Genomic DNA, 576,716 nt, shown 5'->3' on the forward strand with positions numbered 1-576,716 from the left:
TTTGTACTAGTTTATATATGCATGAAGAAAAACTCACAAAGGATAAATAAACCAGTATGAGTAGTTAAGCAAAGGGAAGGTAGGAAATGGGCAGACAGAAGACCCTTTAGTGAATCTTTTTCATTCTGAATCTATGTATGTATGTATGTGCGTGTGTGTGTGTGTGTGTGTGTATGTCACCTATTCAAAAACAACTAAAATATTTAAAAAAAAAAGAGCCAGAGACAGCATGACAAGATGAGAATGAAGTCCAGCTGAAAAGTATAACAGCTTACAAAGTCTGTGTGAATGTCACCCCTCCCCCATACCCAGAAATAACTGTCCCCAGGTAAAATACTAGAGAATTATTCTCTGAAGAAATGAAACCAAGAGACTCAGAGCTTTCAGATGAAGATTCCTCACCTTAAACTATGACAGGCAACCACACATCACAACTTAATGGAGGTCTGCAACAGAGGAGATAGACATAAAAGCCCAGAGGAGAGTAATTCAGAAACAAAAGAAAATTTTAAATAATTTTTTAAAACAAAACAACAAAAACACAAAGTCGTACCCAAAGATATCTGAAAAGTTACTGAACCCACACTGCCAAGTTGAGGAAGGTAACTGTGCTCTCAAGAAAAGAATGTTAACTTCTGAGCCTCAGTATCACTCAGTGTAACCAGGATAAATACCTCCTTTACAGAGTTAAGACAGGAATTTAACGAGTTATTGTTTTCTGATGACAATACATTCCCTAGCACTTAGGGAAAGCTCAAGAAATGGCATTCCTATTGCCTGTGATGCAGCAGAAAAAGCTGTGTTACTACAAAATAATTTTTTAAAAAAACAGATCAGTGTTTGCCAGAGGAGATAGTGGGGAATGGGAGAAATGCATGAACTGTTTTTATCTTTATAGTTTAAATAAACTGAATTTAAAAAAACAATAGAAGTCAGTGAAATATGCTTTAAGGTTAACAATCATTTAATGTATTAACATTTTCACTTATAAACATACAATTTGCATATACAGGGAAAAACTGGTTCAGAGAACACAACAGAATACTGGAGACAGGCAAGCAATCAGAAGAGAAAAGAAAATACCAACCCGAGGGGAAAAAAAATAGAACTGCATTCCATGCCGGTGTCTATAAACTTGGGAAGGAGAAAAAGATCGCACAGAATCACAATTAATGTAGAAAACAAACATGGGTCATTCTGCATCAATGGCAGGAACTTCTCCCATGATCCAGATCTTGCATCCCGGTCCGGCCCACTTCATGAATGTTGATCTGAAACACAGTTGCTCATCTCTCCCTTCTCTTTAAATCTAACCTTGAAGTTAACTCAAGAAATTAAATGCACAGAGCTAAGAAACAAGCAGACTGGCATGTGTGCAACATCAACGGCCAACTATTTAAAAGTGCACATGGAAATAAAATGCTGACTAAACATTTTACTTCAGTTAAAGTGAACAAGTTCCTTCCAACTCACCTAACTTCTTGATTTAGGACTACCTAAGCGAGGTGACCAAAAGATTGGCGTCTATGAGAACTGGAGCCAGGGAAATGAAGCATCTCAGCCCGTCTTTATGCTGAGCACGCATTTCCTCTCAGGATGAAGTCACTAGGGACAGTGAACTTCCAGACTCAACTACAGTTGCCCAGCATGGCTTGCCCAGCTAGGGACAGGGACTGGAGATGGGGGAGCACATGTATGTCAGGACTTCAGTCCACAGGTCCCCCCACTCTGTCAGGGGGCAGAACACAGGGAGACCATCTCCTTCAAGGGCATTTCAGTGACATAACTCAGTATCTGTGGTTCCAGTAATTCCTATTTCAAAATTAACATTCCAGTGCAACATTAAAAACTGAGTTTAGTATTTTGCTTGTAAAGGATACAGCTTGAATAATGATTACCATCTGAACAAAGCTATTCTGATTACATATGATGTAAAATAAGTAACATTTTTAACCATCAAAAGCAGTATTGTCATACATCACATGTGGCAACTTTCCACCACATGACACATCCAAAGACATGACAGCCAAGTATATTTCTTTTCAGCTGGAAACAGACTCTCCAGTGTCACCAAGTACAGTAGAATTGGCGAGGGAAACAGACCTGTGGTCACCACAACGTTCATTTGGCATCTGGTTTTCATACGGAGATAGATCTATTTAAGTCTGCCTTAGAGGTGGAGTGGACTGATAAGTGAAACAAAAGACTGTGTCTGTAACTGGCCACATAAAATAAAAACAGAATTTGTGCTAGGAGTGTATTTTATGGAAACATGGCCACATGGAGTATAGGTGCAGAGACCTTCAATGTGCCTTTGTAAATGTACATTTTTTTAAAACATGCGGGACAGAAAACTGGAACTGAAGTTTTAAAATTTACATAGCTAAAGAAATAAGAAAATTACAGAAATGCAGGACCCTTGGTTTTTCAGAGCTTCACATATAAATTGGGGCTCAAAATTAAATGGTTCAAGCTTCTCTGTGACACTAAAGTCAGAAATAAAAGCTAGGCCGGTGTCCTGGTCAGGTGGAAAGGTATCTTCAGCAGGTCATTCATGTCTCTGGGCCGAAATTCCCACCTATAACCTGAGTTTCCCCCACCATGCAGCACAGAGCTCAGGGGCAGCAACAGTGCCCAGTCCTACACAAGACAGGAGATGGGCTCATCAACAGCCTTCAGAAGGACATGAAACACATCCTCCGTGCAGCCCAATCCCCTGGAACAGGAACACTGCAACTATGGCTCTCATTTCACTTTCCTCACCATTCTCTTAATAATACTTTCTCAACAAGTAGAAAAATAAGCTATAAGTAGGCTGAAGTGGCAATAAAAAATGCCCAAAGCAAACACTAAAACCATGATGCCTCTGAAAAAGATAAATCTACCTCCACACACCTTTTTGTAGTTGTTGTGCCTTCTTCAAGTTTTAAATGATAAAGCCCTAAAATGTTGACACTCAAGTCTACTCCTAATTTGGGATGCTTTCCAAGTATCACTACCAAAAACAAACAAATAAGAATAAAATGAAAAAGCATCATTTTCAAGGGGGGAAACTGTCATCCCATCCATTGTCCTGAGCAGTCAGCTTTGCTGGAGCCCCAGAGGCTGTGGGATATCACACCGCTGCCTAAGGAAGGTTCCAGCCTATAACTCCTGAAGTAACATGCAGCCAGTTCTGGTCTGAGGTTTCAAAGTCCGACATTAAACCAAAAAAACTGCAGTTTTTCTTGCCACGGCCATTCACTCACTCATATATCACCATGTTACCAGCAAAACACTAAAATTATCCCTTAAGAAGTAAGGCCTAACTCTAAAAACAAAATGGCCTTTCAAAACAAGTGTGTTTAAATAAAGTATTGCGAGAGTTTTATAAGGAAACCCCTCGAATGAGCCAGTGCCGCCACAGAGTCCACATTTTAGCTAAACAGCAGTCCAAAGCTTTCTCTGCAGTACTTCTATGTACTTATAAGCATTTTGTCACTACTTTCAAAAGAACTATTAAACCTATTACTAAAAACATTTATAACAAACAGAAATGCCCTGCAAATCATATTATTGCACACGGGGTATCAGAAGCTATGCACGCCGAGGTTCCACGGACTCTAGAAGACCCAGAACAGAGACCCCAGGGCCATGCCTGTGGCTGCTCGGCCAGCATGCCCAGCGCCAGGTCACTGTCGTTGTCTCGGTACCGCTCACGAATGATGACTTGGTTTGCAGGCTGCTGTCCATAAAGCCCTGGAAAAGAAGGAAAGAACAGATTCCTGAGGAGCAGTTTGTGAAGCTCAACATTCACTCAGAAAGACAGCTCACTTGCCTGGGACCCTTCCTGAGGTTTCTCCATGCACAGCACTCCTCCTACAGACTCGTCTCCCTCAGAGAGCTAGGCATGGGGGGTGACTTTGGTGAGTGCTCCCCAGCTCTCCTTCACCACAGGTGAAGGGGACTCAGCTTGGCCGAGTGAGGGGGATACCCCATATTTTAAGATGGAACTAAGAGAAAATCAAGATGCTCAGTTTCCCAAGGTCCACAGTCCCGGACACTACAGACAGCAGAATCCTAATGAAGTTGCAAACCCCAGCCCACAGTGTCCGCTTCAGGCCCCATAGTGTTCATCAGGATGGCAGGCAGACCAGGAACACAGGAGACACATAAAGCCTAGAGACTGGGAGGGCCAAGGATCCCCATCCAGAAGTTAATGAATTTAAATTAAGCCTTAAATCTGCTAACGTAATCTGCTCTCCATTTTTAATGTTATGCCTTTATGGAGAAAAATATTTGTCAGAGGGAAAACATCTCAAAAACAAACTTTAAACAAATTTAAAGTTATTTGCACAATTAAAGTTCTCAATTGGAAATGTTTGTTTTCTTTTGTATTTCACAATATGTTGTCCAAAAGCTACTTAGCTTTAAAATTGTTCCCACAGGACTTCCCTGGTGGTGCAGTGGATAAGAATCCACCTGCCAATGCAGTGGACACAGGTTCGATCCCCAGACCAGGAGGACTCCACATACTGCAAAGCAACTAAGCCCGTGCACCACCACTACTGAGCCCACACTCCAGAGCCCACGAGCTACAACCGCTGAGCCCGCAGGCCCTACAGCCTGTGCTCTAAACAAGAGAAGAGCCCCCAGTCTCTGCAACCAGAAACAGCCCACATGCAACCACAAAGACCCAGCACAACTGTAAATAAATTTCCTCACATACAGTGTTAACTTTCCTCCTTGACCCATTATTCTCTTAACAGTTCAACCCTAGGAAAAGTGAGAAATTGATCCAATAGTGATATGTCCATGAAGAATGAAGATACTAAATGATAAGTGCTTACCAGTCTAAGCACTTACAGTGTTACAAGCATTTATATGTATAGACTCACTTAATCCTCACAACAATCCTAGGAGTTGAGCTCACTGTTATCCCTATTCTATAAACAGGCAAAGAGGGAGGTACGTGGGGCCTGAGCACAGTGAGTGCATGCCAACTCAGGCACTCTGGCTACAGTGTGCACTCAGACCCCAATGCCCCTGATATGATGAAGGAAAGAGAAGCATCAAAGCCACAGAGTAGGAAAATGAGACCATTATAAACCTAAAGGCTTATCAAGGTCAGACAATAACACTAGAAGCAAGGATTTTCTTTTTTTAATGTAATATTTAAACTACATAACTGGTGAACTGTAGCATTCATAATCACAGCCTTGAAATTTTAAAAATTTCAATTAGGCAACTCCAACTAGTAACATGTAATACAGCAGGACCCTATAGCTGACCTAATTTAAAGACCCCTGGAAAATCTAAATCTGCATTCCAGCTTTAGCTCCACAGAAGGACCCCCTCACTCCATGACCAGGAGCCAACTTCTCCTGCAGCTCATCTCTGCTCCTACCAAAAGCTAAGTCTTTACCAAAGTCAGCTGGGGAACATTTCCAAACTGTACTTAATTTAATTACCTAATTTAATCTTTACATAAATGATCCAAATAGGAATGTAGAAAAGGAAGATACTGAGATATTTTAAGAACAACTAAGTCAGATACTTTAGGCCTCCCTGGTGGCTCATATGGTGAAGAATCCATCTGCAATGTAGGAGACCTTGGTTCGATTCCTGGGTTGGGAAGATCCTGGAAAGACTAAATAAAGGCAGATAACTTTTACAAATTACTATCAAACCAAGAAATTGAGAATTACAAAATCTAGAGGTGTTCTCTCAGACTTGGCCCTGGAAACCACAGAGCAATTACGTGTCATGAGTACCATCTCGACAAGACAGAAACAGAGGACTCTAACCAAAGGAGCCAATTCAAACCAAAGACCTCAAGCCCACATCAAACGACAACTGAACAAATGTCCACTAGTGTGGGAAAATTAAAACAGAATACTTACAGTGTGTACACAGCACTTTTTAAATTTGTTGACTGACCACCGGTTTCAGTAATATTAAAGAGAGGCCTTTAACCTTCTCTGCACAACGGCCTCTATGGACACTGCAAGGCAGTGCGTCATGAAGCTGGCAAAGCACCAGAGTCCTAGAAAGGCCAAATGAAGAGCTCCTGTCTGGTTCCCAGCATGATGCTGCTGTGGGATGACCACAACTGAGCAGCCCTTTCACAGCAAGCACACTTACAGTGTGTACACAGCACTTTTAAAATTGGTTGGCAGGCATTTGGCTGTCATGAGGCAAATGCCAAATGCCTACCAATTGCACTCAGCCCTCAGCAGCAAGTTATCTGAGGTTGCACCGAGAATGCTGTCTCATTCTTCATGATGAAAGTCAAAGGCAGGGATGGAATTCTGTGTGTAAAAATTCCCTTCACAAGCACAAAACTTCTGCTCTTCTACAGAGTAAGAAACAGCTAGGATTATCCCAATCTATGGCCTAGGGGCTGAATAAAAGTCTGGCTCTCATCAGACAAATAGGCTAGGACTTAAAAACTGAACACAAACTGCAAAATAAATGGGAAAAAATAATTTATACAAGAGAAGATTTAATTTGTAAACAATTACACAATCTTTACCTTTGCCAGTAATCAGAAATGTAAACTAAGGCAACCTGGTTCCATGTTAAGATCTAGTGAGGTTATCAAAACTTTCAGAGCACGACAAAAACAGCAGGCAATTGTGATGCAACTGCAGAGAAACCAGCACATCAGTAACTCCTGGGGCATTATAAACTGGTGACCTACTCTGGGAAACAACTTAGTAAATGCACAGCATCAAGAGTTACTGTAATACCGTCAGATGAAATGAAATAAGTATAAACTTCCCTCAAAACAATCCAGAGCTGGGAAAAAGGTACAGATGAAACAAGATGCTGTAACTGTTAAAGTTGGTAACAGGTAAATTTAACAGCTCATTTACTGTCCTTACTGTAAACTTTTATAATTTTAAAATGTATCAAAACGTTTATGCCCTTTGACATATTAATATACAGAAATCAAAAATGTATTCTAAGACATACTTAACAGGGATAAAAAACAAACTGATTAGAAACAGTCAAAGCAATATCTATGACAGAAAAATTGAACAGAAAAAGTAAACAGCCAATACGTACTAGAAGACTTCATATTACCCCATATGATAGGATGCAATCATTAAAAAATACTAATGAAGATTATGTAGCCCTCTGGACAAAATATATAAAATTTTTAAATGAGAATGGAATGTAAAACGTAATGTAATGCCATTAACAAAACCAAACAAAATAAAGCAAACACACTCCAAAAAAGTAATGTAAGATAACAAATATGAAACTATTATTTTACAAGAAGAAAATAATTAAACAAAAATAGCTGTGCTAGGATCAGAGGATAGACAAATATCTCATTTTTTAGTATCATTATTTCACTGGTTTTCAACTTGACATAAAAAAAAAAAAATCAAGCAAGGCAAAACTCTTCAGAGTCTACACTACCTTAATGATCAGCATCAGATTCCCAAAACAGGTAACTGGAGAAACGCTCCTCTATTAGGTGCTAACGCACCACTAACCACCACTAACTGTGAGTCTGGGGAAATCCAGACTCTGTGGCAACCCCACTGGCTTCTTTGCGGCATTAATATCAGTGACCACTCACTATTCTGGTAACACTGTCCCTCCACTGCTTCTGCGATAAGGCACTGTGCTAGATTCCTGATCTCTCAGCAACCTCTAGGCTCCCATTCCAATCCATTCATCAGTTCACTCTCATGTGTGTCACTCTGACATGCCGTACTCACTGAGAACTGCACCTGCCTGACTTCACCTGCTCCCTGGGGTCTGGGTATGGCCTCACTCTTCAGGCCATCAGCCACATAGCTCAAGTCACCCTTGCCCTGGCTATAGGCTCCAGCACCACTGCCAGCATATTCTTGACCTCCACCCTATAGACGTCCCCCTGCCCAGGCTGCACCCAGGACTTGACGCTATCTCAGTTCAGTTCAGATGCTCAGTCATGTCTGACTCTTTGAGACCCCATGGACTGCAGCAGCCAGGCTTCCCTGTCCATCACCAACTCCCAGAGCTTGCTCAAACTCATGTCCATCAAATCGGTGATGCCATCCAACCACCTTATCCTCTGTCGTCCCCTTCTCCTCCTTCCTTGAATCTTTCCCAGCATCAGGGTCTTTTCCAATGAGTCAGCTCTTCGCATCAGGTGGCTAAAGTATTGGAGTTTCAGCTTCAGTATCAGTCCTTCCAATGAATATTCAGGACTGATTTTCCTTGTTGCTATCTACACAGGTCAATCGCTCATACCTAACACTTAGTTTCAGGTGAGATGAAAATGAAAGGAGTAAATATAAGCCTTCCCCAGGGTAAAATATAAGCCCTTCCATGCCCCTACTTCATCTGCAAAATGAAACATCACCTCCATAGTGAAAATTTTTGAAGCTACAACCAGAAGGAAAAAAACAGGAGAAAGATTACCTCTTATTCCTTAAAATGCGACTCTTAGGTTATTTGTTAATATAAGTGTATTGCAGTAAGTACAAATTCTCATCTTGGGAATGAATCTGAATACAACAGTGAAGTTTTAAAAACCAAGCCTACTCTAACTTTGTAAAGTAGTGTGAAAATATATAATGCTTTCTTTTTTTTTTTTCAATAGCACAGTGACTTGTCATCTATAACCAGAAAAATTACAGTTCACTTACCCCTAAACTGACAAATAAAAATTCCTCAGGCTTCACTGATCTACACACTAAATGATGAGAAACTAGGAATGAAAGGCTGGCATGAGTTACCTGCATACGGGTACTGATAGGGTACAGCATAAGCCTGTCCATTTGCAGCATAGACAACTTGAGTTCCTGGTGGGTATGCACCACTGTATGGACCATAGCCATACGCCTGCTGAAAAAGATATAAGCCCATTAGAAATACAATTTTAAAATTCAACATCCATTTACAATAAAAACTCTCAACCAAATGGTTATAAAGAGAACATATCTCAACATAAGAAAAACTACATATGACAAGCCCATAGCTAGCATCAACACTCAATGGATGATGAAAAGCTAAACAATTTCTCTATGATCAGGAACAAGACAATGATGCCTACTGTACCCACTTTTATTCAACATACTATGAGAAGGCCAAGTCAGAGCCATTTAGACAAGAAAAGGAAATAAAAGGCATCCAAACTAGAAAGGAAAAAGTACTGAGTTAGCCAAAAAGTTTGCTGGGGCTTTTCTGTAAGATGGTATGGAAAAAAACCAAATGAACTTTTTGGCCAACCCAATAAAACTGTCACTATTTGCAGATGACAGAATAGTATATAAAGAAAACCCTAAAGACTCTACAGAAAAAACTAAGAATAAATGAATTCAGTAAAGTTCCAGGATATAAAATTCATACACATAAATCTGTTGAATTTCAATACACTAGGAACAAACTTTCAGAAAGAGCAATTAGGAAAATCATACTATGTACAATTGCATCAAAACAATAAATTATGATCTTCCCGACCCAGGGAGCAAATCAGGGTCTCCTGCACTGCAGGCAGATTCTTTACTATCTAACACACCACGGAAGCCCAGGATAAACATACTACTACATATAAAATAGATAATCAACAAGGACCTGATGTATAGCACTGGGAACTCTACCCAAAACTCTGTAATAACCTATAAGGGAAAAGAACCTGAAAAATAATAGACATACATATATGTACAGATGAATCAGTTTGTTGTACACTTCAAACTAATACAGTATTGTAAACCAAGTATGTTGTTGTTCAGTCACTCAATCATGTCCAACTCTTTGCCATCGCATGGACTGCAGCACGCCAGGCTTCCCTGTCCTATCTCCGGGAGTTTGCTCAGATTCGTGCCCACTGAGTCGGTGATGCAGCCCAATCAGCTCATCCTCTGTTGCCTCCTTCTCCTACCCTCAATCTTTCCCAGCATCAGTGTTTTCCAATGAATCAGCTCTTCTCATCAGGTGGCCAAAGTATTGGAACTTCAGCTTCTGTCCTTCCAAAGAATATTCAGGGTTAATTTCCTTTAGGATTGACTGGTTTGATCTCCTTGCTGTGCAAGACACTCTCAAGAGTCTTCTCCAATATCACGGTGCAAAAGCATCAATTCTTCAGCACTCAGCCTTCTTTGTGGTCCAACTCTCACACCCTACATAACTACTTGAAAAACCATAGCTTTGACTATACAGACCTTTGTCTACAAAGTGATGTCTCTGCTTTTTAATACACTGTCTAGGTTTGTCATAGCTTTTCTTCCAAGGAGCAAGCGTCTTTTGTGGCTGCTGCCACCATCCACAGTGATTCTGGAGCCCAAGAATATAAAATCTATAATGTTTCCACTTTTTCCCCTTCTGTTTCCCATAAAGTGATGGGACCGAATGCCATGACCATATTCTTAATTTTTTGAATGTTGAGTTTTAAGCCAGGTTTTCACTCTCCTCTTTCACAAAGAGGCTCTTTAGTTCCTCTTTGCTTTCTGCCATTAGAGTGGTATTATCTGCATATCTGAGGCTGTTGATACTTCTCACAGCAATCTTAACTCCAGCTTGGGATTCATCCAGCCTACATTTTGCATGATACACTGTGCACATAAGTTAAATAAGCAGGGTGACAATATACAGCCTTGACATACTCCTTTTACCAATTCTGAACCAATCCACTGTTCCATGTCTGGTTCTAACTTCCTTCTTAAGCTGCTTACACGTTTCTCAGGAGACAGGTAAAGTGGTCTAGTATTCCCATCTCTTTAAGAATTTTCCACAGTTTGTTGTGATCCACACAGTCAAAGGATTTAGCATTGTCAATGAAGCAAAAGTACATGTTTTTCTCAAATTCCCTTGCTTTTTCTATGATCCAACAGATGTTGGCAATTTGATCTCTGGTACCTGCCTCTTCAAAACCCAACTTGTTTATCTGGAAGTTTTTGGTTCATGTACTCCTAAAGCCTAGATTGAAGGATTTTGAGCATAACCTTGCTAGCATGTGAAATGAGCGCAACTGTATAGTCTGAACATTCTTTAGTGTTGCCTTTCTTTGGGATTGGAATGAAAAACACCTTCTCCAGTCCTGTGGCCAAGGCTGAGTTTTCTCAATTTGCTGACATAATGTGTGCAGCACTTTTAACAGCATCATCTTTTAGGATTTGAAATAGCTCAGCTGGAATTCCATCACCTCCACTAGCTTTATTTGTAGTAATTAATTCTTCCTAAGACCCACTTGACTTCACACTCCAGGATGTCTGGCTCTAGGTGAATGACCACACCATCGTGGTTATCCGGGTCATTAAAATCTTATTTGTATAGTTCTGTATATTCTTACCACTTTCTTCATTTCTTCTGCTTCTGTGAGGTCCCTGCTGTTTCCTTTATTGTGCCCATCTCTGCATGAAATTGGTATCTTCCAATTTTCTTGAAGAAATCTCTAGTCTTTCCCATTCTGTTGTTTTCCTCTATTTCTTTGCACTGTTTACCTAAAAAGGCCTTTTTATCTCTCCTTGCTGTTCTTTGGAACTCTACATTCGGTTGGGAATATCTTTCCCTTTGTCATTTGCCTTTGGCTTGTCTTCGTTCTCAGCTGTTTGTAAGGTGTCCTCAGACCACCATTTTGCCTTCTTGCATTTCTTCTTCTTTGGGATGGTTTTGGTCACCACCTCCTATTCAGTGTTACAAACCTCCATCCACAGTTCTTCAGGCACCTTATTTACCAGATCTAATCCCTTGAATCTATTCGTCACCTCCACTGTATAATCATAAGGGCTTTGATTTAGATCATACTTGAATGGTCTAGTGGTTTTCCCTATTTTCCAATTTAAGTCTGAATTCTTCAGTAAGGAACTCAATCTGAGCCACAGTCGGCTCCAGGTCTTGTTTTTGCTGACTATAAAAACTTCTCCATCTTTGGCTGCAAAGAACGTTATCAATCTAATTTCAGTATTGACCATCTGGTGATGTCCACATGTAGAGTTGTCTCTTGTGTTGTTGGAAGAGGGTGTTTGCTATGACTAGTGCATTCTCTTGGCAAAACTCAACCTTTGTCCTGCTTCTTTTTGTACTCCAAGCTAAACTTGCCTGTAACAGCTTATCTCTTGACTTCCTACTTTTGCATCCCAATCTTCTATGATAAAGAACACTTTTCTAGTGTTAGTTCTAGAAGGTCTTGTAGGTCTTCATAAAACCGGTCAACTTCAGCTTCTTTGGCTTTAGTGGCTGGAGCACAGACTGGATTACTGTGGTGCTGAATGGTTTGCCTTGGAAACAGATGGAGATCATTCTATCATTTTTGAGATTGCAACCAAGTATTTCACTCTGAACTCTTTTGTTGACTATAAGGGCTAGTCCATTTCTTCTAAGGGATTCTTGACCACAGTAGTAGATACAATGGTCATCTGAATTAAATTCGCCCATTCCCATCCATTTTAGTTCACTGATTCCTAAAGTACTGATGTTCACTCTTGGCATCTCCTTCTTGACCATGTCCAATTTACCTTGATTCATGGACCTAACATTCCAGGTTCCTATTCAATATTGCTCTTTACAGCACTGGACTTTATTTTCGCCACCAGACACATCCACAGCTGAGCCTCATTTCCTCTTTGGCCAAGCTACTTCATTCTTTCGGACCTATTTCTCCACTCTTCCCCAGTATCATATTGGATACCTACTGACCTGGGAGGCTTATCTTCCAGTGTCATATCTTTTTGCCTTTTCATTCTGTTCATGGGGTTCTCAAGGCAAGAATACTTCAGGGGTCTGCCATTCTCTTCTCCAGTACATCACGTTTTATCAAAAGTCACCACCATGACCCATCTATCCATCACAGCATGGCTCACAATTTCACCAAGTTGCACAAGGCTGTGATCCCTGTGATCATTTTGGTTAGCTTTCCGTGACTGTGGTTTTCATTCTAGAGGTGGTGGGATTATAGTCAAGTATATGCTAATATAAGTACACTTGATATCTAAGTATATCAAGTATACTCTAATATAAAATGAAAATTATAAAACAAAACAAAAAAGCAATAAAATGGCTAGGATAAATTTAACCAAAGACGTGAAGGGCCTATACACTGAAAACTATACAACAGTGATGAAACATATTGAAAATACAAATAAATGAAAATATATTCCAAGCTAATGGATTGGAAGAATAATTAAAATGTCCATACTATCCAAAATAATCTATAGATTCAATGCAATTCCTATCAAATTTCCAATGGCATTTTTTGTAGAAATATGGAACTACAAAAGACCCAACATAGCCAAAGAAAGAAGAATAAAGCTGAAGGTATCATGCTCCCAGATTTCAAACTAAACTACAAAGTAATGACAACAGTATGGTATTGGCATAAAAATAGACACAGAATCAATGGAACAGGAGAACCCAGAAACAAACCTACATATACATGGTAAATTCACTTACCACAAAGGAGCCAAAAATATACAAAACAATGGGGAAAGGAGAGTCTCTTCAATAAATGGTGCTGAGAAAGTTAAGATAATCATATGCAAAAGAATGAAATTTGACCATACATGGTATCTTATACCATACACAAAAATTGACTCAAAGTGGACTAAAGATGTAAAATCTTGAAACCCTAAAACTCCTAGAAAAAAATCATAGGTGATAAGCTCAACAGTGGTTACAGTGATGATTTTTTTGGATCTGATTCCAAAATCAAAGGCAACAAAAGCAAAAATGTGAGACTACATCAAACTAAAAAGCTCCTGAACAACAAAGGAAATTGTCAACGAAATGAAAAGGCAAGCTATCAAATGGGAGAAAATATTCACAAATCATGTTATCTGATAAGAAGTTAATATCTAAAGTATCAACATATAAGGAACTCATACAACTCAAAGGCAAAAAACAATCTGATTATAACAGACCAAAGAACTAAATAGACATCTTCCCAAAGAAGAAATACAGATGGTCAACAGGCACATGAAACGATATTCAACATCACTAATCATCAGGGAAATGCAAATCAAAACCACAATGAGTATCACCTCGCACTTGTTAGAATGACTATTATTAAAAACACAAAAAATAACAACTGCTGACAAGGATGTGAAGAAAAGGGAACCCTCAAACACAATTATTAAAATGATATTAAAATGATTAAAATGATATTAAAATGATAAGATTTTATCTTATCTGGTGCCTCCTGTATCTAAAACAATAATAGAAGGAAGTTTCTCTAAAAATTAAGAATAGAATTACCAGTTGATTCAGCAATTCCACTTCTGAGTATTTATTCAAAGGAAACAAAAACACTAACACAAAAAGGTATCTGTATCCCCAAGTTCAATGCAGCATTATTTACAATAGCTAAGATACAGAAACAATGTAAAGTGTCCATCAATTAACAAACATATAAAGAAAACGTGGTCCAAATATGCAATGGAATATTATTCTACCATTAAAAAAGGACATCTTGCCTTTTTTTGTCCGCATGGATAGACCCTGAGTTTTTGAAAGAAGTCAAAGACAAATACCATACGATCTCATCTGTATGTGGAATCTATCTTTAAAACAAAAACAAAAAAAAAGTTCACAGATACAGAGAACAGACTGGTAGTTGCCAAAGAGGAGGGGGAACCAGAGAGGTGGGGTGGCGGGGTGGGCAGGGAATGAACAAATTGGGTAAGGGAATCAAAACGTACAAACTTCCAGTCATAAAATAAATAAGCCATGGGGATATAATGCACACCACGGTGGCTATAGTTTATACTACTATACTGCATATTTGAAAGTTGCTAAGACAGTAGATCTTAAAAGTTCTCAGCATTTAAGAAAACAATTCTTTACATACGGTGACATGTTAAACAGACCTACTGCAGTGATGATTTTGCAATATATACCAATACAGATTATGCTGTACAATGGAAACTAACATAGTGTTGCATGTCAAATACACCTCAGTTTTTTTAAACACAATTTGAAACAACTGGCAATGTATTAAAATTGGTTCTCCAAATTCCAGTCTATAAAGTATGACTGTTGCTGCTGCTGCTGCTAAGTCGCTTCAGTCGTATCCGACTCTGTGCAACCCCACAGACGGCAGCCCACCAGGCTCCACCGTCCCTGGGATTCTCTAGGCAAGATCACTGGAGTGGGTTGCCATTTCCTTCTCCATTGCATGAAACTGAAAAGTGAAAGTGAAGTCGCTCAGTCGTGTCCGACCCTCAGCGACCCCATGGACTGCAGCCCACCAGGCTCCTCCGTCCATGGGGTTTTCTAGGCAAGAGTACTGGAGTGGGGTGCCATCGCCTTCTCCGTAAAGTATGGCAGTCTATTAAAAAAGTAAAGAATATGAGACAGTGTGCTCATATACTTTAAGGTTCTAAAAATACAAACCCATAACTGAAATCTACTTTCAGGCTATAAAATAAAGAAGGCAGAAAAACACAACAAAAAAGAGAACTGGACTTGCCAGTGATTCTAATTTCAATTCAGCTCTGCCATTAACCTGACCTTCAGTAAGTCATCTATCTATAGGCCTTATATTGTTCATCTTGAAAATGATCAGTTTGGACTAAGTGATAAATGAGATTCATCCAACGTCAGTTTTCTCTTGGTAAAACCAACCTAGTAGCAAAACCCTTCCCACAAAACCCTCCCCAGTCCAATTTCCAGAAGTTCCTGAGTGGAGAATATAAAAGACTGAGGCTACTGAGGAGTCTGAAGACAGAGGCCTGGACAGGTGACTGGCAGTTTTCCAACAGAACATGCCTATGAAAGAACACAGCCAGAAATGAGCAGTGGACTGCTTCCATTGACCAAGTAAAGGACTGGAAAGCATGGAGATAAAAGGCCTGGCCTCCCTTCCGGAGCTCACAGCTGGTGGGAAGGTAGATGTGTTTACAGACAATTACAATTATTGTTACTATGTGACAAAGGCTACCACACAGGGAGCAGCTGCAGCCTGGCAAATACACAGGTAGATCTGAATCTGTTATCTTACAAAAGCAGGAGATAGGACTTATGCTTTTGGAGGATAAAATAGATGCAGATGTTTTCCCTATTCTTCCTGCTACATACAACTGAAAACCCTGGACATTACACATACAACAAACGTAAGGAGACTATGAAAGGTTGAGAGAAGGCGGTCAACTGTCTGCGGACTTCATGACCCTAAGAAGGACATGCAGTGAGTCCCCTGGGTTTTCTTTTTGCCTCCTACATCCTAGACTGGATAAAGTAGAAGTGGCAACACAGAAATGCCAGTATGTGCAGACCTTTCCTTGTCTTCCTCAAAGAAAGCCTGTTGTCTCTACCCAAAGAACCTGGGAAGGTAATCTAGCAAGAGAGACCATTTTTAGGCAATACCTGCTCCACTCCAACCAAACAACACGAAAACAGCTGTGGCTATTACTTCCACCAGCAAAGTTAAGTCTGGAGAAAGGCTCTCTCCCACCCCATCCTGAACAGCGTCAGAGAAGGTCAAGTAGGAAGCTGGAAATATCATCCCTGTCGGACAGAAACATGGCAGCCCCAGTCCCATGCCGGTGTCAGTGGAGACCATGCAGGGAGCCAGAACTTTCATCTCTGCCCAGCGGAAACAAGGTGCCCCTTCCCATCCTGCTGGGGTAGGATCAACAGGGACCGAGTGGAGAAGAAGTACGTTCACAACCTCTTACCGGTAACCATTGTTATATAGTTACAGAGTGGCTTATGGGAAACAGCTGAAAATGTCCCTCCACCTCCCAGGCAGGCTGGTGTCAGCAGAGACCTAGAGAAGGGCCTGAATTCCCAGCCCTCGAGAAGTGACAATGAACCACAGTCAATTGGGATCCAGTGGAAGACCTGGACTTCCACCCTTCACATGGAAGAAACAAAGCAAGCCTCACCCACCTGAGAAGCATTAGAAGGAACTCTGCCAAAATGCAGGACTTGAATAGATTCAGTCTTATAATACTTAAAATTTCCAGGTTTTGATAAAAAATAATTTGTCATACCAAGAACCAGGAAGATCTCAAATTGAAATGAGAAAAGACAAAAGAGACGAACACCAAGGTAACAAAGATGTTGGAATTACCTAGGAAGGACTTTAAAGCAGCTACCATTAAGAGAAATTACAGACAGGTGGTAATGACCTTACCACAGGTGACACAGTGGTAAAGAATCTGCCCACCATTGCAGGAGATGCGTGAGGGTTCAATCTCTGAGTCAGGAAGACCCCTGGAATAGAAAATAGCAACCCACTCCAATATTCTTGCCTGGAAAACTCCATGGACAGAGAAGCCTGGCAGGCTATCATCCATGGGGTCACAAAGAGTCAGACATGACTGAGAGACTGAGCAAGCATGCGTCATTAAAATATTTCAATAAGTAAGAACACATTTGAGATACATTTAAAACAAAAACAGGGTCTTCATAAAACCAGAAAAATCTCTGTAAAAACTATATAAAGATATAGATCAAGAATAACCAAACAAAAATTTTGGAAATAAAAAAATAAATTGTTCAATGAAGAGACTCAACAACAGAGATGATGAGTAAGCAATGAACATGAATATAAAGAGTAGAAATTACCCAGTTAGAACAAAGAAAAAACAGGTTAAAGAAAAAAAAAGATCAAAAACTTTTAAACATGTGGAACATCTAATATCTGTGTCATTAGTTTTAGAAGAGAAAGAGGGTGGGGCTAAAAAAAAATTCCAGAAATAATAGCTTAAAATTTCCCAAATTTAGCAAGAAACATAAACCTGTGTGAAAATGAATGAACACCAATAAGACTAACCCCAAATGTACACTTCACAGGCAAACCTCTGAAAACCAAAGACAAAGAGAGCAGCCAGAAACTACGCACTGCCTTTAAGGGGGAAGAAAATTCGAATGATAGCAAATGTCTCATCAGAAATCAGGAGGACCAAAGGAAAAAGCACTCATTTCCCCAGGGCTGAAAGAAATGTCAACTCAGAATTCTGTACTAGTGAAAACATTCTTCAGAGAAAAAGATGAAATTGAGACATTCTCAAAAGAAGGAAAATGGAAAATGTGTTGCTAGCAGATCTGTCCTAAGAAAATGACAAGAGGAAGTTCACTAAACAGTAAATAATAAAAAAAGAAATCTGGAAACATCAGGAGGTAAGAAAGTATGGTCACACCAGAATACATGTAAATATAATAAAACCACATACTGATCTTTCTAAGTTTGACAGCCATATTTTTTTATACACCATCAAATTCTCAATACATGTAAAAGAAATACGTAAAACAATGATACCAAACGAGAGAGAAAAACGGAATTTAGAGGTAATGGTTTGGGCTTCCTTGGTGGCTCAGCGGTAAAGAATCCATCTGCCAGTGCAGAAGAGACAGGTTCAATACCTGATGTGGGAAGGTCCCACGCGCCACAGAGCAACTAAGCCTATGCACCACAACTCCTGAGCCTGTGCTCTAGAGCCCAGGAGCCTCAATTACTGAGCCCGTGTGCTGCAGCTCAAGATGCCCCCACACCCTAGACCTACTGCTCCACAACAACAGAAGCCACTGCAATGAGAAGCCTGCACATCACAACTACAGAGCAGCCCCCACTTGCCACAACTAGAGAAAAGCCTGTGCAGCAACGAAGACCCAGCACAGCCAACAATAAATAAATACATACAATCATAGAGGCAATGGTTTGACACTTCACTGCACTTGATAAAATGCGATCATTTGACTGAAAAACATGTATATATGCATAATAACTAGAACAACCACTAAAATATTAATAGCAATACAAAGAGATACTCAAAACATTACAGATAAATCAAAATGTAATTCTAAAACATGTTCTATGGGAATTCCCTGGTGATCCAGTGGTTAGGACTCCATGCTTTGACTGCTAAGGGCCCAGGTTACATCCCTGGTCCAGGATAAGGTCCCACAAGCCATGTGGTACAGCCCAAAAAAATAAAAATAAGTAAAATAAAATAAGACATGTTCCAATAATCCACAAAAGGCTTAAGACAAAGAACAGAGACATGAAAAATAGAGCCAAAAACACAAACACTAAAACAGCACGCTTAATGTATCAAAATCACATTATATGTAAATGATCTACAGGAAAGGATGACTGATGTGTTTTAATACAAACTTGAAACAAGTATTATATAAGCTTTGAGATCCATAATATTATATTGTAATTATGTAAAGTAATAAATATTGCCACAATGGCACTCATTTACACTATAGAAAGGTCTCAAAGTAACACGGTACACCTTAAACTTACACAATAAAAACGTAAATGTCTTAAATATACCAACCTCAAGTTAGAAATTTGTCAGGTGAGGGGGTGAGGGCATGACCCAACTACATGTTGCCTATAAGAAACTACATGTTGCCTATAAGAAACACGCTTCCATGTAATACGTACATTGAAAGAAAAAAGACTAAGCCCATGCACCACAACTACTGCGCTGTAAAGAATCCACCTGCAACGCAGGAGACACAGGAAACACAGGTTCGATCCCTGGGTCAGGAAGATCCCCTGGAGAAGGAAATGGCCATCCACTCCAGTATTCTTGCCTGGGAATTCCCATGGACAGAGGAGCCTGGAGGGCTACAGTCCATGGGTTGCAGAAGAGTCGGACATGACTGAGCACGTAAGCACAAGCTTTACTTGCGTGCCTGCTATGTGTGTGTGCATGCCAGAGCCTGGGAGCTGCCACTACTGAGCCCGCGTGCTCCAACTACTGAAGCCAGCGTGCCCTAGAGCCCAGGCTCCACAACAAGAGAAGCCACCACAATGAGAAGCCCACGCACTGCACCTGGAGAGCAGCCTTCGCTGCCACAGAAAAAGCACACGCACAGCAATGAAGGCCCAGCACAGCCAAAAATAAATATAAAGAAGTAAACAAACACATAAATTTAAAAATGAACTGCTAATGGAAATGACTTGTATGTAAACACCAGGACTACGAACTACCGGAAGGTAACACAGGAGAAAACCTTGGGAAACGTGGTCTAGGTGAAGTGTTAAACGTGACAACGAACACGATCCATACAAGGAAAGACCATAAATTAGACTGTATAAAAACTGTGAAAGGCACTGTCAAGAGAATAAAAAGATACGTTACAGATCACAGATCTGACAAAGGATTATTCCTATCTCAAACATATACATAAGAACTCTCAAAACTCAACAATAAAAAAATTAAAACAATTAGAAAATGAGCAAAAGACAAGAAAACACAGCTTACTTGAACAGCATACACAGATGGCAAATAAGCACAAAAGATGTTCGGCATCACAAGCTACTAGGGAAATGCAATTAAGATCACAATGAAATATCACTACACACCTACTGAACAGTTAAAATAAAAAAGTGACAATACCAAAAGCTGGTGGGATACAGAGAAAATGAATCATTCACACCCTAATGATGGAAAAGTGAAATGGTAGAAAAATTCTGGAAAGTAGTTTGCCAGTTTTTTAAAAAACTAATCATATACTTTAATATATTCAACTTAGCAACTGCATTTTTGGGCATTTATTCCAGAGAAATAAAACTTTATGTCTGCACAACAACCTGTACGTGAGGGTTCACAGTAGGTTTACTGGTAACAGCCAGAATCTAGAACCACCAAAATGTCCCCCAACAGGTAAATGTCCCTCAACACAAAATGTGGTACACTCCTATCATGGCATACCATTCAGCAATAAAAAGGAACAGACCACCGACACACGCAACAATTTGAATGTTGCGATTTAACAATGCAACAAGGGCACTGTGCTGAGTAAAACCATCAAACTCAAAAGATCACAAGCTGTATGATTCTGTTTACACACACTGTGGAAATGACACAAGTATATAGATGGCCAACAAAGCAGTAATTGACAGCAGTTAGGGAAGGGGAAGGAGGGTGTGACTGTAAGAGGGTGTAGTAGGAAGAGGATATTATAAACAGTTTTACGTCTTGATTGAGGTAGTAGATACACATATCTACATGCATGATAAAATGACAGAACCAGATATAAACACTACACCAATTTCAAACTTCTGGTTTTGATTTCATTTACCATGTAACAGCTAGGGAACAGGGTAAAAAGTACATGAGATTTTTCTTTGCAATTTCTTGTAAGTCTACAATTATTTAAAAGTGAAAAGAAAAAAAAAAAAAGGCAGAAGTGCCTCCCGCAACAGAGGCTTCCATATGCAGCACTGAACCCCTGGCCCTCTAATTAGGGCACACCCAGAGGGGTTTGGCGTGTGACTTTCAGGTTCTGGTTTTGTTTCTTCAAATTAAAAAAGCATTTTTTTCTGATTATAAAGAGTATTCAAGTAAAAAAATTAAGTATAAACTTAGATCATCAGAATCATATTATTAATACCATGATTCATTTTTGGGTCTATCTTGAAAATATGAACATGAAAATTATATAAAGCAGGTGCTTTATGAAAGCAAAAGACAATAGATAATCTGTTTAAGAGAGAAAAAATTTTAAAGAAGGAAAGGGTTTCAAGTACATTTCTAATTTCTCTAATACTGTTTGGCTCAAAGTTTTCTTTTAGTCAAAAGGATGGTAGCACAGAGACCCCAAGTTTCCCTCAGTTGGATTCTGTAAAGTGAAGATCTGCTCCCTACCTCAGGGGTTGGTGCAGCATACGCTGTGTAAGGAGGTGGGGAGGAAGCCACAGCTGTCTCATCATACATGACTTCTGAGCCAACATAAGCCTTGAGAGGAGAGAAATTGTGGGAAAAAAAAAAAATTAAAGGCCAAAAAGTTTAATCTTTGAAAGGCAAATATAACAACTTTCTGAGAAGCAATGACTAGCAAGATGACCTTCTCCTTGCCCCCCACCCTGCATTTAGTGTCCTTTGAATTAAAGAGGAGTTGGTCCTCCTCAGTCACCAGTAGAGGGTAAAAGAGTTCTCACTGCCCAAGAAAGCCACAGAGCCTCCAGTGTTACCCAGGCCCTTTAAAAGATGTTATACCACTCTCAACAAGACTTTTGTTCACAAATAAAAATCCTACAGTCTGAAATGTAGCAGGCAGGGATATGTCCTGCACTCACAATCTGGTTTCTACACTAAAAACTTTTTAAATCTTTCATTAAATTACCCCTCAGTGGAAAACAAAAATACATGTGCTCCTTTAAAAAAAATACACATAGAGAATCACCTTGGCTCTTGTCCTTAACTATATGAATCATCAATACTAAATAACTTCATTCAAGTAGAGAATTTTCATCAAAGAAAAGGTAATGGGAGTTTTAGAGTATGCTTAGGAGGAAGAATAGTCCTGAGCTAAAAAAACTAGTAAAAAATAGCATTTGAATATTAAGTCTTTTTACTTTCTTTTCCCACCTGTACAATTCATTTTAAAAGCTCCATCTATCTGTTTCTTTTCCTCCTAGAGAAATAAAGGAAAAAATAAAATCCTATCTGAAGAATGAAAGAAAATGTTGACAATAGGGAACTGCCTTTTACTCCCTGACAGACACAAAGATGGTACCACTAGCCTCTACAAATGGGGTTTACTGTCTCAGTTACCTCCTAAAGTCAAAAGAAACTAGAGACAAGTACAAGATTCAAAAATGTCTATTTCACAGGCTGAGATGCTATACATGGAAAGGGCCCTCAATCCCTTTTGTGCCTTCTCTGCAAACCACAGCAGAATTCAAAGTGCTGTAAATCTTTGTGAGATACAGACATTTCTAAAAAATCACACTGGGATTAATGTGCCTGTGTTAGACTGGCTCCTGCTAAAATGTTTTCCAAAATCCAGCTGTCAGTGAAACTCAGCCTGTCTATCTCTGCTTGCTCATCCAGGGCCGAGTGGCAAAAAACATTGCCATTTTCCTTCTTACCCTCCTACTCTCCCATTTTTTTACAGCAAGACTATGAGAAAACATTGTAAGTGACTGCCATTAGCAACTTACTGTGTTTGTCCTGGAATCCTGGAGTGTAAACTTCCAGGCCCTAAAGAAAAGAAAAAGAAAGAGGTACTTTATTTGAGGCAATCCAACATCCATCTCAATGGTTCTCAAAACCTGGAGTGGCATCAGAACTTTTTAAAAACCTTGTTTTAATAACAGACTTTTAGCTCTTTTCATACTGTTCGTGGGGTTCTCAGCCACCTTACCTGCCTCCTGAGAAATCTGTATGCAGGTCAAGAAGCAATAGTTAGAACTGGACATGGAACAACAGACTGGTTCCAAATCGGGAAAGGAATATGTCAAGGCTGTATACTGTCACCCTGCTTATTTAACTTATATGCAGAGTACATCATGTGAAAGGCTGGGCTAGATGAGGCACAAGCTGGAATCAAGACTGCCAGGAGAAAGATCAATAACCTCAGATACACAGATGATACCACTCTTTTGGAAGAAAGTGAAGAAGAACTAGAGCCTCTTGATGAAAGTGAAAGAGGAGAGTGAAAAAGTTGGCTTAAAGCTTAACATTCAGAAAACTAAAATCATGACATCTGGTCCCATCTCTTCATGGCAAATAGATAGGGAAACAATGGAAACCGTGACAGACTTTATTTTGGGGGGTCCAAAATCACCACAGATGCTGACTGTAGCCATGAAATTAAAAGACACTTGCTCCTTAGAAGAAAAGCTATAACAAACCTAGACAGCATATTAAAAAGCAGTGACATTACTTTGCCAACAAAGGTCCATCCGGTCAAAGCTATGGTTTTTCCAGTAGTCATGTATGGACGTGAGAGTTGGACTATAAAGAAAGCTGAGCACCAAAGAGTTGATGCTTTTCAACTGTGGTGTTTGAGAAGACTCTTGAGAGTCCCGTTGCCTGCAAGGAGATCCAACCAGTCCATCCTAAAGGAAATCAGTCCTGCATATTCATTGGAGGGACCAATGCTGAAACTGAAACTCCTGGCCACCTGATGCAAAGAACTGACTAATATGAAAAGACCCTGATGCTGGGAAAGATTGAGGGCAGGAGGAGAAGGGGACAACAGAGGATGAGATGGTTGGATGGCATCACTGACTCAATGGACATAAGTTTGAATAGGCTCTGAGAGTTGGTGACAGACAGGGAAGCCTAGTGTGCTGCAGTCCATGGGGTCGCAAGAGTCAGACACGACTGAGCAAATGAACTTAGCCCTTACCTCATGACTCACTCAGTCAACTCACTTGAGACATGCACTAGGAATATATAATATGTAAAGAAAAAAATCTACAGTATTGATACATATGTAATATTTAAACTATAATCTATATTATAGTTTTTCCTTTTTTTTTTTTTGGCTGAGCTGCAGGTATATGGGATCTTAGTTCCCTGACCAGGGATTAACCCATGCTCCATGTAGTGGAGGCATTGAGTCTTAACTACTGGACCACCAGGGAAGTCCTTCACTTTTAAATAAATATAAAATGCACCATGCTTAATTAACTGCACTAAACCTATACTTTATCAGGCCATGTTACAGACACAGATCTATTAATATTTGATTTTTTAAATGGCTACATAAAGTTCCACATATGAGATACAGAAGGTCAGCAATATTTTGCACTTAAAAATAATGCTGGTATTTGAGAAGCTGATATATAATAAATTAAGTTTAAGGTGTACAATATGATGATCAGAATCACATATAATATAAATTGATTGCTGCAATAAGGGACCTCTACCCCTACACACCTGATTAATTTTTTACTTCTTTGGTGATAACATTTAAGATCTACTCCCTTAACTTTCAAGTATATGAAACAGAACTATTAATTATAATCACTGCTGTACAAGAGATGCCAAGAACTTACTCATCTTACAGCTGGAAGTTTATACCCTTTGTCCAACATCTCACCATTTCCCTCAACCACTGGTAAACAGAATTCTACTCTCCACTTCTATGAAAATGAAAGTGTTAATTGTTCAGTCATGTCCAGCTTTTTTAGATTCTTCACATAAGTGAGAAATACAGTCATTTTTCTTTCTCTGTCTGACTTACTTCACTTAGCATAAGGCCCTCAGGATCCATTTATATTGTTGTGAAAGCAGGGTTTCTTTTTCTATAGTTGATTAACAGTCCATTGCCCACACATGTGCAAGTCTGTGTGTGTGTGTATCATTTTATTTATCAATTCATTCATTCTTCAGACACTTAAGTTGCTTTCATGTGTTGGCTACTATAAATAATGCAAGAAACACAAGGTTGCAGCTATCTCATCAACACAACCATTTAATCCCCTTCAAATATATGTTGAAAAGTGGCATTTCAGAATCATATCTTAATTCTATTTTTGTTTTTTTGAGGAACCTCCATACTGTTTTCCATAGTGGCTTCATAAATTTACATTCCCACCAAAAGTGCACAGGATTCCCTTTTCTCTACATCCTCACCCAACAACTTATGTTTTATCTTTTTGGTAACAGCCATTCTAAGGTAGCCATACAATTGCACTCATTTCACATGCTAGCAAGATAATGCTCTAAATCTTTCAGGCTAGGCTTCAACAGTATATGAACTGAGAACTTCCAGATGTACAAGCTGGATTTAGAAAAGGCAGAGGAATCAGTGATCAAACTGCCAATATCCACTGGATCATAAAAAGCAAAGGAATTGCAGAAAAACATCTACTTTTGCTTCATTGACTACACTAAAACCTTTGTGTCAATCACAGCAAACTGTGGAAAATTCTTAAAGAGAGGGGACTACTAGGCCACCTTATCTGTCTCCTGAGAAACCTACAGCCAGACCAAGAAGCAACAGTTAGAACTGGACATGGAACAATGGACTGGTTTAAAATTGGGAATGGAGTACGTCAAGGCTGTATGTTGTCACCCGTGCTTGCTTAACTCATACGCAGAGTACATCGTGCAAAATGCTGGTGTGGATGAATCCAAAGATTGCTGGGAGAGGGCGGCCCTGGTGGTCCGGTGGTTGACAATCTGTCTGCCAACACAGGGAATATGGGTTCAATCCCTGCTCCAGGAAGATCCCACATGCCACGGATGGAGCGACTAAGTCCACGTGCCACACGACTGAGCCAACACTCTAGAACACATGCTTCACAACAGGAGAAGCCACTGTGGTGAGAAGCCTGTGCACCACAGCTAGACAGTAACCTGCATGCTCCACAACTAGAGAAAGCCCCAGAGCGGCAACAAAGACCCGAACAGCCACTAATAAATAAATCTTAAAAAAAAAAAAAGATTGCTGGGAGAAATACCAACAACTTCAGATATGCAGCTGATACCAACCTAATGCCAGAAAGTGAAGAGGAACTACAGAGCTTCTTGGTGAAGGTTAAAAACAGGGTTCTGTAACAACCTAGAGGGGTGCAATGGGAAGGGAGGTGGAAGGGGGGTTCAACAGGCAGGGGACATAAGTATACCTATGCTTGATTCATGTTGATAATTGGCAGAAAACAACACAATATTGTAAAACAAGTATCCTTCAATTAAAATAAATTTAATTTTTTTAAAATTCAGCATTCAAAAAACTAATAAGCTCATGGTTTCCAGTCCCATCACTTCATGGCAAATAGATGGGGGAAAAATGGAAACAGTGACAGACTTTATTTTCTTGGGCTTCAAAATCACTATGGATGGTGACTGCACCCATGAAATTAAAAAACACTTGCTCCTTGGAAGAAAAGCTATGACAAACCTAGACAGCATACTAAAAAGCAGATAGGACATCATTTAGCTGACAAAGGGTCCATCTAGTCAAAGCTATGGTTTTTCCAGTAGTCATGTATGGATGTGAATTACCATAAAGAAGGTTGAGTGCTGAAGAACTGATGCTTAAAATCAACACATAAATAAACCTCTGTTTTCCCATACAGGTTAAGAAACAGCCTCCTCTGACTCACCTAGCTCTTCAAAGCTAAACAAGGCAAGTCTTTCAGTGTATTTTGAACTCTTCTCCCTCCTCTATGACAACTCTTCTCCCTCCTCTATGTTTCGTTATTAAACTATTCTAAAATTTTAGTTCTAGATGTTTTTTTCCACTATTACTTAAAGGAACAGTCCACACATGACATCTCAGCATACAGTAGAGTAGAGCAGTTAAGAACAAAGGGCTATAAAGACAAACACCTTCTTCCAAAAACACAAGAGATGATTCTACACATGGACATCACCAGATGGTCAACACCGAAATGAGACTGATTGAAATCTTTAGAGTCAAAGAATGAGAAGCTCTATATAGTCAGCAAAAACAAGACCGGGAGCTGACTGTGGCTCAGATCATGAGCTCCTTATTGCAAACTTCAGGCTTAAATTGAAGAAAGTGGGGAAAACTATTTTCTTCCACTCAGGTATGACCTAAATCAAACCACTTATGATTATACAGTAGAGGTGATGAATAGATTCAAGGGATTAGATCTGGTAGACAGGGTGCGTGAAAAACTATGGATGGAGGTTCACAGTACCGCACAGGAGACAGTGGCCAAAACTATTCCACAGGAAAAGAAATGCAAGAAGAAAAAGTGGTTGTTCCAAGAAGCCTTGCAAATAGCTGAGAAAAGAAGACAAGGAAAAGGAAAAAGTGAAAGATATATACCCAACTTAATGCAGAGTTCCAGAGAAAAACAAGGAGAGATAAGAAAGCCTTCTTAAGTGACCAATGCAAAGAAATAGAGGAAAATCAATAGAATGGGAAAGACTAGAGATCTCTTCAAGAAAATTAGAGATACCAAGGGAACATTTCATGCAAAGATGGGCACAATAAAGTACAGAAACAGTATGGACCTAACAGAAGCAGACGATAATAAGAAAAGGTGGCAAGAATACACAGAAGAACTGTACAAGAAAGGCCTTACTGACCCAGATAATCACGATAGTGTGGTTACTCACCTAGAACCAGACATCCTGGAGTGTGAAGTCAAGTGGGCCTTAGGAAGCATTACTATGAACAAAAGCTAGAAGAGGTATGGAATTCCAGTTGAGCTATTTAAAATCCTAAAAGATGATGCTGTTAAAGGGCTGCACTCAATATGTCAGCAAATCGGGATAACTCAGCAGTGGCCACAGGACTCGAAAAATGTCAGTTTTCATTTCAATCCCAAAGAAAGGTAATGCCAAAGAATGTTCAAACTACCAAACAATTGTGCTCATTTCACATGCTAGCAAGGTAATGCTCAAAAATCCTTCAAAGTATGCTTCAACAGTATGTAAACCCAGAATTTCCAGATGTACAACCTAGATTAAGAAAAGGCAGAGGAACCAGAGATCAAATTGCCAATATCTGTTGGTTCACAGAAAAAGCAAGGGAATTCCAGAAAAACATCTACTTCTGCTTCATTGACTACACTAAAGTTTTTGACTGTGTGGATCACAACAAACCCTGGGAAATTCTTAAAGTGATGGGACTACCGGGCCACCTTTTCTGTCTACTGAGAAACCTGTATGCAAGTCAAGAAGCAACAATTAGAATCAGACATGGAACAACGGACTGGTTCAAAATTGGCAAAGAAGTATGGGAAGGCCGTATTTTGTTACCCTGCTTATTTAACTTGTATACAGAGTACATCATGCAAAATGCCGGTCTGGATGAACCCCAAGCTGGAATTAAGGTTGCCGGGAGAAATATCAACAACCTCAGATATGCAAATGATATCGCTATAATGGCAAAAAGTGAAGAAGAACTAAAGAGCCTCTTGAATTTTTTTAAATTAATTTTTTATTGAAGGATAATTGCTTTACAGAATTTTGTTGTTTTCAGTCAAACCTCAAAATGAATCAGCCATTGGTATACCTATGTCCCCTCCGTTTTGAAACTCCCTCCCATCTCTCTCCCCATCCCACCCCTCTAAGTTGACACAGAGCCCCTGTCTGAGTCTCTTGTTAAGTGTGAAAGAGGACAGTGAAAAAGCTGGCTTAAAACTCAATATTCAAAAAACTAAGATCATGGCATCCAGTCCCATTCTGTTCAGTTCAGTTCAGTCGCTCAGTCGAGTCTGACTCTTTGCAACCCTATGAATCGCAGCACGTCAGGCCTCCCTCTCCATCACCAACTCCCGGAGTTCACTCAAACTCATGTCCATCAAGTCGGTGATGCCATCCACCCATCTCATCCTCTGTCGTCCCCTTCTCCTCCTGCCCCCAATCCCTCCCAGCATCAGGGTCTTTTCCAATGAGTCAACTCTTCACATGAGGTGGCCAAAGTATTGGAGTTTCGGCTTTAGCATCAGTCCTTCCAATGAACACCCAGGACTGATCTTTAGGATGGACTGGTTGGATCTCCTTGCAGTCCAGGGGACTCTCAAGAGTCTTCTCCAACACCACAGTTCAAAAGCATCAATTCTTCGGGCACTCAGCCTTCTTTCCAGTCCAACTCTCACATCCATACATGACCACTGGAAAAACCATAGCCTTGACTAGAAGGTAGAGAAGGAAATGGCAACCCACTCCAGTACTCTTGCCTGGAGAATACCATGGACTGAGGAGCATGGTAGGCTACAGTTCATGGAGTCACAAAGAGTCAGACATGACAGAGCGACTTCACTTTCACTTTGACTAGAAGGACCTTTGTTGGCAAAGTAATGTCTCTGCTTTTGAATATGCTATCTAGGTTGGTCATAACTTTGCTTCCAAGGAGTAAGTCCCATTACTTCATGGCAAATAAATGGGAAAAAGTAAAACAGTATCAGATTTCATTTTCTTGGGCTCCAAAATCACTGCAGATAGTGACTGCAGCCATGAAATTAAAAGATGCTTGGTCTTTGGAAGGAAAGCTATGACAAATCTAGACAGCGTACTAAAAAATACAGACCTCACTTTGTCAACAAAGGTCCATCTAGTCAAAGGTATGGTTTTTTCAGTACTCATGTACAGACATGAGAGTTGGACCATAAAGAAGGCTGAGCACCAAAGAATTGTTGCTTCAAACTGTGGTGCTGGAGAAGAATCTTGAGTGTCTTAGACACCAGGGAGATCAAACCAGTTAATCCTAAAGGAAATCAATATCATGGAATATTCATCGGAAGGACCGATGCTAAAGCTCCAATACTTTGTCCACCTGATGCAAAGAGGTGACTCCTTGGAACAGACTCTGATGCTGGGAAAGACACGGCAGGAGTAAAAGGGGATGACAGATGAGATGGCTGGATGGCATCATCGACTCAATGGACATGAGTCTGAGCAAACTCTGGGTGACAATGAAGGCCTGGTGTGCTGCCGTCCATGGGGTCACAGAGTCAGACACAACTGAGCGACTGAACAACAACAACCCATGTTATAAAGTGAGGATTAAACAATATATATGAAGCAGTCAGCACAGAGCCCAGTTCAAAGGAAGTGTTCAATGTACACAAGCTTAAATTACTGACTAGTAAAAATACACAGAGATCCAATTTATAAAACAGTAGCTAACTGGCTTGATGAGTTTATGTCTCCATTTGTCTGTATGAAAGCTACACTTCTTCCAGAAAGTGACATTTATGATTCACTAATATAAATAAGAATGCAAAAAAGAAACTACATCTGGCATTTAAAATAAACCCTAAACTTTAGCATGCCTATATTGAGGATAAGCATATATATAAAATGCAGGGTCAGGTACTCTAACAAACTGGCCACCTGGATTTTATAAAAATGTCATATACATATGAATATTTTAATATACAGGAATATTATTATAATCTCTGTTAATGAATTCTCAAAATGTCCAGAGTTAACCTATGGTAGTGGTAGAGTGTGGACAGGAAAAAAAAAAATTCAGAGTTTTCAAGATTCTCGTCCTACATTAATCCTATGTATGGGATGTTATGGGATGAGAATTAATAAAGTTGGGCTTTCCTTCTTATATTTCTATACTCTTTCTTCAGAGATAGCAAATGGGAGTGAGAACCATCAAAAGAGGGAAAAGGCTATATAATACAGATGTCACTGCTATTTAAAAAGATATTTACATTAAAATAACAAGATTTAATGGTAATTCCTTGCTAGTCTACAGGTTAGGATTCTGCATTCTCACTGCTGTGGGCCCAGGTCTGATTACTGGTTAGGGAACTGATATCCCACAAGCCAGGCAGCACAGCCAAAAAAATCAAAAGGTTTCAGAACCCACTTAGCCATGCCCATCGTCCAGTACACATGTAGTAATGAGGAAAGAATGCAAAGCGACTGTATCTCATACTTCCTGCCACAGTCACTGTATCAGGACACTGCATGAGCAGCTCTGCAGAGGCAGAAACCAGCATCAGGGCATCAGATATGGACTAAGACACTGTTAACATTCCTTTCACACACCTCTAAGTCACTTTTCTGCTGTCTAAAGGAAAACTTAACTCCCATGCTTTTTCCTTCCTGCAACTGGGAATTAAAACAGAAAGTACTTGTTAAGTTAAACACATCAGAAAAAACTTACAAACAATCATCTGTGCTTTCTGCACAAAGACTGATGGTTTTTCCATCTCGGCAAACAATCTGCAGCATACAGTCTTTTGGCTTCCCATCTGGTGGTTGAATATCTATAAAAAATATACAGAAATATTAATACCACTTTTTTTTCCCCAAGGATTTCTTCTTAATAGCTCAGATAAGCAAAGGACCAGTACTTCAGAACACTGTAATTATAAAACACCTTTATTCTGCCCTACAGAACCAAACACATGAATCATTACCCCGTACTAATTAGACTTCCTGCAGGACAAACAAGTAAGTCCCTTTAAGAGGGCATCCACATATGGTGACACACAGAACAGCCCAGACATCAGAACACTAAGCACAATGAAAAGTGTGGCAAAGCATCAGTTACTAGAATACTTACTTCTTTTATTCACAGGAAGCATCGAACTACATCGCTGCTTTAGAAGTGAAAATCAGATGTTCAAAGTATCTCTGGGACTTCTCTGGTGGTCCATGGTTAAGAATCTGTCTTCCAAGGCAGGGAATGGGGGTTTGATTCCTGGTTAGGGAACTAAGATCCCACATGCCACGGGGCAACTAAGCCCGAGCAAAAGCCCGTGTGGCACAACCAGAGATTGTACGCCACAACTGCTAAGCCCACACACTCTATAGCTCATACACCACAACTAGAGAGAAGTTTGCATGCTGCAACAAAATACCCGGCAACAAAGATCCCACGTGCGGCAGCTAAGACTCGACACAACCAAAATAAATATTTTTTTAAAACAAACAAAAAAACTCATAAAAAGAAATAAAGTATATCTGTGTACCAAGAAGTATAAGACCTATAATATCTGAGCCTGGTTCAAGTAAGAATTTCAACAACTAGTCCATAGAAACTTGTGTTTCAAGAACTTATATGTGCAGGATGTTATAACACCAATGGTTACTACAGCCGACTCTGTACTCCAGAGTTAATAAAACAAACAGAGAAATCCACATATGCCATTAATTAGAAACAGAAAAGTCTGTGCTTATTAAAAAACTACTCCTTCAAAATTTATATAAGAGGTAACTCCAGGAAAGACATCAGATTTTAAGAAACTGACTGGAGCTGCTCTCAATAAGCCAGTTTCTGAGTCACAAAATCTAAACTACCCAGAGTAGCTCCATCCTTCTTGGGGTTCCCAGCACTCTGATTCCTTAGTTCTCAACCACTTTCTTCATGAAAGAGAACAGAAATGTGGACTGATGGGAGAAAATTAACCTGCCGACCCATATGGGTTTTAATCAGGTGTCTGGTTTCATCTGGCTACCTCTTCCTACATGAAACCCTTCTTGATCTGTAAATGAAAGCAAAGTGGCTAAGAAAGAGGAATCACTCCCACCAAGAATGGGGAACGGTAGGTGACAGAAGCTGGACACGGCAAACCCACTTACCCCGACACTCATGCCCCATGCGAATGTTGATGCAGTCCACTGGCATGTGGACCTTATCTTCTACGCTCTGCCGAGTCTGGTCATCATAATAGATCAGGTGACCATCTGACCACAGGTCAAACCAATTCTTCTTCCAGCGCTTCAAAATAGTACCTGAAAAAAAGTGGAAATGTTGGCTTTGAGTGGAAAAGCAAGGACTTTGTCCTCTGACTCACAGGCAACAGAAACAAAGGAAACTTTCCTCTTGCCCCAAAAGGATCCCTGCATACGCCTGCCCAGGGCAGTCTGTCAAAACAGAAGTGAAAGCAGACCCGGACTGCACCAACACTCCTGCTGCACCGGGGATGCAGGCAGCATACACCAAGATGAGAATGTCATTCCTACTGAGAACCCTGCCGACTGAAGTTTCAAAACGTAAAAGGAAAAAAAAGCTGAATAAATTTTGAGCTAATGAAACATGTCTAGCATTTAACTCTCCATGTGGTATATCTAAACCTTCCGAGTAGTATCTAACTGCTAGATTGATTAGAAAATGTTGGACTATAAACTCTCTATTTAGAAATAACAGTAATACCTTCCTCTTCTGGAAAATATCTTTCTCTTTTTCTTGAAAGGCCTTCATGTGTACTTTTCTCTAACATTCACCTTCCCTTACAGCCCACAGTGTGGGAGAGTCTCCCCGCCTGAGGCTATGCAGAGGCAGGCTCAGATACTGGACACATTCACTCCCAAGGCCTGGCTCCCATCCAGCATACATCCATCACAGTCTATCAGTTTGAGAGAATGCATCCTTTCATTTGTAATCTTGAACTAGGCATTTAACTTCACAAAACTCTAATTTCCTTGCCAACGAAAAAGGAAAACTAAAAGTCATCCCTGCACCATATCTATACCTAACAGCTACATCTTTTGTTCCTATAGATCCCAATTCTAGGCCAATGTGCACAAATTCCATTGCATGTGCCTCTCCGTATCTCCCATGTCCACTGCAGGTACCAAAAGAATACTCATCACAGCAGCCTTCCGAATTTCTCTTACCACTATCAAGCACCCACCTTGCTGAGAGGGGCAACCACAGCATTTGCCCACACTGATAAACAATTGGCATCCAGTATCTATTTGATTGGCAGCGCCTGAGCTGTGCAAAAACTACTGAAGAGAGCCACCCAAATACAGACAGGTGTGATCACGAGGCTGAGGAGTGCCAGCCAAGCACCACACCTGCCATCAAAAGCCCCAAATTCAGAATCCTAAACCAGACTGTCAGGCCCACAGAGACAAGCCCAAGAAAATGAACTCAATCTCTCAGGGAAAGAACTGAGTCTCTTCTCCAGAGTCCTTTAGGAGACGAAAAAGATTTGGTTTTAGATAAACGCACTCCCTCAGAGCAAATCTTAATCTATAATTGAAGACCAGTATTTCAGAATCTCATCACCGTTCAATTCCTAGGATGAGATAGCTATTTCCTACAAAGTAAGCAGTACCTTCATAGTAATATACCAGCTCAGTTTGGGTAGACTTAAGAACCTCAGGTCAGCCATTAATAATAGAGAATGCTAGTAAGAAAAACCAGCAGGGACTACTATCCCCTGGTTTCTGTCAAGGCAGCAAGCAAGAAGCTTCATGTGTGCAGAAAAACAGTTCACAGAAATCTAAAAATCTGCAAGAGGAAATCCAGAGCAACAGCATTAATAAGACTTTGTTCTTTGTTTATATATGTCAGCAGTATGAGCCACAGAAATAAAAGATAAGTCCTAAGGCAACTCTAAACCCAGACCAAGGGGCTTACTCATGAACTATACTTACTCTGTCGCAGCAACCATCCACTCTTCACAAATGCCATTTTCTCACCTACAGAAAAAAAAATAGGCAGGTTCAAAATCATATTCAGAAAACAGAATGATCCATATGAGCTGTTTTTACTCACTTCTGACACCAAATATGTGTGGTTTTTCCATACCAGTAACCAATTCTCCAATTCTCAGGACACCAACTGGATGTCTACTGATTCAGGTGGATTCCAACACTAACTATGTGGAGTTAGCATCAGACCTCACAGCTTAAAGAGTGCTCCCACTTTAGAGAAAAGTCCTAGGCCTATTGTATTTCTGATGTATAAATTGGGAGACTGATACATATAAACTGATTTACTTATACATACAAATTCATATAAATATATACTGACTCCCTCCTGAGATTCAATAATCTGCTATGGTTCACAGAACTCAGGAAAACACTTTACAATTTTCTCTTTATTATAAAAGGATTCAACTCAGGAACAGCCAAATGGATGAGACGAAGAGCGCAAAGTGTGCGAGCAGAGCTCCCATTGCCTCTCCTGGCACCACTTCCCAGCATCTCCATGTGACCATTCAAACTCCATCATTTATGGGTTCCTAAGGAGATTCCTGGCACCCGACTCCAGTACTCTTGCCTGGAAAATCCCATGGACAGAGGAGCCTGGTAGGCTGCAGTCCATGGGGTCGCTAAGAGTCAGACACGACTGAGCAACTTCCCTTTCACTTTTCACTTTCATGCATCGGAGAAGGGGGTGGCAACCCACTCCAGTGTTTTTGCCTGAAGAATCCCAGGGACGGGGGAGCCTGCTGGGCTGCCATCTGTGGGGTAGCAGAGAGTCAGACACGACTAAAGCGACTAGCAGCAGCAGCAGCAGCAGCAGTAAGGAGATTCCATTAGGTAGCCATGATTACATCACTGGACACTGGTGATTAAGCGGCAGTCTCTCTGCCATCTCTGGAGGTCCAGGACTGGGGCTGAAAGTTCTAACCTTCTCATCACAAGCTTGGTTCCTCTGGCAACCAGCCCCATCCTGAAGTCACTTAGGTGCACCCCACACCAAGAGTCATCTCATTAGTATAAACTCAGGTATGGTTGGAAGGGATTTATTATGAATTAAAAAAAAAAAAAAAACAAACTCCTAATATCTCTAGTCTCTCAGAAAATGCCAGCGTTTTAGAAGTTCATGTTTCTTATCATATCACAAAATCACAGTCCTTTGGTCTCTCTGTCTTTACTCCTTTCAGCTGGGTAAAGGACCAAAGTCATTTTATCTCACTGGCCATCTGGAATTTACCTAATACCTTGTTAACGGGGCCAATACAAACCCCTACACATACATTCTAGTTTTTAGCCTCAGCACCCTGCCCATCTTTTTAAAAGTAAGACTGATGCTGAAACTCCAATACTTTGGCCACCTGATGCAAACAGCCAACTCACTGGAAAAGACCCTGAAGCTGGGAAAGATTGAAGGCAGAAGAAGAGGGCAACAGAGCCTGAGGTAGTGGGATGGCATCACCGATTCAATGGACAGGAACTTGGGCAAATTCCAGAAGATGGTGAGAGACAGAGAGGCCTGGAATGCTGCAGTCCATGGGGTCGCAAAGAGTCAGACAGAACTTGGCGACTGAAAAACACAATCCTGCCCACCTTACTAAGTCTAACTCCACTTAGGTTTAATAGACATAAAACAGCCCCAGAACTCAAAGATTCAGCTCTGTCAAGGACTTGTGACTTCTCCTAACATGCCTGGAATCATGGGGCTCTGGGGTCCAGCTGCCTAAGCCCTACCCTGGGTGTGCCCTGCTGCCGCTGCTGCTAAGTCACTTCAGTCGTGTCCAACTCTGTGCGACCCCATAGACGGCGGCCCACTAGGCTCTTCTGTCCCTGGGATTCTCCAGGCAAGAACACTGGAGTGGGTTAATTCTTCAGGCAAGAACACTGGAATGGGTTGCCAGCCCCTTCTCCAATGCGTGAAAGTGAAGTCGCTCAGTCGTCCCCTACTCTTAGCGACCCCATGGACTGCAGCCCACCAGGCTCCTCTGTCCAGGGATTTTCCAGGCAAGAGTACTGGAGTGGGTTGCCATTGCCTTCTCTGGGTGTGCCCTAATGACTTTACATAGCCCAGTTACAGTTGGGCGTGCATGGGTGTCAGCAGGTGGAGTGGCCAGGTCAAAGCAGAACAAAAAAAGAGCAGAACTCACACACACAAAAAAAGTCTAATAACTTTAACTCCATAAAAATAAAAATGTGAGTGCCAACAGTAAAGAAGACCAATAAAAAACTAAGAAAAATACATTTTACAACCATATACATGGCAGCAGTGAGTTACTTTCCTTCACTTACAAAGTCGACTTACAACAGAAACAGCAATTATTTGGCAGTTCAGAGAAAAAGAAACATGAATGGGCAAAAAACTCATAAGCTACTCCATTTCTCTCTCAATTCAAATAACAAAATTCAAATCACAAGTTAACAACATTACCTATTATAGGGCCCCAGAAAGGAGAAAGCATAAGGGCAGGAATGAAAACTGCTGTAATCTTCTGGGAGGAGAATTTGACAATATCCATCCAAATTTTAAAGATTCATACACTCTGACCTAGCAACCTCACCATTCCTAGGAATATGCCTCCTTGATACACACATGCAGTTTCACCCACATATGCCTAACACTATCCCCAACCAGAGGCCCCTCCACACACGGCAGATAATCATACAGATGTGAAAAGGACTGAAGCAGAACAGTGTGTGCTAATGAACACACAGAGCTGATATCAACCAGCACAACTGTCTTCTGGAAGGTATCATAAAACTGTTAATAATGTGCACCTCTGAGGAGAGGAATGAGGCAATGCTGAGTGTCAGAAAAGAGGGTGAATACTCAGGCCTATTACAACTTTCTGTAATATTTAAGTTTTTAAAAACAACTTGCAAATGTATCATTTATTTATCTGTTTAATTCTTGGCTGCACTGGGTTCACTGCTGCCTGAGTGTTTTCTCTGCGTGTGGTGAGCAGGGGCTACCGTCCTCTCGAGGAGCATGGGTTCTGGGGCGTGCCTGCTGCAGCGCTCCTGGCACACAGGCCCCGTAGTTGCAGCCTGTGGGCTCAGAGCATGGCCTCAGTAGTCGTGGCACACAGGCTTGAGCTCCCCGTGGCACGTGGGATCTTTCCAGGCCAGGGACTGAACACATCAACAGATACTATTTGGAGGCTGAAATTATGAGCTACTTTTGTTTTCTACTTTAGCATTTTTAGGTATTCTCTTAAGACACAGAAGTTTTGGAAGTTTGGCAAAACGGAGCACAAGCCCAAGTAGCCACCTCAAAAGGACAACTGAGTTCTCCCTCGTTTAATGTTTCCCACGCCCAAGTACGGCTCACGAGTCATCCTACATTTCAGCATCTTCAAAATGAATGTTCTTAGTCTCCCTGAAGTTTTTGCCAATTCATGCTGTTTGTCCTCACCAAGAAAGAAAAGATGTTTTTTCATCTTTCCCACATTTAGGTACTCAAAACATACAGTCCCAGATGAACTAGATGCACAGTCTCTTCTTTCTCCCAGAGGATGTGCGTGCTGCTTACTGCTGCTGATGGTGAGGGTACACGCCTGAGGCAGCTGACTGTTGAGAAGGCAGTGCTAACTGCTGAGCCACTGACTCACCCGACCAGGAAAATTCCCGCTAATGCAAGGTTTTCCATTAAGCAAAATGATGGGTTTCGTCATTACTTAAACCGAGTTGAACTAGTTTTCTGCAACTTGCAGCCTATAATAAGGGTACCCAACCCCCAGGAAGCAGACTGGTGTGGTCCGTGACACAGCAGGAGGTGGGTGGCAGACAAGCAGAGCCTGCTACCCACAGCCCACTGGCCCCTACTCCACGAAAACAGTCCCTGGTGCCAAAAGAATGTTACGGGTGGCCTGTAATGTCCCTAAAACTATCATTTACTTCCAAAAGGATTTGAGGCAGAGAAATAATACTATTATATTTTCATTCAACAAATATTCTTTGAACATCTGATGTGTGCCCAGCCTTGCAGCAGACACTAAGGATAAAGCAGTGACCAAGCCAAAAGCCCAGCTTTTATGTTAGTTGACACTCTAATGGAAGAAAAAGATTAAACTTGTTAAAAGTTAAAAAGACAGGGGATGGATGTTATAGATGCCATCACATCTCTGCAGTGGTATTATTACCCCAAAACATAAAACTGAAGGGTATTCACTCATGGCAAATTCTGGATATTTATACTAAAACTTCCTACAATCATTAACAGAAACTCATTTATTTTCCTTTTCATGTGAAAAGGAAAACAGTTGGGATTAAGCCAAAAATTGCCTGTAGGTACTGGGAGCCACCTAGTTTACAACACATACATAAAACCTGACTGAAATGCCGCCACACAACTTTGCTGGTGGATGTGGAACCAAGCGAACAGTGTAAAACTGTGGAGCAATAGGAAGGAGTTTCCCAAACTTCTGTGGCAAATTTTTTTAAAATCTCTAGTGATTGATATTCCTTTGGCAACAAAATGTCAATTTGTTGACATTCATACTGGCCAAAATGGCAGCTCAGTCTAACACTGAAATTAACAGCAGCTTCATTTATTCACGGGTCTTCAAGAATCCGAGACCAACAACTTTATGTGCCTGTAAGATTAACACCCCAAGTTTGAGCAAGCTCCAGGGGTTGGTGATGGACAGGGAAGCCTGGCATGCTGCAGTCCACAGGGTCGCAAAGAGTCGGACACAACTGAGTGACTGAACTGAACTGAAAATTAATATCCAGATTAATCCAGAACTGACCATTCACATCCTGGATCCACTAGCATCCAGGAAGATAAAGACTTAAAAAGAGAGTTCCTTAAGGATCGAGAACTTTCCAGTTATTTACTAACTGTATGCATCAATATTTGAGTTGCCAGATATCGTGCCTATGTTTTCTTTGGCATTTGCTTGGGCGTGAGGCTGGGGTTCTTTCACTTTTCAGGTAGATGTGACTCAAGGGGATGTCAACAAGAGAAAACTGAAAACCCAACTTGGAAATCAATTTCAGGCCACTTGAGGCAAGATTTAAAACAGGAATAAAACGGAAAAAAAAAAAAAAAAACTTCTACATAGGTAGGACAGCATTATAAATGTACCTCTGGCATGGCTAAATAGTTCAAAACTAATGAAGAAAGGGAAAGGTAGATTATTACAAGGTAGAGAGAAACTTAAACTGAAATTAGCAACAGAAACTCATGACTTTTTGAAAAAGGGTAATTGTTCTGCAGACTCAGGTAGCTTCTTATCTGGTATCATCCTGTCTACCCTTAGTCCTTATATGGAACAATCTTACATGCCCAGATATTTATCTCTAATACTGGTCTCCTCTAAAAGAAGCCTGTATTCCTTGAAAATGAGCTGGTTACAATTCAGGGACAAGATATCTCAAGATGTGCCTAAGATGTCTTATTGTCAAAAAAACAAAGGTGCTCTCAAGAAAAGAAGTCAACCAGCTAAAGAAAGGGTATTTAATGGCCAAACTGTGACAACACAAGTGCCAATGTGAAAACAGTAATTACAGTTCATTAGAACCAACTGAGGCTAAAAGGCATCCTAAGTATAAAAATGATTAAAAGCATACAGCCACATCCCTGTAGAATGTGCTTGAGAAAACATACACTGTGACTTCAATTTCACAATGAAGGGGGTGGTGGTTAAAAAAAAACAGGTCAAACAAGTTGATTTGTGTAACTCCTTCCCCTTACTAAATAACTCAAAGTTACAGCATTAACAGTAAGAGATATTTGTTATTTACAGTCTAAGATGTTAGAATTTCTTTTTTAAGACAAAAAGTCTAGAGTTCTGAGTTAAGGACTCACATGTACTGAAACACAGGCAGCAGAGAAGATTGTAGGAACAGGCTACAAACCATCCAAAAACTTAAAAAGCAAGCTCTTTATCTCCATTAAAGAGGCGTGCTTCCTCTGTGTCTGCTAGCCTCTTCTGTCAGGTACCACGTTGGATATCACACGACTACCTGGAGCTATTGCCTCATTAGCAGGGGAATCCTCAGCCTCTGGCTCCCAACCCGTAAGTGAGATGTAACACAACACAGACCCCAACAATGGGCCACAAAAAAGAGACCACAAGGGGAACAAGTACATAAACAAGAGCAGCTGCCTCTTCTGCTCCTAAATGACCCACCTTACCAATGCTGGACCACAGCTACATCTTTTTATCTACAGTCTGTCCCCTGCCAAGCTCCTCCAGTATATCCTGAGCCCTGATCACAGAGCGGAGGAGGAGGGATACTGCCCATCACTCAGCCTACTTGCCCTCAGCCTTGTAGAGCATTCACATGCCACTGCCCAAAACAGGTTTATCATCAGCCTAGACCAATTCCTGGTCCTGGATTCTGCTAGCCTGCCCTGCCTTGAGGTTACCTAGGATAGGATAACTCAGTGCTCAGAAGGGAAAAAGAAAAAAAGGCAGACTTTAAATATCCATCTTCCCATTTTTTCATCTACAGTATTTAGAAATATTACATATTTCTAGAAATCCACATTTCTTGGCACTAAACAATTCACATGAGAATTACCCTCAAAGAGAGAAAACCCAACAGTGACATTAAAATGAGAATCCAAGACAAACGATCTATTAATAATGTAAAGATCACCCCTCCTGGTGACTGCTTTGCTATTTTCAACATTAATGACAAATTAAACACCTAATCTGCTTTCTCAGGAAGTCAATTTTAGTTGCATAAATCCACAAAGGCAACAGAATGGCAACAGAAACAAAAGCAGATGAGTTGCTAAGAACATTGTGAAGGGTCTAAAGTAAATGAACAAGTAGTAACTAATAAATATAAAATTTAGCTTTCTCTGCTTTTCATGTGCTAACAATCAAAACATAGCAAGCCAACCCTAGTCACAGAACACTGTGAAGATTCAGGGTTTAGAAGTATGAGATAATTCTAAAGGTGGGGGAGATTATCAGAATTTACTGAAAGTCTTTAAGAAGAGTCACTAAGCCCTCTGACACATCCAGGCTACTATTCCTCCCCAATCCTGAGGATTTCCCTTCTGGAAAGGCTGAAACACAGAGGATTTATCTACTCTTGGTGACATCAGGGATAGCTCAGAGTGGAAGTGAGATGCCACACTTAGAGGAGTAACAGAGTAAGTGAACATCCTGAACTTCTTCTTCTCTTCCTTTACTTAACTCCCAGACTCTTCAGGTGTGGGCAAAGGCCACAGCCCAAGGCTCATTAATACTGATAAATTTTTTTTTTTTCTATAAAACAACTGATCTCTGCCTAAAACCCTAGAAGAAAGCTCACCAAGTAGTAAACTTTAAACAAACATACAAACTTCCAGTCAGTATTTTTAACATCTTAAGTAGAAACAGCATGTATGTTCAGGCTTCTTAGGTAGTGCCAGTGGTAAAGAATCCGCCTGCCAACGCAGGAGATATCAGAGACACAGGTTTGATCCCTGGGTTGGAAAGACACTCTGGAGTAGGAATATCCCCTGGAGTGGCACCCTACTCCAGTATTCTTGCCAGGAGAATCTTTTGAACAGAGGTGCCTGGTGGGCTACCATCAATACGGCTACAGAGAGTAGGATCTGACTGAGAGTCTGAGCACAGCACATATGTTCAGGCATCTGAGAAAGCCTCGAGATAAGAGACTAAAAAATGTAAGATAAAAAAAAAAAAAAAAAACCTGAAACTTCACAAGAATTAGAAACAACTGCAGGGAGCAAAGGAAAACTTTTAAGAAAGTTATTAGGTTTTTGAAAAAGTAACTGCAGTTTTTCACTGTTGAACTTTGCCATTTGATATTGAAATACATTCTTAAATAAAATGGTTATGTTATACATCATCTTAATGTGCATTTCTCAATTTATGTTTTTTGGCTAATGACTTATTCAGTTCAGTCGCTCAGTTGTGTCCGACTCTTTGCGACCCCATCAATCGCAGCACGCCAGGCCTCCCTGTCCATTACCAACTCCCAGAGTTTACTCAGACTCACGTCCATCGAGTTGGTGATACCATCCAGCCATCTCATCCTCTGTCGTCCCCTTCTCCTCCTGCCCCCAATCCCTCCCAGCATCAGAGTCTTTTCCAATGAGTCAACTCTTCACATGAGGTGGCCAAAGTACTGGAGTTTCAGCTTTAGCAACATTCCTTCCAAAGAACACCCAGGACTGATCTCCTTTAGGATGGACTGGTTGGATCTCCTTTCAGTCCAAGGGACTCTCAAGAGTCTTCTCCAGCACCACAGTTCAAAAGCATCAATTCTTCAGTGCTCAGCCTTCTTCACAGTCCAACTCTCACATCCATACATGACTACTGGAAAAACCATAGCCTTGACTAGACGGACCTTTGTTGGCAAAGTAATGTCTCTGCTTCTGAATATGCTATCTAGGTTGGTCATAACTTTCCTTCCAAGGAGTAAGTATCTTTTAATTTCATGGCTGCAATCACCATTACTTGCTGTTTATTTTATATTTATTTTAGACCATGGAAATGATGTTAGACAAAAAGCAAATTTGAGCTATTTTTCTTTCTCGAGTTCAAAATAGGTCATAAAAACTGTGGAGACAACTCAAAACATCAACAACCCATCTGGCCCAGGAACTGCTAATGAATATACAGTGCAATACTGGTTCAAGAAACTTTGCAAAAGAGATGAGAGTCTTGAAGATGAGGAATGCAGTGGCTAGCCATGAGAAGTTGATAATGACCAACTGCGAGCCATTACTGAAGCTGATCCTCTTAAAACTACAAAATAAGTAGCCAAAGAACTCAACATCAACCACTCTATGGTCATTAGGCATTTGAAGCAAAATGGAAAGGTAAAAAAGCTCGATAAGTGCGTGCCTCATAAGCTGACCGCAAATCAAAAAAAAAGTTGATTTGAAGTGTTTGTCTTCTCTTACTGTACACAGCAACAACAGTTTCACAACCTGATTGTGACATGTGACAAAAAGTGGATTTTATACAACTGGTGAAGACCAGCTCAGTTGGTGGACCGAGAAGCAGTTTCAAAGCACACCCAAAGCCAAACTTACACCAAAAAAACGTCATGGTCACTGTTTGGCAATCTGCTGCCAGTATGATCCACTACAGCTATCTGAATTCTGGCGAAACCATTACATCTGAGAAGTATACTAAGCAAATCGGTGAGGTGCACTGAACTGTCCCACAGTGGTCAACAGAAAGGGCCCAACTCTTCATGACAACACCCAACTGCATGTCACACAACCAATGCTTCAAAAATTGAAGGAATTGGGCTACAAAGTTTTGCCCCTTATGCCATATTCACCCGACCTCTTGCCAACCATCATTCTTCATGCATCTCAACAGTTTTTTGCAGGGAAAATGCTTCCACAACCAGGAGAAGGCAGAAAATGCTTTCCAAGAGTTCATCGAATCCTGAAGCATGGATTTTTATGCCACAGGAATGAACAAACTTATTTTTCATTGACAAAAATGTGCTGATTGCAATGGTTTCTATTTTGATTAATAAAGATGTATTTGAGCCTAGTTATAATGATTTAAAATTCATCGTCTGAAACCACAACTACATTTGCACCAACCTAATACTGTTATCAGAGAAATGACACACAATATTGTAGCAAAAAAACAAAATGTTCTAAAATAGAAACACTCAGAGCTCTCAGTTTAAAATGATTAATCAAATCTAAAATACAAGAGCATAAAAGATCATGATGGAAGAACTCTCTCTGAAGGGGGGGTGGGGGGGGGAAGGCCAAGAAATGAAAAATAAATAAAGGATAACCCTGGATATAAAGCATTCTGCTTACAGGACAGTTTCATAAATGAACCCCAGAAAAAAGTAGAAAAAACACTATACAACATTTTCCAGAAGATGACAATGCATTTCTAGACACAAAAGCTTCACTGAGTGTCCAGCAAGATGAATTTTAAAAGATCCTCAGTAAGGTTTAATTGAAATTGCAGACTCTACAGACAAAAAATAGAACTTAAAACCTCCGGCGGGGGGGGGGTGGTAGGCGCGGCAGAGTCACATAAAGGATAAACAAAGCATAAGGGCATTTTTATCAACAATATTGGAAGCTGGAAGGCAATGAATTAGTATCTTCAAAATGCTGAGAGAAAATTATTTTCAAGCCAGAATTCCATACCAAATTATTAATCAAATAGATAAAATAAGGACATTTACACACATGCTCAAAGACTTAAGATTTACCTTCCACGCACCGGACTCTGTTTCCAGAAGCTAGTGAAGAATGTATTCCACCATAATGAGAAAGGAACTAGGGAGCCAATAATGAACAAAGGGAAAGAAAATGCCCAGGATGAAGGTGAAGGAAGGTCACAGGAAGATAACTGTGCCACAGGCCTAGAAAAGAAACCAGTCCAGATTGGAGGACAGTGGAAAGGGACAGAAACTGACATTATCTAAGAGACTCTGGTAAACTCAATAAGTGTGTTTACAGGAGGCAAAAGTCTTCCATGGCAGGAAGTCAAAGATTACATCCAAATCAATAGCAATGTTATTGTATCTCAAATATAAAAAAAGGCAGCTAAAAAAACTAGTTGTCTCTAGTTGATGGAAAGGGAGTGGGTTTTTGACTCCCTTTTTAGGTTTAAAGTGCTATTTGGATTTTCAATTTATGTATATACATTATTTTGATAAATGTGAACATGTAGGCAATAATTTTAATTATTCTTAAATATATTTTTTAAAAATTCCTAAAAGAACACCATTTACCTGAACCTTCCTTCTAATAGTTCTTTGTTTTCAAAATGGAGAGAGAAACTTGTTATGTTTTTAGGAATCAAAAATCATAAAGTATGATTCTGATAATATGCTTTTAAAAATTCATAGAACCTAATGCTTCAGAGTACAGGCTTTGAAGTCATAAGAACTGCTTTTAAATCCTGGCTCAATCACTTATAAATCACCTTGGGCAAGTTACTTAGCTTTTCCAAGCCTTAGTTTCTGTGAGAATACTAATATCTACTTGGATAAGATATTTGGAAAACTGGGTAAAATAGCTTGTGCTTGCGTAGTGCGTGACAGTTACTAAAACCAACAAATGGTAGCTGCTCCCACAGCAATTATTTCTACTATTTTTGCTATTATTTCCCCACCATCCACCTAAAATTTGCCGAAAACATTCTAGAAGACAGAAGCACATAAGGCTGCTTCTCAAATGGCTTAGAAGACTTATTAAGATGCCCCTGGCTGTCAAAATTTGAACACATAGTAAAAGGAAGGGGAAAAAAAAACATAAACCAAAAAACCCTTCCCAGAATACCTAACTAAATTAGTCTCTGAAGAAACAGTAATAGCTTTCTGACATACTTTGCTGAATTTCACTTTCCGTGTGTGTTTGTGTATGTGTGCACACGCACACAAGCGTTTAATCACTCAATCGTGTCCGACTCTTTGTGACTTCACAGACTGTAGCCTGCCAGGCTCCTCTGTCCATGGGATTCTCCAGGAAAGAATACTGGAGGGGGTTACCATTCTCTTCTCCAGGCGATCTTCCCCACCCAGGGCTCAAATCCAGGTCTCCTGCACAGCAGGCAGATTCTTTACCTTCTGAGCCACCAGGGAAGCTATTATTTATACCCTGGAGTAGGATCTAATGCATAAACTAAAACTCGTTGGTTCTGCTGCTGCTGCTGCTGCTAAGTCACTTCAGTCGTGTCCGACTCTGTGCGACCCCATAGACGGCAGCCCACCAGACTCCGCCGTCCCTGGGATTCTCCAGGCAAGAACACTGGAGTGGGTTGCCATTTTCTTCTCCAATGCAGGAAAATGAAAAGTGACTGTGAAGTCGCTCAGTCATGTCCGACTCTTCATGACCCCATGGACTGCAGCCTACCAGGCTCCTCCGTCCATGGGACTTTCCAGGCAAGAGTACTGGAGTCGGGTGTCGTTGGTTCTACAGGACAGAATACCAGCAAACTAGCTGCATAATAGCCACATTACTCACATACCAATAAAACCTACAGAAAGTTTTAAAAATACAAATCATATTCAACATTTCATTTTTCGGGGCTGCACCTCTTGGCTTATGGGATCTTAGTTCCCCACCTAGAGATCAAACCCAGAACACACACCCTGCCCTCCCCACAACCTTGGGGCAGTGAGAGCACCCAGCCCTAACTGGTCCCTGGACTGCCAGGGAATTCCTCAAGTCAAGTTACTTTGAATATGAACTCAAATCACTTTAAAAATAATTGAATCCTAAAGAGGACCAATTTAAAAGACGGAAAGAATATTGCCTTTGGAATCTGACAGTTCTGAACTAAAAGCCCACTTTACCTGGCTCATTTAGTTAGCACGGTCTACCTGTCTACCTTTTCAAGGAATATGACTACCTCAAGAGTGGTATCTGGAGACTTCCCTCACAGTCCAGTGGTTAAGACTCCAAGCTCTCACTGCCAAGAGCAGTTCAATCCCTGGCTGGGGAACTAATATCCCACAGTCGCACAGCTGGGCAAAATTTTTTAAAAAGTGTTATCTGTTGTTTCTGTACCTACACATTTCATAAATTCACTCCCTGAGATTATCAGGTAATTTACTTACTAGGGGCTTCCCTCAGAGAAGGCAATGGCAACCCACTCCAGTACTCTTGCCTGGAAAATCCAATGGACGGAGGAGCCTGGTAGGCTGCAGTCCATGGGGTCGCTAAGATTTGGATACGACTGAGCGACTTCACTTTCACTTTTCACTTTCATGCATTGGAGAAGGAAATGGCAACCCACTCCAGTGATCTTGCCTGGAGAATCCCAGGGACGGCGGAGCCTGGTGGGCTGCCATCTATGGGGTCGCACAGAGTCAGACACGACTGAAGTGACTTAGCAGCAGCAGCAGCAGGGGCTTCCCTGGCAGCTCAGACGGTAAAGAGTCTGCCTGCAATGTAGGAAACCCTGGGTGGGGAAGATCCCCTTGAGAAGGGAATGGCAACCCACTCCAGTATTCTTGCCTGGAAAATCCCACAGACAGAGGAGACAATCCATGGGATCCCATAAGAGTTGGACACGACTGAGTGATTAACACTTTCACTTTCAGAGGAACTAGTATTTTAGCTGTAAAATTACTGCCTTATCAAAGGAAGGAAAACTGTTCTTCAAGGACTCCAAAACAACACAAGGGACAAGGATTGGGTAATCTATTATCATTCAGAGGTCAGTTCATATTTGGTGTTGGCCATTTCACATACCAATCAATTTTTAATAACAAACCCAATACAAGCACTCACCAAAGGACAGACAGACTAAAACAAAGAGGCAAGAAAGTTCAATAGTCTGTCCTCAGGATCAAATTAAGAAGCAAATATACAGCCAATAAAATACGACTGATTCAACTAGCCCACTTTTTGTAACTTTTTAAAGAATATTTATTTGGCTGCGCCAGTCTTAGCTGTGGCATGCAGGATCTTCCATCTTCATTTTTATTCCAGCACGCAGGATCTTTAGTTGCAGCATGTGGATCTAGTTCTTTGACCAGGGATTGAACCCCAACCCTGGGAGGGCAGAGTCTTAGCCACTGGACCACTAGGGAAGTCCTTTTGTAACATTTTTAATAGTTTATTTGACTCAGCAGTTTTTGGTAGTTACTGACATTAATAAAGTAATTCTTTAATTTCTTTAGACATCCAGTAAGAAACAAAAAAGAGGACAGGAGAAAGAACCCAAATATTAATGTAGGGTAGCATCCTGGTAAGTACAGCAAACCTTCTAGAGTGAATCAAGAAAAACCTCTATTTTCCCAAGAAGTAATATGACTACCTCAAGAAGGTATCTGTTCTTTCTACACCACTTACGTATACATTTCACAAATTCCGTGCCTGAGATTATCAGGTTATTTACTTACAGAATATGCTAACACCATTAAAAACATGCTAGTAAAGAAACGGCGTTAGGTTCTGAGTTCTTTTCTGCAATCTCCTTCAGTAAGCATTTACTGACCACCTATATTGCGCCAGACACTCTCACCTGCCAGGATAATCCTGCAACATATGTTTGATTCCTGCTCTCAAGAGATTTGAGGGGCAGTGGGGGGAAGGGCCGGGGCATTAGTTGAGTCATCACTACCACACAAGAGTAAACACTAATCACAGGGAAGACCAGACAAGCACCTGCCCAGCTCTCTCCCCAACAACCACCTTCTATCAATAACCATCAGACCAGTCCAACCCAGCTCAGGGTTAAGAACTTCCTGGGCCCAGGGGACGTGCTGAGCACAAGAGAACCAGCTGCAGGAGCAGTCTTGCTGCATATGCACATAAACACATCTATTGTACTTCGGTCATTATTTGTCAGACAAACATTAAGGGTCGTAAACAAACAAGTAGTTAACACGTAATTAGCTCGGGCCCTAATTCCCTCTCCCCTCGTGACTGAGACAAGTCACTTCCTGCACTTTTGAGGAACTGGTCTCCTCAAAGTCCATCAAGACCCAGGAACTTCCTTTCCTTTAGACAAAAGCGCTGCTCCCTCTGGCAGTGGCTCTACCCGGTTCAATTCAGAAAAGACATTTAAAAAAACGAAAGCTTCTCAAGAGTCAATTCCAACATGGTTTAAAATTAACCATGTCCCCCTAGATTTTTTTGATACTGTGACCGTCTCACCTCATTCCTTTCCCCCGCTCACCCTGGAAACCTGGAATTTTACTATTCGGTCATTTATAAACACGTTCCTGTGTAAGTTACTCTACTTTTGAGTTAAAAGAACAAAAAACACTACTCTGACGCGAAATGAAAACCCCTGAGCTTTGAGGTTCCTAATGTAATTAGCAGGTGAGACAATCAACTGTCAAAAAAAAGACATAATACAATTAGGAGCACGTAAAACTTAAGACACTGCAAAACCGAGAGTAGATGAAAACAAGCGGAGAAGGGCCCCACACGGGAGCGCAAAGCTTCAATGCCATTCCAGATTCCTTCTTAAGGAGGATGACCTCCGGGTGGGAGGAGAACCAAAGAGTCCAAATCCCCTAGGCCGGCGGGACAGCAGGGCCGGAGTTCTGCGCCCACACTGCAGATGGGCAGCGGGCCGGCGGGGGGCACCTGCAGGAAGCGGGGCAGCAGCAGGAGCTCTCCAGCTGGCCGGGCGGCTCCAGGGGAAGCTCTAGAGAGGGAGGGAAGGGGCCGCTGGGGGTTCAGCTCGGATGGGGCGCGGCCGCGCAGCTCCAAGGGAGGCTCCAGGAGAGAAAAAAGGGACGAAGGGAGGGGGGTTTCCTCTGGAGAAGACCCAGGCGGACGGCTACAGCAGAGGATCGGAGGGGTGGAGCGCGGCGGTCTGGAAGGGGGGTCCGATTGGAAGAGGCGAAGGCGGCGGCTCTCGGACAAGCTTGGGAGGACCCGGGGGAAGGAGGGAAGCAGAGAAGCAGGGTGACACGGAGGAGAAAGGAAGGGGACACGGAGGAGAAAGGAATGGGAGGGGAAGGGCGCGGGCGGGGCTGGGGCGGATGGGCCTCTCCAAAGGAGGCTCCGGGGGACCGCCGCCGGGGTGGGGAACGGAGGGCGCAGGCCTGGGGTCTCCTCGGATGGGTGCAGGGTGGATGGGCCCGGCCTGAGGAGGTCTGGGTCACAGAAGTCGGACACGAATATTCACCTGGAAAGCCTCCGGCCACCACCGTGCACAGAAACAGGTCCGAAGCGAAAGGACACTGCCGGGATACTCTGCACCGGCGGCCTCACGCTGGCGTCCCGGCCGCCGTCAGACGTCACGCCTCCCCGGCGCGCATGCGCAGGGGTCAAGGCAGGGCGGGGGTGCGGCGGGGCCCAAAGAAGCCTGATTAATGGGGGCGGCGTGGGCAGGGTCAGGCTTAAGTTTTAACTGAAAAGGAACAGTAGACTCCCCTGACATTGCTTGTAAATACCACTTTCTCGCAAAAGGAGCTGGGCAGGGCTCTTGAGAGATACCGGTGACTCTAGAACTGGGGCAGGGAAAGTACGACTGAGCCTGCAGCATCCCACAGCGCCGTAAGTCAGGAATGCTCAAAAATACGTGTAGGTGTGTCAAGGGACAAAGGACTCAACCTGCAAGAGCTCCCAGTGCCCAAACCTGGCACAGTTATAATTTAGAATATAAAGTAAGTGTACCAGAGTCTATTCTGCTGTAAATAAATAAATATATTTTTTGGGAAGGGAGCTAATTCTTCCTTATAGAAGAATTCTATTGAATCACACTCCATCCAGAGGATTTAGTAATTGCCACCCACCCACCCATGAGCATGAGCTGTGCATAGTCATTTCCTCCCAGGGTTGGCAAAAGGAAAAATTACTTCACGCTGAAGAAACCTGTCAAACACTACTCAACCACATGATCAAGGTTAACAAACACAGCAATGTCTTTTTGGTAGTATTTACCCTTGATATGACATAATGACAAGGTCACTTTTCCTACAGTCTTACTCCCCCGGAAAAGCATAGCCCTAGTCTAACTATGAGAAGAACATCAGACAAATCTCACTTGAGGGATATTCCACAAAATGCTTCACCAGTATTCCTCAAAACTCAAGTAGTGAAAAACAAAGAAAGACTGAGAAACTCACATGCAATGTAGTGTGCTGGATGGGATCCTGTAACAGAATAAGAAAAAAAAGATGTTAGTGAAAGAATTCATAAATTCCAAATTCTTATTTTAGTTAACAGTAATTATTAGCCATTTTTAGTCCTGACAATTGTACCATGGTTATGTAAGATAATACCTTACCTTAGGGGAAACTGAGTGATAGAAATACTCTTTCAGTATCCTGGGTCATGCTGACTGTCTCAGTAGAGCTGCACGTCTAACTCTGACTACCTTCAGTGTTAGATGTCTTTCAGAGCTTGGATTTGGAGGGCCCAAAAATACACTAGCATATTGTCTTTGAGTGACAGGACTCCGGATGACTTATTTCTTCTTCCTGCTTTTCTGTACTTTCGAAATTTTCTTTAATGAATCAGTGAAACAATTTAAAAACCACTTTTAACAAATTAACAAGAAAAAGTAGTAGTTGAGTCCAGATATAGGTAGATAGATGTTCTGGGAAGTGGAGCAGGTACACCTGTTAGTAAGTTTCCTGCTTTAGTAAAATTGGCTTTCTGTCCAAGCTTGCTGACAAGAAAAGTACAGGAGGGAGAAAGCTAACCTTGGGTGAAAGTGAAGTCACTCAGTCATGTCCAACTCTTTGTGAACCCATGGACTGTAGCCTACCAGGCTCCTCTGTCCATGAGATTTTCCAGGCAAGGGTACTGGAGTGGGTTGCCATTTCAAGTCACACATTTTCCAATACTGAATATGTAGCCAATACTGAAAGCTGTGCTTCAGGGAACCACACTGGAACTGTTTCCATCAGTTGCCTGACTCCTTGGCTCCAATAATTGTGTGGTACTCAACTCAAGCAAACCAAACTATGACCTGATTAGCCCCACTTCCCAATTACTAGTACTGCTTTATATTGAAACTGAAAGTGATAAGTTCTTGTGGTTAAAAAAGAATGTCTAGATAACACATGGAACTTGCCTGGTGGTCCAGTGGTTAAGAATACACCTGCCAGTGCAAGGGACACGGGTTTGATCGCTCATCTGAGAAGATTCTACATGCTGCAGGGCAACGAAGCCCATGCTCCACAACCACAGAGCCCACGCTCTAGAGCCAGAGAGCTGCAAGTACTGAGACCCGAGCCCGGAGAGCCAGTCCTCCTCAGCGTGAGAAGCCACTACAATGAGAGACCCGCACACCACAAAGAAGAGTAGCCCCTAATCGCTGAAACTAGAGACCAGCAAGGAAAACCCAGCACAGCCAAAAATAAATTTTAAAAAATTTAAAAATAGGACATGAAGTAAAATGTCATCTCCCTGCCACACCCCACATAATCTGGAATGAGAATCTTCCAAGCAACAGGAGGTAATAGACATATAGACATTCTTTTATTTCCCACTTCCTTTACCTGTTCTAAATGAATCACAACTGCTCCTGTTTTATTTATGGATTACTGTCCCCCTGCCCGCCCCCCGCAGTATCTGTCTATCTAAAGCAGAGGTACCACTTGGGGTAGAGCAGTGGAACTTCACCAGCTTCACAGTTTTCATCAGTACCCCAAATCCCTCCCAATTGACATACAATTCTAGTGAGAACTGACTGTGGGGCAAGTCAAAGCGAAGTCCAACCCAGAACAGAAAGCTCTTCCACCAAACTTGATACACTTTTGCTCCTACTATGAGGAAGTGCTGGAACTGCCTCTATTGGTAGGAAACAAGTTTTTGTACACTTAGATTTGACTTTATTTCGCCCTCAACATCTACTGAGAAGCCTCGGCTTTCTTCAGTTGAGTTCATTTCTTCTGAGGAGATCAGTTGGGTTTTCGCTCACTATCAACATGAAACTAACATCATACAAGAATGGGGAAGACAGATGAGGTCCAGCTGTGGCACAGGCAGCCTTGCAGTTACTATTCCTGTTTCCAGGTTCATTTCTCACCACCTTTCCCCTCTGCCCCCATCACACCTGCTCTGGGTTGCAGCTTTTTCTACGTATTTGAATTATCCACTTGAAAGTGAGTCCCTTCCCTCCCCAACTGCATGCACCAGGGCCTCTACTGATGCTTCAGTTTTCTCTGATGTCTATTATTTTTTAAACATTTATCATCTATTTCATAAAAGTCTAAGGAGAAATGGAGAAGTATGTTCTTTATCTGCCATCTTGAATCAGAAGCCTCCAACCCCAATTGCTTTCTTTCGTGATCAGTTATCTCAAATTTTCAGTTAACTGACAGTGTCCTTTAACTTGTTTTCTGAAACTATTAGGGACTTTTAAAAATACCTTCTTGGGGGACTTCCCTGGTGGTCCAGTGGTTAAGAAGCCACCTGCTAATGCAGGGACACCGGTTTGGTCTCTGGTCAGGGAAGCTTCCACATGCCGCGAGGCAACTAAGCCCGTCAGTGCGCCTGTGTCAGCACACTAAAGCCCTCGGGCCTCAGCAGTGGGACGCAGTGCACGGACAAGCTTGTGCACCACGCACTGCCACTAGAGAGCAGCCCCCTGCTTGCCCCCACTAGAAAAAATCCACATGCAGGACCAAAGACCCAGTGCAGCCAAAAAAAACTTTGGGGGACTTCCCTGGTGGTCCAGTGGCTAAGACTCTGAACTCCCAAAGCAGGGGGCCTGAGTTTGATTCTAGTCAGAGAACTAGACCCCACGTGCCACAGCTAAGACCCAGTGCAGTCAAATAAATAAATAAATATTGAAAAATAATTTTTAAAATACCTTTTCTTTTACCTTAACAGGGCCTTGGAAGGGAAGAGATATAGATCTCTGTGTTCATCCCAACGTGCAAAACCAGAACAGAGGTATATGTTGCCTCCAAAAACGTTGCCTCCAGCTAGTGAACATAAAACAATATTTTCCTACTAAACCCTCAATTATTTTCTTGTCAATATCAGATCAGATCAGTCACTCAGTCGTGTCCGACTCTTTGTGACCCCATCAATCGCAGCACGCCAGGCCTCCCTGTCCATCACCAACTCCCGGAGTTCACCGAGACTCATGTCCATCGAGTCAGCGATGCCATCCAGCCATCTCATCCTCTGTCGTCCCCTTCTCCTCCTACCCCCAATCCCTCCCAGCATCAGAGTCTTTTCCAATGAGTCAACTCTTCGCATGAGGTGGCCAAAGTACCGGAGTTTCAGCTTTAGCATCATTCCTTCCAAAGAAAGCCCAGGGCTGATCTCCTTCAGAATGGACTGGTTGGATCTCCTTGCAGTCCAAGGGACTCTCGAGAGTCTTCTCCAACGCCACAGTTCAAAAGCATCAATTCTTCGGCGCTCAGCCTTCTTCACAGTCCAACTCTCACATCCATACATGACCACAGGAGAAACCATAGCCTTGACTAGACGAACCTTTGTTGGCAAAGTAATGTCTCTGCTTTTGAATATGCTATCTAGATTGGTCATAACTTTCCTTCCAAGGAGTAAGCGTCTTTTAATTTCATGGCTACAGTCACCATATAGTTGACAAGAAAAAACACTGACTCCAATAAAAAAACAGGCAAAGGGTATATGAATAAATCATTCCTATAAGAAAACATGCAAATATAACAAATATTTTTAAATGACTCTTGGCTGGAATCTAACAAATGCAAACTAAAACAAATGAAATATCGATTTTCAGTGATAATTTTAAAAAGATTTTTAGTGAAATACTCAATAGAAGTGATAGGGACAGAGTTAAAGGGACAAAGCAGGTGATTAAGTAGTTAATCCCACTTGGAGATTAAAGTACAAAAAAGTATGAGACACCCCTGTAAGTTAATGATTACTCAAGAAAACAAGTATACTTAAGTACAAAACCAAGCAGGCTTGCTTAGCAATAAAACCATGCATCAGAAGCATGAGACATGACCCAAAACAGTAAAACAATGGTGGTAAGATCCATAGCCTGCTCACAGAGCTCAGTGTTAATGACCCCTAGCACATGCTCTCTGTGTACATAAAAAATAATTTATGGTAAGCTGACATTTTAAAGTGAAAGACCCTCATTGTACTAAGACCTGAAATTATTTTTTCATAGTGCCATGACAGTCCTGGCTTGACAATGCAGGGAAAATAAAACTCTCCTGCCCAACCTGGAAGAGGAAATGATGATGGAAACCTGATGTCCTTCTACTCATGGTTGAGGAAGAAGGTGGTTTTTCTCCCTCCCTACTTTTCCTTTGATTATAAAATCGTAGCCCACTAAGTTCTCCCTCTCACACCACTGCTTGTAAGCCTCACAAGCATCCCACTCTAATAAATCACTTCTTTCCTAGTTGGAGCTTCAAGTAACTTATTTGTTGAATCAGATAGTAATAGTTTTTGAATATTAGAAGAATAGTTTTGTGCTATACAAGATATGACACCTACATATACTATCCCTTTAAATTCTTCATCTTTATTTACAATAAATAGTATTAACAATACTATTTCAATCATGTACATAAATCCATAAAATTAGCAAAGCAAGGAATCAAGCCCTGATCACTACTATCCCATGAGTTGCATTCCTGCCATGGTGCGTTTCAGGCTCTAGAGGCAGTACTGTGAAAGGGACAGAGGAAGGGAGCCCACAGCCAAATATTAATATAATAGCTCAGAGTTTCCACCTGGCAAAGCCCAGAGCTCCCCAAACCCTTAGGGAACAGGAAACAAGAAAGTAATTAGAAAAGTTTGAATTGTATTATTCCTTTTGTTTTTACATCAAGTTCCTATAATTCAATGTTTAACAAAGTCTGGCTTGCCAAATTCCTGAAAACATACTCTTGGATTCCCAGAGATGGTGCAAGCACTGAAAGCAACCTGCACACCACTGAGCCTGAATAGCCATCGTTCTCCTAAGGAGTGCCATGTTGTCTTATCCCAAGTTTTGGTTGTTATCGATAAAGCTGCTATGAACATTTCTGTACAACTCTTTTCATTGAAGAATGCTTTCATTTTTCTTTGGTGGATACCTTCAATTTCCTGGCTGATAGGATAGGTGTACAGGTGTGTGTTTTTCTAAAGAAATGACCAGAGCTTTTTCCAAAATGATTATACCATTTTATATTCTTCAAAATATGAAAATTTTATTTCTTTTTAATTGTATAACATGTGATACATTCTGTTGTTGTTGTTCAGTCGCTAAGTTGCATATGACTATGACCCCACAGACGCCAGGTTCTACTGTCCTCCACTATCTCCCAGAGTTTACTCAAATTCATGTCCATCAAGTCAGTGATGCTACTTTACTATCTCATCCTCTGCCACCCCGTTCTCCTTTTGCCTTCAATCTTTCCCAGCATCAGGGTCTTTTCTGATGAGTTGGCTCTTCACATCAGATGGCCAAAATACTGGAGCTTCAGCTTTAGCATCAGTCCTTCCAAAGACTATTCAGGGTTGATTTTCTTTAGGATTGACTGGTTTGATCTCCTTGCAGTCCAGGGGAGTCTCAAGAGTCTTCTCCAGCACCACAATTCAAAAGCATTTATTCTTCAGCACTCAGTCTTGTTTATGGTCCAACACTCACATTTGTACATGACTACAAGGAAAACCATAGTTTTGACTAGACAGAACTTTGTTGGCAAAGTGATGTCGCTGCTTTTTAATATGCTGTCTAGGTTTGTCATAGCTTTCCTTCCAAGGAACAAGCGTCTTTTAATTTCATGGCTGCAGTCACCATCTACAGTAATTACAGAGCCCAGGAAAATAAAATCTGTCATTGCTTCCATTCTTCCCCCTTCTATTTGCTGAGAAGTGATGGGGCTGGATGCCATAATATTAGTTATTTTTGATGTCGAGTTTCAAGCCAGTTTTGGGACTCTTTTTCACCCTCATCATGAGGCTCGTTAGTTCCTCTTCACTTTTTGCCATTAGAATGGTATCATCCGCATATCTGAGGTCCTTGATATTTCTCCTGGTAATCTTAATTCCTTCGCTGAATCACAAGCTGGGTTGCTGGCATTTCACATGATGTACTCTGCATATAAGTTAAATAACCAGGGTGACAATATGTAGTTTTGTCATACTCCTTCCTCAATTTTGAACCAGTCAACTATTCCATATCTGGTTCTAACTCTTGCTTCTTAATGCACATACCAATTTCTCAGAAGACAGGTAAGGTGGTCTTGTACTCCCATCTGTTTAAGAATTTTCCACAGGTTGTTATGATTCACATAGTCAAAGGCTTTAGCCTAGATAATGAAGCAGCAGCAGATGTTTTTCTGGAACTCCTTTGCTTTCTGCATGATCCAATGAATGTTGGCAATTTGATCTGTGGTTCCTCTGCCTCTTCGAAACCCAGCTTGTACATCTGAGAGTTCTTGGTTCACATACTGCTGAATCCTAGCCTGAAGGATTTTAAGCATAACCTTGCTAGCATGTGAAGTAAGTGCAATTGTATGGTAGGTTGAACATTCTTTGGCATTGCCCTTCGGGATTGGAATGAAAACTGACCTTTTCCAGTCCTGTGGCCACTGCTGAGTTTTCCAAATTTGCTGGCATATTGAGTGCAGCACTTTAATAGCACCATCTCTTAGGATTTGAAATAGCTCAGCTGGAATTCCATCACCTCCACTAGATTTGCTCACAGAAATGCTTCTTAAGGCCTACTTGACTTCAGACTCCACAATATATGGCTCTAGGTGAGTGACCACACTATTGTGGTTATGTGGGTCATTAAGACCTTTTTTGGTATAGTTCTGTATATTCTTGCCACCTCTTCTTAATCTCTACTGCTTCTAGTAGGTCTTACCTTTTCTGTCCTTTATTATTCCCATCCTTGCATAAAATGTTCCCTGATATCTCCAATTTTCTTGAAAGGATCTCTAGTCTTTCCCATTCTATTATTTTCCTCTATCTCTTTGCATTGTTCATTTGAGAAGGCCTTTTTATCTCCCTTGCTCTTCTCTGGAAGTCTGAATTCATTTGAGTATATCTTTCCCTTTCTCCCTGCCTTTTTTTCCTCTTCTTTCCTTAGCTATTTGTAAAACCTCCTCAAACCAGTTTGCCCTTTTGCATTTCTTTTTTTGTGGGATGGTTTTGGTCACTACCAATGTGGGAGACCTGGATTTGATCCCTGAGTTGGGAAGATCCCCTGCAGAAAGGAATGGCTACCCAATCCGGTATTCTGGCCTGGAGAATTCCAAGGACTGTGTAGTCCATGGGGTCGCAAAAAGTCAGACTCGACTGAGTGACTTTCACTTTCAGCTTTCTTGTACAATGTTACAAACTTCCATCCATATTTCTTCAGGCACTCTGTCTACCAGATCTAATCCCTTGAATCTATTAGTCACCTTCAGTGTATAATCATAGGGAATTGACCTAATAATAGGTCATACTTGAATGGCCTAGTGGTTTTCCATGTGCTCACTCAGTCATGTATGACTATTTGTGACCTTGTGGACTGTAGACTACCTGGCTCCTCTGTCCATGGGATTATCCAGGCAAGAATATTGGAGTGAGTTGCCATTTCCTCCCAGGCAAGAATATTGGAGTGAGTTGCCATTTCCTCATCCAAGGGATTTTCCCAACCCAGGGATCAAACCCATGTCTGCTGTGTCTCCTACATTGGCAGGCAGATTCTTTACCACTGAGCCACCTGAGAAGCCCAGTGATTCTCCCTGCTTTCTTCAATTTCAGCCTGAATTTTGCAATAAGGAATTCATGATATGAGCCTCAGTCATCTCCTGGTCTTGTTTTTACTGATTGTAGAGAGCTTCTCAGGCTTCCAGTGCAAAGAACATAATCAACCTGATTTCAGTATTGACCACGTGGTGATGTACATATGCAGAGTCATCTCTTAGGTTGTGGGAAGTGAGTGTTTGCTATGACCAGTGTGTTATTTGACAAAACTTTGTTAGCCTTTGCCCTGTTTCAATTTGTACTCCAAGGCCAAACTTGCCTGTTATTCCAGGTGTCTCTTGACTACCTACTTTTGCATTCCAATTCCCTATGACAAAAATTACATCTTTTTGAGGAGGGGGGCGGTTGTTAACTCTAGAAGGTGTTGTATGTCTTCATAGAACTGGTCAACTTTAGCCTCTTTGGCATCAGTGGTTGCGGCATAGACTTGGATTACTGTGATGTTGAGTGGTTTGCCTTGGAAAAAAATAGATCATTCTGTCATTTTTGGGGTTGTACCCAAGTACTGCATTTCGGACTCTCTCATTGACTGTGAGAACTTCTCCATCTCTTCTAAGGGATTCTTGCACACAGTAATAGATATAATGGGCATCTGAATTAAATTCACCCATTCCTGTCCCTTTTAGTTCACTTGTTCTTAAAATGTCAAACCAAAGCTTTTCTTACCCAAGGTGTCTAGATTTTGATAGACAGCTTTGTCCATTTAACAGTTTACCTTGAAGATATTTCCATTTTAGTATATAGATAATCTGCTCATTTCTATCTTGAGTTATGGAGTCAATTATTCAGTCAGTCCCATTGTGACAAACACTGGGGTTGTTTCAGATACTTTGTTACTCCTAGAAAAGCTGCAATGAATAAGCTTGAACCTATTTCATTTTACACTTCAGAGAGTATCTCTGTAGACAAACTCCCTGAAGTGGAATTGTAGAATGAACATTTTTCTTCTGTATACTTTTCTTGATTTGTTGTTGTTGTATAGCTGCTAAATTGTGCCTGACTCTTTCAACCCATGGACTGTAGCCTACCAGGCCCATCTTCCTGGGTTCTTCTCTCATTGCAACAAAAATTTGGAGCAATGGGCTAAACGGTGTAAAACAACTGACAAGTTACAGCTTAGTTCAGCTCAAGCAGACAGATCTTTTATTAGACACTCTAATGACATGAGAGCTGGCCCACCCCAAAGGAATCCTCCTCATTCTTCCTGTTGATCCCTCTTGGCTTCCTCCTTTCATACTTCCAGTCTTCTCCTTTTGGTTATAGTCTGTGTAAAGTAGCGCTTGTACTCACCTCCAATCAATGAAAGGGATGCAAATGGACATATGCTATATAACAGTAGACTATGCTGTTTATCAGAGAAGGCAATGGCAACCCACTCCAGTGCTCTTGCCTGGAGAATCCCATGGACAGAGGAGCCTGGTAGGCTGCGGTCCATGGGGTTGCTAAGAGTTGGATACGACTGAGCGTCTTCACTTTCACTTTTCATTTTCACGCATTGGAGAAGGAAATGGCAACCCACTCCAGTGTTCTTGCCTGGAGAATCCCAGGGACGGGGGAGCCTGGTGGGCTGCCGCCTACGGGGTCGCACAGAGTCGGACACGACTGAAGCGACTTAGCAGCAGCAGCCGCATGCCGTTTATGTCGTCCCATAATTCAGTCTGTTTTAATTAGATGTAGAATATTCATGCTCCCTTACTGGGCTCCTAACTGCCTAAGGTTACTTGGAGAAGCCCTTGTGGTCATTTTGTGGTGCCTAGGACTCTTGAGAGTCCCTTGGACTGCAAGGACATCCAACCAGTCCTTTCTAAAGGAGATCAGCCCTGGGTGTTCTTTGGAAGGAATGATGCTAAAGCTGAAACTCCAGTACTTTGGCCACCTCATGTGAAGAGTTGACTCATTGGAAAAGACTCTGATGCTGGGAGGGATTGGGGGCGGGGGGAGAAAGGGAGGACAGAGGATGAGATGGCTGGATGGCATCACTGACTCGATGGACATGAGTTTGAGTGAACTCCGGGAGTTGGTGATGGACAGGGAGGCCTGGCGTGCTGCAATTCATGGGGTCTCGAAGAGTCGGACACGACTGAGCAACTGAACTGAACTGAACTGAGGACACATATGCAGAAGTTGAAAAGTCTCTGTGTTTATTTTGCAGCCTATGCGTGAGCTCTCCTGGGTGTGTCTAAGATGGAGTTCAGAGATCAGCTTGCATCCCTTTCAGCCAGGCCTCCCCTTGTTGCTTTTGTCTAACTTCCTGTCTAATAGATACATGTATACTTGAGGCTAAGTCCCTTGGCTGTTCACCTGAAACTACCACAACATTTTTAATCGGCTGTACCCAAATAGAAAATAAAAAGTTTAAAGTTTGATTTTTTAAAAAAGGCTTTTTTACTCCAAGATAAAAAAAATTATTTTTTGTTTATTTCTTGTTCTTTTATAATTCCATTGCTGTACATTTGTATCTTTTTTGATTTGGATTTTATTCTGGTATGGTAAGCTATAAATTCAATTTTATATTTTTTCAGATGGCTGTTTCTGTCCCAGTACCATTTATTAAATAGTCCATCTTTCTTCGCAGTGACTTGAGATGCTACCTTTATCAGATATCACTTCTGAAAATAATCTGAGTGTATTTCTGAATGTTCTATTTCATTGATCTGTCTATTCATGCATCCGTGACACACTGCTTTGTTGATTGAGGCTTTTAAATATGTTTTCTTATTTCGATAGGTCTAGTAGCACCCTTACTATTACTCTTTGCCCTCAATGTTTTCTTGGCAAATATTCTTTTATTTTTTGGCTTGAAGGATCTTAGTTCCCCAGTCAGGAACTGAGCCTGGGTCTTGGGCAATGAAAGCTGACTCCTAACTGCCAGGGAATTCTCCAGATACTCTTGCTTTTGATTTTTCTTGTTGATCTTTTCATGTGTAAATCAGAATCACTTTACCTAATTAAAAGTAATTATTGGTGTTTGATAGGAATTGTATTAAATTCATAAATTTAGAAAAATTATCCAAGAATAATATGTTTTTCTCCATGTATTTAAGAGGTTTTTTGGTGTGATTTGATGGGTATTTTAAATTTTATTCATATAGACCTTTCACAACTATTATGCAAGTTTTATTTCTGGGTATTACTGTTATTTTTATATATTGTTTCATTTTGTCTATAAGTAATCAACATTGTATAAAATGGATCTTCTCTTCCATCATATTTTCTAATTCATTGTTAATTTAGATACCTTATATTTTTTTCTCATTTTGATAATCACTGGTTGCTCTTATTGTTAGCATAGTTTTTTAGATGATTCCACTTGCTTCAGATCTGATGTTTAAGTGAGAAATAAACTTCTCTATTGTGTAAAAACACTTGAGATCTGGGGCTTGTTACTGCAGCATTTCCTAGCTATCCTGACAGATACAAGTGGTTTAAAAAAATAGACTCAATACACAAATATATTAATGCTACTGCTGCTAAGTCACTTCAGTAGTGTCCGACTCTGTGTGATCCCACAGATGGAGCCACCAGGGTCCCCCATCCCTGGGATTCTCCAGGCAAGAACACTGGAGTGGGTTGCCATTTCCTTCTCCGATGCATGAAAGTGAAAAGTGAAAAGTGAAAGGGAAGTCGCTCAGTCATGTCCGACTTTTAGCGACCCCATGGACTGCAGCCTACCAGGCGCCTCCATCCATGGGATTTTCCAGGCAAAGTACTGGAGTAGGGTGCCATTGCCTTCTCCGCAAATATATTAATATTAGGGTTAAATTCTGTGCAGACAGTGGTATGCAAGCAGGAGTTTAAGAAGAAAAAGCACAATGGAATTCTGTACGGTTACAGAACTTATTTATGTATTTCTAAATTTTTATCGTTGGCTTATTGGGTCTTCCTTAAACTGCAAGGGCTTTCTCTAGTTTCCCTGAGCAACGGCTACTCTTCCTTAGGGTACATGGGCTTCTCATTGCAGTGGCTTCTCTTAAGGTGGAGCATAGGATCTAGGGCCGGCAGGCTCAGTAGTTGTGCTACTCTGGCTTAGTTGCTCTTCTGCATGTGGGATTTTCCCAGATCAGGGATCTAACTGCATCCCTTTCATCAGCAGGTCAATTCTTAACCATTAAACCACCAGGAAAGCCCTTTATTCATGTACTTTTAAAATGGAAACTAAAGAAATGGCAACCCATTCCAGTGTTCTTGCCTGGAAAATTCCGTGGATGGAGGAGCCTGGTGGGCTACCGTCCATGGGGTCGCAAAGAGTAGGACACGACTGAGCGACTTCAGTTTAGCTTTTCAGTGGGACTCAAATCACCAGTGTCTATATTAAAACGGTTAAGAGTAACATCTAGTTGTATTTAAAACCACCCACCATCTTCTATAGTGTGACAAAAATCAAGTCCTTTGCAACTATTTTAGTGACTGTGGCTCAGTCATGTCCAGTTGTTTGCGACCCTATGGACTATACAGTTCATGGCATTCTCTGGGCCGGAATACTGGAGTAGCCTTTCCCTTCTCCAAGGCAGTTTTCCAACCCAGGAATTGAACCCAGGTCTCCCACATTGCAGGCTGATTCTTTACCAACTGTGGCACAAGGGAAGCACAAGAATACTGGAGTGGGTAGCATTTTAACGTGCACTTATATCTTTGAAATGCGAACCAGTAGTAGTTGTTCTCGGCTTGGTCAGGGAAAGATAAGACTGCCTGGACCCTCCCAGCTGAGCAGAGACCACAGGATTCCTCCACCTTCTCCAAGGCAGAACCATTGGCTCTCACATCACCCAGGGAACCTGTGGGCCCTAGTAATGTTACAGAAATAGTTGAGAGCAGCTCTGGGAAAGTGCAAACCCCAAAGTCCCCCTTTTAAGAGTAAGTGCCCTTAAGTCAGACGTTCGGGTTTCAACCTGGTCGGCTTCCAAGAAATCGTCTGCTCTCGAAGGGACTTATCAGCCTCTTCGTGCCTTAACTGCTTCATTTGTAAAACGACTTTATTGTATTAAGTGACTTAATGAATGCAGAGCACTCAGAACGGCGAACGCGAAGAGCGCCGAGCGCGCGAGCTTGGAAGGTCCCAGCGCCCGGGCCCTGGCCGTTAAGCCAACAGCCGACCACACAGGCCTGGGGACCGGAGCCTGGCATTGGGGAAGAGCGCGCCCCCGCCGCCGCGCCTGCATTTACACAAGGGTTCCTGTAGTGCGGGGCTATTTAAAAACACGAAATCGAATACATTTTTTTTCCCGTAAGAAGTTAATAATTATGTTCCACTATAATTATGTTCCATTGTGCCCTTTCCATACCATGAGAGTAGGAGCCCAAAGATGGCGTAAGGAAAAATATTCCACATGAGCGTTTATTCGAATGAGTCAACAGACATCCTCCGGGCGCCGTTTGACTTCTGTTTGAACCCCCCAACCCCGCCCTCCCCGCCCTGTACGCTCCAGACGCAGAGACCACAGAAATTCGGCCCGACGATCTCTGTACGCAACAGCTCCGGGAAGCCTCCCGGTCCCGTCGCCTCTCGGACGTCGGCGGGAGCGCGCACGCCCACCGGGAGCCCGGAAGGCGCCGGCGGGTCACGTGTCTGCGCGCCCCGCCAAGGCGGGCTCCAGGCGGAAGTGAGGTTTGGGTTAGGCGGCAGCGCAGCGTCGGCGAGGAGCGCGGGCTGCGGAGAGGCGGGCCGGGCAGAGCGGGGCGAGCGGGAGCGCAGGCCGGGTAAGCGGCGGTGGCGGCGACCCGGGCCTCGCGGCTCAGCCCCGCAACGGAGCAGACCTGCGCAGCGCGCGCCTCTCACCGAGCCCGACCGCTGAGCCCGCCCTGGACCGGCGAGCTCTGATCACTGAGGCCCAGTCTGCCCTCGCGGCGCGGTGAGTGCGGGCGGGGCGGGCGGCGGACTTGGCGGCGGCGTGCGCGGCCGGAAGTGCGGCGCTTTGTGCGGCCGATTTGGGCGGCGCCAAGGTCGGGCCCGCGGCGGCGCTTTGTCCCGCGGGGCCAGGCGGGCGGGTGCTGCCCGAGGGAGGCGGGGCTGGACTGCGGGGCGCGCGGGCAGGTGCGGCGTGGGCGGCGGGGAAGCTGCCCCCGGGCCGGCGAGAGCGGCGTTTGTTGCACAACAGTGTTCTCTGGGTCTTTTTTTTTAAGGTTCAGGTGATCAGATCAGGGAAATGCAAAAAATGGGGAAGCAATGGGGTGGTGTTTCTGTTCGTAGGATTTTCATCGTTTCCAGTGTGTAAACTATCCACTTTTCTCACAAAGTAAACATTATTCCATTTGCCTGGCAGAAGCCTTAGCTTGAAAGGCTTTCAATGTTTTAACCAGAAAGGACGTATCATGGCCCAGCCTTGGTCAACTTTGAAAGAGAGGTGCGCCTTTACAGCGTCCACGAATAGGGTCTTCCTCATTTATAGTGTATATAAGCGTGCATCTGATGGGTTGTATGAGTTAATGCTTCATTAAAGTCATACATAAAAGTATTTTGGAGTGTTTTGCCAAGCAGGACTTTCTTGAAATGAAAAGGTTTGTCTCCTTCCCCCTCCTTAAATTTTCAAGTCACCCTTGTGTAATTTTTAAGATTATTTTCTCAAATGGTATATGAAAAACTTGGCAATAATAGTAGGGACGCATTTTAGAACTTGGGTTAAGTAACCAAGGATTGGGTTATTTTTGCTTTGACAGGAAAGAATTAGGCTAATTGTTCTGTTGTTGAAGGTACTATGGTGCACATTGTGAAGTTTTTTTTGTTTCTTTTGGGGTTTATAGAGTGGGCTTGCTTTAGTATGTGTTTGCATAATTACTTCCGTTTAGTCGTATTTGTGACTAAATGGACAAGCTGAGGTGTGCCAACAAAGGTGCCTCTAGTCAAAGCTGTTTTTCCAATAATCGTGTATGGATGTGAGAGTTGGACTGTGATGAAAGTTGAGCGCCGAAGAATTGATGCTTTTGAACTGTGATGTTGGAGAAGAGTCTTGAGAGTTCCTTGGACTGCAAGGAGATCCAACCAGTCCATCCTAAAGGAGATCAGTCCTGGGTGTTCATTGGAAGGACTGATGTTGAAGCTGAAACTCCAATACATTGGCCACCTGATGTGAAGAACATTGGAAAAGACCCTGATCCTAGGCAAGACTGAAGGCGGGAGGAGAAGGGGACTACAGAGGATGAGATGGTTGGATGGCATCACGGACAGGATGGGCATGAGTTTGAGCAAGCTCTGGGAGTTGGCCATGGACAGGGAAGCCTGGCTTACTGCAGCCCATGGGGTCGCAAAGAATTGGACACGACTGAGCAACTGAACTGAAGGTATGGTAGAGGTCCCTGCAGGCTTTAAGAGTTGGAAACTGCAGCCTTCCTCTAGGTTCTGTGTAGCAGTCACTGAGACACATGGAGCAGGTAGCATCCCCTCTTCCTGCCTTCTGCTCTTCAGAATAGTGGAAGGCTCCTACAAGCCAGATGGGCGGAGGAAGCTGCTGTTGGTATTACTGCCCTTGCCCTCTTATCCAGGCCTGATAGATTTGTTAGATTGTTACTTAGTATTCTACTCTACAGCTGCCATTCAATTCATTTCTGTTTTAAGGCTAGACAGAATTGTGATGTCAAAATTATTTGAATTTTCAAACGAGAAAATGAGTGTAATGCCACAGAGGTAGAGGATTAGAATTGGGAAAAACAAGCTTAAGTGCGTATAAAGAATATTATTTTAAGTTTTTTTTTATAGGTTCTGTAGCTTAAAGGCAAATTTTTGCCTCCCAAACTTGTCTTATTTAAACAGCTTCTTTTCACTGATCAATTGAGAGCAATTTTAAAACAACAGCACACCAGCCTAATAGAGGTATGGTTACTTTTCTTATGCCTGGGTTCCACTTTATGTCTCTATCTTTGAAGTTCTGTGCAGAAATATGTGAATGTCTCCCAATAGATTGGAAACCTTGATAGTGAAGCTCGAGTTTGGAGGCGTTCAGAGTCTATCTTATGTGCTCTTCTTGATGTTATCAGGTGTTACCCAGACTTTCCAGTGCTGATTGTGTTGTTCGGGTTTTATCTTGTGTATTGCTGTCTGAGAGAGAGACTTTAAGCCCCTTAACCTTAGTTTTCTTGGTATGAAGAAAAATAATATACAAGGCCTCTACAGTCCACAGGGTAGCAAAGAGTCAGACACAACTGAGTGACTTCACTTTCTTTTTTTCTTTTGTAAAGTTTTAGAATTACTGTTTTGTGTGGGAACTTTGTTTAGGTCATGGTATATTTTGAGACTAGAGAAACTAGTACAGTGATGGATGTTAAATATACTTTCCCTCTGAGGATTATTAGATTTCAAGTTGAGAAATTTTTGCTGTAATCTTTTTTAAACCCTAATCTGCTGCTACCAAGTCACTTCAGTCGTGTCCGACTCTGTGCGACCCCATAGATGGCAGCCCACCAGGCCCCCGTTCCTGGGATTCTCCAGGCAAGAACACTGGAGTGGGTTGCCATTTCCTTCTCCAATGCAGGAAAATGAAAAGTGAAAGTGAAGTCGCTCAGTCGTGTCCGGCTCCTAGCGACCCCATGGACTGCAGCCTACCAGGCTCCTCTGTCCATGGGATTTTCCAGGCAAGAGTACTGGAGTGGGTTGCCATTGCCTTCTCTGAAACCCTAATCTGAGACTTAACTATTTTGCTGCAGGTGTCAAACCACCCATAGGAATTCTGACATTTTCATCATTACAAATGAGAAACTTAAAAAAAAAAAGTGATAACTAGCTTCTCTGGTGGCTCAGAGGGTAAAGCGTCTGCCTGCAATGTGGGAGACCGGCATTTGATCCCTGGGTCAGGAATATCCCCTGGAGAAGGAAATGGCAATCCACTTCAGTATTCTTGTCTGGAGAATCCCATGGACGGAGGAGCCTGGTAGGCTATAGTTCATGGGGTCGCAAAGAGTTGAACAGGACCAAGCGACTTCTCTTTCTTTCTTTCTCTCTCTCTCTCTCTCTCTCTCTCTCTCTCTCTCTCTCTCTCCTTGAAATTGGGATTCTTGGCCCATACCAAATCAGACTGGCAAATCCGTGGTTTCTGGGTGACAGTAGGCACTAGAATCCCAGGCAGAGTGGTGATGGTGGTTTTTTACTTTTAACTTTTCATTACTTAAAAAGTATGCAAATACAACATACAGCCATATACCCAACATATCAATCCCATTATATAGCGTGCTCAGGGCTGGTGTACTGGGATGACCTTGAGAGATGGGATGGCAGGGGAAGGTGGGAGGGAGGGTCGGGATGGGGAACACATGTACACCCATGGCTGATTCATGTGAATGTATGGCAGAACCACAATATTGTAATTCAGTTCAGTTCAGTCGCTCAGTCGTGTCCGACTCTTTGCAACCCCATGAATCGCAGCACGCCAGGCCTCCCTGTCCATCACCAACTCCCAGAGTTCACTCAGACTATGTCCATTGAGTCAGTGATGCCATCCAGCCATCTCATCCTCTGTCGTCCCCTTCTCCTCCTGCCCCCCATCCCTCCCAGCATCAGAGTCTTTTCCAATGAGTATATTGTAATTAGCCTCCAATTAAAATAAAAAAATGTTTTAGATTACAGACATCGTGTCATTTTTACCCTTGAATAGTTTAATATGTACTTCTAAAAATCAATGCATCTTTACATAACAAAATGCTATTCTCACATATAAGAAAATTAATGATTGTTTAATGCCATTTGATATCTAACCCATTTGTTTGTACCCCTCAATCCTTAAAATACCTTTTTATAATTTTTTCCATCTTAAAACCAGGATTCAAACAAAAACCTCCTGTGGCCTTTATTAAATCTATGTTAATCTAGAACCATCCTTCTCCCTACTCTCCGCCTTTTCCCAGACCCCTTGCCCTCTAGATTCCCTCCTTTTGGCTTTGTCTGATTGCTTTATGGTGTTCAGTATTTTTCTCTAATTCCTGCCTTTTTCTGTCACCTGGGAGGTAGATGTGTAGGGTACACTGGATTCAGATTTTAGTATTTTTGTAGCAGTACACCTCAGATGATGCAGAGTGATTCCATCGTATGAGGATGCATGTAATAAGTAGCTTGGGGGGCTTCCCTGGTGGCTTAGTGGTAAAGAATTCACCAGCCAATGCAGGAGACATGGATTCAATCTGTAATCTAAGAAGATCCCACTTGCCTGTGTGCCACAATTATTGAGCCTGTGCTCTAGAGCCCAGGAGTGGCAGCTATGAAGCCCACACACTCTAGATCCTGTGCTCTGTAATAAGAGGCTGCCAAATGAGAAGCCAGAGCAGCAACTGTAGAGTAGCCACCTCCCAGCACAACTAAAGGAAAGCTCGAGCAGCAGTGAAGACCCAGCACAGCCAAAATAAATAAAAATTTAAAAAAATAAGTAGTTTGCTCTTAGTGATGTTAAGATTGGTCAGTGGGTTCAGCATTCATGTCCACTAATCAATAAACTGAGCACAATTGTATGGTAGTTTGAACATTCTTTGACGTTGGAGTGAAAACTGTCCATTTCCACTCCTGTGGCCACTGCTGAGTTTTCCAAATTTGCTGGCATATTGCGTGCAGCATTTTAACAGCATCATCTTTTAGGATTTGAAATAACTCTGCTGGAATTCCATCACCTCCACTAATTATTTGTAGTAATGCTTCCTAAGGCCCACTTGACTTCACACTCCATGATGTTTGGCTCTTGGAGAGTGCCATCGTGGTTATGTGTGTCATTAAGACCTTTTTTTGGTACAGTTCTTCTATGTACTCTTGCCACCTTTTTTTAATCTCTTTGTCCTTTGTTAGGTCCTTAACATTTCTGTCCTTTATAGTGTCCATCCTTGCATGAAATGTTCCCTTAATATCTATCATTTTCTTGATGTGATCTCTAGTCTTTCCCATTCTATCTTTTTTCTCTATTTCTTTGCACTGTTCACTAAGAAGGCCCAAGTTTAGAAAAGGCAGAGGAACCAGAGATCAAATTGCCAACATTCATTGGATCATAGAGAAAGCAAGGGAATTCCAGGAAAACATCTACTTTTGCTTCATTGACAGTGCTAAAGACCCACTTCGACGGTGTGAGTCACAACAGATTGTGGAAAATTCTTAAAGAGATGGGAATATCAGACCACCTTACCAGTCTCCTAAGAAATCTGTGTGGATCAAGAAGCAACATTTAGAACCAGACATGGAACAACAGACTGGTTCAAAATTGGGAAAGGAGTATGTCAAGGCTGTAATATTGTCATCCTACTTATTTGATTTCTGTGCAGAGTACATTATTTGAAGTGCTGGCTTGGATGAAGCACAAGCTGGAATCAAGATTGCTGGGAGAAATGTCAACAACTGCAGATATGCAGATGATATTGCCCTAATGGCAGGAAGTGAAGAGAAACTAAAGAGCTTCTTGATGAGGGTGAAAGAAGAGAATGAAAAGGCTGGCTTAAAACTCAACATTAAAAAAAACTAAGATTGTGGCATCTGGTCCCATCATGTCATGTCAAATAGAAGGGGAAAGGATAAGCAGTGACAGATTTTACTTTCTTGGGCTCCAGAATCACTGCAGACAGTGACTGCAGCCATGAATGTAAAAGACGCTTCCTCTTTGGAAGGAAGCTAAGACAAACCTAGACAGAGTATTAAAAAGCAGAGATATCAGTTTGCCACAAAGGTCTGTATAGTCAAAGCTATGGTTTTTCCAGTAGTCATGTGTGGATGTGAGAGTTGGACCATAAAGAAGGCTGAGTGCCAGAGAATTGATGCTTTCAAATTGTGGTGCTGGAGAAGACTCGTGAGAGTCCCTTGGACTGCAAGGCTATGAGACCAGTCAATCCTAAAGAAACTCCACCCTGAATATTCATTGGAAGAATTTTAGCTGAAGCTCCAGTACGTCGTTGGCCATCTGATGCTAAGAGCTGACTCATTGAAAAAGACCCTGATGCTGGGACAGATTGAAGGCAAAAGTAACTTGAGAAGCTGTTACGTTGTTCATAGACCTTGTGCAAACCTTTTTGTTGAAGTGGGAACTGCAGCTTTTTCTTTTATTAATCCTGTTATTTTTTTTTACCTGTAAGTTTTAATTATAACTTCTTAATCACTTTAGGAAGTAGTTATTAGTCTCTTGGGAAGCATAAATGCTTTTAGGAACTTCTGGGTAGTTTGGACGTATGGTATTTAGAATTCAAGTATAATTCTGTACATTTTTTAAGTGGCAAATGTAGAGTAAGATTTTATTAGTGGTTTAGACTGTAAGATTGTGTAAGGAAAGCCTTTGTGGTATTCAGTGCTTTGAGTTGTCTACAGTTCTTGGCTGTAACGAATAATTTTGTTACAAACATTCAGGTACAAATTTTTGTGTGGATATGTGTTTTCACTTCTCTTGGGTATATACCTAGGAGTGGAGTTGCCAGGTCAAATGGTAACTCCTGTCTTTAACTGCTCTGCTGTTCATCAGCTTCATTGCCTACCAGATGACATCTCCTGCACAGCCGCACAGTTAAGGGTCTCCATGTGATAGCTCCAACCTAACCTGTGTCTCTGTAATCATCTTCGTTGATTCCCATGTAGCCCAAGCTCCAAACAGGCCCAGTAGCAAAGTGTCCCTAAAGTGCATCTTGCATTTTCTAATTTTTTTGTCTTTTCAAGATCCTACCTGTTGAGAGCTTATACCACCTGTGTAATCCAAGTTATTCCTGACCATTCCTCTCCTCCTGCATTAAATTTTTGCTCTTCCCACTCAACCCTCACAACACTTTATTCCTTTATGGCCCTTAACACTCTGACCCCGAGTCATCCATTGTTTATGTCTTCTGACTTGCAGACCTGCCTATCGAGTACAGTACCCACCACCTACATGTCCCTATTCAGAGTTCAGCTAACGTGTAGGTCCTTGGTCTAGCCACATTTCAAGTGTTCAGGTAGTGACTACTGTATGTGGACAGAGCAGATGTACATTTCCATCTTCACAGAAAGTTCTCTGGGGCAGCACTTTTCTAGATGGTAAACTCAGAACAGGGACTGTGACTTGTCTTCCCCCCCCCACCCCCCTGTGGCCTTTGTGTAGTGCTTTACTTATTCAATTAAGAAAATGAAATTAGATCCTGGCACAGAATAGAGAAATAGAGTATTGAAAAGTATTCACCTCTCTAGAAATGATAGTTGAACCAGAGAAGTAGATGAAATATATGAAAAAATCTCTACATTTTATGTTGTAGATCCGCCAAGAATGGGTTAAAAGTGCAAGCTAATGCGGATTGACAAGTTACCAATTTGTTTCTTCTTAAACAGTGATGTAAAATACAGTTGGTTTTCCTCTCTACTTCTTATGCTTTGCTCTCCTTGTTTCTTTCTAATCTGTTCTGTAGATTTGCATCGTCAGTATGGTAGCCTACAGCCAAACACGTCTATTTAAATTTAGACTGAAGTTAAATAAAAAATCGGATCCGATCCTAGCCACATTTTTCAGGTGCTCGTTGTTTACTTGTATTAATAGCTAATGGATGCTCTCTCCCAAAGATAGGGAGCATCTTCATCCTTGTTCTTTTGGACAGCTCCGATCTAGATTTCTGTCTTAGCTGTGGTTGTGGATGTCATGTCAGATTTTGTTCTGCCTTTTGGTTTGGAAGTTAAAGAAATAAGACAGTTATTTAGGTAATAAATGTCCCAATCACTGATATCTCCAATTAATTTCTACTTTAGAATTTACTGCACAGGCTAAGGATTTGACCAGGTATACTTTTGTGTGTACTGAACTGCTTGGTTGGAAATATTCTAAGTCAGTAAGCTGAGGTAGAAATTTGAAGTGGTGTGTTTTTGTATTTTGTCTCTGTAATGGAATTTGATGCCAAGAGTGTTTTGAAGTACATGTGTCTTTTAGAAAGTCAGCAGGTAGTGGCACCTTTTTGTGTGTGTCATTGTCTTTGGTGCTAACAGTGGAAACAGTGTCAGACTTTATTTTTTTGGGCTCCAAAATCACTGCAGATGGTGACTGCAGCCATGAAATTAAAAGACGCTTACTCCTTGGAAGAAAAGTTATGACCAACCTAGATAGCATATTGAAAAGCAGAACATTCATTTGCCAACAAAGGTCCATCTAGTCAAGGCTATGGTTTTTCTGTGGTCATGTGTGGATGTGAGAGTTGGACTGTAAAGAAAGCTGAGCAACGAAGAATTGATGCTTTTGAATTGTGGTGCTGGAGAAGACTCTTGCAAGTCCCTTGGACTCCAAGGAGATCCAACCAGTCCATTCTGAAGGAGATCAGCTCTGGGTGTTCTTTGGAGGGAATGATGCTAAAGCTGAAGCTCCAGTACTTTGGCCACCTCATGCGAAGAGTTGACTCATTGGAAAAGACTTTGATGCTGGGAGGGATTGGGGGCAGGAGGAGAAGGGGACGACAGAGGATGAGATGGCTGGATGGCATCACTGACTCAATGGACATGAGTTTGAGTGAACTCCGGGAGTTGGTGATGGACAGGGAGGCCTGGCGTGCTGCGATTGATGGGGTCGCAAAGAGTCGGACACGACTGAGCAACTGAACTGAACATAGCTAGTGGAATATCAGTTCCTCAGCCGGGGATTGAACCTGGGTCGTGGCAGTGAAAGCCCAGAATTCTAATGGCGAGGTCACCAGAGAACTGCCTGTTTTTCTTTTAAAATAGACTTAATTTTTTTAGAGCAGTTTTCGGGTCAGAGCAAAACTGAGCAGAAAGTGCAGAGTTTCCATATGCCTGTTGCCCCCTCCCCCATTGCTGTTTTTATTTTTAAATTTAAGATCCCTTTAATCCTTACTACCAAGTCAGTCAGTGATTGACGTACTGGATAAGGAATACTGAATAGTCTTAAATAAGCTCACACTTTCAGAATGCATTGGGTGATAAAATTCAGAGGAAGGGATAAAACCATGGTTGTAGCTGTGCAAATTCTTGAACTTGTCAGGCAAAGAAGATTGTGAATTATAGAACATTGATTTGGTTAGTACAGTTGCTGTAGCTAATTTGTCTCTTTTAGGAAATACACATATATTTTATTTATTTTTAGGAAGTATATAATTTAATGTGTTGTTTCAGAAATAGAGAAAGGTGCAAAAAGAACATTAAACCGCTCCATCTAGAGGCAGTCACGATTCATGCTTTATTCTCCTCCCTGATAGTTTTCTGTCTGAGCTGGAGGTGCGCATGCCCAGTGTGTAGGTGCACATTTGGGATCACACTGCATTACAGTATTGTACTGCCTCCCCTTTTACCCCAATTATCATTGTAGCATCCTGTGTTTTTAATCACTTATAAGAAAAAAGCAGCTGCATGGTATTTCATGCTCTGGATAGATCTGGTTAAGACTGTTCTCTGTAATAAGGACATTTAGATTATTTATAGTTTTTTTTTTTTAACTGTTTTGAAAAACAGGGGCACGGAGAACACTTTTTTCCCTTAGCGTCTGATGGACTCAGGAGAGTTATAAAGCAAAGCATACAGTGTCCTGGTGGGCACCCGTTAGGGCTTTGGCATTCCTTTTCTGTGCTCTGTTGGTTAGCAGCAGCATGGAGTGCCTTGTTTCTACATTTCAGAATAGATTAGAGAAAGGCCTCTTGCTACCTGCTTTTTTGAGACTGATGATGGAGAAAAACCTGAGAACAAAAATGCTTGGCTAAATCATTTTTTTTCCCTTTTTAGTTCTTGAAATCATGAATCCTGTTTATAGCCCGGGTTCTTCTGGGGTACCCTATGCAAATGCCAAAGGAATTGGTTATCCAGGTAAGCATGTAAAATTTTGTTTCCATTATTAAACTTTGAATACATGGTCCATTTCTATGTCATTAAGAATGCTTTTGATGGACAGACCCAGCTCAAGTGGCTTAGATAAGGAAGAAAATGTGTCAGCTCATGGAGTTGAAAAATCAGGAGCTTGGGCTGGCTTTGGTTGGAGCCTGATCTGGTGGTTCCAAGGGTAGGGACTAGGTCTGGTTTCTTTACTTCCTGTGCTCAGCTTCACTTCCTCAGTGTTGTCGCAGTGTGGGACACAGGTCACACTTCCCGTTGTGGTTGTGTGGTGCTCAGCCCCTCCCTTGGCTGTGAGTCTCTTCATCTGGCTTTATAGGAAGGCCCCGTGGGACTTCTTGTTCTCTTCATGCCAGCACCCTGGATCAGGAAGGGGAGTCCACTGATGAATTTATGCTTGAGCCACATTCTCCACCTTAATGAAGCCTGCTAGTCAAACATGGGCTGAAATAGGGTGAAGTGAAATTTGTGAGAATAGGAGTTGATGGTCAAAAATAGCAAATGGTTGCCCTAATTGAAAGGAATAGTTGTCTGTAACATTACAATTTTGGGTTTAGATAATATGGTGGGACAGATACTCTTAAAACCCTGTTGCTCAAAACCCCTGAAAAATTGAAGAAACATTTCAAAAATGTTTAACTGAACTTTTGCAAGAAAGCCATTTCTACAGCTAAATATGAAGGTGACATAAAAACCAGAGTATTTGGCCATTGAGTTGATGTGTCTGCCCTAGGGGCATTTGTTCTTTGTGGGTTTTAGCAACCCTTTTGGGGACGAAATGAAGTCTCTGCTCTTGTAAGGCTGGGATTTGGAGTGGAACCCCTCGTCAGTCTGATTCCTCCGGAGGGTGGTACTTCTATAAGACAGGTAAGTAAATCAGTCCATACTGGTTCCATAGAGAAGTTCATTTCAGCTTGGGCTCTGGGAAGGAAGAAGTCTTTTCTAAGAATTTGTAACCATTCAAGGATGTTTTGGGTTCTGCTTTGAATTACTTGTCCTTCCAAGGGGTCCATAAATTGAGAAACTAACAAAAAACGTAGTCTCTGGGCTGCATTACCCCTGAAGCACCTGACAGCAAGGAACGCAGAACTGTGTGAAGGCAAGCGTTCCCAGTCTAGGTCGTGTGGGTGGCCCAGAGTTCTGCCTGGTAAGTCAGAGTCATTGTAAAACACCGTGCTTTGTTCATCGTGTCTGAGTCACCAGTCGTGATAGATAGCAGGAATAAAACATCAGGTAGACACCACATCAAACAAGCGTGCTGATAATAATTGAAGATGCAAAAGAAAGAATCATAGCAAAAAGAACCAACTGGAACTTAAATGGAAAAAAAAAAGCATTTGAACAGAATTCCAGTTAAACCACAGGCAAAACACTGCTAAAGGAGGGACCAGTGTGCAGCAGAAGGAAGGGGGAAGTAGACTGGTTACGAAATAGAGGTGTTAGGATGAGAAGTTCTGAGGAGAATTAAAAGCTCCAGAAGGACTAAGTAGAGAGACTAGAAGGAAAATAGTGACAGGATTTTCTAGAATTGGTAAAAAATAATTTAGTGGTGAGACCTCCTGTCTTTAATGTATTTGCACTAGTTTAAGCAGAGTTCCAGGTAGTCTACTGAAGAGAATCCTGTGTAGCTCTGAAATCAGGATATAGGTTAAACTTGATGGTGTTAGCATTACCTGATAGACTATGTAATGAAATATTGGTTGCCTGTCATATACCAGGTGTGTGTACTTTTTAGGGTTTTTTGTTTTTGGTCTTTAAAAGGAAATTTCTAAAACTTTAAGTCTTTAAAATTTTTAATTGATCTTTATTTTATTCATTTCTTTATACCTTGGAGAAGGCAATGGCAACCCACTCCAGTACTCTTGCCTGGAGAATCCCATGGATGGAGGAGCCTGGTGGGCTGCAGTCCATGGGGTCTCGAAGAGTCAGACACGACTGAGCGACTTCCTTTCACTTTTCACTTTAATGCATTGGAGAAGGAAATGGCAACCCACTCCAGTGTTCTTGCCTGGAGAATTCCAGGGACGGGGGAGCCTGGTGGGCTGCCGTCTATGGGGTCACACAGAGTCGGACACGACTGAAGTGACTTAGTAGTTATACCTATCTCTTGCCTTGCTTTTAGTATTTTGGTCTCCTTGACTTTGATAAAACTCTCTGATCAGCAAAAGTTCAGTATAGAAACTTGTAACCATTCTAGGTATTTTGAATGGAAATTGGAGTTAAACAGCGAAATAATGTGCTTACAGGATTTTAAGGCTAGGATAACTTTAGTACCTTTATACCATTTTATGCTTCCCATTCTATACTTTAATACAAGCAGATGGAGAAGCTTGTCCATAATTTTCTAAAATTTACACTTAATGGGTAAAAAGGAACGTCTTCTAATTGTAGTTACATGAGAGCTGACATACAGTCATTCATACCTGTGGATTTGGGGTATCATGTCCTGGAACCTGGGATACTGTGGGATGACAATAATTGGGTTCATATACACCATCTTACTATTGTTTTCTAATTCATAGCTCCTGTATCTGTTTTGTTCACTTTCTTTTTCTTCTTTTGGATTAACCAAATATTTTACATTAAATTTTTCTTTCTGTTAATTTTTGAAAAAATTACTATTTAGTGATGACTCTAACAATTACAACACATTTTGCCCCCTCTCTTCTTTTGTATATCAGAGTTGGACACGACTGAGCGACTGAACTGACCATGCCTTAAGCCATTACTGTTTTTATTTTGTGCAGTCAACATTAACTCACACATTATTTTCATTGCTTTCTGTATCTATGTGTTTTTTGTTTGGGATCATTTTCCTTTTACTGGGATAAATCCCTTTAGTTACCCCGCCTCCCCCACTCTTACTGCATGTCTGCTAGCAGTGAATTTTCTCTGTGAAAATGTTTTTATTTTGCTTTCATTTTTGAGCCTATTTTTGATGAGTGTACTGGTTTTCTGTGACTGCTGTGACAAATTGCTACAAGGATGGTGGCTTAAAAACCATAGAAATTGATTCTCTCACAGTTGTGGGAGCCAGAAGCCAAAATCCAGGCATGGCAGGGCCTCACACCCTGTGGAAGCTGGAGGGGAGAATCCTTTCTTGCTTCTTGAAATTTCTGGAGCTTTCAGCGTTCCTAGACGTAGATTGCTTTGTGGACACATCATCCCGGCTTCTGTTTTCATGGTTACATCATTTCCTTCTCAACTGTGTTTCACAGTGTGGACACTTGGGTTTAGGCCCCCACCACCTGTAATCTATGATGAGTATCTTGAGATCCTTAACTTATGTCGACAAAGAACCTTTTCCCAAATAAGGTAACATTTATAGGTTCCAGGGATTTGATGATATTTCTTCTTAGGAGTTCCTTTTTTTTTTTGCCTGCCACACTGAGTGTACAGTTTTAGGTTGGCAGTTATTTTCTCTCAGCACTTTAAAGGTAGTTGTGTTGTCCTCTGGTTTTTGTCGTTTTTGTTTCTTTGAAATCAGTATTTCCCTGCTCCCTCCTTGCTGCTTTTAACATATCTATGTTTCTCCTGTGGAATAACAAGACGTGACTCTGTTTTGTGTTTATTCTGCTTAGTGCTCACAGAGCTGTTTGACTGGCTTGATTTTTTAAAAAATTTATTTAGGTTATGTCAGGTCTTAGTTGCAGCATGTGGGATCTAGTTCCCTCACCAGGGATAGAACCTGGGCCCCCTGAATGGGGAGTGCAGTCTTAGCCGCCGGGCCATCAGGGAAGGGAGGAATGGGAATAAAAGAATATCTCCTCTGAAGTGAAGGTAGTTTTTCCAAAAGAGTAGGGTTTAGTCTCAATTTAAGGAGAACACTTTTAAATAGCTTGGACAGCTCAAAACTGCTATTTAGGGAACTGAAAACCAAGTAAGCCAAGAACAACATTAAAAAAAAAATTCTGGCAAAGCAGCAAGAGGATGAAAAGTTGGGTTTGTATAGTTTTCAACACAGAGGTAAGGAAAGAGGCATCTCTTCTCAAAAGGCTCTGAAAACCTATGGCATCAATGGATAGTTGGAGGGGACTGGGGTTTCTTTCTCAAAGGCTCCTAGGGCACTCACCCCTGTCTTCCCTACCCCGTTACTACATTCACCCTTTTCCCCTCCACTTCCGCACTGAAGGGGGCAGCACTTTTTAGACTTGAACCTCCAGGTACCATCTCTGCAGCCTAGATTCTCCCTGGAGCCTTGGGAGTTCTGCAAGTGGAAGCCAGGCTTGCAAGACTGCCAGAGGTGTGTCGGACCTGGAAAGAGCTGGGTGTGGGTGACTGGAGCCTTAAAGCTCACGCACCAAGGGGAAGAAGGAGCACATCTTTTTAGGGAGCACGATCAGCCTGCTCCCTACCCCTTTGGTGATCAATATTCACTTGATGAGACAGAGACCGCCTCCTGACTGTCCCCCTGGACTCTGCCCTAAGAGGCCTCTGGCATCTGTGGCAGTGTGGGTCCCAACCTCCTTAGTCAGCTGAGGCCAGCGCTTCAGGGGTCCCTCCAGTCCCATCTCTAGACTCCTCCTCCCTGGTACTTTATCTAAGAGAGGAAGGACCACAGAGGGACTTGGCTGAATCAAGGGTTCCATGAGCCTATGGACCAGTTTTAATCCCTAGAGCCTGAGATTCAGTTAAATATTACTGAAACCTACTGTAAGGTAGATAGTCTTCCCTGTAGCCCAGATGGTAAAGAATCTGCTTGCAGTGCAGGAGACCAGCTGGGTTGGATTCCTGGGTTGGAAAGATCCTCTGGAGAAGGGAATGGCAATCCACTCCAGTATTCTTGCCTGGAGAATCCCATGGGCAGAGAAGCCTGGCGGGCTACAGTCTGTGCCACAAAGAGTTGGACATGACTGAGCGAGTAACGCTACTGCTACTACTGTAAGGTTAGGAGACAGTCTCAGCACTGTGGGTGCAGCCCTGGGACCTTGCACAGGGCACCCCCCTCAACTTCAGGAGGAGGGTTGCTGCAGCTCCAGGTCCTCTGCAGCTCCTGCTCCCAGATTCCCCCTGGACTTGTAGGTTACTGGTGGAGCAAGCCTGGCTGGTGGAGGGCAGGGGCAAGATGAGGGACCAAAGACTTAGACACTGTGCACAAGTCTCCTAAACAGCTGCAGCAGCTTAAAGCGAACCTGAGGTCTACTTTTCAGAGTAAGAAATACAGTTATTTTAAAGACCACGTTGCAGTCTCTGGATCTGTGGTCTGTTATCAGTTTATCTTTTTTTTTCTTTTTCACTCATATATGGTCCTATGCCTTACTATTTCTAGTATTTTTTTCATGGAATGTAATACATGGTGTATTAAAAAGTATAGGTGGTCCAGTTGATGTCTTCCCTCCCCATTTGAGGTATGATTGATAAGAAAAAAAATTGTATGTATTTAGTTTGTACAGCACTTTTTTTAAAGTGTATGTGATGATTTAATGTATGTATATGTTGTAAAATGACTACAATTGAGTTTCCCCAAATACCACCACACTGGGGATTAGAGTTTCTTTTTTTTTTTTTTAGAGTTTCAAAAAATAAATTTTGGAGGGCACTTTGACATTCAGTCATATTATGCCCCCAGGCCAACTGTGTCCATATATTCTAATTTCTCCTTTGTTACATAAAGGGTGTTGTACACTGAGATGGAATTAGGAGTGCAGACATCACTGTGGTGGATGACACTTGTGAAGGATCTGGTGGGTGGAAGCAGCACTGAGGAGGGGGGCCTCAGGACCGTGGTGCCTGTGTGCAGTGTCAGCCGGCTCGGTGAGGAGCCCTGCGGTAGCTTCGGCAGGGGAGGTCTCAGCACGCAGAAGTGGCCGAGAGTGTGCTGCTGCTGAACGCTGTCAGCCTCCTTCCTCCTTGAGGCTGAGTAGGCTTCTGGAATAGAGGTGCAGGTGCTGGTGTTCACTTTGCTTTGTCAACTTAATCATTGTTCCCTGTCAGCTCACAAAGGTTTGCCTTGTTCTTTGTGTTTTATGTAATACTGCTGCATAAGCCTGCAACTTGTGGGGTTTTCATAGTTTAATTCAGCCAGTTCTTTGGATGGATATGAAGGATTTTGTTTGAAGGATTTTGCTATTCCAGTAATACTGTAGTGGATTGTGTTTGAGGAAATTATCTTCAGGGTGGATTCCTTGAGGTGAAATGGCCAGGGGAGCGAGTGCATGCAGATGTAATTTTTTTCCTGTTATTCTTAAAAAAAATTTTTTAACTTTTATATTGGAGTATAGTTGATTAGCATTGTTGTGTTAGTTTCAGGTCTACAGCAGAGTGATTCAGTTATACATGTACGTGTATCCTTTTTCAAATTCTTTTCCCATTTAGGTTATGACAGAATATTGAGCTGAGTTCCCTGTGCTATATAGTAGGTTCTTGTTGGTTATCAGTTTTAAATATAGCACCAACTTTACTCTTGTTTACCATACGTTCTTCTCGAAGTCTGTGAGTCTGTTTCTGTTCTGTAAATAAGTTCATTTATATCATTTTTTTTTAAGATTCCACATAAAACAAATACCCCATGTTACTTGTCTTTGTCTTGCTTCACTTAGTATGATGACTTCTGGATCCGTCTATGTTGCTGCAAATGGCATTATTTCATTCTTTTAGTGGCTGAGTAATATTTCATAGTATATATACTACATCTTCTAATGCAAATGTAATTTTAAAGGTACTAGGAAAAAATCCTACTGCTTTGTATTCCTACCAGAAGTGTGTGAGTCTGTTGTTACCCCACAGCCTTGCCAGCAGAGTGTGTTGTCTCCTTTTGGATTTTCTCCAGTCTGAAGTTAGCAATGTGGTTGGCAGTTCTCTCTGTTCATGTCTTCTGTTGGTTGTTTTTTTCTATTTTTCTTTTAACTTTAAAAATTATTTACATATTAAGTGTATTTGCCCATTGTCTAAATAATTTGCAAGTATGTTTCTTGTGAAAAGCTGTCTTTTTTACTCAGCTAATGGTATTTTTTGCTATTCTGAAGGTTTTGTTTTCATGAAGTGATTAGGATTTGAGATCACTTCCAATTTCTTGCAAGAGAGGAGCGCAGTATTTAGCTTTCCAGCCCCTGTGTGCCAGAAGGGAGGTAGAGTAGATGTTGGAGATAGTTTACGGTGCTTGCCAAGGGGCATTTTCAGGAGGACAGTTCTGTGGCCAGCACCGTGGGCAGGAACAGGAAGGGACAGTGGTTCTCTGCCTTGTTGACTGGAGCCCTGCAAATTAGAATTTCCTGGAGGGATTATAGCTCCTCACAGCTAGTTGTGTCGCTAGTGAAGTCTAGCAGACCTTGGCTCTGTGCCCTGTAGTGCCCCAGTGACTCGTAACTGGGTCCAGCTGAACTATGAGGGCCCTAGAGCAGATAACTGAGGCCCCTCTGGTTTTGACTAAAATTTCTTTTGTGTTCACATGATTGATAAGTGGTTATAATTTAGTCATATTAAGGATCCCTCATTTGTGTTAATAAAAGTCAGGTTGCTTGCAAATGGATTGTGAGGTTGGATTTTTCCCAGTTCCATGTGTATGTATATGGTTAGAGCCTCTTTAGTGCATGAAGCTCTTAGCGCTCTTATTAATCTTGCTAAGTAATGAATTATGTGAATAAACTCTAGAGTAAAGCTGCCAGAAATATTGTGAGTTTTCTGACTTCATTTTGGGTTTTTGTTTTTCCTTCTTCATTTAATTCCATTTCTGTCAAATGTTTTCAGTTATAGAAAGTTGTAAGCATTTACTCATAGGTTTAAATGACATGTTTATGATCGTGACCCATCACAACTCTGAGGAGAGGAGACGACTAGAGGCAGCCTGCTGAGTACCCATGTGCTTTTGGGCTCCCGAGCTCAGTCTGGGAGTTGTGGTGAAGAAGGTGAGGACAGTCAGGTCTTTGGGAGCCCTGGTTTTAAAATCACACTGTTCTTTATTTTTCTCCAGCTGGTTTCCCAATGGGCTATGCAGCAGCAGCTCCTGCCTACTCCCCCAACATGTACCCTGGAGCGAATCCTACCTTCCAAGCAGGTATGCAAGCCCACATGTGCTGGGTGGCAAAAGTGTTTTGTTAATGTGACTGTGGGAGAATGTAATGGGGATGAATTTCAAGAAGAGTGGTTATAGAATTGGAATTTGGGGTTTGTATTGATTTCTTGGTTCATAGGATTAGGCTTCTTGATAAGTAGAATAAAAAGTTAATTCTTTTTGCATTTAAAGCTTTGTATATTGCATTTCAGATATCCTTCCACAACACAGAACTTCATTCCAGTCATAGCTTGGTACGAGTAACTGTTTGTGCCAGACTTTGTATGTATTTATGAAATAGTGTTGATTACTAGAAACTAAAGATCATCCTGCCATTTTAATGGGTAGAATTTCCATGTTGCTAACATTTCTAGAGATAACTGATCTCTCTCTAGTACTTCAGCACTTTGATTATGGTTTTAAAAGAAAGTCTTATTTTCTGTGTAAGGTCCATAAGAATATTTTCAGATTTTAGAAATCAGTGGTACAGGTGAAAGTGGAATTTGTTTGAGTCTGGACCTTGTAAAGACAGTTTTTCTTAAACGGGACTTTCCTCTGTGAGCCTTCATTTTGGTGTTGGCTCATTCCAGGCTTTATTCACCCAGAATGGACTTCGTGATGCTGCTGCAACTGTGGTGGCCTACACTCAGACCCAAAGGCTCAGCCTCCTGAGTCTGCTGGGGTGCGCCTTTGTCCCTTGGAACCCGTAGCCTCACGTAGTTAACTTGACAGAAGAGGAGACAGCAGCAGTGTCCTTGTCCTGAGTTCTTGGTTGGATAATCATAAAATTCTTCCTTCCTTCTGCCCATGTGTCCCATTCCAATCCCATCCTTACTGCCTTTGTTCGCCTTGTAGCTCACACCCAAAGAAAGACCTTCTTGGCTTGGTCTTCTTGCTTCCAAGGTTTCTCTCCTTGACTTTGTGTTCCTTGGCTTTATACCAGAGTAATGTTTGCAGGTCGATTTCCCATGACTCTTAAGACACAGTGAAGCCTAGTCTCCAATTTAAAATTCCTAGGTCTTTGCCACATTGACCTGTTCTTTCCAAAACAATATTTTTCTTTTGTTTTTGCATGGCTTTTATTCGCACTCTTTCTCTTATACCTGGACTAGAATACCTGCTACTTCATGCCATCTTTTGGGATCTGTAAGGGAACATCCCTTCCCTGGGATGAAGCAGTGTTTTTCCCTGTTACTACTCACTGGATTCTTTAACCGCTGAGTGGTACTACCGTCTCCTTTTGTAAGCCATCTTATCTGGCTTAACTGTGTAAGCACAGCTGTCTGCAGGTGTGACTGCCTCTCAGTAACTACATGCATTTGCAGGGCGCTCGATGCAGTGCGTGGCATCCTTTCAGTTTCGTGTGTTCACTCACTGCTCATCCCCAGAAGTTTCCTCCTGCTCCTTTGTGACCTTGCCTAGGCTCCGGGAAATAGCTCCTCTGTTTTCCCTCACTGCAGATCACTTGTAGTTAATCTAAAATTTTGTATAAGTGAATCATATAAAATGTATTTTGGAGGGTGCTGGCTTTCATTCAGCACAATTTTTGACATCCATGTTGTAGTTTATATCAGTAGTTCATTTCTTATTGTTGTTCCATTGTACAGAAATACCACTAATTGATTATTCATTCACCAGTTGATGAACATTTGGCTTGTTTGCAGTTTGGGGCTGTCACAAATGAAACTGCTATGAATATTTGTGTACATTCTTTATATGAACATAAACTTTCATTTCTCTTAATAAATACTTCGGGCAGGTAGGTATACATTTAACTTTATAAGAAACTGCCAAACTATCTTCCAAAGGGGTTGTGACATTGTATGCTGCCACCAGCAGTGGAGGAGAGTTCAAATGCCTTTATGTCTTTGCCAATACTTGGTAGTCATTCTTTTTAATTTTAGACATGCTAGTGAATATGTAGTGATACGTTAATGTAGTTTTAACTTGAACTTATCTAATGACTAATAATATCAAACCTTGTTTCATGTGCCTGTTTGCCATTTGACTTTGGTTAACTGTGTACATCTTTTTCTGCCTGTCTGTTTTTAAGTTTGTTTTCTTATTGGGTTTGAGAGTTCTTTATCAGATACATGATTTGCGAATATTTTTTCATAGTCAGTGGCTCTTTTCAGTCTCAACATCATCTTTAAAAGAGCAGGAGGTTTAAAATTTAACGAAGTTCAGTTTATCATTTTGTTCTTTTATGGATCATGATTTTGGTATCATTTCTAAGACATCTTTGCCTAACCCAACATCACAACAGTTTTCTTCTAGAAGTTTTACAGTTTTAGATTTTACTTTTAGATATATGATCCATTTTAGGCTAATTTTTCTATATGGTGGTAGGAATGAATTGAAGTTATGTTTTGCATAAGTACTAGTTTTTCTACTATATGTGATCATGCTGGAGACCTCCAGAAAATGTCATTGTTCTAGAATTCTCCAGTGTAGCTCACTTGTACTCATTTTCTCTGTGGTACAAGTTAATGTAAAAATGTACTAAAAGCTTCCAGTTTTTTCTTACTCTTTTACAAAAAGAGCCTCAGGTTTATTTGCAGCTGGTCAGACTGCTTTGCTTGGCCTGCAGGTATGAAGTGCTCCCCTGAGGAGAAGGTTTGGTGTGTACAGGGCGGGTACTGCTGTCTGATAGCTTTCTCCTCTTGCCAACCTGTAGAACAGCTGCCATTCCTCTTCCTTCTTGTAGAGAACTGGGTCCTTTCTTTCCAAGACTGCTCTCAAGCTGTTCCTCTAACCCAGAAGTGGGGCCTGCAGGGGGGAGTAGTGGGCGTGATGGGCATGGTGGCTGCCAAGAGGACCTGCCTGGTTTGAATGGGTGTCCCCTGCTGAGTGCTGGATGGTTGTCAACTGCCACACTGCTGGCCCAGCATTGCCAGATCTTCAGATTGTTAGGAGATGCTGGGAATAAAGATGTGTGTAAAATTTGCAAAAAAAATAAATGGTACTTTGAAAGCCCCACCAGTGTCCTGTTGAGTGCTTTTAGCCACCTGACTGGAGTCTGGGCTACACCTGTATCCCTTCTTTTTCTGAGATCCTCTCAGTATTTTTATAACTTGAATTTTTAAATTTCCTTTTTTAGTGGGCCTTTTTTCTTATCTGTTGATTAAGTAAAAATTTGTCACTGTAAAAAAACTAAATTTTTTCTCCATTTCTGCTGCTTTCTCAGTCTTCTGGTTCTCTCACCACCAGATTTTCAGACAAAGCTGATGTGTAGTATATGGAGTGTGTATATGTATGTGGCCTTTAAAGCACTTTTGCAGCCCCAACACTGTTTATGTCTTAGTTCTTAGAAGTGTGACACAGGGAGGGTTTAGAGAATGAGATGTCGTGTCTTTTGCTGAAAGATTCCATTACTCAGAATCTGGAGATGAGGGTGATATTAATTGCATTCTCATGAACAAGCACAGTAAGCTGAATACATGTGCATCCGGAGAGGAATGTCCGTTTTTGGAATCAGAACAATATTGGAAAGCGTTCAGGCTGTTGTGTTAACAAGATGTGGCGCAAATCCTGACTGTGTCACTCCTGGGAAAGATGTTTCATTTTTGGCATTTATTTAATGAATCATTATATCTCCTCAGCTATGTTATTTGAGGATTCTAGCAGTAAGCATGCAATCATACTCCCAAGGCACATTCAGGCACACATTCAGGATTCTTTTCTACTCCCATTTACAGCCAGCAGTATCTGTAACTAACATCATATTTGCATTGATCATCAAGAAAACATTCAGTTTTTTGTAGTAAGCTCTTTGTAAGAGGTAAGATTTAGATATTACATTGGCAATGTCTTTTTACAAGATGAAAACATCGCTAAGAGTGATGCAAAGGCTTCTGTGATTGCTTCCATGCATGGCTTAGTGGTGGATAAATTAGGGAAACATGTTTGGAGGACAGTTTGGCAGTATAATAGAAAGAAGCTTAAAATTGAGATCAGTATGCAAATAGTTATGTGTAAGTGCAGATCTACCTAGTAAAGTAATGGTTTGATTAAACTGTTGGTTTATTTCAGTGTTTAACTGGTCTGTCTTTTGTTTGAGAGGGATATTAAATAAGTGAAAATGCTTTATGATATTCTGCTTTTTTTCTTTTTAAACTCAGAATTATGTCCATGAAGTAAGATCCCAGATTTGTTTAAAAATTAAGCTCCACTTTGAACTTATGGTTGATGTGGGGAAGGGATAATTAGGGAGTTTGGAACGGACGTACACATTGTTGTATTTAAAATGGATAGGGCTTCCCTGGTGACTCAGTGATGAAGAATCCACCTACCACTGCAGGAGAATATGGGTTTGATCTCTGATCTGGGAACACCCCACATGCTGTGAAGCAACTAAGCCTGTGCGCCACAACTGTTGAGCCTGTGCTCTGAGCCTGAGAGCAGAAACTCTTGAGCCCACATGTTGTAACTACTGAAGCCCAAGCGCCCTAGAGCCTGTGCCCTGCAACAGGAGAAGCCCCTACAGTGAGAAGCCTGTGCACTGCAACTGGAGAGTAGCTCCCACCCTCTCTCTCTTGCTGTGACCATGTCAGCATTGCACACTGCTGTGAATGTGTGGCTGTTTTCTTCTGCAGTTACTTTTTTACTTCCCTAGATTTCTGTAACTACATAGTTAATTAAATCCTCTACTTCCGCCCAGGTGTGGAATCTCTTCTCAGCTTTTTAGGCCATGAGGGTTTTCCCCTCTTGGTGATATCTTTTTGAAACCTTCTCTCATCTTCTGGCCTTGGCTGCTTGTCCTCTGGGGCTTACCCTGGGTCTTTCTCCTCCATCATCCCACGGAGTTTGCGCCTCTTCCCTTCCACTTGATTCTTTGTCTACTTTTTTAGTTTATTCCTTGGTGTTAGTGGAGGATCTTTGTTCAGTAATCTCTCAAGAGAATATTAGAAAATCATAGTTTTGAGATCTTTCATGTCTGAAAATGATTTATTCTGCACTCACAGTTCATGGTTTGTTTGTCTGGATATAGAATTCTAGGCTAACAGTTATTTCCCCTTAGAATTTTGGGAACATTGCTGAATTATTTGCCAGTTTTGTTGTTGCCATTGAGAATGTCATTATCTTTTTAGAACATGCTCTGTCTTTATTGGCTGCGCTAGGTCTTGGTTGGTGCGCACGGGCTGCTCTGGTCGCAGCGAGCGGGGCTGCTCTTCATGGTGGTGCCCGGGGCCCTCATCTTGGTGGCTGCTCCTGTGGAGCACAGGCTGTAGGGCGCGGCTTCAGCAGTTGCAGCATAGGCGCTATAGGTGCTCTGCATGTGGGACCTTCCTGGACCAGGGATTGAACCTCTGACCCCTGCATCGGCAGGTGGATTCTTAACCACTGGACCCCCAGGAAGACCCAGTGGCTTTCTGATGCTTGGTGGACTGGGCTGGGCTTATCTTTGGTGCTCTGTCTCTGGGTTCTGAAATTTCATGATGCTGTGTTTGGTGCAGGTTTTTCCTCTTTACACGTTCTATGTTTCTGAATTTCCATATTTCCTAAGTAAATGTCTTATACTTAGAAAGTTCTTATATGAAATATGTGTGGTATGCAGTACTTTGGGGGGAAAATGATCTGTTTCCAAGTAGAAAGCTTCTGCCCCTCAGAGTTCACAGTTGGAGAGCTGTGGCCCTGTCTGTGCATGAGTTCTGCCCAGAGAGGTCAGCCCGTGGCAGTGTGTGTCTCCTGAGAGTGAGGAGGGGCAAGGCTGTGATTAGTGTGTGGTCTGTGTGGCATCCTTATGAATGATCTCTAGGAAAGGAGCATGTGGAAAGCTGTTCACTGTTTTTGAAAGACCAAGCGATGAATGTATTTGGTTTTGCATTATGAATCATTGGCACATCTAAAAATTGTTTCACAAAGGCTTTGTCTGTTTTTGATATTATGAGATGTATATGTGTTTATTTGTATTTTTTAATTTTAAGTTTGTAAGACTCCTGTTGAGGTTGTTGTGACACAGTGAATCTAGTGCTATATAAAAGAAAAAGGAATGTGTCTACACACATTTGGTTTTTAATTGACTGAGAGACATGTTTGCATCCCTTGAAATTGATTTGTCTTCAGTGTTGGATAGAAAGTGATGTAATATTTGTGCCCATATGAAAAGCCAAAATCAATTTCTAAGTTTAGGACATAGTTCACAGTTTTAAGAATAAGCAGTAGGATAATATATATATTATCAGCAGTTAGAAATTGTTGTTATAATTAGCAGAAATAGTGGGTGACTGTTTTTCCAATATACAGAGAAGCTGGAAAAAACTCAGTGAACATCAATAAATGGACTGTCAGGGTTCTACAGTTAAACTTTAAAATCAACTTTTAAAATTAAACATTTTACTCTGTCCATCCTGAAGTGTGCCTTGTTTTTTCATGTGTTTTGAATTAAGCTGTGGATGTTGATACACTTTACCCCTTGTATTTCAGTGTGCATATTGTTTGTATTTGTTTACAGTTCTTTTAGGTTTTGATTTTAGGTGAAATATACACATATGAGATGTGCACATTTTAAATACATCATTAGTCATCTTTTTATCTTCAGAAAAATGTACATATGAGGCAGGTGTTAAAAAGGACACTTCAGGTGAGTAAGAGACCTCAGGCCAGCTGATGGACCTCTGCCACAGTAGGCCTCTAGCGTCTCTTAAAAAAAACTTGACATCTTATGTTGGCCTATTGTTGATTCAGTGGGTGTGGTGGGGCAAAAGAGTGCTTCCAAGTCAGAGGGCTCAGGCTCTGGAGGGGTGTGTACTTAGATCTTCCTAGCTTTGCTTTATACTTGTGTGTCCTTGAGGCTTATTTAGGTGGACAGCTTCCTTTTTCTCTTCAGTCCAAGCTTCAGGCTTTTGCTGAAGTGAATAGTAACAAAATGGTCATGGACTTTCTTATTAGGAATATTGAACTTTGAATATTCAGTATTGAATATTGAATAGTTTCTTAGAGGCTCTTTCCTCCTAATCTTTCTTTCAGGTCATGGACGTGTTGCTTGTGTTTTCACTTCCTCAGACGGTTTCTCAGTTTTCTACTCTGTTTATGAAATAGTTTGTCCTGTAGAGCTGTGCCTTTCTATAGAATGTTGGCTGTATGTATTGACCATTGGCATATTTTACCTTTATTTGCTTTTGTAGCTAATCAGATCAGGTTATTTTTCAGATCAGATTGCTAAAGACCATGCCGTCCTAAATCATGGTCTTCGTAAAGGCTCAGCAACCTTTTGTGTTCACTTCTTAGTAGTGGTGGACCTCTGCTTGCTCCTTCCTTGTCCCTGTAGCTCCTGCATGACTGTTGTTTCCTGGGGCGTTTTCTTAGATCCTCTCTCAGCTGTGTGCCACTATCTGAAGGCATTATTTTTTTCACTTTATCTTCCTACAGAACATTTTCAAATATACAGAATAATGGAGTGAACGATACAGTGAATCCGTAATATCCAGCACTGAGACTCAGCAGTCACCATTGCGCCACGCGAGCTTTATATACCGTATAAGAGAGTGTGTGTGTTCCGAACCAGCTCAGAGTTACAGTCTTTTAGGCTTTTGTCCTTCAGTATGGCCCTTAACATAATGAAGACATTCCACTGCATGCCCAGGATAGTTATCATACTTAGAAGCTATAATTCTCTCAGTTATTTGATAGCTCATATTTAAATTTGCCCAGTTGTCCCAAAAATTTAACAAAAAATTGGAAACAAGATCTATTCAAAATTTACATGTTGAATTTGTTAAAAAAGTTGAATTCATTATGTCTCGTCTGTTTTAATCCATAAGTTTACTTCACCTTTGTAAAACACTTTGAAAAACCTTTTATTGTGAAAATTTTCTAATACAAAAACACATAAGTACACAGCAGTATGATTTCTGCTTACCCACACCCTAACCCTCAGCAGTTACAACATACCTAAGTACACAATAGTATGGGATCCATCTGCCCATGCCCTGGCCTTAGCAGCTAATAGCTTCTAGGTGTTTTTTTTCCATCTGTATTCCCATCAGTTTCCCCTGTGTTATTTGAAGCCAATCTCAAGACATCATATTCATCAGTTTTACAGTATTATCTTTAAATGATGAATTTAAAATATGTATCACCACACCTAAAAAATAACATTAATTCTTGAATAGTATCAAATACTGCTGCTGCTGCTGCTGCTAAGTTGTTTCAGTCGTGTCCGACTATGTGCGACCCATAGACGGCAGCCCACCAGGCTCCCCTGTCCCTGGGGTTCTCCAGGCAAGAACACTGGAGTGGGTTGCCATTTCCTTCTCCAATGCATGAAAGTGAAAAGTGAAAGGGAAGTCGCTCAGTTGTGTCCAACTCTTAGCGACCCCATGGACTGCAGCCTACCAGGCTCCTCCATCCATGGGATTTTCTAGGCAAGAGTACTGGAGTGGGGTGCCATTGCCTTCTCTGGTATCAAATACTACAGTCAGTATTTATATTTCCAGTTGTTACATCTGTCATAGATATGTTTTAATCGTACAGTGAAGAAGGGGGGCCTTGCTGGTTCTTTTCAACCTGTGAAAACTGACTAGCCCCAGAGGTTCTGAATGTGATGTTCAAGTTTGAAGTCTTAGCACTTGTTCTCAAAATATGCAATTCTGTGACTGTTCTGATTGTCTGACATTTTTATAAAAAGCTGGTATCCTTTTGGTCAGATGTAAGTTCAGTGACTCCTGTGAGGGTCTCTTAATTCAGGCCGTTGGGACCTTGTTTAGCAGTGTTCTGTGAGTTACTAACTCAAGGATGTCGCTGCTGCATGGTTTTGAGAAATGGGAAGGAGTGGTTAGTTCTGGGAAGAGGAAGCTATCCAGACATACTTTGCCTTCACTCGCAGCCTTCCATTCTTGAGACCGCCTGCTCCTGCTTTTGTCTGCCAGGACTGTGTCACTGCTGCCCTGGTGGTGTTCTCTTTCCCTGTGCTTTTCCCCTGAAGGCGGCACCTTTTCAAGAGGGCTGGACCTTCTCTGATGGGCTCTGTTGGCCCTGAGCATGGCAGCTGATGTTGGTGATGAATAAACACTCTGCCCTGATACAGTGCTTCTATCACTGTGACTGGTCATGAATGTGTCCACCAGGCACCAGTGTCTCATTTCCTTCTCTGATTAGGAGCTGTTATTGAGCCATCTTCTGGGAGTGTCAGTGCATGGTTAGAAGTTGGTGGCTTTTGTAGTTACCTTTTTGTCTTTATAATTAAATGTTTTGCTACCTTATTGTGGTATAATTTGTGTACAGTTAAGGACACATATTTAAAGCTTCAATGTGATGGATTTTTACATGTCTATACCTGTGAAACCATCACTTTCCTTTTCTGTCTCTCTTAAATACTAGTTAGATGAGCAGCTAGAGAGAGGGACTTAACTGCTCTTGTCTTTAAAGTTGCATTTCCAAATCCTGAAAGTCTGTTTATTCTACTCTCTTTTAGCCTAGAATTGGTATTAAATTTTGGTGTCTTCAAATTTTGGCAGTGTTTTTACTTACATCATATTTAGTAAATTTCAAAATACTGGGTTAGCCAAAAAGCTCCCCCCTGCCCATAAGGTAAGTTCTAGGAGCACTTAGTTGTTTTTAACTTCATTCACAACAGTTTTGTTAGATTGTATTGTGACAGCTATCATATCAGCATACATTTTATAAGAATCTTATCAAAATTGGTGAATTTTTCTGTAGCCGTTTTATTATTGAAGATGATAGAAAAAAAGCAACATTTTTGGCATATCATGCTTCATTATTTCGAGAAAGGTAAAAACGCAACTGAAGTGCAAGAAAGACTTGTGCAGTATATGGAAAAGGTGCCGTGACTGATTGAATGTGTCAGAAGTGGTTTGTGAGATTTCAGGGTGATTTCTTGCTGGACAGTGCTCCACGACCGGGTTTAACAGTTGAAATTGATAGCAGTCAAATTGAGACATTGAGAACAACGAACATTGTACTACTCAGGAGATAGCCAACATGTCTGAAGCAAGCATTGACAGTCATTTGCACCAGCTTGGTTATGTTCATCTCTTTGGCATTTGGGTCCCACATCAGTTTGGATAAAAAACCTCTTGACTGTATTTCCACATGTGATTCTCTACTTAAACATAATGCAAACATTCTGTCTTTTGTTTTAAAAACAATTGTGATGGCGATAAAAAGTAGATACTGTACAATAATGTGGAACGGAAGAGACTGTGGGGCAAGTGAAATGAACCATCACCAACCCTATACCAAAGGCCTGTCTTCATCCAAAGAAGGTGATGTTGTGTGTATGGTGGGATTGGAAGGGAGTCCTCTGTTATGGACTCCTTTTGGAAAACCAAACAATTCCAACAAGTACTGCTCCCAGTTAGACCAACTGAAAGCAGCACTTGACAAAAAGTGTCCAGAATTAGGCAACAGAAAATGCATAATCTTCCATCAGGATAATGCAAGACCATGTTTCTCTGATGACCAGGCACAAATTGTTACAGCTTGACTGGGAAGTGCTGGTTCATCTGCTGTATTCACTAGACATTACACCTTTGGATTTCCATTTATTTTGGCCTTTACAAAATTCTCTTATTTGAAAAAATTTCAGTTTCCTGAAAGACTGTAAAAGGTACCTGGGACAGTTCTTTTTTTCTTTGCTATTTTTTATTTATTTTTTTAATTTAAATTTATTTAATTAGAGGCTAATTACTTTACAATATTGTATTGGTTTTGCCATACATCAACATGAATCTACCACGGGTGTACACTTGTTCCCCATTCTGAACCCCCCTCCCACCTCCCTCCCCATACCATCCCTCTGGGTCATCCCAGGGCACCAGCCCCAAGCTTCCTGTATCCTGCATTGAACCTGGACTGGCGATTTGTTTCTTATATATTATACATGTTTCAATGCCATTCTCCCAAATCATCCCCTCCTCCCTCTCCCACAGAGTCCAAAAGACTGTTCTATACGTCTGTGTTTCTTTTGCTGTCTCACATACAGGGTTATCGTTACCATCTTTCTAATTCCATATATATGCGCTAGTATACTGTATTGGTGTTTTTCTTTCTGGCTTACTTCACTCTGTATAATAGGCTCCAGTTTCATCCACCTCATTAGAACTGATTCAAATGTATTCTTTTTAATGGCTGAGTAGTACTCCATTGTGTATATGTACCACAGCTTTGGGACAGTTCTTTGCTGAGAAAGATAAAAGGCTTTGGGAAAATGGAATTATGAAGTTGCCTGAAAAACAGCAGAAGGTAGTGGAACAAAACAGTGGCTATATTTTAGTGAATGAGAAATGGTTTCTCAGACTTTTTTGAAAGCACTTTTATTGAGATATAATTTGCAGATGAGCCATCCTTAAAAGTGCAGTTTGGTGTGTTTAGACACGTATACAGATTGTATACAGATGTGTAACACCACTGCAGTTGAGTGACTTTGTTCCCATGAAAGATGCCCTCTGATCCCTGGGTACCTCTAATTGGTTTTCTGTGTAGATTATGTTGGTCTTTCTTGGAGTATCATGTCATGTGTTACTGTGTCTGACTTCTTTTGTGTATTTTCTTTTTTTGAGATCTATCCCATGTAATTAATATGTGTACCAGCACTTCTACCTTTTTTATTGTTGAGTAGTATTTTGTTGTTTGGTTGTACCACAGTTTGCTGATGGGCTTCAGTTCAGTTCAGTCGCTCAGTCGTGTCCGACTCTTTGTGACCTATGGATTGCAGCACGCTAGGCTTCCCTGTCCATCACCAACCTTCGGAGCTTGCTCAGATTCATGACGGTGATGCCATCCAACCATCTAATCCTCTGGTATCCCCTTCTCCTCCGCCTTCAATCTTTCCTAGCATCAGGGTCTTTTCCAGTGAGTCAGTTCTTCACATCAGGTGGCCAAAGTATTGGAGCTTCAGCTTCAGCATCAGTCCTTCCAGTGAATATTCAGGGCTGATCTCCTTTAGAATGGACTGGTTGGATTTCCTTGCAGTCTAAGGGACTCTCAAGAGGCTTCTCCAGCACCACACTTCAAAAGCATCAGTTCTTTGGCACTCAGCTTTATAGTCCATCTCTCACATCCATACATGACCACTGGAAAAACCATAGCTTTGCCTAGACGGACCTTTGATGGCAAAGTAACGTCTCTGCTTTTTAATATGCTGTCTAGGTTGGTCATAACTTTCCTTCCAAGGAGCAAGGAGCAAGCGTCTTTTAATTTCATGGCTGCAGTCACCATCTGCAGTGATTTTGGAGCCCCAAAAATGAAGTCTCTCACTTTTCTGTTTCCATTGTTTCCCTATCTATTTGCCATGAAGTGATGGGACCAGATGCCTTGATCTTAGTTTTCTGAATGTTGAGTTTTAAGCCAACTTTTTCACTCTCCTCTTTCACTTTCATCAGGAGGCTCTTTAGTTCTTCTTTGCTTTTGGCCATAAGGGTGGTGTCATCTGCATGTCTGAGCTATTTCTCCTGGTAATCTTGATTCCAGCTTGTGTTTCATCCAGTCCAGCATTTCTCATGATGGACTCTACATATAAGTTAAATAAGCAGGGTACAGTATATAGCCTTGACATACTCCTTTCCTGATTTAGAACCATTCTGTTGTTCCATGTCCAGTTATAACTGTTGCTTCTTGACCTGCATACAGATTTCTTAGGAGGCAGTTTAGGTAATCTGGTATTCCCTTCTCTAAGAATTTTCCACAGTTTGTTGTGATCCACACAGTCAAAGGCTTTGGCATAGTCAATAAAGCAGAAGTAGATGTTTTCCTGGAACTCTCTTGCTTTTCTGATGATCCAGCGGATGTTGGCAATTTGATCTCTGGTTCCTCTGCCTTTTCTAAATCCACCTTGAACATCTGGAAGTTCACGGTTCACGTGCTGTTGAAGCCTGGCTTGGAGAATTTTGAGCATTACTTTGCTAGCATATGAGATGAGTGCAGTTGTGCGGTAGTTTGGGCAATCTTTGGGATTGGAATGAAAACTCACCTTTTCCAGTCCTGTGGCCACTGCTGAGTTTCCCAGATTTGCTGGCATATTGAGTACATCACTTTCACAGCATCTTTTAGGATTGGAATTAGCTCAACTGGAATTCCATCACCTCTACTAGCTTTGTTGGGCTTAGTCTGTAGGAATAAATTTGCTGTGAATGTAAAAGCTCAGAGACCCTTCCTGGAGAAAAACTGTTCTCTCTTGGGATGGGGAGTTAGGAAGGGGAGCCAGGCGGCTTTCAGCTTACTAGATAGATTCTCAACCACTCTTCCAGATTGTGGTCCTTCATCACTTCCTGAAAACAGGTGCTGACAGTTTTTAGGTCTTGTGTGTGTGTGCGTGTGCACTTATTGCTCAGTTGTGTCTGATTCTTTGCAACCCCATGGACTGTAGCCCACCTGGCTCCTCAACCCATGGGGATTCTCCAGGCAAGAATACTGGAGTGGGTTGCCATGCCCTCCTAGGTCCTCTAGGTCTTGGGGAAGGGGCTTTTCTGTTGTCAGGCTGCTGCTTGACCCTCTGCAGTGCTGGCTAAAAGTGTAGCCTTTTGAGTTTGCTAAGTCATTTTCCATTTCTGCTTCTTAAAGGTTCTAAGATTTTTAGGTTCCAAAATGTCTTTTCTTCCCTTCTTATCTTCGAGGCTTTATGTCTTTTTATTTATTAATCTGCTTTATTGTAATTTTGGGTGGGGACAAAAGCAAGTGTATGTGTTCAACTGCTGCCTTAGACCCAGGAGTCTTTACCATAACCCTACTGTTTGACAAGTTTTTCCTTTTATTTTTGCTGCCATTAACAACACTGGGGATGAGCATGCTTACCATTGAGACTTTGTTTAAATCTATGCTTATTTCTTTTTTCACTGAAAATTAATTCACCATTTTTAAAGGTTATATTCCATTTCTAGTTGCTGTGAAATATTGGCTATATATTCCCTGTGTGTTTCCTTGTAGATTATTTTATACATAATAGTTTTTACCTCTGAAATCCCCTTCTGCTATGTTGTCCCCTCCTCCCTTTCCTCTCCAGTGAACCACTGGTTCTGTATCTGTGAGTCTGGTTTTATCAGTTATATTCACTAGTTTGTGTTTTTTAAGATTCCACATATAAATGATATCATGCAGTTTTTCTTTCTGTCTTATTTCATTAAACATAATACCCTCCAAGTCCATCCGTGCTGTTGCAAACGACAAAATTTTATCCTTTTTTTAATGGTTGAGTAATACTTCCTTGTGTGCCTGCATGTGTGTGTGTGTGTGTGTGTGTGTGTGTGATACATCTTCATCTGTTGATGGACACTTAGGTTGCTTTCATATCTTGACAGTTGTAAATAATTCTGCTATGAAAATTGGGATCCATGTATCTTTTCAAATTAGTGTTTTCATTTTCTTTGTCACAATACCCAGCAGTGAAATTGTTGGTTTATTTGGTAGTTCTATTTTAGTTTTTTAAGACACTTCCATACTGTTTTCCTAGTGGCTGCACCAGTTTTCATTCTTACCAACTGTGTACCAGGATTCCCTTTCCTCCACATCTTCACCAACATTTGTTATTTATGTTCTTAATTTATTAATAGCCATTCTCACAGGTGTGAGGCAGTACCTCATTGCGGTTTTGATTTGCATTTCCCTGGACAGAGGAGCCTCGCGGGCTACAGGCCGTGGGGTCTCAGAGTCTGACACAACTTAGCGATTGAACAGCAATGACAGTTGTGGTTATAGGGCTTCTCAGGTGGCTCAGTGGTAAACATTCTGCCTGCCAAGCGGGAGACATGGGTTCCATCCCTGAGTTGGGAAGATCCCCTGGAGAAGGGAATGGCACCCCACTCCAGTATACTTGCCTAGGAAATTCCATGGGCAGAGGAGCCTGGCAGGCTACAGTCTATGGGATCACAAAGAGTCGGACATGACTTAGCGACTAAACATCAGCAGTAACAACAAAGACTAGCTATGTTGAGCATCTTTTCATGTGCTTATTTCTTTAAACAAATTTCTAGAAATAGATGGTGAGCCTAAAAGAAATACATACTTTTAATGCCAAATTGTGCTCCAGGAATGGCATGCTAATACATATTCTGACAAGATGGGTGTTTCTTTCCTGTTCTATATGAAGATATACTCAGAATGTTCTCCCTTGCCTCCACCCCACCCCCCACACACATACTTGCACATCAAGTTTAAGAAATGAAGCCGGATTGTGGTGGCGGTGTCCAGCATGACTGTGGTCGGGACTGGAATACTGCCTTGTTCCTTGCGGCACACTTGCTCCGTCCCTGGGTCTGGTCATGTGTGGGTTTGAACTTAGGCTTTGGACTTTTTTGTTTCAGGTTACACTTCTGGCACTCCTTACAAAGTGTCCTGTTCCCCCACCAGCGGGGCAGTGCCACCGTATTCCTCCTCCCCCAACCCTTACCAGACTGCTGTGTACCCCGTGCGAAGTGCCTACCCCCAGCAGAGCCCGTATGCACAGGTAGGCCTGGGGTGCGCTGTGGGTGTCATGAGGGTCTCCTGGGCACTGTGTGTGGGGATGGGTCGGCCCCTTGGGGCTCTGACCCAGGTGTGTGCCCCTGTGGCATCTGTCTCTCTTCTTTCCCCAGCAAGGCACGTACTACACCCAGCCCCTGTATGCAGCACCCCCTCACGTCATCCACCACACCACGGTGGTGCAGCCCAACGGCATGCCGGCGACGGTGTACCCTGCTCCCCTCCCTCCGCCGAGAGGCAACGGGGTCACCATGGGCATGGTGGCGGGCACCACTATGGCCATGTCAGCGGGTAAGTCCTTGGCCCCGGGGTGCCACCTCTGCGATGGCCTGAGGGCTGGGGGAAGGGAGAGTTCACTAGAACTCTGACCCTTGGCTTTGACTTTTCATTGCTAGAGTTGTGTGAAAGGACATCTGATCCTTTGGGAGGAATGGCATGTTATCTTTTTCTTTACTTCCTCTCCTTTCTTTTCCCTTCTCCTTCAGTTGATTTTGAGTGTGGGGTTTAGAACCATGAGCCAAGTACCTTTTCCATAGACATGACTGGCTAGCCCTCTCCAAATTTGATGAACTGAGTTACCTGGCTGTAGGGACAAGGAGTGGCCAGATCACTGTGGTGAGCATGTTAAAGCTTGAGCAGAAGCGGGGATATTCCATGATCTGGGGGGCTGACCCTCTTGTCCTTCCCTTTAGTGTGGGCTACCAGCGCAGGCCAGCTTGTCTTAATGGGGATGTTCTCATGAATTGCAGAAAGCCAGTCTTGGGTTCACAGAGCTAAGAGCTGCTTATAGAAATCCTTTGGCATGCACATAGACTATTTCCCAAGGCTGCTTCTAGGTCAGGAAAATAAACCAGAGAGAGAAGAGATCCGTGGCTTGGACCGGCCTGTCTCCATGGAACCTTGGAGCATTTGAGGGCTTGGTTAAATGTCTAGGAGTGAGGTCACCTCCTGTGGAAATGTAAGTTATCTGTGCAGGGGGGCCAGGTTTACACAGTGACTGGATTGCCCATGGCTGTGACTTTTAAAGAAATACATTATTTCCTCTTTGTTTTGTAGACTTTACTTCAGCATAAGGGAAATGTCAGAGAGGAAGGTGGTTCAGGATACCATGTGTTTTTCTGCTCAGTCTCTGATTTTATTTGGTTTTCCCACACTTACCCCAGAGGCAAAGGAGAGTCTGGCACAGATAGAAACTCAATGTTTGAGGCACATGGAGGGAGGGGTTGGCAGGCCCTGGTGTGGGTGCACTCAGGGCACAGGGGTCCAGGTGAGGCTGTGAGGTTTGAGGTGGTTCTTGGCTATAAGTGGACACAGATGGCTGCTGAGTTTCCTGTATTTATAGGGAAAATAAGCTTAGCTTAAGGTACTCAGAAGCTTGCACAGTTGGGAACCTCCCTGCTTCCCTCCCTTCTTCCCAGTTAGTTATTACCATCTTAGCCATTTCCAAGTGTAGAGGTCGCTGGTGGTATCACACTGTTGTGTCACATCTCTGGAGCATTTCGTCTTGCAGAACTGAAGCTCTGTATAACAAACACCTCCCCCTCCCTCTGTTCCAGACCCTGGCAACCACCACGCTCCTTTCCGTACCATCCATTTGCCTCCACTAGGGACCTCATGTACGTGGACTCAGGCAGTGTTTGTCTTTTGTGACTGGTTTATTTCACTGAGCATAATGTCCTCAAGGTTCATCCATATTGTAGGATTTGACAAATTTCCTTCCTTTTTAAAGCTAAATAACATTTTTGTTTTGTTTTTGTCATCTCACCTGCAGAAGTAATTCAGTACGTTTGTGTGAAGGGGAAGCACACAGGCTTCTACACACGTGCCGTCACTGTGAGCCTGCTGTGTTTATACAGCCTTGGCTTGCATATAATCGGGTTCTGAGAGCACTGTGGGTCACGGCCACCCCTCTTCCTCTCTGCCTCTCTCCTTGCCACGAGGGTCAGGCAGGAGCTCTCTTTGTTGGAGGTACTGGGGCAAGGGGAGTGCTGCCCTCCACTGAGATGCTTGCTCTTCCCTCTAGGTACCCTGCTGACTGCCCACTCCCCAACTCCAGTTGCTCCCCACCCTGTCACTGTGCCCACGTATCGGGCCCCAGGAACGCCCACCTACAGCTATGTGCCCCCTCAGTGGTGATCACCCTGCAAACGTAAGTGACCAATGAAGCCCAGGCCTAGCTTTGTGACTAAAGTGTATTTTTTTAAAGTGGAGAATGGGAGATCTATGACAGTTTAAACAGTGACAAGGAAAATGATACCTGATGATTCGAAGGCGATGCCACATTTAACTTCTTGTCTTTCCTGGGACCCTACAAAGGAAGGAAGGAAGAGGAAGCCGTTTGAGTTCTCGCTGTGCACCCCTGCACTGTGCTCCTTACCTGGGCTCTGCTCTGGTCTCCTGCCTGCCTCCTGGAGGAAGGAGGATTCCAGTTGTAATTGGAAGTTCTCAGAAACCAGGCACAGTCGCCTCTTTTGCTGTTGCCCTTTCTTGTCTTAGTGGATTTCCTCCTCCTCCAGTTGAAATGGCTCCTTTTCAGAGCAGTGGTGCCAGAGGAGCTGTGTGTGTGACTGTGTGCCCCTCTTTCTCCCCACCCTCAGGTTTGTGGATGGAGCTGTGCAGTCACATCATGGAGGTTCCACAGCTGGTGCTGCAGGCCTTCTGCCTCCAACCAGGACTTTCTTCGTAATGCTCTCGACACTTAGCTAAACACTACTGCAGCCAGCCTAGCAGGTCCCAGCGCCCTCAGTCTCCAGTGGACTCTTTGGGTTCGTCTTACAGCAGATCCTGTTTGGTGGGCTGCCAGGCAACTTTTTAGCTAACTGTAATGATAAAAGGGAGTATTAATCTATTCTGAATCATATCTAGTTGAATGCATGTTAAAAAACACACACACACACACACACAAAAAGCTTGCTCAATCTACCTGCAGTGACTGATGCAGAACCATCATATGCAAAATCCAAAGGAATGGAAAAGTATTTTACAACTTGTATCACTAATGCACTGTTGTAATGTATGCAAAGTCTTAAAGTTATAAGTGTTAAAGTGAATTTCTTCATAGAACATCTGAGATCTCTTCGATGATTCTTCAGCCTTTTGGGGTTGAGGTGGGTTGCCAGTTGGATATGTGGACTTTGACTTTCCAGCCATCTGTTCCTTTCACGCTGACCACAGTGAGAGAGAGTTGCAGGCAAGGGGAGAGTGTGGGGAGGCCCATCACTGCTTGGGGTGCAGCCAGGTTAATGGCTTTCTTTCCATTTAGGCTTGTGGGGTCTGTGTGCTGTGGATGTTCTTAGGGATTGCCATGAAAGATTAGAGTAGGGTGCCAGTACAGTGAGGTGATATAACAGCAAAACAGTTTTCTCTAAACGCTGTCTAAATTTTTGTTACAAATCACTTACAGATGGATACGATGTTTTCTATATCTTTATTGGAAAAGTCCTATGTAAAGCTTAAATTATTTTCCTGGGATGGAAGAGAAACAGCCACACTTGGAGGAGGTATTGGCCTCTCCTTTATTTAGCTTAGGAAAAGTCATCCCTATTTTTTTCCCCTGAGAAATGTTTTAGTCTCCTGAAAACGTGTAGGAATTGCTGTTCTCCCTCCCACAAGGAAGGGCAACGATACCAGCTGTGTTACGAAGAAAGCTGTACATTTAAGAACTGTTAAACGGGAACAAAGCTTTGACACTGATGGTTTCTTGCAGAGAGGCAGGGGTGTGGCTGTCCTTAGGCCCCCCGCTTGATGGGGACTTGTCCTGAGGACGCTTGGAGGGGCTTGTGGAGATGGGAGTGGGAGGGTGAGGCAGTGGCTGGCCTGTCGTCTGTGGCCCCTTCGACCATCTCTCCTGTGGCTGAAAAGACTTGGCACAAAGCAGTGGACAGCACAGGGCCAGGCAGCATCGAAACGTGTCTGCCAGTCAGAGCATGTTTGCCTGTCATTACAGGAAGGAGTTTGTGTCTAAAATCTGAGTATTGTACATAAGAAGCCAAGAGGATTTTTTTTTTTTTTTTTTTTTTTTGCTTAAATGTCCCCAGCCTGTATCAATGGTTGTATGTGTCTGCCTGTCCTCAGATGGAGTCAGAGGGGCTGAGAGTGGTGAGGGTTTGTGGCCCTTCAGCCTGTTGGGGGTGGGGGTGCCCCTATTCTACCCTGTCATCGTTTCGAGTGCTGTGGGCCTTGGCTGGGGAGGGGACCCTAACTCTTCTTACAGCTCTGGCAGCTGATCAGGGCTCTGGCACTGGGATGGCATTCAGCCCTGGTTAGTGAGTGGGACAACTGACCGCTGAGCCTTTGGTAACCGTATTTTCTATAGTAAGTATTTGTCATAGTTTTCTTTTTCACATTTTATTTTATAAAAAGTTTAGGGATATTTTTGCATGGATCATTGTAAACAGAAGATTTATTTCTACTGTCTGTAACATAGTATGTTTACTGATAAGTACTTTAAATTGGAGAGCACTTAACCCACCTTTGTATGTATGTGTTTGTGTGTTTCTGTGTGTGTAGCAGTTATTTACCCCAGGCACACCATGTCCGCTTCAACTCATTGTTGGTTATTCTATCTGTTTAGTGGGTGGTTGGTAATGTTCTGATGGTTCCGGGGCAGAACTGATCGGTAGCAGAGAAGTAGGTTTCCCCAGTTTAGTGTAGTAAGTGAGTTTTGTATAACTCTTTAAAAGTCCCAGTGTCTCTCTCTCTCTCTGTCACTCACACACACACACACACACACACACACACACACACAGACTGCCTCTAAGGGTTACAGTCATTTGAATTCAGGAGGAAGTTATGAGAAGTTATGAGACTGTTTCTTCAGTATTGTCTGAGACACAACACACAGGGTGAGTGTTTTCATGAGCACTGAATTAAATGGTGTTTTTAAGAGAAAAAAAAGAGTGGGTTGTGTTTTCTCCCCATTTACATCAACTTATAAATACTTAGCCCCCTTTAATTTCTAAAAAATCTTCCCTTTTGTGAGGTTGAGCTGGGAAGCTTCATCAAATACTGCTGCATTATGGAATACCTGTGTGTGGAAGTCTTTTCAATTTTGAAACTATCAGGGCATCAGTTATCAAATATGAAAGGTAGAGCTTGTCTAGCAGGTGAGAATCTGGACATAATGAATAGTAACCAAACTATCATTTGTTGTAATTTTAGCAGCATTTAGTTCAATTAAAATTAAGGAATAGAGCTTCTGTAATAAAATGCATAATTTGATATCCTAAGCACAATAGTAGAATATTCAGAGAAATTTTGCATTTTTCGTATGTGACATTCTTAATTTGAGAGTCTTTTAGCTAAATTACAGTTATTTTAGAAATTGAGACAGGCAAGTAAAGGAATTAATTCTGTAAACAGATACCATCATGGGTATTTTTGAAAAATTCTGTTCTACAGCCCTCCTCTAAGGTTTAGGAGATATGTTTCTTTTGTTTGGATCTGGGCCAGGTGACTGAACATTTTCCGATGAGTGATGATCCTCCCATCAGCTTGCTATCTGTGAGGGGCGCAGCCAGCGTCAGGGTCAGGGCCACTCATGGTAACAAGCACAGAGGCGCTTCAGGATCTTTTATGTCTCTTGTGTTCAGTCTTCTCTGAACATTTTTGTTGGTTTGGTTACTAGGCCTCCCAGTTACATTACGTGACTCTGTTTCTTGAGTGCTATGCAAATGTGGTGTTTATAGGAGCCAAGGGCGGTCCTGAGCCTCGGGCTGGGAACCTGGTCAGTGTGTGCCCCCTCCCAGACCGGGCTCTCAGTGCCTCTCCCTCTGCTGGCGTTGGCACTGCACACACAGGAAAAGGATCTGGGGGCTCGGGGTGTGCCCGTCTGCAGTGCTGTCCTGTCACAGAGGGGCGAGAGCATAGCTGACACTGGATGCATCCATGTTGGGCCTGCTGTTTAAGAAGGAGACCCAGACTTCTTCACCTGAACTTGGTAGACATATGGAAACAGTATTACTCTGACCAGTTGGGCCGCCTTCTCCCTATCTGGCAGCTAACGGCTGGACGCCCCAGTTCTTGCCAGCCTGGGCATCTCCCAGACAGGATAGGACACCTGTCTGACATCCTCTGGCCATGCAAGGGCAGGCTTGAGGATGTGGGGCTTGAGGTGGGGGACAGCTTCTGGCTCTTCTCTTGGTGCTTTCTAAGGAGGGGGTGTGTCTTTAGAGCGGAGTGGTTGGCATAGGGGAAGGGCAGCCTGCGTGACTCCCTCTCTACCACATTTCAAATGTTGGCATGTTTTTTTCTCCTGAGCTGTTTAACATTCAGCCTGAGCTTTCTGAAAGGAGCCTGCAGATGACATGCTGCAGAGGAGGGTCTGATCTTTTCAGGTAGAAAGTTGCAGAGTTGATGTTTCAGAGGATTTGTCTTTCCCTACCCTATTGACTTGAAGAATAGAAAACCTCTGGTGTAATCTTATTTGAATCCCCAGGACCAACCTCCAGTCACTTGGGACAGAGACAGGAGAGCCTGGCACCTCTGCACAGGGAACCTGCAGTGAGCACTGGGAGGCTGTGCTTCCAGGATGCGTGTGTTGAGAGATGATGAGTGTCTTACTTGGCCTCCTGAGCCCTGCTGGTCTCCTGTAGGTCCTCGTGCAGACCAGTGGTTAGCAGAAGGCCAGCTCTCCTGTGTTCCTGGGGGGTTGCTGTGATGATGGCCACTCAAGAGAGACCTAAGGGAGCCACTGTTACTGACTAGGAAACGGTTGTTTTTTTTTGTTTGTTTGTTTTTAATGGTTTTCGAATACTGTTTTTTTAGACCATTCTCTTAGTACTTTTTAAAAACGTAAGTCAACATTGTCTTCCAGTGTTAAAGGCACTCCCCCGCCTTTGCATTGAACTAAGGTGTCAGTCGATACAAAGGAATGGAACATCCATCCTGAGCCAATTCCATAATGTGTAAATTCTTACTATTTTAATTTTTTATGCAATCTGATGAGTAGATGAGCTCAGATTTAAAATTCTTAAAAGCACGTTTATTGTAAATTGTTATGTATTAATACTGCAGTTTTCAATAAAGATTGACTTGTGTTGCATAGTGTGATTTTCATGCTTTTTCCCTATAGGTTTTGCCTCCAGGTGGCTTGGCCTGGATGGAAGGTGGTGTAGCATCTCTCACCTTAGAAAATCCAGGGGGTTCCGGCTCAGCCCCCGTGACCTTGGCAGTGTGTAGAAGTGTGAAGGCGGCGGGTTGTGGGGAAGGGGAGGGAAGCCACCCTCTCCTGGGCCCGTGGCCTCAATCCTCCTGGCAAGAAGACACACCCTTCCCCATTTCACCAAAGGGGAAGCTCAGACCCAAAAAGATTACGGACTGCCTGTCCCCCAAACTCACATTGCTGATAAGTTCAGCTCAACAGAGACTCTAGAAGCAGCTGGGGACAGAGGTGCTGAGACAGCTCCTAGTTTTCCTGAGCCTCTGAACACTGAGCTGCTCTCCACCAAAGCTTTGGTGGCCTGGCTTATTCCTTTAGTCTAAAGAAAGGCTTGAGGTGGAAAGGTAACGGGAGGGGAGGAGAAAATGGATAGACACCAACAGAAAACAAGGGCTGGCAGCCAGGTTATTTTTCACAGGTTTCTTTATGAAATTAAATGTGGTTTCTGCTTGGAGAAGGTATAGTGCAAGAGTGACTGTACATGCTGCTGAATTCCCATGGGCCACAGGGGCGTCTCTGTGCTCTGCCCCATGCCAGGCCCTGGCCACCCTCTTCGGTGCCCCTCCTCCATGGGATGTGGGCTTCCTTCCAACCTACATGCCCACCAGCTTCTGGGTGGGTCAGTCCTGGGTGCTGGGCCACAGAATTCAGTCCTTATGGCTTCTCACACTCACTTAGGGTAAGGCAATCTTTCTGTGTCACTAACAATTCTCTATTGTTGGAATTTAACAACAAAATCCAAACTGGAACCAGGTAATGGAATCATCCCACAGCTGCAGGTGGACTGGTTACAAATCCTGACAGAAGTTTTCAGTTGACTATGGTTCTGTTTTCTTTCCACTATAAACAAAACACATCACAAGTAAAGAGAGGGTGTCCAGCAGCCAGGAGTGTCTACAGAGGGACTGGGAGGAAGTAACAGGTGGGCTCCGGATGTTTTTGTGCCCAGAATTCCTGGTTCCTGCCCACCAGGGATGCAGGTTGCCTGGCCCACCAGCTGGGGGCCTGTGAAGGGGGCAGGAGGGCAGAGAGGTACACAGCCTGGCTCTGCAGGTGACTGAAGGCAGAGGCGGTCTCCTGCCCAGAGAAAACAGGAGCAGGAGGGATGATTAGATGTGCAAAGAAGAGGGTCCAAAGCGGCCATCCTCACACGCGCTGGCCTGTTGGGTGGTTCTGAGCTGTGGCTCCCAGGGAGCCCTGCACAGGCCTGGAGGGTGTGGGAGGTTCACGTGCCGGGGGCCTGCCTCTCCAGCCAACTTCTTCAGCACCCCAGTACTGGGGAGGAAACTGAGAATGCGGGCACTGAGTGGACCCCATACTCAGCCCTGCTAACTTGCAGTTTGCAGAACAGAGGGCCGGATGCGGTGAGCCTCAGGTAGGAAGAGCTGGAGGCCCACCAGCAAGGCAGGTCCAGATGGTGCCACTGGTGGGGCACGGGCTCACTTGCGGAAGGGTGCCAGCCGGCTGATGCTGTGCCAGAAGGTGGATGGCTTTCGCTTGGGCTCGGCCAGCACCAGGACCTGTTGCTGAGGCAGGCTGGTGGGGAGGGCTGGATGCTTCTGGCGTGCCAGGTAGTAAGGTCGGCCAAGGGCTGGCAGGGGAAGAGTCGGGGTCAGAGATGCCTCAGGAGTTAGGCAGTACGGGGCAGAGCCTGTAGGGGTAGACTGGGCCATCCCCAGGCTGCTTCAGACATCCCCCTTTGCTTCCCCTGGGGTTGTCCATATCCAAGGGCCCGGGCTGCCCTCCGTGGCCTGCAAGGGGTGTAACCAGGGGGGACTGGAAGGTGTGGGGCGTGGAGTTGCTCTCATGGTGATGTCTGTAGGAATGGGCTGTCAGCATCTTGGCTAGGCTGGCTGCCAAGCAGCAGTCCTGCCTGGGAAAGAGCACTGGCACTGACGCTGCTCAGGGGGTCTGAGGGGGTGGAGGGCAGGAGCATCCACCAGGTGCCCGCAGTGCAGGCTTCCTCCTCAGTGGGCCCTCACAACCCACCTGTAAAGGGCAGTGGGCACCTCTGAAGACCCGGGTGCTGGCCATCACCCGCTTACCTTTGGGCTTCCCCATGGCCTGCTGCTTGCTGGCGTTCAGCATGGCCTGCTTCCTCTGCAGCTGGGTAATGGAGAAGCCTGGGAGGGGGCCACAAATGAGACACCCACTTCCCGGTGAGAACGCAACTGCCTTCCCATCTCCCCTGCCCACGGTCCTCTCGTTCTGGCACCAGCACAATTTGTGTGTGCCTGAGGGCCCAGCAGGCCGCAGGGTCTCACCCACCTGCCCCACCAGCCAGCTCTGTCCACCCAGGCAGAGGAGATGCTCTGAAGAGCTTCTCTGGGGGCCTCCCTTGCCCTCCCCCATGACTCAGCCTGACCCATTGGTGGCTACTGTCCTTTTCTTGGCACTCTAGGAGAGGCTCTGGGCCAGATCAAGGACTGACCTGGTCACTGCCTACTGTGATGGCCGGGGGACCAAGGACAGGAGGGGAATGCAGTGGGGGGATGCCTTGCTCATGTGGGATAGGGGGAGGCTTCTGGAGGCCAGTGTCCACCTCCCTCTCCAACTGAGCAGAGGCCCCGCCCTCTAGAGTATGTGCATGTGAGCAGGTCGGGGGAGCGACCCTCAGGCATGCAGACCCACAGCGAGGGTCGAAACCAAGACATGCCCCAGAGCCTCACCAAACCCCGAGATTTTCCTGATGAGAGACCTGCCTCTCACAGTTGCAAGGTCATGTCGACTCCCTTGTACCCAGGATGCAAAAAGTGCCAGGCGGGCCCTCACATGGAGCAAGGCCGAGTGGGGTCTCGCACCTGTCTCCTGGTCCAGCCGCACCTGCTCCCGCTCCCTGGCAAAGGCCTTGAGCCAGCGCTGCTTCTGCTCGGGCTTCTTGGCACACAGCAGGTGGCTCTCGCCTGAGGGGCCACAGCGCAGCCGGAAGGCGTTCCTGACGCTCACATGGAGCTCTCTGTCCTTCCCGTCCTCCAAGTCCACCACCTGCAGGCTGTCCATGTCCACTCGGCCCTTATAGTAGAGCACATCCCGGCGGAGAAGGTCCTGCCAGAGACAGGGTGAGCCCCTGGCCCGCCTACTTGCCCAGCGCCTCGGCCTAAACCACTCTCCTGACCACATTTAAGGCCCTGCCTCATTTTCTGCCCTGAGATTGGAAGGGCCGGTGGGCTATTAGCCAGCTCCTTGTCGTCTCGAGAGATGACAAGGCTGGCTCGGCCCACAACTGCGTGCTGAAACCATGGCTAGGAGCCGCTGTTTCAGTTAACAGTTACTCAGCGGCGTGGTGGGGGTCTCTGAACACTCATAGTCTCGCGGGGGAGGCAGCCATGGAAACAGATCACAAGCAGGACCCGCACTGCACAGCAGAGAAAAGCAGCAGTCTGCCAGGGCCGGGCAGAGCCCGCGCTCAGGAGGGCTGCCCGGCCACGTGGGCCCGTTTTCAAGAGGGAGTAGAGGCCAGCAGCAAAGGGAGGCCTGAAGGCCGCTGGAACAGAAGATCCCAGGGTTGGGGAGGGTAAGCTGAGCTTCGCAGGGAGAGAAGAGTTGGCTTGAGGCCCAAACAGGGATTTATCAGCACGGAGAATGTTCTTACCAACACTGGGCCCTGGTCAGACTGTGAGGGTCACCCTCTGGTCCCTGGGGCAGTAGGCTCCCTCTTAGACGCCTCCTTCCCCCGACTTTGGCCCAAAGCGCCTGACCAGGGAAGGGCGGCCCCGGGGAGAGGAATCGCGTGTGTGCAGCTCGTTTTCTCGGGGCAGCTGCTTCCAGCCCTCAGCCTCACTCCCGCCACAGCTGCTCTTAATAGGCCCATCCAGCAGGGAAGAGTGACTCTGGTACCTTCTTACAGTAGATGAGCTGGTGGTCAAAGAGAAAAAACATTCTCTGCTGGCTCTTGGCTTGTGGCTGTGTGACACGGGTCAGCTCCCCCGAGTGGATGAGTTCCGAGCTCCTGACCAGGAGGTCTTCCCCCTGTAGAACCCAAGGGAAGCCGTGAGCTGAGTGCCCCAACCCTGGGGCTTAGAGCAACGCTCTGCTGGGGTCTGTGTCCTGCCTCCTGCTGAGCTGGTGTGGTCATTGTTGGCCTTGTCTGCCGTGGCCCCCACTGGGCCAGGGCCTGGAGCAGACCACAGAAATTGGAGGGAAAAAAATGGTGGTTTGGCCTGTAAGTTGTCTCTGCTAAGTGAGGCCCTACAGCAGCCAGTGGCATATTTGCATTGTAGCTGATCCCTATCGAGATATCATCAAACTAAAAGATACTCTGATTTCGAAGACTTAGTATGAAATAAAGACTGTGGCTATTTCACCAATGACATTTTATATGTTGATTACACGTTGAATTGATATTTTAGATATGTTGAGTTAAAACATTGTTAAAGTTTCTTTCACCTGTTTTTTTTTTCACTTTTAAGATGGCTGTATGTGCACATATGCTCTCAGTCATGTCTGACTCTTTGCAACCCCATAGACTGTAGCCCACCAGGCTCCTCTTTGCCCATGGAATTTTCCAGGCGAGAATACTGGAGTGGGTTGCCACTTCCTCCTCCAGGGTATCTTCCCAACCCAGGGATCGAACCCACATCTCTTGTGTCTCCTGCACTGGCAAGCAGATTCTTTACCAACTACGCCACTTGCACATATAAAATTCCCTGTTGTGATTCACATGGTACTTTGATTGGACAGCACTCCTCTTAGAGAATAATTAAACTTGGCTGAAAGTTACTTCCAAGGCCAGTCTTTTAAAAGAGGTTAAGGAAGTCTTCTTCCAGCTCAGTGTACCTGAAGTCCCATCATCAGACATTGTAATTTCAGATGAAGCTGTACCATGTCTGGTTCCTCCAGGAAAATGCAAATCATAGCCAGGTGTTTGTTTGGGATAAGTGAGTTTGTGGGGACCCTTGGCCAGGGCTGGGCCTCAGAACCCATCATCAAGAAGCAAAACCCAAACACTGAAAACAAAACATAAACCACAGCACTCAGCCCCACTCCCAGGGATTCTAATTGCCTATTTTTAGGGTGGGGCCCATGAATCTGTTTTTTCATTGTTTTGGTTGGTGAGTGAGAGTGGAGAGAACAGGCCAGGAACCTCATCATTAGTTCAGGCCTCCATGCTGCCCTAAAAGGTGAGACTGGCCTACATGAGGGGATTGTGTGTGCCTGGAAAACAGAACCAAGAGGCTCTGACCGGTGGCAATCTGTTTCTGGTCATGCTGTGGCAAACCTGACCACTTCTGTTGAGAACCCCAGTAGTTAACTCAAACTTGGGGGCCCAGTGTGTCCCTGGAGGCTGGTTGGTTGCACCCTGGGAGGAGCATGTGGCGTATTATACGTGTCCTGAGCCCTTCACCAGGAAGGAGGCCAGCAAGCCTCCTCTGGGAGCAGCGCCTGAGGCTTGGTGCTTGGAGAAGGGCCGGGCTGGCCCAGCAGAAGCCCAGCTCTCCCTCCTGACACTGTTTGCTGGTTCCCGGGAGTGTGGCACCCTGCTTCAGCTCCCTCTTACGATTTCTCAGGGGCAAGCATGGTTTTAATGCCAGGGCCAAGCCCTTTGGTATTTTCTGAGGTATTGGATCCTCACCTCCCAGTCCTCTATAGAGCTTTGCCACTGAGCAATCTTGTCGATGTTTTCAAGTCTCCGTTTCCGTTCATTGATGAGCTGGGCCACATTCTTCATGGCATGTAAGGCAGCTTCCACGTCCTTGAAATCCCTGGGGCCAAAGAGAGACAGCAGAGGGCTTACTGGATCAAGAGCAGAGAAGGGCTGGGAACATCCTGGAGCCTCCGGTGCAGCTGCTTCCCTCAAGGGCTCTGCCCCGGGCCATTTCTCCACTTGTCAAGTGCACACTCCCATCTTCTCCATAAAGGAGGCACAGAGCAGAACTTTATATCCTACTCATGCCCTCTTCCTTCACATCAAGGATAGCTTATGAAGGCAGGGACTGTTAGATATTTTAAGCCTGTGCTGTTGCCCCAATCCCTGCAGCATTGCCCAGCACACTATGAGCCTCAACAAATGGGCTGACCCAAGGCCTGGAGAGCCACCCCTCTCCCCCAGCACCCTCCTACCTGTGCTGGGGGTGTGTGTACTTGAGCAGCTCTGCCAGTTGCAGAGGGTACTTGCAGATCTTCTGCACGGGTGTCAGCAAGAAGCCATCCAGGGAGATGTCAATCATCTTCTGTAGCAGCCGGCATGCCTCGAAGAAGTACACATACTTGCTGAGCTTGGTGAGGCGTGAGAGCTCCATGCAGGCATTGGGGTGGTTGTTGCAGTACTCTGAGTAAATCTGGAAGTCTGCTTGCTGCAGGCAGAGCTCAGGGTGAGAAGACAGTCTCCTGCTCCCCCGGGCCATGGGCAGTGTTGGGAAAGGGGTGGGAGAGACTGCAGGGGATTCAGGCTCTGTCTACCTGCCTCTTTGGGCACAAGCTATGCAGAATCATGCCCAAGGACATGAAAGACCCCAGAAAACTCAGGTACAGAGTGCCTATTGCTAGTTGGCTTTCTCTCCTGGGCTCTCAGCAGATATTCTGACAGTATGCCAGGTACTGGGGTGAAATCAATGATACTAATATGAAAGGCCAAAAAGGAGGGAGAGGGAGATTGAGATGAAATGGGTGCCGGGCCAATGGCTGTGCCTCCCAGGCTGTCTTTCTTCTCAGCCCAGTGTTTTGTTTCTTCCTTACAAAGCTCTGGCTTCACATCTGAAGACAGCCACTGTCAACTTCTTTTTTCAACACCACGTGACACAGACATATCCATGTTGCACGTGTGTCGTACGGGAGACTCACTGTGTCTGTTTTTGTGTGTATCTTTCATCTACCTGGAGTCAGGAGACCAGGGCTGGCATTTAGCAGCCTAGGACTCTGTGAACTCAGGTGGGAAAGGAGGGTGGCAGCAGCTGGCTGCCTGACAGGCCGCTGTGACCGTCACACTGGGTAATGCTGATAGCATGCCTTGTTAGACCTGCCCTAGTTCCCACTTCCCCGTCACAACTCTGCTAAGTCATTTCAGTCGTTTCCGACTCTGTGCCACCCCAGAGACAACAGCCCACCAGGCTCCCCCGTCCCTGGGATTCTCCAGGCAAGAACACTGGAGTGGGTTGCCATTTCCTTCTCCAATGCATGAAAGTGAAAAGTGAAAGGGAAGTTGCTCAGTTGTGTCTGACCCTCAGCGACCCCATGGACTGCAGCCTTCCAGGCTCCTCCATCCATGGGATTTTCCAGGCAAGAGTACTGGAGTGGGGTGCCATTGCCTTCTCCTGCCTGTTGATAAATGGACCCAGATCCACAGCCGCTCAGGTACCCAGACACACCACCCGCTCCTGAGGTCTCCCTCCTCAGCTCTCCATCTGCCACTGGCAAGAGGTGGCAGGGCCTCCCCACCCCCCACTGCTAGTAGCCAGAAAGGAACACAGGTTGTCCTTGATGGGCTGGCCAAGGCATCTTCTGCTCAACCTCGTGTGACTGCCACAGGAGAGGGATAAAAATTAGTCCATCTACCCCAGACCAGTCCAATGAACCTTGGCTAAATGTCAACCGGCATTTAGAGTGGAAATAAGAATTACTTCAACCCAAATTTCAGTGTGCTTACTGTGTGAAGAACCCCAGAATTTGCTAGGAATGTCCTTAGGGGTGCCCAGCCTGCCTCTGCCCCAGGCAGTTCCTTTCAGGGCTGAAGCCTAGGCCCTCCTGCTCCAAGGAGCATTCTCTTCCTTGGGCCTCACCCCACGCTGACCCCCAGAAATGGTGACACTTCTAAAACACAGTAGAAGGGAGAGGGCAGTTGGGGCCAGGGCTGGTGGGGTAGGGCGAGCCCCCAGCAGAGATGGGCAGAGCAAGGGCTGCTGCCCAGGGAGGGCTTGGGGCCCAGGGCCCGGGGCCAGTGTGCTCACGTGCTCCAGGAAGCAGGCACCCAGCTCGCTCAGGTGCGGCCGCTCCCGGTTGAACTTCTGCTCCAGCGCCTTCACAAAGGCCTTCTGGCACCTGTATATGTCCTCGATGTTCCCGAAGATGATGCGCAGCTGCTCCTCGCTGAACATGTCTGCCCGCTTGCGGCACTGCCTGAGGTACCCCTGGGGGTGCGGGTGGTCAGGCTCCCCTCTGGGCCCCCGCCCCACCAGCCCGCCCACCTGCCAGCAGCCTCACCTCGCAGATGTCCCGCAGGTGCTTGATGTAGTCGCGCTCCGTGCTGAGGATCTCATTGATGACATTGGTCCGCATCTGGTCCCTGCTGCCCTGCGCCTCGGTGCCCCCGCCATCCCCAGTCCCTTGGTGCCCAGGCCCCAGTGCCTCATCGTCTGCAGGCTCGTCCTGGTTCACCCGCAGCTGCAGGCAACACGGCCAGTCAGAGTCCCCCCAGGGTCAGGGCCCAGCATCCCACACACTGACGGCAGGGAACTGACACTCAGATGACTCACAGCATCACAGGGGCAGGAAGCTCCCGCATCACCTGAGTAGTGCCCAGAGGGACAGGGGAGAGCAGGTCCGAAGGCGGGTACCCAGTCCCCATTTTCTCCCTTACGTTCGGCTCTGCCAGCACAGAGGCTAGAACGGTGCAGATGCTCACTATAGGGGTTCTGCCAGCACCTGCTCACACTGGGCCTACTGGGGGCTGTGAAGCAAGTGGACAGGTGATGTGGCCTTGCTGCCTCTGAGACGATAACTAGGAAAGGCTCAGGGGGCAGAGAGGGCTGTTAACCCAGGAGATCTGGGGCAAGAGAAGCAATGAACCCCAGGGCCTGAGCCCTCCCCTCCCCACTGCCCTCTGCCTGACCTTTCGGAGGCTGCACCAGGATTCCTTTCCTGGAGACCAAAGGCTGCCTTAGGTCTGGGTTTGCTCCCTGTGATCTCCTGGGTTAAAGACTGAGCTTGGTCTTGCCTCAATTCCCTAGGTGTAGTGACAGTTCCTAGAGTCCAGGACTGTTGTGAAAGTTAGAACTGAGGATCTGCGCAGATGGTCTGCATAGCTTCTGGAAATCTGGGAGGCCCAGCTGCCTGTGGCAGTGGTATTCTAACATGCAGACCCTCTGTCCCCAGAGGGACCCATCATTTCTGACCCATTCTTCTCTGGCCACTGAGGACTCCTGGAGAGAGGGTAGGGGTAAGGTGCAGTTGGTGGTGGCGCAGGAGGAAGGCTGTGTCTCAATTCCCAGGCTGGGCTTCCTGGGAAGCTCACCCAGCCCTGAGCCTGCAGTCCCACCCATGGGTGAGACATCCACATCCAGCACCTCAGACCCCAGAGCAGATTCAGGCTTGTGTTTCAGAGCCCGCTGCTGGCTCTTCTCAGGTCTAGGAAAAGCCAGGGCCAGTGCCATACCCGCACAAAGTTCGCTGGAAACCAGCCCTCGCCATCAGCGACGCGGCCCCACCACCACTCTCTGTTGGTGGCGTCCATCACTTCGATGACATCTCCAGCTTTGAAGCCCAGTTCCTGGTCATCCATGGTGACATGGTCCCAGAGCGCTTCGGCACAGACCACACTGCCATCGCTGATGAGCTGTGGAGGGGAGGGAGGGCATGTCAGGGGGTAGAGGTGCTCCTCTACCCTCTGCCCTCTGTCCACCAACTCTGGAAAGAGGGAATCCTGGCTTGTTCACAGAGGAGTGGACTGATGGAGGCTGCCCTGAGTTCCTCAGGGGGAGGGGGCTGTGCCCAGGGCATATGCCCAGACATGCACTATGTCTAGACTGGCACTGAGCTTATCACTGGAATCTGGTAAGCCATCAAATCGGAGTGTAAGCATGCTGCTCCCCCTGCACAGGGCACACATTCCTCTCATCCCCACCAGGCCGGGATGCAACTACTGGCTCTCAGCTCCCGCTGTGTCTCTGCTGTGCTCTGTGGTGCTGGGCCAGGGCACTGCCAGCTGCATCTCTGCTGTATCCCCTGGCCCCCATCAGGGGCTCCTACTGTGGCCCTGGAGGGGACCTCAGAGCTGGAGAGAGAGGGGCCTTGCTCCTTCCTAGTGGCTTCTTGTGGACACGCAGTACCCGTGAAGCCACCTGACAAGCAGCAACGCCTCTTTCCTCGGGTCTGGCAGTGCCCAGCCATTGCAGTAGCTGGATCTGGTCTGCAGTGTTTTTTGAACACTTGCAGAACCAGTCTCATGGCACCCCAGGCACCAGGTGAGCAGTACCTCTCCTCAGAGTTCTAGATCTCCAGCCCACAGGATTCTCACTCTTACTGATTTCAGCAGTTTCCCTTTATTCCCCAGCTCTAAAGAAGAAGGTCCATCTTAAAACTGCCATCTCTGTAACAGAAACCTCAGGGCTGTTCTTGAGCACGTGGTGACTGAGTCAGCTACTTTATACCTGCTGAACAATTCTCAACATTAATTTCTCTCTGTGGAAATGACTGGTGTGGTTCCTCTTTCCCATACGATCAGAAATCACATCAGGAGGGATGCTCCCCTCCCAGGCAGTCCTTGTGCTCAGAGCTCTGTTTCACACTGGGCTTGAGGCAGGAGGTAGACCCCCCACTGCCCCCACCCAGGGTGAGCAATTAAGAGTTTATTCCCTGTGGACAGGAACTCCAAAATTTCAATAAGCAGGACAAAGAGAGAAGGCTGAGCCCTGCCCATATAAAGATAAGATACCACACATTTCTCATTCTTGAAGTTAAGGAGACCTTCCTAACTAGAAAGCTCCTTGGAGGTCAAAAGGGGAGTGATGCTAAGTCTACCCATAGGCCTCTGCAGTGGAATCCATCTTGACTGAGATGCACAGGCACATGGGAGGGTCCCGAGATATACCAAATACATACTCAGAACCAGGCAAATCAAAATGACTGGCCAAAGGCAACTTGGAGCAAATGCCCCATAAAAGTGATTCCAACTACCATAAGGGTGTGCCTCTGAGTGTGCCCATGAGTCTATCCACACGTACCGTACACTTCTTCCTACTAGTACGCCTTTGACTTATTTCATTACTCTCTCATTACTCTCTTTGTGGGAAATCTTTTCTGCAAAGCTGAAGGGCCAGGGCCTTGTCACCGACCACTGATCTAGTGGTCAGGATTTGGGTCTCTAACTGTTGTGACCCAACTCAGTCTCTGGCAGGGAACTGAAGCCCTGCTTCAAGCCGCTGCAGGATGAGGCCACCTGAGATCAGGCTGAGTCCTGCTTTCATGTCATGGGGGCTCAGTATCTGCTCCGTGAATGACAAGCGGCTCTGTGGGCTTTGGGCAGGAGGAGGAGCGGACTGGGGCTGCCCAGGAGGTGAGGGCCGTGCCTCTCTACTAGGGCCAAGTGTTGGCTGTCATTGTCACAGACCTGGGCCAGCTCTTTGGCCAAGTGGTCAAGGCCTTGGGGCATCACCAGACAGGCCCTCTGTGCTGTTTCCTCTTCTGAGCTGCTGCCCAGCGGGGGCCTTCTCTGGGCGCTCCTAGGGTGGTATGCATGGTAATCCTCCCACCAAAACAGGAACTAGCAAGACTGGCTGGTCTCCACCTCAGTTCCACTTGCTGTCTCCACAGTGTCCCAAAGGGACAGGGCGGGAGGTGGGAGGGGTGCTCAGGTACTGGTGCCCATTCCAGCTGGGCCTTGCCTCCAGGGTAGGGCCTGAGAAAGCATGTTCAGGGACTACCATGAGGTGCTTTATGTTTTGGTGGGTGGGGTTTAAGCCTGTTCCAAACCCCAGTGAAACCACTTTTCAGAATAATCTACAGCTTATATGTACACCCACTCTCATGGCAGCAGCTCTTCATGGGCTTCACATTTCTGTGGTCCACCCAGGGACCCTGGGCTCAAAGCACTGGGCGAATCCTGGGGATCGCAGACCTCATCAAGACACCACTGTACTCATCCAGCTAAGAAGACCTGCTATGGGTTTGTCCTTTCCTCCAGGGAGAAACCTCCTGGCTGCAGTGAGGCCAGGATGAGACAAGTGGACTTGGCGAGGCCAAACAAGAGGAACTGGCCAGCTGCAGCCTGGGAGCAGGCATCAGCCTGGGCAGTTAGCATAAGCAGGCTGCCATCCAGGTCTTGGTGGGTCTGGCCCCAGACCAGGAGGAAGCACAGTGGCTCAAAGGTGGTATGGGTGAGCCAGTGTGGACTAGCTGCAGGTGAACATCCCTGTACAGGGACAGTGACCAAGGGTGAGTGTGCCCATCAGGATGGAGGCTATTTGGGAAGATTTGTATGTTTTGAGTTATGAGTTACAGAGACCGGAGGATTCACTCCTGGAGCTGCTTAGGTAACCTGAAGTTAGGATCTGGCAGGGAACAAAGCTTCTTGTTTATTAAGCTTTGTAGATTTGATCCTGGAGAAGTGAGTGTTCTGAGACTCCCTGTTCCTGCAAGTCCCCCAGCGCAAATCTGCCAGTGCACTTTCACAGGCTGGCTAATGGGATGCTACACTCTGATCTGAGAACAATCTGCTAGATGGCAGGCGGATACTGTCCATCTGCAGGTCGCACGCTGCACACACTGGTCCCCACACAGGGAAGGAGTACTGCAGACACACCAGGTTATTCCCCCAGAGGAACCAGGTCAGGCGTCTCCCCTCGTCTCATATTCCCTCAAATGAGCCCCAAGCAACAGCCCCTCCTGAATGGCCAGTGCTTCCTGCTCTTGCCAGTCTTTGCAGAGAGGTGTGGATCCTCCACAGGTGGTTTTCTGCTCAGCTGGAAGGGCTCCAGCTTGGAGCAAAGAGGCACAGCTTCTTGGAGAGACCAGGATTCCTGACACCTTTATGGACAACCCCATACTCATCCTGATCAGTCACCTAGAGGCCCATGGTGGTCACTTTCGAGTCCCAGCACCTTGCTGGGAACAGGGGAGCCATGAGCAACTTCCACAATTTCCCTGTGCCTTGGTCCCCATCAGCTCAGAGTTACAGGGAGCTGGATCACCAAGCTCCCCCGTATATCCACAAATGGGAGGTTCTTAGTTGAGTTAGAGCTATGACATTAACCATTTGTGTGATATCACCAACACAGAATGTAGCTCCAAGGGGTCAGAGATGCAGTCTACCTCCAGGACAGCCCAGCGGCCACCAGAGCCAACACTGGTGTGCTTCTGGACAGGGGCCCTTCCTGGCACTCTGAAGTACAGCTGCACTGAAGCCAAAATTCAACCTAGGCAGGCCCAGCGGTGAGGGTTCTGGGCTCACTCTTGGCCTGGTAATGGAGAGCACAAGCTGCCTCTGAGGTGTGCGGTTTTTATGTGGGGGCAGGTGGGGGACTGCACCAGTGAAGGGGGAGTCAACTTCAAGACTAGGACAAGCCAAGGACAGGGGGCAGGATACCTTTTCGTGTTTCTGAGATTTTGAGAGGCCTGGGAAAGCCAGGCTCTGCCTCAAAGTGCCCCCTGATAATCACCCATCACCCTCCCCACCCTGCCCCACCTCCTCTCTGTCTCACACATGCGGGTTGTTGGAGGATTCCACTCCGACAGTCTTGGGAACAGGGCTTGGCTCCCACGGCCCCCTGCGCAAGCATCCTGGGCGTGGGGATGTTCAGAATGCCCATGGGCAAGAGGCAGGGTGGTGGGTGGCCATGCCTTTGGTGGGGGGCATGCTGACTGAGACCACTTAAGACCTAAAATGGTAAAAGCAACTGCAGATAACATGAACAGAGGAAACCACTCATCCTCAGACACCTCAACACATACAGAAAAGCATGTCCAGATCTGCTCACACAGCGGTCACATGTGTAAGGTTCCCTGACAGCCAGATAGCTGCGGCCACAGCTGCATCTGCATCCTCAGTTACACACACAGACGCGCCATTTTACACACACACGCGCGCGACAGGAGTGGCACATGTGTTACCTAGTCCCTGAGTCACCCACCTGGCCGCACCCCAGGGGATACACACACAGACGGGCCCTAGCACCCGGGGCTTGCGGCGGAGGCCTCTCCTCGGCGGCCGGCAGTGCGGGGCTACCCCGGCCGCACCTTGGGCTGTTGGCGACTGCGGGCTGGGGGTGGCAGGAAAGATGCGCACCGGCGCCACTCACCCCGGCGGTCAGCGGAAGGCCAGCAGAAATATCAGCACGACGTTGATGAGCACAAGCAGTGCCAGCACGGCGAAGACCACCACGCGCTGGGCGCCGGGGGGCAGATTGCAGCGCAGGAGGGCGCGCAGGACGCTCCCTGGCGGCGCGGGGCGGCGCCGGGACTGCGGGGCCCTAGCCATGGCGCCCGGCCTCTCGGCCCCGCGCGCCCCGAGATCCCGCCGCGATAGGGCGGCTGTGGGGCTGCCGGGGCGCCCGGAGTGGGGCGGAGCCGCCGCACTCTCCAGGGCCCGGCTTCTCGCTAGCCGCGCGCGCCGAGTTCCCCCCAGGTCCCAGCCCAGCCACCGGGCCACAGACGTGGGCGGGGCAGGGGGTGGGGCCGGGCGAGCCGGCGTGCTCCCAGCTCCGCCCGGAGCGCCTCCTCGCTGGTGGTCTCAGTGATCCGGGTTCCTAAACGGTCGGGCGCACATTAGACCAGGGTGGCGCTCGGGGCGCCGGAGGCCAAGGGTTCTGAGTCCTAACACCAAGGACTCTCTTTGACCCTGACTTCACAGACTAGTGAGTGCGGCTCTGAAAAGTCAGACAATTTGCTTTCAGAAGCTCGCCCAGGAATTTGAATTCTGGATAGACAGCATTCCATGCAGAGGTGCTCCGGGAAGGCCCTGACTCAGCTTACCGACCTTGCCTATCAGCGCAGCATTTTGTTCCTATGAGAAAGCATCTGGCTTCTTCAGCTGCCGACCCTCCTCCCCAGTTTCATTGAGGTGTAACTGACAAAGATTGTGCATATTTAAGGCGCACGACTGGATATTAGACATACACTATAATATTACCCCCACAACCAAATTAACTACCATTTCCATCACCTCAAAGAGGTACCATTTTGTCTGTGTGGTGAGAACACTTAAGAGCTAATTACTTAGCAAATTTTAAGTACAATATTGTTAATTATACTCATCATGCTGTACATTAGATCCCCAGAACTTATTCATCTTGTATAATTAAAACTTTGTACTCATTGACCAACGTTTTCCCATTTCTTCCCCCGACCCTCAGCCCTTAGCAACCATTCTACTCTGATTGTATGAGTTTGACTTTTAGATTACAGATATAAGTGAAATTATGCAGTATTTGTCTTTCCGTGTCACTTAGCATAGGGGTCATTCACATTGTTGCAAAGGGCAGGATTTCCTTCTTTTTTAAGGTTGAATAATATATATACCACATTTTTCTTCATCCATTCATCTGGATATTAAGTATAATACCTAATACTTAGGTATTAGATTTCCATGTCTTGACTATTGTGAATAATGCTGCAATGAACATGGGAGTGCAAATATCTCTTGAGAGATCCTGATTTCATTTCCTTTGGATATACATCCAGAAATGGGATTGTTGTATCATGTAATAGTTCTATTTTAAATTTTTTGAGGAATCTCCATACTGTTTTCCAAAGTAGCTGTACCAATTTACATTCCCATCATCAGTGTGTAAGGGTTTTCTAGTCTCCACCCTCACTAACACGATCTTTTGTCTTTAATAACAGCGATTCTAATTGTGAGGTGATACTTCATTATGGTTTTGATTTGCCTTTCCAATGTTGAATGACATTGAGTATTTTCTTTCAAGAAATGTCTATTCAGGTCCCTTTGCCCATTTTTAAATTGGGTTATTTGTTTTTGTTTGTTTTGCTATTAAGTTGTGAGTCCCTTAAGAGATTTTGCCTATTAACCCTTTATCAGATACATGGTTTACAAATATATTCCCCTACTCCACAGACTGCCTTTTCAGTCTGTTGATGATTTCCTTTTACTGTGCAAAAGCTTTCTAGTTTGATGCAATCCAATCCCACCTATTTTTGCTTTTGCTGCCTGTGTTTTTCAAATGTGTCATATCTAAAAATCATCACCCAGACCAATGCCAAGATTTCCCTTTGTTTTCTTCTAGGTTAATGGTCTCAGGTCTTACATTTAAGTCATTAATCCATTTTGAGTTGACTTTTGAGGGAACAATTTTATTCAGCAGCTTAAAAAAAAAAAAAACCCTATGTCCACTACCTAGGGATTTCTATTGCCTCCCAGTCAGAGCCTGCAGTCTTAACCTTGAAGGGCTCAGAGCTCACACGCAAGCCTCTTGTTCCATCCACGTGAGGAGCTCTGTCACAGTCACTGTGCTCCTCCAATGGGTCAGAAGGCTGCAGCTGAGGGGGCCAAGAAAACTGAAGAGCATCTCAGATGTGGGCAGAAGTTTCCAGGCTCCATGCTCAGCTCTGTGGCTCCTGGAGTAGGAGGAACCCATGGTGGGATTATGTGCAGAGGCGGGGTGTTCCCTTGTGGGTGACTGTATGTTCAGGTTCCGTGTGTGTGCCAGCTCTATATGCATGTGAGAGATGAGGTTACCTGAAGACGTTACCATCCTGCTGAACAGTGCAGGTGAAATACCTGTAGGTGCGGCAGAGGAGGGTCAGGATATGTCCAGATGGGCTGTCTGCTCCCTGCAGATCTGAAGGTTTAGCCTGGCTCTACCTATCTGTCTAGTAGGGGAAAACAGTCTTCTGCTCCTGCCCAGTTCTTCAAAAAACTGGTTCAAGATTTTCTCTCTCAACCTCTTACAAGGATTGTAGGGGCTCCCTGCACCCCAAATCCCATGCCTCTGGTGGGGTATGGCTCAGACCTCTGACCTGGGTCATTTTACCCCTAGTGCCATCAGACACCCAGGAAAGAGGGCACAGATGGCTGTGTGTCTTCAGGCCACTGGTCAGGGCAGTGCTGACTGCTGTGGGTCTACAAGACCTACCTGGCATCAGGGGGCGTGCTTTAGGACTTCAGTCATGGCCCAGTTCTGGGATGAGGTTTCTCTTCCCTCTACAGCTGAGCAGCCCAGCAGAGTTTCAGTGGGAGAAGAACCTCTGGACTTGGGCCAGGACAGAGAACTGAGAGGTGGCCTCTGTCCAACCTTGGGCACCCAGGCTTCAGATTCTGGTGTCTGGGTACATGGCAGGAAAGACAATAGCAATAGGCTTTCAGTATTTCATGACCAAAAGCAAAGCCAAAAAAAGCTTGCAAGCAAAGGCCTAGGCCCCCGAGGGGTTCAGGCTCGAAGGATCCAAGCCAGGGAGAGGAAGGTAGGTGGAGGAGGCAGCAGGGCCTGGCCCACCAGGGTGGTGGCGTGGATTGGTGTGCAGGTCTGTGAGCGGGCAGGACTGCTGTGGAGATAGCGGCAAGGCTTTGGGAGTTGAAGGAAGAGGCTGCCCTGGGCTGCTGGCCATGGACACTGACCAGCACTGGGCTCCTCCCTGGGGCTGGGGAGTGGGTGCAAGAACCATGTCAGGTCTGGGGACAGATATCCAGAGTCCCAGGCACTGGGGAAGACAGAAACTCCTGGAGAGAGGGGGGAAGACCCCCTCCATGGAGGGGTGGTCACAAGTCGGCCTTGCATCCTGTTGTGTTCTCTAAATGCTCCGCCAATAAGTGCTAGGAGCAACAGGAAGCCACACTACCTTCTACCCTTGGTGACTCTATGGCCCCGTGGGCCAGGCCAGTCCTGCTTCCTACCTGCTGTGCTGCTGTGTGTGTGAGGCAGTCACTCAGTTATGCCTGACTCTTTTCAACCTCAGGGATGGAGCCCATCAGGCTCCTCTGTCAATGGATTTTCCAGGCAAGAATACTGGAGTGGGTTGCGAGTTCCTTCTCCAGGGGATCTTCCCAATCCAGGGATCAAACCTGGGTCTCCCACATTGCAGGCAGATTCCTTACTGTCTGAGTCATCTCAGGGAAGCTGTGCTGGCTTACTTATTGGCAAAACTCCTTGAAAACGTTTTAAGCCCCAGGTTGGAGTACAAGCTTTATGTCTGTCTGCCCTCTAGTCTCGGTGTCATCTTCTCTTGGCAGGATGATCCACGAGCTGACCCCAGTTTACCTTGCCCTCCTGGACCAGGGCCATCAGAGCAGCTCCATACACAAATGCTTAGAGGGGAGCCAGACACACAAAGGCACTTAGCTCCATGAAGGCAGTGGGCAGAGCTGGGGGCAAGCCCCCCTCCCCACGCGTGCCATCCTGCAGTGCAGCTTGGCCTGGCCCAGAAGGGAGACACTGTTGTCTGCAGGGTAGTGAGTGGCCACCAGGAGATCCCAGGCCTCCTGGCTGGGAGCTGTGCCTACCATCCTCTGGTTCTATCTCACAACTTGGTGTGGGGGTTAAAATGAAAAGGGAATCATGTCTTCCAAGGACATTGCCTACTTTCAGCCTTCAACTCTTCAGAAAAAAAAAAAATCCCTGGGGTAAGAACGTCCTCAAGCCTGACCTCAGGGATGTCGCGGGCTCAGCAGGGCATGGCTGAAACCATAGAGGCAGGGAGAGAATGGAAGGAGGGTAAAAATTGGGCAGACGAGCAGGCCCAGGCCTGGGCCCAGTCACAGGCATCTGGAGGGGACAATGATGAGAGGGGACACTTCTGGGCCCTGACACTAACTCATCCTGCAGGAACTGGACCATTACGAGCTGTGAGGTGCAAGTTAGGTGCAGGAAATATAGGGAAAAGACACCGCTGTGCCCCCTTCTCCTTCCATTAGGGCACATGCAGTAAAAGCCAGGGACCTATACAGACGGGCGCTGTCTGCCCCAACCCCCGCCGTCAGCTCCCTGAAAGCAGGACTATATCCTGTGCACAGCTCTGTCCCAAGGCTGGGACACTGCCTGACACACACACACAGTAAATGAGTGTCTCATGCATACCACACACAGGCGTACACTCCACATCCAGACCCTCACGTGGTCACACACACGCGCTCCTCACACACTCAGAACACAAAAGGGCTTCACTGTGCCCCTGTGATGTGCCTGCTTTTCAGCCCAGGTGGTTTCCATTTCCTCCTGCTTAGGAGACTGAGGAGTGATCGCTCCTTCTTAGGTCACCAGGAATAAGAAAGGGTCCCAATTTAGAGCATGACACTCATATGTTCTTAGAAAATACAAGTGATGTTATTTAGTATGGACTTTTCTCTGACACCTGTGGCTTCTGTTATTTCCAAGCCTGAAACCCACGCTGAGCCCCAGCAAGCCTTCTTGCCACACATGTGAGAGCCATGAGCATGAGAGGGGCCAGGGACGCAGAGGAGGACGCGCTGCCCTCACAAGTCTGGGTGAACCAGCCTGTCACTGGAGACTCAACTCTTACGTCTCTTTGGAGTTCCCATTAAGGTGAATCTCGTGAATGCTGCCAACAAATCATAACAAATACTGCCTTTCCTGAGTATCCAGTACACCTGGGCACAGTGATTCTGACATGCCACTGGGCACAGGTGCAACATCTACCCCACATCGAGGAAACAGAGGCTGAGACGGAATAACCTGCAGCAGCTCCTCCACTAGCCAGTGTCAGGAAGGGGGTCAGACCCATGCCCTGCTCTGCGCTGTGCTGCCTGCTTCAGGACGTTGTACATTGGGGTCTGGAAGTGCCAGTGGGTCTCATGGGGAGAGCATCCCAGTCTCTGCCCCGAGTCAGCTCACTGCGTCACCGGAGGGGCTCTGCAGCTGGCCCTGGCCCTCCTCTGCGGTGCACTTTGCCATCCCCCTCCATCCCGGGGGCTCTCACAGGGTCCGGGGAAGACCAGAACCTTGGAAGCACTGAGGGTTCTAAACATAAACACAACATCACCACCCTGTCCTCTCAGTAACCTCAAACACCAGGCAGGACCTTTGACCCAAACAGGAAACAAATTCTCTAAGCAGTCAAAATAGGTCGTATACAATTCATAGTCCTAATTGCCTTCATTTCTATCAAAACGTGGCCCCTCCTGCCCCACATCAGAGATTATTTGTTCTTCTGGAGCACTCTGGCTCTTAGCTTTCCTCATCCAAAGCATCTGAGAGTGGACAATTTGTCAAGGGTCGAAAAGGCACATCCCCAACTAGCAGCACAACATGACCGGCCAGATTCCACCATCAGGTAGGAGAAGGCTATAAAAAGCAGACAGGAAAGCTGTAACAAGGCTGCACTGATGGCCAATCAGATAACCCCACACCTTTTCAGAGTCCTGGAAAGCTTTACGTTACTGTTTCTTCCTCATTATCATCCTCATCATTGGAGACCAAGAACCTACCACATGCCACGTTACTCACGTTTGTTATTTCAGTCTGTCCTCCTGCAACCACATGGTCATCCTATTTTTCAGTTCAGTAAATCAGTGCTCACAGGGCTACCTGCTCAGATCTGTGTGTCTAGCCACTGCAGGGAGGAGTTCTGATCCAAGGGGTGGGAGGTTCTCCCCCGCCGTACACGGCCTCCCACCAGGGTTGGGCCCCAACACTGGGAAGGGCCACTGAGTCATCAAGGAAAAGCAAGATATTTTCTGTGAATTGTGCTTAAGATGACATCATTTTGGAGCCCCTTCTACTCAAAACAGCTTATTAGAAGCACTTAAAGAAAGGCTTCAAATATTGGAAAAATCAATTTATTTGGATGCTTAATCCTTATGAATAATGGATTTTGAAGAAATCATTACTTCATGGCTATTTTAAATCATCTAAGGGGCTAACCCCTGTCCTCCTTCCTCCCAAGCAGATCTTCCATTGAGGATGATATTACAGGGGTTATATCATAGGTGCTGGGGACAACACCTATATTCTGGATTCCCTGAAGGCCCCATAAAGGCAGAGAGGAGGGACCTCGGATTTGACAAGCTCTGCTCGTGGACACCACATTCCAAAGTGAGAGCCACAGGCTGAAACCGTGCCAAGTGCACACTGTGCCACTGTCATCTGCTTGGAACGCAGTCTGTGGCTGTCCGGGCCTGCATGAAATGTGCTGAAGTTGCTCCCCTAGAAAGGCCATGCGTCCCAGCCCTGTCCACCCACGCAGCCCCGACTGTACCTCGTTGATGGCCAACTGTTCGCCGCCCCCTCCAGTGTGGCTGTAGTGGTGGCTGGAGCTATGCACATCCTCATACAGGTCCTCCTCACTGCCCGCCTCATCTCCACGGAGGGCCGTGTCCAGAGCTCCATCAGGGAGGGCTGGAAGGAGAGAGAGAAGCTGCCAAAGAGGACTGAGGGAGGGGACACATGGAAAAGGAGACAGGTCTTTCAGGGATAAACAGTCCTTCTTTGAAAGGAGAGAGGGGCTCAGGGAACCAGATTCTCAAACCATTCTTGCTGTACAAATATAATCTGGTTGAAAGAGTGCACTGGTTGACCTCACACCATCACTATACATCACCTACCATTCAGTCCCCACCAGTTCCATAAACAAGGACACACAATTATATCCAGTGGCAAGACACCCAAGACCCCTCCAGTTGAATTAGATTCAAAATCACTTACCAATGTATCAGATATAGATGGTATACCTTACCATACTTTATACATGGTATAAAGCCCTTAAAAATGCTGCTGCTGCTGCTAAGTTGCTTCAGTCGTGTCCGACTCTGTATGACCCCAGAGACGGCAGCCCACCAGGCTCCCCCGTCCCAGGAATTCTCCAGACAAGAACACTGGAGTGGGTTGCCATTTCCTTCTCCAATGCATGAAAGTGAAAAGTGAAAGGGAAGTCGCTCAGTCGTGTCCGACTCTTCGTGACCCCATGGACTGCAGCCTACCAGGCTCCTCCGTCCATGGGATTTTCCAGGCAAGAGTACTGCAGTTAAAAATGCTAATGCCTGATTATTAAATATATGTATCTCCAAAGAAATATACAGTATATAGATGCAAATATTGTTTGCAAATTAATAAATACATTTTTATCATCCTGATATTTATCATCCTGTTTAAGAAAATACAGACTCATAGAATTCAAACTCCTGCATATCCCACTTCAAGCCCACTCCCCACTCTCTCCTTTAGAGTTATCCAGTATTTCAAGCTTTTTATAAATTATACCCAGGCTGTCTTTGCTTTAGCATGTATTTCTGTTGAGTTTTGCATGGTTTGACGTCATATAAAAGGAACCATCCAGTAGCTTTTCTTCTCTGATTGGCTTTTTTACCCAACAGCTCATGTAACTGTGATTGATTCAGTCTCCCTGATACACAGTCTTGATTTTGTGAATATCTTCAGTTTTGCAGGCAGGCTGCACTGCTGCAGAACAGCCAGTGTTTCCCAGTCTGTCGCTGGTACAAAGGATGGTGATGCAGACCCACAGGCCTCCAGGGCACATGTCCCAGACTTTCTCCCAGTGTTTCCCAACTCTTTTTCAAGGGACTGTCCCCATCCAAAAAGCCTCTTATACATTGTTTTCCTATTCACCCCAATGAAAACTTAATACCACAAATATACTGTATATTTTAAACTTCTGTGGCTCTTTGGAGGATCACAAACTATTGTAATAGCTAAGATTTTCACCCCCCTTGGATGAAATCATTACCTGTGGTGCGAATTTATGCTCCTGGGTATAGACAGCTAGGGGTGACATCCCTAGGTCCTGAGTATACCACACTCTTCCCTAAACTATCCTACCAATTTAGACTTCAGACAGTGCGTATGAATGTTCTCGCCACTCTACATCCTCCCAACTCTTGGGATGGGCATTGTCGGACATTTTCATTTTTGACAGGCTGATGGGTATGAGAAGGGATCTTAATTTTTATTTAAAATTTTAATTAAAAAATTTTAAATTTTAAATTGTTGAATTTTAAGAATTTTAAGATCTTAAATTTTAATTTAAAATTCTCTGCTTACTCATGAGTTGAATATCTATGTTTATGCATTATTTGTATTTCCTTTAATGTGAAGTGTCTGTTATTTTATCTTTAATATAATCATTAATGTAAAAAATATATTTCTATGTGAGTCTAGTTTTATATACATATACTTTCCTCCCTCTATTCTGGATTCTAAATCTTTGTCACTTAACTGTGCTACAACTATCATTTTCCTGTTTGTAATGTCTTGTCTCTTTAAGGTATTTTTGATGAACAGAAGTTCTTAACTTGATTTATTTATTTACTTATTTTTTAGCCATGCCATATGGCTTGTGGGATCTTAGTTCCCCAATCAGGGATCCAACGTAGGCCCTCTGCAGTGAAAGCTCAGAGTCCTCACCACTGGACTTCCAGGGAATTCCCAAGGAGTTCTCAATTTTAATATAGACAAATTTGCCAACGTTATCATGTATAGTTTATATTTTTTCAGAATGTTTTTATCCCTAGTACATGGAAACACTATTGCTTATCTGCCTCCGGGGGCTCTGGGTCTTCGTTGCCGCGTGAGGGCTTCCCTCTCCAGTTGCGGTGCACATGCTCCTCACTGCGGTGGCTTCTCTTGTTGCAGAGCACAGGCTCTAGGGCGCACAAGCTTCAGTAGCTACATGACATGGGCTCAGCAGTTATGGCGCTCAGGCTCCAGAGCACAGGGCCCATGGGCTTAGTTGCCCCACGGCATGTGGAATCTTCTTGGACCAGGGATCGAACTTGTGTCACCTGCATTGGTAGGCGGGTTCTTAGCTACTGGACCATCAGGGAAATCGTACTTTATTTTTTGTGTGTTTAGGAAATTCTTTTCTACCTCAAGGTTATAAAGATATTCTCCTTTCATGTTTTATATTTTTCTTTAGACATTTAGGCTTCCCAGGTGGCTCAGATGGTAAAGTGTCTGCCTGCAATGCGGGAGACTTGGGTTCGATCCCTGGGTCCAGAAAATCCCCTGGAGAAGGAAATGGCAACCTACTCCAATACTCTTGCCTGGAAAATTCCATGGACAGAGGAGCCTGGTAGGCTCCAGTCCATGGGGTCGCAAAGAGCCAGACACGACTGAGTGACTTCACTTTCACTTAAGACATTTAAGTTTTTAACACACTTGGAAATGATTTTTGTGTTATTGTATGTGGCTGGAATCTGCAATACTGTGATTTATAAAAATAGATAGATGCTTGATGTTCAACCTGTTCCTGGCACAGAGCTCCTACAACCCTTGAAATGTCCTATATGTGACAAAGGTGTCTTATGTTATGTTAATGATGGGGTCCTGAACTGACCTGAGCAAACCCGGGTCTGTGCCTGGAGACCAAATGGTCTGAGCCCATCTTGGGAGCAGGAGCCTTTTACTGATATACACAGTCAGGAATCCCAAGGAACTCTCATAACTTGTATTTCATTTACATTTGAAAACTGTTTTATTATGGAAACTTTCAAATGTGTACAAAGGGAGACACGATAGTATAAGGAACCTTGTACACCCATCACCCAGCTTCGATAATTCTCAACATGTGGGCAGTTTTGTTTCATCATCTGCATAGTTTCCTCACTAGATCCAAGATAAGACATAGTTTCATCTGTAAACACTATAATATATATTTCTAAACAAGATGAGGACTATTTTTTTTAACTACAATACATATCTAAAACAGACTATAGTCCATCCAAGGTTGTCTGTCATACCTTCTCTACAGCATGAAAAAATCTTTTTATTTTGAAATAAATGTAAAGTGTAGGGTGTTGAGACTCTAGCGCAGAGTGATCCTGTGTCCTCTTTACCCAGATTCCCCCAATGATTATATTTCATATGACTCCAGGAAACTGCCCTTGGTATAAGGCCTGTAAATTGTTCTATGTCATTTTATAGCTGTGTAGATTTGTGTAACAACCATAACAAGCATTATATAAGCTTGGGAGGTTGACTTTTTTCACTCAGGCAAATGTCCTTGGGATTCATCCAAGTGGTTGCTTCTATTTTTACTTCATTCCTTTTTATTGCTTACTAGTACTCCATGCAATAGATGTAAAATTTGTTTAAACATTCACCCATTGAAAGACATCCAGGTAGTTTTCAATTTTCAGATTCAGTTCAGTTCAGTTACTCAGTCGTGTCCGACTCTTTGTGACCCCATGGACTGCAGCACTCCAGGCCTCCCTGTCCATCACCAATTCCCAAAGTTTACTCAAACTCATGTCCATTGAGTTGGTGATGCCATCCAGCCATCTCATCCTCTGTTGTCCCCTTCATCTCCCGCCTTCAATCTTTCCCAGCATCTGAGTCTTTTCAAATGAGTCAGTTCTTCACATCAGGTGGCCAAAGTATTGGAGCTTCACCTTCAGCATCATTCCCTCCAATGAACACCCAGGACTGATCTCCTTTAGGATGGACTGGTTGGATCTCCTTGCAGTCCAAGGGACTCTCAAGAGTCTTCTCCAACACCACAGTTCAAAAGCATCAATTCTTCGGCACTCAGCTTTCTGAGTATAGTATAGTCCAACTTTCACATCCATACATTTCAATTTTAGGCTCTTACAAATAAAGCTACTGGGAACTCTCATGTACAGGTTTTGGGGTGGACATAAGTTTTCCTTTTTCTGAGATAAATGTGATTGCCCAGGAGTACAACTGCTGAGTCGTACTAATGTAGGATATAGATGAGCTCCAGGTTAGATGTTACAACTGGTCTCCTGTTCACATTTCATGAGGGATAAAAGTGGGCTTCAAGCTGGATACTAACTAATTGTTAGCATTTCTTGAGATAAGAGATAGGTGAGCTCCAATTAAGGCATTTACAATCAGCTTCCTATTTGCCCTCCGAAATGGAAGTAACAGAAACAGGGTAAATAGCCAGCATTGGTCTCTTGCAAACACTTTAGTGTAATAGTCATAGCAAGGACAAAGAGGGGAAAAACCCTATTTGAGTAAAAGATTAAGGGATCTCCACACCCTCTTCTCTTGAGACAAGGGAGAGACTACATGTACACAGAAAGGCTCCTAGTAGGTCAAAAGTGAAAATCGCTGGGTTGTGTCCAACTCTTTGCGACCCCATGGATTATACAGTCCGTGGAATTCTCCAGGCCAGAATACTGGAGTGGGTAGCCTTTCTCTTCTCCAGGGGATCTCCCCAACCCAGGGATTGAACCCAGGTCTCCCGCATTGCAGGTGGATTCTTTACCAACTGAGCTATCAGATTATGTGGGTCAAAAGTTAAGAGATAATGCCAGGCCATAATGAATCTTGCTCCTCCCAGAAGACTTCAAGACCTATCTTGGCTGAGGGGTGTGTGCATACCCCGGGGGAGGGTGCCAGGGTAGGTCAGGTGTGGAAAAAGAATCCAGATAATTGGCCTGAAGGAAGACAACAACCAGGAAGAACTGGCCTATATAAATAACTTAACCACCTCTTTACTGCTCTCCTCATAAGCAGAGATGTCCACACTCTTTCTCTCTGGATGTGCATCTCTACATTGCTTCTGTCTTAACTAAAAATACAGAAGCTTCTGTGCTCTCCCACTTGTTGTGCTATGACTCTAATAATAAACTTTGTACCTGCATTTACAGTTTCTGCTTCCATGATAAATGCATTTTTCACTGGGGGCAAAGATCCAGGGAAAAATAGCTTCTACCTTCTAGCCTCTAGCCCTTGTTGATCTGATGGCTAGGATTCCTGGTTCTCATCCAGGTTACCGAGCTTCAACTCCTGGGCAGGGAATAAAGATCTTGCTGCACACCACCACTTGCTGCTGCATTGCTGATGTCAATAGAACAGTTGATTTTTTTTTTTTTTTAAAGAAACTGTTGAACTATTTTCTAGAGTGATTGTACCATTTTACATTCCCACTACAATGGATGAAAGATCCAGTTTCTCAGCATCCTTACCAGCATTTGGTATTGTCTGTATTTTATACTTTAGACATTCAGATAGGTGTATAATAATATTGCTTGTTGTTGTTCTGTCACTAAGTTGCGTCATACTCTGCGACCACATGGACTGTAGCAAGCCAGGCTCCTCTGTCCTCCACTATCTCCCAGAGTTTGCTCACATTCATATTCATTGAGTTGGTGGTGCTATCTATCCATCTAAGTATATTGCATCTTGGTCTTTATTTGCATTTCCCAAAAGGCAGGTGGTGCTGAACATCTTTTCATGTACCTATTTGCCATTCACACATCTTTTCCAATGAAGTATTTGTTCATGTTTCTGCACATTTTCTATTTGTACTGTTTATTGTTTTATGTTGAGATTTGAAAGTTCTGTATATATTCTAGGGATGAGTCCTTTGTCAGACATATGGTTTGCAGGTATTTTCTCTCACTCAGTCTGTTGCTTTTCATCCTCTTAACAAGGATTTTTACAGAGCAAAAGTTTTAAATTTTGACAAAGTTCAATTTATCAATTTTTCCTTTTATGGGTGATACTCTTGGAGTTATATCTAAGAACTTCACCAAATCTTAGTTCCAAAAGATTTTCACTTATGTTTTATTCTAAAACCTTTATAGTTTTACCTTTTACAGTTGAACCTATGATTCATTTTAGCTTTTTTTTTTTGTATAAAATGTGAGATTTAGGTGAAATTTCATTTTTATTGCCTATGGATGTCCAACTGTTCCAGCACTATTTCTGAAAAAAAAAAAAAATCTTTCCTCTACTGAATTGCTTCTGCACTTTTGTCAAAATTCTGTTAGCCAAGTGGGGATATTACTATCAATTTAAAAAAATAAAAAGAATTATAAGATAATACTATCAACCGACAAATTAGATAAACTAGGCTATATGAGTAAATTCTTAGAAAAACACATTACTAAAATTGACTCAAGAAGAAATAGAAAATCTGAATAGACCTATAATTAGTAGGGAAATTGGATCACAAACTTCCCAACAGAAAAAAGCTCAAGATTTGACCGTTTCACTAGTGAATTCTACCAAACATTTAAACAACAATTAGTATTAATCTTTCTCAAACGCTTCTGAAAAAGGATTATATATTAAAAGAATTACGTATCTTGACCAATTGGGATTTATTTCTGGAAATTCAAGAATGGCTTAACATATTAAAATAATTCAATATAATATAAGACAATAACAGAATGAAGGGAAAAAAAAAACCCACATGGTCATCTCAATTGATGAGAGAGCACTGACAAAGTTCAACACTATTTCATGATCCTATTCAAAGCAGGATGGGAAGAGAAGGTCCCCAACATGATAAAGGCCATATGTGAAAAATCCATAGCTAACATCATGCTTAACAGTGAGAAAATGAAGGCTTTTCCTTAAGATCAGGAGCAAGACAAGGATGCCTGCTTTCACTGCTTATATTCAACACAGTGTTGGAAGCTGTGCCCAACTAGGCAAGAAAAAGAAATAAAAATCATCCAAATTGGAAATGACAAAGTAAAATTATTTATGTTCATAGATGATACAATCTTAAATATAGAAAATTCTAAAGATCCACATCAGATTTTAGAGCTAATATATAAATTCAACAATGTTGCAGGATATAAGTCAACACACAAAAATCAGTTTTATTTTTATATACTTGCAGTGAACAATTTGAAAAGAAAAAAAATTTCAAATTTCACTATAGTAGCATTGAAAATAATGAAATACTTAGGAATAATTTTAACCAAGAAGGTAAAAGATTTATACAATGAAAATTGTAACATTGCTGAAAACCATGAAAAGAAAACCTAAATAAATGGAAAGATATTCCATATTTATGGATTAAGAGATTTAATACTGTTAAGATGACAGTACTACTCAAAGCAATCTACAGATTCAAAGCAAACTCTAAAAAATCCTAATGGCATTTTTACAGAAGTAGAAAAACTCATTCCAAAATTCATATGGAATCTCAAGGGACCCTGAATAACCAAAAATATCTTGAAAAAATTAAGCTGGAGGGCTCACAATACTTGATTTCAAAACTTACTACAAAGATACAGTGATCCAACAGCGTGGTACTGGCATAAGGACAGACGTATATTCTATTGGTCTAACAGAATAGAATAGAGATCTCAGAAATAAACCATCACCTAAATGGTCAACTGATTTTCAACAAAGGTGCCAAGATAAGTCAGTGAGGAAAAAGACAGTCTTTTCAATAAACTGTTTTGGGAAACTGGATACACACATGCAAAATAATGAAGTTAGATATTTATCTAACACCATATACAAAAATTAACTCAAAATGAATCAAAGACCTAAACATAAGAGCTAAAACTGTAAGACTGAAGAAAACAAAGGAAAAGTTTTATGACATTGGATGTGGAAATTATTTCTTGTATATGACACCAAAAGCACAGGGAACAACAACAAAAAATAGATAAACTGGACAACGTCAAAAATTTGAAGTTCTGTACAAGATAGGATACTTTTAAGAAAGTGAAAAGGTGGCCTATTGAATGGGAGAAAATATTTGCAAATTATCCATCTGATAAGGAAATAATATCCAGAAATACACAGAAGAACTCCTACAATTCAAGAACCACAACAGAAACAACAACAAACTGATTTAAAAATGGGCATTAAAAACAGCCATACCACTGTGAATGTACGTGCCTGATCTTATCTGATCTTGGAAAAATGGGCAAATATCTTGAGTAGACATTTCTTCAAAAAAGATACAGGGTGGTTGCTGTAGAAATGAGTTCAGCAGGTCCTCAAAAAAACAAAACATAGAATTACCATATGATCTAGAAATCTCACCTCTAGGTACGTACCCAAAAGAATGAAAATCAGGGACTCAGATTCTAGTATACCAATGTTCATGGCAGCATTATTCATAATAGTCAAAAGGTGGGAACAACCCAAATGTCCATCAACAAATAAACGGATAAGCAAAATGTTGTATTTACATATAATGAAATATTATTCAGCCATAAAAAGGAATGATGTTCTGATAATACTACAACATGGGTGAACCTGGAAAATACTCTGTTAAGTGAAATCAGCCAGACACAAAAGGACACATATATGATCCCGTTTATATAAGGTACCTAGAACAGGCAAATTCTTAGCCACAGAAAATAGGTTAGTGGTTACCAGGGGCCAAAGGGAGGCGGGAACAGGGAGTTGCTTACAGTTGCTTTTGGTTACAGAGTGTCTATCTGGAGTGATGAAAAAATTTTGCAATATATAGTGATCATGGTTACACATATTGTGAAAATAATGCCACATATTAAATGGCAAATTTTAAAATATATATGTATCACAATTTAAAAAAATAACTTATAGCAAAAAACCATTGAATTTTATACTTTACATGGATGAGTGGTATGGTATATGGCTTATATCTCAATAAAGCTGTTTTAAAAATTGGTCGGTTATTCTTGTTTGGCACTATTTCTGGATTCTCGATTCTGATCCATTAATTTACTTGTTTGTTCTCCAATATCACAGTCTTATTTTCTGTAGTTGTATGTATAATAATTCTTGAAATCTAGTAGAGTGGTTCCTCTTACTTTATTCCTCTTTTTAGAACTATTTTAGCTATTTCTGTTCCTTTGCCTTTCTATACAAATATTAGAATAATCCTGTCTATATTTATTAAAAAATCTTGCCGGGATTTTGATAGAAACAGTTTACAAACCTCTGTATCAGTTTGGAGATGACTGGTTAGGAAGATCTCCTGGAGAAGGAAATAGCTGCCCCCTCTAGTATTTTTGCCTAGACAGTTCCATGGACAGAGGAACAGGGTTGGCTATACAGTCCATGGGGACATGACAGAGCGACTAGCAGTTTCATTTTCACTTTATTCTCTTGAATCCTCCAATCTGTGGAATCTCTCTCCATACTTAGATCTTCGATTTCTTTCAGTGCTGCATTATTTTAAAGCAAATCCTAGACACCATATAATTTAATCTGTAAATACTATAGTATACGTCTTAAAAGATACAAAGTTTGTTCCTCTCACTGCCACACCTTCTTCTAGGAGAATTTAAAAACCAATCATCCCTTTGAGGGAACAGAACAGATTCCTTGTAAGAGTTACAACTTTTCTTGGCTCTTTCTTAGCCAGTCCTAGCTGGAGTCTCAGCAGCTCACAAAATCATTGCTTATTTAGCAAGTTTGCAACCTGAGAGAAAAAGAAAGCAGTTTCAACATGAGTCTCCCCATGTTTTTATCATCATCTAATATCCAGCTTTCAGGATAGGGTCTGGGGCAAAGTGGGTGTTTGCATGAAGAAAGAAAGGAGGCAGCTCACAGGGATACGAGTGGAGGCGGCGGTGGGAGGACCACCCCAGGACGGCAGTCAGGACACCCAGGCCCTGTGCTGGTCTGCAAGCAGCCAGGGGACACAGACAATCATCTGTCCTCTGAGATGCATTCAAACTCCTTTTTTACAAGCAAGGCTTCATGGAAGGTTCATGTGCAGTTAATGTACATGAAGGCATTAAAAGGTGTCGCTTGTGCTCTGCAAGCATCTTTGGGTGAACAAATTAATGGCCAAAACACAAGTTGACTGTGGCATGGTCAACACAAAATCAGTCTTGATTTTGGATTTTTAATTTTTATGTAGGAAGACAGGCCAGCTGTCTGATCCATTATGGGATTCTAATACTTTAGAACATTTATACAGCAACACAGCTAAGAACACTGGTGTGCGTGTGTGTGCTCAGTTGCTCAGTTGTGCCTGACTCTTTGTGACCCTGTAGACTGTAGCACCCAAATAATCCTCTGTCTCCACTTATAAGGAAAAGCTGTGGTTCTTCCAAAGAGGGAAGTCTACTGTGTGCTGCCCTAGAGAAGAGTAGTTCTCAAAATGGGTCCCAGAGCATCAGCATCCACTGGGAACTTGTCAGAGATACATTTTCTTGCCCTCCCCAGAAAGTTTGGATTGGGCCCCTGCAGGATCAACGCGTGCAGACTCAAACAGCGGTGAGAACTGTTCTCAGATAGTTCTTAACAAAGTGATTTACTAACTCTCAGGAAATTCTGCTCCAGCAAAGTCAGGGCAGACAGTCTTTGGGGTGGCTGTAAGGCCCCTTTAGGAAACCCTAAAGGCCCTGGCACACACTCTTATTAGAGTAGAAACAGGAATGCAGAATGCTGGGGGTGTCTGAAGGGGTGTGGCAGCCTTCATGGCTCCCCCAGAACCCACTGGTTAGGGGCTTCCACTTATCACATCTTTGCCCTTGCTTGTTTCTGAATTCACTGAAAAGTGTTCGGTGCCAATGGTGTTTGTGTCGCCAGACACACAAGGGGTTCTGAGGACTTCATGTGCATAAGACAGACACACACCCTGCTCTCCTAGAGATCAGAGTCCAGCAGAAACAGGGGAGAAAGAGTGATGAAGTGATGAAGCAGCAAGCTCAGGAGCCCCTGCCCAAGTGTGGGAGGTCCTGGCCACCCTGTGTTGGGGGTGACCTGGGGGTGTGAGGGGCTGGGGAAGTGTGAAGAGTGTTCTAGGTGACGGGGACAACGTCAGGCCCCAGAATCAAGTGGGGGGTTGTTCTAGGACATGGAAGAGTTCCAGAATCCCAGGAACAGGGAAGGGAAGGGACAGCAGCAGGAGGATTGTTGGTGCAAGCAGTGTTGCTCTAGGCAGTCCCATGCTGATCAACAAGAGTAAATACTCATACTTCAGCATCTTGGGCTTCTCACCACATCCCAGTGACACGAACAAAGAAGGTTACATCGTCACCCAGTTCTGTACATGAGGAAGCTGGGGCCCAGGGAGGTAATGTTCCTTTCCCCAAATCACCCAGATCTCTGGGCTGTTTTCACCAGACTGAGTCTGTTTAAATCCTATATGAAGGGTTCCTGCAGATGGCGATTCAGACGAGGGTGGAAAAGTCTGTGTTTGCTGCTTAGGGAGCAAGCAGACCGGGATTTGTCCATTCACTCATTCCTAAAAGGAGTATGTCAAGGCAGTATATTGTCACCCTGCTTATTTAACTTACATGCAGAATACATCATGAGAAATGCTGGGCTGGAAGAAGTGCAAGCTGGAATCAAGATTGCCGGGAGAAATATCAATAACCTCAGACATGCAGATGACACCAACCTTATGGCAGAAAGTGAAGAGGAACTAAAAAGCCTCTTGATGAAGGTGAAAGAGGAGAGTGAAAAAGTTGGCTTAAAGCTCAACATTCAGAAAACTAAGATCATGGCATCTGGTCCCATCACTTCATGGGAAATAGATGGGGAAACAGTGGAAACAGTGTCAGACTTTATTTTGGGGGGCTCCAAAATCACTGCAGATGGTGACTGCAGCCATGAAATTAAAAGACGCTTACTCCTTGGTGTTGGGGTCCTTTAATGGACCGGAACCTGGTGGTCCGGAGTCGACGATAAGAAAGTGACAGAGAGAGCTGGAGGGAGGAAGAGAGAGAGAGAGAAAGAAAGAAAGAAAGACATGGGGACCCAAGCTCTGATGGAGCAAAGGTATTTTATTAGCAGAAATGCAGGCTTATATATCTTTAGTAAGATGATTACTCAGCTATTACACAGGATGAAATTTTATCAATAGCCACAATATGGATAGTCTAATACATACAAGGTCGCTGACACTGAAAAGAGTCACTGAAGGGAGTTACTGAAAGGAATCCAAGGAGATACCATTTCTCATGATTTCAGTCCTGAGAGCTGTGTGCAGCTCTACTCATTCTCAGAATAGGAACTGATAAGGAACAGAGAATTTATAAGAAACAGCACGTAGGAATCCTCCTATTAAACATTCCCTGACAAGGAAAGTTATGACCACCTAGATAGCATATTTAAAAGCAGAGACATTACTTTGCCAACAAAGGTCTATCTAGTCAAGGCTATGGTCTTTCCAGTGGTCATGTATGGATGTGAGAGTTGGACTGTGAAGAAAGCTGAGTGCCGAAGAATTCATGCTCTTGAATTGTGGTGCTGGAGAAGACTCTTGAGAGTCCCTTGGACTGCAAGGAGATCCAATGAGTCCATTCTGAAGGAGATAGGTCCTGGGTGTTTATTGGAAGGACTGATGCTGAAGCTGAAACTCCAGTACTTTGGCCACCTCATGTGAAGAGTTGACTCATCGGAAAAGACCCTGATGCTGGGAGGGATTGGGGGCAGGAGGAGAAGGGGACGACAGAGGATGAGATGGCTGGATGGCATCATCAACTCGATGGATGTGAGTTTGGGTAAACTCCGGGAGTTGGTGATGGAGAGGGAGGCCTGACGTGCTGCGATTCATGGGGTCGCAAAGAGTCGGACACGACTGAGCGACTTTCAGTTCACTTCATACTTTCCTCGGTTTTTCCCTTAATACACTTTCTGTTCCAGGATCCCATATCATATTCAGAGATCCCCTTAACTCAAGATTTTGGATTTAGGTTGCACAAAGTCTGCTTTTTTAAGCTCCTGAGTACTTTTTCATTCAGCAAAGAAAACTTTCCAACATCTAGGGCATCAAATCTGAACCCTCTCTGCACTTCAAAGCTTATTTCTCAGGGTTTTCTCACAGGAAAGACTGTGACCTTCTTTTGTTCTCCCCAGCCTCCCCGTTCTCTACAGGTGAGAGTAAAATAACTTTTACTGAGAATTTATAATGTATTGCCTACTAACCTATCAGATTCAAGTCTACCTGTGAAACAGGTATTATTAGACACGGTACACAGATCATTCTTGAGGCTCACAGAGGTTAAGACACTTGCTAAGGTCTCAGAGGCAGTCAGCAGCAGAAGCAGGATTAAAACCTGGCCAAATGCCCACACTCTTGCCTGCACCTCTCCAGGATCTCTGAGCTTCTGGCTTCCATGAGCACACAGCCTCTTGCTTCCCTGTGGCCTTTTCTCCCGCGAACCATCCTACTACATGTGGCTGTTTGCTGCCCTGATTCCCTATTATTCAAAGAATTAAGTTCCAGGGAAATCAGTCAACTACAGGTCTTCATGTATAAAAGATGCCGCTTGGTTATAATTACTTCAAAAAGCAATTACAATTAAAATGTGTTATGTCATGCTTTAGCTGTAAGTGAAACATGATTTTTGATACCTGGCTATTTTATGTTCAACAAATGTGAAGTGGAAAATTTAGGTAATGACTTTGATTTTTTAATTTAACATAATGAGCCCACAATATAATATTTTAGATCACAGACTTTTGGAATACAAATCCAAAGAAGGCAAATTACAAATTTTGGCAAATCAATATAATACTCTATAATATAATGAAATTATGTCACATAATACTTTTATGAAAAATTTCATTTTTAGTTTAATATTCTGCAATGCAATAAAATCACATTATGCATTACTTTAATAATAATTTTCAGTGCAAAAAATTAAACATCATGATTGTTCATGGTAGATTTAGCTGAGCAGTTATTTTATTTTTTTTCAAGTGTGCCAGTACATTTTATAAGTGGGATACTGTTGATTTCTAATATTAATTTAGTTTCAGGTATATTATATGCAGATTCAAACTTTTACAGGTTATAGTCCATTTAAAGTTATTATAAAATATTGGCTATATTCCCTGTGCTGTACAATATATCCCTGCAGCTTATTTATTTTATACATAGTCGTTTGTACCTCGTAAGTCTCTGCCCCTGTCTTGCTTCCCCTTCTTCTCTCACCCTGGTAACCACTAGTTTGTTCTCTATATTTGTGTGAGACACTTCTATTTTATTATATTCATTTGTTTGTTTTATTTTTTAGGCTCCACATACAAGTGGTAATATATAGTTTTGTCTTTGACTTTATTTCACTAAGCATAATACCTACCACGTCTATCTATCTTACTGCAAATGGCATTCTAACATTCTTTTTAATGAGTAATATTCCATATATATATATACACACACACACACACACACACACACACTATACACACACACACACACGCACACACATATATATACACCACATCTTTATCTATTCATGGACACTTAGGTTGGTTCTACATCTTGCCTATTACAAATAATGCCGCTATGAACATTGAAGTGCATGTATCTTTTTGAATTAGTGTTTTCATTTTCGTCAGATATATACCTAGCAGTGGAATTGATCATATGGTAAGTCTAATTTTAGTTTTTTGAGGAACCTCCATAATGCTTTCCACAGTGGCTATACCAATTTGCATTCCACCAATAGTATAAGAGGTTTCTTTTTCCACATTTTCACCAATATTTGTTATCTGTGGTCTTTTTCATGATAGCCATTCTGACAGGTAGGAAGTGATATCTCATTGTGGTTTTGATTTGCATTTCTCTGATGATTAACGACGTTGAGCATTCTTCCATGTGCCTGCTGGCCATCTGTATGTTTTCTTTAGGAAAAAAATGTCTATTCAGGTCTTCTGCCCATGTTTAAAAAATAGTTTCCTTTCGGGCTCTCCAGTTTCTTTTATCTCTTCCTTCCTTCCTTCCTTTCCTTCCTTTTGGCAGCACTGGGTCTTTGCTGCTGTGCGCAGGCTTTCTCTAGTTGCAGCAAGTGGGGCTACTCTCTAGTTTCGGTGCGCAGGCTTCTCACTGTGGTGGCTGTTCTTGTTGCAGAGCACAGGCTCTAGGGCATGTGGGCTTAGTTGTGGTGGCTTAGTTGCCCCACAGCATGCGAAATCTTCCCAGACCAGGGATAAAATCCACGTCCCCTGCATTAGCAGGTGGATTCTTTTTTTTAATTTTTTCCTCTTCCTTTTTTTAATTTTTAAATGATTAAAGTATGATAACACATTTACAGGAGACTTGGAAAATACAGAACAGAGGTACATGTAGTTCCACAATATCTTACAATTATTTTTTAAGCAGATAAATTAAGATTTTTAGTTGGAGTTTCAGTGTCAAGTTCTCATAAAAATTAATAAAAGTAATATACAGGAAAGTATATAGTAGACCTGAAAAGCATTATGAACCAATTCAACATAATTACAAGTTTCACACAACAGTAGGCTACAAATCCTATTCAAGTTCCATAGACTATAAACTAGGAGACACTGGACAGGGACATAAAACAAGATGCAAAAATTTCACGGCCTAAAGGTAGGGAAGTCATACAGAGTCTGTTCTCTGATCACTGTGGAATTATGTTAGACATCAATATCAAAAGATATTTGAAAATAACCCACATATTTTCAAGTGCAATGTGACATAAATTAGAAAAATGAAAAAACACAAAGGGTGATTGCAGAGAAGAAAGCATTTAAGTGAGAAATTAATATCAAAATAGGAAATTAATATCAAAGATACTTAAAATAACCCAGGTATTTGGAAATTAAATGTCGACTTTTAAATGATGAGTGTATCTAAGAAGCAATGACAAGGAAAATTAGAAAATACTTGAAACAGAATAAAACTGAAAAGAGAATTTACCAGAATTTGTTGCATGCAGCTCAATGCAACTAAATACAGTGTGGAATCTTGAATAAGGTATGAAAACAAATAATGGACACTAGCATGAAATTCTGTGAAATTTGAACAAAATCTGTAGTTAATAATACTGTATCACATGTTAATTTCCTATTTTTTTTTACAACAGTACCTCTTTATATTTGCAGAATTGGATTAGAAGTTTCAAGCCTAAAATTTATTTTTAAAAACAAATCACTAAGATGATAAGCTTTCTAGACTTTTAGTAGTAATATCAGATGCCAAAATACATGGAAAGAAACCAAACATTTGAGAGGGTATAAATTAGAAATCTAGCATTCTATTCATATTAATTCAAATAAGTGGACTCAAAATGTCATAAATTTTTTAGATAGGCAAAAATTCATACATTTTCTAAAATACGATATATTATACATACTGTTTATATGCATATAAAATATATACAAAAGTTCTTCTACTACACTTGATAAAAGGCTTGAGAAAGAACAACAAAAAGATGAGATGGAGGTACTGGAAAACATAGACTAAATGAAATGGGAGAATATGAAATAGAAAACTTGAAATAAACTGGATAAAAGTAAAAGATCATCATATAGTCCAGTCATGTTTAAGAATGGCTGCTCACTAGAAACACATCTGGAGATTCAGAGACTGAAAAAGCAATACTGGGCATTTGATTTTTCAGAAAATTCCAAGATAATTCTGGTATACATCTCGATTTTGGAAAATGATTACACTTTTTTTCTATTACTGGTAGTTTCAGTGATATATAATTCTATTATTTTTCAATTGACCAATCATGATACAATGGTATTAAGAGAATAATAGTTACATGATCACAACACTAAGAGATGTTTATCAGTTTTCACAATCAACAGCCAGACAAAAAAATAAAAGATAATTACAACTGCAAGTCATAATGGAAACATGATTAACTTAACAAATATAAAATAATTACATACAATTTTGGGGGTTAAGCAGAGTGATGTGGTAAGTTGAAGTGCATACATGCACATGTTTTCATCCACCAGCCAATCTATGTCTTTTGGTTGGTGCATTTAATCTATTTACATTTAAGGTAATTATCCATATGTATGATCCTATTACCATTTTCTTGATTGTTTGGGGTTTATTTTGTGTAGGTCTTTTCCTTCTCTTATGTTTTCCTGCCTAGAGAAGTTCCTTCAGCATTTGTTGTAAAGCTGGTTTGGTGGTGCTGAATTCTCTTAACTTTTGCTTATCTGGGAAAGCTTTTGATTTCTCCATCAAATTTAAAGAGAGTCTTGTTGGGTAGAGCATTCTTGGTTGTAGGTTCTTTCCTTTCATCACTTTAAATATATCATGCCATTCCTTCTGGTTTGTAGTTTCTCAAAGAATCAGCTGATAACCTTATGGGAGTTTCCTTGTATGTTATTTGTCATTTTCCCCTTGTTGCTTTTAGTATTTTATCTTTGTCTTTAATTTTTGTCAGTTTGATTACTATGTGTCTCGGTTGTATTCCTCCTTGGGTTTATCTTGCCTGGGACACTCTGTGCTTCTTGGTTGACTTAGTTGACTATTTCTTTTTCCATGTTAGGAAGTTTTCAGCTATTATCCTGTCAAATCTTTTTTTGGGTCCTTTCTCTCTCTCTTCCCCTTCTAGGGCCCTGGTAATGAAAATATTAGTGCATATAAAGTTGTCCCAGAGGCCTCTTAGGCTGTCTTCATTTTTATTTCATTCCTTTTTCTATATTCTGTTTTGTGGCAATGATTTTCACCATTCTGTCTTCCAAGTCACTTATCCATTCTTCTACCTCAGTTATTCTGCTACTGATTCCTGATATGTTATTCATCTCTGTTTATTTGTTCTTTAGTTCTTCTAGGTCTTTGGTAAACATTTTTGCATCTTCTCCATTGTTTTTCTGAGATCCTGGATCATCTTCACTATCATTATTTCGAGTTCTTTTTCTGGAAAGTTGCCTATCTCCACTTCATTTAGTTGTTTCTCTGGGATTTTATCCTATCGCTTCATCTGGGACATAACCTTCTGCTTTTTCATTCTGATTAACTTTCTGTGATGCAGTTTTCATTTTAGCTGCTGTGGGACTGTGGTTTTTCTTGCTTCTTCTGTCTGCTCTCTGATGGATGAGGCTAAGAGGCTTGTGTAAGCTTCCTGATGGGAGGGACTGGCAGTAGGAAAACTGGGTCTTGCTCTGTTTTTCTGTGGGCAGGGCTGTGCTCAGTAAAATTTTAATTCAATTATCCTCTGATGGGTGGGGTTGCGCTCCCTCCCCTGTTGTTTGGTCTGAGGTGCCTAGCCTGGGGCTCTATGGTAGGGTTAACGGTGACCTCCAAGGGGAACCTTCCAGGATTGTTTCTGCCTTTGTCCCTGTCCCTGCTGCAAGCCACAGCCAACTCACACCTCTACAAGAGACCCTCCAACACTAACAGGTAGGTCTAGTTCAGACTCCTGTGGGGTCATTCTGAGCAGTTATTTTAAACAAATTAAACTTTTAAAAGCTTTCTTAAAATGATACAATTTCCTTTTAGCATGTAAACTGCTAAAGTTAAATGCAATAGGACACTCTTATGTATATAAAAGGTGCCTTTGCCCCTAAAAGAACTGATGCTAATCCTTCTCAAAATATCCCAAAAAATGAAAGAAAGAACACTTCCAAACTCACTTTACGAGATCATAACTACCGTGATTCCAAAACCAGGCAAAGACATATTTTTCTGACAAGAAAATTACAGATTAATATCCCTGATGAATATCAATGCAAAAATCTTCAACAAAATACAACACATTAAAAGAATCATGGATCATAATAAACTGTGGAAGACTCTTACAGAGATGGGAATATCAGACCATCTTACCTGTCTCCTGAGAAACTTGTATGCAGGTCAAGAAACAACAGTTAGAACCTTATATGGAACAACTGAGTGGTTCAAATTTGAGAAAGGAGTATGACAGGCTGTTTATTGTTACCCTGTTTATTTAACTTGGACATCAAGTGAAATTCCAGGGTGGATGGGTTACAAGCTGGAGTCAAGACTGTCAGGAGAAATATCAACAACCTCTGATATTCAGATGATACCACTTTAATGACAGAAAGAGAAGAGGAACTGAAGAGCCTCTTGATGAGGGTGAAAGAAGAGAGTGAAAACGCCAGCTTAAAACTCAATATTAAAAAAACATGTGGTCCTCTCACGTCATAGCAAATAGAAGGGGAAAAGGTGGAAGCAGTGACAGATTTCCTCTTCTTGGGCTCTAAAATCATTGTGGATGGTGATTGCAGCCATGAAATTAGAAGATAATTACTTCTTGGCAGGAAAGCTATGACGAACCTAGACAGTGTATTAAAAGGCAGAGACATTACTTTGTCAACAAAGGTCCATATAGTCAAGGTTATGGTCTTTCCAGTAGTCATGTATGGATGGAAGAGCTGGACCATAAGGAAGGCAGAGCACTGAAGAATTGATGCTTTTGAACTGTGGTGCTGGAGAAGACTCTTCAGAGTCCCTTGGCCAGCAAGGAGATCAAACCAGTTAATTCTAAAGGGACTCAAACCTGAATATTCATTGGAAGGACTGATGCTGAAGCTGAAGCTCTAGTACTTTGGCCACATCATGTGAACTGCCGAATCATTGGAAAAAACCCCAGTGATGGAAAAGACTGAGGGCAGAAGGAGAAGAGGGTATAGAGGATGAGACGGTTGCATGGCATCACCGATTCAATGGACATGAACTTGGGCAAACTCCAGGAGATGGTGAGGGTTAGGGAAGCCTGGCATGCTGCAGTCCGTGGGGTTGCAAAGAGCTGGACACGACTTGGCAACTGAACAATAACAATACCATGACCAAGTAGGATTTATCCCTGGGATGCAAAGATGATTCAACATTTGATAATCAATTAATGTGAAAACACATAAACATAATAAAGGATAAAAATCACATGATCGAGGGAGATGGAAGAAGATGGCGGAGGAGTTCCGATGGGGAGATTGCCAGCCTCCCCCTAAATACATCAAAAACTCATCAAGATATGGAACAAGTCCTACAAAGCAACCTCTAGGAGACAGCAGAAGACCCCAGGCCTCCAGGTGGCGCGCAAATAAACCCAGCTAAGTTTGACACAGCAGACAAACCCAACCAGTGCACACAACCTTTGCAGCACAGAGGGCAAACCCAGGTAGCCGTGTGTGACAGGGCAGACAAACAGCTGGCACAAAGGGAGGGACTGGGGTGCCGAAAGAGGGGAGGCATACAAACTTGGGCAGTACACACAACCCTCCTGGGACAGCTGAAAGAACAAATAACCCCCGCGGCAAAGAGTGCAGGCAGTGAGACCAAACAAGTGCACATAAAGCCCATGACGCGGAGGGTAGGCACAGGGAGCCGAAACAATTCCACACTAGCCCCGTGACACTGTGGCCAGCTCGGAGAGCTGAAACAAGTGCACGCAAGCCCGGCGACGCAGAATGTGTGCCCTGGAAGCCAAGACAAGTGCACACAAGGCTGCAACGCAGAGGGTGGACCTCGAGAACTGGGTCAAGTGTACACAAGCCCCGCAACACAGAGGGTGAGCTTAGGGGGCTGAGGGAAGCCCACATAAGTCATTGCAATGCAAAAGGACCCACACAAGCACCTTCCTAGCAAGTTTCCGCCAGCAGCGCAGTGCGGGACAGGGGAACAGAAGCACCGGCAATGGTCCCAGGGACAAGTAGGGAGCTGGCGACACTGCATTTATGCTGAGAGGGCCACTTTGAAGGAGCTGCAGAAATAGACGCGCCTAACACCACAAAAGCTAGAATGACTGCCCAAAGGCATACTGAACCCATAGATACTCCAAAACCTACTATTGGACACTGCACTGCCCTTCAGTGAGAGGAGATCCAGCTCCATCAACCAGAACACAGGCACAAGCTCCACCAACCAGGACACTAACCCAACCCCATCCACAGGGGCAAACTCCACAACCAAGAACTATGACCTTGAGAAATTTTAAATTTTTTTTTCTTTTTTCTTTCTCTTATAAATCAGTTTATTCCCCCAACATATCTCCACCTTCACACCAGCCTTTAGCGGTGCTGTGGAGTTTTCCTTGTTTAAAAAAAAAAAATTCATTTTAAGATTTTTCTTTTTTTTCTTATAAATCACATGGTTTATTCCCCTTACATATTTCCACCTCCATATTAGCCTTTTGTGGTGATGTGGCGTTTTCCTCTTTGTGTTTCTTGTCAAAAAAAAGAGAGAAAAAAATTCATTTTAAGTTTTTTCTTTTTTTCTTTCTTATTTTTTTTCTTTTTTCTTGATGAATTTTTTGGATTTTGTTTTTGATATATTCAACAGCTTTTCCTACTGTTTTTTACTGGCTGTAGCTAATCCTGAATATATACAAACCTTTTCCACGCACGTCTATTCACCTTTGCTTTTCTATTTCTACTTTTCTCTCTCTTTTTAAAATTTTTAAAAATCTCTTCTCGACCCCTTCCTTTTCTCTCTTCCCTCCCTTCTCCTCTTTATTTTTTCTCTCTCTTTTTTAAATTCTCCCTTTTTCCTTTACTCTTTCTTCTTTCACCAAGTAAGTTAAATTGCTGAGCTCTCTATGCTAGCTGATAAAGAATCTGCCTTCAATGCAGGAGACCTGGGCTCAATCCCTGGGTTGGGAAGATTCCCTGAAGAAAGGAAAGGCTACCCACTCCAGTATTCTGGCCTGGAGAATTCCATAGACTGTGTAGCCCATGAGGTTGCAAAGAGTCAGACATGACTGAGCAACTTTCACTTCACTTCACATGCTATATTCCCCACTTGGCCCTCTGCTCATGCTCAGATTTCCAGATTGAACATTAGCTAACTCTGCTTTCAACTGGTTGATATTACCTCTGGTTTCCCTTGCTCACCAAGTCAATCTCTTGTACTGTTTTCTTTAGAACATTTTGGTTATAACTGTATGTGTGGAAGTGTGTGTGTGTGTGTGAAAGTGAAAGTGAAGTCACTCAGTTGTGTCCGACTCTTTGCGACCTCGTGGACTGTAGCCCACCAGGCTCCTCCATCCATGGGATTCTTCAGGCAAGAATACTGGAGTGGGTTGCCATTTCCTTCTCCAGAGGATCTTCCCGACCCAGGGATCAAACCCAGGTCTCCCGCATTGCAGGCAGACGCTTTAACCTCTGAGCCACCAGGGAAGCCCGTGTGTGTGTGTGTGCATGTCCCAGTATTTCTGTAATTACCTACTTGATCTCCTCCCACTAGAACACAGGCACACGTCACCCCTAACAAGAAATCAACACAAACCACCAACCAAAATTTCCCTTCAAGGGCAAAAATCAAAAAGAAGTAATATAACTCTAAAGCTTGGGAAAAGGAGACCTCAAGTGGAGCAAGCTAGAAAAACAAAAAAAAAAAAGATGAAAAGACAGAGAAATACAGCACAAATGTAAGAGCAAGGTAGAAACTCACAAGACCAAATAAACAAAGAGGAATAAGTAATCTCCCTGAAAGAGAATTCAGAATAATGATAGTAAAGATGCTCTGAAGACTTAAAAATAGAATGGAGAAAATGCAAGAAGCATTTAACATAGTTAATACAATCACAAAGGACATAGAAGAAATAAAGAATAAGCAAACAGAGATGAATAACACAATTACTGAAATTAAAAATACTCTAGAAGGAACCAAAAGCAGAATAACTGAGGCAGAGGAATGGATAAGTAAGCTGGAAGATAGAATGGTGGAAATAACTGCTGAAGAGCAGAACAAAGGGAAAGGAATGAAAAGAATTGAGGAAAGCCTCAGAGACCTTTGGGACAATATCAAATGCACCAATATTTGAGTTATAAGGGTCCCAGAGGAAGAAGAATTAAAAAAAAAAAGCATTGAGAAAATTTTTGAAGAAATTATAGCTGAAAACTTCCCCAACATGGGAAAGGAAATAGTCCATTAAGTCCAAGAAGTGCAGAGAGTCCCTTACAGGTTAAACACAAGGAGAAACACACTGAGACACATATTAATCAAGCTAACAGAGATTAAGCACAAAGAAAGAATATTAAAAGCAGCAAAGGAAAAGCAACAAGTAACATACAAGGGAAAATCCATACGATTAACAGCAGATCTTTCAGCAGAAACTCGGCAGGCCAGAAGGGAATGGCAGGATATATTTAAAGTACTGAAAGAGAAAAACCTACAACCACGATTACTGTACCTGGCAAAGATCTCATTCATAATTGATGGAGAAATCAAAAGCTTTATGGACAAGCAGAAGTTAAGAGAATTCAGCACCACCAAACCAACCTTGCAAAAAATACTAAAGGGACTTACATAGCCAGTAAACACAAGAGAAAGGAAAGACTTACAAAAACAAACCCAAAACAATCAAGAAAATGCCAGTAGGAGCATATGTATCAATAATTACCTTAAATGTAAATGGATTAAATGCACCAACCAAAAGATACAGACTGACTGAATGGATACAAAAACAAGACCCATACATATGCTGCTTACAGGAGACCCAGTTCAGACCTAAAGACACATAAAGACTAAAAGTAAAAGGATGGAAAAAGATATTCTATGAGAATAGAAACCAAAAGAAAGCTGGTAAAAATGCTTCAAAAAACGGGCATAGAAGGAACCTACCTCAACATTGTAAAGGCCATATATGAAAAGCCCACAGCAAACATTATTCTCAATGGTATAAAACTAAGCTTTCCCTCTAAGATCAGGAATAAGACAAGGGTGTCCACTCTCACCACTGTTATTCAACATAGTTTTGGAAGTCCTAGCTATGGCAATTAGAGAAAAAAAATAAAAGGAATCCAGATTGGAAAAGAAATACAACTCTCACTGTTTGCAGATGGCATGATACTATACATAGAAAACCCAAAAGAAACTATCAGAAAGTTACTAGAGCTAATCAGGGAATTCAGCAAAGTCATGGGGTACAAGGTCAATACAGATATCACTTGCACTCCTATACACTAATAATGAAAAATCAGAAAATTAAGGAATCAATACCATTCACCACTGCAACAAAAAGAACTAAATATCTAGGAATAAACCTACCTAAGGAAACAAAAGACCTGTATACAGAAAACTATAAGACACTGATGAAAGAAATCAAAGATAGCATAAATAGATGGAGAGATATTCCACGTTCCTGGGTGGGAAGACTCAATATTGTGAAAATAACTATACTACCAAAAGCAATCTACAGATTCAATGTGATCCCTATCAAATTACCAATGGATTTTTTCACAGAACTAGGACAAAAAATTTCACAGTTCATACGGAAACACAAAAGATCCTGAATAGCCAAAGCAGTCTTGAGAAAGAATGGAGCTGGAGGAATCAACCTTCCTGGCTTCAGACTATACTACAAAGCTACAGTCATCAAGACAGTATGGTACTGGCACAAAAACAGAAATATAGACCAATGGAACAAGACAGAGAACCCAGAGATAAACCCACACCACCTATAAGTACCTTATTTTTAACAAAGGAGGCAAGAATATACAATGGGGCAAAGATAGCCTCTTCAGTAAGTGGTGCTTGGAAAACTGGACAGCTATGTGCAAAAGAATGAAATTAGATCACTACCTAATGCCATACACAAAGATAAAGTCAAAATGGATTAAAAACCTAAATGTAAGACCGGAAACTATTAAACTCTTAGATGAGAACATAGGCAGAACACTCGATGACATAAATCAAAACAAGATCTTCTATGATCCACCTCCCACAGTAACAGAAATAAAAACAAAAATAAACAAGTGGGACCTAATTAAACTTAAAAGCTTTTTGCACAGCATTACAAACAAGGTGAAAAGACAACCCTCAGAATGGGAGAAAACAATACTAAGGGAAACAACTGATAAAGAATTAATTTCCAAAATATACAAGCAGCTTATACAATTCAATACTAGAAAAGCAAACAACCCAATCAAAAAGTGGGAAAGGGACCTGAAGAGACATTTCTCCAAAGAAGACATAAGATGGCTAATAAGCACATGAAAAGATGCTCAACATCACTCATTGTCAGAGAAATGCAAATCAAAAGTACAATGAGATACCACATCACACCAGTCAGAATGGCCATCATCAAAATGTCTACAAACAATAAATGCTGGAGAGGGTGGGGAGAAAAGGGAACACTCTTGCATTCCTGGTGGGAATGTAAACTAATACAGCCACTATGGAAGATGGTATGGAGACTCCTTAAAAAGCTAGGAATAAAACCACCATATGACCCAGAAATCCCACTCCTAGGCATATACCCTGGAGAAGGAAATGGCAACCCACTCCAGTGTTCTTGCCTGGAGAATCCCGGGGATGGAGGAGCCTGGTGGGCTGCCGTCTATGGGGTCGCACAGAGTCGGACATGACTGAAGTGACTTAGCAGGCATATACCCTGGGGAAATCAAAACTTAAAAAGACACATGTATCCCAATGTTCACTGCAGAACTATTTACAGTAGCTAGAACATGGAAGCAACCTAGATGTCCATCGACAGATGAATGGATAAAGAAGCTGTGGTACATATATACAATGGAACACTACTCAGCCATAAAAAGAACGCATTTGATTCTGTTCTCTTGAGGTGGATGAAACTATAGCCCATTATACAGAGTGAAGTAAGTCAGAAAGAGAAATATAAATATAAGTCAGAAACAGAAATATAAAGTGACTGCTAAGTCACTTCAGTAGTGCCCGACTCTGTGCGACCCCATAGACAGTAGCCCACCAGGCTCCCCCGTCCCTGGGATTCTCCAGGCAAGAACACTGGAGTGGGTTGCCATTTCCTTCTCCAATGCATGAAAGTGAAAAGTGAGAGTGAAGTCACTCAGTCATGTCTGACTCTCAGCGACCCCATGGACTGCAGCCCACCAGCCTCCTCCGTCCATGGGATTTTCCAGGCAAGAGTACTGGAGTGGGGTGCCAGTGCCTTCTCCGATAAATATTGTATACTGACACATATATATGGAATCTGAAGAGATGGCACTGATGAATTTATTTTCAGGGCAGCAGTGGAGACATAGACATAGAGAACAGACCTATGGACAAGGTGGAAGGAGAGGAAGGGGAAGGGAAAAGGTATGGAGAGAGTGACACAGAGATTTACAATACCATTTGTAAAGCAGATAGTCAATGGGAATCTGCTGTATGACTCAGGGAACTCAAACAGAGGCTCTGAGACAGGCTGAAGGATGGGGTGGGGAGGGAGATGAGAGGGAGTTCTGGGAGGGAGGGGACATGGGTGTACCTAGGGCTGATTCTTGTTGATGTATGACAGAAAACCACAAAATTCTGTAAAGCAATTATCCTTCAATTAAAACATTTTTAAAAATCACATACTCTCATTAGATGCAGGAAATGTTTGACAAAATTCAACACCCTATTCATGGTTTAAAAAATTCAACAGACTAGGAATAAAAGGAAAGTAAATTAACAAAATGAAGGTCATGTATGAAAATTCCACAGCCAACATCATACTCATGGCAAAAAATTTAAAGCTTTTTCTCTAAGATCAGGAACAAGACAAGAATGCCCACTCTCACTACTTCTATTCAATACAGTAATGGAAATCTCAACCAAAGCAATTAGGGGAGAAAAAAGACATTTAAATTGGGAAAGAAGTAAAACTGTCCCTGTTTGCAATGGAACATGATCTTATATACAGAAAACTCCTAATATTCCATAAAAATACTGTTAAAAGTAATAAACAAATTTGATAAAACTGCAGGATATGATGTCAATATACAAAAATCAGCTGTGTTTGTATATATTTACAAAGGCTTTCTGAAAAGGAAATTAGGAAAACAATCCCATTTATGATAGCACCAAAAAAGAATAAAATACTTATTCAGGAATAAACTTAACTAAGAAGGTGAAAGACTTGTCTACTGAAAACTACAAAACACTGAAGAAAGAAATAGGGATTTCCCTGGTGGTCTGGTGGTTAAGAATCCATCTTGCAATGCAGGGTTTGTGGGTTTTATCTCTGGTCAGGGAACTAAGATCCCATATGTTGAGTGGCAATTAAGACTGAGTTAGGCAACTACTTAGCTCAAACACTCCAGAGCCCATGTGTCACAACTGGAGTCCAGATGCCGCAACGAAAGATCCTGAGTGATGCAAGGAAAGATGCCACAACTAAGACCCGATGCAGCCAAATAAATAAATATAAATAAGAAAACATTGAAGAGAGAAATAAAAGAAGACACAGACAGAAAGACATCCTGTGTTCAGGAATTAGAATATTTAATATTATTGTACTATCCTACCCAAAGCGATATACAGATTCAATGCAATCTCTATGAAAATTTATTAGGCATTTTATTTTACAGAAATAAAAAAGAAAAACCAACCCTGCAACTCACATGGAAGCACAAAAGATTGCAAATAGTCAAATCAGTCCCGAGAAAGAAGAACAGACATCCTGATTTAAATATATTATGAAGTTCTTCAAACAATACAGTACTGGAATAAAGACAGACATATAGACCAATGGAACAGAATAGTGAACCCAGAAATAAACCTATGCATGTATGGTTAACTGATCTTTGACAAGAGTGCTAAGAATATACAATATGCATTCCTCAACAAATGATGTTAGGAAAACTGGATATCCACATAAAAAAAGAATGAAACTGAACATTTATCTTATACCTGACAACAAAAATGAACTCAAAATACCTTATACGTAATATCTGAAACAGTAAAACTCCTAGAAGAAAACATAGGGGAAAAGCTTCATGATATTTGTCTTGGCAATGATTTCATGAATATGACGCCAAAAGAACAGGCAACAAAACCAAAAATAAACAAGTGGGATTATATCAAACTAAAAAGCTTCTGCACAGAAAAGAAACAATCAACAGGGTGAAAAGGTAAGCTATGAAATGGGAGAAAATATTTGCAAACCACATATCTGATAAGGGGTTAATCTCCAAAATATATAAGGAACTCCTACAACTCAATGTCAAAAAGCCTAATAACTCAAAAAAAATGGGCTAAGGACTTAAATAGGTATTTTTCAAAAAAAAAAAAAAGTCATACAAATGGCTAATGAGTATGAAAAAAAATGCTCAAAGTCTCTAATCATCAGAGAAATGCAAATCAAAACCACAACAATATATCACCTCACATCTGTCACCATGGTTATTATCAAACAAATATACAAACCAAAAGATGATGAGAGGAGAGGATGTGGAGATATTGGAACTCTAGCACACTCTTGGTGGGAATGCAAAATGCTGTAGCTGCTATGGAAAACAGGATGGAGGGACCTCAAAACATTAAAAAGAGAACTTCCATATCATCTAGCAACTCCACTTCTGAATATTTATCCAAAAGAGTTGAATTCAGGAGCTCAAGAAGGTATTAGATTCCCATGTTCATTGCAACAATAACCAAGACGTGGAAACAACTTAAATGTCCAGCAGCAGAGGAATGAATGAAGAAAATGTGGTGTGTGTGTGTGTGTGTGTGTATATATATATATATACATACAATAAAAGATCAATTCAATCTTAAAAAATGAATGAAATTTTGTAATATGAAACAATACAAATGAAACTTGAGGACACTATGCTAAGTGAACTAGGCCAGTCACAGAAAGACAAAAACTGCATAATTCTACTTATAAGAATTTGATTCTTATGATTGATTATCTACAATCAATCAAAGAATGGAATGTAGTTGCCAGTGACCAGGAGGAGGGGCAAACAAGAGTTACTAATAAATGGGCATAAAGTGCCAGTTAAGCAAGATGAACAAGCTCTTGAGATCTGTGAAGAGCACTGGACCTACAGTCAGCAGCAATACACTTAAAATTCTGTTAGGAGGGCATTGCTGTTGTTGTTCAGACACTAAGTGGTGTCCAATTCTTTGTGACCCCATGGACTGTAGTAAGCCAGGCTCCTCTGTCCTCCACTATCTCCCAGAGTTTACTTAATTCATGTCCATTGAATTGGTGACACCACCTAATGACTTCATCCTCTGCTGCCTCCTTCTCCTCTTGCCTTCAATCTTTTCAAACATCAGGGTCTTTTCCAGCAAGTCGCCTTTTCACGTAAAGTGGCCAAAGTTTTGATACTTCAGCTTCAGCATTAGTCCTTCCAATGAATATTTAGGGTTGATTTCCTTTAGGATTGACTGGTTTGATCTCCTTGCTGTCCAAGGGACTCTAAAGAGTCTCATCCAGCATCACAATTTGAAAGCATCAAGTTTTCAGTGCTCAGCCTTCTTTATGATCCAACTCTCACATCTGTACATGACTCTGGAAAAACCATAGCTTTGTCTAGATGGACCTCTGTCGGCAAAGTGATATCTCTGCTTTTTAATACTCTGCCCAGGTTTGTCCTGGTTTTCCTTCTAAGGAGCAAGTGCCTTTTAAATTGTTGGCTGCAGTCACTATCTGTAGTGATTTTGGAGCCCAAGAAAATAAAATTTGCTACTGCTTTCACTTTTCCCTCTTCTATTTGCCATGAAGTGATGAGACTGGATGCCATAATTTTAGCTTTTTTAATGTTGAGTTTCAAACCAGCTTTTGCACTCTCCTATTTGACCTTCATCAAGAAGCTCTTTATTTCCTCTTCACTTTCTGCCATTAGAGTGGTATCTTCTGGATATCTGAGGTTGCTGATATTTCTCCTAGCAATCTTGATTCCAGCTTGTGATTCATTGCTGGATGAATTACAAGCTGGGGTGCTGGCATTTCACATGATATACTCTGCATATAAGTTAAATAAGCTGCTAAGTCGCTTCAGTCGTGTCCGACTCTGTGCGACCCCAGAGACGGCAGTCCACCAGGCCCCGCCGTCCCTGGGATTCTCCAGGCAAGAACACTGGAGTGGGTTGCCATTTCCTTCTTCAATGCATGAAAGTGAAAAGTGAAAGTGAAGTTGCTCAGTCGTGTCCGACTCTTCATGACCCCATGGACTGCAGCCTACCAGGCTCCTCCGTCCATGGGATTTTCCAGGCAAGAGTACTGGAGTGGGGTGCCATTGCCTTCTCCCATTAAATAAGCAGGATGACATTATACAGCTTTGTTGTACTCTTTTCCCAATTTTGAGCCAGTCAGTCATTCCATGTACAGTTCTAACTGCTGCTTCTTTTTAAAAAATTAATTAACTCATTTTAATTGGAGGATAATTGCTTTACAATATTGATGGTTTTAACCATACATTAACATGAATCAGCCACAGGTGTACATGTGTCCCAGCCATCGTGAACCCCCGTCGCACCTCCCTCCCCACCCTCTAACTGTTGCTTCTTGACTTGCACAAAGGTTTCTCAGGAAGCAGGTAAGGTAGTCTGGTATTCCCATCTCTTTAAGAATTTTCCACAGTTTATTGTGATCCACATAGTCAAAGGCTTTAGCATAGTCAATGAAGCAGATGTTTTTCTGGAACTCCTTTGCTTTCTCTATGATCCAATGAATGTTGGCAATTTTATCTCTGGTTCCACTGCCTTTTCTAAACCCAGCTTGTATATCTAGAAATTCTCAGTTCATGTACTGCTGAAGTCTAGCTTGAAGGATTTTGAGCATAACCTTGCTAGCATGTGAAATGAGTGCAACTGTATGGTAGTTTGAACATTCTTTGGCATTGCCCTTCTTCAGGATTGGAATGAAAGCTGACCTTTTCCAGTCCTGTGGCCACTCTCACTGCTGAGTTTTCCAAATATGCTGGCATTTTGAGTGCAGCTCTTTAACAGCATTGTATTTTATGATTTAAAATAAGCTCATCTGGAATTCCATCACCTATACTAGCTTTGTCGTAGCAATACTTCCTAAGCCCCATTTGATTTCACACTCCAGGATGTCTGGCTCTAGGTGAGTGATCACACTATCATTTTTATCCAGGTCATTAAGACCTTTTTTTGTATAGTTCATCTGTGTATTCTTGCCACTTCTTCATCTCTTCTGCTTCTGTTAGGTCCTTACCATTTCTGTTCTTTATTGTGCCCATCCATGTATGAAATGTTCCCTTGATATTTCCAATTTTCTTGGAGATTTCTAGTCTTTCCCATTTTATTGTTTTCCTCTATATCTTTGCATTGTTCACTCAAGAAGGTCTTTTTATTTCTCCTTGCTATTCTCTGGAATTCTGCATTCAGTTGGGTATATTTTCCCCTTTATTCCTTGCCTTTTGCTTCTCTTCTTTTCTCAGCTATTTGTAATGCCTGCTCAGCCAAAAATTTGCCTTCTTCCATTTCTTTTTCTTAGGGATGGTTTTGGTCACTGCCTTCTGTACAATGTTGTGAACTTCCATCCATAGTTCTTAGACGCTCTGTTTACCAGACCTAATCCTTTGAATTTATTCATCACCTCCACCATATACTCATAAGGAATTTGATTTAGGTCAAACCTGAATGGCTTAGTGGTTTTCCCTACTTTCTTCAATTTAAACCTGAATTATGCATTAAGGAGCCCATGATCTGATTTCATGTTAAATGCTCTTAACCACGATAAAATAAAATTAAAAATAAAATTGGCTTTGTTTCATTGTGAGTTGTCCTTAAACAATGTAAGCACGTGAAGCTTTAATGCTTAACTCACGGAGGTTGAGCTTGCCAGCATCATTTCAAGTAGAGGTAACTTTTCAAAAGTTGCTACATCTTCCCATGCACAGTGGACCCCTAAATGTTTGCTGGTCTTCACATCTAACCTCATTCTATTGGACCTTTTTGTTTGGAAGACCTAAACTTCCCTTTAGCTTCGACTGAACATTCATCTGGCTTTTCTTTAGCCTGTTATTAAAAAATCCTGCCTAATGTATATTCACACCATTTAAATAGCAAATATAAATACATATATTGCTAGATTGGAGAGACCTGAGGAAATTTGTGGTTTACACTAATTGGATGATCATTTCTCTATAATTGCTGTTGTGGGTGTCTTTAGGCTCCTTCCTTCAGAGGTTAATTCTTCAGTTTCAGCTCAGTTCAGTTGCTCAGTTGTGTCCAACTCTTTGCAACCCCATGAACCGCAGCACGCCAGGCCTCCCTGTCCATCACCAACTCCCACAGTTTACCCAAACTCATGTCCATTGAGTCGGTGATGCCATCCAACCATCTCATCCTCTGTCGTCCCCTTCTCCTCCTGCCCTCCATCTTTCCCAGCATCAGGGTCTTTTCAAATGAGTCAGCTCTTCGTATCAGGTGCCCAAAGTATTGGAGCTTCAGTTCAATATCAGTCCTTCCAATGAACACCCAGGACGGATCTCCTTTAGGATGGACTGGCTGGATCTCCTTGCAGACAAAGGGACTCTCAAGAGTCTTCTCCAACACCACAGTTCAAAAGCATAAATTCATCTGTGCTCAGCTTTCTTCACAGTCCAACTTTCACATGACCACTGGAAAAACCATAGCCTTGACTAGATGGACCTTTGTTGGCAAAGTAATGTCTCTGCTTTTTAATATGCTATCTAGGTTGGTCATAACTTTCCTTCCAAGGAGTAAGCATCTTTTAGTTTCATAGCTGCAATCACCATGTGCAGTGATTTTGGAGCCCCCCCAAAATAAAGTCAGTTTGGCATGTAACATTTGAAGCATTATATTTAGTCATAAGTCCCAAGTAAGTGCTGAGGTAATTCTTTTCAGAGATTACGGTTTCTTGAATCAGAATAGTTTTTCCTAGATTTTGAGAATGTTGTAGGTTTATAAATAAGCCTCTCATATTCTACATGTAAACGAAACATTGGTAGATTTCATTTCCATTGTTCTGTCCATAGAATCAACTAAATTGTGTTCTTGCAATAAGTCTTGATTTATGCTGTATGAATATGTGACTTCGCAGTGTAAGATGTTTCCACCTCTGTGCTCTGAAGCCTATGAGTGTGTAAGTGTCAGTGTGAGCCAGCTGCTGTTGGCCACAGTCACTCTGGGTTCACATTTGCATATTTGCATATTTGGACATTCCAGTGCTGCAGTCATTGTAACAGCTTCCCTTAGGTGGTTGAAAATGTGCTCTGGAGCCAGTGGCCCACTCTGTCAGGCAGTGCCAGGTGACATGAAGCAGCGCCTGCCCTGCCCCAGTCTTTAGTCCTAGTCCTGGTGCTGAAGACTCACTCGAGTTCGCCAGCTTTCTCTGCAACTCCTGCTTCACAGTTCCAACCACCTGCTTGCTCTTCTGCCCCAAGGCCTAAAAGCTATCTCAAAGTTAATATGCCCAGAGCTGCCCATTCATCAACACCTGCTCGGCTCACAGGCATCCATATCTCAACAGCCCACAACCACATTCTTTCAGTTGCTCAGAAAAAAATACCTTGGAAGAGAACTCAAACAATACAAAAGGAAACCACCAAATCACAAAAGGAAAAAGTAAGGAACAAAGAAGAAACACAAAATCAACTGGAAAACAAGTTTTAAAATGGCAATAAAAACATCAGATCAGATCAGATCAGTCGCTCAGTCGTGTCTGACTCTTTGCGACCCCATGAATCACAGCACGCCAGGCCTCCCTGTCCATCACCAACTCCTGGAGTTCACTCAGACTCACGTCCATCAAGTCAGTGATGCCATCCAGCCATCTCATCCTCTGTCGTCCCCTTCTCCTCCTGCCCCCAATCCCTCCCAGCATCAGAGTCTTTTCCAATGAGTCAACTCTTCGCATGACGTGGCCAAAGTACTGGAGTTTCAGCTTTAGCATCACTCCTTTCAAAGAAATCCCAGGGCTGATCTTCTTCAGAATGGACTGGTTGGATCTCCTTGCAGTCCAAGGGACTCTCAAGAGTCTTCTCCAACACCAAAGTTCAAAAGCATCAATTCTTCGGCGCTCAGCTTTCTTCACAGTCCAACTCTCACAACCATACATGACCACTGGAAAAACCATAGCCTTGACTAGACGGACCTTTGTTGGCAAAGTAATGTCTCTGCTTTTGAATATGCTATCTAGGTTGGTCATAACTTTCCTTCCAAGGAGTAAGCATCTTTTAATTTCATGGCTGCAGTCACCATCTGCAGTGATTTTGGAGCCCCCCAAAATAAAGTCTGACACTGTTTCCACTGTTTCCCCATCTATTTTCCATGAAGTGGTGGGACCGGATGCCATGATCTTTGTTTTCTGAATGTTGAGCTTTAAGCCAACTTTTTCACTCTCCACTTTCACTTTCATCAAGAGGCTTTTTAGTTCCTCTTCACTTTCTGCCATAAGGGTGGTGTCATCTGCATATCTGAGGTTATTGATATTTCTCCCGGCAATCTTGATTCCAGCTTGTGTTTCTTCCAGTCCAGCGTTTCTCATGATGTATTCTGCCTATAAGTTAAATAAACAGGGTGACATGATACAGCCTTGACGAACTCCTTTTCCTATTTGGAACCAGTCTGTTGTTCCACGTCCAGTTCTAACTGTTGCTTCCTGACCTGCATACAGATTTCTCAAGAGGCAGATCAGGTGGTCTGGTATTCCCATCACTTGAAGTTATTTCCACAGCTTATTGTGATCCACACAGTCAAAGGCTTTGGCATAGTCAATAAAGCAGAAATAGATGTTTTTCTGGAACTCTCTTGCTTTTTCCATGATCCAGCAGATGTTGGCAACTTGATCTCTGGTTCCTCTGCCTTTTCTAAAACCAGCTTGAACATCTGGAAGTTTATGGTTCACATATTGCTGAAGTCTGGCTTGGAGAATTTTGAGCATTACTTTACTAGCATGTGAGATGAGTGCAATTGTGCGGTAGTTTGAGCATTCTTTGGCAGTGCTTTTCTTTGGGATTGGAATGAAAACTGCCCTTTTCCAGTCTTGTGGCCACTGCTGAGTTTTCCAAATTTGCTGGCATATTGAGTGCAGCACTTTCACAGCATCGTCTTTCAGGATTTGGAATAGCTCAACTGGAATTCCATCACCTCCACTAGCTTTGTTCGTAGTGATGCTTTCTAAGGCCCACTTGACTTCACATTCCAGGATTTCTGGCTCTAGGTGAGTGATCACACCATCGTGATTATCTAGGTCATGAAGATCTTTTTTGTACAGTTCTTCTGTGTATTCTTGCCATCTCTTCTTAATATCTTCTGCTTCTGTTAGGTCCATACCATTTCTGTCCTTTATTGAGCTCATCTTTGCATGAAATGTTCCTTTGGTATCTCTGATTTTCTTGAAGAGATCCCTAGTCTTTCCCATTCTGTTGTTTTCCTCTATTTCTTTGCGTTGATCTCTGAGGAAGGCTTTCTTATCTCTTCTTGCTATTCTTTGGAACTCTGCATTCAGCCGCTGGCAGGAGCAACCCACACCCGAGGTCAGAGGCCGCAGCCGGGAGGAGCTACCCCATGCCCCCATGCTGGAGGCCAGGGGCAGCGGCTGGGAGGAGCAACCCACGCCCGAGGCAAGGGGCGGTGACGAGAGGAGTTACCCGGAGCCGTGGCTGCACAGGCGCAGGAGGGCCTAGAGGAGCTATCCCACATTGAAGGTCAGGAAGGGCGGCGGTGAGGAGATACCCCTCATCCAAGGTAAGGAGCAATGGCTGTGCTTTGCTGGAGCAGCTGTGAAGAGATACCCCATGCCCAAGGTAAGAGAAACCCAAGTAAGACAGTAGGTGTTGCAAGAGGGCATCAGAGGGCAAACACACTGAAACCATACTCACAGAAAACTAGTCAATCTAATCACACCAGGACCACAGCCTTGTCTAACTCAATGAAACTAAGCCATGCCCATGGAGAAACCCAAGACGGGCGGGTCATGGTGGAGAGATTTGACAGAATGTTGTCCACTGGAGAAGGGAATGGCAAACCACTTCAGTATTCTTGCCTTGAGAATCCCATGAACAGTATGAAAAGGCAAAATGATAGGACACTGAAAGAGAAACTCCCCAGGTCAGTAGGTGCCCAATATGCTACTGGAGATCAGTGGAGAAATAACTCCAGAAAAAATGAAGGGATGGAGCCAAAGCAAAAACAATACCCAGCTGTGGATGTGACTGGTGATAGAAGCAAGGTCCGATGCTGTAAAGAGCAATATTGCATAGGAACCTGGAATGTCAGGTTCATGAATCAAGGCAAATTGGAAGTGGTCAAACAAGAGATGGCAAGAGTGAATGTCGACATTCTAAGGAATCAGCAAACTGAAATGGACTGGAATGGGTGAATTTAACTCAGATGACCATTATATCTACTACTGCGGGCAGGAATCCCTCAGAAGAAATGGAGTGGCCATCATGGTCAATAAAAGAGTGCAAAATGCAGTACTTGGATGCAATCTCAAAAACGACAGAATGATCTCTGTTCGTTTCCAAGGCAAACCATTCAATATCACAGTAATCCAAGTCTATGCCCCAACCAGTAACGCTGAAGAAGCTGAAGTAGAACGGTTCTATGAAGACCTACAAGACCTTTTAGAACTAACATCCAAAAAAGATGTCCGTTTCATTATCAAGGACTAGAATGCAAAAGTAGGAAGTCAAGAGACACCTGGAGTAACAGGCAAATTTGGCCTTGGCAAAGACTAATAGAGTTTTGCCAAGAAAATGCACCGGTCATAACAAACACCCTCTTTCAACAACACAAGAGAAGACTCTATACATGGACATCACCAGATAGTCAACACCGAAATCAGACTGATTATATTCTTTGCAGCCAAAGATGGAGAAGCTCTATACAGTCAGCAAAAACAAGACCAGGAGCCGACTGTGGCTCAGACCATGAATTCCTTATTGCCAAATTCAGACTTAAATTGAAGAAAGTAGGGAAAACCACTAGACCATTCAGGTATGACCTAGATCAAATCCCTTATGATTATACAGTGTAAGTATGAAATAGATTTAAGGGCCTAGATCTGATAGATAGAGTGCCTGATGAACTGTGGAATGAGGTTTGTGGCATTGTACAGGAGACAGGGATCAAGACCATTCCCATAGAAAAGAAATGCAAAAAAGCAAAATGGCTGTCTGGGGAGGCCTTACAAATAAAAACATACCTGTCAATAACTACCTTAAATATCAATGGCCCAAATGCTCTTTCTGATAAAAATACATAGAGTGGCAAATGGTATAGTAAATAAGAACCTACAATATGCTGCCTACAGGACACCCACTTTATGGTGAAGGACACACATAGAGTGAAGGTGAGGGAATGGAAAAAGATACGTTATGCAAATGGAAATGATAAAAAAGGAGGGGTAGCAAAACTCACATCAGACAAGATAGACTTTTAAAACAAAGGCCATAAAGAAAGATAAAAAAGGACACTCTATAGTGACAAAAAGATCAACATATGAAGAGGATATTATACTTATTAGCAAATATACACCCAATATAAATGATACAAATGGACTTATTTACAAAACAGAAACAGACTCACAGACATAGAAAACAAACTTATAGTTACCAAAGGGGAAATGAGGGAGGGACAAATTAGGAGTTTGAGATTAGCAGACACAAACTACTCTACATAAAACAGATTTTTTAAAAAGGTCCTCTTGAATAGCACAGGGAATTATATTCACTGTCTTGTAATAAAGTGCAATGGAAAAGAAAATTAAATATATATTATGTATATATAAAACTGAATCACTTTGCTGTATCCTAGAAACTAATATGATACTGTAAATAAACTACACTTCAATAAAAATAAATATTTGCACCCAATATAAGATGACTTAAATACATAAGACAAATACTAACAAACATAAAAGGAGAATTTGGTGAAAATATAATAATAACAGAAGACTGTAATACCCAACTGACATCAATGGACAGTTCTTCCAGATAGAAAATCAATAAGGAAACAGACACCCTGAACAACACAATAGAACAATTTCGATTTAATTAATATCTTCAGGAGTCACATCCCTCCCTCCCCCCAAAAAAACAGAATACACATTTTTCTAGCACACATGGAACATTCTCTAGGATAGGTGACATACAAGAACATAAACAAAGCTAAACATATACAATGGCATGAAACTAGTAATTGACCTCAGAAAGAAAAATGCGAAAAAAATGATTACATGGAGACTAAACAACATGCTATTAAAAACCAATAGATCAATGATGAAATCAAAGAGGAAATTGAAAAATAACTTGAGACAAATGACAATGAAAACACAACCATATAAAGTCTATCGGATGCAACAAAAGCAGTTCTAAGAGGGAAGTTCACAGTGATACAGGCCCTTCGTAAAAAACAAGAAAAACATCAAGTAAACAACTAAGGTACCACATAAAAGAGTTAGAAAAAGAAGAACAAACAAAACGTAAAGTCAGCAGAAGGAAGGACTAAAAAAGATCAGAGAGAAAATAAACAAAATAGATGTTTAAAGATAATAGAAGAAAAGCAATAAAACCAAGAACTGTGCTTTTGAAAGTATAAACAAAATCAACAAACTTTTGGCTAGGCTCACCGAGAAGAAAAGAGAGGGGACCCAAATAAAATAATAGATAAAAGAGGAGAAATAACAACAGAGACCGCCAAGATACAAAAAACCATAAGAGAATACTCTAAATAATCATAAGCCAACAGACTGGACAATCTAGAGGAATGAGACAAGTTTCTAGAAACATCAGTCAGTTCAGTTCAGTCGCTCAGCTGTGTCTGACTCTTTGTGACTCCATGAATTGCAGCACGCCAGGCCTCCCTGTCCATCACCAATTCCCGGAGTTCACCCAAACTCCTGTCCATCGAGTCGGTGATGCCATCCAGCCATCTCATCCTCTGTTGTCCTCTTCTCCTTCTGCCTCCAATACCTCCCAGCATCAGGGTCTTTCCCAATGAGTCAACTCTTCACATCAGGTAGCCAAAGTATTGGAGTTTCAGCTTCAGCATCAGTCCTTCCAATAAACACCCAGGACTGATCTCCTTTAGGATGGACTGGTTGCATCTCCTTGCAGTTCAAGGGACTCTCAAGAGTCTTCTCCAACACCACAGTTCAAAAGCATCAATTCTTCGGTGCTCAGCTTTCTTCACAGTCCAACTCTCACATCCATACATGACCACTGGAAAAGCCACAGCCTTGACTAGATGGACCTTTGTTGGAAAAGTAATGTCTCTGCTTTTGAATATGCTATCTAGGTTGGTCATAACTTTTCTTCCAAGGAGTAAGCGTCTTTTAATTTCATGGCTGTAGTCACCATCTGGAGTGATTTTGGAGCCCAGAAAAGTAAACTCTGGCACTGTTTCCACTGTTTCCCCATCTATTTCCCATGAAGTGATAGGACCAGATGCCATGATCTTCGTTTTCTGAATGTTGAGCTTTAAGCCAACTTCTTCACTCTCCACTTTCACTTTCATCAAGAGGCTTTTGAGTTCCTCTTCACTTTTTGCCAAAAGGGTGGTGTTGTCTGCATATCTGAGGTTATTGATATTTCTCCTGGCAATCTTGATTCCAGCTTGTGCTTCTTCCAGCCTAGCGTTTCTCATGATGTACTCTGCATATAAGTTAAATAAGCAGGGTGACAATATACAGCCTTGACGTACTCCTTTTCCTATTTGGAACCAGTCTGTTATTCCATGTCCAGTTCTAACTGTTGCTTCCTGACCTGCATATAAGTTTCTCAAGAGGCAGGTCAGGTGGTCTGGTATTCCCATCCCTTTCAGAATTTTCCATAGTTGATACTATATATGTGTGTTTTAATCAGTCAGTCATGTCTGACTCTTTGTGACCCCATGGACTATAGCCCACCAGGCTCCTCTGTCCATGGAATTCTCCAGGCAAGAATCCTGGAGTGAGTTGCCATTTCCATTTCCAGGGGATCTTCCTGACCCAGGGATTGAGCCCAGATCTCCCACAGTTCAGGCAGATTCTTTACTGACTAAGCCACCTAAAGACCACACAGAAACTACTAGAACTGATAAATTAATTCAGAAAAGTAGCAGGATATAAGATTAACATATGGAAATCTGTTGTAATTTCTTGAGACTAACATGAGAAACACTGGACTGGAAGAAGCACAAGCTGGAATCAAGATTGCCGGGAGAAATATCAATAACCTCAGATATGCAGATGACACCACTCTTATGGCAAAAAGTGAAGAGGAACTAAAAAGCCTCTTGATGAAAGTGAAAGTGGAGAGTGAAGAAGTTGGCTTAAAGCTCAACATTCAGAAAATGAAGATCATGGCATCCGGTCCCATCACTTTATGGGAAATAGATGGGGAAACAGTGGAAACAGTGTCAGACTTTATTTTGGGGGGCTCCAAAATCACTGCAGATGATGACTGCAGCCATGAAATTAAAAGATGTTTACTCCTTGGAAGGAAAGTTATGACCAACCTAGATAGCATATTGAAAAGCAGAGACATTACTTTGCCAACAAAGGTCCGTCTAGTCAAGGCTATGGCTTTTCCAGTGGTCATGTATGGATGTGAGAGTTGGACTGTGAAGAAAGCTGAGCGCCGAAGAATTGATGCTTTTGAACTGTGGTGTTGGAGAAGACTCTTGAGAGTCCCTTGGACTGCAAGGAGATCCAACCAGTCCATTCTGAAGGAGATCAGCCCTGGGATTTCTTTGGAAGGAATGATGCTAAAGCTGAAACTCTAGTACTTTGGCCACCTCATGTGAAGAGTTGACTCATTGGAAAAGACTGTGATGCTGGGAGGGATTGGGGTCAGGAGGAAAAGGGGACGACAGAGGATGAGATGGCTGGATGGCATCACTGACTCGATGGACATGAGTCTGAGTGAAGTCCAGGAGTTGGTGATGGACAGGGAGGCCTGGCGTGCTGCGATTCATGGGGTCACAAAGAGTCGGACACAACTGAGCGACTGAACTGAACAATGAAATACAAGAAAGGGAAATTTTTTTAATTGTATAAAATTCCTTTTATAACTGTATAAAAATACTTAAGAATATATTTGACTAAGGAGGTGAAAAGTATAAAAATGCTGAGAAGTATAAAACATTGATAAAGCAAACTGAAGATGATTCAAAGAAATGGAAAGATAGCCCATGCTCCTGGATCAGTAGTATTAATACTGTTAAAATGTCCATACTACCCAAAGTAATCTACATATTTAATGTGATCCCTATCAGATTACCCAGGACATTTTTAAAAGAACTAGAGCAAATAATCCTAAAGTTTACCTGAAATTTACAGAAGACCTAGAATTATCAAAGCAATCCTAAGGAAAAATAACAAGCTAGAGGCATAACCCTCTCAGACTTCAGACAATATTACAAAGTCATAGCAATCAAAACAGCATTGTATTAACAGAAAAACAGAAACATGGACCAATGGAACTGAATAGAAAACCCAGAAATAAACCCACACGCCTACGATCAATTCATCTTTGACAAAGGAGGAAGGAATATACAATGGAGAGAATTCTCTTTGGCAAATGGTGTTAGAAAAGCTGGAAAGCCACATATAAATCAATGAAATCAGGACACTCCCTTATACCATAGGCAAAAATAAACTCAGAATGTTTTAAAGACTTAAATAAAAGACATGACACCATAAGCTTCCTAAAAGAGAACATAGGCAAAACATTCTCTGACATAAAGCATAGTGATGTTTTTTTAGGTCAGTCTCCCAAGGCAAAAAAAAAAAAAAAGCAAAAATAAACAAATAGGACCTAATAAATAATAAATAGGACCTGCACAGCAAAGGAAACCATAAGCAAAACAAAAAGACAACCCACGGAATGGGAAAATATTTGCAAATGATGCGACTGACAAGTGTTTAATTTCCAAAGTATACAAATAGCTCATACAACCCAATAACAAAAAACCCAAACAACCCAATCAAAAAATGGGTAGAAGACCTAAATGGACATTTCTCTAAAGAAGACATCTAGATGGCTAGGCACATGAAAAGATGCTCAACATCTCCAATTATTGTGTGTGCTCAGTTGCTCAGTCATGTCCAACTGTTTGCAACCCCTTGGACCTTTGCCCGCTAGGCTCCTCTGTCCATGGGATTCTCCAGACAAGAATACTGGGATGGGTTGCCATGCCATCTTCCAGGGGATCTTGACCCAGGGATTAAATCCATGTCTCTTCCCTCTCCTGCATTGGCAGGTGGATTCTTTACCACTAGCGCCACTTGGGAAGCCCAGTATATATGTATCAGTTCAGCTCAGTCGTGTCCGACTCTTTGCGACCCCATGAATCACAGCCCGCCAGGCCTCCCTGTCCATCACCAACTCCCAGAGTTCACTCAGACTCACGTCCATCGAGTCAGTGATGCCATCCAGCCATCTCATCCTCTGTCGTCCCCTTCTCCTCCTGCCCCCAACCCCTCCCAGCATCAGAGTCTTTTCCAATGAGTATTGAATAATTTTGCTGTACTCCCAAAACTAACACAATATTGTAAATCAACTATACTTTAATAAAAAAACATCTTGGAGTTCTCCTGGACTCTTCCCTTTCTCTCACAACTCACATCCTAATCTATCAGCTTTGCGTTCACGTTGTTATTCAGAACTCAACCACTTTTCTTACTTCTGTCCCTGGTGCAGGTCACATCAACTGCCCCCTCCTCCATGGATGACCCAACAGCCTCCCGGCCGGCCTCACTATTTGAGTCCATCATTCTCTACACAATAACCAAAGTGACCCTTGGTAAAATACAATCAGATCACATCACTCCTCTGCCTAAAACCTTCAAAGGCTGCCATTCAATTCAGAGGAAGAGTCAGAATCCCCACCATAGCACCCAAAGCATATGGCTTATCTGGTCTCACTTTATCTCTCCACTCCCACCCACTCCAGCTTCCATGGGCTCCTGACCCATCTGAGACATCAGTTTGGGCACTGAAGTCACTAAGAACCGTGTGGACATTAACAGCATACAATGCTAGTCAGAGTTGTTAACATAGAGGCACGTGTCTAAAGTCTTGACCTTCAGGGCTCAAGTCCTGAAATATTGCTGAAAACATCTAGACTTTCCAGAAATTGCATTTTGTTTCTCATCTGCTATCATCCCTCCTATCAACAGTGACACTGTCTATTCAAATGAACATATCCTTTCAGAGAGATGAAATAAATTTGCCAAAGGCTTCTTTCCTACCCTTGTCAAAATATTTACCATACAAGTCCTGACTGTATGGGTTTTCACCCTGCTGAAACGTAGAATAAATTGGGAGAGGGGAAGTGGAGTTCAAGTTGGGATAAAAAGGGCTGAAAAGACCAGGTGGGCTAAAATGCCTAGCCTATTTTGTTTTTACTATCAAGGGAAAATAATCTAAAACCTTCAGGTTCACCTTCAAAAAATATTTTTATTTACTCCTCTGTCATGTGAACTATATGTTATTTGTCTTCATTTTACATGAGAGAAATGCCATCTTCTGGAGAGCTTCACCAGGTTACAGAGAAAATGGCAACAGAATTCAGACACAGGCTGAGTCCTATGGCTTCAAGTTTCTAACACACACACATGCACACATCTGATCTACTGATTTGTCCATGTCCCTTTTCTTTTCCTTCTGGAAGATGTCTTAAATTAACTTTTTAAAAAAGAACTGTTCATTTTGGATCTGCTTTTAAAACACAAACATGAATTTTATTTTTAAGGTGAAAAGATGTAGGGCTCTGTAAAGATGATAACTTCCTTTCACTATATTCTAAACATGCAAATCAATTAATCTTTTACAACAGTAACACTCACTCTGACTTAATCATCCTCGATTATTCTTAGATAGAGGTGTTTAAGGCCAATTAAAACTTAATTTCCCATGACAGGGCCTGTCAAAATATCTCCCTCAACCACTCCGTAAATTAAATACTTATTTTATGTCAAGAACTTTGTAATGGTGAACAACTGCTACCAGACAAATTCTTCCATAGTTAACTGTAGCCACTAAAAAAATATAAACACTGCTATCAGATGACACTGGGGAACGACCTAAAACAGCCTCTCCCACTACTCTTGCCGGAGGTTTATCAATTACAGACTTAAAAAATAACTAGACTTTGCACCAGAACAATTTTTATTTTTTATCCTGTCATATATTAGCTTTTCATTTAATTAATTTCTTCTCTCACATTTAATATTCCCTCCTTTCTACCTAATTTTGAATTTAACTTGCTGCCCTTTCCCTAACTTCTTTAGATGGATACTCAGATCTTTGATGTAATACTTGGTGATCCACTGAGGTGTTGGTTCCACTGTGCTCGGCAGAACACATTTGGAATACTGTTGGCTACAAACTTCCAAGAGGAACCCTGACAAATATGACCACGCCTAGTTGAAGGAAGCTAGGATAATGACACGTCTCTGAACATCAGGAAATACTGATGGTTACCCTGGCAAAGGGAAGAGTTGGAAGCAGTGGAGATGAGAATGATTTTCAGACATTTGCAAGACTGGCCCATTTAAGAAGAATAAAATTTTATTTGAATTACTTCAAAGAATGAATAACAGAAAAAAGCTAGAGGAAAGTTGATTTTTGCATCAGGAAAAAGCCTTTCTCAAAGCTGTAAAGTTTTCCAAAATTTATACTAAGCGGAGTTCCCTGGTGGTCCAGAGGGTAAGACTTGCCTTCCAATGCAGGGGGTGCAGGTTTGATCCCTGATCAGGGAGCTAAGATCCCACGTGCCTTGTGGCCAAAATACCAAACATAAAACAGAAGCAATATTGTAAGAAATAAAGACTTTAAAAATGGTCCACATAAAAATATCTCAAAAGAAAAACTTAAGTGTTCAGTTAGGGATGAGGGGAGTGGCATCTGACAGGAGTAATAATGAAGGGGCTCTTGACTGCCGTTAATGTTAAATGAGAATGGCTTTCACTGTCTTGGCGATACTCTTCTCCTAAGTCAGAGACCAGCCTTAGTTCTATGAACAGAACTACCATAGCCTACTTATCTCAGGAGTATAAACATAAACAGTGTCATGGAGGAGGGGACCCCTGGACTGGATCACACAGCCAGGGCCTTCCTAGCAGAGCCCAATACATGCTATGTTCTTAGAAGAAAGTGGGGACGTCAAGGTGGGGTCAGCCAAGGGGAGCCCTGAGGACAGATTTTTAAAATCAGTTTCTGTTCTCCCATCCTGCCTAGTCCCATTACCAATCAGAATCTAGGGCACTTTATTAAAAAATTCTACATATAAAGTCTTGATTACAGATGATTAGAAGAAGGAAAGGATTTAGAAAAGGATTCATTGCAAGATTTCTTTCCATAGCAGGCAACCTCTGCCCATCTCTAGTACATTTAAAAGACAGTTCGGCTTTTCTTTCTTTTCTCTTGTATTAAACAACTCAGTTTTTCATTGTGAAAATTTTTAAATAGTGAGTATATAAAATGAATAGTGGAAGACTGCCCACCACAGTCCCTGTATAAAACGCTATCAATAATTGGGCATGTATCTTTCTAATCCATATTCTGAACATATACATAGACATACATGTCGAGATTCAACTTTTCAAAATTTACCTTATATACATATCTGTATGTATATGATTCATGACATTAATCTAAGAAGAAATGAAACCACTGAGTACTATTTATTAAATGGCAGGCATTAAGCTATGTATTTTACTTCATTTATCTTGCTTAATTCTCCTAACAACTCAGTAAACAAGTTTCATTCAATCTCATTTGAAAGTTGAGAAGTGGAGGCAACGAAAAGTGCTTTTCCTAGTAAGTGCTTGAGGTCAGATTTTGAACACAGGACTGTCTGGATTAAATTCTCTTGCACTCTCTTCTGTTCCAATTCTCTCTCTTGAGGCTTGCAGGTGGCATTGCTTGCCATCATTGTGCCTTCACAGTCAATCTGCTGATGAAGAAATTTGACCCCCATAATAAAAAGAGGTTGGAGTTGTATAAACCAGACAAAACAGTCTCAATAAAATGATATTTGTTTAACGTTTTTTTAAAGAAATGTATTTATTTATTTTTGGCTGTGCTAGTCTTCGTTGCTGCACATGGGCTTTCTCTAGTTGTGGTGAGTAGGGGCTGCTCTTTGTGGTGGTGCCCAGACTTCTCACTGTGGCAGCTGTTTTGTTACGGAGCATGGGCTCTCAGTGTGTGGGCTTCAGCAGCTGCAGCCCTCAGGTTCAGTAGTTGGGGTTCTTGGGCTCTAGAGCGTGGACTCAGCTTAGTTACTCTGCGGCATGTGGAATCTTCCCAGACCAGGGATCAGACCCAGACCACTGGCAGGCAGATTGTTACCCACTGCACCACCAGGGAAGTCCAATATTTGCTTAATGTTTTATTAGACAGATCCTGGAACTCCTTCCTAATGCATGTGACCATGACTCATGAAATACAACTTTTCAATCCTTCAAATGCTAAACTGCTAACCTATGGATATGTAGTTTTCCTTCCTCCTCAGTATCACAAGCTCCCCAGCCCAGCACAACCCACAGCCTCTGGGACATAAACCTTCCTAATTGCTAACAAGGCAGTTAGTTCTAAGAGGGGATCTGGCGTCTTAGGTTATAGCTGTATAAAAAGAGATCTTGCCACATTTGCTTTGTCTCCCTAGCTGTTTTTGTTTTTTTTTTAAACTGAGATATAATTGACACATAATATTGTGAAAGTTTAAGGTTATAACATGTTGATTTGCTATTAATACATTTATATATTGCAATATGATGACCACACTGTAGAGTTACCTAACACCTACATGAAATTACATAACTATAATTTTTTGTGGTAAGAATAATTAAGATACGTTCTCTTGGCAATAAAGCAACTGTTAAGTTTATAACAGTATTGTTATCATAATTACTAATTCTATGCATTAGATCTCCAGGACTTATTTAGCTCCTAGTGGTAAGTCTGTACCTTAAATAATACCCTTCTAGTTCTCTCTCTAACACAGTCTCTCCCCACACATATGTGACATTTGTCACACACTTTGTTTTTTGCTGAACCATTTAAAGGTAAGATGTGGTCATGATAACAGTCACCCCAGTACTCAGCATGCATCTACAGGTATGACATTCTGCTAGGTGAGCACAGTACCATGATCAAATGTAAGAAAATGAACATTAGTTCAATAATACCTAGATTAGAGCTCACATTAAAGTTCCCAGTTATTTCTCAAAGAAGTGTTTATAACTGGTTTGTTGCAAAAACTCCTATATATCCTACCCCTGACCTCTTGCCTCTTAGGAACAGTCTTTCAGAGCCATCTGAAATGCTGTGTTCTGGGCTTAAGTCCTCAGTTTTGCCCACCAAATACAACATAACTCTTAACTTTAAGCTTGTGCATGTTTTGTTCAATTGACAATATCTACACCAGGTTTGGGGGCAGGTTGTGAGGGGGTTGATCTTGCCCTTTCAGAAGGTCTTAACTGAAATGTCCCTGGATACAGACTATTCTTCATTCCCGAGTTAGCACAGAGATCTAGACCTGGGCTCTGAAAGGACATGGGTGAGACAGAGACCACTGTGTGCACTGGGGTGGGAGGGAGGGCTGGCAAGTGCATATAGCCCCAAACACACAGCAGGGAGCAGGACCTGGGATGTGGCCCTGGAAGGACTATGGATACCAGCTCTCAGGGTGTGATGAGGAGGAATCAGCTTTGCCACTGGGTGAGCTTCCTCACCCCCTTCCCTTCCTGGGCCTTCATTTTTACTCTGAGGGGAAGGCAATCATAAATTGGAAACAGTTTAGAATGTGGTTTTAAAATGAACAGATATACAATAATTCCAAAGATGTACCAGAAGCTGGCCGCACGCTTGCCCAGCCTCCTCGATTTTTTATTCTCTGCCCCTTGTCCATGCCAGGCAGGTCTGGCCCCCTGGGGGCTTTGGGAGCCCCTATGTGAAGCTCCCTTCCATTGATGGCCCTGTTTGTCCACTGAACAAAAAAATCACAACCTAAAAGTTGAGAATTATATTTTATTCATTGGATATACTGAGAACTTAAGCCTGGGAGACAGCCTTTCTGATCACTCTGAGGACTGATCCTAAGAGGTATGGGAAAAGCCAGGATACATAGGAATTATGGCAATAAAAAAGCAGACAGTAGGAACATCAAAAGATTACTGTTAGTGAAAGAAAACTAGATATCTCAAGTTAAGGAATTTAGCACTTTTCTATGTATGGGAATATGCAAGAGTCTGGGATTACAGAGATGCACTCCTTTGATATGCACCTCAGCTATCAGGGACCAGCACCCTGCTTCCCTCCAGCATGAACCTCCTCAAGGTGCACAGTTGGGGTGGCTGTGGGGGCTGCTGGCTTCAAGGCTGCAATGTCCTCTCTTCACTGATACGGCAGGCAATTTCCACGCCCCTGCCAAAAGTGTTCCTTTGTTGAAAGCTTTCAGATGTAAAAAAGTCCTATTTCGACAAAAAACTCCTTATAATGGATCCTTACACGAACATTTCTAAATCATTATTGTCCAGTTACTTTAGTTCTTTCTAATGAAGCCCATCGATTTCACAGCAGTCAATTTCCCAGAAGATGGATCTGAAAACTCTCAGCTAATGCATATGTAACTGTGCTTAGGTTTGAATTTCAGGCTAGGTTGTCAGATATTATTTTCTCTTCAGTGTTTCTGCATTTCAGTAGCATTCTAGCAACTGCTGTCACATACTATCCAAAGCAAGGCAATGCTGGCTAAATCAGAGTTCAGAAGCGATTATTCCAATTTTAACATCAGTGTCACCAGAGTCTCTGGGACATGGCAGACCCTGGCAGGCTGCTGTCTCTTTCACTGACACAGCACTCTGGACAGAGTGCTTTTTAGACATTTTTTCACCCACCTGCCCACAGGCAACTCATCCTAGTGCTTCTGGGGACTCAATGAACCATGCAATCCCATCAATCAGTGTTTATGAGTGTCTCACCAATGACCAGAACTCTGCTTAGAGCAGTTGCAGAGCATACTAGAGAAATTTCAAGAGATGGTTCTCATGCTCAAGAAAGAAGACACTAAACTAACATTCACTGAGAAGTTACGATGCTGCAGGAATTTTAACCTATATTATTTTACCTCACACACAGTATAAGACAGGAATCACCATTGTTCTATAAATAAAGAACTGAGTGAGGGTTGGAGAGGTTGTGTCTTAGAATAAGTGGGAGGAGGGTGTGAAGTCTCACCACAACCAGAGCAAGCTATTTCCACTGAGAAACCAAGATGAATATATAAAACAGTAAAACCAAATGACAAGGGATTACAGACATGCCCTCGTACTAGAAACCAAGGCAGAGATGTTGTGGGCGGGAGGGTGTTTCCAAGAATGAGAGACACTGGAGCTGTACCTTAAATTCAGCTGGGATTCTGGATAGACAAAGGGAGAGGAAAGGCTTTGGGGCAGGATCAGGAGTGGGAGGAGCTCTGAACTCTAAGGAAGATCCAGAGGGCCCCACCCCACTGGAGAAGAAAGATTTATTTGGAGAATTTTGGAAAGACAAAGACAGAGAAGGTGGCTACAAATACAAAAGACTCCAAAGCCTTGTGTAATTAACCTGTTTGATGAGTAATATTTTTGGCTCCTGATTTCAACACAGGTTTTGGATTCACACAACCTCATTTCCAGATAGAAGAGTCAGTGGAACGAGGCATTCTTGAACTAATTGTGTACTTCATATTCCTATTCTGATCTATGGAGGTGGAGCAGTCTGCCTAGTCAAACAACCAATGCATGAGAAACAGTGAGGCAACAACTCAAACACTAATCAAGCTGGAAATGAGGAACAACAGGTCCTGGCCCTTTCATCACTACCCAAGACCCACGGCACTGACTGACTCACCTCTGTCCCAGAAACTGTCTAGGCCTCATGGGAGTGCTATGATTGATCTGTGAGAAACCCAGAGAAAGAGATGAGGGCTGGTACTGCCAGGGGACAGTTCTTGGAGGAAGGGGAGGGCCTCACTGAACAGGGAAGTGTAGGTACAATTTGGAGACACAGAAAAGAATGGGGAAGGAACTCAAAATGAGGTTACCAAGTACATGAGTGGAGACACGCAAGTAGGGACAAGCATGCTGATTCTTTAGAGTCTATTTTGGACAGAGCATAGCAATGTGTCAGGGCTTAGAGAAATTGACCTGATATGGAAAGGTCAACTCAGACGTCCCTCAGGAACACATGGTAGGCCCTTGGCCACAGATGGTAGCCAAAGTGCCTCTTAATCTTGCTCACCTCATGGTATGCAGAGAACTGGTAATGTCTGTATCTGTCTACTTCCTAGGGAAAGAGACAGCACTCCTATACACGCACAGGGAACAGATCTCAAAGGTGGCATGGATCTGGCTGAGTGAGCACGATCACTCTTCTGAACACACTTCATCCAGGCTGTTCTGCCTTTCAGACACTGTATCAATAGTGTACACATCAGCAATGTTCTAGCTATGGCCTGACCAATCGCTCTATTATCAGACTTCAAATAGCTCAGTCCAACATGGGGAAGAGTATCCTCATTTGCTCAGTCCCTCCATCCTATTGCTGACCCCTTCAGATGTCAACTAAAGTCTTTTAGCAGCTTTTCTCTTGTGCTACTGTTGTGAGCTATATCTCCTATATCTCATCCTGTGCAGTGAGGGTTTTGAAGTTTTAGTTCTTATATTAGGTCTATGATGCATTTTGAGCTAATTTTTGAATATGGTGTGAGGTAGGGCCTAATTACATTCTTTTGCATGTTCATATCCAATTGTCTCAATGCCATTTGTGGAAAGACTATTTCTTCATCCAGCGAATGACCTCAACACCCTTGCTGAAAATTAATTGAGAATAGATATATGGAGCTACATCTGGACTCTCTATTTGATTCCTTTAACCTGTATGTCTATCTATGCCAGTGCTATATTGTCTTCATTCTTGTAGCTTTGTAGTATGTTTCAAAATTGGGAAGTATGAGTCCTCCAACTTTGTTCTTATTCGAGGTTATTTGCCTATTCTGGTTCCCTTGAAATTCTATATGAATTAATTTCAGGATCAGCTTGTCAATTTCTGCAGCTGAGATTTTTGACAGGGGTGATATTAAATCTGTTGATCACGGGGTGTCTTTCCATTTAGTTAGGTTTTATTTCAGTTATGTTTTATAGTTTTCAGTGCACAAGTATTGCATGATTTTTGTTAAATTTATTCTTAAAATTTTAATTTTTGATGTAGTTTTCAGTGTACAAGTCTTACACTATTTTTATTAAATTCATTTCTAAAATTTTAATTTTTCATGCTATTATAAATGGAATTCTCAGTATGCCAGCAAATTTGGAAAACTCAGCAGTGGCTATAGGACTGGAAAAGGTCAGTTTTCATTCCAATCCCAAAGAAAGGCAATGCCAAAGAATGCTCAAACTACTGCACAATTGCACTCATCTCACACGCTAGTAAAGTAATGCTCAAAATTCTCCAAGCTAGGCTTCAGCAATACATGAACCGTGAACTTCCAGATGTTCAAGCTGGTTTTAGAAAAGGCAGAGGAACCAGAGATCAAATTGCCAATATCCAATGGGTCATCGAAAAAGCAAGAGAGTTCCAGAAAAACATCTATTTCTGCTTTATTGACTATGCCAAAGCCTTTGACTGTGTGGATCACAATCAACTGTGGAAAATTCTGAAAGAGATGGGAATACCAGACCACCTGACCTGCCTCTTGAGAAACGTATATGCAGGTCAGGAAGCAACAGTTAGAACTGGACATGGAACAACAGACTGGTTCCAAATAGGAAAAGGAGTATGTCAAGGCTGTATATTGTCACCCTACTTATTTAACTTATATGCAGAATACATCATGAGAAACGCTGGGCTGGAAGAAGTGCAAGCTGGAATCAAGATTGCCAGGAGAAATACCAATAACCTCAGATATGCAGATGACACCACCCTTATGGCAGAAAGTGAAGAGGAACTAAAAAGCCTCTTGATGAAAGGGAAAGAGGAGAGTGAAAAAGCTGGCTTAAAGCTCAACATTCAGAAAACGAAGATCATGGCATCTGGTCCCATCACTTCATGGGAAATAGATGGGGAAACAGTGAAAACAGTGTCAGACTTTATTTTTGGGGGGCTCCAAAATCACTGCAGATGATGACTGCAGCCATGAAATTAAAAGATGTTTACTCCTTGGAAGGAAAGATATGACCAACCTAGATAGCATATTCAAAAGCAGAGACATTACTTTGCCAACAAAGGTCCGTCTAGTCAAGGCTATGGTTTTTCCAGTGGTCATGTATGGATGTGAGAGTTGGACTGTGAAGAAAGCTGAGCACCAAAAAATTGATGCTTTTGAACTGTGGTGTTGGAGAAGACTCTTGAGAGTCCCTTGGACTGCAAGGAGATCCAACCAGTCCATTCTAAAAGAGATCAGCCCTGGGTGTTCTTTGGAAGGAATGATGCTACAGCTGAAACTCCAGTACTTTGGCCACCTCATGCGAAGAGTTGACTCACTGGAAAAGACCCTGATGCTGGGAGGGATTAGGGGCAGGAGCAAGAGGGGACGACAGAGGATGAGATGGCTGGATGGCATCACTGACTTGATGGACATGAGTTTGAGTGAACTCCGGGAGATGGTGATGGACAGGGAGGCCTGGCGTGCTGCAATTCATGGAGTCGCAAAGAGTCAGACACAACTGAGTGACTGAACTGGACTGATAAGTGGAATTGTCTTAATTTCATTTTCAGACTATACAGTGCTAGTGTGCAGAAATACTCATTTCTGTGTGTTGATCTTATATTCTGGAATTCATTTATTAGCTTTAATGTGTGTGTATTGTATGTATATTCTTTAAAATTTCACAGATGTCAACTGTTAATATCGTTTTACTTCTTCCTTTCCAACCTATATGCCTTTTATTTCTTTTTCTTGCCTAACTGCTCTGGCTAGAACCTCTAGGAGTGTTGAACAGAAGTGGTGAGTGTAAATGTCCTTGCCTTGTTCCTGATTTTAAGGGGAAAGTTTCAGGCTCTCACCATTAAGTATGATGTTTGCTGTGGCTTTTCATATATTCTCTGGGACATTTTCTGGGACACCCAGACTGGTTAGATTTCTCCTTCCCTGATGTACACAGCATCCCATACTTCTCTCTACAAAAATACTAACAATATCACCCTCTGCAATTACTCTTGGTAATGTGTTTTTACACTCCCTCTTGCTGGTCTTTCCCCAACTAGGGCAAACTTTCTGTGAAGGAACAACTTCTTGTTTCCAACTGTATTCCAACAGCTCACACAAAGCCTGACACATGCTGGGCATGCATGTGCATTTGGCAAGTGTTTGACGCTAGATTCCAGCTCTCAGCTGTGGATCCCGCCCCCCTTGGGCAGGGGTCCTTCAGGCCTGTGGCTTCTCATGAATGAAGGCCCATCTCCAGCCCTTTCTTCTTGTCACACACAGTTGCCATTAGTGGTCTCTCTGTTTGCTCTGGGCCATCCTCAGACACTATGTATAAGAGTAGAAGACAGACTAACCAGGTCTTGAGGAATAAGCCTTCCACCCAAGAAAGGTCCAGGATGCAGGATGCAATCAAGGATGACGATACCTGAGAGCTTGGGAAAGGGTGCAGTGAGGACATCTGGATGGAACCTGGCCGGGGTCAAATCCCACGGAACTTCCATTAGCACCATGACCTGATGCATCCATGTGTTTGATGTGTCAGTATCTGTGCTGAGATGTCTGCACACGTGGTGTCTGCCAAGTCGAAGGGTGAGAGGGGGTCCTCCTGTTGACTCTCTTGTCATCAGTGAGGCTGGGCATGTGTACTGACTACTTAGGTGCTCTGTTAAGCACTGTGTATTCATACCATATGCCCACTATCATGGTGACTCCCGGCTTCCTCTTATCCACTCTCAGAAGTTCTTCATACATTCTTTACACCAATCTTTTGCCATCTACAAGATACTGTAAGTAGCTTTACTAGTCTGTGACTTGCTGTACTTCCAATCTGTGAAAAGTCCACTGTCTAGAAAGTCTTTTGAAGTAGTGTTATATTTTAATGTTATCAAAGTTATCTGTCTTTTGCTATATACTAGGGTTTCTTTTTTTGGCTTTGACTTTCCTGACCATTTAAAGGTATATATCTTTTCCCTCTAGTTACGGTTGTATTTAGTTTTGGTTTCTCATTCAATTCTAAATCTGAACACCTAAGTAAAATGAATAAATTCCTAAAAATGTAAATAAAATGGTAAAATGTACATAAAACGGCATGGGAAAATGTGAACAAGCCATTTGAGAAGCAAGATTTAAGAAATTAAAATGGTTAAAAACAAACAACTTTTCTGTCCCAAATCTCTTGGCCTGGATGGTTTTATACAGGAGGCTATCAATCTTTTAAAGAACAGTTAATTCAGGGAATTCCTTGGTGGTCCAGAGGTTAAGACTCTGTGCTTCAACTGCCCAGGGTCCAGGTTCGAGCCCTATTGGGGGAACTAAGATCCCACAAACCACAAGGCAAAGCCAAAAATAAGTTAATTTATATCTTTTATGAGTTGTCCTAGGAAGTAGAAGAAGAACAAAAACTTCTCAGTTGAGGCTAGTATACTATGATTCAAAACCAAATAAAGGAATACATGATAATAAAAAATCAGGTTCAGATCTCCTTTATAAAAGTAGATGTAAAAATCCTAAACAAAATATTAACTTACCAATATAATGGTGCATTAAAAATAATGCATAATGCTTAAATAATGGTTTATCCAGAAGGGTAAGGACGTTTCCACATTAGATAATTGATCAGTGAAGTTCAGCACAATAGTAGACAAAAAGAGGAACAAACCAAAAGATATTTCAATCAATTCTGAAAAAGTATATTAAAGGCATTAAGTTTAATGCCTACTTATAAAAAAATCTTTTTGCAAAACTGGAATAATAGAGAATTTCTTTCTTTTTACATATTAATTTAAAAAGTAAAAAGAACCCATTTTATTATGAAAATGTCCAAATACAGGTAGTTCTACTATAATGCAACATACATAAAATCACCATGCTATGTAAAAATCGTGTAATAAAAGCTATAGGATTTGGGGAAAAGTGAGGCTAGGGGAATAATACTCAAAAGACTGGTTGGTAACACACTAATAAAAGACAGAAGTCCATTAAAAATGAAAATCACAGGAAAAGAAATGAAAAAGAAAGAAAGAGCAGAATGTCAATAGCTAGTGTTGGGAAAACTGGATACTACATGGAGAAAAATCAAACTGGATTCCTAGCAGCATATTATACAAAAGTGGACTCCAAGTGATTTAAAGACAAATGAATGTATGGCAAAACCAATACAATATTGTAAAGTAATTAGCCTCTAATTAAAATAAATAGATAAAAAATAAAAATTAAAAAAAAATAAAGACAAACAGATGGTAAAAATATGAAATTAAATGCTTATAATATAAGAAAAATAAGGCACTTCTTAATAGGACAAAGCACAAGCCATAGTTCAGTTCAGTTGCTCAGTCGTGTCAACTCTTTGCGACCCCATGAACCGCAGCACGCCAGGCTTCCCTGTCCATCACCAACTCCCAGAGTTTACCCAAACTCATGTCCATTGAGTTGGTGATGCCATCCAACCATTTCATCCTCTGTCATCCCCTTCTCCTCCTGCCCTCAATCTTTCCCAGCATCAGGGTCTTTCAAATGAGTCAGCTCTTCGCATCAGGTGGCCAAAGTATTGGAGTTTCAGCTTCAACATCAGTCCTTCCAAAGAACACCCAGGACTGATCTCCTTTAGGATAGAATGGTTGGATCTCCTTGCAGTCCAAGGGACTCTCAAGTCTTCTACAACACCACAGTTCAAAACTATCAATTCTTTGGCGAGCCAACAATATTGATCAATTAAGACATTATGAATAAGATTGCAGTAAGATGACAGATTGAGACTATATTTGCAATATTTGTATCCAACAAAGGGTGGTATTTAAATACAAAAGTAACTCTTGTAATCAATAAGAAAAATGTAGAAACTCAAATTGAAAAATTAGAATCAGATAAATACAAATTAAAGTGATGAGATCACTTTATTTCCATTAGACCTGAGGTGAATTAGAAAGCTGGTATTTTCCAGGTTTTGGTGATGGTGTGGGGATATGGTACTTTCATACTCCTGGTGGAGGGATGCAATAATCCTGGCAGCACTTAATTAATACAGATTAAGATAAATACAGATACTCCATGGTCCAACAATTTCTTCCTGGATATATGTTCTTCCAAATGCCACAGTTTATAAAGAAACATTTCAATGTTATATTTTTTGTCCAACCAATTGTGGCAGTAGCCAGTTGAAGGCAATCTGGGTATTCATCAATGCAATACTTGGTAAAATGTGACAAAAAATCATAGACAAAATCATAGACAATGGTGAGAACAAAACAGCAGCACAGGTAGACCTCAAAAACATAATGATACGGTGTTTCTGCTCTGGAGGCGGTGACTGTAATCCACACAAGCCACTTATGGAGAACAGTTAGAAAAATTAGACAAAATATAAAATACAGGCTTTAAGACACGTGAGAGCTATCCAACGAGGTCAGGATCCAGAGAATAGGCTCAAGCAAATAAACCAAGTATTTATGGGTGTCCTTCCCTTGGAAAGGGGGTGCTGAATCACACATGACAAAGCAGAGGGATGGCTAGAGGGTGGGACAATACTTTTGATGACCCCAGGAGGTTAGAGGGAGAGAAAATGGGTGCAATAGGTCTCCAAAGAGGGTGAGGGTGGGGACTTTCTCTGCTGGGACTTCAAAAGATTACATGCCTAGAGTGGGGATAAATTAGGTAGGCAGGCCCTTGTAGGACTTGGCTCAGCTTTGAATAATTTGAAACTGGACTAAGGTAAGGCAAAGTACTAATGCCCAGAGTTACTTGGCAGAAGAAAATATGAATCCCCTTTGGGGTAAGATATATCATCCTAAACCCAAAATTATTTCTATAAACAATTCTGCAAATAGTCTGTTCATCATAAACATAGCCAGGCACATGTAAAGGAAAGGCAATAAAAATAAAAGGATAACTTCAATAGAAACAAATCCACAGGCAATCCAGAAACTGGTTATTTTCTGGTTATAACCAGAAACTGGTTATAAGACACAGATCTCAAAATTAATATATAGGTTCAAGGAGATAAAAGGCAAGATTGACTATGTCAGCAGGGAGTGAAGATCATAAAAAAAAAAAAAAAAAAAAAAAAACAAATGGTACCTTTAATTCAATAACCGAAATCAAGGGCTCAATAAATGGGTTTAACAGAAAGTTAGATACAACTGAATAGTGAAACTAGGTCAGACAAAAATATTGTGAATAAAATAGGGATAAAATGATGGAAAGCAGAGAGAGAGTAACGGACACAGTAAATTCACTTCTCACTAAGGTCCACATGTAATTGAAGTTCCAGAATATGAGAGAGAGAACATGTTAGAAGCAATCAATGTTTGAAAAGAATGGCTGAGAATGTTCCAAAATAAGTGACAAACTACAAATCACAAGTTCAAGACGTCCTATGAACTCTAAGCTGAATAAATGAAAAAAATAAAACAACAACAAACTATATGCAGGCATATCAGTAACATTGTTGAAAACCAAAGGCAAAGAGAAAATCTTATAAGGAGCCGGGGAGGAGATAGATTGACTTTTAAATGTGCAGAAATTAGGGAATTCCCTAGAAGTTCAATGGTTTAGGACTTGGTACTGCTCCTGTGGGCCCAGGTTCGATACCTGGTTGGGGAACTAAAATCCCACAAGCCTCATGGTGCAGCAAAAAATTAAGAAACAAAATAAAACAAAACTGTAAATGTGCAGAAATTAGACCAACAGTTGATGTTCAACAAAACAATGAGAACTAGAACACAATGCAATGATATCTTCGAAGTATCAATTTCTACATGCAGAAAAAAGGAATTAAAGTAAAAGGAAGGCATTTTCCAATAAAGAAAAACTGAAAGAGTCTCAAGCAGATATACTTTAAAGAAAATACTCGGCATGTTTATTCTGGCAGAAGGAAAAGGATCCTAAGTAGGAAACTGGAGGTTCAGGAAGAAATGAAGAGCAACGAAAAATGTAAATATATGGGAAAATAAAAACAAACACTAATTCTACAAAACAGTGATGTTCTGTTGAGTTAAAAATACATAGATTAAAAATATACAATTAAAGTAAAATTAAAATATGTGACAATGATGGCCTACAAGTCAGGAGAGGATTATTCCAGTGTCCTTGTATTGTCTATAAGGATGTTAAGAGTATTAATTTTACTTATTAGACTTTTATAAGAGAGTGGTAATTATAATCTCTAGGGTAACCACTAAAAAATAATAACGTTTATAACTATCAAGCTAACAGAAGATTAAAAAAGGGAAAAATAAAAAATAGTTATTCCAAAAAAGAAATGAAAAGCAAACCAAAATAGACAGAATAAATGAAGCATACTAATTAAGATGGAAGATGCAAATCCAGATATATCACTAATCACATTGAATTAAATATTCCAATTAAAAAAGAGAAATTTTCATATTGCATTAAAAAAAAATCCAATTACTTGCTATTTATAAGAGACACATCTAAAGTCAGATAAAGGTTAACAGAATGATGTGTCATGCAAACACTAGCCAAAAGAAAGCTAATGCACCTGTATGTATATCAAAGTAGACATTAAGGCAGTATACATTATTAGAGATAAAGAAGAACATTTAATAATGCCAAAAAGCTATTATTCGAGGAAGAGAAAATCAAACCTAAATTTGTATGCTTTAAAAAACACAGCCTCTAAGTATACAAAGCAAATAGAAAAATTAAAAATTCTAGTGGAAGATTTTGGCATACTTTTCTCTGCAACTAAAAAAAGCAAGCAAATAAATACAGCAAGAAGACTTAAATGACACATCTTGAATTCAATAAAGACAGAATATACATTCTTTTCAAGTACATATGAAACACTGAAAATGCTGTGAAAATCAACAAAATTTCAGTAAATTTCAAATGGTTGAAATTATGCAGATCTTTTCTCTGCCAATGCAAGTCAGAAGTTAAGAATAAAAACCTAATTAGAAAAGCCATATATATATATTTAGAAATTAATAATATACTTCTCAATAACACACAGGCCAATGAAGAAATTTCAACAGAAATTAGAATATATTTTGAACTGAAAATTAAAATATGAAAATCTCTAGAATGTAACTTAATCTGCTTAGAGGAAAGTATACTCCCTTAATCTTGTATTGGAAAAGAGGATGGGCCTTAAAGTCTTTATTTTAATCTCACTCTTGAATGATGCTTCATTGAGGTAAGAATTTTTGGCACTTTGAAGTGCTCTGAAGTTATTATTGAAGTTATTATTTTCCTGGCTTCCACTGTTACTAAGTGAAAGTGAAAGTCGCTCAGGTGTGTTCAACTCTTTGCGACCCCATGGACTATACAGTCCATGGAATTCTCCAGGCCAGAATACTGGAGTGGGTAGCCTTTCCCTTCTCCAGGGGATCTTCCCAACCCAGGGATCAAACCCAGGTATCCCGCATTGCAGGTGGGTTGTTTACTGGTTGAGCCACAAAGGAAGCTCAAGAATACTGGCGTGGGTAGCCTATCCCCTCTCCAGCAGATTTTCCCAACCCAGGAATCAACCAGAGGGTCTCCTGCATTGCAGGCAGATTCTTTACCAATTGAACTATCAGGGAAGCCATTACTAACTAGGCTTTCAGTCTAATATGGTTCCTTGGTGGATAATCTGGCTTCTCTCTCTTTCTGGTTGCTTTTAGTATCTCCTACCGTCTTTAGAGTTGAGTGAAAAAGCTGGCTTAAAACTCAACATTCAAAAAACTAAGACCATGGAATCTAGTCCCATCACTTCATAGCATATAGATTGGGAAACAACGGAAACAGTGAAAGACCTTATTTTCTTGGGCTCCAAAATTACTGCAGATGGTGACGGCAGCCATACAGACTGAAAGTGAAGGGCTGGAAAAAGATATTCCACACAAATAGAGACCAAAAGAAAGCAGGAGTAGCAATACTCATATCAGATAAAATAGACTTTAAAATAAAGGCTGTGAAAAGACACAAAGAAGGACACTACATAATGATCAAAGGATCAATCCAAGAAGAAGATATAAAAATTATAAGTATATATGCACCCAACGTAGGAGCACTGCAATATGTAAGATAAATGCTAACAAGTATGAAAGGGGAAATTAGCATTAACACAATAATAGTGGGAGACTCTAATACCCCACTCACACCTATGGACAGATCAATTAAACAGAAAATAAACATGAAAACACAAACTTTAAATGATACAACAGACCAGTTAGACCTAATTGATACCTATAGGACATTTCACCCCAAAACAATGAATTTCACCTTTTTCTCAAGTGCACATGGAACCTTCTCCAGGATAGATCACATCCTGGGCCATAAATCTACCCTTAGTAAATTCAAAAAAACTGAAATCATTCCAAGTATCTTTTCTGACCATAATTCAGTAAGATTAGATGTCAACTACAGGAGAAAAACTATTAAAAATTCCAACATATGAAGGCTGAACAACATGCTTCTGAATAACCAACAAATCACAGAAGAAATCAAAATATGCATAGAAAAGAATGAAAATGAAAACACAACAACCCAAAACCTATGGGACACTGTAAAAGCAGTGCTAAGAGGAAAGTTCAAAGCAATACAGGCATACCTCAAGAAACAAGAAAAAAGTCAAATAAATAACCTAACTCTATACCTAAAGCAACTAGAAAAGAAAGAAATGAAGAACCCCAGGGTTAGTAGAAGGAAAGAAATCTTAAAAATTAGGGCAGAAATAAATGCAAAAGAAACAAAAGAGACCATAGCAAAAATCAACAATGCTAAAAGCTGGTTCTTTAAGAAAATAAATAAAATTGACAAACCATTAGCCAGATTCATCAAGAAACAAAGGGAGAAGAATCAAATCAACAAAATTAGAAATGAAAATGGAGAAATCACAACAGACAATACAGAAATACAAAGGATATAAGAGACTACTATCAGCAACTATATGCCAATAAATTGGACAATTTAGAAGAAATGGACAAATTCTTAGAAAAGTATAACTTTCCAAAACTGAACCAGGAAGAAATAGAAAATCTTAACAGACCCATCACAAGCATGGAAATCAAAACTGTAATACGAAATCTTCCAGCAAACAAAAGCCCAGGACCAGATGGCTTCACAGCTGAATTCTACCAAAAATTTAGAAAAGAGCTAACACCTATCCTACTCAAACTCTTCCAGAAAATTGCAGAGGAAAGTAAAGTTCCAAACTCATTTTATGAGGCCACTGTCACCCTAATACCAAAACCAGACAAAGATGCCAAAAAAAAAAAAAAACTATATGCCAATATAACTGAACATAGATGCAAAAATACTTAACAAAATTCTAGCAAACAGAATCCAACAACATATTTAAAATGTCATACATCATGACCAAGTGGGCTTTATCCCAGGGATGCAAGGATTCTTCAACATCTGCAAATCAATGTAATACTCTACATTAACAAATTGAAAGATAAAAACCATATGATTATCTCAATAGATGCAGAGAAAGCCTTTGACAAAATTCAACACCCATTTATGATAAAAATCCTCCAGAAAGCAGAAATAGAAGGAACATACCTCAACATAATAAAAGCTATATATGACAAACCCACAGCAAACATTATCCTCAATGGTGAAAAATTGAAAGCATTTCCCCTAAAGTCAGGAACAAGACAAGGGTGCCCACTCTCACCACTACTATTCAACATAGTTTTGGAAGTTTTGGCCACAGCAATTAGAGCAGAAAAAGAAGTAAAAGGAATCCAAACTGGAAAAGAAGAAGTAAAACACTCACTGCTTGCAGATGACATGATCCTCTACATAGAAAACCCTAAAGATTGCCAGGAGAAATATCAATAACCTCAGACATGCAGATGACACCACTCTTATGGCAGGAAGTGAAGAGGAACTAAAAAGTCTCTTGATGAAAGTGAAAGAAGAGAGTGAAAAAATTGGCTTACAGCTCAACATTCAGAAAACTAAGATCATGGCATCTGGTCCCATCACTTCATGGGAAATAGATGGGGAAACAGTGGAAACAGTGTCAGACTTTATTTTGGGGGGCTCCAAAATCACTGTAGATGGTGATTGCAGCCATGAAATTAAAAGACGCTTACTCCTTGGAAGGAAAGTTATGACCAACCTAGATAGCATATTGAAAAGCAGAGACATTACTTTGCCAACGAAGGTCTGTCTAGTCAAGGCTTTGGTTTTTCCAGTGGTCATATATGCATGTGAGAATTGGACTGTGAAGAAAGCCGAGCACCAAAGAATTGATGCTTTTGAACTGTGGTGTTGGAGAAGACTCTTGAGAGTCCCTTGGACTGCAAGGAGATCCAACTAGTCCATTCTAAAGGAGATCAGCCCTGGGTGTTCTTTGGAAGGAGTGATGCTAAAGCTGAAACTCCAGTACTTTGGCCACCTCATGTGAAGAGTTGACTCATTGGAAAAGACTCTGATGCTTGGAGGGATTGGGGGCAGGAGGAGAAGGGGACGACAGAGGATGAGATGGCTGGATGGCATCACCAACTTGATGGACATGAGTTTGGGTGAACTCTGGGAGTTGGTGATGGACAGGGAGGCCTGGCGTGCTGAAATTCATGGGGTTGCAAAGAGTCGGACACGACTGAGCGACTGAACTGAACTGAATCAGTGACTATAGTAAAGTTGCAGGATGTAAAATCAACACTTAGAAATCCCTTGCATTCCTGTACACTAACAATGAGAAAACACAAAGAGAAATTAAGGAAACAATTCCATTCACCATTACAATGAAATGAATAAAATACTTAGGAATATATCTACCTAAAGAAACAAAAGACCTATATATAGAAAACTATAAAACAGTGATGAAAGAAATCAAAGAGGACACAAATAGATGGAGAAATATACCATGTTCATAGATTGGAAGAATCAATATAGTGAAAATGAGCATACTACCCAAAGCAATCTATAGATTCAATGAATTCCCTATCAAGCTACCAATGGTATTTTTCAGAGAACTAGAACAAATAATTTCACAATTTGTATGGAAATACCAAAAACCTCAAATAGCCAAAGCAGTCTTGAGAAATAAGAATGGAACTGGAGGAATCAACCTGCCTGACTTCAGGCTACACTGCAAAGCCACAGTCATCAAGACAGTATGGTACTGCCACAAAGACAGAAATATAGATCAACAGAACAAAATAGAATGCCCAGAGATAAATCAACCCACCTATGAACACCTTATCTTTCACAAAGGAGACAAGAGTATACAATGGAGAAAAGACAATTTCTTTAACAACTGGTCAACCACTTGTAAAAGAATGAAACTAGAACACGTTCTAACACCATACACAAAAATAAACTCAAAATGGATTAAACATCTAAATGTAAAACCAGAAACTATAAAACTCCTAGAGGCAAACATAGGCAAAACACTCTCCAACATAAACCACAGCAGGATCCTTTATGACCCACCTCCCAGAGTAATGGAAATAAAAGTAAAAATAAACAAATGGGACCTAATTAAAATTAAGGGCTTCTGCACACAAAGGAAACTATAAGCAAGGTGAAAAGACAACCTTCAGAATGGGAGAAAATTACAGCAAATGAAGCAACTGACAAAGAATTATCTCAAAAATATACAAGCAACTCCTGCAGTTCAATTGCAGAAAAATAAACAATGCAATCAAAAAATGGGCCAAAGAACTAAACATATTTCTTCAAAGATATACAGATGGCTAACAAACACAGGAAAAGATGCTCAACATCACTCATTATAAGAGAAATGCAAATCAAAACCACAATGAGGTACCATCTCATGCCAGTCAGAACGGCTGCTATCCAAAAGTCTACAAACAATAAATGCTGGAGAGGGTACGGAAAAAAGGGAACCCTCTTACACTGTTGGTGGGAATGCAAACTAGTACAGCCACTATGGAGAACAGTGTGGAGATTCCTTAAAAAACTGGAAATAGAACTGCCCTATGACCCAGCAATCCCACTGCTGGGCATACACACCGAGGAAACCAGAATTGAAACAGACACATGTACCCCAGTGTTCATTGCAGCACTGTTATAATAGCCAGGACATGGAAGCAACCTAGATGTCCATCAGCAGACAAATGGATAAGAAAGCTGTGGTACATATACACAATGGAATATTACTCAGCTATTAAAAAGAATACATTTGAACCAGTTTTAATGAGGTGGATGAAACTGGAGCCTATTATACAGAGTGAAGCCATAAAGAAAAACACCAATACAGTATACGAATGCATATATATGGAATTTAGAAAGATGGTAACGATGACCTATATATGAGACAGCAAAAGAGACACAGATGTATAGGACAGTCTTTTGGACTCTGTGGAGACGGCAAGGGTGGGATGATTTGTGAGAATAGCATTGAAACATGTATATTACCATATGTGAAACAGATTGCCAGTCCAGGTTCGATGCATGAGACAGGGTGTTCAGGGCTGGCGCACTGGGATGATCCAGAGGGATGGGATGGGGAGGGAGGTGGGAGCGGGGTTCAGGATAGGGAACACATGTACACCCATGGCTGATTCACGTCAGTGTATGACAAAACTACTACAATACTGTAAATAAATTAGCCTCCAATTAAAATAAATACATTAAAAAAAATAAAAGACACTTGGTCCTTGGAAGAAAACCTATGAGAAACCTAGACAGCATGTTAAAAAGCAGAGACATTATGCTGTCACAAAGGTCTGCATGGTCAAAGGTATGATTTTTCCAGTAGTCATGTATGGATGTGAGAGTTGGACCATAAAGAAGGCTGAGCGCCAAGAATGATGCTTTTGGACTGTCGTGTTGGAGAAGACTCTTGAAAGTCCCTTGGACTTTAAGGAGATCAAATCAGTCAATCCTAAAGGAAATCAACCTTGAATATTCACTGGAAGGACTGATGCTGAAGCAGAAGCTCCAATAATTTGGCCACCTGATGCAAAGTGCCGACTCTTTGGAAAAGACCCTGATGATGGGAAAGATTGAAGGCAGGAGGAGAATGGGAAGACAGAGGATGAGATGGTTGGATGGCATCACTGACTTAATGGACATGAGTTTGAGCAAGCTCTGGGAGATAGTGAAGGACAGGGAAGCCTGGTGTGCTGCAGTCCATCAGGTCGTAAAGAGTTGGACACGACTGAGTGAGTGAACAACAGTTGTCTTTAGGGGTTTCCCTGGTGGCTCAGCAGTGAAGAATCTGCCTGCCAATGCAGGAAACTTGGGTTCAGTCTCTGGGTTGGGAAGATCCTCTGGAGAAGGAAATGGCAAACCACTCTAGTATTCTTGCCTGGGAAATCCCATGGACAGAGAACTCCGGCAGGCTACAGTCCATGGGGTCTCAAAAGAGTCAGAGGGATGGTACGGGGAGGGAGGAGGGAGGAGGGTTCAGGATGGGGAACACATGTATACCTGTGGCGGATTCATATTGATATATGGCAAAACCAATACAATATTGTAAAGTTTAGAAAAAAAAAGAGTCAGAACTAAACTCAGTCACTAAACTAGACTAAGAGGCTAAATAGCAACAACAACGTCTTTAGAGTTCTGCAGTTTCACTATGAGTAGTGTGTTGTCATTATTGAATTAAGGATTCATAACTTTAATGAATTTTGGAAAATTTATAGCTATGCATCTTTGAAATATTTCTCTTATTCTATTTTCTCCTATTTGGACATTCATTAAATATATGAATGTTTCTGAAATGCCCTGAGTTATCAGTAAACAGAGATTAACTTTTAGGTGATTTCCCAATTTGTAGGGTCTCAGCAATGAACTGAGGTAAATTTAGAGTCATGTATGGTACAGGCCCAAGATTTCACATTCTCAAGAAGAGGTTTTTTACCCCTTACTCAGAACCTAAACAGGGATAGCAAGAGCTGAGTATAATAAAAAATCCACTCTTCCACCCTGATGTACACCTCTTAGTGGGTCTCAGTTTTGGATAAGGTTTTAGTTCCATCTCCCAGCCTCACATCAGTCTAAGACTGATCTGTACCCAAGTAAATGACACCAACTCTAGCTGCTACATTTTCCCATTAAATGCACTGCTCTTCCCCATTAGCTGCAGTGTCGGGGAAAAAAATAGAAGAAGGCTATGCTCAGTTGTGTCTAACTCTTTGTGGCCCCATGACTGGGGCCTGCCATTTCCGACTCCAGGGTTATCTTCCCCACCCTGGGATCAGAACCCACATCTCTTGCATCTCCTGCACTGGCAGATGGATTCTTTACCACCAGCACCACCTGGGAAGCTCCAGTGTCAGAAAATATGACTATTAACTCTTGTCTTTAGAGCCTCCTAGTGCTGGCACCTAAGACTTCTCTTTCATTCCTATGTGTTGAGCTGTGCCGTTAATTTTTGTTGCATTTTATCCAGTATATCGAAAGGTTTATAGCAGGAGTTTTTCAAGTTATCTCAGCTCATCATCTTGCAGAACTGGAAGCTGTAATTTTAATTTTACCAGTATAAAAAATGCTAGCTGAACTGTGACCTCAAAGCTGTAAACTCATCAAGAAGCTAGTAAGAAATTAAATATTTATTTTAACAAAGAATCATGGAATCGTGCTCTGTAAAATGTCAGACTGGTGATTTTTTTTTTTTTAATTAAAACAATACCCAAAATACTACCCATAAATCTTTTACATACCTCTTTAAATTGTTTACAAATCATACTCTCCCTCCCAGCCACAGAGATTGAAGAAAAAAGAAGCAGAATTGAGCTAAGCAGAAAGAAGTCTAAATTTCAAATATAGTCAATTTTTATTAGGAAAAAAATAAAACAAAACTAACTGCTATTAAGAATTTATTCAAGAACTTAACCAGTTAATACCTGGAGATCATTATTTATGTGGATTAGCTGCCTATGTTTTTCCCACCCACAGCTCTTGGTCATAGTTGGTGTTTCCAGGATGATGGCCTCAGTCTTAGATCATAACCATTGACAATGGTCCTTAGGGAAAGCAGAAGAAAAGTTAAATGCTGATTAAGCATTTAATATGTTCCAAATACTGCTGGGAACTTTACATTCAATATTTCAGTTAATTGTCATTAATCTTGTTCTAGAGATAAGAAAATTCAGGCTCCAGATTAGACAATGCACCTGAGCCAAAGAGTTCACAAAGGCTGGAGACAGGACTTGACCTCAAACAGGTATGACTTTGAAGCCTGTGGTAGGTCACTCCATTAGAAAACCTTCTTTATTATCTGCTGATAAGCAAAGAAGTTTAATCAGCATCTCTAGATTCAACTAAATAAGAAGAAATGGATTCAATGAGTTTAGGCTGAAAATACAAAAATGTTAAAGCAAAACAGGCTTGCTGTTTAATCCTTGGCTAGTCAGTATATTTTTCTCAATAGAGGAAAATCTAGACACGCTGATTTAATTTTTATTTGCTTATTAAGTATCAGCAGATACTGAAGATGGCTGAACTAGGTCTGTATGATATCAATTCATTTTATATATAATTTTTTTCTTCTGAATCTGTCAAACTCTAAAACCTCACTTCAAAATTTAATATCTCTAGACTTCAAAGCTGCAAATCTGACTGGATCCTAACACATCGCAGAGGTTAGGAACTCCCAGGTAAAGGTGAACATGTGCAGGGGAAACGATTCACTGTGCATGCTATTTATTTGCATGAGGATCTGCCTGGTGCTCATGACAATGCTGCATGGTATCAGGAACAAGGAGTTTAGAACGTGTGTCCTGGGAGCAGAAAGCTGATGGAAACAAGTCCAGCATATTTCACTGCACACAAGCCACACCAACACAAGTACCAAATGGGGCTATAGGATGATCTCAGCCTGTGTAAGTGCACAGAAAAAAAATCTAGAAGAAAAAATACTAAAATGTTAAGAATGGATCTAATTGGGAAGAGAGGTTATGGGAAATTTTGTTCTATTCCTTTACACTTATTATCCTCAGATTTTTAAAAATCACACTGATGCTCACTGCTATTTTACAAAAAATATTATTTATAATACATAGTATTTCCCTAACACAAACATACCAGGTCTAATATATTACTGCGGAGAAGGCAATGGCACCCCACTCCAGTACTTTTGCCTAGAAAATCCCATGGACGGAGGAGCCTGGTAGGCTGCAGTCCATGGGGTCGCTGAGGGTCGGACACGACTGAGCGACTTCACTTTCACTTTTCACTTTCATGCATTGGAGAAGGAAATGGCAACCCACTACAGTGTTCTTGCCTGGAGAATCCCAGGGACGGGGAAGCCTGGTGGGCTGCCGTCTATGGGGTTGCACAGAGTCGGACACAACTGAAGTGACTTAGCAATATATTACTGAAATTATAGAAGATAATCCTGTTTTAGGGATTCACACAAAATGGTAAATAAAATCACAATCAAGGGACTTCCCTGTGGTCCAGCAGTTGAGAATCTGCTTGCCAGTGCAGGGGACACAGGTTTGATCCCTGGTCTGGAAATATTCCACATATCTTGGAGCAAATAAGCCCATGCGCCACAAAGTACTGAAGCCCACACGCCTAAAGCCTGTGCTCTGCAACAGGAGAGGCCACTGCAATGAGAAGCCCACACACCATAACCAGAGATTAGCCCCCACTCACTGCAACCAGAGAAAGCCCATGCACAGCAACAAAGACCAAGCACAGCCATAAAAATTTTGTTTTCAAAGATCCACAAAATTTGATTCAAGCATATCAGAAACCTTCAAATTTTACATGTTTTGCTCAGAAAATACAAGTTTATCTAGAAGTTTATCTTAAGAAAATAATGATGAAAGGCTACAAAGATATCCAGTAAAGAGTTTAAAATACTAAATAGTTGTAAACAACCTAAATGCTCACCAATGTATTAACTAAAAATACCATGACATGTCTATAAAATGGACTAACATGTAGCCATGAAAATAATATTGTTGAGAAATATTTAATAACATCTAGAGAAGCCCACAGCATGTTATTGTGTGTGTGTGTGTGTGTGGGGGGGGGGGGGGGGGCAGGGGACAGATCATGAAACAATACTGAGTTTCATCTTGTTAATGAAAGGTTTATACACAAAATAAAGATTATTAGCCAATATATACCATAATGTTAATAGAAATGTTATCTGGGTTGGGAGATTTCAAGTGATTTTTTTCTAAAATTTCTATAATGATTATATATTAATTTTTTAATACTAAAAATCAATAAAAATTAATGCTTTAAATCTGAACTCCAGATCCAATTTCATTTCTTTGAGTCCACATATCACAACTTCATGTGTGATACTAATTTCCAACCCAAGATGCTTCCAGATATGAAACACAGCCTACTCAGATTTAGCCTGAACTGGGAGTTCTGACTTCCAAGGCCAACAGGAGGAATCTTCCCAACCCAGGAATCAAACCTAGGTTTCCCACATTGCAGGCAGATTCTTCACCATCTGAGCCACCAGGAAAGCCCCAATGGAATATTACTCAGCCACAAAAAAGAACGCTTATTAGAACATCAGTTCTAATAAGGTGGATGAATCTAGAGCTTGTTATACAGAGTGAAATAAGTCAGAGAAAGAAAAACAAATATCATATATTAACACATATACATGGAATCTAGAAAGATGGTTCTGGTGAACCTATTTTCAGGGCAGCAATGCAGATGCAGACATAGAGAACAGACTTATGGACAAATGAGCCAGGGAGGAAGGAGAGGGTGAGACGAATGGAGAGAGTAGCATGGAAACATATACACTACTATACGTAAAAGAGATAGCCAATGGGAGTTTGCTGTATGACTCAGGGAACTTAAAATGGGGCTCTGTAACAACCTAGAGGGGTGGGAAGGGGTGGAAGGTGGGAGGAAAGTTCAAGAGGGAGGGGAAATATCTGTACCTATGACTGATTCATGTTGATGTATGGCAGAAGCCAAAGCAATATTGTAAAGCAATTATCCTTCAATTAAAAATAAATTAAAAATACGTGGAGGTCGTTCCACAGTGGAAGGAGATTCACCATCAACTGGGTTCTTTGAGGAGCCTCTTCCGGAAGCCAGAAATGCTGGGCTACCTTTTAACTTCCCAGAGCTGCCTCCCTGGGCTCCCGCCCGGGTGAATCTGGGTCCAGGACAGTGAAGCGCAGCTCACAGACTCCCTGCTGGCCTGGGATGGCCTGGGCATGGGCCTGTACCAGCACAAGGCAGATTCAGTGCTCAGGCTGGCCCAGGCCTTTACTGCCTGGCCACATGCGGGCGGCTGCACCCTTGTCACAGGTCATGGGACTGCTGGAACTGTGGCAGATACATCAGAAGGAAGACATGCAGAAAGTACAGAAAAGTCTGCTTGCTGTGTGAGATGGGTGACACGAGGCTAAAAGAAGCTCCTTCTCCCTGGTGCTTGTGCAGGGAAGTGCTCTTCCCACTGAACTGCCCAAAGCAGGAGAGGCTCTGGGAGAGAGAGCAGGTGCAGACACTTACTAAGCACCTCTTGCCAATTATTTTCCCCCAATTTCACCTGGGTCTCCCTTTACAATCCTGTTTTCTTAGGGACATGGCTGCAGCCTGAACCTGAAGCAGAGGCACTGCTGAAAGGGACTGTGTGGCTAAGGAGATCTCACAGTTGGTTGTGCTGGGCCCCAAATTAGTCTGGCTCTATTGCAGGGGGTGGTCCCGAGATTTGTCCTATAGTCCAGGCCAGCCCTTCTGATGTCTGAGCACAGAACAGCTGCATCTCCACACCGCTGCAGCCAGACCCCACTGAGCCCATCTCACCAGCTTTCAAGGAGCCTCTCCACTTCAACTGGCTTAGCAGTCCTGAGCTGTGCTTTCTAGCAATCAGTGTCTTCATGGCTTCCTGTGTATAAATAGCATCTTTTTAATGAGACTAGAAAGTCCCTTGCAGTAGATCCCTCTTCGAATATCTGTCTGCCCAGCTCATAGAGGCAATTATGATTGTGCTGGCTTCCTGGGAAGACACTGCTTTCCACAGCAGACAGAGAAGGAAGCTGGCATGGAGGAGAGCAGCAGCGAGTGCCCTCACAGACACCCACTACTGCCTGATCCCCAGGTTCTTGCTGGGCCAGGTTACATCTTGGCTTTCTTATACCACATCTCTTCTTTTGCTTAAGCTTATATCTCTCATTTTATATCACTTGCCTCTGGTCTATGGGTCCCAACTTTTTTTTTTTTTTTTTCACTGTATCTTACACAATTCAGGTTCTTAGTTAAGACAAATGAATTCAGAGAATTGTCCAGATTATTTTCTGAAACTTTCTGAAATGTTTCCACATCCACCTTCATCTGCCTTCTCCCCTCAAAACGAGTTATTTGCTGGCACTACTATCAGCTGATATCAGTGAGTGTAATTCAGAAGGCTCTTTTATAACCTCTCACCCGACTATCTAACCATCCTGGCAATAAACTTGGAGCCCAGGGGAGGCTTGCAGCATCCTAAGGTACAGGTGGAGCAGAAAAATGTGAGCACAAGGTCAGCATCTCCCAAAAGTGTCCCTCAGATGTACATGTGTGGTGTGTGCACGCACACACACAAATTCTGGAGTCAAATGAACTTTGAAAGTGCTACAATGCAGATAAGAAAATCACAGGCTCTGAGACGGTTGACTTGCCTTCCCCAAAGTTATCTAATTGTGGATCCCCTCTTTCACTTAATATTGCTCACAACTAGTGCTGTAGTCTCGGCCACACTCTGGGATGTGTGTTTCTAGTTTCGCTTTCACAGTAATTGCCTTAGACAACCTCGTCACACAGCAATTTCCTCACTGCTCAAGAGATCAAATAAGCATTTCAGATGAGACGCAGATGGAATGGAAGAAACATGGTAAACTGATAGACCAGAGGTCAATTTCACGCTACCTAATCAATCATCTGTGTGACGTGATCACCACTGAGTACAGTCTGTGGACTCTCATTTTTCTTCTTTATAAAATAGAACTGTTATGAGGATTAAATAGAACAATTCTTATTTAAAATGGCATTTCTTCTTTCTCTTCCTCATTTGCATTCTTTCAGCAGTTTTCTTTGAGCTACTGACAAACCGAGGGTGGGTAGAGAGATGCTTAGATGACAGATCTGGAAGCCTAGATCACTCAAATTCAGGTTTTAAAATGCACCCAGAATTTGTTTTAATCAAGTACAGTAACACATGTAGACACAGAAATGACCATTATGAAGGAAGAAGTTTATACTCAGTCCCTGGAAATATGAAGCATGGCACACCCTGGCAGGGACAATGGGGAACCATCAGGGTCAGTCAGGAGGTGCAGGGAGGGGGAAGTGTGGGCAAGTCTTTGCTGTGGCTTCAGTGGGAAGGCAAGGTAAGGCAGGTACACTGGCAGGACTGCCCCATCTGAATCACTTCAGTGGGTTCTGGGGTGTAGAGGCTGGCCTACTGGTCTGGCCCCTGACCCTAGAGAGGTTAAGACAGGGCAGAGAGGCACTGAGTGTGACAGTGTGATAAAGGAGGTGGGGCACTAGACTGGGGATATGGGCACTAGATTGCTAGATTGCATTTGAAGAACATGGGCTCCAGAAATTGGCTAGACCTTCGAGGGGTATCCTCTCTAGTATTAGCAAGGCCACAAGACATCAAAGCATTCAGTTCAGTTCAGTCACTCAGTCGTGTTCTACTCTTTGTGACCCCACGAATTGCAGCACGCCAGGCCTCCCTGTCCATCACCAACTCCCGGAGTTCACTCAAACTCATGTCCATCGAGTCTGTGATGCCATCCAGCCATCTCATCCTCTGTCATCCCCTTCTCCTCCTGCCCCCAATCCCTCCCAGCATCAGAGTCTTTTCCAATGAGTCAACTCTTTGCATGAGGTGCCCAAAATACTGGAGTTTCAGCTTTAGCATCATTCCTTCCAAAGAACACCCAGGGCTGATCTCTTTTAGAATGGACTGGTTGGATCTCCTTGCAGTCCAAGGGACTCTCAAGAGTCTTCTCCAACACCACAGTTCAAAAGCATCAATTCTTTGGTGCTCAGCTTTCTTCACAGTCCAACTCTCACACATGACCACTGGAAAAACCATAGCCTTAACTAGACGGATCTTTGTTGGCAAAGTAATGTCTCTGCTTTTCAATATGCTATCTAGGTTGGTCATAACTTTTCTTCCAAGGAGTAAGCGTCTTTTAATTTCATGGCTGCAGTCACCATCTGCAGTGATTTTGGAGCCCCCCAAAATAAAGTGCGACACTGTTTCCACTGTTTCCCCATCTATTTCCCATGAAGTGATGGGACCAGATGCCATGATCTTCATTTTCTGAATGTTGAGCTTTAAGCCAACTTTTTCACTCTCCTCTTTCCCTTTCATCAAGAGGCTTTTTAGTTCCTCTTCACTTTCTGCCATAAGGGTGGTGTCATCTGCATATCTGAGGTTATTGATATTTCTCCCGGTAATCTTGATTCCAGCTTGTGCTTCTTCCAGCCCAGCGTTTCTCATCAAAGCATTAGGTAATACATAAAGTGAAAACATGATAACCTAACTGATTCTTTGTACAACTTGGGAAAAGGGTACCTGATCCTGTTTATTGATTCCCAAGTTTTCAACATGTCCAGAACGTAACCCAGCGTCTTCCTACAACCTATTGGTCCTGGACTACTTACCTCAGCGAGAGCATCTCCACCCCTCTGGGCACCCAAGTCAAATGCATGGGAGGTGCAGGTGCCTCTCTCTTGCTCTCTGTGGGCAGTTGCCCCAATGCTGGAAATGGATGACAAGTAGCCTTCAGTGACAGTGCCCTCAGAGACTGCTGCACCTTCAGAGAGCCATCATAGCCAAGGCTCTGCCCCTTCCTGGAGTGGTCCACAATCAATTTATATGGAAGGATAAAGTCCTCACCATCTCAGCCCAAGCTAAGACAACTGTGAAGGACCATTCTAGCTCCTGTGTAACTGGGAAGTTGGCCATGGCAGTTGATGGATCTGCATCATAGCTGATTCCTTCCTTTGCCGACTACCCCCTCTTTTCTCTCCTTTCATGCATGTTGATCCCAAAGACACTCAATAAACATCCTGTGTTCTAAATTCTGTCTGAGGTTGCTTCCCAGGAAATCCAACCTATGACACCAATCTACTACCAAGTCTGGGCAATACCTCCTACTAAACCTTTTGAAGTTTACTTTCAAGTCTTTCCCTACTGTTAGTGTTTCAGTTCATGGCCACCATTACATCTTGCTTAGATAACCACAGGAAGTTTCAGTGGCTCAGTGGGTGAAGAACTGCCTGCAATGCAGGAGACACAGAAGATGTGGGTTCTATCCCTGGGTCAGGAGAAGGAAACTCCAGTATTCTTGCCTGGAAATCCCAGGACAGAGGAGCCTGGTGGGCTACAGTCCATGGGGTCACAAAGAGTCAGACATGACTGAACACGCATGCAACATCAATGTTGACAACCACAAAAGACTTTAAGGGGTCTAACTCCTGGTCAAAAACCTACAGTGATCTTTCAGGTCTGACCAAAGGGAGTTACACAGACTTCTACCTGGGAAAGGTACCCTATTCACAGCGGAATTGGTGCACAGCAGTCTCTGAGGGGGGTTACAATCAGGACTCAGGCCTCTTGGCTGGCCATGCTCCACACATAGCTGCATCCCTAGCCCGGGTGCTTCTATATTCAGATTTGGGGAAACCTTGAAGACACTTTTCTCCAGTATCATCCAGTAGTCCTATCCTTTCCCTGCTGCCTATCCCTGGTGCCCTGTCTATAAAATGAGTCCTCTGTTCTGGGGTCTCTCCTCAGTGAGACATGCTTTCCATCTGTGCAGATATGCAGGAAAAGGGAACATTATGGGAACCAGTGCTTTCTCCTCTTGCTTACACTATTGTAGTGAGTGGTTAAAGGCCAGACTGTTACTCTCATTTTGGTGTCTCAATCAATTTTGTCAAAGCCTGGCCACCCAGCACTCTCTAGCTCAGTACAATTTTTGATGGACTCTACTTGTTTTCTGTACAAAAATGACCTTTCAAAGTGAAATGTGCACCCAACATTAACCAAGATAGACCATATTTTGAGCCATAAACTAAAGCTTAAAATTTTTTAAAGAAACTAAATCAAACAAAATATGTTTTCTAACCAAATCAAACTTGAAATCAATAAAAAATATTTGGGAAAATCCAAAGTTTGGAAGTTAAAAACACATTCTAAGTAACTTATAGATAAAAGAGGCACTCACAAGGGAATCTAGAAAATATTTTTAATTGAATAAAAATTAAAATCTGACATCAAAATTTGTGAGATACAGCTAAAGCAGTGCTTAGGGGAGGATTCATAGGTTTAAAGGAGAAGGCAATGGCAACCCACTCCAGTACTCTTGCCTGGAAAATCCCATGGACAGAGGAGCCTGGTAGGCTGCAGTCCATGGGGTTGCGAAGAGTGGGACACGACTGAGCGACTTCACTTTCACTTTTCACTTTCATGCATTGGAGAAGGAAATGGCAGCCCACTCCAGTGTTTTTGCCTGGAGAATCCCAGGGATGGGGGAGCCTGGTGGGCTGCCGTCTATGGGGTCGCACAGAGTTGGACACGACTGAAGTGACTTAGCAGTAGCATAGGTTTAAATAATTCTATTAGAAAAGAAGAAAGGTCTTGAATCAACTGTCTTACACCTTAGGAAACTAGAAAGAGAACAACAGAATAAACCCAAAGAAAGAAAAGACAGGAAATAAAGACAAAAGAGGAAGTCAATGAAATTAAAAACTGAAAAACAGAGAAAAATAAATGAAACAAAATCGGTTCTTTGTAAAGTCAACACAATTGATAAACCTCTTGTCAGACTGACTTAAAGATAAAAGAAAGTACAAATTACCAATTACAGAAATAAAAGAAAACAGACTGTAAATGCATTAAAAACACAATAGGGAATATTAGGAATACTCTATGCCCAACATTCAACAACTTAGTTAAAATGAACCAATTCCTTGAAATATCTTAAACCATCAAAGGTTTATTCCCTGAATAAGCCTGTATCTATGAAGAGAACTGAGTTCATAGTAAAACAAACAAAACAAACAAAAACCTTCTAACAACAACAGCAAAGTCCTCCAGGCTCAGATAGCCTCACTTTGGATTCTACCAAACATTAACAAAACAAAAAATAATCCCAAGTCTACACAATCTCCTTCTGAAAACAGACAAGGAGGCAACAGTTCTGACAATGTTCAAGCTGATCCCTCTGCCCACAGAAAACAGAGAAACTGCCTCCTTTGGTGATCTTTCCATGTTCTTTGAAAGGGCGAGTCACAAAGGACCATTCTACTCTCCCACATCCTGAGATAAGACCATGTATGCCCTTCTTTAGTGACTCCCTTGTTCTATAAAACCCCTAATTTTCTCCTTTTTTCTTTGAGACTTTCCTCACTAAAGTGCATCATCCCTATTACAACAGATTGAGTAAAACCACCTCCTCAGTTGCCCCGTGCATCCTGTTGCTGGCGCTTTTGGGGCTGTGACTTGCATAGGGCCAGACCTTGCCTTGATCCCTGCTTACTCCACACAGGTGATGAGCCTCTCCTTCCTGGTCAGTGACGGGGAAAAATGGTATGTTTCACACCTGATCTCCAGACTTGCGTCCATCAGTAGCATGATAAGGATTTGATTCTGATACCTTTTCAGTAATCACTTGATTTCTGGTGCTGAACTCTTTGGGTTTCATAGTCTGACCATTTGGTGATCTCTGTCAATAGATGAAGATGAAGTTCTCTATAGTTTTATAGAGAACCTGTTTCTGTTGAGTGGAAGATAGCAGGCAATCTGGTTAGTTTTCCACCTTAAGTTCAAATCAAGAATTCCATGCCCAGCCAGAAGTGGGTATCTGGACAGGTGAGTTTTATGTTTCTGGATCACAAGTGACTCATAGTTGACATTGTATAATTGAAGTTTTTGTCTCTGTATATCTATGTATTTACATGTTTATAATTCAGAAAAGCCTTTCCCTCTCACTGCGTGAATATTTTCCTAACTCCAGATAGTATAACCAAATTAGATGATAAGATCTCTTAAAAATTGTTTTATTTTTGGCTGTGCTGTCTTTGTCGCTGCTTGCAAGCTTACTCTAGTTGCAGAGCATAGGGACTACTCTCTAGTTGCGGTGCCCAGGCTGCTCATTAAGGTGACTTCTCTCGTTGTGGAATACAGGCTGTGTGTGTGTAGGCTCAGTAGCTGCAGTGGGCTTAGTTGCCCCATGGCATGTGGAATCTTCCTGGACCAGGGACTGAGTTCATGTTCCCTGCATTGGCAGATGGATTTTTAACCACTGGCTGCTGCTAAGTTGCTTCAGTCATGTCCGACTCTGTGTGACCCCAGAGACAGCAGCCCACCAGGCTCTCCCATCCCCGGGATTCTCTAGGCAAGAATACTGGAGTGGGTTGCCATTTCCTTCTCCAATATACAAAAGTGAAAAGTCAAAGTGAAGTCGCTCAATCGTGTCTGACTCTTTGCAACCCCATGGACTGCAGCCTACTGGACCACCAGGGAAATTGAGATTATAAGATCTCTTAAAGAAGCTTTATTCTGATTGGCCTAGAAATAAATATTTATATAAGTTGAATATTCCAAATATTACCAGAAGTTAAGGAAATTGAATCTCAAATATTTTCAATGTGAAAAACAGAGGTATTCTCATAGAAACTAAGAAACACTTCAAGTAAATTTAGGTAAATCTTTTGACAAAGAAGACTAGCTTAATATTTGGTTTAAGAAACAGAGCTATGTCTTCTTTGTGTTAAATAACTATCCATGTTAAATAATATATTTGTAAATTTTAATTTTGCTTGGGTATGTTCTTCCTAAACTTATATGAGCTTACTGATTGTATAAGCTAGCATCATATATACTAAATGTTTAAGATTATAAAAAATGTACATTGGTACCTAACCAAGTTGAGTCATTATTCTGACAAACTTTCAACAGGAAGTATGTCAGCTTGAAGATAATTTCTAAGAGCTTTAAGTAACTCAACCTTGGAGTTAACTGTTGAATGGCAAAGGTATCTAGATAATTTCAGTAAAATAGAATACTGCATCATTGATACTAAATAGAAGTTAAGTTTATGTATTCTTGCTTTTTATTTTTATATGCTACAGAGAGACTGCATATATTCAGGCCTATTAATCAATGTGTTCACTTTTTCCACTTTGAGAAGCTCTGCTATAAGAGATGGAGAAGGCACTGGTGACCCACTCCAGTACTCTTGCCTGGAAAATCCCATGGACGGAGGAGCCTGGTGGGCTGCAGTCCATGGGGTCGCGAAGAGTCAGACACGACTGAGCGACTTCACTTTCACTTTTCACTTTCATGCATTGGAGAAGGAAATGGCAACCTACTCCAGTACTCTTGCCTGTAGAATCCCAGGGACGGGGAGCCTGGTGGGCTGCTGTCTCTGGGGTCACACAGAGTTGGACACGACTGAAGCAACTTAGCAGCAGCAGCAGCAGCTATAAGAAATATAGTAGAGCTACATCTGTATCTGTAGATACACAAAGTCCATGTCATGGTCAAAGCTGACTAGGAGTTGATGGGTTTTTAAGTAAGATTTTCAAAAGGAACTTTAGTATATAATATTATACTGATAAAAAAAGATTTTGATGTTCTATTAAAAGGAAAACATTTTCTTAGATTATTGGTCAGCTATTTTTTTTCGGGCCACACCACATGGCCTGCAGAATCTTGGTTCTCTGATCAGAGATCTAACCCAGGTCCCTTGCAATGGAAGCATGGAGTCCTAACCATTGGACTACCAGGGAATTCCCTACTGGTCTGCTCTTAGTAAGAGGTTGTGGAAGGTTATTAATTGCTTTCTGTGTAATCTGCCTACATAGTAGAGATTCTATGTATTATCAAAATCATTCCTTTGTGCTTGATGCTGACTTTGTTATGACTTTGATTATTTAAGAAAACAAAAGTTTCTTAGTTAGGAAATAGATAAGGCTCTTTAAATAATGTTTATTTTAGAAATATTTTATAAGTTAGCCAAGTACTGTTCTCAGTAACCCAGATCCAACTTAATCAGTGTTCAAATCTTGTGACAATTTTTGATATTTTACGTTTCCAAAATTAAATCCTAAATGATGACTTTTCCACCTAAAACTGTCTTTGTGATTTCCCAGAGGGCTCCTGGAAAATCATAATGCATTTGTTCTCTCACCTTATAAAAAAGTCAAGTGCTAGATATATTTAGGCATATTTGATACTGATGAGTCAAATGGGAAGAGCTGTCAAGCCAGAAGAGTTGCATGGCTTTCCCTTTGTTGTTGTTCAGTCGCTAAGTCATATCCAACTCTTAGCAACTCCATGGATTGCAGCACACCAGGCTTCCCTGTCCTTCACTATCTCCTGGAGTTTGCTCAGATTCATGTCCATTGAGTCAGTGATGCTATCTAACCATCTCATTCTATGCCGATCCCTTCTCATTTTGCTTTCAATCTTTCCCAGCATCAGGATCTTTTCCAATCATTGAAGCTTCAGCATCAGTCCTTCCAACGACTATTCAGGTTGTTTTCCTTTAGGACTGACTGATTTGATTTCCTTGATGTCCAAGGGACTCTCAAGAGTCTTCTCCAGCATCACAATTCAATAGCATCAATTCTTCAGTGTTCAGTCTTCTTTATGGTAATTCTCACATCCACACATAACTACTGGAAAAACCATAGCTTTGCCTATATGGACTTTTGTCGGTAAAGTGATGTCTGTGCTTTTTAATATGCTATCCAGATTTGTCATCCATTTCCTTTCAAGGAGCAAGCGTCTTAAGTTGTGGCTTCAGTCACTGTCCACAGTGATTTTGGAGCACGAGAAAATAGTCTGTCACTGCTTTCACTTTTTCTCCTTCTGTTTGCCATGAAGTGATGAGACCAGATGCCGTGATCTCAGTTTTTTGAATGTTGAGTTTTAAGCCAGTTTTTTTCACTTTCCTCTTTCACCCTCATCAAGAGGCTCTTTAGTTCTTTGCTTTATTGATGTTTATTAATATACAGATGCTAATATACAGAGCTGATTCAGACTTATTGAATCTATATGTAGATATTTTTGTCATATTCTAACTGTATACTTGCCATATTCATAACATAATTTGGTTAGGATTTTTACATCCTGAAGATTTGTCCTCTGCAAAGATCATCCTCTGTACAGATTCCCTGCAAATGTTCATCCATTTTAATAAACTAGATGTGATGTTAATGGCCTTCTTTAAGAATAGAGTTAGTCATTATGTTTATAGTTATGATGTCTCAGGTTTTTTTAACTGAATTCATTATCTTGCTTTGTACACTGCAGAAACAACTAAATTTCCTTGTCCATTACATTATTATTATGAATTCTCAACAGATCTTTCATTTTAATGTTCTATCTCCTAGATGTACAAGAACCCTCTTTTGTTTTTCTCACATTATCTTTAACTCATAAATTGCCACTTAGTAGACTATACTTTAGGAGAAGGCAATGGCACCCCACTCCAGTACCCTTGCCTGGAAAATCCCATGGACGGAGGAGCCTGGTAGGCTGCAGTCCATGGGGTCGCTAAGAGTCGGACACAACTGAGCGACTTCACTTTCTCTTTTCACTTTCATGCATTGGAGAAGGAAATGGCAACCCACTCCAGTGTTCTTGCCTGGAGAATCCCAGGGACGGGGGAGTCTGGTGGGCTGCCATCTATGGGGTCACACAGAGTCAGACACGACTGAAGTGATTTAGCATAGCGTAGCATAGACTATACTTTGTAAAGTTAAGTGAAACACTTGTAAATGATATCTTTTTCTCCCTGTCTGGCCCCTCCAGAATTTAAAAATTCTTACTGAGTATTCTTATTTTCAAAGCAATGTAATTATTTGTGTAGGTTCAATAAGAATCTATCCTCCTTGTCAATGGAAGGAGTACCTGGAACACTGGCTATGCAATCAAACCCTTGCCTAGAATGACATATTTGGGAATGATTTGATCTAGTCAAATGTAACCAGTCACTGTGAGTAGTTAAGGCTGACTTCATGGAGTCAATGTTTACAAAGCTCTCTTGGAAAAGTGGCCTGATGTCAGGTTAATAGGGTTCCAAGAACAGAATTAGGTGATTTACATACCTGATTTTAACAGTTACTAGAAAGCTACAACAATCAAGACTCATGTGGTATGGGCAAAAGAACAAACCCTTAGTTCAGTGGAAAAGAACAGGGAGTTCAGACACAAACAGATTTTGCTGAAAACACAGGTTTTCCGCAAAGGTACAAAGGCAATTCAGTGGAGAAAGAAGTTTTTGAATTAAATGGTGCTACAACATTTGCACATGCACATGCAAAAAAAAGAACTTTCACCTTCATCTCAAACCTTAAAAAGTTAACTCAAAATGGATCAAAGATCTAAGTACAAAATATAAGACTATAAAACGTTCCTGAAGAAAACACAGGAAAAACTCTTTGTGTCCTCAGGTTCAGTCAAGATTTCTTGACTATAACACTAAATGTATGATACATAAAAGAAAAACTATAAATTAAATCCAATTAAAATTACAAATTTTTTCTTTGCAAAAGAAACTATCAGAGAATTAAAATACAAGCCACAACTGGAAACAATATTTGCAAATCTAATATCTGACAAAGTACTTGTACTCAGGACATAGTATACAGAACTCTCAAAACCCAATAATAAGAAAAACTGGCAAAAGATTCAGGTACTTTCACCAAAGAAGATATAAATATAGAAAATAAGCATATGAAAAATGTTCAACATCAATAGTCTTTAGGAAATGACAAATTAAAACCAAATGAAACATTACATACCTAACAGAATGAGTTAAAAAATGCAATACTAAGCATGGTCAAGATTCTGAGCAATGGTAACTGTCATACTTCAATGGTAGCTACTTTGAAAAGAAGTTTGGGGTTTCTTATAAATGACAAAATGATCTCCGTTCAAAAATGAAAAATGATCTCTGTTTGTTTCCATTTAATATCACAGTAATCCAAGTCTATGCCCTGACCAGTAATGCTGAAGAAGCTGAATGATTCTATGATGACCTACAAGATCTTCTAGAACTAACACCAAAAAAAAAAAAAGATGTCCTTTTCATAATAGGGGACTGGAATGCAAAAGTAGGAAGTCAAGGGATACCTGGAGTAACAGGCAAGTTTGACCTTGTAGTACAAAGTGAAGCAGGGCAAAAGCTAACAAGAGTTTTGCCAAGAGAACACACTAATCATAACAAACACCCTCTTCCAACAACACAAGAGATGACTCTACACATGGACATCACCAGATGGTCAATATCAAAATCAAACTGACTATATTCTTTGCAGCCGAAGATGGAGAAGCTCTATATAGTTAGCCAAAACAAGACCGGGAGCTGACTGTGGCTCAGATCATCAACTCCTTATTGCAAAATCCAGACTTAAATTGAAGAAAGTAGGGAAAAACACTAGACCATTCAGGTATGACCTAAATCAAATCCCTTACGATTATACAGTGGAAGTGACAAACAGATTCAAGGGATTAGACCTGACAGAGTGCCTGAAGAACTATGGACGGAGGTTCATGACATTGTACAGGAGGTAGTGATGAAAACCATCCCCAAGAAAAGAAATGCAAAAAGGCAAAATGGCTGTCTGAGGAGACCTTACAAACAGCTGAGAAAAAAAGAGAAGCCAAAGGCAAAAGAGAAAAAGAAAGATATATCCATCTGAATGCAAGGAGAGATAAGAAAGCCTTCTTAAGTGAACAATGCAAACACAGAGGAAAACAATAGAATGGGAAAGACTAGAGATTCTTCAAGAAAAATAGAGATAGCAAAGGAACATTTCATGCAAAGATGGGCACAATAAAGAACAGAAATGATATGGACCTAATAGAAATGGAGATATTTAGAAGTGATGGCAAGAATACACAGAAGAACTATACAAAAAAGATCTTAATGACTCAGATAACCACAATGGTGTGATGACTCACCTAGAGCCAGACATCCTGGAATTTGAAGTCAAGTGGGCCTTAGGAAGCATCACTATGAACAAAGCTAGTAGAGGTAATGGAATTTCAGCTGAGCTATTTCAAATCCTGGAAGATGATTCTGTGAAAGTGCTGCACTCAATATGCCCGCAAATTTGGAAAACTCAGCAATGGCCACAGGACTGGAATAGGTCAGTTTTCATTCCAATCCCAAAGAAAGACAATGTCCAAAAATGTTCAAACTACCACACAATTGCACTCATCTCACACGCTAGCAAAGTAATGCTCAAAATTCTCCAAGAGACTTCAACAGTACATGAACCGAGAACTTCCAGATGTTCAAGCTGGATTCAGAAAAGGCAGAGGAATCAGAGACCAAATTGCCATCATCATCAAATTGTTGGATCATAGAAAAAGCAAGAGAGTTTCAGAAAAGCATCTACTTCTTCTTTATTGACCATGCCAAAGCCTTTGACTCTGTGGATCACAAGCTGGAAAATTCTTAAAGACATGGGAATATCAGACCACCTTAACTGCCTCCTGTGAAATCTGTATGCAGGTCAAGAAGCAACAGTTAGAACTGGACATGGAACAACAGACTGGTTCCAAATCAGGAAAGGAGTACATCAAGGCTTTATATTGTCATCCTGCTTATTTATCTTATATGCAGAGTTCATCATGTGAAATGCTGGGCTGGATGAAGCACAAGCTGGAATCAAGATTGCTGGGAGAAATATCAATAACCTCAGATATGCAGATGACACCACCGTTATGGCAGAAAGTGAAGAAGAACTAAAGAGTCTCTTGATGACAGTGAAAGAGGAGAGTAAAAAAGCTGGGTTAAAACTCAACATTCAAAAACTAAGATCATGGCATCCAGTCCCATCACTTCATGGCAAACAATGGAAACAGTGACAGACTTTATTTTGGGGGGCTCCAAAATCACTGTGGATGGTGACTGCAGCCATGAAATTAAAATATGCCCGCTTCTTGGAAGAAAAGCTCTGACCAATCTAGACAGCATATTAAAAAGCAGAGACATTACCTGGCTGACTAAAGTCTGTCTAGTCAAAGCTATGGTTTTTCCAGTAGTTATGTATGGATGTGAGAGTTGGACTGTAAAGAAAGCTGAGTGCTGAAGAATTGATGCTTTTGAACTGTGGTGTTGGAGAAGACTCTTGAGAGTCCCTTGGACTGCAAGGAGATCCAACCAGTCCATTCTGAAGGAGATCAGCCCTGGGATTTCTTTGGGAGGACTGATGCTAAAGCTGAAGCTCCAATACTTTAGCCACCTGATGCAAAGAACTAACTCCTTAGAAAAGACCCTGATTCTCAGAAAGACTGAAGGCGGGGGAGAAGGGGATGACAGAGGATGAGATGGTTGAATGGCATCACTGACTCAATGGACACGAGTTGAGCAAGCTCTGGGAGTTGGTGATGGACAGGGAAGCCTGGCATGCTGCAGTCCATGCAGTTGCAAAGAGTTGGACACAACTGAGCAACTGAACTGAACTGAGTTTCTTATAAAGTTAAATATTCATTTACCAAATGATCTAACAATTCACTCAAATGTATGTACCCAAGAGAAACATAACTTACATCCACAGAGAGACTCATACACTAATGTTCACAGAAGTTTTATTTGTTATAGACAAAAACTGGAAATAACCCAAATGTCAATCAATTAGTGAACTAATAAGCAAATTGTGGTACATCCTTTCAGTGGAATATTATTTGGCAATTAAAAGGAGAAAATCAATTATTGATGCAGGCAAAAACATATGCATTATGTCAGGGAGAATAGCCAAACTAAAAAGAAAATATGATATAACTCCATTTATATGACATTCTGGAATAGGCAAAGCCATCTGTATAGAGAGTAGCCTAGCCAGCAACTGGAGATGGGTGAACGGGTTGACTGCAAAGAGGCAGCTTTAGTTTTTTAGAGAGATGAAAGTTCTATATTTTGATTATGGTGGTGGTTATACAGGTGCTTAAATGTATCAAAACTCACAGCATTATACACCAAAGAGAGTAACTTTTACTGTGTATAACTTTAAGAAAAATACAGAAAGATGGAAAAAAGTATGCAAGCAACTTGGTCACATCAACCTTCTGCCTGAAACCTTTCCATGGCTCCAACTGTCAGTCCACATTTTCTAGCACACAGCCACAGTTTGGTCTTCTTGTCTCCAGCCTCATCTCTTGCTATGCTCCTCATTCAATACCATTTGCAGTTCCTGCATATTGAGGCACAGTACCTAGTACAGGTGCTCAGTTAGCATAGGTTCCATTCCTTCATACATCGTTCTGCATTTGTTTATGTTAGCCCTTTCCCCTCAAAGCTCTTTCTACTCCTCACCACACTTAACTTGCAGGCAGTAAGTCTCAGGCAATACCTCCTCCTGACATGTCTCTCTAAACCACTTCCTCCTTGTCTCTGCCCCCCATAATAAGTTGGGTCTGACACACTGCTTCTGCGCTTCCTTATCTGTAAAGACAAAGATGTTCAAGCCTTGCATATTCTGACAAAAGGACTGATTTTTCAGTTGGCTCCTGGAAGACTGACTCTTAAGTCCTTAAAATATTCCTGTCCACTAACAGAGTCTTTCATACCTGGGACCTTGGAACATGCCAGATAGTTTATACTAATTATATGATTTGTGCTAGGGCCCTTGAGCTACACTGTATTAGTGGCCTCTGGACAGACTGAAGATTAAATAAGTAAGGTTGGTCTTTTGTATGCTGCATGCCTAAGTAACTGACTGCGAATGAAAACCCTAGACTTCAAGGCTTGGGTGAACTTCCCTGGTCATCAATACTTCCTACATGTTGTCACCACGTTGCTAGGAGAATGGAGCACTGTCCATGGGATTCTACGAAAGGGCATATTTGGAAGCCTGTGCCTGATTTCTCCTGAACTCTGTCCTATGTACCTTTTGCCTAGGTTTTAATTTGAATCCTCTCACTGTAAGATATTGGAACTATGAGTATGACCACTTTTAGAGAATTATCTACTAAGAGTGGTTCTGGCACATCAAACTATTGTGTTGACTTCAATCAGAGCACTTATCATAATGAGCTGACACTGCCTGTCTCTCTCTGTGCTGTGATTCCTTCAAGGGCAATGACCTTGGATGATTTGTCTGCCATCTCTGGTGCCTAGTGCTGTGCCCAGAAAATGATGTGTTAAATAAATGTCTGATTGCAAGAGAAGCACAGTCTCTTCATGAGTCTGATTCCCTCCTGAGCCAGGAAACCACCTCCAGGGCTTGAAGAGGAATGCAGATGTAGCATGGGTTCTCTCCCAAGAAATCATGCATAAGGACAGGTAGTAAGAACTGTCAACCCCAGAAGCCTGAATTAAGAATTAAGCCTGTGAGACAAGACATCCAGAATAGGAATTTTAAAAACCTCAGCCAAGTAACAGCAGTGTGATAGCATAGCAGAGGGCTACAGAGGCTATTGTCACTTAAGGGGAGATGAGAACAGGGAGCAGAAAGAAGAGCCATGGAAATTTTACTCTGTTAACTATGTTTTATTTTCAGAATTTGCTTTCTCCAAATTAGGATAAGTAACATTACAGTGGAAAATGTCAAGATTGGATATTTAAAATTCAAGAAGTCTTTGGAAACAAGGAACGTCTATACTGTTCTCTGCTGGATTCCCTGCTAATGTTCTGCCCTGCAGGTTAGCTGCAATTCCAGTCTCAAGTATTAGCCTTTCTGGCTCTTGCTGACAGCTTTTAAAATGTTTAGCAATATTTTCTATCACAAAAATCACAACACCAATACTTAGGTTTTGCTAAGGCTCTTTTACTGGTAATTCTTAACCTTAAGCAATAAACACAGCTCAATTCAACACACCTGTACTTTGTCTTAGAGTCACCATTCAAAAAGAAATACAATATGCGATAAATGCAAACTCACTAGCAGGAAAGTGAAAGTCGCTCAGTTGTGTCTGACTCTTTGTGACCCCGTGGACTATATAGTCCATGGAATTCTCCAGGCCAGAAGACTGGAGTGGGTAGCCTTTCCCTTCTCCAGGGGATCTTCCCAACCCAGGGATGGAACCCAAGTCTCCTGTATTGCAGGCGGATTCTTTACCAGCTGAGCCACAAGAGAAGCCACTAGCAGGAACCCACCTTAAATCAACATCTCTGACTAGAGTCATGGAGTTGATTAGAAAAAAGGTCAGACCTTAGATTCCCATCTCCTCATTTTGAAAATGGGAGTACCTGGGACCCAGAAAAATAGCCCTGGCTGTTGAATAAAGACAACAGTGACCAGGCAAGTAGCCAAGACATTATTCCAATATGTGAACTGCCCCAGGATTCTGCTTTTCTCTGATGGGGCTGGCATAGGCTTCACTCCAAACCTAGCAGAGTCCCCTGATAAGACACACTAATCCAGGCCTGAAAGTGAAAGTCGCTCAGTTATGTCCAATTCTTTGCGACCCCATGGACTATACAGTCCGTGAGATTCTCTAGGCCAGAATGCTGGAGTGGGTAGCCTTTCCCTTCTCCAGGGGATCTTCCCAACCCAGGGACTGAATCCAGGTCTCCCACATTGCAGGCGGATTCTTTACCAGCTGAGCCACAAGGGAAGCCCAACAGTACTGGAGTGGGTAGCCTTTTCCTTCAACAGGGGATCTTCCTGACCCAGGAACTGAACCAGGGTCTCCTGCATTGCAGGTGGATTCTTTACCAACTGAGCTATTCTAGTCAAACATGACCTAGCTGGGAAACTTTGAGTATGTTATTGCATCTCTCTGACCCTATTTTCGTATCTGGATTGTAGGATAGCAATGGATTTTTATGTGGTTAATGAAATAACATAGAGCCTTATGCCTGGCATATGTAGAAGTTACTCAAGAAATGTACCTTCCCTTTCTTTTTTCCATCAAGTTCTCTATGGCAGCCTTTCCAATGAGATTTCCTCAACTGAACTACAGACACCCCCAAAATTATTTGAATGCTACCAAGGATGTTATATCCATTTCAAAAGAATATAATTCATTCATTGCATACAATCGGTGCCTCTGGACATCAGGACTTAATTTTCTTTAGGAATTCAGTTAAAAGATGGTTCCACGGACTCCCACAGCTATACGGGGTTCATGTACCCTTTCATACTTCTAGTACAGAACATGTACTAGAAGTATGTCAACTCTCAGGTCAACTCTTCCAGTATCATGTTGCTTTAAACCCTCCCCTGCCACTGCAGGGGCAACTCTGAGCCCCTTGAGAAGCTTTCTGGGCCTTAGCTTTTACCTTGTCTCCCTTCACCCCACCTTTCTCCAACATCCACCCACCCTACATCTTCATGCACATACAGCTGTTCTCTCTCAACTCATCTATGCTGCCTCAGTTCTCCCAGCCTAGTCCAGACAGTCCATGGATCTCAGGAGTGTCCAATAAACCTAGGCTTCTGCCATATTCATCTGCCTTCTGCCTGCCCTGGGGGCTACCAGGGCTACACTCCACACAAACCTCCCCCCGCCCCAGGGGTTCTTTGTGCCGGTCTGCCATTGCTGAGGAGGAGCAGTAACTCACTTGACTGTAGAAGCGGAAGGAAAGTTATCTGGGCAAAGAGAAGAAAGGGTTCATTTGCCAATTTGCTTAAAGTTCCCCTTTGGTATTTATCTAGTTTGGTTTTCTTAAACTGAGGGCTATTTAAGCACTCCGGAGAGGAGGGAAAGGAAAGTTTCAAGGGAACTGGGATGGGAGGGAGGAGCTGCAGAATTCTGAAATTGGAGGGTACACCAACAGCTGAGTCATTTAACTTCTCTGAGTTTCCCCTGTTTGTTCTGAGACAAGACAGATTAGAGTCATGGAGTGCTCAGTGCAGGTGAATGGGCATCCTTCTTCAAGTCTACTGAGTTCAGACCCTTTATCTGCCATTCTTGGTCGTCTTACACTCAAGCCAACCTGAACTCCTCCTCAACCTGGCCTGTGCTCCATCCAGGAATGGTGGGGACACGAACGGCACAACGAAGGGGGAGGGGATGCCACAAGACAACCCTGTGTATCTGGAGCCCTGCAGCTTTCACAGGCTGCACCCCAACCCCCATCCAGAAGCATAATGGGTGCACTACCTCTGTTTCCCCGGCAGCACCTGTCTTCCTTTATAGCTCTCACTGCAAGGGCTCAAAACTAACTTGAATGTTTCTAAGAAGTAAAATATAAAGATTATAGTTTAACAGCTAATCAAGGGTCACCACTCTGGGTTTCCTTGCTTAATTAATATTTAGGGTCAATGTCTTCCTATCAATTTGCACCCAGAACTCGGTCCCTAGGATATGAAAGGGAGCCCTAAGAGGAGCCCACTAGTCCCAGGGGACACCACAGCAATCCCATCTCCGGCAAACGCAGTTGCAGCGGGTCCAGGAGGAGAGCCCTTCCTCTGGCAGAGTGACTCAGTCCTGGAGCCAGGACCACACACACTGAATCCAGTCCATCCTTAGCCAGAGAGCCTTCTTCTCTCTCCTATTTTACAGAACCCAGGAGCTGCAGTTCGGAAAGCCAGACCTGTGCCATCGGTCAAGAACGTTTAGAGAAGGGAAACAGCCCATCAAGGGATCACATTCTATTCTCACCGTAAACACTCAATTTCCGAGTTGAGGACGCGACTGGCTAAGAAGGGGAAGAGGGCCGACTAGGCTCAGCTGTAACAGAAGTGGTTAAAAGAAGGGACGAGGGTGGTGGGCGGTGGTGGTGGTAAATCAGAAGAAAACCCGATAAAACAAAGATTCGGAACAGCGAAGCAATAGGAACCAAGGAAGAGGAAGATGGAAACGAGCAACAGAAAAAGTGCAGGAGGAAAGGGCGGGCGGAGACATCATCTCGAGGGGGATGGACAGAAGGCGCTCTAGACGGACTGACGAGGGGAACCGAAGGGGTGCGGCGGCGCGAGGGGCGGCGGCGGCGGCACCCTTACCGGCGGTGGCCGAGCGCAGGCTCTCCAGGCTCCAGGAGCGGGACAGGGCGCCGCGCATGCCCCCGCTGCCGCCGCGGCCCCCGCACACCACGCCGCTGCTGTCCGAGTCGGAGCCCGGGGACAGCCCGGCGCTACTGCCGCCGCCGCTGCTGCTGCTGGTGCCGAGGTCCCCGCTCGTCTGCCCGCTCGACTCGCTCGGGCATTGCTGCGCTCTCGTGCAGGCGGGGCCGAGCTCCAGCCACAGGTTCGCGGGCGGCTGGGCCGCGGCGGCGCCGGGGCTGCCGGGCGACGGGGCCAGCGAGCCGGGGCCCGGGCCGGGCGAGGGGCGTGCAGACGGCCGCGCGGCGTCCTCGGCCCCATCCCCGCCGCCGCACGGCCGCCGCTCCGGGCCAGCTGACATCATGGGGCTCCGCTAAGGAGGCTCCCGGCCGCCGCCAACCGCGGGGGCTCTGCGGCCGCGGCGGCGGGGACCCTCAGCGGGCGCGGGGCGCGCGCGGCTCGGGCGAGGCCGGGTGTCCACTGGGCAGGATGCGCGCATGTGCTTGTCGCCCGTTCCCGGCCGCCCGGCGGGCGCTGAGCCGCGGCGCCGACCCCGGTGCGGGTCGCGGGCTCGGTCAGCACGCGCTCACGCAGGCGCGCACGCAGAGTTGGGGCGGCGGCGGCGGGCGCGGCGCGCTGGGCCCCGGGCAGTTCTCGGTCCTCGCAGGGACGTGCCCTGCCGCCGGCATTCGCGCGCGTGGGTTAGGACTGGGGCATCCTTGGAAGGAGGCGTCCCAGACACCCCGCATCCATGGCAGTGAGGAGAGCTGGCGGGCGCTGGCTTTCCCCCTACAGGATCCAACGCGTCCTTGCCCGTCTTGGGCAGGAGTGTAGGCAGGAGGCCACGCTCAGCCCCGCAAGCCGGGTCGGGGAGCGCGCTTGGTGGCGTCGCGTCCCTCCTCTCCGGGTCTGCCACGCAGCGGTGCGCGGGGAACTTTCGGCACTGACGCCCCTCGGGCCAGCAGGCCAGCAGGAGTATGGCGGTGGTGCTCTGCCATCAAAAGTAGAGGCATGGTCCACGCCAAATAATTTTAGAAAGTGTCTGGCAAAGTCCAGTGACAGGTACAATCGAAAATAGGAGTCACAAAGCACATGACATAGAACCAAGAGCCAAGGATTCTAGGGTTTTTCAAATTTTGTTGTTGCGGAGGCAGGGATTAGAGAACGGAGCATTTCCTCCAACTCTCCCACATACCCGTGAGCATTCTGTAGGTTCTTGGAGTGTGCCTAGTGGGAGGGTGAGGTACCTCTACTGCTCCAAACACGCGCGACGATCAGTGAGAAGTGTGAGAGGACGTCCCAGTATCTACTGACAAGGGCTAAGCAGGGCTGCCGACAGCCCCATTCCCAGGCTCAGCACTCCTGCAAGCTCTAGGGAGCTGGTTGTAAAGCAGAATAAGTATTAACGATGGTCAGGATGAAATGAGAGGTCCTTGCCATGCCCTAGCATACTAGCTGGTGTAGGGTGAAGGCTGGAAAAGTGGTCATTCTCTCCGCTTCCCTCCACTTGGGGTCGATTTCCTGTAGCCCATCTCCTTCCCTAAGCAATGTGTGTGCCCAGCTCTGTATCATAAGGGATCCTGCCTCTTCATAGATGTCATCGCCTCTTCTTACAGGCCCTGGGTTATCTCTTCATATGATACCCACCCTAACAACTCAGGGGGCTGGGACAATGGCATGGCAGCGTTTATGTACAAAGTACAGAACTCTGCGCAAACAGAAGGCAATACTAGTGTTTTGGAAGTTCGATCGATGGGCATTGCAGGGCGACTCAGCTAAATCTGCACCTTGAAGGCCCCCTCCCCCGTTAACTTCTCTGGGAATCCTTCTTGATCATTCCATACCTTGTATGCACACTTCCCACCCATCCCTCCATTCTTTGCTGTCCTTGGGAAGGGCAGCCCTCCTCTGACTCCCCCTTGCTCTTTAGTGCAGGCTTTCTGCAAGGAGGGTCACCATCTGTGTTCTTGTCTGGTTGTCCTGTTGAGGCCTGTGAACCTAGCTAGCCCTTGTAGGTAGGAAGAACTGCTGTGGGAGGGATGAGTCACAGATCAGGAGACACCCTCCCAGTCTGTCTGTGGGTTCTCCCTCCAAAATAAGTGTCCAAGTCCAGCAAGACCCCACTTTCTGTCATCACTTTCTTTCCCTTGCTCTTTGCACTCCAGCTACGGCCTGAGGGCCTTTGCATTTACTGTTCAGGAAAGAGCACTTACTGTCTTCATTGAGTTCTGGTATGCAAAAGGGATCCACATTTCTTAAGACCACAGTGGTGATGGCAGCTGAAATTAAGGCTTACTACCTGAGGTTCAGGGCATATCAGGGGACAAAAGTTGTGCAGTGAGATGTAGCTGCCCTGCCCCCACCATGGGAAATATTCCACTATGTATATACCACATACATACTACTGAATCAAGACAAAGAATGAAATAATGCCACTTGCAGCAACATGGATGAATCTAGAGAATATCATACTAAATGAAGTAGGTCAGAAAGAGAAAGACAAATATTTATATGTGGACTCTAAAATACAACACAAATGAACTTATTTACAAAACAGAAACAGACATAGAAAACAAACTTAGGGTTACCAAAGGGGAAAGGGATAAATTAGGAGTTTGGGATTAATGGATACAAACTGCTGCTGCTGCTGCTGCTAAGTCGCTTCAGTCGTGTCCGACTCTGTGCGACCCCATAGACGGAAGCCCACCAGGCTCCCCCGTCCCTGGGATTCTCCAGGCAAGAACACTGGAGTGGGTTGCCCTTTCCTTCTCCAATGCATGAAAGTGAAAAGTCACAGCGGAGTTGCTCAGTCGTGTCTGACTCTTAGCGACCCCACGGACTGAAGCCTACCAGGCTCCTCCATCCATGGGATTTTCCAGGCAAGAGTACTGGGGTGGGGTGCCATTGCCTTCTCCAAATGGATACAAACTACTATATATAAAATAGATAAACAACAAGCTTTTACCTTATGGCACAGAATAGTCAATATCCTGTAATAAAATAATGGAAAACTTAAAAAATTTAAAATATATAACTTTATTTTCATGGAATAATAAATATAGTTGCAAAAGAAGGAGTGAGAAAGTCGCAAGGAATATTAGTTCCATCCCATAGAAATTCTGTGAGAGTCAACTAAAAACTGGTAGAACAAGTGCATCTTTAAAAGCCATACAAAAATAATCAAGTATAGGATAGATATAACAGATTTTTTTATATCAATTATGTAATTTAACTCGGGTCTTTTGTCTTTTACTTCATTTTTTTCAACTTAAGCAATTATACTACATGATTTCCATATGACTGTTATTCTAACACTTTATATACTTCCTTTTTAGCCATGGATTCTAGCTGTTAATATCTCTCACATCTGTTTAAAAAATCATAAAATATAATCCTAACAGCCTGTAAAAAAAATTAAAGAGTTCCTATATCAAGCAGAATGGGATAACCTATTTTAATTGGTTTGCAGAAACCTCAAAAAGCTTCAGAATTAAAAAGTAGCTTCATTAAATATCTATTGCAAAATGCTAATGAAAAATTAAAGACACAAGAGGTACAAGATGGAATCTGGGCTCTTGGCAGTGAGAGCATGGAGTCCTAGCCACTGGACCACCAGGGGTTCCCAAGACTGATGTGATTTCTACCGCTCCCCTCTATCCTCTTTTATTTGAGTGGTCATCCTGGTAATCCTTGTCTGTAGTGCCCAGTTGAGAAAGGAAAGTAAAATTTCACGTGCCCTCCTGTCCAAGTCCAGACATACTGGTTATTGATTCTCTCCCAGGGACAACTGTCATCTTCTTGTTCGTCATTATCTAAGTCTTCCTTTTGGCTATCTTTGGAAGTGGCTCTAAGATCTTGTTAGGATAATATCTTCTGCATTGTCTTTGAGAACACCTTTAAATCTAGTTCAAACTACCAGAAATATTTAGTTTGTCTCAGCTGAAATCTGACAAAACGTTTGAAAGGGTTTAAGAACTCTATGATCAGAAATTTGGCCAAAATGGAAGCCAAGGTTCACAGCCTTTCAGGACTTTTCTAAGGCCTTTTCCCAGGCCTTTTCCCCTAAGTTAATTGTACAGAGAGAGAAAAAGAAATTCCAAAATAGGTGGATGGGTTATTAAATCCTTTCAAATGTCTTCTCAGGTTTCATTTGGACAAACAATAAATATAAATCACAAACTTCAGAGAGGTAATTCTAATCTGGAGAATAAAAGAGGGGAAAGGTCATTTGAATTTAGAGAAATGAAAAATAATGTGTCTTCTCCACAAATATTAGCCAAGAAAGTTTTAGCTATCTGAAACAGATGAACTTATTCCAATTGTTCTTTTATAAATAGTGATTTTTACATCATTCTATATGTCTGGTAACTAAAATTTTAAAACGAAGCTATGAGGTCTCTGTTTGCATTTGTATGTTTCTCTGTCTGTATTAGGTTGGTGAAAAGTAATTTTAGTTTTGCATTGTTGAGCTTTGCCATTTGATATTGGAATACATTCCTAAATAAATTGTGGTTATGGTATATATCATTTTAATGTACATTTCTTGATTTATTTATTTTTTGCTAATAATTTATTATTTGCTGTTTATTTTATATTTATTTTAGACAATGGAACTGATGTTAGACAAAAAGCAAATATGAATCATTTTCTTATTTGATTTCAAAATGGTTCATAAAGCAGCAGAGACAGCTTGCAACCTCAACAACACATTAGTTCACTACTAATGAACACACAGTGCAATGGTGGTTTAAGAAGTTTTGCAAAGGAGTAGAGAGCCTTGATAGTTGGAAATTGATAATGACCAACTGCAAGTCATCATTGATGCTGATCCTCTTATAACTACACACGAAGTTGTGAAGAACTCAACATCGACCATTCTATGGTCATTTGGCATTTGAAGCAAATTAGAAAGGTGAAAAAGCTTGATAAGTGGATGCCTCATGTGTGCTAAGTTGCTACCGTCATGTCCAACTTTTTGCAACCCTATGGACTGTAGCCTGCCAGGCTCCTCCTTTGTGCATGGGATTTTCCAGGCAAGAATACTGGAGTGGGTTGCCATTTCCTCCTTCAGGGATCTTCCCTGATCCAAGAATTGAACTCTCATCTATTATGTCTCCTGCATTGGCAGGTGGGTTCTTTACCACTACCACCACCTGGGAAGCCTCACAAGCTGACTGCAATTAAAAAATCTATCATTTGAAATGTCATCTTCTCTTATTATATGCAACAACAATGAACCATTTCTTAATCAGATTGTGACATGTTATGAAGAGTGGATTTTATACAACAACTGGGAATGACCAGCTCAGTGGTTGGACCGAGAAGAAGCTCCAAAGCACTTCCAAAAGCCAAACTTGTACCAAAAAGAGGTCATGGTCACTGTTTTGTTGTCTGCTGCTGGTCTTATCTGCTATACCTTCTTGAATCTCAGCGAAACCATTACATCTGAGAAGAATGCTCAGCAAATCAATGAGATACACCTAAAACTGCAACATCTGCAGCTGGTGTTGGTCAACAGAAAGGGGTCAACTCTTCTCCACGACAATGCCTGACCACATATCACACAACCAACACTTCAAAAATTGAACAAATGGGGCATTGAAGCTTTGCCTTAGATGCCAGATTCATCTAATCTTATGCCACTGACTACCACTTCTTCAAGCCTCTCAAAAACTTTTTGCAGGGAAAACACTTCCACAACCAGAAAGAGGCAAAAAATGCTTTCCAAGTGTTCGTCAAAAACCAAGTGTTTGTCAAAATTTGTAAAAATCCAAAGCATAGATTTTTCTGCCTCAGGAATAAACAAATTTATTTCTCACTGGCAAAAATACGTTGATTGTAATGGTTCCTATTTTGATTAATAAAGATATGATTAAACCTAGTTATAATGATTTGAAATTTACAGTCCAAAACTGCAATTATGTTTTCACCAACCTAATATATATGTGGTTGATGTGTGGTATTTCCTACCTCTGGATGATATTACTAAAATTAATTTGTAAAAAGAGCTCTATTTAATTGCCTTAAAAACAAACAAGCACTTACAAACAAGCACAAATTAAGGGTTTGAGAATTATAAGCTCTGAGAATTATAAACTAACACAAACGCTTTTCAGGTTCATGAGATCTGAGAAAATATTCAGTATTAAAACTAGTTTAAGTTCATTGGCTTTGAGTCTGAGCAAACTCCAGTTCAGTTCAGTTGAGCAGTCGTGTCCGACTCTTTGCGACCCCATAGACTCAGCATGCCAGGCTTCCCTGTCCATCACCAACTCCCAGAGCTTACTCAAACTCATGTCCATTGAGTCAGTGGTGCCATCCAACCATCTCATCCTCTGTCATCCCCTTCTTCTCCTGCCTTCAAATCATCAGGGTCTTTTCCAGTGAGTTAGTTCTTCGCATCAGGTGACCAAAGTATTGGAGCTTCAGCTTCAGCATCAGTCCTTCCAATGAATATTCAGGACTGATTTCCTGGTTGGATCTCCTTGCAGTCCAAGGGACTTTCAAGAGTCTTCTCCAACACCACAGTTCAAAGGCATCAATTCTTCAGGGTTCAGCTTTCTTTATAGTCCAACTCTCACATCCATCCATGACTACTGGAAAAACCATAGCTTTGATTAGACAGACCTTTGTTGGCAAAGTAATGTCTCTGCTTTTTACTATGCTGTCTATGTTGGTCATAGCTTTCCTTCCAAGGAACAAGAGTCTTTTAATTTCATGGCTGCAGTCACCATCTGCAATGATTTTGGAGCCCCCCAAAATAAAGTCTGTCACTGTTTCCATTGTTTCCTGATCAATTTGCCATGAAGTGATGGGACCAGATGCCATGATCTTAGTTTTCTGAATGTCGAGTTTTAACCCAACTTTTTTACTCTCCTCTTTCATCAAGAGACTCTTTAGTTCTTCACTTTCTGCCATAAGGGTGGTGTCATCTGAATACCTGATTTTATTGATATTTTTCCTGGCAGTCTTGATTATAGCTTGTGCTTCATCCAGCCCAGCATTTTGCATGATGTATTCTACATATAAGTTAAATAAGCAGAGTGACAATGTAAAGCCTTGATGTACTCCTTTCCTGATTTGGAACCAGTCCATTGTTCCATGTCTGGCTCTAACTGTTGCTTCTTGACTTGCATACAGATTTCTCAGGAGGCAGTTAAGGTGGTCTGGTATTCCCATGTCTTTAAGAATTTTCCAGTTTGTTGTGATCCACGTAGTCAAAGGCTTTGGCGCAGTCAATATAGAAGTAGATGTTTTTATGAAACTCTCTTGTTTTTTTGATGATCCAGGAGATGTTGGCAATTTGATTTCTGATGCCTCTGCCTTTTCTAAATCCAGCTTGAACATCTGGAAGTTCACAGTTCACGTACAGTTGATGCCGTGCTCTTGGAGAATTTTGAGCATTACTTTGCTACTGTGTGAGATGAGTGCAACTGTGTGGTAATTTGAGCATTCTTTGGCATTGCTTTTCTTTGGAATTGAAATTAAAACTGACCTTTTCCAGTCCTGTGGCCACTGCTGAGTTTTCCAAATTTGCTGGCATACTGAGTGCAGCACTTTCACAGCATCATCTTTTAGGATTTGAAATAGCTTAACTGGAATTCCACCACCTCCACTAGCTTGGTTTGTAGTGATGCTTCCTAAGGCCCACTTGACTTCAAATTCCAGGATGTGTGGCTCTAGGTGAGTGATCACACCATCATGGTTATCCGGGTCATTAAGATCTTTTTTGTATAGTTCTTCTGTGTATTCTTGCTTCGTCTTCTTAGTATCTTCTGCTTCTGTTAGGTCTTGATCGTTTCTGTTCTTTATTGTGCCCATCTTTGCATGAAATATTCCCTTGGTATCTCTAATTTCCATGAAGAGATCTCTAGTCTTTCCTATTCTATTGTTCTCCTCTATTTCTTTGCATTGATCACTGAGGAAGTCTTTCTTATCTCTCCTTGCTATTCTTTGTAACTCTGCATTTAAATGGGTATATCTTCCCTTTTCTCCTTTGCCTTTTGCTTCCAGGTTTGCAAGATGGTGGAGTGGAAGGACGTGTGTTAATCTTCTCCTGGGAGAACTCCAGAATTACAACTTGCTACTGAACAACTGTTGACAGGAAAGATACTCCCACCAAAAAGATATCCACATCCAAGGGCAAAGGAGAAGCCCCAGCAAGATGGTAGAGGTGGTGAAATTGAGTTTAAAATCAAATCCCATACCTGGCAGAGACACTCGGATGGCTCAAACAAAACTTTGTGCACACCAGAGGACCCCATAGAGACTGAACCAGTCCTGCATTTGAATGTTTGAGTTTCTCCTGTGGTGGTATGGGTCAGCTGTGGCCTGCCACAGGGGCAAGGGCTCTGGGTGCAGCAGACCTGGGTATGGCATAAGCCCTCTTGGAGAGGGTTACCATTAACCACACCAGAGAGCCACCAGAACTTACATAGGACTGGGGAAACAGACTCTTGGAGGGCACAGAAAACACCTTGTGTGCACCAGGACCCAGGAGAAAGGAGCAGTGACCCCACAAGAGACTGACTCAGACTTGCCTCTGAGTGTCCAGGAATCTCTGGCAGAGGTTAGGGTCATCAGTGGCCTGCGGCAGGGTCTGGGACACTGAGTGCAGCAGTGTGCATGGGACCTTTTGAAGGAGGTCACCATTATTTCCTTACCTCCACCATTAGTTTGGCCTCAGGTCAAACAACAGGGATGGAACACAGCCCCACCCATCAACGGAAAATTGATTTAAGATTTACTGAGCATGGCCCTGCCCATCAGAACAAGACCCAGTTTCCCCCTGAGTCAGTCTCTGCCATCAGGAAGCTTCCATAAGCCTCTTATCCTTATCAATCAGAGGGCAGATAAAATGAAAACCACAATCACAGAAAACTAATCAAAGTGATCACATGGACCACAGCCTTGTCTAACTTGATGAAACTATGAGCCAGGTCATGTAGGGCCACCCAACATGGATGGGTCATGGTGGAGAGTTCTTATAAAACATGGTCTACTGGGGAAGTGAATGGCAAACCACTTCAGTATTCTTGCCTTGAGAACCCCGTGAGCAGTATGAGAAGGCAAAAAGATGGGACACTGAAAGATGAACTCCCCAGGTTGATGGGTGCCCAATATGCTACTGGAGAAGAGTGGAGAAATAACTCCAGAAGGAATGAAGAGACAGAGCCAAAGCAAAAACAACACTCAGTTGTGAATGTGACTGGTGATGGAAGTAGTAGGATGCTGTAAAGAACAGTATTGCATAGGAACCTGGAACGTTAGGCCCATGAATCAAGGTAAATTGGAAGTGGCCAAACAGGAGATGGCAAGAGTGAACATCGAATTTTAGGAATCAGTGAACTAAAATGGACTGAAATGGGTGAATTTAACTCAGATGACCATTATATCTACTACTGTGGGCAAGAATCCCTTAGAAGAAATGGACTAGCCATCATCGTCAACAAAAGAATCTGAAATGCAGTACTGGGATGCAATCTCACAAATGGCAGAATGATCTCTGTTCATTTCCAAGGCAAACCATTCAATATAAGAGTGATCCAAGTCTATGCCCCAACCAGTAATGCTGAAAAAGCTGAAGTTGAATGGTTCTATGAAGACCTACAAAATCTTCTAGAACTAACACCCAAAAAAGATGTCCTTTTCATTATAGGGGACTGGAAGGCAAAAGTAGGAAGTCAAGAAACACCCGGAGTAACAGGCAAATTTGGCCTTGAAGTACAAAATGAAGTAGGGAAAAGGCTAATAGTTTTGCTAAGGGAACACATTGGTAATAGCAAACACCCTCTTCCAGCAATACAAGAGAAGACTCTACACATGGACATCACCAGATGGTCAACACCAAAATCAGACTGATTATATTCTTTGCAGCTGAAGATGGAGAAGCTCTATACAGTCAGCAAAAACAAGCCCGGGAGCTGACTGTGGCTCAGATCATGAACTCCTTATTGCCAAATTCAGACTTATATTGAAGAAAGTAGGAAAAACCACTAGACCATTAAGGTATGACCTAAATCCAATCCCTTATGATTACCCAGTGGAAGTGACAAATAGATTCAAGGGATTAGATCTGATAGACAGAGTGCCTGAAACAATCTATTCTTTTAACTTCTTTGTCTTACCCTCTTTCTACCTATAAAAACTTTCCAACTTGTGCAGTTCCTCAGAAACTCCTTTCTACTTGTTTGGTGGGATGCTATTCTGATTCATGAATTATTGTTGCTGTTCGCTTGCTAAGTTGTGTCCAGCTCTTTCCAACCCCATGGACTGCAGTATGCCAGGCTTCCACATCCTTCACTATCTCCTACAGTTTGCTTAAACTCATGTCCATTGAGTTGGTGATGCCATCCAACCACCTCAAACCTCCATCACCTGCTTCTCCTTCTGCCCTCAATCTTTCCCAGAATCTGGGTCTTTTCCAGTGAGTCAGCTCTTTGCATCAGGTGGCCAAAGTATTGGAACTTCAGCTTCACTATTGATTTCCTTTAGGGTTGACTGGTTTGAGCACCTTGCTGTCTGACAGACTCTCAAGAGTCTTCTTCAGCACCACAATTTGAAAGCATCAGTTCTTTGGCACTCAGCCTTCTTTATGGTTCAGTTCTCACATCTATACATTACTAGTGGAAAAACCATAGTTTTGGCTATAGAGGCCTTTGTTATCAAAGTGATGTCTCTGCTTTTTAATATACTGTCTAGGTTTGTCATAGCTTTCCTTCCAAGGAGCGAGTATCTTTTAATTTCATGACTGCAGTACCATCCACGGTGATTTTGGAGCCTGAGAAAATAAAATCAGCACTGTTTCTACTTTTTTCCCTTCTATGAATAATTGAACAAAGGCAAATAGATCTTCAAATTTACTCAGTTGAAATTTGTTTTTTAAACACAAGTTGCAGCAAATAGAGAATATCAATAGATAAATAGCAATTATTTTTTGAAAATGGATAGTCTAGAGTTGAAGAGTACAGTAACTAAAATTAAAAATTCACCAGAAGGTCTCAATAGTAGGTTTGAATCACAGAAAAAAGAAGTAGCATACCTGCAGAGATAAATAGGGATTATGCAAACTGAAGAACAGAGAGAAAAAAGAGTGAAAAAAAGAATACAGTCTCAGAGAAATAATGAACAATCCCCTAGCACTGTCACTGTTAGGTGGAAGGATTTCTTAAAGGTGGGTACCAGGCAGGGCCCTCCTTTCCCAGCCACGAGTAGATGGAGGAACCCCATTAACCACACCAAAATAATAGGAGTCCCAGAAAGAGAAGAGAGAGAAAGGAGAAAAAAACTCAAAGAAATAATAGTTGAAAACTTCCAAAATTTACTGAGAAACAAAAAACAAACATGTCTAGGAAGCACAACAAATTCTAAGTAGGATAAATGGAAAGACACCCCAAAAGAGACACATCATCCTAAATAGGCTGAAAGCAAAAGACAAGGAGAAAAATCTTGAAAACAGCAAGATAAAAATGATATATAACTTACAAGGGAACCCCAGAAAGATTAACAGCTGACTTTCCAGCAGAAACTGTAGAGGCCAGAGGAAGTGGTATAATAATAAAATTACTAAGAGGAAAAAAAAAAAAAAAAAGCCTCTCAACCAAAGGTTCTATATCCAGCAAAGATTTCTTTCAAAAACAAAGGCGAATAGACTTTCTCAGATAAACTCTTAGAAAATTTGTTTTAGGAGACCCAACTTACAAGAAATACCCAAGTTCTTCAGACTGAAAACAAGTTACCCTAGATGGCAATTCAAATGCATATGAACAAAAACAGAGCACTAGTAAAGGTAATTATGTATTTATAAAAGATACTATAAGTTCTTTTCCCCCCTTTTTTTCCTTTAACTGATTTAAAAAGTAATTGTATAAAATTATATGTATCTAAAGTATTGTGAAGTTAAGTGGGCCTTAGAAAGCATCACTATGAACAAAGCTAGTGGAGGTGATGGAATTCCAGTTGAGCTATTTCAAATCCTGAAAGATGATGCTGTGAAAGTGCTGCAGTCAATATGCCAGCAAATTTGGAAGACTCAGCAGTGGCCACAGGCCTGGAAAAGGTCCATTTTCATTCCAATCCCAAAGAAAGGCAATGCCAAAGAATGCTCAAACTACCGCACAATTGCAGTCATCTCACATGCTAGTAAAGTAATGCTCAAAATTCTCCAAGCCAGGCTTCAGCAATACGTGAACCATGAACTTCCTGATGTTCAAGCTGGTTTTAGAAAAGGCAGAGGAACCAGAGATCAAATTGCCAACATCCACTGGATCATGGAAAAAGCAAGAGAGTTCCAGAAAAACATCTATTTCTGCTTTATTGACTATACCAAAGCCTTTGACTGTGTGGATCACAATCAACTGTGGAAAATTCTGAAAGAGATGGGAATACCAGACCACGTGACCTACCTCTTGAGAAACCTGTATGCAGGTCAGGAAGCAACAGTTAGAACTGGACATGGAACAACAGACTGGTTCCAAATAGGAAAAGGAATACATCACAGCTGTATATTGTCACCCTGCTTATTTAACTTCTATGCAGAGTACATCATGAGAAACGCTGGACTGGAAGAAACACAAGCTGGAATCAAGATTGCCGGGAGAAATATCAATAACCTCAGATATGCAGATGACACCACCCTTATGGCAGAAAGTGAAGAGGAACTCAAAAGCCTCTTGATGAAAGTGAAAGTGGAGAGTGAAAAAGTTGGCATAAAGCTCAACATTCAGAAAATGAAGATCATGGCATCTGGTCCCATCACTTCATGGGAAATAGATGGGGAAACAGTGGAAACAGTGTCAGACTTTATTTTTGGGGGGCTCCAAAATCACTGCAGATGGTGACTGCAGCCATGAAATTAAAAGACGCTTACTCCTTGGAAGGAAAGATATGGCCAACCTAAAGAGCATATTAAAAAGCAGAGACATTACTCTGCCAACAAAGGTCTGTCTAGTCGAGGCTATGGTTTTTCCTGTGGTCATGTATGGATGTGAGAGTTGGACTGTGAAGAAGGTTGAGTGCCAAAGGATTGATGCTTTTGAACTGTGGTGTTGGAGAAGACTCTTGAGAGTCCCTTGGACTGCAAGGAGATCCAACCAGTCCATTCTGAAAGAGATCAGTGCTGGGATTTCTTTGGAAGGAATGATGCTAAAGCTGAAACTCCAGTACTTTGGCCACTTTTGCGAAGAGTTGACTCATTGGAAAAGACTGATGCTAGGAGGGATTGAGGGCAGGAGGAGAAGGGGACGACAGAGGATGAGATGGCTGGATGGCATCACTGACTCGATGGACGTGAGTCTGAGTGAACTCCGGGAGTTGGTGATGGACAGGGAGGCCTGGTGTGCTGTGATTCATGGGGTCGAAAAGAGTCAGACACGACTGAGCAGCTGAACTGAACCGACTGATACAAAAGTCAATTGTATTTTTATGCATTTTTAGTGACCATTCTGAAAATGAAATTAAGAAGACAGTTTCATTTCAAAGCATCAAATATTATATAAAATACTTAGGAATTAATTTTCAAAGGAAGTACAAACTTGTATTCTGAAAATGACACACTGTCACTGAAAGAAACAAAAGATCTAAATAAATGGGAAAAAATCCTATGTTCATGGATCAGAAAACTCAACACTGTTAAGATGACAATGCTCCCCAAACTCATTTACGGATTCAGTGCAATCCTCATCAGAATCCCATCAGATGCAGAGCACATCATGTGAAATGCTGGGCTGAATGTAGCATAAGCTGGAATTAAGATTGCCAGGAGAACTATCAATAACCTCAGATACACAGATGACACCACTCTTATGGCAGAAAGTGAAGAGAAACTGAAGAGCGTCTTGATGAAAGTGAAAGAGGAGAGTGAAAAAGCTGGCTTAAAATTCAACATTCAAAAAACTAAGATCATGGCATCTGGTCCCACCACTTCATGGCAGATAGATGGGAAAACAATGGAAACAGTGGGCTCCAAAATCACTGCAGATGGTGACTGCAGCAATGAAATGAAAAGATGCTTGCTCCTTGGAGGAAAAGCTATGACCAACCTAGACAGCATATTAAAAGGCAGAGACATTTCTTTGCTGACAAAGGTCCATCTAGTCAAAGCTATGGTTTTTGCAGTAGTCATGTAAAGACGTGGGTGTTGAACCATAAAGACAGCTGAGCCCCAAAGAATTGATGCTTTTGAACTGTGGTGTTGGAGAAGACTTTTGAGAGTCCCTTGGACTGCAAGGAGATCAAACCAGTCAGTCCTAAAGGAAATCAGCCCTGAATATTCATTGGAAGGACTGATGTTGAAGCTGAAACTCCAATACTTTGGCTACCTGATGTGAAGAACTGACTCACTGGAAAAGACCCTGATGCTCGGAATAATTGAAGGTGGGAGGAGAAGGGGCGACAGAGGATGAGATGGTTGGATGGCATCACCAACTCGATGGACATGAGTTTGAGCAAGCTCTGGGAGTTGGTGATGAATAGGGAAGCCTGGAGTGCTGTAATCCATAGGATCACAAAGAGTTGGACACGACTGAATGACTGAACTGATTCTAAAAGTCATATGGAACTAGAAGGGATTCAAAAGAGCCATGACATTCCTGAAAAAGAAGGGTAAAGTAGGGAGATTCCACTTCCTGATTTCAAACCTTACTACAGAGTAATGTAAAGAAGACAGTGTGGTTACTAGTACAAGAATGGACATAGATCATGGAATACAATTGATAGTCCTGGAATAAATCCATACATCTATGATCAACTACAGGGGCCATGACCATTCAAAGTGGAAAAATAGTCTTTTCAACAAATGTTCTGCAGGTGCAGAGGGCTTTATGTGATGCTGTGTGCGGTCATCATGTTGGGGCTCACAGAGTCATATCTGGACCTGCTGATTCCACTCAGAGAGGAGTGAGTGTAGTAGACTTTATCTTGGGCACCAGTCTGTGGGGCAGAAGGTGGCATGCTCACACATCATGCTAATTCTTGACTACTCTATGAAACATAGCTAAGTTCTGAAAAGAGGCAAAGATCTCACTGGGACTGCTTAAAGCTCCCTCACTCCAGGTGATGGAACCTGTGATACACATTATAGGGAAGCTTAACTTCCTGCTTCAGCTGTGCTTGAATTTTAAGAGGAACCTATAACAATCTCTGAAAGGATGTCTCCAGTGCTACTTGTCAACCAGCCATTGTTGGGGAAGAGCTGATGTCTATAAAGATAAGCAAATAGAGAAATTTCACCTATAAAAAAGTTACCAGTTAAAAGAAAAGCATAGAACTTGGAAATGGATTTGTAAAACATCAACAGAAAATTTTACAAAATTCCCAACTTTCTGTTTTTTAAGAAGCTTCAAGAGGACATTGGAAAGATTGCATGGAGATTAAAAACATCACTGAATCACAATGAACAGTAGATGAGGTAAACCAGAAAAACAAGGTTGAAGATAAAACTGAGATATCTCCTAGAACCGTGAGGAAAAGGATAAAACAATAAAAATAATGAGAGATTCTAGGGATAGAATCTGGGGTAGAAAGAAATCCCAGAAGTTTGGAATATAAAAGTTGGAGTAGAAGAAATAATTAAAGAAATGAAAGCTTTCCTAAGCTAAATATTCACAGAGACCCAAGCTAACCCTCATATTAATCTGGTGAATACAAGATTTATACTTTTTTATGTAAAAAGAAGTATGAGATAGAGAAATGGAGGGGTGTGCCCAATTTCTCACCCCTATATGACAGACAGCTAAAGCCAGAGCCCTGACTTCTGACTTTCAGAGCAGTGTCCTTGGCATGGGTATGCTGTGCAACTTGTCACAGAGGCTTTTAAAAATCTCTATTCTGCAATAAATTCATCTGCTAATTAATTCAAATGAGGCCCCGAAATAATAGGAATATGATTATTAAGCATGAATTTGTAAGAATGTTTCATTTCAAGAGCCAAAATAAGGATTATCCCAGGAAAAATGCTACGCTTACCTGTTACTGTCCCTTCCATAAGCCTCTAAACTGTTCCGAGACTTAATGAAGAGTTTATGTTAGAACTATTTTTTCTTTGAAAGGATTCTTTCAGCAGCTGTCAAATCCATTTTCATGACTTTGCTTACGATAAATTTGAGATTATAATCTTATCTGGGGAGGAATAAAAGCCCACTGCACAATGTAGCATAAGCACAGACATTTGGTAATGGAAAACAATCATGGTAGCTAAACATCTGAGTAGCCAGCTCCTGCAGGACCAGCACCCAGTATGCACTTAGTCAGATTCAGAGGTCAGGTCTCATGTCTGCATCAGAGCTGACTCATCAGCACAGCATAGTCCATGCTCTAATGATCAGGACTCACTCACTACTCTGCCATATCATCTTTTGCTAACCTCATTGGCTTTCTACAGGTCTTTAGCTCCAATAGGATCAAACTACAGACATCCTTGAATACCCACCCTGTCCCCATCCCCAAGTCTAGAAAAGTACATGTTTGATATGTATAGCCGTTTTGTTTTTCCAAACCTGTCTAACGCATTTATTCTTATTTATCCTTTTTTAAGCACCATATTTGGGCTTCCCAGGTGGTGCTAGTAGTAAAGAACTTGCCTGCCAATGCAGCAGACATAAGAGAAGCAAGTTTGATCCCTGCATCAGAAAAATACCCTGGAGAAGAGCACGACAACCCACTCCAGTATTCTTACCTGGAGAACCCCATGAACACAGGAGCCTGGCAGGCTATATCCATAGGGTCACATAGAGTCAGACATGACTGAAGCGACTTAGCATGCATGCACCATATTTGGCCTCTTCCTTCAATCAGCTGGATGCCTCTAAACCATAAGGTTTCCATCTAACGTAATCTGTACCTGAGATCTAACATCTGTCCTTGTACTCAGAGCTTTGAGCATTTTCATCATGTCCAGCTGTTCCTGGGTTAAGTTCAGGAAGGGTGGTAGCTGTACATGAAGAGGTTGCATCCTGGCTCTCAGTTCAGTTCAGTTCAGTTGCTCAGTTGTATCTGACTCTTTGCAACCCTGTGGACTGCAGCACACAAAGCCTCCCTGTCCATCACCAACTCCTGGCTCTCACTGGGGCCCAGTTTCCTTCTGGCACAAAAATCAGCCCTTTTATGGACAAATATGTGATATGATGATATGATGCTTTTGCCATAGTTTTTGGGAAAGGGCAGTTGGTAAAGAATCTGCCAACAATGCGGGAGACCTGGGTTCCATTCCTGGGTTGGAAAGATCCCCTGGAGAAGGGCATGGCAACCCACTCCAGTATTCTTGCCTGGAGAATTCCAAGGACAAAGGAGCCTGGCAGGCTACAGTCCATGGGGTTGCAAAGAGTTGGACACGACCGAGCGACTTTCACTTCACTTGGAAAAGGGACTCAGAAAGACTGCCACAAAATTCAAGAGCCTTGTCCCCGAGAAGGGGAAACACCCAAGCCTCGTCACTGGATTAGACAACTCTCTCTGTAATTATTTCTTCTGTAAGTTATACCCTTTTATAAGTCTCAAGGAATGGTCAGTAGTTCTGCTCAAAATAAATGAATGGAGCCAGGTCTAGGAATTCAATAACGAAATCTTCCTCAAGCCAAGAATTCCTTTATATGGGTACTAGGGACCTCTTCCTAATTGAAAGTGTTAAAGACAGTGATCTATTTCTCACACTCAAGTTACTTATGCCAGACAAGCAAACACAGCTGTCAACAACATGCTCTCACATCTTGTTCTTTTTGTCAGGACACTGGAGTGTGAAAAAGAAAAGAGAGAGTCATATAACTCACCAATGTCAGGTGTGGGCTCTGGCCAGCCCATGTGGTTCAACCCTGTCGGGGCACTCTGCGAGAATGGATGGCTTCTTCCAGGGAGGTTCAAAGACTTTGGAGAGGTAATGATCATCTTCCTCCAACACTGGGAGAAAAGGAAAAGAGGCAGAGAATAAATGAAAAAAAGAGAGAGCATGCTGTCATTGCCACATTCTGATTTTCCTAATTGCCCAGGACTTTGCTGTGAGCAGAGCAAGCAGCCAAAATGCACACAGCTCAGGGAAGTGCCATTCACTTCAAAATCCATGATAAAAGAAAAGTTTCTCTTGGAATCAGTAGTCTGCAATCTGTACAGCCATATGTGGCAACCATGGCAGAACAGGTTGTCATTCAACAATGTGAAATGAGGACTGTCAGCAGGTCTCCAAACCCCAAATTATACCAGCTGGTCAGCCCACACAGCCTGACATTTCTCCAAAGCAAGACTTTGTTTTAGCTATATTCTTGCAGGGGTGCTTAATTAAAATGCAACCCATGAAGACTCTTACACCTCATAGCTCTACCCTTCAGACAGTAAGGACCAGTATTGCATGGGGGCTTGGTAGAGCAAGAATATTGTCCCTTTCTTTATCACCCCATTATCCAGAAATACACTTGGTCCCTCCAGATTTTGTCTACTTTATAAAGTTATCAAATTTACTTAAAATTTGGGTATTAATCATATAAATGTTCCATTTTCTTTTGTATTCCACACAAAGTAAGCAAACAGTGCTTAGAAAATTCTCTTAGTGATTTATGGAAACATAAATATAGAGACAAGGATTAGGGAGTACAATACTTCATTCCATCTCCTCATTTTGAATGCAACTAATAACATTGGGAGGATGTATAAGTCAGTTTCCCAAGGGCTATAAATAAATAATAGCATGTGGGTTGGAGTAGAAAGCCAGTATTTGAAACTAAGCTAATCCTGTGGTGAGTTACCTTTTTTTGTTTGTGGTTCTTGACCTCAATAGCAGCTTAAGACTGAGTATGGACCAAACATACTCCAAAAAGTCTTCTCTAGTCTGCAGAAAGGGGAAAGGGACCCTGAGGATATGAATAAATGGGGAAATCTTCTATGTTATCATTTACTTCCACCCTAGACTCCCAGGAAATCTTATTATATCAGTACGTATGGCAGTGATGGCCAGGAAGGCCCCTAAAATTCTGAGGAAGGGGATTCTTTATGACCAGGAGAAACGTAGCCCCAAGAGCATGTGGGAAGAAGCCCTATTCCTTTTTTCCCACTCTGCTCTCCTGCCACTTGGCTCCAGAGGCAGACACAGTTACAGGAAGCATAAGGCAGACTGGGAAAATGAAAGCCACTAAATGCAGGCAAAAATGCAGGCAAAGGGGGGCTCCTGGAAGCCAAGAAGTGTCTGGAAGAATACAGAAAGGAAAAAGATCAAGAAATGATACCATAAAGTTGTTTATGATCTCCTGGACTTATACCCAAACCGTGCTTGTGTGGATCTAACCCTAAATAGAATACTAAAGTCACTGAGAACCAAAATTTGAGAACGAAATTATGGAGTGGACCATTTTATAAGTCTCAGACTAGCCACAGAGTGATCCACATTATCGAAATAACACTGAAAACACCTTGAAAATTTTAACTGACATAACAAATAGAGCTCCTGCAGGGCAGTAAGAACTTTTACCCTAAACTGGATCAGTTACTTGAAAAACTTAATTATTCTTCTTCATAGAAACTAAGGCTCATAATGTAATATTCAAAATGTCCAAGATACAACCCAGAATTATTTGATATACAGAGAACTATGAAAATGTCAATAGCTTATAAGGGGAAGACAATCAACAGAGCCCAGCACCAAGATGACACAGTGTTGGAATTATAAAAGATTTTAAAGAAGCTCATATAACTGTGCGCTAAGAAGTGCATGTGAACACTCTTGAAATGAATTGAAAATAATGGCAGGAAAATAGATACAAAATAGAATACAATGGAAACATTAGACCTGAAAGAGAAAATAGCTAAAATTAAAATTTTACATGGGTGGACCTTGAGTGCATTATGCTAAGTGAAATAAATCAGACAAGAAAAAAAAAGACTGTATGATCTTACTTGTATTGAATATGTGAAATCTTAGAAAAGAAAAGTCAAGCTAATAGAGACAAAATAGCCAAAGGCAGGGAGTGGGTGGTAGGCAAACTGGATGAGGGAGCCAAAAGATACAAGCGTCCAGTTATAAAATAAGTCCTGTAAGGTGCAGCATGGTAACTACAGCTAACAACAGTGCACTATATAACAGACACAAAGGAAACAAATTGACAGCAATACAATAACAGTGGGAGACTTTAACACCTCACATCAATGGACACACCATCAAGCAGAAAATCAACAAGGAAACAGTGACATTAAATAACACATTAGACCAACTGGACTTCATTCAAAAACAGAAGAACACATGCTTTTCACATGCACATGTAATGTTCTCATGCTGGTCCACAAAACAAGTCTCAGCACATTAGAGGACAGAAATGACACCAAGTATCCTTTCAGATCACAATGCTATGAAACTAGAAACCTATTACAGGAAGAAAAGTGGGAAAAATGCAAATATGTAGAGACTAAGAAACATGGTACTAAAACTCCAATAAGTCAACCAAAAAAAATGAAAGAGGAAATCAGAAAACACCCTGAGACAAATGAAAATTAAAAAACACAACTTTCCAAAGGCTATGGGAAGCAGCAAAAGCTGTTCCCAAGAGGGAAGTTTATATCAATACAGCCTTACCTCAAGAAACAAGAGAAATAGATAACCAAACCTACCATGTAAAGGAATTAGAAATATAAGAACAAAATCCAAAGTCAGCAGAAGGATAGAAATAATAAAGATCAGAGTAGAGATTAAAAAAAACCAATACAACATTGTAAAATAATTAGCCTCTAATTAAAATAAATAAATTTAAATTAAAAAAAACCCCCACAATAGAAAAGACTAATGAAAAGAGCTGGTTTTTAAAAAAGATAAACGAAATTGATAAGCCTTTAGCCAGGCTCATTAAGAGAAAGAGAGGGGCCTTCCCTAGTGGCCAGTGGCTACGACTCTGTGTTCCCCATGAAGGGAGTTTGGGTTTAATCCCTGGTCAGGGAGCTAGGTCCCACATGCCACAACTAAAGATCCATATGCCAGAACTAAGACCTGGCACAATAAAAATAAATAGATAGATAGATATTTAAAAAAAGAAAAAAAGAGGATCCAAATACACTAACTTGGAAATTAAAGATGACAAGTTGCAACTTGTCATAAGAGAATACTGTGAACAGTTACATACCAACAAACTGGACAACCTAGAAGGAATGGATAAATTCCTAGAAACATATAATCTTCATAGATTGAATCAGGAAGAAACAGATAATCTCAACAGACTGATTATTTGTATTGAAACTGAATTGGTAGTCAAAAACTCCCAACAAACAAAAGTCCAAAGCTAGAAGGCTTCATAGGAGAATTCTGTGTGTGTGCTTAGTCATTCAGTCATGTCCAACTCTTTGCAACCCTTTGGACTGTAGCCCCCCAGGCTTCTCTGTACATGGGAATTTTCAGGCAAGAATACTGGAGTGGGTTGCCATTCCTTCCTCCAAGGGATCTTCCCGACCCAGGGATTGAACTTGCACCCCTTGTGTCTCCTGTATTGCAGGCAGAATCTTTATTTGCCAAGCCATTGGGGAATTCTACCAAACATTTCAGTTCAGTTCAGTCACTCATTCATGTCCAACTCTGCGACCCCATGGACTGCAGCACGCTAGGCCTCCCTGTCCATCACCAACTCCTGGAGTTCACTCAAACTCATGTCCATTGAGTTGGTGATACCATCTCATTCTCTGTCATCACCTTCTCTACCCACCTTCAACCTTCCCTAGCATCAGGGTCTTTTCAAATGAGTCAGCTCTTTGCATCAGGTGGCCAAAGTATTGGAGTTTCAGCTTCAACATCTAAAGAAGACTTAATATCTATCCTCAAACTATTCTTTTTTTTTTAAATATAAATTTATTTATTTTAATTGGAGGCTAATTACTTTACAATATTGTATTGGTTTTGCCATACATCAATATGAATCCGCCATGAGTGTACATGTGTTCCCCATCCTGAACCCCCCTCTCATCTCCCTCCCCATACCATCCCTCTGGGTCATCCCAGTGCACCAGCCCCGAGCATCCTGTATCATGCATCTAACCTAAACTGGCGATTTGTTTCATATATGATATTATACATGTTTCAGTGCCATTCTCCCAAATCATCCCCCCCTTGCCCTCTCCCACAGAGTCCAAAAGACTGTGCTATACACCTGTTTCTCTTTTGCTGTCTCACATACAGGGTTATTGTTACCATCTTTCTAAATTCCATATATATGCATTAGTATACTGTATTGGTGCTTTTCTTTCTGGCTTACTTCACTCTGTATAATAGGCTCCAGTTTCATCCACCTCATTAGAACTGATTCAAATGTATTCTTTTTAATAGCTGAGTTAATACTCCATTGTGTATATGTACCACAGCTTTCTTATCCATTCATCTGCTGATGGACATCTAGGTTGCTTCCATGTCCTGGCTATTATAAACAGTGCTGCGATGAACATTGGGGTACACGTGTCTCTTTCAATTCTGGTTTCCTCAGTGTGTATGCCTAGCAGTGGGATTGCTGGGTCATATGGCAGTTCTATTTCCAGTTTTTTAACTGTACTAGTGGCTGTACTAGTTTGCATTCCCACCAACAGTGTAAGAGGGTTCCCTTTTCTCCACACCCTCTCCAGCATTTATTGCTTGTAGACTTTTGGATCGCAGCCATTCTGACTGGCGTGAAATGGTACCTCACTGTGGTTTCGATTTGCATTTCTCTGATAATGAGTGATGTTGAGCATCTTTTCATATGTTTGTTAGCCATCTGTATGTCTTCTTTGGAGAAATGTCTGTTTAGTTCTTTGGTCCATTTTTTGATTGGGTCGTTTATTTTTCTGCATTTGAGCTGCAGGAGTTGCTTGTATATTTTTGAGATTAGTTCTTTGTCAGTTGTTTCATTTGCTATTATTTTCTCCCATTCTGAAGGCTGTCTTTTCACCTTGCTTAGAGTTTCCTTTGTTTTGCAGAAGCTTTTAAGTTTAATTAGGTCCCAGTTGTTTATTTTTGCTTTTATTTCCAATATTCTGGGAGGTGAGTCATAGAGGATCCTGCTGTGATTTATGTCGGAGAGTGTTTTGCCTATGTTCTCCTCTAGGAGTTTTATAGTTTCTGGTCTTACATTTAGATCTTTAATCCATTTTGAGTTTAGTTTTGTGTATGGTGTTAGAAAGTGTTCTAGTTTCATTCTTTTACAAGTGGTTGACCAGTTTTCCCACACTACTTGTTAAAGAGATTGTCTTTAATCCATTGTATATTCTTGCCTCCTTTGTCAAAGATAAGGTGTCCATAGGTGCATGGATTTATCTCTGGGCTTTCTATTTTGTTCCATTGATCTATATTTCTGTCTTTGTGCCAGTACCATACTGTCTTGATGACTGTGGCTTTGTAGTAGGGCCTGAAGTCAGGTTGATTCCTCCAGTTCCATTCTTCTTTCTCAAGATTGCTTTCTCCTCAAACTATTCTAAAATATTGAAGAGGATAAAACATTCCCAAACTCATTCTATGAGGCCAGAATTACACTGATACCAAAACCAGACAAAGACACTATAAAAATTGGAAATTACAGAGCAGCATCTCTGATGAACACAGATGGAAGAATCCTCAACAGAGTATTAGCAAACTCAATTCAAAGTACGTAACAAAGGGTCATATTGATACACCATGATCAAGTGGGATTTATCCCAGGGATGCTGGGTGATTCAATATCTACAAATCAACCAATGTTACACACCATGTTAATAAAATGAAGGATAAGGGAATTGATCAAGATGGCAGAGTAGGAGGAAGTAGAGCTCATCTACCCCCACAAACACATCAAAAATACCTCTACATGTGCAACAACTGCCACTGAAAACTAACTGGAAATTGGCAGAAAGCCTCCTGTACAAACAAGGCTATAAGAAAAAACAAACTATAAAAGTCACATGATCTCCCAATAGATGGAGGAAAAGCATTAACAAAAATTCAGTATCCATTCATGATAAAAAATTATCAAAGTTGGTATAGAGGTACATTTCTTGAGATAATAAAGGCCATTTATGACAAACACACCTGACGTCATACTGAATGGGGAAAACCTGAAATCTTTTCCTTCAGGATCAAGAATAAGACAAGAATGCCCACTCTCACCATTTTCACTTACCACAGTATAGGAAGTCCTAGCTATAGCAAACAGATAAGAAAAAAAAGCACCAAAATTAGAAGGAAAGAAGTAAAACTGTCATATTTGCAGATGACATGATATTATACATAGAAAACTTTAAAATCTCCACCAAAAAACTTTTAGGATAGATGAATTCAATAAAGATGCAGGATATAAGATTAATATACAGAAATTCACTCCTTTTCTATTATATGCTAATAATTAACTATGAAAAAGAGAAGCAAGAAAACACTACCATTTACAATTGCATCAAAGGAATAAAATGTCTAAGAATAAATTTACTAAGGAGAATAAAGACATATATTCTGAAAACTATAAGACATTGATGAAAGAAATTGGAGATGATACAAATATATGGAAAGGCATCATATATATATATATATATATATATATATATATATATATAAAATTACTGGAAGAAGTAATATTGTTAAAATATCTATACTACCCAAAGGAGTCTGAAGACTTAATGCAATGCCTATCAAAATACCCATAACATTTTTCACAGAATAAAAATGAATAAATAATCCTAAATTTGTATGGAACCACAAAAGTCCCCAAATAGACAAATCGATATTGATAGAAAAGAACACAGTTCGAAGTATTATGCTGTCTGACTTCATACTAATCTTCAAAGCTACAGTAAAAAAAAAAAAAAAAGCAGCATGGTATTGACAAAAACAGACAGTGGATCAATGAAATATCACAGAGAGCCCACAAATAAACCCATGTACATATGGTCAATTAGTCTATGACAAAAGAGGTAAGAATATGCAATGGAGAAAAAGTCTCTTCAACAAGCACTGCTAGGAAAACTGGACAGCTACATGTAAAAGAATGAGATCAGAACATTTTCTCACATCATATAAAGTATAAACTCAAAATGGATAAAGACCTATATATAAGATCAGAAAGTATAAAACTCCTAGAAGAAAATGCAGACAGTATACTCTTTGACATAGGCCTTAACAAGAATGGTAAAGACTAGAGATCTCACAAGAAAATTAGAGATATCAAGGGAACATTTCATGCAAAGATGGGCACAACAAAGGACAGAAACGGTATGAACCTAACAGAAGCTGAAGATATTAAGAAGCTATGGCAAGAATACACAGAACTATCCAAAAAAGATCTTAATGACCCAGATAACCACAATGGTATGATCACTCACCTAGAGCCAGACATCCTGGAATATGAAGTCAAGTGGGCCTTAGGAAGCATCACTACCAACAAAGCTAGTGGAGGTGATGGAATTCCAGCTGAGCTATTTCAAAATCCTAAAAGATGATGCTGTGAAAGTGCTGCACTCAGTATGCCAGCAAATTTGGAAAACTCAGCAGTGGCCATAGGACTGGAAAAGGTCAGTTTTCATTCCAATCCCAAAGAAAGGCAATGCCAAAAAATGTTCAAACTACTGCACAATTGCACTCATCTCACCAATAGCAAAGTAATGCTGAAAATTCTCCAAGTGAGGCTTCAACAGTACGTGAACCAAGAACTTCCAGATGGATTCCAAGCTGGATTTAGAAAAGGCAGAGGAACCAGAGAGCAAATTGCCAACATGTTAGATCATAGAAAAAGCAAGGGAGTTCCAGAAAAAAATCTATTCCTGCTTTATTGACTATGCCAAAGCCTTTGACTGTGTGGATCACAACAAACTGGAAAATTCTTTAAGAGATGGGAATACCAGACCACCTTATCTGTCTCCTGAGAAATATGTATGCAGGTCAAGAAACAACAGTTAGAACTGGACATGGAACAATAGACTGGTTCCAAATCAGGACAGGAGTACGTTAAAGCTGTATATTGTCACCCTGCTTATTTAACTTCTATGCAGAGCACATCATGTGAGATGATGGGCTGGATGAAGCACAAGATGGAATCAAGATTTCTGGGAGAAATATCAATAACCTCAGATATGCAGATGACACTGCCCTAATGGTAGAAAGTGAAGAAGGACTGAAGAGCCTCTTGATGAAAGTGAAACAGGAGAGTGAAAAAGCTGGCTTAAAACTCAGCATTCAAAAAATTAAGATCATCACATCTGGTCCCATCACTTCATGGCAAATAGATCAGGAAATAATGGAAATAGTGACAGACTTTATTTTATTGGGCTCCGAAATCACTGCAGATGGTGACTGTAGCCATGAAATTAAAATACAACTGCTTCTTGGAAGAAGAGCTCTGACAAATCTAGACAGCAAAAAGTAGAGGTATTACTTTACTGACAAAGGTTCATCTAGTCAAAGCTTTTTCAGTTTTTCCAGTAGTCATGTATGGATGTGAGAGTTGGACTGTAAAGAAAGCTGAGTACCGAAAAATTGATACTTTTGAACTGTGATGTTGGATAACACTCTTGAGAGTCCCTTGGAGTGCTAGGAGATCAAACCAGTCAATCCTAAAGTAAATCAGTCCTGAGTATTCATTGGAAGGACTGTTGCTGAAGCTCCAATGCTTTGGCCACCTGATACAAAGAACTGGCTCATTGGAAAAGACCCTGACACTGGAAAAGATTGAAGGCTGCAGGAGAAGGGGACGACAGAGGTTGAGATGGTTGGATGGCATCACCATCTTGATAGACATGAGTTTGAGTGAGCTCCAGGAAGTGGTGATGGGCAAGAAGCCTGGCATGCTGCAGTCCATGGGGTCACAAAGAGTCAGATATGACTGAATGACTGAGTGACTGAACTGTATATATAATTTGTCTCCTCAGGCAAGAATCTGTGGGTGTATGAATCCTCAGTCATGTCTGATTCTTTGCAACCTCATGGATGTAGCCCACCGGGCTCCTCTGTCCATGAAGCTTTCCAGGCAAAAATACTGGAGTATGTTGCCATTTGCTACTTGAGGGGATCTTCCTGACCTAGGGATTGAATCTGCGTCTCCTCTGTCTCCTGCATTGCAGGTGGATACTTTACCCACAAACCATCAGGGAAGCCAAAATAAGCAAATGGAACCTCATCAAACTTAGAAGCTTTTGCACAGTGAAGGAAACCAATAAAACAATGAATGGGAGAAAATGTTTCCAGATGGTATGTCTGATAAGCAGTTTATATAAGAAATATAAACATCTCATATAACTCTGTATCAAAAAACTCCAAAACACCCAATTAAAAAAAGGGCAGAGGACCTGAATAACCATTTTGCCAAAGATGACATATAGATGACCAAAAGGAACCTGAAAATATGCTCAACATGGCTAATCGCTAGTGAAATGTAACTCAAAACCACAGTGACCTCCTACACTGTTGGTGGGACATAAATGGGTACAGCCACTATGGACAACAGTATGGTGATACCATAAAAAAAAACCTAAAAATCAGTTCAGTTGAGTCATTCAGTCATGTCCAACTCTTTGCGTCCCCATGGACTGCAGCACACCAGGCTTTCCTGTCCATCACCAACACCCAGAGTTTACTCAAACTCATGCCCATTGAGTCGGTGATGCCATCAAACCATCTCATCCTCTGTCGTCCCCTTCTCCTCCTACCTTCAAACTTTCCGCAAATCAGGGTCTTTTCTAATAAGTCAGTTTTCACATCAGGTGGCCAAAGTATTGGAGTTTCAGCTTCAACATCGGTCCTTCCAATGAATATTCAGGACTAATCTCCTTTAGGATGGATTGGTTGGATTTCCTTGCAGTTCAAGGAACTCTCGAGAGTCTTCCCCAACACCACAGTTCAAAAGCATCAATTATTTGGTGCTCAGCTTTCTTTATAGTCCAACTCTCACATCCATACATACTACTGGAAAAACCATAGCCTTAACTAGATGGGCCTTAGTTGACAAAGTAATGTCTCTGCTTTTTAATATGCTATCTAGGTTGGTCATAACTTTCTTTCCAAGGAGTAAGCGTCTTTTAATTTCATGGGTACAGTCACCAGCTGCAGTGATTTTGGAACCCCAGAAAACAAAGTCTGCTACTGTTTCCCCTGTTTCTCCATCTATTTTCCATGAAGAGATGGGACCAGATGCGGTGATCTTAGTTTTCTGAATGTTGAGCTTTAAGCCAACTTTTTCACTCTCCTCTTTCACTTTCACCAAGAGACTCTTTAGTTCTTCTTCACTTTCTGCCACAAGGGGAGATCTGCATATCTGAGGTTATTGATATTTCTCCTGGCAGTCTTGATTCCAGCTTATGCTTCATCCAGCCCAGCATTTCTCATGACGTACTCTGCATATAGGTTAAATAAGCAGGGTGACAATATACAGCCTTGACGTACTCCTTTTCCTATTTGGAACCAGTTCTAATTGTTGCTTCCTGATCTGCATACAGATTTCTCAAGAGGCAGGTCAGGTGGTCTGGTATTCCCATCTCTTGAAGAATTTTCCACAGTTGATTGTGATCCACACAGTCAAAGGCTTTGGCATAGTCAATAAAGCAGAAACAGATATTTTCCTGGAACTCTCTTGCTGTTTCTATGATCTAACTTGTTGGCAATTTGCTCTCTGGTTCTTCTTCCTTTTCTAAATCCAACTTGAACATCTGGAAGTTCACAGTTCACTTATTGTTGAAGCTTGGCTTGGAGAATTTTGAGCATTACTTCACTAGCGTGCGAGATGAGTGCAATTGTGCGGTAGTTTGAGCAATCTTTGGCATTGCCTTTCTTGGGATTGGAATGAAAACTGATCTTTTCCAGTCCTATGGCCACTGCTGAGTTTTCCAAATTTGCTGGCATACTGAGTGCAGCACTTTCACAGCATCATCTTTTAGGATTTGAAATAGCTCAGCTGGAATTCCATCACCTCCACTAGCTTTGTTGGTAGTGATGCTTCCTAAGGCCCACTTGACTTCGCATTCCAGGATGTCTGGCTCTTGGTGAGTGATCACACCATTATGATTATCTGAGTCGTGAAGATCTTTTTTGTATAGTTCAACTGAATATTCTTGCCACCTTTTCTTAATATCCTCTGCTTCTGTTAGGTACATACCATTTCTTTCCTTTATTGAGCCCATCTTTGCATGAAATGTTCCCTTGGTATCTCTAAATTTCTTAAAGAGATCTCTAGTCTTTCCCATTCTATTGTTTTCCTTTAATTCTCTGCACTGATCACTGAAGAATGCTTTCTTATCTCTCCTTGCTATTCTTTGGAACTCTGCATTCAGATGCTTATATCTTTCCTTTTATCCTTTGCTTTTTGCTTCTCTTCTTTTCACAGCTATTTGTAAGGCCTCTGCAGACATACATTTTGCTTTTTTGCATTTCTTTTTCTTGGGATGGTCTTGCTCCCTGTCTCCTATACAATGTCAGAAACCTCCATCCATAGTTCATCAGGTACTCTTTCTATCAGATCTTGTCCCTTAAATCTATTTCTCACTTCCACTGTATGGTCATACCTGAATGGTCTAGTGGTTTTCCCTACTTTTTCAATATAAGTCTTAATTTAGCAATAAGGAGTTCATGATCTGAGCCACAGTCAGCTCCCGGGCTTGTTTTTGCTGACTGTATAGAGTTTCTCCATCTTTGGCTGCAAAGAATATAATCAATCTGATTTCAGTGTTGACTATCTGGTGATGTCCATGTGTAAAGTCTTCTCTTGTCTTGTTGGAAGAGAATGTTTGCTATGACCAGTGTGTTCTCTTGGCAAAACTCTATTAGCCTTTGCCCTGCTACATTCTGTACTCCAAGGCCAAATTTGCCTGTTACTCCAGGTGTTTCTTGACTTCCTACTTTTGCATTCCAGTGCCCTATAATGAAAAAGACATCATTTTTGGGTGTTAGTTCTAGAAGATCTTGTAGGTCTTCATAGAACCATTCAACTTCAGCTTCTTCAGCATTATTTGTCAGGACATAGACCTGGATTACCGTGATAGTGAATGGTTTGCCTTGGAAATAAACAGAGATCATTCTGTCCTTTTTGAGACTGAATCCAAGTAATGCATCTCAGACTCTCTTATTGACTATGATGGCTACTCCATTTCTTCTAAGGGATTCTTGCCAACAGTAGTGGATACAATTGTCATCTGAGTTAAATTCATCCATTCCAGTCCATTTTGGTTCACTGATTCCTAAAATGTTGATATTCACTCTTGCCATCTCCTGGTTGACCACTTCCAATTTGCCTTGATTCATGGACCTAACTTTCCAGGTTCCTATGCAATATTGCTCTTTACAGCATCAGACCTTGCTTCCATCACCAGTCACATGCACACTGAGTGTTGTTTTTGCTTTGGCTCCATCTCCTCATTTTTTTGGATTATTTCTCCACTGATCTTCAGTAGCATACTGGGCGCCTACCTACCTGGGGAGTTCATCTTTATGTGTCCTATATTTTTGCCTTTTCATGCTGTTCATGGGGTTCTCAACGAAAGAATACTGAAGCGGTTTGCCATTCCCTTCTTCAGTGGACCACATTTTACCACATTTTGTCAGTATCTGATCCAGCAATCCCACTCCTGGGCATATATCTGGAGAAAATCATAATTCAAAATGATACATGCACCCCAATGTTTACTGAGGCACCATTTATAATAGCCAGGACATGGAAGCAACCTAAATGTCCCTTGGCTGAGGAATGCATAAAGAAGATGTGGTACATATATACAATGGAATATTACTCAGCCATAAAAGAACTAAAAAATGCCATTTGCTTCAACATGGATGGACCTAGAGCTTGTCATACTATGTGAAGTAAGTCAGACAAAGACAAGTATCATATGATATTGCTTATACATAGAATCTAAATAAATGGTATGAACGAGCCTATTTACAAAACAGAAGTTGAGTCAGAGGTGTAGAAAACAATCTTGTGGTTATCAGGGGGAAGAAGAGAGAGGGATAAATGGGGAGACTGGGACTGACATATACACACTACTAATATAGAATGGGCAAGAGAAATGGATTTGATCCCTAGGTCAGGAAAATCCCCTGCAATATGAAATGGAAATCCGTTCCAGTATTCTTGCCTGCAAAACTCCACGGGCACAGGAGCCTGGTTGGCTACAGTCCATGGGGTCACAAAGAGTCAGACATGACTGAGCATAAGCAAACACATATATAGAACAGAGAGCTAATAAGAACCTACTGAATAGCACAGGGAACGTTACTGAATACACTGCAATGACCTACTTGGGAACAGAATCTAAAAAAGAGTGGATACATGTGTATGTATAACTGACTCACTTGTCTGCACAGCATAAACACAACACTGTAAATCAACTATACGCCAATAAAAATTAATTAAAAAACCACAGTGAGATATCCCCTCACATCTGTCAGAATGGCTGTTGTCAAAAAGACAGCAAATAACAAATGTCAGTGAGGATGTGGAGCAAAGGCCACTGTAATACGGGTTTGGTGGCAATGTAAACTGGTACAGTCATTGTGGAAAACCACACGGAAGTGACAGAGTCAATTCCGAGGTAGGTGGATAAGACGTCCAGGGGTCCCCAAGGAGAGAGGGGTCTGGAATTCTCAAGGAGGAGGGAAGGACAAACATTTGTTTTTCCTCTATATTCCTTAGGATTATATAACAATAATGTATCCTGCTTGAGCACAGTCTCTGGAAAAAACCTTCTGGCTAATCCTGTTATCTTAAAATGTAAATTATGGGAGTGTGTCTAAGTAAGGTCTTTACAACCTCCAGACATACTTTTTATTCACTGCAATAACTAATTAAAATTATATAATTTAATTATTTAAACTAATTAAAAGTATATAACTGCTAACACTAGTGAGGGGGTACTCTTTCTGCCCCCTTATGATGTCTGTGTCAGATGCTTTCTCTATCCCTTTTATACTTTAATAAAACTGTATTGCACAAAAGCTCTGAGTGATCAAGCCTTGTCTCTGGCCCCAGATTGAGTTCTTCTCTTCCAGAGGCCAAGAATCCTGGCGTCTTTTCATGGGTCAGCAACAACCTTTCAGAAGTTCCTTAAAAAATTAAAAATAAAACTACCCTATGATCCAGCAACTCCACTACTGGGTGTATATCTAAAGAAAACAAACAAACAAAAAAAAATCAAGAAAATATATGCACCCCAATGTTCATATCAGTACTGTTTAAAATTGGCAAGGTATGAAAGCAAACTGAGTGTTCATCAACAGATGAATAAAGAAGATGTGGTAAATATATATATCAGAATAATAGCCATAAAAATAATGAAATTTTGCCATTTGCAACAATGGGGATGGGACTGGAGGGTATTATGCTTAGTGAAATAAGTCAGAAAGAGAAAGATAGATTCTGTATATTTTCACTTAGATATGGAATCGAAAACAAAAAACTCAAAGATACAGAAAACACATCAGTGGTTAACAGTGGGGAGAGGATGAATGGAGGGGAAAGAGGGAAAAAAAGGTTAAGAGGTACCAAAATACTATGTATAAAATAATAAGCAACAAAGATATATTATACAGTACAGAAAATATAGTCATTACTTTATAATAACTAAATATGGAGTGTAATCTATAAAACCATTGAATCACTGTGTTGTGTACTTGACGCTAACATAATATTGGACTTAAATCAATCGTACTTCAAAAAAAAAATGTATGTAGAGAAAACACAAGAGAATTATATTTTAATAGTGAGTAACTCAGCTGGTAAATCCACTTGCAATGCAGGAGACCCTGGTTTGATTTCTGGGTTGAAAAGATTCTCTGGAGAAAGGATAGGCTACCCACTCTAGTATTCATGGGCTACCCTCGTGGTTAGGTGGTAAAGAATCCACCTGCAATGCAGGAGACCTGGGTTCGATCCCGGGGTTGGGAAGATCTCCTGGAGAAGATCTTGGAGGAGGGCATGGCAACCCACTCCAGTACTCTTGCCTGGAGAATCCCTATGGACAGAGGAACCTGGTGGGCTACAGTCCATGGGGTCGCAAAGATTTGGACATGACTGAATGACTAAGCACAGCACAGTGGGGATAGTAAATGAACCTCAGTGGAACTAAGATTACTAAAGGTCATTGGAAGTGGTAAAATGTTGAGAACAGTAGACTGTGATAGGTTATGTACGTTTATAATGCTTTTAATGTAGTAGTGTTAGTCGCTCAGTTTTGTCCGATTCTTTGCGACCCCATGGACTGGAGCCCGGCAGGCTCCTCTGTTCATGGAATTCTCCAGGCAAGGATACTGGAGGGGTGGTCGTTTTCTTCTAGCAACCAGTATGAAAACCATACAGAACAATATATCCAAAAATACTACAAATAAATTATGATGGAATCCTAAAAACTGTTCATGTAACTCACAGAAAAGAATATTGGGAAACAGAAGAAACAGAAAACAGGTAATACATTGGCAGACTTAGGCCCTAATAAAATTATTTCACATGTTAACTGTCAAAATATACCAATTAAAAAACAAACATAAGCAGAATGGATAAAATAAAAAGATCCAACAATGCTGCCTATAAGAAATTCAAATCAATGACAGGTTGGAAATAAAAAGATGAAAAAAGACATGTGTAAACATTAACCAAAAAAGAAGTGGTCATATTAATATCAGTGTAGAATTCAGAGCAAAGAAAACCAATTTTAAACAATCTATTTAAGAATACAGGTAAAGAGAATTACTTTCCAACTCATTTTGTGAGGTTCATATTATCCTGATACCCAAACTATAGGAAAATAGTACAAAAGTGAAAACTCCAGCTCAATATTTCTTATGAGCTTAGATACAGAAGATCTGGATGAAATGTCAACAAATTAATACAAGACTTTATAAAAATTATATATTCTATATATACTACATGACCAAGTGGGATTTATTCCAAGTAGAGATGGCTGATTCAACATACAAAAAAATTAATATAATCTACCACATCAAGAGGTTAAAGGTAAAAGTATAAAATGATCACATCAGTAGACACAGAAAAAGCTTTTTAAAAAGTTAACACATTCATGATTTTAAAAAAAGTCTCAGCAAACTAGGAATAGAGAGGAAATTTCTCAACAAAATTCTATAGAAGTTCTACAGCTAACATCATACTTAAGAGTGAAAAAATGGAAATTTATTCTATTACAACAGGGAATAAGGCAAGGATATCCTCTTTTCCCACTCTTATTCAACACAATATTGGAATTCCTAGCCACTGCAATAAGTCAATGGGAAAAAATAATGCAAATTAGGAAATGAAAAATAAAATTGTCCCCACCCATAGAAGATAGTACTCTTTACATAGAAAATCCCAAGGAGTCTTTCAAAAAAATTTTCTGGAACCAATCAATGAATTCTTCAAGGTCACAGGCTACAGTACAAATACACGAAAGTCAGTAATGTTTTAATATACCAAGAATCAACTTGTGAAAAATAAAATTAAGAACACAATGCTGCTTACAACTCCCTAAGAAAATTAAATACAAAGATATAAATTCTAAAAAATGTATAGGATCTGTATCTTAATCTTATATATAGAAAGTTCTAAATAATACACAAAGATACTCAGAGTTAATAAACAAAGTCAGCAAATCTGCATGTACAAGATCAATACACAAATATCCATTGTATTTCTATACACTAGCAATGAACAAATACCAAAGTGAAATTAAGAAAGCAATTCTATTTACAATATCATAAAAAGAATAAAATACATAGGAAATATTTTAACCAAGGATGTGCAAGACTTGTACAGTGAAAATTATAAAACATTGTGAAAAGCAACTAAATAATACCTAAAAAATAAAACAACACCCTGTGTTCATAGATTTGAAAATTTGATATATATATATATAAGAAGGTAATACTCTCCAGAGAAATCTACAGATTCAATTTAAACTTACCAAAATCTCAATGACCTTCATTTTTTTTTCCCCAAGAAATGAAACAATTGACCTTAAGATTCATTTGGAATTGCAAGGGACAGCAAACAGGCAACAAAATAACAAAGAGGATTCACACATCCCAACTTCAAAACTTAATAGAAAGTTATGGTAAATAGTGTGATACTGGCAAAAGGACAGATACAAGGACCAATAGAATAGAATTGAGAGTCTGGGAATAAACCTATATGTCTAAGGTCATTTGATTTTATACAAGAGTGTCAAGATCATTTTGGAGAAGACAATGGCAACCCACTCCAGTACACTTGGCTGGAAAATCCCATGGACAGAGGAGCCTGGTAGGCTGCAGTCCATGGGGTTGCTAGGAGTCAGACACGACTGAGATACTTCACTTTCACTTTTCACTTTCATGCATTGGAGAAGGAAATGGCAACCCACTCCAGTGTTCTTGCCTAGAGAATCCCAGGGTGGAAGGAGCCTGGTGGGCTGCCATCTACAGGGTCGCATAGAGTCGGACACGACTGAAGCAACTTAGCAGCAGTAGCAGCAGGATCATTTAATGAGGAAAAGAATAGTCTGTTCAACAAATGGTGCTAAGACAACAAGATATCCACATGGAAAAGTTTGAAGTTGTAACCTTACCTCACATAAACCACAAAAATTAATTCAAAATGAATAGAAATCTTAAATGTAAGAGCAAAAGGTACAAAAGCTCTTGAAAGCATAAAAATAAGCTTTCATGATCTTGGATTTGGCAATGGATTCTTAGGCATTACACTAAATTCACAAGCAACAAAAGACAAGCTAGATAAACTGGATTACATCAGAATTAAATACTTGCATGCAACAGTAGACACTATCAAGAAAATGAAAGGCAATCTACAAATGGGAGAAAATATTTGTAAATCATTTATTTCATGGGGCCTAGTATCTGTATACATAAAGAGCTCTGACAGTTGAACAACAAAGAAAAATAACCCAATTAAAAAATGGTCAAAGGACTTGAATAGACAGTTCTCCAAAAAAAGACATACAAATGGCCAATAAATATATGAAAATATACTCAACATTAGTCACTAGGAAAATGCAAATCAAACCACAATTACGTACCATTCAGACCCATTAGGATGGTATAATTTAAACAAAATAACACAACACGAAGCAACAAGTGTTGGGAAGAATGTAGAGAACTTGCAACCCTCTACACTGTTGATAGAAATATAAAATTGTGTGGAAAAGTCTAGCAGTTCCTCAGAAAGTTAATCATGGAATTACCACATGTCCCAACAATTCCACTCCTATGTATATATCCAAAAGAATAGAAAACATGTATACAAGCAAAAGCTTATACACAGATGTTCCTGACAGCACTATTTAAAACAGTCAAAAAGTGCAGACAACCTAATGCCAATCAATGGATGAATGAATAACAAAAACAAACATATCCACATGATGGAACAAAGTGCTGCTGTAAGCTACAACAGAGAAGAACTTCAGAAATATTATGCTAAGTGAAAGAAGTCAGGTACAAAAGATGACATATTATAATTCCATTTACATGAAATATCTATAGGTAATACATAAATCCATAGGAATGAAAATCAGATTAGTGCTTGCCAGGGTCTAGGGAGGGGAAATTGGTTGTGACTGTTTAATAGTTAGGAAGTTTCTTTCTGAGATGATGAGAATGTCTTGGAACCAGATAAAGGTAAGTTCTGCAAAATCTTGTGAATCTACTAAATGCCACTGAATTGTACATTTTAATATGGTCCATTTTATGTTATGTAAATTTCACCTCAATTTTTAAAAAAGTGGATATCAGGGATGATGTGAGACTCAGGGATGTGTACTTCACAAATACTTGATAATAAAAGACTGCTATTTTATAAAGGGAAAGAATAAGAAACAGAGTTAGGGATTGTGTAAAAGGTATGCTTTATAAACTATTAAGTTATTTTTAAATAGCTGACAATTTCATATAAAAATAATGGTGTCACTCTAGAGAAAAAATCTAATTCTCTTTATATGATTTTGTTTAACTGAGATGGTTGTATCAGAATGTCATGCACCTTTGCGGGTATTAGAATTAATGCTGTCCAGCGTCTAACACAATGTTTGACACAGAGTGGGCCCTCACTGAATGGTCATTACTATGGGAGGGGCTTCAGGGCAGGCCTCCCCTTCTCCAGTCCTGCTCCATCACCTGCACAGGGGTGGATACTGCAGAGCGGGAAGGGGGAGCCACAGCCTCTGTGGCTCTCAGACACATCACTGCACAGTGTTTCTCCAGCAGACTGTATAGGGCAGAGGTGCAAAGCGGGCAGGAAAGGCAAGCTGCTGCATTGGAAGATGAGGTACCAGGTCATGTCCGATGACTATGGCATGTGAGCAGCTTACCTGGACTCCATCTTTGTGTGCATGAGTCTTCCTTTCAAACTGGGCCTGCTTCTTCAACTTCCTCCTCTGCGTCTTCTCCAGCCACAGGTCATCTAAACTGATGTATGAGTGCTGAGGGATTCTCCTGGGTTGTGAAGGAGTCTCCCGGGGGACGTCTTCTGCAGAAATGAAGGGAAGAATCCATGTCCCCACCTCGGCGGTAGAGAATGGCCCCGGAGCTGGCTCAGTGTGAAAAGCTTTCAGATCCTGGAAGCAACTGGGCTTCTTGCCTGGTTGTTCTTCCCACAGCATGTGGCTCTAGAGAACAGAGAGCAGAACATGTCCAGTGAGCACAGTGTTCTTTCTCTGTTCACTTTCTTTCTATGTTTTGGTTAATCCCCAAAATACAGATTCCAGTGAAGTACTTTGTTCACAGTAATTTTGGAAAATGTGAAGACTGGAAACAAAAGAAACCTTGTTTCTGTTGAAATGTTCTATTTTTAAGACTATTTCAAAGAATCAAGTCTTCCACCTTGATCAAAGAATTAGGTCTTGAAAGTTGTCTTGAAAGTAATTCATTAGAAATATTTTTTAAGGGTCAGTGGTTGCGGCAGAAAGCTCTTGCCCAAACAATGCCCCCTGAGAACAGAATTTGAGTGGAGACACACAGGCATTTGCTACTCCTTACTTAGCACAGACATTAACTAGACGTGTGCACACTGTACCTTCCTTAGACACCTATGCTGCCATCACTTTGTCTGGGTTGCTGTCATCCACTCAGGAACCCTAACTGAATTGCAGAGTAACATCTGTCCACACTAACAGCATACTTTGGCTTCACGTTGCACAACCATCTCTCTGTGCTTTCAAATCAAAGGAGCAGAAACTTTTCTTCGGCCATCCCCAGTCCCACTCTAGTGGACACCTCCTTCACGTCCCCTCTTTGGAATGTCATCACCAAGTACTTTGTGTATACTCTTTGGTGGAAACAAAGGTGAAATTTCTCTTAACTATTTCAAGAGGCTTTGTATATTCATGCATACACACAGACACAGACACACACATGGAGAAAGAAGGCGAAGGGGAGGCATAATTACTACAGAATGGCTTTGGTGTACACCCTGGGAATTGGGACTTTTCAAAGCTTGGCAAGTGATTCTAATATGCATCCAAGGTAAAGAATCACTGTGTATTTTTTGTACCAATTTAAAAAGTGCTTTACTTAGTTCCCTCTCCTCAACTTCACTCTAGCTAGAAGCCACAGGCATATTATCCATATCCTGTAAATAAGGTAATAGAAACTCAGCAAACTTAAGTGATAACCCAAGTGCACACAACTCTGTGTGTCATTAGACAGTTGATCCTTGGACAACATGAGTTTGAACTGCATGGATCTACTCATGGTTTATTTTCAATAGTAATTCTCTATACAGCGGTATTTTCTATACAGCAGTATTTTCTATACAGCAGTATAGGATCCATGGATGGCTGAATCCCTGGATGTGGAACTGTGAGTATGGAGGGCTGACTGTTAAGTTATACTTGGATGTTCCACTATGCAGAGGGTAGGCGCTATTAACACTGGCATTGTTAAGTGTCAGCTGTATTCTTCTGATTCTAAATCCCATATCCTTTTCACGATTCTGTGTGGTAAAAATTCCTGTTGTTTTACAGGTGGAAATAACATCTCCTTAACTAAGCAAGGACCACACCTTACGCTCTTTTATAATTCTCAAAGTTCTGCAAAGGGAATGGAAGTTAATGATCACATCTTTATGCAAGACTCTGTTGTGCATTTTATGTACAGTACATAAAGAAGCTGTTCTCCTAAGGCTTTCAGTGAGCAAATGACACAAAGCTGCCTGTAAGGAAGCCAAGCTACCCTCATGCTGAGGCTTCCACAGGAACGCGGTTATTGCCACTAGACATGAGCTCACTTATTTTCGAACAAAAGAAACTCGGACTTTTCTGATGCACCATCCCCTAGGCTTCTACCAGCTTGTACGGAGCTATTGGCTGGGACCTCCTGATGCTGTCAATGATGGATTGATCCTCAACTTTTGCTTTATGAGAATTTTAGAACATTACCATTTTCATAGCTTGGCTATAGGGCTTTAGGGGGAGTCCTGACTGGAGAATGGTTCTCTAAGTACAAAATTTCACCTTTATTTTTTTCCATTAGCTTAATGGAAAACAGCCCCCCTACCTCCCCATTTCCCCACCTTAGGGGTGCTACTAGGGCCATATATCCATTCACTCACCAAGGAATTTTGATTTTCTCAGTAAAAAAAGGTCTTTGTTTTGAGGCTATTAATTAGAGCAGTATTTGTAAAACCACCAGCATCATCCAGTATGGTGGGCAGCTTCTAAGATGGCCCCAAAGACCTCATCACCTTGATGAAGGCCCTTGTATGAGCCCTTCCTCTTGAATATAGGCTGGACTTAGGGACTTACTTCTAATGAATGACTTTGGCAGAATGGAATGTCATTTCCAAGATTAGGTAAAGGTTGTCGCTTCCATTTGAGGGTGCCTCTCATGGACCCCTTGCTCTGGAAGAAGTCAGATGATGTACTGTGAATAGGGCCATGGAGAATCTCATGTGGCAAGAAACTGATGTCTCCAAGTCAACAGGCAGCATGGATCTGAGGCCTGTCAACAGCTACCTTAGTGAGTGTGGAAGCAAGACATCTTGCAGTCTGGCCTTGAGCTGAATACAGCCCCTTGCAAGAGACCATGAACCCAAGCTTAATCAGCTGGTTTTACAGCAATAGGTAGAAACTTGCTAGACCTGCAGACTTTTAAGCCCCATATTATCCAGCAATTCCACTACTGGGCATATATCCTGAGAAAACAATTCAAAAAGACACATGTATCTCACTGTTCATTGCAGAACTATTTACAATAGCCAGGACATGGAAGCAATGTAGATGTTCACTAACTGATGAATGGATAAAAAAGTTGTGAGAGAGAGATATACACACACACACACACACACACACACACACACACACACACTGCTGCTGCTGCTGCTGCTAAGTCGCTTCAGTCGTGTCTGACTCTGTGCGACCCCATAGACGGCAGCCCATCAGGCTCCGCCATCCCTGGGATTCTCCAGGCAAGAACACTGGAGTGGGTTGCCATTTCCTTCTCCAATGCATGAAAATGAAAAGTGAAAGTGAAGTCACTCAGTCGTGTCCGACTCTTAGTGACCCCATGGACTGCAGCCTACCAGGCTCCTCCATCCATGAGATTTTCCAGGCAAGAGTACTGGAGTGGGTTGCCATTGCCTTCTCCAATACACACACACAGACATATATATATACAATGGAATATTATGCAGCCATTAAAAGGAACAAATCTGAGTCAGTTCTAGTGAGGTGGATGAACCCAAAGTGTGTTATACAGAGTGAAGTAAGTCAGAAAAAGAAAAGGAAATATTGTATATTAATGTGTATATATGGAATCTAGAAAAATTGTACTGATGAACTTACTTTCAGGGAAGGAATAGAGACCCAGATGTAGAGAATGGATTTGTGGACACAGTCGGGGAAGGAAAGGGTGGAACAAATTGAGAGAATAGCATTGACATATATACACTACCATATACAAAATGGATAGGTAGTGGGAAGCTGCTGTGTAACTCAGGGGGATCAGCCTAGTGCTCTATGATGACCTAGAGGGGTAAGATGGATGGGGAGTGAGAAAAGCAGATAAATGTATACTTATTTCTGATTCACATTGCTGTACAGCAGAAACCAATACAAGCAATTATCCTCCAATTAAAAATACATTATAATATAACTAAGGAGATAAAATACTTGTTCACTGAAAATTATAGACTTTGATGAACAAAATCAAAGAAGATAAATGTCACAAGTAAATGTTAAGATGCTTTATGATCATGGATTAGAAGAACTAGTATTGTTAAAATGGCCATACCACTTACAGCAATCTACAGTTTCAATGCAATACCTATCAAAATTCCAATAACATTTTCCACAGAAAAAGCACAAACAATCCTAAACTTTGTATGGAATCCCAAAAGAGCCCAAATAGGCAAAGCAATTCTTTGTGAATGAAGAACAAAGCTGGAGGTATTGTGCTTCTTAATTTCAAACTATATAATGAAGTACTCTAATCAAAACAGTAGTGACATAAACGCAGACATATAGATCAGTGTAACAGAAAAAACCCAGAAATAAACTCACTCATATATAATCAACTAATTTATGACAGAGAGGCCAAGAATATATGATGGTGCCAAGAATATATGATGAAGAGGACAGTTTTCAATAAAGGGTGCTGGGAACTAGACATCCACATGCAAAAGATTATCTTTTACCATACACAAAAATCAACCCTAAATGGATTAAAGGCTTGAATGTGCAACCTGAAACCATAAAATTCCTGGAAGAAAACACAGGCAGTAAACTCCTTACATTGGGTATAGTGAAGAATTTTTTGGATTTGACACCAAAAACAAAGGAACAAAAGCAAAAATTTACAAATGGGATTACATCAAACAGTAAAGTTTCTGCACAACAAAGGAAACCTTCAACAATACGAAAAGGCAACAGTACTCAATGTGAGAAAGTATTTGCAAATAATATAGCCAATAAGGGGTTAATATCTAAAGTATATTAATATATAGAGCTTACACAGCTCAAAAACAAAAAACAAACAAAACCCATCAGAATTCAATTAAAAAGCAGATGGGGGCGGGAGTGTGGGAATACACATTTTTCCAAAGAAACCATAGAAATGGCCAATAGGAACATGAAAAGACACTCAACAGGCCTAATTATCAGGGAAATGAACATCCACACCACAAGGAGATATCATCTCACGCCTGCTAGAATCATCAAAAAGACAAGAAATACCAAGTGTTGGCGAGTATGAGGAGAAAAGAGAACCCATGTGCAATGTTGGTAGAAATGTAAACTTGTACAGCCACTATAGAAAACAGTATAGAAGTTCCTCAAAATATTAAAAGTAGAACTACCATCTGATCCAGAAATTCCACCTTTGGATATTCAAAGAAAATGAAATCAGTAATTGAAAAGATACATATGCACCACAGTGTTCAACTGCAGAGTTATTTGCAATAGCTAAGATACCAAGGTGTTATTGATAGATGAATGGATAAAGAAAATGTATATATACAATGGAATATTATTCAGTTTTAAGATAGAATGAAATCTTGCCATTTGTGACAACATAGATGGTCCTTGAGTACATTAGGCTGCTTTCAAAGTAAGTCAGAAGTAGAAAGATTTATGATTTATTTTATGATCTCACTTATATGTGGAATCTAAAAACAAAAGCTCATAGATACAGAGAAAAGACTGGTGGTAGCCAGAAGTAGGGGATGAGAAGGTGCATGAAAGGATTGAAGGGAGTTAGAAGGTACAAACTTCAAGTTATAAAATAGTTAAGTCTTGTGGATGTAATATGGTGTCCTTGTTGTTCAGTCAGTAAGTTGTGTCTGACTCTATACCACTTGATGGACTGTAGCACACAAGGCTCCTCTTTACTTCACTATCTTCCAGAGTTTGCTCAAGTTTATGTCCATTGAGTTGGTGATGCTATCTAAGCATTTCATCCTCTGCCACACCCTTCTCCTTTTGTCGTCAATCTTTCCCAGCAACAGGGTCTTTTCCAATGAGTTGACTCTTTGCATCAGGTGGTCTAAGTACTGGAGCTTCAGGTTCAGCAACAGACCTTCCAATGAATAGTCAGGATTGATTTCCTTTAGGATTGACTGGTTTGATATCCTTGCAGTCTGAGGGACTCTCAATAGTCTTCTCCAGTATCACAATTTGAGAACATCCCTTCTTTGACACTCAGCATTCTTTATTGTCCAACTCTCACTTCTGCACATGATTACTGAAAAAAAAACCATACCTTTGACTATGTGTACATTTGTTAGCAAAGTGATGTCTCTGCTTTTTAATCTGCTGTCTTAGGTTTGTCATAGCTTTCCTTCCAAGGAGCAAGCATCTTTTAATTTCATGGCTGCAGTCACTATCTGCAGTGATTTCAGAACCCAAGAAAAGAAAATCTGTCACTGTTTCCACTATCCCCCCCTCTATTTGTCATGAAATGATGGGACCAGATGACATGATCTTAGTATTTTTAGTAATGAATTTCAAGCTTTTTCACTTTCCTCTGTTATCCTCATCAAGATGCTCCTTAGTTTCTCTTCACTTTTTGCCCTTTGAGTGGTATCATATGCATATTTGATGCTGTTTATATTTCTCCTGGCAATATTAATTCCACCTTGTGATTCATCCAACCCAGCATTTTGCATGATGCACTCTGCATAGAAGTTAAATTAGCAGGGTGACAATGTACTCATTGTAGTCCTTTCCCAATTTTGAACCAGTTAATTGTACCATGTCTGGTTCTAACTGTTGCTACTTGACCCACATACAGGTTTCTCAGAAGGTAGGTAAGGTGGACTGGTATTCCCATTTCTTTAAGAACTTTCCAGTTTTTTGTGATCCACACAGCCAAAGGCCTTAGTGTAGTCAATGAAGCAGAAGTAGATGTTTTCCTAGAACTGTCTTCCTTTCTCCAGATCCAACGAATGTCAGCAATTTGATCTCTGGTTCCTCTGCCTCTTTCAAACAGCTTATAAATCTTGAAGTTCTCAAATATGTACTGCTGAAGCCTAGCTTGAAGGATTTTGAGCATGGCCTTCCTATAATAGCATGTGAAAGGCGTACAAATGTATGATAGTTTGAACACTCTTTGACATTGACCTTCTTTGGTATTGCAATGAAAACTGACATTGCCCAATCCTGTGGCCATCGCTGAATTTCCAAATTTGCTGACATATTGAGTGCAGCACTTTAACAGCATTGTCTTTTAGGATTTTAAATAAGTCAGCTGGAATTCTGTCACCTCCACTAGCTTTGTTTGAAGTAATGCTTCCAATGGCCCACTTGACTTCCTAAGGCCACTTGACTTCACACTCTAGGATGTCCACCTCTAGGAGTGACTACACCATTGTGGTTATCTGAGTCATTAAGACCTTTCTTGTATAGTTCTGTGTATTATTACCACTGCTTCTTAATCTCTTTTGCTTTTGTTAGGTCCTTACCATTTCTGCCCTTTGTCATGTCAATCTTTGCATGAAATGTTCCCTTGATAGCTCCAATTTTCTTGAAGAGATCTCTAGTCTTTCCCATTCTATAGTTTTCCTCTATTTCTTTGCATCATTCATTTAAGAAGGCCTTATTATCTCTCCTTGTTATTCTCTGGAACTCTGCATTCAGTTGGGTATATCTTTCCCTTTCTTCCTTGCCTTTCACTTCTCTTCTTTCCTCAGATATTTGTAAAGCCTCCTGAGACAATTGCTTTATCTTGTTGCATTTCATTTTCTTTGGAAAGGTTTTGGTCACTGCCTCCGGTACAAGTTACAAACCTTTGTCCATAGTTCTTCAGGCACTCTGTCTATAAGATCTAATCCCTTGAATCTATTCATCATCTTCACTGTATCAAATAAGAGATTTGATTTAGATCTTACCTGAATGGCACAGTGGTTTTCCCTACTTGCTGCCGCTGCTGCTAAGTCGCTTCAGTTGTGTCCGACTCTGTGTGACCCCATAGATGGCAGCCCAGCAGGCTCCATCGCCCCTGGGATTCTCCAGGCAAGAACACTGGAGTGGGTTGCCATTTCCTTTCCCTACTTACTTCAATTTAAGTCTGAATTTTACAATAAGGAGCTCATGAACTGAGCTACAGTCAGTTCCAGGTCTTGTTTTTACTGACTATATAGAGCTGGTCCATCTTTGGCTGCAAAGAACATAATCAATCTGATTTTGGTATTGTCCATCTGGTGATGACGATGTGTAGAGTCGTGTCTTAGGTTGGAAAAAGGTGTTTGCTATGACCAGCGTGTTCTTTTGACAAAGCTCTGTTAGCCTTTGCCCTGCTTCATTTTGTACTCTAATGCCAAACTTGCCTCTTATTCTGGATATCTCTTGACTTCCTACTTTTGCATTCCAATCCCCTTTGATGGAAAGGACATCTTTTTTTGGTTTTAGTTCTAGAAGATGTTGTACTTCATAGAACCTGTCAGTTTCAGGTTTTTCAGCATCAGTGATTGAGGTATAGACTTGGATTACTGTGATGTTTAATGGTTTGCCTTAGAAATGAAATGAGATCATTCTGTCATTTTTGAGATTGCACCTAAGTGCTACGCTTTGAATTCTTTTGTTGATTATGAGGTCTATTCAACTTATTCTAAATGATTCTTGCTTACAGTAATAGATATAATGATCATCTGATTTAAATTCACCCATTCCTGTCCATTTTAGTTTACTGATTCCTAAGATGTTGATGTTCAATCTTGTTGTCTCCTGATTGACCAGGTTCAATTTACCTTGTTTCATGGAATATTTCAGGTTCTTATGCAGTATTGTTTTTAACAGCACTGGACTTTCCCCACCAGCCATATCCACAGCTGAGCATCATTTTTCCTTTGGCCCAGCCACTTCATTCTTACTGGAGCTTTTGGTAATTTCCCTCTACTCTTCCCCAGTACCATACTGGACACCTTCCAACTTGGGGGACTCATCTTCATGTGTCATTTTTTTATTTTGCATTTTCATACTGTTCAAAAGGTTTTCCAGGAAAGAATATTTGAGTGGGTAGCCATTTCCTTCTCCAGTGGACCCCGTTTTGTCAGAACGATTCACTATGACCCATTCATCTCGGGTGGCTCTGCATGGCATGGCTTATCGCTTCATTGAGCTATGCAAGCCCCTTCACCATGAGAAGGCTGTGATCCATGGGAGGGAGGCATGTACTATACACCATGGCAATTACAGTTAACACTGTATTGCATATTTGAAAGTTGCTAAGAGAGTAAATTTTAAAAGTTCTAATGACAAGAAAAAGAATTCTGGCTGGGACTTCCCTGGTGGTCCAGTAGTTAAGAATCTGCCTTGCCATGCAGGAGACATGGATTGATTTCTTGTTGGGGAACTAAGATCCCACATGCTGCAGAGCAACTAAATTTGTGTACTGCAACTACTGACCCGCGCACCACAAATAGAGTCTGTGTGCCTCAATGAAAAAGATCCTGCATGACGCAACAAAGATACTATATGCTGCGACTAAGTCCAGATGCAGCCAAATAAATAAATAATATTAAAAAATAAAATATATAATGGCTTAGAATTTCCCAAATGTGAGGAGAGATTTTGATAACCTAATTCATGAAACTTACAGGTTACCAAACAAAATCTAGTTAAATAGAACCTCTCCAAGACACATTATAATACAACTGTCAAAAATCAAACACAAAGAGAGAATCTTAAAATAATCAAGAGAAAATAAACTTGTAACTTACAAGGGAATCTCATAGGGCTACTAGTGGATTTCTCAGTAGAATCTTTGAAGGCCAGAAAAGAGTGGGATGATATATTCAAAGTGTTGAGAGTAAAAATCTGCCAACCAAGAATACTCTATCCAGTAAAGTTATCCTTCAGAAATAAAGGAGAGATAAAGACTTCCAGAAAAACAAAAGCTGAGGGAATTGATCACTACTAGACCTACCTTATAAGAAATGTAGAAAGGAATTTCACAAGCTTAAATGAAAGTATATTAATTACTAACATGAAAACATGAAAATGTACAACACACTAGTACATTTTAACTGGTAAAGTTATAGTCAAATTAAGAATACTTTAATACTGGAATATGGTGGTGTATTAATTATTTAAATCAAATATAAAAGTTAAAGGACAAGAGTATTAAAAAAACTAGAAGTAAATTATGGCATCAAAAACATAAAGAGGCAGGGAATGAAAGGGTAGAGGTTTTGTATATGATTTAAGCTGTTATTAGCACAGAGGAAAATCTAAGCCTCTTGTTAACCTCAGAGCAAAAACCTACAGTAGATGTAAAAAAGGTAAAGAGAAGGGAATCAAAGCATACTATTATGGAAAATCATCCATTCACAAAGAAAGGCAGAAAGTAATAAAGGAACTACCAAACACCCAGGAAGCAATTAACAAAATAGGATTAATAAGTATCAGTAGATACACTAAATAGAAATAGATTAAATTCTCTAATCAAGAGTCAGAAAGTGGTTGAACAGATCAAAAAAGAAAGAAATTTTTGCTGCTTATAAGAGACCCAATCAGATTTAGGGTCACATAGGCTCAGAGAAAAGGGATGAAAAAATATGTTCCATGTATGTAGAAATCAGAAGACAGCAGAGTAGCTATACTTATATCAGACAAAATAAAGTTAAAAATTGTAATGAGGTAAAGATAATTTTATAATGATAAAGAGCTCAATTCATGAAGAAGATATAATAGTCATAAATATAAATACACCAACACTGGAGTATCTAAGTATATTAAAGCAATATCAGAAAAACGTATCAGAGGGCAAAGCAGACAATAATACAATAATTGTAGAAGATTCCAATATCCCACTTAAAACAATGGATAGGACATCCAGAAAATCAATAAGAAAATGTTGGATCTGAACTATACTTTTAGACCAAATGGACCAAACAAACATATTCATAACATTTCATATAACAGCGGCAGAATACACATTGCTCTCAAGTACACATAGAACATTCTCCAGGATAGATCATATGATAAATCAAAGAAAAAAAATCTTAGCAAATTTAAGAAAATTGAAATAGTACCAGATATATTTCTAGACAGTAGTATGACTAGAAATCAATAACAGAAGAAAAACTGGAAAGTTCACAAATACATGGAAATTGAATGACACAGTCCTGAACAATCAGTGAGTCAAAGAAGAAATAAAAAATGAAATAAAGATATATTGAATGAAATGAAAATGGAAACATAATACTCCAAAACCTAGGGGGTGCAGCAAGAGCAGTTCTTAGAGGGAAATTTACAATTATAAATGCCTACAATAAGAAAAAAAATCTCAAATAAGCAACTTAATTTCATATTTTAAGGAACCAGAAAAAGAAGAACAACAAATTGAGCCTGAGTTATCAGAAGGAAAGAAACAACAAAAATCAGAGCAGAAACAAATGAAATGGAGACCAGAAAAACAATAGAAAAGACAAGGAAACTAAGTGTTGGTTTTTAGAAAAGATAAACAAAATTGACAATCCTTTAGCTAGACTAACTAGGATAAAAAGAGCAAAGGCTCAAGTAAAATCAGAAATGAAAGAGTTGACATTACAGGTGATACCATAGAAATAAAAAGGATCATCAGAGACTACTATTGACAGCTATATGCAACTGAATTGAATATACCTAGAGAAAATGGATAAATCCCTAGAATCAGACAATCCACCAACACTGAATCATGAAGAAATAGAAAATCTTAGCAGACCAAGTCATGTATTTTACAACATAAAAGAGCTCAGAACCAGATGGTCTCAGCAGTGAATTCTCAGTTCAGTTCAGTGGCTCAGTTGTGTCTGACTCTTTGTGACCCCCATGGACTGCAGCAAGCCAAACTTCCTTGTCCACTATTAACTCCTGGAGTTTGCTCAAACTCACGTTCATTGAGTTGGTGAATTCGACCAAACATTTAAAGAAGAACTAATGCAAATTCTTCTTAAACTTTTCAAAAAATTGAAGAGAGAACACTTACAAATTCACTTTACAAGACCAGCATTACCCTGATATACTTCAACAAAGAAATTTATCTAAATAACTACATGTAGAAAAATGAAATTGGACCCCATCTTACACTACTCACAAAATTAACTTGAAATGAATTAAGCACATAAACATGAGACTGAATATAGTAAAGCCTCTAGAAAAAAAGGAAGAAGCTCCTTGACATTGGTCTTGGCAATGATTTTTGGGCATCACACCAAAAGGATAAGCAACAAAAGTAAAAGTCAGCAAGTGGGCTACATCAAATGAAAAAGCTTTTCACAGTAAAAACAAATAAAAAACCCAATCAACTAAATGATAAGGCAATCCACAAAATAGCAGAAAATATTTGCAAACCATATATTGGAAAAGACATTAATATCCAAAATATACAAAGAACTCATACAACTCAGTAACAAAAGAACCAAACAATTTAATTGAAAAATGGGCAAAGAAACTGAATTCATATTTTTTTCCAAAGAAGACATACAAGTGGACAACAGGTACATGAAAAAATGCTCAACATTACTAATCATCAGGGAACTATAAATCAAAACCACAATGAGATATAACCTCCCACCTATTAGAATAGCTCTCATCAGGAAGATAAGTATTGGTGAGGATGTGAAGAAAAGGGATCCTTGTGCACTACTGATGGGAATGTAAATTTGTTCAGCTACTACGAAATATAATACAAAGGTTGACCACAGAATTAAAAATAAAACTACTCCAAGATTCATCAATCCCATTTCTGGGTACATAGCCAAAGGGAATGGTAATAGGATATCAATGAGTTGTCTGCACTACCATATTCAAGACAGCATTATTCATAATACTCTATTTAGGCATCCCTCAATGAATGAATGGATGAAGAAGATGTGTTATATATTTCAGTTATGAGAAAGGACAACCTGCCATTTCCAACAACACAGATGGACCTTGAGTGCAATATGTTGAGATAAATGAGACAGAGAAATACAAACACTGTACAATATCATTTATATATGAGATCTAAAAAGCTGAATTTGTAGAATCAGAGAGTAGAATAGTGGTTACCAGGGGCTGAGGGGCAGGGTAATCTTGGAGATTTTGTGTAAGGATATAAACTTGCAACTAGAATATGAACAAGTCCTGGAGATCTAATACGCAGCATAGTGATTGTAGTCAGCAATACTGTATTATAAATTGCAAAGTTGCTAAGGGATTAGTTCTTAAATGTTATCACAACAAAAAGAAATGAAAATTAGGTGACATGATAGAGATGCTAGTTAACAGTGGTAATCATATTGTAATATAAAATGCAATCTATAATATACAATTCTGTCAAACCAACATGTTGTACACGTTAAACTTATACACATTGTAAGTCCAATATATTTCATAAAAAGAACTCTCAAAATGCCACTGTAAAAATCAACAATTCAGTTAGAGAATGAGCAAAAATATGGACATTTCACCTAAGAAGATACATAGGTATGGCAAATCCTATAGACTGAATATTTGTGTCCCCCCAAATTAATATGTTGAAATCCTAACCTCCTAAGGTGATGATATAAGCCATAGGGGCCTTTGGAGTTAATTTGGCCATGAGGTCAGAGCCCTCTTGAGTGGGATTGCTGCTGCTGCTGCTGCTAACTCGCTTCAGTCGTGTCCGACTCTGTGCGACCCCATAGACGGCAGCCCACCAGGCTCCCCGTCCCTGGGGTTCTCCCGGCAAGAATACTGGAGTGAGTGGGATTAGTGCCCATTGAAGTCCCAGAGAGCTCCCTTCCTCCTGCCCTGTGCTGTTACAGTGAAAAGGGCCACCTAGGAAGAGAGCTCTCAGCAGACACTGAGTCTGCTAACACCTCAATCTTGGATTTCCTGGCCTCCAGGACTGTGAGAAATAAATTTCTGTCATTTTATAAGCTGGAGCCTATGATGTTTTGTTATGGCAGCCTGAGCTATATGAAAAAAGCACATGAAAAAAGCTCAACAGCACTAGCCCTCGTGGAATGTTGTCAGAGTCATGAGATCACGACATGATTATCAGTACAGGTAAAGTGAAAAACATTAAACATTTCAAGTGTTGGCAAGGATGCAGAAAACCAGGCCTCTTACATATGGTAAACTGGTACAGCCATGCTGGAAAAAAATTGACACTTAAAAAAAACTAAACGTACGCATATCATGCAACTCAGCAGTCACACTGATGGGGCATTTATCCCAGAGGAATGAATACCTTTGCTTACCAAAAAGCCTCTTCAAAAATCTTCATGGGAGCTTTATTTGTGACAGCCTCAAGCTGGAAGTGACCCAAATATCCTTCAACAGGGAATTGATTAAGGAAAATATGGTAAAGTCTTCAATGGAATAATAATCAGCAGTAAAAAGGAATGGATACACACAACTCAACAGAAATCACTGGATTTATGCTGAGTGAAAAAAGCAAACCTCAGACGGTAATATTTTTGAAATGACAAAAGAGAACAGAAATCAGATTAGTGGTTGAAAGTGGTTATGGAAAGGGAGGGAAGTTTTGACTGCAAAGGAGTGCAGTCTGAGGCTGATGGAATAGTATATGGCTGGTGGTAGTTGTCCCATGAATCTACACATGTGATAAAATGGTACAGAGGTACATCCACACATGTTCTTTCAGTGTCAGTTCCTGGCTTTGATGTTGTTCTATAGTGATATAGCATATTACTTTTGGGGAACTGGGTAAAGGGAACACTGAGCCTCTCTGTATTAAATTTCAGCTTCCTGTGATCTAGAAATATTTTAAAATGAAAGTTTAAAAAAGAACAAGAGGGAGTAAGAAAAAGCAATTGTAGTTAAACATATTAACAAAACTGAATCAAAATAAGAATATAAAATATCAGCAACAATATCAAACCAAAACCAAGAATTATAAGATTATAATGCTCATTATTCATGGAGATTAGGAGAAATATAAAAAGCTGCCAAAAACATTACCAGGAAGGCAATCTGGAATCTATTAAATTCTTATAATCATTAGCAATCCCACTACTAAGCTTCTGTTTACTAAAATGTATCAATCTGTATGGTTATATATAAAATGGGTTTTTCTAAATCAGTATTTGTCGTTGCCAGTAATTGGAAACAAAATGTGTCATTATCCATAGGTGAAATGAGCAAATTTTGATACACATATCATGGAATAGTAAAGTCACTCAGTCTTGTCTGATTCTTTGCAACCCCATGGACTGTAACCTACCAGGCTCCTCTATCCATGGGATTTTCCAGGCAAGAATACTGGAGTGGGTTGCCATTTCCTTCTCCAGGGGATCTTCCTGACCCAGGGATCAAACCCAGGTCTCCAGCATTGCAGATAGACACCTTACCATCTGAGCCACCAGGGAAAGTGAGATTATACCATGGAATATTATGCAGCTATTACTTAGAATTACAAGTACTGTGGAGATACTTCCATGAATGTGAATGTTATTAGGTGGTAAACGTAAGACACAGGAAAGGCATCTAAGGTGTTTGTATAGGTGTGTATGCATGTACACACATGTATGCATCTGTTTGTGATTATAATACCTTGGAGAAAATATAGAATGCAATTCACTAGCTTGTAAGCTCATGTTAATGGAGGCCACTGTGCAGTGATGCTGAGGTGGGAGGACAGCAGGGAGGTCATCTGTGATAACACAACACAAATGAGATCCCGTTTAAAACAAATTGTATTTGTGGCTTTGTTAGAGCATGTTTGTATGAAAGGAAGAACGAAATGATGGCCACCAAAGTGTTAGGATGACTACCAGAAAACTGTACAATTACAGGGCTTTAAAAAAATTATTATTGAGGAGTGAGGAAAGGGTAGGGACTGCATGGGGTGGACGAGGATGGGAACTAGACCTTTGGCGTGTTTACAATACAGCTGTGCATTCTTAATGGCTCAGCCACTGCCACCAGTGCAGCTGTCTGCTTTGGGAAGTGACGGCAACAAGAGCAGGGAGAATCTTTAAGAGCTGCCTCGCATTGTGACATGTCTGATCCCTTGCTGCAGTCCCTACAGCATGAACAAGAGATCAAACCCTGAGCCTTTGGAGTGGGAGCACTGACTCCAAGACCCTAGACTAACAGAGAACTAACCCTAGGGAGTATCAAATACTGAGAACTCACACAAAGGAAACCACTTGAATACAAGACCAGGCATCACCCAACCACCAATGGCACCCTGTGCAGGACACTTCATCTAAACAACGAATTAAATAAAAATACAAACCCAATCATCAGCAGACAGGAGTACCACCTCACTCAGCCTTGCCCATTAGAGGAAAAACAAACAAACAAAAACTCAGCACAAATCTCACTGTATGTGAAGCTCACACAAACTACTGGACCAACCTTAGGAAGGCAGAGAAACCAAAAGGAAGAAATAATTCAACCTTCTTCAAGAAAGAATTCAACTTTCCTTGAAGCCTGGGAAAAGGAGACCTCAAACACTTAACTTAAATAAAAAAAAAAGAAAAGAAAAGGCAGAGAAATACTGCACAAATAAAGGAACAAACTAGAAACACAGAAGTCCAAATAAATGAAAAGGAAAAAGGAAAATTACCTGAAAAAGAATTCAGAATAATGATAGTAAAGATGATCAAAAACCTTGAAAATAAAATGGAGAAAATGCAAGAATGAATTAACAAAGACTAAGCATACAGAGACAAACAACACAATTACTGAAATTAAAAATACTCTAGAAGGAAACAAGAGCAGAATATCTGAAGCAGAAGAATGAATCAGTAAGCTGGAAGATAAAATAGTGGAAATAACTTTTGAAGAGCAGAATAAAGTAAAAAGAATGAAAAGAGCTGAGGACAATCTCAGAGACCTCTGGGACCATATCAAATGCATCAATATTTGAATTATAGGGGTCCCAGAAGAAGAAGAGAAGAAGAAATGGTATGAGAAAATTTTTGAAGAGATTATAGTTTAAAATTTCCCCAACATGGAAAAGGAAATAGTCGGTCAAGTCCAAGAGGCACAAAGAGTCCCATACAGGATAAACCCAAGGAGAAACACACCAAGACACATACTAATCAAACTAACAAAGACCAAAGACAAAGAAATAACATTAAAAGCAGCAAGGGAGAAGCAACAAGCACCATACAAGGGAAACCCCATAGACTTAACAGCTGATCTTTCAGCAGAAACTCTGCAGGTCAGAAGGGAATGGCAGGATATATTTAAAGTAGTGAAAGGGAAAAATCTACAACCAAGATTACTGTACCCAGCATGGATCTCATTCAAAATTGATGGAGAGATAAAAAGCTTTTTGGACAACCAAAAGTTAAGATAATTCAGTACCACCAAACCAGCTTTACAACAAATGTTGAAGGGAAACATTTAGTCAAGAAATACAACAGAAGAAAAAAGATCTACAAAATCAACCCCAAACAGTTAGAAAATAGCAACAGGAACATATCTATCAATAATTACTTTAAATGTAAATGGACTAAATGCTCCAACCAAAAGACACAGACTGTCTAGATGGATACAAAAACAAGACCCATATATATGCTGTCTACAAGAAACCTATTTCAGACCTAAAGACACATAAAGACTGAAAGTGAGAGGATGGAAAAATATATTCCATGCAAATGGGAAGCAAAAGAAAGCTGGAGTAGCAATCCTCATATCAGACAAAATAGACCTTAAAATAAAGAAGACTACAAGAGATAAAGAAGGACACTACATAATGATCAAGGGATCAATCCAAGAGGAAGACATAACAATTGCAAATACCTATGCACCCAACATAGGAGCACCCCAATACATAAGACAAACACAGACATAAAAGGAGAAATTGACAGTAACACAATAAGAGTAGGAGACTTTAACACCCCACTCACACCAATGGATAGATCATCAAAACAGAAAATTAATAAGGAAACACAAGTCTTAAATGATACATTAGACAAGATGGAGCTCATTGATATCTTCATGACATTCCATCCAAATGCAGAAGAATACACCTTCTTCTCAAGTGCACATGGAACATTCTCCAGGATAGACCACATCTTGGGTCACAAATCAAACCTCAGTAAATTTAAGAAAATTGAAATTGTATCAAGCATCTTCTCTGACCACAATGCTAAGAGACTAGATATCAATTATAAGAAAAAAACTATAACAAACAGAAACACATGGAGATTAAACAGTACATTTTTAAATAACCAACAGTTTACTGAAGAAAAAGGGAAATAAAAAAAAATTTCTAGAAACAAATGACAATGAAAACATGACAAATCAAAAGCTATGGGATGCAGCAAAAGCAGGTCTAAGAGGGAAGTCTACAGCAATACAATCCTACCTCAAGAAACAAGAAAAGCATCGAAAAGACAACCTAACCTTACACCTAAAGCAACTGGAAAATGAAGAAGAAAAAAAAAAAAAAAACACCAAAATTAGAAGAAGGAAAGAAATCATAAAGATCTGAGCAGAAAAAATGAAAAAGAAATGACAGAAACAACAGTAAAGATTAATAAAACTAAAAGCTGGTTCTTTGAGAAGATAAACAAAATTAACAAACCCTTAGCCAGACTCATCAAGAAAAAAAGAGAGAAGAATCAAATAAACAAAATTAGAAATGGAAAAGGAGAGGTTACAAAAGACAATGCAGAAATACAAAGGACTATGAGACTATTATGAACAACTATATGACAATAAAATAGATAACCTGGAAGAAATGGACAGATTCTTTGAAAGTTCAATCTTCCAAGACTGAACCAGGAAGAAATAGAAATTATGAAAAACCCAATTACAAGCACTGAAATTGAAGCTGTGATCAAAAATCTCCCCAAAAAACAAAAGCCCAGAACCAGATGGCTTCACAGGAGAATTCTATCAAACATTTAGAGAAGTGCTAATGCCTATCCTTCTAAAACTCTTTCAAAAAATTGCAGAGGAAGGAACACTTCCAAATTCATTCCACGAGGCCACCATCACCCTGATACCAAAACGAGACAAATACAACACAAAAAAAGAACACTACAAGCCAATATCACTGATGAACATAGATGCAAAAATCCTCAACAAAATTTTAGCAAACAGAATTCAGCAACACACCAAACACCATGACCAAGTTGGGTTTATTCCAGGGATGCAAGGATTCTTTAATATACATAAATCAAACAATGTGATACACCAGATTAACAAATTGAAAGAGAAAAACCATATGATCATCTCAATAGATTCAGAAAAAGGTTTTAACAAAATCAGCCCTTATTTATTATTAAAACTCTTCAAAAAATGGGCATATAAGTAACCTACCTCAACATAGTAAAGGCCATATATGATAAGCCTACAGCAAACATTAGTCTCAATGGTGAAAAACTGAAAGCATTCCCCCTAAGATCAGGAACAAGACAAGGGTGTCCGCTTTCGCCACTATTATTCAACATAGTTCTGGAAGTCCTAGCCACAGCAATCAGAGAAGGAAAAGAAATAAAAGGAATCCAGATCGGAAAAGAAGAAGTAAAGCTCTCACTGTTTGCAGATGACATGATAGTATACATGAAGTGAAGTGAAGTGAAGTTGCTCAGTCGTGTCTGACTCTTTGCAACCCCATGGACTGTAGCCTACCAGGCTCCTTAGTCCACAGAATTTTCCAGGCAAGAGTACTGGAGTGGGTTGCCATTTCCTTCTCCAGGGAATCTTCCCAACCCAAGGATCGAACCCAGGTCTCCCACACTGCAGGCAGATGCTTTACCATCTGAGCCAACAGGGAAGCCATAAAAAGCAAAAAAAAAATAAAGTCTGTCACTGTTTCCACTGTTTCTCCATCTATTTGCCATGAAGATCTTTGCAACTCCATGGACAGTATAGTCCATGGAATTCTCCAGGTCAGAATACCGGAGTGGGTAGCCTTTCCCTTCTCCAGGGGATCTTCCCAACCCAGGGACCGAACCCAGGTCTCCCACATTGCAGGTAGATTCTTTTTCAGCTGAGCCACAAGGGGAGCCCATAGTGTACATAGAAAACCCTAAAAATAGTATCAGAAAATTACTAGAGCTAATCAGTGAATTTAGCAAAGTTGCAGGACACAAAATCAATATACAGAAATCACTTGCATTTCTATATACTAACAATGAAAAGCCAGAAAGAACAACTAAGGAATCAATCCTATTCAGCATTGCAAGAAAAAGAATTAAACATCTAGGAATAATCTTACCTAAAGAGATGAAAGGAATGTACAGAGAAAATTAAAATACACTAATGAAAGAAATCAAAGATGACATAAACAGATGGAGAGATATTCCATGTTCCTGAGTAGGAAGAATCAATATTGTGAAAATGACTATACAATCAAATGCAGTCTACAGATTCAATGCAATCCCTATCAAATTATCAATGGCATTTTTCACAGAACTAGAACAAAAAATTTCACAATTCATATGAAAACACAAAAGATCCTGACTAGCAAAGCAGTCTTGAGAAAGAAGAATGGAGCTGGAGGAATCAAACTTCCTGGCTTCAGGTTATACTACAAAGCTGCAGTCAACAAGACAGTATGGTACTGGTACAAACACAGAAATATAGACCAATGGAACAAGATAGAGAGCCCAGAGATAAACCCATGCACCTATGGGTACCTTATTTTTGACAAAGGAGGCAAGAATATACAATGGGGCAAAGATAGCCTCTTCAAAAAGTGGTGCTGGGAAAACTGGACAGCGACATGCAAAAGAATGAAATTAGGACACTTCCTAACACCATACACAAAGATAAACTCAAAATGAATTAAAGACCTAAAGGTAAGACCAGAAATTATAAAACTCTTAGAGGAAAACATAGGCAGAACACCTGATGACATAAATCAAAGCAAGATGCTCTATGACCCACCTCCTAAAGTAATGGAAATAAAAATAAAAGTAAACAAGTGGGACCTGATTAAACGTAAAAGCATTTGCACAGCAAAGGAAACTGTAAGGTGAAAAGACACCCTCAGAATGGGAGAAAATAATAGCAAATGAAACAATTGAGAAAGGAGTAATTTCCAAAATATACAAGCAGCTCATACAACTCAATACCAGAAAAACAAACAACCCAATCAAAGAGTGGGAAAAAGACCTAAAGAGACATTTCTCCAAAGAAGACATATAGATGGATAACAAACACATGAAAAGATCAACATCGCTCATTATTAGATAAATGCAAATCAAAACTACAATGAGATATCACCTCACACTGGTCAGAACAGCCCTCATCAAAAAGTCTACAAACAATAAACGCTGGACAGGGTGTGGACAAAAAAGACACACTTGCACTGTTGCTGGAAATGTAAATTGATAGAGCCAGTATGGAAGACGGTATAGAGATTCCTTAAAAAACTAGGAATAAAATGACCATATGACCCAGCAATTCCACTCCTAGGCATATACCTTGAGAAAACCAAAATTGAAAGAGACACATGTATCCCAATGTTCATTGCAGCACTATTTACAATAGCTAGAACATGGAAGCAACCTAGATGTCCACTGACAGATGAATGGATAAAGAACTTGTGGTATATATACACAATGGAATATTACTGAGCCATAAAAAGGAACGCATTTGAGTCAGTTTTGATGAGGTGGATGAACTTAGAACCTATTATACAGAGTGAAGGGAGTTAGAAAGAGAAATATAAATACCATATTCGCCACAGGACTGGAAAAGGTCAGTTTTCATTCCAATCCCAAAGAAAGGCAATGCCAAAGAATGCTCAAACTACTGCACAGTTGCACTCATCTCACATGCTAGTAAAGTAATGCTCAAAATTCTTCAAGCCAGGCTTCAGCAATACATGAACCGTGAACTTCCGGATGTTCAAGCTGGTTTTAGAAAAGGCACAGGAACCAGAGATCAAACTGCCAACATCCGCTGGATCATGGAAGAAGCAAGAGAGTTCCAGAAAAACATCTATTTCTGCTTTATTGACTATGCCAAAGCCTTTGACTGTGTGGATCACAATCAACTGTGGAAAATTCTGAAAGAGATGGGAATACCAGACCACCTGATCTGCCTCCTGAGAAAACTACATGTAGGTCAGGAAGCAACAGTTAGAATTGGACATGGAACAACAGACTGGTTCCAAATAGGAAAAGGAGTATGTCAAGGCTGTATATTGTCACCCTGCTTATTTAACTTCTATGCAGAGTACATCATGAGAAATGCTGGGCTGGAAGAAGCACAAGCTGGAATCAAGATTGCCGGGAGAAATATCAATAACCTCAGATATGCAGATGACACCACCCTTATGGCAGAAAGTGAAGAGGAACTCAAAAGCCTCTTGATGAAAGTGAAAGTGGAGAGTGAAAAAGTTGGCTTAAAGCTCAACATTCAGAAAACTAAGATCATGGCATCTGGTCCCATCACTTTATGGGAAATAGATGGGGAAACAGTGGAAACAGTGTCAGACTTTACTTTTTTGGGCTCCCAAATCACTGCAGATGGTGACTGCAGCCATGAAATTAAAAGACGCTTACTCCTTGGAAGGAAAGTTATGACCAACCTAGATAGCATATTCAAAAGCAGAGACATTACTTTGCCAACAAAGGTTCGTCTAGTCAAGGCTACGGTTTTTCCAGTGGTCATGTATGGATGTGAGAGTTGGACTGTGAAGAAAGCTGAGCGCCGAAGAATTGATGTTTTTGAACTGTGGTGTTGGAGAAGACTCCTGAGAGTCCCTTGGACTGCAAGGAGATCCGACCAGTCCATTATAAAGGAGATAAGTCCTGGGTGTTCTTTGGAAGGACTGATGCTAAAGCTGAAACTCCAATACTTTGGCCACCTCATGTGAAGAGCTAACTCACTGAAAAAGACTCTGATGATGGGCTGGATTGGGGGCAGGAGGAGAAGGGGACAACAGAGGATGAGATGGCTAGATGGCATCACCGACTCGATGGACAAGAGTTTGGGTAAACTCTGGGAGTTGGTGATGGACAGGGAGGCCTGGCGTGCTGCAATTCATGGGGTTGCAAAGAGTCGGACACAACTGAGTGACTGAACTGAACTGAACTGAACTGATCACATATATACGGAATCTAGAAAAATGGTACTGAAGAATTTATTTACAGGGCAGCAATGGAGAAACAGACATAGAGAATAGACTTATGGGTATGGGGAGAGGGGAGGAGAGGGTGAGATATATGGAAACAGTAACATGGAATCTTACATTACCATACATAAAATAGATAGCCAACGGAATTTGCTGTATGGCTCAGGAAACCCAAACAAGAGCTCTGTATCAACCTAGAGGGGTGGGATGGGGAGAGAGATGGGAGAAAGATGGGAAAGAGTTTCAAAAGGGAGGGGATATATGTATACCTATGGCTGATTCATGTTGAGGTTTGACTGAAAACAGCAAAACTCTGTAAAGCAATTATCCTTCAATAAAAAATTAATAAATTAAAAAAATTATTATTGAAGTATAGTTGGTTTACAATATTGTGTTAATTTCAGCAAAGTGATTCAGTTTTTTATATATATATATGTATATACTCAGATTATTTGTATTATGGGTTATTACAAGATATTGAATACAATTCCCTGTGCTACAGAGTAAATCCTTGTTTATTTTATGCACAGTAGTTTGTATCTGTTAATCTCAAGCTCCTAATTTATCCTTCCCCAAATCCCTTTCCACTTTTGTAATAATAAATCTGTTTTCCATGCCTGTTTTATGCATAATCATTTGTATCATTTTGAGATTATACATATAAGTGACCATATAGTACTTTCCTTTCTCTGACTTACTTCAGTTAGTATGATATTCTCAAGGTCCATTCATGTCCATCCATCAAATGGCAATATTTCATTTCTTATGGCTGAGTAATATTCCACTGTATATCTGTACCATATCTTTTTAAAACAATTATCTGTTGATGGGCCCTTGGCCTGTTTTCATGTTTTGGCTGTTATAAATGGTGCTGCTATGAACACAGGGGTTCATGTACCTTTTCAAATTAGAGTTTTCTCCAGATATGTGCCCAAGAGTAGGGTTGCTATATTGTATGACAGCTCTATTTTTGTTTAAGAAATCTCCTTACTGTTTTTCACAGTGGCTATACCAATTTACATTACCACCAATAGTATACAGAGGTTCCCCTTTTCCCACACCCCTCCAGCCTTTATTATTGATGATGACCATTCTGACTGGTGTGAAGTGATACCTCATTGTGGTTTTGATCTGCATTTCTCAATAATTAGTGATGTTGAGCATTTTTCATGTGTCTGTTGGCCATCTGTATGTCTTCTTGCGAGGAATATCTGTTTAGGTCTTCTGCCCATTTTTTGATTGGGTTGTTTGTTTCTTTGATTTTAAGTTGTTTTTAAGATGAGCTGTTTGTATACTCTAACTATTAACCTACAGGGAATTTTTTATGTTCTCTATATTTTTATGTATTGCTGCAATTCTTTATAAGGAGCATGTATAATTAATATGATCAAAAAGCTTTTTTAACCACAAAATAAAATTAGAGAACAATGGAAAAATTCAATAGGAGTGCTGGCAATAAACGAGTAAAATCTCTCCAAAAAATTAATAAAACAAAGATGAAGAGAGAATGTAGAAATATGAAGACTATTAGAGCCCTATCAAGAAGTTACAACGTCTAACAGGAGTTCCAGGGGAAAAGGAGAGAAGGAAATTATCAAGTAAATAATACATATCTTTTTTCCCAACAGTAAAGGTTGAGTGTCTAGACTGAAGGGTACAATGAATGTTGAGCTCAGTGGATAAAAAGAAACTCACATCCAGGATTATCACTAAGATATTTCAGAACAACAGGGATAAAAGAAGAACTCTGAAAAACTAAGTTAAAAATAAAAACCTAAGCCATACACAAATGCCATGGTCCTTCTCACCAGCAACATTCAATGGTAGATCACAGTGAAGAAATGTCTTCAAGTTTTTTTTTACTTTTTAAAAAAATTTAGTTCTTACTCCCTTTTTATTTTATCTTTTGGCTTGCCACATGGCATGTGGGATCTTAGTTCCTCAACCAAGAACTGAATCCACAGCCTCTTCATTGGAAGCTCTTAACCACTGGACTTTCAGAGAAGTTTTTGAAGGGTAATTTCAACCCAGAATTCTATATAAAGCCTCAGCATCCATCAAGTATGAAAGTTAAAAAAGGAGTTTTTCTTCAGACGTTCAAAACTCTATGTCTATACCTCTTATGTACTTTTTCTTAAGGAAGATATTTTTGAGCATAATAAAGAAGTACAGGTAGATATAGGATTCAAGAAACAGGAAATCAGAGAGGAAAATTATGCAGGATTCCTGGAGAACAATTCGTCTGAATTATAGCAGGAGGTCAGAGGAAGGCCCCTAGGAGAAAGGAGAGACTTGATAGAATACTGACATGTTTGAACATTTAGAAAATGGTTTGTAGATGACCTGATGGAGAGTTAAATTGAAGGACAGACATAGAAAATCACACATACAAAAAATGCAATCATTATTAACTCCAGGAAAAGAAATGTCACTATAATCCACTACTTGGCTCTACACTGAATAATATTTTCATGTCCATGGTAATATAAGCACTTGTTACTGATTTAGCTGGATACTGGGAAATGATATTAGTTGAATAGGAATGGAGAGGAGACAAAAATCTGAGATGCTGATTCTTCATGATGACCACAACTGCAGGTTAATAGATAACATTTTAAATAATAAATCAAAATAGCAGTTTAACATTATTATTAAAATCTAACTTGATTGTCTCTGGGTGAGGGAGGGACAAGCAGATGGCTGTCTTGTTTTCAGAGGCAGTCTTCTAACTCCTCACTACTCTCGAGTCAGACTGTGGTGAGGGGATCGGCAGTGTCCTGTCACACGCGAGCTGGTGAGCACTGCATCCTCAGGTCCCACCTGCACATCTAGTCAGAACCTGTATCCCAGCAGAGCTCAGGCAATCTAAATGAACCTTTAACTTTGAGAAGCACAATGTTAGTACCATTTTACTTTATAACTATGTGCATGCATAATTTTGACAACTTTTCTTAAAGTAAAAGGAAAAAAAAAACCACCCTAAAAAACAGGGAGAATAAAGCATTTTCTAAAGCTTATGCTGAAGCTGAAACCCCAATACTTTGGCCACCTGATATGAAGAAGTGACTCATTTGAAAAGATCCTGATGCTGGCAACGATCGAAGGCGGGAGGAGAAGGGGATGACAGAGGATAAGATACTTGGATGGCATCACTGACTCAATGGACATGAGTTTGAGTAAGCTCCGTGAGTTGGTGATGGACAGGGAAGCCTGGCATACTGCAGTCCATGGGGTCACAAAGAGTCAGACACGACTGAGCTACTTAACTGAACTGAAAGCTTATTTACAAGGATGTTCACTGTGGCATTATTTAAAAAGTTGTGAACAACCTAACTGTTCAAAACAGTAGAAAACTGATTAAGAATTGGATGCATACATACAAATGAATACCTTGTAGTCATTAAACAAATGATATAAATGTTTTCCTCTAATTAAACTTTTGATTTTGATATAATAATTGTAGATACTCATGCAGATGTAAGGAACACTACTGAGAGGTCCAGGGTCCTCTGTACACAGACTCTCACAGTGGTGCAGCACAGTATCACCACCAGGAAGAGACCCTGAGACGACCAAGACCTCACTGAGATTCTGTTTCCCTCCAGTCATTTGTATGTGCGCTTGTGTGCATATACGTGTGCATGGTATTATATAGTTAGTTCTTTGTGGTTTTATCACATATGTAGATTCAACTACCCACCACCACATCCAGATACAGAACAATGTCATCACTTCAGGATCCTTGGGCTGCCCTTTTATAACCTCACCCAACTTCTCCCCTCCAACCTCTGGTAATGACTAATATATTCTTCATTGCTATATTTTTTCATTTTAAGAATGTTTTATGGATGGATTCTTATAGTATATAACTTTTTGCTATTGGTTTTTTCCCACTCACAATAATTTTCTGGAGAACCACTTAAGTTGTATTTCACTATTATTCATACTGTGGAATATTACTACTGTGCTATACTACTACTATGACTGTATAATATTATAATACTATTCCATGGTATGGATGTCCCACACTTTGTTAACCATCTACCCATAGAAAGATATCTGGCTTGTTTCCAGCTTAGGGCTACTATGAACACTTATGTATTAAGTTTATGTGTAAACTAAGTTTCATTTTCCTGAGATAAAGACACAAGTGCAATTGCTGGGTCATACAATTAACCCAGGTTCAGTTTCATAAGAAACTGCCAGCCCTTTTCCAAAGTAACTGTACTGTTTCACATTCCTACCAGAAATGTGCAAGATACTCAGTTTCTTCACATCCTTACCAGTATTGGGGGTTCTCATATATTTTTATTTTATTCATTCTGATTGTGTTTTTAATTTGCATTTCCTTTTTGGTTAATGGTCTTTTCATGTGCACATTTGCCATCTGTATATACTCTCTGGTTAAATGTCTTTTGTCCATTTTCTAGTTGGATTGTTTGTATTTTTACTGTTGAATTTTGAGATTTTATATTCTAGAACTACTCTTTTGTTGGATATGTGGTTTGCAAATAAAGTCTCCCCAACGTGTGGTTTAGCTTTTCATCTTCCTACCAGAGTGCTTCTTTGTACAGCAAAAGGTTTTGATTTTGATGAAGTCCAATTTATTATTTTTTTCCATTATGGATGTACCTTTGGTATTGTGACTAAGAACTCTTTATTATCTTCTAGATCTCAAAGATTTCCTCCTAAAAATCTTATAGTGTTATGTTTTACATTTAAATGTGTGATTAATTAATTTTAAATTGTTTTTGGATAAAGTGTGAGGTTTAGGTTTAGTTTTTCCCTTATGGATGTCCAAATACCTTAGCCCTGTTTGTTGAAAGACTACTGTTCTTCCACTAAATTGCTTTTGCATCAGAAACCAGTTGAGTGCATGTGTATGCATCTGTTTTGGGGTTCTCTACTCTTTTCTTGTGATCTATATGTCTATCCCTACCCCAATACCACAACTGATTAAGTAGCCCTAACTAATATTGGGTAGATGGATTCCTCTCACTTTATTACTTTTACAAAACCGTTTTAGCTATTTTAGGGCCTGTGCCTCTCCTTATAAATTTTAGAATACAAAAGATTTTTCAAGGTTAGAAAATGTTCACATTGTACTCCCCCACCCTCACTTAAAATCTCTAAGTAGAAACAGCACTGTGGACCCTTGCTGCCCAAGTCAGAGAAGAGGACGGAAGAAGGTCAGGTAAACCACTCAGCATTCACTAAGCTGATGCTCCCACAGCCATTTCTTTTCTTGCTCCCTCTTGATCTTGATCTCCTTCCAAGCCCCCTTAGCCAGGAGCACAAACCCATCTATGTACAAATAAGATTATAAATAAGATGCTAAAATTTGCTTTCCCTGGAATCCTAAGTTCTCTGTCCCTCTACCTGAAATTAAAAATCTCTACATGCAAACAGCACCTTTTTACTCCCAAGGATTGCCTCCTCCTGTTCTCCATCATACACACAAATATGCTAGAATATCCCAGGTGTAAGGTGACACTGTGGAGGGCCAAATTACATGGCTGTCTGTAGTTAAGGAAATTCTTCCTCATCACTGAGAAGTTGGACTAGACCTGAGAGGGCCACCTGAAAGGCTTTGTTAGACTTCAAACTTCTAAGCCAAGGGAGCCCCATTCCATTAACCTTTTCGATTTCTTAATTACATTTCAATGTTAATAGTCTTTTCAATATCTGAAATAATCTTATTTGCTCAATTATTTACTCACTCTCACCTCCTGCCCCTCCCTTGAGGACAGAGATCTTTTCATATGCTCTTCAATACTATATCCATAGTGCCTAGGATATTGTCTGGTCCACAGCTGGTTAAATATTTATTAAATTGAAGAAGAACATGGCGAGAGGATGTGGTCACCTGGACAGCAACAGTACATACACCTACAGCAATAAAGACTCTGAACTGGCACAAGGGTGGACAGAGGCCAATGGAACACAAAAGTCAGCTGTAGACATCTCAGAGACCTACAGGTAAACAATAAGTCCATGAAAGTTTTAAAAAGGTAATTTAGGGAATTCTAGTCATGACCTGGGGGTAAAGAATAGATGGATACTCTTGAAAACAATGAAATTTAGAATTTCTGTTCATTAAAAGATATCACCAAAGAAGAAAAGACACAAACCATGGAGTGGGAAATCATGTTGATGGCACATTTAACCAACAAAGCGATTGTATCCAGAATGTGTACAATCAGTAAGTAAATGACAACTTCATTGACAAATGGACAAGGTATTAGGTCAGACACATCCCCAAAGAGAATATCCAAATTGTCAAAAAGCATTAAAAGGGTGTATAGAAGCTCTATACAGTCAGCAAAAACAAGACTGGGAGCTGACTGTAACTCAGATCATGAACTTCTCATCACAAAAATTCAGACTTAAACTGAAGAAAGTAGGGAAAAACACTAGACCATTCAGGTATGACCTAAATAAAATTCCTTACGATTATACAGTGGAAGTGACAAATAGATTCAAGTGATTAACTCTGGTAAACAGACTGTCTGAAGAACTATGGAAGGAGATATGTGACACGGTACAGGAGGTGGTGATAAAAACTATCCCCAAGAAAAAGAAATGCAAAAAAGCAAAATGGTTGTCTGAGGAGGCCTTACAAAGGGTTGAGAAAAGAAGAGAAGTGAAAGGCAAAGGAGAAAAGGGAAGACATATCCATCTGAATTCAGAGTTCCGAAGAATAGCAAGGAGAGATAAGAAGGCCTTCTTAAGTGAACAATGCAAAGAAAAAGGAAAACAATAAAACAGGAAAGACTAGACATCTCCTCATGAAAATTAAGAGATACTGAGGAAACATTTCATGCAAAGATGGGCACAATAAAGGACAGAAACAGTATGGACCTAACAGAAACATAAGATATTAAGAAAAGGTGGCAAGAATACACAGAAGAACTATCCAAAAAAGATCTTAATGACCCAGACAACCATGATGGTGTGATCACTCACCTAGAGCCAGACATCCTGGAGTGTGAAGTCAAGTGAGCCTTAGGAAGCATCACTATGAACAAAGCCAGTGGAGGTGATGGAATTCCAGCTGAGCTATTTCAGATCCTAAAAGATGATGCTGTTAACTCAATATGCCAGAAAATCTGGAAAACTCAGCAGTGTCCACAGGACTGGAAAAGGTCAGTTTTCATTCCAATCCCAAAGAAAGACAATGCCAAGGAATGTTCAAACTACCACACAATTGCACTCATCTTACATGATAGCAAAGTAATGCTCAAAATTCTCAAAATGTGGCTTCAACAGTATGTGAACCAAGAACTTCCAGATGTTTAAGCCAGATTTAGAAAAGGCAGAAGAACCAGAGATCAAGTTGCCAACACCCGCTGGATCATCAAAAAAAGCAAGAGAATTCCAGAAAAACAGCTACTTTTGCTTCAGTGATTATGCTAAAGCCTTTGACTGTGTGGATCACAACAAACTGGAAAATTCTTAAAGACATGGAACTACCAGACCACCTTACCTGCCTCCTGAGAAATCTGTTTGCAGGTCAGGAAGCAACAGTTAGAACTGGACATGGAACAATGAACTGATTCCAAATTGGGAAAGGAGTACATCAAGGCTGTATATTGTTACCCTGCTTGTTTAACTTATATGCACAGTACACCATGTGAAATGCTGGGCTGGATTAAATCAAGCCAAAATCAAGATTGCTGGGAGAAATATCAATAAACTCAGATATGCAGATGACTCCACCCTTATTCAGAGAGTGAGGAGGACCTAAAGAACCTCTTGATGAAGGTGAAAGAGGAGAGTGAAAAACTTGGCTTAAAACTCAACATTCAAAAAACTAAGATCATGCCATCCAGTCCCATCACTTCATGGCTTATAGTTGGGGAAATAATAGAAACAGTGACAGACTTTATTTTGGGGGGTTCCCAAATCGCTGCAGATGGTGATTGCAGCCATGAAATTAAAAGATGCTTGCTCCTTGTAAGAAAAGCTATTACAAACCTAGACAGCATATTACAAAGCAGAGACATTACTTTTCTGACCAAGGTCTGTGTAGTTAAAGCTCTGCTTTTTCCCGTAGTCATGTATGGATGTGAGAGTTGAATCATAAAGAAAGCTGAGCATCAAAGAATTGATGCTTTTGAACTGTGGTGGTGGAGAAGACTCTTGAGAGTCCCTTGGACTGCAAGGAGATCCAACCAGTCCATCCTAAAGGAGATCAGTCCTGGGTGTTCATTGGAAGGACTGATGTTGAAGCTGAAACTCCAATACTTTGGCCACCTGATGCGAAGAGCTGACTCACCCTGATTCTGTGAAAGATTGAAGGCAGGAAGAGAAGGGGACAACAGAGGATGAGATAGTTGGATGGCATCACTGACTTGATGGACACAATTTGAGCAAGCCCCAGAAGCTGGTGATGGACAGGGAAGCCTGGCATGCTGCAGTCCATGGGATTGCAGCATTGGACACGACTGAGCAACTGAACTGCACTGAGCCTCTTTAGACATTAGCCAGTGCAGCGCTCAGTTGTGTCTGACTCTTTGCAACCCCGTGGACTCATGGACTCATGGACTGTAGCCCACCAGGCTCTTCTGTCCATGAGATTTCCCAGGAAGAATACTGAGTGGTTTTCCATTTCCTTCTCCAGGGGATCTTACTGACCCAGGAATAGAACCTGCATCTCTTGTGTCTCTTGCATTAGCAGATGGATTCTTTACCATTTGTGTCACCTGAGAAGCCCTCTTCAGACATTGAGGAAATGCAGATTACCTCTACCTGCCTAGCAGAATGGTTAAAATTAGTTAACAATATCAAGCAAAGGCTAATGAGACTATGGGGAAAAGGAAACTCTTATGGAGTGAGTGTAAACTGGCACAATCACTTTGGAATATCTGGCAGTATCTAGTAAAGCTGGTAAAGCTGAAGATAAGCAACCCCAATGACTCAGCCATTTCACTCTAGGAGGCACATCCAACAGAAAGGCATATGCTCATGCAGTAGGCACCTGGGCACAAAGTTTCCTGGCAGCAACGTACTTGCTGATATCAGGAAACTGACTGATACATACGCTGTGGGATGCTGATTCAAAGTCATTGTACATAATGATGAAAATGAAAGAACTTTCGACACACAGCACAAGGATGAGTCTTAACAAAATTAGAGTAAACCAAATGGATAAGGAATAAAAGAACACATAAGGTTGTATGCACATAAAGTTCAAAAATAGGCAAAAATAAACTACATTGTTTGGAGGCACAAAGGTAAGCAGTAAAACTATAGAAGACAAGGAAGTGAATACCATAGAAGTTGGCACAGAGCCTACGGCCAGCTAGGAAGAAGGACTCTTAGACCAGGAAGGGCTGTAGTGTTCTGACTCAAGTGCAGGTTACTCAGTGTTCGTTTCACAGCAATATATTGTCTACACATTTATGCACTAGGCTTTTCTGTATCATGCTGCATATCTCAAATTAAAAGAGCTCTAAAGGAACAAACTGCAGGATGTGAAATCACAGGAAGTTAAAGCCTCTATAGATTACATGGAAGAAAAGTTATGACACATCTAGACAGTGTATTAAGAAGCAGAGGCATTACTTTACCGGCAAATGTCCATCTGGTCAAAGCTATGGTTTTTCCAGTAGTCATGTATGGATGTGACAGTTGGACCATAAAGAAGGCTGAGCACTGAAGAAGTGATGCTTTCAAACTGTGGTGTTGGAGAAGACTCTAGAGAGTCCATTGGACTGCAAAGAGATCCAACCAGTCAATCCTAGAGGAAATCAGTCCTGAACATTCATTGGCAGGACTGATATTGAAGCTGAAGCTCCAATACTTTGGCCACCTGATGCGAAGAACCAACTCATTGGAAAAGACCCTGATTCTGGGAAACATTGAGGGCAGAAGGAGAAGGGGGTGATGGAAGTTTGAGATGGTTGGATGGCATCATCGACTTGATGGACATGAGTTTGAGCAAGCTCCAGGAGATGGTGAAGGACAGGGAAGCCTGGCATGCTGCAGTCAATGGGGTTGCAGAGTCAGGCATGACTGAGCAACTGAATAATAACATAGATGACATGATTATGACCATGTTAAATATATGGTTCCAGAATAAAATCTGGAAGAAAATTTAACACTGGTAGTTTTGGAATAAAAGAACGCTTGCTACTTAAGAGCATTGTGGGATGAAGAAATGGGAACACCCCTGGATTCCTTGCAAATTTCTCCTGCAATTACAGCCTGCTCTCCCAGGAGCAACCACTAGATGGAGCCTCACCTCTAGCTCTAAGTTCAGTAGAGAGAGTAAACTTTTCAGAGCTTTTCTCCCCTCTCCTTCCCATGTACATGTATTTGCCACTCTCTTGTATTGGTATTAACACATGTTCTGATGCACAAGGGTGTGAGTACTCATTCCTCCTGTGAGATTTGAAATAGAAAGAAGAATATGAATGAACATTTATCCAGCATCCACTTCATGCCTGACTCATTCTTGCGTCCTTTACCATCACAGCGTGCAGGCTGTTGGTGTTTGCTGAGGCTCCCTGCAGTTGGGGGCTTCCCAGGTGGCACAGTGGTAAAGAATCCACGTGCCAGTGGAGGAGATGCAAGAGACTTGGGTTCAGTCCCTGGGTTGGGAGAATCCCCTGGAGGAGGAAATGGCAACCCACGCCAATATTATTGCCTGGAGAATTTCATGGGCAGTGGAGCTTTGTGGGCTACACTCCATGGGGTTGCACAGAGTCAGACACAACTGAGCACACAGCACGCACACACGCCCCTGCGCCTGCTCCTCCCATAAACACAGGGACAGTCTGAAGGGAATGCTGTTTCCCATTGTGTACAGATATACACATTAATATGTATGCTGTTGCTAAGTCGCTTCAGTCGTGTCCGACTCTGTGTGACCCCATAGACGGCAGCCCACTAGGCTCCCCCGTCCCTGGGATTCTCCAGGCAAGAACACTGGAGTGGGTTGCCATTTCCTTCTCCAATGCATGAAAGTGAAAAGTGAAAGTGAAGTCGCTCAGTCGTCCGACTCTTAGTGACCCCATGGACTGCAGCCTACCAGGCTCCTCCGCCCATGGGATTTTCCAGGCAAGAGTACTGGAGTGGGGTGCCATTGCCTTCTCCATTAATATGTGTAGCACTACTAAATCAGTTTTATGATTATATTATTTAGGTACTAAAAATCTTTTTAGACTACTTGATTTTACTCTCACTGCTTGATTTTACCTCAATATTAATCAATAGAAAAATAATTAACTAAATACAGTATAGTAATATGAAATATGCGACTATGAAATAGCATGCTGGTTTCAACTAGAGAACAATGTATATAAAACACCTGGAGTCTGTATTTGCTGTTTTATTAAAGTAAACAAGAAAGCTACAGTTGTGTAACCCTCTTTTCCCCAAAGTGAAAGTGAAAGATGCTCATGCTCATCGTGTCTGACTCTCTGTGACCCCATGGACTATACAGTCCGTGGAATTCTCTAGGCCAGAATACTGAAGTGGGTAGCTGTTCCCTTCTCCAGGGGATCTTCCCAACCCGGGGATCAAACCCAGGTCTCCCGCATTGCAGGCGGATTCTTCACCAGCTGAGCCATCCCCCTTATCATCCTGTTGATGTGTGGAGATAATGTAGATAACATACAACAGACTGCTGACCCTATTTCCTTCTGTGGAATGTGACTGGGGCTTTAAAGGGAAATTGTTACTTTTTCTCTTCTACATCTGTACTGGCTTTGTTTTTAATTTTACTAATAATTAAAAATAAGCAAAACAATAGGGAAAAAATCTTTGAAAGCTAATATTTCACACTTTACAGATGATGACATATGTTGAATGCTGCTGCTAAGTCGCTTCAGTCGTGTCCGACTCTGTGTGACCCCATAGACGGCAGCCCACTAGGCTCCCCCCGTCCCCGGGATTCTCCAGGCAAGAACACTGGAGTGGGTTGCCATTTCCTTCTCCAATGCATGAAAGTGAAAAGTGAAAGTGAAGTCGCTCAGTCGTGTCCGACTTTTAGTGACCCCATGGACTGCAGCCTACCAGGCCCCTCCATCCATGGGATTTTCCAGGCAAGAGTACTGGAGTGGGTTGCCATATGTTGAATAAAGTGATGTAATTTCAGCTGGTAGTCCTCACTTTTGAATGCAAAACATCTAATGCCAGTGAGTTGGGAATACCCTGTGAATGCTCACCTGTCCCAGCTCGTTTCCTCCTAAGCAGCCCACAAAAAGCCTGGTGGCTGCAATGGGCACTCCAGACTTGTCAGTTATAGCACACAGGGCCTTCAGCTTGTCCTGTGCACAGAAGTATAGTCTATGGGAAGAGCAGGTGCGGGGGGCCTCAGCAAACACCCGGACAGCCTGCATTTGTTTAGCAAACAGTGAGATGATCGTCAAGTGCCCAGGAAAGGACCAGACACTAAGCAGATGCTGAATAAATGTTCGTTCCTATTCCTCTTTTGAATCTTAACAGGAGGAAAGAGAAGGCCACATATGCTTGCAAATCAGAACATATACGAAGGCTGGAGAGCCTGAGTGCAGGGGAAAGGTGCACGCTCAGAAAGGGTGACTGACACTTGCCACAGGGAGACCACAGCCAGCTTGCTAAAGGGCCGGGTTCACCAGGAGCCCAGAGGCAGCACATGGGGGTGGGAGGCTGTGTTTGGCCCTGCTTGAGGCTAATGCTGAACCTTTTGCCCTTTCACACCAGCACAGTGCTGGGCACGCAGAGACATCACATCTATTTGTCTAAGAAGCAACAGGACAAGGGTAAATGGGTGCAGGAGTGGACAGGAAAAGGGAGGTCTGCTTTCACAGTCCCAAGACTACTCTTTCTGGAATTTACCTCCTTCAGAGGGCAGCCTGACTTGAGAGAAATCCCAAGCTTGTATCCCTTTTCTTGTGCCTGACCCAGCACCTGTTCCCTATCCTGGGTAGATGCCTTTGCTTTGGGGGAGTTTTATTTTACTAGGAATTTCAGAAGCACCACTAATCTCTCCTTATATTCAAACAAGTTAAACTGGATCAGGTTTAGAGTTCAGGAAAAAAAATAAATAAATAAATATACTAGAAAACAAAGTTGGAAAATTTCCTTTTAAAATTTCACAGTGGAGAAGAATGAAGGCTGACAGAATTTCCTTCTCCAATGCATGAAAATGAAAGTGAAAGTGAAGTTGCTCAATCGTGTCTGACTCTTAGCGACCCCATGGACTGCAGCCCACCAGGCTCCTCTGTCCATGGGATTTTCCAGGCAAGAGTACTGGAGTGGGGTGCCATTGCCTTCTCCCTACATCAACCACCGGATACAAAATAACCAGACTATGAACAGGCCACTGATACAAAGGGGAATTCAGATAGCTTGAATTACATAGGGAAAATAGAGACCACACAGAATTAGAACAAAATGCAGTTCCCACTTGTTAGTTTGGCAAATTTCAAGCGATCAGTCTAGCTGTGTTGATTCTGGTGGGACCCTCATGTGTGTTAAGTGGGGCAATCTCCATGGAAGGCAGACTGGCCTTCCTACTCCTCCCCTCCACACACTTAGGAAAATGTCCTGTGTGGTCCCTACTTAAGAGGTAAAAAAATGTGAGTCACAGATAACTCACCTCACTTCCAAGAAGGTCCTTAAGTGAGGGTGCTGTGCTTACACCACAGGGACGCTGGCCTCTTTTCCTACTCTCTTCCTTCTGCTCACCCTGGTCTAATGCCTGCAGAGAAAGTAGGAGGCTTATCCAGGCCTGGGACATCTTGGGGTTTCCAGGGGCCTCTGAGCTGTTGTCCACATGGCGGTAGCTTCCAAGAGAAACCACTGAGATGGCCCTACCCTTTTCAGGGTAGTGGAAATCTGCCCCCTGGGCACCAGGCCTGAGACTCTGGGGCTTGGGGCTCAGGGGCTTAGAGGGCACGCTTTGGCTTCCCTGTGCCAGGCAACAGGTGGAGCTTGAGGGAAGGGTGTGGCTGATCCCAGCCTGCTGACTCCCAGGACTGGTGGGGGACATAGGCCAAGACTTTTCAGGAAAGGTACTCGGAGCTATGTATTCACCACTTTCCTGGGTACTTGTACATTTGATAGTTGGTTCACTTTTTCTCCTGTTATCTGAAGAAGACAAATTGCTGGATGACAAAGGTATGGGGGAATGCGTGGGTGTCCAATGATCTCTAAAAACATAGCTCTCCTTGTGTTCCGCCTGCTTCTCACAGTGGCTATTGGTCTCTGGTGGGAAACGGCTGGGGGTATTCAAGATTTCTGGTCCTGGAATCAGACTTACTAAGGAGGGCCTTTTGGAGCCTTGGGCATCTTTGCTTTTCAGGAATGTGCGCCAGGAACTCTGGCGCAACCTGCTCTTTTCCTTCTGGTCCTTCAAAGAACATGAAGAACATTGGCCAGTGTTCTCTTTTTCTAAAACTCTTGACTCAAAAAAACTTGCAAAGGTCTTATGAGCTGAGGCCAACCTCGCCCTGAGTCTTTTCTCTGGAGTTTTGAGTCTCTTGGCGTTGCAGCTTTCTGAGGACTGTCTTCTGCTACCGAGGTCCCCAGGCGTGTCCACCCGGCCCACTTCCATCAGCCCTGGGGCTCCTTGGCTTAATCCCTGGAGGCCGATCACCGGAAGGGTGCTGGCGTGCGCGTTGCAAGGAGTTCCGGCCTGGCCGGAGGTGCTCTGCGCGCTGCCCGTTGGGGGTTGCCTGTCGGAGCACAGTTCCTTGAGGCCAGAGGAATCCCCAGGGTGGCCCCCTCCCGGGCTCTCAGCGGCCAAGGGCTTGCCTTTTCGGAAGGAGATAACCTTGGGAAACGCCAGGCGCTTTCCAGGCTCCCGCGATGCTTGGCGGAGCTGGTGAGGCGGTCTGGGCTGTTGGAGTGCACTCTTTTGGGCACGGGCCTGGGCGCCGGGGTGCTTGTCTGTGTCTGCATCGCCCTCTGCTGCGCACACCCCTCGCGTGTCCTCCGGGCTCGGTGGCCCTCGGCTGCCCGAGGGGTGAGGGCCACAGGCCTCGGGCTTCCCAGTAGCTTCCTCCCTGGCCGCTGGAATCCTGGAGCTCTGGCTGGCCTCGGGTTGGTTCTCTTCCATAGGCACCCCTGTGCTCAGCATGTCCCCCGCGTGCTCCTGGGAAGTTTTTCTCCTCCCAGGGGGCCAATCTTCCGAAGCAGCCTGGGGGATCAGAACTATCCCAGACTCTGAGGCTTGGGCCACCTGCCGAAGAGCCCCATCGTTACCTCGGAGGCTGCAGGCTGCTGGCAGCTCACACTCATTGCCGCAAGTTTTTGGTTTCCCAGCCAGAGGAGACTCACAGGGGGTCGCTCCAGCACTGTGGGGAGACCCTGGTCTTTCCTCTAGAAACTCACAGGACTGTGTTCTTAGCAGAGGACCCATTTTCTTCCTCGTGGCCTGCAGCCCTTTCTGCTCAACAGCTATAATGATGAGCGTGCCCCTAGAAGATGTGTCTGCTTTGGGCTCTGTCTGGAGGCCCTCTGCAAAGGATATGGTATCACCCTTGTGCCCCTGCTCACACTCCTCATCCCCACAGCTGCAGGGAGACATGGTGGCTCCTGCGACTCCTGAAAAGCCCTGCAAGGCATTTTTTGTGAAGCTCGGATCTGGAACCATCACGTCTTCTGCTTTCTTTAAAGCGTCTGCTGTGCTTGATTTCAGGGTCGTCTCTGGAGCATATGAATTATCTATCACTCTGGAGCAAACTCCCCAGTCTCTGTTCCACACCAGTGACCCGCTCTTGCTGGGATGATTTGGGAACTTGGCCCTAGCAGATGGCTTTCTTTTTTCACTGAGGATATACTTTGATGTGTAATTGCTGGTTTGGTTTCCTGGCTCAGCAGAAATGTCCTGAAGGTGCTTCTGTGCATCACTCACGTCCTCAGCATCTGGTGCCTGGCCAGGGCCTTGGGGCTCCCCTGGTCTGCTTTCTGGGCCGTGTCCGGACTTGCACTTTGCTGGCACTGGCACTTCCTCTGTGGTGAGGCTCACCAACTCTGCAGTAAGGCATGAAGAGACTGGGCAGGACCTAGAATCCTGTCCTAACTGGTTTTCCAGCCAGAGACCTTCAGAGGGCGTGTCCTGAGAGGCCCTTTTCCAGTTTAGAGCCCTGAGTTTGTACTGATCCTTCAAAGGAAGAGTCTTCCTTTGGGAAGTAGGAAGTAAGTGAGACAGCTGGGTGGGAACAGGGTGAAGAGGGGTTTGTGTTATTGGAGCCCGTTCTGCTTCTGTCCCTTCCTTCAGATGGGTCCCAAACTTCACAAAGTTCTGCCCTAAAGGATCCTCAGAGTTTCTTAAGGGAAATTCTGCTATGGAGTGGGCCCTGTTCAGAGTCCTTGTGAGCCAACGGCAGTGCCTTGGGAGTGCCCTGCCTTCATCATAACTATTTTCTGGGACACTATGGTAAAACTTGGCATGTAGGAGGCAGGATGTCCCTAAAGGAAGCCAGCAGGTAGTATCAAAGCTGTACTGGGAGCAGAGCAAGCCTGTTTTCGATGTGGGGTCTGGAGGACATTTTTTCCCTGCCCTGGCTCCCAGAGGGGCTGTGCTATTCAGCGGGCTCCTGAGGGACAGCTGGCATCCCCTCTGCCTGTTGTGGATATTCGGCCAGCTCTGGCTCTGTTCCGTGCACCAGAGAAGAAGGGGCCAGACCAGTGGGGTGCCCAGATGACTCTCAGACCTGGATTTCTGAGAAGAAAAAACAGAGAATCCTGTGATGTCTTGGACAGTCACCACCTTTGCTGGTGGGAGGCTGTAACTGCCTGTAAGCCCCCGTGCACAGTCCTGTGTGAGGAGAGCAGCCCTTCCTGGTGGCAGCTCTAGCTCTGGGCCAGCCACATCCTCCTGAAGGATGGCTCTCACTTCTCCAGCAACTGTAGCAAAGGTTCGTAACCCCGTTTCGTGAGACTCTTCCTTGAAGTCAAGGCACAGATCTAGTTCCTCCTTTGGGTCAAGCCCAGGGACATCTGTCAAATATTGCTCCTGAGGGTTCCCAGATGCTGGGGTGTCAGAGCATCCCTTGTGTGCTTCCCTGTCCCCGGAGGTACCACGTGGAGGGAGGCAGATTCCCTCTAGGAGGTCACCAGGCAGGGACTCAGTGTCAGAAGCACTTTCAAAAGGATCAGTTTTGGTGTCTGATGGACTTTCACTCTGGTGGGACAGTGTCTCACAATCACTGTGGTCTGTTTCCTGGCTCCACTCCTGTTCCTCTGGTTCTGCAGGAGAAGAGGGGAGCTGCTGACCTTCAATGTCACCGTGGCCTGGCAGGTGTGCACTGGGCTCTGGAGTCTAGAAGGGCAAGAAGACAAGAGTCAGAGACAAGGCCTGAGGACATCTGTACACACGCACACTGTCCCTGCCTTCGTCAGAAGGAAGAAGGCTCAAAGGTGTCTCATTAGTTCCCCATGTACCCTTGAAAGAGGTAAATATGAAAAGCTACTTTTTATTAACACAGAAAAGAAGTGATGGAGTCAAACCCACACAATAGGGAGAAAGTGTAGCACATGGTTAAAGCAGCCCTAATTAAAATAAGTGGAATGAGCATGGGCAGTTTACTTAATAAAATGTATGAGTCATGGTGAGGAGCATATCTCTGCCTCATGATTTCAGCAAGAAAGAGCAAATGAATATATGTTTGTTTTGTGTTCTGCTCCTTCTTATGCAACCAGCTGGATTAAAGTCAAAGTTCATTCACTTAGAAGTGTTTTCTGAGTTAGGTTTGCTGCTGCCAAAGGAAAAAGAGAACACACACACACACAAATTATTGAAATTGCACTCATGTATCAAGATGTTATAAATGCCCAAGATAGCTTTGAGAACAGGAGGAAAAGTAGGTGCTAGTATTTTCATACTTTCCTTCTCTCATTACACATGTTTCAATCCACTTGTTATAACATCATTTATATGCACCTCCTTAAAAGTATACAGACCTGAGCTTTTTGACAAATGTATATGCCCATGTACTGGATTGGCCAAAAACTTCATTTTTCCATAACCTGAAAACCTGAACAAACTTTTTTGGAAAACCCAGTGACTACCAATATGATAAAAATCCTGAGTATTTCCTTTTCCCAGAAATGTCCCTGCTCTTCTCCAATCACTCTTCATCTCTTCCTCGCTGTGACCTGTGTCTGCCACACAATCTAGATTTGCCTTTTCTAAAAGTTTCAGATGATCAGAATATGCAGAATGTATTCTTTGGGGCCTGGCTTCTTTCTCTCTGCTGCTGCTAAGTCGCTTCAGTCGTGTCCGACTCTGTGCGACCCCATAGACGGCAGCCCACCAGGCTCCCCCATCCCTGGGATTCTCCAGGCAAGAACACTGGAGCGGGTTGCCACTGCCTTCTCCAATGCATGAAAGTGAAAAGTGAAAGTGAAGTTGCTCAGTCGTGTCCGACTCCTAGCGACCCCATGGACTGCAGCCTACCAGGCTCCTCCGCCCATGGGACATTCCAGGCAAGAGTACTGGAGTGGGGTGCCATCACCTTCTTTCTCTCAGCACAGTATTTTAGAGCTTCACCCACATATCCCGGCTGTAGCATGTATTATACATGGAACACTTTGAAATTTGTGATAATGCTACCTAGCATTCAGTTATCTAACGCTCAAAGATTCCCCAGGCCAGGAATAGGACAGACACTTCCAGCTAAGGCTCCTCACACAAATTTTGCACAGAAGTCATTCACTCAACCAGCCTTTCCCAAGTACATATTCTGAGGACCTGTCATTAGAGGTTTCTCAAAATAAATGTGTTTTTAATCTTCTTCAATTGAGAGGAGAAAAGCAGACAAACACCAAAGAATGTGATGATGTGGTGTGGTGATGTGTAAGGTATATAAGCTATAAGGTAGTTTCAGAAAATAAAAAATAATATGATACTGTATTAGTATCAAATAATTTAGTATCATATAGTTTCAAATATGTTGCAAAGCAGGAAGGACTTGGGAATAGGAAAAGAAACATTAAAAATCAAACCATCTGGGAAGGAGGGCTTTGTGGTGGCCTTGGGGTACCCAAGACAAGAAAGGAAGTCCCCGTAGTCTGCTGTGGACACTTGCTTCAGCAGCCCAGCTTCCAGGTGGCAAGCCCCTCTCTGTATATCGGGAACACAGCCTCTGGCCTATAGACGTCCCACAGCCTGGCAAGGCCAAGAAGGTCAGATGTGAATATACCTTGGCAAGCAGGGAAGGCTGTATAATGGCAAGTCTGTGCTTCATGAACAGAGAATTGAACAGGGAGCAGGGGGGCCAGCTACAGGCTCCTTCTCAGTAACTCCTGCCTTCAAAAGCACCTCTGTTCCCTCACTTTGATGACCTATTATTAAACTGGGAAGGGACCCTCTGACTTTAGAGCATTTCAGTAGTTCTTTCAACATTGTTATAGTTTGATGTCACCTCATAGACTCATATTGGTATCAATATTCACATGCTTCAGGCCTTTTGGAAGAATTCCAAAATCCCAAATTCCAAATGACCAATGATCTGGACATTGACTATGCCAAGATGCTGGGAGTCTCATTCCTGTCCCTGCTTCCTGCTCAGTATCCCTTTACTGGACATTGGCTGGGTCTTGATGAGGGTCAAGCCTTTCTTTGACTTCCAGGTATTCAGGTAAGAGGTCTCACTCCGTCTCAGTAAAAATAAAAAATGTTCTAAACTCTTCCAGGTTACAAAATTGGTATTGGGGCTTGGTTTCTCCAGTGGCTCCATGGGTAAGGAATCCACCAACAGTGCAGGAAATACAGGAGACATGAGTTCGATCCCTGTGTCAGGAAGATCCCTTGGAGAAGGAAATGGCAACCTACTCCATTATTCTTGCCTAAAAAATCCCATAGACAAATGAGCCTGGTGGGCTACAGTCCATGGGGGTAGCAAAGAGTTGGACATGACAGAGCACATAAACTCAAACTCTCCCAGATTACAAAATTGGTATAGTCTACACAAGAGCACTGGACATCCAGCTTTAATAGTCCTTAAAGTGTGTACATCCCCTTCATGGATCACTGCTTTGTCATAGCAAAGGGGCTTGCATAACTCAAGCTATGAGCCATGCCGTGCAAGGCCACCCAAGATGGATGGGTCATTGTGGAAAGTTCGGACAAAACATGGTCCACTGGAGGAGGAAATGACAAACCACCCCAATGTACTTGCTGTGAGAACCCAATGAACTGTATAGAAAGGGAAAAAGATATGACACCGAAACATGAGACCCCCAGGTCAGAAGGTGTCCAATATGCTACCGGGGAAGAGTGGAGGACAATACTGATAGTCCCAGAAAGAATGAAGCGGCTGGGCCAATGCAGAAACGATGCTCGATCGTGGATGCGTCGGGTGATGAAAATAAAATCCGATGCTGTAAGAAGAGTATTGCACAGGAACCTAGAATGTTAAGTCCATGAATCAAGGTAAATTGGATGTGATCAAGCAGGAGATGGCAAGAGTGAAAATCGACATCTTAGGAATCAGTTAACTAAAATGGACAGGAATGAGTGAATTTAATTCAGATGACCACTGTATCTACTACTGTGAGCAAGAATCCTGCAGAAGAAATGGAGTAAACTTCATAACCAACAAAAGAGTCAGAAATGCAGTACTTGGGTGCAAACTCAAAAATGACAGTATGACCTCAGTTCATTTCCAAGGCAAACCATTCAACATCATTGTAATTCAAGTTTATGCCCCCATCACTGATGCAGAAGAAGCTGAAGCTGACCAGTTCTATGAAGACCTAGAAGACCTCCTAGAACTAACACCAAAAAAAGATGTCCTACTCATCATAGTGGATTGGAATGCAAAAGCAGGAAGTCAAGAGATACTTGGAGTAACGGAAGTTTGGCCTTGGAGTACCAAATGAAGCAGGGCAAATACTAACAGAATTCTGCCAAGACAACACACTGGTCATAGTAAACACCCTTTTTCAACAACAAAAGAGACGACCTTATACATGGACGTCACCAAATGGTCAATACTGAAATCAGATTGATTACATTCTTTGTAGTCAAAGATAGAGAATCTGTATACAGTCAGCAAAAATAAGACCTGTAGCTGACTGTGGCTCAGATTATCAGCTTTTCATAGCAAAATTCAGGTATAAGCTAAAGAAATGGGGAAACCCACTAGAGCCAGGTGTGACTTAAATCAAATCCCCTATGAATATACAGTGGAAGTGATTACTCAAGTATAATCCCTTGAATATAGAAATTCAAGGGATTAAATCTAGTAAACAGCACCTGAAGAACTATGGACAGAGGTTTGTAATATTGTATAGGAGGCAGTGAACAAAACCATCCCAAAGAAAAAAGCCAGAAGGCAAAGTGGTTGTCACAGGAGGCTTTACAAATAGAAGGCTTTACAAAAAGAAGAGAAGTGAAGAGCAGAGGAGAAAGGGAAATGTATACCCAACTAAATGCAGAGTTCCAGAGAATAGCAAGGAGCGACAAGAAAGTCTTCTTCAATGAACAATGCAAAGAAATGGAGGAAAATAACAGAAGGGTAAAGACTAGAGATCTCTTCAAGAATATTGGAAATATCAAAGGAATATTTCATTCCAAAATGGGCACACTAAAGGACAGAAATGGCCAAGACCTAATAGATGCAGAAGAGATCAAGAAGAGATGGAAAGAATACACAGAAGAACTGTGTAAAAAAATCTTAATGACCTGGATGACAATGGTGTGGTCACTCACCCAGAGCCAGATATTCTGGAGTGGGAAGTCAAGTGGGCCTTAGGAAGCACTGCTGGCAATAAAACTAGTGGAGGTGATGGAATTCCAGCAGAGCTTTTTCAAATCCTAAATGTTGTTTCTATCAAAGTGCCGCATTAAATAGGGACAGAGCAAATCTGGAAAACTCAGCAGTAGTCACAGGACTGGAAGAGGTCAGTCCTTATCCCAGTTCCCAAGAAGGGCTGTGCCAAAGGGAGTTCAAACCACTGGACAGCTGCAGTCATATCCCATGCTAGTAAGGTTGTGCTCGAAACCCTGCATGCTAGACTTCAGCATTACACAAACCAAGAACTTCCAGATGTTCAAGCTGGGTTTAAAAAAGACAGAGGAACCAGAGATCAAATTGCCAACATTTGCTGAATCATAGAGAATTCATAGAGAAAGCAAGGGAATTCCAGAAAATTATCTACCTCTGTTTCATTGACTATGCTAAAACCATAACAAACTGTGTAAAACTCTTAAAGAGATGGGAATACCAGACCATCTTACCTGTCTCCTGAGAAACCTGTTCCATGCAAGTTTCTAACTGTTGCTTTCTGTATGGAACAACTGACTGGTTCAAGATTGAGAAAGGAGTATGACAAGGCTGTTTATTTAACTTATACACAGAGCACATCATGTGAAATTACAGGCTGAAAGAGTCCCAAGCTGGAATCAAGATTGCCGGGAGAAATAGCAACAACCTTAGATGTGCAGAGGATACCATTCTAATCGCAGAAAGTGAAGAGGAACTGAAAAATCTTTTGAAGAGGGTGAAGGAGGAGAGTGAAAAAAGCCAGTTTAAAACTCAGTATTAAAAAAAAACTTAAGATCATGGCATCTGGTCCCATCACTTCATGGCAAATAGAAGAGGGAAAGGTGGATGCAGTGACAGATTTCCTCTTCTTGGGCTCTAAAATCACTGAGGATGCTGACGTCAGCTATGACATTAGATGATTGCTTCTTGGCAGGAAAGCTCTGACAAACCTAGACAGTGTGTCAAAAAGCAGAAACATCACTTTCCTGACAAAGGTTCATATAGACAGAGCTATGGTCTTTCCAGTAGTCACGTCCAGATGTGAGAACTGGAGCACAAAGAAGGCAGAGCACCAAAAAAACTGATGCTTTTGAACTATGGTGTTGGAGAAGACTCTTGAGAGTCTCTTGGACAGCAAGGAGATCAAACCAGTCAGTCTTAAAGGAAATCAACCCTGAATACTCAGTGGAAGGACTGATGCTGAAAGCTGAAGCTGCAGCTGCAGTACTTCGACCACCTGATATGAAGAGCTGACTTACTGGAAAAGACCCTGATTCTGGGAAAGATGAAGGCAGAAGGAGAAAAGGGCAACAGATGATGAGATGGTTGGATGGCATCACCGATTCAATGGTCGTGAACTTGGGCAAACTCCGGGAGATGGTGAGGGACAGGGAAGTTTTGCTGCAGTCCATGGGGTCACAGAATCAGACACAACTTGGCGACTGAAGAACAGCAACAACTCCGAAGTGTATAAATGCTGAATATGAAGAATATGTTTTTTAAAAAAGCATTTGATTTGATTGAATATTAGATTCTAAATCTTATGAAGAAAGTTTACTCCTCCTTAGTTGATTCAGGGGTAATTCTCAAATACGTAATTTCTCAATTTCAAGGTTGTGCCTAAGGGATGGTGTGAAATGAAATATTTCTTACCATATCCCATATGTCACAGCTATCAGGGATTCTAGCCTTCCAAATGTAAACTTCTGAGATCAGGAAAAATAATACTAGCCCTCCAGCAGCCAGCAGCCACTTCCTCCCTGGTAAGCACTGAGGAGCAAAGGGGGATGCAAGAAAGTGCAAGAGGCAGCCATCTGCTGTACCTGCCACCCCTTACAGTAAATGAGGAATTAAGGGTGTGAATAATCAGAAAGCAGGATTTGGCCCACAGACAGCTGAGATGTATATGAAAGAATTGATCAGTAAGCCCGGATGCTTGCATCTTCCCTTACATAGAAGAGTGGTAAATCCCTTGATGTATGAGATCTGGTTTTCTTTAATTAACAGTGGTCTTTTAATATTCAGATTATCCGCCTGTAGGGAAAGAGCAAATTAGCGAAGATGGTGGTGGTCAGGCTCTTTTGCCCCACCCCCTCTTCCTCTTGCCCTGCATTTTATAAATCCATGGTTATGTAACAGCTGAGATCATTTATAGTTTTGTGCACGTGCAATGCCCTATATAAGCATGATCTGAGCAGCCGCTGTGGCTGTGTGTGGCTGTGTCCACTGGGTTAACCACGAGAGGACAGAATGCAGTGTGTCTGCTGCTACAGCTGCTGTGCCAGTCAAGAGAGAACAAATGTATCTGCAGAGTTTTCTCCCAGCCTCCCCACTCGTGCCTTGCCTATCATGGGTTCAACAAACAGTGTGAGCAGGGAGGAAAGGTGAGACAATGCCCCTTGCTGCAAACGTCTGTATAGTTTATCTCTCAGGGTCACCTGAGATGCTGTCTCCTGGGCTTGACGTCCTCACGATTCCCGCTGAATAAACCCAACTCTCAACTTTTAGGCCGGGTTTATTTTTTCAGTTGACACTGGTCTGAGGGTTGAATTCACAGGCAAAAGTATTCTTTTTGCTGAAGCTTAGAGTTTTTTCTGGGGATAATGAGTGGATCAACTTTGTATGTTTTCTGCCTAAAGCAGAAAAACCCTCTCTGTTTTGTCATAGGCCTGGCACTTCCTGATTGTGTTATTTCTATAACTTTAGAAGGCTTCAAACACTAGGGTAAGCTGTCTGGACTTTCTTCTGTAAGAACTGGAGAGCTGCATACAGAGGGTTTTGCACAGAGGGTGAAGTGATGACAGAGAGTACATTAGGGAGATGAGAATGAGTGTTGACAAAGGGGCTCCGGCACCCCACCGCTACCCCTCCTGACTGTCACTTCTTCCATCACCTGCAACAAATTTGCTTTCATCGGAATTCCTGCCCCCATTTCCAACAGCGCCCCAATTTCTTCTCAAACTCCTCAATAACAGTTTACATTTTATCTCTACACTTCATCTCTCATTCAGACTTTAAAAAATATTAGTATTTGATAACAAAACATAATATCTCTTGTAAATACAAATTTAGTCTGAAGCCATTAGTATTAATAAGTGGTATTTACATTATCTTGCAATTCTATTGTATTCTAATTTCCATTATGATTTGCTCTATGACTCATAATTTATTTAGAAGTATGTTTCAGTTATCTTTTTGTTTCTGATTTCTGTTTAATTACATTGTAATCAGAGTGTGGTCTGTATGGTTCTTAGAAATTAGTTGAAACTGGCTTTATGGCACAGTACAAGTTCCTGTTGAACCATGGATAATCATTAGTTAAAACTATTTCACATGTAATCTGCATTCATTAATCAAAGTTATTTTAATTGTTGCTACAAAAGACTTGCATGTCCTCCCAGTGGCAATAAACCTAAATAATAAGATTTCTGCCTGGTTGTTTTGCAGAAACTGGGAGTTAGCTGCATCTAGCTCAAGCTGAGCTGGTTAAGACTGGATGGGAGCCCCAGACACTTCAAGCAGGAGTGTCCACTCAGTGACCTTTTGAACTTGAAGAGACGGGCAGCTTAGTTACCAATGTACAGAATGGCGGCACTATCACACCTTTTCCAATCACCTTTCCCGAAGCTTTATTCTTTAGCACCTAAATATCCAGAGGCCCTGGCTGCCCAGATTTGGTCTCCTGTCTTCACACTTGGCTGCTTTGCAAATAAAGGAATAAATTCTCCCCTGCTGCAAACCTCCTGTCTCAGTGTTCTGGCTTGAGACAAAAATGAGACAAAAAATGGACCTGGTTCTATAACTCTGTTTCATAAATGCTCCATGGGTATTTGGAAAGATCAAGTATTCTCTAATGGTTCATTCAGAGTTTAATAAGTGCTCACGAGGCTTGTTATGTGTTAAATCCTTGTCAAAGCCTCAGCAATTTGACTAGTTTTTCATCTGCTATTAAGAGCAGTGGGTTGACTCACCCACTGTAGTGCTGACGCAGAAGACAGATGGGCCCCAGTCTGAAGAGTTTCTCCCCTGTGGAAAAAAAACCTATAAAAGCAGGGTGATGGAGAAGGCCAGGCTCTGCCAGATAAGAGATAAAAGACCACATATTCCTCATTCTTGAACTCAAGGAGACCTCCCTGGCTACACGTGTGCAGAAATGCTCCTTGGAAGTCAAAAAGATAGGGATCGTCAGCTCATTGTAAGTGATGTCAGCCTACCCATCGACCTCTACACTGGAATCCATCTTGGCTAAGAGATGAACACACACACTTGAGAAGTTCCTAAGATATACCAAATATGGACTCAGAACCAGGCAAATCGAAATGGCTGGCCAGAGGAAGACCAGAAGAAATGCCCTAAAAGAGTAATCAAACTACCATGAGGGCATGACTTGGTGACTCTCTCTTTGAGCCTGCCCATGTGTCTATCCACATGTACCCTTTTTTCCTCCTAATAAATACTTCGTGGAAATTCTTTTCTGCAAAGCCAGGGGGCCGGGGACCTGGTCACTGACCACTGATCTATTTGTTAGGATTCAGTACTCTCACTGCCCCCACCTGAATTCAGTCTCTGGCTGGGAACCAAAAACCCATCTCAAGCCGCTGCAGGCCAAGGCCACTCAAGGTCAGTGTTGCATTTGTCAACTTCCTCCTCTAATTCCATCATCTTTCAGTTTACATGTTTCAGTGTTATGTTAGTAGATGCATACACAAGTTCTGGCTCTTTTTACTATTAAATAGGACTGGAAAATGTCAGTTTTCATTCCAATCCCAAAGAAGGGGAATGCCAAAGAACATGAAAGTGAAAGTGACTCAGGGTTGTCCGACTCTTTGTGACCCTTTAGAGTGTAGCCCACCAAGGCTCCTCTGCCCATGGTATTCACGAGAGAAGAATACTGGAGTGGGTAGCCATTCCCTTCTCTAGAGGATCTTCCTGACCCAGGGATTGAAACAGGGCTTCCCACGTTGCAGGCAGATTCTTTACTATCTGAGCTACCAGGAAAGCCTCAAGAATGTTCAGACTACTTTATAATTATGCTTATTTCAAATACTAGTAAGGTTATGCACAAAATCCTTCAAGCTACACTTCAGCAGTGCATGAACCAAGAACTTCCAGATGTACAAGCTGGATTTAGAAATGGTAGAGGAACAAAAGATCAAATTGCCAACATCTGTTGAATCATAGGGAAAGCAAGAGAATTAAAAAAAAAAAAAAAACTGCTTCTGCTTCATTGACTTATGAAAATCTTTGACTATGTGGATCACAACAAACTGTGGGAAATTCTTAAAGAGATGGGAGTACCAGACCACTTTACCTGTCTCCTGAGAAACCTGTATGTGGGTCAAGAAGCAACAGTTAGAACAACACATGGAAAAATGGACTGGTTCAAATTGGGAAAAGAATATGACAAGGCTGTATATTGTCACCCTGCTTATTTAATTTCTATGCAGAGTACATCAGCAAAATGCTGGGCTGGATGAATCACAAGCTGGAATCAAGACTGCTGGAAAAAATAGCAACATGAAAGAAATATCAACAACCTCAGATATGCAGATGATACCACTTTAATGGTAGAAAGTGAAGAGGAACTAAAGAGACTCTTGATGAGCATGAAAGAGGAGAGTGAAAAAGCTGGCTTGAAACTCAACATTCAAAAAACTAAGATTATGGCATCCAGCCTCATCATTTCATGGCAAATAGTAAGGGGAAAAAGTGGAAGCAGGGACAGACTATTTTTGTGGGCTCCAAAATCACTGTGGATGGTGACTGCAGCCATGGAATAAAAAGATGCTTGTTCCTTGAAAGGAAAGCTATGCTAAACCTAGACAATATATTAAAAAGCAGAGACATCACTTTGCCAACAAAAGTCTGTGTAATCAAAGCTATGGTTTTTCCAGTAGTCATATATGGATGTGAGAGTTGGACCATAAAGAAAGGTGAAGGCTGAAGAATTGATGCTTTTGAATTGTGGTGCTGGAGAAGACTCTTAAGAGTCCCCTGGAGAAGGAGTTCAAATGGGTTAATACTAAAGGAAATGTACCCTTAATATTCTTTGAAATGATTGATGCTGAAGTTCTAATACTTTGGTTGCCTGATGCAAAAGCTGACTCATTGGATAAGACCCTGATGCTGGGAAAGACTGAAGGCAAAAGGAGAACAGGGTGGGAAAGGATGACATGATTAGCATTGCCAACTCAATGGACATGAATCTGAGAAGCTCCAGGAAATAGTGAAGGATAGGGAAGCCTGGTGGCAAAGAGTCAGACACCACTTAGCAACTGAACAGCAACTCTCTTCATCCCTAATAAAGGTTTATATTTTAAAGGCTATTTTAAATAGCCTATATTTTAAACTAATATATTTTATTTTAACCTATATATTTAGCCTAATATTTTAAACCTATATTTTAAAGGTTTAAAATGTTTTATATTTTAACCAACCTTCTTTGGGTTAGTATTTGCCTAGTATATATTTTTCCATTCTTTTATTTTCAGTGTTTTTATGTTCCTTAAGTGTGTTTTCCATAACTGATGTGTAGCTGGATTCTTAAGATCCAACATTTCAATCACTTAATCAGAGAGTTTAACCAGTGAGCATTTATTTGGGTTTCTATCTATCACCATATTTCGTTCTTTTCAGCTCCCTTTCTCTTTTTTTCTCCTTGGGATTTGTTTATTTTTTAATGTGAACTCAGCAATGGTTTGTTCAACACCATATGTTTAAAGGAATGTATGCTTTATTTCTGTGTGTTTGTTGCAGTGAGTATTTTGAGAAATACATAGACTGCAGTGCGGTAGAATCAGAAATTTCCTGCTTGCTGCTCACTGCAGTCCAGCTGTCTCTCCATTCACTCACTGAAATCAGTCTGGCAGAGGTCCCTAATGACCTCTGCATTGTCAGATCCAAGACTCTGGCCTGTCTGCCTTCCTTTCTTCTTTGCCTCCTTCTTCTCTCCCTTCCTTCCTTCCCTACTTTCACTACTTTTCTGCAACTTTATTGAGGTAGAATTGACATAAGTAACTGCATATATTTCAAGTGTAAATAATTAATGTGTTTACATACATCTGTGAAACCATGACTACAAGCAAGATAACGAGCATTTCTCTTGCTTCTAAAAGTTCCCTCGTGACTCTTGTAATTCCTCCATCATAGCCTCCCTCACTGCATCCCCAGGGAATCTTTATCTGCTTTCTGCTACTATAGATTAGTTTGCATTTTCTAGAGTTCCATATTAATAGAATCACATAGTATGTGTTTTTTTGTCTGTTTTTTATTTTCACTCAGCATAATTATTTTGAGACTCATATATGTTTTGTTTGTCAACAACTTATTTTATTGCTGGGTAGTGTTCTGTTGTATAGATATATCATGATGTGTTTATCCACTCACCTGCTGAGGGACATTTGAGTTGTTCCCAGTTTTTGGCTTTTCAAATAAAGCTGTAACAATTGTGTACAGATGTGTGCTTTCATTTGTCCTGAGTCAGTACTGAGGACGGGAGTGACCAGACCATATGGTAGGGGTATATTTTTAATTTCTTAAGAAACTGCAAACTGTTCTGCATTCTCTTTTACACCACCCTCAGCAGTATATGACAGTCCAGATGCTCCACACTCTCACCCACATCTGCTATGGTCAGTTTTGAAAATCTTAACAATGCTAGTGGGTGTGAAGTGGCATCTCATTAGGGTCTCAATTTGCATTTTCCTATTGGGCTTCCCCGATGGCTCAGAGGTTAAAGTGTCTGCCTGCAATGCAGGAGACCTGGGTTTGATCCCTGGGTCAGGAAGATCCCCTGGAGAAGGAAATGGCAACCCATTCTAGTATTCTTGCCTGGAGAATCCTATGGATGGAGGAGCCTGGTGGGCTACAGTCCATGGGGTTGCAAAGAGTCGTACATGACTGAGTGACTTCACTTTCACTTTCACATTGAAATATGATGTTGAGCATCTTTTCATATACTTTTTTCTATCTGTACATCTTCTTTGTGAAATGTCAGTTCAGATTTTTTGCCAATTAAAAAAAAAAAAAACTGGGCTGTGTTCTCATGAAGTTTAAAGACTTCTTTATATATCCTAGATATAAATCTCCAGGATAAATCACATCTTGGGTTACAAATCAAGCCTCAGAAAATTTAAGAAAATTGAAATTGTATCAAGCATTTTTCCAACCACAATGCTGTAGATTTGAAATCAGTTACAGAAAAAAAACTAAAGAACACGAACACATGAAGGTGAAACAGTGTACTGCTAAATAACCAGGAAATCACTGCAGAAATTAGAGAGGAAATAAAAATACATAGAAACAAATGACTATGAAAACATGACACCCAAAACCTGTGGGTCGCAGCAAAAGCAGTTCTAACAGAGAAGTTTATAGTAACTAAATATTACCTTAAGAAACAAGAAATATCTCAAATAAACAATGTAACCTTACACCTAAAGCAACTAGAGGAAGAACAAAGAAAACCGAAAGTCAGTAGAAGGAAAAAAATTATAAAGATCAAAGTAAATAATGAAATAAATGAAATAGAAATGAAGAAAACAATAACAAAGATCAGTAAATGTTGGTTCTTTGAGAAAAACGAACTTAGCAAATGTTTAGTCAGATTGTTCAAGTAAAAAAGGAAGAAGACTCAAATTAATAAAATTAGAAATGAAAAAAGAGAAATCACAATTGTCACCACAGAAATACAAAAGATAATAAGTGACTACTACGAGCATTTTATACTATAAAACAGACAACCCAGAAATGGATAAATTCTTGGAAATGTATAACCTTCCAAGACTAAACCAGGAAGAATTAGAAAATATAAATAGACCAATCACAAGTAGTGAAATTTAAACTGTAAGTAAAAATCTTTCAACAAACAAAAGCCCAGGACCAGATGGCTTCAGAGGTGAATTCTATCAAATTTAGAGAAGAGCTAACACTTTTTCTGCTCAAACTCTTCCAAAAAATTGCGGGGGGAGGAACACTCCCAAACTCATTCTATGAGACCATTGCTATGATATCAAAACCAGACAAACATATAACTAAAAAAGAAAATAATAGACCAATATCACCAATTAACATAGACCAAAAAAATCCTCAACAAATACTAGCAAACAAAATACAAAAACACATTAACGGTCATACACCATGATCAAGTGGGATTTATCCCAGGAACGTAAAGATTCTTCAATAATGCAAAGCAATCAATGTGAAACATCATATTAACAGTTAAACAATAAAAACCATATGATCATCTAAATAGATGCATAAAAGCTCTTTGACAAAATTCAACATCTATCCATGATAATAACTCTCCAGAAAATAGGCACAGAGGGAACCTATTTCAATATAATAAAGGCCATACATGACAAATACACAGCATATATCATTCTCAATGATGGAAAACTGAAAGTATTTTCCCTAAGATTAGGAATAACACAAGGATATCCACTCTCACAACTCTTATTCAACAAAGTTTTGGAAGTCCTCGCCACAGCAACTAGAGAAGAAAAAGAAACAAAAGGAATACAAATTGGAAAAGAAGTAAAACTACGACTTCTTCCAGATAACATGTTACCCTACATCGAAAATCCTCAAGATGCCATTAGAAAACTATTGGACCCAATCACTGAATTCGGTAAAGTTGCAAGATACAAAATTAATGCACAGACATTTCTTGTATTCCTATACACCAACAATAAAGGAGCAGAGAGAGAAATTAAAGAAATAATCCCATTTACCATGCCAACAAAAAGAATAACATACCTAGGAATAAGCCTTCCTAACCGGCTACCCAGGTGACTCAGTGGCAAAGAATCTGAATGCTAATATAGGAGACACAGGAAACATGGGTTCAACCCCTGGGTTCAGAACATCCCCTGAAAGAGGAAATGGCAACTCACTCAAGTATTCTTGCTTGAAAAATTCCATGGACAGAGGATCCTGGCAGGTTACGGTCCATGGAGTCCCAAAGAGTTGGACGCGACTGAGGATGCATGCATCAAGGAAGCAAAAGAACTGTACTCAGAAAACTATAAAATGTTGATTAAAAAGAAGAAGACACATATAGATGAAGAAACATACCATGTTCTTGGACTGGAAGAATCAATATACTGAGAATGAATATACTACCCAAAGAAATCTGCAGATTCAACGGAATTCCTCTCAAATGACCAATGGCATTCTTCATAGATACAGAGCAAAAAATTTTACAATTTGTATGAAAATACAAAAGACTCCAAATAGCCAAAGTAATCTTGAGAAAGAAAAATAGAGTTAGAGGAATGAGGCACCCCAACTTCAAACTATACTACAAAGGTACAGTAATAAAGATAGTACAGAACTGACACAAAATAGAAATGTAGACCAGAGAGAGAGGATAGAAAGCCCAGAGATAAACCCACACATATATGGCCAGCTAATGTATGATAAAGGAGGCAAGAATATACAATGGAGAAAACACAGCCTCTTCAATAAGTGGTGCTTGGAAATCTACTCTTTGCCAACAAAGGTCCATCTAGTCAAGGCTATGGTTTTTCCTGTGGTCATGTATGGATGTGAGAGTTGGACTGTGAAGAAGGCTGAGCGCCAAAGAATTGATGCTTTTGAACTGTGGTGTTGGAGAAGACTCTTGAGAGTCCCTTGGACTGCAAGGAGATCCAACCAGTCCATTCTGAAGGAGATCAGCCCTGGGATTTCTTTGGAAGAAATGATGCTAAAGCTGAAACTCCAGTACTTTGGCCACCTCATGCAAAGAGTTGACTCATTGGAAAAGACTCTGATGCTGGGAGGGATTGGGGGCAAGAGGAGAAGGGGACGACAGAGGATGAGATGGCTGGATGGCATCACTGACTCGATGGACGTTAGTCTGAGTGAACTCCGGGAGTTGGTGATGGACAGGGAGGCCTGGCGTCCTGCCATTCATGGGGTCGCAAAGAGTCGGACACGACTGAGCGACGGAACTGAACATGTGAAAAATGAAATTAGAACACTACAAATCTTATATGCAGAGTACATCATACAAAATTCCAGGCTGGATGTATTACAAGTTAGAATCAAGATTGCTGGGAGAAACAACCTCAGATATGCAGATGATACCACTTTAATGGCAGAAAGTGAAGAGCAGCTAAAGAGCCTCTTGATGAAGGTGAAAGAGGAGACTGAAGAAGCTGGCTCAAAACTCAACATTCAACAACCCAAGATCATGGCATCCAGCCCCATCAATTCATAGCAAAAAGAAGAGGAAAAAGTGGAAGCAATGATAGATTTTATTTTCTTGGGCTCCAAAATCACTGCAGATTGTCTGCAGCCAAGTAATTTTAAAAACTCTTGTTTCTTGGAATAAAAGCTATGACAAACCTAGACAGCATATTAAAAAGCAGGGACATCACTTTGCTGACAAATGTCCATATAGTCAAAACTATGGTTTTTCCAATAGTCATGTACAATTGTGAAAGTTGTAAAGAAAGCTGAGTGCTGAAGAATTGATGCTTTTGAATTGTGGTGCTGGAGAAGACTCTTGAGAGACCCTTGGACTGCAAAGAGATCAAACTAGTCAATCCTAAAAAAAATCAACCCTGAATATTCATTAGAAGGACTGGTGCTGAAGCTCCAATACTTCAGCTATTTGTTGTGAAAAGCCAACTGATTGGAAAAGAACCTGATGCTGGGAAAGATTGAAGACAAAAGGAGAAGGGGATGACAGAGGATGAGATGGTTGGATAGCATCACTGAGTCATTGGACATGAGTTTGAGCAAACTCCAGGAGACAGTGAAGGACAGGAAAGCCTGGCATGCTGCAGTCCATGGAGCATGGAGTCTGACAAAGAGTCAGACTCAACCTCCACAAACAGCACAAACAATAAAAATAACACCATATACAAAAATAAACTCAAAATTGATTAAAGACCTAAATGTAAGATCAAACACTATGAAACTGTTAGAGGTAAACATATGAAAAATACTCTTTGGCATAAACCACAACAAGATCTTTTTCAACCCATGTCCTAGAGTAATCAAAATAAGAACAAAATAAACAAATGGGACCTAATTAAATTTAAAAGCTTTTGCACAGGAAAGGAAAACACAAACAAGATGAAATGACAACACTCAGAATGGGAGAAAATATTTGCAAATGAAGCAGTAGACATTTGGATTAATCTCCAAAATATACAACCAGCTCACACAGCTCAATAAACAAAGCAAACATACAATTTAATAAAAAAAAAAAAGGGTGGAAGACCTAAATAAACATCTCTTTAAGTGTGACATATAGATAGCCAAGAGGTACATGAAAAGATGCTCAACATCATTAATTACTAGAGAAATGCAAATCAAAACTACATGAGGTATCATCTCACACCAGCCAGAGTGGCCACCATAAAAAAAATCTACAAACAATAAATGTTGCAGAGTGTATGGAGAAAAGAGAACCTTCTTTCATTGTTGGTGCGAACATAAATTGATACAATCACTGTGGAGAACTAAAAAACTAGGCATAGAAGTGCAATATGACCCAGTAATCCCACTACTGGACATATGCCCTGAGAAAACACTACCATATGTAAAATAGCTAGTAGGAAGCTGCTGCATAGGATGCTCAGCTTGGTGTTCTGTGATGACCGAGAGGAGTAGGATGGGGTGGGAGAGAGAAGCTCAAGAGGGAGGGAATATATGTATAATATGGCTGATTCATGTGGTTATACAGCAGAAACTAACACAATACTGTAAAGTAATGGTATTCCAATAAAAAGAAAACTGGATTACATTCTTTCTGAGTTGTAAGTGTTCTTTATATATTGTACAGGAAAATCTCTTGTTGGATATGCGTTTTTCAAATATTAATAGTTTATTCCATCCTGAAACTTGCCTTTTTATTAACATTTCCTTAGAGCAAAATGTTTTAACTTGATGAAGCCAAATTCATGGATTTATTTTTTTTTCAGATCATGTTTTTTGTGTGTGTGTGTTTCAAGTTTTAAAATTTTTGCAACCTAAAGTCACATTTTCCTATCATTTCTTCTAGAAAGAATAATGCCCCCTTTTGCCAAAAATTGCCCATGTTCTAATCCCTGGGGTTTGTGAATGTTACTATCTAGGGAAAGAGGGACTTTGCTAATGTGATTACATTAAAAATCTTGAGGAGAAAATCCTGAATCAACTATGTGGGCCCAATGTAATCACAAGGGTCCTTATAAGAGGTCAGTGATGATGCCATCCAACCATCTCATCCCCTGATATTCCCTCCTCCTCCTGTCTTCAATCTTTCCCAGCATCAAGGCCTTTTCTAATGAGTTGGATCTTTGCATCAGAGGGCCAAAGTATTGGGCATCAGTCCTTCTAATGAATATTCTGGGTTGATTTCTTTTAGGATTGACTGGCTTGATCTGCTTGCTCTCCTAGGAACTTTGAAGAGCCTTCTCCAGCACCACAGTTCAACTCTTCAGCACTCAGCCTTCTTTATGGTCCAACTTTCACATCCATACCTGACTACGGGAAAACCATAGCTTTGACTGTACAGACCTTTGTCAGCAAAGTGATGTCTCTGCTTCTGTCTAGGTTTGTCATAACTGTTCTTCCAAGGAGCAAAAGTCTTTTAATTTTGTGACTGCAGTCACCATCTGCCTTGATTTTGGAATCCAAGAAAATAAAATCTGTCATTGCTTCCACTTTTTCCCCATCTATTTGCCATGAAATAATGGGACCAGATGCCAAGATCTTCATTTTTTGAATGTTGAGTTTTGACCCAGCTTTTCATTCTCCTCTTTGACATTCATTAAGAGGCTCTTTAGCTCCTCTTCATTTTCTGCCATTAGAGTGGTACCATCTGCATATCGAAGCTGTTGATATTTCTCCTGGCAGTCTTGATTCCAGCTTGTGATTCATCTAGCCAGGCATTTCACATGATGTACTCTGCATAGAAGTTAAATTAGTAGGGTGACAATATACAGCCTTGACATATTCTTTTCCCAATTTCAAACTGGACATTGTTCCATGTCCAGTCCTGACTATTGCTTCTTGACCTGCATATAGATTTCTCAGGAGTCAGGTAAGGTGGTCTGGTATTTCCATCTCTTTAAGAATTTTCCAGTTTGTTGTGATCCACAGAGTCAAAGGCTTTGTGTAATCAATGAAGTAGAATTTTTTCTGGAATTCCCTTGCTTTTTCTATGATCCAATGGATGTTGGCAATTTGATCTCTGGTTCCTCTGCCTTTTCTAAATCCCACTTGTACATCTGGAAGTTCTCAGCTTATGTACTGTTGAAGCCTAGCTTGAAGGATACTAAACACTAACTTGCTAGCATGTGAAATGAATGCAATTGTGTTGCAAAATGTACTTACAAAATGCGGTCCACTAGAGAAGGGAATGGCAAACCTCTTCAGTATTCTTGCCTGAGAACAATAAGAACAATACGAAAAGGCAAAAAATATAGAACTAGAAGAGGAGCTCTCCAAGGTTGGTTGGTGTCTAATATTCTACTGGGGAAGAGCAGAGAAAGAAAAAAAAAATAGCTCCAGAAAGAATGAAGAGGCTGAACCAAGGCAGAACCGACCCCCATTAGTGGATGTGTCTGGTGGTGAAAGTAAAGTCTTATGCTGTACAGAACAATATTGCATAGGTCCATGTTAGGTCCATGAATCAAGGTAAATTGGATGTGGTCAAACAGAAGATGGCAACAGTGAACACTGACATTTTAGGAATTAGTGAACTAAAGTGGACTGGAATGGGTGAATTTAACTCAGATGACCATTATATCTACTACTGTGGGCAAGAAACCCTTAAGAGAAACGGAGTAGCCCTCATAGTCAACAAAAGAGTCCAAAATGTAGTACTTGAGTGCAGTCTCAAACAGGACAGAATGATCTCCATTTGTTTCCATTTCCAAGGAAAACCATTCAATATCACAGTAATTCAAGTCTACACTCCTACCACTGATGCCAAAGAAGCTGAAATTGAATGACTGTATGAAACTTCCCTGATGGCTTAGTCAGTAAAGAGTCTGCCTGCAATGCAGGAGGCTTGGGTTCAATCCCTGGGTCAGGAAGATCCCCTGGAGAAGAAAATGGCAACCAACCCTAGTATTCTTGCCTGAAGAATTCCATGGACAGAGGGGCCTGGCAGGCTACAGTCCATGCGGTCACAAAGAGTTGGACAGGATTAAGAGACTAACACTTTCACTTTCATGAAAGTGACCTTCTAGAACTAATACCAAAAAAGATGTCCTTTTCATCACGGGAGATTGGAATACAAAAGTAGGAAGTCAAGAGATACTCAGGATAACAGACAAGTTTGGCCTTGGAGTACAAAATGAAGCAGGGCAAAAGCTAAGGATTTTGTCAAAAGAGCACGCTGATCATAGCAAACACCTTCTTCCAACAACCTAAGAGATGACTCTACACATGGACATCACCAGATGGTCAAAATCAAAATCAGATTGATTATATTCTCTGTAGGTGAATATGGAGAAACTCTATACAGTCAGCAAAAACAAGACTGGGAGCTGACTGTGGCTCAGATCATGAGGTCTTTATTGCAAAATTCAGGCTTAAATTGAAGAAAGTAGGGAAAGCTGCTAGGCCACTCAGGTATGACCTAAGTCAGATCTCTTATGATTATATAGTGGAAATGACAAAAATATTCAAAAGATATCTAGTAAACAGAGTGCCTGAAAAACTATGGCTGAAAGTTCATAGCACTGCACAGGAGGTGACAAAAACCATCCCCCCAAAAAAGAAATGCAAAAAGGAAAGTAGTTGTCTAAGAAGGCTTTGTGGGAAATAGATGGGAAAACAGTGGTAACAGTGTCAGACTTTATTTTGGTGGGCTCCAAAATCACTGCAGATGGTGATTGCAGCCATGAAATTAAAAGATGCTTACTCCTTGGAAGGAAAGTTATGACCAACCTAGATAGCATATTCAAAAGCAGAGACATTACTTTGCCAACAAAGGTCCGTCTAGTCAAGGCTATGGTTTTTCCAGTAGTTGTATATGGATGTGAGAGTTGGACAGTGAAGAAAGCTGAGCACTGAAGAATTGATACTTTTGAAATGTGGTGTTGGAGAAGACTCTTGAGAGTCCCTTGGATTACAAGGAGATCCAACCAGTCCATCCTAAAGGAGATCAGTCCTGGGTGTTCATTGGAAGGACTGATGTTGAAGCTGAAACTCCAATATTTTGGCCACCTCATGCGAAGAGCTGACTCATTGGAAAAGACCCTAATGCTGGGAAGGATTGTGGGCAGGAGGAGAAGGGGACAACAGAGGATGAGGTGGCTGGATGGCATCACTGACTCGATGGACATGGGTTTTGGTAGACTCCGGGAGTTGGTGATGGACAGGGAGGCCTGGGATGCTGCGATTCATGGGGTTGCAAAGAGTCGGACATGACTGAGTGACTGAACTGAACTGAACTGTAGGAGGCTTTACAAATAGCTGAGGAAAGAAGAGATGGGAGAAGTAAGGGAGAAAGGTAAAAATATACCCAACTGAATGCAGAGTTCTTGAGAATAGCAAGGAGAGATTAAACAACTTTTTAAGTGAACAATGCAGAGAAATAAAGGAAAACAATAGAATGGAAAAGACTAGAGATCTCTTCAACAAAATTAGAGATATCAAGGGAACATTTCATGCAAAGATGGGCACAATAAAGGACATAGACGGTATGGAGCTAAAAGAAGCAGAAGACATTAAAGAGGTGGGAAGAAGACACAGAAATATCCAAAAGTGTCTTAATGACCCAGGTAACCACACTGGTGTGGTCACTCGTCTAGAGCCAGACATCCTGAAGTGTGAATTCAAGTGGTCCTTAGGAAGCATTTGTATAAACAAAGCTAGTGGAGGTGATGGCATTCCAGCTTAGCTGTTTTAAATCCTAAAAGATGATGCTGTTAAAGTGCTATACTCAATATGCCAGCAGGTTTGGAAAACCTAGCTGTCACCATAGGACTCAAAAAAGTCAGTTTTCATTCCAATCCTAAAGAAGGGCAATGCCAACGAATGTTCAAACTACCTTGATTTAAGCCCCAGTGACTGTCCAACCATGGGTGTGTGTTGCAACATGGCAAGAAGCTGGAGGACTGTGTAACATGTAATCATAAGACCCAGACCAAGTTTCCATATTGCCACAGTCACATTTGCTCACTTAGTAAACCTCACTCCCTACAAATACAAATATCTGACATTTGAAACTGAGCTGATCAGGTTTATCTTCTTACTCTCTGAAAAGCACTGGTTTCCATGTCAAAAATTCACAGTGACAAGGTTCCAAGGGGGATGTATTATTCCTTACACTGTTCAAGGACTCGAGCATTTTCTATCTCATTGGACCTAAAGTATGTACCTCTCACCCATTTGTTAGACAAGGTGACAGGACCTCTACATGAAAATCCTTTCAGGCAGTCAATATGAGTTACAATATGACTCTGGGAGTTATACTATTATGTACTATTAGGTTTATTTAAGAGTATTGCCAGAATTCATTTGGTCTTTCCTTTCTAGCCCAAATTTTGCACTCTCGGGCTGAATTTCCATATACACCAGAAATTATTTTTCAAAGGCACTGTAGTTATCTGGTGTTTCATTTGATTTTTCTTGCAAAGCACAGATGCATTTGCCAAAATTCTGGATTCAGAGTCATTTAGGAAGTTGTCATTTACTAGAAACTATTGTGTGACAGAAAATATATTAATAAGAGACACACAAGACAAAGTCCCTCCTAATGTAACAGGAGGGAAAAGGGCAGGGCACAACTTTTGAAAGAATGACATAACTCAAGGACACAACATAAAATGCTTAGAATCAAATGTGTCCAAGATGGCAAGCAAATCAACTTTGATTAGACCTTGATTTCAATCAGCAATCCAAATGACACACCCAGAGGCCCTATAAGAAAAGACTCATTAGGAAACTGACTCATTAGAAAAGATACTGGGAAAGATTGAAGGCAGGAGGAGAAGGGGATGACAGAGGATGAGATGGTTGGATGGCATCACCGACTCAATAGACATAAATTTGAGCAACCTCTGGGAGATGGTGAAGGATAGGGAAGCCTGGCATGCTGCAGTCCATGGGGCCACAATGTTAAGTAGTTAGAATAGGAAAAAGGAGTCCAAAATGGTGGTGGCCAAAAGGTGAAGAAAGGGAAAAGCCCATGAAAACAGAACGAAAGAAAACCCATGGACAAAAGTGAGACCCTCAGGTGAAACAAACACACCTCCTTCCTGGCTAACCCAATTTGCATAGGGCAGGCTCAGTGAGGAGGAGACAAATCATTTAAAAAGAGGAAGCCAGGGCGGACTGAGGTTCCTCCTTTGGGGTCGACCTGCCTTTATGCCTCGAAGGTGTACTATCCCTTGTTTGCCAAATAAAACTCTGAGCTGTAACCGAGCTGTAACACCAGTCTACCACTTCAAATCTTTGTTGTGGTGAGACATAACTGAGGAAATTACACACTCTCCTGACATATCTGGTGCCATGACCCAGATGTAACCTGACTGAAGCAACCCCAGCTCAGCACCAGCGAGGAGGAGACCAAGCACAGAAGAAGCCCAACTTGGTAAAAGCTCATGCAGTGGAAGTTGAATGTGAAGGAAACCCAGCACAGTGGAATTGACGAGAAGCCCAAAATGGTGGAAACTGGGACAGCAAAAACAAACTTGTCAGAAACCTCATGCAGCTCAGTCTCAGATTCCAGAAGACCTCTGGTTAAGGTAGAAGGTCCTCGCCCCTATGGCTGGAAGGACATACAGCTAACAAAATCTTAATTCCTTTACAGTCTCTCATTTCTTGTTTCCTTGAACTCCCTGTGAATGAGCAGCACTGGGTGCAACTGAGGGACTCTGGCAAGGGCTACTCTCTAGTGTGTCCTGAAGGCTCCAGTATCCTTTTCACCCTAGTAATAACTGTTGCCTGAGTGGGTGGTGAGGGTCCTTCTGCCCTTAATCTCCTTTGTGTCAAGGATCAGGCCAATGAAACTGTGGGCACAGGTCAGGCAGTTAGCAGTTTTCCCAGCAGGTTATGAAGGGGGTTCCTCTGCACAATCTTCCCACTGCTTTTTCTTCCCATCCTTCAGCTCCTTTCTCTATGCCACTGTTTACAAAATATTGGGCAGGTCATCATCTTCCCATTTCTGAAAGTTGTGCTTTCACAACTTTCACAACTAAGATTGGGACTCAAACCCACATGACAGGGACTCTGTGCTGTGCTGCTCTTAGTCACGCAGTTGTGTCTGACTGGGACTTGAGCCCAACCAAAACCCATGGTGCCTGGTTTTAGGACCTATTGAAGCTCAGGTTCTTATGTCTAATTGTAGAAAGAATTCAATGAGAGACACAGCGATAGATAAGAGGTAGATTTCTTCAGATTCAGACAGAAGCACACTTCTGTTTTGGTTGACCTGTATGTAGGCAATGTCACTCCATCCAGCCTATTAACAAAATATTTTAATGCCACTAACAGGGCCAGATAACCCACTCCTTTGTTAATACTTCTGTTATTAGCTAGAGTGCATCTGTGAAAATGAAATGTTTCTCTTATGGACTAGGGGAGGGGGGGGCTAGGGGAGAAAATCAGTGACTTACATTCCCTCAGAGTGATAGAGGATTAGGCTTGTGGCTACTTTGCCAGGTTTCCAGTCTCAGGGCACAGGCTTGGATTGCTTTACGTCGGGGTATCTATTTCCCTCTGGTGTAGACAAGCTGGCAACTAGCTAAGATTACAACCCTTTAATTTGACCAAGCATTAGTCATGCTGGAGACCTTGGAGATGCCCAACTCAGACTGGGAATCCAAGGAGGTCTACCTGCCTCGACCTGCCTAGGGATCTGGTCCCTGGGAGGTTGTCATGCCTCAACCTGCTCAGGGATCCACTAGCCTGGGGATCCCAGGATGTCAACCTGCCTCTATCTGTCCAGGGATCTGGTCCCTGGGAGGTTGTCACACCTCAACATGCTTGTGGGTCCGCCAGTCCAGGGGTCCCAGAAGGTCAACATTCCTCAACCTGTCTAGGGATCTGGCTCCTGGAAGCTTGCCATGCTTCAGTCCGCTCAGGGATCTGCCACTCCAGGAATCCCAGGAGGTTGACCTGCCTCGACCTGCCTTGCATCTGGTTCCTGGGAGGTTGCCATGCCTCAACTTGCTGGGTTCCACCAGTTCAGGGGTCGCAGGAGGTTGACATGCCCAGGCCTCGACCTGCCAGGGACCTAATTCTTGGGAGGCTGATATGCCTCAACTTGCCTGGGGATTTGACCTCCAGGAGGTTGTCATGCCTCAACCTGAGTATCTCCACCTTGACCTGGGGACACCTGCTCTCAGGTTGCAACAGTACTGGGTAGTATAAGCTTCAGAAAGACTCACCCCTAAGGAAGTTCACCCTTAGAAATGGAAGGAAGCCTATTGTGGGGCTGTGCCTGGTCTCAGCAATAATTCAGGAGCATAACAAGAATCCCATTCCTCTTCTGAAAAGGCTAAAAGAGGCCCTCCAGAAGTTTACCAATCTGGACTTAGACTCTTACAAGGGATAGGTGATTTTAAAGGACAAATTCCTATCCCAATGTGCATCAGATATAAAGTTACAACAGCTACAGCAGCAGGTCTCTCCTGCCTCTTTAGAAGAGATGGCCCAGACAGCCACCAATACCTTTTATAACAGAGAACAAGAGAGGGAGGCCAAAGCCCAGAAAAGGGAGAGAAGGAAAGAGACAAGTCACACCCAGATGCTGGCTGCCCTCCTGGGAAGCCTTATGGCTTATGAAGGATGAGGCACAGATGAATGCCTAATCTGTATCCAGGTGGGACACTGGACCAAAGAGTGTCCAAATTATGGTAAGCCTCCTAAAACAGCTTGCTACAAATGCCATCAATTGGGACACTTGGAGGCACTCTGCCCTGGGGACCCAAGAGTCTCAGTGTCAAGTGCCAAGCCTTCCCTCACAATGGGAATCTGCTCCAGCCAACCCACCTGCTACAGATAACCATCACAGGGCTGGAGCCAAGGATGTAACTGAATCTGGCAGGTAGATCCGAGAATAACTTGGTTGACACAGGGACGACATACTCTGTCTTGACCTCCTGCTCCAGAGCCTTCTCCCCCCCAACCTGTACCCTTTTGGGTGCTACAGGAAAAGCAATTACAGAAAGATTCACCCGAGAACTTCTTTGTTTCTGCAATGGACAAATTTTCCCACCAGTTTTTGGTGGTCCTTGAGTGTCCTACTCCCTTATTGGGAAGAGATGTACTCACTAAGCTGGGGACCACCCATGATGGGAAGCATTGCAGCCCCTAGAGCCCCACAGCTCCTGGTACTACTGAGGAGTCCATTATACCTTCTCCAATAGGGAGGGACCAAAAACTATGGGAGGCTCCAGGAGAAAAATCAACAAAGGACTTGGGAAATATTACCTCAGGGGTTCAGAGATAGCCCCCACCTGTTTGGACAGGCTCTTAGCTGGGATCTCCTAGATCTGAACCTGGGATCAAATGGCAAAATGTTGCAATATATAGATGACCTACTAATCTGCTCTCCAGATGAGGAAAATGCCCAACAACATGTGATTCAGGTTCTAAACTTTTTGGCAAAGAAGGGATAGTCTCCTGTGCTAAGGCACAGATGGTCCAGACAAAAGTCCCTATCCGGAAGTTCAGATTATGCACGGGTCCAGGAATCTGTCCTCTGACTGAGTACAAGGAATCCTCCAGTTGCCTTCCCCCATGACTCAAAAACAGTTGTGAGCTTTCCTGGGGCTAACCAGGTTTTGTAGAATTTGGATGCCCAAATATGGTCTAATTTCCCAGCCCTTGCATGAAAGCTTGAAGGGACAGGATGATTCAATCCCATTGACGTGGGTAACTCCTCAAAAGGAGGCAGAGGCTACACCAGAATAGCCTTGGGAGTATTAACTCAAAGGTTGGGACCTGAGCCCCAGCCAGTAGCTTACTTAACCAAGAGGCTTGACCCAACCACCCAAGGTTGGCCTCCCTGCCTTCAAAGTCTTGCAGCTATAGAAGCTGATAGAAGAGACTTTAAAACTCTCTCTAAGGGCAAACTAACATTTTTTACCAGTCACCAAGTGAAACAACTTGTGAATGGGAGAGTCCATTTATGGATGTCTGATCAAAGGATCCTCAGATATCGAGTAGTGCTGATGGAAAGTCCAGGCCTGACTATATCCCCTTGTGAGGTTTTTAACCCAGGTACCCTCCTGCCTACCACCGAGGGCTTTCTCCCTCTTTCACTATACCCTAGAAACTTTGGACCATTGGACAAAACCCCTAGAGGGATTGTCAGAAGATCCTCTAACCAATCCTGAGGAAATCTGGCACACTGATGGAAGCAACTTTGTCTTATATGGAAAAAGAAGACCCAGATATATGCAGTAGTCTCCAATTTCAAGACAATAGAGGCTAAATCTTTGCCACCAGACACTTCAGCCCAAGTGGCTGAGCTCATAGCCCTGACTCGAGCTTTCAGTCAGTACAGTTCAGTCGCTCAGTCGTACAGTCCATGGGGTCACTAAAAGTCAGACACGACTTTTTATTTTCATGCATTGGAGAAGGAAATGGCAACCCACTCCAGTATTCTTGCCTGGAGAGTCCCATGGACAGAGGAGCCTGGTGGGCTACTGTCTATGGGGTCGCACAGAGTCGGACAAGACTGAAGTGCCTTAGCAGCAGCACAGCTGCTTTACAGTGTTGAGTTAGTTTCTACTGTACAGCTAAGTGAATCTGTTGTATGTATACATACAGCAAGTCCCCTATATATGAACAAGTTTTGTTCTGGAAGCACATTCCTAAGTCCACTGTGTTCATAAGTCCAGCAAAGTTAGCCTACATACCCAACTTTCCTGGTGGCTCTGATGGTAAGAGTCAGTCTGCAATGCGGGAGACCTGGGTTTGATCCCTCGGTTGGGAAGATTCCCTGGAGGAGGGAACGGCTACCCACTCCAGTATTCTGATCTGGAGAATTCTATGGACTGTGTAATCCATGGGGTTGCAAAGAGTCAGACACGACTGAGCGACTGTCACAGTGCCCTGAAAAGTACACTAGTATAGTACAGCAACTAGCATACACATGTTTGCATCTTTGAAAGTTCACAACTTGAAGGTGTGTATGTAGGGAAATTACTATACATCCTTTTTTTAAGATTTCCATCCCATTTAGGTCACCACAGAGCATTGAGTAGAGTTCATACAGAGTGAAGTAAATTAGAAAGAGCAAAACAAATATGATATAATATTGCTTATATTTGGAATCTCCATTTCTTCTAAGTCAAGTTTTTGCTACCCTGTACTCATCTCTGATACCACAACTCTGTGTTATCACTTAAATATTGTGTCATAGTTATCAGTGTCATTTAATAACATCGAAGCATGGAGGTGTCCAGGCAAACCAAGCAGATCTCATCACTGCCCCCAAAGATACACATGAACATCAAGCAAGGAACATGTACAAATGTAAGTACAAATGAAGAGGAGGGTTACGAAGGCCAAAAGCCCAGGGTGATGAGAGGCTAAGTACAAGTAACACTGGGGAGATGTGCTCCAGATCAGTAGAATATTTCCTGTTGAAATATTTTACTATAGATTGATAAACTATTGTTATTGTGGGAAGCTGGGTAAAGTTTCTGTGGGAAATGCTCTATTATTTCTTAAAACTGCATGTGAATCTACAAAATTAAATTCTATAAAGTTACACTTAAAAAATAATTAACAGTCAAAACTAAACAGAAGAAGTATTGAGAAATGCACAGGTTCACTATCAACTAAACATGTAAAAGTAGAGATGGCTCTATCTACTACCCTGAAGCAAGACTTTTTCAGACCTGAGCTGTGAAGATCTGATGACACTACAAGTTGTCTTTGTCTCTTATAAAGTCTCTCTGCAATGTGTGAAAGGAATGACTACATTTTTTGGACATCTGGATTTTGATTCAAACGCCTGGTCCATCACTTTCTGGATGAGGGACCCTGAGAAATGGCATACACTTTTCACCTCACTTTCTTCAATCTCCAATGATAGGGATGATTGCTTACAGGGTTGATGTGCATATTTAACAAGCTCGTGTATAAGAATCTAGTACAGTTCCTGAGAACAAGAAGGCATTCAGTGACACGTTAAATTCCTTTCAAAAAAGAAAAAGCATCCCATAAAGTACCACACCCTGATGGTTTTAAAGGAACATTCTACCAAAAAATCAAGAAATACATAATTCCAGTCTCACCAAAGAACTGAAAAAGCAGGATTGTTCCTCAGTTCTTTAAATAAAGATGGTATAATGCTGAAAAACTCAACAGGGGTAGCATAAAACATATTAATCTCACCACTCACAAACATAAATGCAAAAATTCTAAACAAAATATTAACAAAATAAGTCTAATGTTGTAAAAAAAAAATAGCACTTCAAGACCAATTGTTGGAATTATTTCCACAAAAATTAGATTAAATTTACCACAAAAATAAAGGGGGAAGAAAACATACTGCTATCTCAATAGATTCAGAAAAAGAATATGAAATATTCAACATCTACTCCTTGTATAAAAATGGAAAGAAACTTCAAGATCTAATGGAGGGTATTCTAAAAAGGCTACAGAAGATACCATACTCAATTAACCTCTGAAAACATCTTTTCAAATTAGAAATAAGACGATGGTTGCTATGACACTTTCAACATTGTTCTAAAGATCCTATCCTACACAAAAGACAGAAAGATTCAATACAGTATATAAGAATTACAAAGGAAGAAACAAGCTTATTATCATTCACATGAATTCTGATAGAAATTCCAAAGGAATCTTTAGGCAAACCTGTAAGTATTATATGTATTAATAGCCTATATATAATATATGTTAATAAGATCCATATTACCTCCTATGTTTATATCATAGATTAGTTAGGAAGTACAATTTTAAAAAGATACTTTTTTATAAAAGCAATAAAAAACATACTTCAGTACCTAAGAAAATATGTAAAAATATGCCCAAGATCTTGGAAAACATTTTTAAACTTTAAATGTGAAATTTCAATTTGAGCTTCCACCCCTCCCTGCAGCAACAAAGTGGTATGAGTCAGCCCTCTGCTTCCATTCACTTCCAAGCAAGGAGGCAATGTCAGTCAGTGCTCCATTTTCATTTGGGTGCTGTTTTCAAGGCCCAGCAGGAAGCTGACAGACACATCCATCCTACCCTAACAGAACAGCTCAGAGACTACCTGCCGAAAAGAGAAGGTTAAATTGGATCCAGAGTCATATAATACCTAAAATGTCCTGGATACAACAGAATATTACCAGTCATATCAAGAACTAGAAAATCACTATGAGAATGAGAAAAGACAACCAACAGATACTAATACCAAGATGAATCAGATGTCAGAATTATTTGACAAAGATTTTTAGAGCCATTATAAAAATGCTTCAATTAGAGCAATTATAAATTTTCTTGAAACAAATGAAAAATAAAAAAAAACCTTAATGATATAAAAAAAAGGAAAATCTTTTTTTTTTTTTTTTTTTTAATAAAAAGGAACTGAGACTTCCCTGGTGATCCAGTGGTAAGAGTCCATGCTTCCAATGCAGGGCACAAAGGTTTGATCCCTGGTCAGGGAACTAAGATTCTTCATGACACAAGGGATGGCCATAGTACAATAATAATAGTAATAATAAAGGATCCAGAGTGGAAATTATTGAACTGAAGAATATAATGAAAGAAAGAAAAAATCTGCTGGATAGGCTCAGTATAGAGTGGAGATGACACAGGATAGAATCATTAAACTTGAGGACAGATCAACCAAATTTTTCCAATCTGAGCAATAGAGACAAAGTAAGTTATAAGAATATTAACAGTATTGGGAACCTATGGGGTCATATGAAAAGAGTATCATCATAGTCTCACATGGAGAGGAGAGAGAGAACATGAGACTGAAGAATTATTCATAGATATAATGGCTGATTAGCTTCTCAAATTTGGCAAAAGACATAAACATACAGAATTAGGAAGATGAGAAAACTCCAAGTAGGATAAACGGAAAGAATTCCATGCCAAATCACAGCCTAATTGAGCTTATAAAAGCTAAAGACAAAATCCTGAAAATAACTTGAGAGAAATGACAATTTTTATAGCAACCACACGAACTAAGTGACAGTGGATTTCTCATCTAAACCTATGAAGGCAAGAAGGAAGTGGATATTTTTCAATTGCTGAAAGAAAAAAAACGGTCAACCAAGAATTCTATAAATAGTGAGACTGTCTTTTAAGAATGAAGAAGAAAGAAGTACACTAGAGAAGACACATAAATGGAGAGACATTCTGTTCTTATTAATTTAAAACACTTTGGCCTGATTCATAGTTTTTAATGCGATGAGTTTGTAATGCTGTGAGCCATTCCCTGTTCTGTGAATGGTAGGATTCCAGAATATCACTAAAGATGTGGAAAAGCAATCAATCTGAGTCAGAATGAGTGACCAGAAGGATCTGCAATGTCTGATCCTTCTACCAGGAGACTATTTTTGGTTTTGGTATCTATAAAATTCACCATGTTTTTATGAAGTTTCTTTAAAAATTCTATGTTTTCTACAGAGCACAGACTATTTAATATAAATACCAGGAGACTCACTTGATATCTTTGTCTTTTGAACATATAAAAATTATTTTGAACAAATAAAACTATTTGTTTCAAACAAATAAAAATTACACCACATTATATCCTAAATTGTATATCATTGTAGGACATCTATTTTGGTTATATAATCAATGGTATTTAACAGTTATTTCATTTATTATTATATATATATATTCTATCCCAATAAACTCTTTGTTAAAAGGGTCTATTTCTAGTTTAGTTCATTGTTTTAATCCTGAAGGCACCGTGACTGGCAAATAGAAGGTACTAAAAACAAATCTTCATGAATGAACTGATTTTTATATTTGTTCAAATTTCAAATAAAATATATATTATTGCTTACAATTATGGGGCTTCCCTGGTGGCTCAGACGGTAAAAGCATCTGCCTGCAATGCGGGAGATCAGGGTTCGATTCCTGGGTCGGGAAGATCCCCTGGAGAAGGAAATGGCAATCCACTCCAGCACTCTTGCCTGGAAAATCCCATGGATGGAGGAGCCTGATAGGCTACATTCCATGGGGTCAATGCCTAGGAAATGTTTGTTTGGTTTTAATTAATAAATGCACCTACCAGATACTTAAGGACCCAAGGATAGCCAATTTTATTTCACATCATATTTCAGCTCTCATTGACTGATAACAGCTACCAGAAATGAAATGAGAAGGATTATAAGGCCTCTAAAAGAAAAGAGCGCCATGCTCACTTTGGCAAGGTCTCCTGGGGTGAGGGAGGAAGGAATTGGTCGTTCCTTGCCCCAGCTCTTACTCTAATTAAAATATGCAGCAAGGAAGGAATATATTGCTTATATGGATTACATTGAAACTTCCTTGAAAATCTCTTTTTATTGCACTAAAAAGACTTTTCATGTAGTGGGAAGAATAGGAATGCTGAGCCCCACAGGCCTGGGCACTCACAGCCGCTCTGTAATCCTCTTCTATTTCCCCAACAAGCACTCTCCCCCGTTCTCCACAGGCCTCTCAGAGCCTCTCTCTGCCCAGTTCCTGTGCTCCACTGTGTGCAACGTTGCTTCAGTCATGTCCGAATCTATGTGACCTTATTGACTGTGGCCTGCCAGGTTCCTCTGTCCATGGGATTCTCCAGGCAAGAATTATCTCTCCCACATTACAACTCACCTCTTCCTTTCTCACCTCCTCCTTCTCAGAGACTACGAACTTGTCACTCAGGAATACCTTCAAATTTTTGTCTCCCATCCTTTACATTTTCCTGAAGTTTCACTCACTGCCTTCTCCTTCCTAGTGCAACTTTACTTCTGTTCCCTTCCGCCTGTTCTGTGGTCCAGATCATGCCATCTCCTGCTCACTAGGCCCTCCAAACTCCACTGATTATCTTGTCTTCTCTGTTCACCTTTCCACTGGCTTCTTCCCAACAGCACTTAAGCATAATCTTTGTTCTTTCATTTAAAATAAAGCCCTAGGAAAATAATAAAGTATCATCTGCAAAGAAAATAATAAAATAAAATTAACCTCCTCCCAGCTTCCTTGACCTTGATTCTCTCCAGCTATAACACTTACCTCACATGTTAGTCTTTAACGCACTGTCACCTGATCCCACCCACCTCCACTGAAATTACTCTTAGCTGGTGCTAAACCTAGGGGTCATTTTTGGTCTTCATCTCACCTGACCTCCCAAAAGTACTTGACTTCAATTTCTCTCTTGATGTTCTTTTCTTTTCCACCACCTGAATTTCTTTCTTCCACGTCTTCTGTTTCTTCCCCCTTTGCTGGGTGCTCTTCCTCCCTCCTACCATCTAAAAGTTGTTTTTCAGGTCCTCTACTCTTCCCACACTTGAAGTTCTGAGAGGCCATTTCAGTGATTCACTGATGACTCCCAAACTTCGATCACTATCCTAGATCTGCATACAGGAATCACCACTCATTATCTCACAGTCACCTCAAATTATTAAACATCTCTAAAATAGAACCCATGTTTCCCATTGCCCTATTCCTCCTCCAGTCTCCATGAATAGTACCATAATACATTTAGTCATCCAGTCAGAAATCTGGGACTCACTTGTAACTTGTTACCCTTTCACACTCGAGCTCAAATCATTTCACGTTCACTTCTCTTCCCTCCATTGGCATTTTCACTCTTCAAGCTATCATCAGCTTACCTGGTTACTAAAACAACCTCCTGGTTGGTGTGCCACCCTCCTCCCTAGATAAATTTTCTCCACTTCCATAGTGCCAGCAGACAAGCTTTCTAAAATGAAGATCTCAGCATTCCAGCCCCATGCTAAGAAACTTTGGGGGCTCTCACCTTTCTTTTCCCCATCCCTTTTGTCTCTGGCTCCCTGAAGTGAGTTCCACAGGTCAGCAGTAATGAACTCCAAACACACACGCTGTTCTTTCTGCCTGGGACCTTCTCTTCTTGTTAAATTCAGCCCATCATACTAGGTTCAATTTAGATAGTTTTCCTCCAGGAAGCTGCCCCTGCTTCACTTAGAGAGACCTTCCCCATCCTGCACAGCACTGTGTGCTACTCTTCTCGGAGCATTCACTAGAGTGTCTTATAACTGCTTGTTATCAATTCTGATTCCCCCATTAGGGTGGTAGCAGGATTCTGACCCCAGGCTTTTGCCTTTGGGATTATATCCATGAATATGTTATGTTATAGGATAGAAAGGATTTTCAAGATATAATTAAGATTACTAATCATCTGACAACAAGATAAAGAGATTACTTGGGCAGGCCCAAATTAATCATATGCTTAAAAGCAGAAGAGGAAGGCAGAGTCTTGGGGCAGAAGTCAGATTCTGAATGTGACAAAGCTCTGACACACCCTTGCTGCTCTGAGCTGCAGGAGCTACAATACAAGCAACAAAGCTGTGCAAAGAATTCTATGATTCCAGAGACACTGCGCTCTTTGAGGAGTATGAGGTACATGCATATGTTGAGAGCTGGGGGAGATTTCCCTGGGGCACTCCCACACCACTGTGCCCACAGCATGCTGCAGGCAAATACAACATCCTTCAGTCCCATTGCCTAAACCCAGCTCTACCTAGAGTGGATTGTGTGAGCTGCAGAATCCTCCCCTACTCTTGACTCTGGTTTAGTCCAGAGAAAGGAGCAGATTTCTTCTCATCTGTCCACTTGTCTTTCTCCTGTCTCTCGCACCTACCACCTTCCTCTCAGATGTGTGTCCTGGTCTTGAAGGGTCTGTCCTCTCCACCCTCTCCCTCTTCTCAGATCAACTCATCAACCTAGTCAGTACTGCCACTTCATGAAGCTCTCCCAGACTCAAATCCATAATTACTCTTCCTTCCTTCATTTACCAATTTATTCATTCCCCTTCTAGAATTGAGTCTCTATTCCTTGCCAGGCTCTGAGTTTGGCACTAGGATATGCAGACAAATACAGAATTCATGTGTGCTTCCCCCTTAGACTCCATGATCTGGGCAAGTATTTGACTTCCTTCATCTTGGCCCATACTGTGGAAGGCCCATCCCCAGGCCTCCAGGAAGGACTGACATAGTGCGTGTACACATGCAGCACAGGGAGCTGCCCCTGAACGTGCTCTGGCCCCAGCAGCCCACCTGCTGAGGGCTCGGCTGTGTCTACTTCTTACCTTCAACCCGGGACAGTATGCAGAAGAGCTATCCATGTTCCTGGCCCAACTAGGGCTCTAACCTGGGGGCATAATAATAGCAGTTTTATGTCCATAGCACAGGGGAAAAGTGTGGATAGAATGAAACAACCACCCTACAAATAAAATAAAATGTATTTTTTTCCTATTTGGGTATTTAAATATTAATCTCAGCATACACACACAAAATCCTCTATTCTGTTTGGACTTGTACATTTCTTCTGGCACATTCACCATACAGTTAATAGAGTGGTTCGTTCAGTTTCTTAAATCTAAAAAAACAAACACAGCTAAAACAGGTCTGTTGTGCCTGACAGTTTGCCATCTGTGTATTCATTATCTCACTTGATCTTCACAATCACTCTGTGTTTTATTACCATCCCCTATTTTGAATTAGCAGCAGCATGGTGTTTCAGACAGGGAACACGTGTATACCTGTGGTGGATTCATGACGATATATGGCAAAACCAATACAATATTGTAAAGTTAAAAAAATAAAATAAATAAATAATCTTTTAATTAAAAAAAAAAAGAAAAATTAAAAGACTGTTTTGAGAAGGAGCTAACACCTAACTGTAGGTCTGTGGGAAATGCATTTGACTTGCTTGAACCTCAGTTTTCTTTTCTATAAGACAGAGGGAAAACAAGCTAGACTATGTAAGTATGTTTGAGCATCACATGAAATAGTAGGTGTAAAACGCCCAGCAAACAGTATATATTCAATAATATTAGACCTTTTACCCTTTTTCTAAAACTAACACAAGTGATTCTGGGGAAAAGTTAGCAAGTGTGCAGGGTGGCCAGATCTCCAAGGTCACTGCTTCTAAGGTCACTGTTCTTCAATGCTGCTCCATATGGACTGTCTCCTCCTGTCCCCACATGACCACACAGGAAAGCAAGCCTTTGGGTGTCAGGAGGCCCTGTGCTCCCAGACTACAGCCAGCCCACATAAGCTCCTGCAATTCACTTATCCAAACACTGCTTGTCCTTTGTTTCACAAGAGGCAAAGGGCACACAGGTTTTACTGAGTGTGCTGTTGGTTAAAAAAACAAGGCCATGCTCAAGGGCACACAGGAAGTACACTGTTGCAGGAATGTTTGTCTCCTGGTGGCATCAGGGTATGGTAGCTGTCATTTATGGGGTTCACTCTGGGTGCCTCAAACCTTATATTCTTCCTTACACTGACATCCTACAGGAACTACAGCTGACCCTTGAACAACACGAGTTTGAATTGCAGAAGTCTACTTCTATATGGATTCTTTTCCAGTAAATATGCGCTAAGGTTGGTTGAATCCATGGATCTGGAACCTTGGATGAGTGGCCAACTGTGAAGCTACATTCAATTTTCAACTGCTTGGAGGGTCGGTGCCCCTATTGCCTCCGTTGTTCAGGGTCAACATATATTCCTCTTTCCTTCTATATCCTGGAGATCAGGACCATCAGACTGACAACAATTTAGCGCCTGTTACATGCCAGGCATTTTACCCACCACCCTGGAAGATGGTTGCCATTTTTCCATACAGACTTAAATTCCACTGAACCAGCATACAGGCCCTGGCATGAGCAGCTGCCAGTGCAGACCCATAAGGAGCTGAGGACTCTGTTGACCATGGACAATCCTAGATGTGTATGCTCTTCATGGTCTCCAAGGCCCACCCTTAAGCCATCTTCCCCAAGGCCTGGGTTCTCTTTGCAAATGCATCCCCATTTGGTAAGTGATATTTGGTTCTAAAATATCATTAGTATGATGGTTCATTTTATATATCAACTTGAGAGGACTAAGGGATGCCCAGACAGCTGGTGAAACATTATTTTTGGATCAATCTGTGAGGGTGTTTCTGGAAGAGATTAGCATTTGAATAGGTAGACTGAGTAAATAAGCTTGGCCTCACCAATGTGGATAGGTGGTATCTAACCTGTTGAGGGCCTGAATAGAACAAAATGGGAGAGGATGGGCAATTGATTCTCTCTGCTTGAGCTAAGACATCTGCCTTTTCCTGCCCTCAGATCTTGGCACTCTGGTTCTCAGATATTTGGACTCAGACTGGGATTTACACTGTCAGCTCCCTGACTCTTGGGCCATTGAACTTGGACTGAATTAAACCACTGGCTTTACTGGTTTTCCAATTGCAGGTGGCAAATTGTGGGGCTTCTCAGCCTCCATAACCACATGAAGCAATACCTATAATAAATCTCCTCTCATATATATCTCCATATATACTATTGGTTCTGTTTCTTTGGAGAACCCTGGTAAACACAATTCAGTCAGTCAGTTCAGTCGCTCAATTGTGTCTGACTCCTTGCGACCTCATGGACTGCAGCACATACAATTAGTATGGTAAAAAAAAAAAAAAAAAAAGTGAAAATTTCCAGTTAAATAGAGGCAGCGTTACAGAAAGAAAAAGGCTTTATATCCAAGTTCAGATGTGTATTTGCTATGGGTCAGTTAATTATTCTTTCTAAGCCTCCTATTCAGTCAACTGCAAAATGAGATTCTCATCTCAGGCTGTTATGAAGATTAAATTAGGTACCTGGAAGATAGTATGTACTAATTGAAGAGTAGTTTCCTTTTGATATACACACACATGTTGTGGGTGTTGCACAATCAAATATTGTAATGGTTATGTGCCATCACTGGCAGGAGAATAGTTTCTGCTTAGACACCAACAAATAGGGTCTACTCTACACAAAAACTCTCCCATTCACCAGCTTGGATGGCTCCATGCAACACAAGTGATGGTAAGTTCAGGCTATTGCAAGTATTACAGTAAAGGAGAAAGAACAAAAGATCATCTACTAACATTTATATGAAGTACCACATTTTATAGCACTTTAGATTAAAAATAATTGAAAAGAAGAGACTATAGAAAAGCAAAATCCTGTAATTCAATGTAAAAAGAGAATAGCAGTCTTTTAAATAAATGGTACTAGAACCATAACCATATGCCAAAATGCAAAATATACACAACTTCCCACCTAATATCATACACAAAGTTTACTCAAAATAGACCATACATCTAAGTGTCAGAGCTAAATCATAAAACTCCTTGAAATAGATATAATAAAATATTTATGGTCTTAAAAGAAGCAAATAGGATGCAAAAATTTGAAACCCTAATCCAAATTTTAAACTTCTGCTATTTAAAAGTCACTATTAAAGAAATGAAAAAATAAGCCATAGACTGGAAGACAATATTTGAAAAGTATACATTTGACAAGGAATTGTATCCAGACTATACAAAGATCTCTTACAGCTCAATGATAAGACAAACAACCCAATAAAAACATGGGAAAAAAAGCTTGAAGAGATACTTCATTAAGAAGATTATACAGATGACAAATGAGCACACAGAATGATGCAGCATCATTAATAATCAGGGAAATATAAATGAAAACCATGATGAGATACTACTTTACACCCGTGGAAATGACTGAAAAAAAAAATTGATAATACCAGTGAGGCGAGGGTCTGGAGCAAGCAGTGTTCTCACACACTGCTGGTGGCAATGTAAAATGGCATTTGGCAGTTTCTTATAAAGTTTAAGAATGCTTGCTCTGTGACCTAGAAATTCTCTTAGTTTTTTTTTTTTAAAAAAGGTGGTGGTAGGGAAATGTCTACATAAAGATTTATAAGCAAATGTTCATAACAGAAGTTCATAGAAGAAATATTCATAGCCAAACTAGCAAGAGTTCAAATATTCACAGACTAGTGTGGCAAACAACAGTGACACCCCATGGAACACGACTCAGCCACAACAAAGGAGCAGATTTCTCATGCTCACACGCGTGGCTGATTCCCAGAAGCAGTGTATTAAGTGGAAGAAGTCAGGGCACCGAAGGCTCTACACTCTACTATTTCATTTATGTGAAAGTCCAGGGTGAAAGGAGACCAAGAGTGACAGGAGGTGAGATGGATATTTACTAGGCAGGGGCAGAGGGGAGCTCTGTTGCAAGGAGAAAGGTTCTATGTGATGACTGTAGTGACAACTATGCAAAGTGTACACTTTTGTCAAAACTCATCAAACTGTACACTTACAGGTGGTGAATTCTATTGTATATAAATTATACCCCCAAAAGCTAATTTTTAAAAAAGTTATAATCTCTAGGGAACTCTCCAGGAAAAGAATAACAGAAGAAGCTAATGGAGGGGGAAAGGACCTTGAACAACTGCATGTGTAGGGACTGAACTTGGTTGGCCTATAAGCCTGGGAACATGCCCACCCTTGCCTGGGAGGAAAGCCATGCAGGGAGCTGCTTTGGAAGATGGCATCTGGGACAGGGCAAAAACCGGACTAGGTGAAATTGTTAAGGATTCACACCAGCTCTTCCCCTTCAGAAAAAAGTTGCTTTTTCTAAAAATTAGAAAGGCAAACAGATGCTTCATTATGCAAACAATGCCAAGAATGCAGAAGGAAATGAAATGATAGCAAAATTGCCTGCCTCTCCATCCCTGCTCTTTCCCAAGCCCCCTCCCAGGGGTGACCTCTATGGGCAGAGACCTGCCCCTCACCTGCATTGTCCTCCTGTTTTCTTTCCAGTTGTCTCAGTGGTTCGTCACTGAAAGAGGACTGGAAGTGACTAATGGATTGAGTTTGCAGCCCAGGGGTTCAGAGCTCATTCAATAGTCCTTTGTCTTCTTCATAAACTCTAAAAATCAAACATTCTGCAGGGCGTGTTTAGAGTGAAGGCCTTCCTGACTGCTATGATTGTAGAACTAAGCAAAAGTTCTGGGTGGGCAACTGGTGAAACAAAGAACCTGAATAAATATGTGGGTAAACATCATTAATATCATTTCTGTTTAAGTTAAAGCTTAGTTTAGCTCAATAAATAGCTTTTATAGAAAGTAATCATATCCACGGGCTTCCCAGGTGGGGCAGTGGTCAAGAATCTGCTTGCCTATGCAGGAGACGCAAGAGACTCGGGTTCTATCCTTGAGTCAGGAAGATCACCTGGAATAGGAAAGGGCAAACTGCTCCAATATTCTTGACTGGAAAATTCCATGAACAGAGGAGCCAGGCAGGCCCCAGTCCATGGGGGTCACAAAGAGTTGGACATGATTGAGCAGGCACACATGTACACACAATCACATCGATAGCAAACTGACATGCTATATCCACAGTTTGTAACACTCAGACCCAGGTTCAAACTTCTGACACTATATGCACAGGTCAGATGTACCCTTAGAGGGTCTGTCTGGGCCCTGCCATGGCCCCAAGGGACTGTGCTTGGCACATCTCCCTGATACCCAGGCAGGACAGGGCCATCCACAGGGTCCTGAGAGCACTAACAGGACTTTGTAAACTTTCTAAACCTACTCTGCCATCCAGACTTCATTAGAAAGTCCCTTCCCAGACACAAGAGTAGCCACCTCTTAGAAGTGCTTGTGGCCCTTCTCACCTGCTAGGTCCAGCTGTCCAGGAGCACAAGTAAAATGAAGTGTGGCCTCCTCCAGAAGAGCAGCTTCTCCAGAGAACTGGGGAACATGCCCAGACTGGGGAGGGAGGAAGGGACTCTGAGAAGACTAGAAGGAGCCTCTGGGTATTTGTTGCACCCACATGTGCTTCTGTAGGGCTGTTCTGGTTGGGCTGATTCACCAGGTGTGGCCACAATCCCTGAAGCACAGGCCTCCCTCCCTCAGCTCCACCTTCCTGCTCTGCGGGACTGAACAAAGCTGTGTCTCCTCACCCTGCCCAGGCTACGCTGGCTCATGGGCGGACTGAACAGCTCAGCCCAATTCAACCTTATAGTTCCTGAGGTGACACATGTTCCCTGTGCTGCAGCAGCTCTGGGAGAAGCCAGAACAAAGCCAGAAAGAGTCAAAGCTGGCACGGCATGAATTATTAGAAAACACTGACTAACAGTTTACAGACAAGTGGAATTTACTCTTTCTCCAAAATTCAATAATTTATTCAAACCTGGCAACATAACCAGGGAGTAAAAAAACCCCACAGGATATGCACCAACCTCAATCGCCTGTAGAGCAGTGGCTCAGGTGCTTGCCTCCCCCAGCAGCATGTGGGGACTGGGCAGGGAGGTGCAGGCTGCATCGTTGGTCCTTAGGGTAAGGACCAGGCTTGACTGCCCTAAGGACACTCTGAGGGAACTAACATGACATAGCAACCCAAACCGTGGGATCACCAAAAAAAAAAAAAGAAGTTTCTTGCAAAAGACTCTAATATCACATGGTACCCCCTGGCATGCTCACAGAATGAAAGATTGTACCTCTAGCAAAAAACAAAGGAGAGAAAGTTGGCTGCCATTTAGCCCCTCCATCCCTGGAGGCAGAGAGGCAGGTGTCCAACAGCCAGAGCAGGAAGGCAAGGAGCTACTGCAACCTCAGTCCCAGAGACTGCATCTTCCAGCAAACTGTGAGCAGGCTGCCAGTTGCTAAACAAATCTTCCTGGGATCCTGGGCAGTAAACACCTGCCAGGAGTGTCACAGCCTGAGATCAGCTCCCCAGAGGAGACACATGGAACACCTGGGACTGTGCCCTCTTGGCACACCTGGGAAGCTGAGTGGCTGGGACCAGAGAGGTACATAAGATTCAGGGCCCACCTGAGACAGTGCACTCAAAAACACCTGGTCACCTGAACAGCTTGGACCTGGGAAGGGCACAAAACACACAGCCCATCTGGGTCTGTGCCTTTGCAGAGCACCTAAGAACCCGAGCAGCTTAGACCTGGGGAGTGCACGAAATGCAGGGCCCACTTGGGACAGTGCCCTTGCAGAGCACCCTGGAGCCTGAGCAGTGTGGTTATGGGAAGTACACACGACCTTGGCCTGTGGCAAACCCAGTGTGGTCCATCCACTGTGAGCACGCCCACACATGCCAGTGGTATTTGTTTGCAGTGTCCCTCTCTCTCCATAGCACAGTGGAACAAGTGAGCCTAAATAAGTGGCTGCTGTTGCCCCCTCGTGTGAGGGCAGAAATTAGACACTGAAGAGTCTTGCAACAGGGGAAGCCAAAATAAACAAAGAAGGGGAAACTGCCACGGAAGTAACAGGTGCAACAGATTAAAACCCTGCAGTTAATGCTGAGACTGTGCATTTGAGGGGCAACTATAGACCTTGAGAACAAGTACAAGCTGGAACAAGGGACTATCTAACACTGAACTGACCCCACACTGCCTATAACAGCTCCAGAGAAACTCCTAGATATATTTTTACCATTATCACTTTTTAATTTTTTAAAAAATTTTACTTATTTATTACTCCTTTAACTTTCATTTTTATAGTCTACTATAACCTTTCAAGAAAAAAAAACACCTTTAAAAAAACAAATTCCATATATATATTAAATATATTTTTTCTTTTTAATTTTTGTGATTGATTTTGTTTTGTATTTTTTATATTGTATTTTTGAGAGTCTTGGAGAAGGCAATGGCATCCCACTCCAGTACTCTTGCCTGGAAAATCCCATGGACAGAGGAGCCTGGTGGGCTGCAGTCCATGGGGTTGCTAAGAGTCGGACACGACTGAGCGACTTCACTTTCACTTTCATGCATTGGAGAAGGAAATGGCAACCCATTCCAGTGTTCTTGCCTGGAGAATCCCAGGGACGGGGGAGCCTGGTGGGCTGCTGTCTATGGGGTCGCACAGAGTTAGACATGACTGAAGCGACTTAGCAGCAGGAGCAGCAACCTTTATTCTAGGTTTTTAATCTTCGCTTTTTGATATTTGTTATCAATTTTGTGCCTTTAAGAATCTAATCTTCAATATCCATTTTCACTTAGGGATTTGATTACTAGCTTGATAGCTCTCTCCCCTTTTCACTCTCCCTTTTCTCCTCTGGGTCACCTATATCTCCTTCCTCCCTCTTCTCTTTTCTATATAAGTCTGTGAATCTCTCTGGGTGCTCCTGGCTGTGGAGAGCACTGAGGGATTTCATTACTGGCTTGAATGTTCTCTCCCCTTTTGACTCTCTTTTTTCTCCTCTTGGTCACCTCTATCTTCCTCCTCCCTGCTCTCTTCTCTATATAACTATGAATCTCTCTGAGTGTTCCTGACTGTAGAGAGTTGTTTCACCATTAACCTAAGGGTTTTATTTTCTGTGCTGTATGGATGGAGAAGTCTTGAGGCTACTGTAAGGGAAGGACTGAAACCCAGAGGAAGAAGGCTTAACTCCAGAAGTTTAGAATATCAGAGAACTCCTGACTCCAGGGAATAGCAATAGACAAAAGCTCACCCAAAACTCTCCAAACCTACACTGAAACCAACCTCCACAGAAGAGTCAAGTTCTAGTGCAAGACACATCATGCTAATTCTCCAGCAAAACAGGAACAACACAGAACATTAAAAGACAGGCTGCCCAAAGCCATGCCAAACCCATAGACACCCCAAAACTGACTATTAGACACTTCATTACACTCCAGAAAGAAGAAATCTAGCTCCACCCAGCAGAATACAGACACAATTTTGCCCAACCAGGAAAACTTGACAGGCCACTGATCTAATCCCACCCACAGGGAGTAGACTTAACAAATAAAAGGAAACACAAACTTCCAACCTGCAGAAAGGGCACCCCAAGCACAGCAGTCTAAACATAATTAAAAGGCAGGGAAGTAGTCAACAGGTGAAAGAATATGATAAAAACCCAAAAAAAAAAAAAAAAACAAACAAACAAAAGAGGAGGAAATAGGGAGTCTATCTGAAAAAGAATTCAGAATAATGACAGTACAGATGATCAAAAATCTTGGAAACAAAATGGCATTACAGATAAATAGACTAGAGACAGGGATTGAGAAGATGCAAGAAATGTTTAACAAGGACCCATAAGAAATAAAAAGAGTCAATAAATGATTAACAATGCAATAACTGAAATTGAAAGCACTCTAGAGGTACCCAACAGTAAAATAAATGAGGCAGAAGAGAGGATAAGTGAGGTGGAAGATAGAATGGTAGAAATAAATGAAGTAGAGAGGAAAAAAGAAAAAAGACTTAAATAAGGACAACCTCAGAGACCTCTGGGACAACGTTAAACACCCCAACATTCAAATCATAAGTAACCCAGAAGAGGAAAACCAAAAAAAAAAAAAAAAAAAAGCATGAGAAAATATTTGAGGAGATAATAGTTGAAAATTTCCCTAAAATGGAGAATGAAACAGCTACCCAAGTCCAAGAAACCCAGAGAGTCCCAATCAGGATAAACCCAAAGCAAGACACCCCAAGACACATATTAATCAAACTAACAAAAATTAAACACAAAGAGCAAATATTAAAAGCAGCAAGGGAAAAGCAAGAAAACACACAAGGGGATCCCCATAAGGATAACAGCTGATTTTTCAATAGAAACTCTTCAGGCCAGAAGGGAATGGCAGGACATCACTTAAAGTGATGAAAGAGAAAAACCCACAACCAAGATTACTTTAACCATCAAGGATCTCATTCAGACATGAAGGAGAAATCAAAAGTTTACAGACAAGCAAAAGCTGAGAGAGTTCAGCACCACCAACTAGCTCTTTAACAAATGCTAAAGGATATTCTCTAGACAGGAAACACAGAAAAGTTTTATAAAAATGAACCCCCAAAACAAAGTAAATGGTAATGGGATCTTTCTTATCAATAATTACCTTAAATGTAAATAGGTTGAATGTTCCAACCAAAAGACAGAGACTGGCCAAATGGATACAAAAACAAGACCCCTATATATGTTGTCTACAAGAGACCCACCTCAAACCTAGGGACACATACAGACTGAAAGTGAGGGGCTGGAAAAAGATATTTCATGCAAATGGAGACCAAAAGAAAGCAGGAGTAGCATTACTCATATCAGATAAAATAGACTTTGAAATAAAGACCATGATAAGAGACAGAGAAGGACACTACATAATTATCAACGGATCAATCTAAGAAGATATAACAATTGTAAATATCTATGCAACCAACATAGAAGCACCTCAGTATAGAAGGCAAATGCTAACAAGTATGAAAGGGGAAATTAGTAGGAACACCTCTGGATTGATCAACCAAACAGAAAATTAGCAAGGAAACACAAACTTTAAATGATACAATGGACCAGTTAGACCTAATGGATATCTACAGGGCATTTTACCCCATAATAATGGATTTCACCTTTTTCTTCAAGTGCACACAAAACAATCCTCAGGCTATATCACATCCTGGGCCATATATCTGGCCTTGGTAAATTGTAAAAACTGAAATCACTTCAAGCATCTTTTCTGATCACAATGAGGTAAGATTAGATGTCAACCACAGGAAAACAACTATAAAAACCACAAACATATGGAGGCTAAACAACATGCTCCTGAATAACCAACAGATCATGTAAAAAATAAAAAAGGAAATAAAAATATGCATAAAAACAAATGAAAATGAAAACACAGCAACCCAAAACCTATGGGATTCAGTAAAAGCAATGCTAAGAGGGAGGTTCATAGCAATACAAGCATACCTCAAGAAACAAGAGAAACATCAAGTAAACAACCTAACTTACAGAAGCACCCCAAAGTTAGTAGAAGGAAAGAGATAAAATCAGAGCAGAAATAAATGAAAAGGAAATGAAAGAGACTATAGCAAAGATCAACAAAACTAAAAGTTGGTTCTTTGAAAAGATAAATGAAATAGACAAATCATTAGCCAGACTCATCAAGAAAAAAGGGAGAAGAATCAATTGATAAAATTAGAAATGAAAATTGACAAATCACAACAGACAACTCAGAAATATAAAAGATCATATGAGACTGCTGCTGCAGCTGCTGCTAAGTTGCTTCAGTTGTGTCCGACTCTGTGCGACCCCATAGACAGCAGCCCACCAGGCTCCCCCATCCCTGGGATTCTCTAGGCAAGAATACTGGAGTGGGTTGCCATTTCCTTCTCCAATGCAGGAAAGTGAAAAGTGAAATGAAATCGCTCAGTCACCTCCAACTCTTTGCGACCCCATGGACTGCAGCCTACCAGGCTCCTCCGTCCATGGGATTTTCCAGGCAAGAGTACTATGAGCAATTATATGCCAATAAAATGGACAACTTGGAAGAAATGGAAAAATTCTTAGAAAAGTATAAACTTCCAAAACTGAACCAAGAAGAAATAGAAAATCTTAATAGACCCATAACAAGCACAGAAATTGAAACTGTAATAAAAAAAATCTTCCAACAAACAAAAGCCCAGGACCAGATGGCTTCACAGGTGACATTCTACCAAAAATTTAGAGAAGGGTTAAGAATTCCAGAAAATTGCAGAGGAAAGTAAACTCCCAAACTCATTCTATGTGGCCACCATCACCCTAATACCAAAACCCGACAAAGAAGCCACAAAAAAAGCAAACTACAGGCCAATATCACTGATGAACATAGATGCAAAAATCCTCAACAAAATTTTAGCAAACAGAGTCCAACAACATATTTAAAAGATCATACATCATCATCAGTCCAGTTCAGTTCAGTTCAGTCACTCAGTCGTGTCCGACTCTTTGCAACCCCATGAATCGCAGCATCCCAGGCCTCCCTGTCCATCACCAACTCCCGGAGTTCACTCAGACTCACGTCCATCGAGTCAGTGATGCCATCCAGCCATCTCATCCTCTGTCGTCCCCTTCTCCTCCTGCCCCCAATCCCTCCCAGCATCAGAGTCTTTTCCAATGAGTCCACTCTTCGCATGAGGTGGCCAAAGGACTAGAGTTTCAGCTTTCGCATCATTCCTTCCAAAGAAATCCCAGGGCTGATCTCCTTCAGAATGGACTGGTTGGATCTCCTTGCAGTCCAAGGGACTCTCAAGAGTCTTCTCCAACAACACAGTTCAAAAGCATCAATTCTTCGGTGCTCAGCCTTCTTCACAGTCCAACTCTCACATCCATACATGACCACAGGAAAAACCATAGCCTTGACTAGATAAACCTTTGTTGGCAAAGTAATGTCTCTGCTTTTGAATATGCTGTTTAGGTTGGTCATAACTTTCCTTCCAAGGAGTAAGCGTCTTTTAATTTCATGGCTGCAGTCACCATCTGCAGTGATTTTGGAGCCCCCCAAAATAAAGTCTGGCACTGTTTCCTCATCATCAAGTATGTTTTATTCCAGGGATGCTAGGATTCTTCAATGTCCACAAGTCAATCAATGTGATACACCATGTTAACAAATTGAAAGGTAAATACTATATGATTATCTCAATAGATGCAGAGAAAACCTTTGACAAAATTCAATACCCATTTATGATAAAAACTCTCCAGAAAGCAGGCATAGAAGGAACATATCTCAATATATAAAAGCCACATATGACAAACCCACAGCAAATATTATCCTCAATGGAGAAATATTGAAAGCATATCCTCCAAAATCAGGAAAAAGACAAGGGTGTCCACTCTCACCACTACTATTCAACATAGTTTTAGAAGTCTTAGCCATAGCAATCAAAGAAGAAAAAGAAATAAAGGAATCCAGATTAGAAAAGAAGAAGCCAAACTCTCAGTATTTGCAAATGACATGATGCTCTACATAGAAAGGTAGCACTTAAAGATACCACCAGAAAATTACAAGAGCTAATCAACAAACATAGTGAAGTTTCAGGATATAAAATTAATACACAGAAATCCCCTGCATTCCTATACACTAACAATGAAAAACCAGAAAGAGAAATTAAGGAATAAATCCTATTCACCTTTGCAACTAAAACAATAAAATTGTTAGGAATAAATTTATCTAAAGAAACAGGAGACCTATATAAAGAAAACACTGATGAAAGAAGTCAAAGATGACAAAAATAGATGGAGAAATATATCATGTTCATGGACTGGAAGAATCCATATAGTGAAAATGAGTATACTATCCAAAGCAATATGTAGATTCAATACAACTCCTATCAAGCTACCAATGGTATTTTTCACAGAACTAGAACAAATAATTTCACAATTTGTATGGAAACACAAAAAATTTCGAATAGCCAAAGCAATTTTGAGAAAGAAGAATGAAACTGGAGGAATCAACATTCCTGACTTCAGACTATACTGCAAAACTACAATCATCAAAATAGTATGGTACTGGCACAAAGAAGAAATATAGATCAATCGAACAAAATAGAAAGCCCAGAGATGAATCCATGCACCTATGGATACCTTATCTTTGACAAAGGAGGCAAAAATATACAATAGAGAAAAGACAATCTCTTTAACATGTGATGCTGGGAAAACTGGTCAACCACGTGTAAAAAAATGAAACTAGAACACTTTTTAACATCATACACAAAAATAAAGTGGATTAAAGATCTAAATGTAAGACCAGAAACTATAAAACTCTTAGAAGAAAACATAGGCAGAACACTCTCTGACATAACTCACAGCAAGATCCTCTATGACCCATCCCCTGGAGTAATGGAAATAAAAACAAAAATAAACAAATGGGACCTAATTAAAGTTAAAAGCTTTTGCACAATGAGGGAATCTATAAGCAAGGCTAAAAGGCAGCATTCAGAGTGGGAAAAAATAATAGGAAATGAAGCAACTGACAAAGAATTCATCTCCAAAATATACAAGCAGCTCATGCAGCTCAATACCAGAATAATGAAGAACCCAATCAAAGAAATGGGCCAAAGAACTAAACAGACATTTCTCCAAAGAATACACACAGATGGCTAATAAACACATGTAAGGATGCTCAACATCACTCATTATTAGAGAAATGCAAATCAAAACCACAATAAGGTATCATCTCATGCAGGTCAGAATGGCTGCCATCAAAAATCAAACAAACAATAAATGCTGGAGAGGGTGTGGAGAAAAGGGAACACTCTTACACTGATGGTGGAAAGGCAAACTGGTACAGCCACTATGGAAAACAGTGTGTAGTTCCTTAAGAAACTGGAAATAGAACTGCCATATGATCCAGCAATCCCACTGCTGTGCCTATGCACCGAGGAAACCAGAATTGAAAGAGACACATTTACCCCAATGTTCACTGCAGCACTGTTTACAATAGACAGGGCAATACAATAGGGGCAATTCGTCTGTTTACAATAGACGAAAACAACCTAGATGCCCATTGGCAGATGAGTGGATAAAGAAGTTGTGGTATATATACAGAATGGAATATTATTCAGCTATGAAAAAGAACACATTTGAGTTAGTTCTAATGAGGTGGACAAAACTGGAGTCTGTTATGCAGAGTGAAGTAAGTCAGAAAGAGAAACATCAATACAGTATATTAACACACATGTATATTGAATTTAGAAAGATGGTAATGATGAGCCTATATGCAAGACAGCAAAAGAGACACAGATGTAAAGAACAGACTTTTGGATTTTGAGAGAAGTCAAGGGTGGGATGATTTGAGAGAATAACATTAAAACATGTATATTACCAAATGTAAAATAGATGACCAGTGCAAGTTCGATGGATGAAGCAGGGCACTCAAGACTGGTGTTCTGGGACAGCCCAGAAGGATGGTGTGGGGAGGGTGATGGGAGGGGCATTCAAGATGGAGAAACATATGTGCTCCCATGGGTGATTCATGTCTCTGTATAGCAAAAACCACCACAATATTGTAAAGAAATTATCCTCCAATTAGAATAAACTAATTAATTTAAAAAAAATTTTAAAGGAACTTTAAAAAAAGTGTATTTGCATGTCAATCCCAAACTCCCAATCTATCCCTCACTTCCTACCCTCCCCCCTAGTAACCATAAATTCATTCGTGAAATCTGTAAGCCTGTTTCTGTTTTGTAGATAAGTTCATTTGTATCATTTAAACTAACACAAGATTGTTAATCAACTATGCTCCAGTATAAAATAAAATATTTTAAAATGTATTTGTAAAACATAGTGTGAAGTTATGAGTAATTTAGCACAGTTGGAACATTCACTGGGAATGACTAAAAAATATGATAAAAAGGCTCACCAGTAGTCAGGAATCAGGCTGCAAAGGGCTGAGCATGCCCTGCTCAGGGCTCTGGCCTTCACTGTCAAGCCACTGCCTTTAAATAGCAAAGTAAGCCAACATATTTGGGGCTGAGGTGATCCACTCTGGCAGCAGGGTAGGGAATGAACACTAGAAGGTGAGAAAGAAGCTGAGATGGGGTGCTTGTGCATGGACCTCAAAGGCTGGGGCCAGTGGCTGCAGAGGACTTTCTGAAGGAGTTAGGTCTGGAGTGGACTTTGAATGCAGCAGAATCTACACAGGCCATACATTTTGGGAAGGGGCTAGAAGTCTAGGAGATGGAGAAGGGGAACTTGTGCATAAATGGGTATGGCAGGGTATATGTCTGTGTACTGCTCCTGGGGGGATGATGGAGAGGTAACCTGGTACTGGAATGCAACAGGGCCATCTCTTGTGGTGGGAAGAAGCACTGAAGCTGATTTTGCCACCTTTCCTTTATTTATCCAAGTAGCTTTTTCCTCCAAATGAGGAACAGTTCTTCCAAGCCCTAACTCTACAAAGATCTTACTGACTTCTTAGACCTTAGATATTCATACCTATTGCATAGAATATGGAAAACACCAGGAAAATTGATTCACTAAGGTGAGGGGATTGAAAGCAGGCAATTTTCAGATTCTAGACATAAGGAAAAATGGGTAAAAGTTTGCAAAAGAGGCACAACCAAGATTAGTAGTCCTTAATAGTTAATAGTCCTAAAGGATAAGATTAATAGTCCTAAATGGTGGTATAATTTTGGTAATGTACACTAGGTGAAGTTAAGGTTTTTGTCTACCTTATTCATACCTGCCTGCCTAGCACTTAGAACTCTGTCTTATACACAGAAGCTGACCAATACACATTTGAATGAATGAATGAATCATTGAATGGCATGACACAGGTTGGCTCATATACATCCATTGCACCAACTGCATTTAAACTGAGGCTTTGTGTCTCATTCTATAGGAAATAAAAGATAGAACAATGAAATAAAATTTGTTAAGGGCCTACTTACTATCACTTAGAGCATTAGGTGCTTTTGATAAGTTCAGATCACAGCAGCCTCCAGGGAAGGTTAGGAAGGTCAGAAAACACAGCTGGCTCATGGGGGCATGCTGACCCTGGCTTGTGAACCCTCGACCTAGCTGTTTACACACAGATATTGATAAACACTTAACAGGCAAATGCAACTTGAATGAGTCTGTTTTCATTGACATTGCTATTGCAGTAACTTATTAATTTATTCACGCAAGTATCTTTGCATCTCAGCTATGTACCTAGCACACTGAATCATGCAATCACCAAGTATTTGCTGAGTCTTGTTTTAAGCACTGTAGTAACGGATGTATTTAACACAGTGAGTCTTGGAGACAAAAGTCTTAGCTCCACAAAACCTTATTCCATATAAAATAGCCCTGTCTCTTTTTTATATGTGAAGGAAGGCCTGTCAGGCAGATGCAACTCCTTTATATATCTTCAGGAGGGATCAAACTCTAGACTTTTCTCTGGTTCAAAGCAATTTCTCTGAGCTTCAGTTTCTAGCTGACAGTAGATGGTAGAAAAGGAAACAATAGGCCTTGAAACAAGCATCTCAGTGTTCTTATCTCTGTGACAGGTATAATATTTCACAGAATGATACTGAGGACTAAAGGAGACAACAAATGCAATGCATCAGAAAGTACAAGTACATTTATTATGTTTAAAGAACCAAAGTGAAAGAAAGTGAAAGTATTAGTCACTCAGTCGTATCTGACTCTTTGAAACCCCATGGACTGTAGCCTACCAGGTTTCTCTCCCATGGAATTCTCCAGGCAAGATTACTGGAGTGGGTTGCCATGCCCTGTCTCCAGGGAATCTTCCCAACCCAGGGATCAAACCTGTGTCTCCTGCCTTACAGGCAGATTCTTTACCACCTGTGCAACCAGGGAAAGGCAAGCTTAAGTACATACAGGGAACAAGAAACTAGAAATTAACTCCTAGAAATTAAAACTCCTTGAAACTAAAAAATAATTGATAAAAGAACAAAAACCTCAAAAGCTGAACTTCACTGGTGGTCTAGTGGTTAAGCATCCATCTGCCAATGCAAAGGACACAGGTCCAATCCCTGGTCCAGGAAGATTTCACACACTGAAGAGCAACTGAGCCTGTGCATCACAACTACAGAGCCCGAGCTCTAGAGCCTGTGTACTGCAACTGCTGGGCCTGAATGTTGCAACTACTGAAGCCTGAGTGCCTAAAACCCATGCTCTGCAACGAGAGAAGCCACCACAATGAGAAACCCATGCACTGCAAGGAAGAGCAGCCCCCACTCGCTGCAACTGGAGAAAGCCTGCATGCAGCAACAAAGGCCCAGCACAACCAGAAATACATAAATAAAAATGTAAAAACTCACAGCTTTAACAAGAAATTAGATATAGCTAAAGAGAAAATTGATTAATCAGAGAATCAATCAAAAGAACCTTAGAAAAACACAGCAAAGAGATAAAATGATGGACATTATGGCAGAGAGGTTAAGAGACATGAAGGATAACGTGAGAAAGTATAACATACATTTAAGCCAAATTTCCAAAAGTGGAGGGAGAGATGATGGCAAGGACACTGGGTTTGAAGAATTGTTTTTATTCAGTGATGCCATCCAATTATTTTATCTTCTGTTGTCCCCTTCTCCTCTTGCCCTCAATTTTTCCCAACATCAGGGTCTTTTCCAATGAGTCAGCTCTTCACATCAGGTGGCCAAAGTATTGGAGCTTCAGCTTCAGACCTTCCAATGAATATTCAGGGTTAATTTCCTTTAGGTTGATTGGTTTGATCTCCTTGCTGTCCAAGGGACTTTCAAAGTCTTCTCCAGCACCACAGTTCAAAAGCATCAATTCTTTGGCACTCAGCCTTCTTTATGGTCCAGCTCTCACATTGTACGTGACTACTGGAAAAACTATAGGAACCTTTGTTGGCAAAGTGATGTCTCTGCTTTTTAATACACTGTCTAGGTTTGTCAAAGCTATCTTTCCAAAGAACAAATGTCTTTTAATTTCGTGGCTGCAGTCACCTTCCGCATTGATTTTGGAGCCTAAAATGAAATCTGAAACTGTTTCCACACCACATGAAGTGATGTGACTAGATGCCATGATCTTTGTTTTTATGACTGAGTTTTAAGCCAGCTTTTCCCACTCTCCTCTTTCACTTTCAACAAGAGGTTTTTTAGTTTCTCTTCACTTTCTGCCATTAAAGTGGTATCATCTGCATATCTGAGATTGTTGATATTTCTCCCAGCAACCTTGATTCCAGCTTGGAATTCATCCAACCCAGCATTTTGCATGATGTACTCTGCATATAAGTTAAATAACCAGAGTGACAATATATAGCCCTGAGTACTCCTTTTCCAATTTTGAACTAGCCTGTTGTTCCATGTCTGGTTCTAACTGTTGCTTCTTGACCTGCATACAGGTTTCTCAGGAAGCAGGTGAGGTGGTCTGGTATTCCTATCTCTTTAAGAATATTCCACAGTTTGTTGTGATCCACACAAAGGCTTTACCATAGTAAAGCCTTTGAAGAATTAATGGCTGACAATTTTGTAGAACTGATAAAGACACCCATCCACACACTTAAGAAATCCAACAAATCTCAAGTTCAATAAATAAAAAAAGAAATATACTCCTAGAAAAATTAGAGTGAAACTGAAAAATTCCAATTAAGGGGAGTGGAGACATCTTAAATGCACTCAGAGAAAGGGAAATGACTAACTATAGAGTTAGATCAATAAGAGAAATAACAGAATCCAAAATACAACCCACAAACTGGAGAAGAATTATACTGTAGAGGTTCTCCCACAGGAATAAGAGTTCTGGGCTCTACATATAGTTATACAGTCTGGGGTCTGACACCAGTGACATGAGCACCCAGAGCATTTGGCTTTGAATAGCAGTGGGGCTTAGTTGCAGGAGCCCCGCAAGACTGGGGAAAAAAGAGATTTCACTCTAATATGGCACACATAAAATCTCACGCATACTGGGAACAGGGGTAAAAATCATAAATTGGTAAGAGTTTTTTGGTCTTGGAAAGTCTCCTGGGAAGGCTAGGGGAAGCTGTCACTCATGCTGGGGCATAGACACTTATGGCAGACATTTTGGGGAACATTCAGCCATGTGAACACCGATGTTGCTGGCAGATGATCTCTTGGCTCATTAATGCCAGGAGCCTGCCAACAGCCTGCAAGCACTAGTGCGGGGGTGCCTCAGGCCAAACAACTAGCCAGTAAGGGACACAGACCCACCATCATCAGACAGGCTGCCCAAAGAGTAAAGAGCTGGCACCCTTCTATGGACACACCCACCCTCCCCGCCCCCGCCCCAGACATGGCCCAGCCACCAGAGGGCCAAGACCCAGCTCTACACACCAATGGATATGCACTGGTCCCTCCTGCTAGGAAGACTGTACAAGTCTCTAGACCAGCCCTATTCACTCAGATATGGACACCAGAAGTAAGAAAACTATGATCCTGCAACACAGGCAAGACCCTAACCTGAGACCAGCTGGGCCCTGGTCCTTTCCACTAGGAGACCAATACAACCTTTGGGACACCCAAGACCCCATACTCAACTGTGTTGCAAAATAGCATACCACCACCACCCCCACCACCACCACCCCCACCTCCTGCTCTGAAATGAGCTTTGGGATCCCTGGATCCTTCAGGAATCAGCTCTGCCTCCCAGTAGCCTAGTACTAACTCCAGGATCTGACTTAATCTGTCAATGGGTTGGCAATAGCTCCAGAGTCTTCAGGGCCCTGATTCCACCCACCAGTGAGCCAGCACTATCCCTCTGGCCCCCTAGGCTTCTGCAGCCAGCCACCTCATAATCAGGCACTGCTAAACAAAACCCAGCAACATACTCATGAGGCAGGACCTGGCAAGCAAACAGACTAGGGGCCAACCAAGCCTATCAGACCACCCACATCATCAGTTCACCATAATGGAAGGACCCACTAACCCTTCTTAAGGGGACTGTCTAGAACATATAGCTTGGGTGACAAGAGGGGAGAGCATTGCTGGGCTGCACAGGATGCCTTCTACAGAGGGCCACTTCTCCAAGGTTGAAAAACATAAACAGCCTGCCAAATATATAAAAATGCAAATAGGGAAAAAAAAAGTTTAAAAAATGCAAATAGTAACTTAGACAAAATGAGGTGACAGAGGAACATGCTCCAGATACAGGAACAGGATAAAAACCTGGAAGAAGAATGAAGTGAAATGCAGATAGGCAACCTACCCAAGAAATAGTTTGAAGTAATGATTGTAAAGATGATCAAAGATCTTGGGAGGAGAATGGATGCACAGAATGAGAAGTTAGAAGTTTTTAACAATGAGTTAGAAAATATGCAGAACAACAAAATAGAGATGAAGAATACAATAACTGAAATGAAAAATATACTAGAAGAAATCAATAGTTTAGATTAGATTAAATGATTCAGAAGAACAGACTAATGGGTTGGAAGACAATGTAGTGCAAATCACTACCACTGAACAGAAAGAAGAATGAAAAGAAATGAAGACAATTTAGAAGACCTCTGGAACAACCACATGCACACTAACATTCACATTACAAGAGTCCCAGAAGGAGAAGAGGGAGAGAAGGGGACCAAGAAAATGCTTGAAGAGATAATAGCTGAAAACCTCCCTAATCTGGGAAAGAAAACTCACTCAACCCATGAAGTGCAGAGAATCCCATACAGGATTAACCCAAAGAGGAACACACCAAGACATACTGTAATTACAATGGCAAAAACCAAAGATAAAGAGAGAATACTAAAAGCAGCAAGGGAAAAACACAAATAACATAGACGGGAACTCCCATAAGGCTATTAGCTGATTTTTCATCAGAAACTCTGGAAGGGAGTGGCACAATGTATCTAAAGTGATGAAACACAAAAAACCTACAACCAAGAATACCTAGCAAGGTTCTCATTCAATTTGATAGAGAAATCAAAAGCTTTATAGACAAGCAAAAGCTAAAAGAATTCAGCACCACCAAACCATTTTGGGTAAGAATTGACCAACCAATGTAGGAGACACAAGTGATGTGGGTTCAATCTCTGGGTTTGGAGGATCCCCAGGAGTAGCAAATCGCAACTCGCTTCAGTATTCTTGCCTGGAATATTCCATGGACAGAGGAGCTTGGCGGGCTACAGTCCATGGGGCCACAAAGATTCATACATGGCTGAGCAACTAAACACATACACAAACCACCATTACAACCAATGTTAAATGAACTTCTTAGATGAATATTAAAAGGCCACAATAAGAAACAAGCCCATTACAAAATGGAAAAGCTCACTAGTAAAGGAAAACATACAGTAAAGGTAAGAATTTATCCACAAAAATGTTGGTAGGAAGGTTAAAAGACAAAAGTAGTAAAATCATCTGTATCCACAATAAGTAGCTAAGGAATACATTAAATAATTAGATACAAAATATGACATCAAAACAGTTATCCTGAGGAAAATATTACAAACGCATGGTATTTAAAATGTAATTGCAATTAAGAGATCAGCAACTTAGGTGTATATATATTAAAGGTTTCTGGTTTGTGGTTACTTTGAAGTTTTTGTACACCAATATATATATATATTTATATATATATATATTATGATATATTATGTATTATTATTGTATACTTTAATATATCATAATATATAATATTATCATATATACAGTATTATATATTATATATATTATTACATAATATATATGATGTATTATACATATATTATATAATAATATATATTATTAATATTATATAATACATATAATAATATATATCTATAGTATATTGTATATTATATAAATAATACAGTATATATAAATTATATATTTATAAATTATATATATTAATTTATATATTATATTATATTATATATAATATAATTATATTAATATTATATTATATATAATATTATAATATAATATTCATTATTATATAATTATATTATATAATTACATAATAATTGTATATTTATACATAATTATAATATATAATTATATATTTTTAACTATATAATATAATTATATGATAATTGATTATTATATTATTAATAAAATTATAATATATATTACATAATATATTATATTATATATTATACATTATATAATTATATTATATAATTATATATTAAATAATACATATAATATAATATATTGTATATATAGTTATATATGTAATATATATATGCTATATAATATATATAATACATATTGTATTATAATTATACATTATACATATGTAATATATATATTATATATGTACATAATATATATATTATGTGTGTATATATATTATGTATATAAGTATATTATATGATATACAATATATATGTATACTATGCATATATATGTATATTATATTATATACATATATATATTATTATATACACATATATATAATTATACATATATATAATATATACACAATATATACTATGATTATATTATATTATATATAATTATTATATATATAGTATATGTATAATTATATATAATATAGAATATAAATATATAATTTATATATAATATTTATATATAATTTATATAATATATAATATCTTATGTATTATATATAATATATATTATATATAAAAATATTACACATTATATAAAATGCATATATGTTATCTTATATATATATTATATTTATATATATATAATATAAAATATATATATAAATATAAAATATAAAATAAATATAAAATATAAATTAAAAAATATAAAAATATATATTATATAAATATAAATATATATATAATATATTATATATAGTATAATATATCTTATATATTGTATAATACATAACATATAACATATAATATATATGTATCTTATATAATATATAAAATATTATATATTATATAAATTATATACATTTATATAATATTTATTTTTAGAAACATAAAAAAATTTATTAGAAACATAAAGACACATTATATATATTATTTTATATAATAAATATAAAAATATATAATACATATAATATACTATATATTACATTATATTATATATTACATTATATTATATATATAATGTGTATATATAATATAATATATTATATAATATATATATTTTTTATTATACATATATATGTATAATATATATATTATAAAAATATAATACATATAGCATATAATATTAAATATATTATATATAATAATATATAATTTATTATTTATATATATTATAAAAATATATAACATATTATATAATTATATATTATTAGTAGTATGTATTATATTATTATATTATGTATATAATATATATTATATATAATATATATATATATTGCTGTACAAAACTTCAAATTAACCACAAACCAGAAACTTTTAATATATATACACAGGAAAGAAAGAGAAACCCAAATATAACACTAGCTATAGTCATCAAATCATGAGAAGAAGGCTTCCCTGGTGGTCCACTGGTTAAGAATGCACCTTGCAAAGCAAAGGACACTGCCACAGAGCAACTAAGCCTTTCCACCAAAACTATTGAGCCCAAGCTCTGGAACCTGTAAACCACAACTATTGAGCCCACGTGCTGCAAATGCTGAAGCCCACATGCCCTGGAGCTTGTGCTCTCCAACAAGAGAAGCCACCACACTGAGCAGCTGCACCACAACTAGAGCAGTCCCCATCTGTCGCAACTTGAGAAAGCCTAAGCACAGCAACAAGGACCCAAAATAAATGTGCATCCAAAACAAATAAATATTAAAAAAGGAACTACCTTACAAGACAATCATTTTTTTTAATCATGAGAAGAAAACAAAAGAAAAAGGGGAGAAAGACCTACATAACAAATCCTAAACAATAACAAAATGGCAATAAAAACATACATATCAATAATTACCTTAAATGTAAGCAGACTAAATGCTGCAACCAAAAGACACAGACTGGCTGAATGGATCCAAAAATAAATTCTGTCTGTGTGTTTTCTACAAGAGACTAACTTTGGATCTAGAGACACATACAGACTGAACATAAGGAGATGGAAAAAGGAATTCCACACAAATGGAAACCAAAAGAAAGCTAGAGTGGTAGTAATATTTGTATCAGACAAAGTATACCTTAAAATAAAGACTGTTGCAAGAGACAAAGGACCCTACATAATGATCAAGAGATCAATCTAAGAATAAGAGTAACAATTGTAGATATGTAGTCTCCCAACATAGGAACACCCAATGTTTAAGGAGATAGTAATAGACATAAAAGAAATAATTGATGCTTACACAATAATAGTGGGGGACTTTAACATCGCAGTTATGCCAATGGACAGATATACAGACAGAAAAGCAATAAGGAAACACAAGTCTTAAATGGCACATTAGATCAAGTGAACTTAATTGATGTTTATCGAGCACATCCCACAGTCTTTGCTCTGCTTCATTTTGTCCTCCAGGGCCAAATTTGCCTGTTACTCCACATATCTCTTGACTTCCTACTTTTGCATTCCAGTACCCTATAATGAAAAGGACATCTTTTTGGGGTGCTAGTTCTAGAAGGTCTTGTAGGTCTTCATAGAACCATTCAACTTCAGCTTCTTTAGCATTACTGGTCTGGGCATAGACTTGGATTACTGTGATATTGAATGGTTTACCTTGGAAATAAACAGAGATCATTCTGTCATTTTTAAGACTGCACCCAAGTACTGCATTTCAGTACTTTTGTTGACTATGATGGCTACTACTTTTCTTCTAAGGGATTCTTGCCCACGGTAGTAGATATAATGGTCATCTGAGTTAAATTCACCCATTCCAGTCCACTTTAGTTCACTGATTCCTAAAATGTCGGTGTTCACTTTTGCCATCTCCTGTTTGAGCACTTCCAATTTACCTTGATTCATGGGCCTAACATTCCAGGTTCCTATGCAATATTGTTCTTTATAGCATCAGACTTTACTTCCATCACCAGTCACATCCACAAATGGGTGTTGATTTTGCTTTGGCTCTGTCTCTTCATTCTTTCTGAAGTTATTTCTCCACTGATCTCCAGTACCATATTGGGCATCTACTGGCCTGGGGAGTTCATCTTTCAGTATTCTATCTTTTTGCCTTTTCATACTGTTCATGGGGTTCTCAAGGCAAGAATACTGAAGTGGTTTGCCATTCCCTTCTCCAGTGGACCACGTTTTTTCAAAATTCTCTACCATGGTCCATCCATCTTGGATGGCCCTACACAGCATGGTTCATAGTTTCATTGAGTTAAACATGGCTGTTGTCCATGTGATTGGTTTGGTTAGTTTTCTGTGATTGTGGTTTCCATTCTGTCTGCCCTCTGATAGTTAAGTATAAGAATCTTATGAAAGCTTCTGGATGGAAGAGACTGATTGAGGGGGAAACAGGGTCTTGTTCTGATGGGAACAAGAGAAGACTCTTCCAACAACACAAGAGTAGACTCTACACATGGACATCACCAGATGGTCAATACCGAAATCAGATTTATTATATTCTTTGCACCCAAAGTTGGAGAAGCTCTATACAGTCAGCAACAGACCAGGAGCTGACTGTAGCTCAGATCATGAACTCCTTATTGCCAAATTCAGATTTAAATTGAAGAAAGTAGGGAAGACCACCAAACCATTCAGGTATGACGTAAATCAAATCTCTTAACGATTATACAGTGGAAGTGACAAACAGATTCAATGGATTAGATCTGATAGACTCAGTGACTGAAGAGCTATGGACGGAGGTTCATGACATTGTACAGGAGGCAGTGATCAAGACCATCCCAAAGAAAAAGAAATACAAAAAGGCAGAATGGTCGTCTGAGGAGGCCTTACAAATAGCTGAGGAAAGAAGAGAAGCTAAAGGCAAAAGAGAAAAGGAAAGATATACACATTTGAATGCAGAGTTCCAAAGAATAGCAAGGAGATATAAGAAAGTCTTCCTCAGTTATCAGTGAAAAGAAAGAGAGGGAAACAATAGAATGGGAAAGACTAGAGATCTTTTCAAGAAAATTAGAGATACCAAGGGAGAATTTCATGCACAGATGGGCACAATAAAGGACAGAAATAGTATGAACCTAACAGAAGCAGAAGATATTAAGAAGAGGTGGCAAGAATACACAGAACAAGTATACAAAAAGATATTCATGACCCAGATAACCACGATGGTGTGATCACTCACCTAGAACCAGACTTCCTGGAATGCGAAGTCAAGTGGGCCTTAGGAAACATCACTATGAACAAAGCTAGTGGAGGTGATGGAATTCCAGTTGAGCTCTTTCAAATCCTAAAAGATGATGCTGTGAAAGTGCTGCACTCAGTATGCCAGCGAATTTGGAAAACTCAGCAGTGTCCACAAGACTGGAAAAGGTCAGTTTTCATTTCCAGTCCCCATAAAAGGCAATGCCACATCTCACATGCTAGTAAAGTAATGCTCAAAATTCTCCACACCAGTCTTCAACAGTACGTGAACCATGAACTTCCAGATGTTCAAGCTGGATTTAGAAAAGTCAGAGGAACCAGAAATTAAATTGCCAACATTCGTTGGATCATTCAAAAAGTGAGTGAGTTCCAGAAAAACATCTACTTCTACTTTATTAACTACGGCAAAGCCTTTGACTGTGTGGATAACAACAAACTGTGGAAAGTTCTTAAAGAGATGGGAATTCCAGACCACCTGACCTGCCTTCTGAGAAATCTGTATGCAGGTCAGGAAGGAGCAGTTAGAACTGGACATGGAACAACAGACTGGTTCCAAATCAGGAAAGGAGTACGTCAAGGCTGCATATTGTCACCCTGCTTATTTAACTTTTGTGCAGAGTACCTCATGCAAAATGCCAGGCTGGATGAAACACAAGCTGGAATCAAGATTGCCAGGAGAAATATCAATAATCTCAGATATGCAGATGACACCACCCTTATGGCAGAAAGCAAAGAAGAACTAAAGAGCCTCTTGATGAAAGTGAAAGAGGAGAGGAAAAAGTTAAAACTCAACATTCAGAAAACCAGGATCATGGCATCTGGTCCAATCACCTCATGGCAAATAGATGGGGAAAAATGGAAATAGTGCCAGACTTTATTTTTTGGGACTCAAAAATCACTGCAGATGGTTACTGCAGCCATGAAATTACAAGATGCTTGCTCCTTGGGAGAAAAGCTATGGCAAAACTAGACAGCATATTAAGAAGCAGAGAAACATTGCTTTGCAAAAAAAAGGTCCATCTAGTCAAAGCTATGGTTTTTTCAGTAGTCATGTATGGATGTGAGAGTTGGACTATAAAGAAAGCTGAGTGCCGAAGAATTGATGCTTTTGAACTGTTATGTTGGAGAAGACTCTTAAGAGTCCTTTGGATTCCAAAGAGATCCAAGCAGTCTATCCTAAAGGAAATCAGTCCTGAATATTCATTGGACAGACTGATGCTGAAGTTGAAACTCCAATACTTTGGCCACCTGATATGAAGAACTGACTCATTAGAAAAGACCCTGATGCTGGGAAAGATTGAAGGTGGGAGGAGAAGGGAATGACAGAGGATGAGATAGTTGGATGGCATCACCAAGTCAATGGACATGAGTTTGAGTAAACTCTGGGAGTTGGTGATGCCAACTTTCCTCCCTTGAAATCTTTTATGTTAGTACTTGGATCTGAAGTTCTGTGTCTCTATAGGAGGTTTTCTGAGAGACTGTATTCTTATATTTAAGGGCTTCCCTGGTGGCGCAGAGGTTAAAGCATCTGCCTGCAATGTGGGAGACCTGGGTTCAATCCCTGGGTCAGGAAGAGCCCCTGGAGAAGGAAATGGCAACCCACTCCAGTATTCTTGCCTGGAGAATCCCATGGACAGAAGAGCTTGGTGGGCTACAGTTCACGGGTCCCAAAGAGTCAGACATGACTTAGCAACTTTACTTTCACTTTCACTTTGGGAGTTGGTGATGGACAGGGAAGCCTGGCATGCTGCAGTCCATGGGGTCACAAAGAGTCAGACACAGCTGAGCTACTGAACTGATCTCAAAGCATCACAATACATACTCTTCAAGTGTACATGGAATAGTCTCCAGGATAGATTGTATCCTGGGCCACAAAACAAGGCTTGGTAAATTAAAAAAAAAAAAAAAAATCATTTCAAGCATCTTTTCCAAACACAAGGCTATGAGACTGGAAACCAACTACAAGAAAAAGAACTTCAAAAAAACACACAGCTAAAATCACACTCAATGTTGAAAAGATAAAGCCTTTCCCCTAAGATCAGGAACAAGACAAAGATGCCCACTCTCATCATTTTTATTCAACATAAAATAGGACTTCATAGGAAGTCCTAGCCACAGCAATCAGAAGAAAAATCATTTAAAAAAATCAAAATTGTAAAGAAAGAAGTGAAGCTGCCACTGTTTGCAGGTGACATGACACTAAATGTAGAAAATTGTAAAGATGCCACTAGAAGGGTACTAGAGCTCAACAAATTTGGCAAAGTTGCAGGAAAAAATTAATATACAAAAATATTTTGTATTTTTATACACTAACAATGAAATGTGAGAAAGATAAATAAACTATCCCATTTACCATTGCATCAAAAAGAATAAAATACCTAGAAATAAACCAACCTAAGGAGGCACAAATCATGTACTATGAAACATATAAGATGCTGATGAAAGAAACTGAAGACCATACAAACAGATGGAATGATATATGTTTTGGTATTGGAAGAATCAATATTGTTAAAATCACCATACTACCCAAGGCAATGCAATCACAGATTCAATGCAATCACCATGAAATTACCAATGGCATTTTTCACAGAACTGGGGAAAAAAAGTTTAAAATTTATATGGAAACACAAAAGACCCCTAGTAGCCAAAACAATCTTGAAAAGGAGGACAGCTACCTGTAAAAGAATGAAATTAGAATATTCTCTCACTATATACAAAAATCATCTCAAAATGGATGAAAGAACTAAGTGTAAGACTGGATACTATACACAAAACTACTAGAAGAAACCATTGGTGGAACACTCTTTGACATAAACCACATCAGTATATTTTTGGATCTGTCTCCTAGAGTAACAGGAAACAAAAGCAAAAATAAACAAATGGGACCTAGTTAAACATCAAGAGAAACATCAACAAAATGAAAGGAAAACCTGTAGAGTAGGAGAAAATATTTGAAAATTATACAACTGACAAGGGCTTAATTTCCAAAATAAACAGACAGCTCATACAACTCAACACAATTAAAAAAAAATAGGCAGAAGATGTAAATAGATGTTTCTCCAAGCTTCCCAACCCAGGGATTGAACCTGGGTCTCCCACACTGCAGGCAGATGCTTTACCGTCTGAGCCACCAGGAAAGTCCTCCAAGAAAGACATACTGATAGCCAAAGAGTACATGCAAAGATGCTCATCATTGTTAATTATTAGAGAAATGCAAATCAAAACTACAGTGATGTATCATCTCACACCAATAGGAATGGCCATCTTCAAAAGTCTACAAATAAATGCTGGAGCAGGTATGGAGAAAAAACTGTTGGTTCCCACACTGTTGGCGGGAATGTAAATTGGTATAGCTGGTATGGAGGACAGTATGGATGTTCCTTAAAAACCTAAAAATAGAGCTAGCATGTGATCCAGAAATTGCACTCCTGGGCATACATCTGAAGAAAATTCTAATTTGGAATCTAGAAAGATGGTAATGACAACCCTGTATGCAAAACAGCAAAAGAGACACAGATGTATAGAACAGTCTTTTGGACTCTGTGGGAGAGGGAGGGTGGGATGATTTGAGAGACTGGCATTAAAACATGTATAATATCATATAAGAAACGAATCGCCAGTCCAGGTTCAATGCAGGATACAGGAAGCTTGGGGCTGGTGCACTGGGATGACCCAGAGGGATGGTATGGGGAGGGAGGTGGGAGGGGGGTTCAGGATGGGGAACACGTGTACACTCGTGGCGGATGCATGTTGATGTATGGCAAAACAAATACAATATTGTAAAGTAAATAAATAAAGAAAAGGAAAAAAATACAATATTGTAAAGTAAATAAATAAAGAAAAGGAAAAAAAAAGAAAATACACAGTTCCAGTGTTCATAGCAGCATTACTTACAATAGCCAGGACATGGAAGTGAAAGTCACTCAGTCGTGTCCAACTCTTTGTAACCCCATGGACTGACTATACAGTCCATTCTCCAAGCAGAATACTGGAGAGGATAGTCTTTCCCTTCAGGGCATCTTACCAACCCAGGGATCGAACCCAGGTCACCCGCATTGCAGGCAGATTCTTTATCAGCTGAGCCACAAGGGAAGCCCAAGAATACTGGAGTGGGTAACCTATCCCTTGTCCAGTGGATCTTCCTGACCCAGGAATTGAACCGGCATCTCCTGCATTGCAGGCAGATTCTTTACCAAGAATCTGAGTTATCAGGACATGGAAGCAACCTAAATATCCATCGGCAGACAAATGGATAAGGGCAGTGTAAATATATACAATGAAATACTACTCAACCATAAAAGAATGAAATAATGCCATTTGTAATAATGGATGAACCTAGAATATATCATACCAAGGGAATTAAGTCAGACAGAGAAAGATAAATATCATGTGATATCACTTATATGTTGAATTTAAAGAAATGACCTTACTTATAAAAACATAAGCAAACTCACAGACATAGAAAACAAATTTATGGTAACCAAAGGGGAAAAGAGGGGGAGGGATAGATTAGGAATTTGGGATTAACAGATTCACACTACTATACATGACATGAATAACCAACAAGGATCTACTGTATAGAACAGGGACTTATAGTCCGTGTCTTGTAATACCTATGATGGAAAAGAGTCTGTGAAAGAATATATATATATAATATAATTGAATCACTTTGGCTGAACATTGTAAATCAACTAAAATTCAACTAACAAAACAAAAATATGTACAAGTTAAGAAAACAAAAACCTGAGAAAATTCACCCCTAGTAGATTCTCATTAAGGAAAATCTAAAGGATAATTTACAGACAGGAGAGTGTCTCCAGTTGAAAGAAAGAATGAAGAACAAAAAATGTAGCAAATAAATGGGTAAATAAAACTGCACATGGACTATATGAAATAACAGTAACATCTAGTAGCATTAAAATGAAAACATAGTAGGAAAATACAGGATAGCATAAGAAGTAAGTAAAGTTAAAAAATTAATGATCATTGTACCATATTACCACTTAGGAAGACAAAGAAATTGAATCACTTAGTTTGGTAACTTAAATATGCATATTATAAATCTTGGACAAATATTAAAAGAATGGAAATGGAGTGTGTATCTTCCAAAAGGAGCAGAGAAAAATATTATAATAATTATAAAATTCAGAAGGTTGAAATAATTCAGTGTACATTCTCTCTTCCAATGCACTTAAACTAGAAATCAATAATAAAGACTTATCTCCATATATTTAGAAAGCAAGTAACAATCTAAAATAACTTGAGGATTGGAGACGGAATACCAATGGAAATTAGATAATGTTTTGAACTGGATGAATTAGAAAATACCGCTGATGAAAACTGAAAATACCACAGATGGAAACATGCGATGTGGCTAAAGCATTACTTCAGGAGAAAATTTGAAGCCTTAAATACTATAAAAGAAAGCTTGAAAACAATACATTAAATATCTTTTTCAAGAAATTGAAAGATGAATAAAAAATAAAAGTATAAGAAAGAATGTAACAAAGCTGCGAGCAATAACTATTAATAATAAGATAGAAAACCAGTATATAACAGCAAGGTCCAGCAACGGAATAAGTTTTTTAAAAATACTGATGAAAATCACTGTAGAATACATAAGATAGCTGTACAAACCTATTCCTATTCTTTCCCAGGCTCACAACTCGGTAGTGTTTCCCAGCACTGCCTGAATATTATAGCCTTGCAGCTGAGTTCTGGTTAATGGAATGTGAGAGAAAGTGACATGCAATGTTCTCAACCCTGGCCCATTAACTCTCTTTGGGTATCCATCTTTTTTTTTTTTTTTTTTCATATTATACAGGCAAACAAAGCAATCCTGGAAACCACGTTATGAAGACAGCAGAAATATAGAAAAGCCCTGGGTTCCTGAATCATCACCTAGAGGAAAACAACTGCTGACTAGATATGCCTATTTAGAGAAATAAATTATAATATCACATTTTTTGCTTGTTGTTTCAGAAACCAGGAATACCTTAGCTAATACATTCACAAACCCTCTGAAAAAAATTGGAAATTTCCGTTTCTTCAAGGAAAAGTGAAGGCACATATAACAAATATGTGGAATGAAAAGGAGGGGGTCATCATACATGTTTCAGACATTAACAATATTCCTAAGAAGCTTGATGAAAATTAATTTGAGCAGTTATATGAAATAGAAAAATCCTCAGAAAAATATAATTTAACAAAACTAGACTCAATATTGCTAACATCTGTAGTCAGTGTAATCCCATTCAAAATTCTAGCAGGCTTTTTGTAGAAATCATAATGTGAATCTAAAATTTATACAGAAATACAAACTTCCTAGAATAGCTAAAAAGTCTTTAAAAAGAACAAAACTTGGGTACTATGCAACTGGATTTCAAGACTTTCAAGACTAAATCTATAGTAACCAAGAGAGTGTGATACTGGTATAAGGATACTAGATTGAGGGAACCAAATAGAGACAAAGAATTGAATCATGTGGACCCACAAACAGATCATTTTTGTTTTTGCCAAGCTAACTCACTGGACACACTTAATATCCACATAGAGATAAATAATCTGCCAAAAATAACTCAAACAGAAAGAGAAATTGTGAATACTTCAATGACCATTAAAGGAATTGAATCAGTACTAAGTATTTTTTCCCCCAAAGGAAATTTCTTTAGCAATTTTTACCAGATATTTAAGAGATAAGTAATCAAAATTTTATACAATCACTTTCGGAAGATTTTTTAAAAAGTAACACTAGTCAATTCCTTTTATAAGATTAACTCATTATTGACCTCAAAATCCTGCAAAAACATTGATGCAAAATTACTGACCAACTTCATACATGAACAAAGACCAGAAATGTAAAACAAAGTATCACCATACCAAATCCAGCAATATAGTAAGAAAAAAAATCCATAATGTCCAATCTGGGTTAATACCAAGAAGGCAAGGTTGACTAAATATCAGAAAAACAATTCAGGTATTGTATGTATGTGTTCCTTTGCTCAGTTGTGTCCAACTCTGCAACCCTATGGACTGTAGCCCATCAGGCTCCTTTGCCCATGGGATTCTCCTGGCAAGGATACTGGAGTGAGTTGCTGTTTTCTTCTCCATCAGGTACTGTAATATAACATTAAAAGAGAAAAATCATATGATCACGTGAATAGTTGTAGATAGAAAACCTCCTGATGAAATTAAATATCCAATTACAATAGACCTGTGAGGAGCTTACAGGAGCTTCATGTTGGCAAGTCCTACTTATTGGCTCATGTGGTGATTACATGGGTGTCTGCTTCATAACTACATTTTAAAAACTGTACACATGTCTTATGCAGCTTGGGATATCTTAAATTATACAATAAAACAAAAAAAGTGTATGTGTGTGTGTTTGTGTGCAGTAGGAACATACCAGGCTAAAAAAATAAAGTTCCTTTGTCTTTTGCTTCCTGTTCAGCTTCTTATCCCTCTAGGTGATGTAATTCTTTCTAAATTTCCCATGAACCTTGGATAAGCCTGCCCTTCAGAGCAGATCATATAATGTGATAGCACATCCTCAAAGGCTCAGTCTAGGAAACACCCAAAGCTCAGAGCTGCTCCAGTGAAGTGGGAGGATGCGCCTGTAATGGGATACAAAAAGTGCTGTAAATAAGAGAATACAGTATTTTCAGCAGGAAGAGGAGGAAAAGAGGCACTAAAGAAATCCATATATCCTTGAGTTAGACATTTTTTTCCTGAAAAAAATTTGTTTGCTCACACAGTGACTGTGTGAGTTTGCTCCCACACCAGTTCAGCATTTCAGAGAAACAGAGATGGAGCTCTGGTGTTCCTGAAAACATCAGGCACCTTCATCATTCAAGGAGTGCTCACCACCCTGAATGCGCTCAATATCACCAGGAAAGGAGAAGGGTCCTTAGAAAACAAGGGGGTCCCCCCAGATCTCACATGCTTCTTCCTTGAGGCCAGTATGAGAAGATGACATGCTTTCTGCTTCATTGCACTTCAACAAATACTTACAGGCTACTTTTGTGCTCTGATGATACAAAGATGAATAAGATTTCTGAAATCAATTCAATTCTGAAATCCAACTCAAATGTTATAGGGAAGACAAATAGGCAATACTAATTGAGGGGTAAGCACAAAGGTTCTAGCAGTTTGTTCCTGAAAGATTTCGATTTCTTAGTGGTATCCAGGAACACAGCTCTTAGGGTGATAGCTCGTAGGGGAATGAAAGGAGCTTCACCAGCAGCTCAAGGTGAGGGGCTAACGAAACCTTGGGCTGAAAGGGGAAGACAAAGTCCTTCAAAGTCCCTCACAGTCCCAAAGAAACTGAAATAAAAACAAAGCAAAATGCAGAAGAGCAAAAATCCTAGACAGAATGTCAGGCCCCATGGGACACCGCCAACCCAGGGGACCTGGCCATTAACGTGGATTGAGGAGGAGCTGCTCCACAAGATGTGGCTGAGAAACCAGGGTGATTGCTCCCCTTGTGCTCCCCGAGAGCACCTTTGGGAAGTCATCATGGCCTTGACTGAATTTTGATTTAGAGCCAGGAGCTTCAAGGAGCAGGGCCAGTGTTTTGGACTTTAGGCCTGAGGGCAAGAAGGACAGAGGATTAAGGGAGGACCCTCTCCTACCAAGGTCTGGCCTAGCCACCTACCACCTCTGCTTCTTTCGTCTTGAATGATCCCCTGTCTGTCCTGGGCAGTGAACTCTCCTTCCCGTTTGCCATTCTCTATATCCAACTCACACTGGCATTTTTGACTTCCGCACATCAGTTGCTCTTGACTCCTGTGAATTCTGCCTATATACTAGCCACCAGACAGACCAGATAAGTGTGGACTTTCTTTTCCCAGCCCTCTCTGCCCTGGACTTAAACAACCCCCTTGGGACCCACGTGCTGGCTCTCCTCCAGCACACCTGCCCCAACCGGACTTCCTCCACTGAGTACATTGAGCCTGCGGAGCCCTCACCACCTGCACCCTGCATCACAGTCTGACCTTATCTTCAGCTCATCTACACTTAAGGGCCACCTGCAAGTCAAGAGACTCTGACCACACTTTCCTCTCCCTCCTCAGAATCTCACACAATATTAAAAGCCTTGTATAAGGAGAGCACAAGCCATCTTCATCTTGTGAAAGTGCAAGTTTCTCAGCCATGTCTGACTCTTTGGAACCCCATCGACTATACAGTTCATGGAATTCTCTAGGCCAGAATACTGGAGTGGGTAGCTTTTTATTCTCCAGGGGATCTTTCCAACCCAGGGATTGAACTTAGGTCTCCTGTGTTGCAGGCTTGTGAAGATGCCTCCAAAGATAGTTTGTATACAATTGTACTCTGTTTGATGAGCTCCCACCAGCAAAGGAAGAAGCCCAATGTCTTAGGTCATTGAACCTTGAATATCATATATTCTGACTGTGCAAGCCATGATCACACTTACTGTAGCCATACACTGACCTGTGATTACCACCTACCCTCGCCCCATCCCTTTAAGATTTTGGTTTCTATCTCACTGCCAACTCTTCCCAATGCTAATCCTGACCTAATTATTAACAATTTTAATGTCCTTCTACATACTCCTTTGTGTCAAGCTCTCTGTTTAGTGTTTTACAAATATTTAACCTTCACAACTCATTTCTCAAAGGAGGAAAATTAGAATTGGAGAAAGTAAGTTCTGTTCAGTCACTCGATCATGTCCGACTCTGCGACCTCATGGACTGCAGCACGCCAGGCTTCCCTGTCCATCACCAACTCCCAGAGTTTACTCAAACTCATGTCCATTAAGTCGGTGATGCCGTCCAACCATCTCATCCTCTGTCATTTCATCTTGTGGAAAGTAAGCAATTTGCCAAATTCTGCACTGCTATTTAGTGAAGATGGGATTCAAACCAACAGTTTGTATTATAAAACCTGTGTTCTTGACTGCAATGTTGTGTTGCCTCCTCGTTATTAGAAAAATATCCATTTTTTTCTTGGAAGGAGCTGAAAACAGCTAACAGCTAAATGAAAGAGAGGACTGGGGGATTATTTTTACTTGTCTATCATTGTTCCTGGTCATCTTTCATATTTACAGTTCTAGGTATTGCCTTCTATTGTGAGTCAGCTCCTTCAATTGTGTTGAAATTTGTCGCTGTAAAGGACTCCTTAAATCTGGGAAAGCAGAATGGTTTTGCAGGAGGTGAACACAGGTGCAAATCCTAGTTTCATAGTGTTTCACTATTGTTTGATGACCTGGGAAAATTACTTGCAAGTTTTCTGAGGGAAAAGAAGCTTGTATCAAAGAATGCAGGCTGTGCGATCAAGAAATCCAGATTGAAATTCCAGATGTGCAACCAGCTGTGACTTTGAGCAAGTTCGTTAAGTCTCAGATTTCTCACCTCTCAAAAGATTGCACAGGGAGTTAAAAGGGATAAATGAGCTAGTGTATTTAAAGTTCCAAATCTCAGCACACAGTGTGTACTCAATAACTTACCTGACAGGCTATGAAGATTAGATGAGTTAATGTATCTAAGTGACAGACTCTTGGGAAATACTAGTTTCCTCTCTTGTTCCTTCTCTTCCTACCTCACTCATCAACCTCTCCCATATATACCATACTTTAGTTACACCCATCTCATCAGCATTGCTCAACATACTTCCACGCTTTTGTCTGAAGTGTTTGCTCTACCTGAAAAACTCCTGCACTGGCATCTTCTAATGATAAATTCAAAAGCTACTTCCTCTCTCCTGTTTCCCCCAATGCCCAAAAAGTTACCATGCACCTGTTTGTACTTCCAGAGCAATCTTAATGTTTCAACTGTGAACACCTTGTATATTACAGTCATTAACAGTTTGTGAGTTTTCTGAAGATGGTGACTATGTTTTATTTCTTTTTTGTATTATTAGACCCATGCATGTTTCCTGACATGTACTAAATCATATTCAACCCAATTGAACATACAAAGGGATGAAAATATTGTTGAGAGAAGCAATCCACCATGGGCCCTGAGTATCCTAGCACATACTTATTGGGTAAGCCAAAAATGCAACTCCATCTCTACTCATTTCTCAAGGTTGTTTTTGCAGTGAGCAACCTTGAAAGATGAAGTAATGTCTCCTTCCGGGATAAAAAATGGGCTTGCTATAAAGAAAGTGATTGTTCAAGCTCAGTGTCCCTAAGCGGTGACACAAATCCACTGTTTGCCTAGCATCCACTTAGGCCCTCTGCACTGACCTCATAGGACTTGCGGGGGGTGGAGTGGGGTGGGCAAAAACAACTGGAACTGACTTGATGCTGTTGCTGCTTGCTGAGCCATGAGTAATAAAGACCCTTGTCTCTGACCCAGGAGTCTGATGTCTTCTTCCAGCCTCCATGAAACAGTAAAAGGCTAATTTACTATCTCAGGGGTCAGAAAACTATGGCTCTGGGCCAAATCCAGCATATGATCTGCTTTTGTTCATTCTAAATACAAGAATGTCTTTTAAAAATATTTTAAAGCACTTTTAAAAAAAGATGCTGAATATGTGAATATGCTTTAAAAAAAAGAAAAAAAAGCACTATTGTTGCCCACAGTGCTTAAAATATATTTACGATCTCACTCTTAAGAGGAAATGTTTGGGGAAAAAAAAAGAGGAAATGTTTGCCAGCCCCTATATCATCTTATAAAGATGGTAAAATTAAATCTAAGTTTCCAACTAATTGAACTAACTCTTCAGTTAGTTTTCTTAGAGTAAGAATGTCATATATTCCCTTCAAGGTCTTCATAGCACCAAGCAATGGTTAACACTCAGACAAGCCTCAACCAAAACCAAAGTGTCCCTTTCACCAAGACTTTGTGCCTGTCAATGCTTCAGGACTCGGGAGTATGGAGGTAAACAAAATAATGAAAATCCCAACCCCATAGAATTGATATCCTAATGGGAAGGGTGAGCAATACACAAATACATCTCAGGTTGTGGTAAAGGCTATGGAGAAAACAAAAAGGGGTATAGAAGATGAGGAATTCCAAGGTTTAGTTGGGTGGGTGGGGTGGGGTAAAGAGAACTGGCTACTATTTTATGCAAGGTATTCAGGAAAAACCCCTCTGAGAAGATGGCATGATTAAGTAGGTCAATGCCTATCTGAGATCTACAAACATACAGAAACCTGAGACCCTGGGGAAATGAAATTGAAAGCACATTCCACATCCACTTTCCAGCTCATGGTTTTCTGAACTAGGTACCTATTCAGGCTGGACCCTATGCAAGCATGTGCATTGTGCTGTGTTAAGTCACTTCAGTCTCATCTGACTTTTCTGTAGCCCACCAGGCTCCTCTGTCCATGGGATTCTCCATGCAAGAATACCAGAGTGTGTTGCCATGGCCTCTTCCAGGGTATCTTTCTGACCCAGGGATTAAACCCAAGAATGTGCTGTCCCCACCCCATAATCTTCCCCTGGAAGTGCCACTCTACACAGGTCCCTAGAGGCCTGAGGTCACTAATTTGTGCAAGTTAGAGCTTATACACTTTTTGCATTATATCCTCACTAAAGAGTGCATGCCCATAATCCTACTTTGGCACTAAAGTGAAAGAAAGTGAAGTCACTCAGTGGTGTCCAACTCTTTGTGATCCCATGGACTGTAGTCTACCAGGCTTCTCTGTCCATGGGATATTCCAGGCAAGAGTACTGGAGTGGGTTGCCATTTCCTTCTCCAGGGGATCTTCCTGACCCAGGGATCGAACCCAGGTCTCCTGCATTGCAGGCAGACGCTTTACCCTCTGAGCCACCAGGGAAGCCCACTTTGGCACTGCTGCTGCTGCTGCTGCTAAGTCACTTCAGTTGTGTCCGACTCTGTGCGACCCCAGAGATGACAGCCCACCAGGCTCCCCTGTCCCTGGGATTCTCCAGGCAAGAACACTGGAGTGGGTTGCCATTTCCTTCTCCAATGCATGAAAGTGAAAAGTAAGTGAAGTCGCTCAGTCGTGTCTGACTCTTAGCAACCCCATGGACTGCAGCCCACCAGGCTCCTCCATCCAGGGGATTTTCCAGGCAAGAGTACTGGAGTGGGGTGCCATTGCCTTCTCCAACTTTGGCACTAAGGGCCCCTAAATTAGGAATCACTGTATTTTAAGACTCTGATTTATTTTATTCTATCAAATACATACTAATTCCCTGTGATATAATCAAACTTATCTAAAAACAACTGATAAGATGCATATATAGATAAGAACCACTGAACTTTGATAGAAAGAATGATGACACTGAAGGGACACAGGCTTTGGGATCATTCAGAGTTGGGTCCAAGACCCTCCTTCACCCCTTGTTGCTGGGCAACAGATCTCAGGTAAGTTACTTTAACTAGCATAGATTTAACTCACACATCTGTAAAGGGAAGCTAATAATGTATACCTATGATTGATTCATATTGATGTATCCCTAGTAACTCGACAGTAAAGCATCCTCCTGCAATGTGGGAGAATGGGTTCGATCGCTGGGATGGAAAGATCTCAGAAGGAAATGGCTACCCATTCTAGGATTCTTGGCTGGAGAATTCCATGGACAGAGGAGCCTGGCAGGCTACATACAGTACATGGGGTCTCAAAGAGTCAGACATGACTGAGCAACTTTCACACATATGGTAGAAACCAACACAACATTGTAAAGTAATTATCCTTCAATTAAAAATTGTTAAAAGGGTAGATCTTATGTTAAGTATTCTTGCCAAAATAAAATTTAAGATATTAGATGCAAGGCACAGTCAGCCACACAGAAAATGCTCTATAATGGTATTCTAATTCACAGGTAGTACATGTATCCTTCATCCACTCAATCAGTTCAGTTCAGTTGCTCAGTCCTTTCTGACTCTTTGTGACCCCATGGACTGAAGCACACCAGGCTTCCCTGTCCATCTCCCAGAACTTACTCAAACTCATCGAGTTGGTGATGCCATCCAACCATCTCATCCTCGGTCATCACCTTCTCTTCCCACCTTCAATTTTTTCCCAGAATCAGAGTCTTTTCCAGTGAGTCAGTTCTTCACATCAGGTGGCCAAAGTATTGGAGTTTCAGCTTCAACATCAGTCCTTCCAATGAACACCCAGGACTGATCTCCTTTAGGATGGACTGGTTGGATCTCCTTGCAGTCCAAGAGACTCCCAAGAGTCTTCTCCAATGCCAGTTCAAAAGCATCAATTCTTTGGCACTCAGCTTTCTTTATAGTCCAACTCTCACATCCATACATGACTACTGGAAAAACCATAGCTTTGACTAGACGGACCTTATTCAGCAAAGTAATGTCTCTGCTTTTTAATATGCTATCTACCTTAGTCATAGCTTTTCTTCCAAGGAGCAAGAATCTTTTAATTTCATGGCTGCAGTCACTATCTGCAGTGATTTTGGAGCCCCCCAAAATAAAGTCTCTCACTGTTTCCATTGTTTCCCAATCAATTTGCCATGAAATGATGAGACCAGATGCCATGAACTTATTTTTCTGAATGTTGAGTTTTAAGCCAACTTTTTTACTCTCCTCTTTCACTTTCAACAAGAGACTCTTTAGTTCTTCTTTGCTTTCTGCCACAAGTGTGGTGTCATCTGCATATCTGAGGTTATTGATATTTCTCCCAGCAATCTTGATTCCAGCTTGTGCTTCATCCATCCTGACATTTAGCATGATGTACTCTGCATATAAGTTAAATAAGCAGGGTGACAATATACAGCCTTGAAGTACTCTTTTCCTGATTTGGAAACAGTCTATTGTTCCATGTCCAGTTTTAACTGTTGCTTTCCGACCTGCATACAGGTTTCTCAAGAGGCAGGTCAGGTGGTCTGGTATTCCCATCTCTTTCAGAATTTTCCACAGTTTGTTATTATCCACAAAGTCAAAGGCTTTGGCATAGTCAATAAAGCAGAAGTAGATCTTTTTTTGGAACTCTCTCATTTTTTCAATGATTCAATGGATGTTTGCAATTTGATCTCTGGTTCCTCTAACTTTTCTAAATCAAGCTTGAACATCTGGAAGTTCACAGTTCATTTACTGTTGAAGCCTGGCTTGGAGAATTTTGAGCATTACTTTACTAGCATGTGAGGTGAGTGCAATTGTGCAGTAGTTTGAACATTTTTTGGCATTGCCTTTCTTTGGGATTGGAAAGAAAACTGACCTTTTCCAGTCCTGTGGACAATGCTGAGTTTTCCAAATGTTCTGGAATATTGAGTGCAGTATTTTCACAGAGTCATCTTTTAGGATTTGAAATAGCTGAACTCGAATTCCATCACCTCCACTACCTTTGTTCATAGTGATACTTCCTAAAGCCCACTTGACTTCTCATTCCAGGTTATCTGGCTCAAGGTGAGTGATCACACCATCGTGGTTATATGGGTCATGAAGATCTTTTTGTATAGTTCTTCTGTGTATTCTTGCCACCTCTTCTTAATATCTTCTGCTTCAGTTAGGTCCATACCATTTCTGTCCTTTATTGTGACCATCTATGCATGAAATGTTCCCTTAGTATCTCTAATTTTCTTGAAGAAATCTCTAGTCTTTCCCATTTGGTTGTTTTCCTCTATTTCTTTTCATTGACCACTGGGGAATGTTTTCTTATCTCTCCTTGCTATTCTTTGGAACTCTGCATTCAAATGTGTATATCTTTCCTTTTCTCTTTTGCCTTTAACTTCTTTTTTCAGCTACTTGTAAGGCCTCCTCAGAGAACCATTTTGCCTTTTTGCATCTTTTTCTTGGGTATAGTCTTGATCACTTCCTCCCGAACAATGTCATGAACCTCCATCCATAATTCATCAGGCACTCTGTCTGTCAGATCTAATCCCTTGAATCTGTTTGTCACTTCCACTGTATAATCATAAGGGATTTGATTTAGGTCTTACCTCAATGGTCTAGTGGTTTTCCCTACTTTCTTCAATTTAAGTCTGAATTTGGCAATAAGGAGTTCATGATCTGAGCCACAGTCAGCTCCCAGTCTTGTTTTTGCTGACTGTATAGAGCTTCTCCATCTTTGGCTGCAAAGAATATAATCAATCTGATTTCAGTGTTGACCATCTGGTGATGTCCATGTGTAGCGTCTTCTCTTGTGTTGTTGGAAGAGGGTGTTTGCTATGACCAGTGTGTTCTCTTGGCAAAACTCTATTAGCCTTTGCCCTGTTTCATTCTGTACTCCAAGGCCAAATTTGCCTGTTACTCCAGGTGTTTCTTGACTTCCTACTTTTGCAATCCAGTCCTCTATAATGAAAAGGACATCTTTTAGGGGGTGTTAGTTCTAGAAGATCTTGTAGGTCTTCATAGAATCATTCAACTTTAGCTTCTTCAGCATTACTGTTTGGGGCATAGACTTGGATTACTGTGATATTGAATGGTTTGCCTTGGAAATAAACAGGGATCATTCTGCTGTTTTTGAGATTGCACCCAAGTACTGCATTTCAGACTCTTGTTGACTGTAAGGGCTACTCCATTTCTTCTAAGGGATTCTTACCCACAGTAGTAGATATAATGGTCATCTGAGTTAAATTCCACTCAACAAGCATTCACTTATTGCTCCTATTTCTTGCCAGGCAGTGTCAAATGAAAGGTCTCTTCCAATCAAAAACACTGTGCCCTCAAGGAGACTACAGAGTGATAGGTAAGACACCAACATAAACAAGCAATGATGATACACAAGTGGGATAAGAGCACATCAGTAAAGGTTTCCCAATATGAACAGTTGAACTTTCAGCCAGAGAGGAAGTAGACATTTCAGACAGAGGCAATACATTATGAAAAAAGTTAGAAGAATATGTAGTTTGATAAGCTAAATAATGGGTGATACACAGAAGGAGAAGAATGCTAAGAGAGGATTAAGTCAGATCAAAAGGGCCTTGATTGTCATGCTAAGGCATCTGGATCCTAAAGACAAGGAAAGAAGCTCTGGGTACCACCTGAGGATGTGATTAGAGTGGGGCAACCTCGAGACAAGATGAGTTACAAAGCTGTCCAGAAGTAGATTTCAGAGTTTGGAGGGATATAAATGAGACTGAGATTGACCTGCCTGTGGAATATCTTAGTAAAGGTATCCAGAAAACTGACAGACTTGAAAGAGTGAAATTTGAGCTGGAAACTGATTTCAGAGCCATCAGTATATAGATAAAACTATGTGAATGAGATAATCTAAGCTTTCAGTGCAGAGTAAGAATAGAAGAAGGGTGATGGAGGGTCCCCAAAAGACATTTATAAGATGTAGAGGCAAAACAGGGAAACAGCATAAACACAGAATTAGTAACAATGAAGATCATAGCATTTTATGATTTTCAAGTCATATTTCAGAGGAGTGATATTAGCAAAACAGCAGACTAGAAATCTCTGAACTCTTTTTCCCTGACAAAGATTTACATTGAAAAAAAGCAACCAGAAGCTATCTGAACTGACTTTGTTGATGCTCTGAAAAACAATCAAGAGTTTTCAGCGATCAAGCAAATTCCTAATCAAGAAAAATCCCTATTCAAAATTGTACAAAAATTTTGTGGTGTTTTCACTAACTCCTTCCCCACCCCAAATCTAGTGTACTGGTCTTCTTGGTCTTGAGCAGCTGTACTTAATTTACATTTTCTTCACTTAAATTGGAGTAAAACAGACATTATTTGCAAATTATTGTCTGTTCTAACCTGTCTGGAGGATACCTGAAAGGTCAACTCGCTCATCTCTGTCTTGCATAACTCAGAAGGCAAGTGGGAAAAGTGGCAGGGGCTGTTATTAAATATAAGTGGACTAAAAACTCAAAGATGCCCAGGGCAAGACATTTGGGTGGAGATATGCATAGACTATCTAAGACTTGGAGAGAAGCTGGGGTGAGGTGCTTTGGAAAAAGAGGAAATTTAAAAGCAGCTGCACATGGAGGGGAATTTAGAAAGCCGTGCATGCCCAGGCAAGATGCATGCCCAAAAAAGACCCAAAAAGACCTTAAACTTTTACCTGGAGCTAGTCCCTAGGCTCTGAACAAGTCTAGCTATTTGGTAAAGGATTGCACCAGCAAAGAGCCAGTCTGTAAAGACTGAGAGGTGGTTGTTCTCTCTTTTTTTGTTTTTGATAGTTTTGTTTGTTTGTCTATCTCAGCTCTTGCCATTCAAGGAATTCTCTTTCAAAACATTAAATGAACATGAGCTAAAACAAAAAAAAAACAAAAAACAAAAAAAAAAAACAGAAACTTCAGTGAGCACACACAAGTACACATGGCTTTTAAAAGTAGTTTGACGGACCTTCAAGATGGCAGAGGAATAGGACAGAGAGAACAGCTTTTCCCCTACAAATATATTTTTTAAATCACCTGCATATAGAACAACTCCCAAACATCTTCTTAACACTCGCAGAGGACCCCAGACTTCCAGAAAAGCAAACCCATCTCATTGCAGAGAGGTAGGGTAAGAGACTAAATAGGAGATAGGATTTCCAGACAGGAACCTGTGCCTCAGGGAAAGGAGACCTGAAGGAGGGGAAGTTCCTGTATACTAGGAAACCCCTCACAGATGGGATGAAGGGGAAGCTTTGGAACCTCATAGGGGAGTTCGGTGCAGTGAGACAGGTGTTCCAAACGCAAATGGGAGGAAATTTACCACAGAGATAGTGAGGAAGAGAACTTTCCAATTGAGAAGAAGCTCAAGCGCTCATGGCTGCCAGCAGCAAGTAGGGGCTTGTTGTAGAGCTGGGGTGGAGCTCAGACAGAGGGCCTGAGCTGACTGCCTTGAAGATACTCCAAGGGGGCTGGTGCATCACAGGCAGAGGTGGGCCAGTAAAACTCTGGGTGCACCAGAGAAACAAAAGATTGTTCCCACAGGAAGGCTCTAATGCTGCGCTCTGATTCCATGCAAAGAGAACAAGAGACCATGCCCAAGTGGATGTCAAAGAAGGACGAGTCAGCTGTGGTCTGTGGCCCCAGAGGCAGGCGTGATGCAAGAGGCAGAAGGCAGAGGGCTACTATGATCTTGGTCCCAGAGATCGCGACTACACAGATCCAAGCTGTAAGTGGCTGCGGGTCCCTGCCCACATTTTCCTGGGAGCCTGAGGAGCTTGGCTCTGCCAAGGGTCCCACAACCTGGGACCAACTTCCCTGGTGAAGCACATGCCCCATTCCCTCAAACTATGGTGACCAAAGCACTGCCCCCACACTCCAGTGGCCTCTGTTGAACTCCTCCCTCTCTTGAGCCCAACTGAGCAAGTGAGCCCGAGTAGGCGGCTTCATTCACCCCTCAAGTCTGGGCAGTGACCCAACACGGGAGACTTAAAAGCAAAGGCAGGCCCAAAATCAAAGCAGAACACCAGCAGCTACATGAGCAAAGGAAGCAAGGGTTAACTGTCTCAGAAGTTAACAGTTGCAGCAGTTTAAATTCCAGCATTTAGCCTAAGACTGCACTTTAGGGGCAACTATAGACTTTGAGAGAAAATACGAACTGGAACAAGACAAGACCTGAGTCTGAGCAGACCCCACACTGGTCCCAGAGACCCTTCTAGATATATTGGGGGATTTTCTGAGTAGGCAAATCATCAGGAGCAGGAAAATGGAGACGTTACTTGGACATTCCTCTCACTAACACTCTCTATGTATTTCCCCCATTTCCCCCCACATTTTTTCTTAATTTTTTCTCATACTGTCCTAATGTGGTTCTTTATTACTCCTTTAATTTTATTTCAAATTTTAGAGGCTCTAATTTTTCCCATTTATTTTTGTCTTTTGATTTTGTGTCTTTGACAGTCTATTAATAATTTTTAGTATCCATTTTCCTTTAGAGGTTTGAATATTGGCTTGATTTCTCTCTTCTCTTTTGAGGCTTTTTTTTTATCTTTTTTTTTTTTCTCATTTTTCCTTCTTTCATTCTCTATATAAGTGTGTGAATCTCTTAGGGTGATCTTGGCTATTAAGAGTTATTTCACTATTAGTCCAGGGGTTTTGTATTTTATATTGTGTGGCCTGTGAAATCTTGATGCTACAGTAAGGAATCAGGCCTGAACACCAGAGGCAGGAGACTTGATTCTAGGACCTTGGACCACTAGTGAACTCCCAACTCCACAGAACCTTAATAGGCAAGAGTTCTCCCAAAGGCCTCCACTAAGACCAAGCTCCACCCAAAAGCCAGCAAACTCCAGTGCGAAATGCTTCACACCAATCCTTCAGCAAAATAGGAGCAGAACACTGCATGTTAGCAGACAGGCTTCCCAAAATCATACCAAACCATAAGACACTCTACTACTGGAACCAGCACTGCCCTTCAGAGAGACAAGATCTAGCTCCATCCACCAGAAGACAGGTAAAAATTCCCCCAACCAGGAAACATTCATAATCCTTTGAAGAGGCAGACTCTAAAATTAAGAGGAACTATAACCTTCCAATTTTCAGAAAAGAGACCCCAAACACAGTAAATTACACAAAATGAAAAGACAGAGAAACACCCAGCAGATGAAGGAACATGGTAAAAACCCTTAAGACCAAACAAATGAAGAAGAAATAGGCAATCTACCAGAATAAGAATTCAGAGTAATGATAATAAAGATGATTCAAAAATCTTGAAAATAAAATGAAGGAACAAATAAAAAGATGAAGTACAGTTCAAGAAGATGCAAGAGATGTTAAAGGAGGACCTGGAGGAATTAAAGAATAAACAAGCAACAATGAAAAATGCAATAACTGAGATTAAAAATACAATGGAGGGAACCAAAAGTAGAGTAACTGAGGCAGAAGAATGGTGGAAGTAACTGAAACAAAACACAATAAAGATAATGGAATAAAAATAAGGAGGACAGTCTCAGAGATGTATAGGAAACATTAAGTGTAGCAGAATATGAATTCTATATAGGGATCTCAGAAGAAGAAGACAAAAGGAAAGGCCATCAGAAAATATTTGAGGAGATCATAGTTGAAAACTTCCCTAAAATGGGAAGGGAAATAGCCATCCAAGTCCAGGGAGCTGAAAGAGTCCAATACAGGATAAACCCAAAGACAAACATGCCAAGACACATATTAATCAAGCTAACAAAAATTAAACACAAAGAACAAATATAAAAAGCACCAAGGGAAAAGCAACAAATAACATATAAGGGGATCTCCATAAACCTAAAAGTTGATCTTTCAACAGAAATGCTACAGGCTAGAAGGGAATGGCAAGACATACTTATAGTGATGAAAGGGAAAAACCTACAATCAAGATTACACTATCCAGCAAGGATCTCATTCAGATTTGAAGGAGAAATAATAAATTTTAGAGATAAGCAAAAGTTAAGAGAATCTGGCACCACCAAACAAGCTCTTCAACAAATGCTAAAGGAATTTCTCTAGACAAGAAACAGAAAGAAGATGCCTACAAAAACAAACCCCAAACAATAAATTAAGTGATAACAGGATCATACATACCAGTAATTACCTTAAATATAAATGGGCTAAATGCTCCAACCAAAGACACACATTGGCTGAATGGATAGAAAAACAAGACTCTTATATATGCTATATACAAAAAACCCACCTCAGACCTAGGGACACATACAGACTGAAAATGAGGGGCTGGAAAAAGATATTTCATGAAAATGGAAATAAAAAGAAATCAGGAGTAGCAATACATATGTCAGATAAAACTGATATTAAAGTAAAGGCCACTACAAGAGATAGACAAGGACATTATATAATGATCAAGAGATCACTTCAAGAACAAGATATAACAATTATAATTATAAGACCTCAATACATAAGACAAACACTAACATCTATAAAAGAGGAAATTGACAGTAACACAATAATAATGAGACTCAATACCCCACTTACACCAATGGACAGATCATCTAGACAGAAAGTTAATAAGGAAACATAGACTTTAAATGATACATTGGACCAACTGGACCTAACTGATATTTATAGGGCATTGCTTTTTCTTTCTCAAGTGCACAAGGAATATTCTCCAGGATAGATCACATCTTGGGCCACAAGCCAAGTCTTGGTAAATTAAAAAAAAAAGAAAGAAAGAATTTTAAGCATCTTATCTGACCACTATGTTATAAGATTAGACATTGACTACAGAAAAGAGACAGTATAAACACAAATACATGGCAGCTAAACAACACACTTCTGAATAACCAACAGATCACTGAAGAAATCAAAAAGGAAATAAAAATATGCCTAGAAACAAATGACAATGAAAATACAACAATTCAAAATCTATGGGATGCAGTAAAAGCAAAACTAAGAGGGAATTTTATAGCATATAGAAGCCTACCTCAAGAGATACATCAAATAAACAACCTAACCTTCCACATAAAGCAACTAGAAAATAAAGAACAAAACCCCCAAAGTTAGCAGGAGGAAATGTATCATAAAGATCAGAGCAAAAAAATAAATGAAAAGGAAATAAAGGAGAAAATAGTAAAGATCAATAAAACTAAAATCGGGTTCTTTGAGAAGCTAAACAAAATTGACAAATAGTTAGCTAGACTTATCAAGAAAAAAAAAGGGGGAGAATATTTAAATCAATAAAATTAGAAATGAAAAAGGGAGGTTAGAACAGAAAACACAGAAAAACAAGGGATGATAATAGAATACTGTGAGCAGCTATATGTCAATAAAATGGACAACCTAGAAAACATGGATGAATTCTTAGAAAAGTCTAACCTTCAGAAACTGAACCAGGAAGAAACAGAAAATGTGAACAAACCAATCACAAAATGGAAATTTGAATTGTAATAAAGAAATCTTCCAATAAATAAAAGCCCAGAGGCAGATGGCTTCACAGGCAAATTATACCAAAAGTTTAGAGATCAGCTAACACCTATTGTGCTCAAATTCTTCCAGAAAATTGTTGAGCAAGGAAAACTCCCAAATTCATTCTACAAGGCCACCATTACCCTGATACAAACACCAGTCAAAGATACAACAAAAAAAGAAAATTATAACCTAATATCACTGACAGGGGCTTCCCTTGTGGCTCAGATGGTAAAGAAACTGCCTGCAATGCAGGAGACCCAGCTTCTATCCTCGGGTCAGGAAGATCCCCTGGAGAAGGGAATGGCAACCCACTCCAGTATTCTTGCCTGGTGAGTTCCATGGGTAGAGGAGCCTGATGAGCTACAGTCCATGAGGTCACAAAGCATCAGACAAGACTAAGTGACTAACACAAACACACATCACTGATGGAGACAGATGTAAAAAACCTCAACAAAATTCTAGCAAACAGAATCCAAAAACACATTAAGAAGAGAATGCACCCAAGATGGTGGTGTAGAAGGACATGCGCTCATCTTCTCCTATGAGAACTCCAAAATTGCAACTCACTGCTGAACAACCATCCACAGGAGAATGTTAGATCCCACCAAAAAAATATACCCCACGAGCAAGGGCAAAGGAGAAGCCCCATAAAAACAGGAGGAGCGAAATCACATTGAGAATCAAGCTCCATACCTCCCAGAGATGCTTGGAGGGCTCAAACAAACCTTGTGTGCACCAGAAACTAGAGACCCCAAGAGACTGACCCAGAACTGTGTTTGAGTGTCTCCTGTGGAGACACGGGTTAGCAGTGGACTGCTTCAGGGGCAGGGGCTCTGAGTGCAGTAGACCTGGGTACAGCATAAACCCTCTTGGAGGAGGTTGCCATTAATCCCACCATAGAGTCGCCAGAACTTATACAGGACTGGGATACAGACTCTTGAAGGGCACAAACAAAACCTTGTGTGCACCAGGACCCAGGAAAAAGAAGCAGTGATCCCACAAGAGACTTCTCCAGACTTCCCCACGAATGTCCAGGAGTCTCTAGTGAAGGCATGGGACAGTGGTGGCCTGCTGCTAGGTTGAGGTGCACTGAGAGCAGCAGTGAGTGCATGGGACTTTTTGAAGGAGGTCACCATTATCTTCATTACCTCCACCAGAGTTTGGCCTCAAGTCAAACAACAGGGAGGGAACACAGCCCTGCCCAATAACAGAAAATTGGATTACAGATTTACTGAGCATGGCCCCGCCCATCAGAACAAGACCCAGTTTCTCTCTCCATCAGTCTCTCCCATCAGGAAGCTTCCATAGGCCTCTTATCCTTCTCCATCAGAGGGCAGAAAGACTGAAAACTACAATTACAGAAAACTAACCAACTGATTACATGGACTACAGTCTTGTTTAACTCAATGAAACTATGAACCATGCTGTGTAGGGCCACCCAAGATGGATAGGTTATGGTGGAGAGTTCCGAAAATATGTGGTCCACTGGAGAAGGAAATGGCAAACCACTTCAGTATTCTTGCCTTGAGAACCCCATGAACAGTATGAAAAGGCAAAAAGATAGGACACTGACAGATGTACTCCCCAGGCCACTAGGTGCCCAATATGCTACTTGAGATCAGTGGAGAAATAACTCCAGAAAGAATGAGGAGACAGAACCAAAGCAAAAACAACACCCAATTGTGGGTGTGACTGATGATGAAAGTAAAGTCCTATGCTGTAAAGAGCAATATTGCATAGGAACCTGGAATGTTAGGCCCATGAATCAAGGTAAATTGGAAGTGATGAGGAGATAGCAAGAGGGAACATTGACATTTTAGGAATCAGTGAACTAAAGTGGACTGGAATGGGTGAATTTAACTCAGATGACCATTATAACTACTACTGTGGGCAATAATCCCTTAGAAGAAATGGAGTAGCCACCATAGTCAACAAAAGAGTCTGAAATGCAGTACTTGGGTGCAATCTTAAAAATGACAGAATGATCTCTGTTCATTTCCAAGGCAAACCATTCAATATCACAGTAATCCAAGTCTATGCCCCAACCAGCAATGCTTAAGAAGCTGAAGTTTAACGGTTCTTTGAAGACCTATGAGACCTTCTAAAACTAACACCGAAAAAAGATGTCCTTTTCATTATAGGGGACTGGAATGCAAAAGTAGGAAGTCAAGAAACATCTGGAGTAAACAGGCAAATTTGGCCTTGGAGTACAGAATGAAGCCAGGCAAAGACTAATAGAGTTTTGCAAGAGAATGCATTGATCATAACAAACACCCTCTTCCAAACAACAATAAGAGAAGACTCTACACATGGACATCACCAGTGGTCAATACTGAAATCATATTGATTATATTCTTTGAAGCCAAAGATGGAGCAGCTCTATTCAGTCAGCAAAAACAAGACTGGGAGCTGACTGTGGCTCAGATCATGAACTCAGATCATATTGGGAAATTCAGACTTAAAGAAAGTAGCGAAAGTGGGGAAAACCAACAGACAATTCAGGTATGACCTAAATCAAATCCCTTATGACTATACAGTGGACATGACAAATAGATTCAAGAGATTAGATCTGATAGACAGAGTCCCTGAAGAACTATGGGTCAAGGTTCATGACATTGTACAGGAGGCAATGATCAAGACCATCCCCATGAAAAAGAAATGCAAAATGGCAAAATGGTTGTCTGAGGAGGCCTTACAAATAGCTGAGAAATGAAGAGCAGTGAAAGGCAAAGGAGAAAAGGAAAGATGTACACATTTGAATGCAGAGTTCCAAAGAATAGCAAGGAGAGATAAGAAAACGTTCCCCAGCAGTCAATGAAAAGAAATAGAGGAAAACATTCAAATGGGAAAGACTAGAGATCTCTTCAAGAAAATTAGAGATACCAAGGGAACATTTCATGCACAGATGGTCACAATAAAGAATGGAAATGGTACGGACCTAACAGAAGCAGAAGATATTAAGATGAGGCAGCAATAATACATAGATCTATACAAAAAAAGATCTTCATGACCCAGATAATCATGATGGTGTGATCACTCAACTAGAGCCAGATATCCTGGAATGTGAAGTCAAGTGGGCCTAGGAAGCATCACTATGAACAAAGCTAGTGGAGGTGATAGAATTCCAGTTGCACTATTTCAAATTCTAAAGGATGATGCTGTGAAAGTGCTGCACTTAGTATGCCAGAAAATTTGGAATACTCAGCAGTGTCCACAGGACTGGAAAAGGTGAGTTTTCATTCCAATTCCAAAGAAAGGCAATGGCAAGGAATGTTCAAACTACTGCACAATTGCACTCATCTCATGCACTAGCAAAATAATGCTCAAAAGTCTCCAAGCCAGGCTTCAACAGTATGTGAACCATGAACTTCCAGATAGTCAAGCTGGGTTTAGAAAAGGCAGAAGAACCAGACATCAAATTGCCAACATCTCCTGGATCATCAAAAAAGGAAGAGAGTAGCAGAAAAACATCTACTTCTGCTTTATTGACTATGCCAAAGCCTTTGACTGTGTGAATAACAACAAACTGTGGAAAATTCTTAAAAAGATGGGAATACCAAACCACCTGACCTGCCTTCTGAGAAATTTGTATGCAGGTCAAAAAGCAACAGTTAGAACTGGACATGGAACAACAAACTGGTTCCAGATAGGAAAAGGAGTACTTCAAGGCTGTATATTGTCACCCTGCTTATTTAACTCATATGCAGAATACATCATGTGAAATGCCAGGATGAATGAAGCACAGCTGGAATCAAGATTGTTGGGAGAAATATCAATAACCTCAGATATGCAGATGACACCACCCTTATGGCAGAAAGCAAAGAAGAACTAAAGAGCCTCTTGATGAGCGTGAAAGAGGCGATTGAAAATGTTGGTTTCAAACTCAACATTCAGAAAAATAAATTCATGGCATCTGGTCCCATCACTTCATGGCACATTGATTGGGAAACAATGGAAACAGTGAGAGACTTTATTTTGGGGGGCTCCAAAATCACTGCAGATGGTGACTGCAGCCATGAAATTAAAAGATTCTTGCTCCTTGGAAGAAAAGCTATGACCAACCTAGACAGCAGGTTAAGAAACAGAGAGACATTACTTTGCCAACAAAGGTCCATCTAGTCAAAGCTATGGTTTCTCTAGTAGTCATGTATGGATGTGAGAGTTGGACTATAAAGAAATCTGAATGCTGAAGAATTGATCCTTTTGAACTGTGGTGTTGGAGAACACTTTTTAGAGCCCCTTGGACTGCAATGAGATCAAACCAGTCAATCCAAAAGGAAATCAGTCCTGAATATTCAATCGAACACCTGATGCTGAAGCTGAAGCTCCAATAGTTGGCCACCCGATGTGAAGAACTGCCTCATTGGAAAAGACCCTGATACTGGGAAAGATTGAAGGTGGGTGAAGAAGGGGACGATAGAGGATGAAATGGTTGGATGACATCACTGACTTAATGGACATGAATTTGAGTAATTTCTGGGAGTTGGCTATGGACAGGGAAGCCTGGCGTGTTGCAGTCCATAGGGTTGCAAAGAGTCGGACATGACTGAGGGACTGAACTAACTGATCAAATGGGCTTTATATTCCAGATATGCAAGGATTCTTCAATATAAGCAAATCAGTAATTGTGATATACCATGCTGTGCTGTGCCTAGTTGCTCAGTTGTGTCTGACTCTTTGGACCCCATGGACTGTAGCTGCCATACTCCTCTGTCCATGGAATTCTGCAGGCAAGAATACTGGAATGGGTTGCTATTTCCTTCTCCAGGGGATCTTCCCCAACCAGGAATTGAATTTGGGTCTCCTGTATTGTAGGCATATTCTTTACCAACTGAGCCAGCAGGGAAGTCCAGAACGAACATACCTCAACATTATAAAGGTCATATAGGACAAACCCATAGCAAACATTTTTCTCAGTAGTGAAAAACTGAAAGCCTTTCCTCTAAAATCAAGAACAAGACAAATGTGTCCACTCTCACCACTATTATTCAATTTAGTTTTGGAAGTCCTAGCCATAAAAATCAGAGAAGAAAAAGGAAAAAAGGAACACAGATTGGAGAAGAAGAAGTAAAACTCTCACTGTTTGCAGATGACATGACTCTTTACATAGAAAACCCTAAAGATTCCAATGAAAAATTACTAGCATTAATCAATGAATATAGTAAAATCACAGGATATAATACACAGAAACCCTTTGCATTCTTATGCACTAACAATGAAAAATCAGAAAGAGAAATTAAGGAAACAATCCCACTCGCCACTGCAACAGAAAGAATGAAAAACCTAGAAATAAATTTACCTAAAGTGACAAAACATCTGTAAGATACTGATGAAGGACACTAAAGACAACACAAATAGATAGAGAAATATATACCATGTTCTTGGGTTGGAAGAATCAATATTGTGAAAATTACTACACTACCCAAAGCCATCTATAGATTCAATGCAATCTCCATCAAACTACCAATAACATTTTTCACAAAACTAGAACAAATAATTTCACAATATGTATGGAAACACAAAACCCTGAGTATCCAAAGTAATCTTGGGAAAGAAGAATGGAGCTGGAGGAATCAACCTTTCTGACTTCAGACTATACTACAAAGTATAGTCATCAAGACACTATGGTAGTGGCACAAATATATATATATATATATATAGACCTATACATAGGTCTATATATAGACAAAATAGAAAAGTCTAAACATAAATCCATGTACCTAAGGGCACCTAATCTTTGACAAAGGAGGCAAGAATATAAAATGGAGAAAAGACAATCTCTTCAATAAGTGTTCCTGGGAAAATTGGGCAGCTATATGCAAAAGAATGGAATTAGAACATTTCTTAACACATACACAAAAATAAACTCAAAATGGATTAAGCCTAAATGTGAGACCAGAAACTATAAAACTCTTAGAGGAAAATAGGCAGAACACTCTTTTACATAAACCACAGGGAAATCCTCTATGACCCACCTCCCAGAGTAATGGAAATACAAAAATACAAATTGACCTCATTAAACTTAACAGCTTTTGCACAACATAGGAAACTATAAGCAAGGTGAAAAGACAATCCTCAGAATGGGAGAAAACTGCAAATGAAGCATCTGACAAAGGATTAATCTCCAAAATATTCAAGTAGCTCATGAAGCTCAATACCAGAAACCAACAACCCAATCAAGACTTAAACAGACATTTCTCCAAAGAAGACATTGTTGTTGTCTTGTTGCATGTCTGACTTGTTGCAACCCCACGGACTGCAACACACCAGGCCTCCCTGTCCCTCACCATTTCCTGAAGTTTGCCCAAGTTCATGTCCATTGCATCTGTGATGCCATCCAGCCATCTCATCCTCTGATGCCCTCTTCTCCTTCTGCCCTCAATCTTTCCCAGCATCAGGGACTTTTTCAATGAGTCAGCTGCTTGCATCAGATGACCAAAATACTGGAGCTTCAGCTTCAGCATCAGTCCTTCCAATGAATATTCAGGGTTGATTTTCCTTAAGATTGACTGGTTTTGTCTCCTTCCTGTCCAAAGGACTCTCAGGAGTCTTCTCCAGCACTGCAGTTTGAAGGCATCAATTCTTCAGTTCTCTGCCTTCTCTATGGTCCAGCTCTCACAACCGTACATGATACTAGGAAGATCATAGCCTTGACAATATGGATTTTTGTCAGCAGACTAATGTCTCTGCTTTTCAACACACTCTCTAGGTTTGTCATAGCATTCCTGCCAATCTCCTTCTGATTCCATGGCTGCAGTCATCATCTGCAATGATTTTAGAGCCCAAGAAGAGGAAATCTGTCACTATTTCCACATAAAGAAGACATATAGATGGCTAATAAAAGCATGAAAAGATGCTCAAGAGCACTCATTATTAGAAATATACAAATCAAAACACGATTATGTATAATCTCACACCAGTCAGAATGGCTATTATCAAAAAATCCACAAACTACAAATACTAGAGAAGGCGTGGATCAAAGGGAACCTTCTTTCACTATTGATGGGAATGCAAATTGACACAGTCACTACGGAGAATAGTATGGAGATTTCTTTAAAAACTAGTTATAAAATAACCACATGACCCAGCAATCATATTACTGGGCATATACCCTGAGGAAACCAGGATTGAAAAATACACATATACCCCAATGTTCATTGCAGCACTATTTACAATAGCTAGGACATGGAAGCAACCTAGATGTCCATCGACAAATAAATGAATAAAGAATTTGTGGTACCAAAAAAAGAAAACTACAGGCCAATGTCACTGATGAACATAGATGCAAAACTCCTTAACAAAATTCTAGCAATCAGAATCCAACAACACATTAAAAAGATCATACATCATGACCAAGTGGGCTTTATCCCAGGGATGCAAGGATTCTTCAATATCCCCAAATCAATCAATGTACTACACCACATTAACAAATTGAAAAATAAAAGCCATATGATCCTCTCAATAGATGCAGAGAAAGCCTTTGATAAAATTCAACACCCATTTATGATAAAAAAAAAAAACTCTCCAGAAAGCAGGAATAGAAGGAATATACCTCAACATAACAAAAGCTATATATGACAAACCCACAGCAAACATTAGCCTCAGTGGTGAAAAATTGAAGGCATTTCCCCTAAAGTCAGGAACAAGAAAAGGGTGCCCATTTTCACCACTACTAATCAACATAGTTTCTGAAGTTTTGGCCACAGCAATCAGAGCAGAAAAAGAAATAAAAGGAATCCAAATTGGAAAAGAAGAAGTAAAACTCACTGTTTTCAGATGACATGATCCTCTACATAGAAGACCCTAAAGACTCCACCAGAAAATTACTAGAGCTAATCAATGAATATAGTAAAGTTGCAGGATATAAAATCAACACACAGAAATCCCTTGCATTCCTATACACTAATAATGAGAAAATAGAAAGAGAAATTAAGGAAACAATTCCATTCACCATTGCAATGAAAAGAATAAAATACTTAGGAATATATCTACCTAAAGAAACTAAAGACCTATATATCAGATCAGATCAGATCAGATCAGTCGCTCAGTTGTGTCCGACTCTCTGTGACCCCATGAATTGCAGCACGCCAGGCCTCCCTGTCCATCACCAACTCCCGGAGTTCACTCAAACTCACGTCCATCGAGTCAGTGATGCCATCCAGCCATCTCATCCTCTGTCATCCCCTTCTCCTCCTGCCCCCAATCCCTCCCAGAATCAGAGTCTTTTCCAATGAGTCAACTCTTCGCATGAGGTGGCCAAAGTACTGGAGTTTCAGCTTTAGCATCATTCCTTCCAAAGAAATCCCAGGGCTGATATCCTTCAGAATGGACTGGTTGGAGCTCCTTGCAGCCCAAGGGACTCTCAAGAGTCTTCTCCAACACCACAGTTCAAAAGCATCAATTCTTCTGTGCTCAGCTTTCTTCACAGTCCAACTCTCACATCCATACATGACCACAGGAAAAACCATAGCCTTGACTACCTATATATAGAAAACTATAAAACACTGGTGAAAGAAATAAAAAAGGACACTAATAGATGGAGAAATATACCATGTTCATGGATAAGAAGAAACAATATAGTGAAAATGAGTATACTGACCAAAACAATCTATAGATTCAATGCAATCCCTATCAAGCTACCAACGGTATTTTTCACAGAGCTAGAACAAATAATTTCACAATTTGTATGGAAATACAAAAAAACCTCGAATAGCCAAAGCGATCTTGAGAAAGAAGAATGGAACTGGAGGAATCAACCTACCTGACTTCAGGCTCTACTACAAAGCCACAGTCATCAAGACAGTATGGTACTGGCACAAAGACAGAAATATAGATCAATGGAACAAAATAGAAAGCCCAGAGATAAATCCATACACCCATGGACACCTTATCTTTGACAAAGGAGGCAAGAATATACAATGGAGAAAAGACAATCTCTTTAACAAGTGGTGCTGGGAAAACTGGTCAACCACTTGTAAAAGAAGGAAACTAGAACACTTTCTAACACCATACACAAAAATAAACTCAAAATGGATTAAAGATCTAAACGTAAGACCAGAAACTATAAAACTCCTAGAGGAGAACATAGGCAAAACACTCTCCGACATACAGCACAGCAAGATCCTCTATGACCCACCTCCCAGAATATTGGAAATAAAAGCAAAAATAAACAACTGGGACCTAATTAAACTTAAAAGCTTCTGCAAAACAAAGGAAACTATAAGCAAGGTGAAGACAGCCTTCAGAATGGGAGAAAATAATAGCAAAGGAAGCAACTGACAAAGAATTAATCTCAAAAGTATACAAGTAACTCCTGCAGCTCAATTCCAGAAAAATAAACGACCCAATCATAAAATGGGTCAAAGAACTAAACAGACATTTCTCCAAAGAAGACATACAGATGGCTAACAAACACATGAAAAGATGCTCAACGTCACTCATTAGCAGAGAAATGTAAATGAAAACCACAGTGAGGTACCATTTCATACCAGTCAGAATGGCTGCGATCCAAAAGTCTACAAGCAATAAATGCTGGAGAGGGTGTGGAGAAAAGGGAATCCTCTTACACTATTAATGGGAATGCAAACTAGTACAGCCACAATGGAGAACAGTGTGGAGATTCCTTAAAAAAAACTGGAAATAGAACTGCCATATGACCCAGAAATCCCACTTCTGGGCATACACACCGAGAAAACCAGAATTGAAAGAGACACGTGTACCCCAGTGTTCATTGCAGCACTGTTTATAATAGCCAGGACATGGAAGCAACCTAGATGTCCATCAGCAGACGAATGGATAAGAAAACTATGGTACATATACACAATGGAGTATTACTCAGCCATTAAAAAGAATACATTTGAATCAGTTCTAATGAGGTGGATGAAACTGGAGCCTATTATACAGAGTGAAGTAAACCAGAAAGAAAAACTCCAATACAGTATACTAACGCATATATATGGAATTTAAAGAGATGGTAACGATAACCCTGTATGTGAGACAGCAAAAGAGACACAGATGTATAGAACAGTCTTTTGGACTCTGTGGGAGAGGGCGAGGGTGGGATGATTTGGGAAAATGGCATTGAAACCTGTATAAAATCATACGTGAAATGAATCGCCAGACCAGGCTTGATGCATGAAATAGAATGCTCAGGGCTGGTGCACTGGGATGATCCAGAGGGATGGTATGGGGAGGGAGGTGGGAAGGGGGTTCAGGATAGGGAACACTTGTACACCCATGGCGGATTCATGTTGATGTATGGCAAAACCAATTCAATATTGTAAAGTTATTAGCCTCCAATTAAAATAAATAAATTTATATAAAAAAGAAGTTGTGGTACATATACACAATGGAGTATTACTCAGCTATAAAACGCATACATTTGAGTTGATCCTAATGATGTAGAAGAACCTAGAGCCTGTTATACAAAGTGAAGTAAGTCCAAAGGAGAAAGATAAATATTACACACATTTATGAAATCTAGAAAGATGGTACTGATGAACCTCTTTACAGGACAGCAATGGAGATGCAGACATAGAGAACAGACTTTTGGACACAGTGGAGGAGAAAAAAGGTGGGATGATTTGAGAGTGTAGAAATGAAACATATACATTGCCATAAGTAAAGTAGATAGCCAGTGAGAATTTGCTGTATGACACAGGGAACCCAAAACCAGCACTCTTGGTGGGATGGGAGGGACATTTGTATACCTATGGCTAATTCATGTTGATGTATGACAGAAAATATCATAATATTATAAATTAAAATAAAAAACTAAACATAAATAAAAGTAGTTTTGAAAAATGTTCAAAAAAATGGACTACTAACTTTTAATAACAACAACTGCAATACAGCAAGCATGGGGAAAGTCTGATTTTCATAGTTATTACATAATAATAATAACAAAATGATCAAATTTGACAAAATTAGAAGATATATATAGATATATATATATATATAGGAACTGGAAAACACCACTCATTCAATGGAATCAAACAAATTGAAAGAAATAATCCCTGAGAAATCCTTGACATCAATCCCAGACAAAGTAAATATCTATAGAAGATACCTTAAATATCAGTCTTAAATATCAATAAGAGATAAGGAAAAACAGAGAACTAAAGAAAACAAGGAAAACAATATAGAAGCAAAATGAGAATATTTTAAAAAGAGAAATTGCAAAAGAACCAAACAAAATTCTAGAGTGGACAAGTACAATTGAAATGCAAATTCACTAGAAAAGTTCAACAACAGAATTGAGCAGGCAGAAGAAAGAATCAGTGAGCATGATGATAGGATATTTGAAATTCTTGAGTCTTAAGAACACAGAGAAAAAGTATGGAGAAAAGTGAGCAAAGCATAAGGAATCTGTCAACACATACATTTTCAGACTCCCAGAAAAAGAATACAGTGAGAAAGGAGCAGAAAACTTATTTGAAGAAATAATGGTAAAACTTCCCAAGTTTGATGAAATACTTGAATCTATAAATCTTAAAAGCTCACTGATCTCCAAGTAAAATAAACTCAAAGAGACCCACACCAACACACATTGTAATCAAACTGTTGAAAGTCAATGAGAGAATACTGAAAGCAGCAATGGTATAGTGATTTATCATGTATAGAGATTCCTTGTAAGATTATTAATCATTTGTAGTCAGAGACCTTGGACCAGAGGTAGTAAAATTATATGTTTAATGTGCTGAAAAATAAATATTATAAAATCTATATATTATATATATATATATATATATATATATATATATATATTATAAACTCTGCTGCTGCTGATGCTAAGTTGCCTCAGTCGTGTCCGACTCTGTGCAACCCCATAGACTGCAGCCCACGAGGCTCCCCCATCCCTAGGATTTTCCAGGCAAGAGTGCTGGAGTGGGTTGCCATTTCCTTCTCCAATGTGTGAAAGTGAAAAGTGAAAGTGAAGTCGCTGAGTCTTGTCCAACTCTTAGCGACCCCATGGACTGCAGCCCACCAGGCTCCTCCATCCATGGGATTTTCCAGGCAAGAGTGCTGGAGTGGGGTGCCATTGCCTTCTCCAATTATAAACTCTACATATATATAAATTCTATATATGGCAAAACTGTCCTTCAAAAGTAAAGGAGAATTTAAGGCTCTTGGACACGATTTGGTGACCGAACAACACCAATATAAACAACAGCTGAGGGACGTCAGTACTGCTAGACCTATCCTACAGAAATGATAAAGGGAGTGCTTCAGGAGAAGATGCTTGATACTAGCTCAAAGTCATATATACACAATTACACAGCAAATGTAACATGGACAAATGCAATAGCCAGTGTTACCATAATCCTGCTTTTAGCTTGAACTTTAATTTTATATAGGATTTAAGATAAAAGGGTCAGCGGAAGAAGATGGCAGAGGAGTAAGATGGAGAGATCCTCAGCCTCCCCACAAATACACCAAAAACTCATCAAGATATGAAACAACTCCTACAAAGCAACCTCTAGGTGACAGCAGAAGACCCCAGGTCTCCAGGGAGACAGGCTAATCACCCTGAAATGAGGTAGGGGAGGATAGAGACATAAAAAGGGAAAAGACAGAGAACTTCTGGGCAGGAGTTTGTGCCACGAGGGAGTGTGGGAGTCATGAAACAGGAGGAATTCCCATGCACAGTGAAGCTCCCTCACAGTTGGGCCCAAGGGGGAGCTGCAGTCTCTGAAAACTGGGCAAAGTATGGGCTTAGAGGGGAGAAAACAGAGAAAGCTACACTTCTCAGCCCATGAACAGCTCACGGACTATGGCCCCAACCAGACGGCAGCTCAGAGAACTGAGAGTCGTTCAGTTCAGTTCAGTTGCTCGGTTGTGTCTGACTCTTTGTGACCACATGGACTGCAGCACTCCAGGCTTCCCTGTCTGTCACCAACTCCTAGAGCTTGCTCAAACTCATGTCCATTGAGTCGGTGATGCCATCCAACCATCTCATCCTCTTTCGTCCCCTTCTTCTCCCACCTTCAATCTTTCCCAGCACCAGGATCTTTTCCAGTGAGTCAGTTCTTCGCATCAGGTGGCCAAAGTATTGGAGTTTCAGCTTCAGCATCAGTCCTTCCAAAGAATATTCAGGACTGATTTCCTTTAGGATAGAACGCCTCCTGAGAGTGGGGAGGCATACAAACCCAGACAGTGCACCTAACACTTGCAGCATAGAGGATGGGCCCAGGTAGCCTAGTGTGGCACAGAAATAAATCCCAGTAGTGCACACAACCTTGGACATGCAAAAGGTGGGACCAGGGTGCAAATAGAAGGGAGGCATACAAACTTGGGCAGTGCACACAACCCTCATGGCACAGCTGAAAGAAGAACACATTAGCCCCATGACAAAGAGGGAAGGTGATGAGATGAAATAAGTGCACACAAACCCCACAATGCAGAGCCCAGCCCAGGGAGCTGGAACAAGTCCACATTATCCTCATGACACAGAGGCTAGCCCGGGGAGCCAGAACAAGTCCACACTATCCCCATGACACAGAGGCCAGCCTGGGGAGCTGAAACAAATGCACACAAGACCTGTGACAGAGAGGGAGGGCTCTGGAAGCTGAGACAAATGCAAACAAGCCCTGGAAAGCAAAGGGTGGCCTGGTGTAAGTGGGGTGTTAAAGTCCCCTACTATTATTGTGTTGCTGTCAATTTCCCCTCTTGTGCCTGTTAGTGTATTCCTTATGTGCTAAGGTGCTCCCATGTTGGGTGCATAAATATTTACAATTGTTATGTCTTCTTCTTGGATTGATCCTTTGATCATTATGTAGTGTCCTTCTTTGTCTCTTATAATATTCTTTATTTTAAAGTCTACTTTTGCTTTTAAGATTTTTTTATTTTTTTCTTATAAATCACACAGTTTATTCCCCCTAAATATTTCCACCTTCATATTAGCCTTTTGCAGTGCTGTGGAGATTTCCTCTTTCTAATTATTGTCAAAAAAAATTATTTTAAATTTTTTTTTCGTTTTTTCTCTTTTTCACAACCTTTTTCTTCCCTTGATGAGTTTTTAAATTTGTTTTTGATATATTCAAAATTTTTTCCTATAGTTCTTTATTGGCCATAGTTATTCCTGAACATATATAAATCTTTTCCACATACATCTATTCATCTTTGCTTTTCTATTTTTTCTTTTCTCTCTCTCTTTTTAATCCTCTTTTCCACCCTTTCCTTTTCTCCTTTCCCTCCCTTCTTCTATTCTTTTCCCTCTCTTTTTTCTTCTCACTTTTTTTCTTTCACTCTTTCTTTTTTCACCAGTTCAGTTCAGTTCAGTCACTCAGTCATGTCTGACTCTTTGTGACCCCATGAGTTGCAGCACACCAGGCCTCCCTGTCCATCACCATCTCCCGGAGTTCACTCAGACTCACGTCCATCGAGTCAGTGATGCCATCCAGCCATCTCATCCTCTGTCGTCCCCTTTTCCTCCTGCTCCCAATCCCTCCCAGCATCAGAGTCTTTTCCAATGAGTCAACTCTTCGCATGAGGTGGCCAAAGTACTGGAGTTTCAGCTTTAGCATCATTCCTTCCAAAGAAATCCCAGGGCTGATCTCCTTCAGAATGGATGGTTGGATGTCCTTGCAGTCCAAGGGACTCTCAAGAGTCTTCTCCAACACCACAGTTCAAAAGCATCAATTCTTTGGCGCTCAGCCTTCTTCACAGTCCAACTCTCACATCCATACATGACTACTGGAAAAACCATAGCCTTGACTAGATGGACCTTTGTTGGCAAGGTAATGTCTCTGCTTTTGAATATGCTATTTAGGTTGGTCATAACTTTCCTTCCAAGGAGTAAGCATCTTTTAATTTCATGGCTGCAATCACCATCTGCAGTGATTTTGGAGCCACCCAAAATAAAGTCTGACACGGTTTCCACTGTTTCCCCATCAGAAGCAGAAGATATTAAGAGGTGGCAAGAATACACAGAAGAACTATACAAAAATGATCTTCATGACCCAGATAATCACGATGGTGTGATCACTCACCTAGAGCCAGACATCCTGGAATGTGAAGACAAGTGGACCTTAGAAAGCATCACTACGAACAAAGCTAGTGGAGGTGATAGAATTCCAGTGGAGCTATTTCAAATCCTGAAAGATGATGCTGTGAAAGTGCTGCACTCAATATGCCAGCAAATTTGGAAAACTCAGCAGTGGCCACAGGACTGGAAAAGGTCAGTTTTTATTCCAATCCCAAAGAAAGGCAATGCCAAAGAATGCTCAAACTACCACACAATTGCACTCATCTCACATGCTAGTAAAGTAATGCTCAAAATTCTCCAAGCCAGGCTTCAGCAATACGTGAGCTGTGAACTTCCAGATGTTCAAGCTGGTTTTAGAAAAAGCAGAGGAACCAGAGATCAAATTTCCAACATCTGCTGGATCATAGAAAAAGCAAGAGAGTTCTTTTTTCACCAAGTAAGTAAAACTGTTCAGCTCTTTTTGCTATGTTCCCAGTTGTCCCTCTACTCACAATCAGATTTCCAGATTGAGCATTAACTAGCCCTGCTTTTAATTGGTTGATATCACTTCTGGTTTCCTTTGCTCACCAAGTCAGTCTCCTGTACTGTTTTCTTTAGAACACTTTGGTTATAACTGTATGTGTGGAAGTGTGTATATATGTCCCATTATTTCTGTAATTACCTGTTTGATCTTCTTCCACTAGAACACAAGCACAAGTCACCCCTAACAAGAAATCAACACAAACCACCCAACCAACGTTTCCCTCCAAGGGAAAAAAACAAAAGGAAGAAGTAATACAACCCTAAAACCTGGGGAAAGGAGACCTCAAGTGGAGCAAGTTAGAAAAAAGAAATAAATACATGGGGAACACATGTATACCTGTGGCAGATTCATTTTGATATTTGGCAAAACTAATACAATTTGTAGAGTTTAAAAATAAAATAAAATTTAAAAAAATAAATATGAAAAGACAGAAATGCAGCACAAATGAAAAAGAAAGCAGATGTAAAGCGAAGCTTTAGAGACAAGCAAAAGTTAAGAGAATTCTGCACCAACAAGACCAAATAAATGAAGAGGAAATGAACAATCTTCCTGAAAAAGAATTCAGAATAATGATAATAAAGATGCTCTGAAGACTTGAAAATAGAATGGAGAAAATGCAAGAAACATTTAACACAGTTAATACAATCTCCAAGGATATAGAAGAAATAAGAATAAGCAAACAGAGATGAATAACACAATTACTGAAATTAAAAATATTCTGGAAAGAACCAATAGCAGAATAACTGAGTCAGAGAAACAGATAAGTGAGCTGGAGGATAGAATGGTGGAAATAACTGCTGAAGAAAAGAATAAAGGGAAAGGAATGAAAATAATTGAGGATAGCTTCAGAGACCTTTGGGACAATATTAAATGCACCAACATATGAGTTATGGGGCCTCAGAGGAAGAAGAAAAATAGAAAGCACAGAGAAAATTTTTGAAGAAATTATAGTTGAAATCATCCCCAACCTGAGAAAGGATTCAATCAACTCCAAAAAGTGTAGAGAGTCCCTTACAGGGTAAACCCAAGTAGAAACAAATCAAGACACATATTAATTAAGCAACAGAAATTAAGCACAAAGAAAGAATATTAAAAACAGCAAGGGAAAAGCAACAAGTAACATACAAGGGAAAACCCATACCATTAACAGTGGATCTTTCAGCAGAAACTCTGCAGTCAAGAAGGGAATGGAAAGATATATTTGAAGTACTGAAAGACAAAAATCTACAACTAAGATTGCTATACTCAGCAAAGATCTCATTCAAAATTGATGAAGAAATCAAAAGCTTTACAGACAAGCAGAAGTTAAGAGAATTCAGCACCACCAAATCAACCTTGCAACAAATTCTAAAGGGACTTATATAGCCAGTAAACACAAGAGAAAGGAAAGACCTACAAAAACAAACCCAATACAATCAAGAAAAAGCCAATAGGAACATATGTATCAATAATTACCTTAAATCTAAGTGGATTAAATGCATCAACCAAAGATACAGACTGACTGAATGGATACAAAAACAAGACCCAAATATATGCTGCCTACAGGAGACCCAGTTCAGACTTAGAGACACAGACTTAAAGTAAAAGGATGGAAAAAGGTATTCCATGCAAATAGAAACCAAAAACAAACAAACAAACCATGCTGGAGTGACAATCCTTATTTCAGACAAAATAGACTTCAAAATAAAGAATATTATAAGAGACAAAGAAGGACACTACATAGTGATCAAGGGATCAATTCAAGAAGAAGACATAACAATTGTAAATGTCTATGTATCCAACATAGGAGCACCTCAATACATAAAGCAAACACTAACAGGCATAAGAGGGGAAATCAACAGCAACCCAGTAATAGTAGGGAACTTTAACACCCCACTTACAACAATGGACAGGTCATCAAAACAGCAAATCATTAAGGAAACACAAAACTTAAATGAAATTTTAGACTAAATGCACCTAATTGATATCTTCAGAACTTTCCATCCAAATGCAGAAGAATACACTTTCTTCTCAAATGCACATGGAACATTCTCCAGGATAGACCACATCTTGGGCCACAAATAAAGCCTCAGTAAATTTAAGAAAATTGAAGTATCTTCTCTGACCACAATGGTATGAGGCTAGATAGTAATTACAGGGGGAAAAAAACTACAAAAAAACCCACAAATTTGGAGATTAAACAATACATTACTAAATAACAAAGAGGTTACTGAAAAAATAAGAAAAATCAAAAGATTTCTAGAAACAAATGACAATGAAAACACGACGACCCAAAACCTATAGGAGTCAGCAAAAGCAGTTCTTTTTTTTTAATTTAAATTTATTTATTTTAATTGGAGGCTAATTACAATATTGTATTGGTTCTGCCACACAAAGCAGTTCTTAAGAGGGAAGTTTATAGAGATACAATCCTATCTCAAGAAACAAGAAAGTGTAGAACAGACAACCTAACTCTATATCTAAAGCAGCTGGAAAAAGAACAACAAAGACCCAAAGTCAGCAGAAGGAAAGAAATAATAAATATCAGGGCAGAAATAAATGAAAAAGAAATGAAGGAAACAATAATAAAGATTGATAAAACTAAAAGCTGGTTCTTTGAGAAGATAATCAAAATTGACAAACCACTAGCCAGACTCATCAAGAAATAAAGGGAGAAAAATCAAATCAACAAAGTTAGAAATGAAAAAGGAGGGGTTACAACAGACAACACAGAAATACAAAGGCTCATAAGAGAATAGTATGAGCAACAATATGCTAATAAAATGGACAATCTAGAAGAAATGGACAGATTCTTAGAAAAGGTCAACCTCCCAGCCAGGAAGAAATAGAAATTATGAACAACCCAATTACAAACACTGAAATCGAAATAGTGATTTTTTAAAAATCTCCCAAAAAACAAAAACCCAGGGACAGATGGCTTCACAGGGAATTCTAGCAAACATTTAGAGAAGAGCTAATGATTATTTTTCTGAAACTCTTCCCAAAAACGCTGAGGAAGGAACACTTCCAAATTCATTCTATGAGGCCACAATCACCTGGATACCAAAACAAGGCAAAGACAACATGAAAAAAGAAACTTACAGGCCAATATCACTGATGAACATAAATGCAAAAATCATCAACAAAATTCTAGCAAACGTAATTCAACACATTAAAAACTCATACACCATGATCAAGTCAGGTTTTTCCAGGGATGCAAGGATTCTTCAATATTCACAAATCAATAAGTGTGATACACCATATTAACAAATTGAAAGATAAAAACCATAAGACCATCTCAATAGATGCAGAAAAAACCTTCGACAAAATTCAGCATCCTTTTATGACAAAAAAAACATACCTCAACATAGTAAAGGCCATATATGAAAAGCCCATAGCAAACATTATTCTCAGTGTTGAAAAACTAAAAGCATTCCCTCTAAGATCAGGAACAAGATAAGTGTATCCACTCTCACCACTATTATTCAACATAATTTTGGAAGTCCTAGCTATGGCAATTAGAGAAGAAAAAGAAATAAAAGGAATCTAGATCAGAAAAGAAGAATAATCTAGGTCAGAAAAGAAAACTCTCACTGTTTGCAAATGGCATGATACTATACATAGAAAACCCAACAGAAACTATCAGAAAATTGCTAGAGATAATCAGTGAATTCAGTAATGTCGCAAGATACAAGGTCAATACACAGAAATCACTTGCATTCCTATATACTAACAATGAAAAATCAGAAAGAGAAATTAAGGAATCAATCCCATTCACCACTGTCACAAAAAGAATTAAATATCTAGGAATAAACCCACCTAAGGAGACAAAAGACCTGTATACAGAAAACTTTAAGACACTGATGAAAGAAATCAAAGATGACATAAACAGCTGGAGAGATATTCCATGTTCCAGGATAGGAAGAATCATTATTGTGAAAATGACCATACTACCAAATGCAATCCACAGATTCAGTGCAATCCCTGTTAAATTACCAATGGCATTTTTCACAGAACTAGAAAAAAAAATTCACTTTTCATATGGAAACACAAAAGACCGCAAATAGCCAAAGAAGTCTTGAGAAAGAAGAATGGAGCTGGAGGAATCAAACTTCCTGGCTTCAGAGTGTACTACAAAGCTACAGTCATCAAAACAGTATGGTACTGGCACAAAAACAGAAATATAGACCAATGAAACAAGATATAGAACTCAGAGATAAACCAACGCACCTATGGGAACTTATTTTTGACAAACCAAGCAAGAATATACAATGGGGCAAAGACAGCCTCTTCAGTAAGTGGTGCTAGGAAAACTGGAGCGCTACATGCAAAAAAATGCAATTAGAACACTACATAATGCCATACACAAAGATAAACTCAAAATGTATTAAAGACCTAAAGGTAAGACCAGAAACTATTAAATTCTTAGAGGAAAACATAGGCAGAACACTCGATGACACAAATCAAAGCAAGATCTTCTATGACCCACCTCCTGGAGTAATGGAAATAAAAACAAAAATAAACAAGTGTGACCTGATTAAGCTTAAAAGCTTTTTCATAGCAAAGGAAACTACAAGCAAGGTGAAAAGACAACACTAAGAATTGAAGAAAATAATAGTAAAGGAAACAACTGACAAAGAATTAATTTCCAAAATATACAAACAGCTCATACGACTCGGAGAAGGCAATGGTACCCCACTCAAGTACTCTTGCCTGGAAAATCCCATGGATGGAGGAGCCTGGTTCTTTGAGAAGATAAATAAAATAGACAAACCATTAGCCAGATTCATCAAGAAACAAAGGGAGAAGAATCAAATCAACAAAATTAGAAATGAAAACAGAGAAATCACAACAGGCAACACAGAAATACAAAGGACCATAAGAGACTACTATCAGCAACTATATGCCAATAAAATGGACAACTTGGAAGAAATGGACAAATTCTTAGAAAAGTATAACTTTTCAAAACTGAACCAGGAAGGAATAGAAAATCTTAACAGACCCATCACAAGCACAGAAATCGAACTGTAATCAGAAATCTTCCAACCAACAAAAGCCCAGGACCAGATGGCTTCACACCTGAATTATAGCAAAATTTTAAAGAAGAGCTAACACCTATCCTACTCAAACTCTTCCAAAAAATTGCAGAAGAAAGTAAACTTACAAACTCATTCTATGAGGCCACCATCACCCTAATACCAAAGCCAGAAAAAGATGCCACAAAAAAAGAAAACTACAGGCCAATATCACTGATGAACATAGATGCAAAAACCCTTAACAAAATTCTAGCAAATAGAATCCAACAATATATTTAAAAGATCATACATTATGGCCAAGTGGGCTTTATCCCAGGGATGCAAGGATTCTTCAATATTTGCAAATCAATCAATGTGATACATCACATTAACAAATTGAAAGATAAAAACCATATGATTATCTCAATAGATGCAGAGAAAGCCTTTGACAAAATTCAACATCCATTTATGATAAATAAAAAAAAAAACCCTTCAGAAAGCAGGCATAGAAGGAACATACCTCAACATAATAAAAGCCATATATGATAAACCCACAGCAAACATTATCCTCAATGGTGAAAAATTGAAAGCAATTCCCCTAAAGCCAGGAACAAGATAAGGATGCCCTCTCTCACCACTAATATTCAACATAGTTTTGGAAGTTTTAGCCACAGCAATCAGAGCAGAAAAAGAAATAAAAGGAATCCAGATTGGAAAAGAAAAATAAAATTCTCACTCTCTGCAGATTACATGATCCTCTACATGGAAAACATTAACAACTTCACCAGAAAATTACCAGAGCTAATCATTGAATATAGTAAAGTTGAGGATATAAAATTAACACACAGAAATCCCTTGCATTCCTATATACCAACAATGAGAAAACAGAAAAGAGAAATTAAGGAAACAATTCCATTCACCATTGCAATGAAAAGAATAAAATACTTAGAAATAAATCTACCTGAAGAAACAAAAGACCTATATATAGAAAACTATAAAACACTGGTAAAAGAAATTTAAAAATGACACAAATAGATGGAGAAATATACCATGTTCATGGATCAGAAGAATCAATATAGTGAAAATGAGTATATGACCCAAAGCAATCTATAGATTCAATGCAATCCCTATCAAGCTACCAACGGTATTTTTCAGAGAACTAGATCAAATAATTTCACAATTTGTATGGAAATACAAAAAAACTTTGAATAGCCAAAGCAATCTTGAGAAAGAAGAATGGAACTAGAGGAATCAACCTGCCTGACTTCAGGCTCTACTACAAAGCCACAGTCATCAAGACAGTATGGTACTGGCACAAAGACAGAAATATAGATCAATGCAACAAAATAGAAAGCCCAGAGATAAATCCACACACCTATGGACACCTTATCTTTGACAAAGGAGGCAAGAATATACAATGGAGAAAAGACAATCTCTTTAACAAGTGGTGCTGGGAAAACTGGTCAACCACTTGTAAAAGAATGAAACTAGAACACTTTCTAACACCATACACAAAAATAAACTCAAAATGGATTAAATATCTAAATGTAAGACCAGAAACTATATAAGTCCTAGAGGAAAACATAGGCAAAACATTCTCTGATGTAAATCACAGCAACATCCTCTATGACCCACCTCCCAGAGTAATGGAAATGAAAGCAAAAATAAACAAATGGGACCTAACTAAACTTAAAAGCTTTTGCTCAACGAAGGAAACTACAAGCCAGGTGAAAACACAGCCTTCAGAATAGGAGAAAATAATAGCAAACAAAGCAACTGACAAAGAATTAATCTCAAAAATATACAACAGCTCCTGCAGCTCAATTCCAGAAAAATAAACGACCCAATCAAAAAAATGAGCCAAACAACTAAATAGACATTTCTCCAAATAATGCATTCAGATGGCTAACAAACACATGAAAAGATGCTCAACATCACTCATTATCAGAGAAATGCAAATCAAAACCACAATGAGGTACCATCTCATGCCAGTGAGAATGGCTGCTATCAAAAAGTCTACAAACAATAAATGCTGGAGAAAAGGGAACCCTCTTACACTGTTAATGGGAATGCAAATAGTACAGCCACTATGGAGAACAGTGTGGAGACTCCTTTAAAAATTGGAAATAGAAGTACCACACAACCCAGCAATACCACTGCTGGGCATACACACCAAGGAAACCAGAATTGAAAGAGACACGTATACCCCAATGTTCATTGCAGCACTGTTTACAATAGCCAAGACATGGAAGCAACCTAGATGTCCAATGACAGACGAATAGATAAGAAAGCTGTGGTACATATACACAATGGAATATTACTCACCTATTAAAAAGAATGCATTTGAATCAGTTCTAATGAGGTGGATGAAACTGGAGCCTATTATACAGAGTGAAAGTCAGAAAGAAAAACACCAATACAGTATATTAATGCATATATATGGGATTTAGAAAGATGGTAACAATGACCCTATATGCAAGACAGCAAAAGAGACACAGATGTAAAGAACAGACTTTTGGACTCTGTGGGAGAAGGCGAGGGTGTGATGATACGAGAGAATAGCATTGAAACTTGTATATTATCATATGTGAAATAGATGACCAGTCCAGGTTCGATGCATGAGACAGGGTGCTCAGGGCTGGTGCACTGGGATGATCCTGAGCAACGGGACAAGGAGGGAGGTGGGAGGGGGGTTCAGGATGGGGAACACATGTACACCCATGGCTGATTCATGTGAGTGTATGGCAAAAACCACCACAATATTGTAAAGTAATTAGCCTCCAATTAAAATAAATTTTAAAAAATTTTAAATGAATGAATTATTTAATTTTTACTTAGTATTAGAGACATTTTAGAATATTAGGAACAGATAGGTGATGAGACTTTTACAGTTGTCAAATATGCATTTATTCCATCTCCCTTGATTCTCCAGTCCTTTTAGATTTATTCATGTGATAAGTTCTGTGTTGTGGACATTGATAATAAGTGTGTTATTCCCAGATGAAGGCATTTTAGACCTAGTACATGACCCTCCAGCATTCTTTTCCTCTGCTTTGAAGAACTTTGAAATTGTATATTGACATAAAAGACTTATGGATAGAGCCTGGAAATGAGCAAAAACAGAAGTTTATAGTGTTATGCCTTGAAGATTTCAGAGTTAATATTTTACTGCAATGTAACTTAGCTTGTTGACTAATAAAGATTTGTTGTTGTTGCTGGAAAAAAAAAATTGGACAGAAAATCTTAAACATTTTTCCAAAGAATACATACAGATGGTGGCCAACAGACATGAAAAGATGCTCAACATCTGTAATCATCAGAGAAATGCAAATCAAAATTATGATGAGGTATTACCTCACACATGTTAGAATGGCTATCCTTAAAAAGACCACAAATAAATGTGGGCAAATATATGGAGGAAAGGGAAACCTAGTACACTAGTTTGGGAATGTAAATTGGTGCAGCTACTGTGGAAAATAGTATATAGATTCCTCAAAGAACTAAAAATAGAATTCTGTGATCCAGCATTTCCATTCCTAGGGTATATATCTTAAGAAAATGAAAACTCTTGTAAAACATATACGCACCTCCATTTACAATAGCCAAGACATGGAAGCAACCTAAAGTGCTTATCAACACTAATGGATAAAGATGTGGGATCAACATGGATGGACTCTGACAGTATTATGCTTAGTGCTTCCTGAAATATGTCAAACACAGCAAGATAAACACTATATATTATCATGTATATATTGAATCTAAAAAATAAAGCAAGTGAACAAATACAACAAAACAGACTCACAGACACACAAAATAAACTACTGGTTGCCAGTGGAGAGAGGAAAAGGGGGAGGAGCAGGTTAGGCTTAAGAGATTAAGAGGTACAAACTACTATGTATAAAATGGACTACAAAAGTATATTTACAACACAGGGGAATATAGTCAATTAAATGGAATATAATCTACAAAAATATAGAATCACTACGTAGTACACTTGAAGCTAATATAACATTATAAATCAACTATACTTCAAGAAAAAGAGAAGAGTTAACTTTTCTACCCAGCATATTGAATGTATATAATGAAAAATCCGAGGAAGGTGTCACCTAACTTATAGTTCAGAATGAGGCCCATAGGAGGATAGCAGAGACCATGATACCATGAGAACCAAATTTGCTGTCATAGATGTAATCAAGTTTAAGACACCAAGCTTAAGACATTCAATCCCTTGGAAGCAGAGACCAGGGTTACAGAGGGATGAAAAAGTCAGGGAAAGAGGTGATCAAAAGCAGTAAAACAGTTCTGGAAAGCTCTCTGAAATTCTTCCTTACTCTAGGATGATAAAAATGCGACTCAACAAGCATGTGAATTCCATCAGAGCTAAAGAACAGAAAAGAAATGGGTACAAGTGAATGCAGTGTTCTGCATTTCTCATTTCTGAACACTCATTTCTGAAAACCCACTGCTTAATATAAAATATGATGTACAATGTCTATAATTTGATCAGGAAATCTGTGAATAATAATGTTAATAAATACTTTAAACTCCACTGGACACTACTGATACATAAATAAAGCAAAAACTCAACTTTATAAAGCACCTACTGTGTGAGGGGAAGGACCGGTCTAAGATATTCATTTCAGTATTTCCTCAATATACTCACCAAGCTTAAGACATGACTTGATGTTATGCATCAATAGAACAGAACAATAATTTTGGATCAAATTCTTTTAATTTGACAAAAGTCAAATTAAAGGTGAGAAAATTATAATAATTAACTTAAAAACTTCCATAGTTTTAAAACAAGTAAGGAAAAGCTGTTTTGGGACCCTTACTGGTCCCCAACATTAAAAGCCAAACAAGTCTGTTTTAGTTATCCTAGTTTTAAAAATATATGTAAAGGGCTAAAAAAATTTATGCTTAGATACCTGACAAATAATTCTTTGGGATAGTTAGGCTAAAGGGCCTGACCACCTCAGCTCAACTCCACTCTGGAGATTCCAGAGCTTTTTATATATAAGTAGGTAAAATGGACAAGGAAAAAAAGAAAAATAAAAAGCCTTCTAAAACTCACTCTCTAAGACCAAAGCTTGTTGATTTGATCCTGATGAAAACTATAGTTAAAGGTATGAAAGTTTATGGAATTTATATAAAAGCAAATAAAACTGGTATATTTAAATGGACTTTATATACGATGGTTATAGCTATTGTTTAATTATATTGTGGGATAGACAAGGCATATAGATTGCCACTAAAGAAATATTAACTGAACATACTAGCCAGTAGAGTTAACTGAGCCATACAAAATAGGTAAAAACTGGGAACTAATATGCAAGGACTAATAAAAATAGTGATTTTGTTTTGGTTTAATTTGTAAACTCAGAAAGGTCTTTGCTAAATGCCTTATACAAACCTTTGAAGGCATGATAAACTAAACTCTAAAACTCTAGAACATACAATTTGTAAAACAAATTTCAATTTATAGTATCTTTAGGTGACAGAACTGTTCTTTGGGAAACTAAAAGCAATTGTCTTTGTCTTGGAAATGTCTAAAAACTAGAAATGTAACTACAGGCCACAAGGACTTGAATTAGCTCAAGCAGGCAAAACCTAAAACCAAGGGGGGAAAAGTGGCAGTTTTAAAATTCAAACAGCTGGAAATGCTCCCTTAGCCAAACTTACAGATACTAAGCCTTAGTCATCTGAGCAAGCAACCTTAATGTATTCTGTTTGTAAATAAGTAAGTTTATATTGTAATACCTGGTTCACATGTAAATTTTTTTCAGTAAACCCATGAGATCTCTTGTTTGCCTGTTTATGTCTGCATACACACTTTACACAGGCTTCCACGGTAGCACTAATGGTTAAAAAATAAAACCTGTCTGCCAATGCAGGAGATGTAAGAGATGTGGGTTCTATCCCTGGGTTGGGAAGATCCCCTGGTAGAGGGAAATATCCAGTATTCTTGCTTGGAGAATTCCATGGACAGAAGAGCCTGGCGGACTACAGTCCATGGGGCTGCAAAGATTTGGACATGACTGAGTGACTTTCACTTTCAGTTCACACATTATACATATGTATAATGATATAAAGAGATACCTCTACTTTTAAACATTACAAAAATTAATTTTTATAATACTTATAAAAATTAAGTTTATAAACAGCTCTATTTAATTTTAATAAAAAGTACTTAACATTTAAAAGAAACTGCCCAAGATTACTTTCAGGTTCATGTGAACTGGGAAATATTCAGTATTAAGTTGATACCTGATATAAGTCTGTTGATCTTTAAGACATGTTGTTAAGATTACTGTATGTAGATTTAATAAATAAGAACTTACTAGATCTGATGAAATTTTAAGGTAAATGTAAATGAGATAAGAACTTTGGGATAAACTCCTTAAAATAATTATATTTAAGAAATGTCTACTTAAAATTATCTTTCTGGGTATTTGGCAAAGTTCTAAAATTGTTTTAATTTAAGTGATGGAAGTTTGTTAAATAGCTAAAAAGACACTGACATCAGTTACTAAATCGAGAAATTAAAGGTATTTAGGACTATTAATGAAAATGTTTGGAATCACTTGAGATGTTCTCTATAAGAAAACAAATGTTTTTAGAAATTATCACTGGTGTTTATGCTCACCAATTTATAGAATGTCAATGTAAAGAGAGTTCATAACTGCTTACTTCTTGTTGTTCAGTCACTCAGTAGTGTCCAACTCTGTGACCCCAAGGACTGCAGCATGCCAGCCTTCCCTGTCCTTCATCTCCCAAAGTTTGCTCAAACTCAGGTCCATTGAGTTGGTAATGCCATCCAACCATCTCATCCTCTGCCGTCCCCTTCTCCTTCTGCCTTCAATCTTTCCCACCTTACTTTTTAAGCTTTACTAAAATTAAGGTCTTAAGAGTTGAGGATTCTAATTTAAACATATAGTTAAAGTTATTAATACAGTAACATTTCAGTATACAATAAGAAGTAAAACTTGTGTTTTCAATAAAGAAGGTATGAGGGATGGAATTATATTTTTATTTAGGAAAAAGAAAGAACCAGAGGGAAAAGAAAAAGAAAGAATGGTTAATCTTTTTTAATCTATTTTAATTGGAGGCTAATTACAATATTGTATTGGTTTTGCCATACACTGACATGAATCCGCCATGGGTGTACATGTGTTCCCCATCCTGAACCCTCCTCCCACCTCCCTCCCCATCCCACCCTTTGATTTGGGAGAATGACATTGAAACATGTATATTATCATATGTGAAACGAATCACCAGTCCAGGTTCGATGCATGAGACAGGGTGCTCGGGGCTGGTGCACTGGGAAGAATGGTTAATCTTATCTCGATGGAAAACGAGAGACAGGTAGGATACAGAAAGGGATGAGAGACTGTGGAAAAGAAACCCTGAGGAGAAAAAAGTTTTTGTTTGTTTTTTTGTTTTTTTTTTTATTTTATTTTAATTTTTAAACTTTACACAATTGTATTAGTTTCGCCAAACATCAAAATGAATCCATCACAGGCACACATGTGCTCCCCACCCTGAACCCTCCTCCCTCCTCCCTCCCCACACCATCCCTCTGGGTCGTCCCAGTGCACTAGCCCCAAGCATCCAGTATCATGCATTGAACCTGGACTGGCATCTCATTTCATACATGATATTTTACATGTTTCAATGCCATTCTCCCAAATCTTCCCAGCCTCTCCCTCTCCCACAGAGTCCATAAGACTGTTCCATACATCAGTGTCTCTTTTGCTGTCTCGTACACAGGGTTATTGTTATCATCTTTCTAAATTCCATATATATGTGTTAGTATACTGCATTGGTCAAGATTAACTAAATTTAAAGTTAACTAAATAGATATTGTTGACTGAATTAGTGCATGACTGGAATTCAGTTAAATAAGTATTGGTTTAGTGACCTATGTTCTTGTTTTGTTTTAAATTTTTGATATTTCTAATAAACTTTCCAAATGTCAAGCTCTAACTAAGCTCTTTAGCTTCCAGCTAACTCTGGGATGCTTCAAAGAAATATCTGTGAGATATCTCTGGAATGTTAAACTAAGTTTCTGTGACATTTAATTCACAAACATTGTCAAATGATTAGAGGTAAACTTTTTAGGTTTTAATATATGGATAAATGTCATTAATATAGATATTCCCAAATTTTATATGAAATCCCTAACATTTGTGCATGTGTGCTAAGTTGCTTCAGTTGTGTGTCCAACTCTTTGCAACCACATGGATTGTAGCCCACCAGGCTCTTCTGTCAATGGAATTCTGCAGGCAAGTATACTGAATTGGGTTGCCATGCCCTTCTCCAGGGGATCTTCCAACCCAAGGATCAAATCTGTGTCTCTTCCATCTCCTACACTGGCAGGTAGGTTCTTTACCACTAGCACCACCTGGGAAGCTATGTCCTGATATAGTATTATCAGTCATAATTCTAGTGATTATACTAAAGTATATATGTTGCAGAAATATCCACTTTTCCTAATTGCATTGTACTCAAATCGTTATCCATGGTATAATGATTTTAAGTTTTGTCCTTTATAGACTATCATAATATTATACTGCTTTTACAAAATGAAGATTTCCAAGAAGATTCAGACAAAAAAAAAGGAACTTTTAGACAAATGTGTTTCTGATAGTTTTTAGGTAATGAAAGTGAAAAGTGAAGTCACTCAGTCGTGTCTGACTCTTTGCAACCCCGTGGACTGTAGCCTACCAGGCTCCTCCGACCATGGAATTCTCCAGGCAAGAATACTGGAGTGGGTTACCATTTCCTTCTCCAGGGGAACTTCCCAACCCAGGGATCGAACCCAGGGAACAAACCCGGGTCTCCCACATTGGAGGCAGATGCTTTAACCTCTGAGCCACCAGGGAAGCCCTTGGGTAATGAACTGAGTAGCAAATGACAACGTATAACGGAAAACCTTGTTACTTTATGCAGATCAATAGGAATCAATTACATGGGACTGAATGAATTGATAAATGTGATTTATTACCTTAACTTTGAAAAATTTTAATATACTAGCTTAAATCTGCTTCCCAGTTAACCTTTTTTTCTTTTATGCTGTGACCTAAAACAAGTTGATAAAATACGCCTTTGTAAACAAAGATACAACATTCATTTTTTCCTCTCCGCCTGACACTGCCAAAATTTGGCTTCTACAGCAGGCTCTCCTATGGACTTGATGGTTTACTGCAACTGAATTACAACTGGTTATACTAATCATTGTTTTAAATTGTTCTTTGTGTCCAAAATTGTTTGTGCTTGTGTGTCTGCTACACTATGATTCTATCAATGTTACTAGATACATTACTTATATCTTGTTTATTTTTAAGATTGCTGTCTCTTACAGTGTAACCAGGCCTCCAACAAATATAATGATGACTAGGTGACTTGAAACAACTGATCAAAAATAATTGTAATAGTGTGATCCTAGGTATGGGAAGAAGCAACAGGGGGAAAATCTCCTGCATGTTAATAGGTTAGAAGATAGATGATCCAGATAATCTTTTATTATCTATCAATGGCAATGTGGAAATTAACACCTGGAGTGACATACCAACAAGAATTTTGCCTGATCTGGGATGTGCCTCCCAGTGTTGTGGGACAAAATATGGTCATGAAAAGTCTTCTAAATACTGGTTGAATTTCTGACCAGGGGGAGGGACTGTGAAATGAAGTATTTCCTGCCTTAACAATAAACAAGGATGTCACAGACATCCACAATTCCAGTCCATCAAATGTGAATTTCTGAGCCCAGGGCAAACAATGCTGATAGCCACTGAGCTGCCACCACAAGCTGCCATCACTCCCTACAGTGAACAAGGAACTAAGGAAGTGAATAATCACATCACAGAATGCTGGCCCCAGATAGCTGAGATGTGTGTGAAAGGAATGATTACAGTAAGCCCAGGCTCTTGCATCTTCCCATATATAAAAAAGTGCTAAATTCCTTAAGATATCTGGTTTTCCTTAATTAACAATAATCTTCTGATGTTCAGACTACCTGCCCCTTGATGCAAACTTCTATATAACCTGACTCCTCCCCCTGGCTCTTTGGAATAGTTCTCTCAAAGTCACTTAAGATGCTGTCTCCTGGGCTTCAGGCCCTGAAAATTTCCACCAAATCAAACACAACTCTCAACTTCTAGGTTGTGACTCTTTTTTTTTTTTTTAACGTCAACAATACCCCCTCCTGACTCCTCAGCTCTCCCAAAAGTCCTCCCTTCTTTCCAGGGACCAAGTCTAGTCTCAACTCTCTCATAGGGCCTTGTCCTTGCAGCTTCTGCCAACATCCACCTGCCCCATTCTCTTCTCTCCTCCTACTTCTCTAGGGCTGAGGAAGAAGCCACACGAGAAGAAAAATAGCAACACACATGGATGAAACAGTCTCCAGGCCTTTGGTCTCTCCAGCAGCTGTCTCTCTCTACAAGGTCCTCACCTGGGAATGACAGCAGAGGCAAGGGGACCCTTCCTTTCACCAAAACCTTGAGCCTCTGTGGTGAGTATGTCCAGAGTCTTGCAGCTGCTGCCAGGGCAAGCCTGAGAGCAAAATGGGTTATGTTTGCCATGATGGATTCCAGGGAAGGGGCCTCACTTAGACCCTTCAACGTGTGCATGCAGCTAATAACCAGGAATCAGCTCAGTTCTCAGCTGAGCCTCCGGTCCTCAAGGTTAACAAGCTAAAACACAAAACCAACTGTCACCCTTTTCCTCCAGGGTTTGACTTGATAAGAAGTGGCTGTTTCCCAGGACAGGAAGGACTCTGTTTGAAACAAAAACGTCAGTCTTTGCTCTACTGTGGCTGTTTGACGCAGAACACACCTTCCTGGCGCTCCTCATGCGTCTCTGGCTTCTTTCCACACGTCTCCTTCCCCCTAACTGTAAAGGTCATTGTTCCCCAAGGGAGCTTCTGTGCCCTTTCTGATTCTAAACACAGTCCCTGAGCCATCTCTGTCTCCTTGGCTTCAAGTACTGCCTGTGAAATAGCCACCACCTTATTTGCTCTGTAGACTCATGGGCTGGGTGCTGCACGACTCTCATCCATGCCTCGAAGTCAGGTTCCAGACAAACCAGGGATCTCTCCCTGCCCTCTCATACTCCCTGTTCACAAATGACACCACCATCATCCAGCTTGTGAGGGCAAAAATGCTGAGTTTTTCTGGACTTCCTCTCTCACCCATCCAGATCTTAGTTGGCTCCAAGTCCTTAGGAGGCTCCAAAGACTACCTCTGGAGTCCTCCAGGTAAACTCTCTCCTCCACTCTACTGCCACTGATCCAGCTGTACCTTCTCATGACTGGCATCAATTATTTCCAAGGCTTTCAAATTACTCTTCAGTCCTACACTCCTGACTCTGCTGCCTTAACAGATCTTTCTAAATCATAAATTAGACAGTTTATCACATCATCCCCTCCAATCAAAAAGCCTATGAAGTACCCTTTGTGCAGGCTGAATAAGAACCCCCATGATATCCACATTCTAATCTCCAGGTTCTGGGAATATTATCTTTTATGGCAAAAGGGACTCTGAAGATGTGATCAGTTCAGGATATTGAAATGAGGAGATACCTGGGATTATCCAGGTGGGCTCCATGTAATCACCAGGGTCCATACCAGAGAAAAAAGAAAGACTCAGAGTCACAGAAGAAAATCAGCTGATGCTGGAAGCAGAGAATGAAGTCATGACTTTGAAGATGGACAGGCTATAAGCCAAGGATTACAAGCAGCCACTAGAAGCTGAAAAAGGCAATGTAAATAGATTCACACCTCAGAGCCCCCCAGAAGGAAGCAGTCTGGAGGACAGCTTGACTTTAGCCCACTGAATCTGACTTAGGACTTTTGTCCTCCAGACTTGTGAGAGAATAAATTAAGCTACTACATTTGTGGTAATTTATTACAGCAGCCATGGTAACTAATATACTCTCAATAAAATTTTCAACAGAATCCAAGTGCTCTAGCGTGATCCAAAGTTCCGCTGTCTGATCTGATCTCTGCCTCTGCCTCTCTTGCCATTTCCTTCACTGTACTGCTGCACACAGTGCTCCAATTGCATAAAATCCTTTGCTTTTGCTTCCTGGAGATGCCACACTCTTTCACACATTTGTGCCACTGCTGGTTCTTTTATTCAGAATACCTTTCTCTACCTTACACCTAGCTTAGAGACAGCAAGATCTTACTTCCCCTGAGAAAACTTCCCTGCTCTCCCTTATCCGCCACCAAGGCCAATCCCCCAAATCTGGGCGGGGTGACCCTCTGCTGTGTTTCCACATTACTCTGGCTTATTTCTACTGTGGCCTTGTAAGAAATTCCCCAGTTCAGAAAAAGACTTCAGGGAGGTTCCATTTCTAAGTAAGATGAAATGGTTCCATTTCTAAGTAAGTAAACACACTCCACCCTGCTTCTCCACAGCTGTGATGGAATGCATGGAATAGCTATTTGAGGACTCTTTAAACAGTAGCAATTTGATAGGCAAAAAAGTTAGACTCTGAAATACCACTGAGTGAGTTTCTCATTTTATGAAAGTTTCTCATTTTCTGTAAACTGGCATCCTACACCCAACCTGGAAGTAGGCACCAGGACACAGACAGAGAAATCTCTAGGATAAGAATTTTAGAACGGGCTTGAGGAAGAGGATAGGAACTTGCAAAATTCAGGAGTGGGTGAAAGTCTCCTGTTAATTTACTGTTCTTTTTTCCATTCTCTTATGCTCCAAGGGAAGTTACCACTGAAATTAGACAATATTTTGAACTGAATGAAAATTAAAATACAACACATAGTTATGAAAGTGGCCATCACTACTAGTTCCATGGACATTAAAAGGGTAATAAAGGAATATTATGAACTCCATACTCATACATTTGAAACCTCAGGTGAAATAAAAATGCAATTGTAACTGTCTCTTGTCTAAAAAAATTACCTTTCCTGACATTCCCTGTTTATTTATGTAGATTTGAATTACTCTCTGGTGTCATCTGGTCTTAGCCTGAAGAACTTATTTTATTATAGCATTTCTTGTAAGGAAGATGTGTGTGTGTGCTCAGTTGCTTGATGGTGTCCGACTCTTTGTGACCCCATGGATTGTAGCCCACCAGGCTCCTCTGTCCATGAGATTTTGCAGGCAAGGATTCTGGATTGGGTCACTATTTCTTCCTCCAGGGGATCTTCCTGACCCAGAGATTGAACCCAAGTCTCCTGCATCTCCTACATCATCCATTGGCAGCCTCATTACCACTGAGCCACCTAGAAAGGTAGATTGGCTAGCAACAGATTCTTTCCATTTTTTGTGTATCTGAGAATGACTTTATTTTGTCTTTTTCACCTCTTCTGGTACTCCCATGCACAGGCTGTGCACTTAATTGTGGCCAACATTTCTCTAAGGCTCTGTTCATTTTACTTCATTTTTTCCCTCCCTTCTTCAGATTGCATTATCTCAGTCTGTCTTCAAGTTCATTCATTCTTCTGCTAGCTCAAATCTGTTGAGCCCCTCTGGTAGGTATTTTAGAAATTAATTTTTTTCTTTTTTTAATTTTTAAGTTAATTAATTTAGTTTTGATTGTGCTGGGCCTTCCTTGCTGTGGACAAGCTTTCTGTAGTTGCAGTGAGCGAGGACTACTCTTTGTTGCGGACCACAGGCTTCTCATTGCAGTGGCTTATCTTGTTGCGGAGCATGGGCTGTAGAGTGTACGGGCTCAGTAGTTGTGGTAGAATCTTCCTGGATCAGGCATTGAACTCATGTCCCCTGCATTGGCAAGAGGATTCTTATACACTGTATCATCAGAGAAATCCCTCTTTGTTATTTTTTTGCTTGGGTTTTAATCTGTTGTTATTTCTCCAATTTTTTTCTTTCTTTCTTTTTTTTTTTTTTTTGCTTTCACTGTACCACTTACAGGATCTTAGTTCCCTGACCAGGGATTGAGTCCTAGGTTCTCGGCAGTGAAAGTGCAGAGTCCTAACCACTGGATTGCCAGGGAATTCCCCCTTTAGTAAATTTTTCATTTTGTAAAATGTTATTGTACTTTTCAACTCCAGAATTCCATTGGTTAGTATTTATATTCTATACTTCCATTGACATTTTCTACTTGATGATACACTATTATCACACCTTCCTTAAATTCTTTATGCACGATTTCCTTTAGTGCTTTGAACATCTTTAGGACAGCTGCTTTGAAGTCTTTACTGGTTGCAGCCACCATCTACACCCCTTCAAGGTGATGCTATTGCTTGCTTTTTTCCCTCATATATGGGTCACACTTTCCTATTTTCTTTGCATGTGCTGTATTTTTTTGTTTTTTTTGCTACTGATCTTGTTGAAAATTGGACTTCTCAAATAATATATTGTAGCAACTCTGGATATTAATACTCCTTCTCTGGACTATTAATGTTGTTGTTTGGTCAATTTTTTTTCTCTTGTTTAGTAACTTGACTGAACAAATCTGCAAAATCCACTCCGGCATGGTGTGCAGTCTCTGATATCCCTCTTCAGAATTTTTTTTCCTCTCTCTTTTTTTCTTTTAACCAGGTTACCTAGAGGTTATCCTTTAAGCAGCCTCAGCCACTTATTGGCCAAAGGTTGTGCTTAAGTTTTCATAATTTGCTAGATTTTTACCTGTAAAAAATTAATAAACAGAAACTTCAATTAAATAGGATCTGGAGGCCAGAAGAGAGTGGTCTCACACCCTGTGATGACTGCAGAGCTCCAGAAGAAGGCTCCTCTTCTATCTTGATGATAACGCAACCAATGAAAAGCCATGAGCTCTTTATTTACCATCACCCTCCCAACTTCCTTTCCTCCTCTGTAAAAGTGTCTGCTTCGCTTACTATGCAGGGACTTGCACGTGGCTCACCATGTTTGCAGACCCCAAACTGCAATTCTCTGCTGACCCCAAATAAAATCATCTTTGTTGGAGAAATGTCCGGCTGTCTATTTGCTTTAGGTCAACAACAATTTACCATTAGATGCATGTGGCTTAGAAGCTACCATCACAGTTCAGGGAGTTTACAGTTTTGTCTTACTTTTTCCTCTCTGATCACTCTTGAGAGGGCACAGCCTTGTGAATGTACACAGTCTTCCAGAATTCCAGAGATGTGTGCAGTTTTATTTTAAAGCATGGCTTCCTGGGAGTTGTCCCTGGGCAAGAATAGGTCTCTGTTCAGTGTTTGGTCACAGGTTCTGCTAGGTCCCTCATGCCATTGAGGCTTCTGCCCTGTGTTGGCAGGTCTGTGCATGACTTGGAGAATGTCCCCACATCTGCCCACATCCCTCTATGGTTCCTTCTGTGTGGCTGCAGTCAGCACATGCACGCCACTTTGCCAACTCACAGGACTTACTGTGATCCCAGGAAGACGCTTCTTAGCTGTCTCTTTATTAAATTTTCCTCCTTCTTCCATTTGCTTATTTATTGAAGTCACCAATAAAGAGTTGACTTAGCAGATTGCAGCACTCAAACCAAAGAAAGGACACTCCAAAAAAGGACAGTTTCCTGAGAGATAACCTCTGAGTTTTTCCATTACCGTGCTGGGTAAGAGTGTTTTTGCATGCCTGACCTGTGGCCATACTGTATCCATTTGACCTGTGGGAGACTAGCGCCTGAGTAGCTAAGGTTAGTCATACGGCCACTCCGTGTTTCAAGGACACCAATAAAAACCCTGGACATAAGGCTTGGATGAACTATCCTGGTTGACAACCTTTATACCTGTTTTCACACATCTTTGCTGGGAGAATTAAGCACTGCATGTGTGATTCCACTGGAGAGGATACCTGGATTATTCCCTATGCACCCTTTCCCTTTTCTTCAGGCAAGAATACTGGAGTGGGTAGCCATTCCCTTCTCCAGGGGATCTTCCTGACCCAGGGATTGAACCCAGGTCTCCTGCATTTCAGGCAGATCTTTTACTGTCTGAGCCACCAGGGAAGCCCCAACTAACATTTTCTCTGTAATATAAAAATGAGTACAATAGCTTTTCTGAGTGCCATGAATTCTTCTAGTGAATTATCAAGCCTGAAGGTGATCTTTGGGATTCCAAACTCATGAAGCTACCAGGACAGAGTTCCTGCAACATGGGGTTAGGGGCAGAGAATATCAGCAGTTTGCCCCCACTGGGGTAAAACCATAGCACCATGCTGGGAGCTGGGGGTGAGAGGAGTTGGAGCCCTGTCTTTTCAGCTATACTTGCCTGGGATAGAGCTTCCCCAGGGTGCACCCCACACCATTTCCTAGGAAGAGGCAGGGTGTAATGCCCTGGGTTTATGGAACCTCCCTCTGCGGAATGAATGTACATTTCTTGCCCACCACCCCCCAGCATAGGATCTCAGGGCAGGTGTTTCAGCCTGTTCCACTAGATTCCCAAGCACCTGAAACAGGGCTTGGCCTGTAGTTTTAGCACTTTAATGTATAGTCGCACATGCACAGATCTTTGTTTCAAACATGAAATTGCTTAACAGTATATTGTGAACATTTTTTCATGTCATCACATATTAATCTTTAAAAAAAAGAAGTAGAGACTTTTTATTCCAAACTGAATGGACTGTAAATTTTAGGCCAGTATAAAATTAGTGCCATCTAGAGGCACAGATGATGCACCATCTTTTCACCAAAAAAAAAAAAAAACATGCTTTTCATTATTTTGTTGTTGCTATTTAGTTACTAAGTCATGTCCGCATGACCTTGGTGACCCCATGGACTTGTAGTCCACCACGTTCCTCCATCCAGGGGATTTTCCAGGCAAGAATACTGGAGTGGGTTCAGGGGATCTTCCCAACCCAGGGATCAAACATGTGTCTCCTGCATTAGTGGGCAGATTCTTTACCCCTGAGCCACCAGGGAAGCCTCCTTTTCATTAATTATCCCTCATTAAACCATTTTCTTAAAAAGATATCTGTCAAACTGCATTTACTAGGTAATAACACTTTTTAAAAAAAACACATATAACTGACACCAGGGTCATATTGACTTGATAAAATTCCAATTGATATTTATTTTTCTCTACAGCATTTTTTCCCACATCCACAGGAGATAAGAAATAGAGAAACTCCCAAAAGTTAGGGAGACGATTCAAATTATTGATTCAAGTTCCTAAATCATGAGTAAACAAGAATTCCTCCCATGGTCAAAGGTAACTAAAAAGGCCATAGCAAGAATGTTTGGAAATAAAGAAATAAAATATAAGTAATTCTTTATAAAAATTGATTCACTCACTGTGACAAATATACCAGACATATAAAATGTCACCAACAGGCCAGACTGGGTGTAGGGTACACATGAACTCTGCACTGATGCAATTTTTCTATAATCCTAATTGTTGTTCAGTCACTAAGTCACATCCAGTTCTTTGCGACTCTATGGACTGTAGCCCTCCAGGCTCCTCTTTTCCCAGGCAAGAATACTTGAGTGGGTTTCCATTTCCTTCTCCAGGAGATCTTCCCTACCCAGGGATTGAACCTGAGTCTCCTGCTTGGCAGACAGATTCTTTACCACTGACCCACCTGGGAAGCTCCTAATCCTGCTGCTAAATCGCTTCAGTCGTGTCCAACTCTGCGCGACCCCATAGACAGCAGCCCACCAGGCTCCTCCGTCCATGGGATTCTCCAGGCAAGAACACTGGAGTGGGTTGCCATTTCCTTCTCCAGGAGATCTTCCCTACCCAGGGATTGAACCCGAGTCTCCTGCTTGGCAGACAGATTCTTTACCACTGACCTACCTGGGAAGTTCATAATCCTAGATCTATTCCAAAATTAAAGCTTTATTACAAAATCACATATAGGAGCCATTCACTCCTCTGGCTGAGGAAAACATGTTAAAGGACAGGCAAGCCCAAAGAGCAGATTTTCACACTGTCACTGGGAAGGAACACCGGTGGTTACAGACACATGCTGAGCCCAGAACCAAACCTTGGAGCACTATTACCTGCAATGAACTTCAGAGAGCACTCAACCACGCGTCTCCCTGCAGGAGGCATCCTACACCCACACTGCTTCACTAGGGGAAAGGCTTTGCCTTTTTCCTGAGAAAAGAGGTCATCAGATAAGACCCTTTACTTCCAGCCTACCCATAAATGCACTTGCCTTAGCAGCCACGCTGCAGCCCTTTAGTTAAAAAAAAAAAAAAAAACAAAGGCACCCTCTCGCATTAGGCTCTGGGTGTTACTAAGGTTCCTGCAGTGACACCCTGGTCTTCACACTTCTCACTCAGAAAACCCCCGCACCTCTCCTGTACCTTTAACCACTCTTCTGGCCCTTTCTCCTCAGTAAACATGGTCAGTTCTTCTCTTTACACAACAGTCCACAACTATAGGTAAGCAGCCGGCGGCCCTGTAGGTGCAGGTGCGGGCAGGTGTGCGGCTCGCCCAGGGTGCGGAAGCCGCCGCCTGCGTGACAGGAGGGGAGGTGCCCTCCCTTCTGTCATGATCAGAGGAATCCTGAGGGGGCGGCCCTAAGTATTATTTTATGACATAATTTTATTACCATTTTGTTTGGATACCCCATAATTTCTAACATAATTTCTCTTGTATTGAATATATTTCTTTTTTTCCAAAGCGATTCCCACTTGCGTCATCAGCTGAATCATCACAAAAACCCATGAGGAGTGCAGGAGAGAGGATGGTCTCATTTGACAGGTGAGAGAACTGAGACCCCTTGTCCCACAGGTTTAGTGACTTGCCCAGAATCACACAAAAAGGTAACAGCAAAGCTGGGACTAGGATTCAGATGTTCTGGCACCAGTCTTTCCATTTTTCAAGGCTGACTTCATTGTATTTTATTATGGCTGTACCCTCAATTCACCTGACCCACACTGGATGCCCACAGGGGCTGGGATGTTGCTAGGGCTCATGTAGTCTCACACAACAGTGGACCCAATGAAGGTGCTCGTGACAGGCCCACTCCCCATGTTCTGCCCCATTCACATTGTAGAGAGGTAGAATGTGCCATGGAGAAGGCAATGGCACCCCACTCCAGTACTCTTGCCTGGAAAATTCCATGGATGGAGGAGCCTGGTAGGCTGCAGTCCATGGGGTCGCTAAGAGTTGGACACGACTGAGCGACTTCACTTTCCCTTTTCACTTTCATGCATTGGAGGAGGAAATGGCAACCCACTCCAGTGTTCTTGCCTGGAGAATCCCGGGGACAGGGGAGCCTGGTGGGCTACCATCTATGGGGTCACACAGAGTCGGACACGACTGAAGTGACTTAGCATAGCATAGCATAGCATAGAGTGTGCCGTGGAGACACAAGACAGCTCAAGGAGAAGCGAGAAACGGCTGGTCCTGAAAGCTGATGCTCACAGACACCTGGTCCAGCCCACACATGTCTCAGCAGCCCCACCCTGGACCGTGATTGCCTCACAGTGTCCAGCGAAAGACTTGAGTCAAAGCCTACCTCTGTGCTTTGTAGTCTGCCATGTGATGAAGATTGGAAAGGAAAAGCGTCAGCATTACATGCCTCCTTCAAATCTCACCTTGTAGCTAAGTCCAAACAACAAGCTTGTGAAGTAGGCAGTGTTTTACAGATGAAAAGATGGAATTAGGTCAGGTGCTATCTCTGAAGCCACCCAATTGCATCATGAGTAATGGGGTAGCTCAACTCTCTTCCCTCTTCCATCTGTTCTGAATTTTCTGCCATTACAGGCTCATTATCAGCCATATGCCTGTTAGCATCAGAGTGTGGGCTACTGTGTGGGATTCCCTCCAGAAGACCCCAGCCTGGGCCTTAGGATGGTTGTGGGGGAGCCAGGGAGTCCCTTGTGATTCCTTACAGAGGTGTCTACTGGAAAATGCCAAGCCAGCAAATCCAAGGAACCAGACATGTGGGCTCTTGCCAGGTGAACCATGATGGAAGTTTCCTGACCTGAGTGTGTCAAGCTTCCAGAAAGAGACAGCTTCTTCTCTGAAACCTAAGAAACTTCTTGGCCTGTACAGGTGGCAGGCACAGGATCCATAGGGGAGAGGAGCTTGCTCTGGGCTCAGGAGAGCAACGAATCTTCTAATATTGTCCTGTTGGCTGTGATGGCTCTGCCCTTTTCCCACTAAGCCCTCTTCTGTCCTGCTCCTGGCCTCTGAGCAGGACAAGGACATCCTGCCCTGAGAAGGGGTGGGCTCCTGTGCCCCCCAGCCCTTGCCTCAGGTCTCGGCACATCCACAACTGGTATCACCCCCTGGGCTCTCCACTGCCCACACGAACACCCGGGCTCAGCCCACCCTGGCCCTGCTCTGCATCCTCACTTCTCCCAGCCCCTCCTTACTCCTAAGATGTCCCAGCACTGATTCTTTGCCTTCAGGCATGCTGTCCCGCCTCCTTCAGAGGCTCCCCTGCTCACTCTTCAGTTTTCCCTAGGTATCAGGAATCCATACAGGTGCATGGGGCCTCACACTAGTGCTTCCTACCCACCTGGCTCCTCAGGAGTCTCCCTCTTTCCCAGGCAGGGCTGAGTGCTTCCTCTCCTGGGGTCTCCAGCACCACCACTCCCTGTCAAATCCCTAGCTGTGGAGGTGAAGCTGTTGTTGCCCTTGTTGCTGTCATGGGCCTACCTGTCTCTCCTACCAGACTCCAGGCTCCCCCAGGGGGAGCACGTCAGCCCCTCTAGGACTCCAGGCCCTAGCACTGAGCCTGCCAGAGGGCAGCTGCACAGTACACCCCGAACGAAAATTGTCTCTCCTGTTATGTTTGTCTTTCCTGTTATAAAAACAGGGCTTCCCAGGTGGCTCAGTGGTAAAGAACCCACCTACCAACACAGGAGACACATATTCAACCCCTGGGTCAGGAAGATCCCCCAGAGAAGGAAATGGCAACCCACTCCAGTGTTCTTGCCTGGGAAATACCATGGACAGAGAAGCCTGGCAGGGCTACAGTCCATGGGGTCACAGAAAGAGTCAGAGACAATTGAGCGACTAAACAACAACAACATTATAAAAGTAACATGTGATGGCAGATACGCACGAGATGCTCTCCATGTACCTTATATACACTATTTCATCCTAAAATGTGGCTGGTGTTCCTATTTTTTTCTGCAGATTTCCTTACTGAAGCTCAAAATAGCTCCTTGTCCAGGCTGCTAAGTGGTGGTGTTTGAGTTTTGGAAGGTCTTTCTGACTCCGTCTCTGGTACCTAGTGGTGTCTCACGTGAGCTTTCCTGGGTCCCCAGAGATGGGCAGAACAAGTCTGAATGTCCCTATTATTTTGCGGGCCACGTCCACAGGTCCTGAGAGGGAGGGTGTGTTCTCCGGGTCACAGAGGATCCGGTAATGGCGGTAGTGGAGAGGCTACAGTGGCTGTGTGTTCATGTGTGTTCATGTGCGTTCATGGTGGTGATGCGACTGTGTCTCTTCATGTGAGCACCCTGAGCCAGTCTCTGACCTGCTGCCCAGCAGCTTCCCTGCAGGCCCCCACCTGCCCTGCCCCATTCTTTTGACCAGAGGCAGTGAGGCCACCCACCCAAGCCCTGGAAGCAGTTCCTTCCTAGCAGGGGTGTGGGACTGGCCTTCTTCACCCACCGCAGAGCAAGTCTCCCCAAGACAAAGAACTGCTGCTCCTAGGTCCCAGCTAATGTACATTCCCGCCCACGGTTCCTAGCTGTGTCTCTTCTGGGGAAGAGTGTAGCCTTCCTTTCCCTGAGAAGACATAACTGCCCAAGAAACAACACCACACGGTTTACTATCGCCACCCAGGGCTGGCCCAGGGGTCTTCACAGGCTCTCCTCCAACACTGAAGTGAAGAGACAGAGACCAGCTCAGCCTGCCCACCAGGGACGGCCTGGTGATGCCTGTCACCATCTATAGATGAGTCCTAACTCATGTCCTTTTTGATCTGCATTTCTCTTGTGATGCCTCCCCCTCCCCTGCCTCACCCAAGGCCACCAGACAGAAGAAAAGCAGGGAGATAGTTCCATGCCAGCTTCAGTCAGTACCCAGCCTTCTCCATGTGCAAACACACCTGCATGTCCAGAGTGGCTACAAACTGCACAAAGCTGGAGACCCTCACTCCCTCCTGCCCTCTCTGCAGCCCTGCACGGGGGCTTCAGCAGGTTGTCGCTCCAGTTTCAGAGACAGACCTACTCAGAGGGACTGAGAGAACCTCTCACGGTGGGATGTGGGTGTGGCAGCCCCAGGCAGGCCTGCACCTGGGGGTCCTAGGTTGCTCCGAGACTCATGGTGGGTCTGGGGCACACCATGCCTATGCAAGGAGGGGGTTTCTCCATTGGACACAGAAGCACATGTATGGCAGAGGCCTGGTCGCCCAGAACATCATCACAAAGGGTCTCACTGGAAAGCCCATATTGCTGGAGGCTGCCCAGCGTGGCAGAAAAACAGGGGCATCAATGTAGGGTTTTCTTCTACCTTCACTCCTCTGCTTATCACCCTCAAGAGCCGGAGTTGACTCATCTACAAATGAGGCCTCTGTTAGGAGGGACACTTGCCTGCCTGCTGCACCCCTCCAGAGGCTTTGCCACCCCTACAGTCTCTCCCCTGCCCGCTGACCGTGTGCTGTACTGTATGTTCTGCTATGTTAGGTAGACATATGTGCAGCAGAACCAGAGGGAGAGAAGAACGTGGCCAATTTGGAGGATCTGGAGTTGGGAATCCAATCAGGAGCCATTTAGTGCTGGTTGGGGGCCACAGACAAGCTGGGGGTGGGTCTCAGAACCAGCCTCATTGGAGGAGAGTAGAACCAGCTCCCGGAGAAACAGCCCTTGAATGTGATGACTGGCTGTATCAGCAGGTCTCTGGCAGACACACATGGGTCACCAGAAATGCCTGCTCCCTTGAGGTATCTTGAGAGGTGACTGCCTGCACAAAGAGGGACACAGCGAACACAGCCAGAAGGTGGCCGCTGCTCTGTCTATCAGGCAGAAAATCATGGTGATCACACTCACTGCTAGGAAGATGTGGTGCAGGCCCTGGGGCTGGTGGGAGCCTCTCTGGGAAAGTTGGGGGACCCCCTCCATCCTCCCTGGGAAAGGTCCCTCCATCCTGGCAAGTCACTCTGAGGATGCCCTGGGAGTGGAGGTTTCTTCAGGAAGTCATCTGCCTCCCAGTTGGGCTGGGACTGGGACCTCAGGAGATGCATGCATTGGGTGTCCCAATCACGAGGGGGAGTTACAACTGTTCTGTTTCCTCCCTGCACAGATGCCGCAAAGTTCATGACAGCTTTTGAGAGGAAGAGGAAATCATTCTTAAATGTACACATCAATTATAAATGCATCTTGATTTTAGAAGAATCAAGCTGCTTTCTGAGAAGTGTGTCTTAAGTTCCAGGAAAGGTGGCTTGCTGCTGTATATCTCAAGAGAGAGGTTGAGGTAAGCCTCCCTCAGGGTCCTTGGCAAGAAGCTGGCCCGGCCAGTCCCTTGGAGTGACCCCATGAGCAGTGTGGCTGCTGTACCCCCGCCTTATTGCTTGGACATGGGGCCCTGGTCAGAGGCACCTCTGTGAACAGCAAAGGGGAAGACTCTGCAAACAGGGCACAGAAAGCTTGCACACACCCATCTCCCTGCCCATCCCTGTTCCTCTATGGCACAGGGGGAATACAGGGCGTCTTCCCCAAGGCCCCTGCGACAAGCCAGAGCTTCCCCAGATCCCAGCACCCTCTTCAGGGGCCCCTCCACCGGGTCCGCACTGGACCTGTTTCAGAAAGAAACAAACACGAGGGCTATGGACTAGGAGGCAGAGGTGCAGGCAGCAGGCGAGGCCTCGCAGCAGCCCTCTCCTCCCCTGCCTTGTGGCGGGCTGGTGCCTGGCCTGTGGCGCACACAGGCAGGCGGTACCTGCTCACTGGGCAGGCCTGCCTTTCCCTTCTCACCCCTGTGCCTTGGCAAAAACTTTCCGACCTGGCATTGGCTGGGGTGGAGGACCAGAGGTGTCCAGGGCCTGCTCAGCCTCTTCGAGGCAAGGCCCACTGTCCTGCGGGCAGCGTCCCTGGCCAGGCCCCGTGGGCACTGCACCTCCCCTTCAGGGCTCAGTGCACTCCCTCCCGGTGCCCAATCCCCCAAGCACCCCAACCCCTCCAGGCCCTCCTGCAGCCTCACTGCGGCACATCCCCCACGGGCAGTGTCTGATTCTAACCCACCCATTGCCTCATACCCAGGTTTCAGTTACTGACCTGGTGCTCAGGAGAATTTAGAACCACCTACTGGGGGTGCTTGGATGGCTGGACTCTGTTTCACTCATGGCTTAGTCTCCCCAGCACAGGGCCTGGGGTGAAAAAGGACTCGGCAAATGCTGTGGCTGGAATGAACGAAGTGCACTTCTGGGATCAAATCAGAACAGTGGGCCAGAGCCTGGGGCCCTTCAGATTGGATCTAAGCCTGCCTTTCCAGTAGCTGCTTCAGAGGGTGGTCCTGAGACAGGGTGGCGGTAAGGGCAGCGCATTTGCCCTGGAGAGAGCTCCTGTCTCACGCAAACTCCATCAAACTGCAAATTCAGCCCTTCTCCTGCCCGGACACTGAGCCCTCAATGCTCCTCCCAGCTGACCCTCCATGTCCAGGTCCAGCCTCCTTCCCCACTGCACTGAAGAGTCCCTGCTCCACGTGGCCTTTCCCACAACTGTGGTCTCTACTTGACCAGTCAGCTTCAGCCAGAAATGACCAGCCACACTCAGCCCTATCCAGAGGCTCAGGTCCTGCCCCGTTCCTGAGACTGAGGCCAGGGGAGGGCCTGTGAGGAGGGGGAGGGCTGCATGGTCCCTGGGACGATCAGGAGGGGAGGGGGAGCTGGGCAGCAGGCTGCGGGCACAGGGGTGGGGCCACACGGGCTGTCCTTTCCGAGCTGCCCTCCACCTGTCCCGCCATCCTCCGTGTCTTACTCATCACCCTTAGGGTGGAGGCTGTGTCTTTTCTAAGCCAATGTTTTCCCTGATGAATCCTCTCCTGACATTTCATAAAAACTCCAGAACTCACAGAGAAAGGAGAGACTGAGGCAGCCTCAGAAGGGCACCGAATACCAAACATGCTCCCACCTTGGGGTCTAGTCCTCTGAGGGGCCTGAGTCTTCTAGACTCAAGGTACACAGGCCACGCGTTTTACAAATGTGAGCTTACCGACTCGTGATCTGACAGATTGTTACCGTTGTTTTATAGGGAAATGGAATTTGGGTGACTGAGCCACACCCCTGCTCACTTGGGGTGCCCCCAAGTCTACTGTGATGATGGAAACCTCCTGTCTTACAAGGTCTCTCGTATCTCCTTCTGGCTTTTCCCAGTTGAGGAATTCAGACACCAAGTGAGGAGCAGATGCTTTGGGACAGAGGCAGTTTCGCTAGCTGCCCCTGTTCAGCACGGAGCAGCACAGAGCAGTGCTGGGAAGGCCCGCTTCTTTGGTGGGAGGGGCGGACTTGCTTCTGGAGGCTGGAGCTGGTTGGGTGGGGCTAAGGGGCTCAGAGCACCTGTTCCACTGGGCTCAGCAAGTCAAGAAGACAAGCCGGGCTCCATGCCATGATCCACAGCAGCAGAGAATCACCCCAAGGCTTTTCCCAAATGCCTTCTGGTCACCCTCAGGAGAGTTGGGTCACTGGGGCCAGGAAGGGCCTTGGCAAGCATCTGTGATAAAGCTCTCGGGGGTTGGATATCCACCCAGCTCACTTCCAGTAAGCAAAAAGGACAACAGTGCCTATGACATGCAGGAGCGCTCCTGGAGTCACGGTGGAACCCAGTGTCCTTCTGCGGAATATGAACAACGTCATGAAGCTTCAGCATCAGGCAAGGCAATCCAGGGCTGTGACAAAGCCCCTCCGTGTTCATACCTGGGCACAGACAGAACACACACTCCAGGTCACAGAGAGCAAACAGCTGGCTATTCTGGGCAATGGCTGCTGCTTCATCAATCCCAGGTTTAGTCTCAGACCAATCATACTTCCTCCTGGGTGAGATTTACTGAATTACTCAACTGCAGAATTCTTTCTGCTTCCTTATAGCATCCCTGCTGCCTTAAACCTCTCCAAACCCACCTACAAGCCAACTCCAGCAGCAAGTCCTAACCAACATCACCTCACACAGCTGCAGGGAGGTACTCCACACTCCCAGGAGCCCAATGCCTGACTCTCAGGGTGGAGGCACTAGATGACCAAGCGCCCCAGGCCCTACAGCTTTTACAGGGCCAGCCAGAAATGACACACCCAGACAATGCACCCTTGATCTAAGGACACCTCCACTGACAAAACCAGAATCCCCCAGCGCTATCCAAGACAAGGCCTCCATCTCCCTGGCCATCGCTTCCCCTAAACCACTGTAGTCTCTGTGCCGATGGCACCTCAGGAAGGGGGTGAAGAGAGAAGGGGGATCATTTTTAAGCAGGGAGGAGTGCTTTGAGATTCTAGCTAAGAGATTTCAGTCCTGTTTCGCCAGGGAGAGACCCTGACTCTATCGAGGTAAACTGCCCACATCAGAGGTAGGACTTGAGGGTTTCTGACATGGTATACACCATGAAACTATCACCAGAGAAGACAACAGATGTCTCATGTCCCCAGCAGCTGAGGTCCCTGTGCCATCCCACTCTTCGGCCCCCACCTGTCCCACACTCTGCTTTCTGTCACTAGAGACTCATGAGTATTTTCTGGAATTTTAGATAAATGCAACCATGCAGCACTCTGGCCACTCTCAGAACTCTCTGGAAATCCATCTGGTTGGGGTGTGTCCCAGCAGCTCCCTCCTCTCTCACTAAGTGTATTCTAAGGCAGGGATGGACCTCCATTCAGTTGCTTCCCACTTTCTCACAAGGCTCAATATTCACACCCCTTCCAGGACTTGGGCTTCTCCAAGGACTGGCTTCACCAACTATTCTGGGCATAGGGTCCAAGCTCTTCTGTGAAAATGCAACTTGTACCTGTGTCAGGAGCTGCAGGCTGGCGTAGCGTCAGCCTGAGCAGCATACCCCCCATGTGGCCGTGTATCAGGAGATGGGCTTCCATTCAGCTCCACTGGTTACAAGGAAAAATATTTGTTTTGAGGAGGAGAGAAACAGAGATGGGCAAGGAGAAGCACAGGAGGTGAGTAAGAATTGTTGAGAGCTTAATCTATGCTGGGTGATTGCAGGTTTTTCCATGTTTTTATTATCATTTAACTTTCACAACATCCCTAGAAGTGGAGGAGTTTCAAATGAAGGTACCTGAGCCCCATGGGAGAGCTGGTGGGAGAGCTGGTGGGAGAGCCCCCACCACCAATGCCAGGGGCCTCGGAGGAGGGGCAGCACCACACCATACATCTTCCCAGCCCAGGCCCTGCTCCAAGGTCACTTCTTAGGCTCAGGAAATCTTCACCTCATGGCAAAAAGCTGCCAGGAGAGACACATTGCCCGTTTGGTACACACAGTACACGGCGAACACCCACAGCACTGGGGCTGCCTGGGGGGGAAGTGATCCACAGCAGAAAACCGCTGGGATTCAGCCATGCTCCACATCCAGTCAACAGGGAAGCATGTGCCCCTCTCAGGGACATCAGGATAGTGTGAAGGTCACAGGGAAACCTGCGATCTCGGCTCAGCTTCTCTTGAGTCCAGAGAATCCCTGAGAACGGCCCTGTCCTAGTGGAGAGCAGGCAGCGCCAGGGTCTGTAGAACAGTGCTTCTGAGCTTAGCCATGCCCTGGCGTCATCTGCAAGCTCGGGAACTGGGGCCTGGGCCCCGGGTCTGGATTCTGATCCACTCAGTTTGTGTGGCTGGTGATTCTGATGTGCAGCCTTGCTGAAAGCTGCAGCCTCAGATGTCAGGCGTGCAGGGCCCTGGCTGCATCAGCCTGAGCCATGAAGGGAGCAGTCCATTCACCTTTCACTTGTGCTTCAGATAATTTTCTTGTCATTTACTTAATCAGATGCCACTGAGCACGGCTCCATCCAGTCCTGGATGTCGCCCTCCTACCTGCAGTGCTCAGGTGTCTAGACAGGCAGGAGATCCAGGGCCCAGCTGCAGCCCATGGGTGATAACTGAGGAAGGGGTCCTTCTTTCATTCTCCTCCCCAACCCCATGCTGGATCCTTTATGGACAGCAGTGCATTGAGAACAAGAAGAGAATTTCTCTATTTTTTTCCTATTTCCTGTTTGTTCTGATTGGTTTACTAAATGGTCGATTTTTAAATTATGCGATATGTGATACAGGCTTCCCAGGCAGCAGAGTGGTAAAGAATCCTCCTACCAATGCAGGAGACTCAAGAGATACAGATTCAATCCCTGGATCAGGGAAGATCCTCTGGGGTAGGAAATGGCAACCCACTCCAGTTTTCTTGCCTGGAAAATTGCATGGACAGAGGAGCCTGGCAGGCTACAGTCTATGGGGTCACAAAGAGTCGGACACGACTGAGCAGTTTGGCATGCACACAGGCAATATATGATACACAAAAGCAGAAATATATTTATATATGCTATGAAATAATAATAAAATGAACACTCATGAATCTACCTCTCAATATCAAGTGGGGTGAGTTTTGAATTAGTATATCCATTAATTACTAAGTACTTGTTGTACATGGGGCATGAAATGGCTTGTTTTTGTATCATTGTCTGTGGCATGTCATATATGAGAATAAACAGAAAAGCTGGGAACTTAGAGAAAACAAGGAAATAATGTGTAGTCATGGAATCTTCTAAGGACAGTACAAAATAGAAATATACAGTAAGTTGATCCTTAGTAAAATTATGTTTAAATGAACATGTGCATGGAGAAGTGAGAGACAATTATAATTCAGTGTGCTCCTATGACTGAAGGAAGCTGGGCTGCAAAGACAACACAGAGAAGGGTCCAAAAGGGAGATAAGGAAGCATCAAGGAAGACTTCCTGGAGGAGGTGATAAGGTATGGCAGCTGGTGTGGTGTGGTGGCACCCTTGGCAGGGCCCTAGGCCTTGAATGTGGCACATGCATCAACAGATGAGTGGCAGCAAGGCCTCACAGGCAGTGCCACCCCCATCTCTAAGACGGCTCACATTGGTTACCCAGGAGGGCCTCGGAGCAGCCAATGAACCTCACAGTATTACAACTGGCGAGGAGGAGATTGCCTATTTCAGAGGCGAGGAAACCATGAAAGGACTCCCGAAAGACAGAGCGCTTCTCGGGACACTGGGACACTGCCTGGTTCTGTAGGAGAAGCCAACAAAACATCTGGGGCCAGGAAGCCCCGACAGTACCAAAAGTACCTCCCTGATGTTAGAGAGAGTGGCTGGAGTCTCAGGCTGGCCCTGAAAGGACTGCTGTGACTGGCTGGTGGCCAAGGGGAGGATAGGCACCCAGACGTGCGGAGACTAAGCCTCCAGAGTCCAGAGAGCTGAGCTGAGCTTGGCCCAAGCTTGCAGTGAAAGTTGTGGGAATACATGTCTCTAGAACCGTGGTCGGACAACTAAGGTCCCCTGGACAAGGGGATCCCTCGAGACACTCACTGACCTGGCCAAGGTTTTGCTTCTGCAGGTGAACTCATTCTCAGGTTTGGCTAGCATTTCCCAGGACACTATGCTCCAAACCCCAGCCCTGCCTTCTCAGAGCCTTCATCTCAGAGGGAGACAGCAGGACTCAGAATTTGGAGGTGTTTGGGAAGTACATTTTGAACAGCTGGATGGAGAGGAGCTGTTGAGGTCAGGGATGTTCCCTGAGTTGGCAGAGGGAGTGGATGGAGGCTCCAGAACAAAAGCACAGGTGGCCTCTGGCCTCCGGCCACATCTGAGGCTTGTGAAAGGCCATGTGGGAGAGACGGCTCCAGGGCAGAGAAGAAGCACCAGGTCCCTGAGCAGCACCATGGCCGAGGATGGCAGAGTCCTGGGTGCTGGGAAAGCAGCAGCCCTGGGTTGGTACTGAGGGTCTCTTGGCGGGCAGCTGATTCCCAGAGATGCCCATGTCCCTCTCTGTCATCCCAACGGACTGGCCTCTTTAGGACTCAGGGGACAGCCTCCTCGTGACCTCTCCGGGGGCAGAGTGTCCGTGGCTTCAGGTGCCTCGTGTAACCTTTACCCAGAATAGCTGAAACATGTGGGTGACTCCCTAGTAAATGCCCATAGGAACTGGGGTACACACCCCTCACCACCAAGGTTGGTAGGCTGAGACCTGGTGGGACTTTTTCTTAACTTCGTGGGGGCATTTACTGCTTCCCTGCCCAGCATCTGAACAGCAGTCCTAACTGGGGTCAGAGGGGCTCTTAGGACAGGTGAGAAACTGGGACCCACCCATCTTGGAAACAGAAAGGGCAGACCCCCTCTGTTCCCACCCTCCAGAGGGCAGCCTAGGCTCAGCTCCAGTGGCTCTTGAGAACAGACCTAACTGCCTGCAGGAGAGAGGTGGAGACACTCTCAGAGAGGAGAGGCAGAGCTGAGTGTCTGGACACAGCCCCGCCAGAGGCATCCTCAGCAGTTGGCCTGTTGAGCAGGACTGACTGTGCCCCACCTTCCTGATCCTACCCAAGCTGGATCCTGGAAGTTATCCACACCTTGACAGGATAGTTCCTTTTCTTTTTCCACTTAACTGGAGTTCATTTTTGTCTTGCAACCAAGAGCCTTCACTAATAAAGAAACTGTTACTAGGGTGATTATAGATAACAGACCCTTAAAGAAAGGAGCAGGGGGAGAAGTGCTAGGATTGGTTAATCCATCAATTTTAGGCCAACAGCAGTGAAAATATATTGGGCATTAAGTTACGAAACTCCAGCACCTCACTGCATGCATGGCGAACCCTTAATTCAATCAGCTGTGTCTACTAGGGGCTTTCAGGGGAAAAGTGACAGGGAAAGCCATGAAGATCTCAAGCACTGTGGGGTGACTGTGTCATTTCTAACTGCCCCAGCCAGATTAAAGATGGAAGACAACAAACTCAAATCCCTGAGCTCCCAGGACTCTGTGACTGAACATAAAGTATTTCCTCTCTTTTGCAGCCCCAGGCCTAAGATATCCCTGAACCAAGATCAGTCTGATTCTCTCAGTGTGTGGATTGGTGAGCTGAATGACTGCTTCCTTGTTCCTTGAATAAAAGTCAGAGCATCATTCAGAAAAGCCTGAGACCCCTGGCCTTAGCAACGACCATCTATTAGGAGAGTCACAAACCTACTCAGCCCCTGATCCTCTCTCTGACTGCTGCAAGAACCTATGATCACTTTCCCCTGTGAAGTGAGAACTGTTCCCCTCATGTCCACCCCTGCCCCCTTCCCTGCCTCTGGAACAAAAAAGAGAGTCTTATCTCAGCATGGCCATGGGAACCAGTTACCAACTCAAACTATGGAGGAAAAGGTTCATGTTTCAGAAAATTATCACTTTGCCAACAGGCACTGGCAAAAATCTGGGGAAACAGATGGGAATGGATTGTAAGAGCATCTGGCCAGGGAGGGAAGAACAGCACTGTGGGTCAGGAATAATGTTAACTTGGGTGCAGGCACTTGTTCTGGAGGGAACAAGCTAGCTCCAGGGCCCAAGGCATGCTCCAGCAGGTGACCTGCTGCTTGAATAAAATTTCAGTTTGATATTGGCTCATGAACTGAAATGGACAAGGCAGAAATTCCTTGAAGGAGTCAAAATACCTTAAGGGACAGAGTGTTGGGGTGGATTTACCAAGAGCAATCTGCTCAAAACCCCCTAACTGTGTCCCCTATAAAGCCAAAAGACACAGAGGCACAGAGACCTACTTTGGCAAGGAGAATGTCAGCATCTTGGAAGACTGCCACAGATGCTATTCTTTATCAGCTGGTGATGCTGATGAGAAACACGGTCTTTGGTGGTGGCAGACGGGGCAGTGGCAGATTGGATGACAGAGGATGAGAAGCAGTGTTACAGTGCCAGAAGCCAAAATGAATGTTCTGATGTCACAGCTCTTTGGGGGTACCAGGACTGAAGTAGATGGGCAACACCAGCGGGGTCCTGCCGGACTTGTGTAATACTGAAAGGGCTTCCCAGATGGTAAGGTGGTAAAGAATCCACCTGCCAATGCAGGAGATGCAGGAAATGCAGATTTGATCCCTGCATTGGGAAGATCCCCTGGAGTAGGAAAAGGCAACTCACTCCAGTATTTTTGCCTGGAAAATCCCAAAGTCAGAGGAGCCTGGTGGGACACAGTCCATGGGGTTGTAAAGAGTCAAACATGACTGAATGACTGAGCACATTCACAATATTTTAGAAAAAAAATGCAAAAAAAAAAAAAAAACCAAGTTCTTACTGTGCCTAAAACAGTGTCTGGAAGACAGTAGATATTCAATAAATATTTACTGATTAAACTTCACTGTCCCTTGCCTAACTCCCGGGTTTGAGACAACAGACAGAATTCCTTCAATGAGGAGGAGGCCAGTCACCTGCAATAACATCCTAAACAAACAGTACTGTGAATCTTCTGAAGGCTCCATACAGAGAAACACCTGGGCATGTCAGAAGTTAGTGAGCACTGGCTCCGTTCTAACATGAACTCGTGGCCTATGAGAAGTGGAAGGCATGCCAGGTCATAAATGGAGCCTCCCCATGCGTCCACCTCACAGTAGCCCATTGGAATCCTGAGTCTGTCCTCCAGAGATTTTCCCAGCTCCACAGAGTTAAGTTGGCAAAGACACGCTCAGTCCCTGGTGGAAACTCCACCTCCATTCCTTCACTCATGATGTGGACACACTGTGGGAAGAAAGGCTAACCGAGGCTTCTGAACACCCCTACCCCTCCAAAACAGGGGATCAAAAGCAACACTTCAGCTCTGGCGACTGAGAAATCGTAGTGGAGGATAGGAAACCCCTACTGCAGCCCTGTTCAACATCCCAGCTCAGCTTGCTCAGAAGACATGGGGCCTTGGAAACGCTGATGGGCCATTTTACATTTGACTGTTTGGAATCTCCTGTTCTGACCCACAAGCAATCTCCCTAAATGGAACAAATGCATTACAGTCCTTGTCCATGGATTTGGCAAAAAGTGTACCTGTGTGCATATATGTTTCTTGTCTCAACTGTTGACGTGGGGATCAGCACAAATCAGTCGCTTTCCCTGTGAGAGGCACAGCATAGCTTCATCGCCCTGCTTCAGGGCTCTGCTGATTCTGTGCCATAATTTAGTGAGCAGAGACTTTGACCTTCCTACTTCTAAAGACCTCATGCTGATCTGTGGTACCACCATACTGACAGGGCTTGGAGAACAGCAATTAGCAAGGTACCCTGATGGGGACTGGAGTGTGGGGCAGAGATTCCGTGAGACTGTCATACAGACTGAAGTCAGAAAGAGAGAGACAAATATCATACATTAATGCACTTATGCGGAGTCAAGAAAAATGGTACAGACAATCTTATTTGCAAAGCAGAAAGAGAGACACAGGCATAGAGAACAAGCATATGGACACAAAGAGTGGAAGAGGGGTGGAGGGATTGGGAGATTGGAACTGATACATACATGTGTACATATATCTATGTATATTTATATATTTACTATTGATACTATGTATAACATAGATAGCTAATGAGAACATACTGTATAGCTCCAGGAACTTTATTCAGTTCTCTGTGGTGACCTAAATGGGAAGGAAATCCAAAAAAGAGAGGATATATGTATACATATAGCTGATTCATTTTGCTGTACAACAGACACTAACACAACATTGTAAAGTATTCTCCAATAAAAATTAATTTAAAAATGAAAACAGAGAGGCTTCCCAGGTGGCACAGTGATAAAAGAAAAAAATCTGCCTGCCAATGCAGGAGACTGAAGAGACAGGGGTTCAGTCCCTGGGTCGGGAAAATCCTCTGGAGAAGGAAATGGCAACCCACTCCAGTATCAATCATTGCCTTGAAAATTTCATGAACAGAGGAACCTGGTGGGGTATTTTCCATAGGGTTGCAAAGGGTCGGATATGACTGAGCAACATGCATAGTATGAAAACAGAGAGAACTTCTACTTCAGTGAAACATCCAGGCAGGCAGCAGAGGTATTCAGTTGTCTGGAACATTTTGGAAAGCCTTTTGAAGGTGAAAGACATGCTGCTGGACTTTGGCACCTGACCCTCAAGAAAGATGCACAGTGCTGGGCAGGGGTCTGGATTTTTGAAGCAACCTATTTTTCCTTAGGTGTGCTGCTCCAGCTCATCTGCTGGGTGATCCCAAAGGTCATGAGCAGGTTCTCTGCTCTTCTTGCACTGTGAGAGGCTCTGTCACAAGACTGCGACACCCTTGGTTCCCACAGTGCCTGGAGCAGAACAAATCCCAACAGAAGTCTCAGATGGGGACTGGGGTTTGATGGATTGTTCTTGCTCCTGGACCTTGGTAGAGACTGTGTCTCTATTATCAGAGTCTGACTGTGGGACTCCAGTGATCCGAGTTCCCTAGGATGGAGCAGCATTCTTGATCAGGCAAGTAACCAAGTCAGTTACTTATCACCAAGTGGTAGTACAGGCCCAGGCTCACAAGAGGTCAGGAGGTGGTTCCCTGTACTTCCCACTCCTGTGGCCCAATGGGGCATTCCTTATGACCAGTGTCTAAAGGAAAAGCATGTGTGAATGGTCTTTATATGGTGGCTCTGCAAGATATACCTGCACAGCCAGAAGTGGACTACCTACCGTGGCATTCAAGGCTCCTCCCAAGGGTGGCTCTGCAGGGCAGCAGAAAGGGACATCCTTTGAGAGGCACATCTACTCATTCCCATGGTATGCACAGAGAGAGGTCTGACATGTGTTAAGGCTCTGGGGACCCTAGTGTAGGCAGCGGGTGCTGGGGACAGGCTAGGAATGCGAGGAGAGTGTGTCCCATGAGAATATTTAGTCAAAGGACCCCCTTCCTAGGAGGCTCCCACTCAGCCGGCAGGCAAGGCCCTGGGAGGTCCAGTGACCTCCTTCCCAGTCACGCTTGCCTCTTTCCTGTGCTCCTGATTCTGCCCAGCAAACTTCCCCTCACCTGGGTGGCCTGTGACCACTGCAATGGGTGGAAAAGGACCAAGGTCCTTGGCTCAGTGCTCTAAAACACATGTATGGTTTGTAATTAGATCCTCATACCCACCTAGAAAGGTGTGGAATTGTTGTCCACACTTTTCAAACAGAAAAACAAAGACCAGCATGGTTAAGTGATTGCACCAAGTCTGTACAGCTTGTCAGTAACAGAATCAGAATGCAAAGGAGGATGAGGGGGGTCTGCGTGTTCAGAGCTACAGCCCTGACACCTGCCACATTCCCCTGTTCTTCAAAGAACACCAAAGAACATCACTCACTAATACAAGTTGCTGAAAGCCTCCATCCCTCTCCCCTCCTGAGTTGTATGCATTAATTATTCCTGTGGTGTGAACTGATTCTCAGCCTGCTCTTCCAGACTGGCTGAGGGCAGGGTTCCTGCAGGTGCAGCTCTAGATCATCTGGCTTCCCGCCACTTTCCCCAGGGCTCTTAGAGCCAGAGAACTCTACCTGGACCCTTCAGTCTGCACTCTAGGAGAAAGTGGTCTCAGAGCCAAGTAGAGCAACTCCTCCCACCACGGCCAGTTCCATGCTCTGGCAGGCCCCAGTGTTTGGCTGCCTACTGAGGGGCTAATTCTTTGCCTCTTCTTTTTTATGCAGTTGGTTTCAGGCAGAGCCAACCCCATCCTGCCTCCCACCACGGAGCAGGTTTCTCACCTGTGGAGGTGGAGCTAGGCAATCTGCAGCCAACTACTCACTATAGGGTCCCCATCAGGGCATGGAAGGTAAGGGTGCCCCAGAGAAACTTGACTAATGAGTGGTCTGGAGATTCTCGCCTGGGCAGAGGGGCACTTCACGCAGAAATCTACAACTCCCCAGGTTCCTGTTCTCCTACCCACGCTTAGACATCCCCTTCTCAAAATGATGCCCCAACCCAGCTGGTATGCTCCCTGGGTACCTCGGGTCCCCCCAGCCTGGGTAATAAAAATATTAACGACTTCCTGGGCACGACTGGATCAGGCACAAACCATCCTTCCTGGAACCGGTGGTCCTGCTCTGAGGAGCCTAGGCTTACTTGTGCCCTGCGTGCTGAGGGTGAGCAGGTGCCATGGAGGCCGGGCACTGGGCGTGTACCTCACCAATGCTGACCCTGGCCTGCCGTCCAACCTACCTTTGATGGGCACCTCTCCTTTCCCGTATCGGGGCGGACACGCTCTCTCGACCGGCACTTTAGAAAGTTGGGGGCGGCAAGGAGCGCCCTGGGTGCCCCTAACCACCCGGTGCCCAGCGGTAAGCTCGGGGCGCAGCGGCGTGCACCAGCTCTGCTCCCAGCGCGTAGCCATAAGCCGCCCGGCGCCCGCAGTGGCCAGGGGGATGCCGCGTCTCACCTTAAATAAGCTCCGGAGGAAGTGAACGACGCTGAGCATGGTGGCCCGCTCGCAGCACCGAGAGCCAGCGGCGGAGCCAGGCTCCCCTAACGCCGCCGCGCGCCCCGCCCCGTCCAGCCAACGTCCCGCCCGGTCGCCCAGAAGCCCCGCCTTCCCGCGTCCGGCCGCTCTAGCACCCCAGGGCCACTGCAGCGGCCGAGACCCACAGACACACGCCGGAGCTGTCCGCCGACAAGGCTCGGCGCCCCAGGGAGCACCCACCCCCCGCGCCCGGTGCCAGCTGAGTTCCTGGGCAGACCCGGAGCCTGGGAGTGTTTAATAAGAAAGAACGCGCTCCGCACTTCTGCACAAACACCACACAGAGCCGTGCATTCGCATTCTATGCGGCACGCGCGCCAGCGACCTGCGACTCACCTGGGGAGTCCCTAACCTTCCGTGGGGAGGGCGACCTTTTCCGTCGAAGACCTCGAGAAATTTCAGGGCGTTTGCCCAGCATTCTCAGTTGCCAGTTGAAGAAACTGAATCCCAGAGGCGGTCAGCAACACGTAGGCGATCAGGCCCCCAGTGAGAGGCAAGTGTGGACTGGAGTCCCTAGACCCAAATTCTGGGTCCAGGACCCACTCTGGCTCCCCTCCTTTCTAGATATATGCTCCGGCAGGTTGGAGGCAAATGGAGAATCGTCTCGCGCGGGTAGAGGAGAGCTGTCTTCTGCTAAGCAGCAAGGGGAAGTCCTGAATGTTTTCTTTGTGGGTTTTAAGGAGATGAGGCCCGCCCAGGAGACATGCTCCCATTAGCCACGATGGCCACAAGATTTCTATGCACAAACACAAATGTGTTTATTTTCTTTTCAAATCAAAAGAAAAGACCTGAGAATCACCATCCAGCCTGGATTTACAGTTGTAAAAAATAATTTTTTTAAAGATAGTTTTATGCTGCGGCTGCTGCTAAGTCACTTCAGTCGTATCCGACTCTGTGCGACCCCATAGACAGCAGCCCACCAGGCTCCTCCTTCCCTGGGATTCTCTAAGCAAGAACACTGGAGTGGGTTGCCATTTCCTTCTCCAATGCATGAAAGTGAAAAGTGAAAATGATGTCGCTCCGTCGTGTCCGACTCTTGGCGACCCCATGGACTGCAGCCCACCAGGCTCCTCCATCCATGAGATTTTCCAGGCAAGAGTACTGGAGTGGGGTGCCATTGCCTTCTCCGAGTTTTATGCTGGAAGAGCCCAAAGAAAGACAAGTGCCAAAGGCTCGTGGGTGTCATACTGCAGTCCCACTCCAAGCCCACCACCTCTGGGATGTGTCTCATGGAGGCGTAGCGCCTGCTTAGACTGGCTTTGCATGCCCCTGCCCATGCCTGCCCCGTCACCCAATTTCTTGTCCCCTTGAATACTGTTCCTGGTCGGCAGTACCTGTCCAGTGTTGCCTGTCAGACTGTGCTTTCCCCCACACCCATCTCTCTCTGCTTCTCGCAGATCCTCAGAGCAGTCAGAGCAGGGCAGAAAGTCTAGAGGTAAATGGCTAGAATTTGTGGGGTGTGGGAGCAGAGGGGGCAGCCTTGAGATCATCTGAAAGTTTTGGTTGCTTGTTTCCTGGAATCCATGGACCTTGTGAGAAGATGTCCCTGAGGCCCCTGGTGGTGGGAGCAAAGGAATTGCATAATCTTGGTCTCCCCTTCTAAGCCCTTTTCTTAGAGAAGAGGAAGACCTGCCTTATGGGGTTGCTGTGGAGTTTAGAGGAGAAGTTAAACCTCAGAAAAAAAGTGTTAGTTGCTCAGTTGTGTCTGACTCTTTGCGACCCCACGGACTGTAGCCCTCCAGGCTCCTCTGTCCATGGCATTCTCCAGGCAAGAATATTGCAGTGGGTTGCCATTTTCTTCTCCAGGGGATCTTCCCAACCCAGGAATTGAATCCAGGCAGGTCTCATGCATTGCAGGCAGATTTTTTACCATCTGAGCTTACCAGTGAAGCCCTCAGAGGTGCTCAGCAAATGTTAATTCCCTCTTCTTTGTTGTCTTAAGGTGCTAAAGCCCCCAGAGGTCTAGTGAACATACACATCTCCCTGGCCACAGAGTCTACAGTTATTGGACCTTTGTCCTTGGAGGGCAGGTTCTCAGACTTAAGCATCAGAACCTCCTGGTGGATGTGTTACAACATAGGCTGCCAGACCCCCCTTAGAGTCTCTGGATGGCAGATCTAGGGTGGGGCCTGGATATTTATTTTAACAAGTTCCCAAGTGACACTGCTGTTGCTTGTCCTGGGACATTCAGAGGCCCAGGAAGTGGGGCCTGTGCCAGCTTCATAGCTTATCAGAGGGGCAGACCCCAGGCTAGCAAATTACCACGGTGGCGGTTCCATTTACCAAACTTTTACCATGCCTCAGTCTCGGAATAGGTCCCTGCCATAGTTTGTGCCATTTAATCCCACAGCAGTCCAAGGGGAAATAAGTCAGATATAGTCATTTGTTGCTGTTCAGTTGCTCGGTCTTGTCCAACTATTTGTGACCTCATGGGCTGCAGCATGCTAGGCCTCCCTGTCCACTGTCTCCTGGAGTTTGCTCAGACTCACGTCCATATCTTGAGTTTTTCACTGGAGAACAAGTTTTAGGAGTACTTGACTGCATTATGGAGTTAAAGGGTATGCTCGCTCCTTTGTTATTAAAAGACAAAAAGTTTAAGGATCAGTGGTTGCCAGGGGTTTAGAACAAAGGAGGGATGAATAGGTGGAGCACAGAGGATTTTTAGGATGGTGAAAATACTCTGTGTGATGCTCTAGTGGTCGGTATATGTCGTTATACATTAGTCAAAACCCATAGAATGTAAAACACCAAGAGTGAACCCTAATTAATGTGAACTCTGAACTTCAGATGATAATGATGTGTCAGTGTAAATACATCAGTCATGATAATTGTGCCACTGTAGTGGTGGATGTTGCTAAAGAGGAAGGCTACACGTGTAAGCTCCGGGAATTGGTGATGGATAGGGAAGCCTGGTGTGCTGCCATCCCTGGGGTCGCAAGGAGTCAGACACGACTGAGCGACTGAACTGAACCCGTGTAGGGGTGGGGTGTGTGGGAGGTCTCTGTACCTTGCTCTCAATTTTGCTGTGAATCTAAAACAGCTCTGAAAATAGTGCTGTTTTGTTTTGGTTTTTAAAGGTAGGACAATTAGGTTTGCAGAGGGATGTGCACAACAGGTTTCTAATTAGCCAAGCTCACCATGTTTAAATTCTCTGATTCCAATTTCAAGACTATCACACACTGCAGGTTCAGCAATTTGGGGAGTGAACTGAGTGGTCAAAGAGAAAACATTGCACTAGATGCCGAGGCACTGTGGTAAGGGACGAGAACGGGCTTGGGCAGACAGTTGGGGATCAGCCTGTGCATCCCTTGGTGTGCCCTGCCTCACTCTGTTTATTCCTCCGTCCCCAGGTGCACGTAGAGATGGGCCTGTGCCCCAGCCAGGGTCTGGATCACAAAGGACACAAACTGCTCCCTCCAGCTAGTCTGACAGGACAGGGGTGTTAGGAGGAATATGGAGTAGGTCACAGATTCACAGGCAGGTGGAGGGGTGCTGACCCAGGGAACAGGCGTATGCCAGGAGAGGCAGCCTCAGCAGGTGTGCTTAAGATTCAAGAGAAACTATGCATTTGGAGAGGCTGATCCTGGTGCCTGAATGCCCTCCCTGAATGTGCTGCAGCCCCGCTTGCAATTTTCTCCTAGCCTCTGGCCTGCCCTTGCCTCTGCCTTTAGGCTCCTGGGCCTCCATCAGCTCCCAGGATGTAAAGTCCAGAATTGCCTGAGTCTCCCATAATGTGCCTGCTCTAGGGAACTGAGGATGAGGAGAGAATGAACCTTCAGGAAGCTTCAGTGGAACTGAGGATGAGGAGAGAATGAACCTTCAGGAAGCTTCAGTGAGCCTTGGTAGGAAGCTGGCCTGCCTGCACTGTTGCCACCAAATGTGGGGCAAATTATGAGTATATTGGAAACAGAATTTAAGAGAGCTCCTGAAGGCTGGAGAGTGGGTGACAACAAATGACTCCATTCTTCGGCCTGAATCGAAACCAAATGGTCCTTAACATAAGTACACATCTGCAAAGGGCCAGCTCAGATAGCCAGGGAGGCACAACTGTTAGGGGTGAGCCACAAGCAGATGTGGCTCTAGTGTTCTCTCTTGGCTAGCCTGGAAGGCAGTGCTGGGGACAGAGGCTCTCCTGCCCCCAACACCTTGGCCCTCTCACACCCAACTCTGCAAATCAGATTTTCCTGGGGTCATGGGACCATGTCAAATGCTCTGCAGGGGGCCCAGACTGAATTAAGATTCTAAAGTTGGTGCATGGGAGGGCCAATGTGGTGGGGACAGTAAAGCCTCTCTTCCCCTTGGAGAAGGCCCAGGGGAGCCCGCTCCAGCTTCCCTCAAGGGCCATCAGGAGAAGGAAGCAGGTGCACCCTGCTGAGTGCTTAAGGCCAGGGTGGACCTTGATGTCAGAACTTCCCAATGAGCACAGATGGAGAACACCTGGCCGAGCGTGCAGAGCCGGGCAGAGGCTGACACACCTGTGAGGAACTCAGCGAAGCCCCTGGAAGGGTCCTTGCGCTTCCACGGTTCCAGGAGAACTGTTTTGCATAAAGGAGGATATGGGAGCCTGGAGGCTGAGCAAAGGATTTGTCCTGTCCTCACCATTCCCATTCCTTCCTGCCTTTCCCCAAGCACAGGGGCCACAGCTGCAGGACAAGGGGCTCCTCCATTCCAGGCAGCTCACACACCTGATCTCACCACCTCTGCTTGAAGAGAACAAGCATCATCCCGGAGACAGGATGCATCTTGTCTGTTGCCTGGGGCACCACGGCATCCTAATCCACACCACTTCACTCCCATCAGAGAGCTTCTTGCCCCAACTTGCTGTCCCCCTGTCTCTCTAAGACCCCTGTGACTCCCCTCATCCCTTTCTTCACATCTATCCCCCATGAAAGGCAGAGGCGTGCCCAGGCACACTCACTTCCTGGGTGCCTTTGCACTGAGGAGGTACCTGGGAGACAATGGAAGCAACCTTCAGGGGAAGGTGGGCGCAACTCCTTGGCAATGAACAGAAGATGTTCACACAGAGTAGATGGAAGGGTATGCCGATGAGGAGATTCATCTGCACTTCTATATTACCAGGTGAGGAAATCCAGCTTCTCAGAGATAAAGCTCCTGGGTGATGGTACAAGGGGAGACAGGTGGAGTGTGGTCCCCAGTAGCATTGAGAATAGCTGGAATCTGATGGTCAGGGACAGATGCTCCCAGAGTGGAGCCTGGGGTACAGCCAGGGTCCGTGTGGCCAAGCAAAGCAGGAGTGAACCGTGGAGCTGAGGTTTCTGGGAAACTTCCCAGAAGGAACTTTGAAAGGGGCTAGAGATTCAGGCAGGAGGTGCTTCTGGGCAGGGGAGCTGGGCTAGGGTGTCCACAGAGCTCCCTGCTGGACATTGGCCTGGCATGGCCCTGAGGGCAGCAGAGCTGTGAAGAACATTCCATAAGGATTCCCATGAGGGTTTGGTCTCAGAGAAAGTGGCCCTTTTGAGCCTGTTTCCAAGGCTGAGAGCTGTTCTGGGACAACTGCTTGGAAGGGGCACAGAGACACAGAGAGTAAGAGCCAGGCAGGACAGCCCCACTGAGATTCAGGTGTCCCTGTTTCTTCCCCGGTTCACACACCTAGTGAAAATGGAGGCAAGATTCAAGCCCAGAGCCTAGAACTCAGGGCTCCCCATCATGGGCCACTTTCCTGAAGCAATGGCTGAGAGTGGACCCCACCCCAGATCAGCACCAGCTAACTTTCTTCTTCCCTGTTTGAGAAGGCAGGGAAAGTGAAAGTGGAAGCCCTGGGATCCAAGAGCCTGGCTCTGCAGCCAGTGTGTGCTTGAGCAGCTCACCCAAGCCCGTGTGCCTCAGTGTTCTTATCCCTGAAATAGGGGTGATGGTAGCCCCAGCTTGCAAGGCTGTTGTCCTCACTGCCTTGACTTCTAGTCATGATGGCTCAACCCCCTTAGCCCTGAAGTCAGTGGATTTTTTATTGACCCATGTGGAAGAATGACCCACCCCTTCCAAGGTGGCTGTGAGGGGGTGAATGTGGCTGGATGGAAGCGGTAGGGATTCTGCCCCAGTTCCCATGCGGCACCTTTGTGTGGCCGCTGAGAGCCCCAGCCAGGCTGCAGACATCTCACAGGGAGAACTAGGTCTCTCTGTACTCGTGTCTACAGTTCATAGTCACTTCAGATCAACCTAGTAAAACGAGTGCATTCCAGAAATATTTATTGAGTACCTGGTGTGTGCACGCATGATTCAGTCATTGGAAATAGTCTGCTGTGCCATAATGAGAGGATCCTTGCAAACAAATCAACACATAGAAAATTACATATTGGACTAAGGACCGTTGAGGTAAAAGGTGCAGGGGTTGGGGAGGAAAAGAAGCTCAGAAAGACCTCTCTGGATGCTGGAGCAGAAGCCGGTCACAGAAAGGTCCAGGAAAAGAGGGCCTTAAAGAGGGGGTGCATGCAAAGGAGCCCAAGCATCTGTACCTCAAGGAGCAGGTAGGAGAGGGGTGGGAGGTGACGGGGGAGGCTCGGTGTGAGGACAGTGCCTGAGGACTCCTCCAGGAAGCCGCTGCTGTGGACTGCTCTGCCCATCCAGTAGTCAGGTGCCCTGGGCACTGGATCCAAGCAGGGGCTGGCCGAGCATCGAGTGCAGCTGCTCCAGCCTCTGTGCTCCCAACTGTCCTGGGATTGAGGGGCCCATGCAGCTACTGGATGTGAAAGCCTCATGGAAGAACAGGCTTCGGGTGCTTCTCTATCATGGCACCTTCCTCCTCCTGAGCACCAGCCTTCCCTTTGCCACGGAGGACCTGCTCTGTCTAAATAAGGCTTCTGAGGCCCTTCAAGCACTGAGCACCCCTCAGGTGGCAGATTGGGGCCACATGAAAGACAAGACTGCCAATTCTAGGAGCAACGAATCCTCCCCACACTCCCTTACTGAGATCAGCATTTTCCAGGGGGCCTTGGGAGTGGGGACCTGTGCCATGGGCCTGGGGCTTCAATACCTCTGCACCCAGGAGGCCCCGTCCTGCTGGGGGAAGTGCAGTTATCTCTGGGCAGGGACACCCAGGCTCTGGTGGACCATAGCCGAAGGGCCTGTTTCCTGCTGAAAGGTGAGCCTTCATGTGGAGAAGGGGCTTGCTGTGACCCAGGGCAGCTGGGAGTACGTAAGGCCGGGACACTCTGGAAGCAGCGAGCACACAGCCAGATATGAGGTACCCCAACAGGAGTAAGCACTGTGAGAAGGTAAGTGGATGGGGCACACACCTGAAGCCGGGTTGTGCAAGGGCTTGGGTTGGCAAGGACAGGACCTCAAGCACCCTGAGATTGGGAGGATGTCTGTGTCATCCTGCTGTTCCCTGGGTTAGGGCGTGGACACAGGTGAGCACTCGCAGGACCCCACAACTCAGGTCTCCCATCAGACCTGCTCTGATTAGACCCTACACACACCATCCCTGCTCTGTGATCCCCTATCTCCCCCAGGTGTGAGCTTCAAGAAGGCAGGAACCCTGCTGTCTGACCCTCTGAGTCCCTTGGGACTGGACCCCAAACTTCACACATTCAAAACTGAATCCTTGTTCCCCATACCACCCAAATGGCACCTTCCCTAGGGCTCCTCCTGTGTCACTGAGTAACACTCTTATTCCTTTACTTAATCGCAAAAACTCAGTTTCCTCCCTTTCCCAAACCCCAGCAACTCACTTTACCAGCACTTCTGTGGGCTGCACTCCCAAATGCACCTCAGTCCTACCCCTCCCAGCTACCCCAACTCCTTCAGCCCTGCTCCAACCATTTTCCCTACCGAGGCCCCCAAAGTGGCCTCAGAAGCTGAGTCCTTCTGTGTCCCGCTCAGTGGCTTCTCTTTGCCCTACAAACAGTCCACACCCGCCCCGGGGCCTCCGGGCGCTCGTGTGTGTCCCTTCCTGGGGAGGAGGCTGCTCTTCAGAGAGAAGGGACAGGGCTTGGTGCTTGGCTCAGGGGCCTTCCTTCAGGAGAGCCCTTCAGGGAGGGGACCAGCTGTGTCATATCTCATGCAGAATGTCACTGGTGTCCCAGGAAGAGCCGGCCCGGGCCCTACTGCAGGACTGCACCATGCTTTCTGCAGAGCTGGGAGGTAAATCTCTGGGGAAATAACTTAGGTGCAGACCAGGGCTCAGGGCACCTCTGGCAGGATGCTGTCTGCCTCCAGCTCCCCACCACCAGGAGCCAGGACAGGGCTGAATGCAGTGCAGGTGAAGTTGGGGCATTCTGAATCCGGACAGCTAGAGAATTTGGCAAGAGTATGACCAACTTGCTGCCCTCCCCCATCTCTCCCCCAAGCCTTCAACACCCTCAGCGAGCCTCTGTGCAGCTCCCTGAAGTCACGACTTGTGAACAGCAAAGAAATATGTCCGTGCAGTCTTTGGCTGACACTGTGGATGGTTTATTACAAAGTGAAGGAGAAGAAAAAGAAACACAAAGGGGAAAAGTGGGAAGGAGGAGCCCACAGAGTCTTTATTTGGGAACAACAGCAGCCTTCTCTTTCTGTCTTTGCTGGTGGAGCCCTGAAGCCAGGAGCAGGGTGGATGTGTCTCAGGGACCCCCCTCTCGACACCCCCCAAATCCTCAGGGAAATTACTAAGGGTCACAAGACAACTTGACCCTGGGTGGAGAGGGGCTCATGGGGCTGGTCAAGGCTGAGGAAAGCCTTCGAGCAGTTGAGCTGGGATGAAAGGCAGATAGGGATGTGTTGGACCTGGACATGCAGGAGCCTCAGAAGCAGGATGGATGCCCTGGCCCACGACCCCTCCTCCCGTAACCCTGCCCCTTCTCTTCTTTGTGTCTGGCACTTCGATCATCCCTCACGTGCTAGGATGGACTGTCTTGTCATTGTCTGGGACCACCTCCCCTCATCCAACCCCTGAATTTCTGGAGCAGGGCTGGTGTGCACCACTGCTGTGGGATACCTGTGCCACCTCTGGGCATTACTTTTCTCAATTCACGGTCACAGCTGATTTTAGCAGGGAGAGGACTACCACTGACAGTGGACAGAGTGAGGGTGGGCGTGTGAGAAGGATCATCAGAAGGTATGCCTGGTAGCCAAGGTCTGCCTGTGACACAGAGCCATGACTCCAGGATTCTGAGGCAAATCCTGATTGGTGATGCTCTGTGGCGGCGTTCCTCAGGTATCGGGCCCCCCAAGGGCACCGGCTACCCTGAGTGCTGTGTCAGAGGCAGCCTGGAGACCTGCTGGGGGCATGGTTTTGGGTTCAGCCAAGACTGGCTGTGAGGCTGGAGGCAGGTTGTTGCTATTGGTGATGTTGAGGTGCTAAGTCATGTCTGACTCTTTTGTGACCCCATAGACTGTAACCCACCAGGCTTCTCTGTCCATTTCCCAGATAAGAATACTAAAGTGGGTTCAGTTCAGTTCAGTCGCTCAGTTATGTCTGACTCTTTGCAACCCCATGGACTGCAGCATGCCAGGCCTCCCTGTCCATCACCAATACTCAGAGCTTTCTCAAACTCATGTCCATTAAGTTGATGATACCATCCACATATCTCATCCTATGTCGTCCCCTTCTCTTCCTATTGTCAATCTTTCCCAGCACCATGGTCTTTTCCAATGAGTCAGCTCTTCACATCAGGTGGACAAAGTATTGGAGCTTCAACTTCAGCATCAGTCCTTCCAATGAATATTCAGGACTTATTTCCTTTAGGATTGACTGGTTGGATCTCCTTGCAGTCCAAGGGGCTCTCAAGAGTCTTCTCCAACACCACAGTTCAAAAGCATCAATTCTTAGGCTCTCAGCTTTCTTTATGGTGCAGCTCTCACATCCATACATGACTACTGGAAAAACCATAAATTTGACTATATGGACCTTTGTCGGCAAAGTAATGTCTCTGCCTTTTAATATGCTATCTAGGCTTGTCATAGCTTTTCTTCCAAAAAGCAAGCATTTCACAGCTGCAGTCACCATCCACAGTGATTTTGGAGCTCAAGAAAATAAAGTCTGTCACTGTTTCCCCATCTGTTTGCCACGAAGTGACCGGACGGGATGCCATGACCTTAGTTTTTTGAATGTTGAGTTTTAATCCAGCTTTTTCTCCTCTTTCACTTTCAGGAGGCTCTTTAGTTCCTTTTCACTTTCTGCCATAAGGGTGGTGTCATCTGCACATCTGAGGTTATTGAAATTTCTCCCAACAATCTTGATTCCAGCTTGTGCTTCATCCAGCCCAGCATTTCTCATGATATACTCTGCATAAAAGTTAAATAAGCAGAGTGACAATATACAGCCTTGATGTACTCCTTTCCCAATTTGGAACAAGTCCTTTGTTCCATGTCCAGTTCTAACTGTTGCTTCTTGACCTGCATACAGATTTCTCAGGAGACAGGTAAGGTGGTCTGGTATTTCCATCTCTTGAAGAATTTCTAGTTTGTTGTGATCCACACAGTCAAAGGCTTTAGCATAGTCAATGAAGCAGAAGTAGATGTTTTTCTGAAACTCTCTTGCTTTTTCTATGACTCAACAGATGGCAATTTGATCTCTGGTTCCTCTGCCTTTTCTGAATCCAACTTGAACATCTGGAAGTTCTTGGTTCATGTACTGTTGAAGCCTAGCTTGGAGAATTCTGAGCATTACTTTGTTCATGGGTGAGATGAGTGCCATGTGAAGTCAAGTGGGCCTTAGAAAGCATCACTACGAACAGAGCTAGTGGAGGTGATGGAATTCCAGTTGAGCTATTTAAAATCCTGAAAGATGATGCTGTGAAAGTGCTGCACTCAGTATGCCAGAAAATTTGGAAAACTCAGCAGTGGACACAGGACTGGAAAAGATCAGTTTTCATTCCAATCCCAAAGAAAGGCAATGTCAAAGAATGCTCAAACTACTGCACAATTGCACTCCTCTCACATGCTAGTGAAGTAATGCTCAAAATTCTCCAAGCAGGCTTCAGCAATATGTGAACCGTGAACTTCCTGATGTTCAAGCTGGTTTTAGAAAAGGCAGAGGAACCAGAGATCAAATTGCCAACATCCGCTGGATCATGGAAAAAGCAAGAGAGTTCCAGAAAACATCTATTTCTGTTTTATTGACTATGCCAAAGCCTTTAACTGTGTGGATCACAGTAAACTGTGGAAAATTCTGAAAGAGATGGGAATACCAGACCACCTGACCTGCCTCTTGAGAAATCTGTATGCAGATCAGGAAGCAACAGTTAGAACTGGACATGGAACAAGAGACTGGTTCCAAATAGGAAAAGGAGTATGTCAAGGCTGCATATTGTCACCCTGCTTATTTAACTTACATGCAGAGTACATCATGAGAAACGCTGGGCTGGAAGAAGCACAAGCTGGAATCAAGATTGCCGGGAGAAATATCAATAACCTCAGATATGCAATGACACCACCCTTATGGCAGAAAGTGAAGAGGAACTAAAAAGCCTCTTGATGAAAGTGAAAGGGGAGAGTGAAAAAGTTGGCTTAAAGCTCAACATTCAGAAAACGAAGATCATGGCATCCGGTCACATCACTTCATGGGAAATAGATGGGCAAACAGTGGAAACAGTGTCAGACTTTATTTTGGGGGGCTCCAAAATCACTGCAGATGGTGACTGCAGCCATGAAATTAAAAGACACTTACTCTTTGGAAGAAAAGTTATGACCGACCTAGATAGCATATTCAAAAGCAGAGACATTACTTTGCCAACAAAGGTCTGTCTAGTCAAGGCTATGGTTTTTCCAGTGGCCATGTATGGATGTGAGAGTTGGACTCTCAAGAAGGCTGAGTGCCAAAGAATTGATGCTTTTGAACTGTGGTGTTGGAGAAGACTCTTGAGAGTCCCTTGGAGTGGAAGGAGATCCAACCAGTCCATTCTGAAGGAGATCAGCCCCGGGATTTCTTTGGAAGGAATGATGCTAAAGCTGAAACTCCAGTACTTTGGCCACCTCACGCGAAGAGTTGACTCATTGGAAAAGACTCTGATGCTGGGAGGGATTGGGGGTAGGAGGAGAAGGGAACGACAGAGGATGAGATGGCTGGATGGCATCACTGACTTGATGGACGTGAGTCTCAGTGAACTCCGGTAGTTGGTGATGGACAGGGAGGCCTGGCGTGCTGCGATTCATGAAGTCTCAGAGTCGGACACGACTGAGCGACTGAATTGAACTGAACTGTGCAGTAGTTTGAACATTCTTTGGCATTGCCTTTCTTTGGGATTGATATGAAAACTGACCTTTTATGGTCCTGTGGCCACTGCTGAGTTTTCCAAATTTGCTGAAATGGGTTGCCATTTCCTTTTCCAGGGGATCTTCCCAACCAAAGGATCAAACTCACGTCTCCTGCCTTTGCAGGCAGATTCTTTACCACTGCACCACCAGGGAAGCCGTTGAGTCAGGTTACTTGACTGTTCTGTGCCTCTGTTTCCTCATCTGTAAAATGGGACCATCATTACATCGGCCTCCAAGGGCTGCTGTGGATGTATGTGGAGGTGTCAGCATAAGCCTTGAGCCTTGGGTGAGGTAAGTGCATTCCACTCAGCTGGGAGTCCTCTCCCAGGACCTGGCAAAAAGAGTGGGTATTGATAAAAGAAGGGAAGACAGACAGAGTCAGCTTTGATACCCACCTGTTAGGAGTGGTTACCTCTGGGGCCAGGCTCTTCCGTTTAAATACACTTGTATGTTTTGATTCATCTTATTTTTGCTTTGGTAATAAACGACACCAGTGAGAAGTGGGATCTTTAGTGTGCAAGGCAGGCCCTCCCCTGAGCAGCTCAGTTCACTGGGCCTGGCCTCCCCACTCCTTCTTCCTCACCAAGAACCTCTAGCTGGTTCCTGTCAGCCCCCAGAACTGGGAAAGGTAATAATAAAAGATTGCATTATACCCCTACATTTTGGGGTGCTTACTGCCTCCTATTGTTGAGGCCTGAGTCACTATGCAAAGCCGGGTGAACCAGCCACTCCAGTATGTCCAGCTCCTGTGTTACTGTGTCTGCATGTATTACAGAATTATGTTACTACCAGTATGTGTCATGATCCTCAAAGAAGTGGTGCCACATGCGTCTGTGACCATGTACCCTGGCATGTAGTGCAGGCTGTGGCTTGAGAAGAGGGAGTAAGTTTTTGGAGCAGCTCCTGAGTAACATTGCGGGGAGGGGGCTGAGCTAGAGGCCTGGAAGCACTGGAGAGGGGACCAAGCACAGGGCTGAAGGCAAGTGCAGAGTAACATCAGCAAAGGAAATGACCCTGATCTGGGGCCAGCAGGGCCCCTGGAGGGACCAGGAGACACATCAGATTCCAAGCTTCACAGGAGAGGACCCATAGCAGCTGGACTGAGGACCACAGGCAGGGCTCCTGTGGCCTGGGAGCTTACTTGGGACTGAGTTGGGCCAGCAGTCAGACTGGACTGGGCAGAGGAGGGCATGGAGGAGTTGGACCAGAAGGCGCCAGTCTCCAGGGAGATGCCAGTGCTGCCTGGTCTCAAAGAGAGAGTCCAGAATGGGCTTTTGTGTGCAGCAGATGCGGGGGATTGGGGCGGGGGTTGTTCCCAGGCCTGATGGGGAGAGAGGGCTGGGGGGAGGAGATGATGCATGAGATGCATGAGAGAAAGAGGCCATGAGACATGATGAAGTTGCCCACCTCATACCCACTAGGAAACAAGTGGCTTTTATTTCAGGCTCAGAAGACCAGGGGCTGCGTGCTCCGAATACGGTCCTGGCTAGGATTCTGGGGTCTGAGAGAAGCACCCAATTCAGGGTGGAGAAGGCTCAGCCTGTGTTGATTCAGGGGTGCAGCAGGGCTGTGGCCACATTTGCAGGCTGATTGGCCTTGTCCCCATGACAGGGCTTTCTGCCTCCTCCAGGGGGACCAAGAGGGCTCCCAGGTTCAACTGGAGGAAGAATAAGTCAGGATGAGAGGCCCAGGTCCTCTGAGCTGCAGCCTTACCTCCCACAGTGGGTCTGCCCAGGTTATAAACTCTGTCTCCTGTCCTGGGAGCAATCCTGGCCCTGAGGGAAGCATCAGGTGCATAGGAGTGACTCCTGGCACAATAGGTGGACAGAGTGAGACTGGGTCCTCCTTTGAGGAAGACCGTGCTGCTGGGGAGCAAAGGGCCTGCATTCTACTGCTCTCTGTGGCAGAACCCAGTCCTTATGGGCCAGGCCAGGAAGCTAATCTTGAGCTGAGCAGCCCACCTGCCCTGGAGGCCAGCCTGGGGTCCATGGGCAGGGGATGGGTGGGGCAGGTAGCCGAGCCAGGGTTAGTCCACAGCAATGCTCTCTCCTCACACCCTTACCACATGGTGGGCCCCTCAACACCCTCCCCCTCCCCATCCCCATGGCCCAGGGCCAGCAGTAGGTCAGACTTGGGTCCCTACACCTGGGATCCAGGCCAAGGCTGCTCTTAGCAACAGGGCACACAGGGAAAATCTGCTCATAATTCAGGCTGTGCCTGGCTGCCAGCCACCATGGCTATGCACTTGTGTGAGATAGCTTTACAGAGGGGCAGTGTGTGCGTGTGTGTGTGCGTGTGTGTGTGCATGTGTGTGTGTGACTCATTCCTGCCTGTACATAAGACGGGAGCTCAAGCAGAACAAAAAGACTGAATGAGGACCCACCCACCCCATTCACCACAGAGGTGTGCACTTGAAAGTCCTGGTGACTCATCCTCCTGTACAAAGCAGGAAACTGAGACGGAATCTAGAAGGTTCTGCCCAGTGTGCTTTTGGGCCTTTGTGAATCAATTCTCTCACTCAGAAAACATAATTTTCAAAAATGCCAGCAATTTAGCAACAGTTGACACTGTGTTCACAAGAACCTTTAGATTCAGGTGAAGAAATAACATGGAGGGTCATGGTGTTCCTGTCTGTGTGGGTGTGTGATGGTCCCTGGCTCATGGCCCTGGGGACCTGTCCATGTCCACACAGACAGGATTAGGGCCAGCCCTATTGGCCTTCTACCAGCCACTCTCCCCAGCGCCCAGACCCATACCAAGCTGCACTTGACCTGCGTCAGTAGCCCATTTCACAGATGAGGAAACAGAGGCTCAGAAGTAAAAATCATCCCCTCTGTTGTAGGAGTGATAGGCTTAATATTTCATCCCAGGTAAGACTGACTTTCTACTGCATGAATAGAGGATGAGGGTTGTATTGTGAACCTACTGGGCTCAGCTCATGAAGAGGGGGCTTCCCTGGGGATGCAGTCAAGTCAAGGGGCATGGCAGGGCCTCAGCATGCATGTGCTGCCAGAAAAAAGGCCCAGGGCAGGTCCTCTCCCCTCACCACTGGAAAGGCTGCCAGATAGAACAGAAGGGATGTCAGGGCTGGGGTCAGTGTGTGCTTCAACCCCAAGTCTCTTGTGGCCTCAGGAAGATTCCAGCCTCTGTGGGATCAGGTTTCTCACCAGGGACCTGTAGGTGGAGGGGGGCCTGAATGAGTGTATGAGGGAACAGACATGAAATAGGGCCCCTGGGTGCTTGACCAGTCACTGCCCTGACACTGTGCCCAGGCAGTCATCCCGGGAGACTGGCTGATCAGCACAGTCCACACAGCTTTGCCTGGTGAGGCAGGCATACACCACACAGCATGGAGGCCATGGGCGGACCCACAGGCAGCCACTGTCTGGCCACGAGGTGACAGCAGGGGCTCCATCCTCAGGACTACTGTAAGTCCTGCACAGGAACAGCCCAGGGAAGGTCCAGTGAGGATGTTTCCTTGGTCCCTCAACAGCCAGACCCCAGACTTCTTTGGGGGCAGGATGGCCCAGGAGCCTGCCCATCAGAAGCTCCAGTGGCTTTCATCAGTGGGCAGCCTCTTACCCTGGTTACATTCTTCCCCTACACTCCTCCCACCCTTCCCTCACCACAGCAACTGCTCCCAGGTGTGGAGAGTGTCCCTGGAACCAGATGTGAACAAATACTTACTGTAGTTGTTGAGTTTCTTGGGTTTCTTATCAGGTGGCCAAGGGCACATTCCAGAGTGTGGTCTAGGAAAACTGCTCCAGTGTTAACTTTACTCACACAGTCAAAATATTTTTGAACCATGCATGTAAGTGTTCACATACCAAGCAAGTCTCTGTAAAACCAGGTGGTGTCCCAGTTTAATTCAGTCCAGACACTCAGTTCAGTTCAGTTCAGTTCAGTCACTCAGTCATGTCCGACTCTTTGCAATCCCATGAACTGCAGCACACCAGGCCTCCCTGTCCATCACCAACTGCCAGAGTTTACTCAAACTCATGTCCATTGAGTCAGTGATACCATCCAACCATCTCATCCTGTTGTCCCCTTCTCCTCCCACCTTCAATCTTTCCAAGCATCAGGGTCTTTTCAAATGAGTCAGTTCTTCATATCAGTTCTTCAACATATTAGAGTTTCAGCTTCAACATCGGTCCTTCCAATGAATATTCAGGACTGATTTCCTTAAGGATGGACTGGTTGAATCTCCTTGCTGTCCAAGGGACTTCAAGAGTCTTCTCCAACACCACAATTCAAAAGCATCAATTCTTCAGCTCTCAGCTGTCTTTATAGTCCAACTCTCACATCCATACATGATTATTGGAAAAACTATAGCCTTGACTAGATGGATCTTTGTTGGAAAAGTAATGTCTTTGTTTTTTAATATGCTGTCTAGGTTGGTCATAACTTTTCTTCCAAGGAGTAAGCATCTTTTAATTTCAAGGCTGTAGTCATCATCTGCAGTGATTTTGGAGCCCCCCAAAATAAAGTTCTGACACTATCTACCCATCATTCCATTCCACTAGGCAGCGGCTCAGTCTCACTGAACTGCCCCTCCCTCTTCAGAGGACAGTTGCAAGACCAGACTGTCCCCATGGTGCTGACACACTGCCTACAAATTGACGTGCCCACAACTCCTTCCTTGGGTTGGATGATTTGCCAGAAGGCTGGCAGAACTCAAGGAATGCAAGCTGAATCCCATACTTCTGGGATTTTTATGGAGGTCTGACTGAATATTAATTCCATTTCCAGTCCCTCTCTCCTCGGGAGAATAGAGGATAGGGCCAAAACTTCCAAGCTTTTAATCATGGCTTGGTTTTTCTGGTATAAGCAGCACAGTCTTGGAGCCCACTCAGATTCACTTCATTAGAAGACAAATCTCTCCTATCACTCAGGAAATTCCAAGGGATTTAGGAGCTCCATCTCAGGAACAAGGAGCAGGGTCCAATCCATATATTACTCAGCTGTGTCCTCCACAGCTCCCCATCCTCACCTCAGGAGTGGGCATCCCACGAGAACCAGGCTGGCTGCTCTTGCTCACCTTTGTCTGCCCCCACCCACAGCCTCTGAGGCTGGTACGTCGGTCCCTTTTGCCACACCAGTCAAGGTGGGGAAGAGGCTGAGGTGGACGTGGCCTGATCAGCTGCATCTGCCCCCACACAGATGATCTTGACCCCATGCCACTGCAGCCTCCTCCAGGGGCCTCCAGGCTGCATGTGGGCTCCCACGCCCCAGCCAGTGTGTCCTTCAGAAGCACAGGGCTTGCTTTTCCTCCTGAACTGAGCTCTCATCTCAGGAGCTGCTGCTGGGGCAGACTCAGCCACCCTGGAACATCCTCCCAGGTGCCAAGACTGGCCCTGCAGGTGGAGAGGGGCAACCACTTGGGGCAGAGGCTGGCTTCTTCTGTCTAGGATTTCCAGGAGTTGAGATGCATAGAGCCTTTGGATTGTGGCTCTATGGTGGTAATGCCTGGGGAGAGAGGAGATCAGTGAGAAAAGATGGGGAGGGGTTTCAGCTCTCTGGGGAGCAAGGCTCAAGTTCTGGCTTTGGCCAAGGGAGATGGGGTGACCCAGATGGGCTTGGGAAGACCCAAGTTTAGGAGGCCCAGGTTAGGGTAAAGAGACACAGACATGGAGGTAAAACCATGCCCACTGGCCACTGGTCCCGTGCAGCAAGGCCTTCAAAGGGTGAATGGACCACAGGAGCCATCTGTGTTTTGACAGTCACCAGAGACAGTGTGCAATTTGGGGTGTGGAAGCAAAGCAATGCCATGCCCTTTTCACACTCACAGAAGGGTGCAAGTTCTCACAAATGCTGGCGTCCCCTCTGGCTCACCAGGCTGTGGGCAGCAGCTCTTGCCAGACCCTCACTAACTTTGGGCCAGAGGGTTCTCCCCCAGAGAAGGGCACCAGTTTTGCCCACAGGATGCCAATCATACACATTGGAGCTTTGGGTTCCAGCTGGTCCCAGAAATTCCAGTGGATTCCTGCTCCCCTTGCTTCCCCCCTGCACACCCATTTCCTCCCTACCCACTGACTGTAGGCTTCCACTCGAGGGGCACAGACACGAGCCTTACAAATGCTGATCACCCAGCTTCAACCAGGCAGAATCACACACCTAAAATCAGCCCTGATCCCCTCAAGTGGTTCTGGTCACTGTCTGCCCCTCCCTCCATCTGCCACAAAGCCCCAGCAGATTCCAGTGTGCCTGAAGTCCTAAGCCCTGAAATGAGAGGCTGCCTGATAAGTGCAGCTCAGACACATAATTACTGTGCAACCTGGAGCAAGTTGCTAACCCTCTCTGTATTTCAGTTCCCTGTGAAACAGGGATAATAGTAACACTCCCCTTATAGGGCAATTGTGAGAATTAAGATAGACAATGGATCTAAAGGAAATGTTCCATATATGTTAGCTACATAATTACTTGGGCTTCCCAGGTGGCGCTAGTGGTAAACAACCAGCCTACCAGTGCAGGAGACAGAAGAGACATGGGTTCAGTCCCTGGGTTGGGAAGATCCCCTAGAAAAGGGCATGACAAGCCTCTCCAGTCTTCTTGCCTGTAAAATCAGTCCATAGGGTTGCAGAGTTGGACACAACTGAAGCAACTTAGCACACATGCAAACTATTCCTTACCTTTACCTGATGTAACAGTCTTCTCCTAAGACCCCAGTAGGGCCTGGAGTTGGTAACTGACCCAGGTTGAAAAGCCTGTGTGGAGGGGCCTCTGTTTCCAGTGTCTGCTGTCTCTTGGAGAGTTCCTTTTCTGACTCACAGAGGCAAATGCCTCCTGAGAGTCTGGGAATTCAAGCTGAAGCTCCAGGCTGAAGGCGCTCTCTTATGGCTCTGGCAGAAAATTTGCCCGTACGAGCAATGGCCCCGGACCAGCTTCCTCTTTCTGTAAGGAGAGTTGACAGCCAGCTGGGGGGTGTTTTCTTTTGCCCACAGTATGGTCTGTTCATTCTGCAGCTCCCAGCAAGAACATTGCTTTTTCCAAATTGTGCATGCTTTTCAGTGAGTGCACAGGCCTTCCAGCTGTTGAGCAGAGGAGGAAAAGAGCCATAATGACTTTACTTCCCTAGTCTAACTGTGATTAGAAACTTTTCTAAACATGTTAAGAAACTGAAGGCGCTTTTGGCAAAAAAAAAAAAAATACCAGCAGCCTGAGGTGTTGGGCAAAGTCACCCAGCGGCAAAGCAGAGGTGATCAGATGGCCTGCGGGTTGGGGGCTCATTTCCAGCCTGCTCTGCCCAGACCCCACAGGTGACCACAGGCCCTCTAATCAGGCAGTTCCAGCAGGGGTAGGTGTCAGGAAGTACCAAAGTCACCTGACTGTACTCCTGGGCCCCTAGACATTCACGCTAGCACTTGTCTGGGTCTGCCACATGGGCAGGGACCGGTGAGGGACAGGGTGGCAGCTGGAAGGGATGCCTCCTTTCTCTAGACCCTGCTTAAGTCTGAGTTCTTGCTAATAAACACAGCTCAGGGGGCTTTCGACTTGGAATAGATGCCTGTTTCGTGGGCTTTCCCAGCACATGTGGCTCCACCCTGAGCTGGGCTGGGTGTCTCCAGGACTGGCAGAGAATAGCTGGGGCTATCCTTGGACCCTGACCACCAGGCATCTCAACCCTTGGCCCCGACCTCAAAGTCCCTCAGAAGAACCTGGTAGAGCTACACAGCCCTGGCCTGGAGTCCTAGCCCCCTACTTTGCACTTGCTGCGTTTTCAAACAGGGACAGCATATCAGTCACAAACAGTTGGGAGGTGCATGGGAAAAGATGGTGTTGAGTGTGTGCATTGATTTGTTCAACACCTGTGTGACCTCCGGGGAGGAGAAAGGGGCCGGAAGTTGAATTAATCATCAATGACCAGAGACATTATCAATTATGCCTATGTAAGAAGGCTATGGTTTTTCCTGTGGTCATGTATGGATGTGAGAGTTGGACTGTGAAGAAGGCTGAGTGCCAAAGAATTGATGCTTTTGAACTGTGGTGTTGGAGAAGACTCTTGAGAGTCCCTTGGACTGCAAGGAGATCCAACCAGTCCATTCTAAAGGAGATCAGCCCTGGGATTTCTTTGGAAGGAATGATGCTAAAGCTGAAACTCCAGTACTTTGGCCACCTCATGAGAAGAGTTGACTCATTGGAAAAGACTCTGATGCTGGGAGGGATTGGGGGCAAGAGGAGAAGGGGACGACAGAGGATGAGATGGCTGGATGGCATCATTGACTCGATGGATGTGGGTCTGAGTGAGCTCTGCGAGTTGGTGATGGATAGGGAGGCCTGGTGTGCTGCGATTCATGGGGTCGCAGAGTCAGGCACGACTGAGCGACTGACCTGAACTGCATGAAGTTTCCAAAAAACAAATCACTGAAGGATGAGGTTCGGAGTTTCTGGTTTGGTGAACCGTCTGGGGCTCTGCGCCCAGAGAGGCCAAGGGACCACCCTCCTCCTTCCCATCTGCATCATGTGCACCCCCCACCTGGCTGCTCCTGAGCTGTCTCCTTTTATAATAAACTGGTTTCTAGTAAGTATTGTTTTCCTGAGTTCTTGAAGACACTCTAGCAAATGGTTGAACTTGAGGAGAAGGTCTTAGAAACCTTTGATTTACAAATGTTTGGTCAGAGTCACAGGTAACAGCCAGACTTACGACTGAGGTCTGAAGCAGCAGAAAGTCTTATGGGACTGAGCCCTTGACCTGCATAGAGTCCTCACTAACTGCAGGTAGATGATATCAGAATTGAATTAAATTGTAGACACTCAGCTGGAGCTACAGAGAATTGGTGGTTGGTTAGAAAATCCCACACATTGGATGACTGGCATGGAGTGTTGTGTGTCAGAAGAAGGCAAAGGAGGAGCAGAGCTCTTTCCTTTCATTGCCCAAAGGTGGTCTGCTACTGCTGCCCCAGAGGGATTCATTCTTTCCTTCTACAAAACCAACCCCAGTGTTCTCCACATAGGAAGCCTAGGACAGCTTCTAATAAGGCTCTTTGCATTCAATATTCTGCATGTCTGTGATGAGGACTGCTGCCCAGGACAGTATAGGAGATGAGGGGCTTGCATGGAACAGGGAGTCACCAAAAATGTTTACAGAATAACGAAGACATTCACATCAATGGATTCTGATTCTGAGTATGTGAGGCTGTGTTTAGTTCCCTGAGCCCTAGATCAAACACTGTGGAATTTTCCAGCTTTCCTGAGGGGAATGAAGGGCAAGGCCTAGAAGCAACCTTGTTCTGGCACTGACTTAGCATTCAGATCACTGAAAAGGCAGCAGCAACCCTGGAGGCCCAAGGAGGAGGCAGCAGAGCCCAGCCAGGGGCAGATCACAGACATGGAACCAGGGCCATGATCATCGACTCCCACTAGAAAGTTCTGATGCTGATCTGGGAGGCTCCTGGTCCTGCTTCATAAAGTGACCTCCTGTCCAGTCTTAACAAAGTGCCTCTGACTCCTGCACGCCACACAAGACAAGGTTTGGAACAGGAATACAAGGTGTGTGTACCCTCTGCCATCTTACTTTCAACTTTTTAAACCCCTGGGGTAGGTTTTAGGTGTATCTCTTATAAGCAGCATACAGTGGTTTTCTCTTTTTAAAAATCTAGTGTCTTTTAACTGGAACATTTAATCCATTTGCATTTAATGTAATAAATTACGTTCTTTCTTCTGTTATATATATTCTTATTTTTAGTTGTTACCCTGAAAATTATAACATACCTTTTAAAATCATCAAAACATAATGTTAACTGATAACATTACTCTCCTCTTAGATAATGAAGGATCTTAGAACTTAAACTCCATTTACTCTTCTGCCAACAGTATCTATCACTGTCTTCAGTGTTTTAAATGCCTCAGACCATACTATTCTTGTTTTATGTAGTTCGTATTCGTGTAGACGCACTCGTGCCATTCCCACTGCCTTTCATTCCTTTCTGCATCTCTACTTGGGGTGATTTTTTTCCTGTCAGATAGTAATTTCTGAATTTCCTATAGTGTATGCTTGCTAGAGGAGAATTTTTATTTTTGTGTATCTGATGATGTCTTTATTTCACTACCATTCTTAAAAGAATGCTTTTAACTGGCATAGAATTCCAAGTTGACACTTATATTCTTTCAGTACACTCTACTGTCTTCCCGTGTTCACTACTGCTGTTGAGAAATCTGTCACTTTAATTCCTGAAGGTCATCGATGTATTTTTTTCTGCTTTCTTTTAATGTCTGTTCTCTGCTTGGTTTTCTTAAGTTTCTCTATGATGTGTATATGATTTTCTTTTTGTTTATCCTGCTTCATACTGATTAAACTTCCTGAATATGATTCACATTATTAATGAATTTTGGTAAGTTCTGCCTTTATTTCTTCAAATATTGCTTCTGTCCCATCTCCCCCTCTTTCTTTCTGCTAGTCCAGTAAAATGTTCATCCTACCTTCTTATTGTATCATCTTCTGTAATTTCCATTTTCTTGCCTCTCTGTTATATTAGTTTGGAAAGTCTTTTTGTTGTTGTTCTCTTTTTCCTCTGTATCTTAAGTCTTTTCTCTCACAGCAATTTAATTTTCAGCTGTTTTTTTCTGTCCCTGGTTCATCTTGTTGCTCTTGGTCAGTTTAGATACAGGGAACTGAGTCATCCTTACTTCTCAACTTGTGGTACACAGAGTGCCACCAGTATGGTAAGAACCTTCTCTTATTTATTTTAAATTATTAGAAATTATTTTAAGTTATTTGTCCCTTTCCCTTGAATACTTACTCTCCTTCCCTCAGTTTGTAGGCAACTGATAGCATATATTTAAAATATGTTCTCTTTCAGTTCAGTTCAGTCGCTCAGTCATATCCGACTCTTTGTGACCCCATGAATCGCAGCATGCAAGGCCTCCCTGTCCATCCCCAACTCCCAGAGTTCACCCAAACTCATGTGCATCGAGTCGGTGATGCCATCCAACCATCTCATCCTCTGCTGTCCCCTTCTCCTAACTGTCCCCAAACCCTCCCAGCATCAGGGTCTTTTCCAATGAGTCAGCTCTTCGCATGAGGTGGCCAAAGTACTGGAGTTTCAGCCTCAGCATCAGTCCTTCCAATGAACACCCAGGACTGGTCTCCTTTAGAATGGACTGGTTGGATGTCCTTGCAGTCCAAGGGACTCTCAAGAGTCTTCTCCAGCAGCACAGTTCAAAAGCATCAATTCTTCAGCACTCAGCTTTCTTCACAGTCCAACTCTCACATCCATATGTGACCACAGGAAAAATCATAGCCTTGACTAGACGGACCTTTGTTGGCAAAGTAGTGTGTCTGCTTTTGAATATGTTATCTAGGTTGGTCATAACTTTTCTTCCAAGGAGTAAGTGTCTTTTAATTTCATGGCTGCAATCACCATCTGCAGTGATTTTGGAGCCCAGAAAATAAAGTCTGACACTGTTTCCACTGTTTCCCCATCTATTTCCCATGAAGTGATGGGACCAGATGCCATGATCTTCGTTTTCTGAATGTTGAGCTTTAAGCCAACTTTTTCACTCTCCACTTTCACTTTCATCAAGAGGCTTTTTAGTTCCTCTTCACTTTCTGCCATAAGGGTGGTGTCATCTGCATATCTGAGGTTATTGATATTTCTCCCGGCAATCTTGATTCCAGCTTGTGCTTCTTCCATCCAGTAAAAGTTTGTAGATTTACAAAAACAGATTTGGTGAGTGTCAAAGAGATTCAATGCACTAGTAGAGTAATTTCATTTAGTTATATTCCTCAGTTACTGACATTACAAATTTGTGCTTTGAAGATATTGTCTATTTCACATAGTATTTATTTACTCCATATATTTATTTTCCATATATTTTTCCAAAAAGTGAAATAAATATTTCATTTATTGGAGAAATATATTATTAACTAAAATTAAATATATGGAGTAAAGGAAATCTATGTAGGGAGAATACCAAAGGCCTTGTAATATCTATGATCCCAACAGAGACACACACATGTATATGTATTTATATGTATTATTCTATGTGTGCATACGTAGCACTGAGTTTACTGAGTTTCACTGAGATACAATCCACATCCATATAATGTGCCTTTTTAAAGTGCACAAGTCAGTATTTCTGGTATATTCACAAAGTTGTGCAATTGTCATCACCCTCTAATTTTCAACTTTCCCAAATGAACCACTTCTTTCTTCTCTCCCCAGTTCCTGGCATTGATTTGTCTATCTATCTCCCTGGATTTCAGCAGCCAGTTCTGCTGCTGCTGCTGTTGCTAAGTCGCTTCAGTTGTGTCCAACTCTGTGCGACCCCATAGACGGCAGCCCACCAGGCTCCCCCATCCCTAGGATTCTCCAGGCAAGAACACTGGAGTGGGTTGCCATTTCCTTCTCCAATGCATGAAAGTTCTGAGTACTTCACATAAATGGAATCCTGCAGTGTATTGTCTTGTGTGACTAACCGGCTTCTTCCACTTAGATAATGTTTTCAGGATGTGTCTATTTTGTAGCTTGCCTCAGCGCCGTCCCTTTCTATTTCTGGTGGTTCTCCAGTGTTTGGACACACCGTGTTTCCTGATGTGCTCATCGGCTCATGGATGTTGGCTCATTTCCATCCTTTGGCAATGTTGACTAACGCTGCTGTGAACATTTGGGTACAAGTTTCTGTGAGGATATGTTTTCATTTTCCTTGGGTATAGCTCCAGGAGTAAAACTGCTGGCCAAATGGTAGGTCTGTGTTTACTATTTTCAGGAACTGCCCAGCATCTTCTCTGAGCATGATCCACAAGGAGCGGGTTTGCTCTGAATGGAGCTCTGCTACGGTTTCCAACTTCAGGAGGGCCCCCAGCAGGAATAAGAGTAGTGGGGACTAGGAGCAAGTAAGGTCTTGGAAAAAGGGCTATCAGAGTAAACCCTTGAGGCAAAACAAACCTGAGAGCTGAGAGACACCAGGGAGAAACATGTTCCAAATCTTTAAGAAAATGGCTAGGAATTTGGGGTTATGATTCTAATCCATTGCTCTCGATCTTTCTTTGAACCCATGCACTCCCATTGGAAATGGAGTCTCAGTGTGGCTTGCAGTACGTCATCTGAAAGCAGAGAAGTGGGTGTGTCCACGTGGGTGTGTGTGAGGGGGCAGCAGTTGAGAAAGTTCTACTGGAGGACTGTCCCCACTTGCTTGAGTGGTGTTCTCCTATCTAGTGGAGAATTACAGTGGGACTTGAGGTTCTTCACAGAAACACCCAGACCTCCTCTCTCTTGGGGACGACATGGAGAAGTCTGCTTGGTGCTGCCCTCTACCTCAGCCTTCTGCTTCTCTCTCTGCCCTCCACCCCTTCTCAGGTTCCAGCCTAACCCAAGCATGTTATAGTGGCATTGCCCTCACAAGCAGGGACTTCTGCCAAAGAGGCATTGTCTGTCAGGTGCCATCATGTTCAAGCTCCATCAGACTTTTACTTTTCTTCCAATGGTCTGAGTTGATGTTTGTTATTTGCAGTTATGAATCCATGCCTAAAACAGTAGCCATCTCTGTGTGTGAGTCCCCAGGTGGGCAGATGAGTGCAAGTTTGTTACATGCATAAACATGGATGTGACAGAATGTTCTTTCACAATGGCTCATGTGTATGTGGGTGGAAGGGGTAGGGTTTCTCAAGGTGTGGGAGTGAGCCTGGGGGCTTTGAAGGAAGGGGGAAAAGGAGACTTCCTGTGCATCAACCAAGGAGTCCAAATCCCAGGTTCCAGGGCCAGGGAGGTGCCATGAGGCACTCTCCCTCATTACTGGCCCTGTCTGGGTGTGGTCAGCTTCCACCACCGTTGTCAGTCACATCCTCTCCTTGGCAGTGAGCTTATGCTGGTGGAAGGTTGGGTGTGTCAGGATATAGCTAAGACCTGACCTCATGCTCTGCCTCTCAGCTCCTTCCCCCAGAGCCTGACTAGACCTGTCCTCTTCAAACATCAGATCTTTTCTTCTACCCACTTTTCAGATTCAAAGAATGCTCTTAGTACTTCTGCTGGTCTTCACTGTGAAACTCATGATGGGATGTGGTTCATGTAGGAGAAAGACTGCCACAAAGAGTCTCCCTGCACTACCATCACCCAGCAGGGTCTAGAATTCTGCAGTTAAAGACTTTAATACGTTGAACCTTGGAGGATGTGAGGTTTTCATTAAATTAAAGGGGTGGGGAAAGTTCTGGAGCAGAGAGATCCGGGTTCATGTCTGGATATTCCACTTACTCACGTGTGACCTTGGGGAACTCACTTACACTAAATTGAGATCCTAGTAATTTTCATTTGGTGTAGTTTATTGCTGTATTAAATGAGAGAAATAGATGACACATCTAGCAAGGTGTTTAGCACAGGTAGGTGCTTGATGAAGAGGCATTCCTTCCCAGTAGAATGCCGGGCTCCTGAGAAAGGTAACATCAGTCCTTTGTTGGAAATCAGCAGAAGATAATTTGTGAAAAACAGGCAAGGAAAGTACCATGGCAGAGGGGAGGCTACAAATTCTCTGTTCTAATCTTGCTAGAGGAAGCCTGCTGTCCTCCAAGCAGACTCTGAACAACATAGAGAATTTAAGAGACTTCATTTTTTCACTCATTCACTTATTCATTCTTCAAATTAACTAATAGTACTGAGTACCTACAACAAGCCAAATGCTGTACTAAGTCGGGGGGAGGTACGAAGATCACTGGGTCTCCTTGGGGTCACAGTCAGCAGTCGTTACATCCAAAACACACATGCAGATGCAATTCCTAAAGCATATGCAAATAATGTAGATTTTACTGAAGTTTTTATAAGTGAACATTAGATTATACCACACATGAAAAGCAAAATTTGTGAACATTGCTTTTAATATATTCCACTCTCTCTGGCACTTACCACATTATGCCTAGCTCCTCTCTCTCTTCACAGCTGTCCTCTTCCCATCTCCTCCTCATTCCAATGGCACCCATTTCCTGATCTCACTATTACACCCTACACCTTTTAAACAACTTTATTGAGATATAATGGACAAACCACATAATTCGTCTTAGAATTGTGCAACTGTCACCATAGTCTAATTCTACATTTTCTTTCCTTCCCACTCTCCAGAACACCATAGTCTTAAGTGTTTCTCCAAATGCCCACCCCACTCCTCAGTCCTAGGAACAACCAATCTACTTTCTGTCTCTTTGGATTTCCCTATTCTGGACATTTCATGTATGGATCATATAATATGTGGTCTTTAAAAAAAATGTTAAGTTGTGATTAACAAAAATCCCCATTAAAATTATCATCTCAACCATTTTAAGCATATAGTTAGTGTTATCTATATCATATTGTGCAACTAATTTCTAGAAGTTTTTCAACTTGCAAAACTAAAACTCTATACCCATTGAACAACAACTCCTCATTTCCCCCTCCTCCCAGCTCCTGGCCACCATTATTCTACTTTCTATGAGTTTAACTACTCTAGGGGCCTCATATATTCATACAGTATTTATCTTTTAGCGACTGGATTATTTCACTTAGCAAAATGTCCTCAAAGGTCATCCATGTTGTTGTGTGTGACAAAATTTCCTTCCTTTTTTAAAAAATTAATGTATTTATTATAATTGGAGGATAGTTACTTTACAATATTGTTGTGGTTTTTGTCATACATTGACATGACTCAGCCATGGATGACAAAGGTTGACAAATTTTTCTTTTTTAAAATAAAATTTTTCTTTAGTCTGTAAAACTTTTTTTAAATTTTATAGTGAAGTATAATTAATTAACAATGTGTTAGTTTTAGGTGTGCAACAAAGTGATTCAGTTATACACACACATGTGTTTATTCTTTTTCCAATTTTTTCCCACTTACATTATTATAGAATACTAAGAGTTCACTGTGCTATAAAGTAGGTCCTTGTTGGATTTCTATTTTAAAAATAATAGTGTGTACATGTAAATCCCAAACTCCCAATCTACCTCTCCCCCAAACCTTCTCCCTGGTAACCATAAGTTTGTTCTCTAAGTCTATTTCTATTTTGTAAGTCAGTTCATTTGTACTGACACATTTTTTATGTGTGTGGTTTTGTTGTTGTTTTTGTTTTGTTTTTGCTGTTGCTTAGTCATGTCTAACTCTTTCTGACTCCATGGACTGCAGCATGCCAGGGTGCCCTGTCCTTCACCATCTCCTGGAGTTTGCTCAAACTCATGTCCGTTGAACTGGTGATGCCATCTAATCATCTTGTCCTCTATCCTCCCCTTCTCCATCTGCCTTCAATTTTTCCCAGTATCAGGGTCTTTTCCAATGAGTCAGCTCTTTGCATCAGGTGGCCAAAGTATTGCAGCTTCAGTTCCAGCATCAGTCCTTCCAATGAATTTTCAAGTTGATTTCCTTTAGGACTGACTGGTTTGATCTTGCAGTCCAAGGGATTCTCAAGAATCTTATCCAACACCACAGTTCAAAAGCATCAGTTCTTCAGTGCTCAGCTTTCTTTATAGTCCAACTCTCACATCCATACACAACTACTGGAAAAACCATAGCTTTGACTGTATGGACCTTTGTCAGCGATGTAACATCTCTGCTTTTTAATACGCTGCCTAGGTTTATCATAGCTTTTCTTCCAAGAAGCAAGAGTCTTTTAATTTCACAGCTGCAGTGATTTTGGAGCCCAAGAAAATCAAGTCTTTCACTGTTTCCATTGTTTCCCCATCCATTTACCATGAAGTGATGGGACGAGATGCCATGATCTTAAAGTTTTCTGAATGTTGAGTTTTAAGCCAGGTTTTTCACTCTCCTCATTCACCTTCATCAGGAGGCCCTTTAGTTCCTTTTCACTTTCTGCCATAAGGGTGGTGTCATCTGCATATCTGAGGCTACTGATATAGTTCCTGGCAATCTTGATTCCAACTTGTGCTTCATCCAGCCCAGCATTTCTTATGATGTACTCTGCATATAAGTTAAATAAACAGAGTGACAGTGTACAGCCTTGATGTACTCCTTTCCCAATTTTGAAACAATCCATTGTTCCATTTTTTATATTATATGATATTTGTTTCTTTGCCTGACTTACTTCATTTAGTATGACAGCCTCTAGATCCATTCATGTTACTGAAAATGGAATTATTTCATTCTTTTTAATGGCTGAGTAACATTCCACTGTGTATATACGCTCATTTTATCCATCCATCTGTCAATGGACATTTAGGTTGCTTCTATGTCTTCTCTATTGTAAACAGCACTGCTATGAACATTTGAGTGCATTTATCCTTTTGAATCTAGATTTTCCTCTGATATATGCCCAGGAGCAGGATTACTGGATCATAAGATAGTTTTACTTTTACTTTTTTACAGAACTTTCATACTATTCTCTACAGTGCCTGCAGCAATTTACATTCCCACCAACAGTGTAGGAGTATTCCTTTCTCTCCACACTCTCCTGAGTATTTATGTTTGTAGACTTTTGATGATGGTCATTCTGACCAGTGTGAGGTGATATCTCATTGTAGTTTTGATTTGCATTTCTGTAATAATAAGCAACGTTGAGAATCTTTCATGTGTTTGTTAGCCATCTGTATGTCTTCTTTGCAGAAATGTCTGTTTAGGTCTTTTTCCCACCCTTTAATTGGGTTGCTTTTTTTTTATGGTATTGACTTGTATGAGCTGCTTGTATATTTGAGTCAGTTCTAATGAGGTGGATGAACCTAGAGCCTATTATACAGAATGAAGTAAGTCAGAAAGAGAAAAACAAATATTATACTAATGCATATATATGGAATCTAGAAAGATGATTCTAATGAAATTATTTGTAGGACAGCAGTGGAGAGACAGACATAGGGAACAGACTTATGGCCGTGGTAGCGGAGGAAGGACAGGGTGGGGTGTATGGAGAGAGTAACATGGAAACACACATTACCATATGTAAAATAGATAGCTGGTGGGAATTTGCTGTATGACTCAGGAAACTCAGACTGGGGCTCTGTAACAACCTAAAGGGGTGGGATGGGGAGGGAGGTGGGAGGGAGGTTCAAGACGGAGGGGACATTTGTACACCTATGGCTGATTCATGTTGATGTTTGGCAGAAACCAACACAATACTGTAAAGCAATTATCCTTCAATTAAAAATAATAAAGTAAAAAGAAATTCAGTCTTAAATTGAAGAAAGAAAGGATAACCACTAGACCATTCAGGTGTGACCTAAATCAAGTGGATGTGATGAATAGATTCAAGAAATTAGATCTGGTAGACAGAGTGCTTGAAGAGCTATGGATACAAGTTCATAACATAGTACAGGAGGCAGGGACCAAAACCATCCTAAAGAAAAGAAATTCAAGAAGTCAAAATGATTGTCTGAGGAAGCCTTACAAATGGCTGAGGAAAGAAGGGAAGCAAAAGGCAAGGGGGAAAGGGAAGGATATACTCAACTGAATGCAGAGTTCCAGAGAATAGCAAGGAGGGATAAGAAGGCTTCTTCAATGAACAATGCAAAGAAATAGAGAAAAACAATAGAATGGGAAGACTAGAGATCTCTTCAAGAGAACTGGAGATATCAAAGGCACATTTCATGCAAGGATGAGCACAATAAAATACAGAAACCATAAGGACCTAACAGAACAGAAGAGATTAAGAAGAGGTGGCAAGAAAAACACAGAAGTTTTTAATGACCTGGTTAACCATGATGGTGTGGTCACTTTCCTACAGCTGGATATCCTGGAGTGTGAAGTCAAGTGGGCCTTAGGAAACATTACTATGCACAAAGTCAGTGGAGATAATAGAATTCCATTTGAGCTATTTAAAATCCTAATAGTTGATGCTGTTAAAGTGCTATGTTCAGTATGTCAGCAAATTTGGAAAACTCAGCAGTGGCTACAGCACTGGAAAAGGTCAGCTTTCATTCCAATCCTGAAGAAGGGCAATGCCAAAGAATGTTCAACTACTATGCAGTTGCACTCATTTCACATGCTAGCAAGGTTATACTCAAAATTCTTCAAGCTAGGCTTCAGATGTACATGAATCAAGAATTTCCAAAAGTACAAACTGGGTTTCAAAGAGGCAGAGGAACAAGAAATCAAATTGCCAACATTCACATTCATTGGATCATGAAGGAACCAAAGGAGTTCCATAAAAACATCTATTTCTGCTTTGTTGACTATACTAAAGCCTTTGACTATGTGGATCACAACAAACTGTGGAAAATTATTAAAGAGATGGGAATAGAGACTATCTTACCTTCCTGATAGTTCTAGAAGCAATAGTTAGAACCAGATGTGGAACAACTGACTGGCTCAAAATTGGGAGAGAAATATGACAAGGTTGTATCTTGTCACCTTACTTATTTAACTTCTATGCAGAGTATATCATGTGAAATGCTGGGCTGGATGAATCACAAGCTGGAATCAAGATTGCCTGGAGAAATATCAACAACTTCGATATGCAGATGATATCACTCTAATGCAGAAAGTGAAGAGGAACTAAAGAGACTCTTGTTGAGGGTGAAAGAGGAGAATGAAAAAGCTGATTTGAAACTTAACACTAAAAAACTAAGATCATGGCATCCAGTCCCATAACTTCATGATGAATACTAGGGGAAAAAGTGGGAACAGTGACAGATTATATTTTCTTGAGACCCAAAATCACTATGGATGGTGACTGCAGTCATGAAATTAAAAGACACTTGCTCCTTGGAAAGAAAGCTAGGACAAAACTAGACAGCATATTAAAAAAGCAGAGACATCAGTTTGTCAACGAATGTCCATGTAGTCAAAGCTATGATTTTTCCAGTAGTCATGTATGGATGTGAGAAATAGACCATAAAGGAGGCTTAGCACCAAAGAATTGATGATTTTGAATTGTGGTGCTGGAGAAGATTCTTGAGAATCCCCTGGACTGCAAGGAGATCAAACCAGTCAATCCTAAAGGAAATCAATCCTGAATATTTATTGAAAGGACTGATGCTGAAGCTGAAGCTCCAATACTTTGGCCACCTGATGCGAAGAGCCTACACAATGGAAAAGCCCCTGATGTAGGCAAGATTGAAGGCAATAGGAGAAGGGGATGACAGGGGATAAGATGTTTAGATAGCTTCACTGACTCAGTGGACAGGAATTTGAGTAAACTCAAGGAGATAGTGGAGGACAGAAGAGCCTGGTGTGCTTTTGTTCACGGAGTTATAGAGCTGGACGTGACTTAGTGACTGAACATCAACAGCAAACCTTATGGGAATTCCCTTATATATTTTGTTTTTATTTTTGCTATTGCTTTTAATATTTTTCTTTATCTTTATTTTTTGTTAATTTGATTATTATTCTCTTGGTATGTTCCTTTCTGTGTTTATCCTACCTGAGACTCTCTGTGCTTCCTGGAGTTGGGTTACTGCTTCCTTTCCTAGGTTAGGGAAGCTTTCAACAATTATCTCCTAAATATTTTCTCAGGTCCTATCTCTTTCTGTTCTTCTGGGACCCCTGTAATATGAATGTCGCTGTTTATTTGTTGTCCCCGAGGTCTCTTAGACTGTCTTCATTACCTTTTGTTCTTTTTTCTTTATTATGTTCTGCAGTAGTGATTTCCACCATTTTATCTTCCAGGCCACTTATCTGTTTTTCTGCCTCAGTTATTCTGCTATTGATTCCTTCTAACGTATTTTTAATTTCAGTTTTTGTATTCTTTTGTATTCCATCTCTGTTTGCTTGTTCTTTAATTCTTCTAGATCTTTGTTAAGCTATTTTTTATGTTCTGGATCTATGCCCGTATTCATTTTCTGAGATCTTGGATCATCTTCACTATTATTACTCTGAATTCTTTTTCTAGTGGATTGCCTATTTCCCTTTCAGTTAGTTTTTCTTCTGGGGTTATATCTTGATCCTTCATCTGGAATATATTTCTCTGCTGTCATATTTTGTTTGCCTTTCTGTGATTGCAGTCTCTATTCTGCAGGCTGCTGAGTTGTATAGTTTTTCTTGCTTCAAAGTCTGCCCTCTGGCGGATGAGGCTGTTTAAGAGGCTTGCGCAGGCTTCCTGGTGGGAATGACTGGAGACTGCCCACTGGTGGATGCAGGTGGATCTTGTCCTTCTGATGAGCAGAGTCATGTTAAGACATGTGTTTAGCAGACAGGTGTATGCTCAGGGAGACAAAGCAGCCCACTTGTTGGTGGGTGGGGCAGCGTTCATGCCCCGTGAGCTGCTTGGCTTGAGTTGTTCTAGCACTCTAGGACAGCTAGAGTTGTTGTTGTTTCCTTCCTTCCTGGCAAGGAAATGGCAGCCTCCAGGAGGCTCACAGCAGTGAGTACTACCCAGAGCTAGCACCACCACTGTCTTTGTCACCAGCAAGCCAGAGCCACACACCACCTCTGCAGGATCCCCTCCAGTACTAGCAGGTAGGTCTGGCCCTCTCTTTTATGAGGTCACTGCTCTTTACTCTGTGTCATAGTGCACAGACTTTACACATGACCTCAAAGAGTGGAGTTTCTGATGTTCCAGTCTTGTGGAATCCCTACAGTCAAGCCCTGCTGGCCTTTTTAGCCATGTTTCCTGGGAGCTCCACCTCTTTTTCCAGACCCCAGGCTGGGGATTCTCATGTGGGGCAGCTCAGAACTCTCACTCCTATGGGAGAATGTCTGTGGTGTAATTTTTTCCCAGTTTGTGTGTTGTCTACTCAGTGAGTATGAGATTTGATTTTGTCATGACTGTACCCCTCCTACCATCTTGCTGAGGTTTCTTCTTTATCTCTGGATGTACAGTATCTTTCCTGGTAGGTTTCAGTGTTTTCTTTCAGTGATTGTTCAGTAGTTACAGTAAGTCCCCTACATACAAATGAGCTCTGTTTTGAGAATGTGTTCATAAGTCCAATTTGTTCATAAGTTTAACAAAGTTAGCATAAGCCCCCAACTAACACAGCCGTATAGTACATAAATGCTGTAATAGGTTTATAATACTTTTCACACAAATAATACATAAAAAACAAACACAAAAATTAAAGAAAACACTTTTAATCTTACAGTACAATACCTTAAAAAGTACAGTAGTACATTACAACAGCTGGTATTCAGGGACTGGCATCAAGTGAACAGGCAACAAGAGTTACTGACTGGAGGAGGAAAAGGGGGCGGGAGATGGTAGAAATGAAGATCTTAAGCAATAGGAAACAGAGGGCAAACTACAGTTTCGCTCATGCTTGACATTGATGGCCAAGTTCTGGTTCCTTGATGGATTAAGTTCTATCTACACTCTTTAAAAAATGATCCAGTGATGTCTGGGTAGGAGCTTTCTTTCTTGTCATTGATGACACAGTAGCACTGGATTGCATTCTCAATGGCTACTGCAAGCTTCCTGTCCTGTTCTCGGTTCAGGTCCTATGTCTCATAAGCTAACAGCGCCTCCTCACATAATCTCCTTGCTATTTCCTACATCATGAATCTCTTCAGTTTTTCAGTTACTTCTTCCTCTTGTCTCTTTTCATCCTTTCTCTGAACATGTTCACATCTTTGAAACTTCACAACCTGAAGGTTGGTATATAGAGGACTTAACTGTAGTTTTATTTTTGATGTTTTCAGAAGAAGAGGTGAGCTTATGTTCTTCTATACTGTAATCTTGTACACTTTTCCCTTAATCCAAAATTTCCTTCTTTTTAAAGGTTGAATTAGTATATATTAATATATAATGGAATGTGTGTGTGTGTGTGTTAGTAGCTCAGTTGTGTCCAACTCTTTGCAACTCCATGGCCAGGCACCTCTGTCCATTGGAATTCTCCAGGCAAGAATACTGGAGTGGGTAGCCATTCCCTTCTCTGGGGAATCTTCCTGACCCAGGGATCAAACTCAGGTATCCTGGATTGTAGGCAGATTCTTCACCATCTGAGCCACCAGGGATGCCCATAATGTAATATACACATTGTGGGGAGAGAGGAAATTAGCCAAGATGGCGTGTTCAGGCTCTCTTGCTCCATGTTTCATAAATAATAACTGTAACATTGATATCACTTATAGCACTGTGCATACATGTCACGAGGTGCTCGCTTAGTCACAGGTTACTTTGTGTGATTCACCTGTAGGAGCTCCACCATGAGGGCCCTGATTACTGCTGCATCATGGCTGTGTCTGTTGGGTCAGCCACAAGACGAGAGAATATAGCATGTCTACTGCTGCAGCTGCTGCTTCAGCCAGGAGAAAGTACTATTATGGCCACTGTGCCATCCAGGAGAGAGTTTGCATTGTGCTGGGTTATGCTATGGCTGCTGCCACAGCTGCTGCATCAGCCAGGAGAGAATAAATGTGTCTGCAGTTCCTATGGCTCCTCAAGTCTTCTTCTAGCCTCTTAGCTCGCACCTTGCCTACCCCGAATTCAACAAACAGTGCAAACAGTGTGAACAGCAAGACAATTGGTACTGTGAACAGGATCAGTGATACAATTAATGTAGTTGGCAGGATACCCATCAGGTAGAGGAGCCTGAGGCTCTACTGAATGGAGGAAGCCAGTGACCACCAGATAGCGTGTGGTACCGTGTGGCTGTAATCCTCTCAGCATGGACTCCGCTGGAAGACTGGGAGGCAGTGGATGGTTAGCCAGGGAGCATTGAAAAGATGTTACAGGTGCTTTGCTGAACAAGGTGGCACTGACTGCTGCTGGCACCATGGATTTTCCTGACTGCCTTGAAGGCAAATATGTATAGTGCCCTACACAATGGTACACTGGTACACAGTATGCAGAGACACTTGGAAGAACTAGAGCAAAGTATATCAGCATTAGATCAAGATCCCCGTGGCCATGAAGAACCCAACATCTCTGACAGTGAGGTGGTAAGTGACGATAAGGGGAAACCTTGGCAACTTGGCTTCTGTGACTCTGGGACACGGGTGGGCCTGGCACCTATGGGGGTTTTGTGGGTCCTTACTGAGAGAAGTAGAGGGATGCATGTGAGATGTCATTTTGAAAGTGTGAAGACCCTGGAGGGGGACCTGAGCTGGCAGGGGTGTCCAAATAATCCGAATAGATGTTGGTCCCATCTGGATTAGGCAGATGCAACCGTGGGCTGATTTGTACGAAGACAGGCTGTGTCCTGTGATGTGCTACTACCCTCGGACTCTTGCAGATTTAGAACAGTGTGAAAGCATTTGGAATTTTGTGGGTTGGCTGTGAATGCCACAAATATCCCCTCCTTGAAGGGATGGGCCCAGTGCCTGTAGGGGGTTTTGTGGATCCTTAATAAAAAAGCCTCATGGGTGGACCTGCCTCTGTGGAGGCTTTCCTGTGATTTCTGAGGACAAACAGTGGACTGGACTTGGCCATGGAAGATAAAGGCACTCCACATGTGGTGATTGGCTCTTCTAGCCCCATGAGGGCAAGGACTGCAACATGAGTTCCAGGTGATACCCAGCGTTGGGTTTTGTTATGTATTGGGGATGTAACTATTTGTTGCTGTAGGTACTGCTGTTGCAAGATGTAAATCCAAGGGTCAGTATTACTCACCAGGGGAATATCACAGAAGATGGACTGCACGTAGGATGTGAGGCGAGAGACCCTGAAGGGGGGTGGAGTGTGGGGAGAGAGCGAATTGGCCAAGATGTCATGTTCAGGCTCTCTCTCTCCCCACATTTTCTAAATAATGACTGTAACAGCTGAGATCGTTTATACCACTGTGCATGTGTATCACGAGGTGCTCGCTTGGTCATGGGTTACTTCCTACAGTATGTCTGTAAGAGCTTCACCATGAAGGCCCTGATTACTGCTGCATCAAGGCTGTGTCTGTTGGGTTAGCCACAAGAGGAGAGAATATAGCATGTCTACTGCTACAGCTGCTGCATCAGCCTGGAGAAAGTACTGTTATGGCCACTGTGCCAGCCAGGAAAGAGTTTGTATTGTGCTGGGTTATGCTATGGCTACTGCCATGGTTGCTGCATCAGCTAGGAGAGAATAAATGTGTCTGCAGTTCCTGCAGCTCCTCAAGTCTCCTTCCAGCCTCTTAGCTCGTGCCTTGCCTACCCTGGTTTCAGTGATCAGTGTGAATAGTGTGAACAGTGAGACAATTGGCACTGTGAACAGAATCAGTGATATATATATATATATATATATATATATATATATGAATACACTTTCTTCATTCATTTATCTGTAAAATGACATTGAATTGCTTCTACCTCTTGGCTATGGTGAACAATGCTGTGCAGTGAATTTGAGTGCTTGAGAGCTAAGTTGCTTCAGTTGTGTCCAACTCTTTGCGACCCCTCCAGGCTTCTTTTCCCATGGGATTCTCTAGGCAAGAATACTGGAGCGGGTTGCCATGCCCTCCTCCAGGGATCTTCCCAACCCAAGGATCAAGCCTGCATTTCCTGTGGCTCCAGCATTGCAGGCAGATTCTTTACACTGAGCCACTGAGGAAGGCTGTGCAATGAATATGGTTGTGCAAATATCTGTTAGAGATCCTGCTTTCAATTCTTTTAGATAAATACCCATAAGGAAGTTTATTGGATCATTTGATAATTCTATTTTTAGTTTTTTGTGTAACTTCCATACTGCTTTCCAAATGGGCTGCACCATTAAAATTCTCATCAACAGTGTACAAGAATTCCAATTTCTCCATATCTTCACCAATGTTCTCATTATCTTCTTTTTAAAAAATGGCCATGGATGTAAGGTAATATCATATTGGGGTTTTGATTTGCATTCTCCCGATGATTATATTTCAACCACTTTCTCATATACCTGTTTGTCATCTGTATATTTCTTTTGGAAAAATGTTTATTCCATTCCTGTATCCATTTTAAAAGCAGATTGTTTTTGCTATCGAGTTGTACAGTTCTTTATATATAAATATAAGATACATAAGTTTCAAATATTTTATCCCATTTGCAGGTTGCACATTCACTCTGTTGACTGTTTCCTTTCATGCAAATAAGTTTTAAAAATATATATATATATTTTATTGAAGTATAGTTGACTTACAATATTTCAGGCGCACAGCAACATGATCCGTTATACAAGTGCACATATATTATTTTTTAAATTATTTTCCATCATAGGTTACTATAAGATATTGACTATAGTTCCCTATGCTATACAGTAAACCTTTGTTGCTTGTTGCATATCTATTTTTTAATTAGAAATCTAGCGTTCTATTAATACTAAGTCAAACAAATGAAATAAAAATGTCATAATTTTTTAGTTAGGCAAAAATTCATAAGTTTTATTATATCTATTTCTTTTCTACTACACTTGATAAAGGCTTGGGAAAGAACATTAAAAAAGAGATGGAGAAATTGGAGAACATAAACTAAATGAAATGGGAGCACTGAATATGAAATTTAAAAAGTGAAACTAAGTAAAAGTAAAAGATCATCATATAGTCCAGTTGTTTATAAACATGACTGCTCATTATAAATATGTTTGGAGCTCTGGAGGAAAAAAACCAATATCTGAATTTTTATATTTTTCAAAAAATTTTCAAGATAATTTTGATATGCATCTGGATTTTGCAAAGTGATTACAGGTTTTTCTATTAGATCCTAGCTTTGGTAATATAGAGTTCTACTATTTTTCTGTTGACCAATCATGATACAATGGTATTAAGTGAGTAATATTGCATAATCACGATAGTAAAAAATGTTTATCGATTTTCACAATCAATAGCCAGACCAAAAAAAGAAAGATAATTACAATTGCAAGACACAATGGGATAGAATGATTAACTTAACAATATAAAATAATTACATATAATTGGGAGGTCAAGCAGAGTGATGTGGTAACTGGAAGTGCATACGTGCACATGTTTTCGTCCACCCAGCCAATCTATGTCTTTGGTGGGTGCACTTAATCCATTTATGTTTAAGGTAATGATTAAAATGTATGATTCTATTAGTGTTTTCTTAATTATTTTGGGTTTATTTTCTATAGGTCTTTCCTCCTCTTGTGTTTCCTGCCTAGAGAAATTCCTTTAGCATTTGTTTTAAAGCTGGTTTGGTGGTGCTGAATTCTCTTAACTTTTGTTTGTCTGGAAAGCTTTTGATTTCTCCATCAAACCTGAAGGAGAGTCTTGCTGGGTAGAGTATTCTTGGTTGTAGGTTCTTCCCTTTCATCACTTTAAATATATCATGCCATTCCCTTCTGGCTTGTAGTTTCTGTTGAGAAATCAGTTGATAGCCTGATAGGAGTTCCCTTTTATGTTATTTGTTATTTTTCCCTTGTTGCTTATAATATTTTCTCATCTGTCTTTAATTTTTGTCCGTTTGATTACTATGTGTCTTGGTGTGTTCCTACTTGAGTTTATCCTCCCTGGGATTCTCTGTGCTTCCTGGACTTGGTTGACTATTTCCTTTCCCATGTTAGGGAAGTTTTCAGCTATTATCTCTTCAAATATTTTCTCAGGTCCTTTCTCTCTCTCTTCTCCTTCTGGGACACCTATAATGTGAATGTTGGTATGTTTAAAGTTGACCCAGAGGTCTATTAGACTGTCTTTATTTCTTCTTATTCTGTTTTCTATATTCTGTTCTATGTTAGTGATTTCTACCATTCTGTCCTCCACGTCATTTATCCATTCTTCAGGCTCAGTTATTCTGCTATTGATTCCTTCTAGTGTATTATTCATCTCTGCTGCTAAGTCAACTTCAGTCGTGTCCAACTCTGCGACCCCATAGATGGCAGCCCACCAGGCTCCTCTGTCCCTGGGATTCTCTGGGCAAGAACAATGGAGTGGGCTGCCATTTCTTTCTCCAAGGCATGCATGCATGCTAAGTTGCTTCAGTCGTGTCCAACTCTGTGCGACCCTATGGACAGCAGCCCACCAGGCTCCTCTGTCCACAAGTTTCTCCAGGCAAGAATATTGGAGTGGGTTGACCCTTTCCAGGCCTGTGGCCACGGCTGAGTTTTCCAAATTTGCTGGCATACTGAGTGCAGCATTTTCACAGCATCATCTTTTAGGCTTGAAATAGCTTAACTGGAATTCTATCACCTCCACTAGCTTTGTTCTTAGTGAAGCTTCCTAAGGTCCACATGACTTCACATTCCAGGATGTCTGGCTTTAGGTGAGTGGTCACACCATCGTGATTATCTGGGTCATGAAGATCTTTTTTGTACAGTTCTTCTGTGTATTCTTGCCACCTCTTCTTAATATCTTCTGCTTCAGTTAGGTCCATACCATTTCTGTCCTTTATTGTGCCCATCTTTGCATGAAATGTTCCCTTGATATCTCTAATTTTCTTGAAAAGATCTCTAGTCTTTCCCATTCTGTTGTTTTTCTATTTCTTTGCACTAATCACTGAGGAAGGTTTCCTTGTCTCTCTTTCCTGTTCTTTGGAACTCTGCATTCAAATGGGTATATCTTTCCTTTTCTCCTTTGTCTTTTGCTTCTCTTCTTTTCACAGCTATTTGTAAGGCCTCCTCAGACAGCCATTTTGCTTTCTTGCATTTCTTTTTCTTGGGGATGCTCCTGCTTCCTGTCTCCTGTACAATGTCACAAACCTCCATGCATAGTTCATCAGGCACTCTGTCTACCGTATCTAGTCCCTTAAATCTATTTCTCACTTCCACTGTATAATCGTTAGGGATTTGATTTAGCTCATATCTGAATGGTCTACTGATTTTCACTACTTTGTTCAATTTAAGTCTGAATTTGGCAATAAGGAGTTTATAATCTGAGCCACAGTCAGCTCCTGGTCTTGTTTTTGTTGACTGTATAGAGCTTCTCCATCTTTGGCTGCAAAGAATATAATCAATCTGATTTCCATCTTGACCATCTGATGGTGTCCATGTGTAGTCTTCTCTTGTGTTGCAGGAAGAGGGTGTTTGCTATGACCAGTGCATTCTCTTGGCAACTCTATTAGCCTTTGCCCTGCTTCATTCTGTACTCCAAGGCCAAATTTGCCTGTTACTCAAGGTGTTTCTTGACTTCCAACTTTTGCATTACAGTCCCCTATAATGAAAAGAACATCTTTTTTGGTTTTGAGTTCTAGAAGGTCTTGTAGATCTTCAAAAAACTGTTAAACTTCAGTTTCTTCAGCATTACTGATTGGGGCATAGACTTGGATTAGTGTGATATTGAATGGTTTGCCTTGGAAACAGAGATCATTCTGTCGTTTTTGAGATTGCATCCAAGGACTGCCTTTCGGACTCTTTTGTTGACTATAATGGCTACTCCACTTCTTCTAAGGGATTCTTGCCTACAATAATAGGTATATTGGTCATCTAAGTTAAATTCACCCATTCCAGTCCATTTTAGTTCGCTGATTCCTAAAATATCGACCTTCACTCTTGCCATCTTCTGTTTGTCCATTCCAATTTGCCATGATTCATGGACCTGACATTCCAGGTTCCTATGCAATATTGCTCTTTACAGCATCAGACCTTGCTTCTATCACCAGTCACATCCACAACTGGGTGTTGTTTTTGCTTTGGCTCCACCTCTTCATTCTTTTTGGAGTTATTTCTCCACTGATCTCCAGTAGCATATTGGGCACCTACCAACCTCGGGAGTTCCTCTTTCACTGTCTTATCTTTTTGCCTTTTCATACTGTTCATGGGGTTCTCAAGGCAAGAATACTGAAGTGATTTGCCATTCCCTTCTCCAGTGGACCACGTTTTGTCAGAACTCTCCACCATGACCCATCCATCTTGGGTGGTCCAACAGGGCATGGCTCATAGTTTCACTGAGTTAGACAAGGCTGTGGTCCATGTGATTAGATCGATAAGTTGGAATAAGGCAAAACCAAAGTGAGTCTGAGCTGAACCCACAGTGCCCACAGTAGGTCCAGAGACCTTCCTGTTAATAGAAATATTGAAGGACTTCCTGAGTAAGTAGATTGGCTGATGCTCACAGTTGGGTGAGGGTACTGACAGCTGAGGAAAATGCTCTTACTATCACTCTTTCTGTGTGTATTTTTGTCATTTTTCTTTTTGTTTCATTCTATTGTTTCTCTTTTATAATTGTTCCTTTAATATTTATTATTTTACTTACTTTTTATGCTTTTAATTCTAAATAAATTTACTTATTTTATTTTTTCCTATTTATTAAGTACTTTTTCATTACATTGCATCTTGCACATGTTTTAGATTTTGTATTTTTTCTATTCAACTTTCTAGTGTTTGTTTTCATTTATGGGTTTGTTCATTGGTTTGATTGCTCTCCTCTCCTTTGGTTCTTCTTTTTATTCTTTCTTTTTTCTCTTTTCTTTTTGTGAACGTATGTTCATGGGTTTCTCTGTGTGTTTTTGTTTGTTTAGCTTTGCTTTTACTATTTGTCTTGGGGTTTTATCTGTCCTTTTTGGTTTGTATGTTTGTTCAATTTTTTTCTTCTTCTTTCTTCCTCTTTCTCTTCCATACTATGTGGCTTGTGGAGTCTTCGTGCTCCAGCCAAGTGTTGTACCTGAACCTCTGAGGTGGAAGACCTGAGTCCAGGATTTGATCATTAGATCACTCCCAACTTCATGGAATATTCATTGGCAAGAGCTCTCTCAGAGGCCTCCATCTCAACACCAAGACCTGGCTCCACTCAAAGTCCAGCAAGCTACAGTGCTAGATGCCTCACACCAAATAACTAGCAAAACAGGAGCACAAACTCACCCATTAGACAAGCTTCCCAAAGCAATACTAAACTCACAAACACCCCAAAACACACCGCTGCACATAGCACTGCCCTAAGAGAGACAAGATCCAGCTCTACCCATCAGAACACAGACACCAGTCCCCCCTCATCAGGAAGCCTTCACAAGACACGAGGCCAACCCCACACACTTACGGTAGACTCTACAAGTAAAGGGAACTGTGGCCTTGCAGTCTGCAGAAAAGAGACCACAAACACAATAAATTAAACAAAATGAGAAAGAAAAACATGCAGCAGATGAAGGAAAATGGTGAAAACCCACAAGACCAAACAAATAAAGAGGACAGAGACAGTATACCTGAAAAAGAATCCATAGTAATGATAGTAAAGATGATGTAAAATCTCAGAAATGAAATGGAGGCACAGATAAATAGAATGAAGGCACGAATTCAGAGGATATTTAACAAGGACAAAGAAGAAGTAAAGAATATACAATCAGCAATAAACCACACAATAACTGAAATTAAAAATACTCTAGAGGGAACCAATAGCAGAGTAACTGAGGCAGATGAATAGATAAGTCAGCTGGAAGATAAAATGGTGGAAATAACAGAAGCAGAGCGGAATAAAGAAAAAAAGAATGAAAAGTAATGAGTCTCAGAGACACCTGGGACAACATTAAGTGCACCAATATTCAAATCATAAGGGTCCCAGAAGAAGAGAAACAGAAAGAATATGAGAAAATACTTAAGATTTTAGTGAAAAATTTCCATAACATGGTAAAGCCACTAGAGTTGAGGAAGCCCAGAGAGGTTTACAGGATAAACCCAAAGAGACACACATGAAGACACATATTAAGCAAACTAACAAACATTAAACACAAAGAACAAATGTTAAAAGTAGCAAGGAAAAAGCAACAAATAACATAAAAGGGAATCCTCATAAGGTTGACAGCTGAGCTTTTAGCAGAAATTCTGAAGGCCAGAAAGAAGTGATAGGATATACTGAAAGTGATGAAAGGAAAAAAAAACTACACCCAAGATTACTCTACCCAACAAGGATCTCATTCAGATTGGAAGGAGCAATCAAACCTTTACATACAAGCAAAAGTTAAGAGAATTCAATGCCACCAAACAAGGTTTACAACAAAGGCTAAAGGAACTTTTCTAGACAGGAAACACAGCAGAAACACAAGATAAAGAAAAGACTTTTTTTAAAAAACCCAAACAATAAAGTAAATGTTTATATGATCATACATGACTGAGCAACTAAAAACATCATACATATAAATAATTACTTTAAATGTAAATGGATAAAATATTCCAACCAAAAGACACAGACTGGCTGAATGGATACTAAAATAAGACTCATATATGTGCTGTTTACAAGGCACCCACTTCAGACCTAGGGACACATACAGACTCTAAATGAGTGACTGGAAAAAAGATATTCCATGCAAATGGAAATCCAAAGAAAGCATGAGTAGCAATACTCATATCAGATAAAATAGACTTTACAATAAATACCATTGAGAAACACAGGGAAGGATACTACATAATGATCAAAGACCAATCCAAGATGTAGATATAACAATTATAAACATACATGCACCCGACAAAAGAGTACATCAAAATATAAGGCAAATACTAACAACTGTAAAAGAGGAAACTGACAGTAACATAAGAATAGTGGGAACTTTAATACCTCACTCATACCAAAGGACAGATCATTCAGAGAGAAAATAAGGAAATGCAAGCCTTAAATGATACATTGGACCAGATGAACCTAATCAATATCTACAAGGCATTCCACCCAAAAGAAGTAGGATGCACTTTATCTCAAGTGTACATGGAACACTCTCTAAGACAGATCACATTTGGTGTCACAAGTCAAGGCTTGGTAAATTTAAGAAAATTGAAATGGTATCAGGCAGTTTTTTGTACCACAAATGCTATGTGACTGTATATCAGTTCTAGGAGAAAAAAAAACAAATGGAGGCTAAACAATACACTTCTAAAATACCAAGAGGTCACTGAAGAAATTAAAAAGGAAATAAAAAATACCTTGAACAAATTACAATGAAAAAACAAATACCCAAAACCTATGGGACACAGCAAAAGCAGTGTTGGAGGGAAGTTCCTAGCAATAGAAATCTACCTTAAGAAATGAGAAAAATATCAAATAAACAATCTAACCTTACACCTAGAGCAACTAGAAAAAGAAAAACAAAATTCCCAAAGGTAGTAAAAGGAAAGAAATATAAAGATCAAAGCAGAAATAAATAAAAAAGAAAACAATAGGAAAGATTAATAAAACCAAAAACTAATTCTTTGAGAAGATAAACAAATTTGAGAAACTATTAACCAGACTCATCAAAAAAAAGGATAAAACTCAAATCATTAAAATTATAAATGAAAAATAAGTTATAGTAGATGATGCAGAAATGCAAAAGATCATTAGAGTATTATGTGCAACTAAATGCCAATAAAATGGACAACATTGAAGCAATGGACAAATTTTTAGAAAAGTATAAACTTCCAAGACTGAACAAGAAAGAAATAGAAAAAATGAACCAATCAATCACAAGCACTGAAATAAAAACTGTGATCAAAAGTCTTCCAAAAGCCTACGGCCAGATGGCTTCACAGGTGGTTTCTATCATATTTTTAGAGACGAGCTCACATCTATCCTGCTCAAACTCTTCCAAAAAATTTTAGATGAAGGAAAACTCTCAAACTCATGAGGTCACTATCACCCTGATAACAGAACCATACAAAGATATCACACACACACATGCACACAAAGAAAATTACAGGCCAACATCACTGAAGAACATAGATGAAAAAATGCTCAACAAAATCCTAGCAAGCAGAACACATATAATATGATCAAGTGAGGTTCATCCTAGGGATGCAAGGATTCTTCAGTATACACAAATCAATCAATGTGATGATGCATATTAACAAATTGAAACTTAAAAACAATATGACCATCTCAATAAGTTCAGAGAAACCTTTTGACAAAATTCAACACCATTTTATGATAAAATACTCTCCAGAAAAAGGGCATAGAAGGAAACTACCTCAACATAATATAGGCCATATATGGAAAACCCACAGCAAACCTTATTCTCAATGATGAAAAACTGAAAGAATTTCCTTTTAAATCAGGAACAAGATAAGGATGCTCACTGTCACCACTGTTACTCAGTATAGTTTTGGAACTCATAACCATAGCAATCAGTGAAGAAAGAAATAAAAGGAACACAGATTATAATAGAAGAATTAAAACTCTGTTTGCAGATGACAGGATACTATACATAGAAAACCCTAAAAATGCCATGAGAAAATCACTAGAGCTAATCAATGAATAAAGTCACAGGATACAAAATTAATACACAGAAATCACTTGCATTCCTATACACTAACAATGAAAAATCAGAAAAAAGAAATTAAGGAAATATTCCCATTCACCATTTCAACAAAAAGAATAAAATACCTAGGAATATATCTACCTAAAGAGACAAAAGACCTGTATGCAGAAAACTATAAAATATTGGTGAAGAAATCAAAGACAACACAAACAGATGTAGACATACATGATGTTCTTGGATTGGAACAATCAATATTGTGAAAATATTAGTACCCAATGCAATCCTTAGATTCAATGCAATATATATTAAATCAACAGCATTTTTCATAAAACCAGAACAAAAAATTTTACAATTTCTATGGAAAAACAAAGACCCTGAATAACCAAAGCAATCTTGAGAAACAAAAATGGACCTGGAGGAATTAACCTACCTAACTTCAGACTATACTACAAGCTACAGTCATAAAAACAATATGGTAGTGGTACAACAACAGAAATATAGACCAATAGGCAGAACACTTGATATAAATCAAGCAAAATGCTCTATGACCCACCTCCTAGAGTAATAGAAATTAAAACAAGAGTAAACAAGTGGGACCTGATTAAACTCAAAAGCTTTTGCACAGCAAAGTATAAGCAAGGTGAAAAGACAACCCTCAGAATGGGAGAAAATAATAGCAAATGAAACAACTGACAAAGGATTAATTTCTAAAATATACAAGCAGCTCATACAACTCAATACCAGAAAAACAAACAACCCAATTAAAAAGTGCGGAAAAGACCTAAACTGACATTTCTCCAGAGAAGACATACAGATGGCTAACAAACACATGAAAAGATGCTCAACATCACTCATTAGTAGAGAAATGCAAATCAAAACTACAATGACTTCACACTGCTCAGAATGGCCATCATCAAAAAGTCTACAAACAATAAATGCTGGAGAAGGTGTTGAGAAACAGGAATGCTCTTGCACTGTTGATGGGAATGTAAACTAATACAGCCACTATGGAAGATGGCATGGAGATTCCTTGAAAAACTAGGAATAAAACGACCATATGACCCAGCAATCCCACTCCTAGGCATATACCCTGAAGAAACCAAAATTGAAAGAGACACATGTATCCCATTGTTCATTGCAGCACTATTTACAATAGCTAAGCAACCTAGATGTCCACTGACAGATGAATGGATAAAGAAGTTGTGGTACATATACACAATGGAATATTACTCAGTCATAAAAAGGAACGCATTTGAGTCAGTTTTGATGAGGTGGATGAACCCAGAGCCTATTTTATGCAGAGTGAAGTGGGTCAGAAAGAGAAAGATAAACATTGTATTCTAACACATATATATGGAATCTAGAAAAATGGTACTGAAGATTTTATTTACAGGGCAAAAATGGAAAAAAACAGACATAAGGATTAGACTTATGGATGTGGGGAGAGGGTGAGCTATATGGAAAGAGAAACGTGGAAACTTACGTTACCATATGTAAAATAGATAGCCAATGGGAATTTGCTGTATGTCTCAGGAAACTCAAACAGGGGCTCTGTATCAACCTAGAGGGGTGGGATGGGGAGAGAAATGGGAGGGAGTTTCAAAAGGAAGGGGATATATGTATACCTATGGCTAATTCATGTTGAGGTTTGACAGAAAACAGCAAAATTCTGTAAAGCAATTATCCTTAATAAAAAATAAATAATTTTTTAAAAAAGAATATAGACTAATAGAATAAGATAGAAACTTGAGAGATAAGCTTTTGCACTTATGGGGATCTTACCCCTGACATAGGAGGCAAGAATATACAAAGGAAAAAAGACAGCCTCTTCAATAATTGGTGCCTGGAAAACTGGACAGCTACATGTAAAAGAATGAAAGTAGAACACTTCCTAACACCATACACAAAAGCAAATTCAAAATGGATTAAAGACTTAAATGTAGGGCCAGAAACTATAAAACCCTTAGAGAAAAATATAGGCAGACCACTGCAGAAGATACATAGCAAGAACCTCTTTGAACCCACCTCCCAGAGTAATAGAAATAAAAACAAAATAAATAAATGGGGCCTAATTAAACTTAAAGGCTTTTGCACAGAAAATGAAACTATAACCAAGATAAAGTAACAGCCCTCAGAATGGGAGAAAATAATTGCAAATGAAGCAACTGACAAAGGATTCATCTCCAAAATACATAACCAGCTCATGTAGCTCAAATCAAATAAATGAACAACCCAGTCAAAAAGTAGGAAAAAGACCTAAACAGATATTACTCCAAAGAAGATATACAGATGGCTAACAAACTCATGAAAAGATGTTCAACGTTGCTCATTATTAGAGAAATGCAAATCAAAACGACAATGAGGTTTCACCTCACACCAATAGAGTGGCCATCATCAAAAAAAATCTACAAACAATAAATGCTGGAGAAGATGTGAAGGAAAAGGAACCCTCTTACACTGTTGGTGGGAATGTAAATTGATATAGCCACTATAGAGAATAGTATGGAGATTCTTTAGAAAACTAGGAATAAATCTATTATATGACCCAGAAATCCCACTTTCTGGGCATATACCCTGAGAAAACCACAATTCAAAAAGACACATGGACCCCAGTGTTCATTACAGCACTATTTCCATTAGCCAGGTCATGGAAGCAACCTAGATGTCCACTGACGAATGGATAAAGAAGTTGTGGTACATACATATTATGGAATATTGTTTTTGTTGTTTGGTTGCAAAGTAGCATCTGACTCTTGCAGCCCCATGGACTATAGCCTGCCAGGCTCCTCGGTCCGGAGGATTTCCCAGGCAAAAATACAAGAGTGGGTTGCCATCTGTTTCTCCAGAGGATCTCCTTGACCCAGGGATTGAACCTCGTTTCCTCCATTGGCAGTCAGAATCTCTACCACTGAACCACCAAGGAAGCCCCAAATGGAATATTACTCAAGCCATAAAATGTACAAATTTCAGTCTGTTATACAGAGTGAAGTAAGTTAGAAAAGCAAATATCATATATTAATGCATATATATGGAATCTAGAAAAATGATACTGGTGAGCCTATTTAGAGGGAATAAATGGAGACACAGATGTACAGAAGGAACTTGTAGACACAGCAGGAGCAAGAGAGAGGATAATGAATGGAGAAAGTAGCATTGACATATATACTACCATACGTAAAATAAATAACTAGTGGGAAGCTTCTATATAACACAGATAGCCCAGCACAGGGAACTCTACTCTATATTCCATATTAACCTATATGGGAAAAGAATCTAAAACAGAGTGAATTTATGCATATGTATAATTTATTCACTTTGCTGTATGCCTGAAACTAATACAGCATTGTACATCAACTATACTCCAATAAAAATTTTTAAATCACATAAAATATTTCAAAATTAATCAAGAAAGTGAAAGCCTTCTACTATGAAAACTATAAAACATAAATTAAAGAGAACCTAAATAAGTAGAAAACAGCTTGTGTTTAAATATTTGAACACTTTTATTGTTCAAATAGCAATACTTTTCATAATAAAGACAGATTCAATTCAATTCCTAAAATTAAATTAATAAATCTTCCAGTCCATGAACATAAGTTATCTTTCTACTTATTTGTGTCTTAAAATTTTTTCAGCAATATTTTATTGCTGAAATATTATTGAAATATTATTTCAATGTATGATTGTTTTGCCTCCTTGGTTATATTTATTCCAAAGTATTTTACTTTTATGCTAAAAATTGTTTCATTAATTTCCTGTTTGGATTGTTCATTTTTAGTGTATTTTCAAAATTTCCAAAATTTCAACTTATATTTGTTGATTTTTTAATCCTTCAACTTTGCTGAATTAATTTATTAGCTCTAGCAGTTTTTTTTGTGGGTCTTCAGAATTTTTTATTTTTAAAATCATTTTGTCTGCCCAGCGACCCCATGGACTGCAGCCCACCAGGCTCCTCCGTCCATGGGATTTTCCAGGCAAGAGTACTGGAATGGGGTGCCATTGCCTTCTCCGAAAGGCTTCTGGGTGTTATCAAATGTTTTTTCTGCTTGAGTTGAGATGATCACATGCGCTTTTCCTTCAGCTTATTAATGGCATAGTATTACATATTTTGTTTTTCATGTATTGAACCATCCTTGTACTTTAGGAACAAAACTCACCTGGTCTTGATGTGTGTAATCCTTTTACTGTGCTGTTGAGTTCAGTTTGCCACTATTCTGTTGAGAATTTTTGTATCATATATTCATAAGAAATATTGATATGTAGTTTTCTTGTAGTGTCTTTGTCTGGCTTTGGTATCAGGACAGTGTTGGCCTCATGGAATGAGTTACAAACTGTTCCCATCTCTTCAAAGGTTTGTAAGAGTTTCAGGGTGATTGACGTTAAATCTTCCTTGAACATTTGATGGAATTCACCAGTTAAGTCATCTTGTCCTGAGCCTTTTTTTATTGAGAGGTTTTTTAAAAATTACTGACTCAGTCTCTTTGCTAGTTATAGATCTATTCTCCTCAGATTTTTAATTTCTTCATGATTCGTTTCTGATAGATGCATTTTGTCTACTTTTTTCATTAGAACTCTCAGGATATTAATCACTCATTTTATAATCTTTAATGTGATAATTCCAATACCTGTGACTAGTTCTGGCAATCTCTTTGTTCCTCAGACATTGTCTCCTTTTGCCTTTAGCAAATAGTTTTCGGCTGAAAGTCAGAGATTGTATAGGGTAACAGGTAGTGAAGTAAATAAGTTTTTAGTGTGTGGGTTTATGTTAATCTGACTAAGAGGCGGACTATTTCCTTATTTCTTATATAAGCACCAGAGGCTTTGTATTACTGTAATGGGCTTATTTTCCCTCGCTCTGTTTCTCTGTGGCTCCCCTTTCTTCTGATCTTTAGTGAGTCTTTGCCTCATAGCTCTTTTAGTTTTAATCCACAGTTCTTATTACTGAGGCTTTTTAGTGTGGAGATAGGTTTAGTTGGAAGTGGGAGAATGTGCCCTTATCTTCTGAGCTTCTAATCAGTCTCAATCTTTTGTAGACCTGTGATGCCAGGGTGGGGTAAAGCCTTCTGAAACGTTAGCTCCTTCTGGCTCACCATTTCTGGTTTTTATTTTGGAATCCTCTTCTGGTTAACTATCCCTTTCTTTCTGTCTTTCTATCTGTCTATGTTTTTCTTAAGTGAGACAGAAAGGCTGGAAATGTCTGGGATTGGGTAGAATTCCCTTCTTTCAGCTTGGAAAAGGCTTCAAAATATTCCCCCTAGGGGAGATATCCCCCTTTACATAGGCCTGTTAGGGAGAAGGATATGGAAGGTTTCACAATGGCTATTCTCTCTTTGCCAGGCCCATGAGGGGACGTTTGTCCCCACCCTGAAAATATAGAATGGTCTCTGGAAGAAAGCCATGAATGTATGGGCACCCCATTTACTGCCAAACCCCTTATACCTGCCTCCTCAGTCATAGCAGTTTATCAAAATTACTCCCTAAATGCTCCTACCAGTTCTTCATAATCTTGAAGCTTCTGCTCCAGGTCTCAATTGCCTCATTCTCTGGATGTACCTGTGTCTCCAGGCTTCAGAGAAATTATTTGCTCTGTGATCTCATTCTTTGACAGGTCAAGAAAATCATGGATTTTCAGTTTGTCCACCTTTTTCTTGTAAGGAGGAAAATGACAAATTCCAAGGCCTTACACATAATAACAAAAGAACCAACCTCTCCCCTTCCAGAGATGAAGGCATGTAGTATGTTGGTATGAGCATGAAGCTCAGGCCATTAACAACACCAGGACCTTAAGATAGTTCGGCACTGGGGTGGGGATATGGAAGCAGGATTCACTGGTCATTTAAAAAAAATGCATCTTTTCCTTGTTAAGTTTCATTTTCATAGTTTTGAAGAGGACTTTCAGAGAGAACATTTAGGCAAAAAAGAAGTGCAATATTGTTTGTAACAGCTAAAATGGGAAATTAACTTGAGTATCCATCAGCAGCAGAGTGTCTAAATTACTTGCTGCCTGTAGGAGACTGCTGTGCAAGCTGTTCAAGAGAGTGGAGAACCTGCATGCTGCTGATGCCTGCTAAGCCCAAGGAAGATGTCTATGATACAGTGTGCAGTGAAAAAAAAAAAAAAAAAAAGGTCCAAGTCATGTGTATTTATGTCATGGGCACAGAAAGGGTCTGAGGACACATCCAATTTCAAGAAGGACAGGGAAGCTAAGGCTCTGCACTTGGCATTGTTTGGATTGCTTGTGGTGAATGGAAATTGATTTTGAATCAAAACAACAGGGGTAAGAGAGGAATTAGAAGAAACTTAGTTTTCATTGTTCTGTATTCGGTGTATCAGTCCTCACTTCATATAAATAAGCAAGTAAACAATAAAATGAAGAGCCAGGAAATGTAAGAAGTACCCCCAATGTAGTTTGCAGGGTCTTCCCCAACCTGTGCTGGCCTTCACCCCCTTTTCCATTCTAGCACCTTCTGCTCACTTCCCCGCCCTCCTGGTCCACCCAGCCACCCCACTGTCAGGCTCAGCTGCGAGGCTGCCTGGATCCCTTACAGCAGCTCCCATTTTCAAACTCAACCTCAGAAGGTTGGAAGGGCAGAAGCACAGTGCCCAGGCGCCAGGGTGAATATCAGTTCCCCCACCACTGTGTGACTCCGGGACAGCTGTGAGCTGGGGACAACTGGACTTTCTTCTCAGGATGTTACTTTACATGGGAAAAACTTTCTATAACTTCCACAGCCATGTGTGAATAGAAGGACAGGAAATTGACCAGAGTTCTGAAAGTGCCCCACACAGAACTCTTCCACACTCATCACTGGGTTAGACACCTGTCCCAGGAGCTGACTCCCAAAGTTCCCCTCTTCCTAGCAGTGGGTCACCTCAAGGACACACTTGAGACCTGTGGAGCCCGGTCAGACTGGCACTGCCTGTATCCCTCTTGCTGGGAAAGGCAGCCTGAGGAGTGGGGTACAGAAAGGGAGATGGGCTGAGGGAACCTTGGCTCACAAAACACGAGAGGAAGACCACATGGCCTCCTTCACTCTCCCAGCAAGATGTCTCGCAGACCACTGCTGAGTCTGCTACTCAGATTGCTGAAGGATAATCTCTGCGGTGCCAGCATTGCTTAAGATCCTCCACAGATTGAGAGCCACTGGGCAGGTAGGTGTGGCCCAGGTCTTTATATCTGCTTCCCTGCTGTTGGGTCACTGTACATCCTCTTTGCCATGGCCTCTGAGTCCTGGGACCACCTTGGTTCATACCCTTCCCAGTACTTCTGGGCTGGGCTGGTTCTTCCGCATCTGCACGTGTCACTGCGTCATATCAAGGAAGTCTTCATCAGAAGTTCAACCAAGTTAAACCCAACTCCGTTGCTCTCTAGACCCCAGGCCCACAGGCAGCAAGAAATCAGAAAACCATGCACAACTTTTTGGTATTTCATTCTTGCAGCAGTATTTACTGGGTACTTGCTCTGCTCAGGTGCAGTACAAAGTAACAGGGAGGTGTACTTCTGGCACCCAGAGGCCCCAGACATCTGAATCCTGAAAGAAGGAAGGAGTTTAGGCCTTGAGAGGGGTGTTTGCAGTGGGGGCTGCTAAGAACTGGACCCCACTTGCTGGCTGAGGATGATGTGGGCAAGTCACATCCACACCATGGCCTTGGTTTCCATGTAAGAAACCAGGAAAGCAGCTGACATGCACCACCTGCTCATGTCAAGGCCCCTAAAGCTGTCACTTGTGACAGTCCTAGGACGAAGGGTCAAGTGTGGCTTCCCAGGAATGCTGGCCCTGGCCTTCCGTGTGTCCTGTCTCAATGGGCCTGGTCAGGAGCTTTGTCATGCCCCTTTGAGCCTCCCATTTGCTGCCCTCATCCTCCCATAGCAGGCCCCAGGGAACAGTTATTAATGAGAGCTGCAGAGCATGTTCCAGCCTGAAAACAAGGCCTCGGACAATCAGGAGTGGCCCCAGCCTGTGGTCAGACTACATCTCTCTGTCTGGAATCCCTCCCTCATCACTGGGCCCATGGCACCTCTTCAAGAAACAGGTAGTGGGCTCTGCGGGAAGCCTCAGGCCAGGGGCCCTGACATTCTGCAACAGGAACAGCTCCATAGCTGCCTGTAGCATACTCCCCCCTCTCACCTCTACGAAACAGGGCACCTCAGGCAGGATCTAATCACAGAAGACCCCGTCAAGGAGCTTGCTGTTGGTCTGCTGCCCTGAGGCTGGCCAGACAGACACCTGCCCTTCCTGCCCCACCTTTCCTTTTGTGATTCTGAATGTTTGGTGCTGTGCAAATGTTGTGATTTTTTTGAGGGGTTGGGGGATACAGTTTCATTCAAAAGTGAGCCTTCCTGAAAGAGGAAGCTAGGATGCTGGCAGCACAGAAGGTGGAAATGGCAGTGTGGAGGATCAGACAGCTTCTTCCCCAAGAGCATCTTGCCACCCACAGATCAGTTAGAGTGCACAAGTGAGGGGAAACCATTGTTTGTATGGGGTGTTTTGTGACAGGGAACACCCACTGTTCAGGGTCTCCAGGGTCTGGCCAGCCCTGGCAAGGTTGCACAGGAATGCATGGCATCTGCTGGTTCAAAGCTCTTGCTAAGATGGCTGGTCCTGATTCTGATTCCCTTAGCCCTTCAGGGCCCTTCAGCCCTTCAGCCATAAGTTATGGCTGCTCATTCTGGAGGTGGGGTGAGAATACACTACTGAGCTAACCCCTAGTCTCAAGCTTCTACCCAAGTCTCGGATTCCTCATTCACATTTATTACTCTCAATTCTTGTGCAGACTTATCAGCACAATATGTGCCCTTTACAATATGTACTATTTCCATCCCCAAAACATCCCCAGGTCTGTTTAGACACCTGGGTTTAGACTGTTCATTTGTGTGTGTGTGTGAGGAAATCAGTGAGGAACATTTTTGAGAGTGCAGGCAGCTTTGCAGTTGTCCTTGACCCTGGGCTTCCCAGGACCTCTTCTGGCAGAGCTGTTGGGTTTAGGCACAGATGCCTCCATGTTAAAATGCCCCACTCTTCCTGTCTGAATACTGACACTCCCTTCCCCCCAATACAGTCCTCCAGTCCTCACATCAGGAACAAAGGATGGAGATATGGGTCTTAGACTCTCCTGAATGTGATCCCAAGGATGCAAAACTGTTCCAAAGCTGGGGCTCTGTCATGCTGTCCTGGTAGCCCCTACTTCCTGCTGGTTGCAGAGGATCCCTTGTGATCCGAAAAGCTGCAGTGGTTTTCTGGGCACTTGCAGAGGGGGCCCCTCTCACTAGCTGTTGGAAGTGAGGGCCAGAATTCCTGGCAAGTGATCCCAGGCAGAGGCACACTACAAGTCCAGCTGGCCCCTCTGTGCAGCCTGCTCCATTGCCCTTGAGTTGAGCTGCAAGGGCCGGTCCTCCACAGAGACATGGGCCTGGACATTCAGCGTGGTGGGCTCCTCCCTGAGCTGACTCAGATCCAGAATGCTTCCTGGGCATCTCTGGTCCTGTGGGATGTGGAGTGGGTTGGCCAGGGAGGGCAGGCCACAGATGGCAGCCAGGTTAGGGAAGCCATTAGGCTGTTCCTGTTGCAGAATGTCAGGGCCCCTGGCCTGAGGCTTCCCGCAGAGCCCACTACCTGTGTTTTGTCTTGGGGGATGAGCAGCAGGGGACTGGCAGTCTGGGTTGATCTGTAGGGCTTCCACCTGGGCCACACAGCCTGTCAGGGTGAGTTTTGAATCCATGGTGCTTCCCCCAGGACCTGGCCTCCAGGGACCTTGGAAACACCCAAGGTTCCTAGGCAGCCTGGGCTCCTGGGAGCCAGGCCAGACAGATGGGTGTGGGACTTTGTTCTTCCTGAATGTGTTGGATCCCATGGCGGCTGCAGACCCTACAGGGGAGAATGAGCCTTCAGGGTGGCCTTGTGTCCCTCGTTCCCCAGAGACTGGCACACACTCCAGAGAGGGGTCACAGGATGAAGACTTGGTCTCCTGCTTGGCCCCGGCTAGGACCTTACTCACTCCAGCAAGCAGGCCCTTGGGACCTGAACATGCCCACAGCTCCTTCCTGCTGGGTATAGAGCTCACAGAGATTCTACCTGCATCTAAAGCCTGGGGCCCCCTGCCATCCAGTTTCACTGGACCTAGGCCCATCTTCTCAGAGCCAGCTCCTGGTTTCTCCACCAGTCCTCCTGAGGGAGTTGCCGGCTCTCTAAGAGCTGAGGCAGGCAAGGCACGGAGCTCCGGGCCCCGGCGGAGCCAGTTGATAATGCCCATGGTGATGGCCAGCTCGGTGTCACAGAGCTTCAGCAGGCATTCTTTGCCCCTCCAAGAGCTCTGTAAGAAGCCCTGGCTGAGTAGGTCTGGGCCTGGAACAGGAGCCAGGTTCTCCTCTGCACCAACATGGAAGCTGCACATGGACAATGGGGCTCCCGGTGCCGGCCCCGATGGACTCTCGGACACGCACAAGTCGTCATCCAGGCTCGGACTCCCAGGGCCCTCAGTGGGGTCATAGAAGAGCTCATAGAGGGCGTCTCCACTGTAGCTGTCCCGGGGGAAGGCGGCTGTGGGTGTGCCTGGGCTCGGGGCCTCCTTCTTGTCCTCCTCGAGGCCTGGTGAGAAGGAGTCATAGTAGCCCTCGTCGCTCGTGGACACAGACTCCGGCCGCTCACTCTTGGGGGTCCCTGTGTCTGTGGAGCTGGCTTTGGAGCTGCTGTGGGGATCCCTGCATGGGCACAGAGGGAGCTCAGCCAGCCTAGCTGCATCTGGCCTGGGCTGGTCTGTGTCTGATGCCTGGGGCCCTCCCAGCCACGGGCCTAGCAGGGCATGCTGCTGCTGCCTCACTGAGTGATTCACATGGTCCCAGAACTTGGCAAAGTCAGACATTTCATTCTGAGCAGGCGATGCCAGCTGCTCTATGCTGCCTTGGAAGGGGCCCCTGAAAGTCTTGCTGTCAGAAGCCTGTGATCTCTGGGCAGGGCTCGCCAGGCCCTCGTTCAGCTCCAGGGATGGCACTGAGCTCTCATCTGCAAAGATCTCCCCACAGCCTGTGAGTGAGTCAAAGCTCTTCAGTGAGGCCACGTCCTCACACAGGGCCCTGCAGAGGTCAAAGGAAGAGTCGGGCAGGAACTCACTGTCAGACAGGTCCTGGCACTGGCCATCCAGGCCCAGTTCCTCGCCCAAGGGGAGGAAGGCTATGCCTCGCTGCCCTCCAGTCTCTGATGGGCCCTCGGGAGAAGACAAGCCCTCCCCCTTGGTTGAGGGCAAATTCTCAGTCTTGTTTCTGCGGATGTGGAATAGGTTACGAAAGCACTTCTTGGGTCGTTTCAGGGAAATCCTCTTCCTTGGGATACTCTTGGCCACAGCTGGTACGAAGGGCATCTGGGGCACAAAGTGACGGTAGTCAATCATGCGCTGGCTGCTGGGGGTCCCTGGGAAACTTGCGCTGCCCACCAGCTGCCCTGTAGCTGTGGCTGCCCTGTCAGCCCTGGGCACACTGTCGTGATTCTTGCTCTTCCGAACCAGTTTGAAGGTGGCGCCACAGAGAGCTGCAGGCCCTCCATTGGTATCTGGCTGGGCTTCCCGATCAGAGCATCTGTTGTATCCTTGGGTGCTGGGACTGACCTGGGGGCCCCTCTCACTGTGGGGCAGCTGCTGCCCTCCCAGTGAGATTGCATCCTCTGTGGTCAGGGCAGTCGCTGCTGGGTCTGGAGGTTTCTCATAGTCAGTCTGCAGGCTAGATTTGATGAAGGTCTTTCCTCTCTTCAGCTCCATGCTGCAGTGTCACCGCTGCTATGGGGGAAAGCAGGAGACACTCAATATCTAGGATGGAGGCTTGTGGTTCTAGAAAACCTGACCCCATACCCCGCCCCCTGCCCCACTCACACAGGCATGGGAGCTGAGCTCTGACATCTGAGCTTGGATCCTCTGTGGAGGCAAGGGGAGGGGGAGATAAGAACAGTCCCACCCCCACACTTACTGCTCCAGCCTTTGTAGATAACTGATACTCAGAGAAGTTAAGTCACATGCTTAAAGGCACAGAGTTGGAGCCAAAATGAGAGCAGACAGGGTCTGATGTTCATGTACTGTGATCTTGTGACTCACTAAAGAATCCTTTCAAAGCTTGTCTGGGCAAGTTAGCCTACCATATCCAGGCCTTATTGGATATACCCATAGCACCATATCCTTAGGGTATCATGGCCCTTCTGAGTGGATGAAGCAGAGAAGTCAATAAGTAAGTTGCTTCCTTCATGTAAGCAACAAAGCTGAAAGGAAATCTGCTTCCAGGGCTGGGTGCCATGGGTCATCAGTGGAAGGGGAAGACCCATGGCCCTTCAGGATTGCTTTACCCATCAGGCAAGCAAGGCACAACTAAGCATTTCATGATGCACACAGAGCTTGAGCAGAAGAAGAGAGACAGCAATGTGGCAGAAAGCAAAAGAGAGGAGACAAGCATGAGACCAGGAATAGACAGACTGGCCATACACAGCTCGTCATGTGCTGGAGGATCAGGCAGGTGTTGTCTTTTGTGCATATCCTAACTGACAGACATTGCTACCTGGAGTGCCATCCAGAGAAAGTTTCTGATGCCCAGTCTGAGCTCAATGGGAAAGAATGCTGGAATCGCTTATTGATGTCTTCCCTGGACTTGAGAGTGGGGAATTGGTAAGAGTGTTAACAAGTTGATCATTGTTGGCACAGCTGGGGAGTCTGGCCTCACCCTGAGTCAATAAAGAGCTATAGAAGTCTTCTGAGGGAGCAGGTGGAAGCAATGGCATCATGAATTTGGTGGTCTGAGACCATTTATCTGATGTCTGAGTGGAGGATGGACTAAACCATGAGAGAGGTTCTGAACAGAGGGGACTCACAAGAGGCAGTAAAATGGACGAGATGTAAGGAGATAAGGTCTAGATGGAGGCTGTAACTATAAGCAAAATAAAGAGAGTAAAGCCTTACGAGCTTTCAAAGGAAGAAACATCAGGATTCAGCAACTGAAGAAAGACAAACAGTCTAGAAACCTGAGGCCTGAATACATGCCATTAGGGGGATAAACACTGATGCCTGGATGCAAGCCGTTAGGGGGATCAAAAAAGAGGGAAAGCTGAAGTGGAGAGGATGAGAAGTGAATGAAGGCAAGGAAGTGACCTGTGAAAAGAGCTGGTTTGGGGGAGAGAAGCAGTGGTCTAGTTTAAATGTATTACCTTTGGGGTGAGTTTGGAAACCCATGAGACATGAAAAGAAGGCAGTACTGTGTCCGTAATCAAAGGATGTCACCGTCATCAGTGATTGCAGCACTCCAGGAGGAGCCAGTGAGCCCTGAGGAAAGTCAGGATGTGAAAACACAGGGTACTTGCCCCAGATAGCATATCAAAGGAATGATTTCAGTGAGCCCAGACTCTTGCATCTTCCCATACCTAGAAAAGCACTAAATTCCTTAACTTGGGATATCTGGTTTTCTTTCATTAACAATAATCATTTGACACTAATACTACCTGCCCCTTGTTGCAAATCCTCTATATAGCCTGGTTCCCACTCTCGATTCCTTGGAGCAGTTCTCTAATGGTTACTTGAGATGCTGCCTCCTGGGCTTGAAGTCCTAAAAATTTCCACTGAATAAAAGGTAACTCTTTAAAAAAAAAAAAAAAAACTAAAAGAAGGCAGGGGTGAAGAGCACCCCCTTAAGCCAATCCCTCCATCCTGGTTTACTGGACCTCACAGGTATCCAGCTCTCAGGCTCCATCTGTCTCACTGTCTCCACATGTCCTTGGCAGTGAGGGACTGCCAGTTGGTCTTCTGGCAGTTTGACCAGGGAGAGAGTACAGAGCTTGGGCTGATTTCTTTGGTTCTCCATAGGGAGCACCTAGATTCACTCTCCCTTAGTCCACAATCTGTGAGGAAGGAATAGAGCAGGTGTGCAAGCAAGTGACTCTGTCAGTATGCATGCCTTTCACACCCACTGCCAAAGAGGCTTACCAGCCCCCTCCAGAGAGTCTCAGAAATGCTTTAACATGAGGCCTGGGAAGTGAGTGGAGAGGCTTCCTCCCAGCCCAACTGGCAACATTAAAACCAAAGAGAATGAGAAGAGGTGGCAAAGGTGGCACTGCACAGGCTCACAGGGGCAAATGTCACCACCTCCATCCCACTCCCACCCCTTAACAATGCTTCCTCCCCAGTAGAGGAACACCTGGGACTTTTGACCAGAGGAGAGCAGAAGGAGCAGGCACCATGCAAGGGAAAGTTGCAGAACCCAGGCTTGGCTCTGGGTGTAGCCCAGTTCTTTGTGGCAGGACCCTAGACAGTGGGTCAGCTGTCTTTCTGCCTCCTATTGGGTAGCATGTAGCATGTGCCCAAGCCTTTCCCAACCCGTACCTGCAGACCCCATTCTTACTTCTCCCAATCCTTTGTAGCCCAGCCCTGATGGGTTTTGGGGCACACAGCATAGTGGTAACCAGGCAGAATGCTTAGCCCATAAGCTTATAAGGGACATACTGCTGTAACCCCATTTAACAAAGGAGAATTTAACATCCAGAAAAATCAATGGATTGGCCCTCACACAGGTGGCAACAGAGCTAGGATTTGAACCCAAGACTGTCTGATACTAAACCTGTGTTCTTAACTGTGATAGACATTATATGAAACAACTCAATTTCCCCTTTATGGGAAATCTAAAGATTGAATAATAAATATGTTTTGTAAGAAATTTTGGAAAGTAAAATGAAAATGAAGATTAAAAGCAAAAGTATAGCTCATGCAAACTTAGAAAAATTGTAACTGAAGGTAGTATAATTTCTATGGCAAGAAATTTTGGAGATATTTATTATGATTATGCAGTTACTTTTCTTATGTTTTAGAAAAATCTTTTTCTTACTGTACTCTCAAAAATAACTTCAACCAGGCATGATAAAGATTATTTCACTGAAATTCAGTGTGTGTTCAGTCCATTCAGTTTCCATGTTAAAATGTTTTACCAGATCCTGACTCTTTGGAAATCTGCAGTCCATATGTGACATGGATGGGAACTCCCTAAGTGGTCAAAGGATCCACTACCCAACTGGAGTCAGGCTGAGCGGTCATCTTTCTTGATAATTTTCAGGGGCACAGTGGGATTTATCTAGACACCCAGGTGCTGGCACTCTCATTTCCTGAGGGCAGAGGCCATATGTGTCCAGGTTCTCAGTTTTAAAAACGCACGTTCTGCTTTGTTGTCTTGTGGCTAAACACCCTCTTAGAGGGGGACCTGATAGATACTCTCCCATTATTTGCCAGCCATGAAGACCAATTTTTAGTTTTAACAGATCACTCTAGTTGTGAATAAGATTGTAAAGTAGAGGCAAAAGGGCAGAGAGGTCAGTTAGGAGCCAGTGGAGGGTCCAGTGGAAAGAAAGTGGTGGCAGAGACTTCCCACATGTGAAAGCTTCCCCTTGAAGCATCTTACACAGAGCATGCACATGCATGTGAACTTGTTGCAAATTGAGAAAATGAAGTAATTTCGTTTGCTGCTTTTCTACATTATGACTAACTAGCTCAACTGCCTGGAATTTTCTTTTCTTTTTGGTAAGGTAATTCTACGCTTTTCTTTCATTTTTGAACATGAAAATGATTGCGTATTTCATGGGGCAAAATAAAAACATTGGAGTTACACATATGCAACAGAAACAGTTTGGAAATACAAAAATTTTGGCTAATAGTTTTGTTATTTACCCTGATTTCCCCTGCCCCACCCCCCAATATCCAGGAGATCACAAACATGAAACACAAAGGGGTGAGTGGTGATTAGAGTAGGGGCTTCTGAGGCAAGCCCCACCCAGGGACATCTTGGACATTGGGGTGGAGAGGATATGTGTGGAGCAGTAGTTTTTCTCTGTAATAGGCTGCCTTGTCGAAGCCAAAACCTTCCATATGGATGGAGTGAAGGCCATTGTGGGGAGGGACAGTCTCTGTGTTCTGGGGTGGGTGTGAGATTGGGGATAAAGCAGAAACTGCACTGTTTTGAACATTACCAATTCACTCAACCCTCATGTTGGGGAGACAAAGGGACCTTTGGGGACCGAAGGTCCTGGTCCACTTTCTATAAGGGAATGTCTGGATATTCCTGGCCTGCCCAGTGGAGAGAAGATGGGCCTCCGGTCTTACTCGTCCGTTCCCAAGACCCCATCCTCGAGAAGGTTTCCCCTTTCCCTAGCTCAGACTGATCATCTCTCCCGGACACCACATCATCTTCGCTGGGCACCAGGGAGTGGACAGAGTGCAGACACTGGTTCCTCCACTCAGCCCGCCCATTGCACGAAAATCGCACAAAAATTCCCCAATCACTCCCTTCCCCCACTCCACGCACGCCTACATCCTCGGGGCTTTGGCGACTTACCGCTGAGGCCGGGAGTGTCGCGGTATGCGGTCTTGGCAGGTCTGGGAGCCGCGCCCGATACAGAGCTGCGCGATCAGCACCACGGTCAGTTCCCGGCGCCTGGCGCCCACTCAGGACCCGGGGAAGGCGGAGGGCCCGAGTCCTTCCTTCGGCGCTGGAGGCGCTGGGCAGCCGTTCCAGGAAACGCGCCCGCAAGGGTTAACCGCGAGAGAGCAACTAGGCCGGGGCGGGGCAGAGGTGGGCCGGGAGCCTGTCCGCCGCCACCCAGTAGTCGGAGAGGTGACGCGCGCGGGGCCGAATGGGGGCTGCTCTAGCAATACCTCCGTCTCGCTTTGTTCGTGTTTATTCTGATATCAGCCTCCGTGCTTCTCTAACTCCCCGCAGGGCTGTGATTTTGCATCCCTGAGGCCCAGCCTCTTGTGCACCCCAGACTGACAGTCATCCAATCATGACTGTCGCCCTCGACCATATACTGTATTCCACAGCCACGGTCAGAACTCCTTAGAGTGCGCAGGTGTGGGTACCCCTAACCCCCACAGCCCGCAGCGCCTGGCAAGTTTAACCCCAGCTATCTCGGAAGGGCCTAGCCACGAGTCCTACCCAGTGTTCAGAGAGGATTTGGAAGAAGGGGAAGGCCAGTCTCGAGATGTGGGGCACTCTTCCCGGAATCTTCCTTATGGAGTACCTTTCTTGGGCCCCGATTAGATTATTAATGAGAAGAAAGGAGATGCTTCCCCTTCAGGTAGTCACAGCGTGGGGTTGCTAGTACTGTGGGCCACCGAAGTCTTGCAGGAGGGGCGGAAGTGTTTTGAGGACTCTCTCCCCACTGAGCGGAGGGCAGAGGGTTTGCACACCGGATGTAGGAATAAAATATGGATTGAGCAATTCTGGGATGGCTCAGTGAGAAGTGCCAGGAGCATGTGTGAGGGGCGCAGCACGGGGCTGGTGGGGCAGGATGCGGGATGTGATGAGGGGACTGATCCCAAGCAGCACAGAAGAGTGCAGGAAGGGAGCTCTGGGAGGAAGAAGTCTTCCTTCTGGGATGAAGGAGTCTTCAGCCAAGGGTTGAGCTGAGTCCCCAGAGAGGTCAGGGAGTCGTGGATGATGAAGGCCTTTCCTTTCTTTGAGCATGGTGGACTCCCTCCCTGTTCCTATTTCAAAAAAAAACCTGAATACTACCTTTGGTCTGTGCTGAATTTGTCATGGGGCAGCAGCCTTCTTTAATTTAACTTCAGTCACCTTGAGATTGTCCCACCCCAGTCACCCCATTCAAGAGCTCCACCACACGCCCCTCCTTCAGTGAGGGTCACCAACCACCTTTGGGTGAGGCCCCTTCTTACATTTCTTGGAGTTGAACCATTTTTCTACCCAGTAACTGACTCACTGTTATCCCAGAAGTCCCCCTCCACTCATGTTGATAGTATAGCCCTGAACTTCCCAACAGTTTCTGGCCTTCAGAGGTCCCTGAGTCAGTTTACACCCTATTAGGTAAAAACAAAGGTGGATCTGTGCCTTATCACCAAATAACCTTGAATCATGTGTCGGATCCCCTAGGCTCCACAGCCCTCACCAGTTAAAGTTAATAAACATTTGTTATTGTTGAGTTGCTAAGCTGTGTCCCACTCTGCAACCCCATGAACTGCAGCACACCAGATTCCTCTCTCCTCCACTCTCTCCAGAAGTTTGCTCAAATTCATGGCCATTGAGTCAGTGATTATATTTAACCATCTCATCTTATGCTGTCTCCTTTTCCTCCTGCCCTCAATCTTTTCCAGCATCGAGGTATTTTCCAATGAGTCAGCTCTTCACATAGTGTGGCCAAATTGCTGGAGTTTCAGCTTCAGCATCAATCCTTCCAATGAATATTCAGGGTTGACTTTCTTTAGGATTGACTGGTTTGACCTCCTTGCAGTCCAAAGAACTCTCAAGAGTCTTCTCCAGCACCTCAATTTGAAAGCATCAATTCTTCAGTGCTCAGCCTTCTTTATGCTTCAAGTCTCACATTTGTACATGACTACTGGTAATAAAATAAAAATCTGTACAGTCAAAGCTATGGTTTTTCCAGTAGTCATGTATGGAGAGTTGAGAGTTGAACCATAAAGAAACCTGAGCACTGAAAAATTGATACTTTTGAACTGTGGTGTTGGAGAAGACTCTTGAAAGTCCCTTGGACTGCAAGAAGATCAGACCAGTCAATCCTAAAGGAAATTAGTTCTGAATATTCATTGGAAGGACTGATGCTGAAGCTGAAGCTCCACTACTTTGGCCACCTGATAGGAAGAGTTGACTCATTGGAAAAGATCCTGATGCTGGGAAAGATTGAAGGTAGGAAGAGAAGGGGATGACAGAGGATGAGATGATTGGATGGCATCACCAACTCAATGGACATGAGTTTCAGCAAGCTCCAGGAGACAGTGAAGGACAGGGAAGCCTGGCATGCTGCAGACCATGGGGTCAAAAAGAGTCAGACATGACTGAGCAACTGAAAAACAACAACTGGTAATAAACATTTAGCCTCTCCAACTGTGGGCTCCCTTCTTCCAAATTACAGCATTACAAAGACTTTTTATATTCCTTAAACTTGTCACTTTTTGATTAACTTCTTCCAATGAGTGATAATCGATCTAGTCAATGCTCTGCTTGCCACCCTTTTGTCAGTGAGAGCTATTCTAAGCCATCTACTTCCTTCTTTTAGAGAGTTTAAAAACATCTTTTCTTTTGGGTATTAAAAACCCCAAACCAAAACAAACTGTATATATATATATACACACAGAGATATATATATGTATGTATACATAAACATATAAATAACATAAATATGTATTTATATGTAATAAAAACTATATAATTATACATGATATAAAAATATATTTATATATAAACAACCTATATGTGTATGTAGTAACAACAAATTGTGGAAAATTCCTAAAGAGATGGGAATGCCAGACCACCTTACATGCCTCCTGAAAAACCAGTATGCAGGTCAAGAAGCAGCAGTTAAAACTGACCACAGAATAACAAACTAGTTCAAAACTGGGAAAGAAGTATGTCAAGCCTGCATATTGTCAGCCTGCTTATTTAACTTATAAGAAGAGTGCATCATACAAAATGCTGGGCTGGATGAAGCATAAGTTGGAATCAAGATTGTTGGGGAAAATATCAATAACCTCAGACATGCAGATGACACCACCCTTATGACAGAAAGTGAAGAGGAATTAAAGAACCTCTTGATGAAGGTGAAAGAGGGAAATGAAAAAGCTTTCTTAAAACTCAACATTCAGAAAACTAAGATCATGGCATCTGGTCCCATCACTTCATAGCAAATACATGGGGAAACAATGAAAACAGTGACAGACTTTATATTCTTGGTCTCCAAAATCACAGCAGATGGTGATTGTGGCCAGGAAATTAAAAGATGCTTGCTCCTCAGAAGAAAAGGTATGACAAACCTAGACAGTGATTAAAAAGCAGAGACATTACTTTGCCAACAAAGGTCCATATTGTCAAGGCTATGGTTTTTTCCATCAGTCATGTATGGATGTGAGAGCTGGACCATAAAAAAGAATGAGCACTGAAGAACTGATGCCTTAGAACTGTGATGCAGGAAAAGTCTCTTGAGAGCCCTTTGAACCGTAAGGAGGTCAAAGGCTCTTTGTCCAAAGGGTTTTGTCGAAAAGGCTGATCCTAAAGGAAATCAGTCCTGAATATTCATTGAAAGGACTGATGCTGCAGCTGAAGCTCCAATACTTTGGCCACCTGATGTGAAGAGCTGACTCACTGGAAAAGACCCTGATGCTGGGAAAGATTGAAGGTAGGAAGAGAAGGGGATGACAGAGGATGAGATGGTTGGATGGCATCACCGACTCAATGGACATGAGTTTGAGCAAACTCTGGGAGATACTGAAGGGCAGGGAAGCCTCTCATGCTGCAGTCCATTGGAAGGCAAAGAGTCAGACTCTACTGAGTGACTGAACAACAACATAGTAAAGAATTTTCAAAAGATCAAAAATAGAATGAGAAAATGCAAGAATTTTTTAACTCATTTAACAAGGACCTAGAAGAAATAAAACATAAGCAACCAGCAATGAACAACACAATTACTGAAATTAAAAATACTCTAGAAGGAGTTGTTGATTTAAAAATATGCACAATATAAGAGTCATGAGTTTTATTTGGGGAAAAATGATGGCCAGAGCCCAGGGGATAGTACAGATAACTGAGAAACTGGCCCAAAGAGGTAGTTGGGGAATGTCAATATATGTGATTTTGGTGAAGAAGGAGTTCATGCAATCAGGCACTTATTTTACAAAAGGTTTTCTGCTAGTCGGGAGAAGCTGATGTTGCCATGTAGGGATTTAGCGCTTTTCTAGATATGAGGAGACACAAACATTGTGATTATGAAATCAGTTCCTGGAAATATCTAGCTATCTAAAGACCTGTCCTCTAGTTTACCAGAAGGACAATTGTGCTCGCTCTCCACCCTGAACTTCCTTCAGGACATGTTCCAGGTCAATAGCTGCAGCAGCACAGGAGTCAATCTCCAGAGAGACAAACGGCAAATGCCCTTGGCAAGCACCAATTTGTAGTTGATAAGGCCCCCCTCATAGTCATAAATTTGACCATAATTTGGGAGGCATTTAATGACCATTTCATCCCACGTTGTTAGGATGGCTCATTCCTAGTTCTGAAGGTTTTGCTGATAGGCCACTCAATGTGCTATAACTGGACTGGGTCTTTAATAGTTAAAGATCTCTGGACACCTGTCTTCTGTCCAGGAAAATATTCTCTCTTATTACATCTTCCCATATCTAGAGTTCCACTATTACAATCATTGATTGTATACAAAACTATATGTTTCATCAACCACTGCAAGTCTCCTAGTCATCATTATTTTCATTGAAGACTCAGTTACATATTTGGTCATTGCAAGAAACAACAATCTTGTAAAACTGGCAAATACAAATAATATCATTGGCAGTATTATTAAAGACTTAAATGAGAATTAAGCCGAGAACTTACATTAGGTGTACCACAGTACATTCTTATGTCATTTTACTTAGTCTATTCTGTACCAATATTTTTTATTTTTAGGAAAATTATGTAAGACTCTTAGCCCAATTTTCTAGTGTTATTAGGTTGATTATTCCAGTATAATTTACTTGTCCCCAGGATAAAGGGGGGGCCTTAAACCTTAAATGACCACAGACTGATGCTAACCATATAGGTCCATCCCATTATTATGGGAGTTTTCCTTTAAACAGATGAGAGGTTACAGTTTTTGATTGAGACCTAGGTCATCATTCTGACTGAGTTTGAGTGACCTGAAAAGAAAATTTGAATCTATAGTCAGGGTCAGAGCAGGTATTATCAATAGGCCATCTGAGAGGGTCCCATCTAGTAATACGAGTAGATAGAACAGGACTATACTCTCATTCTTCTAAAATAAATTTCCTAAGGGTCATCCAATTAGAGCCTTGGAGTGGAGAAATCCACCAAGGTAATTTAGAAGTATTAGATGCAGGTAATTAACCACAAACCCAACAATTGGACTGAGTTTGAAAACTAGCATAGGATGATGTCCATGATAGAAAACATTTGATTTGTGTGTAAAGCCCCAGGAAGTCAAGAAAACATTATAAATTATCATGAGTCAGATCCAGCATCTTGGGCAAACTGTCTACTTCTGATATCTTCCTCTTGCCCTGGTGTAATGTAGTTTCCTCTGATAAAAAAGTCCTTCCATTTGGATTGGAGACAGTCCCTTAAATTATTTTCCAGTCCTGGTTGCAGGTTGTGAAGCATCCGATCTTTGTCCAGTGACACATTACTGAGATAAGCTTCAGAAACAAACTTAGAGTGTCCTTTAGTAACTCAATTAAAGTTTATGTTAATATAGTAAAGAACTATCCAGGAAATGAGTCTTAGTAGATACAGACCTCCATTAACAAAACTAGGACTTAACATTTATTGAAACATCTTTTTCTCCCTAAGATTACCCTCATTTTTACCAAATATAACCAAATTAAGATGACATTTTTTGAAAAATGTCTGGTCTCAATAAACTTGACCTGATGATTTATATAGCCATAATTGATTATAGATTTTTTTTTTTGCTTTGCTGAGTCTTAGGCTGAACTTTAAATAAAAAACTCAAGGCTAGGAAAGTTATGCCAAGGGCTTATTACAGATTTTGCTTAATAAATTTAGGTGAATTTCTCCCTTCTCATGAGCTCCAAGATTCTTTGAGATTTCTGTACTTGTTAGTGAGATAGCCTTCCTAACTTATCTGATAAAGCTACTGGAAATCTAAGAGTTCCCAGTATCTAGAGGGATCAGAGAGAGAGAAAAGATAAATGTTTTACTTTTGCTTACAAAAGAATAATTTTACCAAATTACTGTAAGTCATAATTAGTTTGAGGGGAAGGTTTTCCTTACATCTAGAAAACATATATTCAAACCAGTAACTATTTCAGATAGAAACCATAAAAGTTATAAGCATATTCACCAGTTCATTAAGTCCTTTTGTTAATTTTTATGAAGCCATCAGGTTTCCCATTAGAATCCTTTAATTTCTTACCCAGTTCAGCATTATGGTCTGAAAGTAAGAAACACATGTTTATCCAAAAGTTCTTTCTATAAATCTTCTTGAAGAGGAAGCATTTTGCAAAACCAATATTATTTATTTATTAAAATAAATAATAAATAACCATAACTGCCTATAATGACAAAAGACTTAAGAAGGTACGTTTACAATGAGGTACCATTTCACGCCAGTCAGAATGGCTGCGATCCAAAAGTCTACAAACAATAAATGCTGGAGAGGGTGTGGAGAAAAGGAAACCCTCTTACACTGTTGGTGGGAATGCAAACTAGTACAGCCACTATGGAGAACAGTGTGGAGATTCCTTAAAAAACTGGAAATAGAACTGCCTTATGATCCAGCAATCCCACTGCTGGGCATACACAGCGAGGAAACCAGATTTGAAAGAGACACATGTACCCCAATATTCATCGCAGCACTGTTTATAATAGCCAGGACACGGAAGCAACCTAGATGTCCATCAGCAGATGAATGGATAAGGAAGCTGTGGTACATATACACAATGGAGTATTACTCAGCCATTAAAAAGAATACAATTGAATCAGGTCCAATGAGGTGGATGAAACTGGAGCCTATTATACAGAGTGAAGTAAGACAGAAAGAAAAACACCAATACAGTATACTAACACATATATATGGAATTTAGAAAGATGGTAATGATAACCCTGCATGCGAGACAGCAAAAAAGACACAGATGTATAGAACAGTCTTTTGGACTCTGTGGGAAAGGGCGAGGGTGGGATGATTTGGGAGAATGGCATTGAAACATGTATAATATCATATGTGAAGTGAATCGCCAGTCCAGGTTCAATGCATGATACAGGATGCTCAGGGCTGGTGCACTGGGACAACCCAGAGGGATGGTATGGGGAGGGAGGTAGGAAAGGGGTTCAGGATGGGGAACAAGTATACATCCGTGGCGGATTCATGTTGATGTATGGCAAAACCAATACAATATTGTAAAGTAATTAGCCTCCAATTAAAATAAATAAATTTATATTAAAAAATAAAATAAATAAGAGATACAAAAAAAAATAAAAAACAAAAAAACAAGAAAAAAATCTGACTACAATATAATTGACAAAGAAACCTGGTTACTGCTGTAACACTTTAAGATAATAAATGGAATCATGACTGATAATATTTTGTCAGGTATCTGAATTTTAGAAACTCCATAGAATTTCTAGGATATCTATATTAGTAACATTTACCATACTATATAACCTGAGGATATTTATTACTCATTTGACAGTACTTCCTTGCAATTCAATGTACCAGATGAACCTAATTAGTTTAATATCTCTCTTTGGGATGCTTCAGGGGCCCTTTGAAGCATCCCAAAGTTAGCTATAGGTCAAAAAATGTTTCATTAGAATTTGATTCACTTAGCCAAAGAAACAATAAAAGATTTCAAAGGCAAGTATGGAACAAAACATTTAAAAGGTAAAGAAACATTTAAGAGGTAAAGAAACTGTTATCAAAGGCAGTTCAACATCTGAAGAAAGCTTGTCCTCTTAATACAGAGAAAAGTCAAATTCACATTTTGCACCTACTTACTTTTAATTTACTCAATTACATTTATTTTAAACTTAGTTATTTCTGAGCATGCACAAAACTCTTTTCTCAGGGTCAACTTTCCACAAACTTTTTTTTTTTTTTATCATTTTCTGTACCCATTAATTTGTTCTCCTATCCTGAAAAGGCCACCTGTAAGTCAAACCTACTTCCTTTTCCCTTAACAAAATGAAATTCCATTCATCATACCTTGTTTACTAAAAATACACATCCTACTTTCCTTAAGCAACTATACTCTATATTAGCATTCAATAAATTGGTGAACATAAATACCAGTGTTAATTTCTAAAAACATTTGCTTCCTTATAGAGAACATCTCAGGATGGCATCAAACATACTCATTAATTGTCCCAAACCACTTTAGTTTCTCTGTAAGAGGAAGATACTGTTCAGTAATTGCTCTTATAACAAGATTTTATTTAACTTTTATTAAACCAAGGCACAATGAAAATACTATGCTTAATGTTAATGACCTTTATATTAATTAGATCAACAAACACATTAATACAAGGTATTTAATGCTAAATATTTTCCAGTTCATGTGAACATAAAATTCATTTAGGCTAATTTTTCTTGTATTTAAAGTTGTTTGAGTTGTAAGTGCTTACTTTTCTTAAAGCCAATTAAACCGAGCTCATTTACAAATATCAGCAACAATATCCAAAGACAAACACACATACTGAGACATACATATATCCAAATGGAAACAAGAGATCTCACAGCTTTATTTTCCAAACTTAGTTATGAATCAGATAGCACAATATAAAACTCACTAGATTATAAATAACAGTTGGAATAAAAAATGTTTTTAAAGGCTTCTTTTTCTATTTTTTCCCTCTCAGTTTCAGGAATTAGAGATGGTCTAGATAGGTGTCCCTGAAAGCCATAGTCTCAAGGTGCAAGAAGAGGAAAACATCTTCTCCTAGTAGGACAATTTCAAAAAAGTTTTAATCAGTTTTCTCTGGAGTCTAAAGAATATCATGGCCACACTGTCAAAAAATCTTTATTTTTCTGTGATCATAGTTTTATAACCAAAATTTAGACCAGATAGTTCTCAAACTGGCCCTGATAACAAAGGCAGACTGACTAATAAAATGTTCTATCAGGAATTGTCCCTCTGGGAGGTAAGGATCTTATTTTGATCAGCCCCATGCTTTTGATTATAGGGGAAAAGTCCTGAACATAAGGGAATGTCTGTCCATTTTCCCATCCTGTGGCAATAAAGATCTAATATTTTTGGGCCATTTTTCTTTGTCATTGGATCATAAGCTATAGGTTGACCAGCCATTTAAAATTTTCCCCAAGGGGTTCTTAGGTATTGGGTGGTGGTGGAAGCTTAGAGGAAGCACTTCCTATATAAACTGCTCAGGCAGTTTGTACAGATGTCTGCACAATCAAGCCAATCTGTGTGCTCAAACCAAAATAACCAAACCGTACCAAATATCACCAGCCAAAATTTACACTCCATATAAAACAAATGGCAAAGAGATGCCCAGAAATCAAAAGCCAAACAGAACAAATGGAAAGGCGATGCCCAGAAATAAAAAGCCATATGGCATAAATGCCCTAAATATGACTTTCCAGTCCCACTAGACCTGAGTCACTGCTAGTGGCCTTTTTGAGTTCTTATATAATTTGATGTAATTTCTTGTTAGTTTCCTGCAAAGAAGTTACTCTATTGTTTCCTTTTTCAGAATGTTCTGCATACCAAAATAAGCATTTCATTCAGGTTGATCTTACAGCCAACTTTTTCTAACTATGTGCACAAAAACATCAATTTTGGAATATCAAAAGTCCCTCAATTTGGACATTTTAGGTTGAGATCTCCTGTAGTATAACTGCCCCAATTAAGCAGATACTTGCAAGTATAAGTTTTGTATGTACATAACCCTGGCTGGAGATAGAGGCTGCTTTCTGATGTCCCTCATTTCTGTGTTTGAGAGGCTCTACTTATTTTAAGTTGAACTTGTTGTGGATAAAATTCACTCGTGAAACTGTGGTGAGCCAGTACACTGTTTGTGAACCTAAGTCCCTTCACTCCAGAGTCACTTGAGCCCTCTTACACGTCTTAGGTACTCACGTAGGCAGTCTAAGACCACCACAGTGCTCAGATCACTGAATGATAGATTCTTATGTTTTAATTAATGAGTGAGTTTCCCTATGGGATCATTGCATGGTAAGAGGCCTCGGCTTCCACCCCTCCTATAAATTTCTCAGTCACCTGAGTAAGCTGTAACCAGCTGAGAGGAGTTGTGTCCCTTTTCTATGATGTAAAGCTCTCATGTAATATCTTCACTTTTATCCCCCAAAATTCTATTAAGGCAGCCAATTTGAGGAAAAGGATCAGATTAGCCTCTTAACTACTCACTACAGACCACTCAGTCTCCTACAACTGAGCAACCTCAGGATCTTTCAGTTGAGCCCTGCATATTCCTCAGTATCTTTCAACCAAGCCCTGTCCCCAGACCTTTCCACTTAGTGGGTATTGCCTGGTATCTTTCAACCAGCCCACCCCAGTATCTTTCCACTCAGTTTCTATACACTGAGTGGGTATGCTCTGGTATATTTCAACCACCCCCACTCCCTGCCCAGTACCTTTCAGCTGGGAGGGAATAAGTAATCTGCTCCACTGCCAAATAAAATTCACGACCATCAACCAATATGGGATATCCTGAGACCCAGGAAAGGCTTGGCCAAATTCATCTGCACCACCTGAGAAGGTAGATGGTGCAAGGGGCTGCTGGTACCACAGCTCCAGTTCCTTGCAGAGTTCAAGGGAAGAAGGGATGTTCACTCTGGGTCCCTTCATGATTGCCATAACTAACTGTAAACTAAAAAAAGATGTACAACTGTGAGTTAAGTTTTATTTGGGGGCAAAATGAGGACTACAGCCCAGGAGATGGTACCTCAGATAGCTTTGATAAACTGGTCCAAAGAGGTAGTGGGTGAAGGTCAATATATGTGATTTTGGTGAAGGGGGAGTTCACGCAATTAAGCAATTATTTTATAAAAGATTTCCTGTTAGTCAAGAGGACCTAATATAACCATGAAGAAATTTAGTACTTTTCTAGATATGAGGAGATGGAAGGATTGTGATCATGAAATCAGTTCCTAAAATATCAAACTATCTAAAGACCTGTTCCACCGGTCTCCCTGGAGCACAAAGTGCCTCATTCTCCACGCTGAACTCCCTTCAGGCTGTGTCAAAGGTAAACAACTGCAGCAGCATAGGATTAACTCTCTGCAGAGGCATGTCACAGATGCCCTCAGCAAACATCAATCTGCAGTTGGCAGAATAACTGAGGCAGAAGAATGGATAAGTGGGCTGAGAGATAGAAATTTAGAAATAACTGCAAAGGAGCGGAATAAAGAAAAAAGAATGAGAAGAATTGAGGACAATCTTAAAGACCTCTGAGGCAATATTAAATGCGCCAACATTTGAATTATAGCATTCCCAGATGAAGAAGAAAAAAAGAAAGTATACAAGAAAAACTTGAGGAGATTATAATCAAAACATTTCCTAATATGGAAAATGAAATAGAGACCCAAGTCCAGGAAGCTCATAGAGTCCCATACACGATAAACCTAGAGAGAAATATTCCACAAAACATCTTAACCAAACTAACAAAAATTAAACACATAGGAAAACTATTTAAAGCATCAAGAGAAAAGCAACAGATAATATACAAGGGAATACCCATGAGATTAACAGCTGAACTTTCAGCAGAAACTCTGCAGGCCAGAAGGAAGTGGCAAGATATATTTAAAGTGACAAAAGGTAATAGCCTACAACCAAGATTACTCTATCCAGCAAGGATCTCATTCAGATTTGATGATGAAATCAAAACTTTATGGACAGTCAATAGCTAAGAGAATTCAGCAGCATCAAACCAGCCTTACAACAAAAGCTAAAGGAACTCTCCAGGAAAAAAACACAATAGAAGAAAAGGACCCACAGCAAAAAACCCCAGGTTCTTCCCTGGTGGTCCAGTTGCTAAGACTCCAAGCTCCCAATTCAGGGGCCCCAGAATTGATCTCTGATCGGGAACTAAATCTACCATGCCACAACTAAGAGTCTACATGACACAACTAAAAGATCTTGCATGCTGCAACTGAGACCCAGTATAGCCAAAGAAATACATATTTAAAAACCCAAATAATTAAGAAAATGGCAGTAGGGACATATATACTGATAACTATCATAAATGTAAATGGATTAAAGGCTCCAACCAAAAGACACAGACTGGCCAAATGGATACAGAAAAAAAAAGATCCATATATATGCTGCCTACAAGAGACCCACTTCAGACCTAAAGACACACACACACTTTAAAAGGACGGGAAAATATAATCCATGTAAATAGGACACAACAAATAAAGCAATACTCATATGAAACAAAATAGACTTTAAAATAGAAACTGTTACAAGAGATAAGGAAGGGCACTACATAATGATCAAGGAGTCAATAAAAGAAGATATAACAGTTATCAGTATTTATGCACCCAACATAGGAACACCTCAACACATAAGTCAAATGCTAACGATACAAAAGGGAAAAGTGACAATAACACAATAATAGTAGGCACTTTAATACTCCACTTATACCACTGGGCAGATCATCCACACAGAAAATTAATATGTAAACACAAATCTTAGGTCACATATTAGACTAGATGGAGCAAGTTGATATCTTTAGCATATTCTATCCAAAAACATCAGAAGTGCACACAAAACATTCTCAAGGATATATCACGTCTTGGTTCACAAATCAAGCATTGGTAAATTTAAGAAAATTGAAATCATATCAAGTATGTTTTCTGACCACAATGCTATGAGATTAGATATTGATTACAAGACAAAAAAAGTTGGGGAGGGGTGGCTTCCCTGGTGTCTCAGACAGTATAGAATCTGCCTGTGATGCAGGAGACCTGAGTTCGATTCCTGGGTTGGGAAGATCCCCTGGAGAAGGCAATGGCAACCCATTCTAGTATTCTTGCCTAGAGAATTTCATGGACAGAGGAGCCTGGTGGGCTACATTCCATGCAGTCCCAAAGAGTCAGATGTGACTGGGCAACTCACACAACAGCAACAGGAAAAAAAAACCTGAAAAACACAAACATAAGAAAGCTAAACAACATACTTCTAAATAAGCAAGAAGTCCCTGAAGAAATCAGAGGAAATAAAGCAATACCTAGAAAAAAAAAATGACAGTGAAAACACATGACCCAAAACCTATGGATGCAGCAAAAGCAATACAAGCCTACCTCAAGGAATGAGAAAAACTTCAAGTAAATAACATGACCTTACATCTAAAGCAATTGGAGAAAGAAGAACAAAAAACACCCAAAGTTAGTTTAAGTAAATAAATCATAAATATCAGAACAGAAATAAATGATAAAGATATGAAGGCAACTATCAGTTCAGTTCAGTTCAGTCACTCAGTCGTGTCTGACTCTTTGCGACCCCATGAATCGCAGCACACCAGCCCTCCCTGTCCATCACAAACTCCCAGAGTTCAGCCAGACTCACGTCCATCGAGTCAGTGATGCCATCCAGCCATCTCATCCTCTGTCATCCCCTTCTCCTCCTACCCCCAATCCCTCCCAGCATCAGAATCTTTTCCAATGAGTCAACTCTTCGCATGAGGTGGCCAAAGTACTGGAGTTTCAGCTTTAGCCTCATTCTCTCCAAAGAAATCCCAGGGCTGATCTCCTTCAGAATGGACTGGTTGGATCTCCTTGCAGTCCAAGGGACTCTCAAGAGTCTTCTCCAACACCACAGTTCAAAAGCATCAATTCTTCAGTGCTCAGCCTTCTTCACAGTCCAACTCTTACATCCATACATGACCACAGGAAAAACATAACCTTAACTAGATGGACCTTTGTTGGCAAAGTAATGTCTCTGCTTTTGAATATGCTATCTAGGTTGGTCATAACTTTTCTTCCAAAGAGTAAGCGTCTTTTAATTTCATGGCTGCAGTCACCATCTGTAGTGATTTTGGAACCCAAAAAAATAAAGTCTGACACTGTTTCCACTGTTTCCCCATCTATTTCCCATGAAGTGATGGGACCGGATGCCATGATCTTCGTTTTCTGAATGTTGAGCTTTAAGCCAACTTTTTCACTCTCCACTTTCACTTTCATCAAGAGGCTTTTTAGTTCCTCTTCACTTTCTGCCATAAGGGTGGTGTCATCTGCATATCTGAGGTTATTGATATTTCTCCCGGCAATCTTGATTCCAGCTTGTGCTTCTTCCAGCCCAGTGTTTTTCATGATGCACTCTGCATATAAGTTAAATAAACAGGGTGATAATATACAGCCTTGACGTACTCCTTTTCTGATTTGGAACCAGTCTGTTGTTCCATGTCCAGTTCTAATTGTTGCTTCCTGACCTGCATACAAATTTCTCAAGAGGCAGGTCAGGTGGTCTGATATTTCCATCTCTTTCAGAATTTTCCACAGTTTATTGTGATCCACACAGTCAAAGGCTTTGGCATAGTCAAAAAAGCAAAAGTAGATGTTTTTCTGGAACTCTCTTGCTTTTTTGATAATCCAGAGGATGTTGGCAATTTGATCTCTGGTTCCTCTGCCTTTTCTAAAACCAGCTTGAACATCTGGAAGTTCACGGTTCATGTATTGCTGAAGCCTGGCTTGGAGAATTTTGAGCATTACTTTACTAGCGTGTGAGATGAGTGCAATTGTGCAGTAGTTTAAGCATTCTTTGGCATTGCCTTTCTTTGGGATCATAATGAAAACTGACCTTTTCCAGTCTGGTGGCCACTGCTGAGTTTTCCAAATTTGCTGGCATATTGAGTGCAGCACTTTCACAGCATCATCTTTCAGGATTTGAAATAGTGCAACTGGAATTCCATCACCTCCACTAGCTTTGTTCATAGTGATGTTTCCTAAGGCCCACTTGACTTCATATTCCAGGATGTCTGGCTCTAGGTCAGTGATCACACCATCGCGATTATCTGGGTCATGAAGATCTTTTTTGTACAGTTCTTCTGTGTATTCCTGCCACCTCTTCTTAATATCTTCTGCTTCTGTTAGGTCCCTACCATTTCTGTCCTTTATTGAGCCCATCTTTGCATGAAATGTTCCCTTGTTATCTCTAATTTTCTTGAAGAGATCTCTAGTCTTTCCCATTCTGTTGTTTTCCTCTATTTCTTTGCATTGATCACTGAGGAAGGCTTTCTTATCTCTTCTTGCTATTCTTTGGAACTCTGCATTCAGATGCTTATATCTTTCCTTTTCTTCTTTGCTTTTCACTTCTCTTCTTTTCATAGCTATTTGTAAGGCCTCCTCAGGTGGCTATTTTGCTTTTAATGGGTGAATTTAATTCAGATGACCATTATATCTACTACTGAGGGCAGAAATCCCTCAGAAGAAGTGGAGTAGCCATCATGGTCAACAAAAGAGTCTGAAATGCAGTACTTGGATGCAATCTCAAAAACGACAGAATGATCTCTGTTCATTTCCAAGGCAAACCATTCAATAACACAGTAATCCAAGTCTATGCCCCAACCAATAACGCTGAAGAAGCTGAAGTTGAATGGTTTTATGAAGACCTACAAGACCTTTTAGAACTAACACCCAAAAAAGATGTTCTTTTCATTATAGGGGACTGTAATACAAAAGTAGGAAGTCAAGAAACACCTGGAGTAACAGGCAAATTTGGCCTTGGAATACGGAATGAAGCAGGGCAAAGACTAGTAGAGTTGCCAAGAGAATGCACTGGTCATAGCAAACATCCTCTTCCAACAACACAAGAGAAGACTCTACACATGGACATCACCAGGTGGTCAACACTGAAATCAGATTGATTATATTCTTTGCAGCCAAAGATGGAGACGCTCTATGCAGTCAACAAAAACAAGACCAGGAGCTGACTGTGGCTCAGATCATGAACTCCTTATTGTCAAATTCAGACTTAAATTGAAGAAAGTAGGGAAAACCACTAGACCATTCAGGTATGACCTAAATCAAATCCCTTATGATTATACAATGGAAGTGAGAAATAGATTTAAGGGCCTATATCTGATAGATAGAGTGCCTGATGAACTATGGACTGAGGTTTATGACATTGTACAGGAGACAGGGATCAAGACCATCCCCATGGAAAAGAAATGCGAAAAAGCAAAATGGCTGTCTGGGGAGGCCTTTCAAATAGAATACACAGAAGAACTATACAAAAAAGATCTTCAGGACTCAGATAATCATGATGGTTCAATCACTCACCTAGAACCAGACATCCTAAAATGTGATGTTGTCAAGTGGGCCTTAGAAAGCATCACTATGAACAAAGCTAGTGGAGGTGATAGAATTCCAGTTGAGCTATTTCAAATCCTGAAAGATGATGCTGTGAAAGTGCTGCACTCAATATGCCAGCAAATTTGGAAAACTCAGCAGTGGCCACAGGACTGGAAAAGGTCAGTTTTCATTACGATCCCAAAGAAAGGCAATGCCAAAGAATGCTCAAACTACCGCACAATTGCACTCATCTCACACGGTAGCAAAGTAATGCTTAAAATTCTCCAAGTCAGGCTTCAACAGTACGTGAACCGTGAACTTCCAGATGTTCAAGCTGAATTAGAAAAGGCAGAGGAACCAGAGAGCAAATTGCCAACATCTGTTGGATCATTGAAAAAGCAACAGAATTCCAGAAAAACATCTACTTCTGCTTTTTTGACTATGCCAAAGCCTTTGACTGTGTGGATCACAATAAACTGTGGAAAATTCTGAAAGAGATGGAAATACCAGACCACCTGACCTGCCTCTTGAGAAATCTGTATGCAGGTCAGGAAGCAACAATTAGAACTGGACATGGAACAACAGACTGGTTCCAATCAGAAAAGGAGTACGTCAAGGCTGTATATTATCACCCTGTTTATTTAACTTATATGCAGAGTGCATCATGAAAAACACTGGGCTGGAAGAAGCACAAGCTGGAATCAAAATTGCCGGGAGAAATATCAACAACCTCAGATATGCAGATGACACCACCCTTATGGCAGAAAGTGAAGAAGAGCTAAAGAGCCTCTTGACAAAAGTGAAAGAGAAGAGTGAAAAAGTTGACTTAAAACTCAACATTCAGAAAACTAAGGTATGGCATCTGGTACCATCACTTCACGGCAAATAGATGGGGAAACAGTGGAAACGGTGGCAGACTATTTCTCTGGGCTCCAAAATCACTGCAGATGGTGACTGTAGCCATGAAATTAAAAGACATTTGCTCCTTGGAAGAAAAGTTATGACCAACCTAGATAGCATATTAAAAATCAGAGACATCACTTTACCAACAAACGTCCATCTAGTCAAGGCTATGGCTTTTCCAGTAGTCATGTATGGAAGTGAGAGTTGGACTACAAAGAAAGCTGAGAGCCAAAGAATTGATGCTTTTGAACTGTGGTGTTGGAACAGATTCTTGAGAGTCCCTTGGACGGCAAGGAGATTCAACCAGTCCATCCTTAAGGAAATCAGTCCTGAGGGTGAAGGATTGATTATGAAGCTGAAACTCCAATACTTTGGCCACTTGATGGCAAGAACTGACTCATTTGAAAAGGCCCTGATGCTGGGGAAGATTGAAGGTGGGAGGAGAAGGGGACATGGCATCACCAACTCAACAGACATGAGTTTGAGTAAACTCTGGGAGTTGGCAATGGACAGGAAGGCCTGGCATGCTGCAGTCCATGGGTCACAAAGAGTCGGACACAACTGAGTGACTAAACTGACTAGCTGAGTAGCCTTTAATGATCCTTTGTATTTCTGTCTTGTCAGTTTTAATTTATCCTTTTTCATTTTTAAATTTACTAATTTGAGTCTTCTTCCTTTTTTTCCCGAGGATTCTGTCTAAAGGTTTATATTTTTATCTTCTCAAACAACCGACTTCTATGAATCTTTGCTATTGCTTTTTTCATTCCTATTTCATTTATTTCTGTTCTGATCTGTATGGTTTCTTTCCTTCTACTGACATTGGGGTTTTTTTATTCTTCTTTCTCTAGTTGCTTAATATGTAACATTAGATTGCTTATTTGTGACATTTTTTTTTTATGTTTCTTGAGGTGAGATTGAATTGCTATAAATGTCCATCTTAAAAGTGCTTAAAAGTCTTTAAAGTGCTCTGGCTGCACCCCCACAGGTTTTGGTTCTTCATGTTTTCTTTATCATTTGTTTCTATGTATTTTTTAATTTCCTCTTTAATTTCATCAGTGTTCTCTTGGTCATTTAGCAGCACACTGTTTACCCTCCTTGTGTCTATTTTTACAGCTTTCTTTTGTAATTAATAACCTCTTAGCATTGTGGTTGGAAAAGATGCTTTGGACAATTTTAATTTTCTTAAATTTTCTGAGGCTTTTGCCCTGCCCTGCGTGTGTACTCTGTTTCAACTAATAAATTCGTCACAACCTGAAAGAAGACAGTGTTTTATTTGGTGGGAATGTTTAGACTTGAAGCCTGTGAGACAATATTTCACATAGCCCTGAAAAAGTTCTCCAAGGAAGCTGGAGAGGGAGTCAGGCTATATACAAGTTTGCAGCATTGTGGCAGGCAGTCTGAACATTAAAGATTATTTTAAGTAAGGAAAAAAGAAATTAAGGAATTTAGCATTCTTTTATGTATGGGAAGATGCAAGAATATGGAATTGTTGGTCTTTGCTATCACATGTATCTAAACTCTCTGGGGCCAGCATCTAGTATATTTACAGAGATATTGTTCTCTTTCTTAAATTCCCTTAGAACCTTCCTGCTCACCACAGAGGGATGTAATCGCTAACGATTTTATCATCCTTAACTTTCTCGTGTAGGGAATGGTGCTGCTCATCTGCATGATTCAGAAATTCATATTGGATGGCCAAAATTGTGGATAGCTATTGTTGCCGCCAAAATCTTGGCTTTCTCTGCCCAGTGGAGCTGAATAAGAAACTATGGAGACAGTGTTTGGAGGAACTCGGAAGATGGCTTTAATCCTCAAGCTGGCAGAGTAGAGAACAAAATAGGCTGCTGTCTCAAGAATTGTGCCTCTCTCTAGGGATTCTAGGGAATCCTAGAATCTGATTCCCTAGGGAATCTAGGGGATCATATAGTTGGGGTTTGCGGTCAGGGTTGGAGATAAAGAACAAAGGTGTGGGGATTCTATATTCTTTCTTTTTGCATTGTTTCCAGTCATTAGGCCAGCATCAGGTAGCCTGGGTGTGGCAGTCAGTCCTGGTAATTGGGTCCATTGTCCTTTGTGGACGACACTGTGACTTTCTTTCTGCAATGCAAAAAGAGAAAAAGAAGAAAAAGAAACTACAAGGGATGGTTTCCAAGAGTACCATAAAGTTAAGCATCAAGATATGGTTAGCTTAAAGGAAAAAGAGGGAAAAACAAACTACAAGGGGTCGTTTACAAGGAGAGAGAGTACCATAAAGTTAAGCATCAGTATGTGGCTAGCATAAAATTAAAAGATGCAGAGTGTGGCCCATTGAGAGTTAGAGGGCGATAGATGTGGGATGTAGTTTACATAACAGGTTAGTCTTCCGAAAAGAGGAAACTTAGTTATCAATGCAGACTGTAGATCAGGAACAGGTAAAATAGAGAAGGACTCAAAGTGCAAAAGAGAAAAAGGAAACTTTTCTTAATTCACTGCAACATTATGATATTCTTATTTATTGATATGGCAGGAGACATTCCATTTCGTATCTGCATGTCATAGAGATGGGCTGAAAATCAGGGCTGTCTCTGCTCTGAGCCCAGCAGAAAGCCCATCCCAGACTCTGGCTGTCAGTGTTCTCTTTCACAGGTCCCTGTCTTATAGTGCAAATTCCCAGGAAGAGGGAAACTCTTATATGACAATCCTTCAGTAAAAATCTGGCTGGGAGCGCAACCCTTCCAATAGCCAGCAATAGGCAACAGCTGGAGGGAAGCAGAAAGGGACTAATTTCCACGATGAGTGAACTGCTATGTGTTAAAGAATTTGCCTTACTGTTAGACCAACTCAAAATGCCCTGGCCGCCATGGGGATGACCTAGTCAAGGGGATGACCTAGCACTACCTGTTCCTGGCTAGTGACCCCAGAGCCTTAAAATGCTCTGTCCCTTCCATTTTCTGCATTCATTACGGGTCAGAATGGCCTGGCCTGTGGGCCTTGTAGGGGCCACTCACCACGTGCTGACACAGGGCAGATGTGCAGCACAGGTTAGTCATCTACATGTCACTTTGGAAACAAGTCTTCACATTTGTGTCATTTCAAAGGCATTGGGATTCTGGGACTCTCTGTGTTCTGGGACTGGTCAGAAGGTAACATCCAAGAAGCTAGAGCTAAACAGAAACTGTGGAAGGCTCAATGCAAACAGATTCAAACTGACAGTAGATGGACCCCTCGATCCTGCCCCCAAGGGAGAGGTAAGCTAAGAGTGACTGCACACCACCTCCCTGGGGAGCATCCACTGTATGCACAATCTCACAGGAAGCAACCTTAAGCTGCCAAACTGGTTTCAGATGAGAAATGGACCCAGCGAGGTTGTATCTTGCCAAGTCTCACATTTTGAGGAGACTTAGGATTTTTCCCTAGACATGCAGAGTCCTCATTGCTGTGTCCCCCTGAGTTGCCAGAGGGATAGCAGTTACTCACTGTGCTAAAAGGGTGAGATCAGTAGGCAGTGGATGAAGTACTGAGATACTCCCAGCAGAGCTCCCACCTCACAACTGTTCCCACAGACAACAGGACAGCCAATTTGGAGGAGATTATCTAAACAGGAGCTTTTAGTTTATGACGTCCCTCAGCCTCTGAGCGTGTCACCTGACCAGGCTGCAGAACTGAAGCAGTGGAGGGACTCTCCACCCGTAGGCTCTCATTGTCACAGGCCTGGCTGCATGTGTGTGTGTCACGGAGACACTAGGGAGCTAACTTTGCAACTACTGGGTGCCACGCAGTCTTATACAAATAGCTTCATCTTCAGGAACCCTTCTGAGGATAAATACATTGAAGCACACATGAGGTCAAAGGATTTTCTCATTCCAACCAGCAAATAAGTGGCAGAGTACCAGGTGTGTCTCCCTTCAAATGATGTGTTGTTTCCATCCTTATTCCTGCCTTCTTAAGCAGGTGGTGGTACTGGACCCTTCATTATCTGCACTATCCCATCAGCATCTCAGTTAACAGCATCATCATTATCACCATGTCATTATCACTCTTGCTGTCGTAGTCACTCTCATCTGTATGTAAACAACCTCATTACTATCATTATCCTCACCATCACCATAGTCATCTACCATCATCACTATCACCATCACCTTCCTTCGCTTCTTCACCAACTTCACGACCACCCTGACCACCGTCTCGCCATCAGCATGCTGCTTCCATTAAATAAAACTCTCCACTGGTTCCTCATTGCTCTTAACATAAAGACTAAGATCTTTAACCTAACACTTGAGACCAAGAACAGCCCATCCTTGTCCCTCCCTCCCTCTTCAGTCTCTGAACTCCACCTCATTTGCCTCCTGTTGACTCCTTAAATGACACAAGAACCATGCCACCTGGGAACATTATTGCCCACTTTGCAGATCAGCCAATGTCAATTTGAAAGACTCTTCAGGTAAATATCCCTTAGTACCTAGAATGGAACATAGCTCTCTGTTTTATACTCATATATTGCTCCTTATTTTTTTTTTCATATGATTTACCACAATTTGTCTCAGTTTCCTTGCAGGACTCATGTCTAACTTTGCTATCAGAATCAGCTCCATGGAAGTAAGAATTCAGTCTGTCCAGCTCTCCAGCATATTCTTATGGCCAGTCATGCAAAAGGCTCATGTATATGCAAAGCTGGGGGTTAAATGGCTTATTCTTAAGGCCAGTGGACTCAGACAAAGGAAAAAAATAATGAGAAAGCAAGTTTCCACTTGATAGGGGTAGGCAACTAGGAGGTCTGGGACAGTGCAGATGGTAGGAACATTGAGGGGCCACAGCTAACTATAGTAAAATAGTAGGTACAAGGAAACCTGTGTACCCAAGAGTATGAACACCATGATTTTAGGTACTAGGTCTGAACATACAAGCTTGCTAAGACAATGACAAACAGTTTAATACTGCCACCTCGTGGCAAGGCTCAGAGCAACATATTCTTGGAGGAAAGAGAAGGGAAAACCCCATGAAAATGCTAAAAGGGAAGAGAGAGAGATCAAGAGGCAGAGTAAGGGACTCTGGGCTCATCTCCCATCAAAAACACATCAAAACTACAACTACATGTAGAGTGACTCTTGCTGCAATTGATCTATGGACTAAAATAGCAGCTCTTCTACAACCAAAAAAAAGACAGATCCACATGGAGTCTGGTAGGAAGGGAGGAAAAGGGACACACTTGGGAACACAGAAGATGAAGGGATATCGGGAGCTTGGGATTCCTCCTTGGGAAGTGAGGTGTTCAAGTCACTTCAGCCCGGGGTCCAACCACTGGGCTAACCCAAGGGCTGTTAGAAACTAAGATTCCACTTTTCAAGAGGGCACACACAGAGTTGCTTTTTCCCCATCACAGTGCTAAGGCAACATATTGAAAATTGCCTGGTGGTCTCCCAGGGCCACCCCAGTGAAGCTTCCAGCTAGTGTCAGGGTCCTCCCTCTCCTGTTTTTCTCACATTTCCCTGCACTAAAGCAGAGGCTACTGTTGCCAAGGAGAATACATATATCCGCAAGGAAAATATCTGGTTCTAACCCTTGCCTTGCCTCTGAACAGGCCAGAGGCAGCCAGTGACATCTTGGGATTTGTGAAGTGGGAATGGGGATCCCTGCATACACTCCAGAGGGGGTGAAGCTAGCTCCAGGGCAGAGAACACCAACACCAAGTCCAATATTCCTGATAAATATAGATGCAAAAATTCTCCACAAAATATTAGCAAACAAAATTAAACAATGTATAAAAGTCATGCACCATGATCAAGTGACATTTATTTAGGGATATAAGGATGGTTCAATATCCACACTAATCAATGTGACACAGCATATTAATGAAAGGAATGACAAAAAGTCACATGATGTAGATGGAACATAACTCAACATAATAAAGGCCAATGATGACAAACCCAGAGCTAACATTATACTCAAAAGGTAAAAACTGCAAGTGTTCCCTCTAAAATTAGGAACAAGGACAAGAACATCCACTGTCACCATTTCTATTTTACCTAGTACTGGAAGTCCTAGCCACAGGACTCAGATAAGGAAAAGAAATTTAAAAGGTATTCAAATTGGAAGGGAAGAAATAAAACTATTTGCAGATGACACTATGTACGTGTATGTGCTAAGTCATTTCAGTCATGTCCAGCTCTGTTTGACCCTATGGACTGTAGCCTGTCAGGCTCCTCTGTCCATGGGGATTCTCCAGGCAGGAACACAGGAGTGGGTTGCCATTTCGTCCTCCAGGAGATCTTCCCAGACATTGAATCCATGTCTCTTATGTCTCTTGCATTGGCAGATAGGTTATTTACCACCAGTGCCACCTGGGAAGCCCAGTTCTATGTATAGAAAACCTTAAAGTCTCTACCGAAAACCTTAAAGTCTCTACCAAAAACCTATTAGAACTAATGAATGAATTCAGTAAAGCTACAGGATATTAGATATATATACAAAAATCAGTTGTTTTTTATATAGTACTAATGAACTATCAGAAAGAGAAATCAAGGAAACAATCCCACCTACAGTCACATCAAAAAGAATAAAATACCAAGGAATAAACAACCAAGGAGATAAAAGACCTATAGTTTGAAAACTATAAGACACTGATAAAGAAAATTGAAGGTGATACAAATAAATAGATACCTTGTGTTCATGACCGGAAGAATTAATATTGCTAAAACATGCATACTACCCAAAGCAACCTACAGATTTAGTGCAATACCTATCCAATTACCCAAAGCATTTTTCACAGAACTATAGCAAATAATCCTAATTTATGGATGAATTTTACTCTGAATAGTCAAAGCAATCTTGAGAAAAAGCAAACAAAGAAGTACAACTCTCCTTGACTTCAGAGTATAATTCAAACCTACGATAATCAAAATAGTATGGTACTGTCACAAAAAAACAGATGCATAGATCAGTGGAATGGAATAAACAGCCCAAATATAAACCCACTCATCTATGGTCAATTAATCTACAACAAAGGAGTCAAGAATATACAATGGAGAAGAGATACATTTTCAATACATGGTGCTGTCAAAACTGGACAACTACATGTAAAAGGATGAAATTTAAACATTTTACTACACCACATATACAAATAAAATGATTTAAAAACCTAAGTGCAAAATGACATCATAAAACTAGGCAAAAACACACACTTTTTGAGATAAGTCTTAATAATATATTTTTAGTTCTGTCTCCTCAGGCAAGGGAAACAAAAGCCAAAATAAACAAGTGGGACCTAATTAAAACTAAAAGCTTTTGCACAACCAAGGAAACCCTCAAAAAGAGCCAAAAGGAAACCTACACCATGGGATACAATATTTGCGAATGATATGTCTTATAAGAGATTAATATCCAAAATATATAAACAGCTCATACAACTCAAAACCAAATCATCCAAACCAAACAATCCAATTAAGAAATGGTCAGAAGACCTGAATAGACAGTTTCCCAAAAAAGACATGCAAATAGCTAACAGGCATATGAAGAGATGCTCACCACTAATTATCAGGGAAATGCAAATCAAAACCACCATGAGATATCACTTTACAGCTGTCAGCATGGCTACCATGAAAAAGTGTACAAGTAGCAAATATTGGCAAGAATGAAGAGAATAGATGGAATTTTAGTTCATGGTTGGTAGGAATGTAAACCGGAGAAGGTAATGGCCCCCACTCCAGTACTCTTGCCTGGAAAATCCTATGGACGGAGGAGCCTGGTGGGCTACAGTCCATGGGGTCGCTAAGAGTCGGACACAACTGAGCGACTTCACTTTCACTTTTCACTTTCATGCATTGGAGAAGGAAATGGCAACCCACTCCAGTGTTCTTGCCTGGAGAATCCCAGGGACAGGGGAGCCTGGTGGGCTGCCGTCTATGGGGTCACACAGAGTCAGATATGACTGAAGGAACTTAGCAGCAGGAATGTAAACTGGTACAACTGCTATGGAAAACAGTATGAAGTTTCCTAAAAAAAAAAATTAAAAGTACAATTATCATATGGATTAAGCAATTCCACTCATGGGTAGATATCTGAAGAAAATGAAAATGCTAATTTGAAAAAATACATGCACTTCCCCAATATTCATAACAGCATTACTTACACTAGACAAAATATGGAAGCAACCTAAGTGTAAATTGACAAATCAATAAAGATGTGGCATATACACACACAATGGAATATTACTAAGACATATGGGAAAATGTGGTTGACCTCAGGGTATTACATGCTTTTGAAGTAACTTAGACAAAGATGCATATTGCATGTTTTCAGTTATATGTGGAATCTAAAAAGAGAAACTAATGAATATAACAAAACAGAAACAGGGTCGTAGATACAGGTAACAAATTAGTGGTTACCTATGAGGAGAGGATTGGAAGGAAAGGCAAGGTAGGGGACTCCATCTATTGTCAGTTTGAATCTGCTTGCATTGAGCCTTCCACAGTTACAGTTTAGCTCCAACTTCCTGGAGGCTACCTTTTGGCCAGTCCCAGGACAGGGACAGTCCCAGCATCCTAAGGCCCTTGAAACAACACAAATGTGAAGACTTTATTTCCAAAGCGACATGTAGATCACTAACCTGTGCTGCACATCTGCCCTGTGTGTGGTGAGTGGCCCCCACAAGGCTGACAGGCCAGGCTGTTCTGACCCTTAATGAATGCAGAAAATGGAAGGGGACAGAGCATTTTAAAGGTCTGGAGTCACTAGCCAGGAAAAGGTAGTGCTAGGTTATCCCCATGGCAGCCAGTGAATTTTGAGTTGGTCCAACAGTAAGGCAGATTCTTTTAACACCTAGCAGTTGACACAACTTAGCAGCAGCAGCAGTTCACTCATCATGGAAACTACTTCCTATTTGCCTGGAACTTTGCCTATCACTATCTATCAAAAGGATTGAGTTCCCAGTCAGATTTTTACTGAAGGGTTGTCATATAACAGGTTTCCCTCTCCCAAGGAATTTGCATTATAAGACAGGGACCAGAGACAAAACTGAAAGCCAGGGTCTAGAAGGGGATTTCTGCTGGGCTCACAGCAGAGAGCACCCTAACCTTTAGCCCAGCTCTATGACATGCAGAGTACATATGCAGGGCAGGGCTCTGCTCCCTCTCCAGGCCTGGGGTCAGTGGAAGTGTGAGAGGACACTCCAGTGAGGGGCACAGGCCATGGCAGAGGGGACAGGGAGTTGGCATCGGCCCTCTGGCACTACAATTTCTCCAGAGGAGGGAGATATGCTTTCTTAGACTAAGCTGCCATAAGAACTCAGGCACTGTTCCTCTTCCTGAGAATCTGTTATGGATCCTCAGGGAAGGCATGGCCTCTGGGCTGGGAACTCTAGGGAAACAGGGCCTTTGGCTGTCCCTGCAGGATGGAATGATGCTGGGTGAGATAAACAACTCTGGGATCCCACTTCCCAGGTTAACACACCAGCTATTCTACCTGAGGGTGATAGCCCCAGGGCCACCCTGCTTCTCTGCTCATCTCACCTGTACCCCCACAGAGTTAAGTGGAACTCATATAACCCACATCCCTCCTCCATCCCAACACAGTGAAGGCTTTTTCTGATTTGTATTTTTGTTTTTTTGCGACTGTGGTTCTGTTTTACCTTCTGGTAGTTTTTTCATTTATCAGTTTATATGTTAGTTCTCTAAATTCTTTTATTCTTTGTTATTGCTCTCCTATACTTTTTTTTTATATAAAGATTCTGTTTTACCTTCCAATACTTAATTCTATTTTAAAAATAGATTTATTTCTATGTTTTTAAAATATATCGGTTAATTTTTCTAAATTTCATTAATTTCTTTCCCTGGGTTGGGAAAATCCCCTGGAGTAGGAAATGGCAGCCTACTCCAGTTTTCTTTCCTGAAAAATGCCATGGACAGAGGAGCCTGTTGGAACACTCAGTTGAGTCACAGATAGTGAGACATGACTGAACACACACACACATGATGTAAGGAATGACACTACTTAATGATTAAGGGATCAACCCAAGGAGAAGATAAAATAATTATAAATATTTATGCATCCAGTATAAGAGCCCTTCAATATATAAGCAAATGCTAATAGCCATAAAAGGGGAAATGAACAGTAACACAATTATAGTGGTGGACTTTAACACCCCACTCACACCAATGAACAGATCATCAAAACAGAAAATTAGTAAGGAAACACAAGCCTTAAATGATACATTAGACAAGATGGATCTCATTGGTATCTTCGGGACATTCCATTGAAATGCAGAAGAATACACCTTCTTCTCAAGAGCACATGGAACATTTCCAGGATAGATCACATCTTGGGTCACTAATCAAATCTCAGTAAATCTAAGAAAATTTAAATATCAAGCAACTTCTCCGACCTCAATGCTATGAGACTAGATCTGAATTACATATAAAAAACTGTAAGAAACACAAACACACGGAGATTAAACAAAACATTTCTAAATAACCAACCGGTTACTGAAGAAATAAAAAGGGAAATAAAAAAATTTCTAGAAACAAATGACACTGAAAACATGACAACTCAAAACCTATGGGATGCAGCAAAAGCAGTTCTCAGAGGGAAGTTTATAGCAAGACAATCCTATTATTGTGTTACTGTCAATTTCTCCTTTTATGTTTGTTAGTGTTTGTCTTATGTATTGCAGTGCTCCTGTGTTGGGTGCATAGATATTTACAATTGTTATGTCTTCCTCTTGGATTGATCTCTTGATCATTATGTAGTGTCCTTCCTTATCTCTTGTAATATTCTTTATTTTAAGGTCTATTTTTTCTGATATGAGGATTGCTACTCCAGCGTTCTTCTGCTTCCCATTTGCAAGGAATATATTTTTCCATCCTCTCACTTTCCATCTATATGTGTCTTAATGTCTGAAGTGGGTTTCTTGTAGACGGCATATATATGAGTCTTGTTTTTGTATCCATTCAGCCAGTCTGTGTTGTAGCTGAAGCATTTAATCCATTTACATTTAAAGTAATTATTGATATATATGTTCCTATTGCCATTTTCTAATTGCTTGGGGTCAATTTTATAGATCTTTTTTCTTCTGTTGTATTTCTTGACTATATAAGTCCATTTAACATTTGTTGTAAAGCTGGTTTGGTGGTACTGAATTATCTTAATTTTTGCTTGTCTGAAAAGCTTTTTATTTCTCCATCAATTTTGAAAGAGATCCTTGCCAGGTACAGTAATCTTGGTTGTAGATTTTTCCCTTTCAGTACTTTAAATATATCCTGCCATTCCCTCTGGCCTGCAGAGTTTCTGCTGAAAGATCAGCTGTTAAGTGTATGGGGTTTCCCTTGTACGGTACTTGTTGCTTCTCCCTTGCTGCTTTTAATGTTCTTTCTTTGTGTTTAGTCTTTGTTAGTTTGATTAGTATGTGTCTTGGTGTGTTTCTCCTTGGGTTTATCCTAATTGGGACTCTTTGTGCCTCTGGGACTTGATTGGCTATTTCCTTTTCCATGTTGGGGAAATTTTCAACTTTAATCCCTTCAAAATTTTTCTCATACACTTTCCTTTTCTCTTTTTATTCTGGGACCCCTATAATTTGAATGTTTGTGCATTTGATATTGTCCCTGAGGTCTCTGAGACTATCCTCAGTTCTTTTCATTCTATTTACTTTATTCTGACCTTTAGAAGTTATTTCCACCATTTTATCTTCCAGATCACAGACTCATTCTTCTACTTCAGATATTCTGCTATTGATTCCTTCTAGAGTAGTTTTAATTTCAGTAATTATGTTGTTGTCTCTGTATGCTTATTCTTTAATTCTTCTAGGTCTTTGTTAATTCATTCTTGCATTTTCTCCATTTCGTTTTCAACGTTTTTGATCATCTGTACTATCATTATTCTGAATTCTTTTTCAGGTAATTTTCCTATTTCCTCTTCATTTATTCGGACTTCTGTGTTTCCAGTTTGTTCCTTCATTTGTGCAGTATTTCCTTGACTTTTCTTTTTTTTTTAAGTTATTGTGTTTGAGATCTCCTTTTCCTAGGCTTCAAGGAAAGTTGAATTTCTTTTTTTGAAGAAGGTTGAATTCTTTTTTCCTTTTGGTTTTTACCTTCCTAAGGGTGGTCCAGTGATTTATGTGAGCTTTGTATAGGGTGAGATTTGTGTTGAGTTTTTGTTTGTCTGGGTTTTTTGTGTTTTGTTTTGTTTTGTCTGATAAGCAATGCTGAGTGAGGTCGTACTCCTGTATGCTGATGATTGGGCTTGTATTTTTGTTTCGTTTGTTGTTTGAATGAGGCATACTGCACAGGGTGCTACTGGTGGTTGAATGATGCTGGGTTTTGTATTCAAGTGGTTTCCTTTGTGTGAGTTCTATTTGCTATTCCCTAGGGTTAGCTCTCTGGTAGTCTAGGGTCTTGGAGTCAGTGCTCCCACTCAAAGGCTCAGGGTTTGATCTCTGGTCAAGAATGAAGATTCCACAAGTGGTTTGTATGGCATTAAGGGAGAGTAAAATAAATATTCAAAAATGATAAACTAAAGATGAACCTGAGACCAATAACAGTTACAAAATCAGGCAAATGAGCAAAATGAAAACAGTCCAACAAGTATAAAGTATAGAAAATTGATCCAGTGAACAAAGGAAATCAAAAATTATATTTACAGTTAAGAACAAAACTAACAACCACAAACTGGAAAACAAAAACTAAAGTAAGTGCCAAGTGGGGAATAAAGCAATGAAAACAAGACTAACAAATATGTTGAGAGGAAAGGAAAGAAAGAAAGAATAGATATGCAAAACTGAATAGAGGTAGATGAAGATTTATATACATTAAAGATTAACTGCAAGGAGAAAAGAACAGTAGGAAAGGCAAACAAAGGAATAAGTATAGAAAAATATAATAGGTTCAAAAAATTAAAATTATAAAAAAAGAGAAAAGAGTAAAAACGAAAGAAGAAAGAAAAAAGGGGGAAAAAGGAGAATTCCACAGAACTGCAAAAGCTCAATGTAGAGGCAGAGGTTTATAAAAACAATATTGCCTGGAGATTCCCAGGGACAGGGGATCCTGGTGGGCTGCCATCTCTGGGGTTGCACAGAGTCGGACACAACTGAAGCAACTTAGCAGCAGCAGCGGCAGCAACAGAAAGTGTGACTGAATATACACATATACGTATACACCCATAAGCAAAGTCAAAATGGTCCAACAAAAATTAAATACAGTCCAAAAAAAATAAATTAAATAGATTGACGCAGTGAACAAAGGAAACCAAAAATTATATCTACCAGAACAAAACTAATTAAAACACAAACTGGAAAACAAAACTAAAGCAAGGTGCCAATTGGGGAATAAAGCAATGAAAATTAACAAATATGTTGAAAGGAAAGGAGAGAAAGAAAGAATAAATACACAATATTAAATACAGGTAGATAAAGGAAGATTTATATACATTAAAGATTAACTGCAAGGGGAAAAGAACAGTAGGAAAGGCAAACAAAGGAATAAATGTAGAAAAAATAATAAGTTTAAAAAGTTAAAATTAAAAAAAGATTAAAAAAAAAAAAAGGAAAACTCCACAGAACTGCAAAAGCCCAACATAGAGGCAGAGGTTTATGACAACAATAAAAAGTGTGACTGAGGAAAAAGAAGAAAAACTTTCAAAAGCTTAATTGCATTTCTTACTGCCAATAAAATCGACAACTACAACTGAAGAGTGGGGAGGAGGGGGCGGGGGGGAGAAAAAATCCAAAAGAATCTACAGAACAAGTTAAAAAATAAGAATAATAAAAGTTTTTCTTGAGTCCCTGCTGTCAGAGTCCTTTCTTGCGCTGGGAATTGCAGTCCACCTTACCTCCCTAGGATGCCCTCCAACACTGTGCTGATCTCTGGACCTGCTGTAGGGGCAGCTCAGATTCTAATCTGGTCCTATTCCTGTGTTTTCTTGCCTCCAGTGTCCACAGCTATCAGAGCTAGTGTGTTTTCTTTTGTGGGAGCTCTCAATGGCCTTTTATATATTCCATAGACACAGAGTCTGCTTCATTGATCACATGGATTTAATCTGCAGCTTGTACAGCTGGTGGAAAGGTTTTGGATCTTCTTCCTTAGCCACACTGCTCTTGGGTTTCAATTGTGGTTTTACTTCCACCTCTGCATGTGGGTCTTCCCTGCATGTGTGGTCATGCATGGGGTTTAGCTTCTGAGGCTCCCCTGAAGGGCTTGGGTTTGCCCTGGAGGTGATGCAGCTGCTTGGGTTGCAGGGGTTCTGGCAGCACCAGGTACTCAGGGGTTGGCGGCTAGGATAGTAGAAAACATAGTGCTCTAGAAGGATATGGCAACCAGTATTGGTCAGTACTCTCCAGTATTCTTGCCTGGAGAACATCCCTGACAGAGAAGCCTGGCTGGCCACAGTTCACAGGGTCCCAAAGAGTCAGACAGGACCAAAGCAACCCTGCACACATAAACACAAGACTTTTTTTTTTTTTTTTTTTTTTTGCCTGTGGCAGCTCTGCCCCCGTGAGAGTTGAGCGTGAACGTGGTGCAGCTGGTTGGCTTGTGGGGAACCTTGGCTGTGCCGAGCGTGCAGGGACACAGACTGCCTCTGCCACAGGAGTTATGGCCCTATCAGAGTTTTTTTTCAAGCCTCTTGCAGCTGGCACTCAGAAGGCCTCTTTGGCCGGTCTTTCTCCATAGCTCCACCCGTTCAGGCACTTAGAGGGCTCCGTTGCCTGGGGTTCTTCTCTGTTTTTCCGGGCCTGAGGCACACAGAGGGGCCTCTCCTGACTGAGGTTCTACTTTGTAGTTCAGCACATCAGGCACTTAAAGGAGCACTCTGGGTGGGGTCCTACCCTGTACTTCAGTGCCTCAAGCTTTGATGGGCCAGCCTCTCTATTGTTCAGCTGCGGATGCTGGCCTGTGTGGAGAGCCTATGGTGATGGCTCCACCCCCTACTCGTGACTCAGCAGTATCGCTTTGTTTCCATGGCTGCCCGGCTTTCCTCCACAGGCATTTCCCACCACAATCTCCTCCCTCACATCCCCTCAATCCGTCTCTCTGAAGGCAACAGCAGCCCTCGCCCTGGGGTTGCTCCACCATCCCTAAACTCCAGTTCCCAGCCACTGCCACTTCCAGGAGACCAGTGTTCCTGCCCAGAGTGTGTATGGCTGTGCAAGGACTGTCTGATTCTCATTCCATTTAGGCTGCCACAGATCAGCTGTTTCACTCTCAGCCTTAAATGTTTCTCCTCTGACTCAGACAATTGCCGCGCTGTGGGGATCAGACCCCTGCTTCAGTTCCCCCACCTTTCAAGGGCAGGTCCAGTCCTACTAACACTCCTGTTTTTTTCCCCTAGTTCCTTCATCCTACCGACTTTTGCGTGGCTGTATGTATTCTTTTCCACTGGTTAGGCACTCCTATCCACTCTCAGCTGGCGTTTTGCATGCACTTCAGTGTCTGAAGGTGTATTCCTGATGTATATGTGGAGAGAGATGTACTCCACGTTCACCTACTCCTCCGTCATCCTGTTGTCAAAAGCTTTTAAGTTTAATTAAAAGCTTGTTTAATAACTTGTTTATTTTTGGTTTTCTTTTCATTACTCTTGGAGATGGGTCAATGAGGATTTTGCTGTGATTTATGTCAGAGAGTGCTCTGTTTATATTTTGCTCTAAGAGTTTTGGGGTTTCTGCCTTCATATTTAGATCTTTAATTCATTTTAAGTTTATTCTTTGTATAGTGTTAGGAAGTGTTGTGTTTTCACTTTTTTCACATGTAGCTGTCCAGTTTTCCCAGGACCACTTCTTGAAGAGGCTGTCTTTTGTCCACTGTATGTTCTTGCCTTCATTTTCATACAAGTTGCCCGTAGGTATGTGGGTTATCACTGGGCTTTCTATCCTCTTCCACTGATGCATATTTTTGCATTTTGCCAACACCGTACTGTCTTGATTACGGTTCCATTGTACTATAGTCTGAATCAGGGATCCTGATGCTTCCAGCTCCTTTCTTCTATCTCAGCATTGCTTTTATTCAGGGTCTTTCGTGTTTCTGTGAAAATCTAAAAAAAAATTTTTTTTTCCCTAGTTCTGTGAAAAATGCCATTGATAACTAGATAGGAATTGCATCGAATGTGTAGATTGCTTTGTATAGTATCATATGGTCATTTTCACAATATTGATTCTTTCAATGCAAGAACATGGTATATCACTTCATCTGTTTGTGGTGTCTTTGATATCTTTTATCAATGTCTTATAGTTTTCTGTATACAGGTTTTTTGTCTCCTTAGGAAGGTTTATTCCTAAGGTTTTCATTCTTTTTGTTTCAATAGTTAATGGGATTGTCTCCTTCGTTTCTCTTCCTGAATTTTTGTTGTTAATGTATAAGCATGAAAAGGATTTCTGTGTATTAATCTTATATCCTGCAACTTTGTTAAATTCATTGATTAGTTATAATAATTATCTGCTGGCTCCTTAAGGGTTTTCTATGTATAGTATCATGTCATCATCAGTGAGAATTTTAATCCATCTTTCCAATCTGGATTCCTTTTTTCTTTTTCTTCTCTGATTGATGTGACTAGGATTAGCAAAATTATACTGAATAATAATGGGGTGAGTAGGCACCCTTGTATTGTCCCTAATCTTAAAAAAAAGATAACACTTTTGCACCATTGAGAATTATGCTTCTTGTGGCTTGTCATATATGGCCTATATTTTGCTGAGGTAGGTTCATTCTGGGGCCTCCTTGGGGCCTCAGACAGTAAAGAATTTTCCTGCCAATGCAGGAGACCCAGGTCAATCCCTGGGTTGGGAAGATCCCCTGGAGGAGGGAATGGCAACCTATTTCAACATTCTTGCCTGGAGAATCCCATGGACAAGGCTACAGTCTGTAGCTGGCAGGCTACAGTCCATGGGGTTGCAGAGTCAGACATGACTGAGCAACTAACACAAAGGTGCTTTCTATGCCCATTCCCTGGAGAGATTTTTTTTTAATCATAAATGAGTGTTGAATTTTGTCAAAGTCTTTTTCTGCATCTATTGAGATGATCTTATGGTTTTTACCTTTCAGTTTCTTTACATGGTGTATCACATTGATTTTCATATGCTGGAGAATCTTTGCATTTCTGGAATAAACTTCACATGATCATGGTATGATCCTTTTAAAGTGTTGTTAGATTCTGTTTGCTAGTATTATGTTGAGGAATTTTGCATCTATGTTAATCAGTGATATTGGCCTGTAATTTTCTTTTTTGTGTGATATCTTTGCCTAGTTTTAGTATCAGGGTGATGGTGGCCTCATAAAATGACTTTGGGCATGTTCATCCCTCTGCAATTTGAGGGGAGAGTTTGAGAAAGTAGGTGTTAGAATTAGCCAGAATTTACTTTTGACAGAGTTTACTTGTGAAGCCATCTGGTCCTTGGATTTTGTTTGTTGGAAGATTTATTTTATCACAGTTTCAGTGCTTATGATTGGTCTGTTCATGATTTCTATTTCTTCCTGGTTCAGTCTTATAAGGTTATACTTTTCTAAGAATCTGTCTGTTTCTTCCATGTGGTTTACTTTATTGGTATATGGTTTCTCATAGTAGTCTCTTATGATCCTTTAGATTTCTGTATTTTCTGTTGTAACTTCTCCTTTTCCATTTCAAATTTTATTGATTTGAGTCTTTTCCATTTTTTTAGTGAGTCTGTCTAATGGTTTGTCAATTTCATTTATCTTCTCAAGGAACCAGCTTTTAGTTTTACTGGTCTTTGAAATTGTTTCCTTCATTTTTCATTTATCTCTACCAGAGTAATCTTTATGATTTCTTTCCTTGTACTAACCTTGGGGGGTTTTTTGTTCTTTTTCCAGTTGATTTATGTGTAAGGTTAAGTTATTTGATGTCTTTCTCATTTCTTGAGGTAGAGTTGTATTGCTGTAAATGTCCCTCTTAACACTGTTTTTGCTGCGTCCCATAGGCTTAGGTCATAGTATTTTCATTGTCATCTGTGTCTAGGTATGGTTTTATTTCCTCTTGATTTCTTCAGTGACCTCTTAGTTATTTAGAATCATGTTACTTAACCTCCCTGTGTTTGTGTTTTTTACAGTTCTTTCCCTGTAACTGAAATCTAATTTCATAAGATTGTGGTCAGAAAAGATGCCTGTTATTTCAATTTTCTTAAATTTACCAAGGCTAGGTTTGTGACCCAAGATGTGATCTATCCTGGAGAATGTTCTGTGTGCACTAGAGAAAAAAGTGTATTCTGATGTTTTTCTATGGAATGTCCTGAAGATAACAATTTGCACCATCTAGTCTAATGTGTGATTTGAGGCTTGTATTTCCATATTAAATTTCTGTGTGGATGATCTGTCTCTTGTTGTAAGTACGGTTTAACATCTTTTATTATTATAGTGTTACTTTGATTTCCCCTTTTATACTTGTTCAGTTTGCAACCCCATGGACTGCAGCATGCCAGGCCTCCCTGTCCTTCACCAACTCTCAGAACTTGCTCAAATTCATGTCCATCAAGTTGATGATGCCATCCAACCATCTCTTCCTCTGTCATCCCCTTCTCCTCCTGCCATCAATCTTTCCCAGCATCAGAATCTCTTCCAATGAGTCAGTTCTTCACATCAGGTGGCCAAAGTATTGGAGCTTTAGCTTCAGCCTCAGTCCTTCCAATGAATATTCAGGACTGATTTCCTTTAGGATTGACTGATTTGGTCTGCTTTCAGTCCAAAGGACTCGCAAGAGTCTTCTCCAACACCACAGTTCAAAAGCATCAATTCTTTGGCACTCAGCTTTCTTTATGGTCCAAGTCTCACATCCATACATGACTACTGGAAAAACCATAGCTTTGACTAGACAGTCCTTTGTTGGCAAAGAAATGTCTCTGCTTTTTAATATGCTGTCTAAGTTGGTCATAGTTTTTCTTCCAAGGAGCAAGCATCTTTTAATTTCATGGCTACAGTCACCATCTGCAGTGATTTTGGAGCCCAAAAATTAAAAAAAAAAAAAAAAAAAAAACAGTCTCTCACTGTTTCCACTGTTTCCTCATCTATTTGCCATGAAGTGATGGGACCAGATGCCATGATCTTAGTTTTCTGAATGTTGAGTTTTAACCCAACTTTTTCACTCTCCTCTCACTTTCGTCGAGAGACTCTGTAGTTCTTCTTCACTTTCTGCCATAAGAGTGGTGTCATCTGCATATCTGAGGTTATTAATATTTCTCCTGGCAATCTTGATTCCAGCTTGTGTTTCATCCAACCCAGCATTTCTCATGATGTACTCTGCATATAAGTTAAATAAACAGGGTGACAATACACAACCTTGACATACTCCTTTCCCGATTTGGAACCAGTCTATTGTTCTATGTCCAGTTCTAACTGTTGCTTCCTTACCTGCATTGATTTCTCAAGAGGCAGGTCAAGCAGTCTGGTATTCCCATCTCTTTAAGAATATTCCAGAGTTTCTTGTGGTCCACACAGTCAAAGGCCTTGGCATAGTCAATAAAGCAGAAGTAGATGTTTTTTCTGAAACTGTCTTGCTTTTTCAATGATCCAGTGGATGTTGGCAATTTGCTCTCTGGTTCCTCTGCCTTTTCTAAATCAAGCTTGAACATCTGGAAGTTCATGGTTCACATACTGTTGAAGCCTGGCTTGGAGAATTGTGAGCATTACTTTCCTAGCATGTGAGATGAGTACAATTGTGTGGTAGTGTGAGCATTATTTGGCATTGCCTTTCTTTGGGACTGGAATGAAAACTGACCTTTTCCAGTCCTGTAGCCACTGCTGAGTTTTCCAAATTTGCTGGCATATTGAGTGCAGCACTTTCACAGCATCATCTTTTAGGATTTGAAATAGCTTAACTGGAATTCCATCACCTCCACTAGCTTTGTAGTGTTGCTTCCTAAGGCCTACTTGGCTTCACATTCTGGATGTCTGGCTCTATCTAGGTTGATGATCACATCATCGTGATTACCTGGGTTGTGAAAATCTTTTTGTATTGATCTTCTATGACCAGCACACAAAGCTGAAATTCTCCTTAAATTACTCCTTGAAAAATTACACATGAACAGTGAGACATTATTACCATGTCCTGTGCTAGTATTAGGAACATATTCTAGACAAAGAACTTTATACCTTTCACATAAATTAACTCAAAATGAATCACAGATCTGAAGACTGCAAAACTATAAGACAAGAATATGTATGACAATATACATAACTTTGAGTTTGGTGATAACTTTTTAGACATAGCACCAAAGGCACAAATAATGAAATAAATAATTTATAAGCTGTACTTCATTAAGACAATGTGAACAGAATTAAAAGCCAGCTACACTCTGGGAGAAAATATATGCAAAGACAAATATTTGGACAACAGACCAAAAAAAAGGACAGTTATCAAAAATATACAAAAAACTCTCCTAGAGGAAAACCAACAACTTGACTTTTAAAAAAGGGGCTAGAGAGTTCAACAGACATCTCGTTAAAGAAGAGAGACAGATGTTAAGTAAGCATATTAGAAGATGCTCCACATCATTTGTCTTAAGAGAGTGATTCCAGCCTTTTAGGCACCAGGGACCAGTTTCATGGAAGACAATTATCCCACCACACATTACATTTATTGTTGACTTTATTTCTATTATTATTACATTCTGATATATAATGAAATATGCAACACACCAAAATGCAGAATCATAGTGAACCTGAGCTTGCTTTCCTTCAACTAGACACTGCCATCTAGGGGTGATGGGAGACAATGACACCCGAAGTGTGTTGCTTATGTCCAGTCATAGTTTGGGTTGCTGTCACTGCAGCAAATTCTACCTCACAGAAATAGGATGCTGGAAATGGAAGCAGGCTTTTTAGTGCTTTTGTGGCAATCTCAGGATATACCACCTTGACTTTAATCCAGAGTATATGGATATTTGAAGTTGTCTTAAACATACTTTCAAGGCCACCACCATTTGTGATCTCAAGCAGTTGATCTTCTGGCATGAACAAAGTTGATTCACCTGACTTATCCACAAATGAGTCATAGATCCATTTCCCCCCAGTTTCGGGGTCTCTTGTGGTTGGGAAATAATGCTCAACCTCTTTTGAAACCTTAGATAGGTTCATGCAACAGCTGGGAGAAAGAAGGCCCTAGCTCAGTAGTCTCCTTCAAAATCTCTGCTAATGTTTCAGTCAGTTCAGTCGCTCAGTCCTGTCCCACTCTCTGCGACCCCATGGACTGCAGCACACCAGGCTTCCCTGTCCATCAACAACTCCCGAAGCTTGCTCAAACTCATGTCTATCGAGTCAATGATGCCATCCAACCATCTCATCTTCTATCGTCCCCTTCTCGTGCCTTCAATCTTTTCCAGCATCAGGGTCAAATTTTTCCAGTAATCAGATCTTCACATCAGGTGGCCAAAGTATTGGAGTTTCAGCTTCAGCATCAGTCCTTCCAGTGAATATTTAGTGATGATTTCCTTTAGGATAGACTGTTTGGATCTCCTTGCAGTCCAAGGGATTCTCAAGAATCTTCTCCAACACCACTGTTCAAAAGCATCAGTTGTTTATAGTCCAACCCTCACATCCATACATGACCACTGGAAAAACCATAGCCTTGACTAGACAGACCTTTGTTGGCAAAGAAATGTATCTGCTTTTTAATATTCTGTCTAAGTTGGTCATAGTTTTTCTTCCAAGGAGCAAGTGTCTTTTAATTTCATGTCTGCAGTGATTTTGGAGCCCAGAAAAAATAACGTGTCTCACTATTTTCATTGTTTCCCCATCTATTTGCCATGAAGTGATGGGACCAGATGCCATGATCTTCGTTTTTTAACGTTGAGTTTTAAGACAGCGTTTTCATTCTCCACTTTCACTTTCATTGAAGCTCTTTAGTTCTTCACTTTCTGCCATAAGGGTAGTGTCATCTGTATATCTGAGGTTATTGATATTTCTCCCAGAAATCTTGATTCCAGCTTGTGCTTCATCCAGAACAGCATTTCACATGATGTTCTCTGCATAGAAGTTAAATAAGCAGGGTGACAATATATACAGCCTTGATGTACTCCTTTCCCAATTTGGAACAAGTCTGTTGTTCTAAGTCTGGTTCTAACTGTTGCTTCTTGACCTGCATACTAATTTCTCAGGAGGCAGTTAAGGTGGTCTGATATTCCCATCTCTTGAAGAATTTTCCACAGTTTGTTGTGATGTACACAGTCAGAGGCTTTTGGTGTAATCAATAAAGCAGAAGTAGATGTTTTTCTCTTCTGTTTTGTTTTGAATTTCTCTAATAATAGGTGTTATTAAGCATATTTTCATATTTATTAGCCATCTGTGCATCTTCTTGGGAGAAATGTCTTCTGCCTGCTTTTTGGCTGGGTTGTCTGTTTTTCTAATATTGAGCTGTATGTTTTGAAGATGAATTGTCTGTCAGTTACTTCATTTGCAATTATTTTCTCCCATTCCAAGGGCTGTCTTTTCATCTTGCTTATGGTTTATTTTGCTATGCAAAAGCTTTTACGTTTATTTACATCTCATTTATTTTTGTTTTTATTTTTATTTATCTAGGAGTCAGAGAGAATCTTATTGTGATTTATATGAAAGAGTGTACTGCCTATGTGTTCCTCTAAGAGCTTTATAGTTACTGGCTTTACATTTAGATCTTTAATTCATTTTGATTTTTTGTTTGTTTGTTTTTGAGTGTATGGTGTTAGGGAGTGTTCTAATCTCATTATTTTATACCTAGCCATCCAGTTTTGGAGCACCACTTCCTGAAGGGGCTATCTTTTCTCCATTGTATATTCTTGCCTCCTTTGTCAAAAATACAGTGTGCATAGGTATGTGAGTTTATCTCTGGGTTTTCTATCTTGTTCCATTGGCCTTTATTTCTGTTTTTTTGTGCCAGTACCATACTGTCTTGATGACTGTAGCTTTGTAATATAGCCTGACATCAGGGAGGTTGATTCCTCTAGTTCTGTTTTTCTCTTTCAAGATTGTTTTGGCTATTTGGAGTCTTTTTATGTTTCCAAACAAATTGTGAAATTTTTTGTTTTAGTTCTGTGAAAAATGCCAGTGAAAATTTAATAAGAGTTTCATTGAATCTGTAGATTGCTTTGTGTAGTATAATCATTTTCACAATATCGATCTTCCAATCCAAGAACATGGTATATCTCTCCATTTGTTTGTGTCATCTTTTATTTCTTTCATAGGGAGGTTTATTCCTAGGTATTTTTTATTCTTATTGATGCAATGGTGAATGGGATTGTTTCCTTAATTTCATTTTCTAATTTTTCATTATTAGTGTATATGAATGCAAGTGATTTCTGTGTATTAATTTTATATCCTGAAACTTAACTAAATTCATGGATTAGCTCTAGAAGCTTTTTGGCAACATGTTTATGATTTTCTATGTATAGTATCATGTCATCTACAAACAGTGAGTGCTTTACTTCTCCTTTTCTGATCTGAATTCTCTTAATTTCTTTTTCTTCTCTGATTGCTGTGACTAGGACTTCCAAAATTATATTGAATAATAGTGATGAGAGTGGGTACCCTTGTCTTATTCTTGATCTTGGAGGAAATGGCACTTATAATATTAATGGCATGGCCTGCAGTTGACATCTGGTTAACAGCTGTGATATCCTGACCATTCAAAGGTAGCATGATAAGGACTTGTTTGAATGGCATCCTGAGGTTTTACTGTCTCTTACTTTGAATCAATGAAATTGACCAGTCTGTGAATAGGTAGGAATGACCAAATATGATGAGAAGACTCTGTGGAGTTTTAATTAGTCCAAAAACAACAAACAACAAACAAAATAACCGATAACAAAACTTTACATAGCGTAATAATTTTGGTTGGGGAGAACAAAAAATAAAATGATCTTCAGATGATTAAAATGTACACCAGTTAGCCACATATTGATCTAAAATAATGATCAGTGGAAGAAGCTGCCACCTAGAGTTTATATCAGTAAAAGAGTTCAATCCCACCTAGAGTTTATATCAGTAAAAGAGTTCAATCCCACCTAGAGTTTATATCGGTAAAAGAGTTTATGACCTTGCAGTTGGATCAGGACATCTCAGTGGTACAGCCACTGTTAATGGTTTATTTGTACCACAATTAGAGTTTGGCATGATTCGAGTTCAGACTAAAGCAATGCAGGTCAATTTCTATCAATTCTACATTTCTTCTAGCAGGAAAAGGCAAGAGAAATATGACCTCCTTTACAAAAGTGCCTTCAACGTAACAATGTTATAATGTATAATATTAATCTAACTAATTTTTATATTGTCCTGCCAAAGAACAGGGTGTGTTGGAATGGCAGAGACCAATAACTGCATGAAACTTAAACCTTTATTACCAGAAGGTCTATTCTTCTCCCTAACAGAATGTTCATAGCCGTTTTCTTCCATTTTGTCCATATTGTCACAGCATTCCTTAGACTAATTGACCCAAAGCGTTAGGTTATATCCAGTTCTTTAAGGGACCTGATGTTACAACATATCCCTTATGAGATCAAACTATTCAGTAAAAACCTCTACAACCACTATCATCCATGTCTGTATTCATCATGCCAACCCTAACTTTCACTCCAGCCCTAACGATATGACTCAATACTGTATTCCATACCATATGCATTTATTAACATAAACCTAGGCATAGTATTTACATTTGATATATTGATTTGGCAGGGATTCAAATTTAAAATATATAAAAAAACATTTCAAATTTTTTCAGTTAATTTAAAGTTGGGAATATCAAGTATTTTGCAATAAAAAATGATATGTAACAAAAATAAGTCTTGTGTTCCAGAGATAAATCCCACCCAATACTGGTATATGGTCCTTTTTAAGTGATATTGAATTCAGTTTGCTGGTATTTTGTTGAAGATTCTTGAATTGCTATTCATCAGTGATATATACATGTAGTTTTCTTCTAGTGCCTTTGTATGGCTCTAGATTAATATAATGACAGTTTCATATAATGATTTTAGAAGTGTTTCTGCCATTTCAATTTTTTGGAAGAATTTGAGAATGATTGGTCTTAATTCTAAGCAAAATTATCACGTGGATCACAGCTTTGTGTAACTTAATGAAACTATGAGCCATGACATGTAGGGCCACCCAAGATGGACAGGTCAAGGTGGAGAGATCTGGCAAAACATGGTCCATTGAAGAAGGGAATGGCAAACCACTTCAACATTCTTGTCTTGAAACCCCATGAACAGTATGAAAAGGCAAAAAGCCATGACACTGAAAAATGAACCCCCCAGGTCAATAGGTGCCCAATATGCTACTGGAGAAGAGTGGAGAAATAGCTCCAGAAGGAATGAAGAGGCTGAACCAAAGCGAAAACGCTGCCCAGTTGAGGATGAGTCTTGTAGTGAAAGTAAAACTCAAAGCTGTAAAGAACAATATTGCTTAGGAACCTGGAATGTTAGATCCATGAATCAAGGTAAATTGGAAGTGGTCAAAGAGGAGATGATGGCCAGAATGAATATTGACATTTTAGGAATCAGTGAACTAAAATGGATGGGAATGGGCAAATTTAATTCAGATGATCATTGCTGTAAAGCCAAGTGGGCCTTCAGAAGCATCACTATGAACAAAGCTAGTGGAGGTGATGGAATTCCACCTCAGCTATTTGAAAACCTTAAAGATAGTGCTGTCAAAGTGTTGCACTCAATATGTGAGAAAATAAATTTAATCTTATAGTACTGTGTGGATCACAACAAACTGTGGAAAATTCCTAACGGGATGGGAATACCAGACCACCTTACCTGCCTCCTGTAAAACCTGTATATAGGTCAAGAAGTAATAATTTGAGCAAGCTCTAGGAGACAGTGAAAGATGGTGAAAGACTGCAGCCTGGCATGCTGCAGTCCATGGAGACAAAAAGAGTCAGACACATCTGAGCGACTGAACAACAAGTATGTACCATGGAGATTCCTTAAAAATCTAACAGTAAAGTTAACGTATTTTCCTGCAATACAATCCTGGACAGAGATTCAGAGAATACATGAAAAGATACATGCACCCCAATGTCCTTTGCAACAAGCAACCTAAATGTTCATTGACAGCTGAACGGATAAAGAAGATGTGATATATGATGGAATATTACCAGCCATAAAAAAGAAAGAAATAATGCCATTTGCAGCAATATGAATGGGCGTAGGTTATCACACAGAGTGAAATAAGTCAGATGTAGAAAGACAAATACTATACATCACTTATATGTGGAATCTAAAATAGTGATACACATAAACTTATTTACAAAACTGAAATAGACTCTCAGACATGGAAACCTAATTATGGTTAACAAAGGGGATAAAGGGCATGGGGAGACACATAAATTAGGAGCTGGGATTAACATATACACAGCACCATATATAAAATAGATAACCAACAGGGACCTACTGTACAGCACAGGAAATTATTCAATATTCTTGTAGGAAACTATTATTTTAAATGAAGACTAAGTATTTTTTTATTGATGTGCTGTTGATTTACAATGGTATGTTAGTTTCTGGAGTACAGCAAAGTGATTAAGTTATATATATATATATTCTTTTTCATTATGTTTTATTACAAGATATTCAATATTGTTCCCTGTACTACACCAATAGGACCTTGTTCTTTATGCATTCGATATATATATACTTTGCATCTGCTACTCCCAAACTCCCAGTCCACTCTCTGTCAACACCCCATCCTGCTTGGCAACCACAAGTTTGTTGTCTTTGTGAATCTGTTTCATACATAAGTCCGTCTATTCCATATTTCAGGTTCCACATTTAAGTGACATCATATGGTATTTCATTTCTCTTTCTGACTTACTTTGCTTATTGTGATCGTCTCTAGGTTCATCCATGTTGCTGAAAATGCCATTACTTTGTTCTTTTTTATGGTTGTACATCTCTACCACATTGTCTTTGTCCATTCATTTGTTGATGGACATTTAGGTTGCTTCCATGTCTTGGCTATTAGAAACACTGCTGCTATGAACATAGGACATATATCTTTTTGAATTATACTCTTGTCTGGATACATGTACTGCAGTAGGACTGCTGGATCATATGGCAACACTATTTTTGTTTTTTAAAACTCATTTTTATTCATATACTTTGGCTGAGCTGTGCAGCATGCAGGATCTTTTCCCCAACCAGAGATCAAACCCATGCCCCCTGCAATGGAGGCATTGCAATAACTTTTAATGGAAATGTGAGAAAAAGAATGTGTATAAGCTCTAGATTGAGATTCTGAGGATTGAGAATCTTTTTACCATGATATGACTCTTCCAAAGTGGGATTGTGATGGAGACACAGCTCTGTGCATTAACTGACACAAAAATCAAAGAATTGTGTATTTAATGAGTGACTATATGGCATGTAAATTATACCTCAAGAAATCACCTGCAAAATAAAAGAGTATATTTCTTTAGCACATATCTACTAAATAGTGCTACTCCCAACTATTCTTTACCCAGGGGAATTAAAAACAGATATTTAGAAAAAAGATACGTGCATAAATATGCAAAAAACTATTCACAATACCCCACATTTCAACTAGCCCAAACATGTATTATTAAGATAATAGATGAGGATTTTGTGATATACTCTCACAATGAAAAGTTATTCAGCCCTAAAAACAGAAAGAACTGCTTTCTCAAATAAAACTATGTTACTCTTGGAAAAAAAAAACAACCTTACTTGAAGCAAAAGACACAAACATCAAAGTGTACACTGTGATTTATTTCGTGTTTGTTAAGTTCAACTACTGCCAAACTGATCGATGTTTGGAAAAACTGAAATTGAGACAGCATGGCCTTAAAGTGGGTATATTTCAACTGAAATGTGACAGAGATGTCTTTTCTGTTCCAGTGGATATGATTGATATTTATGCTGATACATTGAACTTTTAGATACTGTAGAACTTATGATTTTTAAAGATTTGTGAAGCTATAAAGACTGACACATTTCACTATGTTGTAATTATATATTGATATAAGCACTGTAAGAAAAAGGTAAAGAAAAATTACCATTAGAAAACAACAGAATCATATTTCATTTACAAATCTCCCTGTGACCCCTACTTCCCCTAAATACTGTCCATTCCAGGATGCTGGTTGCTGATTGGGTTCCAGGTGGAATGTTGGGTTTGCTGTGGCTGGTGGTCCCATGGTAACTCGGTACCCGTGATGAGTGAGTGCCATGGAGAGGCTGCCATCCTCTGTGGAGCTTGGCTTTAGATGGTTCCTTGGGAAGCTGAGTGAGGTGGTGATGTTGCTGCTGCCAAACGGCCAGAGTTCACAGTTCACTTTCCAGAGTCTCCTGTGGGAGACAGTGGTGTATCTGCCTGTCATCAGCTTATTGGTGGGTCTCTTATTTACATTCAGACTTGTTCAGTCTGTTAGAAGTCGACTGTATGTAAGACACAAAAAGCAGCTCGCAGAAACACTGGCTGCACAGATTGATAAGAAATGCCAACTCACTGACAAGTACCGTGCTGCCAAAAATGAGTATGCAGAGATGGAGACATCTTTAGAGAATGCCAGGCTAGAGAGTGAATCAATAAATGAAAATTGAGGAAGGTGAACTTGATTTTGAGGCAGGAACTCAACTGTCTGGTTCAAGAACTGATCAAAGAGAGATTCATGCAGTCTAAACAAGAAGAGGAGATGGAGGAGATGCTAAAAGTGTCAAGTCCCTGGAAGAGGTGATGAGAACCACCAGATCCCAAGGCTTTTTCCAAACCAGCCAGGAGGCCAAGCACTGAGCCTTGATGGTCTCTTCCCTAGGAGTGGGCCTGGGTATCAACTGTGCTGTTCCCTACCCTCCTCTCAGGCTTCCCAGCGTGCCGGGCTGCATTCACCCACCTCCATCACACTCCACAGGAGCTACACTCAGACCAGTGGATGCATAAGAGCTTCCTCCTTGGGCTGCAGTTCCTCAAACTTTATATGCTGAGCACAGTGGTGAGCTCTTTCATGGTTAACTTCTTTCATCTAAATATATTGGAATTCCTAGGACATGCCAAAATATGTGGGACTTTCTCCATTTACAGAATGCTTGGATTATCTCTTATTATAGTGAAATAAAAATACTTTATAGACTAATCTTTTACTCAGTTTGAATCCTCATTAAGTCACAATTCTTGATAGTTTTGGTTATCTATATCAATCTTATAGGATATATATATAATATATATAATATTTTCTGTGTAAATATTGCACCATAATGTGAAAATACATATAGTTCATCAATATTGACTTTTAGCTGGCAATATCAATACTTACAGAGCTAAATTCCCAACAGCTATAAGTTTAATTCAAAGGAGCTTGTCTGCCTTTTTGTTATTAAAAAATGATAATCCCTCTTTGAGAGGCTCTTATATAGATCACATAGAAAGAAATTTCTATCACTTAATATTTATATTTCAATTTAACAATGGCTACATTTGAAAAATTAGATGGAGATTGTTTCCTTTCATTGCAAGAGGGTTAGTATGAGTTTTTGGAACAAGAAGAAATCCAGCTGGACAATCTGTGGGAATTGCCAGTTGCTACTCCTCATCCTTCCCTCCCCATCATGTACTTACTTGTCATTAGAAAGCTAGGGAATCTTCAAGGGTTTTTTCCTCACATAATTAAGTCCAAGCTCCATAATTAGCATCTTTATTCAAAAAATGATGTCCTCTTATTAGACAATGAGCACAAACTGGTTTTTATCATGGTGTAAGGAAAGCAGCACATAACATTTTTATAATTAGAGGGAATCACATGAGTAAATGACAGAGCATCAAGATATGGTAATGGTAATTCCTCACAACTGATGGGAAAAATTGTGCTTGGATTGAAGATTAATAAAAACCATAAAGAAAGTCCACGTCTTTTTATTGGGGGTAAGGTGGGAAGAGGAAGATTTTAGACATGAAAATTAAACTGAAGATATGGTTTGTGTTGGGATGTGATAGATTTTCTGAAGCAATATGAAGAGGGAAAGTGGAAGCAGTGGAATGGAGGGGTGGTCTTGGTAGAAGTAGTCCTGGAAGGCTGCTCCAAGGAAGGGCCACTTGAAATTTGAGGACACCTGGGTAGAAGCTTTGTAATCTGAAGGGACAGTTACAAGTGATACCTCTGAAAGAGGCAGGATCATGGTGGGTGTGAGGACCAGCCAAAATGCAGGGTGGCCAGAATGCAGTGAGGGGATGGCAGAAATGGGGGTAAAAGGCCACCAGGTGTCAGAAAATGGAGGGAGCTGACACCACAATAAAGAGTTTGATTTCCTTTTAAAGAACAATGGCTGCCATTTGGAAAAAGGCTTAACCCAATGGGATTCTGTGACAATGATCTGCAGCTGAGAACAGTGATGGCTGGACCAAGGGGAGAAATGAAGGGGAGATGGAGAGATAGAATCAGATCCAGGATAGATCCTACAGGCAGAGAACATGAGCTATGATGATGCCTGTGGTTCCTAGGGAAGAGAAGAGTTGGGATGAAGTCAATGGTTCCTACCTGAGCACCTGCATCAGAGATGGTGTTTTCTAGTGAAATGGAGCTGAAGGCAGAAGAGTGTAGTTGGATGGGAAATTGAGATAAGATTGTTTAGAGGAGACTACACCAGGTCCCATGGCACCAGAGCAGAAATACCAGTGTAAAGAGTGATACAGGGCCTTTGGGGTTAGGAAGTGATTGCAGATGTAGCTATCAGTATGAAGGGTCATCAGGGAGTAAAGTTACTTTAACAGAGAATTAGTCCAAGGGCAAAGTTAATTTCATGGGGTGAATTATGTGGGCCTGTTTGTGCTCAGAGGACAATTTGGGTTTCCAGGTCTCAACACCAAAACAAGTTTCTGCAATAGTGGTTTCCTTGATCCTGTCCCCACATGTTTGGGCTTCAGTTGTGCAGAATCCCCATCCTAGTCCCTTTTCACAGCATGGGAAGGGACATACCAGGTAGTCATAGAGCCCTGAGAGAAATGAGGAGTATGATCTGAACCATCATACAGAGTTACGGCTCAGGAAGTGCTTCTCCTGTCTTTGCCCCTTGTCAAGTGAATCCAACCAGTGTTTGACCTTGAGACTCAGCCTGCAATTGGGTTTTGAACTTTGGTCTGCATCTGTGTATCCTAACCCTCACGACCAGGTAATCTTTGGATGATAAGAGTTCTCACCTTCCCTTATGCTTCTGAGGGAAATTTCCAGCCCTATAAGCCTATGAACCATTAAATCCATTCCCTTCCACTTCCCAAGGCTAGAATTCCGTATTCTTTAGGCAGGAAGTCAGAACCCATGCGAGCCATATGAGTCTTCTAATTCTGCCAAGCAACTAGCCAGAAACATTCAGATGAGAAAAGAAATTAAAAGCATACGTTATTTGGATCTCAGTTTGCCGGGAGCCGGTGAGGCATTCCACTCGTGACAAAGGTCATGAGGAAGGAGGCTCGGCATACGCAAAGGCGGGATCGAGCCTCAGGAGTCCGCCCGGATATTCTCGAGCACCTACCCCCCAAAAAAACCATAGTCTGCCTACTTTATTGCTTTGTGCTCTCACCTCTGACTTTACTGGGGGCTGTCCCCCACCACCATCTCACTCTCTCTGTCAAAGAGTTAACTTACACCTCCAATTAATAAAGTTCCTGGGCAATTAGGAGTGTTTAAATCCAAACCCCTCAGATGGCTCTCTAACTCGCCTGACAAGTTTACCCGGACTCCTGCAGCTATGCATACTACTGTTTACAGTCTCCCAGCCTCGAGAGGCACGGGAAGCTTAAGATATTCAAATAGCTTAGAGCCTCTCAGAGAGTTAAAAACTGTCAGAATAAACTAGTAAAGGATTTCATTGATGAGTCAATGCTTGTTGCCAAGTTTTCACATCCCCTGAATTGTATCCTTGAATGTGTATTAATTAATAGTTGGTATATAGAAAAAATAAGTAGTGGCCTTGGTGTTAGTAACTTTAGACCCTTAAGGTAATAAATTCTTTTCTTTGTTGTAAGCCCATTACACATCCGCCCTATAGGAATGCAATTTTATCTTTGGAAGATGGCGCCAAACCTTAAAATAATTACTCTTAGAGAAAATAAGTCTTTGTTGGTAAGTCCTTATCAAGAGTCATAAAATGTTAGTAGGCCTTCTGGCCAGAAGATGATGTAAATCACCTAAACCATTTGTATACGATAAATTTGCAGGAAAGAAACCCTGGTTTTTGATAAGAATCAAAGACTGCTGACTTTGCATCCCCTATTATCCTCTATGTGTAACTTAGGGTATATAAGCCCCTGTTGAAAATAAAGCTACAGGCCTTGCTCACCAACGCTTGGTCTCCCCATGTCATTCTTCCCTTTAACTTCCAGCTGAGTCTCCATCTGGAGCGCGGAACCCACCACGCTTACTAATTATGCCTGGGCTTCTAAGACCCACTCGAGAAGGTGTCTAGGGTGAGGCACCTTCCGCTATTTGAGAGGGCGCCTGCGGCCTACGTAAGTGGTGCAAACTTCTTGTCTTGAAGTTTTATTGGTCTCCCGCGTAAACCAAGCTACTCAGCCTCTTTTCTCCACTGAGTTTTCCTACTGAGCTATCCTCATTCTATTATTCTTTATATCTCTAATTAGCATATAAATAGTCGCCTAGGCCGTCTCTCCTTCGAGTACCCTGGATCAGCTGGGGCTGGTCCCCAGCATCAGTTAGTCCTCATGAGGACAAAATAAGGTAGTTTCTGCTATAACCTCATATCATAGAGATATAAACTGAGATGTAGGAAAATTCAGTCATCATTCCTAGTTGACCACTCATGCAAGTCAAGGCCAGCTTGCAGGGCTCTAACATGAAGACCTTGCATGTGAATGTTAGTCACATGGGTCCCCTGGGAGCCAACAGACAAGGGAGCAGAGAGGGATTTTCTAAACTGCCCTGAATATATAGTTGACAATAAAACCATTTGTGCTGATGTGTGATGGGGGTATGCATGATGACGTATGTACTGAGAGTGCGTTTTCAGTGTGTACTGTAAGTCCGAGTGGTCCTGTTCAAATTCTCCAAGGTGAGTCAGGAGCTTTCTATTCCATGTAGGTACGTAGAGCTGAAAATGAGGGTAGCAAGCCTCTTGGTGGAACTTTCTGGGTTGTTGTGAAACCACATACATATGCATATTATGTATCCATATATACCTAAATGTACATATGTACTCATACATATATATGTATAGTTGTACTTGTACACCAGAGTGTTCAATGGATAGAATATATTCCCTACTTTCTAAAATACATTAATAGATAATTTATCATGTTTTCCTAAAAGGTTTTGGTTTTTTTTTTTTTCTGTTCTTTAGGGGACCGCTCTGCAATTTGTTTTTTATCATCTTTCATACTAGAACATGCCCTCCTCTGCTTATTCACATTTGTGTGCAGGGTAGGAATCAGCTGACTATGAACTCTACGTGCCTGGGTGATAGCCTGGATCTCTCAGTACTCCTCACTGTGTTAACTGATGGGAAGCATACAGAGCTGGAGGTTTTTGACCTGGTTGTCTCCAAATATCCATACAAGTGTTCTTTAATCTCCTGCCTGACAGGATTAAGCATGGGTGTCAGGATTCTGGAAGCTGATCGGGGAAAGAAGAGGTGGGATCCCATTTGAAATATGTGATTAAGGCTCTTGTTTTCAACAGGACAACTTCTCCCCCTACCACCTCACTTTTGCTCTTCATGATTTTCATGAGATTTAACCAATTGTTGTATTATAAAACTGACACATTTTAAAGCTGATTTTCCCAATGTAAACCTTTATATAGCTATACTGTATTATACCTTTTCCTGTTGCTGGATATGCAATGTGTCTCCACTTTTGGAAGGAATTTTATAAGCTACTGTAAACATTCAGTCACACAATTTTGTGGACCTATTTTTTCCATTGGATAAAAACTGGAAGGCAAAATGGCTGGCTCATGAAAAAGCTGTGTGTTTAAATTAATTTTTTTATCACCAGTGTAAGAGCTTAAGTTATTCCATACCGTTCTCAGTATTTGCTATTTTTTTCTTAGCCATTACAATGGATCTGATTGTTACTGTTATTTAGCATAAAAGTTGATATGTTTTGGTGGGGTTTACCTATATTTTCTAAAAGAAGATGTTACCCATTAATTCACCTACCTGGTCAGGTAAATCTCAGTGATGGATTTGTGTACCACATGCACATTGAAGCCCATAGTTGATATTTCATGGTTCTAGTGGGTGAGCCCAAAGCACCAGTAAAAATTGGTTGACTCTTTTTTGTTGTTGTTGTTGTCAGTCATTCAGTCGTGTCCGACTCTTCAATCCATGGACTGCAGCACACCAGGCTTCCCTGTCCTTCACTATCTGCCAGAGTTTGCTCAGACTCATGCCCACTGAGTTGATGATGCCATCCAACCATCTCATCCTCTTTTCCCCTGACCTCAGTCTTTCCCAGCATCAGAGTCTTTTCCAATAAGTCGGCTCTTCACATCAGGTAGCCAAAGTATTGGAGCTTCAGCCTCAGCATCAGTCCTTTCAATGAATATTCAGGGTTGATTTCCTTTGGGATTGACTAGCTTGATTTTCTTGCTGTCCAAGGGACTTTCAAGAGTCTTCTCCAGCACCACAGTTTGAAAGCATTATTTCTTTGGCACTGAGCCTTCTTTACAGTCCAACTTCACATTTGTACATGAGCTGGAAAAACCTTGGCTTTGACTACATGGACCTTTGTTGCCAAAGTGATGTCTCTGCTTTTTAATACACTATCTAGGTTTGTCATAGCTTTCCTACGGAGCAAGTGTGTTTTAATTTCATGGCTGGAGTCACCACCCACAGTGATTTTGGAGCCCAAGAAAATAAAGTCTGTCACTGTTTTCATTTTTTCCCCATCTATTTGCCATGAAGTGATGGGAACAGATGTCATGATATTCGTATTTTGAATGTTGAGTTTTAAGCCAGCTTTTTCAATGTCCTCTTTCACCCTTATCGATTCTTTCATTCTTCTTTGCTTTCTGCCGTTAGGGTGGTGTCATCTGCATATCTTAGGTTATTGATATTTCTCCAGGCATTCTTGATTCCAGCTTTAATTCATCCAGTCTGGCATTTCTCGTGATGTGCTCTGCATAGAATAATAAGCAGGGTGACAACATTCAGCCTTGATGTACTCCTTTCCAAATTTTGAACTGGTCCATTGTTCTAACTGTTGCTTCTTGACAGGTTTCTTAGGTAAGGTGGCCTCATATTCCCATCTGTTTAAGAATTTTCCACAGTTTGTTGTGATCCACACAAAGGCTTTAGCGTAGTCAATAAAGCAGAAGTAGATGTTTTTTCTGGAATTCTTTTGCTTTTTCTATGATCCAACGGATTTGGCAAATTGATCTCTAGCAATTTGAGTCCTCCTCAGAGCTGATTTCAACTCTTAAGCAAACATAGATGGGACATTCATCCTATTTCTAGCTTCAATCCTATCTTGCTGGCAAGACATTCCCCTCCTTTTTCTACAGTTTCCGCTTGTAAGACACATATTTTCCAAACCTTATTCGACATAGGAAATATCATGATGTCTGTTATTTGCCTATAAAACGTTAAGAGAAAAAGCTCTGGGGATAATCAATGAAGTAAGACTGTCAATGCCTGTTAAAACCAATTGACTAAATTATGCAATTAACAAGTACTAACCACTACATTTAAAAGTATATTTGTCTTGACTCCCGTTACAGACGTCTCATGAAGTCATGAGAGAACCTCCTCTGTATGTTTTGTCCACTCAGATCCATGGGTCCTGGTCCTGGAAGCTCATGGACCCAACTTTTGGAAAGCCTCATGACAGCCAGCCTCATCAATTCTCTACTAATTTATTTCACAGCCTCTTTAATTAACCACCCATCTAAAGGTTTAAAACATTTAATCAATACCAAAGACTATTTCATCTCTGAAGGAAGCATATCATTTTTAGAAAGCAGTTTTTATACTAAAACCATAGAATGATTTGTATCAGAGTTGTAAGGCATCCTCTGTACTGTGATACAAGAGCCCCAGTCCCTATTTTGGGAATTAGAAAAATTGAAAGCAAGTCCCAGAAAAGTTAGTTAAGTCGCTCAGTCGTGTCCAACTCTTTGCGACCCCATGGACTGTAGCCCACCAGGCTCCTCCATCCATGGGATTCTGCAGGCAAGAATACTGGACTGTGTTGCCATTTCCTTCTCCAGGGGATCTTCCCAACCCAGGGATCAAACCCAGGCCTCCCACAGTGCAGGCAGATGCTTTAACCTCTGAGCCAGCAAGGAAGCCCAGAAGAAGCCCCCAAACCACTCCCCTCTTGGTTCAGAGCAGAAACATGAGCGAGGGGGCAGGACACAGTCTTTGAAAAAATGAGAATCCAGTGGGTCCAGAATAGCAGACAGGTCGACTTGGGTGAGACCTTGATTCTCAGTATAGGCTCAGTTTAATACATCAGCAAGCTAAATGACACACTCAGAGACACCATGACAGTTCTAAGGCCAACCCTCAAAGATCAAAAAGTGGTGCATGCTGTCACTTCAGTCATGTCTGACTCTTTGTGACCCTATGGACTATATAGCCTGCCAGGCTCCTTTGTCCATGGGATTCTTCAGCCAAGAATACTGGAGTGGGTTTCCCTCCTCCAGAAGATCTTCCTGACCCAGAGATCAAACCCATGTCTCTTTTGTCTGCATTGGCAGCGGGTTCTTTAGCATCCGCTAGCACCACCTGCGGAGAAGGCAATGGCACCCTACTCCAGTACTTTTGCCTGGAAAATCCCATGGATGGAGAAGCCTGGTAGGCTGCAGTCCATGGGGTCGCTGAGGGTTGGACTGGACTGAGTGACTTCATTTTCACTTTTCACTTTCATGCATTGGAGAAGGAAATGGCAACCCACTCCAGTGTTCTTGCCTGGAGAATCCCAGGGACTGGGGAGCCTGGTGGGCTTCCGTCTATGGGGTCAAACTGAGTCGGACACGACTGAAGTGACTTAGCAGTAGTAGCACCACCCTGGAAGCCCCTAACGGCCCTAAAAAGTGGGTGGTGGCCCAATTCCTAAAATTCTCCAACCCTTGCCCAAAACAGTTGGAATAATCTCCCCACTCATTAGTCAATGAAACTACCCAGTCTCTCTCCTTGTGAGATCACCCACACTCTGTTTGTGGAGTGTGTTTCCTCTCTAAACATATCCACTTCTCACTCTGTCTCTAACGCAATTCTCTCTGCAGTGACACATCAAAAACCTGAGCTTCATTAGGTCCTGAAACCAGGTCTGTGATCTCAGTTGGAAGACTGTGGGTTTTGACTGGGTTCAAATCCTACCCATGAAGGCTTGTTATGTAGATAGAATAGGGAAACAGGGTCCAAGATAGCTGTCAGAATAAGCACCATCTCAAAAAATTAAAAAAAAAAAAGTTGGGGGGCGGCACACAGATGAGAGTAAGAAACTCTGGCAGGAATACACATCCCCTTCCCCGACTGGTCCTGAGTGTAACCGATCAGGAAAACGCTGGTACAATCTCCTATTTTGCATAGGAAATAACCAATCAGACCCCAGGAACTCACTCAGAAAAGGAAACCAGGGGTGTAAAAGAGGGAAGATTAACTGAGACACGGCCACTCCTGTGGGGATTGGTCCACTCTCTCATCTCGAGAGAGTGTGCTTGCTGCTTGCCCAATATATCTTGCCTGCTTGAGGTGAACACTAGTTTGTCATTTCAATTCTTCGCTACCATGAGACAAGAACTAAGGAAGAAGAACTAGCTTGACATCTTGGTGCCATGACTCAGATTCCTTACCTCACATCAGCAAAGGAAAGGATCCTTGACCCTATGGCTAGAAGGACCTTAACCTCCTTTCATCCTTATGACCCCCACCCCGCCATCTATGATACCCTATGCAATGCATTGGGAAGGCCACTACCTCTAAGTTCTCACACAGTTGTTCATCTCTTATCTCCTCAAACCCTCTGCAAACAGGTGAGAGGCAGTGGAAGTAATTGAAGAACCTTGTCCACTACCCCTGGCATGTTCCAAAGGCCCCATTGCCCCTTGCTCCCAAGTGACTGCTGCCAAAACGAGCAAGAGTTCTCATTTCCTCTTTTCTCTTTCTCCTTTAGACTGGATTAGGCCGATTGAAAGTCAGGCATTTAAACTCCATTAGGGCACCTGCCACTGGAAGCCTCTTGTGACAGGACAAGGGAGTTATAGAATGGACCAGATATCCCCACCATGGCTGGACTGGGTCCTGACACAAACAAGGGCACATCACCACCAGGGATTGCAGATACACTCTGCTTTAGCAAGGGGCCCTCAAGGTGCCCAGGTTGCCTTGAGACCTGCATTCTGACCCGGGATGCTGGCTCACAGCCTGCAACCAAAATGGTCACACTCACTGATCTGGGGACACCCAGCTCTCGGTGTACAAGGTTGGGGAGGCCTTCCATTCAAACTTACCTGACATTGACCAAGCTAGAGACCTTGGGAATGTCTGGCTTTAGTTGGGGATCCCAGGAGTCTGATGAGCTGCCTTGGGGTCTGCACCTAGACCCAGGGATGCCCAGCTCTCAGGCTGAAAACCTTACTGTCAGGGAAGGACACCCTGGGATCCACCCTAAGGCTAAGAGGCTGACTAGTTTTTCTCTATCCTTGCCATTGTTCCAGATGGGAAACAACTAATCAACTCATCAACAAATGCCCTTAAGATGTATCCTTAATAAATGGGAGCTATTTGGCCCTCAGACTCTGAGGTGAAGACACTTAAGATTCTTTTGAAACTCAGCATGGCCACAATATCCTCTGGAGGGTAGGAAACACTAGCCCAAAAATGGAGCTTAAGTTACAATATTATCCTACAACTAGATTTGTCCTGTAAGACACAGGGGAAATGGGTGGATTTTCTATGTTCACATTTCTGCCATTAAGAGACATGAAGGAACTCTGTCTCAAGTGCAGGATTAAGTGTGAACCTGCTGAACAGAGGGTGTTTGACACAGGGGACCAAGAAAAAGAAGCCCCCTTGAAGGTTCACCTTCCACCGCTTCAAAATCACCTAGTGCTATCCCCTCAATATAGTCAGAATCACCCCCATACCCCAAGCACCCTCTCCACTGGCTTGAGTATGCCCTTTAGTCAAAACTGGAAGGGAATTCAGACCAACCTGGATCCATAAGCTCTTCTCACTCCTAGAGCTAAGGGAAATCAAACTTGATTTGGGAAGCTACATAGATGATCCATGTAAATACATGGATGCATTTTAATATATCTCCTTGGCTTTCAACCTAACATGAAAAAATGTCATGGTCATATTTAATCACACCTTATCTGACCTGAGAATGCTAGAGTTATAAGGGAGGCCAAAAAATATGCTACAGAATATCTAATGTCAAGCAGTAAATACCCACTGGGGGAAATAGCAGATCCCTCTATGACTACCTGACTTGTCCCTTTCCATGGTGTGAAAAAGGACTAAATGGGGATTCTGCACAACTGAAGCCCAAACATGTGGGGACAGAGTCAAGGGATCCATCATTGCAGAAACTTGTTTTATTGTTGATAGTGGGAAAGCCAAATAGGCCTCTGAGCACAAACAGGCCCACAGAGTTCACCCCGTGAAATTAATCCACCCTTGGACTACTTCTCTGCTAATCAACTTTATTGGGAATACCCAATGACACTTTGTATTTATAGCTACATCTGTAATCACTTCCTAACCCCAATACACTTGTATCACCCTGTGCACTTAGTATTTCTGCTCTGGTGCCGTTGGACTGTGTCTAATATCTCCTCTAAATAATTTCCCCCCAATTTCCCATCCAACTACACTCCTCTGCCTCGTTCCTCATTTCACTAGAAAACTATCTCTGATGCAGATGCTCAAGTAGGAATTCTTGACTTCATCCTGATTCTTCTCCTCCCTGGGACCCACAGGAATTATTATGTCTCACAGTACCTGCCTTTAGGACTCAACCTGGATCTGATTCCATAACTCCGTGTCCACTTTCATTTCTCCCTTTGGTCTAGACATCACTGTTCTCAGCCTCTAACCACTGTCATAGTCTCCTACTTGGGTTAAGCTTTTGGCAAAATGGCAGCCAATGTTCTTTTAAAAGGAAATCAAACTCTTTACTGTGGTGTCAGCTCCCTCCATTTTCTGACACCTGGTGGCCTTTACCCCCATTTCTGCCATTCCCTCAGTACATTCTGGCCACCTTGCATTTTGGCTGGTCCTCACACCCACCATGATCCTGCCCCCTTCAGAAATATCACTTGTAACTGTCCCTTCAGATTACAAAGTTTCTACACATGTGGCCTCTCCATGGAGCAGCCTTCCAGGACCACTTCTACCAAGACCACCACACCATTCCACTGCTTCCACATTCCCTGTTCATTTTTCTGCATAAAACCTATCACATCCCAACACAGGCTATGTCTTCAGTTTAATTTTCATGTCTGGAAGCTTCCTCTCCCCTCTCCCTTCCTCACTCCTGACAAAAAAACATGGACTTTCTTTTTGGATTTCATTAATCTTCTCCAATCCAAGCACAACTTTATTCAAAAATTATGAGGAAATGCCATTTATTGTATCTTCATGTTCTCTGTCATTTACTCATGTGATTCCCACCAGTTATACAAATGTTTTGTTCTGCTTCCTTTACACCATGATAAAAACCAGTTTGTGTTCATTGTTTAGTGAGAGGTCGTAACTTGTGAATAAAGATGCTAACTGTGGAGTTTGGACTTAATCACGTCAGGAAAAAACTCTTGAGAATTTCCTAGCTTTCTACTGAGGAGTGCAAGATGGGGAGTGAAAGATGAAGAGCAGCGACTGGCAATTCTCCCAATTGTCCAGCTGGATTTCTTGTTCAGAAAACTCATACTGCAGCAATCTTGCAATGAAAGGAAACAATCTCCATGTCATTTTTCAAATGTAGCCACTGTTAAATTGGAATATGAATATTTTGTGATAACAATTTCATTCTGAGTGTTCTATTTAAGAGCCTCTCAAAGAGGAATTATCATTATTTAAAGACAAAAAGACAGAAAACTGCTTTGAATTAAACTTATAACTGTTGGGAATTTAACTCTATAAGTATTGCTATTGCCAGCTAAAGTCTATATTGATGAGTTGCATGTATTTTCACATTATTTTAATTTTTACACAATATTATGCAATATTTACACAGATAATATTATATATTATACATATATATGTATTCTATAGAATTGATATATAATAGGTATGAAAACTATCTTGAGAATTGTGGCTTAATGAAGTTTCAAACTAAGTAAAAGATTAGTCTCTAAAGTACATTTATTTCACTGTAATAGGAGATAATCCAAGCATTCTGTAAATGGAGAAATTCCCACAGTTAGATGAAAGAAGTTAAACATGAAAGCCTATTGCCGTGCTCAGCATGTGAAGTTGGAGCAATGCAGTCCAAGGAGGAGGCTCTCATGCATCCACTGGTCTGAGTGTAGCTCTGGTGGAGAGTCATGGGGGTGGGTGAATGTAGTCCAGCAGCTTGGGAGGCCTGAGAGGAGGGTAGGGAACAGCACAGTTGATACTCAGGCCCACTCCTAGGGAAGAGACCATCAGGGCTTGGTGCTTGGCCTCCTGGCTGGTTTGGAAAAGGCCTTGGGATCTGGAGATTCTCATGACCTCTTCCAGGGACTTGAACACTTTTAGCACCTCCTCCATCTCCTCTTCTTGTTTAGGCTGCATGAATCTCTCTTTGATCAGTTTTTGAACCACAGAATTGACTTCCTGCCTCAAAATCAGGTTGACCCTCCTCAATTCTCTATAAGTGTCAGTAAGGCTAGGTATATTTATTGATTCACTCTCTAGCCTGGCATTCTCTAAAGATGTCTCCATCTCTGCATACTCATTTTTGGCAGCACGGTACTTGTCAGTGAGTTGGCATTTCTTATCAATCTGTGCAGCCAGTGTTTCTGCGAGCTGCTTTTCGTGTCTTACATACAGTCGATTTCTAACAGACTGAACAAGTCTGAATGTAAATAAGAGACCCACCAATAAGCTGATGACAGGCAGATACACCACTGTCTCCCACAGGAGGCTCTGGAAAGTGAACTGTGAACTCTGGCCTTTTGGCAGCAGCAACATCACCACCTCACTCAGCTTCCCAAGGATCTGCCCAAAGCCAAGCTCCATAGAGGATGGCAGCCCCTCCATGGCACTCACTCATCACGGGTACCCAGTTACCATGGGACCACCAGCCACAGCAAACCCAACATTCCACCTGGAACCCAACCAGCAACCAGCATCCTGGAATGGACAGTATTTAGGGGAAGTAGGGCTCACAGGGAGATTTATAAATAAAATGTGATTCTGTTGTTTTCTAATCGTAATTTTCCTTTACCTCTTTCTTAGAGTGCCTACATCAATATACAATTGAAATATAGTGAAATGTGTCAAATCTTCACTTTATGTCTTCACAAATCTTTAAAATTCGTTACCTCTACAGAATCCAAAACTTCAGTGTATCAACAAACATATCAATCACTTCCACTGGAACAGAAAAGACCTCTCCGTCACATTTCAGTTGAAACACACCACTGTCACCCCAGGCTGCCTCGCTTTCAGTTTTTCTAAACATCTGTCAGTTTGGCAGGAGTTGAACTTAACAAACACTAAGTAAATCACAACATACACTTTGATGTTTCTTTCTTTTGCTCTAAATAAGGTTTTTTTCCTCTTTTAGTCACATATTTTTATTTGAGAAAGCAGTTCTTTCTGTTTTTAGGGCTGAATAATTTTTCCCTGTAAGAGTGTATCACAAAATCTTCATCTATTCTTTTATAATGGACATTTGGGAGAGTTGAAGTGTGTGTTGTTGTAAATATATTTTGCATACTTATACACATCTCTGTTTTCTAAATATCTGTTTTTACTTTCCATGGGTTAAGAAAACCTGGGAAGTACACTATTCAGTAGATATGTCCTAATAAATATAAACACTCTTTTATTATATAGTAGATTTCTTGAAATATACTTTACATGCCACATAGCCACTCATTTAAATACACAATTCTTTGCTTTTGTGTGAGTTAATGCACAGAGCTGTGTCTTTATCACAATCACAATCACACTTTGGAATAATTGTATCATGGTACTACTGACTTCACGTGACAGTGTCTCTCTCTTTGAAATATTTCCTTCATCTAGATTCCACTTCTGGTGACAGACAGTAAAGAACCTGCCAACAAAATGTGAGACCTGGGTTTGAATCCTGGGTCGGGAAGATCCCCTGGAGAAGGGAATGGCTACCGACTCCAGTATTCTTGCCTGCAGAATTCTATGGACAGAGGAATCTGGCAGGCTACACTCCATGGGATCACAAAGATTTGGACACTACTGAACCACTAACACTCTCTATACATTCTATAGTTTTTATCATTGTCTTTGTTGTTTGGTGCATTTTTCTAAACTCATGTGCCTTTCTTTTTCCGGTTCCATGGATGGTCTCTATTTTTCTCCCCAACCCTTTAGCATTAGTTTTGACCTGAGATGTAGCTCTTGAACCAGTTTTCTTTCTCAGTAACACATCCCCTTGCTGACCTCATCAAGTCTTGTGGCATTAGTGATAGCTAATACTGTCATAACTTCTACATATATTTATCCTTTCCAAACCTTTCCATACAGTCCAGATTCACACCACCCCGCTGCCTCCACATCTCTGTGTGGGCACTGAACATGCCAAAGCCAAACTAGATTCCTCCCTTGAACCTTCTCTCCTTCAGTCTCCATGTCTCATGACAGTAAGTCCTTTCTGACAGATGTTTCAAGCCCCAGACTTGTGGATTCTATTGACTTCTCCCCTCTCTTCACCTCATCTCCTTCCAGCCACCAAAGTCTCAAGCCACAGCTCCAGAAATGACCATTACTTGACTCTCCCTATTCTACCTGGTCGAGGCTGCCTTCACTTCTTTGCAGGATGGCTGTGGCTGAAGCAGCTAACCACCCTCCTCCTCCTGCCCTCACCCTGTAAGCTGTTCTCCACCCAGCAAAAGAGATCCAGTCAGGCCACTCCTCAGTCTATCCTCCCCATGGATTTCTACTCATCGGATTTCAAGCCAAAATGCACACATCACCCCTGAGTCCTAGGGATCTGACACCTGGTTACCCATCAACAAGGTGGCCAGGCCTAACTCTGCTCCAGCCTCACAGGCCTCCTTACTGCTCCTTGAGTGTGACTGAATGCTCATGCCCCAGGGCCTGGCATTAACTCTTCCCTCTGCCTAGAAGTCACCCCTCAACAATCACATGAGGTTCTCCCTCCTTCCGCTATAGTCTCTGGTCAAATGATGGTGAGGGGTTCTCCCTAGAAGATCCCATGTAGTAAAGACCCAGGAGCTGTTCCACCATGACATTACCAAACAGGCTCAACTGCTCGTCACTCAAGAAGCCAATGCTGAGAGACAAGTATTAGGTAAAGGAAAAGTAGCTTTATTTTAAGGAAACCAACAACCTAGGGAGAAGGTCCTGGTCTAAATAAACCAACTCCCCAAGTTTTAGCCAGGATTTATTTAAGAGATGAAGCAGAAATGTCTGCAAGCTTTGTTCTGGAGGTAGGCTGCTCTTCTATTTTTAAAAACTTGTATATTAGTCATGAGGTGTCTTACTAGCATCAGAACCTAACTGTGGACATTACGTGGTTTGCATTAGCACATCTGTTCCATGGGTCAGTGGAACAAAGGAAGACAAAAACAAAAAACAGAGCAAAACAAGACAAACAGGAACCAGTACATCAAACCCTGGACTGTTTTTAGGTATCAACAAGCCCTTGGATATAAAGCAAGAGTGGTTGCGGTGATACCCACATATGTCACCTCCCCTCCAGTCTGTCTGTCTCATTTCCCTTCCCACCCTCATTACAATTTCACATGCATACAAGTACTGTCTTTTATGTATTTTCTAGTTTGTCATTGAACTGAAAGTTTCATAAGTACAGAAATTTCTTCACTAATTTATTACTTTCTTTCCAATGCTCATTAGAGAATTGCTGCACCGTAGTACAAATGAAACACTGACAGAATTTCATGAGAATAAGAAGTGTATTTCATTTTACTTTAATGAATCTATGACTTCTTCCAAAGCTGCCTATGGAGGTACATGCCAGCATATTTCAATATTCAGTACATGCCAGCAAATTTCAATTAATTTCTTCAATATCTTCTTGGGAAGTAACTCTAGGCTTATGAAGTTTTAATAGCAAATAGTAGAGGAAAAGGAAAAGGGCTTCCCTGGTAGCTCAGCTGATAAAGAATCTTCCTGCAATGCAGGAGACCCTGGTTCAATTCCTGGGTCAGAAAGCTCCCCTGGAGAAGGGCATGGCAACCCACTCCAGTATTCTTGCCTGGAGAATCCGCATGGACAAAGGAGCCTGGTGGGCTACAGTCCATGGGGTTGCAAAGAGTCAGGTATAACTGAGCAGGTAAGCACAGTAGAAGAAAAAGTGTAAATTAATAACTTAGTAAACACTTGAATGTGGCTACCAGTGTGCAGCTCACCTAATGGAAGCTCACAGAAGGGTAGCTCCTGAAAAAGGACATAATCCACCCTCCATCTCCCTCTGAGTATGAGGAATGTTGCACGCCCATGGATGTGTGTGACCAGTGAGGGAAACCACAGTACTGAAAGTCTCATCAGGACCTACTGCTGCTCCTTCCAGGCCTGTCCTTGAGCAGGTCTACAATCAGGTTCGGTCCGTCAGAATTTTCTGGGACTCTCTTTTTTTCCCTGGCACAAGTAGGAGAACAAAGCCACATGGCTCATCTCATGCAAAAGGAGAACTAGAGATGTTGGGCCCACTCAATGACATGCTTTGCATACAAAAAACTCAGATTATGATAGAAGAACCATAGCAACAGAGGCAGCTCCTCAATTGTGCAAGATAGTACAGGTCATATTTCTGGCATTTGGGCAGGGTCCAAGGTTTGCTCTGGTCTCGAGTCCTTTGCTTCTTCCCTTGAAATGGCCAGACTCTCAGCTGTGCACCTGGATAGAGACTGTGGATTCACTCATTAGTGTTGACCCTTTCTAGGTGTGTCCGTGGTAGGATCCTAAGTTAGGGTTTTCTCATTCCTTTGTAAACAAAGGCAAAACCCAAGACAATTTATGTATTATGTTAATTCCTCCTCTCTGCATAATCTTTTGTTTCTTAGTTGAAGAGGAGTTCATTTAGAGTGCTATGTTACTTTCTAGCACACAGCAAAGTGACTCAGTAATATGCATGTGTATATGTATATATATTCTTTTTCAGACATTTCCATTAAAGGTTATTACAATGCTTTCATTACTGGGGGCATAAGTTCAATCCCTGGTTGGGGAAAAGATTCTGCATGCTGCATGGCTCAGCCAAAATACATAAATTAAAAAATGAGTTAAAAAAAAAACAAAAATAGAGTTGCCATATGACCTGCACATGTATCCAACAAGACTATAATTCAAAAAGATATGGGCACCACTTTGTTCATAGCAACACTATTTATAACAGCCAAGACATGGAAGCAAACTAAATGTCCACCGAAAAATTAATACATAAACACAATGGAGTACATATATACAACCATAAAAAAGAATAAAGTGATGGCAATGATAGCAACAGAGAGGAACTTAGAGATTATCATACTAAGCAAAGTAAGTCAGAAAGAGAAAGCAAATACCATATGATTCACTTATATGCGGAACCTAAAATATGACACAAATGAAGTTATTTATGAAACAGATTCACAGACAAAGACAACAGACTTGTGGTTGCCAGGAAGGTGGGCTGGTGGCAGAGTGGATTGGGAGTTTGGGAGTAGCAGCTCCGAAGTGTTATGTATTGAATGGATAAACAACAAGGTCCTATTGTGTTATATAGGGAACAATATTCAATATCTTGCAATAGAACATAATTGAAAAAAAATATATATATATATATGTCCTGGAGAAGGAAATGGCAAACCACTCCAGTATTCTTGCCTGGAGAATCCCATGAACAGAAGAGCCTGGTGGTTTATAGTCCATGGGGTCGTGAAGAGTTGGACACGACTGAAGCATCTTGGCCACTTGGTACTTACATATATATATATATATATAACTTAATCACTTTGCTATACTCCAGAAACTAATATAACATTGTAAATCAACAACACATCAATTAAAAAATACTTAGTGGTCAATTAAAAAAATAAAAGTTAGTACAAGAATATTAAATACAGTTTCCTGTGCTATACAGTAGGTCACTGTTGGTCACCTATTTTATATATGGTGGTGTGTATATGTTAAGCCCAAGCTCCTAATTTAAACTCATTCCCCATATCCACTATCCCCTTTGGTAACCATAATTTGGTTTCCATATCTGAGAGTCTATTTCAGTTTTGTAAATAAGTTCATGTGTATCACTATTTTCAATTACAAATGTAAGTGATATATGGTATTTGTCTTTCTACATCTGACTTATTTCGTTCAATATGATAATCTATGTCCATTCATACAGCTGCAAATGGCATTATTTCATTCTTTTTATGGGCGGTAATATTCCATTACATATTATGTCTTCTTTATCCACTCAGCTGTTAATGGACACTCAGGTTGCTTCCATGTCTTAGCTGTTGTAAATAGTCTTGCAAGGAACACTGAGGTGCATGTATCTTTTCTAATTCAGGTATTCTCTGAATCTGTGTCCAGGATTGGATTACAGGATCATATGTTACCTCTACTGATGATTTTTAAGGAGCCTCCATAGTACACACTTGCTGCAGTGGTTGTTCTTGCGTCACTCAGACATGTCCGACTGTTCGAAACTCAGACTCTTTGCAGTCTAACTTCTACAAAGGACTGCAGTGGCCAGGCTTTCCTGTCCTTCACTGTGTCCTGGAGTTTTCCTTTAACTCATGTGTGTTGCGTGATGCCATCAAACTGTCTCATCCTCTGTAGTCCTCTTCTCCTCCTGCCCTCAATCTTTCCCAATATCTGGTTCTTTTCCAATGAGTCAGCTTTTTGCATCAGGTGACAAAAGTATTGGAGCTTCAGCACCAGTTCTTCCAATGAATATTCAGAGTTGATTTCCATTAGCATTGACTGGTTTGATCCTCCTTGCTGTCCAAGAGACTCTGAGAGTCTTCACCAGCATCACAGTTCGAAAGCATCAATTCTTCAGCGCTGAGCCTTCTTTTTTTTTTTTAATTTAAATTTATTTATTTTAATTGGAGGCTAATTACTTTACAATATTGTATTGGTTCTGCCACACATCGACTTGAATCCGCCATGGGTGTACACATGTTCCCCATCCTGAACACTCCTCTCACCTCCCTCCCCGTACCATCCCTCCAGGTCATCCCAGTGCACCAGGCCCAAGCATCCTGTATCGAACCTGGACTGGCGATTCATTTCTTATATGATATTATACATGTTTCAATACCATTCCCCCAAATCATCCCACACTCTCCCTCTCTCACAGAGTCCAAGACTGTTTTATACATCTGTGTCTCTTTTGCTGTCTCACATACAGGGTTATCGTTGCCATCTTTCTAAAGTCCATATATATGTGTTAGTATACTGTACTGGTGTTTTTCTTTCTGGCTTAATTCACTCCATATAATAGGCTTCTTTATGGTCCAAATCTCATATCTGTATATGACTCCTGGAAAAAACATAGCTTTGACATTAAGAACCTTTTTCAGAAAAGTGATGATGCTGCTTTTTAATACACAGTCTAGGTTTGTCATAGCTTTACCTCCAAGGAGCAAGCGCTTTTAATTTCATGGCTGAGCCACCATCAGCAGTGATTTTGAGCCCAAGAAAATAAAGTCTGTCACTGTTTACAGATGTTCAAGCTGGCTTCAGAAAAGGTGGAGGAACCAGAGATCAAATTGCCAACATCCACTGGATCATCAAAAAAGAGAGTTCCAGAAAAACATCTATTTCTGCTTTATTGACTATGCCAAAGCCTTTGACTGTGTGGATCACAATAAACTGTGGAAAATTCTGAAGGAGATGGGAATACCAGACCACCTGATCTGCCTCTTGAGAAATCTGTATGCAGGTCAGGAAGCAACAGTTAGAACTGGACACGGAACAACAGACTGGTTCCAAATAGGAAAAGGAGTACATCAAGGCTGTATATTGTCACCCTGCTTATTTAACTTATATGCAGAGTACATCATGAGAAACACTGGGCTGGAAGAAGCACAAGCTGGAATCAAGATTGCCGGGAGAAATATCAATAACCTCAGATATGCAGATGACACCACCTTTATGGCACAAAGTGAAGAAGAACTAAAGAGCCTCTTGATGAAAGTGAAAGAGGAGAGTGAAAAAGTTGGCTTAAAGCTCAACATTCAGAAAACTAAGATCATGGCATCTGGTCCCATCACTTCATGGGAAATAGATGGGGAAACAGTGGAAACAGTGTCAGACTTTATTTTTCTGGGCTCCAAAATCACTGCAGATGGTGATTTCAGACATGAAATTAAAAGACGCTTACTCCTTGGAAGGAAAGTTATGACCAACCTAGACAACACATTAAAAAGCAGAGACATTACTTTGCCAACAAAGGTCTATCTAGTCAAGGCTTTGGTTTTTCCAGTGGTCATGTATGAATGTGAGAGTTGGACTATAAGGAAAGCTGATCACTGAAGAATTGATGCTTTTGAACTGTGGTGTTGCAGAAGACTCTTGAGAGTCCCTTGGACTGCAAGGAGATCCAACCAGTCCATCCTAAAAGAGATCAGTCCTGGGTGTTCATTGGAAGGACTGATGTTGAAGCTGAAACTCCAATACTTTGGCCACCTGATGCAAAGAGCTGACTTGTTTTAAAAGACCCTGATGCTGGGGAAGATTGAGGGCAAGAGGAGAAGGGAACGACAGAGGATTAGATGGTTGGATGGCATCACCGACTAATGGACATGGGTAGGGTGGACTCTGGGAGCTGGTGATAGACAGGGAGGTCTGGCGTGTTGCAGTTCCTGGAGTTGCAAAGAGTTGGACATGACTGAGTGACTGAACTGAACTGAACTGATTTGCCATGAAGTGATGGGACCAGATGCCATGAGATTCATTTTTTTAATGTTGAGTTTTAAGCCAGGTTTTTCACTCTTCTCTTTCACCTTCATCAAGAGGCTCTTTTGTTCCTCTTCACTATCTGCCATTAGGGTGGTTTCAACTGCATATCTGAGGTTATGGATAAATCTTCCAGCAATCTTGATTCCACTTTCAGCTTCATCCAGCCTGGTCTTTCTCATGATGTACTCTGCATATAAGTTTAATAAGCAGGGAGACCACTTGCAGCCTTGATGTACACCTATCCTGATTTTGAACCAGTCAGTTGTTCCATGTCTGGTTCTAACTATTGCTTCTTGACCTACATATAGGTTTATCAGGAGACAGGTAAGGTGGTCTGGTTTCCATCTCTTTAAGAATTTTCCACAGTTTTTTATGATCCACACAGTCAAAGGTTTTAACACAGTCAACGAGGCAGAAGTAGGTATTTATCTGGAATTCTTTTGCTTTTTCTATGATCCAATGGATGATGACAATTTGACCGCCAATCCTCTCCTTTTCTAAATCCAGTTTGAATGTCCAGAAGTTCTCAGTTCACAGACTTTTAAAGTTCTGTTTGAATGATTTTGAGCATTACCTTGCTAGCATGTGAAATGAGTGCAATTATGTGGTAGTATTAATATTTTTTGACAATACCCTTCTTTGGGATTGGAATGAAAACTGATCTTTTCCAGTCCTGTGGCCACTACTGAGTTTTCCAAAATTTTTGGCATATTTTGCAGCACTTTAATAGCATCATCTTTTAGGATTTTAAATAGCTCATCTTGAATTCCATCATCTCCACTAGGTTTGTTCATGGTGATGCTTCATAAGGCCCACTTGACTTCACACTCCAGAACGTCTGATTCTAGGTGGGTGATCACACCATCATGGTTATCCTGATCATTAAGCCCTTTTCTGTATAGTTCTTCTGGGTATTCTTGCCACCTTTTCTTAACATCTTCTGCTTCTGTTAGGTCCATAATATTTCTCTCCTTTCTTGTGCCCATCTTTGCATGAAATGTTCCCTTGGTGTCTTTAATTTTCTTTAAGAGATCTCTAGTCTTTCTCATTCTATTGTTTTCTTCTATTTCTTTGCATTGTTCACTTAAGAATGGTTTCTTATCTCTCCTTGCTATTCTTTGGAATTCTGCATTCAGATGGGTATATTTTTCCTTTTCTTCTTTGCCTATCAATTCTCTTCATTACTCAGCTATTTTTAAGGCCTCCTCAGGCAACCATTTTGCATTTTTGCATTGCTTTTTCTTAGAGATTGTTTTGATCACTGCCTCCTATACAATGTTATAAACCTCCATCCATAGTTCTCCAGGCACTCTATCTGATCTAATCCCTTGAATTTATTTGTCATTTCCACTGTATAATCATAAAGGATTTGATTCAGGTCATACCTGAATGGCCTAGTGGTATTGCTGCAGTTCAGCTCAATCACTCAGTCACATCCAACTCTTTGTGATCCCATGGACTGCAGCACGCCAGGTCTCCCTATCCATCACCAACTTCCCGAGCTTACTCAAACTCACATCCATTGAGTTGGTGATGCCATCCAACCATCTCATCCCCTATCATCCCCTTCTCCTCGTGCCTTCAATCTTTCCCAGCATCAGGGTCTTTTCCAATGAGTCAGCTCTTCACATCAGGTGGCCAAAGTATTGGAGTTTCAGCTTCAACATCAGTCCTTCCAATGAATATTCAGGACTGATTTCCTTTAGGATGGACTGGTTGGATCTCCTTGCAGTTCAAGGGACCCTCAAGAGTGTTCTCCAACACCACAGTTCAAAAGCATCAATTCTTCGGTGCTCAGCTTTCTTAGAAGAAATGGAATAGTCCTCACAGTCAATAAAGGAGTCTGAAATGCAGTACTTGGGTACAATCTCAAAAACGACAGAATGATCTTAGTTCATTTCCAAGGCAAACCATTCAACATCAGAGAATTCAAGTCTATGCCTCAACCACTAATCTTGAAGAAGCTGAGGTTGATTGGTTCTATGAAGCACTACAAGACCTTCTAGAACTAACACCAAAAACAAAGATATCCTTTAATCATAGTGGACTGGAGTGCAAAAGTAGGAAGTTTAGAAATACCTAGAATAACAGGTAAATTTGGCCCTGGAGCACAAAATGCAGCAGGGCAAAGGCTAACAGAGTTTTGCCAAGAGAACACACTGGTCAGAGGAAACACCCTCTTCCAACAACAACACAAGAGATGACTATACACATGGACATCACCAGAGGGTCAATACAAAAATCAGATTGATTATATTCTTTGCAGCCAAAGATGGAGAAGCTCTATACAGTCAGCAAAACAAGACCTGGAGCTGACTGTGGTTCAGATTGTGAACTCCTTATGGCAAAACTCAGATTTAAATTAAAGAAAGAAGGGAAAACCACTAGCCCTTTCAGGGATGACCTAAATCAAATCCTTTATGATTATACAGTGGAAGTGACAAACAGATTCAAGGGATTAAATCTGACAGACAAAGTGCCTGGAGAACTATGGGGGGAGGCTCATAACATTGCACAGGAGGCTGTGATCAAAACCATCCTCAAGAAAAAGCAATGCAAAAAGGTAAAATGTCTGAGAAGGCCAAATAGCAGAGAAATGAAGAGAAGTGAAAGACAAAGGAGAAAAGGAAAGACATACCCATCTGAATGCAGAATTCCAAAGAATAGCAAGAGATAAGAAACCATTCTTATATGAACAATGCAAAGAAATAGAGGAAAACAGTGGAATAAGAAAGACTAGAGATCTCTTAAAGAAAATTAGAGACACCAAGGGAACATCTCATACATGGGCACAATAAGGGGCAGAATAGTATGGACCTAACAGAAGCAGAAGAGATTAAGAAGAGGTGGCAATACACAGAACTATACAGAAAAGGTCTTAATGGCCAGGATAACCATGATGGTGTGATCACTCACCCAGAGCCAGCCATCTTGGATTGTGAAATCAAGTGGGCCTTAGGAAGCATTACCATGAACAAACCTAGTAGAGGTGATGGAATTCTAGCTGAGCTATTTAAAAAACTAAACTATGATGCTGTTAAAGTGCTGCACAATATGTCAGCAAATTTGGAAATCTCAGCAGTGGCCACAGGACTGGAAAAGGTCAGATTTCATTCCAATCCCAAAGAAGGCCAATGCCAAAGATTGTTCAAAATACCACATAATTGCACTCATTTCACATGCTAGCAAGGGAATGCTCAAAATGCTTCAAGCTAGGCTGCAACAGTACAAGAACTGAGAATTTCCAGATGTACAAGCAGGATTTAGAAAAGGCAGAGGAATCAGTGGTTAAATTGTCAACATCCACTGGATCAAAGAAAAGGCAAGAAAATTCCAGAAAAACACCTACTTCTGCTTCATTGACTGTGTTAAAGCCTTTGACTATGTGGATCACAACAAACTGTGGAAAATTCTTTTTTTTTTTTTTTGAAAATTCTTAAAGAGATGGAAACCAGACCACCTTACCTGTCTCCTGAGAAACCTATATGTAGGTCAAGAAGCAATAGTTAGAACTGGACATGGAACAACTGACTGGTTCAAATTGGCAAAGTAGTACACCAAGACTGTATATTGCCACCCTGCTTATCTAACTTATATGCAGAGTATATAATGCAAAATGCCAGACTGGATGAAGCTGAAGCTGAAGCTGGAATCAAGATTGCTGGGAGATATATCTGTAACCTCAGATATGCAGATGACACCACCCTTATGGCAGAAAATGAGAGGAACTAAAACACCTCTTGATGATGGAGAAAGAGAAGAGTCAAAAAGCTGGCTTAAAACTCAACATTCAAAAAATGAAAATCATGACATCCAGTCCCATCACTTCATGGCAAATAGATGGAGAAACAATAGAAACAGTGACAGAATTTATTTTCTTGGACTCCAAAATCACTGTGGATGGTGGCTGCCACCATGAAATCAAAAGATGCTTACTCCTTGGAAGAAAAGCCATGACAAACCTAGACAGTGTATTAAAAAGCAGAGATTAAAAAATATATATATATATATTAAAAAATTTAAAAAATAAAAAGCAGAGATATCACTTTGCTGACACAGATCCATAGAGTATTCACATATGGATACGAGAGTTGGACCATAAAGAAGGCTCAGTGCCAAAGAATTGATGCTTTCGAACTGTGATGCTGTAGAAAACTCTTGAAACTCCATTGGACAGCAAGGAGGATGAAACCTGACAATCCTAAAGAAAATCAATCCCAAACATTCATTGGAAGGACTGATACCGAAGCTGAAGCTCCAATATTCTGGGTACATGATGCAAAGGGTTGACTCACTAGGAAAAACCCTGATGCTGGGAAAGATTAAAGCAGGAGGAGAAGGGGACGATAGAGGATGAGATGGTTGGATGGCATCACCGACTCAATGGACATGAGTTTGAGCAAACTCCAGGGGATAATGAAAGATGGGGAAGCCTGGCATGCTGCATGCCATTGGGTCAAAAAGAGTCAGACATCTGAGAGACTGAACAACAATAGGAACAAGTATGTACTATGGATGTTCCTTAAAAATCTATCAGTACAGTTAACATACAATCTAATTGTGAACATAGATTCAAAGAATACTTGATTTAGAAAAGATGTTCTTTGCAGCACTATTTACTGTAGCCAAGACATGGAAGCAACCTAAATGTTCATTGACAGGTAAACGGATAAAGAAGATATGGTATGTAATGGAATATTTCCAGCCATAAAAAGAATGAAATAATGCCATCTGCATAATGTGAATGGACATAGATTATCATACTGAGTGAAATAAGTCAGATGTAGAAAGACAAATACCATATATCAGTTTTATGTGGAATCTAAAATAGGGATACACATGAACTTATTTACAAAACTGAAATAGACTCTCAGACATGGAAACCAAATTATGGTTACCAAAGGGGATAGTGAGCATGGGGAGAGACATAAATTAGGAGCTTGGGCTTAACATATACACACCACCATATATAAATAGGTGACCAACAGTGACCTACTGTATAGCACAGGAAATCGTATTCAATATTCTTATAGTAACCTTTACTTTTTTAATTGAACACTAAGTATTTTTATTGATGTGTTGTTGATTTACAGTGTTATGTTAGTTTCTCAAGTACAGAAAAGTGATTAAGATATACATATATATATTCTTTTTTATATTCTTTTCATTATGTTCTATTGCAAGATACTGAATATTGTTCCCTATACAACACAATAGGACCTTGTTGTTTCTAGGTCAATATATAATACTTCATTCAATATATAACACTTTGCATCTGCTACTCTTAAACTCCCAATCCACTCTCTGCCAGTAGCCCACCTCCTTGGCAACAACAAGTCTGTTGTCTTTGTGAATCTGTTTCATAAATAATTTCATTTGTGTCATATTTTAGATTCCACAAAAAAGTGATATCATATGGTATTTGCTTTCTCTTTCTAACTTACTTTGCTTAGTATGATAATCTCTAGGTTCATCGATGTTGCTGTAAATGCCATTTCTTTATTCTTTTTTATGGTCTTATATATATACCATATCATGTTTATGAATTAATTTTTCAATGGACATTTAGGTTGCTTTCAAGTCTTGGCTATTATAAATAGTGCTGCTATGAACAAAGGGGTGTATTTATCTTTTCAATTATAGTTTTGTCTAGATACATGTGCAGAAGTAGGACTGCTGGATCATGTGGTAATTATATTTTTGTTTTTATTGACTCATTTTTATTTATATATTTTGACTAAGCTGTGCAGCATGCAGGATCTTTTCTCAACCAGAGACTGAACCCAGGCTCCCTGCAATGGAAGATTATAATAACCTTTAATGGAAATGTCCGAAAAAGAATGTATATCAGTTCAATTCAGTCGCTCAGTCGTGTCCGACTCTTTGAGACCCCATGAATCACAGCACGCCAGGCCTCCCTCTCCATCACCAACTCCCAGAGTTCACTCAGACTCACGTTCATCGAGTCAGTGACGCCATCCAGCCATCTCATCCTCTGTCGTCCCCTTCTCCTCCTGCCCCCAATCCCTCTCAGCATCAGAGTCTTTTCCAATGAGTCAACTTTTCACATGAGGTGGCCAAAGTGCTGGAGTTTCAGCTTTAGCATCATTCCTTCCAAAGAAACCCCAGGGCTGATCTCCTTCAGAATGGACTGGTTGGATCTCCTTGCAGTCCAAGGGACTCTCAAGAGTCTTCTCCAACACCACAGTTCAAAAGCATCAATTCTTCGGTGCTCAGCCTTCTTCACAGTCCAACTCTCACACCCATACATGACCACAGGAAAAACCATAGCCTTGACTAGACGGACCTTTGTTGGCAAAGTAATGTCTCTGCTTTTGAATATGCTATCTAGGTTGGTCATAACTTTCCTTCCAAGGAGTAAGCGTCTTTTTTTTTTTTTTTTTTTTTAAACTTTACATAATTGTATTAGTTTTGCCAAATATCAAAATGAATCCACCACAGGTATACATGTGTTCCCCATCCTGAACCCTCCTCCCTCCTCCCTCCCCATACCATCCCTCTGGGTCGTCCCAGTGCACCAGCCCCAAGCATCCAGTATCTTGCATTGAACCTGGACTGGCATCTCGTTTCATACATGAAATTTTACATGTTTCAATGCCATTCTCCCAAATCTTCCCACCCTCTCCCTCTCCCACAGAGTCCATAAGACTGTTCTATACATCAGTGTCTCTTTTGCTGTCTCATATACAGGGTTATCGTTACCATCTTTCTAAATTCCATATATATGCGTTAGTATACTGTATTGGTGTTTTTCCTTCTGGCTTACTTCACTCTGTATAATAGGCTCCAGTTTCATCCACCTCATTAAAACTGATTCAAATGTATTCTTTTTAATGGCTGAGTAATACTCCATTGTGTATATGTACCATAGCTTTCTTATCCATTCATCTGCTGATGGACATCTAGGTTGCTTCCATGTCCTGGCTATTATAAACAGTGCTGTGATGAACATTGGGGTACACGTGTCTCTTTCCCTTCTGGTTTCCTCAGTGTGTATGCCCAGCAGTGGGATTGCTGGATCATAAAGCAGTTCTATTTCCAGTTTTTTAAGGAATCTCCACACTGTTCTCCATAGTGGCTGTACTAGTTTGCATTCCCACCAACAGTGTAAGAGAGTTCCCTTTTCTCCACACCCTCTCCAGCATTTATTGCTTGTAGACTTTTGGATCGCAGCCATTCTGACTGGTGTGAAATGGTACCTCATAGTGGTTTTGATTTGCATTTCTCTGATAATGAGTGATGTTGAGCATCTTTTCATGTGTTTGTTAGCCATCTGTATGTCTTCTTTGGAGAAATGTCTATTTAGTTCTTTGGCCCATTTTTTGATTGGGTCATTTATTTTTCTGGAGTTGAGCTGTAGGAGTTGCTTGTATATTTTTGAGATTAGTTGTTTGTCGGTTGCTTCATTTGCTATTATTTTCTCCCATTCTGCGTCTTTTAATTTCATGGCTGCAGTCACCATCCGTAGTGATTTTGGAGCCCAGAAAAATAAAGTCTGACACTGTTTCCACTGTTTCCCCATCTATTTCCCGTGAAGTGATGGACCAGATGCCATGATCTTCGTTTTCTGAATGTTGAGCTTTAAGCCAACTTTTTCACTCTCCACTTTCACTTTCATCAAGAGGCTTTTGAGTTCCTCTTCACTTTCTGCCGTAAGGGTGGTGTCATCTGCATATCTGAGGTTATTGATATTTCTCCCGGCAATCTTGATTCCAGCTTGTGTTTCTTCCAGTCCAGTGTTTCTCATGATGTACTCTGCATATAAGTTAAATAAGCAGAGTGACAACATGCAGCCTTGACGTACTCCTTTTCCTATTTGGAACCAGTCTGTTGTTCCATGTCCAGCTCTAACTGTTGCTTTCTGACCTGCATACAAATTTCTCAAGAGGCAGATCAGGTGGTCTGGTATTCCCATCTCTTTCAGAATTTTCCACAATTTATTGTGATCCACACAGTCAAAGGCTTTGGTATAGTCAATAAAGCAGAAATAGATGTTTTTTACATATACATATTACTGAATCACTGCTGTGAGCTTGAAAGTAACACAGTGTTGCAAATGAACTATCTATCAACTAAGAAACAAAAGGTTATGCAGAGAGGAGGAATTAACATAATCCATAAATTGCAATGTCTTGGGTTTTACCTTTTTCTGCAAAGGAAGAAGAAAACCCTGACTGAAGATTCTACCAGGGACACACCTAGGAAGGGCCAGCACCAATGAGAAGAGGGGCCACAGACTCTGTCCACCACACAACAGAGAGAATAGTCATGTCAAGTGAAGAAGCAAAGGCCTTGAGACCAGAGTCAGCCTTGGACCCTGTCCCAAATTCTATTACTATGACTTGTACTGTCTTGCACAACAAGGAGCTGACTCCATTTCTATGGTTCTTCTTTTATAATCTGAGTTTTGTGTATGCAGAGTATATTTTTGTGTGGGCCCAACATCTCTGCTGCTGCTGCTGCTGCTGCTGCTGCTGCTGCTACTGCGTCGCTTCAGTCGTGTCCAACTCTGTGTGACCCCAAAGACAGCAGCCCACCAGGCTCCGTCGTCCCTGGGATTCTCCAGGCAAGAACACTGGAGTGGGTTGCCATTTCCTTCTCCAAAGCATGAAAGTGAGAAGTGAAAGGGAAGTCGCTCAGTCGTGTCCGACTCTTAGCTACCCCATGGACTGCGGCCCACCAGCCTCCTCCATCCATGGGATTTTCCAGGCAAGAGTACTGGAGTGGGGTGCCATTGCCTTCTCCTAGTTCTTCCTTTTTCATGAGATGAGCCATGTGGTTTGTTCACCAACTGTTGTGCCAGGGGGAAAGGGCTGCATGTGAAATGACTGCAAATGTCTGGTAGTTTGAACATTTTTTGGCATTGCCCTTCTTTGAAAGTGAAAGTGTTAGCCTCTCAGTCATGTCCAACTCTTTGCAACCCCATGGACGAGGCTCCTCTGTCCATGGGATTCTCCAGGCTAGAATACTGGAATGGGTTGCCATTTCCTTCTCCAGGAGATCTTCCCCACCCAGAGATGGAACCTGGGTCTGCTGCATTGCAGGTGGACCATTTACCATCTGAGCCACCAGGGAAGCCCTTCTTTGGGATTGGAGTAAAAACTGACCTTTTCCAGTCCTGTGGCCACCTCTGAGTTTTCCAAATTTGCTGACACATGGAATGCAGCACTTTAACAGCATCAGCTTCTAGAATTTGAAATAGCTCAACTGGAATTCCATCACCTCCACTAGATTTGCTCACAGAAATGCTTCCTAAGGCCCACTTGACTTCACACTCCAGAATGTCTGGCTCTTAGTGAGTGACCACACCATCATGTTTATCTAGGTCATTAAGGTTTATCTAGGTCATTAAGGTTGTTCTTGTATAGTTCTGTGTATTCTTGCCACCTCTTCTTAGTATCTTCTGCTTCTATTATGTCTTTATCATTTCTGTCCTTGTGCCATCTTTGCATGAAATGTTCCCTTGATATCTCCAATTTTCCTGAAGAGGTCTCTAGTCTTTCCCATTCTATTGTTTTTCTCTATCTTTTTGCAGTGTTCACTGAAGAAGGCCTTCTTATCTCTGCTTGCTATCCTCTGGAACTCTGCAATTAGTTGGGTATATATTTCCTTTTCTCCTTTGTCTTTCATTTCTCTTCTTTCCTCAGCTATTTGTAAAGCCTCCTCAGACAACAACTTTGCCTTCTTGCATCTCTTTCTCTTTGGGACGTTTTTGATCACTATCTCTTGTACAATGGTACAAACCTCCATCCATAGTTCTGCAGGCATTCTGTCTACTAGATCTAATCCTTTGAATCTATTTGTCACCTCCATTGTATAATCATAAGGGATTTGATTTAAGTCATACCAGAATAACTTAGTGATTTTCCCTACTTTCTTCAATTTAAGCCTGAATTTTGCAATAAGGAGTTCATGATTTGAGCCACAGTCAGCTCCAGGTCTTGTTTTTATTAACTGTATAGAGCTTCTCCATCTTTGGCTGCAAAGAAAATAATCAATCTGATTTTGGTATTGACCATTTAGTGATGCCTATGTGTAGAGATATCTCTTTGTGTTTTTGGGAAAGGATGTTTGCTATGACCAGTGTATTCTCTTGACAAAACTCTACTAACCTTTGCCTTGCTTCATTTTGTACTCCAAGGCCAAACTTGCCTGTTACTTCAGGTATATCTTGATTTCCTAATTTTGTATTCCAGTCCCCTATGATGAAAAGGACATCTTTTTTGGTGACAGCAAAACTGTTTTAACTGATTGTTGAGTTTGTCATCAGATTCCTTGGTCAATACAAGGCCAATATAAGTCCTTCATAATTCTCATCACTGACTCTTCAGATATTCCTACGATCTATAAAATGTTTCCACATCAGCATATACCTTCATGTTTGTTTCCTACATTCAATTCACCTACTTAATTAATTCTGAAGTTTCTATGATGACAAAATGCTGCAAAACCAAATGGTTCTTGATTTTCAAAACTATTTTGCAGGGGAAAACTTACTATAATCCAGACAATGTTGTGCTTCTCTAATATAACCATCTAATGACTCACATACAAAATAAAATTTCCGCATTGAAGGATCCCCTTTCTAATCTAAATGAAATCTTGGGCTGCTGCTGCTGCTGCTAAGTCGCTTCAGTCGTGTCCGACTCTCGAGACCCCATGAACTACAGCCTACCAGGTTCCTCCATCCATGGGATTTTCTAGGCAAAAGTACTGGAGTGGGGTGCCATTGCCTTCTCCAGAAATCTTGGGCAGATGGTTCAATTCTGGGGATTCATGGATTCAATCTCTGCTTCTGACTTTGTTATTGTTGTTAGTTATATTGACTGTGTCCTATATCATCTATAGAATAACAACCTCTCCTACCTCCCAATGTATATTCAAAACTCCAACTAAAACAATGATGTCTAAATGACTTGATCATATCTATGTTGTTGTTGGTTAGTCACTAAGTCATGTCTGACTCTTTTGCAATTTGCATGGACTGTATCCTGCCAGGCTCCTCTGTCCATAGGATTTCCCAGGCAAGAATACTGGTGCGGTTTGCCATTTCCTTCTCCAAGGGATCTTCCTGACCCAGAGCTCAAACATGCATCTCCTGCTTGATGGGTGGATTCTTCACCACTGAGCCACCTGGGAGGCCTGATATAAAACAATGCACATAGAGGATGAAACTGGTGTACACCCTATTGGACAACCTAGAACTGACTATCAGTCCTTGCCAAGCGTTCCACTAGATTAACCCCTAAAAGGAGAGAGAGAACTCAGCTATAAAGACCAGGCATTGAGGGACATGATGGATCCAGGGCAAGTATGTAACTACTCTGGTATCAGGGGACCAAATATTTGATCACTAATGCTTTCTATCGAAAAATTAATGACCAAAAGATGTTGAAATAAAGTGTATATTTTAAAGCAGGACAAGAAAAGGTTAAGCATGAAATTCTGTCTGTGTGTTTGTCTGGATCCCCTCCCTTCCTCCCTGACATGCAACGTGTGTCTGCATTACACATTAACTAGAGCTCCTCAAAGGTGGGAGCACCTACTCTCCTGGAAAGATCAGTTGCTTTTATTTTCCTTCTGACACTAGCACTGTAACTTCTTAAATCACTATTCTGTTTTCTGCCCATGGATGCCACCAAGTAAGTATCATTAAAATTTTCACCCTCTACTGCTGTCAGAGTTTCCTAAAGAGCCCAAACAATTTGGCAAGTTCTTCATCAGAGGTTTGAGCTTTGAAACAACTGACGCAAGTCTGAGGAACCATTTTGAGCAGTGGGGAACCCTCATGGTCTATCTGTGGTGATAAGGGATCCAAACACCAAGTGCTCTGGAGGCTTCAGGCTTCTCATATATGCCACTGTGCAGGAGGTGGGTGCAGAGAGGAGTGCAAGGCCACACAAGGTGGATGGAAAAGTTGTGGAACCAAAGACGGCTGTCTCAAGAGAAGACTCTCAAAGACCTGGTGCCCACTTAACTATGAAAAAGATTTTTGTTAGTGGTATTAAAGAAGACACTGAAGAATATCACCTAAGAGTTTATTTTGAACAGTGTGGGAAATCTGAAGTGATTGAAATCATGAAAGATTGAGGCAGTGGTAAAAAGAGGTTTTGCTTTGATGACCATGACTCTATAGACAAGACATGACTCTATAGACAATGACTCCTATAGTCATTCAGAAATATACCGCACTGTGAATGGAATTCCCAGGTAGTGCTAGTGGTAAAGAATCCGCTTGCCAATACAGGGAAACTTGGAGATGCAGGTTCGATCCCTGGGTCAGGAAGATCCCCTGGAGAAAGAAACGGCAACCCACTCCAGTTTTCTTGCCTGGAGAATCTCATGGACAGAGGAGCCTGGCAGGCTACAGTCCATGGGGTCACAAAGGGTCAGACATGACTAACGCGACTTAACATACATGCTGTGAATGGCCATAACTATGAAGTATGGAAAGCCCTATCTAAGCAAGAAATGGCTAGTGCTTCATCTCGTCAAGGAAGTCACATTGTTCTGGAAACTGGTGGTGGTCACAGGTGGTTTTGGTGGAAATGACAACTTTGGTTTTGAAGGAACTTCAGTGGTTGAGGTGGCTTTGGTGGCAGCCCTGGTAGTGGGGAATATGGCGGTCGTGGGATGGCTATAATGGATTTGGTAATCACGGTAGTTATGGAGCAGGCAGTCCTGATTATGCTGGAGAAGGCAGAGGCTGTGGAAGTGATGGACAGCGTTATGGAAACCAGGGTAGTGGCTATGGTGGGAGAGGCAGCTATGACATCTATAACAATGGAGGATGTGGAAGTGGTTTTGGCAGTGGTAATAGAAGCAATTTTGAATATGGTGGAAGTTACAGGGATTTTGGCAGTTGCAACAATCAGTCTTCAAATTTTGGAACCATGAAAGGAGGAAACTTTGGAGGCAGAAGTCCTGGCCAAGGTTCCAGCAGTACCTGTAGTTATGGCGGTGGCAAAAGGTTTTAATTATAGCCAGAAAACAAAGTTTAGCAGGAGAGTCAGAGAAGTGACAGGGAAGCTAGATGTTACAACAGATTTATCAACTCAGTGAAACACAGTAGTGGCAGGGCCTAACTGCTGCAAAGTAGACCTGTTTTAGACAAGACTCGCTGTGTATGGGCAAAAAAAACTCAAGGACTCTATGTGTGACAAACTGTATAACAGGTTAGTTTAGTTTCTGTTCTGTGTTAAGTGTAAAGCAGTCCAAAAAAGGGTTTTAATGTAGCTTTTTTGTGTACCCATATTGTTAATTGCTGAATGCAATAGTTTGATTATGATGCTAAATAACTGTGTCTTTTTAAAAAATGTGCTGTGTAAAGTCAGTATACTCTGAAGACATTTTGGTAAACTATATCAACAGTGTGAAGTTAGAATTCTTCAGGGTGATGCCAGGTTCTATTCAAAATTTATTTACAACCTGCTTGAGGGTAGAAATCATTGTCTTCAGAAACTTTGATGCAGTTGAACTGACAATTAGTTACCGTGTTGTGACCTGGAGTTTACCGTTAAAAGGGTCACCCAAGCAGAGTCATGGAGTTTTTGATTATTAATATGATTGATCCGCTGGATCATTGAAAAAATAAGAGAGTTCCAGAAAAACATCTATTTCTGCTTTATTGACTATGCCAAAGCCTTTGACTGTATGGATCACAATAAACTGTAGAAAATTCTGAAGGAGATGGGAATACCAGACCACCTTACCTGCCTCTTGAGAAACCTATATGCAGGTCAGGAAGCAACAGTTAGAACTGGACACGGAACAACAGACAGGTTCCAAATAGGAAAAGGAGTATGTCAAGGCTGTAGATTGTCACCCTGCTTATTTAACTTATATGCAGAGTACATCATGAGAAACCCTGGGCTGGAAGAAGCACAAGCTGGAATCAAGATTGTTGGGAGAAATATCAATAACCTCAGATATGCAGATGACCCCACCCTTATGGCAGAAAATGAAGAGGAACTCAAAAGCCTCTTGATGAAAGTGAAAGTGGAGAGTGAAAAAGTTGGCTTAAAGCTCAACATTCAGAAAATGAAGATCATGGCATCTGGTCCCATCACTTCATGGGAAATAGATGGGGAAACAGTGGAAACAGTGTCAGACTTTATTTTGGGGGGCTCCAAAATCACTGCAGATGGTGACTGCAGCCACGAAATTAAAAGACGCTTACTCCTTGGAAGGAAAGTTATGACCAACCTAGATAGCATATTCAAAAGCAGAGACATTACTTTGCCAACAAAGGTCCGTCTAGTCAAGGCTATGGTTTTTCCAGTGGTAATGTATGGGTGTGAGAGTTGGACTGTGAAGAAGGCTGAGCACCGAAGAATTGATGCTTTTGAACTGTGGTGT

At 41.8% G+C, this 576,716-nt stretch overlaps 4 protein-coding genes across 9 annotated transcripts; 1 reads left to right on the forward strand and 3 right to left on the reverse strand.

Moving 5' to 3' along the window:
- Positions 1 to 941: 941 nt before the first annotated feature.
- On the reverse strand, positions 942 to 50,180 carry PLEKHB2 (pleckstrin homology domain containing B2). Its single transcript, XM_070359963.1, is given in 9 exon segments — positions 942 to 3,649; positions 3,652 to 3,738; positions 8,721 to 8,826; positions 21,528 to 21,617; positions 22,826 to 22,865; positions 31,225 to 31,327; positions 32,646 to 32,798; positions 34,452 to 34,496; positions 50,057 to 50,180. Coding segments are annotated over 8 exon segments (663 nt in total). The 5' UTR covers positions 34,489 to 34,496; positions 50,057 to 50,180; the 3' UTR covers positions 942 to 3,602.
- Positions 50,181 to 64,163: 13,983 nt separating this feature from the next.
- FAM168B (family with sequence similarity 168 member B) lies at positions 64,164 to 104,748 on the forward strand. 3 transcript variants are annotated; one of them, XM_070360009.1, is made up of 7 exons: positions 64,167 to 64,430; positions 74,198 to 74,278; positions 82,212 to 82,295; positions 97,550 to 97,692; positions 97,820 to 97,997; positions 99,730 to 99,855; positions 100,304 to 104,748. In XM_070360009.1, exons 2-6 carry the CDS (start codon positions 74,209 to 74,211, stop codon positions 99,840 to 99,842), a joined length of 588 nt encoding a protein of 195 aa, XP_070216110.1. In that variant the 5' UTR covers positions 64,167 to 64,430; positions 74,198 to 74,208; the 3' UTR covers positions 99,843 to 99,855; positions 100,304 to 104,748. The 3 variants fall into 3 exon arrangements, with proteins under 3 accessions (XP_070216122.1, XP_070216110.1, XP_070216120.1); XM_070360019.1 differs by lacking the exon at positions 64,167 to 64,430 and adding an exon at positions 75,036 to 75,169 and having other exon boundaries at positions 74,259 to 74,278; XM_070360021.1 differs by lacking the exon at positions 82,212 to 82,295 and having other exon boundaries at positions 64,164 to 64,430.
- Positions 104,749 to 106,300: 1,552 nt separating this feature from the next.
- On the reverse strand, positions 106,301 to 432,717 carry ARHGEF4 (Rho guanine nucleotide exchange factor 4). Of its 4 annotated transcripts, none has more exons than XM_005888578.2 (14): positions 432,615 to 432,717; positions 288,912 to 292,580; positions 252,679 to 252,975; positions 233,226 to 233,352; positions 125,680 to 125,819; positions 114,173 to 114,352; positions 113,002 to 113,181; positions 112,749 to 112,928; positions 110,926 to 111,158; positions 110,438 to 110,567; positions 108,703 to 108,834; positions 107,667 to 107,910; positions 106,911 to 106,988; positions 106,301 to 106,456 (listed from the first exon to the last, which is right to left on the reverse strand). In XM_005888578.2, exons 1-14 carry the CDS (start codon positions 432,651 to 432,653, stop codon positions 106,305 to 106,307), a joined length of 5,781 nt encoding a protein of 1,926 aa, XP_005888640.2. In that variant the 5' UTR covers positions 432,654 to 432,717; the 3' UTR covers positions 106,301 to 106,304. The 4 variants fall into 4 exon arrangements, with proteins under 4 accessions (XP_005888640.2, XP_070216092.1, XP_070216096.1 ...); XM_070359984.1 differs by having other exon boundaries at positions 106,321 to 106,456; positions 107,689 to 107,910; XM_070359991.1 differs by lacking the exons at positions 125,680 to 125,819; positions 233,226 to 233,352; positions 252,679 to 252,975; positions 288,912 to 292,580; positions 432,615 to 432,717 and adding an exon at positions 118,812 to 119,143.
- A 55,307-nt stretch (positions 432,718 to 488,024) lies between these two features.
- AMER3 (APC membrane recruitment protein 3) lies at positions 488,025 to 490,448 on the reverse strand. The gene has a single exon (XM_070360862.1). The coding sequence runs from the start codon at positions 490,446 to 490,448 to the stop codon at positions 488,025 to 488,027; it is 2,424 nt and encodes an 807-aa protein (XP_070216963.1).
- Positions 490,449 to 576,716: the final 86,268 nt, after the last annotated feature.

The sequence above is a fragment of the Bos mutus genome, chromosome 2 (genome assembly GCF_027580195.1).
Source record: "Bos mutus isolate GX-2022 chromosome 2, NWIPB_WYAK_1.1, whole genome shotgun sequence".
In the NCBI taxonomy this organism is placed as follows: Eukaryota; Metazoa; Chordata; class Mammalia; order Artiodactyla; family Bovidae; genus Bos; species Bos mutus.

Coding starts and splice junctions, on each gene's coding strand:
- AMER3 (XM_070360862.1), bottom strand. CDS start 490,448: ATGGAGCTGAAGAGAGGAAAGACCTTCATCAAATCTAGCCTGCAGACT.
- ARHGEF4 (XM_005888578.2), bottom strand. CDS start 432,653: ATGCTCAGCGTCGTTCACTTCCTCCGGAGCTTATTTAAG. Junction 252,976..288,911: donor AGGACCTTCTTGGAAGTGAG/GTGAGTTATCTG, acceptor TCTGTTCTCTAG/AGCCACATGCTGTGGGAAGA. Junction 111,159..112,748: donor GTGCCTGCTTCCTGGAGCAC/GTGAGCACACTG, acceptor CTCTGCCTGCAG/CAAGCAGACTTCCAGATTTA.
- FAM168B (XM_070360009.1), top strand. CDS start 74,209: ATGAATCCTGTTTATAGCCCGGGTTCTTCTGGGGTACCCTATGCAAAT. Junction 74,279..82,211: donor CAAAGGAATTGGTTATCCAG/GTAAGCATGTAA, acceptor ATTTTTCTCCAG/CTGGTTTCCCAATGGGCTAT. Junction 82,296..97,549: donor GAATCCTACCTTCCAAGCAG/GTATGCAAGCCC, acceptor TTTTTGTTTCAG/GTTACACTTCTGGCACTCCT.